The sequence below is a fragment of the Pseudopipra pipra genome, chromosome 2 (assembly GCF_036250125.1).
Source record: "Pseudopipra pipra isolate bDixPip1 chromosome 2, bDixPip1.hap1, whole genome shotgun sequence".
NCBI lineage: Eukaryota > Metazoa > Chordata > Aves > Passeriformes > Pipridae > Pseudopipra > Pseudopipra pipra.
In genome coordinates this window covers 59101411-59617539 of record NC_087550.1, presented here as the reverse complement: position 1 = coordinate 59617539, position 516129 = coordinate 59101411, and the positions used below count along the sequence as shown (strand labels likewise).

Sequence of the window (516129 nt, the reverse complement as noted above, 5' to 3'; positions counted from 1 at the left end):
CCTTTTTTACCAAAAAATGGCACACTGCCATCTGAGCTTTGGCTTTTGCAAAGTACATCATCAATTTACAAAAAGTAGCACTATTGGTGAGAAAAGGTGAAGTCCTATCTATGCGTTTAACTAAGGCTATAGAAAACTCCCATGAAGTTAAGATGGTGTACCCCTAAGCCAGGCCCAAAGAATTGCCACAGCAGCACAGCTCATTTGAGGAACCGAAATTGCTGCATTTCTTCCAGCTGTAGAAAAAGGAACTATTTTTGTTGGTAATAAGTTTATCATCAGTCTCTTGATGAACTGCCTTGATGGTAAGAGAGTAACCTCAGAAGGAAGCAAACAAGATGACTTAGGGAAGTTTGATTTTTGGAAGGCAGCTTTCTAAAGCTAATGGTGAGCAACAGTTGCCCAAAGATGTCTGGTCTCCTTCCCTTTGTTCCCTGAGTATGAGATACTGCTGAGGAATGTCATACTATAAAGGGCTTTACACTAAGAATGAGTGTAAGATTAGTCAGCTCCCCTCCTTTCCTCATGATGCACTGGAGGATCTCACATGATGGTTGTTTATACCTCTCAACATCTGACCTCTTTAGCCTTGGTCATGCTGGGATTTTGTGGTGCAAGTCACCTGCAGTGAAATATATGTCATGCTAGTCTCTCGCATTTCCTTGCTTGCTGAACCACAAAAACTGAGTCTCTTAAAACTCTGTCTCTTGAAGTTACTTCTTCAGTTAACAAATTATACATACTCTTTTGTCTTGAAATTCAGATTTTTGCTGTGCCTTCATCCTCATTTTCTCTTTCATGTGCCCTGAATCTTATACCTGTGACCAGATGCACAATTGTGTTCACCTCATTTCATCCCCTGGAGGTCAAAGCTTGGTTTCCATAAGTGGAAAGCTAGTATAGGCCCCAGAAGATTACAACAACCTACTTAGGTTGAAGGTACATTTCAAGGTCTTGTTGGATAAGGAGGAGAGGCATCACTTGCTGCACAGATCCCGCTGGGTCTAAATGAAACCCATGCAATGCAATTCAGCTCAGCCCTGAACTTTTGGGCTCCTGAATGCCAAATTTGGTTTTTCACTTCTTTCTGTGAAGGAGACAAATTTCTGCCTTTGCTAAGGAGCCTGGCCCTGTGTGATTTCCCTATGTGTGAGGTCTGCTCACTGGAGTGAAGGGCACAGTTCCTGATGAGACCGGGGTGTCTCTGCTGCTTGGCTGAACTGGCTGAAAATCACAGGCCAAGTATTTTGCTGAAAAATTTAATTCTGTCAAAGCCAACATAGATTTGAAGACAGATATCAGAATCACAGGATTATTGGGGTTTTTTGTTCAGAGGCATGTTGCCACATTTATAAAGGGCCAAGGGAACTGAAGTCAGGCCCAAGGCAAAGATGTGACGACCCACACTTAAGGGGAAAAAAGCACCTAAGATTTGTTAGTGAAGGGTAGAAGAGCTGCCTGCTAAAACAAGGAGTGACCATCTGTCCCCTTGAAAAGATGGGAAGTTGGGCTGGGAGTAGAGCTCACTGTGGAGGCAGATTTCCACAACCGGCTCAGGAACAGACAGTGGTTCTCCAATCTGGTCTACCAAATTGCATCAAAACATCTCCAACACAGCCTGGGGATTGATTTAATTTCATTCTGATTTTTTTTATTTTATTCCAAGTCATGTTGTTTGTTTGGATTATTTGGGGTTTTTTTTTATCTTTTTCAAATTTTTCCACTTAGTCTAGACATTAAGGGTTGAATTTCTTGGTAGTCTACTCTATCTACTGTGTTCAAAGATGCCTCATGTCCCTTCATCTCTTCTATTGCCTGCCCTTAATGACTCAGTGAAAAATGGATCAACAAAGCAAATGTTTCATTATTGACATTTTCTTTTCCATGAAGCACATTGAAAATAGTAATACATGCATGCATTTTCTAAGCAAAATATTTTGGATATATTTGACACACTGAAACATACGGATTTTGTTTCCAATGCTGTGCTTAGAAAATCATAAGAAATTCATCATCTTTTTAAGCATTTTCATTCTCTGAGGTGAAAAAAGGAGCTTTCAAATTTTTTTCCTAATTTGAGGTAGAAAGGCACTAAAAGAATGAGCTTTTTAAAATTTTTTTCTGTATTTTTCCACCAGCATTACCTTTAGCATATATCACATAGAGTATACACTTATTTTCATCAATTTAGGCTAACACGAAACTTTCTTCTTTATTTGGCATGTAGTATCAAACCTAATTTGAGTAAATTCTTTGAGAAAATGTTGTTCTTCATTCTCTTCACTGTAGGCATGCCAGTTGGCCTTTTTTTTTTTGGCCTTTTTTTTCTGTTAAATAATTTTGCAAAATATGTGAACGTGGGTCATTAAAAGGATAAATGCATTAAAACACACATAGTTCTCTGGTAACTGAAAAAACAGAATGAGTCATTTAAAAAATAAAGGTATATTTTTTCAGTAACATCCTGATTGCTGCCTTGAAATCCACTTCTTGCTCTTTGTGAGAGCATCCAAACTATTGTAGAAATTCTACATTTCTCTAAGTTTACAGTGCCTGCTGCTTGAGACTCACACATTGGCATCTGAGAAATGTTTTTAGCCTACAGTTTTCATTCATAGACTTTCTCTGCCATGTGCATTTTCTCTTCATTATTTTTATTCCTCTCATTACTCTAATTACCGCTTCTGCATGTACCTACTTGTAAGCGACAGGATGCTTTTGAACAATTCCCTGGAGTTTTGGGGTTTACAAATGGGAAATTATTTATGCAGCTGGAAGAAATTTGTCTATTTTCTAAATGAAGTGCTTTAGGAAGAAAGAAATCACTGAGGAAAAAAAGCCTTGGGAAAAAGCATTTTACTGGAGCAGCAGCAGAGCCATGGAAGGACAATCCACCATTCACTTCATTTCCTTCCCACCATTTTAATTTCCCCTTCTAAATTCCCCATCCTCTGCCAGTGTCAGCACCTCCTGTTTGTTCTGCTGGCATGGATAACCACCTCAACACCTTCTGAGAGGCAGCATCAGGTACTAATGGTGCTGAATGGTGTTTTCCCTTATGGACATCTGGGGGATGTCTTTGTCATCCTACCCATTTGACCACTCCTACTTTCTGCTAAAGTTGCAACAGGTAACCTGAAAGTCAGAAGAAAATGATCTGAAAGCACAGATGGCTGCAGATGGCGATTTCTCAGTTTGCTGCTATCCTTCCCTAATGACCTCTGCCAGTGCTGCTGGCTGAGGCCATGTACATATATTCACTTAAGGATATTGCTGAACCAGATTTAAGGTATTCTAGCTTGGTTTCATAAAAATACCTTCAATCTCATAGCCCTTTCAAACCCTGATCACCAGGACTTTATATCCTTCCTAGACGATGTAGTTAGTGAATGATCTAAATCTGCTGTGTGCAATTTTCATCTAATTTCCCATGAATATATGTAACCCATTCCATGCCTCTTCAGTGGTTACTTCTGGTGGATTTAGATACTGTTGTCACACATTTCTACTCTGAACCAACCTAATTTCATTCTCATCTTTGACCTCTCAGCTCACACTTCCAGAGATGTTTCTTGTAGCTTGCTTGACCTGCAGTGCCCATTGGGCACTGTGCTCCAGCTGAGGCCTCACCTTAAATAACATCAGCCTGGGTTTGCCGAGTGTGAGGAACATACTCCTTGGTTGATCATCCTGACCATTAATTAGGGTATTCTAACATCCTTCCACCTTGTATGTAAAGCAGGGCTTCCCCCTGACAGTGTCTCATCGGCTCTGTGAGCACCAGAGAATATTTCAGCTGAGACATGGTTTCCTAGGAAAACATCACAGCAGTGTCAAAAGCTTCTGTAAATCTACCCCATCCACAGGCCTGATTTGTTTGACATTATTTGTCCTTGAAAAGCCTGTATTTATTACAACTCCCCCTGTTATCTTCTAAGTACTTAGAAACATTTTATTGTTATTTTGTGAGGAATTGAAGTTTATGTGATGGATCAGTAATTCCCAAGTTCCTCCTTTTTTTCTTTTTTTAAAGTTTCACTTCATAATACAAGAACTGAAATGATTAAACACAGGATGTGTCTTCACCTCATTTTTACATATGAACCAAACACCTCTGATGGAGCTTTGCATTTATGGTTACTGACCTTGGGAAGCCCAGTGCAAACCTATGTATACGCTAGTTTGAACTCATTTGGACCTTGCAGATGCAACTTTTTGACAAACATTTACTATAAAAGAGAAAGAGAAATGACTAGTAAAGCATAAAGGTTATTAATGTGATACTTTAAAATCACGTAAAAATGAATAAAAATGCTACTTCTGAAATGCTCCGAACAGAAATAGATGTTTTATTTAAATGATCTCTAAACAACTGAAGGAAAATTGGAGTGGGAGAAAAGAGCTTTGCCTCCCTCCTAACACTTAAAAGGGAGAAAATAGATGACAAAATTATTTGTATGAAAAATTGAAAGAATTTAGCCTACCCAACAACTTGGCACTTAGATGGAGCCGTTCCTTTTATTGTGTTCTACTAAGCAGAATATTTGGGAGCTTTCCAATAACAGCAAATCAATATGTAAAGTTCCTACTTTGGTAATTTTTCTTCTTTAAGTCTATCATAGTATGTGTTCAAATAAAAATAAAACAGATCTTTTTTTCCCCATCCCCCTGTTTAATAGAGGAAAGAGAGAGAATTATTCCAGTGGAGTTTTTATTGCTTGCACAAATGAAAGGAATAGGCAACAAGATATGTGGAAGTGGTGGGTAAGTATAAGTGCAGTCACGTGGCCTTCCTGAAGAAGTAAGATGATGGACTCGTGACAATGGTCCCAATCTTTGAAGATGAGCTAGAAGATTCTGAGACAAATAATATCATAGCAGAAAAAAAATAGTTCCCATAAGAGTTGGTGGATGTAGTGTTGAAAACCATGGAAGACTTCTGCGGCCAAGACAGTGAAGTATACCTTACTTTTAAGCATGCAGTTTGTCCCATTTATTTCAGTTCCAGCACATGCTGAAAACACATAATATCAGTGGGGAACCTTGCAAATTGACAGATTTCAGAAGAGAAATATTTGCTGTATAGAGAAGGCATGAAAGGAAGGGAGATACCTATGAGAAACAGAGCGGAGAACAAAGGATTTGCTTGTTTACTTTTCTATGATGATACATTTTTCTGACAGTAACAAATAAGTTAGTAACTCCACAAATACCAATATTAAGTAAAATGGATGCTTTTAGCAATTGAGTCAAGTATAATGAGATTAAAGTAATTCTTACTATAAATCCTGTGATTTAAATTCAATTACCTCAGGGACAAATTGCTCCACAAAGTTTTTCATAGAGTCTATTAAATTAATGTGGAGTTGAAATTCTGGAATTGCTCTAATAGTGCTTCCACATTACTTTCAAGGGATCTCATCAGATGGTTTGCATAGCTATTTTTACTTTTTAATAAAGAGAGGATGGCACATGACTTACCAGAAAAGGAGATAAATTTTTGTTACTTTAACCTTATTTAAGTTATATTTCTAATTTAAAGAAAGAGTCTTAATCCACAAAACAGCCATAGGGCACAGGAGAGCTCCAAGTTAATATTGGCTACACATAACCAAGCCTAGTTTAAATAAATGAAAAAGTAAATAAAAGGGGGTGTGTTTTAGATTAATAAAGCTGAAATGTACAGGGGTGAAGACTCATGTTAATATGTTCTGAAGCTGACCATCATCTTGTCACTTACCACAGAAGTTGCATGTGAATAATATTTATCTTTATTTTTAGGGAAAAATATTTTATTGTCTTACTAAAGATTTGCACAGTTAAGATTTGCACTACTACAAGGTGTAATGAACAAGTATGTATTGCTACTAGGGTTTACAGCTTTAAGCATTTTCTTAATAGAATTTTTGCCAATCTGCAAATAAATAAAAGCATATCCAGGCACGTACACTTCTCCCTTCTCTTTGATATTTTAGGACCAACCACATTCCCCAGAATTTGGTTAGTCCGAAAATCTTACTTCACAGGGTAGTGAAGTAAGTCCTGTGAGATTTTTCCTGCAATAACAGAAATCTCTCATTGCTGGATGGAAGAATTGTGCGTGCTGGTGGGTTATGCCAGCCCTGTCCACAGAGCATGTGGGGCGGTGGGAAAGGCATGTTTGTCCTCCTTGTCTGCTGGGAATGTTTAGCTGGGATTCTGTGCAGCATGGGAGACAGGTCTGTTTGCTCTTGTCACTGTGAACAGATCTACGAGGCTATGAAACACCTGGGGAGATAATTCTTCCCTTGCCAGCAATGGTGCAGCAAGGCAATGGTGCAAATACATTTTTGACCAGATGAATAACAAAATGGTAAATTAAGGACAAAGTTTGGAGATGCTTTTTGCTCTATGTTGTTCTGTACTCCTACAATGTAGGAAGAGGGATATGATTTACAACCAATTTTTTTGCCTGTGTGAGGTTTGGGAAACTTAGAGGGGGTTTCATGTTTGTGACCTGTGGGTGAAGTTATGCCAGAAGAAAAGGTTTGTGGTTTGAATGGAAAAGTACCAACCTGATGAACCTAAAAAAGACCGAGCAATTCCTGGTCAGCCAGATTTGTTAGGTGACAGTTTCTAAGATAAAAGCATCTGAATCCCATGGAAACAAGCAGAGAAGGAGTCAGAGAGAGGCAGCCTTTAAGTGATAATATTTGCAGATATCATGAAGGCCCAGGGGATGATAAATCATGAAAAGGGCAAATCATTGAAATAAATTATTTGGATTGGCTGATGAAACGAACTTAAACAAGTATATTTCTAAACAGACAAATGCAAAGCTCTGCACTGAAATACAGATTCTGTAGGAAATACTTATCTTTATGAGGGATTCCTTAGGGCATGCCTCAGTTTTGAAAAGGTGGTAGAGGTCACAGTCATTAATCAGCTGCAGAAGTTCTACAGCCAGAATCAAATGGTAAATTGGATTTATAAGTAGAATTTATGGCACTTGTGAGGGATATTGCCTCTATGCTCAGCACTGAGGTACACAAAGCTGTGGTACGGTATCTGGTTCTGTGGTCCAGAGTCCAAGTCAGATGACTACTGTTTAGGAAGGGTGAAGGGAGGAGCCTGCAAAGCACCTGAAAGACCACAAAACATTCTTTACAGTTAACAAACATTCTTTATAGTTAACATTGATGAGTTAAAGACTCAAGAAATTTGTTCTGATTAACAGGAGAAGTTGAGAGATGACTTAAGTCAAAGCTTGGATGTAACAACACAGGAAAGAGGTCAAGGGCTTTCTTCATTCTATGTGTGAGCTATCAGAAACTCTACCTACTTTGAGTTTAAAATTAGAGCTAGAAAAAAGGACAGGGTTTAAAGCAAGAATAAAGTAATCACTGGAATAACATACCAAGGTTTGTGGTTCAAAATTTTTAATCAGAAGACTGGGTGTTGTTTTAAAAGAAGTTCTCATTCAAACTCATGTATCTTATAACTTGCTCTGTAGAGAACTAAATAATCAACCACTACTATCCTATGCATGTAAAATCTTCTGAAGCCTGTATGATGTATAACCTCTTCTGACCAGATAATCAGGGAATCTTGTGAGTTTATAATCATGCAAATATTATGTATCTTCTGTAGGTTAGAAAAAAAAATCTATTTTAGTAGGGCAAATAAGGGCATACAAATACCCTCATCCTGTCACAAAAGCAATATTTTTTGTCATTGGAGGAGGTTTGGGTCACGATAAAAAACAGAGTACTAAGAATTCTACAGCTGATGCGCATTTTATGGTTCTTCCATCTTATGCTCCCGATGATATCCAAGATGACAATGATTGAAGCTGTCTTTTTGTTAGATATGACAGCTTCCACCGATGAGGCTGTTTGTGAAGATCAGTGAAGATCAGATGCTAAGATGAAATGTGTTCAATTTTCTAACCACAGAGTTCTTGCTTTGGTACACTACTGAGAAAGTGGTTCTGTGATCATTAAATACTAGCTCTCTGCAGTTGTACATCATTTAGCAGTACAAAATTGATAAAAATCAGGCAAGAGCATATGATGCCATTTCAGTTGGTTTAGCCAGTGCACACAGCACAGTGTTTACATTCACTCTGTAATTTTATGTTGATTTTATGCTGCCTTCAGGAAGACAGCACTAAGTTAGAGTTGCCTAAACAGAGAATACTTGCTCTACATTAAATCTACATTACATCTGCTAGGACAAAATTCTCTCTTTAATATATTGTTAAGAAATCGGTGGAGTGACTCTGTACCCATATATTGCATTCTTATCATTACAGTGGCTTTGAGATTTGACACTAAGTTCCCCAAAAAACAGATTCACTTGGTTGTCAAACCACAGCTTGAGAACCAAGCTGCACTGAGAGTAAAGATGGAGAGACCAAAGAGTAATCTCATTGTGCCTGCTCTGCAACCATAAATGCCAAACCTTGGGATACCTTTCAAATTGCCAGTGATTCCCGTGGAAAAAAAAAACAAACAAAAACCCCAAAAAACAGGCAAAGGGAAGTCTCCAACCAAAACAGGAACTTTCAGGAAAATACCTGGAGGTAAAGATGTTTTACTTTGAACTTGCTCTTTCAAGATCCAGTTATGTCTCTTTAGAGTAGAGCATTATTTGGAAGAGGTTAAATTTCCTCATGTTTGACCTACATTGAGTTCTGGGATTTGGGAGGGTGCTGTGTGAGCTGGGCACACCAATTAATTTTAAGGATGCTAGTCGTCTTAGTACATGGATGATCTGAAAAAATGAGTAACTTCTTTGTCAGCTGGCTGAACAATTTTAGAAACCATTAAGGTGAGTTAGTTGGAGGTTGAACCACAATGATTATATTATTATTTAAAGCCAAAAGAAGGCATGATGACAAAGATCCTCTTTGAAATTAGCTTGGGAGGAAGTGTTCCATAAAGACCAGCAATACAGGCATTAGTATGGTCAGTAAATGAATGAATTTTGGTGGACTGATTTTTAAGGAAGAATGCCTTGGACAGTCTGGAATTACAATAGCAGAATTTACAATGTAGGAGACATGAAAAATGAGAACTTCAAGAAGACTGGAGAGATAGCAAGAGCAGTCTTTGTGGTGTAATTCTGCAATGAGACCACTTGTCCTCATGGAGGTAGATGAACATGGCCCTGTGAAAGCCAGATCAGGTTCTATTTCATTGCTCTACATTTTGAAAATTAATTTTAAAAACATGTTTCAGGGCATAGAGTAGTCCTAGACAGCGGAGTGTCACACTCTGATCTGCTGAATTTCACACATCTTTTATTACTGTCCATTAGCAAATGCTGAAGTCTTTATGAAGAGTCATTAACCTCCCTGTAGCTAGAACAGTATTGTGCCAAGTCCTCAAAACACAAAATTTATAACCCTAATGGGTAGTCTTTAAAGACCCCTGAAAGCATCACTTAATAAAAACATGCAGTAAGTCTGAGGGTCTTTTTCTTCTTTTACTAGGAGATCCAAGAGATCCCATTCTCTGTCGTTTCAGAATGCATTCTCTCCTACAGTCATACACTACATAGGATACATCTTGCCTATTTTTTTGGCTTATTTTCATCCCACATTGAGAAAATACATAGCTAAAAATACTTCAGGATGCTTTCCAGGGAATACCACCCATGTGTCCCTCAAGAGACTCTTCTTTAATGTTTCTTAACCCACATGGTATTAAATGTTTCCAGTGACAGACTGTGCCTCCATAAATAAGCTGCATAAGTTCCTAATATGAGCTGTGCATTGCATACGGTGGAATAATTGCCTTTAAAGAATGTTGAGGCTACAAAAAGAAGCAATCATAGAGGTAGGCAATGCCAAAATTAAGGCAGTCTGTGCAAACTCAATATGGTCCTGTTGTGCAAATGCCTAGTCTGAGCCAGTCTCTCATTACAGCCTATTTTTTCCTCCTGATTCATTCCAACTACAGGTACGTGCTATTCACTGGGTGGGAAGCCACTTGATATTTCTTTATATTCTTCATTTCTGGTAACTTCTTAGTGGCTTGACACATTACCTTTTACTTGCCATCCAAAAATAGAGAAGTCAGCAGCATGAACATGGCTTAGTTGACAAACCAAATTGACTATGATTCTCTCTGTATACCTTCTCTCTCTGGTGTGGCAAAGCTGTGTTCAGATTAAGGAATTTCCCTGCTGTGTTTTCAAACACCTCCCTTCAAACAACAAGGCCCTGGTATCCCTAACAGTGGAAACCATCATGCGAACCAAGCCTAGAGACGCTACCAGCTCTTTTTATGGCTCACATAGTATCCCCTTCAAACTGCCATAGGAAGGAAAACTTGATCCATACATTAGCAAGATCTGTTCATGAGCCATACTCCTTTGAACTACCAGGTAGAGCTATTTTCCTGGGGGGAGTACAAAATCCTTCTTCCCAATGCACCAGACCTCTTTAGTGAGTGCCCCTCCTTACATCGTCCTTCTTGGCTTCAGAGAGCTGAATCCTATAGCCCAGGGAGAAGCAGACTTTCATGCAAATGCCAGGTCTGTGTTTTTTCTATGAGCCAGCACCTAGCAGTATCAGGCTGCAGAAAAACATCCCACTACACAAACCCTTTCAACGGGGAAGAAAACACATTCTGTTTGAGAAATCAATGGAAAAACAGATGTCTAAATGGGTGCAAAGTGGTGCTGCTACTATTAACAATGCAATGATTAATGATTCCAAGTATTTGGGATACAGTTAACCCCTTTCATCAACTTGTCTAGGCATATAAATAGAACTTGCAGGATTTGGCTTCTTCCTAAGCCACATGAATAGCCTATTTTGCATTGGGTTACAACAGATTCAGGGACAAACATGGCACTGACATGCAGAACTTTGCAGAACCTCCCTTAGCATTATAATAGGCAAAAACAAAACCCCAAACCTGCTAGGCTAATGGGAAAAAAGATAGCACCATAGCTTTGAGCAGCCTCAGACTCTGTGCTCTGGTTGTTGAAATCTGTTTGGCCTCTAGAAGGGTGAAAAGGGTTTCTCGCATCTTCTGTGGAGGTCTGAAGAAAACAAGCCCTACCAGGCTTTACCAGGCTTCTCTAAGTCCAGTGTCTTTAAGAGAGGAGAGGCTTTTTGGAGTAGGGAAGAACTGCCAGCTTTGCCCTGAGCTGGTGATTTCTGCTTAATGATCTTGAATGTGTCTTCAAACAGGGCTGTGCAGAAGCTGTAAGATGATTTCCCTCCCCTCTCAGCTTATTTTCATAAGCTGGTTGTTTACTATGAGATCAAATGTTTCTTATTTGCATCTTACTATCTCAGATACAATTCCTTTGAAGTGGGCTGGTTCATAAAGGTTATCCACGTGTCTGTAGCCTTCACTTTCTTGGGGAGCCTTAGTAATCTGCAGTTACTGGGGTAAGACATATGATAATTCTCCCTCTGAAATGATGGGGTGAAAGCATGCAGAGCCTGCCTAATGCTGATATCAATTTTAAACACTGAATTGTTGAAGCTGAGGAAGGTGCAGCCGCTAAAAAAATGGGAACATTTTTAAATTAAGACACTCCACAGACCCAGGAAAATTCTTGCTTAGCAAACAAAATGAGGACAAACAGCAAAAGAGAGGTACTTCATTACAGATTTTATCAGCTAACTTTCCCTCAAGGGTGCATCAGGCTTCTTTTCTATTTTCTAATCAAGTCTCCTGCTGAGTGTAGAAGGGAGGAGAAGTCCAAGACACCAGTCATCTGTTCAAAGCTGGTTCATGCCATAGGTGTCCATGGGAAGATCAGTCCCATCACCCCAACCTCTGTTTTGCCATGAAAAGGCAGACTTTAGCACTCTTCACCTTCTGTACTCTGGCAGAGTGGGATCTCCTTTCACACTTCCTCCTGCTTCCATGTAGCTAGTGGTTTTGAGTTCTCCAGGGCAAAGTCTATGCCTAAGCAGGGAGAGTTATTACACGGGACTGAGACTACAATATAAAAGTGGCCAAGGCATGCAGTTATTCAGCTATATTTATCCTGATGGGAAAGGAAGTGGTAGTAATGAGGAGAAGTATGTTGGTGGAACTGAGCAGTAGGAAGGAGGTGACATTTCAAAGGAGGGAAAATGCAAATGGGAAAGGCTACTGAAGGCTAGTTAAAGGGAAGGAGAGACAGGACTGAAGAGAGGAGGAGCGTATGTGTCTAGCAGACACAGCACTGTGGTGGTGTGCTCTATGTGCCCGTGCAGAGCCTTCCCATCAGCAAAGAAATGAAAAGAATATATAGGTTTCTTCTTCACATACAGCTTTCTAATTCACTCAACCATACCGATTGCTTTCCAACTCAAGAAAGAAAGTGAATACAAGAAGGCAGAAATAAATGAAAAAGTAAGAAAGACACACTCTTTCATACTCTTACAATCATCAGACTAAATATACAATTTCTGCAGCTCCATAGAAAGCAATGAAGCTGAAATTAGTTCTTCGTGCAGGTATGGTATTGGGTAGTGATTTTTAGGCATTCATAAAATGCAGTATAAATAGTTTATGCTCAGTCCTAAGGGTGAGGTGTTTTGTTTGTTTACTTCTATTAGATCATGGTTATTCTGCAAGCTCAAGGAAATATCTGATTAAAAATTTTAGTACAAATGAGGGAATTATTTTGAAAAAAGGGTGTGAAATATTTGCAGAGTGATAAAATGGAAGTTTAAAAGTACTTCCATTTGAAGAAAGCTGGAAAAATAGTTTAGAAAAATATAGTAGAAGTGTGTAAGCCCAGACACTACAGGAAAAACAACCCAAGTTATTATACTCATTTGCATTTGTTCAAGTACGGTACTGATGGAAGCCTATTCAACCTAAGGCAACTGAAGGCTCACACTAAGATCTTAAATCATCTTGTCCGGGAGCTGCTTTATGCTGATGATGCCGCCCTTGTGGCCCACATAGAAGCAGCTCTGCAGCGTTTTACATCCTGCTTTGCAGACGCTGCTGAGCTCTTTGGGCTGGAAGTCAGCTTAAAGAAGACAGAAGTTCTCTATCAACCGGCACCTCGGGAAGTCTTCCATCATCCCCATATCACCATTGGCCAATCAGAGCTCAAATCAGTCCAGCAGTTTAATTACCTGGGTAGCCTCATCTCCTCAGATGGTAAGATTGACGGAGAGATAGACAACAGGTTAGCAAAGGCATACAGTGCTTTTGGAAAACTCCATAAAAGAGTATGGCGTAATAAACACTTACGGATTGTAACATATTCAATTCTGCTAATAATCTAATTTAAACCTTCAGATTCAGTTCCATATTGCTGCATGAGTTTGCTTTAAATCCTTGTTGCAAAGATTTGCAAACTCATTATTTAGATTATAAATAGAAACTTCTCTTTCAGTAAGTCCTATGAAATAAAAGTAGAAGAAAAGTACCAAGATCAATGTTTACAAAGCCATTGTGCTGTCTACTTTTTTATATGGATCCGAATCATGGGTCATCTACTGCCACCACCTGCGACTCCTAAAACGCTTCCATCAACGCTGCCTCTGAACAATCCTAAACATCCACTGGCCAGATTATGTGACCAATACATCTGTTCTAGAACAAGCAGCAGTCACAAGTATTGATGCCATGTTGCTGAGAACACAGATGTGTTGGGCAGGGCACGTCTCAAGGATGAAGGACCACTGCCTCCCTAAGATCCTGCTCTATGGTGAACTTGCCACCGGCTGCCGCAAGAAAGGAGCAGTGAAGAAAAGATATACAGACTCCCTGAAACAACATCTCAGCCTTGGCCATATTGATCATCATAACTGGTTTACTCTGGCCTCAAATCGGGAGGCCTGGAGACACACTATCAGGATCACTCTCGAGGAAAAAAGACAGCACAGAAAGAACCGTGCCTTGCAGAATATACCACCTAAGGAGTCTTTCTGCTGTGTCTTTTGCAATCGGACATGTCTATCTCATATTGGCCTTATTAGCCACCAGCGGGCTTGTAACAAATGTGGATAGAGCCTTTCCCCAATCTTTGTTCGCGAAGCCTAGCCATGATGATGATGATGATTTGTTCAAGACAGAAGAAAACTGGAGAGACACGAAAGGCAGAAGCATCATGCCAGACAACTTTCTGATAGATAATGGTCAATCCAGTTGGGCTATTTTGTGTTCTTTCTTTGCTTATGCCTAAAATTCATCTGTTAGGTTTTGTTGTATGTCACATCCACATGGAGTCAATTCTTAGATTTGCTTCCTGAAGAAATAAAAACATTCATTGAGGTGGTGGAGAATTGGAAGTCAGTAATCTTTAATATGGAACAGAGTCCAAATTCAGGTTGTTTCATACAAAGTAATCCAAACAAAAAAAAAATTGCAAAAAACTGGATTAGCAGGATAGAAACATAAACACTGAACACAATACTAACTGATTTAAATTAAACACAAGTACATAAGGCGGCTAAACCTTTCAGTCACAATCTGTTGTGTTACTGTAGATATACAGACTAGTAAATTCTATGGTATCTGGTTCTTAAGGAATAAATGTCACTTTGTGTCCTCTGACTGCATCTGAAGTCAATAAATCCATCTGCTGCCTTTCACGCATGTAGAATGCATTTTCATCCCCTCCGAGCCATGTTCGTTGGGCAGCTTGCTATAAATAAATGACCTGCATGACACATTCAGATCCTTGAATTTAAGCCATTAATTTAAGTATATATATTGCAGTGTCTCCCAGCTACAGAAGGAAAGGGGAGCACAAGTAGCAATAGTCCTAAGGTGCATCCCTTGCCATTACAGGTTGTCAAAAGTGATCTTAAAATATTTGACAAATAATAAATAAAGAAAGGTGCTAATTTTAACAAGAGCAGTCTATTTTAATTTCTTTTTGTAAAACCCTCTCACAGGGTTCCTAGCTGTGCCTCTGTAGACTGAGGGCAGTGTGGAGAATAACTTGCATCTTCTTCCATTAAATGAGTATAACACCTTTATTCAATGGCAATATGTTAACTTGTCAAAACTCATCATCTTCATGCTACACAATAAAACACTCCTTAATGCAACACAGTACTATGTCACCCAGCTCACCTAGAAGAAAAATTCCACATAAACTATTTTGTACCAAAGAAAGTTTTCCCTTCAGAAGATAACCCCCGTGAGATGTTAATTAACATCTTGTTTGAAAAAATTCTGAATAAACATCTTGCATTGAACCAGTATTAACACAGTATATTATTTTTTATTCTTCCTCAACTGCATTTTTTTTTATTCAAAGCACATTTTCTCCTCTTTTTTTCAGAGAAACTTGAATTTTGTTCCAATTTTGGAGAAATGCAAGCCAACCAGCTGTCAATAAAGAGTGTCTCATCTTATTAAAGACCAAAACCAAACAGAATTAGCAGTCTTTAATATTGCTCCACAGCTAGTATGGTTGCTTTTCAATATTTCATGTTGGCATGGTTTCCCTTTTAGAATAACACCATTGCTAAGGTACCCACACAACTCCCCTCTTGACTTGCTGAGTCCCTAACCTATGTTTTATATCAGGTTGTTGGCAAAGAAGTAGAATGAAGAGAGAATATTTTTAAGAGAAAAAGTGCTTTTCTCTGTCAGAAGTATAAGAGCAATCTGGGTACATTTGTGCTGCATGACTGAAGTTTTGTCTCTTTGTTCACATTTTTTGCTAGATCTGACATATCCTCCACAAGAAACTGTGGGTCTCAAGGGAGAAAAGAAGGGAAGAGACTGCAAGCTATTATTCACTGGGATGTTACAAAAATATCTTTCATGTGTCAAGCAGTACAATGTAGGTGGTACAATTTGGCATTATCTTGCATTGCTACTCGTCTATCACCACACTTTTAAAAACTGTCCCTGTCATTGGTGTGGTGTCTACACACAAAGTGATTCCACTTTTTACTTTCCTGCAAAACAAACCCAGATTTCCAAACACTAGAAGCATCCCAGAATAGGTCTGACTAATCTCTGCTAAAATATGTATACTTATGTATAAATATACATGTAAAATGTTATTTCCAAGTTTTTATTTCATAGGACTTACTGAAAGAGAAGTTTCTATTTTCATAATCTAAATAATGAGTTTGCAAATCTTTGCAACAAGGATTTAAAGCAAACTCATGCAGCAATATGGAACTGAATCTGAAGGTTTAAATTAGATTATTAGGTAGGCAAGTAGTAGGCAAAAGCTTTCATGGAACTTCATCTTTCTATGACTGATGTAGCAATATGGGCTCTGGTTACTTGGGCAACTGATCAACAACTTCATCTTGGCTGTAAATGCAATGTGGGGAAGAGATTAAGAAAAGGAAACAGGAAGGAGGGAGATAATTTGAACAGAAAAATAATAATGCCTAGGATCAAGCAGTTTTAGTTGTTCATAAGTACAAGAAAAAGGACTCGATTCCTACATGACAGTATAAAGTGGCATTTAAAGAAGAGGTGCCAAGAGAATTGCAAATCTCTTACTTATTGAGTCTTATCAAAAGTGCCAGATTCTAGTTATATAGAGAATGAAGGGAATATTTTGTACAAGTACAAAACAGAACATGCAGATGTTATCCTCCTCTGGCAGTAGGGAAGCCTTCAACTTCAAAAGGTCTAGGTTGGTTATTTGGGGCGCTTACTGTTGTGAAAATACATAGGATTTATTGATAGCCCTGGAGTAAAACCTGGGTTTTTTTCTGACCATATAATAGTGACCCTCTGATTCAAAGAGACTAGATACCCATACATTATAGTTTTATTTGAATATTATCAAAGTTATAAAGATTAGGAATATAATTCTACTCCCATTTCTCATTCTATTTTGCCTCCACAAGGTCTGGGTTGCTTTTTCTTTTTAAACTCTTTTACAGCAGTAAAGTCCATGGGAAACTGTTTTTTATCTTGCACCATAGAGAGCCTTTCACCATGAGGGCACAGAAATGTGATCCTATGAAGAACCAAGTCAGTATGAATCCAAGTCTCCAACACTCTCACACACTTCTAGGGAGACTAGAATGGGAAACAAAACAATAACTAGAAGTAGTGTAGGATGAAGTCTTTAAACTAAAAGCTCTTAGAGCAAATGTGGATACATGTGCATATTCTATAAGGCACCTGATCTGGTACCTCTTGGCAAGGTAACTGAGAATTTAGAACAATCAAAAATTAAGATAATAATCAGTTGTTCAAAAATCCACTGATTGAAAGGTGCCCTATTATCATTAAAGGGTTGCTTTATTAGGTCCTAAAGGGATTTGCTGTTATTCTGCAGAATAGTATCATCAGTAATTCCAAAGCAAGCAAGCATACTGTACTGTAACTGTTTCCAGATGATATAAGGGTTGCAGAAATGACAAATAGTGCAGAATACAGGTGACTGAGCCATCTCAATCATTTGGTAAGCTAACTATGAAAGTTTTAGGCCACATGCAAAGCAATACTTTGAAGAAAGAAGGAAAGCGTCTCAGGTCATGGAAGCTAGAGACTGAACATATGCTCTCAGCCTGATCCTCTTAGAAAGGGTGGACACAATCTTTACTGTATAGTAGTAAACTGTATTATCTCTGACATTGGTGCAACTGTCACTATAATATTGCAGCCAGCCTTGACACTGGCCTGAACATTGTGAATGTCCACTAAAGAGTCACAAAAAAAGGATTAAAAGGTTACAAAACAATCTGAATGAATTGTTCCACCATCAAAGTTAGCCTTAATTGCTGACCACTGGAGTGTCTTGCACCTTGCTCTGTGGGAAGAGACTCCTCTCTAAGTAAATCACTGTTCCAAGTAACAGGAATTAGAAACTGTGATCAAGATAAATCAAACTTTTTTTAGGCAACCTAAGAAGATTGAGCCCACTGTGTTATTATTTTACTGCAATGCCCATTTTTTTCTTTTTTTGACCAGTCTAGTCTCCTCTTATATGCTTTTTTTTTTTCTTTTTGGAGGTAGAAGGGTCAAGGGCTCTTTTCTTTTAGTTGTATTTTGGCTAAAGTTAATGTAAAAGGATCTCCTCGCGTCCTTGGTGAGGAGGAAAACCGTGACAAAAAGGTACGTCCACTTGCTGAAAATACTACTTATGTGTTTCTTTACACTTTTATTAATCCAATTATTTTAGTAGGTGTACTCCCAAACACCTGACCTCAGATTAGGATTATCCTGTGAAGGTTTATGCACAAATTTGACTTGGCGCACTGCAAGTTCAGAGAAAAGATGTTCCTGCTGGTGATACTACAAAGTAATTGTCAAAGTTCTTTGATCTCAAACTTCCTGTTGTCTGTCCTAGTTAGAGCAGCCGGGACCAGTTTCATCACTGTGTGGGTGTAACCCAAACTGTGTATTCTATACCCTCTATGTCATTTCCCAGGAACTGTTAACAATAGACCATTTGCAGCAGCTGCCCAGAGCACACCTGACCCCTCAGGCTGTAGTTATGGGTGATGTTAACTCCCCTCCAGGGAGTCATTAGCTCCTCCACACCCAGCCTGAGGGGTCATGTCGCTAACAGGCCACCAAGGATTCAAAAAATATCTCATGACTCACAACCATCCATTGTGGAACTGCCCGCCCTGGGGGAGGTACTGGGCATTCCCACTCGAACCCAAGTGTACATAATCTTGGGATCTTGGGACTTCTGGTACCACTCCTCAGATCCAGAGGAGGACCAGAACCTTGACTGGACTGCAACCACCACTCTCAACTAGACTGTGACGAGCACTCTCACTAACAGGTTTCCCCCCCCACCTTTTACTTTGGACTCAGGGGGACCATGTGGGGCTCAGCACAGGGGCCAACGAGCACCATTCTGTTCATGCCCCAGGGTGCTGGGTTATATGTCGGGGTTTTGTGGGTTAAAACCAATTGCTTGTCCATATAATTTTATTATTGTATTATTTTTTTATTAAATTGTAACTCTGACTTGTGGTCTCTTTTGAGTTGGGTTCATTTCTCCTGCCGGTTTACCTTTAAATCAGCACATTGTCTCTCTGTAGAAACTGCAGAATTGCATTTTATAGAATGCAATTGCAAATACTAGTATTAACTTTAAAAAGCTTACAATATCTCAAAGTGAGCTTTGTCCCTTCTGTGAAGATTATTTCAGAAGTTTTCTTGGGGTTTTGGTTTTGTTTTGTTTTTTTTTCTTCAAACTAAGCACTGAGAGCAAAACTCTCCTCCTTTGAGGAACCCAAAGCATGGAGTTGACTTCTGTGGATTGTCTGCTCTGAAACTGAGGAAACCTCATTGCACAGACACAAAATATTGTCAGTTGAGAGCTCATCTGCAGGATCCTCTCTCCTTTTTAACTCTGCTTAATTCTATGACTGAAATAAGGACAACAGGGTCTATTTTTTGCTTTAAATGTAATTTATTATGTAATTGCTGCTTGGTAAATGAGTTTACATGGGATACAATAATACAGAATTTCAACTGTACTTTAAAGTCTGTCTTGCAAATCAGTGTCATGTTGCTACTCATTTAAGATCAGTGCTGTCAAATATTAACAAAATACAGGAAATATGTCCTTCTCTTTCAGGAAATGCTGATGTCATTCAGTCAGTAAAACTGTTTCAGCTTAAGAGAATCAGATTTAAATACTACTTACAGACATACCTAACATCTTATAGCAACAATAAATATCAGTGTTATATTAAGTGTTTGCTTAAATTCAGAAGCTAACAGATGAACTAATTCAGTGTTAGTGTTTCTCTTCCCATATACAATGTGATATGACAACTTGATGAAACATTTTCTATTAAAACATTTCTGAAAATATTTTCAGGACATGTACATTCTGTACAATATAGCAATTTTGGGTCTTGTGCAATATTGCACAAAATATATAAGTATGTTCTTTATATATTACAGGTATAGCTGAGGGGAGGAAAACAAAACAAAAAAATGCTTCTTTTTTAATTAGGATAAACAACACCCTTTAATTTTCACTAACTGAATTTGTGGTTTTTGGTTTTGAATCCTAAACCACTTTATTTTTAATTTAAATTTATTTAAACTGAAAATACATCTAGTATCACCAAACAGATGAAACTTTTGATCATAACCCTATACTTCAACTTTTCCTCTTTTTTCCTGTCTTGTAACTGAAGACAAGTTACAAGACACAGGCTGGATTCTTCATTACAACTAAGCTTTGCCAGAGGGAAGAGGTTAATGGGAATGCCACACTTTTACTTCCATCATTAAGTCCACAAGTTATTTATTCTAACTGCTCTTCTACTTTGTCCTTCTTGCCATGGTCTAAAGGATGATTCTAGTCCCACTTTCCACTGACAGCACTCAGCCCAATTATGCCTAGGAAACGATATAAAAAAGAAATAAAAAGTAATGCTGGATCTATGGCAGCCAGGGAGCTTTATTTATGCTCCAGGCACATTTTGGTGATCGGTGCAATTACACTTATTGCCCCAGCAGGTCTTTTCCAGACTAAAATAGAATAGTTCATGTCCTTCTTGCTTTGTTCATGTTCTCCTCTTGCTTTGTGGAACATCAATTTTCCAAACATTATTTCCCTCTTGCATCTGTCTGTCATTTTGCCTCTCTCTCTTTCACATTTCACATATTCTAACACGATCCAAGAAAACAACAGATGGCAACTGCATCCAAGTGGGTGTTATCCACTAGGACTGCAAAACAAGAGCTTGTTTTCCAATAACTTCCTGCCTCTCAGGTTAAAAGTTTCAGAACCTCCTGCAATTCTCTAATGCAAGTCTCAAAAGCGAGTTAGGATTGGATTGGCTTAGGCAGAGTAAGATCTGCTGTTGACTTCAGCAAGGTGAAATTGAGATCTGCCCTCAATCAAAATTTTGAATCCAACTTCATTGATTAGACTTGGATGTGGGATTTCTAATGTGCAATGCATGAGTAGCAATGATAACACAGCCCAGCAGAAGAAAGAGAGGTAGTATAAAGTATAAGAATGTGAAGTTGGGTGGTTATGTGTCAAACATCTGTTACAAAACAGCTGGCAAATTAAAAGGCTTGGAAGAGAAGGGGTAAAAGGAGGAAGGGAAGAGAGAAGGAACAAAGAAGGAAAGGGGAGAAGGTGAGGCAAAGGAGAGAAGGGGTAGAGAGAAGAAAGGAAGGAGAGAAGGATGAGTATAAAACATAGGAGGTATATGCAGTGGTGTTGCTGAACTCCTCCTGATCACAGCTCCACTTCCTCAAAACTTCAGGGCTTCCACTTGTGCCAAAAAACCCAATGAAAATAAATGCTCTAAGAGTTACAAACAATGAGACACATTTTTATTAGATTTCCTTGGGTAGAAGTGGGACAATATCTGTATCTTGTCCTTACAAGAAAGTAAGGAATAATTCTCCTTCTGCTCCTCAACAAAAAATATCCTTTTGATCAGCAAAGAGAGAGAACTGCAAATACTTTGGGCTACATATGGTGATTAACTACTGAAATGGAGAAGTAAGTATATGAAGCATCAGGTCACAGATGAAGTTTCAGCTTTTTCTTCTTCTGCTGGGCCTGCTCAGCCTACAGCTGAATCGGTACAGCAGGCTACAACTAATATAATTAATAACTGTTACTGAAGAAAGGGTACATATTATTAAAAATAGTGTCAGAACACAGAAAAAAATACTGAGAATATAAAAGCAAAAGTAGGGGATAATCTTTACTTCTGGGATAAAGGGGGACACAACTGAACTAGAATATAGGACATGTCTATTGACACAACTGAAGAGGTTTCAAAAGGCATACAAAAAGGAGCAATTCAAATCAGACAAAGATGTAAGTAGTTAGTTGGCTTTCCCTCACTTGGCTGTGGGTGTCTAAAGTAATCCATTCAACCTGGGCTAATAAAGCAAATTTCCCAGTGGAAAGAAATAGATGTTTCAAAATAACAATTCAACTGAACACAGATCCCTGCCTTAGGTTAAAATGAATTGCCCTTTCAGGCTATTTTTTTTCTCTGAGTATAAGGTGGACCTTCTGTTGGCTGTTCAAACTTTGATGACATTTCTATTCGCAAAGTTTAGAGCAATTCAAGGCAACCCAGGATATATAATGTCACGACATAAAGAATCAACCCAACCCCCCCCCCCAGACACTCACTTATCCCCATCGCGCATGAAACAGGGAATAAGCAAGTATATCTGTGTAGGTATTGGCTCTTAGCCAGGGTCAATCCACCACATAAAGTGGGATTGACCAACTTTTTGTGTAGTACAATCTTTTATTTTGCCTATTTGTCAGGAAGGCTGTTTATGTTGATCAACCTTGTTGGATTAAAAGATTGCTAAATAACTGTTTACAAACCCCTGGAGCTATAAAAGCAAGATGAAATACTGCTATCATTAAACATATTTTGCACTATACATTCCTTCTATCAAGAAACAGAAGAAATCTAAACTATGTCTCTTTTCCATTGATTTTTTAATAATGAGAAATCTTTACAGTAGCAAGCAATAGGGTTTGTGAAATACAGATGTCATATTTTTAGTGGCAACCTTTTGCTTGAGCTAACACATTTAGCAAGAAATTAAAATTCACATATAGATTTCCTGATATTGACAAGGAAGTAAGAGAAGCAAGAATGCTGAGATAATTACTCATTTTTAAAAAAGGATTACTTTGTTTGATTGTCTTAACACTTTTCATATTTGTTCCACTTAATTTTTTTGTGTTATTCAGTGCAATGGTTTTTTTTAATTTGTTTGCTTCTAGTGGATCACCACTTTGTGTGTGACTCAAGTCTCAGCAGAGACTTTAATCTCAAGTTTTTCTTTTTTCTTCACTTGCATTGTGTCACTACAATGTTATTATTATAACCGAATAATCTATACACAGCAACGACTCTATTCCATTCCTGATGACTGCATCTTTTAAGCTTATATTTGTTCCTATTGCCCCAGGTATCAACTGGGCTACAATTCATGCAAAGGATTATCAACCCTCTTCTCATCTAAAAAAACCAAAAATACAGTTACACTGTATTGCTTTTTGGTCATGCTTCTGTCTTCCAGATCAGTTCAGCGACTGGATCAGAGTGGATGTCTGTGTCAAGCAGCCTTTTAAGTGGTCTAAATGAGGACCTGGTGAAACAAAGTAAAGCTAGGCACAGTTAAATCATGTCACAAATATGGAATGTCTTTTCTAAGCCTCCAGCAAGTATCATCTTTCAGCAACATAGATATATTCTAGTGCCTGACAAACAAAAGAAGTGGCCTACTCTTATTTTTCAAAGGATCTGTCTTTAATTTGGGGAAGAATATATTTAATCATAACAAATGTAGAATCTATCTTGGGCTGATTTGTATCATCACAGTGGTTCTGTGGTGCTTCAGAGCCCTTCCGTGTTTAACAACTATAAACACCTATAAACCACAACAAAAAGGCTTATTTCCTTCCCCAAACACCCTACACTACAAAAAGCAGGGCAGCCAAAGAACTCAGCAAAGAGAAGGTGGGAATGGAAGGAGGCAATAAGAACTGATAGCTGTTCCCGAATATTATTAGTATTAGCACAGGCTGCCAAACATCTTTGTGACTGCTGTATTTTATAGGCAAAGAAAAGGTTTCAGGTTTGCAAATGCAGATCTGAAGAAGGAAAAGCTCATGACTGCTGGTACTGCTGTGTCTGAAGGGGCACACCTCTTTCAGAGATGAAGTTCTTTCCTGTGAATACATTCAAATTGTACTGTTGATTTTATTGCCTTTCTGCTCATCCCAGACAGCACTGCTGTTCATACAGGACATAAAATAGATTCTGTTGCAATTAAGTAATTAGCTGCACAATTAAATCTGAAGTTAGATAAGTGCTGTGAGCTGCACTCCGTAACTGCTTGTAAAGTGACACCCAGCTTGTTTATTCCCTGCTCACTGGACTCCCACCTTCTCTTCTTCAAATCCCTTTTATACTTATTAAGAACAATAGCAATAAATCTCACTGTCAAGTTCTTGCATACCGAGTTACTGAGCCATCACACTTTTACTTGGTCTGTTTCCTCATCTGGCAGTGAGCTCATTCATCTTGAACCATCTTAGAGAGTGGAGAGAGGAGCTCATATCTATCCCCACTCACCTTTGTATGTCTGCCTGGCAAGGGATTTCAGGTGTTGATCTAGCATGACAAATTGTGTAAGGGAACATACACTTCTCCTCATTACCTACTATACTACCCACTTCCATCCCACACAACATAATGGTGGTAGAGCTGTCAGCCATTCTTTGTGCAACGTAAATCATGGCCAAAGCACTCACAAATTTTTAAAAAAAATTCTGCTCTCCCATGAACTTGTATATTGTTCTGCTTGGACCAATTCTGCTAACGCCTACCCATTTGAATAACTGTACTCATTCTTTGAAATCAAAGTATGACTGACTAGTTGCATGCAAACTGGGTTAAGCCTTTACATTCTGAGCTTTTGAAGACAAAACTGCATCTGATGTGCTTTGCAGTGCTCTTGAACTACTTTAGCATACTAAGAAATAAGGAAATAAAAGTAGAAATGAAGGCAACACTTTTAAGATGTCCTTAAATTGACCTTCAGATAAAACCAATGCTGAACACTAAGAAAGAAATTGTGAATGAAGAAGAATAGTGTCCCAAGTGTAAATGAAAGCTCCACAATCCCATTTAAGCATTCTTAGAACATTAATCCATTTAAGATATTAGGACAGCAAAGGACCATTGTTCAGGACAGCAAGTGAAAGTCAATATGGATTGGGTTACTCTGTCCAACTCAGACAGATACCATATTTCAATCCTGAAAATACACTCAGAGGAATTTGAGATCTTTTATTATTTAAGAGGTTCCATTGGGGACTTTAAAAGTGTTTATTTTACCATACAGTCACTTGTAAAAGAAAGAAAAAAAAAATCCACCCCTAATGTATGAGCTAAACATGTACTGCATTATTTTAATCCCCTCATAATTACCATTTTCACATTTCTTTCACTTGTCATAAAATTGAAACTTTCCAGACAGACTGTCTGATAAAATTATCTAGCTAGCTACAGTACATCAAAGAGAGTAGGTGAAAGTAAGTTTTGTACTCATACACACTGAAATTCTGCTTGACCTAAAAAGAAAGAATTTTTTTTTTATCTCCTGCCTCTTCTTTTTAAGCTATCCTTGGTTAGTGCAGTTAATGTTTCTAATTTTCTAACTGAACTGTTACATCTGAACGTAAAGGAGAATTAAAACAAAGAGCTGAAACAACAATCAGATTGTATAACATTTGTAAAAGACAATGCTGCACTACTGAAAACACTAAGAGAATTCTAATGAAGTTGTAGTTTCCCTGGAGGACCTGTGCTAAATAGTCTTGTCCTGAGAAAGGAGTTCAGATATGGACTTTATGAGAATGAATATCAAACATTTTCAGGGTCTTTTCTTTTAGAAAAAAAAATCCCACCATGGCTTCATGACAGCTGGCTGTGCCTTTTTTTTTATAATTTCTTAAAAACTGTTTAGGTCATCTTTAAAAAAGATTTAATCAATTTTCAGTATAAAATTCCTAGAAAAAATAATCTCATTCATTCTGATTTATATTAAACACAAGAGATTATATTAATACAACTCTGTGAGATTTAAAATCTCAGACCGGGTCATTTAGAGCTATTTTAAATCTGCATTTGCGTACACGTATAGCCCGTGAAGGTTTTCATTCAGTGCTCATGCAATGCTAATACATTCATGGCATGCAGGCCACAAGGCCTCTTCCCACAGACAACAGCACAGAAGGCACAATTTCGTGTATTTTATTTACATTGACAAGGTCAGGGGTCAGGCTGCTGACTGTGAACTCTACTGTTAGACAGACCCAGAACATATGCCAGCAGGGAATTCACTGGCAGCTCGCTTAAGCAAGGATTTAGGATATTAATGTCTAAATGGACCAGTTGGGTGCTCACCTCAACCTTCGTCCTGGGCTAAATTTTTCACCAGCTCTATTCTGTGGCCAGCCAGGCGTGTTGACAATTTTTTGTGAAAGTAATGCCTACAGAGAGTTCAAAGGTTCAGGAATGAGGCAATAAGTATTTTCATCTTTTGGGATTGTGTAAGCCCCACAAATGACCTCAGGCTCTACTGCACTAATGTTGCAAGTTCCACAGCTAACATGAGCTTGTGAGATTGCCTCACAATTCCAGGGAATTAGCCTGCGCTTCACAGGGACAACACTGAATTATAGGGGGGTGACACTAGTTCTGTCTTCAGGAAATCTGGCATTTCACTGAAGTTGTTGGGTCACCAGCACGTCAGCAGTGACTTGTTAGAGATTATTCAGTGCAATCCTCTGTAGACATCAAGACATAAAAGCCAAGGTGTTTATAGTTTAAGAAAAACAGGAAACCTACCATTTCAACATGAAAAGGTATAAAGATTTCAGGTAATCTTTGATCAGATTTTGCTTAGCTCTTAATGTAACAGCTCTGCTAATATTTTGTGGCTGCCTTTGAGTTGTGGGCTGAGCCCAGAAAAGCTTTAGAATATGGGCACATAAAACTGGGATGGAACTACGACGTTTTACCCAGATACTACTCATCCACTCTACTAACTAGTTTTGTGTACAGTTGTAGACTCCTCCAGTTTAGTAAAACATTAAATACAAACCAGTGAAGTTTATTTAGCAGATATTTTCTATCAGTGTCAATGTGGGTAAGAGAATATAAGATTTGTTTTAGAGCATCATGACGACGAAGAACACAGGGAAGGACACCAAAAACCTTTGCCAGTGAATGTATGTTTGATGCAATACAGCTAAATCAAGTAAGCCACAATGAGCTGATACCCTACATTGGTGAATAATGTATATCAGAAATAGTGTGCCCAGCAGGACCAGGGCAGTGACCGTCCCTTGTACTCAGCACTGGTGAGACTGCACCTTGAATCCTGAGTTCAGCTTTGGGCATCTCACTGTAAGAAGGACATTGAGGTGCTGGAACATGTCCAGAGAAGGGCAGAAAAGCTGAGGAAGGTCTGAAGCACAAGCCTTATGAGAAGCAACTGAAGGAGCTGGCATTGTTCAGCCTGGAGAAAAAGAATGTTCAGGGTGACCTTATTGCTCTCTACAACTACCTGAAAGGAGATTGTAGCCAAGTGGGGGTTGGTCTCTTCTCCCAAGTAACAAGTGATAGGACAAAAGGAAATAGCCTGCAGTTGTGCCAGGGGAGGTTTAGATTGAATATTAGAAAAAATTTCTTCCAGAAAGGGCTGTTAAGCATTGGAACAGGCTGTCCAGGGAGGTGGAGGTATTTAAAAGACATGTAGGTGTGGTATTTAGGGACATGGCTTAGTGGTGGACTTGGCAGTGTTGGGTTAACAGTTGGACTTAATGATCTTAAAGAGTTTTTCCAACCTAAATCATTCTGTAATTCTAAAACACACATCCCTGAGTTCCTCAGATTGAAGGAGTGACTACCCAGGTGCTGTCCTCTTCAGCAGGAAGGACAGCAGCAGGTGCTCAATATGTGGATTTTCTGTCTCTCTCTTCTTGAAGAGGTCATTGTCTTTGCTAGTGTTAATGCTATGCTAAGTATTCCCTAAGTCCATTAGCTCCTGCATGCACACTGTCAATGCACACTAGGCTTTATCAGTCTATGAATATCTGCAAAGCCAATGAAATCACATTTTCTGGACATCTCACTGATTCTGTCTGACAATTTCAGACTGTCTGGCAATAACATTATTGTTATATTTCATATAACAATACTGGTTTGGGATTTAATTCCAGAACATTTGACTTCATGCAGCTCTGAAATCAGTAAACTGCTATATTAGTTTATTGTAGCATTTTTTATTTTTCTAGAGTTAAAAGAAATAACAATTACAGAATTCAAATAAAAACAACCCTCCTGCCTCAGAGTCCACATTATGCATCAATAGGACCGCAGAGATGCCCCTACCACTCAGTTAAACAGCATGAGTGAACCAGGTCAGTATATTTTCAGGGGATTTCACAACTACTTCTGTCAGCAAAAGAATAGGAGGGGTTCCAGTGGTGCTCAGGACTTGCAAAACATTGCGGTCATGGTGCTTTCAGCCTCTATCTTAACCTAATCCTTCATTACTTTAGTTCATATAACTTTTTACTCTCACCCTACATCCACCTAGTGGTTTCACCCGGCCTCTTTGAGTTCCTTCTGCTTAATTCACCATTTTCTAACTGTCCCTTTGGGCTTGGCTCCTAATCCCTCTGCTTCCTCAGCCTGAGGAAAGAAGGAAGAAGGAGCACTGAAAGCACATCAGAGTGTCTTTGTCTGTAGTGCTCTCTGGCCATGAAGGAGAAAGAAAAGGGGGAAGTCTGGTTCAACCAATGTATTCTTATTGTAGGTCATCCTTCATATAAACAGAATATGTTGACTTAGCTGTTAAACTATTGTACATTTCCTCACTTTTCAGAAGATTGTGATTAAAAGAAAATAAAAATTTAAAAATGGGATCATCAAAAATCATCTTTCTGAAACCAGAATGACTCTCTTAGTAGAACTCTGCTCCCCAATCTAAAGCACAGGAATAGTGAGGTTCCTAGTTTAAGAACTGTTTTCATGTGGGTAAAATCATATGCAGATTTCTCAGATAGGACAGAGGTTTTAGTCTTCTTTGGTTTCCCCTCTGCTCTCCAATAACACCAGGGAAAGTAGTGAGCATTTCCCTCATGATGTGGCTACTCAGTTGTGTAGCATTCCCAGTCATGTATTGGTTATAGCTGCTCCTGAGTAAAACATTCTCTTTTCTTTTTTGAGAAGTGGCTAAGCTATTTTTGTTCAAGTTTTCAAAAGAAGTCTTCTGCCTGCAGCAGAAATTCAGCATAAGAAATTTCTGCCCAAATCATTAAAGAATGGTGGAGTTACAAACTACTGAAAACAGATGGAGTTTGCCATAAGAAATTGCAGATGCCATCACTTATGGCCTTATACTCTCTGAGCATTTATACTGTAACACATATTCAAATGTGAATGTGAAGCACCACTCAGCAGAGTACTTGTTTCTCTTACCTTCTATATTCTTTGAGAAAAAATAATAAAAATACAGGTTTTATGGCTGCAATAATGATCTTCAAGAAATGTATTTCCTCGTAGCTAGAGGCTGTTAGGTCAACCTTCATCTAAGCAATCATATTACACAGTCTTCCTTACCTCAATGTCATTATTTCTCACAAAAATCAATAATTACTTTATCCTTACTTGCTGTTTGAGTTCAGCCTAACAGTGCAAACAGCACAGAAAAACACAGAGGCAGAGGGGTCTGAACAGAAGAAAGGTAATGGAGTTAATTTCTAGAAGGAAGTGTCATACAAACAGAGAGCAAAGACCTTTCAATCCTTAACAAAAAAGGCAGTAATTATACATTCTGGGGTGGAAAATCTATTATAAATGCCATTTGTAGAACAAAATCTAGCAGTAACTCTTGCTGTTTTATAATAGTGCAGAGGGAAGAGGTAGATATTCTAATAATCATTAGATACAAAGAAAGACATTATGAATGAAAGTCAGTTTAGCAAGAACCACAAGATAAGACAGTTTACATTAGAATCTTGGTATCTTATTGGTGAATCCATTTTTTTAATATCAACTTGGATTAAACTAGGGGACAAATTTAGGATTCAGGTCAACAAAGGAACAGCTGTGCATTTCCATTTTGATTTGATTTATATTGTTCCCAATCAATTTCATACAAGAGAAGCACCTTCTGGTATTACAAAGGCTCATTATAGTGAATTAGAGTGGCTCCATGGAAATCAGTACTTGTATTTGTTCAAAAGTCACACACAACAGAAGAAAACAAGCCAGACTCTCTCTACATCTAGTATCCAAAGCAAGACATCAGTGGCTACAGATAATTTGGGAAAACAACTATAAGTTTTAAACCAAGGAAACTAATTTTGCCTCACAAAAACAAACAAAATGAACAAAAATCCCCAAAAGTAACCTCTTGATCTCAGGAAAAGTATTCGTCAGCAAGGCCTGCCTCAATGGCTTGACTTTCTCTGTTAGTATTGCCAGATGGAACCTACACCACTAGGGAATGGTATGAATTCTGAGAGACTTCTTTTTTGTCTCTTCACATTTTCTGGACATATCTTCAAAGGAGATTAATGTTAGACCTAGCCTCTAGACCAAGATTTAACAGTAAATGAAGACTGACTTACTGTAGTTCAGCCAGACCATTTTGGGTAAAATTCAGGCCTCACTGCATTGAGTGGGAGATTTCCTACAAAGATGAAGCCAGGATTTCATCTCAGCAGTCTTCTCTGTTCTTGTGTAGGAGAACTGAATACAACTAGGCAGAGATGATGCATTGTTCTTTACAGTCTGCACCTGTGTCTAATTTAGTCCTGCAGCTAGAGCTACACAGCAAAGTAGTTGACAGCTACTAGAGAGAACAGTCTGGAAACTGTCAACTCAGAGGGATTCTTTTAGAGCTCTCACTTTTCAGAGTAAGTTCTTTTCTGTTTAATCAAAGGAAAAGTATTTTTGTTAAGAAACTTGACATTCCAAATAAGAGTGCTGTTAAGCCAGGGAATGAAAATATGAAATCGCTGTTTGTTACCAATGCTGTAAATGATCTGCGAAAGCCTTCACAAACACAGCAGATGCAGACTGCTAAATCCTTCCGCTTCATGACAGCACTGAACCACTGACAGAATCATGCTTTCCATAGAGAGGATTGAGCAAGTACCAGATATGTAAAGCATATATGACTAGCAAACGAAGCAGATGCCATGTTCAAGCAATAGTGTAATATTGTATAGTCAGATAAAATTTCACATGTATATACATGAAAAAGGTAGATTCTATACATTCACACTATTGTATTAAATCTTGCGTGGTGACAGGTCTGACAGTATGGCCCAAAAACAATGCAACATTCAAGTTGTGCAACTGTTTGTGTACACGTGCATACATGTATACATGCAAGAAAACTATCCTACCCATCATTATGCACAGAAATAACAATGTTTCCATTATATGTTTCACAGAAACAGTTTGAAAATCAGTAAATATAGTTTTCTGTTGCTGCGAGTGGAAAGTTGGAGGATGAAGTCAAGGCTGAATTTGAAGTTTTGGAAAAGCTGATTAATTCAGAATTTTAAGGCAATGCTCTAAAAAGCAAAAAATTTTATAGACAAATGACTCAGAAAGGGCTGAAATTTAAAGCATTTTGCTTGACAGGTGTATATATATACACACACACAGAGGCAAAAGGATGTTCACAGCTGGAAATTACCATGAATGTATACAAAACTTTGAAATGCCTCATTATTTTCAGCATAGCATAAAACCTATTTAGCATTCAGGTGATGGTTTTAAATAGCGACAGATAAGCAAGTGATTATTACTATTTATTATTTTTTGTATAGATATGACAGAGAATATCAATGTAGTTTTCTAATTTAATATCCCAAAGTGCTAAGATACATTCGTAAGTTATTCCATTATTATTTTGCCTCACTGGCGTTTTACTTTGTTCCAGCAGACCTTCTTGTTACTTAGCCTATCTTTAGCCTCCAGCATTTGCAATCTTCAGCTTACAAGAAATTAGGGCAATATCCATAAAAGGATGTTTTAATTTAGTTTATCCTGCCTTAGACCAAGAACGCAGGTTCATAGACCTATATTAGGTACTAAGAATAGAAATTACACTCAACTAACACTCTAGCCAACAGGAAATGCTGAAAATTGTGAGATTTTACCTCTCGTAAGTGTTTAAAGCACCTGACACTGAGCTGCAGAAATGCATGTAGGTCTAGATCAACATCCATAATACCTTACGGGGGCTTAGAAGTCTAAGTTGTCCATGTTTAAACAGATGCTTAAATCACACTGTAATGACCGCCCTTTGGGATAATTGTTCAATGCTGAAAACACAAATGGGAGATTTACTGGAGCAAAATTCTCACAGCCACATGGACATTGAGATATCTGAAAACTGAAGTACAGGCGATAAAGATAGTGGCTTGACTCTGGCTTCTATCTCTCCAATGCTCTCTCAGCATCCTTTTACTGGTGCTGAGATTCAAGTCTCAACTGGTTTTTTCTTGATACTAGGCTTAGCTCTTTATCGTGAAAGCTTCAGCCTTTCACAAATTATTTTAAAATTTACTACCGAGCTTTTACATAGATCCAAGAGCACTACCTTTGGCTGAAACAAGTCAGTTTTGAAATCTATTTTTGTAACATCACCTTTCACAAAAACCTCTCGTGTGCCATGCATGTGCCAAAAGTCACTCCGGAGTGAGTTGGTTCAAATTCCTCTGGAAGTACAAAATGACTGAATACCGAGAGCAGAGGTGAGGGGCGGCGCTGGGGCACATGGGCCTATGAGTGCAGCGGGATGTAAGAAATCAGAGGTAGGAAAAACCTTTGGCGCACGCATCTACCTCAGCCACCGCTGCCCACGCCTCGCTTTCCAGGCTGTTTTAACCGTTTCCACCTACGGAGTTCAGCGTCTCTTACAGAAAGAAAACGAGCCGTCCGTGTAGCTGACGCCCCAGCCCTCTCGACTGAACACACCGGGGTCTCGGGCCATCGCCGCCCCCTCTGGCCGGGTCCCCGCACCGCTGGGGCGCAGCCGGGGCCGCGGGAGTCCCTCCCGGCATCCCCGCTATCCCATGCCCCGGCAGCGCAGCAGGACCGGCCCGTGCCCGCCCGGCACTGGTTTCCGGCGGGACTTTGTGCGGCGGCGCTTTCCGTTCCCCGGGCTCGGCCGGGCCGCGGCGGCGGTCCGTGTGCCCGCGGCTCTCCGTGCCTGCCCGCGGTCTCCATGCAGTCTCGGGTGCTGTGCCTGGGCGGCGGGCCCGGGGGTCCCGCTGCGCGCAGAGTCCGCCTGCTCCTACGGCAGGTGCTGGGCGGCGGCGCGGCCGCGGCGCGGTGCAGCCGCCCCGAGGTCAGGGCGCTGCATAGCTCAGGTAACCAACCACCCCGGGCCCCCCCTGGCCCGGCCCCCGCAGCTTCCCCCGCTGCTCCTGCCCCGGCCACAGCGCCCAGCGCTGGCACCGCCGCGGGGTCTCGGGCAGCCGCGCTCTGCTAGCAGCCAGGCTCGGGGGAGGCCGGCAGGAGGTACCGCCCCGTGGACTCGGGTTTGTCCGGGCTGCGCTGCCGCCCCTGTGCCGCAGGTGGCGAGTGTGGCGGGTCCGGAGAGGGGCGGCCGAGCTGGTGAAGGGTCTGGAGCACAAGTCCTCTGAGGAGCGGCTGAGGGAGCTCGTGGTGTTGAGCCTGGGGAGAACGAGGTTCAGGGGTGACCTTATCGCTCTCTACAGCTGCCTGAAAGGAGGTTTTAGCCAAATGGGGATCGGTCTCGTCTCCTAAGCAGCAAGTGACAGCACAAGAGGGCATTGTCTCAAGCTGCGCCAGGGGAGGTTTAGGTTGGACATAGGGAAGAATTTCTTCACTGAAAGGGTGATTAGATATTGGAGTAGGCTGCCCAGGGAGGTGGTGGAGTCACCACCCCTACAGGTGTTTAAGAAAAGACTGGACGTGACATTCAGCGCCATGGTCTGGGTGACGTGGTGGTGTTCGGCCATAGGTTGGACTTGATGATCTCAGAGGTCTTTTCCAACCTGGTTGATTCTGTGATTCTGTGGCATGAGTGTAAAGGCCAGAGTTCAGTCACAGGCTTGCAGGGATGCTTAATGTGGCTCATCATAGTGTCTCATCCACACTGAAGCAAGGAACAGCCCCGCAGCCTGTACCTATGATAACAGCTCTTCTCTGTAGAGCACGTTACATCTTACCATACTTTCTGTCTCTGCATCGCCGTGGCTTCGTCCCTGCGCTGAGGCAGAGCCTCAGTGTTTGTGTCAGGGGCTGCCGAGGCTGGTGCGTGTCAGAGCGTGCCTGCAGGGTATGGTAATGAAATAGAGCGCTGACCTTGAGCTTGCAGATGCCATGAAGGATGACCTGAACTGCCCTGGAATATCCTCTGGTGACCTTTGAGACAGGTGACAGGCCTGTGCAGAGTAGAAGTGGTGTTTGGAAAGAGTGACCCGTGCCTGTGGTAGCTGACACTTTTTAGGATGAATGCCAAAAGCAACAAAGCTAAATACAGAGCGAGTGATGAGTAGCTGTAAATTAGGGAGATAGAATGACAGCAAGTGATTCTGATGGTGGAGTACTTCCTAACACTTTTAATTACACCCCTTTAATCCCGTATCTCTCCATTTTATTATTTTTTAAAGTTTATTAGTTGACCTGTTCATTTCTTTGTTTAGTTTCTCAAAAGTTACTCAAGAGGAAAGTCTTTGAGGAATTGATAACCATAAAATTCCTTCAAGAATTTTTTAATAGAAAATATTTTAATTGTGAAAAGGACTAAAACCCATAGGATTATTTAGCATCAAACAAGTGAAACTGAATAAGTTAACAATGAGTGAAACAAGCACCTGATGAAGGTTGCTCAGCACTTTTCAGCCCTTTGTTGGGATGAGTAATCTTAAGAAGAAATTTAGCAACATGAAAAGTAACAAATGCGACATTACTGAAAATACTTCATAATTTTAAATGTGCTATGGCATGTAATTGAGTTTAACTGAGCAATATTCATGAATACACTTTATATGTATAAGAATAATAGGAGTACTCCCAGTTACAATCAATGATGGTAAGAGTTTTGGTAGAAAGATTTAAGTCTCAAAGCTCTAGACAACCTTGTAGCTTATTAAAGGCAGGCTAAGAGATAATATTAGGGATATTTGCCCCCCGACACCTGACACATCTCATTCTTTATAGTGCTTCCTGTGTTTCTGTGAATTTGGGATCCTGATAGTAAAAATACTGGGTTTTTTCTTGTTTTGTGTTGTTTCTTTTTTTAATTAATTTTTAAAATGTTTGCATGTCCTCTTGCAGACCCTAGCATTCCTACGAGGACACTGAAGTTGCAAAGAGGTGATCTGAAATTTTTTGTACCATATGTTTTTGCACTTTCTATGTAGCTGCTGTAATTAAAAGTTTTGCTGTAAGCAGTGTTGAGGTTGCATGTCTCTTCCACAAATAAGCAAAATGTTTCTGAAAAGGCTGGAAGCTGTTAAAGGGTCAACAGCAAATTGTTGTGTACCCAGTAACTTGGATCTGACATCCCTCCCAAATTGGATTTACTATCTGTCCTGGTACCTTTTAAGTCTAAGAGAGAAACTGTTGCCGAATTTTCTCCTGCTATATGTGAAGAAGCCATGCTTAGCTTTTTGGCACTGTCTGTAAAGTGAATATGGCTTGCTGGTTCAGTGGGGGCCATGGAGGAATTGCTAGACCTGTCTAATGGTAAAGCTTAAGAGAAGTCTAAAAGTGAAAGAGACTTCGTGACTAAAGGGTAATGGGAATATTTAGGAAGAGTTTGGGTTTGCACAACTTATTTAATGAGGGAAACAATTTGTAGTAGCAAATGTTGTAGAAGGCTGACTGCCAAAATCAGTTCTAATGCAAGTTTCATGTTTCCTTCTAAAAGATTGAAAAGAATCAAGACTGCAGAGTTACTTGTGATGAATTATATTAAATGCAGTGAATGCAGCTTAACAAAGTGAAGTTGTACATAACTCATTTCATTGTTATTTAATTATTTTAATCTATACATAATATGAATATTTAAAAAAATCCTGACAGAATACACAGATTCAGAGGTGCTTTAAGGGGTTTGTGGGAACAAATGCTGAATTTGATGTAAACTGAAGACCTGGAAAAATAAAAATCATTGTCAGTCAAATAGTAGAGGCAAAGGAAGGTCTCTCATATGCTTTGCTGCTCAATGTACAGTAAGTAACTTACAGTGTCTAGTACATATATAGTAGGTACATTTACTGTTTTCTGCAACTCTTACCTGTTCAGGTTCTCTTCCTGTGCTTTCCAAAACCTGGTCAATTGCAGTTCATAGTCAAACCTGTGCTTAAAACCCAAAAGATCTCAGTAATACGTGTGGGAGTAACTGCTGAGTATAACACAGCCACTTCTGAAAACTGTGTCAGACTTCAGAATCCTAAAATGTTAATCATTGGTGTACTGGATTTAAGTGACTGTGGTAAAAATTTATAAATAATCTGAAAGAAGAAGATTAATTGGACCGTGTGTGGGGTTTTTTTCTGGTTCTATCACTGTGTAAAGACTAAGGAACTGGTGGATGGTGGGTGTAAGTGCTTTCCAGCACATTTCCTTTTCCAGCTTTACCTGTGTCATTATCTTTGTTGAAGTTCACATGTTGGCAGCTGGGAGTGCGGTTCTGGCAATATTTTTTTTCACTGGCAAAACTTATTTAAGAAACTTCATTCTTTCTTGCCTCTCATAACATTCCTGTAATTGTTCGTTGCCTCCGTAGTTGTACAGGGAGTTGTATGGGGGCTGCGTTGTGGTGACTGAAACGATTCCAGGGATTTGATTTACGGTGAGGCCTTATGAACAGCTGTTGCATCAGTGCAACTGAGAAGGCAGCAAATGGAGATGGGAATTTTCAAAGCCAGTTGTCTGAAAGTTGGCAGAGTTATGCCGACTTATGTTCAGATTATTCTAACATTTAAGAGAGAAAAGACTGGTGGTAGAAAAATAGTGTATTTTATTAGATATGCAGATATAGCTGGAACAAACGGATGAGCTGTCAGGCAGGTAAGTTGTATAGTCTTTGGTAGGGTTTCACTGTTGTTCCACGAGTTGATGTTAGTATATTGTTTCTGAGTTTTATTATTTAATAGTTGTTCAAAATTTAATTTTTCCTGTTAAACAACTGTTACAGGCCTGATACATATTGGTGTGTTCTACACATCCTGCCCATTTTAATGCATAAAATTGAAGTTGTACCCGCTTGGCAAACTCAGGAACTCAGGGTAGTAAGAGATGCCACAGTGAATTTAAAAGCTGTTTTGTCAGTTTTGGGTAACTTTTCTGTAAATGGGAAGTTTTAAAAACAATCATGTTGATTTTCAGTTGTAGATTCTTTTTAGTTTAAATACATTGTTGAAATTATACTAATGTATTTATTACCTAAGCTCTGTTTAGAATACATTGATAGTCTGGGTTTTTTTGCACTGAGTAAACTGTACTTCAGGAATCTTCATACAGTTTTAAAACACTCTGAGCTAATTCTTCACATAAGTAGCACTGGCTACAGAAGATTTGAAAGGGAACACTGGTGATGAGGTAGGCATCTGCTACCCTGTGACTGAGAGTAGCTAGTTGATATGGCTTTATACAGACAGCTATCAGAAACCTCCCACTTGGGCTTTCATGCTCATGGGGGATTTCAGCCATGCAGATGTCAGCTAGGAGAGCAATCTGGCATTGTGTATGCACTTTTGGTACCTTGTGAGCTGTGGAAATTGGTGGAAATTTTGTAACACAGATGCCAGAGAGACTGGTCAGGGTTAACTCTTCACTTCATCTGCTGCTTTCAAGTAGGAAAGAATTGTGACCAGTTTGGTCATACGTGGGAGGCTGGATTTCAGTGACCAGAACGTGATTGAGTTGCAGCTCTGGAGGAAGGCTGGGAAGGTAAGCAGCAGAGTTAGGATCCTTTGATTTATGGACTGCAGGTTTTCACTTACTCAGGAAATTGGTAGGTAGAATTCTCTGTGTAACAACCACAAAGAGGAAGACTGCACAGGAGAGCTTGAAGATTTTTAAAGAAAACTTAAAGATGGGTCAGGAATGAACCACTCCACAGTAGCAAGAGGCCTGCTTGGCCAAGCAGGGAACTTCTCAATGAACTACAGTACAAAAAGGGAGCATACAAAAGTCCAAATAAGGACAGACAATGGAAGTGTAAAAGCACAATATGGTGTGTAGGGGCAAAATCCCTAGCCTCTTGTCAGAGTGCAGATCTTAAGTCTGGAAGGACTCTGATAAGCTTGAGAACTGTGTCATGGGTTTAATCTGTGAAAGTTGAAAAGGAAGTATGAAGTTCTGCCTCTGGACTAAAGTTTTGCTATGTGCCACTGTAGACTGGGGAGGGACTGGCTGAGTAGCAACTTTGGTGAAAAGGCTGTGGGGTTGCAGTGTATGTCTAGTTGAATATGAGCCAACACCTCATAGCAATTAAGGTGAATCATAGGCTGGACTACATTAGAAGCATGGGCAATAGCAAAGGGAGAGTTCATCTCTAGCACTGGAGGGGCTCTGCCTGGAATCCTGAGTCAAATTGCAGGTTCCATATTTTTAGGAGATAATGAGAAACTGATGGAGTCCACTGGAGGGTTACCAAAATTGTGAGGGACCTAGAGCACCTCACGCTGAAGAGAAGCTGAGGGATGTGGGTTTGTTTGTTTTGCAACAGGCCTAACGGAGGAGAAATCTGTTGGCAACTTAACAATTATAATTACAAAAATGATTAAGTCTAACTCTATAGCAGCAGATAATATATCAAAAGGCAGTCATCACAAACTAGGGTCTGGGAGGCTCGAACTGGACAGTGGGACAAACCTTTTTGTTAGGAGAATAGTACAGCAGGGGAAGAGGTTGGCTAGAACGGCTGTGCAACATCTGTCCTTGAAGGTTTTTGAGATTCAGTCAGACAGAGCCATAGCTCATCAGATCTTGTCTTGGAGGTTAAATGATGTTGAGCAGGGAGTTGGAGAAGATCACCATTATTTCTGAAGTGTTTTGGTAATTGATGAAATGGACATCTTAGCACTTCTTTCACATGATAAGTGTATTATGAAGAGATATTCTGAAATTTGTATATCAAGTCTATGGGAGATCATCATGCTATTAAACATTTAAGACTGACTTTTCACATCATCACACTTTTGTAATTGAGCACTATCAGACTCCCTACCTTCAAGGTATGCTATTGACCCAAACAAAAAAAAGCTCTCTGCTAAGTAAAGATTGTAAGCTTTCTACACGATTGGATGTCAGATAAGATTCCATGCTCATGTTGTTGATTTTCTACTAATGCAGAAAAATGAAGGAAAAGATTCACTTCCTGGAGTAAATACCAATATTTTGGTTTAATGATGCTTTGGATTTTGATTAGTAAAGACAATCATTAGCCTAAAACAGACAATTGAAAACTCCAGCGTTAGCTTCAAAACTAAAAATTAAAAAAAGAGGAGGTCTAACAAGAATGTTGAGTAGAAATAGAGTAGTATTCAAATTTTATGTTTGAAGTAATTATTTTGGTTTCTTAGAGGAAAAGACTTGAGGTCATGAAAAAGGGCAACTGGAGTGGATTTTTTTTGTTAGATTGGAGATAGGTTTTTTTGTGTAAACATTCATCTATTTTGACAGCAGCAGCTGTCAGTCTGCAGTGTCCTGTCGGCAGCAGCTGAGCTTCACCTCATCTATATGTGAAAGCAGTGGTGGTCAAGGAACAAACCTAGTGAGTGCAGGGAATAGGTTTCTATCCCTCCTACTTATGTGTTTGGGATGTTGCCAGTACTGATATGTGATGCAGAATAGGTGACAGTGTTGCTCAGTGACTGTATAATATTTGCAGCCATAAAGATAGCCAATAAGAGCTGCTATGACATGAAAGAAATAAGTTGGCTCTTCAAGAATAAGTGAGGGTGGACAATCTTTTCTTTTTCTTCATGGAAATATGCTGGATAAATAACAGTTAAAAGAATAGGGTTTTTTTCCTCCTTTCCTTCACTTTAGAATGAACTGAAGACCTGGAAATATACATTTGAATATAATACAGATTTCAGACTTTCCTTTAACAGGTGTGATTTTCCCACGCAGAAATTCATATTAGCGGAGCTTAGCACCTTCACAGTTTTAATATGCTCTTGCTGTTGTTGGCTTTTGAAACCAGATGGATAGTCTGTGTACAAGTGAATGTGTAATATAACAAGATGATTGTTAGAGTCCATTAACCTCACATATTTTCAGGACTAAAGTAAAAGCACAGGGTGTTGTTCTTGCAGGGGTGCCCTGCCAAAGTGCTTTTCCAGCCTCTGGCTGCCTCCTCGGCATCTCAGGGGCTTGGAGCTAGAGATGCTGCCTTTCTATTCAGTAGCCTAGGCCACGGTAGACTGAGTGGAAAAAATAAGCCTGCACACCTGAAGAGCCCTTCCTTCTCAGTTACTGTAAAAAGCAGATATAGATATTGATATTGTTTCTGTCTTAAAGTGTAGGTCTAAAGAAGAGAACATCAGGTTCAGTGCACTGCAGTTACTGTGCATGTTCGAATTTCCATATTGCCAGAGGTGCAATTCACACCTTTCTATTCCAGATGCAGGAGAAAGAGCTCATTGCATCTATTGAGGCTGTTTTCATATCTGCTTTTTTTCCCAGAGTCTCTTCAGAGTCCTGTTATTGAGTCGTGATCTTTATGTGCTGCCAATTTCTGACCCATGTTGCATGGGCTCTTAAAAGACCTGCTTTCTCTGTATGTTGTCTGCCCCGTGAATGAGATGTCCCCCTTACCTTTTGGGTTCTGGCTTATTTAGTGCTTGTCTTGTTTCAGTAGCCATACCTCTTTGTGTACCTTGGGCACTGTCTCTCACTGTTTTCCCCAAAGACTGTAGTATCTAAGATTACTGTTTTCTGGGTGGGAAACAAGAAAGCAGGAGGATATCTTCACTGCTTGCCTAAGCAAGCCTTATACAGGCTACAAAGTCTCCATCACAAACTCCTGTGTGTATAGCCCTTGTCTGCAGTAGTGTGGTAGTAGCTTGTGAGATGGATTGGAGTATATAGGCTATTCCATAATTTACCACATAGTCAAATAATGTGGGATACGTGCTCTCAAATTATGAGTCTTGCTGATTTAATGCCAACCATTTTACTAAGAAGACTGTTATCAGTTCCTTGCCAGTTGGTGAAATACTGGAAAGAGCCTGTCTGGAATGAGATACCTGTTCGAAGAGTTTGGAAATGCAGTGGAAATGGACTAACCAAACATGAGTTTTTAAACAGGTACAGAAGAAAAAAATTGAGACAAGAAAATGCAGTCCAGGTGGAAGTGTGTGATAAGATTAGTGGGCTAATCCTTCCTGTGCTCATTTAGCTAGGAAAATGGACTCTCCTGTCTTGGTTTATTATTGCTTGAAGTTCTGTTAAACACTGCTAAAATTTTTGCTTTCTGGACAGATGCAGGCTGGAGGCAACATCTGTCACCAGGCAGCAACAAACCTATTAAAAGATGAATACCCTGACTGTATCCTAGGGATTTTGTGGGCTCAGCTCTCACCACATCTTACATATAGTTCCCTCCCAGCCCATTTTTCGTGGAAGTTTGTAGAGTCCATTGATGGCTGGAATACCTGTGGGATTTTTGGACATAGTTAGATGTACTGGTCAAGGGTTAGCATGCTAGGGATTGAGATAAATACCACCTGAAGAGATAGATTTTCCATTTTTCACCTAGACCAAACTCAGTTGTGATTTGTTTTTTTTTTAAGGGAGTGCAGGAAATCAACTAAAGCTTTTCAGCTTATGTGCTAATAGACTGAGTAACTGAGATTCTGTCCTGTAGTTGATATCATCATTCCAACGTATTGAAAAAGTCTGACATCTTGTTGTTTTGGCATCTTGTCCCTACTGTGTTTTGGAAGACTGTGTATGCACGAAAGAGTATTTACAACTTGAGCTGAGTTGATTTCAGCTAGGAGCTAATTAATCATATATTCTGGTCTCATTGCATGTTGACTGGGGAATGGAGAGAAAATAAACTGTCACTAATTTCCTAAGAATATGTAAGGCAACCTGCTCTTTTTAGAATGTTAAAATTCTTCCTAGCTTTTGCAGGAGGCAGTGAGCTCCTAGGGTGTTTTCATCAACTTGGAGACATTTTCATAGAATTATAGAAGGGACCCACAAGGATCATTGAGGTCCAACTCCTGGCCCTGCACAGAACACCTCGAGAATCATACCATGTGCTTAAGAGTGTTGTCCAAACACTTCCTGAATTCTGTCAGGCTTGGTGCTGTGACCACTTCCCTGGGGAGCCTGTTCCAGTATCCAACCACCCTGTAGGTGAAGAACCTTTTCTTAGATCTCCCCTGACACAGCTTCATGCTGCTCTGGTCACCACAGAGAAGAGATCAGTTCCTGCCCCTGCCCCTCCCCTCATGAGGAAGCTACAGATTGCAATGAGGTCTCCTCTTGGTCTTCTGTCCTCCAGGCTGAACAAGCCAGGTGACCTCAGCTGTTCCTCATAGTGCTTCCCCTCATCCCATCACCATGAGTGGCCCAGATTAGAAAGGTGTGGAGGCAAAAATGTTGGTGCCCTGCCATGATCCTCTTTAGCTGTTCCCCGATGAGAAAGTGATTGGAGCTGCAGCAGAAGAAAGAGAAAAGGAGAGAATGCTTAGGCAATAATAGTTTTTCTTACTTTAAAACTTAGAGAAATGGGCAAAACACTAGGAGAGCCATAGACTAGATATTACTCCCTGCAGTGCTTGAGTCTGTTGTTCTTAAATTTAAGTGACTCTTAATTTAAGATATGTAACAGTTCCCAGAATGAGGGCCAGGGACCTAAGCTAATGCAGAACCTTCTTTTGGAGTGAGTTTGAATGCATCACACTGAAGAGGGCATAGTACTCTTTGGTGCATTTGAAATGCAAATTCAGCAAAGGCCAGAAAATTAGCTATAGCCCAAGACAGCTACCTAATTCTTAGCTTAGCCCAGCTCTGTCCAGGACCATCCCACCGCTGGGCTTTTGCACAGATCAACCAAAGAAGGGTTCTTAGCTCTAGCATGGAAAGTGGGAACTGCTTGGTGCTGCTTGCACTTAGGACCAGGGATGAATTCTTGTTCATCTTTTATATGGCAATACTGCTGTTGCCTGTCTCCCACTTTCTGGCAAGCCATTGGAGCATTGTATTGTTGCATAAAATGTGGGAACAATAACCAGCTTACTATCTTTTGCCAATATTTTAGGGAAAAAATGGGACCCTGATTATTTATACTTCAGAAGCAACAGAAAGACCCATGTTCAGGCATGTATGTCAGGTTGTGAATCCCAGTCTTGGCAAGTAAAGCCCTTCAATGTGGGAGGAAATCAGCTATAATCCTTTCTTTACTGCTTACTGTTTGTTACTGTAGGTGATTCTCCTCTGGCTGCTATAAATCTAAACGTGTAACCTTTCCCATGGATTGTGTGAGTCATGTGAGGACCTGGGGATTCTCAGTCCTGTGAGATGAGCAGTAACATCTGGGTGTGATGGAAGAAAATGGCTTTTGAGTGCAAAACTACAGTCACTGCTAACTGAAAGGAGAGCTTCTGTGTGTATGGAAGGAGTTTTAGGTACCTCTTTATTTGGACAAGTGGCTTCTTCAGCATTTCCCTTTCTGGTTCCAGCATTTGTCTTCCAAAATGTTTGACTCCTTCCACAGTGCTGTAGACTGAGTCCTCTTGGATAGAGTAGGACAAGGGGCAGATCTACAAGAGAGTTTTTAGAGTTGGATCTTGTTTGTGATCTCTGTACTTTATACATCTTATTTTTGAGAAAAGCACAAGCACAAAAGACAGTTCCAAAACTTGGCCTCAGTTCATGGAAAGGTAATGTAATCAGAGTGCTGTGGCAAAACTACACCCCTGTGCAGCAGTCTTACTCCAGTAATCCTCTCCATCCTCATGCACGCACTACAGTGTCTATTGAGCACTGGAGGTGGTGTTATCTTCAGCACCAGTAATGGAAAAAAAGGTCATTTAACTAGAGTAATTTTAGTTTCATGGTGCTTCTGAACTCATTTATGTAGCCCAGATTGTCTCTTGAAAAAAATAATCTTCAGGTTTGTTACCAGTCTACAGCTCATTTTCTTGGGATTTGGGTGTTGTGCTGGTTTTTTGTGTGACTGCTGCTGCGTTGGTGCTCACCCATCCTGACTGCAAACTAGTTTTCACTTTTGATTTTCACAAGAAAGAAAGAAGAAATTTAATTCAAACCTATGGCTGCAGAAAGATAGATAAGACAGGCAGATCATAGTAAGAGACCAGTAAATAAACTGTCCAGATGCTCTAGGTTTGGCAAAATCCAGAGCAAGAAATGCTTGAGACGTCTCAAACCTTGGAAAGGTGCCAGGTTCTGCAACCATGTAGTCAGGGAATGCAGGAAGAGCCCACTGGCATGAATCTGTCATTTTGTACTTCCAACGGATACTGTTTCAGGCTGCTTGAAAGCTCAGGAAGATCATCACCCTACAAGTGTTTCTCACTGCTAGTTCTGCAGGCAAATGTGCTGATGATTTAATTTCAGTAAATCAACAAGGGGGTTCTACACTGATCTTGAATTCCGTACAAAGTAATGTATGGTTATAACAAAAAAACCAAAACAGTCAAGGAATATAAATTAAATGCAAATTGTCCAGGTACCTGATCTGTGGAAAAGCAGCAGAGCCTAATTAATAAACACAAACACATTAGAGGCTGCTTTGTGAACACACAGTCAGCCTTACCACAGCAGGCCTATGTTTTTAATTTTAAGGACCTTAGGCTCTAAGAAAGTATCTGAAGTATCTGAGAACTAAAAGACTTCTTTTCTTTTTTTTTTAGGTGATACTGTCACTATTGGAGATGTGTCTTTTAAACTCAAAACACCGAAGAACCCAGAACTTGTTCCACAGAACTACAGTAAGAATCTACTTTCTTTTTGAATGAGGTTCAAGACTTTATTCAGAAAACTTCTACTCACTCAATCACCCCATAGACTTTACTGAAATTATCTAAGAAATATATTTTGAAAAAGCAGGAAATTTGGAGAAGGCTGTCTTTGCTGAGTATATCTCTGGTCAGCTGATTGTATAGGAATCTCTGAATGTAACTTGTTCCACTGGTCAGTAGGATAGTAAAAGGATCATTTGTGTATGTTTAATTATTTTGTTGAAAAGGGTTCCTATCCAGAAATTACTTCTAAAAATAATCTCAAATTATTTGGTCGTAAAACTGTGGCAGTTTAGAATTATCATTCAATTGCATTGTAATTATATGTCCTAGGAGTTTGGCAGACGTATGGTGTTTTTCTGCTGTGATATTTAGTATTCCCAGATTGTCATGTTATTGTTGTCAGCAAACATACAGATCTTCGTAATCCATCAGAGTTAATGAGAAGTCAATTGCATAGTGATGAAAAATGCTGTCAAATACAAAAGACACAGCTAGTTACACACATTAACAATGCACATACATGCACTTACAAATTAATTCGCATTGTGTTTTGATACATAATTAAAAATGTCATGGATCTGCAGCCATCCTTATTTCCTGATTGTTGATTGAGAATACATGCTTCTTGAGCTTTTTCTTTTGCACCATGGATCAGCAAGTGAATCATGCTTGTGTTGTGGCATTTCGTAGTACAGTACAGGAAAATGTTTCCTGAGGATCCAAAATGATCAGTTGCTATTTTTTCAACACTTTCACATATAGGCTGCTGGATGTCCAAAATGCAAATTAAAAAACACTCACCGAAACCTGATTTTCCACTCAGATAAATTTGCAGACCAAAACCAAGCACAAGTGGCATTCTGAAGGGGTATGCATGTCTTATACTATGCATAGACAAGGATGAGCACCAAGAACTCCCAATTACTGTCCTTGCTGGGCTTGAAAAGTTCTACAGATGAATAGTGAGTGTAGCCATTCACTTGAAGTGGATTTGCTTTCCAGTATGTCTAAATTAATTCCATGACATTTTGACTCAGACACCAAGAAAACTGGGGCACTGGGTTTTCTTTGGTCTTTTAGAAAGATGGCATTGATAATATCAACAAGGGACTTGCCACTGCACACCTGGCAGGATGGCAGGTAACTGCTGGGAGAAAGAGATTGAGGGCAAAAGGGATGTTACAGGTGTACAGGGAATGCTGCTGGTACAGTGTCAGAAAGGGCGAGAGCTGCTGCGTGAAAGTTTATGTCATTTTCTTGGACAATGGTGCTTCAGTTCATCAGGCAGGCATTAGGTGATCCTGCTTGAGCAGGAGGGTTGGACAAGATGACATCCAGAGGTCTCTTACAGCTTCAACTGTTCTGTTGTTTCTGTGCTTCATGATTTTGAAAGGTGCCATCCCAACTGTGGGATGGTAGACCTATGTTGCTACTGATATGTTTGTTTCTTACCACTATTCTGTCATGCAGCATTTCTTCTGAAATATTTGCCCTTTGAGAGGTGTAGCAGAAATATAGAGTCATAGAATGGCTTGTATTGGAAGGGGCCTTTAAAGACCATCTAGTCCAACACCCCCTGCAATGAGCAGGGACATCTTCAGCTAGATTAGGTTGCTCAGAGAGCAATACAAAGAGGAAGGTTTGGTTTGCTTTCAGCCTGACTTATGTGAAATCTGCCATTAGTCTGGTGGGCCAGATCACTGATCTGCATCTGAATTGTGGGCTGCTTAATTCTCATACCCCAGTAGGCATCACGCTGTCACTTCCCTACCAGGTGATCTAAGGTAACAAAAATTTCCAATGCCATGTACCAGCTCTTGCTGTTACAGGGTAGCCTATGAGGAAAGGGTTTCTTTTTTAGACTGTAATGACAATTCCCATACCTCATGAGTTCCCTGGGAATGCAGCCAAATGGTTGAGAAATGCTGCTCTGTATTATTACTTTTCATATGCTGCTCTGTATTACTACTTTTTGTAGCTCCTTAAAGGATAGATTTTTGCTTTTCACCCTTTATTTTGTATGCTTCTTTTCTCATTTTGATCACAAAGGACATCAGTTGTCTATGCTAATGACTGATGTGATCCATTTCACTTATTTATAATTCTTGTAGATTGTTTTGCTTTCTGGTTTTGTTCGCTGTACCGAATGTGTTAATTTTAACAATGCCTTCCCAGTCACTATTACATGTTTTGTTCAATCTGCACTTTTCAGCAAGGTAAATGTTAACTGTAAGTTACTCTAGCAACATCTCTTTCTGAGAAGGTAAGAGAATTATAAAAGCATTTGGAAGAATGAAAGGAGAAATTTTTGTAGTTAATGATTATAAGAAGGAAAAAGTGGTTGAAAACTGATAGCAAAAAGGTTATTAAATATGGAACTCTGCAGAATTATGAGATCTTAGCTAAAATCTGATATCAAAACAAAATGTAACATTTATTAGAACATATATATTATTTTGTTTCTTTTCGTAATCATAACTGAAAGGAACTTGTGTCATGCTTGGGATACTCTTGTTAATCAGTATTGTACTGACAGTAGGATTACTTAAGGTACAAAACTTTGCTTGTAAACTTAACTTAGGAATTTTTTTTATCTCTTAGTGTTCAAGTTCTTTGGTAATGTTACTATGGAGAACAAAGTTATATTCCTGAAGTGAAGTAGGTTGTATTCACTCCATATCGAATATCATCTCTTTATGAGATACTTAGAGAGTATGTGCATTACTTAACACATATTTTTGTTCTTTTAAGAGTAGTTCTTGTTTTTCTATGTGAATGCTGTAGATACAAGTTGTTTTGGTGTAAAACAGATGAACACAATTTATGCATTTATGTACTAATTTATAAACTGTCATATATTTTGAATTTTTTTGTAATTAATATTACATTTAAATGAGAAAGGTAGTTACATGATTTCTTTTACACTAAGACTAGAAATAATTAGATTATTTGTTAAGTGGGAAATATCCCTGAAAAGGACTCAGACATTGCAATGGTTGTAGTGGAGTAAGAACTAATAGGAGGGAATTGAAGCAGTTACAGTTCATTTATTAGTATCGCATATGATATTGTTTTCTAGCCTATCTTTTGTGTAAAATAAAATGTTTCCGCTTTTTTCTTCTGCCACAGAAAAACCGTGTTAAAATGTGGTGCTGTTGAAAGTGCATATCTATAATTTGCAACAGATTTTAGGGATGTTATAACTTATTCTTAACTCAGCATTATTATTCTAGGCTTAAAAATAGCCTTAAAAATCTGAAGAAATCATAACACAATGAGGAAGGTAAATGTGTTAAGTACCTACAAAACTTCACATTTGTCATTTTGTCACATAATTGCTACAAAAAAATGTGGGTTTTTTGTATTACCAAATTAGATTGATTTTTAACTGATTTTTGCATCTTATTATATTTTGCAGAAACAGATAGGATATGTATTGCTGGTTGCCCTATATTTTCATGTCTTTGCTTTTCAGGTTTTATGCTAGATACCTAGCAAGTTCTGTATGAAATATTCCATTTTATGTGTTAATGTGAAATATTAATTTGTTTTGCTGTTGTTGACAAATGGCTTTTTCTCGGAAGATGATAATTAAAGGTACATAAAATCTGAATTCTTTTTAAAGGTGACAAGCAAAAATGAGTCATACACAAGGGAATTTTATTAATGGGATTTCTGTCATAACTGTCTGATACATTCTAGAAAGAGGGCACTTATTTTTGCACTGCTCGTTCTTTTATCGGTAAAAATAAACCCTATATTTTAAGTCTCACCATGCCTGAAAGCACGATTGTATCTTTAATTTTACTTTGGAGAAATTTTGTATGAATTTCTGTGATAGTTTAGATCTAAAATTGAATTGCAAGAATGCACATTAATTTTTTTTTAATGTTGAATTCATGTCAATGGACTGCTTTCCTTAATGGTTTCTGGAAATGTTATGAAAATGACATTTCATGTATTTATTAATTTTGACAAAACGATTCCTAAAACAGCTCTTCCAGGACACTTCGTTCAATGATGGCGAATCCTCATTAAGACAGGGAAAGGGATGTTCTCTTGCAACAGGGCTTTGCTGCTCTGTGAAGGTGCAAGTGCATTTGAGAGACTGTAGTTATGTTACATGCAGCTGCATTGAATTGTGCAAGATTAATTTCAAACAGTGCATGGTTTTGTGCCAGACGTCCTGAGTCTTAGCGCCCTCTTCAATGTGTGATCAAAAGGGACGTGCATGTATACAGGGGATTAAGTGAGAAATTCTATTAGTTTTTTTTCAGTTGAAATATATGAAACAGTGATTGTCGTGAGGAATTTAAACAGAATGTTTGTGCATATAATAATGAGATACAAAGAAGGTAGCACTAAATGGATTTCTGTGCTTGAAATTGTTCTACTGTTGAGGAAATTGGGATTATTTCTCTTTAATAGGCTCAGTGGTGTCAGCAGTTTCTGTTTATTTATTCTTCACCGAAAGAGTAAGATGGCTCTGTGTCCTTTTCACAGGATGGCGTGCACCACATACCGAAGCCAGGACAAGTGTACGTTCAGTTTTTGCTCAGAATAGGTTCAGATTTGCACTGAAATATGTGTTCATTCTGCTCCGTGCTAACTTTACATCTGAGTGTCAGAGTGCAACACATTATAGAGACAGGTTGTATTGCAGTATGACTGTAATGTTGTGCTAACAGAAGATTAAGTCATTGCATAGTTCCTGAGGTTAGCTCAGCTGGTTTAGGGCATGGTGCTAATATCACCAAGGTTACGGGTTTGATCTCCATATGGGCCATTCACTTAAGAGCTGGACTGCATGAGCCTTGTGGGACCCTTCGAACTCAGAATATTCTGTAAGTACTTCATTCCTAGCCTCAGGGAAGATGTCTTCTGTTAGAGATGGTGATTATTTCAACACTACATTTCACGTAGGCTTCCAACTGTTATTTGGGTGTTACGACCTCATCCAGAATCTGAAATGGTGATCTTTTTGTCAGTAGAGCTCTGAACATTTTACATCATTATCCCTGTTTTTTCTGTACTGAAAGTGAGGCACGGGGAGATATGGGGACATGGAAACCTGCAGCAAAGGTCTAGGTGGAGCTCAGAGAATCATGTGCCTCAAAGCAAGGTCAGCTGAATCTGAACCATTCCTGAGAGATGTTTGTCATCCTTGTTCTTAAGATGTGATGGTGACATGGATTTCAGAACCTCTCTGCACACTTTGTTCCAGTAATTAATGATTCTTTTGTGACAAAAGCTTGTTCAAATACCTCATTTAGGTCTTTTGAGGCATACTTTTAGTTCCCTTGGATCTTGTTTTGTCTAGCATAACCATGATATACAGATAATTTTTTTCTTCGTGGTGGTTCTGTCTTGCATATTGGAAAACAGTGTGCTGGTTTAAGAGTTAACCAGCAGGGGAAATGAACCCAATTCAAAGGAGAGATTATAAGTCAGAATAACAATTTATTAAAATAATACAGTAAGTACAATCATACAAACAAACAATTGGTCTCAACCCACAAAACCCAAATGTATAACCCAGTACCCTGGGGCATGAACAAAGTGGTGTTCCTTGGGCCCCGCTTGAGTCCAAAGTAAAGGGAGAGGGGAAGAACCTGCTGGTGGGAGAGCTGCTGCAGTCTGGCCAAAAGTGGTGATTGCAGTCCAGTGGTGGTCTAAGTCTGGTTGAGAGCGATGAGCTGCAGCCTTCCTCTGGATCCCATGAGTGGGTTAAAAAATGTTCCAAGACTCCAAGATTATATATCCTCCAGTTCAGGCAGGAATGTTCAGTGCTCCCCTCAGGGCGGGAAGTTCCACAAAGGGTGTGAGGACAAGAGCATCCTCCTATCTCACAGGCCTCTTAACACCTAGTTTGTAGCCTGAGGAGTCAGGCTCTATGGGCAGAGGGTGCGAATAGTCTATTGACAGCAATAGTCTAGTTTCTGGGAAATGGAAGGCTATAGAATACACAGTTTTGGGTTACACCCACCATGATGAACTGATCTCAGCTGTCCTAACTAGGACAAACAGTTATTTATTTTCTGAACTGAATTCCAATTTATTTTGATAATTTTTCTTGCTTTTTTCTAGAATCTCTCATACTTTTCAGTGCTGAACTGAGCAGTTGCACCTTAAAGCAGACACAGTATGTCCCTCCAGTGGGAGTCTGAGCTACAGATAACTGCTCTGACTGTGTGTTTCTCTATGAGTTGTACATCCAGCTAAGAATAGTTTCATTTATTCCATGTTTATGTGTCACTAGGAGAAACATAGTCTTCTGAATCCCATTCAGGGTTTCTTCCAGAAAGCTATTTGGTTTTACATGTTTCCTTTATATTATCTTTTAATTTACATGAAGAAATATGATTTATCTATGTAGAACTGAAGCAATCAACTCAGAGGAATTAATCTATGAGTTTATGGTCTCATCTAAGAAGTAAATTCCCCCTTTTTAAGCCCCTGCAAAGACTTGCAATTTATTTCCTTACCACCGCAAGAACAAAAATTTTTGGAATGAAGACAGTTTCCATGAAAAATTTATGAGGAAAAATAGTATTCCAGTGAAAACTGTCTGTGATGTAACTGCATTATAAGACTGAAAAGTCTTTGGGCTCTGTGCATCACCATAAAATGGGAAGAGCAGCAATGTTTTACTTGCAAAGTGCTAAATGATAGTCACTGAAAGGAGACCACATAGAAGTGCCTCCCTCTTCACCTTGGCCGTGCTGCCTTCTCCACTCTCTCCTGGCGATCTCACTATCTTTCTTCATTGTCCCCCAGCCTGAACAAGCTGTGAAGTGAGTCTCAGTGAGCTAATTTAAAAAATAAAATTAAAATTCCCTTTTTGAAATGTGTTTATGTTTTTAGACAAAGACCTCCCTCCTTTTCCCCTTTTTCCATAACTGTATTTTATGGCAGCTGCCCCCTTGCTGGATGTACTGCAGACTGCTGTGGACAGCTAAAGGACCCCCTCGGTATTCAGACAAGATCTTTTTCTTGTCATGAATTTTTTCCTCTCCTAAAAAAAAGGAGCAATTTTCAGACTCTGAGCATGCCTTGTAGTGAAGGTTCAGGGTATGCAGAGGTCTTCTTTTATCCTGTTGAAAATTATGTATACTTTTCTAAGTGCCTGTTTGTTATTATGTGAATGATCAAACAGGGACACAAGTTCTGCTGTATTTTGTACTACATTTGGAATAGATATTTTTGGGAATCAGTTCACTTAACTGTCTGAACAGTGGGAAGAGTTAAGGTGACACCTTATTTATGGGATTTCTTCTGTAGCTGGGACACAAGGACTTGCCAGAAGATACTGTCTTCTATCTCCAACAAATCTTATGGCTTCAGTGAGTGTAGCATCTGCCAAGAATTTACGTATGAGTGAACCAGAAAATTTCTGAGGTTAGCATAGCCATTTCAGTCTTGGTTTTATCAAAAGCTGATTTGTGGATCAAACAGGAGCAGCTGCTGTGTTTGCTTCAAAATCTACCTAAAACATTTTCTACTTTTCTTATTTTGGGGATTTCTCCATTCAGCTTCAACTGCTCACTTTACAAAATGTTTGTGCAGATTCTGCTAGGTACTGTCCTACTTATCACATATTATGAATCAATAGAATGCAATTTCTTTTGCTATCTGTCCTTGGTACACAGGAATAGCAAATTGTAGCACCAACTACTCTCCTGCATGTGCCAGATGGTGTCTTAGAGAATACACTGTAGAGGCTTCCTATGCACTATCCCGCAGATTAAGAATGTAACTATTTAACTACTGCAAATCAGCAGAGTGCCACTAAACAGATTGTTCAAACCCAGTTTGCATTAGATGCTATGTGACTCATTGGATAATTAATAAAAATTGCTGTAATATACTTGCTGATGCTTTCCTCAGTGAATTTGCCTTATCTTCTAAATGTCGTAGAAAATGGTTACATGATACTTGTAGTAATGTTGACATATGGTTCCTGAATAGAGAGGAATTCTTTTTCAAGTCATGTTAGAGAAAACTTAAAAGCCTTGCAATGCAGAGAACACAGTACAAGTAGTCTAAATATATATAAATGATATACAAGATACTGCGTATGTACATCTAAGGTTGCTTTTGAAAAACTACTGTGCTTTGGAAATAGTTTATGTAGCATAGACTGCATGTACAAAGAAAATGTTACATGATTTTAGAACAGCATAGCTGGAAAAATGAAGTAGGCTTAATATCTGGAACAATGTACTGAACAACTATTATAAAAATACACTAGAGGCACATTGGCTTCATGCAGGTAGAAGTAATAACGAATGTTAAATATGTCTTAAAATTTTTGGTAGCTTTAAGATAATACTTTTTGTTTGTGTGATGCTTTTCAAATTTGCATACTTGTCCAGTAGCAGAGTTTGGACAGAGCAGTTCTTCTGGTGTGATGTATTACCCTTTATTTCCCAAAGAATGTATCTAGTAGAAACTTGCCTTATTTTCTTGAAAATCTTGTAGAAAGGAAAGGATTTATTTGCATTTGACCAGTTGCGTGTGGTACAATGTGCATTGCTTTTGGAATACAATACTGCAGTGAAGAAGAAAGTATTTTGCATTCATGTTATCTTACTATACCATATATGAAAGCTAATCCTGGGCATGCTCATGACAGTTGTTTAGAAAACAAAACAATAAAGCAAACCTGGAATGTTAGTTTACAAATTAATCTGACAACCATAATGTGCGTAGGTAGATTGCTCACCTGTGTGCGTATGCTATTCCTGTTCATATTGGTGGTCAGGATAGTGTAGATTTCCTTGCAAGTAGATGATTTCGCATGGCTTTGCTGAGTGCCAGACCAAAGACCAAAACATTCAGTTAAAGTTTTTGTCAGAGTTTTCCTTAGTCACCTTTATGCTTGAAAAATCTTTCTTGAATGTCACACAGTCATTTAATGCTGTTTCTGTGATCTTACAAAAATGAATTTTAATTCTGGTATGCAAAGTGAACTGAACCCTCTCAGAACTGAGAGGCACTACTTCTTGCTGTCCTTAACTCTGCCCTGCACGCACTATTTCCCCTGTCTCAGGAAAGCTTAAGTAGCACTGAACCTTGTTTTTTTAAATGTTGGCTTCTAATTCCAACCAGTAATCGCACTGAAAAAAAGTTAAAAAACCAAATATTAATTTGGAGATTTCATTACCTCTTGCTCCTTTCTTTCTGTGCTTCAGCATCCCAGTCACCACCCTTGAGCCTCCAGCTTCAGACCATCATTAGTCTTGTCAGATTGTCCTGAAAGTAACCATATACATACGTGCATACATTAGTCTCCCTCCTGACTTGCTTATGTTCGCCTTCTCTTCCTGCACTAGTGCTTCTTGCTTGTGGGTGAGAAAGAGCCAGGCTTTGCTGGGGGATATGTGAAGGACTGTTCTGGGAATATGACGCCCCTCCTTCAGTGTGCTCTTTCTGCATGATGATTTCCAGTGCTGCCAACATTTGAGTGCATATGGTAAAGGCTTTAGTTTAATTATAATCAGGTTATTGCTTTTTAAAATAATGAGTTTTATATTTCTTAATAGAAGTAAGCAGATCTGCTTTGAGTTGTTTTTTATGATGATTTTGGAAGCTATATGGTATCAATGTAGTGATACGGCAAAGTTTGCATTTCCTTGGTAATTCTGTGGTTTATTGTGTCAAAATATAAACAGGAATGAGTTGTCTTTAAAAAAAATAACAAATTAAGTATGTCCCTGATTACTAATCTTTGTCTGGCACAATCACAGTATTTTTTTCTTTTTGAAGTTCACTATTCAAAAAAGCATTGGGATATAGGCAGGATTAATATTTTAAAAATTATTAATAATGTATTTACATTATATTAACTGATGCTGAGAAGTCCACTCAACATTGAGTAATAAAAACATGTCTTTATGTTAATTAGTTTAATGTGGATTAAGAATCAGCATTTTTTTCTGTTTTATGTTGGTTGTTTTTTTGAAGGATGAAGTTGTGCAGACAAAAAAGCAGTGGGTAAGATAGCTGTGTAAACTTATATGTGAATTAAATGGTCTAGTATAAATTCTGTGTGGAATTCTCTGCTTTTCAGCTATCCAGCTTTAGGACAGAACATCTTTGTGTCTTCATTTTATTTTTGAAGACAAGAACAAAAAAATGTGTGAATGGTCAGGTATCTAGCACTTTTCAAAATTTAATAATGTGTTCTTATCTTTGTGTTTCAAAGTGACAGATTCTCTGGCCCAGTCTGTAGTCCACCATTTAAGATGGATAATGCAGAAAGATCTTCTTGGCCAAGATGTCTTTCTTATTGGGCCCCCTGGGCCTCTCCGGCGATCTATTGCCATGCAGTATCTGGTAAGTATGTTGGTTTAAATTCTTGGAGACATAGTTATTAATGTCAGTTAGTCATTCCTATACTAGACAAGTGGTAAAAAGTTAGTCCTAGAAAATCTTACAGCAAGCTACTTAGGAGGTAAATAAGTTTTTCCATAAATGTGCTTTCCAAAGTTCAATTTTCGTTATAGACAAATAGAAAGTACAGACATTTTAATACATGCTTTTCTGCTTAAACTCCAGGGGGAAAAAAAATGAGTTGGAAAACTGTGTTACCATATGCTATCACAAATGGAGAAACAGTTTGTTCTCGGCATTATGTATGTTAGAAGATTAAGATATCTGCCTACTGTTACAGACAACAAATCGTTTTTGCTTCATTACATAAAAAAACAAATGAAGGAAAGGATTTAGTAAAGAAGTGTTCTGAGTAACATTTGGGAACAGTTATTATGAGTGATTAAAGTAGATGCATGTATGATCCTCTCTTGGAATGTGGGAAGGACTTGCCTACGTCCATCTGCATGAACCATGGGAGCAACATGTAAAATTTCTCATTTAAAAAGTCAGTGCCCTTAAATGATCAGGAGGAGAGGGTTGTTTGCCCCCAAAAGTGATGTGGCTAGGACTTGGTCTACCATGAGCTGTAACTGGAATCTGGTTGGGCAGAGGGATCGCAAATGGAGGTGTGTAAACAGTAGTCATAAAAATCAGTCATTCCTTTAAAAATCAAAAGATACTGATTCAAATACTAACTCTCAGAGGTAAAGCATAAAAGAGAAAGCTGCAAGATTTGAACTATGCAAAAGAGAGAAAAGATTTCTTAATTCAGCAAACCAGATGTGCTACTCGATAGCTTGATGCATTCCTTAAAAAAATTAGAAGAGTTTGGTATAACCTAAAAAGAGGACTTCTAACACCTGATATCCAGGCATGGGACATAGAATGTGTATTGTTATTTATGCCACTGATTTTACGCACTTGAGATCTATTAGAAAGGCTGCAGCTTACTGATTCAGTGCCATGCCAAAAAACTATGGGAAGGCTGGTCTTTCTGTGTAAGCTGATATGTGCTGTGGTGCCTTTAATGAAGATACATAAGCCTGGAAAAGTTTTATCTGCTGTTACTGAAAGCTTTTACTATGTATTCATATACATGGGGCTAACTGTTGAAAAAACAGTCTGTTTTTTTCCTTTAATTAAAGAAAGTGCAATTTTATCTACCTGCAACATAAAGGACTTGGTGGCTTTGTAACCAGTAGGCACTGAGAAAGTGGAAAGGAAATAATTTTCATAGGGTTTCATATCTTTGCTTTATTCTTTTCATACAACTATAGTTAAAAGATGCCTCACAAGAAAGTTCTGTTAAATCAGTGGTACCTTTAATTGAGGAGTAAGGGCTAAGAGCATGTCATCATGAGTCCATTTCCTAAGCAGAATGCATGATAACCCAGATATGGAAATAGCAGGAATATCAGTTAAATAAATATCAGTTAAAAAAACATGTGTTTTTTTATTTTTATTCATGATTTGCAGATGCTGGTTTTTTGGGGGCCAGAACCAGAAGATTAACTTAAAGAATTTTACAGATGTTCAATGGAAAGAATATATAGCTGGTTATTTTGGTTTTGGGGAAAACAAAAGTTTATTGAGCAGAAATTGAAACCATTTTGTTTGAGGCAGAACACGCTGTAAACATTTTAAAAATAAGAGATATTAGATTTTTTCAGAGTTATTTCAAATCAGTGTGCTGCTGCCTAGAGCTCTTTTGTACAAATGTACCATTAGGCCTATTCTTAAAGTTTACTTACTGAGGTTATAGTCTTACTTTTGTAATAACTTCAATCTGTTGTCCATAGGAGCTAACAAAGCGGGAGGTTGAATATATTGCACTGTCGAGGGACACCACAGAAACTGACCTCAAACAACGACGGGAGATCCGAGATGGTAGTGCTTTTTATCTTGATCAGGCAAGTTGCACTCATGTACCACCTGATAGTTGTTTACAAGTAGTTTGAAGGAAGTAATGGTTTATATGATGAAAAATTAATATATGGATTGATATGTTTCTAATGCAAGTAGAAAGTGTCTTGCACTCTTGATCTCATGATTATCGAAAATGTTGTCTCTACCCAAATCCAAGATTACTCTGTCTCATAAGAGTACTACCGGGTTGATTTAGGCAGACTATTTTTTATATGCTTCTGTAACAACAAGTAAGATCTATTCTGTGCAAGTTAGATCAGAACTACCCTTGGTACGTCTCTTCCCCAATCCTTGTAGCGCATTGAATGTATTTCTGAAATTAGTCTTCCGATCTAGTTTCATTGCAAAAGAGTCTAGTTCAAGTGTTTCAAACAGCTCTGTGTTTTGAAACCCAAGCACAGTAAATGGAGGCAACTGGGAGATATGGTTTGAAAGCTCACTGCTGATGTGGACTAAAATAATGATTTAAACACTCCTATCATCAGTATTGCCCCAGATCAGTAGCTGATTTAGTACAGCCATAGAGTGACTTGGGTTAGGTACGGTTTCTCTTCATGAGTTATCAATGGCATGTTTCCCTTCTGATTATGCAAGTAAAATACATTTCTGTCTCAGTGTAAAGAGACTAAAGTGTTTTGCTAAGGAGGATGAGTTATGAGGTAGACCAAACTCTTCTCTCTCAGCAATTGTAAATCCGAAATTAAGAGGCTCCAATTGAGGAAGTATGGAAAAAGGAAGAAATAACAACGTTTTATTAAAGGATATATCTATATTGACAAAAACAGTAACAGAACACAAAACCAACTAAGCAATAATCCTGTACCCAAAAGTCCCCTTCAAAAAGGAAACGGTCTGATACTTCTCTGTCCTCTAGCACGATTCCAATCACGGTTGGCAGGAGCGCTGTTGGATCACTGGAGGAGCAGAACCTGCAGTGCTCGGTGTTGGTCAGCAGGGGGCGCTGTTGGGCTCTGGCGGCCACCGCGTGGGGGCCCCGGATCATGGGAGAAGCCAAAATGGAGATCTCCTTCCCACCAAGGAGGACAAGGGGAGAAGGGGAAAGAAGGGCAGTTTCTTTACCACGAAACTCACGTTGTCTGTGGCTGGCTGCGGTCGGGACACCCCCCTTTCCTTGACGAGCACAAACTCTCTGATGAATTCTGAGCAGATTCGGGCTGGAGACTGGGCAGTGTGAAGGCAAGCCGAGGCCGGAGAGCAGCCAGATGACCAGGTCGAGAGCAAAACGGCCTCAAAGCTTGTCCAACACACACACACACCTTGACTCTGTTAAGGCAAAAAGTGAAGTGTCCCCCGTTTGTAAGGAGAGGAGGAGAAAAAACTCCTCCCCTCTCCCTGCAGTTTTTTAGAAGGGCTATTAGCTGGGAATGCAGGTCTGCCAGCTAGTTCTTTTGTATAGTTAATTACCCCTTCTTCCTCCTTGTTCAACATCCTTCTCTTACAGTGGGGACAGGGGAAAGGAAAATTTCTGCTTGGATTTTTAGAAAAAGTAAACCTGTGACAACTTCATATGAAATGTCCATTTTCCTAGATACCTAAAATTTTTACACAGATTAGGCTTCTAATTATATAAGGTGGGTGAATTCCTCTGATGTAGTATGAACTTAAATGTGTTATCTAAAACAGTTTTCAGTTGGTGATGCTGTAGAGGTTAATGATATCACCATCATACAAGTGTTTGTGAAAGAAAAGATAACCTGAAAGCTCTGTTCTCTGTTTTAAAGAAACATTTTCCTTTTTTTTCCCTTAAATTCCTGATGATCTCTTTTTCAGCCTCCAAATTTTCAAGAAACCTTTAAACAGACTTTGTTGAAACCACGATATATGACTTTGAGCAATGGAAGATCTTCAGAATGAAGAATTAATAGCTAATCTAAATATATATTTTTTTATTTATTTCTAGTAGTTCAGATTGTCTCGTGCTTCTCTGGAAATGTGAGGATTGCACAATATGAGATAATTTGAAGTATTTACTGTGGATTAAGGCTGTGGCTTCTCATTTACCAGAGGATAAGAGCACTTGTGTAGGTTGTGGGATTAACTCCTTGACTCATGTTAGCTCCATGACTGTTTGCTGTTATGGACAGCCTTATCCTCACACTTGCTATAGGATAGTCAAGGTAATTTAGTGTAAGAGCATTAATTAACTAACGTTTGTAAGGGCCACTGGGGCTGTACTGGGGACTGTAAGAAGCTCACCAAGATGTGAGATGGTCTGTTAACCCTGTATTTGTCTGTAGACATTGATCCCAATGCAAGTATGAGACAGCTTGCTTCACTTTGTACAAGCTGTTTCGAGTGTTCTCACTCCAGTAAGAACACTCTAGGAAGATTAGCTTTCCAGGGTAAAGGTCTAAGATTACCATCTTCCTCAATGAGTTAGAAATTTTCAGTTAAAAGGTTCTAACCAGAATCCAACACAGTGGTACTTCAGACCAAGACTTTCCTTTAGCAAGATACCATAGTACTAAAATCAGTTGGAATCATGATGTCTTTACTCAGATCATGTTTTATTCATTGTATTTGTAGCCAATGTATGGTTAAGCTCTGAACGGAAAATAAGAAAATAAATAATTGGTATTTAGATGAACACTTAGAATATTTGAAACATGGTGTTCCAGCTGAAGTTTTCTCACCCTACATTTTAGGTAAAGATATGTAAAATATGGTACATACTTGTGTTTAGAACCATCATAGATCTAATTATTCCATTTTATTATTGAGCTATAAAGTTTTACAGGTTACATTGGTGCCTGAATTTTAATTAGTTCATTTAATGATTTTGAGGTTTGCAGATGGCTGTACCAATTCAAAACATTAGAGAAGCCGGACACTACTCTTCTTTAAACCACAGGCCATGAACTGTTTGAAGATAGAGAAAGGTATCAGTAGGTAGCCTTAACAAAATATTCCCTAAAGAGCTTGGATTGCTCCAAGTGGCATAGCTGAGCTAAAGAAAAGGTGAGGAACTGAAGATACTAGGCTCCGCTTTTCAGATTTACCTACTGCTTCCTTTCCTATGGAATCTCATGCTTGCTCTTCGTGACACCCAAGAGAAGACAGCGAAGTTCGAAAGTCTGGTTTCCAGAACACGCTCTGTATGAATTCTGTGGGTTGAATAAAACTTAGCTGTTGTTTAAGGTAGATGAGGCTCTCTGTATGCAAGTCTTAACATAGTACTGTAGTTTACACTTTGAATAATAATATACTGTAATGAAACCTGGCATCTTGTGACCAGAAAGAACTTTAATTTAGTGAATCGTCAAGTTTGCAGACCCAGAAAGGTTTGCAAAGTTTTCTGAGTGATTGTTAAGATATTACAGTTGTTTATAGCTCTACTTTTAATAGTGACAGATTAAATGCTATAAATTTTTATCTCAGAGGTTTCCAAACATCTGCTATACTTTAACATGTAGTTACTGAACATAATTGCAGTTAGTTATTTTAGATTCTGTATTGGAATGTATATTGAAGGGCCAGCGTATCAAATATTCTTGCATATTAGCATTTCTTAGTACTAGAATGAATCAAATGGGAGATTTGGAGTTAGGTAGGTAACAGAGATATCTGAAAAAGGGTTTATTTACCTCAGGAATAGGAGACCATTAAAAGAAAGTGTAGCAAGGTGAATTTATGCTGATACTTTTGATCTGTGTTTGGCCCCAGCCACCTGTAGTAGTTTATATTCTCCCTGCCAAGTTCACTGATAAAACAGTGAATTTGTCCTTGGAGGGAGAACTTCTGTATAAACTATTGTAATTGGTGTTCTACTATTGGTTCGTTGTCTGCCAAGGGCATTTGAAGGAGAAATCGAAGAGGAAGGGAGGAAGGCTCGACCCCTGACTCAGTTAAGGAAGACCCCCAAAGCATACTGCTCGTGCGTTAGGGGGTTTCCGAAGTTCTCACGCATGCGCAGAAGAGACGTGCTTACATAATAGGGGGTGGGACTGAGGGCCTCTGGCTGGACGGTGCTGGCCACACCTGTGGAGGTTGAGGTCACTCAATTAACTGTATAAAAGCAGATAGCGCTTTCTTAGAAGAGAGCTAGCTTTACCTCAAGGACAACGTTGCCTTTGGCAGGGACGCCTGCCAGTTTGTGAACTTACTGACTCTCCAAGGATGCAGCTTCTGCTATGGGTAATTATAGGCATGCTAGGTTGGTAAGATAACTTTATGGGCAACAGCTGGGTAACTGGGGAGGTCATGCTGGGGGCTTATTTCTCTCCTTCTTCCTCCCTTTTGGGTTTGTTTGTTTTGTTGGCCACCTCTTGGTAATAAATATCAGTTTTGTTGAGTTTGCAACGGTGTCTTGGTTTTCAAGATTCAGTATGGTCCGAACCCTCCCTAATACAGAAAGGTGAACATTGAATTAGTAGATTCATTCCCTATTAAACTAATGTAAAATAAAGAATTTATAATGGGGTAATGGTGAATTATTTGTTTTAATTCAAGTACTGACAGCAGAAAATTTCTGTTTTCTGCTTTCTACTTTCATTAGAAAGCCATTAATTTTGGCTTTCATCTATAATTCACTGTTAAAAGCCTCAAAAATGTCATTATTGCTGTTACTGAGCTAATTAAGTAACCTCTTGATTTTATTCTGTAATTTATTGCATGGGTTAATTATGTTGTATATCAAGCAATTAGTTAAAATTGTATTACATAAATATTTAAATGATACCTTCTAATTTTGCTTTTATTGATAGAAGAGCTTGTCTTGTAGAGTGGTTTTCTGCTTCTATAATTCTTTATAGTTGAGCTGTCAACTTCATTGAACCAGTATGAAGATTCCAAGGAATTAGATTTGATATTTTTTGTCCTTTTTTTTTTCCTGATGTGGTTTTGCTTTTTATTGTGTGTGTAAAGGTATAAAAGGCATATCTCTGGTTTACACTCTTATTAGTACAGCCTTCTGCATTAGTAATTATTACATCTAAGGAAATCCTACATTATTTTAGTGTAATAGATGCATTTGGGAGAGCAGCTAAACCATTTTATTGGTGCTTGAGAGGTGTATTGCTCCAGGATTGTGTCACAAACCATGTTGTCTGAAATGCCTGGTTTTGTTCACTCTGTAACTTCCAGCTTTTGCATAAAATGAAGCAAGCTTCCTAAACAAAAACCACTTAATAAAGTGTACAGCCTTTTCTGTTCAAGACAATCAAATTAACTGAGGTTGGAATAAGTATATAGATGTCATATGATTATGTGCTGAAAAATTACAAATTCAATGTCATGTTTTTGAAGATTTGCAGATTAAGCTGTATCCACCGAGTGGATATATATGTATATCACTGTCATTTCTGCATATACAGAATTAGACTGTTTTGAAGTATCTTTGAACTATATGAACATATTCATTTTAATACAATAATTTTACATCCCTAACTGCACCAGCATCATAAGTTACACCATGATAAAATATAAAATTGATTGTCAAGATACCAGAAAAATAATCTTCTAACAAGGCTTGAAAGACTTCTTGTAGCAAACAGTTAAATACCCAGAGTGGCAGAAATGACAGCTTAAACTATCCTGTCTATAAAATGAACATGACGTGAAATCCCCTGGAGTAGCACTAAACAGACTTAAGTTTGGTTTCCTTTAATCAAAGCAGAATAGAAAGGGAACTATAAAATCAGCCATGAGAATAATTGAATGAAATTATAATAATATTTGAGAGTGAGATTATAATCATATTTGAGAGTGTGTGTCTATGTATTTTTATATGTGTTTGTGTACACAGATAAAAATAAAAATCTTTCTGTATCTTACTAAAGAGGTGTGTAAGGGTAATTCAGCTTTAAAAAATAACCAGTGAGAGCAAATTATTGCTCTCTATCACAGACTAATTCTGTGATTTATTAACTTACTGCTTTGGAGGAGACAGTGGGCTTTTGATGTACTGGTAAGTTAGCCACAGCAAAGGCATTGTCAGAAAGTATAACTTCATTGACTGACTGTCACTGCAGTATCTGTCTACCTAGAACAAGGAGCGAGAGAGCAAAATTTGTAGAGAGAAGAGACAAGCATTGCACTGCTCCAAAAGTGTGAATGTTACTATTTATTTTCTTGTTTTGTCCAACATTGCACAGAAAGAGGGAAACATTAGGTAGAAATCAAGAGTATTTGGATGAAGTCAATCTTTATTATTGTTGACATAGTATATCTTGTATCTAAAAAGAAAATGCATGGTGAGGATCCCTATATAGTAGCCTCTTAACTTTGAGAAGGGATTTTGTTTTAATCATTTGCAATATTTCTTTCATGCTACAAAAAGTGTCAGCATTTAACTTGATTTGTTAGTTGATAGTTCAAACTCTGGTATCTTGTGTTGATGTATCGGGTATGTAGAGGAATGCCTGCGGTGTAATGTGGAGGAGTATTAGAACTGCGTGTTTATAATTCCTTACAGACTAAAATCAAAAGTGTGAGGTTCTTTTTTCTTATGTTTGTGTCTGTTACATGTATATTCTACTTTCCTTTCAGCTGTTATTTCCTACAATGGGGGAAAGAGTAATACTTGGTAATATATGGGATCTTAATACCCATAGGCAATATGGACTTGATGGATGGTGCTCTGAGTGAAAGTGATTTCTGAGTGATAACCAACTTAATAACTTTTAGATGTCTGTCAAGTACCTAATTTCCTTTTTATTTTGCTACTCAAAAGGAAGAAAAACTTAAATTACCTTTCTCCCTTATTCTTGTCCTGAAGACAAGAGTTATAGCAAATGAAGATAAAAACCCTCCAAGTTTCTTTGTTTGTAGGTATTTACGCTAGTAAGTCTGTGAAAACACTCAGTTTGCTTGTTCCTGGTTCTGGCTTTGCCCAAGAGGTAAAATGTTTCACGTATCTGATGTAAATATGCTGTTGTACTAATATACCTGTTGTAAAGCAGCTACAATAGCCGGACCCTGCCTGTGTGGGGACATGATTTCTTGTAAATACAGTTTGCAGACACTATTGCAAAAACACCTGACTGTCATTTTAGGGTAAGATGTGATGGAAATAAAACATCATTTGACGTGTGATACTTCAAAAATGGAAAAACAAAAAAGTGGAGAGGAAGCTGAAATCAGTGACTGGAGAAGCAAAAATCAATGACTGTGAAATGAAAGACTGTTCAGTTCTTGTCACATTAAGATATTTATGTTCTGATTCACTTCCTAGAGTAAACTTTTCTAGCCAAGTTTTCTGATTTGAAATTCCAATAAACTCAAGAGTTTTTTCTTTAGCTGTTTTTCACTCTGTGCCATGGTGTTGCATTATGAATTAGATGCTCACCATTGCAGGCCATTCATCCTCACTGAAACACTAACTACTGCAGACAGATGGATTCCCTCTTTGGATACTAACTAGCCTGTCTGACAGTGCTCTTGTATACTGCAATTTCTCTGTCTTTTGTGGGGTTTTCAATAAAAAAAGGAGTGGATAACAGTACCTGTCTTGTAATTTTCCTAACCTCACAGGGGAAAATTCACTATAAAACCTACCCAGAAAACACTTGATTAACTCAGCGGGTAGGCTGAATAGTGAATATGTAGCCCTCTACTCCATTACAGAGTGAAAAAAAAGGTTGAATTTGTTCTTAAGTTACCTTTTTAATTTGACTTATAACATTAGTTACTATTACTTTGATTTTAATAAAACCTGAACATCACATTTGGAATATGTGTAACTCAGTATGCTTGTGGCCTGAATTGTAAAATGTGAAACTGTAGTATATCATTGTCTACAAAATGAAAAATTTTGTAACAAAAACCAGACTACACATTTTTGATGAATAGTAAGTCTGTGTGTCATCTTTCAATGCCATTATGCATTCAGAAATTTATATTAAATAAATTCTATTTTAAACAACTAGCACAAGGTTTTAAAAATATTTAAGGAAAAAGATTACAGTAATTTTTCATAAAAACTTGATAGTTTTGTTTTTAAACTGGTTGAATATGACTTTAGTAGGCCTTTATGTTACTACATAGTTTTTGTTATTTTGGAGGAAGTCTTATCGTATTCAATCATTTACCAGCAGTTCTGGTCAACTACAAGTGTGATGCCTGTCTGTAAGAACAGTCACAAGGAGAATCCTGGGAACTACAGGTCTGTTAGCCTGACCTTGGTGCCAGGGAAGGGCATGGAGCAGATTGTCTTGAGTGCCATCATGTAACATGTACAGGACAACCAGGAAATCAGGCCCAGCCAGCATGGGCTTGTGAAAGGCAGGTCCTGCTTGACCAGCGTGATCTCCTTCTGCGACAAGGTGACCCACATAATGGATAATGGAAAGACTGTGGATGTTGTTTACCTAAACTTCATTAAAGCTTTTGACACTGTTTCCCACAGCATTCTGCTGGAGAAACTGACTGCTCGTGACTTGGATGGGTGCTGGGTTAAAAACTGGCAGGATGGCCAGGCCCAGAGAGTGATGGTGAATGGAGTTACATCCAACTGGTGGCCGGTCACCGGTCACGTTTCCCAGGGCTTAGTATTGTGGCCAGTCCTGTTAACCTGGATGAGGCAATCGGGTGCACCCTCAGTCAGTTCACAGACAACACCAAGTTGGGCGGGAGTGTTGATCTGCTGGAGGGCAGCAAGACTCTGCAGAGGGATCTGGACAGGCTAGATCAAGGGATTGAGGCCAATGGTATGAGGTTCAGGAAGGCGAAGTACTGGATCCTGCACTTGGATCATAATAACCCCATGCAGTGCTACAGGCCAGGGGAAGAGTGGCTGGAAAGCTACCCATTGGAAAGGGACCTGGGGGTGCTGGTTCACAGCCAGCTGAACATGAGCCAGCGAGTACTGAGGTGACCAAGAAGGTCAGCGGTATCCTGGCTTGTATCAGAAACAGTGCAGCCAGCAGGACCAAGAAAGTGATTGTCCCTCTGTACTTGGTGCTATTGAGGCCATACCTTGAGTCCTGTGTTCAGTTTTGGGCCTCTCACTACACGAAGGACACTGAGGTGCTGGATTGAGTCCAACGAAGAGCAGTGAAGCTGATGAAAGGTCTGGAGCACAAGTCTTATGAGGAGCGGCTGAGGGAGCTGGGTTTGTTTAGGTTAAGGGGAGACCTTATTGCTCTCTACAACTACCTGAAGAGAGGTTGTAGAAAGATGGAGGTAGGTCTCTTCTCCCAGGTGACAAGTGACAGGATGAGAGGAAATGGCCTCAAGCTGCACCAGAGGAGGTTTAGATTGGATATTATAAAAAAATTAGACATTGTTTACAGGTATCTTTAAAATTTAGTGTAGTAGTTTCCCCAGTAGGAGACAATTTTGTATGCTTCACTGCCCCAACGTGTGTTTGTATGTCGATCTTTAGACTGCCTCTAAATTTCTAGAGAGTTTACTGTTTTCATATCAGTATTATAAAAAATTATTATCTTATTGGTTCTTTTGCATCTTTTTAGAAGAATAACATGAGCCGTTTACAGTAAATTACAAACTTTGATCAATGTGCTCTTCCTTCCTTGGTAAAATGAGTAATAAAAGCTCCTAACATATTCCATTCTGCATCTCTATAATTTCTTTTTCTGTTACCTGTTACTTGTTGGTTAGTTTGAACACTGTAAATTTTAAAAACTTGATCCATTGTATTTGACCCATGGAAATAAATTTAGAAGGTATCAATTTCCTCTGAGTTTTGTGATATTTGTTAGCATGGTAGGTTACAGGGACTCAAACATCCATCTCCCTTCACTGGAAAACAGACTGTGCCATGGATTTAATAGTTCAAGTCCTTTTAGCCTGCTGCAGGCAGTCAGCATCATGTTAGCTCAAAACCAGCCAAAGTCTTGTGTTGTCTTTAACATATGGTTGTTAAGGGTCTCTTTTCATCATAAATGACATCTGGACATTACATTGTTGTGATGTTTATGAGATACAAGAATGATTGGAAAGAATTGGATGGATGAGTTTGTGTGGGATATTGTGCAGGTGGTGGGAACAAGATATTGCATTGGAAGGGACATCTGAAATGTAGGCTACAGATGTTGAGAATCCTTACCTCATTAGTTCTCATGCATTTCAGTATGTGCATCGTGGTGAGCTTTTTTCTGTCCTTCATCCCTTTCTAACACTATATAACTTCATCCATGTGTTTATACAATGTGATTTATGTCAAAACTGGGGTTTACAGCTTCCTGCACTTATATTTTGCAATGCTCAAATGGAGGAGCTCACTATGATTCAGCTACAGAAAAGTCAGTGAAAGTCTGCTTAGGGTTGTCTTGTTTCTAAGGTGGTTTTGCCTTTAAGGGTAAAATATATGTATTTTTAGATGCAGTGTGAAACTGTGATAAGCGTTCTGTGTTACGTATTTGTTGCATAAAGCCATTACAGTGAGATCAGTGCTGTGTGAAAGGTTTCTGCTCCCAGCCTGCAGTAGCTGCAGGTATTCCCTGGAGCAGGTATCCAGGTTACCATCCTTCCAGAGCCCTGGGAGCACAGGTGGGAGGCAGCAGCATCTGTCCTCTTCTGATGAGCAAAATAGTCCCTCACTGCAGTGACAATAAATCTGAAAGTAAACATTTAAGAAATCCCTCTTGGCCTTTTAACAAGTATTTATATGTTTAATCTTAGATTTATTAGCAAGGTTGCATGATATAAGCCCCCCCCCCGTCAAATTTATGTTTGATACATTTAGAATGTTTGATACATTTAGAATGAACAAGGCTAGTGAGAGAGGGAGGCAGTGCAACTCTTTCTGGGTTCTCTTTACAGAATTATGAAGATTTGTTTCTTGGAAGCATTTTTAAAAAACGATTTTCAGTGGCAGATTGCAAACTTACTTTCCTTCCTCTGATTTTTTTATTGCATTTTAGTTTCCATACCAATCCATCAATACACAGATAAAGCTGAAGTAATGATTCAGAGCATGCCTTGTAGTATGCCTAGCAAAAACTTACTACTTATTAACAACCAGAATGCAGAAATAGCATAGTTCAGCAAGAGATAGTTCAGCTGTTCTGGTCTTAAGAGCAGACTTTATGCTACTTAACACAAGAATTTTAGAGGTAGATGACGTGTGCATTACTTAATTGTATTCTGGAGAAAAACTTCCATTATTTCAGATAGGCTTTGAAGATAAATAAAGGAACACAGTTTGGTAGAAGGCCAATCAGAGTACATTAGAACCCAGGTTGTGGTCATGGTATCATTGTTATGGGGTGCCTTTGATTAAGAAGTAAAAAACCATGGTTGTACATTCAGTCTTTCCTGAAGCTGATTGTTAAAGGTACATATAGGTAGGTAAAGATAATTTGAAGCTTATCTTGAAATTTTGTTTTCTCAAGAAATAGAACTTTGACTAACAACTTCGAACAGTTTCCAAGCTCTGTATTTAGTCCTGATGATCAGCAGTCAGCATAGTGTAGTAGGCTGCTTCTCAAGATTGCACTGCTAATGAAGAGTATCTTCTTTCTTGAAGTTAATGATTTTTATATACTTCCTAATATTCACTGTCAGCAGTGTCACCCCTACAGCAGATATCCTTCATATACAAGTTCAAGAAAGAGGTTTGTGTTGATACTGGAAGCCTGTCATTTCAGCAAGCCTTCATCCATAATGTGCGTGTCTCAACGTGAGTCAACAAGATTCTATGGATACTCAAAATATTTTGAAACCATATGAACAGAATGTGTATTTTCCTCTGGCTAGTAAAAATCAGTCATAAAGTCTTCACAGACTTATAATGTGCAGCATCCAACCAGCTTGGCAAATAAACTGTTTGTTAAAGTGTATTCTGGCTGTATTTCCAGGCGGCGTTTAGACAAAATCGCATTTTGTTCATGCCAGGTATTGGACTGTCTGGTGGAGACTCAGGTTTTCTATTCAAACGGATTGAAACAGATTTTTTACTTGACCAGTGACCTTTCTAGGGAAGAATGTTAATAGAGAATTTATCCTTGGTATACGTTTTATGGGATAAGGAGAAGGGTATTTTATGTTGCCTGTTAGTAGGTTATAATGTCCTCAATGAACAACAACAACAAAATTCATTGCTTATTTAAAGAATTGGTGGTTCAGTGGAAGAGAAATAATCTAAGCATTGTCGCTAATTTTAGCAGGTTTATTCCATGTTCCTCAGATACTGATTGTGAGGCCAGATATAAAAATCTCTTCTTTCTAAGAAGGGAACTTGATCTGGAGATGTGTACCAAGATTTAGTAGTGCCTTTTTTCAGTAGTGTTTGCCTGGGTCTGTATTAGGTACATTAATGATTAGGGATTATTTCCATTTTAATAGCAATGTGAAAAGCTTATGTTATGGCTAATTTACCAGTTGTTAGTTATGTTTCTAAACTGTCCATAAGAAGCATCTTAATTAGTTAGTCTTATCATTTACTGTCTTCTCAGATGGATCTCTGATTCAGTTGGATGCTTTATAACACATAGCAATCAATTTGTTGTGCAGAACTCTTCGTCTCTATCCTCTTATGCATCCTTTATACATCTGCTTTCATATATAATTTTTGGGAGTTATTTTTGTATTCTAATGTTTCTCCATTATTCTTTCTCATATCTTCCTTCTTTCTCTCTGACCCAATTTTTGGCATCTATTGTATTCATCAGAGATTTCCATCTAGTATTATATGACAGGTTCTTCTGTAGGAGTTTATGGGAGGCATGATCTAAAGAGACTTCATTTGTCTCCCTTTGTAGCTGTGCTTGTGACTAAAATTGTATTTAAATGTGATAGGAATGCAAAGAAAGACTCTTCGATGCCTCTAAATGTGGCCTGTGCCCAAACGTGCCGTGTTGTTATCTGATTACACTTCTGCAAATTGGAAAAGCACAAGAATGCATTGTATTTCAGAGTCTTTTACTGGGCAGTAATTAGGAATATTAGATAGCAAGTGCAGTTAATGTACTTGAGTGAATGTCATTATAATAAGGTTGCATGAAATCACCAGCACAGCTTAGTTTTACATTTTGGCTCAACATTATGCACTTAGATAAGCAGCCATATGTAAACAACAAATTAACTAGAAAGGAAATAATTTTCTATCCCTAAGTCTCCAAAGGATTATAAAGTCAATGGCTGCATTTTTATTCTGTTTTTGTAGAAGACCATATTCAGTCAGGGAATATACTTCTAAATATTTTTTATTTTTTCACTTTTAAAAAAACTGTATTATTTATTAGCACTATTTTGTTTTCATCATCCATGTTTGATTTCAATAGATTTATAATCTAATCAGACTAAGCAATGTGCTGAGGATGTATTATGCTGGTGCATATTCTGAAAAATCCAAAGGAATACCAGACCTTTTTCTAAGTATTTTAATATAATTGTCAACGTGTAAAACCACCTTGATTGTATGTTTTCTGTTTAGGTACCTATCCCAGAATTGTTAAAATACCCAAAAGTGCAAAATATTATGTGACATCAAAAAGAAAGGATGTCACATATATTAATATAAACTGTGTATACACTAAAATTCTGCAAAGTTTTATATTTTATTCTGTTGGTACAAAATAGAAGAACTTTTTTCTGTCAGTCCCTGTAATAGTTAGGAGATAAAAGTCCAGCTCATGAATGTGTAGCACAAAGTAGTCAGCTGTCATTCTTCCTGATTGCTACTGATGTGAATCTTATTGATTCTTACAGAAAGAGGCACTGTTTTGGGAAGCACTTGGAGGTTCTTTTTCAGCAGGATTTAATGAAATATGGAAGGTTTAATTCTATTATAATATTGTGGGGTTTTATTTTTTTTAAAAGTGTGCGGTTCGTGCAGCTACTGAAGGCAGAATTCTTGTTCTGGAAGGCTTGGAGAAGGCTGAGCGGAACGTCCTGCCAGTGTTAAACAATTTGCTGGAGAATAGGGAAATGCAGCTTGAAGATGGTCGTTTTCTCATGTCTGCAGAGCGTTATGACAAACTTTTGCAGGTATGGAAATGCTCTTTGGATTTTCCTTTTTCTTTTTTTTTCCTGTTCTTGGTAGTGCTGGAATACTGTTGTGAAGGGGAGAGTACTTACAGATCAAATGGGGGAAATCTCACCAAGGTTTCTGTGTTTTTTTCTGGAATGTTGCATAGAATGAAGTAGGCAGGGTAAGCTATGTGGGAAGTCAAACTACTGTTTTCAAAACCAAAAAGTTTTCATCTGTATCTTGTCTTCACAGGAAAAAGAGTAGTCCATGTTAACCTTATATGAAGCGTGTATGTTTCTAAAACGTGGAACTAAAATATACTTGTGAAAAGATATTTAAGTTGAAATTGTTCCCATGAAGTTCATATAATGCTTCAATGTTGCAATAGCCTTGTTGCTAAGCCTTTAAAATGTTAGGATACCAAATGAATGAGGTCAAGATGAGCGACACTGTATTCATTGGTGCTGTTTTGCCTTTAATTTGCAAAAGTATATGTGAAGAGCAATCTAAACTATAGAAAATGGTTAGATTGATAGGAAATGAGATTTTACTCACTAACATTATTTTTTTTTTGACAGTTTCAGTAGTACTTTGCATCTTACTTTCATGTACTGTAGTTGCCAGTCACATACCTGTCAGTCTAACACCTGCTTGCTCACGTTTCTGTCTGCCATACCTAACTGTGGTTAGGTATATAATTCAGACCCATGTAGCACAGGAGGGAAATATGCAGTAAGACTTCTGTCATGGATCTCAATTGTACGAACTTACCAGCTGTGCTGAAGTACTATAGTGAATTTCTAAAAATATATATATATTTCTTATGCCTCTCATCTGTGGTTAAAATTCTTCTGATCCATGCCTTTTCCAAAAATATTTTATTATATTTAATTAGTAGATGCAGTTATTGGAAGTATTATTATTATATTTCAAAATAAAGGTTTTAAAATGTAGTTTTATTTAAAGACTGAAAATGAGAATTCAAACAGATTCAGTTGCAAAACATTTTCTTTTCCTTTTTCCATTTAACACTTTTCTAATGATTAAATGTTTCAAAATGAGTGCCTCAGGCGAACTGCTAATAGTTTATGAATTAAATAAATCTCTTGCTACAATATTAAATCTAATATTGTTGTTTTATTGTTTGGGGAATATTGTATTATATAAACTAATGTTCATTTTGCTTCTCCTGTGTGAATAATTACTGTGCATCTAGGTCTGAAGGAAATGTACTCATGTGTGGTTTCAAGGAAGTCTTAACTGTGATGTGGAAAGATAAAGACTGCATTTTTGGGTGTAATGAATCCTTTACTTGACAATAATACATAAAAGAGGCTAGTTTTGTATTATTTAATATAATACAACATAATTTTTAAATGGAAGTTTTAAAATGGAGATTTTAGTTGCCTTTACGCTTGTAATAGGGGGGGAAGAAGAAAAAAGCTTGTTCGTGGTAACCCAATTCTAATATTTTAGAGTAAAATAAATATTGTGGTCTGTTTATTTTCTGTTCTTCATAAAAACAGTCTTATATTGGTACCTTTTCACATGATGTAATGTAAGGTAGCATCACAACAGGCACCACCATCTGTGGGGTTTTTGGTCAAATTGCTACAGGCCTGAAAGCTGTACCTAATCAAGCATTCTTTTTATGTTCATTTTGAAAAAACTTGTTTTTACCTTCCACAGATTTGACGAGTTCAATGCTTTCTAGCCACTCTGAATGAAAGATGAGAACACTACCACGTTTAGGTTGAAGGACCAGTGCTGTTAATTGATCTGGAGCCTAGTCATCATAAGTTTTTAATGATGTGGGGTTTTTTTCTTCTTGTTGCTTTATTTTAATTTATTTAGGATCATACAAAATCAGAATTAGATGCATGGAAGATTGTTCGGGTCAGTGAAGATTTTCGAGTGATAGCACTGGGCCTGCCAGTACCTAAATACTCTGGTAACCCTTTGGATCCACCTCTTCGCTCTCGATTTCAAGCTAGAGATGTTTATCATCTGCCCTTTAAGGTGAGTGTTGTAGCAGAAGATTGGATTATTCGTACTGGGTGAAGATAATATTTTGATGTTATGTTTTACTTACCTCGCCTCTGAAAAGAATTCTTGACTTATGAATTTATTTCAAAGTACATTTTTAATTCCTGAGATGCAGGTTTAGAGTTGCCATGGAATGCTGCAGCAGAAAAGTAACTTCTGTAAAACATATAAGAATTTAATTTTTTTTTCTTAAATGAAATTAATTCTATGACAAGGAGTGAGTAGAATCCTCACGTCTAAATTATAGGAAAAGATAGAAAATACCATATATATCATGACCTGTGACCCACAATATGATCCCAAAATTAATTTATTCTGTGATTTTATGTTCTATTTTCAGGACCATCTTCAGCTATTATATTCAATTGGATCAAACATTTCCACAGAGAGGTAATTTTTCATAATTAAAAAAAAAATTGAAAAAATGAATAAGTGATGTCCTTGCAGGATTCCGTGCTATTTTTGCTTCTCTATCACTGCATAGAGACAGGAACTGAAGAAATTTTTTGTATGTGTGGGTATATGCTCACACAGCTTTTTGTATGCAGCCTTCATGCTTTAGAACTTCAGTTACACCTTACTTGTTTGCTCTCAGAAGTAGTTCCAGCATCTTTAACTGTATTTAACTTTTTATACTTTAGTATTTTAAATATAGATAGCATGTATAAAACTCTGTAATTACTTTTTCCTATGCAGAATTTCTCAGCTCCTGTCTTTTGCTACAACTCTCTGCTCTCAAGAATCTTCTACACTGGGACTTCCAGATTTTCCTTTAGACAGCTTATCGGCTGCCGTTCAGATTTTGGTATGTGCATACACATGCTGTGAAACTGTATGGGCTTAAAATTTCTCAGATCTGGTTTATTCATCTTGTCAGAAGAAGATTAACATGAATATTTAAAAAAGAAACCTGAAAAAACTAAGAATAGTTTGAGGAAGAAAAGTCTCACTCAGATGTCTCTGGATAATATTTTAACCAAGCATATAGCATAACATTGAAAGATGAAGTATGATATGACATAAAATTTGTACTGTGATTAAATGTATCTTAGCGCTCAATTTATTATTTTTTCCTCTCTGGTAAATCATGTTACCTGACTTCAGGAGCATCTATGGTTTACCTGGCAGCACTCAGGTAGTCACTGGAGAGAAATAAAAAGCACAACCTAAAAGTGCTTTGGATTTAATGTTATGCTTTAAATCAGATTGATTGCATTACAAAGACACCTGTTGTTCTCCAACTGATATGTTAAAGGACCCGAGAAACTTCGAATGTGGGTAGAGGAAACAGTTACGTTGTCTGAGATGAAGCCTACATTAGGTCTTTAGGTGGTCTGATGGATTTAGAATAAACATGGAAATGGAGGGTTACATGAAGAGGCAGGTTTTGCACACTCGAAGATGCAGTGCTTCCTGACACCCACAGTTCATAAGGAAATACGCAACTGTACACCTGCTGAATTTACAGTGACAGATCAGGCAGATCAGGAATAAAGCTGTGGCAGTCTTTCTGCTTTCCCAGATAGTCCTCTGTCTCTTGGACTTTATAATTACATGGTAAAAAGCCAAAGTCAGAATGGAAGGTGCCTCCTGAAGGAAGTCAGGGAGATGAGATCTGTATGAAGAGAGAGAGGGGTTGGTGCCCTTTTGCATGCAGGAAGATATGGTCAGCCTAGGAGGGTAAAGTACAAGGACAGTTTCTCAAACCCTCTCTCCAAGGTGCAGGAGTCTGTAGAAGGATCTCGGGATAGTTCTCTGTTGTCTCATGTGCAGTCCTTCTACCTATGGTACTGCTCAGCAGCAGATCACTTTCTACATGTTTTATTGGATTATATACATTGAAATATAGTTACTGTGGTGCTCGGTCCCCTCAGTTGTGCTGGATACTTACAGACATAATTTATTTTCTGAATTTGTGATCCTACATTAGATGTAGAAGTCATTAAAATTCAAGTTCAGTGAAATGAAGCAGGATTTGGAGGGCTTTAGGAAAGAAATACGTGTTGGATTTTAAAATAAATTGCAGCTTTTTATTCTTTGAGCCCCATAGTGAAAAATTATTTTTAAATGAATGCCAGATGGCTTTCAGAGTAACAGAAACAAAATGAGCCCTAAGCTATTACCTAAACTATGGAATGAAGGAAGCATTTTATTTTACATTAGAGAATGTAAACTATCATTGTATGACAGTGTCTTTTTTAGGTAGATGAAAACTGTTTCTTTTAGAATTAGTTTTAATCACTTGGTTTTCTAAGCTGACTGTTCTCAGTGATTGCTAGCTACAGCATTTTTCCTTCATGTGCTGGGTCAGTGCCATCCTCTGCTTCTAGCTTGGCTGGTTTAACTGTTTAAAAGTGTGGAGGGAAGGAGGGAATGTATTGTAGCGAGTAGTTTCTTATCTTCTGTCATGGATTCACACAGTCCTAAAACATATATCTTGGCTTGAAAACTCCTGCCTGCTGAAAAGGAGAATTTTTTAATAGGATCCTGTTCTGAAAAGGCTAATTTTATACACCCCATTGTAATTATTATTCATTTGAGATAATGTGGACAAATTACATGGTATGTCTTTATATATAGACGGAAGGCTTTTAAAATGCAATAAAGGGCTCCCTGATCCTTGAAGCAGTACATTTACTACAGTGCATTAAATGGTTTATTTTTACAGGTTTTTTTTTAATGTGGAACATTATAAATAATATAAATCTATTACTGCTTATAAATATAAATTGAATGACACATTTCATAGAGTATGCGTCTCCTGGTTTCATTTCCAAGGAACTTTCTTTCAGTAATGTAAATCCAAGTGTGTAACTGAAAATCAGTTGGTTTTGTTTGAATTATAGTATTCACTTTGATGAAGGCTTAAAAAGATAGTACCAGTCCAGTGACTGTTTTTCACTAGTGTTACACACAAGTAGTCCTTAAATATTTGCAAGTCATTATTGAAGCAAACAATCAATACTTAACTTAGGGGGTTTGAAACACTTTTTTCATACCACAAAAGGCTTTATGCATAGTTTCTTGAGTAGTCATAAATTCATTTCTCTTTCTTTCTGTTACTGCAGCAAAATAATAAAATCTTCGTCTAGTTCTCAGCACCTGACAGAAGAGTTAGTACTTAAAACTAACAACTTTTAAAAAAGTAAAAAAACCCTTTGTTTTCAGTTTGGTATAGAAAGTGGAAGCATACTTAGTAACTTACTTCGAAACAGAACAGTTTTAGTCAAGCTGCTCAGAAATGTCTATGCACAGATTTGGTAAATAGAACCTGTACAATATAATAGAATCAAAATTAAATCTTCTAAATTTCTGTGAATGTACACATCATTGTGTACACAAGTAGATCCTTACTGTAATACAGATTTCTTGTCATACTGATTCTTTTCTAGTAGTACTGTGAAACTCAGTTACTGGTAGTGGGATTTATCTCTCTTGGCCATATATGTCTTTTGGTATCTGAGCCCATCACCATAACTTCCATTTATGCACAGGAAGAAAATAAATTTTAGGACATAGTTCTTCTAATCTGCTATGGATGTTTACATTATATTGAATTACACCTGAGAAATTTCTGTTTTGACAATTAATTGAGTAGTGTTTATAGTGGTCATTTGTATATTGCCCTTACAGTCTTATTTTAATTTCAAAGCTATATAGGATTTTTTGTTTAATGGCTGGTGACAGAATGAGCCTATAATTTTTTTAATTTATATTTTTAAATTTGAATTAGGATTCCTTTCCTATGATGTCAGTCCAGCATGTTATTGACCGGCTTTACCCCTATAATATTTTCCTTGGAAAAGAAGGCAGGACTGCAGTCAAAGACATGTTAAAAGTAAGTATTGCACTTTTAGTAAGTATTGTAATTCCAAGGAGTGATGGATTATGGCAGTAGTTCTTTGACTAATGTTACTTTGCTACTTTTGCATAAAAAAGAAATTTAAAGTAAACTAAATGGCTACATTATTGCTGATGCTTAAAATCTTCATAATAGTATTTTTTAAAACCTTCATAAGCTAGTAAATTTTGTTATAGTGAAAGGTGAAGCCTCTAGGTTGTCTGGAATATTTAGACCTCAGTTAAAGGCTCCAGAAGAATCTTCATTATATAATAAGTGGTTAATTAACTTGAAAGTAGCTGCTTATATGGTTAAGGTAGTCAAATTCTTAAAAAACACCTCTGGCATTTGACTTTAAAGAGAAGATACTAAAAGGGCTATAGATATGACATGCACCAAATACATTCAGTATAGCATAATTGTAGATTATAATGGTCTATGGATTTGTTTGGTGTTACCCTTTTTTTGCTTGTTGTTGGTCAGATCTGTTTTGTTGGTTTATCAATGTTTGGTAATAGCTGACAAAGTCTAATTATGCTGGGTTATTCCACTTATTCTTTTAAAGCATAAGCACAGTGTCCGCTTTCTTTTTTAATACGTTACAGGAGTTATGGGTGTTGTTGAATATTAGCATTCACAGCTTAGATCATCTTACACAGCTCTTTCGGTGCTAAAAATTAGATGTTATTTGAATGTGTGTATTTGGAAATAACCAACTTTGTAGCTAACTAGTGAATTTTTGGTTTCCCTAAAACCAAGCTTATGTGTCAGGGAAATGTTTCTACCCCATCCCTGCTGACACATCCCCCCTCCATATACTGCCTTTTTGCTTTGGAGTTCAGTCCTCTATTCCGTGTGTAACTAGGCTGCTCTCCTACTTGTCTTCTTGAGTTTTGGTATGGACAGTCCTTCCATTTGAAGGACATTGTCCTTAATGAGCTGCTAGCTTTTCCGAACTGTCAAAGGTGACTCCTGTGGGGTCTTTCCTACTACTTCTCTGAAGAAGCCAATGTGGCCTCAAATCCAGTATCTGAAGTCATTTGTCTCTTGCCTTCATCACTGCCCCTCAGGATTTTGAATTCCATTATTTCATAGTTGCTACAGCCAAGGCTGCAATTGATTGCCACATCCGTGACCAACTGTTCCTTGTTTGTGTATAGCGGGAGCTGTCTGTGCATCACCCCTCTCTAGCCAGTGCAGTGCCTGTGCTGAGACATTATTCCAAGCAGCCTCAGAAATCTAGATTGATTAACTCTGCGGAGAAAGTCCTGAGGGCCCTGGTGGACAACAAGCTATCCATGAGCCAGCAGTGTGCCCTTGTGGCTCATAAGAGACTCCAACTTTTCGATAGTTATTTTTTCCTTGTCACATAAACTTGCAGTATTTTACTGAAAGTCATTGGATATTTTGGGTTTGCTCTTTTTAGTTCTCACATGCCTGTAACTCTTTGAACGAGTAGGCAACACCTACTTTTTGGACTTTTGTACAGTTTAATCAGGAGAATCTTTCCATGAGATTTTAGAAATAGCATATAGATCAGATTTGTCTTAATAAATGAGCAAGTCTGTTTTAGCCTGTATCCAAGTTTTTAACTTCATTCTAAGGCCCTAGAATTTTTCTTCACTTTTTTCATGTTTTGATTAATTCTGTGTTTACTGTCTTGATCTTGTATCAAATAAAGCTTTTTTGTTCCTTTTACCTATTTTTCTCTTACTTGCTCACCCACTTTTATCTTACCTGACCTCCTCCTCAGAAACTGTTTCCCTGCCTTGCAGTGGGGAATCTAAACATTACGTGGGCACTCTCACAGAGAGTGGCCTAATAGTTCAGAAAACTGGAATCTTATTTCTTGTGTAGACAAGAATAATCCTTCTTCAGAAGAATTCTATTCACTTCTCAGGTATTTCTTTTGCAAATTTTGTTCCAAGGAAGGATTTGTTTCTCTCTTGCTCCTTCCAAAGTATTTTATAATCTTTAGGGGTTTGTGTTAATGGATGCTCCTGGTGCCAATACATACCACTGTGGTAGAATCTGTCAGACTTCATCTATCTATCCATCCCATCTTGCACTTGCAGTTCATATTTTGCTTCTTGTGAAGCAGTTCAGTTCTCTTATTATTTGGAAAATTCTCTTTCCTTCCCACGAAGAGAATCTTCCAGCCTTTGGATGCTTCTTTTGAATAGCTTAGCTGCCTTATGGGTTCAGCAGAGTGATCATCTGCAACTACTACTCATTTAAACTCTCTGTTCCTTTGACCAGCTGGATTGCCAGTGTATTCCTTGCAATTTCCATTTTGAGACATTACCAATCATCAGATACTTCCAAGTAGTCAGAATTCTTGTTTCATTTTTTTCCAATTATTACAGTTTGCCTTTTCTCACATGTTTCTAGGCATGCAGAATGTGGCCTGATGATTAAGGACTGCCAAACCACTTCCTTGGTTTTTGGTGGCTAGTCTATTCTTTTTCTTTTCTTTTGAGTCTGAGTCAATGAGACTGCCCACTTCTCATGGGAGTATCTCATACTCCAGTATCTCCCAAACTTTCTAATACTGAATGTATTTCAAGCCACAAATATTATTCCTTTGTAGCTATCAGCTTGAATATTTTGTAGAGGAAGTTGTTTCTGGCTCAGCAGAGGTATATTTAATGTGTTGTACATCCATTTCATGCCACTCTGATTCCGTATCTGCCTATCATAATTCTAAATGAAGAACTACGTCAAAGAGATCTGTCTTGCTCTGAAAACCACAGACAGTTTCGTTCAGATGTAAGTGTGGTCACTTGTTTAATTACTACAGTATTCAGTTCAGCAGCATGTATGTGGTTACATGTGATGAATTCAAATTGTACAAATTCAGTAAGATGAATTTAAGTTATATAAATTCAGTAACATTCTGCACATAGACAGTCCTTTTTCACTGTCCTGACTTAGGGTCTAAAATGCTAGCTACAGAACCCTCAACAACAACAAACAAAAAACCCCCACCGAAACAAAAAACTCCAACCAAACAAAAAAACGCTGTAGAAATTTTAAGCTCCCAAGACCTTTGTATACAAGGTCTGCCGATGCTGTCTCCAAATCTTTGTTATTTGATGCAGAGCCTGCTGGTGCAGATAATTTTCTTGCTCACTCAGTTATTCTCTTGCATTGGTAAGGGATTTTAGCGTACAAGCAGTTTGCAATTTTGTGTATGAGCGCCTTTGACTCTATCCAAAATGCTATTAACTTTGTAAGAATATTGTCATTTCCTAATGAAGATAAGACTGAGAACATCTGGTAGTTCCGTTCACAAAATCCTAATTGGAGCATTTCTTAGAAGCATAGTTTGAGATACTACTCAGTAGACATTCCTATCCTCTTTTGTTGTTTAAGCATTTAATGGTATCAGAAGTAGACTCAGCTGTTACAATAAGAATATAATTGGGCACAGCCCTTTTCTAAAGCATATTTATCTTAAATACATGTTTAAACATAAAATTTTAGTAGGGTTTTGTTCCAGAAAGGGAATTTATGAAGTGATGAAGAGCAAAAGTGTTTGTAAAAACCCATCTCAGTTTTCTTTTTAAACTTTAATCAGCAGTGCTATGAAGCCTAGTAGTAATAAAACTACATGTTTTTTAAGAATTACTTTACATTAGTGACTTCTGTTTAAAAAATTTTTTTTCTAAGAATTCTAAGGGGTTGGATAATATTCCTTTTTCTCTTGTTTACTCAGCTTTCACTCTGTTGAATAAAATGGCTCTATGAATTCAGTAGTTTCAGTTATTAGGGGTTTTGTGCATAAACTCCCCAATATGACTCTCCTTCCCCAACGTTTTTAGATGGTTTCCGTGCTTTCTATGTACAGCATAAAATAAAAGAGTATGATGCTCAAAAGAGGATTGAGAAGAAAAATGTCCCATTTTATGTCCTTGATATACCAGAACATGCTGAAGGCTTAGTTTGTACAGGTTGTCCTCAGTTTTCATTGTATAAGGCAGCTGTGAAGCTAAGTAAACATCATGTTTGGTGGTTATTTTTATTGGTAGTCAGATGTTTAAATCTGCAATTGGTTATAATGACCTGCAAAGATAGGTGATCTATTATTACACATGCTAAAGGCTATCATTCGTTTCTCGTGTTGTTTTGGACTGTCAGACTAAGACTTGGCAAAGTCACCATGTGACAGTTTCACTTTACATCTGTCACTACAGTCTCACTAAGTAGATGGTGTACAATCTCTTTGCCTTGGTTTTAAATGTAAAATACATAGGCCATCAAAAATGTGAACACAGGTATGTAAAGTAAAAGTTGAAGTAAAGTAAGTGGATTTAGGACTTCACAAACTTGTGAACTTCTGGTATTGCTTCGGAAGGAACAGTTTGAAAAACCAGAAAGTTGTATTCAGTAACTAATTTCCTCACCCCTTAATTCTACAGCGTTTTGAGCTTCAAGATTCAGAAAACCACTTGATTCCCAGAAAGATTACTAAAGTAGAAAGTGTACATGGAAACAAACCCTTCAAAGCTGATGTAACTGTCCAAATTGGTGAAAAAGAAGTGACATTCCAGGTATGAATCTATATTCATCAAACCGTAATATGTTTTTAAAAATTAGTAACTTGTTTTCATCAAGAATTTGACACTTACACTTGATACTGAAAGTAATTTGAATTTTTTTTAATACATGATATTTACTGGAAATGCATTTAAATATTGGAATATTAGTTTATGAATATACAAGATTTTACTTCTAGATAAACTCATACCTCCATGTGAATCATTACATTTTGGATAAAAAAAAAAAAGCCTCTGAATTTCTTTTTTTTTTTAATTGGATTAGAATAGCAGAGAGTACTTATGATGCTCTTGATGCTGCTTTCCCTTTTTCTTTTAGTAAAAACAATAGTCTGTCTTTGTTTACACTTCAAATAAAATCTAATGAGTGCTTGGTAATGTTTTGACACAGGATGTTGGAAAAGTGGAGCAAAGTAATCACATCAAATATGATTAGTTTGAGTTTCTTCCAATGAAGTTTATGACCTGCTAGGTAGTGAAATAAGTTCTTATTCAGGAAACAGATGCTGATCTGAGAATTTGAAGTTAATGTTGAAATTGGAGAGTCTAGAGAGTCTGTAAAGGTGAATTAGTGTGAGTCAGAGAGATCACAGTAACATTGGTGAGGAATATCCTCAGAGAGTTTGTACCATGACAAAGTTAAGAGGGGAACAACAGCAAATGGGAATTTTTCAGGAAAAGGTGAATCTGTAGGAATCTGATTCAACTCTTTTCTGAGGCAAAGATTTTTGTTTTCATTTGACGTATAGGTGATGCCTTCTGAAAGTATGTCTACAGAATGTCTCTGGGAACAGGAGGGCATAAGAAGTTTGCAGATGAAACAGTTATCAGACTAGAGCAGAAAGTGGAAACAGAGCAAGCGCCTTAATGTGGTGAAACTCTCCAAGGTTCTGGTCAAAGTAGCTCCTTCAGATTTTCACAATACTAGTTGCTCTTTCTCTTCTGTGTTTCTCTGATGAGCAGTGAATATTGGGTTTTTTTATTTTGTCTCTAGCATGAAAAGCCTAAAATTCTTCGCAGACCCCAAAGGTGCAATTGTTTTGATTCACATTTTATTAATCTTTTTCATGAAGTGTGGACAAAGGAGATGTGAAGGACTTTGTCTATCAGAAATTATATGATTAAATTTTGTGACAGTGACAATTCCAAGTTTGATGGATGACAATTATCAACAAAATATTACAGTAGTTTTGGACAAGTGTCACCTAGTCTACACAAAGCCTAGCATTATCATGGTGTAGCTTATTTAGGATTATGATTCTTTTTTTTCTTATAGGTTCCAGCTGGAACTGGACTGTTAAAAAATCATCCTCGATCAGATACTTTCATAAGGACTTCCAGCCATAATCAACTGTTGGCAGAAATGATGCAATCCCATATGGTTAAAGATATGTGCTTAATTGGAGGAAAAGTAAGAATTTAAATTTCAATTCTCCCCCTTTCCTCATGATCCTTAGAATGTAATCTAATTCTTATTTTTGTACTTTTTAGGGCTGTGGCAAAACTGTTATTGCTAAGGAGTTTGCTGATATACTGGGATATAGCATAGAACCTATCATGCTTTACCAGGTAAGGAAACTATCTGCTGATGATCATGCTTTAAATATGATCTCAGGTATAATACACAGACCTCGATTCTTTGTGTATACTGTTCTTCTCAATCAGTGACTTTAAAAGCTGCAGCTATGTTCATAAAACATAGGTTAAAACATGGGTTAAAACAATAAAGGAAGCAAAGATTTCAATGATAGCAAAGTCTTCTGATCATTATAGAGCATTTTTTACTCTCTGTGCTAGAATGCTCAAGTCTCTTCTTACTGCAGGCCAAAATAGAGGGAGTACAGTGCAGCAATATAGATAGTACAATGTTATTACATATAAACTGATCCTGATACTGCTTTCCTTCAATTTTATTGAGTTCATTGTGAATGTGAAAGAGATAATCTAAGTAAAATGTATAGTGAATCATCTAACACAATGGTCTTTCTTCTCGCCACAGAGAACTGACAACTCATTCTGTGCTTTGGCATTCAATGTTGTAAAGAAAACTTTGTCTTTTGTGTCTTCTCCTTTTTGGATTTTTTTTTTTCCATTTTGAAGTATATTTCCTGCCTTTGGGTCAGAGTAGTGACCACTGTAGTTCATGCATGTTGAATGCCTCTGGAAGACCTTTTGTAGTTCCTTTTTTGTTCTTCTTGGTCCATATGCCATTTAATCTTATAATGAAATTCTGCAATATCAGCACAATTTTTATATAGTTATGGCAGATAATTTCTTTTTGGTATTAAGAATGCACCATGGGGTTTATGTTTCTGGGGGATTTTTTGAAAGTTATTCTTCATGTAACATAGGCTTAATCTATCTTTGTTTTTTTTATGTGTCTCCTCTGTCAAGATATCCTAATATCCTCTTATATGTTGTTTTTTTCTGATGCGCGAGATGTGGAATTTTAATCAATATTATAAATTCAGTGCCTTTTCTTTTTTTATATTTATGTTTAATCTGATTACAATTGTGGTGGGACTGCGTTGCAGTAGAGATTAGAAGTTGAAGTTCCATGTGTAAAAATATTGCATCCTAGAAATGGAAAACAAGGACGGGTCTTTAAATGTAATATATACATGTTGTATTCAATGAATATTAACTTCATTATTCATAGATAGTATAGCAAACAGACAGTAGTCTTCCATCCTTAACCTAATTGATGCTAATTTATTTATGTTGTGTCTTAGTACAAGCGTGGCTTTCAAGATAAATTTGGGGTGAAGTGTGTGCTAACATAGTTTGAGATGTGCACAGGCAGTTGACATAGTTGCCTTAAAATTTAGCTGCATTTTTCATGTGTTGGAAGAAGACATTTACAGTAATTTAAAAAGTAAGGGCAGTGTGAATGTTTTTACTGAGTAGTTTGTAAAGTTTTTATTAAAAAAGATTAACATAGAAGAAGTAGTAGTGGTTCCGGGGAATTAGACATGTAGAATAATAAGGGAAAGAAGATTTTGCAGTTGTTGAGTTTTTTTGCAAACCCAAGCTCTGTCATAGCCAAGCCATGTCATAGCCAGTGGTCACTCAATACGTGTTTGGAAAGAACTGTCTGTCTTAGACTGTAATACACTCTAACCTCATGGCATAAACTGAAAAATTACAAGATTTAAAAGTAGAATTCAATAATTTGCTAGCTTTTCACATGGAGAGAGATCAAGTGTAAGGTTTTCTCCATAACCTTGAGGAATGGAAACATTCAAATAAAATATGAAGTCAGGAGTCTCGTATGACCTTTTGAGTCAAAATACACCAAATATCACAGGATTTACAATTGTGAGTGATAATTGGCAGTGCTGCAGGGAAACATTAGCATCCGATTTAATGCAGTATATTGGTCTCTTTCTTCCGTCCTTTTCTGCTTTACATTTTTCCCAGACAGCATGGAGACCTCCAAAGGAAGAAATGGCAGTGGCGTCTGATTTGGAAGTATAATGGTGTGTGGGGAGAGACACTGACAGAAATGGGTGATGAGGCTGAAGGGTTGAAATAGAAAAAAGTGAGAGAATATAGAAAAGACAAATATTGATGATGATGATGATGATGAAAAAAGGCAGTCTATTTTATGTTTTCTTGCACTGTTAAGAACCTCCCCAGACAGGATCCCATTGCTTTTCCTTCCCCCATATGGCTTCAGGTGATAAGGGCACAGACTTTGAAACTCTTATCTGCGTAGCTGGAGTCAGACAGATGACTTCTGCCCTTTTCTAATGCTTTAACTTTCATGGTCAGGTGTGAGCAGATTTGGGTTCCAAAGCTACATATCCTCATCAATGCAATGTTACATTTGTAGTAATATACTTGGATTCCCAGCAGCACCCATTATCTTTTGTACAGTGTTCTACTAAGATAAATGTATAGTTTCTGAGCCAGAACTGAGTGTGTCCAGCCAGTGTGCATACTTCTCTCTGTACTTGTCACTGTAAACATATTTTTAAATCATCCCAGGAAAATAACTTATGCAGCTTGACAAACCTGCTAAAGGACAAGCACACCCTAACCCTGGATTTGTTGCACACAATATTAGGTATTCACCAGCAAAATAGACAATTATTTGGTTAAAAACATGGCCACTGTTTTTCAACTTCCTACCTTTAATTAGTATGGCTGTGATGAATATGAGCAGAAGACTTCCTTTTTGGAGGCATATGAGCAGAGCTGACAGTGGAACTATTTGTTTAGTAAACATCTTTCTTTCAAAGGGATCTGTAATTCCTACAAATCTAGGCAAAGGATTTGAAGTATTTCCCATGGAAGTAACCTTTCCTTCAGTTTCACCAGGGTTTGATCAAGTTCAAAGGGCAAAGGGGTTTTACAGAGAGGCTTTTGGTGATATCAGACAATATCACTGAAGCAAACAAATGACTGTGAGCTGCTTGTTCACTATAAATTCCTGTGTAGCCAAGTCAACGTGAGATCCACATGTGTAGATGTTTCCTAATATGTAATATGTTACATAAACTCAATAGTTTTTACAAGAAGTAGTGTATAAAAATATTACTGAATGTATCTGAGCTATAAATAGAATTTCCAAATGCTTTTTTTTTTCTCAAAATATGTGATAACGTATCAGGGGCTTTGCATAGCAAAGTAATAGGATAATTTAATGACAACAGGTGTCAAGTTCATATACTAATTCAGCAATGAAGACTATGAAAAGTTTGATAATGCTGTAAATCTAGCATTTTTTTTCTACTTTGATTCAAAAGAGCATCTTTTTGTTTCTTTTTTTTCACAGAGACATCATATTGTCCTAAATTAAGGAGGTTTTTATTTGTCCTGTGGTTCGTTTTTATTTTCCAGTGATTTCTGCAGGCACAAAAATGAGTAGTGGGGCACTTACCCTTGGTCTGAAGCAATAGCACTGTTTTTCTTCAGGCTCTGTGAAGAAATGAATTCTTGGATTTTTTTTATATATGTATGATCTTTACTTTTTATATTTGCTTCATCATTCTTTGCATCTGAAGTTGGTTTAAGGGTTTGAAAAGTGTGAGAAGGCCTATCTCTCTATATTGATTTCATAAAAAAACCCAACTCTAAAAGCTTTTATGTTGTGAGATGAGAATCAAATTTACCTAAACCAAACCTTTTGAGAACCTAGATCATCATATACTAATAGCTGGCTCAGAGAACAGTTCCTGTCTCATTTGTGATATCTGACATCAGTATACAGATTTCTCATTATATGCAATTCCGTGTAGGCAAATTGCTGAGAAAGGAAACTCATCCTGATTAGGAAAGGTTTGTTTTTAATTTGTCTCTTAATGCAGATAAGCAACAGCAAATGAGGAGCAGCAGCCAGCTAGTTCTTTGTGGACTGTATCTAAGGAACTTTTAGTTTAAAGAGCATAAAATATAAGATTTTCTCCTCCCAGAGTTTCAGAGGGAAAAAAAGTAACAGTCAGACTTATAACAGTTTTCCAGCAACTTGCTCCTTTTCTTCTGCAGCAAAAACAGTCTTTTAAGCACATCACTAGTGTTTGTGTACTGAGATGTTTTTGTTTCTAGGACTTTTTTTATTTGTATGACCTCATAATTTTTCTTTACAAAATCCTTCCAATTTTGTATTTGAGAAAGACTAACAAATGATGAGTCCAAGTTGGCGTGAAAAGCAGGAAACTTAGATTTTTCACCTCATAATTGCCAAGAACACGATTAGTACTGTGAGCCATGAAGAACATCTAGGTTGGAGGCTTGTATTGGTATAGCTGCTAAAAGGGAATGGAACAGAAGTTACCCTACTTGTTTTCTCTCCTAAATGTCCTTTTTTCCCCCCTGAATACAAGCTATTTTAGAAAATAAACAATGCCGTGTAAACCGCTTAAGTTACAATGACTGTTACAAATTAAAATAAGCTTTTTGTTTATATGGCAATATATTGTTGCCATTGCTTTGTCCAAAATAAGAGGCAAAATTAATTCTTATTCTCCCCTTCAAAGGGAGGCATTTTTCAGTATTAGAGTATTATAAGACTATTTTTAATATCATGTATGAAATTATTTGAATAAAATTTATTAAAAATTGGATAAGAGTGAATAAATAAAAACAATAAGTCACCTGGCAAGTACTTAGCCATAAAATAAGTCCTTTACAAAAACTGCAGGTGTTAGCAACGATATTTCTTTTAATGTGTCCCTAAATTGAATAATATTCAACCATTTAAATCACAATATAAATATTCATTTTATATTTCAGAAAATATCTTGCAGCAAAATACACTTCTGAGTTTATCTCCAGAAGATTAATGCATGGTTCTCAAGTGTTGTTGGAATTAGAGATGGACATGCTATATAGCATACTAGGCTCTCAGTCAATTCATATTCTATGCTGTTTCATTTCTCTAGAGATGAAATAGTTCTCTGAATTATAAAACGTGTGTTAGTTAATTATTCAGTTACAGCATTTACTAGCTGCAGAATGCAGTTCTTATGCAAGTCCTGAAAACACAGAATTGATAAAGATGTTTCATATTATAGTTTTAGTCTAATTAATAGAAAAGAGCAAACAGAGCAGTAAAACGACAGAAATGCAACAATAAATATATGGTATGGTTTTGAGGATTTGAATGTGAGACTTTAAATTATACAAATGTGGAAGCACCAAAGGAACGAGACTTTGTCCTGTTATTTTAGGGCTTTTAAGGAAATATAGAAAGAGGAAATGATTCAGGGCAGCATATGACGTAATATATTCTATTTTTATTCTTTAAAGTTCAAAGGGTTTGTAGTTGTGAAAAGTACATATGCAAAAGCTACAACTACATAAAAAATATATTCTCATCTGATTTTAGGTTAAATTGTGTTCACAGCACAGCTCAAGGAAGGAATTTAATCTTCCAGGTCACAAAATTACTATTATGTCTTTGTTACTCTAGTGCTTACCTGTTCTAATGGAACATATAAAATATGTTTGCTAGAGGATGTAATAGATTTTGCCTTTGACTTTGTTCTATCCCTTAAGCATTATTTTGTGATATGCTATGTACTTTTGATATTATGTGTGTTAATGTCTTCTTTCTTACCCTTGTCTATTTTTCTGTCATGCTTCCACTGCATTTTCCTGCTGAGAGGTGGAATATCATGCTGTGTTCAAGATTAATGATGAAATCTTTGCTCGAAATTATTCTTGTTTGTTCCAGGTGTAAAGTACTGCCCCCTTCTGTACACAGAGCTGTGTACAAGTTGTCATATGCTGGTATTGTGTAAAAGGGGCAGGCTGGGGGAGTAAGGCTTTTGTTCTTGTTTCAGAGAGGTGACGTTGGCAAGAACTAGAAATTCCGAAGACTGTTTAACATTTTGTGTGTAGATTTGTGTGTGTATTTCTAATCCTCTTTGGAAAAGTAATTGAAGATTTCCTGCTAATCTTCCATGGGTATATCCTTAAGGAAGAACAAAAAGCAGTTTTTTAAGGAGAAAGCATGTACCCGTAAATTAAAAAAATAGAGCATGAGCATAAATATATTCTTCTCATGAATTGATGCTTACAGGATATGACGGCTAGAGACTTGCTACAGCAAAGGTATACTCTTCCTAATGGAGACACTGCTTGGAGACCCTCGCCACTTGTTACTGCAGCTCTGGAAGGAAAGCTTGTTATTCTTGATGGCATTCATCGAATTAACCCTGGCACTCTAGCTGTACTTCAAAGGTCAGTATGTGAGCACAGCTAAGTTGGGTGCATGTGATATGTTTGTTGAGTGCATACATACTGAGAAGTTAAGTTCTTCTGGTGAACATGGCTTTGTAACTTCAAGAATACTGTAAAGATCAATCTGAGTGTTAAAGTTTCGTAGAATATGTAAAGCTCATTTTTTTACGTAATTCAAAGCAGAAGCAATTATTTCATTTTTTATAAGTCTACAATAATACAGGAAATTTAAGTCTGTTTTAACTATGGAATGTAAGTCTGAATTTTTGAATGAGATAGATTTTACTCTAAAATTATGAAATCAAAAAATTAGTAATATTTGCACAGTGACCTGAACATGCAAGATGTCAAAAAAATTTTAATACTTTGAGTGCATTCTGCTTCTAAATAATATGTGATCATTACAATTATATGTAAAAGTATACTTTATATGGATTGCAAAGAACTATTTCTAAACATTATTGCATAATTCAATAAAAAATTAGTTAAACTTTGCAGAACAGAAACAGTAATAGCAAATACTATGTTAATAATAATCTATAATGTCAGGTCAATTTTTTCTGCTGTTTCATATGCCTGCATCATATACTGCCTTTTGTAAAGGACATCTTGAGCTTTAAAACAGGTTGTAGCAAAAACATTTTGTGCTTTCTGTTATTATATATATATGCAGAAGGGCAGAAGAGAGAATTCTACTTGCCTGTGTTTTTGCTTTGTCATCAGTTTAGCTTTTCCATTATGATTTTTTCTTCTGATGTCTGCATGCGTTATAGCTAATCAACTTCTGTCTACGAAAAAATAAAAGCTGGGTCTGTATGTATGTTAATCATTAAAGCCAGCTGAAAGATATCTCTTCAAGAAACAAAAGAAAAGTATATTGCTTGGTACAAGCATAACAAAGCAGCTGTTTCATGCCATTTATGCACACTACACTGGTAAGAAGGATGGTTTTTATTTTTTGCATTCTTACCATATCTGTTTAAACTAAGTTAACTGACTATGTGCTAAAATTTACGCATGTTATTTTACCTCCATGTGTGGATGCATCTGAAGTTGTTATAACTTTTTCTTTTTCTGTGGCCCATATTGACTGAGATAGCTTTTAAAAAAACACGTGGAGTTATAGATATTTTAAAAATTAATCAGTGGCTAGCTAGAGCTTATTCTTTATTTTCAGACTAGTACATGACAGAGAACTGACTCTGTATGACGGCACCAGATTGTTAAGGAAAGATAGATATCAAAACTTAAAAGAAGAATTGCAGCTCTCTGATGAAAAACTGCGCGAAAGGTAAAGTATCAACTACAAGTTATGAAAGCAAACAGCATTTCATTTTTTTCATTTTTTTAATAAAAAACTGCAAAATACTTTTCTATTGAATAGATACCTTCTAATCACTAGGAGAAACATCTTTTAAATATCAGGTTCCTTGAGAGCTCTATTTCTTTTTGTGACATGGGAAAATTATATCCTGTTTAGAGTGCTTGAACTAGAAGGAAAACATTCAATATCCTTTAAGAGAAGCAGTTAGAAATTGAAGAGAAATTTTAAGTACATCCAAAAATAGATATAAAGCTATACGATATTTAGGTTTTGGAGCATTTTATTAAAAGCCTTGGAAAATAAAGCTAAGTTGAAATTAAATACTACTTGTTACATTCTTTTGCCTCATTACCTAGAAAGCTGGTATTTAATTTACAACTAATATGGGGCAGGAAATCCTAAGGATGGGTTGGGACCCATTATGCTTATTCTTTTTATTTCTTCATTTCCACTTGTCTGCCAGAAACATTCCACAGATAGAAATGTTTTCTAGTCCTCTGAGGCCATATTTGATACATAGTCAAACACTGCTGACCAATTCTAGTTTATGTTGAGAGTATGTCAAAACAAATGCAATCTAATATTCAGTAATATATAAGGAGCTAAACATATTGTGATTCTGAAATGGATCTACCATCTGAAAAAACAGTTGAAGTTTTATGTCAGATGTCCATGCTCATATTAATGCTGCATGCTCTGTGTGTGCCCACTATGAAGAGGCCTCACTGGTTCATGATGTACTACTCAGTTTCTCTCAATTATCTCACTGAATCTGATTTTTTTCTTTACCTCCTTTATAGTCCACCCTTTTCTTTTACTGGTTGTTTTTTTATTTCTGGTTCCCTTTTTGATCAAAATACTGTGGGGTTTAAAAAAAAAAAAAAAGGACCAAAAAATGCACTACAAAACCAACCAAAAAAACAAACTTCATTTTAAGCCTTCTACTTTTTTGTAGGTATGGTGTAATCTAAGCCTACTTGTTGCAAATTCTATCCACTCTGCTGAGACAATACACTTAGCTAGATGGTCATTTCCTGCGTTTGTTTTATTTGAGTGAAGAACTGTACATCAGGGAAGTGTTCTGTTTATTGGGACTTTAAGCATAGACTTTGAAAGAGCGGTAAAAAAGCTCCAAGGGCCCATCTAGGTTGGTATCCCAACTTTGCAGTGGACTCTGTACTTCCAAATATATCTATTGTGTAAGGCTCCTCCCTGCTTCATGTTCATGGTCTTGTCCAAGGTGCTTTCAGGCAGAATGGCAGTAGCTGTGCTGTTTTGCTTACTGCCTAGGACCCTTTATTTCATTGCCAATATATTCCAAAAACCTAGACAATGAATCGCACATTCATCTTCAGTACTGCCCCTCTTACTGGATCAAATGTCTTTCACAAGAATAGAGCTTTACATCTGGATTCTGCGTCTCCGTTATAACTGTGGCTGTTTTGGCAATGGACTGCCTTTAACCTTCATTAGCTGTTAAATCATGAGAACTGTCCAGGCTATCTTCTTCAATCATTGTTCTGCAGACCATTCTTACTGTGTGACCTCTGAATCTACTTTCCTTTCTTTCAGTCTCATTGAGTAACCTGATGGTTCCACTGTTCTGTTCAGTGATAATTGTGCATTTGTGCATTGGTTTTGGCTATTTTGGAGGCTCCATAAGTCTTTTTTTTGGGGGGGGGGGAGGGCTTTCCTTGAAAGGCTGTCTCTCTCTCCTTCAGATTGCAATGTACTGCTTTTACTTAACCACTTTAATATTTTGCAACATAGTGTTTTGTGAGTTGCTAAACTCTTAGTTATCTATTTGACTGACAGTGAGCTCTCGCTCTAATCCATAAGTGAGAGGTGTCTACTGTATTAGGCAGGAATGAATTTCTGATTAGTACTTGGTCTTAAAAACAGACAGATACCCCACTGTTTAGGCATGCTTGCATCTGGAAGCTTGGTGTGACCATTTAGCTCCATCTTGGCTATAGATGAAAATTCTTCATCCTGAATTATCTGAAGTCCATTTTGCTGAGAATCCTATCCTCCTAGGTGAAACATTCAGTCTGCTCTTGTTTTCTCTACTGACTTACTCAAAAGAAACCAGGTTAAAGTAATGCAAACATGTGACTACTTCCTTGGTTTTGGCTATGGGCTTCTTTGACATCACTGGGCAACTCCTCTCTACAGAGGGGCACTGTTCTCATGAGCCCTTTAGAAACTGAAGGTGTTCTAGGACTTGATCCTAGGTTTTGGTGCCTTCCATATTCTGTAAACATCACTACCTTTCACTGGCTCCAGGATGTGAGTCAGTAGTTGACATCTTTGATTCCAGAACTGTATTCTTCCTTGCTACTCATCCTTTTCAGCAGTAGTTACCTGTCCCTGCAAGCTTCAGTACATCCCAGTGTTGCAGAATGCTGCAGAATTAACCCTTCTCTCCAGGCACCTTCTCATCAAATGCTATCTGAGGTACTGACAGCTGATTTAATCACAGACTTTATTCATGGTGGTGCTAACCATCCCTTCTTTGCCTGCAACGTATTGCCTTGTGGAGAAGTGACACAGAGTATGTTGTACCATGAATTTATTAGCAGATTGGCTGGGCAAATTCTTACCGGATTGCAATTGGGAGATGCTTTCTATATTGATGAGAAACATCTCTCTTGCTGCATGTCACTGACTGTGGCTAGTGGTGTTAGCTGTATTTCTGATGTTAGAGTAAGATGAAAAGACAGCTTTACTTACCCTGATTTACTAGATTTGACTAAAGTAATTTAGTAGTGCAATTGCTCGTTGCCAGGTGAGTGGAATTTATGATGTCATTCCCAGTTTGGACTGAATTTGTGATATTTGAGTGACATATTAAGCCTACTGGTAATTTTCCAATTAGGGAGTTCCTGTGTAAAGTGGTTTCGAGTTTTGTTTGAATCAGAGGATTATTCTGACTTTTTTTTTTTTTTTACAAGTCCCACTCCTTCAACCTCAATTGTCATTTGTATATTGGGAATCAATACAGTACAAAGGATACATATTATCTACCTGATATCATGTGCTAATGTAGTTCTTAAGAGAAACAGAGGAAGAAACATACTGAAAGGCACATCAATGGTTCACTGAAGTGCATTCAGCTCAGCTCTGCTGTGCCTGAGTGTTCTTGATTGTAGTGACTATTTGTAATATAGTTTCCAGTGTCTTTCTTCTGTGCTACTTCTGATTGTTCATAAATGCAAAATAACTTGTTGTTACTCTCTGTTCCCTTAATTTAAGACTCACTAGTGACATGGCCAGATGCTGTTGTAGGGTACCTAAATACAAATATGCCTCTCATAGTGAAAAAGAAAAATGGATAATGCTTTATAGTAGACTACTTTGTGAATGGAATTTTAAAACAGAATTTCCATCTAAATCTGTTTTAGAGAGAAGGTGTACCATTCCTAACCAATGATCAAAAGTTCAGTAAACACTTTTTTTAGTTTCTGTTTGTAAAAGGATTTGACACACCTAAAGATTTTCCCCATTTTTAAGAAGATAAAAAATTGTGATACTAATGGAGATGTTTTAGGAGACTCCTTCTTCAGATGAGCAAGACACATTTTGGACTAGGCTTTTGTGTTCCTGTATGAAAATGCTTGATATTAAAAAAATAATATTTTCCCACGGTTTTAGTGCCTTTAATTTTTAGTGCTTCAATAGTCAGAATACTCATCTGTGTAGTAGAAGAGAAAGGAGAAGAGGGTCAAGAGTTTGTTGATTTTTTTTATTTTTTTTTTACTAAAGGGGTGGTATTTCAGATTCACACTATGGTCTAAAAAAATCATTGAGTTATATGTTCACTATTATTTCATTACATTTCTACATCTGTATAAAAAATACCATTTTTCTAAGAAGAGCTTGAGACCGGTGAGTGCAATAGCTCTCTCAGGACTGACAAGTGCAAGCAATATGTTGCTCTTGCCCTTGCCCTTGATTTTGGGATACTCCTTGGCCTGCTGAAAGCCTGTAAGCTACAAGGTAACTAATACTGGCCACACTGTCATTTTTCCTCTATTTTTTGTTATGCTAGTTTGGCTGTGAAGTTAGCAAACATAGTAGGATAACATCCTTTCATTTGAGGAGACTAAGAAATCTTGTTTATGAGTTTAAGGAGAAGAAAAAAAAGCAGCCCTTGAGAAAGTGACAGATGGTCCTTCAAGATATTTTACATAGAAGGAAATTATAGATGCTGATACCTTATTCATTTCCCCGACCAGGTTCAGAGATTAAGAGAAAGTATGTTCAGGTACTGTGCATATCCAAGATTTCTGCAATAGAATTTCTTCTATAATCATCCATTACGTCACCAAGACAGATATTGTAAAGATAGCACACAACCTTTGCAAGACAAGCAGTGAAGTGTTTATCTCATGATGAAGTATTTTAACCTGTTTGTGTGGATATACCCCCCAGAACATGCGCACACACACACGCGGATGTGAAGTCCTTGTTGTGGTGAGCAGAAAGGCAGCTATTATAGGAAAATTCAGAAGAAGGTATGTAATAGGATAGTTCAAAAGCTAAAAGAAGTCACTCATAATTCATGGATGGTTTTAATGCCTTGCAGACAGTGAATTATTTTCCATGCAATTAGGTTGAAAGGGAACACACAGTAGATGAGGCAAATATGAAGTGTGGCAGGGAGTGACTTTATCAAGCGATAGAATTTTTAATTGCTTACATTTTTTAGCTTTTACTTCATTTGTTGTTGAGGGGTTTGTTTTTTTCCCAGTTTAGTGAATTTTAAGATAAAGTAATTTGTTAATTTTAGACTGCGGTGAAATTTAAGAAATACAGCAAGAAAGTAACAATAGGTAATTTTGGTCCTAGTATTATAACAATTCCCAACTCATAAAAATTGATAGAAAATGTGATTTATTAAATCGTTTTACAGGAAGAGACAAACAAAAATAGTTTGGTTTTGCACAGTGGCATTAGAAATGCCATTCTGCATTGTATTTCTTTTTTTTTCTGAGAAACTTCAATTGCTCGAAACCATGTGTCAATAACAAGAAAATCTTCCCCTAAAATCGCCCACACTGTGTTCTGATCTGCCTCTCGAGAGCAGTGGTGGTAATCCTTGGTTGGAATTAAACAGTAATGTCAAAAGAAGGACACTCATTTTATTAGGAGAGTGCTCTGCTGCCTGTGTGGTCAATAAATATTTGATAGAGAGAAGGATAGAGACTCTTTGCATGAATCAATTAACACCAAATCTTCCCACTGTGTTTGAGGCTCATTAATTAAAAGATGCCAGGTTTTTAACAAGATACACTTACTTGGCCTTCATTTGCAAAAAACACAAGATTTCCTGTCATGTCAAAGATTTCTTTTCTATAAAGTACAACTCCACATAGGAGCTCTCCATATTATATTCCTTTTGAGTCTTGATCTATAATGTGATGGAATAACTTTGAAGCTCTTCAATTGTGCTGATGGAAACTTTCAGAGAACTGCAGGATTGAGTAATTTGTGGCATTTGTTTTAATAATACACTTAGCTTGACATTTTCAACATTGCAAAAGTCAGTCCAAACAATAGGCTTTTGAAGTAGCCAAATAGTTTTATTCATGTTTACAAACTGGATGCCTACAACAGTGATGTTGTGATATGTCCAAGTCTAGAGATTAGTCAGTGAATTTAACTGATATCACCAAATTAGCTTGCTCTGACTTAGCACCTACTCTCCTCCCACTTCTTTCTATGCTTTTCTTGGCTGTCCCCATGGTGCCCCTTGAGTTAGACAGTGACAAGATACAAAAGAAATGTGATTCCTTTACCAGGAAAGTTGACTACTTCTTGTGTTCTCTTATGGTATTGCAGAAGGGCTAGAATTTGATGGATTTCTGGAGGAGGGTTGTTTTTCTTCCTAGTAATGTAGAGAAAGGCAAGTCTGTAAGTATATGTATTTTTCCTATCTAGGAAATGTTTTCTTCTATAATAAGGTTGGCTACTGTTCCCTGACCTTTTTTTATGCTTAGTGACAGTGACATTCCCATTGGTTCCTCTTTCATGTGATGTTTTCAGACATCTATTTCTATTTTTATCAATCAGGGAGTAGCTTCTAGGCTTATGACTTTCAGCTGAGAATAACTCATGCTACTGCCTTAGTTCGCTTTGATACAAGAGAGTGCTATGACTGCCCTGTTGTATCACAGGTTTATTGTTGTGACAAACAGCCAACTATGCAGTAGATTTGTTGATCTATGTCTTCAGTAATTTATAAAGAAAATGACATGGTAACAGCAATATAAGTTGTCTAATTCAGTGTCTCTTGCTTTTTCCAAACGAGCATCTATTTTAATAAAAGTACTGTAAAATTAGTTGTTGAAAACAGGCCCTCCTCGCACAATTTGACTGGCTTTTGTATCTGACTTGTTATTCTATTATTTCTGCTGCTTCTAGAGATCATGCGCTTGTGCCGATTGATGAGTACCAATGAATGTCCAGTCAGAGGAGGTGAAAATATTACATAAATAAAGAATAAAAAAGGTGTGAAGAAGACAAAGATACCAAAATCAAAGGCAGTGGTCTTTTAGTGCCCTAACACATCTAAAAGTTGTATATTTAAGTTTGTGTTGTAAGCTCCCGTTATCTTCATTAGGTGACTATTAGTCACCTAATCATGCAGTGAGAACTGAGGAACACTGGCTGAAGCTAGCGGGTCAGTTCCATAAAGATTTAAAAAACAATAGTAATAATGTTGTCATATGTTGTCACAGGCAGTTGTGGAGGCAGATAGGATGGAGAAGTTCAGAAGGGTGTTAGACAAATTTGTGGGTAAACGGACATTAAAGCAAATAGATATCTACCCTCTGATATCCTTGAAGATATGGTTGTAGGTGCTAGGTGAGTATGAGGAGGATAGACTACTGGTAGTGGCTAGACTTCTGTGCTTTCCCCAAGGAGTATCTCCAGCTGTCGTAATGAGGGATAGTACATGTAGTTGGATGGGTAGATTTAAGAATGCAGGACAGCAATTCTTAAGTTCTTGTAAGTCATAATCCGTCTTTTGAGAGACCTGTCTCCTCATGCTGACTCTAAAATGAGCCAGGGGTGAGGTGATTGGTTTGGTCTTTGAAGCATAACTTTCAGGAGTATTATAAAGTTAGGCATATTAATCTCATGCTAAGAGTCTAGATGATCTTCCAAGGGCCACAAAGAGCATCTGTAAGGGGAATACTCCTAGACTGTTACTAAATTCATCTTTTCATGGTATGTAGGCCAGTCTCTACAGTGTCATCCTTTCTGTCAGTCTAATTGAGTACAAGAAATTACTCATTACTGCAGCTCTGGTAGGTCTTGTTTTCTCCCTGTGAGACATCCTGCTTTAGGTAAAGCACTTGAAAAAGTCCATCAAATGAGTGAGATGTGTCCATTTCAGATATACAACACAGTAGACTGTAGCTTAGTTGGGTGCCCTTCTGAACATAAAAGATGCGTACTTTTTCTTAAATTGCAAGTCCCATTATGCAGCCTTTTTTTTTTAACAAAGTTGCATTGCAAATGATCTGAATATAGTGTTATATGATTCAGTACAATCATTTATCTCTTTTTCATCTGTTGTAAAATTTAAATTTGATATTCACTGCTTAAGCCAGGTAATGCATTTTTAAACTCTTTTTTTTTTTTTTTTGTAGGTCTATCTTTCCTATCCATCCTTCTTTCAGAATAGTGGTCTTAGCAGAACCTCCTGTCATTGGAAGTAGTACCCAGCAATGGCTGGGTCCAGAGTTTTTGACACTGTTTCTTTTTCATAATGTTCGGTCTTTAAGCAAGAGTGAAGAAATTGAAGTTATTAAAAAAATGGTAAGTATATTCAGTATTTTAGGCACTTAGTGACTACCACTTACTGAACAGGTTTATTTGCTACATAAAGAAATATCTTGCTATTTCAGTGTAGCATAAATGAGTTACTTTTCACATCTTATCAAAGCATTCTTATTGTGATATTAAATGATACTGTAATAAGAAAGTAGTCTTTGTCACAAAGCAACTGTGGCAACTGTGTGCTCATTGCATCTGAGTATAGCTGTATGTGGAACTTGCATATCTTGCAGTAAGATTAATGCCGTTTTTCTTTCAGATTCCAAATGTGCCCAGTGTTGCTGTGGAGCAGTTGTTGTCATTAACGCACAAGCTTCGAGAGACAAATGATGCCACAGTGAGCCCTTTTTCTTTTTTTTTTTTCTTCTCCTTAAATTTACTATCTCCTGCTATGACTGTTTTAGCAAAGGCTGGGTATAACATGCTAAGCTATGGTGTTATTTCAAGGGTCAGCTGAGTGGAAAACCAGCCCCAGAAAATTATTGCTGGCAATTACTGTACTGCATAATCTAAACTTTTTCGATTTATGATGTACATATTTGGAGTCTGCATAAGTAAAGCTTTTAGGAATTTGCTTGAATTCCAGGGAATCAAGAAGAACAGTACACATGTTGTCAGTGAGTTTAGATATGTGACTCACAGTGAAACGTGGTGAGATGCCTTTTGAATAGGTATGTGCGTTCAAATACATTTTGATTACTTCACTTTAGTAATTGGAAATTTGATAGATGACATTGTTGAGGCTTTTTGGGCAATAGGAGCTACCTGGACATTATAAATGCTGGTGGGCAGCAGTAGAGATTCAGGAAAGGGAAAGCTCCAGAACTCCTGGCTGTGTTACTGCTATAGGCTATTTATTAAAGACGACATGTCAAGAAAAATAAGTTCTGCTGACAAAGTGACCACAAAATTCCTTAAAAAGATACAACTAAGTCATAGTGAAAAGAAAAAGAAATTATTGCTATGGCAACTAAAACACTGCATGTTTTTGATGTAACTAAAATGTAAAACATTTTTACTGGAGTCCAGGAGTTTAACTGGTATGGGAATTCATTGTCTTTAGTTTTTATGATTTTAACTTCGTTAATAGTTTTTACAGTCTTACTATTTAAGAAGCTGAAAGAGGCTGTTATGCTCTTTTGAGCTTAAAAAAAGTAAGTGAAAAGGTAGACGTTTAAGTACACTGTTGAGACAGAGTTGTTATTATTATCTATTTAGCTTCCTATATCTAATGTATATGTGTATTGTTTTTGGCATACTTGGACACATACCATGCCTAATCAGAGCATTACAAAAATCCTTTCCAAATATGGACTTGTGGTTATCTGTAGAATTGTGAAATACCTAAACGAATTATATGATGTTGGCTAAGAAGTGAGTCACAGTATGGTTTGAGGGAGGATTCTTGTGATCAGCAGTGACATAAGACATGTCGAGAATAGCACACCTGTGCAGAGAGCTGAAATGTGTGCCTTATGTATCTTAGGCTATTTATAGAGTTGTCTAAATAAATAAATCTCTGCCAGAGATAATCCTGAAATATTAACCGTTGTTTAGAGTGATTTTGTTAAAAATAGAGTACCTGTAGACTGTTCACTCTGTAGGTGTTGTCTGCGTCGTTGTAATTGTTTGCTTGATCTACAAGAGAATCTGGAGACCACAATCAAGATCCTGTTGAATTAGATGTCTCATATATATTACAAAGACTGTCACTAACCCAATTTTGAGTTTATGGTTGTTCAATTTAAAAAATACCAAACCATATAAGAAAGGAGGAAATTTTCTTACCAAAATTTTAACTACCAGTTGCAAGTATCCAAAAGACGTGATGCAGCTTTTCCTCAGTGGTCCGTCCTGTTCCTCCGTGTTTATTTATTTCAGTGCAGGATCTGAACCTATATATTATTTAGAATTTATATGCCCACATCCCTACAGATTGGACTTAATCAAGGTGGCATGACGTATGAAATACACTACCTCATTTCATATGCCCAGCTGCTTTTCTCCATCAGTGCAGTCTCATAGGTTGTGATTTATTGCCTATCTGCCAAAACTTGCTCTGCTTAGGAACCTTTCAGTTGTTTAAGATACTTTTGTATGATCTCCAAAGGCAGTGAAAGTTCTGGCTAGTAAGTAGGGATAGCAAGGATACAGCACTTGCTCCTCTCCCTTGCCCTTGCTTCATGCTTGGCTGAGCAGGTCTTGAAATAACACATGAAATGCCATCATTTATATCACAGTCTCCACAGTGCTGGGTGGTGAACTATGATTGTTCAGAAGATGCTTCACAATTTTCTATCAGTGAAAGCAGGAGGAGGAGTAATAGTCTTTGCAGTTAGCTCAGTCTAAAGAATTCTTGCTCATTGCTCAGACCTATGCTTAAAAGGTATTGTTCTTTGCTTTCTCATAATTTGATAGAAGTTTTGTAGAATTTCATAGAACTGATTTTTTTTTATATAAATGCCTTTTTGTCAATGTGGTAGTTTTTCAGGGGAAAGAATTGGGTTGAGGCATTTCTCATGCTCAAAAATTAATAAGGGGATTTAAAAAGGCTCTGAACTTCTTGAAGTGTTCCTTTTCTCTATTTTTCCTCTGGATGTCAAATATCAAGACTTTTTTTTCCAATTGAAACCGCAGTATATATTAAGGCAATTTTGATGCAGTTAGAAATCATGTATATGAACCCAAATGAAACATTTTGAAATTATCTAATTAAAATATTTCACTTGACCCAGGCAAAGCATGGCGTGACTTATCAGGTCATGCTCATTGTTGTGTGTTTCCTGCTAAAATAAGGAACCTGTTTGTATTAGATACCTTCATCCGGCAGATATAATTATAGAATGATTCCTTTCTCAGTCTTTATATCTTTCTTTAAATACATCGGCACTTGTTTTGAGGTTCTGTTTGTTTTTTAAATTTTACTCTGCATGTTTGAGATCTGTCTTCTCAAGCTTTGAATAATTTCTGTAAATCTTTGCTGAATCAGGTCCAGTTTTTAGCATTTATTTTAACATGTGGACAACAGAAAAGGACACAGTGTTCCAGTAATGGCCCACCCAAAAGGCGTGTGCAGAGGTGATACAATCTCCTTACTGCTGCCCAGTGTTGTCTTGTTTATATGTCCAAGAATCTGCCAGACCCTTTTTCCAGAGCATTACATATGGAGCTCATGTTCAGTTTGTGAAAAGCAGACGAGTTTTTAGCACATTGATCCTAACCTCCTTGTTATTGTTAATATTGTTTAGTGTTAGGTTTTATATTGCGCATAAAATTCAGTTCACAGCACATTTTTCTTCCTGTTGCTTACCAAGTGAAATCATAAGGCTAATCTTTTGATGACATAATGATTTCTGTGACAGTGACTTATTGCAAAAAATACAGAATTACAAGCTTGCCCATTAAAAAGCAGAAGTTGCTGTAGAAGGCACAAAGAATCTATGAATTAGGAGAAAAATTGAAATAATTCCTTTTGGTTTATGTTTTTCTCCTGACTTGTTTGATTTAAATCCTTCACAAAGATCAAGTAATTAAACTATCTTGTATTTTTTGACAGGCACAGTCACTGGCTTCATTTTTATCTACTCGACAACTATTGCGAATTTGTCGTCGACTGTCACAACATCCAGATGAAAGCCTTTATGATGCTGTTAATAAAACCTGCCTTTCCAGGTAGGACTGCTAGTTTAGGTGGAAGTTCAAGAGCTTTTTGGTCAGTTGCTAACATTCAAGATAGCTTTTAATGCATTTTAATGGATAATACAATTGCTGTCTTGTTCCTTGAAGTCTGTAATTTCTTTAAAAATATTTCTGTGATATTCTCAAACCTAGAAGGTAAGTAGAAAGGACTTTGTACTCTTTCTCATCTTTATGAAGATACTTCATTACATTATATAAATAGATTACCATTATCACATTACTTCACTGTTTCAAAACACTCAAAGCAGAGCCATATTAATGTCTAGGATAACTGATGTTTTGTGGAGAGTTGGTTTCAGTTCTAAAAGCTGTATCTAGGAAAGCTAGGAACATCTAGAGTTTTGTTGGTTTTGGGGTTTTTTTTGTGGCCTTTGGTTTGCTTGCATTTTGGCGGATTTTTTGGTTTTTTTTTCCCCCATTGTCAAAAGAAAACAAATTATTATTATCAAAAGGTCTGGAAAACTGAAAGGGCCTGGTTCTGAACACCTCAGAGCTCACTCTTTCTCTTTGGAACCTAAGGTCCAAGTCAACTGGATCAAGAGAAAAGGTATTTCTGAAAAAACATTAGTTCTGCTGTAGCTCTTACTGGCAGCAGAATGAGGACATTACATGCCTCCAGTCCTAATCCATCCTACATTACAAATATTGAAATAAATAACACTGAAGCCTTTCAAAATAAGCGCACAGCCACAAATGTGGTTCATTGCCTATGAATGAAGCTCAATTCCTCTCCTTAGGGATATGTGAGATGTGCAAGATTATTTTGGTGTGAAAGGAATAGATATTTGGGGTTTGGAGTTGCAGGTAAATTGTCAGATTTAATCTTTAGATTACAGAAAATGCTGGAAACTTTTAAAAGAAAAACACTTAAAATACAACATCCCCATTATTTCTCTTGTTTTAGGTTTCTGCCAAATCTCGCTAGATCAGCTTTACATAAAAATCTTCAGGACTCTGGTATTGAAATGAGTCCAGATAACACAAAGAAACTGGAGGAAAAGGATTACACATGTAAGCTTGTGCTGTCTTCTTTCCTGCTCTTCGTGAATGTTACTTAGATTGTTGAACATATAAAGGTGACTTTGTTCTATGGAATGCATTTCTGCTCTCAATATGTTGCTACTTTTGTATTGTCTGCTATATTCCCAGCTCATGGAATTTTGTTCTCCATCATATTTGTGTTCCTCAGTCTAGAAGATCCATTGTCTCAGGCTTTCTAATACTGCTTTTTCTTTTCTTTTTGTCACTGATAGCTAGTCTTCTGTACAGTTACAGGCTTGGTTTGATCTTAATATTTCTCTGTTCTGTTTTTTTTATCATTGTTTCTTTCTCTCCCATGTTAAAATCTACCTTTTTCTCATTGAGACTCTTGTAATTTCGTGTTATGATTTACTTTCATTCTGGGACACGCTTCTTTGTTAGTTTCTCTTCTTTTTATTCTCTTTAAATTGTTGTGGTTGTTACATGTCACCTTTATCGAGCAGATCTTTGTTTCTTTAGCTCATCCAACTTGTATTCATTTGTAGTAACCTTCAGGGCTATGCATGTATTTCTGCTTCTGCCATTTTTCTCCTTTCTCATTGATGTAGGACCCCCTTCTATCTTTTGATATCTTTTGTCAGGCAGCACACTGTAATTTGCCATTTTCCATTCACTAAATGTTTCCTTTACTCTGCTTCACCAGCGTTACCTCTGCTCTCATTCTTCTGTGATGTATTTGACTTCTGTGTTTTTACTGTTAGGTCTTTGCAATGGTAAACACATATTTGGTTTTAATTCCTGTGGATTCTAGTTTTATAGGCTTATTTGTGTGTGTGTTATATAAAAGTACATATGTAAATGCATAGATATTTTAATGTACAAAATTCAAGTTTCTGTTATGTACAGTATAATATATATATGTACAACCATATGTACATGTATATGCATATATATGCAGCCATCTATGTATTGTTATATATATTATTTGAACTGTTGCCAGTTGTGTGATGCTACCTTGAATTTTCTGTGTTTCCCTATTTCATGCCATAAAGGTGAGCAACTAAAAACATCTGTCTAGAAATTAGGCTATTTTCAGTTTTACACCATACCAGATTAGGAAATTAGTATAAAAAAAAATTATTACTGTTTTTAATGCATAGATTATTATTTACACTTAGTTGTTAGTTTCCTAAGGACAGAATTTATGATTCTTTTGATCTAAGAAATTTTTCTAATGTACTTTTTCTCTCAGAGCTGTAGTCGAAGGTTATTTCAACTAGCACAAATTTAGCCAGTTTTCACCAAAATGATAAACGTGACATATTCTGGCATTAACCCATTTGAGCAGAAATGCGGTGCTGAAAGAGAGAATCAACAGAGGCTCTATACTGTTGTGGCAGGTTGGTTCCACCACCCACACAGCCACTTGTTCGCTCACCTTCACACCTCACTCCACAGTGGGACAGGAGGAGAGAGAAGGAAGAATGAGAGTGAGAAAACTTGTGGGTTGCAGAAATGTAGCCTAGCAGTACTGGTGATATTCCAATAACACAGTGAGAGTGTGAAATTAAACCAAGGCAGCAGTCACAACTGCAGATATTTCTTATGATACTTTTCCCCTAAGATCATTTTTTCATCACTTATTATAATACACTTCTTTGCAGTTTGAAAGAGAATTCAAATTCATGATAATGCAAGCTCTTGTTAACAGATACTCTTCCAAGTGTTCTCTTCCTTCAGGCAGAAATCAGAAATTTTAGCACAGCCTTGTTAAAATTTGTAAATCATTACTCATGAATATTGGGTGTTGATTGCATGTCTCCTTAGAGGATGTTGTAAGTAACGCATTTGCTTTTTTCCTGAAAAATGTCCAGGTGAAATAAACAATGGGATTCTGAAGATAGGGGCTGTGACAATGCCAATTTATAACTCAGCTGAGAAAATGAAAGTGCCTGATGTTTTGTTTTATGAAAACGCACAGGTAAGTACAAATCTCTGACTTCTGAGTTACAGAAGTTTTTTTACATTTGCTATACTAATGTGTATGCTCATATATATAGTAAATAACATACTAACTAAATTTTAATGATATATTTCTGAAGTAGTTTCTTTAGGCTTAGATTTTTCTCACAGTGTTTGGTGATCATTTCAGATGTGTCTTCATCCCTTTGTGAAGAGATTACAACCAGCCTGTTGAACATTCATAAAATATGAACTAACAGAGTCTGAACTGAATTTTATTCAGAATTATTTGATCGGATGTTGCATTGACTGGTTTTATTTTTGTCTTGCCGCTGCTGGACTGATCCACTCTTAGAACTGGATTGTTGATTGCATCCTGAGACTGTGTTTTACGGGCCTTTTGCATAAAGTTTTACCTCCCTGTAATGGGTTGACCTTGGCTGGATGCCCAGTGCCCGCCAAGCCTCTCTATCACTCCCCCTTCTCAGTTGGACAGAGGAGAGAAAATAAGTTGGAAAATGACTCTCAGGTTGAGATAAGGCATTTTACTAAAGCAGAAGTGTAAGTTTGTGCATGCACAAGTAAAGAGAAAAAACCAATAATTTTATTCTCTACTTCCCATCAGCAAGTGATCTCTGGCCACTTCCCAGGAAGCACGCATAGTGGGAAGGCAAACATTGTAAATTACAAATGCCTTCCATTTCCTTCTCCTTTCCTTAGCTTTTATATCTGAGCTGATGTCATATGGTATGGAATATCCCTTTGGTTAGTTTGGGTCAGCTGGCCTGATTGCGTCCCCTCCCAGGATCTTGCCTATCCCCAGCCTACTGATGGGGGGAATGTTGGGGACAGTGCTGATGCCATGCCAGCTCTGCTCAGCAGTTCCCATAACACTGGTGTGTTGTCAACACCTTTCTAGGTACCAAAGCAAAGGACAGCACTGTGAGGGCTGCAATGGGAAAATGAACTCTATCTCAGCCAGACCCGGTACACTCCCTTTCAACAGGATTAACATTGCATGTTTGAAAAGCAAGGGGAAGAGTAATTAGTAAATGAGTTATTAGTTAGGATTGTTAATTATTTCTTTTTAATTAGTTTTTCTTATTAGTTAGTCATTAGTCTTCACTAATGACTAGGTGTTCACTAGGTTCCTAGTAGTAGTGAAGAGTAAGAGTGATTAGTGAGTGAAAGGAAAAGGAAGGACTTTGTGACTGCAGCTTTTTTAGTTTCTGTTTCTCCCGCATCCCTTTAATAGAGGTAGGTGTACAGCAGCTTTCTTCTCCGTCTAGCGTGGGAGCCTCAAAACTGTCAGACAAGGTATCCTTCGAAAGAGACTGACCCTCTGGGTTTCCTTTAGAATATTTTGCTACTGAAAGGCCACTATGATAGTATGATCTTGTCGAAGATTTTTCATTTTGGGGAGCTGGTGTGGATTTGCTTTCTTTTCCTTTCCTATTCTTTTTTTCCTACCTCACTTGCAATTTCTCCACAGAAAGACTATGCTACACAGGTATCACCTACTGAAGGTGTTGACAGGCCATGCAAGGGGAACAGATGACAGACTTCTTCATCTTCCCCACTAACATTTCGTGTGAGATTTTATTCTGTGTTGCCATTTCGATAAATTACATAATTTGAGCCTGTGGGAAATGAAATCCTGAGTTCTGCTAGCATTGCTTCTTCCACCTTCTTGCTTATAGCTTCAGAAAACTGTAAACAACCTGTGTTCAGATGTTGTTTAGGGAACCTCTGTTAAAAATGCTGCAGAGAATGATCTGCTCTGTATCTGTCCCTGGTAGCTCTGTATCTGTCGCTGCCCTCTAAATGCTGAAGGAAATAGCAACCAAATACCAGTCAGGATAGCTGTTCCCATTTCTAAACAAATTCTACTCTTATATTCCATTGCTAGTTTGTAGTTCGGTCATTCCAGTGCTGTAATGATCATTTAGCAAAACCTACTGGAGAACAAATTTGATTTGAGTTTATTGCAGTACATCTCCATTTTCTAGAAACCACAGAAACAAATTGAAACAGAGAAAAATATATGTCCTCAGCCCTCTGCAGTGCTGCACAATGTAATGAAATGCATAGGTTTTTGCCTCTCTATGTTTGGTCTTGAAACAATTCATGTTCCAGTGAAATTTGATATTACTGCGGAACACTGCTGTTGGTCCAGAACAAGTGGCACAGGGATGGAAATAGTGTTTTAGGTAATACGCCAAATGCCATTTTCAGGCCAAGTGTTGGGGAACATGGATGAATAAAGGCGAAAGGTGATACAATATTGATATGTCTACTTACAAGTCCTTTGTGTAAGTAACTAATATTAAATGTCTGCATGCTAATTTAAGTCCTAGTGCCAAAAAAAAACCCAAGCAAACCAGAAAAGAAGTAGTATCAATACATAGTATGTCTTGTGGCTAAGGTGCTTTGCAGGGAAACCATAATGTACACATATTTATTCAATTTAGGATTAAAAAAGAAGTCATCAGAAGGATGTATTTTGCCCTAGCAATAAGATAAAAAACGCAATCAATGTGTGTGGTAAACTGGCTTCCTAGAATTTATCCTGTATCTGGTCAAAATTATTCTCATCAGTTATGAATATCCAGTGTATACACATACCAGAAAATATAATAATTTGCCTTGAAGTACTCTCATTAAATCGTGATTTGAGTATTCAGTAGTCTTTTGACATGCCTGGTTAGGATTTTGTGGTATTGCACTGTATTTTCTTTCCCCACCCCCAGCCTGTGTTCTAGAGAGATTTGGAAATGTAAAATATCCTTCACATAGAAACATGAGCATTTCTATGCTCAGAAATTACAGGAAAGCCACTGATTTTTAATTATTTTCTTTTTTAATCAAGCACTAGAGATGAGATGATAATGTGAAAAAATTTATGTTTATTTAAAGGCAAGCATTCATTTCTCTAAGTAGGTTGACCGACCTACTTACAGATGACCTATTTTTACTAGATACAGTGGAGAAATATACACGACTTTATTGCGAGTAAAGTAGTCTGCATTGCCACATTATCCTTAAATCCTTTTGATCCTTTTAAACAAATTACTTGTGAGTAGCAAGATAAGGTTAAATGAGGTACAGTGTGTGTTACCTTTTATGATATAAAATATATGTAAAAATACACCTCAAGCACTTTGGCTTCAATGAGGCACATATAAATTAATAGTTAATAAAAATGTACCTAAAATAATTAGCTACATATCGTAAGACACATATAAACACTTTCAGATTCGAGCATGCGTTTTCCTGTCTTTGTTTTCCTTGAAAATAAAATTTTATTAGAATAGAAAAAGTGTATTTTTCATTAATTAGACCTGTCGTTTAATCTTTAATAAAATATATGTGTATAATTTACATGTACTCTGTCTTTTATTCTCTCTGTTTGGTTTCTCTAATGTTCTACTAGGATACATTTTGCTTCCTCCAAGTACAGTTGCTGGAAAATTTGCGTGTACTAAAGAAAGTTCTTACACTCTTGGTAACAAGCATTCAACTAGGCTAAAAGGAAACGTACAAGGAGTGATTACAGACAGTTAAATATATTTAGGGAAATCAGGCACCCACAATCAGTTGCAGCAGAGGACATAAATGTGGGGAGTTCATATTTTTGTGTCATTGTTGGATATATTGCCTTTGCTATTATTGGCTGAGAGACTCTTGCTATGAAATAGGTAGCTCTAAGTATAAAGTTCAAAAATTTTTGACCCCAAATCCTTTAAGTAAAGTTCCTGTTGTACTGCTGTCATTAGCAAATGCATAAACTTGAGAGCATAAAAACAGGGGTGAAAATTGTGGTTTTGTTTCTCTAGCACATGATGGTAATGGAAGATATGCTCAAGGACTTTCTGCTGGGAGAACATCTTCTTTTAGTTGGCAACCAGGTGAGTTAAAGATCTCTTACAATACCTGAAATAAACTCATTATTTAATGATGAAGTTAAATCTCTGTTTTGCTTCATTGAAATTGCATTCATTTCTACTACTGAGATATTTGATCCAATTTTTAATTCTTTATCTAATAGTGTCCAGGGGTTTTATGGGCACATATCTGTGGAAAATGTAAATACCTTAAATGTTTTTTACATGGCTATCAGAGTAAAAAGTCAAAACATTAATCACAGAATTACTGAATATTCTGAGTTGGAAGGGACACACAAGGATCATAAAAGTTCAACTCCTGGCTTTGCACAGGACAACCTCAAGAATCACCACGTGCCTAGAAGCATTCTCCAAATGCTTGTTGAACTCTGTCAGGCATAGTGCCATGACCACTTCCTTGGGGAGCCTGTTCCAGTGCCCAACCACCTTGTGGGTGATGAACCCTTTTCTAATGTCCAACCTAAACCTCCCCTGACACAATATTAGTTATATGTAACATCATTACCATTAAAATCTTCAGTTAATGGCTTTGGTTATCCTTCTTAGCTATGTATCAAAGCTGCCCTTTAAAATCTCCAGTAGCAGATAAGAGATGTACACAAGTATTATCTAAGTCTATGGTTAGTATCTTTGCTGATGGATATTTCTTTATTTATTTATTAACCAAGTTGGTTTTTCCCCCATAAAATAATCTTCCTTTAGCTTAGCTTTTCCTTAACAAGGATAGAATAATTTTTTAGCAGATGTTTCTCTTTTGTAATAGCCCTTAGAAAAAGTTTAACACAAGGCACTAATGATCTAACCTATATAGCAAGGAATATAAAATGCTAATTGTTATTAGTTTGCATATATTAAAATATACAGTCTCATCTGTTTAGCATCCTTGTTATCTACTTGAATTTACAAAGATGGTGTACTTGAAACCTCTGTAGACTTTTGCTGGATGATGCCAGCTTCTCCCAAAAGGTTTAATCTTTTCATAAATAGAAATTGATGTATTTCATAAATGAAACAAGATCTGTTTACTCTTTTTCATAAACAGCGCTGTCTATGCCATCTTCTGAGTTGGTATTTAAAATGTTATATAGTACAGATTGCCTGCAGAACCTGCTGCCAAGGAATAGCAGGAGTGGGCTGAACCACAGGAGAAGGGAGGCAGGGACAGTGTCCTTAATGACAAGTTATGCAGTCCTTCACTGTCCAAGCAAAAATAATAGGTCTGGGAATAGCAGCCGTGTTCACCCAAGTGCCTGTGGCTGCCAGACAGGTCCATGGGGATGAGGCAGGTCTGAGGTCAAGCTGGGATCGGCAAGGTACGGGGCCAGGCACAGCATTTCCACAGTGTAGGTTGGGAAGGAACCGAGGAAAGGGCCTGAGGATACATGCAGCTCCCAAGGCATGGGGGACAAAAGGAATCCCACTGAGGCAGGAACACCATCTCAGAGCTGACCTTCAACACTGGCAAGTAGAACTCTAGGTGGGGGGGAAGAGCTTGCAGAGCCCAGTGGTACACTCAGGGCTCATTTGGCAGAAGATTTTTGAAGACTGTATGAGTACAATTATTAGGATATAAGGTATTTTTCCAGCAGTGGTATTCTCATCTTTAATGTGTGTCACATTTTCTCCAGGCTTTTGAGTCTCTAATTGAAAACAGTGTTAAAAGATTTGACTGGGTTGAAGTATTGGAACATATTGCTTTGATTCTAGACATCAGCTGTCTAGAATGGCTGTACCATTAAGTTGGAAAATTAGTTCATTTGCTGTGATTTCTCTTTGGCAAATCAGTAATAAAGGTTTTGGTTTTTAATTGCTAACATACTTCTGAGTACTTCCAGGTTTACTCATTACTAATTTGTTCCACTGTTTTTATGTGTAACTAAGAAAGGGCCAACAGGCCTTTCCTTTTGAAATACTATTTTTAAGTTTGAAGCACTGTATTTGCCATTCTGCAATCTTTTAGGACCACAGCAGTCATTCTTGATTTCTTGGGAATGATCACTAACCATTCAGAAATTGCTTACTAATTCCTTAAATATATTACTGTAAATTTGTGCAGCTTGTGATGAATCACATTCATGTACTTTAAAAGCAACCATATTACATCAATTATGCTTTCATGCTCCATGTGCAGATAACTCCACATTGAAGATATTAGAGTTTTCATCCTCTTTTTGTAAAGCAAATTATTAAAAAATAGGATTCTTATTTTCTGTTCAGTTACTTTAACAGTTTGATGTGCATAAGAAGATGGGGTTTTATCACTGCTTGGTACATACATCAGTGTGTAGTTTTGTTTCACATTTGGAAGAAAAAGATAATGATTTTTTGGACATACAAAGTGCTGTTTTGAGTTCCTTTCTGTTAAACTTCATGTTGGTGAATAAATGAATCATGGAAATTCAGTGTAATAACTGACAATTCAAATACTGTGAACCTGGGTATTTCAAAACATATGACTAACATCCCTTCGAATGCTTGTGTAATTTCCTAGATATTTAAATGAGTTGGCATATACCTAAGGACATAATTTGGTCCTTCAAAATTATGCTTATGTAAGTGAGTATCTCCGTTCAATTGTGATTTAATGTGCAAGGCTTGACCTGTAGTCTTTCTTTTTTTGGGTGTAGTCTTTCTTTGTTTGGGTGTCTAAATGTGGTTTTCCACTTTTGCCTCTTTTTTCATAACACGTGTACACACTGAAAATTTCTGCTATCTTAAGACCTGTCTCTTTTCAAAGTAATTGTGGTCTCTTTTGTATATTCATTTTAGTTAAGAGCTGACTGATGAGAGTTCTTTTACCAATATTTTTTTCAAGATACAGACTTTGACAATTAGTGAATTCCCTTTGAAATTCAGTGAATTAGAATTAAGTTATCTTGGTGGATGTTAGGGACTGGCTTTCGTAATGAAACTGAGGAGAACTTGAAGACAAGTGTTAGATACCAACAGACACCAACAGCTTCTAAAGTAAACTACTTTACAACACTTCATTCATGTGTGTTCCCTGGGTCTTGTATGGCCCAACATAAGTGTAGTACATGCAATGTGGCTTTGTCCAAATATTTTTTTACAGTGGTTGTTTGTTTACTTTGGATGCTAACTGGAATGTGCTTCCATTTCATATAAAAATGAACAGGTTTCTTTGAGTTCAGTGGATGGATATGAATTTTCAGCTATGAAATAGTTTCCAAGTAAAGGACATGCCAGTGCTATAAATATGGCTTCTGATATTGCTTGCTGAATGAGCCTGTAGTCTGAGAGTGAATGACCATCTATAGTTTCTCAAAGCAACTATACAGCATCTTCTTCTCTGGTTGAGAGTAAGCAGCTCCTTATTACTTTCACACCAACAGGCAAAGAACAGCAAGAGCCCTGTTCGGTAAAGGTTACTTATTCCAAACTTTGCAATGACTGTTTATTTAGTCATTACATATTGCTCTTGCAGTGGCTTCTGAGAGAAGTCTGGCTTATGAGACAGACTGGAGTATTGATTCTTATTACCAAGGAAAATTTTTAGGCTGCATTTTTGTGAAATTTTTCCTGATGGACATTGTGCGGTTCGTGGATTGGCCACTACTTGCTATCTTTTACTGTCTTGACCTTGGATTTTCTTTGCCAAATATGAGAGAAACTATGTTAATAACCAGAATTTGTTTATGTGGAAAAAGTTGGAAAATAGCAGTGGCTGAAACGCTTTTATTTTGTCTCACAATTTTAAATGTTAAATATAACATTTCCAAAATTGTTGCATTTGGAAGTTGTGTAAAGAGATGTGTTGGATGTTTCCACCTTTATTAGTCATAGGTGAGGTCTTGGCTACCATCGGTTGTCTTTGAAGATACCAAACAAAATATTTCTAGTTACCAGGGATTTGTGGCCTTCTGGATAGAGAAGGCTCACAGACCGCTCAATTCTGAATTATTTTATTGCCTTGAAATTTACTGAATGAGCTGTTCAGAAGTAGAACGAAGAATTCTATAAAGGTGATAAATACTGCAAATTATTTGAAAGAAGACCACAACAAAATCTTTGGAAGCACTTAGTAAAGTGTTGATGTGAGCCCACAGTAGGGTAAACTATCACAAATACGTTAATAATGGCTACTGTGTCCAGCGGAGGGCTGCGACGATGATGAGTGAACTGAACCATCTCTCTTATGGAGAAAGGGGGCTGGGCCTGTTTAGCTTGGAAAAGGGGATCTTATCAATGCATACAAGTACCTTAAGGGTGAATGTCAAGAGGATGGGGCCAGATTCTTTTCAATAGTACCCAGTGATAGGACAAGGGTTAATATACACAAACTGGAACACAGGAAGTTCCATCTGAATATGAAGAAGAACTTCTTTACTGTGAGGGTGACAGAGCACTGAAACAGGCTGCCCAGAGAGGCCATGGATGATTCTTCTCTGGAGATACCAAAAACCTGCCTGAACATGATCCTGTGCAACCTGCTGTAGGGGAACTTGCTTTAGCAGGGGAGTTGGACTAGATGATTTCAAGAGGTCCCTTCCAGTCCCAACCATTCTGTGATTAAAAGAGCTTAGAAATGTAACAGCCTTCTGGCACATTTGCCAATTTATTTTCCTGATAGAAGAATGTAATTTCATCCTTGCTGCTGCCTTTCTTTAACTGAGAGATCAACTTACAAGAATGCTTGGGCTCCCACTAGGAATTTATTTTATTCTTGAAAAATGATTGAGTCTTTCTTAAATATTTAAATATTTAAAATGACGTGCTCGACTAGATTTTTCCTTCTAATATAATATTCTTATTTCTAACTCGTTGTGAAATTGAATTAAGTACAAACTAAGAGTGTAATAATTTCAGTCATCAGAAAACTTGAAAAAGCAAATCCTTGGCATTTTAACTTTTCTAGAAATAAGGGTCCCTGTTTTTCTGCCTGAACTTGTTTAAAGATAGACAGTTTCCTCTACAAGGCAGGAATGTACTATCCTGAACCAATCTTTTATTACTATTATGAGCGTGGAGAAAATAAACTCCAAATAAGCTAAATTGGGCCAGATGCTATGAAATTTTTTGTCTAGAGAATTAGGTATGACAGTTGCAGAAAACTCAGAAAATACTTCTTTACTTGCTACAGTCATAACAGTATGTACATATATGAGCATAGGCATCCTCTTTAAATGTGTCTCTGCTTACAGTGTCGATTTCTGCTTGTACATATTAAACGGAAGAACCAGAATTAAAAAATAATCAATTATTTTTAATGTTTCTTCACACGAATTCTTTCTATTATAAATTTTTCATGTGCTCCTCTCCACTGAACCACAGTTGTCTTACCTTGCTGGAAATGTAAAGGTTGTATTTAGCCTGACAGGGCTCAGGGTTGAAAGTTTTACTTTAAGTCAGAAAAAGACAAACTCTACAAGCTTATCTAGACCTTTAGTGAGAGATGTATCCAAAGCATTCAATTCATGATTCCTATCAGGGAATTAAGTTTATTTGTTCTAATGGTGAAATCTTATTATTTTGCTGTCACCATAATTTTTGCATGCCCTAGATGATAAACTCATAATAAAAAAATGAGATACTAAACCACAGAACACTTGCTGTTGTGACTGATAAAAATGTACATTGCAGCTGGGGCAAGACTTAAAACCACCTCTGCTTTTGTACAAGTATTTTAATTTGTTGCTAACATTCAAACAAGGTAGCAGTGACAGGGTCGATTGCAGTGGTCCTCTGGTAGCAATGTCTGGTGTCTGCTGGTGATACACCTTCTGCAATTATTAAACTGCATTATTCACGTTTGTTCCAAGCAGGGCTTTATAACACCTGGAGTGTGTGAAACAATTCTGTATAGGTGCTGCTTGTTGCTTTGCTGATAACAGTACATTTTTTTAGAAAACCAGAAATATGATCCTCTATTCTGAAAATAGCAGCCTCAACCAAAATGCATGCATTGCAAATGTTTTTGCTGGCAGAAACAGGCAAACTGAGGCCATGGAAGGTGGTTTAGTGCCAGACCCAGTGTTAGAAACTGTACGTTAGCAAAAGTGTTTTCATTTTCTGAACATTTTCGTTGTTCAGCTGCAAGTTTCTGTGATAATGAAATTGTCAATACAACACTTTCCGTGAAGTCAGAAACTGAGAACTCTGACATGAGGGTTCTGGATACTAAAATGTAATGATAAGCCAAACTTGTCTTTCATTCCCTAATAATGGAATTTTAAAATTAATTATGAAATAGGATTTCCTAAGGTGAAAAAGTGATAAACTGCTTTTTTACCAGTTTTAAAATTTGTTTCATTCTTTTTGTAATGAAACAGGTTCTCTGCTATGCAGGATGGCTGTGCGCCAAGATGGAGAAGGTGTAATTGCAGTGTTTCAGCTGAAGGGCAGTACTGAAGAGCACAACCTGGCAACCTCTTTAGCTGCTTCAGTGTGACCTGAAAATCATTTAGAAGAAAATAAAAATGAGGCAGTGTGGCTTAGATTTTTTTTTTCCCTAAGAGGCAAATTGTTAATTTCAAAAATTTGGGACCAGTTCTTTTGTACTATAACTTTATTGCCTTTGTTTGGGCTGTTCAGGGGATAAATTTGTCCCACTACTGTGAGATCTGTGTCCTGAATTGCAAAATGCCTCCTGGGACTGTAATAACCTTTTTTATTTTAGAAACTGCAGAAGATTAAGTCATTTCATCCTTGGTAGCAAGTGTTTACACTGTCAATTAGAAGAATTTTTAACTAAGAGATTATTTTGTCTTCTGATTGCGTAATTTCTTTTTTGTTATTCATTAGTGCAGATATTTACTTCCCATTTTTCTATTTCAGTTGTCCCATATGTCTGATGGAATAAAAATTCTCTTATATTTGCTTTCTGAAATATTTTTATTCTGTTCAGCTGAAACACTAACACAGATGTTATTTTCTCTCTAATTAGCATGTTTATATCTCTGTTAAATTAAGTAACTGCAATAGTGCATATTTAATATCATACAGCAAGTGTTAATGGCAAACTATTTTGTCCTCTGAATATTACCTCAGGCTACAATAATTGCAAATTACGTGAGATTATATTCTGAATCCAGTCCAAGTTCAACTCAGTCTTTAAGTATGTTCAAGTGAAGGGTAGTTCTGATTCTTTCTGCTTGAATAGTTGACTACTGTCTGTGGGGATGTCCAGAAGATCCAGTTTGATCCCTGGCAGGCGGGGGAAAGGAGGATGACTTTGTTGCAATTTTGTGATTTCTTTTTTCTTAGGTGCCAGTAAATCATTTCAGAGGTTTTTTTTTATTTCCAAAATGGGTTACCATTTTCCGCAATTCTTGTCCACCTGAAAAAAACTACCAGGCATATTCTTTATCCCATGGAGGTCAGGTGAATTTAGAATAAACCTGCTTTTCTGGGCCTTACATTAATGCATAGTACTTAAGAAATGAACTCATCCAAACTCTCTTTTTGCAGTTTCTTAGTGGTGCTAAAGAGCCTTCTGAATATCTTTGGTCTCTTCCTTCCTTTTTATTATATTGTGACTTCTCAATAGAGTAGCCAAGACAAAGAGAAGTGGTAACTTGTTATGAAGTAGGAATGTAGAGGGATGGAATCAAAAAGCTTTGACGTGAACTTTGCTCCAGCTACTCTTGCCAGCCAAGGATTTTATGTGGTACACCACAGCCTCTGTGAAGGCACACAGTGTACTCTCAGAAGCAGTTCAACCTAGAAGTTGGGCAATTTTAACATGTTTATAATATCTAAAACTTGGTGGGAATGCCTTTTGGCTTTTGAATACTGTATGCACCTTTTAAAAAATGTATGATGTTCTGAAATTGAGGTATACTTAAAATTAAGTAAAAGGAACTGTGCAGAGAGTCTGATGAGATGCGCAAATAAAAGTGAAGAAAGGGTGAGATGTGGTCGTGGCATAGCTCCCATTGACTTCACTGTGTTACTTTAGTAACTGTGCTCTTTCCCTTCCTCCACAGTCCTCCTCGACCATGCTTGTGTCCTCTGAGAGTTCTTAGAAGTGAGGTGCTCTCCTCTTAATACCCTTGGTGATAACAACATGAATAGAAATATACAAAAACATGATCCTCTTTCTATAGGAAAAATCTGTTACTTCGTAGTTGGGAAAATACTTTCAGACATAATTCTAAGAATCTATAATAAACATAAAAACCACATGCACTTTCAGTTAATGCACATGAAAGCCAATTTTTTTTTTTTAAATTACAGTAACCACATTTTTTGATATTAAGTATGTTTGACATTGATTCAATATGTTGATCTATTTCACCATCTTTGTACTTGCCACAGCTGGCTGGAGTCCGAATCTGCAGCGAAATAGGATATGCAATCTGTTTGGGATTGGTACAGAAACTGTGTGCAGACATCTGCCCAGCCATCATTAACTCTCTTAGGAAAGGAAGCTACTTTCAGCATGGGTGTTTTGTGCTTGACACTAGGAGTATTCCTGTTTATTCACCCATTTATGATTTTAAGTATCTGACTGCAAGTAGCAGGAAACATATGTGAATAAAACTGTGTGCCACTAGGGGATTCTTAGCCTGTTTCTGGTTACTTTTAATGCTTCCGAGAAAATTTCTGACTTGCAAGTTTCCCCCCAGATGGTTATGTCCTATAAGTTCTGCAGTTTCATCCCCTTTCAAAGCAGTAGAGAACTGTTTCCAGTGACACTTTTCGGAAACAACTGGTGAAAGATATTAAGCGTGTTGCAGCTTCTTACTACACCTATGTGTAAAGCTGTAGATTCTTCTGAAGAATCAGGTGGAAGAAGGTTTGTGAGGAGGCGTGTGGCAGAACACTGACTTGAGTTGGCTCTCTTGTCTGGAGTCAAGTCTGCAGCAGAATCTAGGTAGTTTTATTCTTGTCTGCGCTGTGGTATTTTTTCCTCTGCTCTCATGGTGAGAACTCTCCAGTGGTTTCAACTATTACACATACATGCATGATTCTCCATTTTCATAAATGTAGTCAGATGAGAGACCCATTTTAAGAAGGTTAAGCGGTTTGCAATTCTGCAGCTGGCAGTTACCATCATTCAGCTAGAACTTACAGTCATAAATGCCATAACTTGCAGCTCTGAATGCTCCTATTCTGTTTCAATGCCAAGTGAAACAGATTAGGGAATCTCAAGTTGGTTTAATCTAATCTTTTTAATCTTTCTGTGGGTTATATTTATCTTCTTATCCACTGGTGTGGACTACTAGTTGCATTCATGCAGTCAGAGTGAGAATCTCAGCAAAGGGACAGTGTCTTGTCAAACAGCTTTTGGCTAAGCTACAATTGAGATTTTCTTTCTACTGTTTCCTTTTCTTTTTCCTTTGCAACCCTCAGTAATCTCACTGGCCTTCTGAGTTCCCAAATCTGCAACCACATCCTTTCAGGAAGGATAAGAATTTCTACATCTTGGTCTGCATCAACATCAGCATTTTAGAGCTGATCAAGAATGTACTTTTGCAGGGAATCTCCTTACTGCAGTTGGATACAAGACCCAGATTTTCTTAGGATAAGACTAAAGTGCTAATTCCTTCCATGGGACCAGGTTAGGCCTGTACTGAAATACCAGCTCCTGAACTGATTTTGTAGGGCACAGCAGGGTGTTAGAAACACCTGATTCACTTAATAAACCCACTGTCATCATTTTGCACAGCTTGCTACTGCAGACATCCTCCAATAGGACAATTATACATTTTTATCTCCAACCAAATTCTGATTCTGTTTGAGTCTTTTTTAGTAACTCCAGTGGAATGGGATCAGCAAGTATTACCAAGGCTGTGCCCAAACTCCATTTGACAGTTACAGGACTGTAACATTCCCAGTTTCCTACAACCACTGGGAATGACCTTTTCCTATTAAATGCGAGACAACTTCCTAGCATTGACATTTTTGCAATACCTTTATGAAACAGAAAGGCTGGAAAAACTGGTGTTAGTTAAAGGATGCATCAGCATGTGTGACATAACTCTAGGGATACAATCCTACCTCTGGTTATTTCTAGTAAGACAGATAAGTATTTTGCAAATATATGTAAAATAAAACATATATCGTTTAATTGTGTTCAGAATTCTCTGAACTGAATTGAAGTTGTACTTTCATGTAAAGGAGTATGGAGAGTATTTTAACAGCTTTGGCAAGTTATCTTTTCTTTGTTTATAACCCTTAAATGTGTACATCTGTATTATGTCTTAATATTTTTATTTACTGCAGGGTGTTGGGAAAAACAAGGTTGTTGACAGATTCCTTCACCTTCTAAACAGGCCCAGAGAGTATTTACAGCTGCATAGGTAAGAATGTGTTAGATTTTCATCCTTTATGTCTTCAGTCTAATTTCTCATGTTTTAAAACTCATGTTTCTGAAGTTTAATGTATTCTTACTGTTTGAACAAAGACCGTATTATGGCAAGTGGCACACAGACCACAGGAATTTGTCTGGCAGAGGCAATAAGCTGACAGGTTGAGGAGGGGGTGGGTACAAGAATATAATGCAGTCGCATTGTTTAATATAAGAGGAAGTAGAAGTCAGAGAATACTGATGTTAACTTGGTTCAAGAAGTTAGTAATATATTTTGCTGTCATTTCTGGAGAAATTTCCCTAAGCATGAGATACTGTGTGAGGGAAAAATTCAAAGGTGCTTGTTTGAATATATCACTCATCAGACAAAAAAATTTACATAATAAAGGCTTTTTAGCTTTTTTCCTTTGGCACTTGTGCTAAATGCATGTATTTCTTTCTCACCCATAAACATTTGGATTAGAAAATTACATTACAAGCTAAAAAATGGACTTCAAGACAATAAACCAATTGAAAACAATTCAAAAGATGAAATAATAGCAAATTATCCACCTGCTTTTTATGACATGAGTTTGAAACCAATAAATTGAAATAAAGACTAAATATATCTAGAAGACTCATTTTTGATTGAACTGCATCCTCTTTCAGCTTCATTCTTAGTCCTTACCTCTCTGTCTTCAACTTCCCAGCTTCATCACTCTGTCTCCTTTCATTATCACTGTTTTTTAAATAGTGCTAATAAAAACATTGATCTTTGGTATTCTGCCTTTTAACAACGCAGTCTCTGTAACACTTTCTCACTTTCTCACCCATTTGTCTTCAAATGTCTTATACTTGTATTCCTGATACTTGAATAGCTCTATCTCACTACTTTTCTACTACTGTTTTCCTTTATGCTACCTCTTCTAGACTTCCGTCACTTCTCTCTAAAATACTGCTTTTGTGACCTCCAACTTTTAGTTTTGTGTTAACTTTCCTGCTGTCTTCTCTGCTTGGAGCAGAGCGCTCCTTATAGATAAAATACACTGACATTTTTGCAAATCACAATTATTTCACAAAGTACTACAGTATTTCCATCTTTCTGTGTGTTCTCCAGTGAGATGTGATCAAGCAGAACAGTGCTTTAATATGAATTCAGGTAGCTCAGGAGAACATTGTATAAGCACAGTGTTTGGGGTGATGATGGAGCTGTAGAATGTATTAGTTTCGGCATGCTAGTTGATGCATCACTTAGGAAAAAAAATGTGCTTTTATTGTCTTGTCAATACAACCTTCTATAGTTTCTGTAAAACACTGTTCATGATTGCAGGGTTTTAAAGATAGATTGAAGTAGAAAATAAAGCAGAAAATGATGAGCAGTCCTACAAAAATAATTTGTAAATATGGAAACATGAGAAATCTATTTCCTGGGTAGCATTTTGAAATTCTTTGTGAAGAACTCAGTCTATATAATACTTTGCTTGACTTTACAGGGCTTTTAAATAAGAATTACAATATTGTTAGTGCAGACTTCTGGATTGCAAAACAAAATAAGAGCAAGTTTACAAAAAAACCCCCAACAGTTCACTAGTAAGCTGTTACATACTTTGTGGGGGAAAATTTAGTCAGTAGCTTATGGCATAGAAGTATTTTATTAGAAAATATGCTGGAATGTGCACTTCATCTTTCATAACCCTATGTGTTTCTGCAGATTTCCTAGCTACTACCTTTAAGCATGCCAAGGAAGGTATTTCTAAACATAATACTTTCAGTGGTGCTCATATACCTGAATTACAGATACTAAGAAATAGAACATTCCAAGAATGCATTGTAGTTGACTACCTTGTAAGGGAAAAGGATAATTTTGATGCTTTCTTCATGAAAAATTTGGAGGTGATTCCCTGTAAGATGAAGGTGGACTTTCTCTACCCTTTCAGAAATATGTCTGGCAGATGGCACTGCATTAGTCCTTGAATTTTGGTTTACAGACTCTCTAGTTCCACTTCAACTAGTCTCTCTGGAAATGAATGTGCACTTGTCAGCTGCATATTCTGAGACTCTGAGTTTCAAAGAGGTGGTGAATCTATCAGAAAATGGCTGACATCATGAGTTCCCAAATTTGTCCATATCGACTGTCACTTCATACAGTTAGCTACAGAATGAATAATAGGCACATATGTAGGGTAATGCCAATATGGAATGGGTTTTCCAACTGAATAATGTCTGCTGTGGAGAAGAGAGAGATATATCCTTAGCTATAAATATTCTTGTTGGTGGGTATAATGAAGATGTAGAAACTACAACAGTGGAAAGAGAGAAGAGTTTTAAAATTAATATACTAAAGATCTTTAATAAAATGTAGTGTTATGTCATAAATAAAAGTAGCAAATAAATAACAGACAAAAATAATTAGACTGAATTTGAGAAGTATTCTGATCTGTGAATCTAATCACCATTTTCTGAAACATGTTTCTTTAAATGCTATTTAAGTGCCAGAATCATGAGGATATTCCACATTTACTTTTAATAGCTTGTGAATAAGAGGGAAATACACTGTTGTGTAGTTTAATACGGTTTGTTATGCAATGTAATTGTCTTTTATAGAAGAATACTTCACCTCTTTTGACTAAGAACAGGGATATAAGATAACTAAAAATGCTATTAAAACTGTTTTGGTTTTAGTTGTTGATTGTTTGGTTAGGGTGGTTTTTTTTGTTGGTTTGAGGGGTTTTTTTCTGTCTTGATAAAACAGTGTAAGGAGTTCTTCTGATCTAACTCTACATATGTTCAATGACGTTCAAGGAGGGAGTGTTTGCCTTACGCAATGAACTATTACCAGGAGTAATTTTAAAATCTCACATTTTGTATCATACTTCAAGATGATGAGAGGAGATAAAAAACAGAAGAAATAGTGTGTTTTTCCTTAAACTTCCTTTCTGACATCTGTATTTACTTGCAGTGCAACTGATTCACATGGGAAGAGTCAGCCTGACCTTAAGATTTCAATTGCTTATGGAGGTTATGAATCCTTTTCCTTAACCTTTTTTACAGCACCTCATTGAGAAATTTAATTTTCTTGAAATTTTTAAGTCTTATAAATCATTTTGGTACCATGAAACAGAAATCTTTAATGAAAGGAAGCTGTGATTAGATTCAATAATGACAGAAATTAAGAAAAATGTTTGCTTAAAAATTAGTCAAAAAATTGGCTGCTTCCTCTTGAACACTTTCTAATATTAGGAGCTGATCAGGAGTTGACCAGCTCTCTTGTCACATTAATTGTGGAGTTAGAGAACTCTTTCTGGAAAAGGTAATAGGTGTAGGCTCAGCACAGCCTCTCTTTAGGACTGCGCTTACGAAGCGTTTTACTGCTTTTCTGTGTTAAGGAAGAACTTTCATCTGCCAGGATTCCCCTGTCACTCCTTTCCTACGAGAGTAAATTTCAGCAGAGAAATCTTAAATTTTGTTTACCCTCCTGGGATGGTTGTCTCCATTTTGTCCACCCAGGACGCTGCCTACATCTAACAGAATAAACAACAGCTTTACCTTGTCTAATATTAAAATTCAGGGGTTTACTGCTTCCACCTTGAGCATGCATTCCTCATGCTACTAGAAAGGTGAAAACGTACGAGACTTGTGCAGTCACAAGCCAATGAGAGGTATTTACAGAAATTCAGCATGTACTGGTTTTACAGCCAGTAACTAAGAAACTGGCTGTAAGAAACTTTGGTGTTCTCCATGTACATGTAACACAGGGTCAAATGTTGTTGTACCGGTCAAGAAAAACACAGAAACAGTCTTCTTCCAAAAAGAATAGCACAGGATAGGATAGATTTTTATTGCAACAGATCTCCAACATTTTTACTCCCCAGTGTAACGTACATGTTGCATTATAATTGGTGTTTCTTCATAAACATACATCACAATTGGCTGCCCTATAGCAAGCTCGTGATGATTCAGCATTTGCAGACTCACAGTGACTTGCTCTTGCAGGCTCATGATGACCCTGCAGAAAGTTCAGGATATCCGCTCTTATAGCTCTGTCTTCCTTCCGACAGACCTGCTGTCAACCCCGACAGTCAAATATTTGTGTTGCTCCTAAATTAGTGAACTCTGGAAAGCCTCATCATTTTATGAACCTTTCTGTTACTACTTTTGCTATCTCTCACGTGAATCCCGCTGAAAGAATTTGCTAGTGGTTCTACACAAAAATCTAAAGTTAAATTTGGTATTTCATTGAAACAGGAAAAAGATTTTAATGAAAACTGATAATCATAGAATCATAGAATATCCTGAGTTGGAAGGTACCCAAAATGATCATTGAAGGCCAGCTCCTGGCTCTGCACAGAACCACCTCAAATCACACCATGTGCCTGAGAGCATTGTCCAAACGTTTCTTGAACTCTGTCAGGCTTGGTGCTGTGACCGCTTCCTTGCGGAGCCTGTTCCAGTACCCAGCCACCCTGTGGCTGAAGAACCTTTTCCTAATATCCAGCCTAAATCTCCCTTGACACAGCTTCGTGCCATTTCCTCAAGTCCTGTCACTGGTCACCAGAGAGACGAGATCAGTACCTGCCCCCTTCCTTCCCCTCATGAGGATATCTTCCTTCATTATTCTTTGTTATATATTTATTTGGTGGTTGTTGTTGTTGTTGTTATTATTGTTGTTGTTATTATTGTTATTATTATTATATTTTACTTTTTTATTTCTCTCATGATAATATCTTACTTTCAATTACAAAGTCCCTTAAACCAAGAAGATTCCACAGAAAGAAGAAAAAAAAAGTAAAACTTTAGGGAAGACGCAGACAAGAACCTGTGCCCCGTTAAGACTATAAAATCCTTCTTAGCAATGATGAGTGTAATAGATCAATATAAAACTGTAAGCTCCCAGCTCTCCTGCATTAAAATGTCAGAAGAAAATATCATGGACTTTGAACTGTTGTCTACCTTGATGTAATCAGAGAAAGAAAAGATTAGTTTTACTTCTCTTATCATCAAATCAGTAACTAGTTGCATACAAAGAATGATTTTACTGGAGTTAAGTGTTCTTTATCTGTCATTTAAACATTTAAGTTTGCATCTATTTGGAATTAAGTCATACTCTCAATCTGTTTTTTATATTTCAATTAGAATGATTTCTCCTCCTTACAGTTACTATTTTTGTGTAGACTGTATTACAGAACAACAGCTTTTGGGGTTGATTTTGTTTCTTTGGTTGTGAAGAGACGTCATAGAAAGTTTCCTAAAAGCTTAGATTCTGACTAGGAAAATGTAAAATTCAGGTACTCGCTTTTTATGGTAGTTTCTGGTGATGTAAATAAGATGCTAGGTTTTACATGCTTAAGGCATGTGGATTAATATATATGCATCAAGTTTTTGGAGTCATATGGTGTTATCTGATCTTAACTTTCATCAAAATACACAGCTAAGCTTTAATACGAGAGTGTAAAAAAATGAAAAAATATTTGAATGTAGTTTATTCTGAAATACAAATGTAGGCAACTAAAAAGAACTGGAAAAATACTGTGGAGAACACATAGTGTCAACTCAAGACCTGTGAAAGCTGCCACCTCTCTATTCTGCTGGGGTTGTATTTGTTGAAAGTCACATAGCCAAAAAGAGCAAGATGCCTCTGTGATGGTCATCTGCCATCATGAGTTGTGTTCCTAATTGCTCTGATAGCAAACAAAAGCCTCTCTGTCTTGATAGTCCCTTTACAAAAAATTAGTGGCAGAAGGAATATCTGTGTTCCAAGCAACATATTTGCTAGGTTTGGGAAGGCACAATGTTAATTTTTCCTTGTCAATGCCTTTTCTTAAAGTTTGGTATACATTACACTCCTTGATTTTTTTGAGATATGCTAAAGCTATCTGGACACAGTCCTGAGCACCTTGTCTCTAGGTGGCCCTGCTTTAGCAGGGGGGTTGAACTAGATGACATCCAGAGATGCCTTCCAACCTCAGCCACTCTGATTCTGTGATATAGCAACAGTTTCTGCAAGGTAGCAGCTGGATGACCCTAGCTAGCTCTAGGGTTAAGAAGTTAAAACGAGTTTATCTTATCTTCATAAAATACATAATCCAGCAGTGGTTGTTCCATGTAGGGAGTCCATTTGCACTGTCCTTAGCTGATACTCAAATGTGTCAGTATGGAACAGTAGTTAAAGTTGAGGGAATTAAGAAACAGCTTCAAGCTCACCATCATTTTCAGAATAATAAAAACAGTTTTTGTAATGAGATTGTTTGATAGCTTCTAGATAATTTATTTATTTTTATGAAAATGAGTACAAATATTGAGTGGTTATTAAGCGGAAGTTTCTCAGATATATTTTCTGGCTTCTTGCTGTGTCAGTCACAGATGAGCTGTAGGAAATGCAAAATTTGGAGCCCACCATCTCCTCTGCAGACAGTTCATCACAGGCATTCCTGTAGACAATTGAAAATGTCCAGGAATGAAAAGTATCAATCCTTTTCCATTGCAATGGGAACTTCATTACTCTTAGCTAGTGGGAGAACGGATCCCTCCTCTGAGCTACTACAGATGTGGCCACTGAAGTCATGAGAAGTAAAACTAGTCAACTTCAACTCTAATGTTTTCAGTATGTAGATCTGCATAACAACGTTGGGGTGGCTTACAGAAATAGAAGCTTTTGATGAGTAGACTGCAGTGTGATCTACATCAATAATTTATTGATGGCTTATGAATGGATTTTCTGCTGCTCAGAGCCTCAGTGAATCTGCAGAAGACATGAATTGATTAGTTCTGTTCCAGTGTTCTCTTTCTGTATATCAAGAAAATAATCTTTTATGAAATTAGTTTATCATCAAAAAAGATAATATGAATCATCATAAAGTCATATGACAAAAAGAGGGAATGTTTTTTAATGTATGAGAGTTGTTCTCTGTAAGGTCAAAAAAGTTAAAACTGCTTATAAATATTTGATGCCTCTTCATGAAAATAGAGAATGTAGGAAGTTTTCTTCTTTAGCTTTTAAATGTAACAGGTTTTGCCCCTAAATTAGCCATGTTAAGTCTTAGTTCATGTGATATCTTTTCTTACGAGTTGAAATAACTTGTTTTTCACTTTTCTAGGCAGTGACATATACGCCAAAGCAATTTGGTTTTCTTGTAAATTTGATGTTTCTCACTGTCAATGGAATAATAACTGCTATAGAAATTCTATTTTTTTATCTTACAATCTTACTGTTATTTTAGAAGACATTACACTACCTTCTGTTGTGTGTCCTAATATTACATTTTCTTTCAAAGAATTTGCCTATGATATGGCATCTTCTTGTTAGTTACTATGTTTATTCTAGTGACTGATGCAGGGTTCATTTTAAAAATTACATTTTGTGTTATGCCTGTTCTGGTTCCCTAATAAGTTACAGTAATCTGATGATCTTTTTTTTTCAAAAAATTACCTGAGTTTGCATATGTTATCCTTTTCAAAGTAAACATAATTTTGCTGTGATCTTTAACAATCAAATTAATATGAGGTTTGGGGTAAGAAAATGAGCTTATGGTGTCCCTACAAGCAATACTTACTACAAACTGTCCATTAATCTTTAAATCTTAATTTTCTTTCCCTCTTTTTTAGCACACATAATCACTATAAAATCTAATTACATGTTTCTCCTATTGAGATAATTTAAAACTACCCTTTGAGCTTTATTGACTTCAGATTTTTTAAATTCTAATTTTAAAAGTTGTTTCAGAAAAAATTTTGCCCAAAACATTGATGAATACTAGAATTATAGTGCACCTATTCTCAGAATTGCATTTGATTATCTTCTCTTGAAAGAATGTAGGACCATATTAAGCAATTTAAATGCTGATCTAGCTCAGCAGGTCTGTTTTTAAAAATGAATGACACAGAAAAGCTATGTCTGTGGTGGACTTTTTGAGGTAGTGCTCTATAGCTGCACTAGTTTATTTGAGGAATCCATTGAACACAGCAAAGTTGTGTGTGTATGTGTTTTTGTTTGCTGGCAGCCACAAAACAAAAGGCTAGGTAATTTTACATCGTGGTTTTGAGTCATGAATGTCTAGAATATTTTCTTTTAATGTTGTACCTTGTAGTGTGTATTTTATTCTTATGTAGCTCAGATTTGGAAATAAATAATAAGATGACAGTTTTATTATGAAGATTTATGTTGTCAATACACTGAGTATATTGACTAGCATATAATAGGTGTCTGTGGTTTTTCACTCTTGTTTTTTTCCCCCCCTTTCTTAAACACATTTTCAGTCAATACAGAGTTGCAATGCAAAGCTTCCTAGATTTCATGCCAGCTAATGGTCTCTGTTTCCGGTGTTAGTTTTTCATAAGCTGGCTGACTAGATCTGCTATTGTCAGATTTCAGGTGTTAGAGACCTAATTCATTTGTCTTGTTGTAGGCATTGAATTCAACTTCAATATCCTGATGCATGGTTGTTATGGAGAAATAGTTCAGGTTAGAAGACCCTGTTGTTTCATTTTCCTCTAAAGCCTAAGTAACAGTTTCTCACTGTTTACTCAATGGAACTTATTCTTACACACTATAAGGGGAGCTGTAGGGGGTGTCATGTTTCTTCATTTATGGATTTTACAACAAGGATGAGTGAATTTCTTATGTTATTGTAATAAATTAAGTGAAAATGTTGCATCTTGTTTTGACAGATGGACCATGTATCAGTAATTGTGTAACTTTAGATTTAAGCGTATAACATGAATTAAACATATAATTCCCTTTGATCTTTCTTCTGCCACCTGCAGTCATACTGATTAATGAGTACCTTTATACTCCAAATAATTTCTTGAATTTTAAACAAACATATGTCCTGCTGAGAAGCTATAACAGCCTAGCAGGAAAAAAAGGTGGATTTAATTATCAGTGCATACAGATAAGTCAAAAAGGCTTTACAGTGTCATTTTTAACAGAGAAATGAGATAGCTGGTTGGCTTTTCAGACATTTCAGAATTTCATAAACACAGCGGTCAGATCATGCAAAAAATGCAATGGCTGTATGGTAGGTTGGCTAAAGAAATTAATTTGTACATGTCAGAATCAGGCAGACTGATTCTTTGTGTTAAGATTGCCTACTCTTCATCAGGATAATCCACGAGTGGATTAGCTAACCAATTAACAGCTTCAAATGGCCCTTGGCCTAATTATTTTTCAAATACTCTTTAAAATTAGGTCACAGCAGATGGGTATATTCATGTCTGATTGACATGTAATTGAGAGAGATATATCTATGTGCATTTTAAATAATAATATGTACGTATTTAGATAATTCACACAGAAATGAAGAACAACAATTATTAGAGTATATATTCTGCATCTCTGATTTTTCCTTTCAGCTACCAGAAAGTTTTATTTGGCAAATAAAGGCCAAAACCTGAGTGTGGTTTATGTAAGCTTGTTACTATCAGCACCAACCTATAAAACACAAGGCTGCCTTCCACAGATAATTTCTTACCCTTTCAGCCTCAGCATGAGTAGATACAGAAACCACGACTGTATTCTTCAGCACTTGTCAAGATGGATTAATTCCAGTGAATGTGGGTGTTTGTGATGTTAGCTGACACTGTGTCCTGTATTTGGGCATAAGCCTTCTTGGGGACTCAAATCTTAAATTAAAGCATTGGAATACCTTTTTTTGAAGTTGGGTAATAAGTCTCTGAGGTTGATGGAAATTTCTCCTGCCATATCTCATGGTTCTTCCCCAGAAAGAAGGCATTGCTCTCAAAGAAACAATAACTGTCACAGTAGTATGTTCGAGTAAGTTTGCAGAACTCAGAAAAAGCTAGGGTAACTAATGCAGCAGTAGCAAAAAAAAAAAAAATAAAAATACAGTGATGTGAGCAAATAAACAAAAAAACATGAAAAGAATTCTCAGAAGTCCTCATAGGAATGGTACTGTCAGAGGAGTTGCTGTGTTTTAGTAGTAAACATTTTTTTTTGTGGTGGTGGTGGGTTTTTTTGTTTTTGTTTTTACTGGAGTGAGGATGGCTTCCTTGGTAAAAGTACGTTCTTAGGAAAGGCATTAGTGAGCGTTTCGTATTTTTCTTTTACAATCATGTAAAGACAAAATCAGTTCAGTCAAGTAAGATGACAGTGTATGAGACAGCTTTTCTTGATTGCTTCTATATTCCTACAGTCTTACTTCTTTGTGTCAGAACTATTTTCATCAAGAGTGCTAACTGTGATGAAATTAGGAGGTTTAGATATTCGTGTCTTTGTTAGAGCCTAGTTAATATTAAGGTGTCAATATTATTAAGAGAACATGAATTACAGCTTTTAGTTCCTTTCCTGTGAGAATTTTGAGTGCCGGACATATTTTACATTTAGGAAATTCTGCATGTTGCGTTGTTCAAAAATATTTCAGATTTAGCATATTTTTATTTTTCTATATTTCAGTGTCTTTACGTAATTTGATACAAAGTGGAAATTTAAGAAAAAAAAACCCTAAAGAGACAAATTATTTTTAGCCATTCTCTACTGTGTTTGGGCTATGTTAGCTTTCTGAAGAACAGAAATTAATGATACCTAATTGTATAGCTTATGATTCTGAAAGGACAATAACATTAATCTGTAATAACCCTGGCAAAATCATTCTTATATACATTTCTGAATGTAATAGCCTAAGCAAGTGGAGGAGTTTTGCATTTGCTTGAGTCATCAAGACAAAGGAATTAATATTTGGCTTTATATTTGACTTCTATAATACATTACAAATCCCCTGAAATATTTCCTTAAAATATTATAGCTGAATATCAACAAAATAGAAAACAAATAAAATTATAAAAAAATTAAGAGCTAGATTTAGGATGTCAACTTTTATTTCATTTTGATACTTTCTGTATTTTTTTCTGATTTACACTACTTTTATAATAGCACTTAAATAAACTGTAAACTCTTGAAGTGTTTATTTTCTGCAAAGATATAGTCAATTCTGTCTTCTCTGAAGAATGAGATCATCTGGGGGATTTGTGTGGGCTGCTGGTGGTACTAAGTACAAATTAGTATTCCATATCAGGGGGTTGTAAGAAATCTCTGCAGAACCAGAGGATTAACTAGCTCAACAAAAGTAAAATAAGCTGGTTTGTGTTACAGTAAAATACCATTTAACATTTTTGTCTTTTCTTGCGTCATCACCTGTGACCATCCATACCACCACCAGAGATCTTAATTTCCTGATGTGTTCTGTTCACTTTACTTTTTTTCATGCATTGGCTCCTAAGTACAAATTTATGATCTCTAAAGCATCCTGTAATGCTTCTTCTTCTTTTACTTTATTCTTGGCCTATGCTTTCCTCAGATCCTCCATTTTCTCACCTTTCTATTACTTTAAAGAGATCACGGTTCAGGTTTGACAAAACCTTCCCCTTTTTACCTTGTATTAATTCCACATTTTTCCATTGCTTATTAGTAACCTATGACTGTGGCTTCATATACTCAGAGTTTGGTTTAGACATTTTAAAATTCTTCTGCATCTTCAACTGTATAGGCTTGAACCAGAAATGTTAACTGATAGTGGAGGTAGGCTGATGCATATAGTCTGAGAATTTAGTCCCTAAATAATGTGTGTTCAATAAAGAAAAATCATCGGTTTGTTGGGTTTTTTTGGATGCACTATTGATTTCTTTGCCTAGCATAGAAATTGGTTAGACTAGCAGGATGACAATAGAAGCTTTACTTTTGTGTCCATAATAGAATTTCTAAGATAATAGATTAATATTACTGCTGATTTTAGTGGTTAAAAAAATTATATGTTGCAAGTGAATAAGATATTAATATAACTATTTAGGGCAGTGTTGCTGCTTGTGACAGGCTGCATTTGATGGGGTTAAATGAAGTGAAGGTGGTTCCAGCTTTGTAACCTTTCACCTCCTGGATTAAAGTTCAGATGAAGTAGCTAAACATTAAAAATCTCTCTTCCTGCCCTCTGCTTTATTCCTGTGCATGGAAACTCTGGAATAAATCAATCATGGGTTTAAAGCTAAACAAGAAATTATTAGTTATTAGGGACAGAAATCCTGCTGACAGCAGTTTCAAATAAAGGAAGTGTGCAAGTTATTCTGTCAGTTTAAAACTGTAGTTGGAAGCTGGCCACTTAATAGTGTGCTGCAAACAGTACTGTGTTTGATTTCCTGTACCCAAGAAGCTTATCAGAATATTGTTAGTTTTTTACAAGGTGTTACAAAATTAAAGATAGAACTAAGGTGGATATTTAGAAGAGTGAGTCAGCTAGGCTTAAGCAAACAGTTTTGTTATACAGCATGGCTGTGAGAAGTAAGAGATTTTTGTTGCATCAAATCTCACATACAATGCAAAGGTTACTAAGCTTACCTACGGACCAGTATGTGGATCTCAAGCTGTGTTAAGTGAGACTCTCCTGATGGGTTTTGTCATGTGATCAGCCCATCATCCTGTTGACACAGACTAAGCCAAATTTTGATATACAGGAGGAAAGGGTTGGCATAGCCTACTTGCCCTAAGACTAAATTGCATATCCTCTTGCCTGTGAAATCATGGGAGTCATGGGGACCTTCTGTCATGACCCACTTCTGGATTATTCTCTAGGTCATTTGGTCCCTCTGAACCCTGAAGTAAATGGGGTTGGTTATACAGATCTTGACAAAGGTTTTGGCAAGTATTTTGTCTAATCAGTAGGGGCTTTCCCTTGGTTATGGACATAATTTATATAGGTGAATCCAGTGTGGTGATGTCTGTTGCTTGACCTTTCTGAATTGGAACTGTTTTCTATTTATCTGTACATTCAGTGGTGGTTGGAATAGATGAAAATAGTGAAGATTAAGAATATTCTCATTACAGATTTTAATTAGCACTGTTTTATGTTTGAAGGTAAAAATAATGTGAGCAATTCAAACACAAAATGTCAGAAATGCTGTGTTATTAAAGTCTCTGTCCCATCTAAGAGCTTATGCTGTGCATGATATAAAATACAGGAAGCCAGTATGGCTTATATAGAACTAAAAATTGATTTTTAGAATTCCATGTGAATGTGTTTAGTTTTGTTGTTTTGTTTTGGGGGGGATTTTTTGGGTTATGGTTGTGGTGGTGGTTGTTGTTTGTAGGGGGTTTTTTGTTTGTTTGGGTTGGGTTTGGGGTGGGCTTGTGTCTTTTGATCTCTGGGTTGGGTTGGTTTTGGTTTGGTTGAATTTGGGTTTTTTGGTGTTTTGAGAGGGTTTTTTTGCTTGATGATATGTGGAGAAGAGCAGCTAAAACAGTAATGATTCGTGTTTGGTTCTTCTAGGGAGAATCACTTGTTTGTCACGTACATGACAATTTCAGCATACTTAACCAGAAATAGTAACATCAATAATGTGCCTACATACAAAAAATACTTATTCACTTCTCAGTGGTTTTGTTTTGAGGGTTTATGAGAAAGGAGAACTACCATGAAAGTCCTGGCAGAGACAGGGATACTTGCATTTGACCACCAAGCTGGCACACCAGTGTTCCCAGTTATTCAAGAATTCTGAAAAAAGAGATATTTTTTCCTCTTAGAGAGTACTCAGTTTTTCATTTACTCATTTTGCATTTTATTGTAACTAAAATTCTTGTGTATTTTTGATTAATACTGTTTTTCCACATTTCAGGGATACCACTGTACAAAGCCTTACCCTACAACCTTCTGTTAAAGATGGTCTTATTGTATATGAAGATTCACCACTGGTCAGTAGTAACATTTGGATTTTATATTTAGAAATGCTTTTCATTTGAAATTTAAAATATTCATTATTTGATTTTTCATGGCATATTGAGTGAGCATGGTAGCAAACGTTGCATTAACTTCTACTTTAGTCATATTTGCCCCGCTTGCTGTGCCTAATGTGCTTGGGAAACCCCCCCCACAAAGTGAGTATGTAAAATAATTTAGTATTAACCTGACACATTCTAACTGATAGAGTGGTATTTTCCTCCTCCTCTTTCATAGCACCTCACACCTACATGCTGAGTTGGGCTCCAAACAGCTGTTGCAGCCATTCTTTAGTTCATTCAGCTACATGTTGACAGTCTAGATGCAAGCTGGCTTTGCACTTCTCTGTCAGCACTCCATTCTCAGTCGGGCTTCTCACATCCCTCCCTAGCACAGCCCTTTCTATCCCTATCCAGAAGAACCAGGAACACCCACCTTTCTTGTCCCATCTGCCTCCTCTTCCCTCTATTACGATTTGGTCATAGCTTATCCCTGTTCTGAGTCACTTTCTTGTCTCAGTGTCACTGCGACATCACTGCTGCTGATTGAGAAATCAGTAATGCAGCTACTTGCAGGTGTTTGGGGGAGGTTGTGATGTTATGATTCTTTTCTCTTCTAGGTAAAAGCAGTGAAGTTTGGACATATTTTGGTGATCGATGAGGCAGACAAAGCACCAACAAATGTTACCTGTATCTTAAAAACTTTAGTAGAAAGTGGGGAAATGGTTTTGTCGGATGGAAGGCGCATTGTTGCCAGTAAGTAGAGAGAAAATGTTTTGATCATTGTGGATAGAATGCAACATGTTGCTGGTTTTCAGCAATTGCACTGCTAAGTAGAGACCCAAAACAATCCAAATGGATACATTACTTGATGCTAAAAGGTTAACAATGAAAGAATTTACAGTCATTTTCTTTACTACTTTTGGAATAGCCACAAAGTTTTCTTAAATTAGCATTCTTGTGAATTTTGCTGAAAAATAAAATAAAATAAAAAAACACCAACAAAAAACCCGAACCCCAACAAAATGTAATTTGACCTCTCTGCTTCTCATTCACCATAAGAAATAAAGATCTAGTTGACCAAATTATGATAGGTTATGCCTATCTAGACAGTTGGGGTATAATTTGATCAGATCTAGAATGAAGATATGGATATACCTAAGGTTAAATTATTAAGGGTTAATCTAGTCAAATATTGCAAATGCTTACATTATTTAAATATATCCTGCAGGATGAAAGTATTTTGTAACTTGATGGAATTTAATTCATGTGAATTGCAGGAACTAAATATTTTTCATTATTTTCCAAAGAAAGACCATGTTTGAAATGCCCTCTTGATGTTAGTACACACTGTACTTTACATAATGAGTTTCATTTTAACAACATTGGGAATAATGTTTGAGTGTGGCAATCATTCAGCACACATGGCACACCTGAGTTTTGCTTGTCATCATAAACTGTAGGTGGGCTTTTTTTAAAATATCTTGCTAACCAGTCCCAATTATTACTGTAGTTTTTTAGAGGTAGTTAAAGGATTCCCAAACACAGTGTGCCACTGGAAACATGCTGTAAGGGAACAACGGAGTCAGTCTGAGTAATTTTGAAGAACCGGGGTCTTCACATGTGTTAAATCACGTATCTCTGGCTTCTCACAGGTTTTTGTAGTAACCAGGAGGCATTTCAGTCCTGTCTTCCCAGATCAGATAATGTCAGACTTATATAAAAACACATTTTATTCACCACTGGCTTCACCATTTCAGTGAAATTTGATATAAAGAGGACAGGCAGTCGCCACCCCAAGAACAGTGGATGCATTTTTATGTTTTTTGAATTAAACATTTCGGTTAAATTTTCATGTAACAAACTATGAAACTTTAAAATGAAACCTAGAAAACTTGTAGTTGAATGGCAAAGAAAAGGCTATTGAGCCTTTTTTTTGTAACTGTTCTTCTAGTTCTGAGAAGAACAGAATTAGATTAGAAGATTTTTTTCTTCTGATTCTAAGAATTCTTCTTCTAATCTAATTATGTTCGTTCATTCAGGATTGCAAAGCTTAAATATGCAATTAATACATTTTATTTCTTTTCCAGATCATGCTCATGTAGAGGGGAGAGAAAATGTAATAGTTATTCATCCTGATTTTAGAATGATAGTTCTGGCAAATAGGCCTGGATTTCCTTTCTTGGGTAATGACTTTTTTGGCACATTAGGTAAGTGATTCATATTAAATTATGATCTTTAATAGAATTGTTTAATAGAATAAGTGTATTAATTAGATTTCACAAGGAGAAGGTGTTCTTATGCATATTGATACTTTGTTTCACATAAGGCACTCAAGGTGAGATTCAGCTTGAAGACTATCATGTAAATCTACATGTGTTAATAAAAGGGTCCAAACTTGCCCTGAAGTGAATATGTGGTCATCTCTGTTAAAACTACTTTGTTTTTTGGGATTTGAACGAAGATTGCAGATAGACAAGGTTAAGGGAAATCTTTGTTAATAAGTGTATATACTATACAAATATAGCAAAAAAATGAGCTGTAAGCATCTCTCTCAACTGTTCACCATTTTTTTCACCATATCAAACGAGCCACAGGTCAGGTGTTGTCCTCTTTGGTACAAGAGATGGTAGCTTGAGATGGTTCTTTTCTCTCCTTCTTCAGCAGTAGATGCTAATGTATTTTTTGCTGTTACCACTATGCTGCCTGCTTCTTAATCCTCATTTGCCTCTCCATTCATATGGCCATGTGCGATAGGCCTTAGTAAAATACATGTATTTGACAACATATTGAATTCATCTCAGTTTCACGAAGGGCCGTCCAGATTTCCCATCAAACAGCATATCAACAGCAGCCTTATTTTGAAAAGTTCCTGGGAGGTCCTAGAAATCCTGTTTACTGGCAAAGATTCCCTAGAGCTTCATCTCACGGCAAAAGCAAGAATTTACATTGCATAAGGGCAAGGGATGAAGAACCATTGGCCTGTATAGTCCAGTGTTACTCTAAGTGGGGGGGCCCCCTGGTGGTCTAGTGGTTAGGATGCAGTGCTCTCACCGCCACAGCCCGGGTTCGATTCCCGGTCAGGGAACTTCCCCAGGCAGATGGAGCTCGTCAGCCCTGTAAGGCCATCCATCTAAGAGAAGGTCACTCTAAACAAACCCACGTCCTGAGGACCTCACTGCCACTGTCCAAGCTCGCTCGGCCCCGGCACATGAACCTCAGGATTAAAGGGTGGGCTCAGTTCAGCGCACACTGTGTCTCACCTAAAAAATCCACTGCGCAGGCTCGAAGGGTAAAAAGACCTTTCCCAAATCTTCGTTCGCGAAGACTGGCCATGATGAGACTCTAAGTGGGCCTCTGGCAGCGTTTTGGCAGTTACATGACAGCTATGAATACCCCTCCAGATTCCACTGATTGTATTATCTGTGTTACTTTGGCCATTTATGTCCAGGCACCCTAATTTGTGGGGTTTTTCTGATTAGCTTTGGCTATAGTGCTTATTCTGCAGGAAATTAAAACATACTCAAAAAAGCAAGTGCAAACTTAAAAAAAGCAAGTGCAAACTAAATTCCATGTTAAATAGTAGTTCTTTGGTTTTCAGGTGTGGTTCCCACTGAATGGACATTCCATGTCTGAAACTCATTGGCTCTGAATTTCAACCAGCTATCTTGCCCCAATATGATTTAGTGTAGCATATTTCTTTTTCATGACCTAATTTCCTTCCTTACATGAATCCTTTAAACAAAACAGATCATTTCAATGTTCCTGCTTTTGAACCGCATAGCAGGGACTTGGTTAAGATTTTGGAATTCTTCACTGATTTTGTTTTTCAAGCTTAGGATCTCTAATGCTTTTAATCCAAGTCCTTTTTCATCTTGTTTCTGCAAAGTTTTGTATGACTGTTAAAAGGCTCTCTAAGAATAAACTCAATTTTATAGATTATATGTTTGGGATCAACATAATGCAAATATATGGAAAGAATATTTTGCCAAATGTCTTACTATACTTCAAGACAGGCAGGGAGAAGGGAGAAATCCATGTTTCCTCTAGACTTCTTAACTGGGTTTGCATTAGGGCCTTCCTGCATTTCAAGATTTCCCTGCATCCTGTGGTGTTTTGAAAGGGTTTGCAAATTGGTCCCATTCAACAAGTTATGTTTTCTTTAAAACGTTTTTCTTTTTTTCTGAATTCATTTGGCTTGTGTTTCTTCTTGAAGTTAATTTCTCCCTCATGATTGGCTTCATTGAAATGACAGGAGAGATCTTCAGGTTTCCAGAAACCTCAATGTTCATCACATTTTTCAGAGTAGTTTTTACCTTGTTTAGTTTTAAAAAGCTAGTGTTCGGCATTCTTTTGAGTCATTGCTTTTTCATTAAAGCTGCAATATTAAACTTAAAGGTGCTGTTATGATGCTATCTCTTTATAGATTACTTAACTTTGTGCTTTTTTTCTTTTTAGGGGACATTTTTAGTTGCCATGCTGTTGATAATCCCAAACCACAGTCTGAAATGGCTATGCTAAGACAATATGGTCCTGATGTTCCAGAGCCAATTCTTCAGAAACTGGTAGCTGCTTTTGGAGAGCTCAGGAGCTTAGCTGACCAAGGCATTATTAACTATCCCTATTCAACTAGAGAAGTTGTGAATATTGTAAAACATTTACAGGTACAGTACATCAGATTTAATTGAAAAACTGAGTTCATCACTGTTAATTTTTTAATGCTTGAAGGTTTTAGAAAAAGATGCCGTTATTGTTCATGCATTTTTATTTAATTCTTATGAGAAGCTTTACATTTTGAAGGAGGCATCCTATTTAGATGTTCAGATAGTCTGAGGGTAAGGATCACAAATACATATGGGCAGATTTTTTTTCTGCATGTTTATTTATAGATATTAAAAAAACCCCACGAGAGTCTGCTTTTCTACTGTGTGAGAAAATATCACATTCATACTGTGAATACAGTGTGCCATGTTCATACTGGCCCTCACTATAAAATTCCATATTTAACATACAATACTTCAGGGACAGTGCAACTGTTCACTTTATGCTGCTACAAAATTTGTGGGTTTAATTCTTTCCTGTGAAAAAACAAGTTCCTGCTGCGTAACAGTAGTACATCACTGGTGGACTCTTTCTAAGGAAAATATTAGATGGATAACAGCTTAACAAGGAGGTACATAGGATCCACAGTTACTTCCTACACACGTTTAACTGTAAAATCATGATTTTAGAGATGATTTGGTTTTTTAAGTGTTAAAGTCTGACTTTATAAATTGAAAGATGTTTTTTGCCTGAAGTATTTGAAATATGAAGTGTCTTAATGCTCTTTGAAATGGCAGTGCTTTTTTTTTGTTCCGTTTATAATCATGAAATTGGTAATTTGATAATTTATAGACTATTTCTTGAATTATTGAATCCTAGATTTAAAGAAAAAATAGTGAAAATTAATGTCATTAATACAATTAGAATACAATTTCTCACAAATTTTGACCTACTGTTCCTATGTTTAACACTGTATAGTATAGCAGGGTTGCATGGTAGTTTTGGGTTTGTGCTCATGAAGTTATTCACAAACAATCTTTTATATACACAGACATTTAGATCCTGCATGTTAGATTTAATACTTATAAAAATCTTCAGTTCATCTAGATTTCTGGGGAGTATAGATTTTTGTGCTCTGTGGTCTCTAAAGTGCAAGAAGGTCTCGAGACAAAATTGGTGCTACTATGATATCAATAATATAAAGAAAAAATAATGCTTTATAACTTTGTACTAAGGATTAACAAGATTCAGACCTAAAAGCTAAGGAATCCATCTAAATAAACACATCAGCAAAGTAGTCTGTTGGGATCCATTACCAGCTGATAGATATTTGTTTACCAAGCTGATAGAACATGTACATACAGATCTCTAAACACAGTGTTACATTTAAAATGACCATGGAAAAATTACAGACGAGTAACAGTTGCTGTGCTGCTGAAAAGCTGATGTTTTTAGGATTTTTTAAATGAACTTCTTCCTGTATTCATACCCTTTTTCTGTTCCTACCTTTCTTCCTAGCTTCTTTCCTTCATCATCTGTCTCCAAGTAACCTGAAGTTGTACTGTCTTCTGTTACTAACTGGTGCAGAAACACAGGACTTAATTCTTTTATTTGAGTGTGAATGGCATCTAATTGAAGATTGAAAGAGCTGCATTGCTAATTGTCTTAAGGGCATTTAACTCTCTGCTTCTGCCTCCTTCACTTAATCAGTTAACATCACATCAAGCTGGGCACTGGGCTCAGATCAGCAGGGAAGTTTCCCATCTGCTAATCTTTCACCTCTTTCAAAGTGAAAATATCCAAATAAATCTCCAACATGCAGCTTTGATTTCTTCTGTAACGTTTGTTTTCAAGATCCCTGTCTCTTTGAAGGGATGCAACATTTTGTTTACTGTAACTTGTTTTTCAATCTGAATAAATAAAAAGACTGGGAGGAGCCAAATGTAAACAATGAATATAAGCATAATGGTTATTCCAAAGTAAGAAACTTTTAGGTCTTCAGGTAGAGAAGAAAGAGGAAGGAGGGAAATGAGTCAATAAAATTACTGGTCCTTAGGAAGGAAGGAGGGAAGTTAGTCATGTTGTTAAACAATTTCCCTTACAGCAGTTCCACAGCCCCGTTTTCTTTGTACTATTGTGTTGATTTCTTTTGCATAATTTTGGAATTTTTTGCTTCTGTAAAAAAACGTTGAATGTTGTGGAGAAAAAAATTGCTTTTGATTACTGCTACCTGAGAGCATATCTGAGCATTGGGACTAGTCAGTTAAAAATATTTTGATTACTATGGTATCAGCATATTATTAAGCTAATCTCTGCACTCCGATTAATTGTGGTCCTCAGCATATAGGATTGATTCTAGAGTGCAATTACAAGATTATCTTCCCATAAAGATTAGCAAGTATGGAACATGTGGTAATTTACTTGGAGCTAGGCACTGTGTTCAGAGCTAGGTTGCCTCTGTATTAACTTTTCTTAGGGAAAGGTTTTTTTGGTGAAGGTCAAGACACCAAACTATTTTGAAGACATGAAACTGCGGAAATAGGGAAAATTGTCTGATGTAGGTACTTAACTTGGTTGCTGCAACTTTTTCTCCCCACATACTATATAGGGAATTTGGGTCTTGAAGCTCTAGATGGCAGGTGACCTGAATATAACCTTTTTGTCTTGTTTGCCTCCAGTTTTCAGACTGTGTCAAATGTCAAAAGTGTTTATATTAATAGTGGCTTATGGGCAAGCTAAGAAGCTCTGCTCTTGCTTTGCTGGATTACCATATGCTGCCTGTAACTACCAGCGTGGGTGCTATGACTGCTTCTCTGCAATCTAATATGCTATTTTTCATGAGGCCTTGGCAGATGTTAATCAGGAAACCCGCATTAGCCCAGATAAAATGACAGTAGCTTTTTTACTAACTCTTTTTTAGTTTGGGAAAGCTGAGACTTTTCTGATAGGCCTTCTTTCTTATTTGTATCTGAGATTGTTTTCTAATAGTAAGCACTAATATAACAGTTTTCAAGCAGTAAATGTCTAAGAAACCTTCTGGACCTGAAGTCTACTAATCATTAGGCTTTTAGGCCTGTTCAGTAAGCTTTTGTGGTAAAATAGGACTTTTTTTTTATGTTAAGCCTAATCTCAGAAGAAAACTAGGTTTATCAAATCACAGTTTGTATTCATTTCTCACCTTGCTGCCAAATGCATCAGTAATAACTTTTTACCCTTTTGGCCAACCACAGTGAATCTCAGTTACCAGTTTTCAAAGATAATTAGGTTTCTGCTGATTTAATCAAAATCAGTGGCTATGTGACAGAGGGACAAGTTGAAATTAGTGTCTCTGTGAGTGGAAAGGCAGGGGGAGAATTCAGCTCCTTGCTTGTCAGTAGATGATGCCCACTAAAGACATGAGCACTGATTAACCATTAGTATGCCTGTGGCTCAGAAGAGCCATACACATGATGCTTCTGCCCTGCTGACAGGACAACTGAGGAGGCACAGAGAGAGCTGGCAACATTCAGTGAAAGGGCATCAGGGCTGCAGGAGGAAACCAAGAGCACAGAGGAATGAGCAGGTAGGGAGAGACCTATTATAATGTGCAGGGTGGACCTTTGAGGTGGTGCTGGCCAGATGGAAAATATACAGGCATCTGAAGGCACTGGAATATGTAGGGAAGTGAGTGATAGTGAGAACACAAGGTGGAAGTCTAAAACAAAAAAATCTGAACTCATTGCAGACTCAATACCAGATTTATTTATGACTTTGTTTTCAGGGCAATGAGTATACCATATTTTAATTAAGATTCTCTATCCGTACTAAAAAACTACTATTTTGCTCATAGACTTTAAGCAGACTATAGCAATACATCTACTCATGGAATGTTAGATCCATAAAAACATGGATTTTTTTACCAAGCCAAATTCTGTATCAAATAAAGCAGAATATATATAAATAAAAATATAAAATTGTTAAAAGCAAAACCTATGTTACTTACTATTTTAAGGAATAGCTGAGAATCTAAGCTGTGAAAATACTCTGAGGTGGACACAGAGGTGTAAGGGGAAGAATCAATGAATGAGAACCGGACAGGCTGATGAGAGATCAATATTTTCTCTAGTAATCTCATTCTAAAAATCAATACAAACCAAATGATTCTTTTTTTTGTTCAGCTCAAACCTCAAACATTCAATCTCTTTTGTTTCTTTTATCTTTTTCTTTTTTTTTCCCTTTAAGTAAACAGTCATTTCCTTTCTTCAGTAAGCAATTTTCCAGGCAGTTATTAAAAAGTGATTGGATTTGTTCTGATTGAAATGAGAGATTTGTGATTTTTTTTTTTTTAAATAACTGAAGTAGAGGACTTTTTGACAAGTGGCTTGTGTTCGAAACAGGTTTTATTGGCAGCAGTGATCAGTTGTACCTCAGGAAATTTTTCATGGTGTCCAAGAGGTATGGAACTATTGAGGCAATTCATTGCAGAGAAGGCTATTGATGTCAGAATTATGCAATGATTCAGCAAACCATGGAAATACTTGGGCACTACTAGTGAAAACCAGATATTATTTGAAGCACTTGACCAAGGTTTCTGCAGTATCTAGTGCAGGACAGGTGAAAGAGCAGATCATGAGTGAATAAGATAGCTTGGTGCCAGTTTGTTGGTCGTGCTTTGCAGTGAGAAGGGGATAACAGAGAAAACGCAGTATTCATCATATACCTAAGGAAAGAATCTAGAGTCATAGAATCAACTGGGTTGGAAAAGACCTCCGAGATCATCAAGTCCAACCCTTGACCCAACACCGCCATGGTTACTAGACCATGGCACTTCAGTGCCACATCCACTCTCATCTTAAAAACCTCCAGGGACGGTGAATCCACCACCTCCCTGAGCAGCCCATTTCAATGTCTGATTACTCTCTCTGTAAAGAATTCTTCCTAATATCCAACCTAAACCTCCCCTGGCAGAGCTTAAGACCATGCCCTCTTGTCCTACTGCTGGTTGCCAGGGAGAAGAGACCGATGCCCACCTGGCCACAACCTCCTTTCAGGGAGTTGTAGAGAGCGATGAGGCCTCCCCTGAGCCTCCTCTTCTCCAGGCTAAACAGCCCCAGCTCCCTCCGCCTCTCCTCATAGGACTTGTGGTTGAGAGTTTGATTATATGGAGTATGCACAATTGTCGACACGTTTTGCTCTTCTTATTAAAAAGAAGCCACACTTGAAAACAGACTGACATAAAGTCCTGCATATGGAGTACTAAGTAGCTTTACACGTTTATGAACCTTACCATCATGTACCTTTTTATAAGTTGGTGGGTTTTTCTTTTTCAGTATGTTTGACTCCAAGGTGCGATTTTCATTATAGAAGTTAGTACTTTGGCTACTAAACATTGTCACAAACTTAAGTTAGAATAGCAGTTGGGAGAAATTTTGGTTTTAGTACCTGTTTAATTCAGTATGGAATGGACATTGTAACAAGGATAGCATAGGCTGTAGGACAACTTATTATCCCACAATAACTTGTATTTCGCTAGACTGTAATAATGCAGAACCTCTAAAAGGTTCCTCATGGATAGGTTTAAAAAGCAGGACATAGTTTAGCTTACTTTTATACCAACACTAGTACTAAAATATTCTGTGCCATGTATACCACAGATTAAAAAAGGTTTGTACAAGCCTATTTTAGCATTGGTATTCCAGTCTATCAGAGTAACTAGCTAAATTTAGTATTGCTTGTGTCACAGGTATTTTATTACAGATATTAGATATTTATTAAGTTGGGAAAAATATTAAACTCCTTACTAAGGCTGATGTTTGATTAAGAGTACAGGTCAAAACACTTAGGAAAGTTTTCTGCTTTCTTCTGTTTTAGTTTTTAAGCAAGACTCAAATATCTTTATTTTTAATACATTTATAAATTTCTTTGACACTTACATTAAGTCTGTTTTTCAAATTCTTTGTACCAGCCTACTTCACTAGTGGAGAATAAACCAATTAAGACTTCAACTCCCTAAAATACTTCTTCACAAATTTATCTTCATTACTGTAAAAGAGATATACTGAGATTGAAGCATCCAGGTCCTGATCTGAAATATCTAGTATTTGAATGAAAGGCATATGAAGAAAAAGTTAAGTTTTTAAATAAAAAAATTCTCACTCCCACCTCTTGCCAAAAAAACAAAGGTAAAATAAAGCTGTTAAGCAGCAAGGTTCTGGTATATATAGCAATTTGGTGATTATTTTTTAAAATGCTTTTTATTTGGTTTGCTCCATTTACATCTGTGGTGGACTGACCCCTGGCCAGGTGCCACCAAAGCCACTCTGTCACTCCCTTCCTCTGCTGGGCAGGGAAGAGAAAATATAATGAAAGGCTCATGGGTTGAGATAAGGACAGGGAGAGATCGCTCGCCAATTACCATTGTGAGCTAAACAGACTCAACTTGGGGAAATCAGTTTAATTTATTCCTAATCAAATCAGAGTAGAGCAATGAGAATTAAACCCAAATCTTAGAACACCTTCACTCCACCCCTCCCTTCCTCCCAAGCTCAACTTCACTCCTGACTTTCTCTACCTCCTCTGCTCCAGCAGCACAGAAGGACAGGGAGTTGTGGTCTGTTCATCACACATTGTCTCTACCACAGCTTCCTCCTCAGGGGGAGGATTCTTCACACTCTTTCCCTGCTCCATCACAAGGTCCCTCCTACAGGAGACAGACCTCCACAAACTTTTCCAATATGAGTCCTTTCCGTAGGCTGCAGTTCTGCATTAACTGCTCCAGTGTGTGCCTTCCACAGGATCCCAAGTCCTGCCAGCAAATCTGCTCTAATGTGGGCTTCCCTCAGGGTCACAGCCTCCTTTGGGCATATACCTGCTACAGCTTGGGGTTCTCCACCTCAGTTTCTTTGTTAATCAGTAGCATAAGTTTCTTTGAGTGGTTCTTCATTTCTCTTATTTCTCTAATTTTAGCTTATAGAATCATAGAATAGTTTGAGTTGGAAGGTACCTAGTTCCAGCCCCTCTGCTGTGGGCAGGGAACCGTCCGCTAGACTAGGTTGCTCAAAATTCCATCCATCCTGGCCTAGAACGCTTCCAAGGATTGGGACATCAACAGCTTCTCTGGGCAACCTGTTTCTAGTGCCTCACCACCCTCACAGTAAAGAATTTCTTCCTAATACCTCACCTAAATTTGCCTTCTTTCAGTTTAAACTCATTCCCCCTTGTCCTGTCACTACATGCCCTTGTCAAAAGTCCCTCTCCAGCTCTCTTGTAACCCCTTAGGTACTGGAAGGCTGCCTAAATATCTCCTCAGGGTTTTTTCTTCTCCGGGCTGAACAACTCTCTCAGCCTGTCCTCATAGGAGAGGTGTGCTAGCCCTCTAGTCATCTTCATGGCCCTCCTCTGGACTCACTCCAGCACTTCCTGTGCTGGGGTCTCCAGAGCTGGATGCAGTACTCCAGGTGGGGTCTCATAAGAGCAGAGTAGAGGGGCAGAATCTACCTGCTGGTCACGCTGCTTTTGATGCAGCCCAGGGTACAAATGACTTTCTGGGCTGTGAGCATACAACGTCAGGTCATGTCCATCTTTTCATCCACTGGTACCTCCAGGTCCTTCTTGGCAAGGCTGCTCTCAATCTTTTCACTCTCCAGCTTGTATTTATAGCAGTGGTTGCCCCAGTTGAGGTGCAGCACTGTGCACATGGCCTCGTTGAACTTCATGTCATTCCCATGGCCCCACTTCTCAAGCCTGTCCAGGTCCCTCTGCACTTGATCCCACTATGTCATTGATGAAGATATTAAACAGTACTGGTCCCAGTACAACCCCCAAGGGACACCACTTGTCACCCATCTCCATCAGGACCTTGAACCGTTGACCACTGCCCTCAGGATGCAACCATCCAACCAACTCCTCATCCAAAATCATCAGTCCAATACAGTAACAAAAATTCCATTGTTGGAGAACTTGATCAAAATTTGATAAACGTTTGGGATTTTTTTAATGTACATGGCACATTTCAACTAGTATTTTTCACTGAGAAAAAAAACTTTGTGAATCCTAAGTGAATTTCTGTTTCTACGAAAATCCGTCATGATGTAAAGTATTTTTTGGCAAGCAAGCAGTGTATCATCTGTTTTTCTATATTCAACAATAGAGTGAGAATTCTTAAATGTATGGCTGATTTATACAAATATATGTGTTTGTGTTTGATCTTCATTGTTTACAGAAAGTAAATTGAAAAAATACAGGCTGCTTTTAACTATATTTTCTAATGATTACAGCATCTTGTAATGTCTATAATGAAAACAATTCACTATTAATGATGTTGACTATTAAATAATTGTCACATGCTTGTTTGTTTAATTCAACAATTTTTAATTTAGAAATTATGTACCTTCTTTATTCTGGAAACTAAAAGCATAGATTACTTAAGCATTTTTCTGTCGAGAAAAGTTACTGTTACAACTATTCATCTTAGAAGTATATAATTATATGCTGTAACTTAATAGATAGTCACTGAAAGATATTTAGGAGTCTTTGTTTCTTCACAGAAATTTCCATCTGAAGGACTCGCAAATGTTGTTCGAAACGTGTTTGACTTTGACTCCTACAACAATGAAATGTGTGAAATTTTGTACAACACTTTGCACAAGTATGGAATACCTATTGGAGCAAAACCGACCAATGTACAGCTGGCCAAGGAGTAAGAATAACATAAAATATATGTTAAGAAGACATATTTCTCATGATCACTTTTTATAGTGTGTTATCTTGCTGCTAACTGATTTAAAAACAACCTGGAATGCTTGAAAGTCAATCCTCCACTGGTTCAAATTTATAATCTTCCAAATAAGCTACAACAATATAAAATACTTCATAATAGAGTATTTGCTTATTATTACATTTAATCTTTAATGTCCATGTACATATTGATAGCTTGTAAGGTAAACAGTTACATCTTAATAAAGGGAAATACTTGTTTCTTCTCCTGTGTTTTTAATTGAATCGCAACACACTTCTGTCCTGTTATTTATCATGTAAATCTGTAGAAACAAAAGTTGTCTTCAGTGGTAGTTGGGTTTTGTCTTTGATGCTCGCAAAAGGCTCTACGAAAATATTTCTGCCGAATGGGGCAATTCATGTAAGGTCTAAGAGCCATTTTTGTATGTGTCTGTAAATCACAATTATTCTTGGATTATATTACCAGTTGACATATTGCACCATATACTTTTTTTTCTAGAGATTAGAATCAAAATAGCTACGTTATGTATTAATGCCCTCTGCCCTTCAAGCCCCACCCCACTCCCTGAAGGGACCTTACCAGAAGGCTGGAGAGGGACTTTTGACAAGGGCATGTAGTGACAGGACAAGGGGGAATGACTTTAAACTGAATGAGGGCAGGTTTAGATTAGGTATTGGGAAGAAATTGTTTACTATGAGGGTGGTGAGGCACTGACACAAGTTGCCCAGAGAAGCTGTTGATGCCCCATCCCTAGAAGTGTCCAAGGCCAGGTTGGATGGAATTTTGAGCAACCTAGTCCAGTGTAAGATGTTCCTGCCCACAGCAGAGGGGTTGGAACTAGATGATCTTTAAGGTCCCTTTCAACCCAAACCATTCTATGATCCTGTGATTCTATGAAACAAATATAATTAATTCTTCTAAAATTCACAGGAAACAGGCTTAAGTAGATCATATTGAAAAGCAATTGGAAAACTTACTCTGTCTTGAACTTTAATACATAAATTATTTTTGAAGAAACAAATATTTCCCTTTCATGGAGAAAGCTTTATGGATATATAGAAAATTGAGTTTGCCATGTGACACATATATTTTATATTTGCTAAGGAGGGACTGATTTAAATGGCATGATGTCTTGATATTTACTCCAGTGTGGGTGACTATGCACTGGAACAAATTGCCCAGAGAGGTAATAGAGTCTCCCTCACTGGAGATATTCAAGAACCATCTGGATACAGTCCTGTGCCTTGTGCTCTAGAATCACCCTGCTTGAGCAAGGAGGTTGTACCAAACCTGCTCTGGTCATTTCCAGCCTTACCCATTCTATGATATTGTGTCCATGTGAATGTAGGTTTCTCCTGCTGGAGTACTACTGTTATATCTAACATCTTACATATAACTATTCAAAAAGATTGGCAGTGTAGTGCTGTGGTGTACCTTTTAATTTTGTTGACAGGATTATTACATGCCTAGGGAACCAGCAACTACAATTTCTGCCAAATTGACAGTACACACTTGAAACTCTTACCATGGTTTCTCTGCTAGAAGTCCCTTGGTAACTTCTCTTTTCAAGAATTATGACGTTTGCTATAGTTTTTGAGAAATTTGCTCTTTGTGTAATTTTTAGAAGTCTTAGATGTGGGAGAGGACTCTTTAGTAATGAGAAGATCAGAGATTTAGGAAGCATAAGAGAAAGACTGCTGTAATTGGGGACAGCTCAGTCTAGAAGTGATAAAATAGAAGAATGCATTAATTATATTGATGCAATTATATTGAATTAAAGATAATCACCTGATCATTTTTAATTCATCACTGAGGTTTCATAGGACAGGTTACGCCAAGGATGAAGGACTTACAAGAACCCCATAAGATACCCATCAAAAACTTCACTTGACTGGCAGCTATGAGCACATTCTTTATACACTGATACCCAAGGGGAGGAGAAACTACAGAAGTGGTTCACACACAGTTGATAAAAGCGACATTTTCTTGGATCTCACCATCTGGGCTGACCACCTGGCTCTCATGATCCAGAAATCTGTGTCTCAATCCCTCACTACTGCTGGAATTTGAGGTTATCCTACTGCTCCATTTCAGGACAGCCTTGCTGTTGATCATGAGATTTAACCCTATGGAGCTTGTAAGCCACAGTCAGATCACCTTGAATTACAGACATATCTTTCAGGAATGGTTTCGGCACAGTTGATTCTACCTTGGGGTAAAAGAACATTGGGATAATCTCTTCAAATCTACTCCAGTCCATAATTGCAAGCTCCTGTGATGGACACATTGAGGTAATTTGGTATATGGTGTTTGGACCACTGCAGAAAAGGTACTAGAGTACTGACCTCCTCTCTAATGTTTTCCATGAATCTGAGAGGAGGATAATGATGCTTACGTGGTCCGTCCCACTACCTTATAGAAACTTTATCTCTTTTTTTTCATGATTCACATCTGACGACCTTCAGAGATGGAGTTCTATAACCTCCCAAAGCAAGTCAGTCTTGTTGCTAAATATCCTTGCCATTAGAAAGTCACCTCTCAATCTTTCCTCTTTTTTAAGGCCATTGGTTGATTTTATTTTTCTTTTATGCTCCCTTTCTTCACTTGATTTGTGTCTATCTTTAAGCACTGTGTGTGAAACTGGGTGAGTTCGTTTCTACTGGAGCCAAGTACGAGAGTATAGAACGTAGATGTATAGAGATGAATTTCATGCCACGGTTCCTTTTAAAAAGCTCAGTATGTTTGCATTTCTTTCAATGTTTAACTCCTCTCTGGTTTTCTAAACATAAACCTCCACATCCTTTCTGCAGAACCCTCCATAGCTCTTATCCTGTCGTCACTTTATGTAATCAACTTCCTTCGTGCTTACACTTTTCTTACTGTCTTGTATTTTTCCAAGTTAGTTCTCTGACTTGTCAAGATCACTTTCTGTTTTAAGCTCGTTTTCCTACCTGCTTCTAGGCTCTCACAAGTTTACAGTCTGAAGGTTTACCAGGTGTGATTTCTACATTGTTCTAGCAAAAACAGCATACCCCCACAGATGACTTCTGTGCTCCCGTCTTAATTTTCTAGACTTCTAAGACTTACTAGTTATCATAATAAATTGCTCAGGGTTTCTACTAAGTAACATGAACACTGGGATAGTAGTCCAAACCAATTCTGCCCAAGGCTGTTAGTCAAACCTACAGCAAATTCATTGTATAAGAATATAAAGGTTTGCATTATAGAAGCATTTCCAGGAGATTCTAGGACAGGAAAATCATTATAGTGAAATGCTCACTCCTTTATACAGGTATCTTCTGGCTTGTCTTGTATCAAATGATTTGTGAATCTTTATTTTAATAAGCTTTGGAGAAGTCTGTCATGTACTACTTAATATAAAACTTGTATAAATCAGAATGATTTAAATTGCTACTGAAACATTACTGCTGTAATTACAGGAAAGAAGCCATGAGACACACTGGCAACACACTATAATACAGGGTCTCAACAGAAGAAACTTTAGGGTTGTATCCAGCTGAAATTACAAGGGAAATTGAACAGACACTAGCAGTGAGTCTTATGGGAATTTTAGGTGAGACTTTGGAATTAATATACCTAATCTTGGATGGAAAGATTAGATGGTATCTAATGACCATGTAGAAAATAATTCTTGCAATAGTTCTTTTTTTGAGATAGAAATTAATTTGTAGATACTAATTTGTTTATTTGCAAAATTAGTATCATATATTAGACCTCTAAAGCAATGCTTTACTTGAGCTTTTTGTTTTCTTCGGTTGTCATTTTTTCCCAGAAAGGGACCTGGGAGTTTGGATTGACAGGAAGCTGAACATGAACCAGTAGTGTGCCCAGGTGGCCAAGAAGGCCAATGGCATCCTGACCTGTATCAGGAACAGTGTGGCCAACAGGTCCAGGGAAGTGATTCTTCCCCTGTTCTGAGTGCTGGTGAGGGCACACCTGGAGTACTGTGTCCAGTTCTGGGCTCCTCAGTTCAGGAAGGATATTGAGGTCCTGGAGCAGGTCCAGAGAAGAGCAACGAGGCTGGTGAAGGGACTCGAGCACAAGTCCTATGAGGAGAGGCTGAGGGAGCTGGGGTTGTTCAGCCGGGAGAAGAGGAGGCTCAGGGGAGACCTCATCACTCTGTACAACTACCTGAAAGGAGGTTGTGGCCAGGTGGGCATCAGTCTCTTCTCCCTGGCAACCAGCATCAGGATAAGAGGGCATGGTCTTAAGCTCTGCCGGGGGAGGTTTAGGTTGGATATTAGGAAGAATTCTTTACAGAGAGAGTAAGCAGACATTGGAATGGACTGCCCAGGGAAGTGGTAGATTCACCGTCCCTGGAGGTTTTTAAGATGAGAGTGGATGTGGCACTGTAGTGCCATGGTCTAGTAACCATGGCGGTGTTGGGTCAAGGGTTGGACTTGATGATCTCAGAGGTCCTTTCCAACCCAGTTGGTTCTATGATTCTATGATAATCATTCTTCAAGGCACTGACATGTTCCGTATTGTCAGGTTATAACATTATGATATTGTCTGTCCCTCCTCATATCACCTGTCCAGTAGTTTATAATTTTTATCAGTATTGTGCTTAAAGCAGATGGCTTGTCTGCGATACTTTGCCAAGACATAGTGGGTAAAACAAATTACTCGTGGTACTAACTCATTATCTTTCTTTATGTACAATTACACTTTGTTTTTCACATTGACATCTGTTACATCACATTTGTCTGAACTCATGTTAATCTGCCACTTTGGTGCACAGTTTAGACCATCTGCAGTTTCTAGGTAAAACAGCATTTAGCTCTAATTCTGACATTTATCCTTGATGAAATTACCATTCCGTATTTTTCCTCCTGTCACTATCCACATCCAAGTGCTTCTTATAATTTGATTATTTTTTTTACATTAACTGAATTTTCTGTATGTAATATAAATATGTAATTTTAACAGCTTTAATTTTCTCTTGAGACTGTTCTTTGATGTTGTTTTTCCCCCCCAGGTAATCTGTAGTTAATTGTTGGATATGTCTCATATCATATATGTCTGTTGTCCATCCTGTGCACTGTGGGGGCAGCTGAGGGTGGGCTTTGCACTTGACTATCAGCGAACACGGGTTTTAACATACGACTCTTCTGAATATCTACTGCTTATATTTTTAATCAAAATATGTTTGAATAAATTGAGGACAACTGGCTGGTAAGGAATTTTCCTGATTTCAGACTATATCTTTCTTTAGTCCAGAAAGGTTACATGGGATGGAAGTCTTTTCAGCTACATGGACCACAGACTATTACTGGAGCCCTTGAATAATACATTCCTTGCCAACACTGAACTGGTTTACAAGATCATGTATTAAGCAGCTTTGTTGCCTGTCATAGTTCATGTCCATAGCTGTACTAGTCTGGCAGTGAAGAATTTGCATTCAGTGGAACTTCAGTCTTACAAGATTCATAGCAATTTTCCACTGTGTTCTCCAAATGAATAACTTTATGAGGCAGATTCTGTTGACTTTTTGAACACAGTTGTTTGGGTTTGGGGTTTTTTGTTGTTTGATTTTATTTTTTTAATAGCCTAAAATGAATTTATTTTCTGAAATCAAAAATATAAAAATGGGAAGAAATTGTGTTCTGTAGGTGTCACTTTGAAAAGTTTTCTAGCAGCATAAGAGAATTACCTTTTGACAGATCATCTCCCCTTAGACTGCTGTGCATGAAGAAACTCAGACTAGATAGTAATTTTTTGTAGAATTGCCTCATCAGCTCTAAGTCCCATGCAATCACTTTTCTGAACAAAATACCTGCTTGTGTATACATTTCATGGACAGCAGTAATACTGTAGAAAACCAGGATCTAAAATTAAGAGCAAATAAACATTAAAATAAAAACCCCCTGAATTTTCCTTAAGCAAAAGGCTTTGACAGATCATAATCAAAGAACTGATCAGTTCTTGCTTTTAAATCTTGGCTTAAATTACTTGCTTTTAAATCTTGTCTTTCTTACAAGATTAGTGCAGTCTGTCCTGCAGTTTTTCTGTTTTAGAAACCCTTTCCAGGTTTGAGAAAAGAAAAAATCACTGATCACTCAGTACACCCCTAGCTGGAGAGAGCAGTGGAGTCTCAGTACTCTTTTTACTGAGCCACTGCACTTTTTATACCCATCAGATCTCTTTGCCTTGCATATTTTTGCCAGTGTTGACATTTCCATAGTATTCTGTCTGCCGTTTAAGTAAATGTTATATGGTTAACTAATTTGAAATACAGCAGTGTGGCAGGAGCACCTTGTGAAGCTTTTACTAGTACTGTCACTTAAAGTTATTTTCAAAACTTGCTTTTTAATTATAAGTTATAGGAAAAGAAGAAAATTTCCCTTCTTCACTGTGTATCATATATATTCGCTAGAGGAAAGCTGTTAAGATGTATACACATTTTCAGTGTGGGCATGTTCCAGTCCTTCTGCACCCTCAGTCTCTTCTGAAAGTTATTCAGGAGGCAGACATTTAATGCCAGCAGCTTCTTCAATACTCAGTCTTTCTTGGACCCAATTTGTATGAGAGAGCAGTGAGATGGAGAAAAAAAAAATTGTCAATCCCTAGAAGAATAAGATCCCTATTACTCTTGACAAAGAACTCTGTAATATGAACTCTGCTTTCTGTTTTATTCTTAAATTCTGATCTACATTTCCCTGCTTCTTCCTGTTTATGATGACTTGGTCTGCTGCCTCAGAGAAAGTAAATCATTTAGAAATGGGGAAGAGAACAAAACCTCAAGAATCTAGGAGAAAGGAGAAATCAGTTTTCCTGAGGGAAGAGAGGAACTATTAGCAAAGAAAATCTCCAGAACGCTGAAACAGAGTGGAAATGTTTTGTTTCTTTGGGAATGCAATCTGTAATTCTATTGCTATATAAAGCACAGTATTTGGTTAGAGCTGGTTATTTACATATGTTTTGTGTTACATTTTATAGCTATTCATGATTATTAGTAAAGCTGTTGATTTCTGGGATGTTGTCCATGGGAGTAATGTGTAAGGAATTAAAACTAAAGTCCAAATCCTTGTGAAAGTCGATGTTCCACTGAGCTAACAGGAAATAATTATTCCTGATTATAGACGTATCAGAGATTACGCTACTTGGACTCATAGAGCAAAAAGAAATCTCCAGGATTTTTTTGCACACAAGACAGCTTGTGATTCAAGAAATAACCAATGTCTTGCCAACAAATCATTTAGAAACCCCAAATGGAAGACTATAGTAAAATTCTAGTTCATAGACATCTAAATTGACATTTACTTGACTGTTTACCCATTCTCTGACTGCAGGAATAAATTTCGCTAAGATTTTTGTGTATGTTGAAATAGTGCATCCTGAATGTTTTTCCCTAATAGTGTATAATGTTGTCATCTGCCATATTGTACTTGCTTGCCTTTTTTTTTTTTTTTTTTTGAGTCTGGCTTAATTTCTCTTCTTAATTTGGGAAGAATTTTGGCTAGATTAGCTAGGTGTAAAGAATGAAAAAATACAAACTGAAGTGAGGAAGAATTCAAAATTAATCACTCTGCAAACATTGACATCTATTAATATTCTTAATTAGGCAACAAACAGGCAATGAAGATTCTTTTGGTTCTGACTAAGAGAGGGAATTAATGGGATGCACTTTACATGTCCCAGTGGCATATTGCTGACACCTGGATATTTATTTGTCTATGAGCACCAACAATCTATATCATCCACAAAATTTTCTGTTTGCAAAAAGTGTTTTTGGCTGTCCTGGCAGATGGTCCAAACACATAAGGGTGATGGAGGCAGAGTGTCTGTCTGCTTTCAATTTCTGGCTTCTCCTGGTGTCTTGAGGTTTGGTGTCAATATACCATTAAGAAATATTAACACATCTTTCCTGCATGAGTAGCAAAGATTGGAGGATGTTTGTGTTCATTCCCTGACTTTTCCTCTTAAGTTTTTAGGGGAAAAATAAAACAAAAATAGAATTCCCTAAGTTTCATATATAGTCCAACTGAAGTTTTTTGTTGTTTTTGTTTTTTTTTTTTTTTCATTTGAGATCCCTTCTTATTCTGAAATAATATAAAGAAGAAATTAAACAAACCTCTAATATCTAGAAGGACCAGTTTAAATGGTGAGGAGAGGGAAAATAATTGTAACAGTAGGAACAAGAATCATCAGATAGAACAGAAGAGACCAAGCAGATACTTTTAACAAACAGTCTAAGAGAACTTCCTTAAAATAGACTTTGAAGATATTTATAGAAACTGGGAGAAGGAATGTCTTCTATTCTCTTGCCAAGTCCTGTAGCTGTATGGTAATGTGCAACGACATGGAACACAGAATGTTGTTTTGATAGGAGGTCTCTTTAGGAGCAATTGATCCCAAGTAAAAGAAACCAGAAGTTATAAGTTCATTAGCTTGAAGGTATTCATGCCATTTAATGAATTCAAATTGCTCTCAGTGGTTGCAAATCACTTCAGAGGAAAGAAATAAAAATTGTGCTGTTCCTATTTTACTGTCATGCTATACCGTCATACACCAGCATTTTCTTTTCCTAAATAAGTGAGTTTTACTGTCATCCCTGTATTTCTTCCCTAAATAAAAGCTACAGAAATGAATAAATCTACTAAATTCATACTAAATTAATGAATTTACTTACCAAGGCAAGTAAATGTGGTTTTGAAGATGTCCCTGTCCTTTCTGTAGATGGTGTTGGCCAGAAGGCAATGGGGTACTCTCATGTCTGTATTACTTTGCCTTTGTTCATGTGACCAGTGGTAAAATAAATAGAAATAATTAATGAAACTTTTATTGCATTGTTAACTAGCTACAGTGTCTACTTTGCTTATTCTGCTGGGCTTTAGATGAGCGAGCCACTGACAGGAATTCCTTTAACGGTTGCTGTCACACCCTGCCTGATCCGAATAAAGCAAAGCAAGACATGGTTTGGATATATTTTGCTGCATATGTCACAAAATTTATCCTTTTTAGGCCATTTTATATGCATTGCTTCTTCTTTTATGATACTGCGTAGGTTGTGACTGTATTAGTAATACAGGAGACTAAATTTTTTGTGATTTAAAAAGGAATGAAATTTTTTTAGCAAGGAATCTTCAGATATATTTCATTAGAAAAATGCAATTGTTTAAATTATTTATTCTGTATCAGTTACAGGTTAATAAATGTACAGATTCACTTGTTCTTGTATTATTTGACAGACTGCCATTACCAGATCATAAATTTATGGGCTACTGGAAAGTTGATCAGCCAGGAAATGCACAACAGAAGCTGCTGTGTCCATCAGAAACTCAAAAAATAGATGTAAAGGTTTGTATTTTAAACTTTTTTTTTAATTCATATAATACTGGTTTTATGTACTGGGACAGGAAGGATCTAAAATGTGATTAATTTCTCTAGGAAAAAGAGTGTGTACAAAGTGTGGTCCTTATCGTTTGTTCTTGGGGTTTTTATACTGACCAGAACATTATCATTTTTATATACCTAGCCCTCACAATGTAAGATGTGCTTTAAAATCACTAAGATTGCCAGAAGTTCTTTAAAAGAGATTTTTATAAGAATATTGAAAGTACCACATGTGAAAGAACTTCATAGCTGTTTTGGATGCTTGGAGGTGGCCAGTTTCAGACCCCAGACCTCAATTATTGACTACGATCAGAGACTGAAAATAAAGCTGTTTTCTTTTTCTGTTTCGCATACAGCTGAATTCTTACAAGTCCTTGGCACTTCCAAGTTTGAATCTGAACCTTTGGTAAAATTTTATCTACAGCCAAAGTTTCTAAGTCCTTTTCAGCTCTGGGTTCTTGGTTGAACTTCAGTAATTATTACTGCAGTGAGTGAGGAAAAACATTAACTTCTGATGTGATGTAGGGGTGAGATTTAAACTTTATATAAAAAGAAATTACCATCGAACTTCTTTGAAACAAAAAATATTCTGATTTTTTTCCTTGTATGAACTGCTTTTTATCAGTACATGATACCTCCTTCATGTCATTAAGCAATAATGGTTCCAAACCATTAAAAGACTAAAGTGAAAAGGCATAATGGTTTCCGTACTGTAAAGAAAATGGTAGTACGGACATTCAGGGAGCTTGCAGAAAACATTTCCTTTTCCCTTTTATTTAGTTAGTAATTGGTCTGGTTTTGGTGTTAAGAGTATTGTGCCTTGAAGAGGATTTCTAGATTTTCATGAAAAATGGAGAGTGGGATATTTTAGGAAGCCCTCATTGTTATCATTTGTTTTAGGGCCCTGTGTACTTAAATATTCAAGGCTTTCCAGTGGAACGACATGAAGCCAGGTCCCTCAATTTCACTGAAGAACTTGCTTTTTGGACACTGCCTTTAGATGAAATTAACATAGTTTGTGATGTCACTGTAACCAAAGGTACAGTAAGAAAAGCTACTAACTTTTGTGTTGATCCCAAGTATTATAAATAGTGAGATATCCTGGAGAAGATGAAGGACTAGACTGTTGACTTCGTAAGCATAGTAACACTTCAGTGCATTTATAGTAGTGGATATTTCTAGATATGTTTGCAATGGAGTACAGGCATAATACTAGGAATTTTAGTATTGGAATGAAAATATCTACTATGGGAATGGACTATAGGAATAATAATTTTTGATTTCCACTTTTTTTTTAAACAGTAGGTGAAATACAAAATTAATCAGCCATTGAATTTGGAGCATAATTTCACCGAGTCATTGTGGTCTTTGTAAGGATATGCATCCTTCTCAAACTAAGGGAAAGATGTGTAAATAGAGTAGAACACAGCCACAAAATTGCAAGTCTGCATTACTTAAAAACGATTCTTTGACTTTTCCTCTGTCAGTTCAATTTTAATAGAAATCTTTTAACTTGGAGAGTGCTGTGCTTTTTTCCACTGTTCTCATGCTGATTAAAATTCTTTCTCACTAGATCAAGCCTGCCTTGACCTGTACTACTTATGTCTCAAAGCGAATTGCACCACTGGAAATATTCATAAATGTATTTAGCGTTCATAATTTTAAACATGTCTAAACTTTATTGTTGTTATAAACAGATCATTAATGATCAATACTGGAATGATCCTTTTTCTACTTGTAGTACAACTTTTAAATAGATTAGCAGACTTTTATGGCAACAAAACAGAAATCAGGTGGCTCTGTATTGATTTCAAGAATAGTCTGCAGTCACTCAGGAAGATGCTACATGTGAAAAGTTCTTGAAGGAATACATGAATTTTAAGGGAAGATGGGATAGAGAACGAGGATGAACCAAGATTATAAACAAACAAAATCGAATGAAAAGGTTTTTTACATATTAGCAGCTGGCAGATGCTGTAGTCCTGTCTAGACAAATGTGTCTTGGACTGCTTGTTTGTCAATAGTGTTACAAGATTCTGCCTGTTAATATTTAATCAGTATCAAGAGATCATTTCTCTCTTTATCTTCCTGTATCAACAGAAGTGATTTTTCTGTACTTTTTGCTGTATTATCTGCCAAGTTTATGACACATCTATTTCCAGAAGAGCAATGCACAGTCAGTAGCCTTTCATTATTTTCTCATTTCAGAAGAGGAACCTGAAAACGTTCTTTATGTTACTACCTGCAATCCTGTTACTTTGTACTTCATGAATGTTTCTAGTAAGAGTGGATACTTTGTGAATCTTTATGACCTCTTCCCAAGAACAGTTGGAAGTGTCTGGCAACCTTTTGTGACTGTGGCTCCTCTGGGAAATCCACTCAAAGGTCAAGTGGTTCTACATGAAGAGGAGGTAAAAAAAATTAAAACGCAACTAAATGGTTAATGATGAGCAAAGTAGCATCATGAGGGTGGGATCACCAAGGAGACTACCTCTGTAGACTGGAAATAGCCTACCTCCTGCTGAATGTTCTCTCTTTTACTGTACTTGAAGCTTGGGAGTTGCCTACAGCTTCAGTTTTTATGTGGGGATTTTCCTCTTGCACTTTTTAGCTGGACATTCTTGAAGCTGAATTCTGCCTGCTTACCTTGTTTCTCACTGATAGAGGGAGATTGGCCTTTAAGGGAGAAAGTGGATCGAATTCATGAGTCTCAGTCAAGCAGCATGTTTGCAAAGTGTGAAGTCCAGAGTAAGGTGTAATATGTGAACTTAAGTTCTGCTTCCTTTTTTACTTTTCAAATAGTATATAAAAGAGATGTTTTCTGAGTCACAAAGTAAAATGTTGCTTATATTTCCTTCATGCCACTATTTTTGATTTGTTTGGTGAATCCATTTCTCATTCTATAACATTTGAAGTATTAAGATTAGAAAGGAGACTATGCAAGCCTTAACATCCAGAGTATCAGCAATGCAAATTTAGAACCACTGACAACTTCTGTGTTGGTTTGAGTCAAACGCTTTTTTAAAAGACAAATATTGCTTGCTTTCCACTTTCTCTTACTGTCAGTGAACTGATTGTAACATTTCCAATTCAAAACTTGTTTGCCCAAGAGTGGGAAGAGACAACAGTGTATACTGTGGTGCTGCTGTTCATTTTTTAATATTAATAATAGTTTATTATGTTACCTACCAGTCATTGTGGTTTGACATGGGCATGAAATCTGGTCATTGTTGTTGGCTGGTTTTTCCTTTTCCTTTTCTGAATTTCTTCTGCACATTTTTCAATAGGTTCGAGACTTCAATCTAGAAGAACTTTTCCTACATTGAATTGGGGTGTTAAATAATTTTCAGTCATTTCTAGTGTTTTTGTGATAGTGTTGTTCCAGGAATGTTTGTCAGTGCTACTTTCTGGTGTCAAACACTACAGTTAAGCTCGATGCCTTATGAGAAACAAAATTCTTCCTTTAGTAGAACTGCCTGTGCCTTCTTTAGCTTCACCTTGGACACTTTCCAATGCAAGTTGGAAAAAAATTGATTCTGAGGTTACCTTCTTGTTGAACAACTATAGAAGTACCATTTGAGCTCTTTTGAGTTGCTCATAACACATTTGTTTGGTTCTAAATAATCCTTATTCTTCTTTGGCGAAGTTGGTGCAGGAAACTAAAACAGATGGCAGTCTATCTTGTATCTAAAAATGTTTAGAATGTCTCACACTTCTTAATATCAAGCCAGCAATATTCCTTGTTTTCTAATTCTCTAAAATTTCTACCATTTTGTTTTTAACCAAATCACGGTAGCATTTGGTGTCAGCAATGAAGCTTTTATCAAAGGTTCTTCTGTGAAGCTTTAGGTAGTTTTCTGTGTCTGGTTTTGTCTGTCCTCATGGAATATATTTTTCAGTGATAGTATGATGTATATGTTTTTCAGACTAAAATAAAATTTGCTCTTTGGAGAAACTATTGTAGCTCAGTGTCCCTTTCCAGGTGACTTCAGTCAAGCTGTAACTTCATGTTTTTCTCTGGCAAAGCTTAACTATTGCCTGTTTCAGACTTGCCTTTCTTGGCAAGTGCTACAGGTGAATAAACCTTGTCTGTAAATAAGCCTGGTTTACACTGCTGGAAAATAATACAGAATTAAAATGTTCTGAATGTTCTGCATTATCTTAAAACTTTTTACATAGTGTTACAATTGAGGCAGATCTTACTCATTGGTTGTGAAAATACATTTGATTTAATTACAAACTTGATTGCAAAAAGTCATTGTATACTTAGGACGCCATTCAAAAGTAATTTTTGACTTCTTGAGAACTTAAGTAAGAGTCTTGCACATCTTGCATCAGAAAAAAAGATGAAAAGGGGTTCTTTTGTATACTGGATGCTTGTATCCATGGACTACATTAGCAATTTATTTGGGATTGGTTTTTAAGCAAGTCACCAAAGCACAGGTCAGACAAATGCTGCTGTTGTAGTCTTCACAGCTAAGGTTTCATTCCCAACTCTTTCTGCAGTGGAGCCATGGAAAAATCATGTGCTCTGTGCACCTGTGAAATTAGGTGGATGTTGCTGTGTATGAAATTAAATCCATTATTATTGACATTAGCAGGTAAGCATATGGTCTAAGACAATAATCCAAGTACCTTCTATATTTGCCAGGAGAATAAAGGTGATCTGAAGAGCATTTCATCCCAGTTAAGGTAGAACATGGTGAATTGTCCTCTGGAAGTGCCTCTGTCTTTCTACTGGCAGCAGAAGGAGCCTTAACATATAGTCAAGATGACTACTTTCAGATCTGCTAAGGTCACTGGCAGGCATAAACTCAAAATTTGCAGCATTCACATGTTAAGAAAAGTGGCACATCTGTATTTTGGGCAAGGCTCCAAGGGTTAGCCACTTGTGCTAAGGGTGCATCAAGCAAAACAAGAGAAACAAGCAATATAAATGATGTATGTTATGCTTTAGAGGTTCGTTTGTGTTTACTTGCAAAAAGACCAAGAAGTATTAACAATATTTGTAGAAATAAGAACTTGCATTTATTAAGTAAAAAGGCCACTTGACAGCTGCTATTTCCTAAATAACATAATACATTAATTAGACAATACCAAAAGCATTTTTTTCCATTTTTTCTTTTAATAAAGGTCTTTGGAGATGAATGCTTCTGACTAATTTATAAAAAAGAACAGTTTTAAATGGAAGATAACCTTATTGGAAAAGATGAGATTATGATACTGTGGCTTTTCAAATAAAGTTGTGTGATTTATTTCACAGATGACATCCATCTGGATTCATTAGAGCCCTCCAGTGAAATAAAATAAAAAATCACCATTCCTTCCTGTCCATTTAAATAAAATTTTACTGAAAGCAAACTCCTCAGGGATTTAACTTAATTGCACAAATCGGGTATTTATCTCATTTTAAAGTACATTTACATCTTCTTGGAAGAAAGAATAAATGATTTTATTTCTCACATTGGCCATTGGTCTCGGTGAACACAGCCTGTTCTGCTTCTATCTTTTTGTTCAGACTAAAGTGATAGACTTTGAAAGGACTTTTCAGAAATCTCAAGTAACTTCCTTGTAAGATGGGAATTGCATTCATATTTTCAAAGCAGCAATGCCCCTGCCCACGTGTACTTCAGGGTGTACTTCTGCTTCCTGTTAAAGCTTTGTGCCCACCACTTACACTTTTTCTTTCTGCACCAATTAGTTTTAGTGTTCAGAAGAAGAACAAATACAGACTGAAAAGAATTTTGATAACTCTATGCATGATTTTGTATGGGGTTGTAGGAGCAAAATGCACATGGAGAATTGATTTGCCTTAAGTTAACAGCACACTTCCAGGTTTTTTTACACACACTTTACTCTGCTGAAAGGCTGCATCTGGACAAGCAGAGTAACCTATAGTCTATGTCAAGGAGCACAACAATGTTCATCCAAGCAGTGTCCTGCCAGCATTCTTTAACTCTGCTTTTATATTTCTTGGTCAGGAAGTGGGGTAGTGAGGGAGGGAAGTGCTTTTCCCTGTCCCATGTGCTGCTGCAGTTTTGTCAAAGCTCCTTGATAACAAGGGGGTGAGGGAGCCTGTGACACAGAAACTGACACAGAGATCCACCTTGCTCACTACACATAGAAGATGTCAATCATCATTTAAAAGAAGACTTTTTTAACAGTTTTAACTTTTTTAACAGATCTGGCCTGAAGCACGTAATTCCTGAGTATGGAAGTACCTGTAACATACTAGTAGTAACATCTGAAACTTCTAGTTCCCATAATATTGTGATGTATGTTTTCAGGACAAAGGGTGTATTTTTTTCAAAAACTAGTAGATGTTATTTAATTATTTTCTTTTTTTTCTGCATATTATATAAGACTTTCCTTTTCTACAAGCACATAGAAATGTGCTTACATAGAAATGTATGCATCTTTTATAGAAAGGGAGAAGACTCATTTTCCATAAGCACAAAGCTTATATCTTTGCTTATCTCTACTAGATCTCTTTCCCAGTTCACTGAAATCCTGAGTACAATAAAGTCTCCCAAATCATCTGAAAGATGCCACTTGCATGAATTAGAACACCAGTAATCTACTTGCATACATTTCCCTTCCTCTGAAGACATGGAGGTTTGAGCCCCAAACCACAGATTCTTGCACAGCCTTTTTTCAATTGAACCTGGTGAACAGTGTGTTAATGTTTGTATCTATGCCTAATATTTACAGTGTCAGGATTGTTACCTGTATGTCACTCAAGGGGTCCTTGAATGACTCTGATAGAAAAGGTGGTACAGGAGGCAAGAAGAGGTATGAAGGGATTACCCTGCCAAGCTAAAGATCAGCCTCAGTCTGAAGCTGGCAGCTAAGAAGAGTCTGTATTTGCAAACTTGCTTGCTCAGGACATGAGCAGTGAGGGCAGAAGAGATCAAAACTGACAGTGAGTTTGGGGAGCAAAATACAAAAGGGTTAAAGCAAGTTATTTGTACTGTCCCACTCTGAAAATTCTCCAAGCTCTCCACTCTGTCTGCAAGACTATAAGGAAAAACTTCCCATACCAGCAAAATGAATCACAGCCCTGTTTGATTTAAAGACTTTTTAGAGGAAAATGCTGGCTAAAATAAAAACAGTGGTAAGGAAAGGGAAACTTTGGAGTAACTAAAAATAAAGGCACACCACTTCACAAGATTGGTTATTGCATCTGTCCAGAGCTTGGAATTCCAGACACTGGGGTTGGGAGGTCACCCAAAGGTTACTTTTCTCCCAGTCAAGAACAAACACAGTGGAATTGCACACCAACGTCTTTTCCCAGCCCGCTTGAAGAGTTGCCAAAGCTGCTCTCGGATGTGTTCGCAAGTGACGCAAAAATCTATTCTTAAACACAGACAGAATATACATCAGTCACAGCACAGAAGGAAACCATTAACATCAAAAGGGGTGGGGTAGAGAGGCTTTTTATATTACCAACTTCTCTCATAAATTTAACGCTAAGTGGAAAAATGTAATTGATTCGTATGTGTTCTTTGTCTCACATGGAAGGCTAATGCATTGTCTCGGTACAGCAGTGCTGCTACAGAATAGTATAAATAAAATATAGCAGAAAACCAAAATCCAAAGCAAATGCCCTGGTTTTTTTCCTGAACCACATTTATATAATTTTGGTTTGTAATACATAAGCAAACTTCCTTTTTTAGAAATATTGAACTTGAACTGAAATTCCCAAATGCTCCAAATAACTGATAATATTTTAAATGCTTTACCATATTTAGTTTAAAATTCTATCATTATTAAAGTTAACTCTCACAAATAATTCTAGTGAAGGTATAAAGTGTACCCAAAAAGAACAAAACCACCGTGACTCAGATTGTTTGTATTTGTTTTATTTAGGGGAATTTGTGGGAATTTATGTTTTACTTCCTTAACGTCTGTCATGTGTTATTGCACATGTTGTACGTAGACAGTTTACTTTTAGTAAGTTCTTGCAGAACCTAATGTCCTTGCAGACCCTAACATTTCCTTGAATGGCAAACAAAAAATTCAACCGAAGGCTTAATTAACTTGTTCCTTTGTACCTTTTAAATTTCATTTGATGCAGTTAAGGTTGTTCCTGAATGACTGTTCTCTTGAGTTCTTAGGTAAACACATTAGGAGCAGCTGGACTATTTTGCAAAAAGAAATGTATAAAATGCCCCTGTCATTTGACATGTGTGGACCCTGGGGCATTGAGAAATCTGAAGAAGTTCAAAATTTAGCATACCATATTTTCGTGTGACATGGAAAATGCACCACTCTGTGCAATACCCTGTCTGCTTTTTATGTCCGTTCTGCTGTCCTCCCACAGCTGTCCTATCTCTGACGCTCTAAGCTGTCTGAGCGTGCAGGTTACAGAAGGATTGTCACACACTGAGATATTTAATAGGCTCCACAGTATCAGAAGTATGAAACTGGAGAGAAAGTACTAAGCCATTTCTTCTTAACCAGTTTGTCACCTTCGGTGTTACTGAAGCTATGGGTACATTAGAGAAATGGTAAGAAAACATAAAGTAAAAAGAAATATTTTAGTGACTTAACAGAATGAATTGATGTGTCCCTCACCTGTAACTGATCAGAGCTTGGACATGTAAGCCATACTAGTCTAGTTCCTAGAGGTTATGCAGAAGTGAATGTGAGCCCTTGCATGTACTTAAACCTCTCAAATTCAATTTCTCTATGAACTTTGAAATGAATGAGGAAAATTCAGCTTATGTTTTCCAACAAAATCTAGATTACCTTTTCAAAATGTCCTAAGTTGCTGGAGTTGCAAAAGTGCTTCAGATAGAATTGTTGTAGTCTCTTAAATGAGCTTAAGATGTACATGGATCTGCTTTTCATTTACAGAGCAATGTTATATTGTTGCTGGATACAAGCAGTGGTGCCCTTCGCCGACTTTTGCTCTTACCAGATGCTCAAGAGTCTCCTAAAAGAACATCATGGTGGCGCAACAAAGAAGAGATGGTGAGGAGTTGCACCTGCCTCTGTTGTACTAAGTTTTTTTAAAAGCAAAGCTCAGTATTGAAAAACAGTCCCAGGATCATTAAGCTTTTCTGGTATTACAGCCCAAGCATTTAATTGTTTAGTCTTCTGTGTATTTAAATATCTTACACAGCAAACAGTTATTAATTTTTATGGAATAGTGATATGAAAAATATAAATAAATTGTCTGAAGACATGTATCTTTAAAATATCCCTCTTTGGAGCTAGAATTGGAAATAATGGAACATTTTGTTACAAGGAGTTCTGTCCAAAATAATGAACTCAGTTATTATGCAATTATATGACTAGGAACAAGGCAGGCTAGATAGCATTTTGATAGGTAATTAATACCATGGATTCTTCTAAATAAAGGAAAAAAAATAGTGCACTTTCAGGGGAGTCAGGGAAACTCACTGGGACGATCTAACAAACACTAATTGCTCTATGACATATTTTTATACAGAGCAACTACAAAATGTGCCGAGAGTTTTCACACAAAAACTGGCTGGTATTCTACAAAGAAGCAGGGTAAGAAGAAATTATATCCTTGTATTTATTGATCTATAACAGATTTCCTTGTGTATATCCCTATCTGATTATCCTTCTCTTGGCTTCCAATTTTACAGAAACCACCTTATTGTGCTGGATGTATTGGAGGGTCAAACTCATACCATCTCCCTTCCGATCAGTCTGAAATCTGTTTTCCTGGCAGCTGAAGACCGCTGGCTCTTGGTGGAAAATGAAACAAATAAGTTAGTTCAACCTGGTTTTCTTAGTGGCATTATTTCTGGTTTGTGTCTTGTTTATGTTCGGGAGTTTCACTCCTGGTCGCAGAGTTGTTTTTTCAGACTGACTGGACTTAAAATTTGGTGTTTAAAATGCAGATTTGCTTGTGGTGAAAGTGCAGGTAGGCTTGTAGAGTAGGAAATGAACAGGATATGTCTGCCTCTGAAAGTCTAGACTAGCTTTGATCGTATGCATATTTATACTGATTTTACTGAGGTGGTATTGAACTTCAGAAATAACAATGTTCATAGACCTAGTCTTGGAAATACAGACACATTGTCCAGAGTTGGCACCTACTTCCTTTACTTTCATGATCACATAGAAGAAATGTTACTGCACTATCTTGTTTTTATAAATCAACAGCAAATGAAAATGTGTAAATAGTTGCCAGAAGACAAATCTGCCAATTGCTATCTCACAGATGTTGGTAAATTGTATTTAGTTTTAGCAAAAGGTGTTGATAACCTTGTTTATATAAATGCAGAATGTTGTCACTGTTTCGGAAGATAAAAGTCCTTGTTTAGAGTTACAGGCTTAATCAGGAATTATTATAAATGTGTATCCTTTACAGGAAATTTCTTTTAACCAAGCGTGCCCATATGGAAGCTCAAGACAGTGAGGTTTGCCAGCTGTATGCATTGAGTGAAGAGCCAGCTGAAATGGGATTTGGCCTAACAACAGGTATTGAATGCAAGCTTGACTAGTTCCTTCTTTTTTTTTTATCATTTCTGTTTTCAGCTGCACAAACAAGGCTTTTTAAAGGTCTGAGTAATTAACCTTCTCTCCAGTTCTCTTTTTGTCCTCCCCTTATCATGTTTGCTTAATAATAACTTTTCACAAGGCATGGCGCATCCCATGCCCAAAGCATCTTTGTTTCATTTAAGCATTTAAGACCCTCAGTCATGGACTTTCAGGAAACAGACAAGCATATAGAATGGAAAAGGAAGAAAGATGACTAGACAGCAATTAGAACAGGAATACAAGGGAACAAATCAGGTTGTACTCTGTTGCAGATCTGCTGCACACAGTCAGATGAGCCAACAAACATCTCCCAGCCTCAGAAAAATACAAAAGACCTACTGTTAAAACAGAACAGAAGTCACAGTTTCTGTAGTTCTGTCGATAGTGTGCAGGGGACCGTTCAGGCCATCACACCTGTGTTGAAAGATAGGGGGAATTTGATCATTAAAATTCCCAGATGATGCTAGGCATTGAGACATGTCTTAATTACAGAATAAGGCAGAAATCTCCAGTGGTCGTAATTCAGCCGGGTAAGATCTGTCTATCTTCAGATCTGATAGCATTTTCAACCCTGAGCATTTGATCATGGTGCACAAAATCTCTGGTGTACTTGGTACATGTGCATTCCACTTAACAGTTTATAGGTTTTGCCACTGTGTCTCAGAGAGGCAGAGGAAACAAACAGAGAAACCACTTTATATCTGTTGAAGAGGGAAAAGGTTTTGTTCTGGTTCTTGTGGCTAGCATAAGTATGAAAAATGAGATTAACACAGTGTAAACATGATACAAGCAAATGTTATTGACAAATAACAAATAGGGCTAATTTTACATAAACAGCAACAAAGTGGATACCAAAAACTAACCACAGCCTAAATATCTAGAATCCATTTTATCTCTTGTAAGTTTACTCTACCAACTTATCAAGCGCCATCAGAGCACAGTAGTTTCCTTCCTCTACCTACCTTATTTAGAAAACATTCTAGAGTATCATTCCTCAGATGGATAGAAACATCGTTATAATTTCCAGTCTCAAAGTATTTGTGGACAGTTTTTTACTGCATGCTTTCTGTGCTATTTTAATCCTTTGTTATCTGATTTCTTCTCTTCCAATCCAAAAAGTTATCATATCCCCTCTCCACTTTTTTCCAAAACATTCAGCAAACCCTGAATGTAGCATCTTCAGCCTGTTCTTGTTCTTTGAGACAGAACCTGTGACAGGAGAACCAACAAATGGTAGTACTGCAGACCCAAACCAGTAGCTCATTTATCCTTCGAGGGAGAAAAGACTTTCTCCCACTGCCAGATGAACGAGATAGTCTGCCCATTGAAGTGGAAACAGTGTAAGCTGCAGCACTAAAGATAGCACATTCTGTGTTGATAACGTGAGGCAAGGTAAAAGGCTCTTACAGTTGAACAGAATAAAATTTAGTTTTCCTTAGCTTAAAGACAAAGAAAACTAGACCATTATTTAACAGAAATGCATTACAAATATTATTAAAATTTCAAAGATAGCAAGACAGTCACTGAGAAATGTCACATTGACACTTATCTGTGCAAACATACATTGGTAGGTTTGCCTTTTGGTACATTTGCATTTTAACAATTTTCAATGAGATCACATGCTGTTTTATTCCATAGGCTTCCTGCCTCATTTGCACAGTAGAGGGCAAAATTAAGTGGTATAAGCATCTACGAAGCTAGTAATTAGTGATTTTGAGTACTTAACTTTACAAAACTAAGATTATTTCCTGGCTTCTTCTGTGTGGTATAGTATAGTATAATCAGATCTTCTGCTTTTTAGTAATTTTATGCTCAAAGTAATAGCAATGCAATGTTCAGTGCTCAGCACTCTTACAGTTAATATTGTTTCCTGTTGCACATCTGGATTTAATGACTTTCATTTTGTTTAATTTCCCTGTTTAGCGTCAGAACTGTGTGTGCCACATGCAGTTTCAAGTGACCAGCTATCTTCAGAAAACCTCAGTGCAGCTGTGGGACAAAAGATCAGCTCCCCCAACAGGATCTTCTCGGATGAACAGAATTATGCTACTATTGTTATTGGTTTCCCAGACCTCTTGGTAAATACTCGGCATTATTATTAAGTGAAGTAATATGATCTTGCTTATTCTTTAACCAGTTAAGTACCTGTTTACCAAATGATATGGAAAAAGAATGGAATGACAAATTCATGTAGTGTACACCATTTGTTAGGGTAGTCTAATCTAGAGGGATTTCAGTGGAGTTTTAAATAATAAGAAATTGGACAACATGTCTAGCATAGACAAAATTTGTTGGTGGTGAGGTCTGAACAGTGCTGGCTAGAGGAATATTTTCTAAATCATGTGTTTTTACATTTTTTTAATTAAACATAACTGCAAGAAAGGATATCAGTATAATTTTGAACTATTCAGTGTGAACTTTTTGCTCAGTGTGCAGCAGGTAAAGACTAGATTTAAGAAAAAGAAAAAAAGATATAGAAAATGGTAGCAAAACCATACAGCCCCTTCAGTATTCAATAATGTAGTTGAGTGTAAATGCTGCATGTAGGTGTGGTCACTGCTGTGACACAATTAGAAAAGGACCAGAAAGGAAAGTGAAACTTGGCAGTGTAATGACTAGGGTTGTTGCAAGGAGTGGAGGTAAACACAAGGAAAATAAAAGCAGTATGTTTAACTCTTTGAACTTTTTTTCCTAATTGCCACCTAATGATATGTAAAAAAAAATAGTTCTTATGGAATAAATAATTGTAAGTCATGTTTTCTTAATAAATTGGGGCAAATTAGAAAATATAAGTGTTAACATACATGAATTTTGGGAAAGCCAAATGACAAAAGAAAATTTGAAATCCCAAAGGATTCAAAAATATGTTTTTGACAATAAGGCATTCCCTGTATTTGCAACTAGCTTTTGAGTTTTCCTTGGTCTAGATTTATATGACTAGATTGATTATTCTAGCTATTCATGTTATTTACAATAGATGTGAGTTTATTGCTAGAAAAGGGAGATGGTTTAGAGGAGGGAGTGCTAAAGGTGCTACACTCTTCAATACTAACACACCAATACTGATCATGAAGCATCTTGGTCTGCCAGATTTAGACTGAGGCCCCATCTTTCCTCATACATGGTTTTAGATGTCCACATGAGTGTCGAAGGGGGAGTGCTAAGAGTAAATGTAAGAGTGATGGGGCAAAACTTCGAATTCAGTGTTTAGTGTTAATGGTGTAGGTGTTTAGTATGAGTAAGGTATCTGAGCTCTTATTTGTAGTAGCAGTGCTCAGCTTACTAAACACTGAGGCCTTCAAGATGATTTATTTCTCTAGGCTCTTTTAACCATAGTGGGAGATGGTGGGAGATGAAGGAACTGACTTTCATGTGAACAACTATATTTACGTTTCTGAACCTGGAGCTTTATTGCCTTGCTTTGAATTTACTACTGAAATATCTGTTTGCATTTATCTACATTAGTGGAAACTTAGATTATGGTAACAGTTTGTTACATAGTTTGATTCCAGATTAGGTTATTTCAATGCTTTCTGTTCCTGGTTCAATATGAAAAAAAGGTTCAACTTCAGATCTTCAGAAATTCTTAATGCCTAAAACTCGTGTATATGATTTGTTGGTTTTCATTCCTATAGGAGTTTTTGATAACAAAATAATGCAGGTCTCTTCCTTGTCATGTGGTAACATAAGAAGTAACCACAGTAGCCACATTTGATTTGAAATTAAATAAAGAATGGAATTTATCAAGAAATGTTTGTTGCTAGGCTCAATAATGGTAACGTTTTCTTCACTAGACTCCTTCTCTCTTGCAGTCTCCCAGTGAAGTGTATAGCTGGAAAAGAAACTCCTCTCTGAGTCAAAAATGTGCTTCTCCTTCTGATCCATTTTATTATGGAACCCAGAGGAAAACAGGAGCTGCAAAACAAACCAATTGTGTAACTTTATTGGCTTCTAATCAGATAGTCAGAATTTTAGCACCTGGAGACGTGCCTTTGAAAGACATTTACCCAAAAGGTAAGAGGTTCATGTACTTGTGCTGCGACACACTGATTTTTTGTTTTGCAAACTGCAAGCACTCGTTAATTTTTCCAAAGCCTTAATCACAGAGCAAATGTTTGAGAAGGATGAGAGTAGTTGCACTTATTTTTAAAATTATTTTGAATCATATTAACATGCTGTATTATGCTTCTGGGAACTAACAGGCTGTCTACACTATGAATATCCCAGTAGATGGGATCTTCCTCTGTCTGCTCTGGAAACCCACTGTAAGAATATGATCATTCTAGTTCAGCAATCAGCCTTCACCAGTATTTCCAAGTTCTGCTCAGTGTCACACAGAGATGCATTGATAAACCTGTCATCTGACTAACTCAGTATTCTATCCCCAGCAGAACTATACGAGAGGTTATTTTGGGAATGCATGTGAGCCTATCCACTTCTTTGTCTTTCCTTTCATACTTCTCAATAGTTGCAGTTGTTTTCTTAGGGAAGTTAAAGCCTCAGGCTTTAAATCTCCTTTTATGGACCTGTTGTCCATGACTTTGTCTGCTCCCTCTTTGAGCTTATTTGTCTCTATAGCAAACTCACAAGTTCACGATTTTCTGTGATAACTGATCTCCTACTAGGTTTATCAAGTGCCACTTATTCTAGTATTGCAGGTTTGGGTGAGTAACAGTTCGGCATTCACCGTAACCATCACCTTCATGACTGTGCCAACTTCACTCACATCTGCCTTCTCTCCAAACTGAAGAGATCCAAGCTTTGTAGTTCTTCTCTTGTCCAGGAGAATGTTGCGTGAGCAGCATTCACATACAGCAAAACTGTCCTCCATTTATACACTAATAAAGCAGGTGTAGACTAGAGATCTTCAGACCTTTTTGTGCTGCCATGCCAAGCTTTCTGTTATTACTGTAACTTTAGCTTCTTCAGCAAATAACTAAAAATATCCCAATTATTGCTATATAACAGCATTTGTGAGTTCTGCATTAGTTACCTCTAGGAATCTCCAAAGAAAGTTTACTATCAAAAGAGAAAACCCCCATATGGTATATGGTAGAATGGCAGGGCTTTTTGAATTCATCAGCGTGAGAAGCTATTTGTGATTTATTCTGTTTGCGAACTCTCTGTCCCAGAATAAACACTTTATTCCAAATTAACTCCCTTGAACAGAATGAATTATCTAATATACCTGCCCTCATTTAACAGAGATTAACTTCCCTGTGTAGAGAAATCCTTTTATTTATTACTAAGAGCCAAGTCAAGGATATCAACAAGGTAGAAAACTTAAGTTACCTACATTTACAAAGGAAAGATTACCTTTTAAAAAGATTAAACTTAACAAAATTAGTTAATGTTTGCATCTTGGAACCAATTATACCACTTCAGGCTGTAATCTTCTCATACTTTATAAACTACTGAAGGGTCAGACTGGGTCACTTTTTTTCAGGCCTTCACAGAAAAAAAGAGGATCTGACTCTAAAGTGAATGGTTTAAAAATTCAGACAATAAGTCTTCTGAGTTTTTGTTAAAATTAATTTATTAATTTGGGAGTGAAAGAGGGATACAGTATTTCCAAATGATAGCTAAAATTGACAGGTATTTCTAAAAGCCTTTTAAATTGCTGTGGTATGTGATATTTTAACATGCTAGATTACTATAGTTAAAAAACAGGGGACATTCTTTGTGAATCCCGGATAACAGTGACCTGAGCACTTTATCAGTCTGAAAATTGACTTCCATCTGACCAAACAGTTTAATTTTTTTTTTCCTCAACTATGATGAAATATATTCATGAACAGTGATTGATAGCTTTAAATGTGTAGAAAATTTTATGAGGTTTGTACAGTGCTTTATGGCCATTTAAGTTGAAAAATTTCAGGCCTTGAAGATCATTATCATTGAATTTTCTTTTCTAGTTTTTCTTTTCTAAATTATGTTTTAATTTATTAATTACAAAAATTGATCTTAACTGAATCATGTTTAATATGACCTTAGTGATACAATTAAATGGGACTTGAGCAAGACTCTAGATTTTCTATTCCATAGCCATTATTCGGGACTTTTTCAGGACATTTCCATTTATCAGTTAATGACCAGTTTTTCTAGTGAAGGAGGAACTATGAGGGAAATCCTAGAGAGACCTGTGCTACTAAGCATGTCATGAAAAAAACAGAAAAATGAAGTAACACTGAAGTGACGGTGCTGATGTTACTGGTTATTATTCATGGCAGGAAGGATTCACCATGAAGGATTATAGAAGGACTGCAATTCCCACTGCAATAGAAATAGCAGATGAAATTCAGTATAGATATAATATACATGAGGGAAGAAAGAATCCTAATTCTATATCAAAGAAGATGGGGCTTATCAGAACATCTTACAAGCATTATTTTACTGTCACGATAAATGGTTTCATTAAGATAGCAGTTCAAAGCTCAATAGCAGTTAAAAAAAGCAAATCAAATGTTAAGAATTACTAGGGAAGGAACAAAAAAAACCAAAGAACCTCTTTGTGCTGTTGTGCAAATCCATGTGTCCTTAACATAGTTTAGTTTTGTTCTTCCATCTCAAGGTGAGAGAAGGCTGAACTGGAGTAAGTTCAGAAAAAGACAACAAGGAGGAGCAAGTTTAGATTGGCCAACCCTCCAACATGTGGAGACAAGATCAGGAAAGGGGGAGATGGTAGAGTTCTATAAAAATGTGTGACATGGAGATCTGGGAAAAGCAACAATTTTGCACTCAGTACCACAGTTAGGGAGCAGCTAATAAAGCTAGTAGGAACTTCGTCAAAACAAACAAGACATGGTTTTTCATAGAGTAAGGAACCAGCCTGTGAAAGCACTTCCCAAAGGATGGAGTGACTGCTGAAACATGGATTTAAAGGAAATCTGGACAAACTCCTGGGAAGTTACGAAATATGTAGATGTAAAAACATAGACACCACATTCAGCTAAAGAAGCCCCTAGATTGGAACTGGTTGGTGACTGAGGAAAATACCATGTGCACTTGTCTGTTCTTACACTTTCCAAGCATCTCTTGGAGACAAAATATTAGATTAGAGGGACCTCGTACTGCCATTCTCGTGGCATGAGTCATAAATATTTCCAAGTGTAAGAAGGGGAAAACAGAAGAAAAGAGGCATGCATTTATGTGCTCACTTGGAAGGTGAGATAATAAAGTACTAGTCCTTACAGTGCTCATTTGAGATTCTGTGTTTACAACCTTCTCTGCTGGGCTATTGTTTCTTCTGGAGTTTGCCTCTCAGTCTCACTGACAGAATATTTAATTGAATACTCATTTAACTGCTACCCATAGCTGCTTAACAGTCTTGGTCCCTTAAAATTCAGTGTTGCTTATTCCTGATTGTGCTGCATAATTCATGGGGGCTTTTGGACATTTGGTGAATTATCGCTGCTGTTTTTTCTGCATTAGAAAACTTGTAGTTAATTAACTAGGAAAGTTCTATGAGACTTCATTCAAAAGTCTTTGTATCCTTCCCTGGGAAATGGTATAGTGAAGGAAAGGCATCCTTCTACATAAAATCAAGTATGTCTCAGTCCCTTGAAATTCTTGCATTGTTGTCTTCTGTTGCCTTTGAGAAGTTGTTTTATATTTTTGCTTTTGTTTCCATATCTATCAGGATTTCATTCTCATCTTCTTGGACAGCTGGTCAGTTCTGACACACAGCCTTCCATTTCTATTAATAATTTGAAGTACTCAGCCAAACTCTAACGTGCTCCAATATGTATTACTGAAGCTGTTCCAGGAACAATAAGCAAAGAAATAATTACTTATGTGTTTTATTGAAACTGTAAACCAGAATGATAGTTATATTTTAAAAGAAGCTATAACAAGTAATAATTTCCCCAAAGACTGCCAAATAGATGTATGGACCTGAAATATAAACTCAGACAAGAGATCATGGCAGAATCCAGCAAATAATAATTAATGTTTATTCTAAAAACAAGGCCATAGAGATGAGGGCTACTTGAGAGCAAATATTTACTTGGATTCTCAGCACTTTCTATAGATGAACATAAAATAACATTCTATTACTGAGTACCTGTCTCTGTTAGTGTGACACTAACTGGAACAACATGTAGTGTCACACAAAATGTTACTGGAATAACCTTGATACATTGTCTGGTCCACCTGTTTATATAGGGACAGGATGACACCTGTAGTCTTTTTTTAACTGATGTTTGTCAAACAATTGACCTACTGCAATGCTTCACTCTCCTTGTATACAAAATCTTTTCAGAGTATCCATCTTTTTTTTCTCTAAACAAAGCTGAATACTTGCTGTCACTTTCACTCATTCAGGATGATACTGCTCTTTGTAAGAGTCTTCTCAATAGGATTGGATGTGCTTTTTTAAAAAGTCTCTAGTCAGACAAAAAAAATTCCTTAAATTTGTCCTTATAGCCCATCTGTTCTAACCTCTTTGTCATCCCCAGGACTATCTCACGTCACAGAATCACAGAATGGATAAGATTATCAGGGACCGCTGGAGGTCATCTAGTCCAACCTCCCTGATCAAGCAGGGTCCCCTAGAGTACGTTACTTAGGATTGTGTCAGGACAGTTCTTTCCCAGGGAAGGAGACTCCAAAACCTCTCTGGCCATTCAGTTCCAGTTCTCAGTCACCCTCACAGTAAAGAAGTTCTTCCTCAGCCTTTCCTCATAAGAGAGGTGCTCCAGTCCTGTAATCATCTTCATAGACCTCCACTGGACTTGCTCAAGGACCTCCATGTCTCCCTTGTACTGAGCAGCCCTTGACTGAGCATTGTGTCTATTTTCCTTAAAACTTGATGTCTAGAGTTGTGCACAGCTATTCTTCTCCATCAAGCTTTGGCAAAAGAGGAACTGTACTCGTTCAGCTCCGATGTTCATGCTTCATCGTAAAATTCTTGACTGCAGTTTTAGGGCCTACTCAGCTGTTCCTGTGTAGCATTTAAACATTTGATTGCTCCCTACTCTGTAATACTTTGTCTTTTTGTAATTTAATTTGTTTGATTTGTGTTCTTTCTCTAATTTATTAACTTAATTTTTATCCCTTAGCATTTATCCCATGGTGCTACCCTTTCCAATTCAGCCCTTGTTCTAGATCTTCATCAGAAATTTTTTTCTATATATTATATATATGTATATTATTCTCAGTTATTAACAAAAGAGAAAGCACATTTTAGAAGAGTAACAAAATCTAGGGAAAACATTTTTCTAGGCTTTTTCTTCCTATTTCTGATGTGTTTGATATTTCCATTTTTATGAAGATGAATAAAGTCAACAGATGTGCTACTGTAGGTATGTATACTATAGATATCTAGATACAGTAGATATGCATAAAGTGGTGTTGTGGGTTACTCTATATACTCATTGGATATTAGATCCCTTATACTGCTGATCTTACTGGTCTTTTCTGTGTGTGCTGTAGGCAAGCTCAACACTTCTGCAGCCACTCTCTCCTTGGTTTCAAGGAGGTTAAAGATTGTTTCTGAAGGAAATCTAGACTTGCTTTCATCTTGTGACAATGACATTTTGTACCAATACTGTGCTGTAATTCTGTCTTCTGGTTTATTTTCTGAAAAACTGCCTTGATTTACTCCAGGCAGCTCCTAACTGGAAGCCACTTCTGAGCCCGGGCAAAGTGTACTCATATGTTGGCAAAAGCCAATGTAGGCACACACACAAAAATTTATTTCTGAGGGAAGTACCATATATTAACTGTATTCATTAAACTGTCCATAAACAGAATATTAAATGCTTGATAGTCTAGGGCTATTTACTATAAAGTTATAAAATCTTTGGATACTGAAAACCTACCTCCAAAAGGAGTGGTTCAATTTAAGAGAACAGCATTTAGGTTAATATTACTGAGGAATTTTAAAGTGGAAATCATGAACACAATGTTTTGAAATGTTCCTCAATATGCTTTTAAAGTCAGATATAAAACTGATATTATCTTCAGTGGCAGATAAAAACAGGGAGTTAGGGATTGTGGTAATGCGTGATTAGTGCTTTTGTGAGCGGTTATATCTGTGTGTAATTTTGACATTTGCTATACAAATACTTTGTTATTTGTTAACTATGACTGTTTACTCACTATCATAATAATAAAACAATTCCCTATTTACAAGTTATATTCCTGTATTGAATGTGAAAGCTTGTCATTTTCTGACAGGTACTGTATAATGAAATGTTTAAATTTAATCTGCTAAATGCAAATGCAATAACCAGTTAATCATGCAGCAGGAAAATAACGTTTGGTTTTTTTCAGATGTCACTCCTCCACAAGCTGCTGGATACTTGGAAGTAACAGATCTTAACTCAAAGAAAATCAAATACATTGCAATTCCTAGGTAACTGATTTTATTGATTAGAGCAGCCTCTGTCTTAGAGGAAAAGCAAAGAGAATTTAGTGTCCATTATTACATCAGGATAAGCAAATATTTCTTCTGATGTGGAAAGTAAGACTAATTCATACTTTCTGTAAAATTCTGCAAACACTGAAGCATTTTGTTGTCAACATAATTTATCTGTTTACTAGATGATACCAATGAAAATGTAGCTATTAATTAGTAAATATGAAAAGTACCTTTATATTCTGATTTTCATCCCCTTTGCTCCTTCCTCCTCTTCCATCCATCTACCCTGTTGCATTCTGGTTTGCTGCCTTTATTTTCTTTTCCTTTTTCCCTATCTTTAGGATCTGACAAAGACAGGCAGAATGATCTGGTGGTAGGTGTTAGGAAACTAGGAATCAAGTTAGGTCCAATATAAAGTTCACTTTGAAAATAACTTGAGCTTCTCTACATTTTGGTTCTCCATTTGGAAAATATACATTCCCTCACAAGTATCTTGTGTGATACACAAATATCTTGTATGCTAAATCAAAATAACCAGACTGTGTGTCTTCTGTTTGGTTTTAACATCTGTCTCTCACAACTATAGAGAGTATTTGCAAATGTTTTATAATATAAAGATATATTTTGGTTACAAATTGTCATTTTCCATTGCAATAATAATAAAGGGAGTTTTTTAAAATGGCAATCTCTCAGCTGTGCATATTTAAATAGCCTGTGTATTAAATTCACACATCAGGAATTTTATACTTTTTTTTAATCTATCCATTTGATGTTGATTTTTGATAATATTGATTCTGATTTAAAGTAATTCTGGTTCATTAATAATCTGGGGAACATTTTAAATGATAGATCCTTATTTTTGGTCTGTTCATCATTTTATAATTGGCTCATTGGCTTACATCTGATACAGTTATTCAAAAATATAAGACCTTAATATAAAAATAGTAGGGAATCACATTATTTTACACCAAGATTTTATAAGACATTACAGAATTTACAAAGCCATATTTCAACATCATGACCATTAATCTAGCATTAGGATTTAAGCTATATATGGCAGATCTGAGCAGAAGTCCAAGTTTAAAAATATATTCCAGTAGGAACCGATAAGTAAAGTGAGTTTTCATATATATATATGAATAATTCTGTGTTAAAATATAACAGCCTTTTCTCCTTCTGGTGTAGTTAGCCTGGTCAAATGCTAAGATAACTTTTTTCAGTTGAGTCAGAACATGACAATTTCAGCCATAGGTAGAGGCATATGTGTTGCTCCTTTTTATATTTTTGAAAATTATTAATTGTAGTGTTAGTGTAGGTTGCCAACTCATTATGCCTATCACTAACAGTACTGAAAAATACATAGAGTCTTTCCTACATTATCTGAATTTCCCTTCAGATTGTGTACCTATTGGGTCCTCTGTTTCAGCAGCAAACTTTTGTCAGCAAGGTCACTGTTTAAATCGGTGCTAAGATTCTCTGTGCATAAAGCTGTACTATCGTTAAAAAAGTGTTTTAATCCTCATTTTATATTAAATCACTAGAGAAAGGTATTACTCTAATTTGATGGAAATGCATTTTCCTCAGTGCCAGGTCATGTCTTCTCCTATTTCTTTTGTAGTTTTATATGCATTTGTAGTTTTTCTATAACATCTTTTTACAAATTTTATAGTTCTTTTCTAAAGACTGATTATTTTCAGAGAGATTCGATACAGCAGTGGGTTAGGTAACATATTCCCTTTCAGCCTGGTCTTTTAAACTGCTTCTTACACTGTCAAGTATCTTTTGGTTATATCCAGTTTCAGTAGGTGGAATGTTTCAGATAAAACAGTGGGTCTGTAGGGCTTAGTTATAGTCTCTCATGAAATGAGGATGGAATTTCATTTAATTGTCATCTTAACTACGTAAATACTCATTCCCCTTTTAATTGAAACTTCAGGAAAAATCATATTAATTCTTGTTTTTCAGATCACAGTCTCTCTCTCCATATACATCATGGCTCTCTAAGATCTCAGATGCCGATGCCCTTTTGGCACCACTGGGCAAAGTAGGTTTGGTTACTGTGGACATGGGAGGAGGTGTGAGGCTGTGGGAGACTGGGCTGGAAAGCCTCCAGCGGTCACTGCAGGACTGGAGGAACATGATTGGCCAAGAAGACGGTCGTCCTGTGCAGGTAGGAGTTCACAAAGCTGAAGTGAAATACATTTAACAAAATGAGTTGCACGTGAGTTTTCGGGAGGGAAAGATGTGTTGGAAAACACTGTGAAGTTGAAATACACCTGTGAGAAAAGCTGAATAGACTTGTTCACTGAAAAAAAGAGGCATAGTAGCTTAAATTTTAAAACTTTTTGTGACCCCTGTAATTATGGTTACTGACAGACTGTCTTACACTGTTTGTATTTTTGCCAAATTCCACTGCAATTAAATGCAAATAAATTCTTTATCTCCTGCTGATTTTTAACTGTAAGTTTCATAATGTAGAATAATGAAATTAATTTTTAAGCGAAGGATATACTTTTCCAGCATTCAGATGCTTGGGAAAAAATATTGTGGTTATACTTCGAAAAAGAAACTTAAAACCTGGGTGAAAGATGCCTTGAGTTCACTAGGCTTTGGCTAGTTTTGATAATTCTCCCAGCAGAAGAGTTGCAAGGATCTTCATACGCTTGTGTTCTCATGTGGAATGTTTAAGGAGATGCTGAAAACACACTGTGTATACATGTATTCTGTTTGTGCAGGTATTTGTGTATACACAAGTGTTAATCATACTATGTATGATTGCAACATAGAGGGAAAATTCGGGACTGTTCAATTGCATCTTTAATTTCTGTTAGTGACTGGAGAAAGTATCACTTCGAACAACTAGAGTGTGCTTTAGGAGGACTTCTCCACTTCAACTAGGAGGATTCTGTCTGCCACAACTAGGAGGATCTCTGTCTACCACTGCAATTATTTCTGTTTCATGAATTTCTGTAACCACTCATAGTAAATTAGAATGGGAAAACAGAATCAGTCTGTTCTAAATTAGATCTCTCTCGGTCTTTGTTTACATAGCCTCTCAAGTGTGAATGAGATGTATTAGGCCAAAATCATCTTCTTTCACTTTCTTTTCCCACTCTTAGCTCTCTTTCTGCAAGACGTTCTGCAGTTACAGAGACTTGGGCAAGAACTGATGTGTTCTTGTTACTGGAGCTCAGCAAATGCCATTCATAAAAGTAATGAGAAAATGAAACTGTTTCCCAGTAGCACGTTTGTGTTTGACACTTGGTCACTTTACCAGTGCCATTTTTATTGCCGGTGCAGTAGCACTAGCACCATCTTATGGCCAGATGTAGTCGGTTTACACCACCCAGTTTCATCTGATGATCAAGTTGACTAATGGAAATTAAAAGAGCCAGCAGGAAGAGTTAGTTTTATTTGTTTTAACAGTTATTTTTCCTTCTTTTTTGTTTTTTTTTTGGGGGGGAGGGTGTTATTTTTTTTTATAACTTTACATTTCATTGAACAATATTACTTTACTTTCAATAATAGTCAACTAATTTTTAGAGAATACTGGCTTAGAAAGTACATGTAATCAAAAAAATTTAAGTCATTTAAATAGTAATGTCAAGTAACCATTTTAAAGACGGCTGAGAAGTTTTCCCACGGTCACAAAGAAGTTTTCAAGATCCGCTGTAGAATTTCTCTCCACTGACAGCCTGCCTCTCTACTAGGCACATTCCAAGGTGCAGTCTCCTTTGAGTATCTTTCTTCTTTCCTCTGTCAACACAGGGTACATAGCTCAAAGCAGTGGTTTGTCAGAACTGGAATAGCAGTTTAATTTGTGCTAAAGGGCTGGAACAAAGCCTCCTATGTGATCTTCAGACCTGTGTAATTATAACTAACTTCTGTTTCTCTACTTTTTTACTTTGCTTCAAATGGAAAGATAATGAAACCTAAGAAATTTCGTTTACAAAGGCATTACAGAACAATAAGCAGAAAATTAGGTCTTTTATTTTATGTAATCTCCAATAAGATAATAGATATGTAGTTGCTAATTGGATATGAAGGCCTTCACCTTTCCTACTTAATTTTTCAGGACCTAGACATAAAAGCAATACTTCATTAAGGCATTCATTTCTGGAAATGAAAAGATCCTGTTAGCTTGAAAACATATTCGTGTAGATTCCCTGTGCAATTAAGCAATTAAGAACTTCAGTGTCTCCTGTTCTAGAGACAATTACTTTGCTAAGAATGCTGCAGGTAAATATTTCTTGATACCTGTTTTTTACAAAATTGGACATACTTTGCAGCCATGTATTGATCTGTTCATTCCAGTGAATGAAAATCACCTCCTTTTTTGTAATGTTTCATGTGCATACTCGTGTTAAGTAACTTGGAGTCTAATGAGGCATCTCTAATTCCTTGACTAAACCTATCATTCCCAATCATCTTGTAGCAGAAACTCACTTAAGGAAATTGTCAGTGTTCCACTTATCACCCATCCACCCCAAAAAAACTGTCATTGATGCATATCACAAAGCTGCTACAGGCTTAGCTAAGCTTATTATCCCTTCATGGTGATATTCTTAGACCAACACGAGATCTGTCTAGGTGGCTGGGAACCACTGTTTTGCAGAAACACACAGAATCTCTTTGACTCCTCCTGACTTTTTTTAGAGAAAAAAGAATTAGAGGGCTTTCAATATAAATATAATTTCAAGGAATTAGAAACAAATCTTCAACTAGGCTTCAGTTGGAACTATTGGTATTCTCTTCTAGGGATGCCTTTTGGCTTTCACAAACACATTAGCTCTCAGAAACAGGCTGGATATACATAAGCAATGAAACAGAGGAAAACAAACAGGTGTTCCACTTATAATCAGTAATTAGGCTCCCTTGGTATAATGTCGTGGCAATCTTCAAAGCAGTCAACATTTGTTTTGTATTGTTGACATACTCAACAGAGTTCAAGCTGCTGAAGTCTTGAGGCTACAAAGTTAATTTATCAAAATATAGTATGTGTTTACATAAGTCTGCATTTATACAGGCAGGTCAGAAATTTTCATCATTTATGGAAATTTTAAACTCAAAATAACACTACAGTATTCTGAAATGACTGGAGTGAATTAGAGTGCCTGAAATCCAAAATCTAAACAAAATTCTGTATTTTCTAAAGCTATGAACTCCAGCCCAAAAACTGTTTAGCTTTTCCACTGTTTGATGTCCCTGAGTAGTGTTTCTTCATTATCAAATATCTGAAAAGAATTTGAAAGACAATTTCTTTTTAAAATCTTGCCCTAAAAGTTTCATGTCAATAGGCAGACATTGGTAAGTTTGTGTTACTTTTTTTCATCAAAGGGTTATTGATAGAAATTAAATAGAAAAACACTGATTACATTCTGACATAGTTGGGATACTATTTTTCAATAAGCATTGTTTAACGGTATGTCTCATTTAGATGAAGTACAATGCTTAGATAAAAATAATTAAAAGATGCATAATTTTTCAATAGATGGTAAAGCATTTATCTGTGACTATTAGCAAAAACATTTATTTCTGTATTTCTTCCACTTAATGTTCTCCTGCTGTAGACCGTTGTCTAAAATGTTTTATGCTATGTAAAGATTATACTCAGAATGTCAGAAGTCCTAGGACATACCCAAACCTGTTGAGTGCATAAAAATGTACTTGATCAAAGATTGCAAAAGCTTTGTCACCTAGTTTATGATAATATGATAAGATAGATCTGAACTCAAAACTGAATTCACAACATTCATGCAGACTGATTCAGTCTGTTGGAAGAGGTCCTAGAGGAGGACAGCTCAGGAGCACTTGGAATATTTGGGATATGTTTCAGGCCTTGGCACTAAAAGGAGACATGAATGAAATGTATGTAAGAATAGGGAAGGCTTTAGATTAAGTTTTTTTGAGTGTTCATTTCTAACCATCTGCCCTGTGAAAGTGACTGAGAGAATAGTTTTCTGTCAAAAAGAATGTTTTAATCTGAAATAGTGATTCCTTTTCTCAGTAGTGCTAGACAGGTGTTCTTTTGGTGTCCTCTGTAACTAGTTAACATTTTACTGATACAGTGTTTCCACAAATAATCATTGTAAGTAGCTAAATGGAGAAGTGAAAAAAAATTTCTTCATCCATCCACGACTAGTTCCCTTTAGACACCGCTAAACTTTAAAATATATAATTATGCAGCATCTGGGACCAGTAAGCATTGTCATTGCTTTCCAGAGAAGGGAACTGAGACTTAAGGAAGGCAGGTCACCTGTTCAAGTTCATGCTATATGTCTACACTGCAGTGTCAGTGGGATAAATGAATTATACACCCATATTAACATACTTTGTGTTGCCAAGTTAAATAGCTTGAAAGTCCTTGAATGCTGCAATCAGTATGAACATACCTTAAATTGGGGAAAATAAAAGCATATAAATGCAGCACAGCCACCTAAGGGAACAAATGTCAACTCTAGATTGCTCAAGGTTGAAACATGCTTGGCTGAGTAATGGCATATTTAGCAAAACTCAAGAATGCAGTAAATGGATATTTTTCTCAGATTTAAATGGCTGTCTTCATGGTCTTATAGCAGCACTCAAAAGTTATAACAAAACATGTAAATTATCCTTTGTCCTGTGAACTGCTAGAAGATATGAACATGTGGTTCATGTTAGTAATGTAGAAGAGCAATGTGTATGTGTTCATCACCAGTAGTCTTTTTTATGTTGTAACTGCTCAAATCACCCCTGATGCAAGGGCTTTTTGCTAAAACCAACATTTTCATGAGTTCAGCAGCACTCAGTAGTAATTCCCAACATTTAGACTTTCTTCTGCAATCCATCAGTTAACCTTTGGATCTGATTAGGGCAAAGGCAAATGCTTAGTAGCAATTATGGGATGCCAGGTCTATCATTAGAAATATATTTTTTAAATATGTTCTCTTCCTACCTGTATTGCAGGTAAATCTTGTGTTGAACTGGAGTCAAAGCTCAGTACGTTTCTGAAGTAATCATAATGCCAAAAATGTCACATTTACTGTTGAAGTTAAAAGAAGCACAGTGACATTAAATTAGTTGGGGGGGTGTACATATGTAGTTGTGCATGTATAGATATATTCACACACAGGTATATGCATATGCACACACACATGTTAATTTTTTCCCCAGTTTACATACCTGGACATTGGCTCTCTTGAATTAGAATTACCTCAAGAGATCATCCTAACCTGGCAGATAGCCAGTCCCTCAGGGACTGTATTTCATAATAAGCAAGAATTGAAAGTTGATTTGGGCAGTGATCATCTTATTCCCTTCCTTGAATAATCTCATTTGTATTTGTACAATTCCATTTGTTTTCCATGCAACTAATAGTGTAGGACTCTACATGAAGTATTTGCACCTTAAGTGAACTAATATTTTTGGTTTTATTGAATGCATCCTTTTTTTTCTTTTGATTTTCTGAAGCTGTGCTTGGAAGTTCAGAGTAATTCAAGTTCACTTGATGAAATTTATTTTTTTAGGTTGGATGTTTATCTGTAGAATAATTGATTCAGGAGTTTCAGTGATCTCAACTTGTTTATATTTACTCCAGGATCTACTTTAATCTATACTGATAGTTTGGAATTTATTGGGGGTTTTTTAAAGTAACATTTTACTTTATAACATTTTAGCAAAAACCCAGCCTTTTCCTGATGTTAAGACTGAACTGGGCAAAGCTGCAGTTCTTGAATCGAGACAAAAGCATGACCTTTAGCAAGAGCAGCTGGTCCTTCTCTCCACTACCACCCCCGTTCTCTGTTTTCTACTTTAGATCGAGCAATTTTTCTGACCACATGAGGGCATCGGTGGGCTAATAACAGTGATTTCCCTCAGCCTTAAATACTGTCGCTGTTCTAAAATTCCACTAAAGTTATGATTCTTTCAACAGTTTTGCTATTCAAGACAGAAGCTTAATGCCTGTATGAATTTTAAAAGCTACTTCTAGAAAGAAATGTTCACAGGAGTCAGGTGATTCATGGAGCTTCATCAGTTCATTTTGAACTCTTGCAAAGTTTTACAGGCAAGATAGAAAATGAAAATGAAGCCAAATGAATGAAGAAAATGTATTAAAAGTTTTATACTGCAGTGCAACTAATGTTTTTTCATTTCAGGATACAATTTAAGAAATAGAATGTATTTCCTACATTTTTATTGTCTTGTCCAAGACTGAATTTTTCTGTGGAAAAATTACTTGTGGGCTCAATTTTGTGCTGCTGATGTGAATAGAAATTATGCTATTAATTTTTAGTACATAGAAAAAAGCTGTACATGATGAACATAGTAGTACAAGTGAACATGGTAGAAGCCATTAGATTTTTTTTTTGCCTGTTTATGCCTTTCTCTCACTAGTTTCTCTAAGTAGATTATAAAATGTTTTCTTTCTTTCTTAAGTAGAATCAGTTTTATAGTAGAGTGTAAAACCACCACAGAACAGGCAAATTAGCCTTTGATTTGCCTGATGTAGAACTTTTATATGCTCTTTGAGAATGTAATGCATATATTCATGTTGCTGATAAAGAAGGTGTTGGAGGAAAATATGTTCTTGTGATCTGTGAAATGCAGCTGAGGGTAATACTGAGGGTTTAAGGTTGGAGGAGGGGGGAGTAAAAGAAAACAATTATTTTGTTTCAGGGAAAAATCAGTCTTTTGCACATCTGCTGAAATACATTCTGCATTCCGTGGAATACATTTCCTAATCCTTTGTGCCACTGTGGGATTGATTATTTAATGCCTTTTTCAGCTGGAGCATAGTCATGTTTTGTTTCAGCCAAAGTCAGTCTTTTTTCATAATAATGTATTAGAGTGATAACAGTTTTTTTCAATGATTTTGATGAAGAAATAACCACCTCCCAAATCACCTGTAAGATAAAAATCTAAGATGTTTTCACTTCTTTTCCTTCAGTGATCTTCTGATACATGCCAAATCTTTATCCAGGGCAATAATGAAGTAAGCAAATTATTTAAAAAAACATAGATATTTTAACTTTACAATGTTTCTAGTGGGTTTATATTCTTATAATTACTGTTTTTCAACGATTTAATGCCTTGTGTGGAAATTAACCCATATTCTTCACTGACTATAAGCTGTCCTGTTTAATTTATTTTATATTAATGAAAAGGCAAAATAGCAGATTAATTCTTTCCTTCCACATCTCAGATATGTTAGGATAAGAGGAGATATCTTCTAATTTGAATCTTAGAAGGATTCTGTCCTTTATGATAAAAAGAGTAAATGAAGAATGGGATCCTGCCAGCCTAGATCCTGCCTACATCTGTCTACTTTTCAGGACAGTCTAATCATGCAACTAATTAATCTAATGCACACCTCCTTAATTTACATTGAACTAAGCACCTGAATCATGTGAATTGTATTCTACCTCAAATCTTCATGCACACATTCTTTTTCCTATTTTCTTCTGATCAACAGTAAGAAGCACGCAATAATGCAGTATTATTATTAATACTAAAATAAGTGCATGTGAAAATAATGTTTGGATTCCTTAACATTTTCTTTTAAAGATTTTCCTACATAGATATTGTCTACAGCTGTAAATACTGCAGCTGTGACCCTGTTTGCTTGTATAATTTGTATGTATTTATTAGGTTGTGACACATGAAATCATGCTGGTTGCAGCTTTAGTAAATGTGTTCTATGTGGAATCATCCACTGAATGCTTAAAGGGCTTAGAAGAGAGGTTGGTTCCTTGTCACCAGATGCAACAAGGAGTAATTCCATTTATTTCTATTATGAAGATGTAAAAGCCTGTAAGGAATGCCCAGCTCTGCTTAAACATTCCCACTAAGAATGTGAAGGACAAGAAATATTTGATTTGGAGGAATGAAAATACAGTTCATTTTTTAAAGTAAAAATTTAATCCCTTTACACCTGCACAATGCTAGCCTGGGAGCAGAGTACTTTTTTTTTTGTTTCCCCCCCCTTTTTGTATCTAGAGTATTGAAATAACCATTGTGTTTTATGTAAGGGGATTAGATATGAGTTCATCCAGTCAGGGCCAGAGATAATTAAAACTAAGAGGTGAAAGGTCTGTTCCCTTGTACATGAGGCAGCATGCCCCCATTGGAAACTAGAGTTTCTTTGCCAGTCCTGAGGCAGAAACTTGCTTTCGTTGCTGTGAGCACCACAAAGGAGCTTTTCTGGCAAGCACTCCTAAATGGGAGGCACTGACACCTCCTGCGCCCTTCAGGAATTTTAATGAAGTTAACCGAATCGGAATACAAAAGTAAGCTTCTATATTAAAAGACCATCTACTCTCTAGCTAGTTTGCAGTGCTGAACAGAGGCCTGCCAATTACAGGGTAGGATGACAGGAATATCTACGACCAAAAAAATTATCTACATCCCAGTCACATTCCAGTCAGCATTAAGGATGAAGTCCTTCACATTTTACTGGAAGGTCTCACTTCTTGATTATTTTTCTGTTCAAAGCTAGAAATATTTTCAAGCTCATCTGACTTCTGCTTACAAATTCTATAAGATAGTTCTTAACCTGTAACCGTGAGTTCTCTTTCTGCCAGCAGTTAAGTCTAAGCACATATTCTGCTCAGAACATATTTTAGAGGGTCAGCTTTTTACACAACGGTAATGGAGGTATTGGACATCTAAGACAGTGAGAGCTGTTGATTAGATCTCCTACATGGTCCTCCCAGGAATAAAGAAAATTTCAACTGGGACAAGACAGGAGGAGGTGAAATTCCCTCTCTCTTTACCTGTCTCCCCAATAAAGATGATTTAGGGAATTTTAGTCTTTAGTTTGCTGTAACAGACTTGAAGAATAAGCTTATGTATGGGCTTAAAATACATGGGGAAACATTGTGAATACTCTGAAACATGAATAAAAGATATACTGAAATGTTCATTTCAGTCAACTTTGCTAAGTGTCTTTTACTCATCAATACTATTATAAACATCTTAATAATAATAAAGCTATTAATATGCATTCAAGCCAGATGTACTTTGAATAGTACTTGTTAAGATACAGAAATGCACAGTTGTGCTACTTGGGACTGCCTTTGGTGTGGTGAGGCTCCTTTTTAAAGACATTTTTTTGTTCTCAGTTTCATTGCAATGTAGGATGAAGATTACTGGATACTAAAATATCATTAAGGTCACTTGTACAAATTCAGCTGAAGCTAAATTTGATAATGCTTTTTGCCAGTTTTACTCACAGGGCCGCAGAGCTTTGTTTGCAATACATTAGAAGAAAATTAATTCTGAACTCAAAAGGGAAGTACTGTGTTGTGAAAATAACTCATGTTAGAATGAAATATGAGTATGTGTGGGGCATAAATAATTTGAATAATAGAGTACAGCATCTCTCTCCATAATTCCCACACTTTTGTTATGGGTTATTTTGTTTTCTTCCCATAGCTGTGACAGTGTCTCGTAGGGGCAATGCACAGTATATATGGGTCAACTGTGTGATCATCAACAAACTCAGCTTCTGTCTCTTACTTAGAGATTATAAAAGCATCAAAAATATGCCAGTGCTCCGTTACTCTCAAGGGGTTAATGTTATTAAATTAGATTATTTCACATCAGAATTCAATAGAATTCAATCCCACGTTCACTTAAGTGATATGAATCTGGTTCTAGATCCACTTCCAAACATAGCTAAGATTTGTTTAGTACACAATATACCATAGTTTGTCTGACCAGCTGAAGTCTAGACAAAACTACCAGGCTTTGACTCATCTTCACAGTGACCACTATTACAGATTGGTACGCCTTTACTAGCTGTTTGGCATAAATTTGACACAGATGTGAAACGCCTGGTTTTACTATGTTGTTGAGTGCAGTAAATCATGTAACTGGCTTCTTTGAGCCCCTTTATCTTTTTTGCATTACTGTATGAAGGATAATAAGGTCACTTAGTTTCCAAACTGAATGCATTTGTATCAGTTTATCTTAGTTCGCTCTTAGAATCTTAGTGTTGTCGGGAAAAAAAAAGCAGTGTAGCCAGGTAAAACCATTCTGGCATACATTCATATATCTCAGAAGGAACTGACATCGGGCAAGTTGTTCAAATACTGTGTATCTCTCACCGAATGCAAAATGAGTGTTTAGTTCTATTCCTGCCTGGCTGACCTTGCTGTCAGGAATGAATGGATGTATAGGAGGCACGACCAGAAAATTCAGTCAAAGCATTCACAAGTCTTGGTGTTTGTTGTTGTTTCTTCATTTTCTTCTTAAGCACTTCTTTCTTACCATTGCCCCTTCAGAAAAGCACATTCCTTTGGTATCTTTCTGACCTGCAGACCTTCATATTCCTCTTGCACAAAATTTTTGTTTGTTTGCGTCATTGACTTTGGAAGACCTACAGAGCCTCTGCCACAAAGTCCTTTTGAATGTACGCATTACTTACTGCTATAAGGGCCTGAGAGTATAGTATAGTCAAAGAAAATAAGAGAACAAAAATATTTTAAATCAGGGATGTTTACATCATCTAAACATCATTGATGTTTACTAAGAATCGTAACTCTTTAGAGAATAAAATAAGCATCATGTATCCCGGGAGAGGATGGCAGTTATGCTTCTAATGTGATAAGACTTTGAAGGAAAGCCTGCACAAAGGGAATGTAAAAGTGCTTTCATGCTCTGATTGTGAATCATCAATATGTGCAAACAAGTTTAGATAACATACAATTGAAACATGTGTGCCATGAGTGTTTTGGAAATAGTGGTTATTTTGGAAATCAAAAGGAAGTTTCAGAAGGAAAAATTCACAGTTTTCCCAGTTATTCTACTCTGACCTGTGCCTCATAGCTGGAGCTCAAGGCTACTTGACTGAATTTGTCTGTTGTTTCACAAAGCCGTGATATGCACACCAGGCAGTGTGGAATCTGCACAGTGATGCAGTAATGAATAGTGCCTTTCAGTGCATGTATAGCTAGGAAGAGCACAGATTTCCTCAAGAAGAGATTCTTAGTCAAAACTCTCATTGAAAGAAACAATGGAAGTCTTGCGATAGATTCAAACGGAAAATATTCAGGAGAGAACAGGTCAACTTTTGAGCAAGGAAATTATGTATTTATATATTTGAAAAACATCCATCATAACAGTAAGAGAAAACTCTTTTTAGAAAGTCCAATCAGGCAACCATGGAAAAATTACGGTGGATTTTAGGTTTGTTTGAGCCATTTCTCTACTTTCAGTACTTGTTTTTCTTGTCTTCTTTCTCAAGCAAGACAAACTAGATTTTAGCTGCTAACTATCCTTCAGTTTCTCAGGTTTATAATCCCTCCAGTTTTGGATCCTACCCCTTAAGTCTACCTTTCTAATGTCATGAATTCCTCCAGTTCTCAGAGGAGTGACTTATCTATGGCTCTTCCATCTCTTTAAATTTGTCGCACTGAAGAATGTATCATTTTCCAGAAGTTTTTCTCTTCAGTTTTTTCTTTTTACTCTCTCTGATTTCATGTCAAGGCTCAGTGACTTACTGTTTATTTATTTCTAAAATATATCTTCAATTCTAGTATAAATATTTGCTAGTCTAACTTTTAGTTTATAGAAGCGCTTACAGAGGAGAGAGAAGTTGTTTGTTGTAAAATTGCCTTAAAACACATGGAATGGGAAGGAGAAAAGCCTGATAAGTCACTAAGGGAATTATCTAAGAGCTCAAAAAAAAACCAGGAAAGTACATTCAGAAAATTTTCTTCAAAGGATTCTACAGTGTGCTAATGTAATGCCATTTCTAAGTATATCATAAATTTAAAAAATAATTACCCCAGCAAACCAGTGCTAATAAAAATTGGTTGTTAAAGTATTAAGAGTTAGCAGAATTCTACCTTTTGTCTGCACTGATGAGACTTAAAAAGTAAGTAAATTAATGAAACTGCTGCAATGCACCGACATGACATTTACACATCTGCTGGTGGTGTTCCATTCTAGTGTCATTGAATTTACAATTATTTTATCCAGTAGGCTATTAACTATATATAAAAAAAGGTAGTGAAGAGGTCACATTCTTAAGCTATGATAGATTGTACCGCTTATTTCTTTTTTTCTCTCTCAAGAAAATTTTTTCCAAGTTTTAACAGAAATGAAATGTTGGATGTAGTGTCCTTTTAAGAACAGAAAGCCAATAATCATTATAAAATAAAATATTATCTATTAACCATATGCCATTTCAAATTTACAAATACCTGCTTTAATCAGATCAACACTGTTGTAAAATAACTATTTGTGAACAACTTACACGTGAGAAAGACACATGAGCAGTAAAGCTCTATTGTCTACAGAACTTTTAAGATTTAAACAATGCTTGTATTTCAAAATGTTTAGTGAAATTTTTCAATGGAAGAACTTGACAAAAATAGAATATGACATTTGCATCACTGGTTATGGTTATGTGTGTTTCACAGAGCTTCCTTTTGCAGAATAAAGAACCTTCTATAAAAAACCCAGAAGCATGAACATGTAAAATTTTTGCATGATTTTATTGTTTCTCATTGCAGAATAATATTTTGTTTTGATTCATGAGGCTGACATTACCATTTTGTTTTTATGAGTTTATTTTAAACTAAGTTCAGTGATTTTTGACCTGTGTTTCTGTTAGTTTTTAAATCTAACAGTTATAAAAAAAGAACGGTTTATTTTGGAGGAAATCTCTTAAACTTGAAAGGTATATAACCCTAAGGGTAACGTGCTGTTGTGGTTAAGTGTCTCTCTTCTTATACAAATGTTAAATGAATGTAATTTATCAGATTAGATCTTGATTTTACACTCATGACTAATGGTTTACAGAGGATGTATTGTACATACCTCTTTGAATTGATATAAATTCTATAAATGGAAAGAAAATTATGTTTTGAATAGCTGCCAAGACAGAGTTGTTAGAGAACATGTTTTCAGTTCAAAAACGTGTATGGAATTCATGTCAGCGTGGAGTTGAGTCTGCAAGACAGTGAATTCAAGGATTAAACTGCACTACAGTGAAAACCCTGATAATGCTGGTGAACTTTTGAGAAGGCAGTAAATCATAGTTATTGGGACACAAATTTGTCGGAGAATTAAATGTACTGTGGTAGATGAGAAGAAAGTTAATTTGTAGTGGTTAGAGACATTAATTTTCCATCTCAGTCATTAAGTTTCATTTTTAAAAAATGAAGTGGCATTAAATTATAGAAGATTCATAACTGAAGGGCAGTTTACACATGAATCATTGATTCACTGCATGACTCAGAATTCGTAACGGGAAGGAGTATTTTTACCTTCAGTTACCCACTTAAATCCATCCCCAGCCTAAAGTGACTCAGCCCTGACCATCTCACAGCTGTTGGATGTTCAGCTGTGCCACGAATCAATGGGGAAAGTGCTGTCAGCAGGCAGGTCTAGAAAAGCCACCTCGGTAGACTTTTGTGGTCATGGCAGGGAAGGTAAGGGTTGTGTGAGCGTGTCATTTGAACGAGTCCCAGAGAACAGCACGTCATTTCTTTAGTCCCTTTAGTTCCTGAAAGGAAGATCAATCTACCCATCAATAATGAACATGGAACTGCAACTGTGCATGAAATGTGTAAATGGATGTACGGTGCTATGGATATACAATACTCTGAGAAGTGTTCGAACTGAAGGTGATTCTGTCTACAGGGGGATTTTGAATTATGTTGGGCAGTTATCAGGAAGTGCTTTTCTAGTGTGGATATGATCTAAATGCACTGAGTGGTTCTATCTTAGGTTGGGTGTGGGTCTAATGTGCCACTTGGGAGCCCTGTTTTTCTCTGCTGTATTCTGTTGTCCTCTTCAGGTGGAATGTTGCTGGTCATATAGCTCTTCAACACTCCTAGTATCATATTATTAGATTGTTAGAGTTCTTTCTTTGCTATAAGAGAGATTTACAGCTCTGTTTATCTATTTTACAGATAACCATTCAGAGGGAAAGTGGTTTGGATGTCAGTTCCCCTAAACATGGAAAAGTGGATCCAGACAACATGCCACATGTTGGTGGAAATATGTGGGCTGGTGGAACAGGTTTTTCATTGTTGTTTTTTTTAATGCATTATTGCCAGATATCTAAGGGAGATGCTGTGTGAGTCAAAAATGGTTTTATAAAACCATCCTCTGCCTAGAGCTATTTTATCCAATACAGGGTTGCTTTATTGCCAGTGAAAATAAATACTTGCAGTGTCTAACTTAAACTGTATATAGCAGATCTCTTCTTCAATTAGATTTTGTTTCTTTTCATTGGTCATACAGAGAACTAAAAAGCTTACAGCCACAGAAACTAGACTGAGCCATTTGCCATCCTTTTAGATGTCCCTGTAGCTGCAGCAATTTAGGTAGTGTAGGCAAGAAGTACCACAGAAAGTGTATCCTAGTTCTAAAAGGGCATAATAGTGATCACTAGATAAAGTGGTTAGGAAACAGTTTAAACCAACAAATTCTAGGGATGAATAGCTTTAAGGACCAGGAGCTTTAAGGAGATGTACAAGATTTATATGTTCTATGGTCCCCTTTATACAAGGTAGAAACCATTATGAATCTGGTCACAAGGGACTATAAACACGAGTATTCCATGGGAGTTCTTCCTTGCCATGATAGCTGTTTGGCTTTGAAAATCTTTGGCAAAAAATATTTCTACTGGGGATTGTTGGCAGCGTTTTTGGAACATCTGTAGATATGGCAATGGAAGCTTTAAAGAAAATGTGTTTTTATTTATTATCAAATGCATATTCTTAGTGATTTTTTTATCTCAACCATGTTAGGTGGGAGAGACACTGCTGGGTTAGGTGGCAAAGGTGGGCCATATCGACTGGATGCAGGCCACAGGGTTTATCAAGTATCTCAGGCTGAAAAAGATGCTGTTCCTGAAGAGGTTAAGAGGGCTGCTCGAGAGATGGGTGAAAAGGCCTTTAAACAGAGGTAATGTGAAATTCTTTATTTTCCTTTCCATTTCCCAGAAGAATTTGAAAGAGATGGCTAAAAAGAATTTTCTGTCTTAACTGCATTTATCAGCTACATTACCCTGTTCATTCTCATTTAACAGATCTTACCAGCACAGGTTTAGCTGTTCTGAACAAGATGTATAGAATGTTTTATTGAATTAAGCTACACTGTTAAAATGACTATGTGATTTGGTAGAGTAAAACATAACTAGGTGGATAAGGAGAGTGATGTCAATATTTATCTTTTTAAAAAGGGATAAACCATATGAAAATTTCTGTGAATTAAGATGAATCCAGATTGTATGTTGTTAGGAGTTTATCACCTAAGAAATGTCTTTCAAAATGGACCATTGCAAGCAAATTTCTTCTGTTTGAAAGGTGTCTAGCCAAAAGTTGAGATGATTTGAACTATTAAGCCTCAGCAGGCACTTTTACATGAACAACAGGTCTTCCCAGCATGAGTGTAATGTGTGATTACTAATCAACTATTTCCCAGCCTGTGCACTGAGATTCAGATTTCTTCCACCAACTGAACTGTCTAGTCAACCTCTGGTACTTTTGCATTAAAAAAAAGCATCCCCATTCTTCCAAATTGCTTCTCAGCTGCTTCATAATAGAAACAATTTATTTGTATGGCCTTAGATAATGTACATCTCTTTTTGCATATGTCCATATGCATGTGGCATCCTTTCATGAATTTCTACCTGCCTGTGTGGTCATTTAGCAAATTTGTGTTAGAGGAAATTCCTGGATACCGCTACATGCTGTGGGAACAGTGCAGCTGTGTCCTGTAAAATCTGATTATCTGTACATGAGGTAACAATTTATGTCCTGCAAAAACCAAGTGAGCTGGCATGTACCAGCTGTAAATGCAGCCTATTACGAAACCACATTTGACTTGAATTATTGTTCTGTACCACCTGGATAGTTGTGGGAACTAACAGGTAAAAGTTAAGAACAGGGAGGAGGAGGTTGGAGTCCTCAGGCTGACAAAAAAACGTAAGGGAAACTGCAGATTTCACTGTTTTGTTTATACAGGATTATCTGGAAGGGAGAATTTTCATATGAAAATTATTGATTACTTTCCTGGCTAGGTAATATTTCTTGTCATAAACATTTTAAATTGCCCTATTTGACTAGAATGAAATTAGCAGCTACTCTTGAATAGAGGCAGTATTTTTCATGGTATTTTTCTGAACTAACTTTTAGTGGGAATTGATCTAGAGTTTAACAAAGTAAAACTGTGTGTGAGGTTCTTTTTGTTTGAAAAAAATGTTTTCTTCATAGATTTGAAGATGCTGAACTCAGGTGGCAGGATCCCTGAAATTAAGTGCATAGGCCTGAAAGTTCCCTTTTCCTGCCTCTAATGAATGTTGGCTATAATGACTGTACAAAATTTTAAATATAAAAAGACATAATCACTAAAGACAACAAAGATTTGATATTTGATTTTAATATTGTCATTGAAGGACTAGTCTAAACAGTAGTTTTCACATATACTTTATGTTCCAGGCAAGTAACTTGCGATGGTATTAAAAAACTTGTAATTAGAAATACAGTTAGTGTATACATACTTTACTATTCATTTATAGTTAATTTAAAAATCAATATTTTCAAAACACCGTGAGTGAAATTATGCTGTTATGAAGTACTTGTTTGAAATGAGCTGGGCACAGATAGGCCAATATGTTTTTGCTCAGGACTGATACCAGCCACATGCTGGATGGTAGAGTAGCCAGATACACAACTGCTGCCTTGCTGCATGTTGTTGGGTCATGGACAATATGGAACAGCACACAGTCCTAGCATATCCACCTCTCTCCTTGCCCATTCTTCGCAGTTGGACCTCTGTAATAACATTCCAATTGTGAATGTCACCACTTTAGCAGGATCCGCTTAGCTACAATGCTAAGAAGAATGATACAGAACTTGAAACGAGCAAACTTATAGAAAAAGCATATATCTAGTTTCATGGTGCAGGTGTTGTGCTCTCTAGACAGGAAAGTGTTCAGTGACATGACTCATTTTCTGTATGGGAGAGTACATTTTTGTTAATGTTCATTTAAAACTTCTTTGTTTCAAGGATTCTTCATTTTATGAAGCACAAAGATAACTGTTTTAGACAGTTACTATTTGTAGGTTTTCAGGGACAGATTTTATAGTGTGTCTTTACTTAACTTTTGTGCTAAAGCAGGAATCAGGATATGTTTAAAATGCTCCGACAGTGAAGTAATGAATAGACACTCATGATCCTTTTATGTACACATAGCAACACCTGAGCCAATAAAACCTTTCGAATTTGATCACTTTTCAGAACATCTGCTTTACTTCTCAAACTTTAAAGCAGATTAGGAGAAAGTAGAAGGATTAGTAACTTTAATAAGTTTTGATGTGATTCAATCCCCGTAGACATTGGTGAACACCTGCCTTGTCAAAAAATCACAAAAGCAGCTGCCACTTCTTTAATTTGTCTCTTCTGTGTGCTTGTTGCCATCTGAATTTCCCTGTTATCAAGTACATAAACTTTCAGTTTACATAAATAAATGTAAGATATGCTTGTTTTCTAAGCTAAGTTTTCTTAGCTCCTTGTTCTTTGCTTTAGATTGAAAGAGATTCAGATGAGTGAATATGATGCATCAACTTACGAAAGGTTCTCCGGAGCAGTTCGACGCCAAGTTCAGTCACTCCGCATCATCTTAGATAATCTGCAGGTAATCTTAGATTCCCTAATTAAGAAACACAGTGAGGTCATTACATTAGGCCCCAAATATTATCCTGCTACTATTCTGTTACCATGTGGTGATCATACCTTTGAGGCTAAAAGCAGATTCAGGTTATAATCATGGTTGGGAAAAACAGTTTCATATTACTAATTTAAAAGAAGCTTATAAGTGGGTCCCAGTGCTCATCTCTACAAGTTACAGTATTCCCATACCACAGCTTCCAGAGATTACTTATTCAGGAGCACAATTTTGTGAAAGAAAATACTACTATACGGTATGAAAAGAATTTGTGAAGGTATGTAGAGCACAGTCTTTGTCTTTACCTCTTGTCCAAAAGACTTTTTTTTAGCTGAGAAGAGCAAATGCTAAAAGAGACACTCCACGCCAGTGCAAATTAAAAGAAACGCTCCACTCCAGTGTAAATTAAAAGAGACACCCACTCCAGGTCAGTGCTTTACTGCATATTCAGCTGAAAACATGGATTTTTCTCAGGTTTGTTTTTGGCTCTGGCTAATGAAAATAGGTATAGCCCAAATCTCCTAAGATCAAAACCACCAGTTTGCCTTTCTTCTGGTAATTGATGTGGTGTTTTTCCTGGGGTTTTTTGATACTAGTGTTCATATACAGCGTAAATAAAATTGAAAGTGCATTATTTCTAGGAGAAATCTGCTAATCTTCAGTGAAAATTAAAGGAAAATTAATTTACTCCTTGTAAGATATATTTGATTATAAGCATTTCTGTTGAAGACTGCTAACCATTAGTGTATATATACCTTAGTTTATTAGTTAGTCACTGTGCTGTGTCTTCAGCAATAAAACTGACATATAGAAAGAAATCACTTTGTACGATAAACAGATTCCAAATGGGTCAAGAAACTCAATCCCCTGGTATTACAAGTAAGAAGGGTAACATTTCTTCATCTTACTTATATCTTTAGGCCTTTGTAGCTACAACAACATTACTACCATCGCATATATACACAGAGAACCAGTTTTATTAGCCTGTTTTATTGTGAATGTACCAATTCAGAGAACTCCTCACATAATGAACATTTAAGATGGACGTGAGTAGATGATGCATGTTCTTAATATGTGTCTCAGTACAGGACATAGACAGGTTTCTATTGGAAAAATTTGGATGTAAGTCTCAGGATTTTTCTACATCATTTATATCTAGATTTTTTTTTTACCATGTTTCTAGCCCACATACTATTGGAAGCATACTGTGAGTATGAAATGAATAAGTGAATCTTCAGTTTGAAGTCTTTTTTTAATCTGCCTTATCTATCCCTTGGAGCCAAAAGTGTTACATTCAGGGATCATGTTAATCATAATCAAAATATAACATACTTTAATATAAGGAGACCTATTCTCTTGCTTTGTTAGAAAGGTCATTTTAATATCAAGGCAAAATCTTATAAGCCTCAGTATTTTATGAGACTTTAGTAACTTCCTGCCAAAATCTGTAATAGCTAACCACAGAATTAGTAAACGGAATCTATGACGAAAGAAACAAATCACTGAATTTGGAAAAGGTAGATCACAGAATAAGAGCAATAGTGAAAGCAGATTTTTAACTTTTAAAATTTTTCTACAGATGTTGGTAGGGATTTTATTAGAAGATGCAGTAGGAAAATTAAGATAAACGATAACAGGAGTTACTTAGTTGCAAAGTGCCTTCTGTTAATAGGAAAGCTGAGTCCAAGCAAATTTCATGTGATCTTTTTGAGAGGGAAAAAATTTATTTGGATTCTTCAGCATTGTAATTCATTCAACCCTGATGAAGAACTGTGCCTCTTTTTTTCTGGCTAGCCCTATGTACACCACGGGTTCTCAACTAGAATGGTGTTCTTTCTGTTACCAGTCAGACACTCCTCATATCTCAAATAAGAAGCCAATGGCACAGTCCATTCCAGTAAACTTTGCAGCTCAGATATCTATGTGCTTTTAACTTTATGAAAATCCCAAATTACCTTCTCAGTAGAGAACACACTTGGCTTTTTAAAAATTTTTGAGTTTACTTTGTTTCAAACTCAGTCTGTTTACATAATAGAAATATGGTGCCCATGTTTATTTTCTTTTCAACATATGCCTTTTTATTATTGGTTTTATGGGTTTGTTTAAAATATGTTCCTTTGGTTAAATTTTACCTCCCAGAATTGAGAGTCTGGGATTCAGGTCCAGTTGTCGATAGCTCACCAAAAGTTAGCAGTAGCAGAAGAGATGTTTGGAATAGACTGATCCTTGAAAGTGATACATAAATATACTCGGAGAATGTAATTTCATTGTTCATTTTATTTTTTATAACTCACCGATCTCTATCAGATCTTTGAACAACATTAACAAAACTTTACAGGTTTTTGTTTATCTTCTGTAGAAGTAGCAAAGCCAGAAGTCCAGGAAATCCGGTCACTGATGAGCCTTCCTCTCTCTCCTAAAGCTTGTCTGTCTGAGCTACAGATTCAAAAGGTTATGGTCAGTCAGTAACTCAGAAAGGCCTTCTTAAATGTTAGGTGACTTGCTTTCCAGAAAGTACTTCTCTCTTAATTGCTTATTACAGAAGGAATCAGAGGCAACTGTCCCTTTAGCTTCTGAGCTTCATGTAGGTCCCCACACTGGAACAGAGCCTACTGGGCTCTGTCTGATTTAGACCATGTGGGAACTATCTGGTCATAGCAGCAAGAATAAAATAGTGGCAGTCCTAGAATAAACATGGCTCAGAGAACTGAAAATATGAAAACCCCTGTGTCCTGTCAGTAGCAGTTTTGTGATTTCAACAGCTAAGGGAACATTTGTGTCACGTTCTCCCAGAAACAAATGCAGACCACAACTGGCAGTGTTTCATACCATCCCATATCATTACGAGTTACATATTTAGATGTGATCACTTCACATACACATCTTCTTCTGTGACATTTACAGACATCACAGTTGTAATTTGCAGAGTTTTTTGTAAATATGCCTGTGAAAAGAATATGCTTCCAGTGAAAAGAATTACTGCAGTGGTGCATTGTGATCGGCCACTCCCATGCTGATAAGATATGGTATCTAGCACATTTTTCTAATTTCAAAAGCAACACAATGAATATATTTTTTCTTCTATATGGTTACAGTGTATTGAAATAGCAATGTGTTGTATGCCCTTTCTTGTCAAATATCAAAGGAAGATATATATGTATTAGTTCTAGTTTTCTCTTAAAATTGTAAGTGCTTTTAAATTTATATTGGTTTTAAACATGTGAAAATTACATATTAAAAATCCTTTGGAGCTTCTTTGTTATATGCAATATTTACGCATTTTATAACACACATGCTTAAGAGAATTTTTTTTTCAGCTTTTATAAGAGGAAATAAACTCTTAGGAATTCTAAGAATTCCTAAGAGGAATTCTGCATGGAAGAGGCAGGTGCTAAGTAGCCTAAATAATTTTAGCATGATTTTGGAAAGAGGTTAGATCAGATTTTGTCAGCATTCTTTCCTATTTTAGGAGAGAATGTCAACTCTGTGTTCCTCCAATAAAATTTCAGCTCAAATACTGGCTTTTGTTGCATAAGCTTCAAAAGGTATTAAACTGTTTTTAACTTTCTCCATAGTAAAAAGCCTTCTCACACTGCTGTTCCTTGAACATCAAATAGCCACAAAGGTAAAGCATCGGCAGTGAAAAGAATAGTGAAACTAGTTGAGAATTTATTTGCTCAATGATGCTGAATCTTTATAATCTTCTGTTGTTTGTTCCTCCTGCCTACTGAAAGGAGGCTAATAACAAAAATTTGACAAAACACCAGTGCAAAGGAAATGTTAAGGATCTACCTCTGTTCCAGTACTTAGAGTGGTTAAGATGACTAAGAACAAAGTCATCTCAGCTGCATCACCCTGGAAGGTGCATGATTCATTTTAAAAAGGCTTTGCTTACTCAGCAGCATGTTGTCTCCAGGAGCACTTTTTTAGTGGTTAGCTGGAGTGTTGAAATTTGCCACTGGCTTTTTCACAGCAGGAAACCTCCCTACAGTGCAACATTTTGGTGGGAGATGTAGAAGTCACCAGGAGTTTGCGAGTGTCTCTTTGTGATATTACTCAACTCTGAAGGCAACAAAGGAATCAATCCTATGGAAGAAGGAACTTCAACTTTCATCCCAAGCATATTTAATGATAGTGGAAACTACTAGTTGGTGGTACAAACAAACTCATCGATGCCCTACGGCCAAAGCTGGTTAAAGTGAGGTTGACTGTAGCACCATGGAAGTGTATCAGAGAACACAACTGACTGAATTCATAACCTAAGAAATGCTTTCCACTTTCCCCTTCAGTGATTTCCATGTATCAGCATTGTTTTTGCCTCCCATCAGGAAGCATTTGTAAAGCTTTTGACACTACCTAATTAAAAAAACTGTATTTTTCATAGCTATGTAAATTCTCTAAAATTAATTAATCAAAACATTTTTCTGTGGTTTTGTAGTCTTTCTGCCCACTTATTTTCACAGGCAAGTAGTCAATTACTCTTGAGTAATTACAGACAATAGGCTGTAGTCAGAACACCTTCATCTTACACACCAAAACAAAAACTTCATAAATTTTAACCCAAAATCAAAGATTCTCTGAGCCTTAAGAAGGCATTATCTGCCTGCTCAGAGCATACATAACTCAGATTTATCCTTTCAAATCCCAGGCCTGCAGTTCACTGAGGATTTGTCATATATGACTAACTGTTCAACAGAGAGCAATTGCTTTTCATTCCTGAAAACCAATGTTTAAGGCAGTTTGTGTCCTGCTGGATATTTGATTTTCCTCCAATTGGTAACCAACAATTTGCTGAGAGGGCAAAAGCATTATATGTGTGTAAATTCAGAATTGTATTTCCTTACTGAATCAGCAAGGATGTGCATCCTTACTAGGGTGAACAATTTCAACATGTAGATCTAAACAGAAATTAAATAAATTATGAAACCTGTATATACAGACTTTACTGTCTTTAGATGGAAATTACATATTATGAACCATGATGAAGCTATCCTTTGAAAACATTCTTAAATATGTTCCTTATAACATTGAGTCTTCAATATGCACTGCATGCTCTGTGGATAGGAGTACCCTGAATATTTGAGTTCCTGGATTGTAATGCAAGTTCATCAAGTCAGGCTGTAGATAACTAGTGTCCCTTTAACTAAAACAAAAGAAGTATTTAATGGACTGTCTTTTGAGTACCAGGATTTTAAAAGTAGGGTTTTTTAAATATATAACTGGTCCATTATTAATACTGTTTTAAAAGAAAGCATTTACCATTGCCTAAGGTGAATACTGCTTAGTTTTATATTTAAGTCACCCAATGACTTTTTCTTGTGCTGCTTGGATTGAGAATACGTAACAAATGGTCAGTTATGTGTGTCCCTCTGGTTGTATGTATTTCTGAACAGGCTTGCTACACAGATTTTCAGCATATTTGAAAGAAGAAAAGTTAATATTTCTGCAGTCCACAGTTAAACTCCCATATATGAAACAACTTAAAAAAGACAAAGTTACAGAGGGAACGTGTTCTTTATCAGTGTTAATTTTTCCTTCAGAGAAGAAGAACAGGACAGCTATGAACATGTGTTTGGATTTCTTTGACTTATGCCAAAACTATCACATTGTTACAAAGAAAATTAATGCATGTGTGATCTGCAGTAGGTCTTAAATTGTCTAACATACACTCACATCACTGAGTGACGTAAGACTTCTTTTCTGTTGTAGGCCAAGGGTAAGGAAAGACAATGGCTGAGACACCAAGCTGTTGGAGAGCTAGATGATGCCAAAATCATTGATGGGCTGACAGGAGAAAAAGCCATATATAAACGACGGGGAGAACTTGAGCCACAAGTAAGTATCCAACAAGAAACAGGGAAAGGTAGAGAAGAGCTTAACCAGTTTGCTGGTTTCATAGTGGCTGTACAGTATCTGTGTTTGAGTTTGAGTGAGTTATAGGGATGAGAAACTCAGAAGAATCATCTCTGGCTTGGGATGTCCCTGACACAGAGGCAACCACAGGATGGAAAATTTGCTTTACCTCTTCTTATAGTCTTACATGCATATTTCCTGTTGGCCACCCTCAGAGAGAGAACACTGATCTAGGCAGTGCTTAGTTTTGATCCAGTGAAACAGTTTTTATGTTCTTATTTTATATTTTAATGACCATAAGGCAGTTAGCAGAAAACATTTATTTTGTTAGTTTTTACAAAAAAAAGGAAGATATTTTCTCACTAATTTAATTTTTGTTAACAAATATGCTGATACTCTAGAAATTAAAAAAAAAAAGAGTGGTTTGCAAATGTCTTTTCCTTATGCCATGGTATGCAAATAATTTCAACTTCTGCAGATATTTGGATTTGCAATAATAAAAATTATGATGGAAAAAAAATATGAGGAAAAGCCGTTAAGATATGACAAAGTTGATTGTCCAATGGATTAATTCAGCCATTCCTTAGAAGGCATTATGATTAAACCTATGTGAGTCAAGAACAGAGAAACCACTTGAATCAGACCAACAAAACCTGGCTAAAACTTGTGGGGCTAGTACATAATATTTAACACTAATACTTAATGACAGATTGCAGTTTTTAACCACACAAAGAATTATTTTTTTTTAAATAGCTGAGTACAGCATCTTTTTGCATATCAGCTACCCGCATTTGATGAATCCCTGGTATTACTTTTTATGCTGTTTGATCCTGATGTCTATTGCTTTGAACAATTTATGGGACTTGGCACTGCCTGTGTGAAAGATCAATAAGGGAAAAGTGATTGAAGCCTCAGTTCTCATTTGTTTCAAAATGTGTTTAGTCTATGTATCAGTTTTAAGGCTTTGTAAAAATAATTCAATAAGGAAAAAAAACCAGATGCCTTAAGTTTGTGCATAAAAACCAAAATTAATGTTTGATTTAATGGTTTCTCTTTCCTTATGTTTTTTGAGGGCAGGGATGCCACAGCCTATAAAAAGAATAATTAAAAGAATAAAGCACACAAATGCTTTACAGATAAAAGAAAAATTTTAGTTATTTGTTTATAATGTGACTGGGTGTTTTGCTAGATCATCTTCAATAGCCTCATACTTGAATCCAGACACATCTCATTGCATGCTAAATAAAACACCTACCTTAAATGTACTGTGCCAAAAATCGTTAAAACAGATGGGATTTGTTTTCAGGAAAAAATAATGGTTTCACCGTTAGAATAAAGAAGAAACTAGTAGTTAATCAGAACAAGATTTCAAACATTTTTGGAATGTTATTAACCTCAGCAGACAAGTTTTTACAGTCTTATACGAATCCCAGTTAGTACTGTAAGCCAAGGAAAAGCATTTCCATTATGGGCCTTGGCAGAAAGAGCAAATTTGAGAGTCTCTTATGCTGAAATAAAATGTGAAGAATCAAAGCTGAAATAGAAAAAGTATTTTCCTGACAAATGTGTGGAATTTTTTGAGGTATTTTGTTTCCAGTCATTGAAGGTGAAGGGAAAGAATGAGCTAAGGTATCTGTCAAGGAACTGGTTTGAAATAAAAACAAAGTTAAAATCTTTTTGTTCTTTACCAAAAAAAAAAAAAAAAGAGTGTTTGCTGAATACAATTTTCTAGCTTCATGAAGCGCATTGGGTTCACTTTCTAAAATGTTTTGTTATTACTGATGTTTAGCTTTCCCATTAATACTGGGGTTTGTTCTGTTGTGTTTCCCTGTCAGCCTGGGAGCCCTCAGCAAAAACCCAAACGCCTGCGCCTGGTGGTGGATGTTTCTGGCAGCATGTACCGCTTCAATGGGGTGGATGGGCGGCTGGAACGCTCCATGGAGGCTGTCTGCATGGTCATGGAAGCTTTTGAGAATTATGAGCACAAATTCAAGGTAATTGCAGCTGGGCTAGGAGCTCTGTGGTTATTGCACAGGCTTTGTGGAGCAGTGGAAAAAATGTTTCAGCAGTCAGTCTAGCCAAAGAGCATTATTCATTCCCACAAGGAAATAAAGACAATAATCTATTTCTAGCAACCTGAAAAATAATACTAGTGAAAGGGTAAGAAACATTACACGTTTCAGTAGGGGAGGATTCAATCTAAGACTTTTAAGATTTCAATTTAGTGAGATTTGCTCCTTTTTTCTGTTTTTATCTGTTTCTTTGAGCAGAAATGCTTAAGCCTACAGAACACAAGTGAATATAAGCTTCGGGACATGCAAAGATGCTCTGCCCTTCTATCTGCCCAGAGTGCACACAGCAGTACTTTATCATGGGAAAAGACCAAACTTCTTTGTCCTTATTTGTGTTCTCTTCCAGTTATCTGAAAGCAAGAAAATAATTTCTTGTACTGAAAGATATTAGTTCCAAATGTTATTTAATGGTAGCCTGCAAAGGAAATGTAAATAAATTTAATACCCTTTTTGTATCAATAAACCTAAACAAGTTTAAGAGCATGTTTCTTTAATCATAAAGAAAACAGTAATGGCCAGTCTCAAGTTAGTTCTGGACAGATTCAGTGTTTAATGGAAGAACAGAGATGCCCAATACCTTTACTGAAGAGCATCTCAAACATAAGAATTATAATGCATCTAAATCAAATGTAAAATCTCCTGAACAAAATTAATAGAATCATAGTCCAGATCAATTCAGCGAGGTCCACTTCACATTGTTCCACCAACAACATAATCCTTCAGGTTTCTGCTCTTCCATGGAATCTCATATACAAAATCAGGCCATATGGAGGCATATGCTTCTAGAATGTCTTCTTAAGTACAATCACTCAGACTTTTACTTTTCAGCAGAAAAGGCTATAAAAGGAGACAGGCATTGTTTTTAGGCTACTTTCCTAAGGAAATTAGGCACATGCTCCCATCTTCTCTGGCAGTGATACTTTCTCACCTTTAAACTTGCTTAAACTGAGCACGTTGCAAAATTGCAAACAAATTGAAACTGTAGTTTTGTTCCTAGAGTCACTGCATTCCTGCAAATGTAATGAAAATAGGCTAGGTAGAAAGTGATCCTCTTGGAGGAAAATGCTGTAATTGTTTTAAAATATCACTGACTCAATTCTGTAAAACAGTTGACAATCTGCAAGATGCTGCTAATTTTTCTCAGTGCAAAGCTGAAGGTTTGGTATGTCTGCAAAAATAGCATACATTTCTCATATCTAAAAGAGGAACCATTTGAAAAAAATAGAAGAACACACAACTGTATAGTGTGCAATGAGAAATCTGCAGTTTATCACTTTTTTCTTTCTTTCTTTTTCTTATCCTTTTCTTGACTGGTTTTATAAAAGTAAATTTTTTTGGACTGCAAGGCCTGCAAGGGTCACAACAATATATGCTGCAAATTTGAGGGGTTTCTTGTACAATGTGTTGAACCAACGGGATCATCAGGCTTGTTGAGCAAAGGGGTTTTACAAACTAAAGTTCCCTTCTGCTATCTAACTGCAGTGCAAATTCTGGAAAGCAATTCCTGGCTTTCAAGATCACTTTTCTGATGATGGTTGGTTTAGTTCTCTAATAAATATGGTTGTGAATTAGTCATATGAGCTTTTCCTTGGCTGTTTTATCCTACTAGTTGAGCTTTCCACATGAGTGGTATGCTTTGCTATCATGGATGATGCTGATTGTCTCATTGGTCTAAACAGCATGACTGAAGGTAGAAAATACTTTGCCTTTTTATACAGAAGAGCTGAGTATTGGGTATGTGACTGTACCAAGCAGGTAGTGAAGTTATCCTTCATGAAAGGACAGACAAGTGCCAGCAGGTATTTGTCAGCTTTTTATGCTTGCATGGGACATCCTGCCTGCTTCTGTTTCCCATAAGTGCAGGCAGTGAATCATTCCTTGTCAAGGGGGAAACGGGAGGCCCATTGCACAGTCGGGAAATCCATTTAAATTAACAGCCATGTTTCAAAGCCCTCCTCCAATGTCATCTGTTTGCACTTCCTCTGAAGTGCTTTATTAAAGAAAAGAGTGAGAGTGACTGAGATAATATAAGCCACATTGTCAGTCTTATCCTAATAATGGAGGTTATGTATGTTCCTACGAATGGAGGAATGGAAGTTATGTATGTTCCTACCCCTTGGCCCCTTTAAATGTGTGGATGCATCACATATAAATGTATGTGATAATAAGCAAGCTATTTTGCAGGATTAAATTTTGTTCATCTTTAGAACATCTTATTTTAGGTGCCAGTTGTTTGAAATTGTACATAAGGGCAGTTTGTTCTTTATTTTATCTGAGGTACGTCTGTCTCAAACTGCATGGTTTTATATCACCCCTGATTACCATCATTTGCACACATGATGGTAGGTTGAGGAGGCATGTCCAGTGAATTATCCAACAGCAATTTTATGAAGCCTTTAAAATATTGCAAGTGACTCAATAAATAGCATGTTATGTAACTGGTAGGAAAAGCCTGACTTATTATTTATAGCTATATTAAAGGGATATTGCAGATTTTATATACCTGTTTCAGCATTTAGCGTTTGTAAAATCTACTATGGAGGCAACACTGCTAATTCAGGAAAAGGAGAAATGATCCACATTCTTGGCAGAATAGTTTCTTTTAAATAATAAAAAAAAAGTTTGAAATAAATTTAGGAAAAAAAATGTTTAGTGTTGTCCAAAGAAGAGATGAATTTATAAAGGTCTAGCCCTCCAGCAGAGTTCTGTTTAATTCACACTGCCTTTTACATTCAGCAGACATCTTCCTTCAGCTTTTTAAATGCCTTTAGAAATAAATCCTTTTGTCATGGCAGCTGCAGAAGACAAAGTCTTCCGTTTTACCCATTTTAGACAGCAGCACCCATCCATTCAGTGCAAAATGTGACAGTGGAATAGAGATTGCTTTAACCTTTCCTTATGGAAAGAGATCAATAAAATGATGCTGTTTCAAGAGACATGTTTATATGTTGTTTTCTCACAGCTCTGAATAGAGCAGTTCCTGTCTCAGTATACCTGAGGCTATTGGAAAACAAGCTGCTGTGTACCACAATAATATGTGAATTCAATTAAGTCTTCACTATGGCAAACATGTATTTTGCTGCTGGATTTGTCCTGAGCGTCTTTGCTTGCAATCTATTTTGCAAAACAAAAGTCAGTTCCGAGTAAGATCATGTCACAGCTCTTCTCTCACTGGTAACTCCATCCACATAAATTTTCCTAGGGAATTTATGAGAAAAAACCATCAGATTGGATCCTTGCTTTTCAAAGGCCCTTCTTCTGTGCTAATCTTTAGCTACTGCAAATGAAGAAAACTTGTTTTGACAAAGTCTTCATGTGCCTGCATGTGTTTGGATTCCCAGTTGACCAGGTCTGTGGAGCTGTCTGCACCTTTTATTTACAAGGACTGCACCAAGATAATATGAAATCACTAAGGGTTCATTTGCTAGAATGCAAATCAGGAGGTAATAATTTACTGCAAGGAAAGCTGGGTGAGAGGTCTAGATTCTTTGCCCTTTCAGAGTGAGCTTCTTTGATCCAGTTTTACTGCTGTCCCAAACTCTGTATTCCTAAATTGTGACAGATTCCATACATTCCCCTGGGCAAACATCTCCCTTCTGTCATTTCTAAAGCTTGACTGTGAGCCTACTCCCATCTCTCCCTCCCAGGGAGGGTCTCCCAGGCAGCAGTCCTGTGTTGACTTAAGTCAATCCAAGTCAGTGCAGCTACATTCCCATCCCCTCCTTCGCTGGGGCATATACACTCACAACCTCACAGCTGGGGGAGCTGAGCTGCCCAAAACCAACTTCACACTCATTAGGCTTTGGCTACTCCTGGTCCTTGACTTAACTTCCAGAGGGATCAGAGGACCATGAGGACCAGCATGTGAGGGCTGGTGACCACAGCTCTTCTCTTCCACAGCATGGCAGGATCTCACTCTATTTTTCAGGAGGCCCTGCTTGACCCAGAATGCAGCAGTCAGGATGAAGCAAACAGCCACTTCTTCTTCCCTGCTGCCTCACCAAACATTTTTAAATCACAACTAGCATAGTAAGCTGTCAGCAAAGAAACAAGGAAACTGATAACATCTGTTAAAGATAAGCATGGTACTCAGTGCATGCAGGGGCACACACAAAGAATAATAAGCAGCTAGCTGAGAAGGGAGCAGACGGGCCATGATGTTCCCAGGTGAACGCCTTGACGTGCTTGCGATAGTTTGCTCAGATCGTTTCAGCCTCGCCTTGCCTGAACCCAGGTTCTATGTTCCGCCTTATGCAAGAATGTGGAGGGGGCCAAACTGTAGGGTCAACATCAAGTGTTTCCTCTAGGAGCTACAGCAGTTCCCCTTATACAGTCTGTCACATATGCTCAGGCTTTTTGAGATGAAAGGTTGGTCTGTTACTGGTATATGCCAAGATCCAAAATGATATTCCCAAATGGCAAAGTTTGGCCTATTCCCATAAACTCGGTATGGCAGAGCGGATACCAGGACACCCAGTGTGAGACAACCAGGAAACCAGAAAGGAGCTTTCTACAAAGGCTTCAGCCTTTTTACACAGGAGAATGACAGTATTTTGCTTTACATAGCAAAATCGTTGATTTAAAAGTGATGCTGAATACAAAACTGCTCAGCAAAGGCCGTGCAAGGTTTTATAATTAAGAGCCTGCCCTGAAGACGTTTGGAGATTTCTGACATTGCATAAGGACCATGAGCTCTGTATATTTTCTGCTCCATTAAACCTCTGCTTTATTTAGTTCTCAGATTTGAATTATCTCTAGGTTTTAAAACAACATTCATGCACACACTTCTTGTGTGTGGTTCAGGATTTATTAAACAGGATTTATTCTTGTTTTAATTAGGAAGTATGCTGAATGTAACCTCAGCATTATTCTCAAAATCTGTATATTTTCATTTGCCATGTCTTTATATTCATCGGGAAAGAGAGAGTCTGAGGCGTTACTAGTGATAAGAAATAGGTTTTGAAGAGAAAACATGTGCCAGACTGGAAGCTTTGTGTGAGGCTGAGTAGTAAATACTAGACATGGAAGAAAAAAGGAGAACAGTAATGGGAAAAGCCAACAAAGCAGAAAGAAATGGGATTGTATGGGGACTAGATTATATAAAAATTTTCTAGAAGGAGGAAGTCTGGGTTATGTGAGGCTGTCATAAAATGATCTCACCTTGGGTGAAATAATCTATAGTATGTGGCACGTTTGCTGCTTCACAGAGGGAAGTGTCACCTTTAAAAGTGTTGTTCCAGCTGCTATAGCTTTCTTTTGATATATTTTTAAGCGAATTAGTGATGTGGAAACAAAAAGAGCTTTGTCTATAAAGAATGCCATTTCTCCACTCTCTAGGACCTGACATACCAAATAAAGTGGCTTTTATTAGGGAAGAAAAGACAGAAAAACTTTGAGGAATAGACCTGCCTTTTACAAAATGATTATATGGGAATTAGGGATGGTGAACTCAGCAGGGATCTGTAACAGTACATGAAAAAAAGAAAACAGAAAGGCAAAATATTGCATAAGGGCTCCCTGTCAACTAAATGCAGGTCTGTGCCAGCTAGTCAGGGGGAAATACAGGCATGTTCATGCTGAGGAATTGCCAGCTCAGGTCTCTCTGGGCTCAGGATCTGTACACTGTGCTCTGTTGGTTGGTGTAGAGAGCTCTCAAATCCATTTTTGTCCTGCTCATGAATTCTCCCTGGAGTGACTTCCACATCCACAACACAAAGGGCAGGTCAGGACCTTGCTGTAACTCAACTTGTCTTGGTTTTCTTGTAACAATTAAGCTCTCACATAAAACAGAGACATTCCCAATATTGCATTATTTGTTCAACACGATTTTTGAACTATTACAGTTCTATATGTCATTTTTGCAGCATCTTTCACAGGAGAATCATGTGCACACCATCTCCTTGGAAAACATACAGAGTCTCTTGGAATGCGCTTCTCTACTTACTGTCAGCAATGGCTTTGATCTGTTATGCACAAAAATAAGAAGTGCTGATTTTCAAAAAAGGCAGCTTGTAATACCTTTTTTTTAAGAGTAGAATGAGGTCACAAAAAAGGTTCATCAAACATGGGAGCTACTGTCAAACAATGTGCTTCTTGTTTGTCAGACTCAAGAGGATGAAAATTACCACTTTAAAAAAAATACATGGGCAATGTGAGAGGGCAGGGTCTTGATCTTATGCATCACTGCTCTGCAGTTGGTGAGATGATGTGAAAACAGACCATGGAAATAAATAACTTTTCTTTAATTTCATTATTTAGAAATTCTTTCCCATGTTTTCATGTCAGTGAGAAATTGCAATTAGTTTTCTTAAGCAGCTCATAAAGAGAAGCAGGGGACAGTATATGGGTTTTCTTGCTGAAAGCAAATTGCCTTTGATCTGTCTTATATCATTGTGGCCCAAGTGCCATTTGTGACTAACAGATGACTGATGACGTTTCTTTCTTGTAGTATGATATTGTTGGACATTCAGGAGACGGCTTCAACATCGCATTGGTTGCGAGTGACAAAGTTCCCAAGAACAATAAGCAAAGATTAGAGATTCTTAAGGTAAATCCTACTGATAAGTGATGCTGGATAATTAAGGAGTTTGTGACTGCAAAGATAAAATTGTGGGTGGGTCACAGAACACAAAACATGAGGAGAGTAAAATAAAAGAAAGAGAAGAAAGCAGAATCTGTGCATTTGCATAAAATCGGAACAGGACCTTTCAGAGACATGGCAGAAAACAAATAATGCCAAAATAGTAGATGCTGGGTACACCTTTTTCTGGACTGCTGTGGTCATAAATGTGTTATTTTGACTATCTGCCAAAGGATAGGGGAAGTTCCAAGCATTATATAGTGATATAGGTAGCTCTGCCTAAATGATGTGGTGATATTATTAGTGCATAAGTGACTAATTTGAACTGTAGAGAGGTCCCAGGTCAGCAATTTAGCCTGGCACCTTCAAGAAGTTATGTATCACAGTAGCAGTGGAAAAATGTGTCAATGCTGGATTGAAAACATGTTAAATCACAATCACTAAGTGAGTGTACTCACCAAAATTTTACTGTGCTAGATGAAGAAAAATTGAGTATATTGTAGGATTTACCTGTTTGGCAGCTTGATCGGTTAGAACTGTGCATTCGAGTTTCCTTCAAAAATTATTTTAAAAAGATTAGGAGCTACTTCAGTTAAAAGGACTGGATTTAGTAATGTCTAATATTCCTTCTGCATGGGAAACAGCTTCATCAATGAAAACAGTGTATTTATTTCATAACAGCTCAAACAGAATGTTTCATAACTTTAAAATCTGACTGCTACTGTTATGTCAGATATTTTATAATAACTGTGACACTACTAGGATTTGGAAGTCTAGTGCAAATTATGAACAGACAGGAGCTGGTCATGGTATTAGGAAACTAAGCCCTGAATTCTTCCTTAAATACATAGGAATGTAGCTACTCAAACTGCAGCTGACCGAAGTATTTTACCTTCCCTAAGGCCCAGTCTAATTAGGTCCGTGTGTGGGTTTTGATTGTTTGACCCACTGTGTTTTTAGGAAGTGCTGCCTGTCTTAAGATATGATATATTATATACAAAAAGCTGCATCTTCTGTTGTACCTGGAGTACTGCCCACATTTCTGATGCATCCCCTAATACAGCAGAACTGAGTATTTACTCCCTCCTGTGCTAGCTGAAATGAATGTTTATTCCTAAAGTCATCTTACATATTTCCATGTGGTTATGCTGTGCACACAGACTATGCATGCCCATGCTCAGTTCTGCATGAGTGGAGACCACACCTTGGAAGGGACAGAGCATGCCGTTCGTGAAATTGCCAAGGAAGAGGCTGATGAGTATTTCGTTATCGTCTTAAGTGATGCAAATCTTGAACGATACGGTATTCAGCCTTCGAGGTTTGCCCAGGTCTTGACCACCAATACTCAAGTCAATGCTTTCGCCATATTTATAGGATCCTTGGGAGACCAGGCAGACAGGTGAGTACATTTGGTTTATGCCTAATACCATTTGCTTTCGTATGTCATAAATCTAAACTATGATTTTATTGCAGTGAAGTTTGGCATAGTTGGCCCTGCTAACCTGCACTAAGGTTTTGATTGTGGTATTGTAAAATCATAGAATGGTTTGGGTTGGAAGGGACCTTTAAATATCATCTATTCCAATCCTCCTGCCATGAACAGGTATGTCTTTTACTAGATCACATTGCTCAAAGCCCCATCCAACTTAACTTTGACCACTTCCAGAGACACTGGCACAGCTTCTCTGGGTAACCTGTGCCAGTGCATCATCACTCTCATTGTAAAAATCTCTTCCATATCTCCAATCTAAATCTACCCTCTTCCACTTTAAAACTGCTAAACCTTATCCTATCATTACAGGCCCTGGTGACAAGTCTCACTCCATCCTTATGAGCCCCCTGTTTTTATTGAAAGGCCTCATAAGGTCTTCCTGGACTTTTTTCCTCTCCAGGCTCAACAGCTCCAATTCTCTCATCCTGTCTTCATAGGAGAGGTGTTCTACTCCTCTGACCATTTTTGTGGTTCTCCTCTGGACCCTCTCCAACAGGTCCATATCTTTCCTGTGCTGAGGACCCCAGCACAGCACTCCAGGTGGGATCTCACAAGAGTGGAGTAGAGGGGCAGAATCACCTCCCTTGACCTGCTGGTCATGCTTCTTTTGATGGAAGAAATCCAGGTTATAATTGGATGTCTGGCCTGCAAGGGCACATTGCCAGGTCATGTCCAAGTTTTCATCCTTTTTTAAAATTAATATTATTATTAATTATATTTTGTTATTATTAATAATAATAAATAATAATAATATTAATAATCTACTGGCAAGAAGCTAGTAGATAGCTTCTGACTTGTGTCAGGAAGGAGACTGGCTTGTGGGTCCCACAGACATCCCTTGTGGTCAGCTAGTTGAGAGCATTCTGTGCATCCAATGGAGGCAACTGAAGCCATCCTACTCTGGAGGATGTGCACTATCCTTGTATGTAATATCACTATGTAATCATAACAGAGACAGGATGCCTTTGTCATTGCCCAGTGTGTGTTTCCAATGCATGTAGGCCTACAAAAAGACAATAAAACAAAAGAAGCTGGAGTTTAATGGTCTGGGTTTAGTTCTACTACATAATTTCACTTTGAATTGTTTGGGCACAAGGGAGAAAAATGAAATTATGTCCCAGGTGTCCTTCCAGGCTCCACATCCACTGAGGACAAGTACATGCAGCAAAAGTCTGATATAGCCACATATATCAAGTGTCTTTTCTGCTTCTGAGTCTTCAACTAGAGCAGAATGAGAGAAATCCCAAAGGGAATTGGCCCTCAGTACGTAATTTTAATCAGTAAAGGGTTGAAAGATACAGCTGCAGAGCCACCATTGTGGCTGCATGTCTGTACATCAGAGCTGCATTATGCATCAAAAGAGAATCTGTTCTGAAAGATTATAATTACAGAAAGTCCTTTTACTTTTGCTAGGAATTAAAAGAAAAAAAAAAGGCATTGACCATGTCCTGCTGTGTAAGAGATCTTATAATGGCCTAGTTCAGTGGGTATGGAAAATGCACACAATGCTGTCACTGAAATGCATTTCTATGTACGTGGAAGTCCAGAATTAGACAAAGCCTTCCTGTAACTGCTGTGGGGGAAGGAGAAGGAAATTCTCTGTTGCTGCTTTTTTAACTACTAATTTTAAAAGTGAGACTTTGCTTAGTATTGGAGGAATGGTGTGGAGCATAAATTCCTTTAAAAAGCAGTGAAAAATAAATCCCAAGCTCGCTAACTGTATGCGAGAGAGATGGAGTTTGTAACGTGCATCGAGCTTAACTTTTTTAAGGGAGGTTAAGCTGTGAATAAAAATGTGTTGGATTAATACTGAGAGAAAAATACATTTCCATCTAATCTGCTGCAATCTCAGAGAAGAAATATAAAGAGCACATTTAGAATCACTGGAGCTGTTGAACTGAAAGAGCTGTGGGTTCATGGTAGTCGATTTAAAGTGTCTTCATTTCCAGTGTATATCTCTAGCTACCACCAGCAAACCAGTTTGGTGACACCTCATGGGATCACTGATACCTTGATCAAAATGGAGTTTTGGCATGTCAGAAAGAGGACCTGGATAGAAATCTCTGGAAACATTCTTGTTTGTCTAGCTGAAAGGATCTCTGTGCCTTAGCTGCTCTTCCTGTTTCCTCCCACTGCTGCTTTCCCAAACCTTTAATTGCATTATGGCAGCGATGTGAATGGCGTGGATTGGGAAGGTATGCAAAAGGAAAACATCCATTCTGAAGGAACCCTGGCTTGTGGTAGGGAAGATAATTTGAGATGGTAATTGTGTCTTGTCTCTCATTCTGCTCCTTAGGCTGCAGAGGACGCTACCAGCAGGTCGGTCTTTTATTGCCATGGATACCAAAGAGATCCCCCAGATTTTGCAGCAGATCTTCACATCTACCATGTTATCAAGTGCCTAAGCATCACTGATGTCACGGTGTGTGAATTTAAAGAAGAAACCCACTCCTGCTGCAGATATAAACACTAAAGCTGAGGATAAACACATTTCTTAATAAAATACATACTGTTCTCTAATCAGCAAAGCAGCCCAAATCTACACAACAGCCAGGCTGTAAATTTTCACCCAAAATCTCTCAACTGACTTAGCACATTCAAAGAAATGCAGCGGGGCAGAGGATGGCAACAGAACAAATGTTCTTCCGGAGGGACAAACAAATAAAGGACAGTTTGTGATCATTCCTCTGCATGCCATGTTGCCAGCATTACAGTGTCATCTCACCCTATCTTATTAAATACGGTTCACTGGGATTTGGTAATATTATGCAAGGCAGAGCCAGGCAATCTGTTTCAGTGTTTTGCGCGCATATGTTTGAATGGGTGGTTAACTCCATCTCCCATTTAAACGGGACTGCTCTTGTCAGGCAGGAAACCCTTCCTTCCTCTGCTGTTGCTTTCTTGTCTTGAGGGGCATCGGGGCTTCACCCCGATGCTGAGAACAATGGAGCAGTTTGGAAACAATGACCATCAGATGTAAACATTCATTATCTGATCAGGCAGAGTTGTCAGATCTAGAGAAAGTGCCTTTTAAGAAGGAAAACAAAACAAAAATAGATTTGTTCAGTTCTGCCTGTGAAAAGTAAGGGGAAAGGGTCTTAAGAACACAATAACCAGTGTTTCCAAGGAGGGAGCTACTGCAGTGGCTCCTTTGCATGGCTGATTATGCTGTCCCATTGCACTGTTGTACAGAATCCCTGGGATGGCCTCAGCACATGGGGGTGACTTTTATGTCTGGAGACAAAAAAGTTACTAATGCTTTGCAAAAAGCTCATTCACGGTCTGTTTTTCTTGGGTCTTTTAAAAATGAAACTGGAAGAGAGATTTAGGCATGAGAAAATAAGTTATTTTTTTATAAAGGAAGAGGCAAACATCTATTGTAGCAAGATATCTGTCTGTGTTAGAGTATATTTAACATCCAAGTTAGTTACAAAACTTACTTTGCAACTCAGTCGGTTGGCCCCATGAGATGGTAATTACTCTTTATCTACGAAAAAAGAGATATTTTGTAGTTCTTTGGGAATAATGGAATACTTGATGAATTAAATGTATGATTTAATTAAGCTGATACTTTGCTGATATTAATATAAGGGTAGCTGAATAGGAGAAAATTCAGGAAGAGTACTTATCAAAATCTAAAGGAGGAATTGCAATTCTTCTAATATTTCTCTTAATCCTACAGTTGCTCAAACTGCACCATGAGCAGCATGTTTGGACGGGAGGAGGCAAATTAATTTGATCTTGTTAAATACAACCATTGGTGTTTTAAAGGGTCATTCTCTACTCCACCAGTCCTGCAGCAAAAATCTTTACCAGAGCATCAAAAATGTGCTCTATTTAGGATGTGTTATAAAGTCTGATCAGCTTTGAAACTCTTTATGATGAGAGGATGGAAGACATTTTTCAAAGGCTTGTTAGTATTGTTATAATAGCTATATATGTGAAAACAAAGAGGCTGAAGATGCAATTCCTGTTTGGAGAGAAGGAAGTTGGGAGGAGACAGCTGAGAAGGTTATCCCTGTTTGGGACAAGTGCATGTATACACACATACACACAGATGCTACTACTAAGGGGAAGTGCACTTCAAAATAAAAATACCTTGGTCCCATAAACTTATGCTGAGGTACTAAATGCAATAAAGAATTGGCATATTAATAAGGCTGTTAGTTAATGTGTTTTGACATGGAAATTCCTTCAGCACTTCTGCTTTTATTGCCAGCAGTCCTGAAAAAAAGAAGGATTTTATTACAGTTAATTAGCAAGCTCACTGTATGCTTTCTAGATGACTTGAGTGGATAAACTTTCTCATCTCAGATTTACATGCAGTAAAATACATGCAGTTATCTTTATAATAAAAAAATTAGTGCTATTTAAGGGAAACTCTGCAGTAAATCCAATTTTGAAGCTTTCGTTTGATTATCTCTATAAATTATATTTCACTTCATGCTATTTAAAATTACCCTTCTGTAGTGTTTGGTTTTATTCTTTGTTTCAGAATATGTCTGTTGTCTTTCAGTTCATGTTTTATGGGCCCATAGAATATGGCCACATCCAGGGCCAGGCCTGGCCATGAGAGTGGGTGGAAGAGGGAGGAAGCAGTTCTAAACCTGCCCTCTTTTAGTTGATAGCCATTCCCCCTTGTCCTTTCACTACATGCCCTTGTCAAAAGTCCCTCTCCAGCTCTCTTGTAGCCCCCTTTAGGTACTGGAAGACTGCTATAATGTCTGCCCGGAGCCTTCTCTTCTCCAGGCTAAACAACCCCAGCTCTCTCAGCCTCTCTTCATAGGAGAGGTGCTCCAGCCATCTGAGCATCTTTGTGTCCCTCCTCTGGACTCACTCCCACAGGTCCACATCCTTACCATGCTGAGTCCCCAGAGCTGGATGCAGTACTGCAGGTGGGATATGATGAGAGTGGAGTAGAGGGGAAGTGTTACTGGTAGATTCTGAGAGAAAGAGAGAAGAAGCAAGTGAACTCTTTTTTAAATTTTCAGTTCAGAAGGAAAGGTTTTGGGATTTGCCTTTAATAACGCTTCATTGCATAGCATATTTGACCTGACAGTGTCTCTCTAAATTGTAAAAATTCAGAGCAAAATTTTCCCCCGGCCATGCAACTCTCACCTACTTTGTTGCCCATTGCTACCCCAGGGAAATCAAAGCAGCAGCTGTGCTTTTCCATGTCTCACAAGGACTTGCAGTGTTATTTTCATGCTCAGAAATTCAACAAACATTCTTCTTTTACATCCGTGCAATTTGCAGAGCTGCCTAATATGCATTTATTTTTAATTGATGAAATGCTTAAGAGTAACATGGCTTTGTCTAGCTAACAGCAGCAGCAGTGACTGCTCTCATTGCAATGCATGCACCAGCACTGCTTGTCACTCATTCCCTCTTAAACTGCCACTCACGCCCTCTGAAAGTGTGTTAAGGTATTTTTCGAAATCTCTTCCCACAGTTTATTAAGGCACTTCTGCACTTATCAGTTTTTTTATGGAAAGGCAGTGTTTTGGTGAATGAATAGAGCTGCTGGTTGGAGCAGGTCCTGACCTATTGCTAATGCTTTAATAGCATTAACCACATCAGCAGTAGTGATTTTAATTGCCTCTTATAATGCAGATTTTGATCTAATTCTGTTTCTGTATGTAATGTGTTTATACCCACTAGCCAGTTGGTAACAGTACACGGTCATCTGGGATTATTATTTACCTGAGGTGCAAAAAAACCCCACAAAAACCACCAGAAAAAGCAGGAAGCCCAAGCAGATGTGACTTTAGTCGGAGTGAAGCATGTTCCACATTTACAGACTTAAACAGCTTCATGTGACTGTATAAAAGCAATAGGTTTTATCTTGCACATGAAGTGCAAGGAGGGTTAGGAGGGATGCCTAATCTTTGACGCCAGCAGTCCATTTCCTTTTTTCACTTCTTTCCTTTACCAACATTAGGTGTCAAGCGTGATTGTGAATGTCATGCTAGAGCCTGTCCTGATAGATAAGGATAGATAGATAATGTGCTAGAGTTAGCCTGATAAAATTAAGACTAATCCCAATGGCTGATCAAGTATACTGAAGTAATATTTGAGTAAACACACGTACGGCAGAAGATACAGGTACTGTATTATATGTGCAAAATCAAACCAAGAGAAGGACCTGATGCCTCGTTGAGAGTATGGCTAAGAGATACAAGGATACCAGAAGTCTTCTTATCTATACAGTTAAAATATGTCTTAAAAATTACTACAAAACAAGTATTAAAATAATTTTTACAGTTTAAAACCCAAGCTATTGTGCTATGTTGGCTATTGCACATTATTATGTTTATTAATAGCACGCCTGTAAAAATGAGAATGTACAAGATATTTACTGAGAAATAAAATATGTCTTAACCCTGTATCAAATCCAGAAAGCCGCTTTGAAAATATAATCATTGTACAAAACCTCTAAATTTGAAAAGGTTCAGGGTTTAGTTAATGCTTTAAGTACTACTGTTTTAGTGATAATAAGTAAAGCTCTTCAGTTTGTGTGCTGTAAAAGTAATGGAAGTTGTTATTCAGTTCCTTAATAATTCTGCTTCTGGGGCAAACATGTCTGTTTTGACCCCATCCTTAAAAAAATACAAAAGAAACCCAAACTAACTTGTATTTTACCATTTTCTATTCTTGTGGGAATAGAGAGCAAACACACTCTCCTGTCCTTACTACGAGCCTTTTCGAAAAAGAAGGTCAGTGTTTCTCCCTCTCCGTGTGTGTGCTGTGTAGTAGCAGCACTCAACACATGGAAACATCTTACACAGTTCATTATGTTAGAAGACATTTTATCCAATGTAACCAATGTATCCAACTGTACCCCAACATCACATGAGGTAAGTTGCGGTCCTTGATTGGTGCTCTGGGTGTTTTAGTTATTGAGTGATAGATATTGATACCTAAAGCAATTGAGCGTTTTGAAATAGTACAGTGAAGTCAAGACCCTTCTGTGTCTGTTGAATTAAAATGCCTCCCACACCCTACGGCACTGTGCTATTAGGGATATTTTTTCCAAAAGACAATTCATGGTGTAGGTGTTTGATGTGACCATGCTCTGCTGAAAATGCAGGTGATCGCTCACTCAAGAATGTGTGATTGTTTACAACAATTTGTAGCAAACAGATTCCCCTAGAAAAAAATACACTTGCAAGGCAAACCATTCAGCTGAAGGACTTCATCATCTTGGAGACAGGTTTTGTACCATCAAACTAAACAGGTAAAAAATTGCCTAACTCAGAAGTACTTTTGTTGTTGAAATTGTGACAATGTTAACAGTATCGTTACTGAATAAAATGTTTTAAAGTCAACTATGTTTTCCGTGAAATAAGTGTATGTGGGAAGATTGCAGAAGAGATTCAACATTCTTCAGGATGAAGGTGATGGTAGGGTTTTTTCGAAGACAAGGGCAGAATTATAAAATTGGAATAACTTCATTTTCATGACCATCTGTTCTCCAACTTTTGACAGGATAAATAAGCATATGAAAATCTACTTTAAAAAACCAAACAGATATCCTTAGCATTACTCACAACATCCTTAGTCTGAACATCTGGCATGATTGCATGCAGAAAAATTCTGTGTCCTCCATGCTACATGTTTAGTGTGATCCTAGTCAAGAAAAAACTCATTGCAGTAAGTATACTGATAGTTGGAAATGAAAAAAAAGATCTCAGATTTTGACCCTCAGTTTCCCAGACATCATACACAGTTTTGCTTTGAACAGGCTGAGCTGTGCAAATCCAGGTAGTCTGGAAACTAGACCCAGACCCTGGTTCCCTGAAGCTGTGGATCCCTACCAACTGGGTGTAATCTGGCACCAGATTTCCCCTAGTTCCAAAACAAACATAAAGGAAGAGAGCAGGAGGGGGAAAAAAAGGACAAATTCATGATTTTCAACCTGTTCATCTTCTTGACCTGGCTTGTCTTGAGTGCCAATGCAGGCATGATCAGGACAGAGGTGAAAAATGCAGACAAAGGAGCCTGCCTGGAAAGATCTACCAGGCACAGCCACAGTGATAAAATTACATTAAAAACCACAGTCCAAAGCCAGGAGAGGGTCATCAGAGGAGGCACAGTCAGCTCACAGAACATGAGTGAGATGCTGCCATGTAGTTGCCAAGACCTGCTGTGGGGATCATGGAACACAAAACCATCCTCACTCAGGTTGGTAAACTCAGATCTCAGCCTTCACCACATCAGAGCCATTATGGCTGAGCCACTGGCTTCAGCCCTTCAACTCTTGTGCTTAAGGCTCCTCATCAGCAATAGGCATAAAATAAACTTTCCTACCCCAGGCATGTGCTCAGAATGAGTTGAGGCTTGTTAACATCATTGAACAGTGGCATGGGGACTAGAATAAAACATCTGTGTTCCCTGAACACAAATTTCATGAGCTTTTTTTCTTTTTAAATGCTTACAAGTTCCTTCTAGCACAAGCCAAAGTTTTAAAGTCCCTGGAACCTCTTACTGAGGGTGGAAATATTCACTGGCCACCTATAAAACTAAACACATCTCACAAATATGAAGAAAAAAAAGTTCTTTTTATACCTAGACTTGATACAAACCCCATTCTTAGGAAGAGCCTTTCCAGTTCAAATCATTAAATGAATCTTTTATATGAACTCCTCTGGCTAGATTCTCAGAGTAGGATGACAATGTTACATTCAGATAGTGGTATGAAGAAAGTCCACAAATAACATTACAGGGTTAGGAAAGTGTGTGATGCTGAAGAGTGATATGAGGAATGGTGTCCCACATATTTTTGCTGTCGCCATGATTAAATCATGCTCCGTGCCATCTGTACCAACATCTGCATTTCAGCTTGAATGGGTTTGACATCTGTAATGTCACCTATTATAGTTTCCAAATTGACAATTATAAATAACTTTGGGTTTTTTAAAGAAATGCATTGGATTGGGAACAGAGCTGCTTCCCTGACATAATATACAGAAGCAGGAAACACACCTCCCTGTTACAATTGCTCTGCATATGCTGTCCCCATCCCAGAAATATTTGGTGGTAGCAAAGAAGCAGCCTTAGCATTGCCTCCTCCCCTCCTCCCACTCGAGCAGTACAGGGAGGGGTAGTGCAGGGACATCTAGGTGTTGCTGCTGGCCTTTGCAGCACATAGTCCTCCATCCGAGCCAGTGACCCCCCCAGCTGCTCCTCTCCTTCCCCCCTGCTGGGGGTTTCATCTGTCTAAGACTCTGACAGCCTAATTTCCTGCTTCTGGCTCATGGGAAAGCCTAAACTTGGTTGTAGTGAAAAGCCTGCAAGTGCTGCATTGAGCAGCAGAAAGTGTGGCTGAATTTTGATGCACCAAAATGACCGTATATTTTTTTGATCAGAATTATTTGACTGCTCTGCAGGTCCCCCCTACTCCCTGCTGTAGCCAGTCCTTGATGTTCCTCACCATATGAAAGGTGAACAGGAAACACTGAAAATCTGTGTCTTTCTTCAGTAGTGATATAATGTGCCCAAAATGTGCAAAATCAGAATAGAGATACAGCTGCCATAGTCCTCCTCACTCCCTCAATTTTCTGACATGATGCACTTTCAACGTGGCATGGTTCCCAGAGAGCAAATCAGGTGCAAGAGGAACATGGGACAGTGTTAATGCTGATTGTGCATCAGATGCAGAGAAGTATGAATTCTTTTATTAAGGTTTTAAGCATGTGGTATTATAACTCTGAAGTCATTAATAAGTTTATAATGCAATGAAAACATTAAGTTTTCATTCATGTCCTTTCTCTGCTTTTTTATTCATCAACTGTGAGGTTTTATCCACATGCATATGAGTAGATAAATCACTCAATTAGAGAATAGCTAGGTAGCGCCAAAGGCCAAAATATCATTTAAAACTAGTATCTTATGGTGTTAATCCAATACTTGGAATCACAAAATATAAGCAAAACATTTCCATAAATGCATCTCAATGATTTATAAAGCAGTTGAAAGATTCTGGTGCTTGGTCAAAAGCAGCTCAAAAGTCTATTAGCCTTTTTTTTAATCATCCTTTCTCTTTAGTGCCTCATCTAAGGTGGCTCAGGATTGATAGGCAGATGGACAGTTACTTAACACAAGTTAAATCTCAGTCACCAGTACGTGCAAGTCCCCTACATGAGATCCTCCATTCCTTTCTCAGGGCCATCCAAATGGTTGTGCTAAAAGATTTTACAGGCAATTTGCTAAAGCAAGCCAGTATAATGTACACTGAGCATTTGCAGCAAGTTGTTACATTAACACCTAAGCATGACCCTTGTAATGAACTATCACGTGAGCCTTTTGAGGTGTTATTTGCATCCTCTACACAGCACACCTGCAATAAAAGCCGTTACACAAATTGTAGTCAGCTGTGGTTTTTAAAAGTTTCCTACTTCTCAAGCACTGGTGTGCACCCTCATTAATGTGCCTCAGTAATGTCATTTGCAGGGTAAAGAAATAGGAAACAGCTAAGATTCTCTGTAAAAACAAAAAGTGAAAAGATCCTTCCCTTCACCACCACTATGAAAAATAATACAGAGGGAAGAGAGAATGCAGGTGAGAAGTTATTTTTCTAAAAAAAATGAGAGCAGGAATAGATGAGAGAGGGCTGGCTAGAAAGAGGCAGGAAGCAACCCAAAGCCAAGATGAGACAAACAAAAGCAAATGGCCAAGAATAAGTTCACCTAGGCACAGATTGAGAGAGAAGAGACCCTAAAAAGAGCTCTTTTCTATCTCTATTTATCCCTCTCTAGTGCTGTGGAGAGTGGCTCTAAGTAGGTGTCAGATGCCAGACTTAGTGTCTCTTCATCCCACCCAACAGTTCTTCCCCAGCTGGCTTTCCAGGCCAGTGCTTTGCAGGACAGCATTTCCCTGGGCTTTCAGCTGAAACCTACTCAGTACATGCTTCAGAAAACAAACACACCCCTTCAGAGGGTTTGAGGCATCCTGTCTGTCCGCTCACAGCCTGTAAAGCCCAGCCTAACTTGAGAAAATGGTAGACAGTAAACCAAAAGGGCACTGAGCTTTTCCCGTTACCACGAAGGAGTCTGAAAGCAGCATTATTTAACTCAACTGGCTGCTCTTAACAAAAGGCACATTGTTTCTCTGGATGCCTTCTTCTAGGAAGAGCATCTCTGTGAATGTGGGAAACTTGGACTGGCAAGGCAGTGAAGGTCAAAGTTTAGTCATTTTTCCTCTAAACAGGAATTCAACCCTTCATGGGTTTAAAAAATGCCAACAAACTAACCGCCTTTGAATCACTCCAGTTTCACACTTTGTCCAAAACTAGGTAAGTGTCATTTGCCCAACCCTTAAATTTTTACTTAACCTCCAGAGTTTTGGATGGATCTGGACCCAAGCCATAGGGAACCAGTGTCCAGCCTGAATCTCCACTTCCCTCCAGGTAGCAATACTCATTGCCACTGGCTTTTCACCAAGCTACCATGCTGAACCACCCATGTACCTAGCTAGTGATGTAGCCACTACTATTGTCCTCCACTGCCTTAGGGTAATAGCTCACATCACACACCATTTCTTCCCATTTCTTATCTCCTGCCGCAGTAGGATCACTGCAAGTGGGAAAAATTCGTTGGTTTTAACATTATTGTTTGGGATATTTTCATGTGGGTGTTAATCAGCCAGCCTTCTCCGCACTATGGAGGATATGCCAGTACGCTCTCAAGCCCCCATAAGGCAGGCATGCCTCGAACAGGAAAGGGTGGGAAAAAATGGAACAAGCAGGGGCTTTCTCATAGAGCATTAAAGTGTTATGGTACAGGATTACATTAGGTCAACAGAGGCATTAAGATTCTTGAAACAAACTTGCGATTAAGACAGTTTTAATTTAACAAGGTCTAGTGCATACAAATATTTGAGTACTTGAATATCCCTTTCTAGTAACTGAAACTCCAAGTATCCATCAGTCATGGATCCTTGGTTAACACCAAGGTGAAGCAAACTCTTCAGGGAGGCAAAGACAGAGAAAATTTTCACATAGGCATAAAATTAACTAATTCCATCACACGTAGTTGGGGTTTAAACATTATTTTTTTCAGTTCAGATGCTGTGGTGTCTGTGGAGACAGAGCTGATAGTGTGGTTTAATCTTTTTTTCTGGAAAGTTAGTTATTTTATTAATACTTATTTGATCTCCTGGTGATTACTGTAAAGCATGCCAAAAGATTTGCAATGATCAGTTGCTTATGGAAAAACTTGGAGAAATGAGAGATCCTATGATCACATTAACCCTTGTGCAGCCAGATGCGGTGCTACCTGCACGCCAGGTTTGACACAACCTAATTGTAACAAAGTGCATTAGGAAAAGCCCAGCTCCATTTTGCATGCCCATCTGAAGATATTTCTCTTCACTGAGGCTGATGGGCTCTGTCAATTTATGCTATTTGTATCCAAGCACTTAAAAAAAAATAAACGAGAGAGCAACCAGAGGATTTTGAGGGGCTATCTTCCCTCCCTTGATGGGCATGGCAAATATGTTGGCTCCCATCATTCAGGAGCCACCAGGCTTCAAAGGGCAGCAGGATGGCAGACCTCTGGGTCAGATCTGAAAGGGCCAGCTCCAGCCCCCCAGCATGCAGATAAGTAGGAGAAAACCTAAGGGCACAGACAAATAAGAAGCTCAACAAAATGACTAATCCATCGTCATCCAAGGCCCTGCTGGTTTCTCAGCAGGGTGCCAGCACACACTGACCATTTCTGCTTGAACTTAGACCCACAGTGGTCACTTAATTTTTATAGAATCCTCCATCTTTTTAGCACAATCCTGCCAGAAAAACCTTTAAAAAAATAAAAAATCTGTAGCTTCTCCAAATGCAAGGACAAAGTTTGGCATTAAACCCTCAGAAATTACAATCTGAAAGCAGACACCCCATTGTGCTCTTGTGATCACTGTCTGGGTTTTATGAGTTTTGTCCCTGAAAAGAACAAGGTCCTTTGTCCAAATAACTCGAATAATGGAGAATATGATAAAAATAGCCAAAAGACCCCCTGCGTTGGAGGTAACTCCATCCTCCTCCGGGTGCAGACCACCAGCCATTGCCCCATGACTGTCAGGTAGGCTGGTGTACCAGGACAAATGGGGGATCTCACCCTTCCCTTGCCTCTGGGAACACCAACACAATGTGCACCCTCTGCCAGGCCAAGGGAGTCTGGTTGTGGGCACAGAGTGGCTCCTGCACCCACTTCCCCAAGGTGAGCCTTCCACATCCGTGTTTCTAGTATTTCCTAAGCTTCATGAGTCCATGAAATCCCAGTCACTAACCAATCTCTCATTATCTTAAAACCAAAAATCCCGTTAATGGCTTTACCTCATACTCTGCAGCTCTGGAAACCTGCCCAGCTCCCTCTTGAGTTACTTACTTCAGCTGATGATTTTGGCAGGTTTTTCCCCCAGATCTTGGCTACTGTTCCTTGGAGGAACTGTGCCTAACCCTCTTGTTTTGTGGTTGTCTGTCCTCAAGCTTGACTCCACAAGGCATTTATTCCTGCTCCCGTTCATACGCTAAAAACTGAGCAGGCAATTAGTCAGTGCAATGCACAGAGGCTCGCAGGCACCTACAATCAATTAACAACTTCACCATGTGTTCATTAGGTAAGCAAATGTTTCCATACATACCCATATAATAAAATCACTGACAGTGTTTAAACCTGCTTTCCTTAGCTTAATGTAAAAACTAAGCTTTATTGCAGTGGTTCTCCCATGACAAGGCTGAAAGCTGCAGATCTTGCTCCTGTGACTCCTTTAATAAAGTTTAATAAAGTTCCCATTTACAAGCATCTCTTGCGCCATTATCTGGTATGAGGTGCATGAGACAAAAGCCTTCAGAGCCAGCACCTTATCCTTTATTAATAACATTGTTAGGGTTTCATTTGGGCCTCTTTTGGAGGTCAGTGAGTTTTAATGACCATCCTCATTTCCAACATCGAAAGCTGAGCAGGGGCTGCACAGAGCCAAGGCACAGCCATAGACAGCTAGTGGAAGAAAGTAGCCCCAAGTTTCAAGCCGAGACACCAACCATCTAGAAAGCAGACAGGAATGTAGGGTGGGATCTCAATTCCCCAAAGACATGCAGTTGCACCAGATAAAACATAATAGCCTTCTACAATTGTCTCTTGTGTTCAGGCTCTTATTAGGTGACACCCTTGGGGAGTTGCATCCAATTTTCCCATGATTTGCCCTTGAGGTATATCCATGGAGAGGTTTCAGCCAGGTTCAGGACTAACCCCATAAGTGCCTGTTGCTTCCTCAGCTGCATTTAAAGCCAAACAGCTCAAACAGGGAACTGAAATGCTGCTTGCAGGAGGCATGGGCAACCTACAGGTGGGTGCTCACATCAACTGCCACCATCCCCAGTGCAAAACCCACAGACAGTGGTGACAAGGACATTGGAGACTAAGCTGTATCTCCTAAGGGAAAGAACTAGGATTTCTTTATCCCTCCAGAGACAAAATAGAAGCATTTCTCTCAAATAAATTGAGCAAATTTTACATGCAGACCTGTTCTTTACCCTACAACACATATCCTTAGAAGACCATTACCCCTCTGAGCCAGGTGGACTGAAGGACTTAGAACTCTCTTGGCCACAACTCACAGACAGTCACAGTTCCCTCTTTGTGCTGAGTTAACGGCACAAGCAAATCTGGGAGTTGTGCTCAGTGTACGCCAGCTGCTGAATAATGACGTACGAACAAAGGAAACCTGTGTTCCCAGCCCTGGCGTCTCCCAGCAGAACAGTCTCCTCTTTGTGGCTTGAAAGAGCCCAGCACTATTTATGGCACTTCTGTTTCTGTTCTTCAGCAATTTCATGTTCATTGAAAACCAACTTTCTAATTTTGCAATGCCATACAAAAAGCACAGACAGGATGGGTTTGTCAGCTGCTCTTGCCTGTAAAAAACAGAAAAAAATAATAATTATACCACCAAGTCTTCCATCAGCAGACTCTTCCCCTCTTCCCCACCAAAGAGATTTTCAGCCTCTGTATTTGCAGGTGGACAAGTACCTCACCTCTGGCAAAACACTTCATCAAGGGAAATGGTATCATTGCGAAGGAATGCACACGGCAGGACTCAAAGAAGTTTACCAGCTTAAGTTAAGCTGTGAAGCCTCACTGACACATAAATATATCTGGGGGCTTGTGTGCAGTGTAGTGCAACGCAGTGCAGTGCAGCTCCTGACCTTCTGGGAAGTTTGTGAGTGACGTTGGTTTGTATTTATAGTGAATGTAATAACAGGCTGCATGTGATTTGAGGCATAGAACCATAGAACCGTTTGGTTTGGAAGGGATCTTAAAGACCACCTAGTTCCAACCCCCCTGCCATGGGCAGGGACACCTTCCACTTGACCAGGGTGCTCAAGGTCCCATCCAATCCGGTCTTGAACACTTCTAGGAATGGGACATCCACATTCTCTGTGGATGTGTTCCAGTGCCTCACCACCTCATAGTGACGAATTTCTTCCTAATATCCAATCTAAATCATGTAAGTCCAAAACCAGTGTCTCATTCTTGGGGAATATTTGAGAGGAAGGTGAAAATTGGTTCATAATGCTGTGAAAGAGCTACAAAAGGGCTACGAAAATAGCTGGAAATATCTGTGTTACTGCCACTGCTTACCACGGACCTACATAGCTGCCACAACATCTGCTTGAGAAGCCTAAGGTGAAATTAAAAGGCTTATTTGAAGTCCAGAATGACTTATTGTACAGTTCCTTAAATCTCCAGCTAAACAAGAGCAAACTGAGAAGTTCCCACCTGATTTAACCACATTTCAGAAAGAAACCTGTCTATACAGTGAATGCCAAGAAAGACAGAACACAGAACACCTGGCAAAGTCATAGCCACCATGCTTACAGCTGAAGAAACACTTCTTTTGTTTCAACTTCTAAGCTCCAAAATTGAAGCTCTCAATTTTTATTCAGAAGTCTGTTCGGAGATTGCATTAGATGAAAATTTCCCCTTCTTCTAAAGTGAAGCTTCCAGCCCTTCTGCTTTCAGGAAAAGTTTTAAAAATATGACACGAATCAAGCAAAGGATTAAAATGTCATAATAATTTCTGATGTCTGCCCTGAAATCAGGTTTGAGACAGTTTGGAGTCTCTTTGATGTGTTTTGAATACTTGTCATAGCTTTGGCTTCTAAAAATGTTCACATCTAAGTAAGACAGACAAAAACATAGATGACTGTTTGACCTGAGTGAATCAGATACACCATCTTGAAAGATAACATGATTTTTGGCTAAGTGTATGTGTGTCCTCAGAAGTTTGCTATTTGACCTTTCTTTCTAAACAACACTTCAGCAGTAGGATGGGAAGCTGCTCCCCAGGGCAATTTTTTGAGCCACTTTGTCATTATTAAGTATTTAAATATCTTTTTAAAATTCTCTCCAGATATCAAATTATCCACCATAAAGGGTCTGCTCCTTCTTAACTAGGCATGTCCTCAAAGATTCCTACTTGTATGAGTCTCCTTGTCACTGAGAGGCAAGTATTGGACCACCAGATTCTAAGTGTTTCAAAAGTCTTGCTAAATCACTACAAACTAGTTCTGGATGGGGCATTTTACAGCTGGGCTGCTGGGAAGGTGTGGAGAGACCTTTTTACCCAGACAGCTAATGAAGGGGCTGGAGAAGGTACTGGAGTATTTCTGGTGTTCTGGTCAAAAACAGGGGAGAAGAAGCTTGGGGCCAAATCTGCAGGCAGCCTCATGTTTCCAAGGCCAGAAAATCATTTATATTGGACTTAGAGGATTTAAGATATCAGCTTTTGCCAGAGGTAATTTGGAATCTTGGGGTAAAAGAACAGGTATCTGATGTCCAAGGTCAGCATGTTATTCAGGCAAGAGCAGGGGTCCTTGGAGACTGGGTATCAGTAGATAAAAATGAGGGGACATACTCAGCACAAAAAGCTCAGCAAAGGCAGCAAGGTATCCCATAAATTAATTTTCACATCAACTATCCAGAAAGACACAATTAGATGAAGTGTAATTACTTAAAGTCAAACAAGTGTGCAGAAACAGGGCTAGCAAAATAAGCTTCTTCTTTAGATCTCCTCTATGCAGTACTTTGGACATGACTTGGTTCTCCATTAGCTGGAGTCTCCTTCATGTATTCTTAGCACTGTAATTAATTATATTTTCCTTCCTCTGCAGGATTTTCCATGTTTCTGGAAATCATTCCAGAGTAGATCACATAATTTAGTCTTGTCCCACCAGTGCTGCCCCATCACATCAGTCACAGGTCCTGATCTGGGGCTCTCTGCAGCCTGACTCAGATCAGCGGCTGGGTCTGGACCCAGGGCTCATTGAAAACAGAGCATGCCAAGCCACATCAGTCCTCAGCAGGCTCCAGATTCTCAGGCAGGCATGAGAAGCAGCACCAGCACCGTTGTACTGCAGCTTGGCCAGTGAGCAAGGATTGATAATCGCCCTCAACCCAGGAACAAAGACCATCAGGGATCCCGCTTCACACCACTCCAGGTACTCAGATGTCGTAACACATTTTTGTTAAGCATTAGCTAAGTACAAGAATTCAAGTAGCTGCAGGAACTACACCATAGTTTATTTTTTTTCTGCCTGTGGGTATCAAATTTGTGTATCCAAATTAAGCCACAAGTGCAAATAATGGAGCAACGAGCTGAACTGACCCCTTGCCATTTGCTTGGCTCTTAGCGCTTTAGCATCAACAGAAGTCAGCTACACCTGCCCTCCTCTGCTTCCACAGACAGAGAGAAGAAATTTAGCTTTTCATTTTCTCTCATGCTTCAATTAGTTTCCCAGCTGTGGACAAATCTTCACATAAAGTTGCAGCACTGCCTGAAAGGAAGGGGACATTTCTCTACTGCTGTGACCAAGCTCTCTAGGGTTTTGGGTTGTAAAGTCACAGCCAGTGACTGCTGTTTCTCCTGTCAGTTTTTGCATTTCAAACCAGTTTCAGATGTTTAAACATTTGTCATTTAAATGGTTTGCAGTAGGATTAACTCTTACCTCACTCCATGGGCAACATTAATATTGATAAAAGTGGACTGGGAAGATACCCAGCTGAGCCATGGTGCCTGTGCCAAAGGTGAGAAGACACCAGTTCCTTTGCTGCAATTTACTCTTTTACAAGGAGAAGAAATGGCTGAGTACTGACTTTTCTGTCACCACTAGTGACACTTTATGGGAGTGAAACAGAATCTTTTAAGCACTGACTTCCTTTTTATTTTCCTTCACAAAAGCTTCTGTATTACAATAATTAACTTTTAAAAGCTCAGTGGTCATGGGACATGTTTGAGTCCCAAGGAGACCTTTGCACAACAATGGACACCTTGGAAGGGATCCTTGGAGGGCAGCAGTAAGAAAGATGCTTCACTAGGGAGCAGAGGGGTTTTCATGAACAGGGCTGGGTTTAGGGGCTGACCCTTGACCAGCATTTCTCTCTAGCAAGGTTCTGGGTCTCAGAGCCTAAAACCAGCTCATTCCTCTGTTTGTAGTCTGCTGTGGCTCCTTGCGTCGAGTGTCTTCTTCCCCTGCTCAGTTTTGGCATCCCCCTCTTGCAGAAACAGAAGCCTTTGTCAGTGAAAGCAGTGAGATAGTCATTAATTTAAAAGCCTTGGAAGCCTTTCCACACGTTGAAAAGCTTTTATGATCAGTTGCTGCCAATATCTGGACACAGAAACAGCTCTCCACCTCAGATCTTGGACACAGACCTGTGTCCTCAACCAGCCACAGACTACAGGCTTGGAGCAGAAATACTGGAGGAAACACTAGGGTGCATGTTAAGCACAGAAAATTGGAGTAAATGCTCATGACAGTGCCTTTTAATCCCCGTCTCACATGTGAACTAAGTACAAAATGGAAAACTTGGCTGTGGCATGCAGGGAACTGAGCAAGTTGGCCCACACTCACTAAACAGGAGCAGAATTTGGCCTGGGATGTAGAACTCTGCTTCTCAAAGTCAATATGTGTTTTGGGGTAAAAGAAACCCAAAAAAGGCTCCAAAGGGAATCACAGCTGGAGACTGCACCCAAAAATCTCCAGTGAGTCACCTCCTTCTGGAAGAGGGATGAATTCTTGCAAGGCATCTTTATTTCAGGCAAAGTCTGTCACTCCTGAGTCATGCCAAAGCAACACCACTGAGATGACCAAGCAGAGAAAAATATCCACACTGGCTTTCCCAAGCAGAATAGGTGGTAAGTGTCATGTTGGGGCATAACAGCATCCCTCTGCAGCCCTGGTCCCTTTTGGAGAGCCCTTCCTCCTCTCTGACTCCTAAAACCCAAGGGAGGATGACAAAGAGGTGGAAAGAGGCCTAGAGTTTAAACTAGAGCAGTTTGGCTCTGCAGGAGGGATGTGGTTGCCCCCGGTGCCCCCCTGCAGTGAGTCAGGTGCCTGGAGGACACCCAAATTGCACCAACGCTGGCCCTTGTGCAGCTGCTGAGGGCAATCCCTCCAGCCACAGAGGATGCTGCCAGCCTCAGCTCCTGTGAGACAGAGTAATTCATCAGGGGTAGGGAGGAGAGTGGAGGGATGAGTGGGGTGCACAGGAGGCTGGAGAGGAGAAAATGGACTGGGAGGATAGTGGAAAGATGACATCTGCCAAGAAAGCCAGAAAGCGCCTACACATACTATGTAAATAAATACTATTTTCCTGTCCCTAATTTTGACACATGTGAAAATAGACCCTTTTTCTGTGCCTGGTGATGGATCTGGAGGTGGATCTCAGCACCTGCAAGGGGTGTCCCCACGGGGAGCATGCACTCCCCAGCAACTCCCTTCACATTAGGATGGTAGCAAAGAAAGACCTGCAGACATCCACCCGCTGCTCCTTCCCACAGCACCTGCAGACCCAATAGTCAAAAAGCCCCAGATATTGCGCAACTCTAGCACCCTAAAGGAAAAGGAAAAGGCAGAATTCCTCCCCAGGCGCACCTGAAAATTCTCTTTTTCCTTTCAGTGAAGCAACTTGTACTCCTCAAGGTTGCAAGCTTACCAAAAAGACATAAATGGGATCTACAGGATCTACTGTTGCTGCATGGTTTACAAAGAGAGAATACCTGTGTGCACATAGGAGGAAAAACCATCCACTCGAGCTTACATGCCCTGGAAAAGGACCCATGTCAAGCCCACTATTTCAAACCATCATCATTTTCCTAGGACTGGTAGGGACTTGGGTTAATTTGGTTTGCAGATGGAGTGAGACTCTCACATGGGGTCAGGTACAGGAGCTCAGTGTCTTTTGAACATGGCTACACAACAGCAAGTTTGAGCATGAGCAGTAAGTCATATCAGTTTCTCGTCTGGGTGGCTGAGGTTTCACAGTACAGAATCAGCAGCTTTCTCAGCTCTGGTTAAATCACATAGGGAAATAAATACAAAAAAGGGTCTGAAGCCAAGCCTTTGTAAGCTGAAAATACTGAAAATACATAATCTGATGCTAAAGTAGATCTTGATTTTTACTGAGTTGACACATTCCTACATCAGCTGCTTCAAATTGCATCAGGTGGAAGCATCGCACTATTACTTGTTCACAGCTTGGACTGCAGCTTGGTTTCTGAAGGAGTGAGCTAACAAGTCAGGTTGATTCAATCTTGCCACACAGCAACAGACTTGTGTAAGTATTTGGGTGTTGTTTGGGCAAGTTTCCATTAAGAGTAGTTTATTTTCCCCAAAGCTTTGACGAGGAAGTAATTACGTTAAAAGGGGCAAGACACACATGGCCTATCCATCAGCTTCTTTCCTCTGGATGAGTGACATTATTATTAACACTGTAATCCACCTATCCAGCGCATCTGAATGTGATTCAGGACTCATTTCTGTCAGCCCTCCTTTGATGGTTCCAAATGAGAGTACCTAGGGGGCATGAGGCTTTTAGTGGGCTTTCATTCTACCAGTCCCACCATTTCCTGAACCTTCCTTCCCTTTCTGCTAGATGGAGGAGGAATGGTTCACTTCAGATGGTAGAATTTTGGGTCAACCTTTCTTTAAAACAATAAGTTAACCCCCAAAAAGACTGGACACTGTACCGAACGACTTCAGCAAAACTTAGAAATCTGTAGTGATACTTGCTTGTATCTGCAGGGAGCTTGACAGCAGAGGGTAGCGTTAAGGCCCCAAAACAGCAGTGGTTTTGCTTCCCTTTGGGGAAACCTCAGCATCCTGGGAGTCTTTTGTAGACACAGCCCAGGTGACAGAAGCAAAGTCCCATGCGTGCTGCAAACAGAAACAGCTGAGAAACACTGACCTGATGAACATGTATATGTGCACGTATCACATAAATATATACTTTTTTCTAATTCTCCCTGGGATTCATGAAATTAGAAGAAGGCATCAAAATAGGCTCTGCATATAGGCTAGCAAATCACTCACCACATAAACGGGCTGTCTGGAGATTTTATGTCTTTTTTTCTATTGGGAGCAGGAGACTGTTATTATTCTGGCACTGAGATGAGCTGAGGGCATCAGTTTCCATGCAAATCCCTATGATATCAGTCTCGTTATGGGGAAAAATAAAAGTTCAACAACACAGGAGCTGGAGAAAAGTCAAAAAATAGGAAAATGAGAGGCTGAGCCCTTGTCTGAGCAAAGCTAAGAGAGCTTGGTTATCCTGCCTTCTCCCTTTAGCATGGTCAGTTTGCAACCACACATTACTACCATACAGTAGTGTTCCTTCTTGACAAAATAATCTACATTTGTAAGGCTGGCAGGTCTGTCATCTTGCCATTTGGCTCTCACAAAAAACAGGAAAAATTATTTATCTTGAAGGTGTTTATTACTTTCAAAAGATATAATGGAATTGGGTTGCTTTTAGAAATGGTCTGTAAACTATAGAGGAAACATTTAAAACGATAACAGTGATTTAACAGACACATACTGCAAATGCATTTTTATGTACAGATATAAAACAGGAATTACACTTTTGGGATCCCAGTTTCCAGTCTGTTAGCACAGTATTGCATGCAGACACACCATCTTGTGTAACTCTGCCTCTGAGAGCTCTTCAGAGAACTCCGTTGTATGTAAGAAGCAGAGAAAGCAAAACATCACAGCCTGGCACCCTTAAAATCCTACATTGTCCTTTCCCCGCTTCTGCAGCTTCACCTCTGCTATTGAGTTCTTTTTTCAGGCAAAGCTTTTATGTATATGCATATCCATGCATGCCAAACCCCAAAGGGAGGAGGAACTGACTCAATTCAGAGTCTGTTTCCCATTTTGGATATGGTCTTCACCACACAAAATGCTCAACTCTGGGCAGAAAGGGAGAATTAGCCCGAGAAATAAGAGCTGCCTGAAATTTTTTCAGTCGGAAGTATAGACTGGTCATTACAGGGAAATAGTTTGAAACAGAGGCACTCTGAAAGGGAAAATGCCTTGCATAAAAATGTAGCTAAAGAGAGGTTTCCAGAAACGTTTGAGTGGTTTTATTCACCCTCCTCTTCATTTCATGAGGTGCTAACGATAGCATGTCACAAGATAAGCACAGGCACTGAGCCGTCCTTTTGTATTTTGAGTATCAGCCAATACTCAGAACTAATTTAAAACACCTTTTCTTTTTTTAATGTCAGGCTTTTGTTACATGAGCGCCAAGGGACATTTCAAAACAAAGATGGTATTCAAAATGCATAAGGAAGTCTGCCTTTTTGGCTTGATAATGTGAAATTCATTTTTAGTCAAAAAGAAGTCAGTTTTTTGAAAGCTCACTGGGAAAGCACAATTGGCAGATGCTGAGGTTAGCTAAATGGCTCCTTCTTATTCAACCACTCAGTCATCAGGACTAGGGAAGAGTGGCAGATGGTCCAGCCATCACTGTGAGAAAAGATTGTTTTAGTCTTAAACAGGAGTCCATAGAGTGCAGAAATTAATGTGAGCCGTTGTGTCATATTAAAGAAACACTAAAACCAATCTCACATTTTAAATATTTAAATATTTTCCAGTCAAGATTGCCCACTGCTTGGGTGCTTGTTCCCTTCCTCCCCCATCCTTGATAGGGATAAATAAAGTAGCACATACACCCGGGGCCCATTCTCTGAAGTTAAACCATTTAATCACAAAAAAAAGAAAAAAAACAACAACAGATACCAAATTCAACAAACTATGTGTCAGTGCTCTTAATTGTAGAAATCTGCATAGGAGAAAATCCTCCCAAAGATGAAAATTGAGCTGCTGATAATGCTGGAATTTTTTTTTTCCTAAGGGTTAAGTGAAACAAAGAGCCCAATAAGGGTAAAATCTGGCTCTCTTCAGGTGCATGTGTTAGGTGACAATTGGAGAATTTTATGATCTGGAGAGAAAAGTAGGGTTTTCCCTGCCACAGAGTTCTTGTGGAGTTTTTTGGGTGTTTTTTGTGAATGCCTTTGTGTACAACGAGTGTGTTCACACTCTGCTCAGGGCCATCACACTCCTATGCCCACTCTGAGCCGTCAACGCTTTGATTCTCATCTTCAGGCTTGAGGGATGGCGGCATCTGAGCATGAGCATTTCACAGATATCTTCTCCAAGGTCTGTGGGGAAATGTGATTTTAATGCACTCTAGCAGGGCTTTTCACCTGAGGGTGAGGCAGAAATGAAAGGTGCTGCTAAACGCACATGTTGAAAAGAGATAATCTGACACTTCACCCAGGAAAAAGAAAAAAAAAAGAGAGAGAGAAGAAGGCATTATTGCAGCCACCAATGAGTTTTCCAGAATTGTGGAATAGTCACTTTCTTAAAAAGTGACTACTCTTGTGAGGTGAACTGCACCCCTGTGGAAGTGAAATAAACTGAGGGTGTTGGGAATTTAAAGAGAATTATCTGATCTCATCCTTTTCTAGCAATGCTGGTGACCAGCTGAAGCTAAAGATGGTCTTTTCTGGAGCTGAAGGAACGTCTTAGCAGCAGTCAACTATGCAGGTCAGCTTTGGGACACAACTGAGAAAGACCAACATGGGTCAGCATTTCTCAAGGTGAACATTTATCAAGAGCTGGGAAGATCTCCAACTCAAAGAAGCCACCCAGGTATCTATCTGTATGGGACTGGAGGGACTCAGGCCTTATGGACACAGCAGTGATGCAAAACCTCCATGGCAGAATGGCTCAAGGACTTCAGAGCTCTCAAGGTAGTGCAGCACATGTCCAAGCATTGTGTGGCAAAGAAGGACGCAAGAGAAACCTTGGGAGAGTGTGCCAGCACCAGCAGAGCCCTCAGACTGCAGTGAGTGGGAGATACATAAAAGCTATAGCAAAAGGTGAGTTTGAAAGAACCTATGATTGATGTTTAAACTGACATGCAGCAGGCCAAAATGGTACCAAAATTAATATCAGTGCTGAAAGCAACGAAATGTAAACAGATGGAATTCAGGATACATATGGATCAGCTTATACCTGTCAGTGTACATTCATAATAAATATATGGGAGGATATTCAGCTGGTACATGAGAGGATTTGGTGAGTATTAAACAAAACAAAGATGGTGCTTTGACCTCTGAAAACAAACAGAAGTAGCTCCAAAAAGCTCTGTGAAAAGCCAGAAACACTAGGCTTGACACGAGGCAAAAACGTTACTTCTCTGAGTGCAACAAACACATTTTACATAAGAAGGTGGTTGAGAGAATGGGACAGTGCCAGTGCACCCCTCACAGAAAGGGTGAGGTACTTTTTGCCATCAGTTTTGCTCTCACTAATTCTGACACAGGTGCTTGGGAAATTGGAAAAACTGTCAAGAAGCTGTGCATGCTTCCCGTGTGGATGTTCTGCTTTAGAAAGCAGGTGAACTTCCAGGAGAAATGGTGGAAAACAGAGATGACTTGTCAGCTTAGCTGCTGGCCAATTCCAGATAACCATGCCACAGACCAGCCTTTGGATGAAGTGATTGTGGTCACTTCACAGAGGAATCACAGAAGAGTCAGGGAGTCATAAAGGAGTCATAGGGCCATGGAAGCATAGAACATATAATCATTGGGGCTGGATTTTAAAGATCCCCTAGTCCAACCTCCCTGCCATGAGCAGGGACATCTTTCACTAACTCACGTTGCTCCAAGCCTCATGGAACCTGGCCTTGAACATTTCCAGGGATGGCGCATTCACAGCTTCTCTGGGCAACCTGTGACAGCATCTCACCACCCTTGCAGTAAAGAATTTCTTCCTAATATCTAATCTAAACCCACCCTCTTTCAGTTTAAAGCCATTACCCCTTGTCCTATCACTACATACCCTTCTAGAAAGTCCCTCCCCAGCTCTCTCGTAGCTCCCTTCAGGTACTGGAAGGCTGCTGTAAGGTCTCCCCGGAGCCTTCTCTTCTCCAGGCTGAACTGCCCCAACTCTCTCAAGCCTGTCTTTATGGAGGAGGTGCTCCAGCCATCTGAGTATTGTTGTGGCACTCCTCTGGATTTGCTGCATCAGGACTATGTTCTTATAGTAGGGTCACACAAGAGCAGGAATAGAGGGACAGAATCACCTCCCCGGACCTGCTGGCCACGCTGATTTTGATGCAGCCCAGGATGTGGTTGGATTTCTGGACTAGGAGAGCACTTTGCTGGCTCTTGTTGAGCTTCTTGTCCACTAACACCCCCAAATCCTTCTCCTCAGGGTTGCTCTCAATCCTATCTCTGCCCAACCTGTATTTGTTCTTTGGATTGCCCTGACCCAGGTACAGCATCTTGCACTTGGCCTTGTTGAACTTCATGGGATTCACATAGGCCCAGGTATTGAGCCTGTCAAGGTACCTCTGTGTAGCATTCCTTCCCTCCAGTGTGTCATATGGAATCATAGAGGAGTAGGCATATCTTCACTCCTTATGAAGACAGGGTTATGCCTCACCAAAATAATATTTTCAGGCTGGCTACCAAATTCTGCTACCCAGAAATATAAAAGCTGTGTTTAGTGAAGATGAGGGGATTCTCATATCAAACATGAGTAAATCAGTAGAAAGTATTGTTTAATTTACACATGAACTTAAAAATATTAAGCAGTTAGAGTGGCCCCTGAATGTATCTTTCCACAGCTCAAGTTCTGTGATGGCAAAACCCTAGATTTTCATCAAGTGCGCTAAACAAAGCATGCACAAGTGGACCTGCCAAGATTGCCTCCCTCTAACACAAGAGCCAAGTGTAAACCTAAACCTTTTCTCATCAGCATGAAAGAACACTAATTAAAAATCCTGGGGTTAAAACACGCTGCTAAACAGAGGAGAAACAGGAAACTACATGAGCTGGGAGAGAAAGTGCAAAATTGGATCTCAGAAAACCTTACACATAAAGCCCCTTTCTTATTTTATTGTCTTTCATTGCTTGTTGCCTCTCTGGCATAGCCAAGGCATGTGCAAGGTTGCAGCTGAGCCAGACAGGCCAGCAGGGGACATGAGTATGGTCATCCCACTGCCCCATTTGGGCACCAAGGAGGACTGTGATGATGGAGCTGCTGTCCCTCGTTATGCAGCAAGGCAATGATGATGATGGGGAAGGCCAGAGTCCAGGAAATATGAGTCTAAATGTTTGTTACCTATGCACATTTACTCCTACACTTTTCTATGGTTCCACAACAGAGGGGGATGGGGCCAGCTAGTATACAGGAGATTTAAAATCCTAGAAAGATGAGCAGGATCTCATTTAGCTTGGCTCTGGCTCTGCCTGCTTTCCACCTCTGAGGCTACAGGCAAGGGGCTCATGTCTCGTGCAGCTCTTTTCCATAGAAGACCATGTGAATATTGAGCCACAAAAGGGGGTGAAGGAGGAAAAGAAGTCTGTGTCTGTCCCCTTTCCTCTTGCCTTTTCACAGATAAACCAGCTATCAGACAAGTTGTGATGCTCATATTTTGGTCCAATTTGAGAAAGGGGAACTGTAAGGAGCATTTTTGCTAGATACAAAAGAAAGTACAGGGAAGAGTTCATGGGACAGCATTTTGTGTTAAGAAGTACCTTCGCGGTTGGGGAAGATACATTTCAGTAATCCATTTCATCAAGGCCATGTGTTTCTTTATACCTTCTTGATTGGTGCAGGTGAAAAGAAATACACAGTCCCTGATGAAATGCATTACTGAAAACATGGAACAAGGATACTAATGGGTTTTGGACAAGTTTCTGGAAACTCTAACTTTCCTCTGCAATCAACAGGGCTGGAGTTACCCAGTAGCAAGCTCAGAAAAAAACCCACCAAGTTGCTTCTCTTAATTTTGTTCAACAAGGGCTCAGGAGTGTCAGAGATACTTGTAATGGCAAGACATTACCTACAAGATTATTTAAAGATGAAGTGCAGTGAGTAAGAGGCCCTAATCCTAAACTCAGCATGTAATATATGCTTTGGACCACTGACGGACACGACAAGCCTCCTACGGCCAAGCACCAAACTTTACCTCTCTCTAAGTCAGGGCTGCTGCATGCTGGAGCGATCTGCCCTGTGCTTTAAAGTGGTATTTATCAGAACATGCCAAAGTGCTTTGAGACAGCAAACATATAGCTGCTAATGTGTAGTAACTACTGTTGTATTAGCAGCGCATTGTACCAGCTGTCAACAAAATAAATTATCTGGGATGCTATTTGGTGACTGAGAGCTGAGCTGTTCTGTTTGGCCCCTAAGAAAAACATGTATTTTTTTCACATCATAAACTCTACACATAAACAAACATAAAGCTACTGCTCATAAATCAGTTTTCCAAGAGCATAAAGTTACTAAACTATACACAACCTTGAGAACCAGTCTATGGAGACAGATTGCTAAGATCAGAGCCTTAACTCTGCATGAGAGTCCACTGAAGTCACATCTTGAAAGCGCAAAATATTAGTGGGTATAAGCTCTTAGCACGACCCTGCTGCCAAGTCCTACAGAGGGAACAAGTCCCAACCACCCTCATGAACCATTTTGCTTCTAAGAGAGATGGAGAAAAAGCAGGGGACAGCACAACCATTCACTCAGTTTTAACCTAGATATTAAGCTAAATGTCTCCTTACATGTTTTAAATAGTGTTCAGAAACTCCTATTTTTGTTGCACAAGAAAGGTGACATAACACCAAATTTGTAAGACTCTGTGGAGAGCTGACGGAGCCATCAGCCCAGCCACATACTGACAGAGTTAAATCCCAGCCTACCTGCAAATTTTGCCATGGACCTCAGTGGCATCCATTCACTCCTCAGCCATTAAGCCACATATTATGGATAATTAACCTGGAAATTGTGTGAAGCTGAGATAGCCACTGGCATCACCCTAGAATATTTAAACAAAACAAGATACCAAACAAACAACAAAGGCTCCAGACATCCTGCTACGCAAGCACAGCTGACCTGACTTTGAGCATGGGGTGGGCAGGTAAGGCACTTCAGCTGGGCTGTGGATGCAGAACACTGGCAAAGAGCAGTGTAAGATAAGAGAGAGCGTGTTCTGAGGGTGCATAAAGGCCAGATGTCTGGAGGTCAGCATTGTGAGACTCAAGCACCAACCTGAGACACTTTATTATTTCCCTGGTCCTGCCCAGTGAGGTAACTAGAGCTTCCCACCCTGCCTGACACAGGGAATCAGCAGGCAGTGCAGTGGCGAGGTACACTTCTCCTCCAGATCATTCTGGCAACTCTGCTTCATACCACATAGTTCCTGTGGGCTTAGCCTGTGACATCTCATGAGGGCTCAGTGCCCAGGCTGTGGTCCCAGCACCTACCTGCATGGCTCAGCAGTGCCATTCCCCAAATCTGAGGGCAGAAACAAGCTCCCGTGCTTGCACAATATGATGCAAAGCCTTAAGCACAGGTAACCCTGGGCAGCTGGGCAGTTTTCCCCTCTGTTCTTGTGGCTCCACAAGCTGCTACACTCTAAGGCCCATTGTAAGCAGGTTAATTTTGACATATACGCTTTTCTTTAGTCAGTGGATTAAGTAGCCCAAGTGCAAAATCTGCCTAATTGTACTCTTTTAGAATATTCACTGTAGCAAAGGACCATCATCAGAGGATAAGTCAGCCTCCCTCTCTTTCCTGTGATGGCTATTGAAGGAGCCAAGCGATATCCTAACTTCAGTGTTTTAGGTAAGTGCCCAAATCAGGTGAAATTGATCCCGACCAGACTTAATGCACTAGCAGGATCTTTTTTTCATTGGAACTGTGAAGACTGAATATGTATCAAAATACTGCAATTGGTTATTTTGAGACAAGGGTAATGTTTTTAATTAAACATACTCATCTGAAATACATTATATGAACAGAACCAAAGGATGGTAATCAGTGTTACAGCTATGTGCTATGGAGAAGGCAACACTCACTTCCAGGCTGAAGCCCATTTAAGCATCCTCAGGCCTCTTAGAGAAGCCAGTGAGCACTGATGCCTTGGGAGAATGGAGGCACAGACCTCCAATCTGTAGTTTTTAAAAACCTGAACTGATAAACATTTTAGTTTTAAAAAACGTAGATGTGAAAGAGCAAAAGCAACCAAAGCACACAGGTCCCTTTTTATTGACAGGCCTATTTTAATAGGTCAATCTATAGCATTTAACTGACAGCTTTGAATCTGTAAGAAAAAAAAAGGACCTTGAAAAGATCCGGTTTACAAGTCTAAGCTGATGAGATATAGCAGCCAGGATCATCTTACATTTTTGTGAAGTTATTTAGACAGCCCGAGCTGTTAACCAGGCTGCAACGAAGTCAGTAATGTAGAAAGTAACATAGAAAACACAATTTTCTCCCATTGAGAATGTGGAGTTCATGCCGTTAGTATGCAGAGCTGGATTAAATTCAAGAGCTGCTGCAGTCATATTGGCTTTGCTTCCAAACATCACAACGTTGGAAGTTTCCTTCCAACAGTCTAGCAGATGTCATGTCTAACACAGTAGGCACCTCCAGATAAACAAAGTCTCACATATGATGGGCTCCAGTGTGGTGCAAATACCACCTGGATAGTCAGCTGGGTCCACCTGAGTAGAGCTCCAGAGTTCTGCTAGAGACCCATGCTGGGTCTACTGCAAAGTGTGTAACAGTAACAAAGAAGGGGAAGAGTCACCAGGACAACAGGCTGTGGGAGCCAGTAGGGATCAAGCCCTTCCGTATAAGCAAGTTCTGTCACAGCCAATGCAAATCAGTTCTCCTCCCTTCCAAAAACTCAGTTGTCTGTCAGTGCATCAATAGTGGCTACAGATGCATGTGCAGCCAAGGAAAAAACATAAATTCCTCTTTTGTCTTGTCTCTCTCTCTTACTAAGGTTACCAGGCATAATGTGTTACTACATATCAGCTGAGCCTGGGTGATGACACCAAGGACACACGCAGTTAATAGCAAACCCAAGATAAGATACATTGACTCAAGCCTCAGTGATGGAAGCTTAAACTAATCCAGTTAACCTGGAATTTGCAGTAGGTAAGAAGCATACGTGCAAATAATTGTTGGACCTCACCTCACACACCTTAAGCTGTGGCAATACATCTGCTTAGTCTAAGCTGCTCGTTTCCATTTCTGGGTGTGTGGCGTTGGCACGACAGTGCTGAGACTCTCTTCTGAATTCAAATTCAGCATCACAGCACAAGACTGAGGTCAAAACAAGGATTAAAAAGTCAGCCAGGCCCATTAGGACAATGCAATCTCCAGCAATGTTCATTGGGGGTAGTGTTGCAGAAACTTTTTCTAGCAATGCATTTCTCAGGGCCATATGTAATCAGATGATGAACTTAAGTCATACGCATACTCCAGTGAAATGACATCTACATTAGTGCCTTCCTTCTGACACAGCAAGATGTTCAAAACTGAACATAAACTGGAGGGAATGCAGATAAACAGCTCCACAAGAGACACTCCCAGATTTTGCAGTTGATGATCTCCAGAACTGCTGTATAAGCAAGAAGTCCCCACCTGTTCAGGCACAAATAAGATTAAAAAAACTCAAGCAGATGGTGACTTAATCCCCAACTCCATCACCAACTGATGCTAGACAAAATGAGCAACACGCCTCATGCTTTAAACCTTTGCTTGTAATGGAAAAATCTTCAAATTTGGGTGTCTGTAAGGATGAAGTACTGCCATTCCAAAGTACTGTACTAATTTGGTGATTTCACTCAATAAAGGGAGATATCCAACTTTAAATATTGTTTACAGGCACAGGGTATTCAACAGGATCAAGCAACATCTGAACATGCAGAAATTAAGTGGAAAACTCATGCCCAATGCCTCAAATAATCCAAACAGAGGTGCAAACAGCTGTCCATTCCCCCTCACCTCATGATCACTTGAAGTGGCCTCCTCTGAAACTCATGGCTTACTTAACACACACAAAGCCAGGGTACTCTGCCTTCAGGATGGTATCGTGCACCACTCACCACCACTCCACTGTTCATGCTAACAATAAGGATTAAAATGTAGAAAACCAGCCAAAACTGCTGTTGCTATTTAAGCAGCTTTAAAAACATGCCTTATGCAAATGATGTTTCTTAAAAGAAAAGCACAAGCTTGTGTCTGCTGTCCTGGTTCCCCTTCCCTCTGCTCCTGCTGAAAGGCACAGCATGTCTACATTTAACAGCAAGTCCTACGCTGGCCAGAGGAATCCTGCATGCTGGCTTTGCACAGCAACACATCCCTTCACATCTGGGATGGGGGAAGAGGGTCAGGTTCCCCTCTCAGTTCCACAGAGGCAGCAAAAAGGAATTTTTGCTTCTGTGTGTTTACAGTAGAGTAGTAATGAATTTCCACTGCTAATTAAGGGTTTCCTGCAGCGCAGGAGCCTATGAGAAGGACCCAGAGCAAGCAGAAGCACATCACTGTCTCAAATCTGAATCATCCCACCTTACTTCACAGATCTGAAGTTAACCTACAGCAGACATGAAACTTTATCCTCCTAAATGAGTTTACTCCACTTCTATCCTAAGGGACAATTTACCAATGGAATCTTTTCAGCAGTAGGAAATGCTGAAAGGAGTTTTTAGTCTCCAAAAACACACCGCACCACACACCCCTCCACTTGACATTGCCCTTCTGCCTGAAAGAAGGAAAAAACCCACACAGCCACATCAAGGTTATTTCAGACAGATTAAAATGTACCAAGTTCAGAATTTCTCTCTTACCAATGAATAAAATAGAAAAAAATCATATGGTGTTTAATAAACACAAGTATTTTGCTCAACTTTTAGGAAATCTGAAAACCAGGGAGATAGATCTGCACCATTCTTACAGCATTCCCATTAGGAAATACACAGTAGGTTTTCTCCAGCTTGCAAAAGGCAGGTCCAAATCTATCCTTTAAAGTCCCTCGAGCTGTGCCACAGGTACATACACAGTCCAGACACATGCAAAGATAACAGACCAAGGGGTCATAATAACTGAAGCACTCATGCAACTGGTCATGAAACTGCTTTGGTCAAAATAAGAGCTGGAGTTCAAACAAGCCCACCTCACATGGTCTGAGCGGACTGGAAAGCAACCGTATGCACAGCTCAGACAGCAGAGCCAAGTGTAAAGCCTGCAGCAGCTGGATGAGAGGTCACAATGACACCTCCAGTGCCTATGGAAATGGAAATGCATATGGAAAGAATCAGGTTCTTGTGAAAATCCAGGTTAACCATTCCTCTTTCAGCATAACACTGATGTCCAGGAAGTCTTCTTAGAGTGCTTGACTGTTCTGGACCCAAAGGTCTGGTATCAGAAACACTCAGACACTTAAGTATTTTCTTGGTGCTACAGGACCTCCATACCTTTAAACTGATGGGCCAAATATCTGACCTCCCAACTAGTCCTTCATGTCAAATGGTCTGCAATTTTAAAGCTAGCTTTTAAATAAAGGTTAAAATACGTGTTAATGTCCAAATCTTTAATAACTCACTGTTATTGATTTGTATTAAAGCAAATCTGAAGTAACAGTTTGACCAGTTTTATTATTTTTCCAATTGCATTAATTTTACATAGTACAAAATTCTCTTATTTAAGCAATCACATAAAACCAGCATAACAAATTTTGCCAGACAGGAAATACACCTTTATCAAGATATTTTAAAGCATGTTTCTTTCAATAAGAGTTTAATTTGTTCTTATGTTTCAGAGTTGTCATGTACATAGGAAGCTTCCAGACATCCAGATTCCAGTTCAGAATTTATTTGCATATAAAAATATATTATAATGGAAAAAAGCATTAAAGTTCTCAACTATATAAAATTACAAATATATTTGCATAAAAGCAACTTTAAATTACAATTTAAACTATATTTTAAAGCAAAATAGAGCTGTAACATTTAAGTTATCTTATTCCATCTGCTGCAACATAAAAAAACCTGGTATTGCCACAGTTAAATACTTGTAGGAGTTTACAAGGGTTATGTGCAGAAGGTGAGTATCTTGGGGAGCAAAGTTACCAGACAAGGGCAGCAGTTCTCAGGGACCGATGTCACTTATCCTTCAGAGGACACCCACAGGCAAGCACAGTGCCAAAAATTAATTTCACATACCTGAAAATAAAGAAGATAGATCATTACATTCTAAATTGAATAAGATTGCATGCTGTTGACACACCAGACACCCATCTACGCCCAGGTTGCCAGACTGCCTGACAGGCCGAATTATGTCTTTTTTAACTTAACATGAAAGCTGAAATGCTAGTGTGCAAAAATATAAGGCAAGTACTGTTCTAACAAATGCCTTAGGCTTGAAAAGGTATCTGTACAAAGTTCTGTGTAGCCTCAAGCATACAAATACAACTCCTCAAAAATGTGATGATATAAAATATCAGATAGAAGTTGGACCTCCTACTCACTGTACAAATGAGGCTCTGCTAAGATGCCTAGAGATTTGTTTAGTTGGTATTGAAAAAAACACACCAAAAAAACCACTAAAACACTAGAGCAGGTGGTAGTTTCTGCCCTCATCTTTGATGCACCTTGCAATGGAAAAAAACGAAATCTATATACTATAGGCAGTCCCTTAAGAGTTAGCTGCAACGTGGCTGTGCAAGATACAGCAATGTAAATATTTACTGGTTTAGGGTTTCATTGTCCTACACAAACCTTCAAAAACTCAGATTTTTTTTTTTTTTGGAAGAGCAGTCAATTAAAACTCAGTGGGAAAGATGGAGTTCCCTCAAGCACACATCCATGACAGAAGACAGGAAACTAGAAATATATTTTAAGTAAGAGAAGTGAAACCAGGATTAAGATACAAGTAAGACAGCAAGGAAGTAGGAAGCTCATAAGGGCAGGTGTCTTGAATTAAGTCTGGGTCTTCAAGAAACACAGGGAAGGGAAAATACCTAATGAATATATGAAACTCTCAGTTCATAGTTTGAGAAGGCTTTGTTTATGCTGCTATTTAGGTCTAGTCCTACAATTTGTTAGTTTGGGCTCTGTAGCTTAGTTGCACACAAAACAAACAAACATACCAAAACACAAAACAAACACGTATTTTATGTTTACAACAGCAGAGGAAGAAGCAAAAAGACTAGGCAGAGTACCTGGCTGGCAATAGGTGGCCAGTTTTTTAGTTTGTTTTTTTTTTTCCTTAAAAATCATAATGAAGAATCCACTACTGTGACTGGAAGATACAATTTCTAGATAGTGAGAGAAAATGTGATCTAAATTCCATTCGTGGTAAAGACAAGTACAAACAGGATTTTGACATTTAGTTTAGGTCAATAGATACAGTTATCTGGCTCCTCAATTCTTTCATAAAGCAAAGTCCAGAATAGAAATGTTTTCCTCACCTACAGTTATTCCTCATGTTATTTAGCTTTATAATGAAGGAACAAATCCCCACTTTTTAGCTGAGTTTTGAGTATTTAGGAAAGTGATGTTTACTCGATCTGTACACTGACAAGGAGTGGTGATTGCAGCTGCCTCAGAGGTGGAAACAGGGGTTCATTGCCTTGAACTGCATGCCTTGAACATTCAGGCAAAGATCTGAATTTAGGCTATTTCACCTTCTTATACACAATGATCCATAGGACTAGCAAACTAAAATAAAACTGCACTATATAAACTATTTCTATTTTTCCCTTGGTCATTGGCTTTCATCACGCTTTCACAGTACCAACTGACATGCAACTAACTAATAAAAATCTACTTACTTGCTAGTGTTCTGTCAAGATCAGCAATGAAGTCCTCCAGTTCTTTTGTGTCTCCAAGCTTTGCTGCAAAAGAAGAGCCAGTATTGCTTAGACATGATAGATTTCTCTGGCTAGAAGAAACACTGGAACCACACAATCCTCCAAATCATTTTCAGTGGTATCTAACATGCTGTGGATTATTGTCAGTCAAGTTCAATAAGGTTGCTGCAATGTCCAAATACACTTAGACAACAGGGGAGACTGAATTGAAATTCTAGCTTTTATAGTTTTCCATTGGACAGAAGCAACACAAAGCAATCCTTTGTTTAGTTTCCTTGAAAAGCAGAGGTTGAAGTGAAGAAAAAAAAAAAAAAAGCTATATGTCAGCTAATCCATGCCCTTGCTACTGTGGGCATCTTCCTCATTTAATCTATTCAGATACTGTATGCATGGCACAAACAAAACCCCAGCCAGTTACCTCCCAGTCCAACTCAAATCTGAGCCTCCTAAAATCATGTCAGTATCACGGGTTTGCCGTGCTGTCAGATCCTTTGATCTTAGTCTGTACACTATGAATTTGGAACCAAACATCCAAAGTTTTCACCCCTGACAACACCACTGGTTCCATTCAATCTAGTTTTACTGCAAGTGGCTTCCTTATTTTTCTAATCTTCATTTTTGTGGTCTATTATAAGCCAGTTTCCAACTCTATTTCTGTCTTTCTGTCTTCTCAACAGGAAGAACATCTTGACCTTTAGTGTAATTCCTTGCCAAGTATTTCCTTTCAGTTTAACTGAATTCTTTTGCTACTTCATATTAACTGTTACTCATTATTTCTTTCTAGTATCGTGCTAATTGAAAATAAAGCATTTAACTTGTTTTTTCATGACTGGTCACTGTGGAAAAGACATGAAAGCGTGAAAGGCTATTCAACATTCATATGAGAAGACTATTTGTAATGAAAGCACCATGTAGTACATACGTATGTGTTCATTTATTGATATGTCTGCTCTAGAGTTAATTCAAGTTAACCTGAATGAAACACTGTCATGGGAAGTTACATCAGCTGCAAGACAGAAGCCACTTTGAAACAGCATAGCTTCAAAGGAGGAAGGAATTACTAATACATGGCTTGTATCAGCAGTGCAAAGGTCTATATGGATCTGGGCAATTTTGTTAACTTAAATAGCAGCATAGGGCTTCAGAGGAGTCCCTCTACCCCTGCATTCAGTCTAAGTGTTTTTATAGCAGGTGGGACACAAGCTACTTAGTTGCTTCAGTAAAGAAGTCACACAAGTTAATAATATAACTGTTAAGTAAGTTTTACAATTAATCCTTATCAGACAGAAAACTGTAATTTTCTTTAGCTCAGTGTTTCAAAACCAAAAAAGAGTTGCCAGGTCACCTGCAAAGAAGTGCAGATACAGCAACCTACTGCCACTTAGAATCCAGACAATAATACCTGGATCTGAAATGTGTTCAACAGTAATCCTTAGTTTTATTATCATTAAAAAAAAAAGTCTGTGTAAGCATGAATCCTGGCTCACAAAAAGAAGCCCAAGTAGTCGAGGAAGAAAACGCCAATGGTTAAAAATAAGCATACCTTTACATGGAGTTACAGATGGAGATGGCAAGCTTGGAGTAGATGCAGTTGGTGAGTTGAGCTTTTCATCACTGAGACTGAAACTATTTCTGTAGAGTGAATCTGCACCTGTAAAAAAGTAACATTATAAAGCAAATTTAACACCTTCTGCAATTTTGCAACATAACTGAAATCAGAAGTGAGGCCTTTCCTATATGGTCTGTTGAACTCAAATCAACAGACTTCAAAATCAGAGGAATAAATAAATAAATTATGTATTGTTGAAGGCTGTTGTTCCCACTCCTACTGTTAAAAAGCAAGCAGTTCTAGGCTCTGTCCTCACCCCCAGTATGGAAAGTGTTAGCTTTCCCTGAAGTCAGCATCATTTGAAAAATATTATAGGAATTATCCCACATTAGCTAAATTAGACCTGGTAGGATCCGCCTAATTCACAATATCCTGGGAAATTCTGTTACCTAAACTTTGCAAAAGTTATATAAAAAAGCTGAACAGAGAGCTCCAGGAAAAGGACAGCCTCCCAGAATGGAGAATATATTTAGTGTTGTCCTTTATTCTCAAAGCAAATGCATCCATTTCTCCATACATTACTCTGCTGCTTTAGATCTACAGCCTCTTTTCATTTTCTTTTATTCTGTGACTCTCTGGAGTTCATGAAGCAGTACATCAGTACACAAGATATTCTGCAATCTTATTTTAGGTCATCTTTCAAAGAAAGCTTTATATGCCCTGGAAAACAACAGGAAAAGTTCCAAGTATCATTTTTATGTTCTTGAATTTTAGACAAGGCCTTAAGTTTCAAAAGTATCAAAAAGTATCTTTACCTTGTCTTTTTTCATATAAGGAGTTCCATGATGCACAGTGCACACAAAGTATTAGTCATGGCTCCACCGGAAGGAGGAATTGCCATTGTGCTAGAGACACTAAAGCTGCTAGTTCTGTAGTTTTAAGCCAGCGGTCTGAAAACTGTAGTTGTATAAAAAGAAACCATTGTAACATGAACATGTCAGTGGTCTCTATTTATTTGGTACATTTCCTAGGCCATAAATGTATGTCTTATTACTGGGGTGGTAACTACCACTGCTTGCCATTGAGGCAATTCTGCCTCCCTGCAGCACATGCAGCATTTGTCTATGGAGCCTAGAAGGTGGTCGCACTGCAGCATTAAGTCCATAAGGGAGAACTGTCACACTTCCTTGGATACCTGTCCTATACCAGGAGATGACTGCCTTAGTTAAATTAAAGGTGTCTTGCTGAAATAGCAAAAGGGAGCAAGACCACAGCTTGCCTTGCCAAAATCTGAACATCTACACCTCCACTGAACATTGCCATGATGTTTCCAGGTATCAAACATCAAGACCATCCTCTTGCAGACTACTCCTTCACTGCAAGTTCCACCACCTTTGGGAAGAAGAGTGTGTGTCCACACCCCACCTCCTCTAGCCTGCTGTCCCCACCGGCACAAGACCACCTTCCACAGGAGTATACAGTTACAGTGACAAATCAGACCAGATGACTGCACCCACGAAGCCCGTCAGATCTCTCCTCAGCCGCAAGCTGATTTATTTCTTCTGTGCTGGCTTCCAAGCCTACCTGTGTTACAACATATGCTGAAAATGCCTTTGTGAAAAGCTTCAACCTGGAACACTTTCCTCCTCCACATGCATTTTGGTCCACCATTGTACTGTATCTTTCAGTTTGCTCTGCAATCAGCTCCGACCGTGTTCTGGCAAACACACATGCTGCCCACAGCACCATGCAAACATGAGTGATGATGTGACTGACATCTGTTGCCTGGGACTACTGCCACCAAATCAGCCACCAGTTGGTATTTCTTGTTTATAAAGAAAAGTATGCTTCTTCATGCAGTCTTTTAATTGTAATATCTTTATCTTCACTCTTAAGAAGTGCCTGTTCTCTCTAAATTTGATCCAAACCAATCTACTTGAAACTTCAGATACAAGAAAGATTTGATGAATACAGCAGAATTGAGATAACTTTAGTTAAAAAAAATGGAAAAAGGAAGCCATTTTAAAAGTGGCTCCTAAAACATAAAAAATAACTTAAGGGATAAAAAAAAAATAAAATCTAACACTGTTCTGCAACGATGAGTGTCACCAGTCCTGTACTATTATGCAGCATGAACCCTGTACACTAAGTGTTACTTTCTCTCCATTAAAGGTATTTCCTCCTGAAATCAGCTTATAGATTTCCTACTAAAACCACACTTCTTTTCAGCCAAGATGCAAGCCCAAGTGACCAAGAAACATAGAATCAAAAATTCTAGCTGTTCAGGACAAAACCCCCACCATCACCAAAAAGCCAAGTTACTTGTAATAGCTCCTCACACAAACAGTACTGTAGCCAAGACTAACTCACTGAAACACTGACAGAACAGACCAAAGATAAAACACCCTCCAGGTTATGTATTTGAAAAAAAAGGAGAACAAAAACTTGCAAATTATTTCATATTTCAAAGGTTTTACAGCTCATTGAATTAATAAAAAATAATACAGAGAATAAAGACTACAAAACTGAGCATACTTTTAATGTGGAGTTTATGCTACTAGAATCCAGACACCAAATGTAGTGATGCTGGGGATTTATATTACAAACCAATCCTTCTCACACACAAAATCCAAAGCCACAGTCGCTCTTATCTAGAACCAGAATAAAAACTTCTTTCTGTGAATGTTTGTGAGGGCAACTCACATTGCAAAAGCCTTAGTAAGTCATTAAAATTGGCCACAAACTATTCACACAATTCTTTCTTTATATCCACGTACACATCCAACCTAGAAGTGACCTCTGACACGTTTTGTGGTTTTTCTCTCCATGTTCCTTCTCTAAGTAGCTCAAAGCACTCACTGCTCACTTGGCAATGTATGGACACCAGAAAATGTTATTTCATACTGGCTTCCACAAACATTGTGCTGGGAAATATTTACCACTGGGCAAAGATAAAACAAAACAGAACCGTTGCTTTAAATATCTGAATGTTTTTCTTCCAGTTTCAAAAGGTAAAATATTTTCACAGAACAGTGTTACCTTCTGATGGACTATTGATATTTTCCTGAAACTTTCTCAAAGCAAAAACATACTTCAGCTACTGGCTGTGGCTTACACACAGCACCAAGCACCCAAAATTCTGGTGGTGCAAGGAGGAATGCATTGACTCCACCATCAAGGTCACTATAACTGCTGAAAACAATGTACTGTTAAAAAAATACTTGGGACATCCATCGCAGAAAAATATCTGGTTTGGCAAAGAGTGGCTGAAAAGCTGAAAGCTCTGGGAAAAGGACACTTCAGTCCTTGCCCTCTACCAGCTGCCATGGCCAAGATTTGCTCATTCACCTTCAATAATGGCCCTTGGAAGGGTTCCACTGCTACACAAATACAGCATCCTCTGCAACCCAGCAAACAGAGGCTAATGCCAAGGGTCTCATTGCTGCTGTCTTTCTTCATCCAGCTCCTTCTCTCCCACTGCAAATTTATCATTCACTACTTATTTTTCACTTTGTACTTTGATTCTAGTCCCTGTGCATATATATAAACTATGCCCCTTCCACTGTTTTAAAAAACACTCAAATTGTCTCTTTAAAAAAAGGCCTTAAAATCTGAGACTTAAGTTACTGAGTTCATTTACATCAGTCATACTAAGCCAATAGCTACAAAATTAGGGGGTAGGAATAAATATGGCTGTATTTTACTTTGGCAGAGTACTCTGTAGTTAGTATTGACCTTTCCTGTTCTAATATACGGTTAAACCACAAAAAAAGAAAAACAAACAGGGCAACACCATGTAAATATAGAATGTCCTCATGAAATGAGCAATTGATTGGTTCTGGGCAGTAATTAACTGAAGGAGGAAAACATCAAACTTTTCATTTCCATTGGAAAAGTTCAGTTGTCTAACTTCTTTAATATTATGCTCTTTCAAGATAATTTTAAAGAGCATTGGAAGTAAAACTTTTACTGCAGCTTTCAGTGGGAAAGTTTTAAAGGAAAAAAATAAAGCACAACTCTAAAGCTTTCAGAGAGGAGCTTTAAAATTCCACTCAAGTGTCTACAAACTATGAATTTATTATAAAACAGTAGCTCAGAATTTAATGAATAGACTGCAAAACTAATTCCTAGTCAGAACATAGCCTACTTGCTAATAAAATAAGAGAAAATCAGGAAACTGTAATGCCACCAGTAGAAGTGAGAAATATTCGTGATACAAAGAACTTGTTCTACAACACATACGTTGCAGCCCTCAAGGATAGTGTTTGTTTTTATCTAATCACAGTTACAGCTAGCTGCATTGTTTATTTTTTGTGGGGTTTTTGCCTAGCTAATGAACATCAGGTCCCAGACTGATAAAAACACCTTTTCACTATTGACACATCTAAGCTTCATTACTTAAAAGATTTCAAATCACATACTTACAAAAAAGTGATCTAGGAAGTCAGAAATTCAGATCATGATATACACAAAACATGTTTTCTCATTATATACAAAGCTTACCTTTCCAATCCCCCACCACCCTTACACTCTACAAGGCTGTGTTTCCAACTCCAACCTTCCCCCTTACTAATCTTCCTTTCTAATGAGTAAGAGCAACAGATATGCTGGAGTGGTAAGAAAAAAAAGCACATTTCTCAGTATACTGAAATACCTGGAGAGAAGGCTATGCATCTGAAACTTCTGATTTTTCTTTCCCTTGGACATATCAGTAATTCAATAGTTTCTTAATTTAATAATTTCTCAGATCATTTAATAAAACGTTATTTCTCCATAAGAGCCTCACTTCATTTTTTTCATTATAAATACTGCCTTCTTGTTTGAGACAGGCCATTGGAAGTTCACAGACACAATCTACCTTCTCATAAGGTTCCTTCTTCATTATACTGGGATTTACTACAAAGACCAAAGTCCCACCTACTTCTGCAACCTGTCTTTCACAGCAACTCATAGCAAATGCCTATAGAAGAGCTTAAGAGTGGTGCAGTCACACGCTGATAGTTTCAAGACAAGCTCTACCAAATTCTTGTAAAGCACATATTAGTATCTTTTCTGAGACAGCAGTAGCATCAGCCTAAGCAGACCACAATGGCCCCATCCCTCCTGCTGTGATTTTATCTAGTTATTTTTGATTATGTGAACTTTAAATATCCATACCTTAAGGTAACATATTTTACAGTTTAACTGTTCACCATGAAAGAAATAACACCCTTTTTTTTTTTGAAACATGTTAATTTAATTTTATTTCCTCATACTGGTGAGGTAGCAGTCACTTAGGATTTTCCAGAAGACTAGTTTGTCCCCACCCAAGACATCTCTTCTTTAGCCTGAGTGTCCCAGTCTATTTAATCATTCGAAAACTATTTTATGTCTTCATTCGTTTCTGTTGCCTTTTTCTTTACCTTCTTTACAGCCACATATTACAAGATTGCCAACGTAAACAGGCTTTTCAGGGTGAGTGCTTCAGCTCTAGATAGCATAGGCATTAGTACAAGCAGATGGAGACATCCATGGCATGTAATCACAAATCCTTGCACTACACCAGGCACTGGGTGTTAACAGATCCTGTTCAACCCCTTAATAAACTTGCACCTACTTGATTTTTAAATTATAAAATTAAGAGCTCTAGGTGCACTCGGGACTTCTTTGTTGTGTTCAAAAGCCAGGGAGTATGGCTTAGAAAACATTTACATAGTTCTAAAAGTAACTATGAAGGAACACTGCAGGCTGTATGAGTGCAAAAATTGAATTGATGCATTTGTTTTTCAATGCTTTTAACAGAGAGACTGGAAGATGAACCTTTCTCAAGAAAACACGGAGCTACAAGTGTGAAACATTTCTGAGAGCACAAAAAACAGACTGATTTAGCTTTTCAGTGTTATTGTAACTTTGGCACAAGAAATACTGAAGTGTTTCCCTTCTAAACCTCTCATAAAGTCCAACTTTCCATTCATTATCCTAAGCCTAAATTTGGAAAACTGTCCTGACATTGCCACATACTGTGCTAGCACAATGCACTGACTGACATGCAATTTAGACAGGCAAGTCAGCACTCTTCTTCACAAGCTTATTCTGACATAAGAAGAAAATGCTATCTGTAAGAGTGCATCTATGCTAGTGGCTTTTGCCAGAACAGCACACTCTAGCACAAATCCCATTTTATCACAATCAACATAGGCTGTAAAGAGCAAAGAGTTATAAAGTATTCCTCAACTTAGAAGTTCCAGCATGATTAATAACCTAAAGTACAAAGTTGCTCTACTTCCATCCATTTGAACACATCAAGTTGAAACATAGCCAGTACTCACAGTCCAGCAACTCAAGAATGCTGGAGTAACTCCTCAGTTGCATCAAGATTTCCAGCACTGACCCAATCAGCTGTTGTGGTTAATGTAATACTTGTAGGCCAAGATCATCACGGACATCTGCACACACAAGCCTTTCTGATACTGTAAGGTCTTGAGTCCATTCTGGTGCGTACAATATTTAACCACAGCCAAGCCAGACCTCATCCAAAGATCGTTTAGTCAAATAACAGGACAAGATGCGGGAGAACAAAATACTATCACACCCATTTTCCACAGTAGTGTCTTCAAAATCATACTTTTTCTTAAGAGCCTGAAATACGTAATGTAAGAATTTAAATTAGTATTTTTGGAGCTACCTTCTCAAGAGATTTTAAAGATAAAAGCAATATTTGAAGGATTAACTACATTGATAGAGATCTTTTGTAAATTTTTCTGTTAAATTAAATGGGTTCATCCTTGGGACAGAAACCCCAGGAGAGAGAAGGTTTTCCTTACCCTACTGGGCAGTATTGTTCAACCACTTGACATCTATTACTAGCTTCTCATAAAGTTGAATTTAAGGCTGATTCAGGGGCACTAAAACAAACAGTTGCAACAGTTTAAAGTGTTTCCTCCCCTTACAGTACCATCCCTGACTGAAAAGATAGCACTGCAGGAGTGGCCAAAAGATACATACACCTAACCTTCAGCCACATCACATCAGTTAGGAGGATTAGATTAAACAACAAACAACACGTAGTACTAAAACACAATAGTCTGAACTGTTCTATACACACATGACAAAGTGTACTTGCAATAGTCTTGGCACTGGATAAGACTTTGCAAAGACAAAGTCTTCATAAACAAAAAGATCATTCAAACTATCTGCAGATAATATGGTTAGAATTTCTTTTGCATTGCTACATATTCATACTATCAGAACTTGCTCTTTTGGCTCAGTTTCTCCTTGATCCTGCAGCGGTGTTTAACCTAAGCATGACCATGGAAAGAGCAAGGTCATGAATTCAGAAAAACAGAAAAAGCTGGGGTAAGCAGGAAACTCTCTGCATCTATTCTTAAAATAGGTGTAGCTGGATTACATCAGACACTGGACTCTAATTTATAAAAGGCACTTTTCATAAACCTGCAATTCCTCTCCAATACTACTCTAACTTCAAAACAGAAGTTGTTTGCACTGAATGATGCCTTTAGGAATGGGGAGAGCTGGCTATTTTTTTGTTTCCCTTCCCTTAAACATATCCTCATACACTCCTGGTGTACCCTCATGGTCCCATATATGCCAGTGTCCAGAAGACAGTCATTTTGATTTCTCCAGAGCCACCTTTTACATGATGCATTACCAAGGGAGGAACTCAAGCACAGGATGGAATTCAGAAACTTGACAAGTTCCTCATACAAGATCTTTGAGGACTTTGTACAGAGTCATTGAATCCTGTCTATCCTACTAACCCATTAATCTTTTCAGCCTAAATCAGTGCAGATTTGTGACACAGACTTTTATTTTTCAGAACTTCCTGAAGATCTGGTCTGCCCACTTACACAAGCATGCTGTTTTCTCACCAGGCTTTCTGCCCAGACAGAGAACACCGTCATTTTCCTCCAGAGATCTTTCTTGTCAATTCTAACAGAGCAATTTTAAACAGTTTTTGAGGTTGAAGTTTTCTGAACCATAGCAGACACGCTAAGTAACAGCAGATAGTTTTCTCCATGCAATAAGTTCTTGATATTGAGTTGAAGGTTTTTTTGTGGTTCTAAGCAGTGGAGTATTCCACTCTAAGTGTCTAAATCGTGAGATACAATAAGTGTATGCGAGAGGTTAATACCTAACAACACGGATGACTGCACAAGAAATAGTAACACTGGGGCTGTACTGCTGAAGTTACTAACAGACTTAGAACACAGCTCACATCAGTTCAGATCTCACCGTACACACCCCCAGCCATCCAAGACAAAAGTGTTCAGACTAAATTGGGCACACGTTTCCAAATCTTCCTTGGAGGGAAAGAAATACTAACAAGGAGTGATTTGTCCACTACAACATGAAAAGCAGAACAGCACCTTGATCCCTGTACTACAGAAAAAACCCAAAGGCACTGCTAGGCAAGGTATCCATGTTCAGGGCAAGTAAAACATTACCCATCAATGAAATAAATCATATCCATGATGATGAAATAAAGGGCTCCAATAATCTGGAGAAGCTATGCTTTCACAGCTTAAGTACTAGGAAGATAGCATTAGTGTTTTAGCGCTAAGTCAACAGAACTGCACTCTAAGTCCCTGAACTGATAGAGGCAGAATAGAAATTAGAGGAGCAGGCTTATTATAAATAGCTGCAAAATAGATAAGTTTCATAAAGCTTCCTAGGAACTAAAAAACCTGGCTATTGTTCACTGTTAGCAGAACTTATTTCTGACAAAGTAACCTACTGTTCCCAAAGAGAACAGCAGTTTCCATCCAGACTCACTGTCTGGAACAGAAGAGATGTTTTCTCTCCCTTATTACTAAAAACAGTAATAAGGGTTGAACGTTTTTCCAATTTAACTAGAAACAATTTAGTTCCAATTCTATATTTTCTCGCTCAAAGCAGCTCTACACCCTCCCTGTTCCATTTTCTGCTCACACCATTCATATATACATCTACTGTACTTGGGCACAATGTAGCTTAATATTAGCACCTCTGAAACAGTGATAACGCTATTCCATCCAGTTGGATGGATAGATCCAACTAACGAGAAATCTGGATGTGTTTCCACCTGTCGTAAAAAGCACACTTTAGTTCACTCTGTTTCAACAAGTACTTCTGGCTACCGAGAAACAATACACAGTCCTTGCGAACCTAAGCGATATCTTTTACTCCAGACGCCGGGACACCCCAGTGTCCCGCAGCCGGCTGGCAGCACGACCTTCTCCCGTGGAGTGCTTTTTTGCGCTCATCTGCCCTGCAGCCAGACCTGATGTGGCTCCCCTCCAGCCACTCTACCCTCCATTCAACACCGCAGAGTAAAACCAGCAGGGCCAGACTTCTCATCCCTGCGACTCCTTACCCAAAACGTTAACGAAAGGCATTGTTTTTAAAGAAATAGACGGGTTTCTCGCTCCCAGATCCCTGCCTCTCTCAAGGAGGGCGACGTGTTGGTTTAACACTTGCTTTGGAGCGTCGCTTCCCGCGCACCCCCCCCCCCCGGGACAGGCATAGCCGGCACGGACGGACCGACGGACACTCACTCTCGGAGTCGCTGAGGCCGCTGCCGTCGCTGACGCTGGCGCTGCTCCGCCGCTTCATGCGCTCCAGGTGGTCGCCGTAGTAGAAGCGGCGCCGGCCGGCGGGGCAGGAGAACTCGGCTAGCACCGCGTCGAACTCGCCCAGCGCCTCCGCCAGGCCCCCGCCGCCGTCCGCCCCCGGCCCTGCCGGGCGGCAGCAGCGCCGTCAGACCGGGATGGGCACTGCCCCACCGCGACCCCCCCCCGCCCGCCCCGGCGGAGGGAAAGGAAAGGAAAGGGAGGGAGGGAGGAAGGGGTCCCGCCCGCCCCCTCGTCCCGCTGCCCCCACCTTGCCCCGCCGGCCGCTGGGCTGCAGGAGACTTCATGGCGGCGGCGGGCGGAGATGCCCCGGCGCCCCTGCCGCCTCCCGCCGCCAGCATGAGCCGCCTGGCTCCGCCGGCCCTCTCTTATAGCCCGGCCGGGCCGGGCCGGGCCGTGGCGGAGCGGCGGGCGGGGGGCGGTGCCGCGGGCGGTGCAGGTGTGCCGTGCGGGGCCGGGGGCAGCGGCACGCCCGGGGCTCGGCCAGGGTGTCTGGGCAGCTGTAGCCCGGCTAGCAACGCAGTCACCGCCGGGAGGTGTCGCTTCTTGTCCTGCGCCCGCCGCCCCGGCAGCGGGATGGGGGCTCCTCCGGGTGATGCCGGTGCGCTAACTTCGGGACCGGGTGTGTGCCGGGCTGCTGGCGGAGGGAGGATACAGCGAGCGTCAGAGCCAGCTGCAAGGAGGGACTCTCACGGGAACACAAGGCTGGATCATCCTCACCCAGCCCCGTGGCTGCTCCCGACCGAGGGCACACAGCAGGACGAGGTGGCAGCAGCTTACTCGGAGTGAGCCAGTGGCTTTACATGCAACTGCTGCTCGGCCACCCTGAGAGTCCCTTCCATCCCCATCCCCACCGCATTGTGCTGGCATCTGTCCATGGTTATTGCCCTGATCCATACGTAGTGAGCAGTGGACACGGCCGTGGGGACAGCTGAGCCACTTTATTCCAAGGGTGACCCGAGGAGAGGAGCAGGTGGCAGTGGAAATGTAAGGAATGCTTAGGTACGGGGAGCCATGGCCCCAGGTGCCTCAGCCAGGGCGTTCTCCGGTAGAGTGCTTTCCTTATTCTTAGGAGAAAGATATTAGCACTTGTCCCGAAGTCAGGTTAACCTGATGTTTGTACATGCCATAGCTACCGAGTATTGCTCTTGTGCTGTCTCTCGCTCGTTTTAAATGAAAGCTGTCTGAGCAGCTAAAATACCAGTTCTGTTAAATACTCACTGGGGAAGACTGTCATATTTAGTTACATCCAGAAATACTGAAAACAGACCCCAGGTGCTATTCCACGAGAATGCATCAGGAGCTATATTTATGTTTGTGTGTTGATGAGAATATTTAGAGTTAGAATAGAAGTGTCTGGGACAGGGAGAAGGAAGGAAAAACGTATCTCCAAAACCTTTTGACATTTTCAGACATGCTGTCATTGCTCCTGCAAGATACAATATGAGAAAAACAATATTCTAGACAATAAAACAGATTTGTTCACCTCTCCTTACTGTCTGATATAGAGGCATTTATTTATTTTTGCAGTGAATCAAAAGAAGTTCTCATGGTGATGTTCAACTGTTATTTATTCTGTGGCTTCCTCCTCCCTGGTCTTCCTCTGTTTTTCTTTCTGCTAATAAAAGTGGCTACAAACAATCCTTTTTAAAGACCATAGTGTCACAGATGGAAACCGAGGTTAAAAAGTGGGGAACAAGGAGATACAAGAGCATGACGTCAATAGCACGAGTAGGACGAAAGACAATAGACATAAGGCAGAAAGGAGAACTGTTGAGTATGTAACTAGGTAGAACTCACAGCCCAAAAAGACAAGGACCTGGCCCTGCAGCTGATGTCAGTTCTTTTTTGCTCAAGCATCTAAATGTGTGATCAGCCCTACCTGTCCACACACATCCCAGCCAAGCGCTGGTCCTGTGCTTGGTCTAAAGACGTGACTTAAGGGCAAAAGATGTTTGAGGCTTGAATCTATCCATTTTGTGAGGAATACAGGCAAAATAACCAAAGGATAGAAGTCCTCCTGTGCCCTTCCTGTTATTTCTCACAAAGATTGTCAAACAATCTCACAGCTTTTTGGAATGGGGTCTGAGATCACGTCATAAGGAAAGAGCACAAAGGGAGATGATGCTGTACAACAGGGCTTGAGTTGCTTGGGGCCTTGCTGCCACAAAAAGGGGAATGACCTGCCCTGGTTCTCCCTTCTTGTACTCCTGGCCTAAACCAAAGCATGTACTTTGAGCAGGTTTGTCTCATCTTCTGCTGAGCCAATTCAACATGTTAGAACAGCAGAAAACTAACCCGCAAGAAAGTGAGTAATTTTCAGTTGAACTGAGTTGAGCGGGCTCAGCGCAGGGAGCTAATAAAAGGAGAGAGTGGATGGGTAGGGGGAAAAAATAATTGCTTCCTTGTAGTAATATAAGAATTTATCCCTGGTATTCTCTTTAAATTATTATTTTGCATTCAAATTGACATTTTCAGAATAATTTTTAGGCATGATGTAGAAATTATGTCATAAACTTCCATTCTTTACAGTCATATATTTGGGGAACCTTCTTTCCTTAAAGACAACCTGGGCTTAAAAATCCTTGGTCGTGCTTACTGCTCCATAGATGAGTCTTTTAACATTTCTTTCAGTAAATACTTGTGTTTTCTCCTAAGTAGCCTTGATTCTGCTGAATGCAACCGAGACTCAGCTGGTGAACTTTAATTTTCCATATAAACTATTAGCCTTTACAGGAGGAAGCAAAGATTGACTTTTATGCTTATCAGTTCTATGTAATAGACCATGTAGCCATGCACATCCATAAATATTCCTGAAAGGCCCCAACATGCTCCTGCTGAAATAGCTGCATTTTTGTCCCTAATGCCAAAAGGAGGAGCCCATGTCTGGCAAAACGAAGAAGTCACTTTTGAGTGCAGTGCCCTGAAACACTGCAGGCTGACACGCCTGGCTGCTCATGTTTACTGGGAGAAACATCCAACACAACTTATAATGTAAACCTCAGCTACTGAATCCCTCCCATTTTCTAGGACGCTGTCCAAGCTGTATCTAAAGTGAATTTCTTCTTGACCATTCAACGCAGTGTCTCCAGATCCTCCCCAGCTGGTGACACAATGTTTACAGTGGTTTCCTACTGCATTTTTAACCTCACAAACTTGTAAGCCACACAGCTGTTTAAATCAACAAATCCTGCCTGTAAGTATACTTCAGGGAAAGACTTTTAAAACAGATACTCTCATATAATCAAATTGCAATGCTCACAAGGTACTAGTTTTCTAAATGAAACATGGAGTAAATTGGGACACCAAACAGAATCCTAGGAGGGGTTTACAGAGGCATTGGTGCTGCAGATTGACTAATCTAGTGGTTTTCAAACCACGACCCGGAGATGCTTATAGATACATGAACAACTTCTGAGGCATTCACGTAAGACAGGAAATAAAACCAGGAATAGAAATTTACTGGAAGCAGGTTAAAATTCACAGTATATATGCAGCACCGTATGCACTTACACAAAAACTGGAACTGCAGAAGGGGGAATCTGCAAGTCCAAAATGGCTGAAAAGTTTTTGTCTAATGAATCATTTATTTTCACCATTTCAAAGAGCAAGAATACCCCAAAATATCACTCCTGTTGAGTAAGCACCATGTTCCCACAGGTAAAAGATGTTTTGTGGAACCTAAACCTGTCTTCTCACTGGTATTGATACTAGATAAAAGCCAGAGCACTAGATCTCTGCCCATGGAAGCAGCCTGGAGTTTTGAATATATAATTTCCACAAGTCTTTTAGTATTTATTAGTCTGTGAAAATAATAATTCTTTACAAAAGTATCAATACCAAGTTGTTAGGGTAGATACTAAAACTAAAACCTGGGAATGACAAACAGCCCATCATCACCAAACTTTTACCTGAAGGAAAGCAAGGGAACCAAAAATTTAGACATCTGTGAAAGAAAAAAATGAAAACTGCCAGAGGATGAAAAAGCACAGGTGTCAACCAGACTGACACACAGAGAAACCCAACTCCTTGGGCCACAGAGCAGGAATAGACCAAACATCATCAGTATAACTTGTCTTCCTGTTCAGCACATCAGAACCCTGCCCTCGGGATGCTTGTTTGAAGGGAGACAGTGGTTAATACTCCAGCCTATTTTATCCTTCACGCTGCAAGTGGAATTGCCTATGTGAGTGAATTGCTAAACTCGTTCTGTAATGAGGAGAGCTGTCTAATTAAAACTTGGCTGAGATGAGCCATGCATTTTACGTAGGCTACCTAACTACCATCCAAGGTGTTCTGCTTCATTTGCTGACAGCTGGGCTAAATATAAGCCTGTAGCTAGCTATGTATTAGCTACAGCCTTGTATTTAGCCCAGCTGTCCTGTAGCTCAATCCACAACACCAGTGGGAAGAGTGAGTGACTCACAGCAATATAATCACTCTTGAAAAACTGCCAAAATAAAAAACCAAAAACTTTTGCCAGAGATCTTTCATAGGATTTTCCTTCCTCTTCTCCCAACCTGTTCCGTAGACCTTAAACTGAAACCTGAAGTTACTACAAACTGATGCACTTCCTTTTGGTTTTCTCTCTCCCTCTAATGCAAACTCATGGACCCGCTCACTGCCACTCACAGCTGTAGCTTTATGAGCAAAACATACATATTCCTGCTGAATTCTGCCAAAACCTGAATTCACTACTCTTCTAAATTTTCTGCTTCTCAAATTAACCTCCTAAGTGTGAACACAATGTAGCCCATACAGTTTTCTCTTCCTCTGTCTTTCAGTAACTAGAGGCAGAAGCTCTTGGATTTTTGAATGGATGTGTTTAAATAAGTTGTTGGCTCTGAAACATGTTTATGGCAGTTTAGTTTCAATTACTACTGTTGCAGCTAGATTAAAAGTCCCTGAAACTGATGAAGTGTAATCATAACCTATATTGACATTTCTGGAATGGTGAGTTAGTATGAGCTTCTGTCCACAGCAAAAAGATATGAAAAACTACTCAAGAATTTGAAAGTTCTGAGTCAAGGGACTTTGGCTGAGCATTACATGGGAAAGGGAGAGAAGTTCAGGTAAGGAAAGGGATGGTTGTGAGTAAATAGGAGATAAAGAAGTTTCAAAATAACTGTTTGGTGCCTTTTCAGAGAAGATGGAAGGAATAGTGTCACTTAATGAAAAATACGTTCATACTACCAATTCAACTTGGGTCCATAGTAATTTTGATGCAGGTCTGGTATTGCTTCCAGCTGACTTCTGTTGTTTTCAATTTCTAAGCATTTTTCTTATACATGAGCTGATTTCTCATTCAGCGGAAACTGAAGACTGGAAGTGAAACTGAAATGGAAGACCATCCCAAATGCATCCTAACTCTACAGGAGACATGCAGGTCCCAGTCAAAGGCTAGGAACTGAAAACATGAATTGTTTTTCTTATGTACTTAGGAAAGTACTCACAAATGTTCTTGGTATCAGCTTAATTTTTTCTTCACACTAGTGTAAATTAGAGCTAAATTTTAGTTGTTTGGGTCAAAAGAGACAACTGCTGACAACCTAAATCCTAGTCACATTTGCAGAAACATTTTTGATATCAAGCTGCATGACAAGGCCTTTTCCTCTTTTCCTCACTGCTCACCGGGTTTTTCCAATGATGTCTATGTTTAGCTACTGCAAAACATTGGCTACATCATGAAAATAGAACTTGTAGAAGCAAAGCAAATTGAATGGAGTGTGTTATGGAATTAACACATGAGTTACTGGGCTGTAACATATATTACAGCCAGGTTTGGGGGAACCTTCCATCTTGAGTTTGCTAAAAATCACAGCAATAGTTCATGTCCCTCAGAAAATCCTCAAAATCCAACTGCATAAAACATGCACTGACTGCAAAGCATATAGGCAGTAGATAATACAACAGTGGCAATGGAAAGAGGCTAAGAAGCTCCTTTTCAGTGTGAGATCACTTCAGAGGTAGGAGAAACCAACCAAAACACCGCTTGAAAGCTCTACTAGTGTTTCTGGATCTTAATGCAAGGAGATGGATGTCACCTGGCACTTTTTCCCCTGCAATGCAAAAGAGCAACCAGAGAACAAGCAGAAAGAAGTGGTAAAAAAGACAGCAAGAGAAATGTAAGCAAAGGGACCATGGCAGTAAGTCAGGTGGGGGAGAGGGCCTGGCGTTTGGAATGCTGTGTGGCAACTGGAGGTGAAGAAATTGCCTCTATTTTGACTCTGTTTCCAGTAAAACAAGGCTGTGCATGTATCCTTTGTATGGGCATATGGGACTCTGCACAAGACTGAATGAAGGAAAGAGTTTGTTCTTCTATTAAGTCCTCCCTCAGCAGCAGTCATCCAAAAGAGTCCAGTAGCAGTAAATATCAGTTTTAAAGGATAATATGACACAACTTTAAAAAAAAAAAAGAAAGTATTCATGTGAATACAATGTAAGAACTTTATTTTCTGTGTTAGGCTGTGGGGTATAGCTGAGGGCAAACCACTGTTTCTACCTCTACCTGATGCTGCTGTCACCATAACAGGGGTGATATGTATTAATGTGCTGGATCATGAACTGGAGAAGCTGACTTCTTTACTTTTCAAACAGTTTTGCTTCAAAACATTTAACAACTACAACTGCATCAAGATATTTGTACTATTTCAAATGAAAATGAAAAACAGTTGTTGTTTTCCACCTACTTTGGTTCTGAATTGTTGATAAATGAAGATAGCTAGATACGGTGCTACTTCAAAAAAAAAAAAAAAAAAGAAGAAGGTAATTTTGTCCAGAGGAGAAGGAATGTTGACTGAACAGTGGGTGGTTACCTACAAGAAAAAAATGGGAATCTAAGACTTGAGAGGCTTGTATTTAATGAAAAATATGACACACAAACCACATGGGAAACAAATTTAAAGCCTTGTCAAGTGAAACATATAAGGGAGCTCTTATGTATTAAAATAATGAGACATCTCTCCTAATTCATCTTCTTCATAAGTAAAATAATAGGCAGTGACATTTTCCAGCAGATGTATTTCACATTAATGCTATTTGCTGTGGTTAAAAATTACACATTTTGTACTGTTTCTATTATCATATTTCACATACTCACAGACACAGAGCCTGTTTGGCTGAGTCATCTTGTACTTCATATCCAACACTGTTGGGGGATTGTGTGTTTCCAAAGCCTTAAATCTGACCAGGAAGTATAGATTCTACATAGATATAATTAATAACTACAATGATAATAAAATACACTCATGACCAAAATACCTGGTCAAAAAGATACTAACTGCATCTAAAGAAAAAAAACATTCCTTGCCCAAGAAGAATTCTAATTAGATTTTCCTGGGAAAATTGAATATCCTCTGGGTTTTGTGGTAGGTTTTTTGTTTCTTTTTAAAAATGTACATGGGTTTTCACTTTGTCTGTTTTACTTGCCCTTGTGTGACTAAACCAGTGTTTTGGTTTTTCCATGGTCCAGAAGCATCTTTCTCTTGTTTTGCACCAATCTCAAGGAAACTCAGACCAGTACAGTCACAAGAACAGGGGATGTCAGGAATGGCAGAGGGCGTAGGATGTTGTTCCTATCCATCCCACTGAAGCAAGCTGCAAAAGCAGGCTGAAAAAAATCAAGCTGTACTCTCCCTCCCATGCTCTGTTGGCTTTAAGGTAGTAGGAGGCAAGGGAGAAGCCAAGATCACTTGTTTGCTGAAGGCATGCAGTTGCATACGTTAGAACAGAAGTGGAGCTCTTCAATTATTTGTGTTGCAGTAGTGCCAGTCATGGACCAGGACCCCATTGAGTCAGCCACCACACAAATGTGGAACAAAGCAATAATCCTCAAGCTTTGGTTAGCCAGTAAATCACCCTCCTTTAAGGGATGGGGATTTGCATATTTATGGTCGGGAAATAACTATGCTTTAATCCACTGGAGCCTCTCCTATTACGGGTGCACGGGGGTTGTGTAGATGGGAAGAAAAGAATCAGTGTTACAGCCAGTGACCACATGCAGCATTCAGTTCTTTCCTCTGACTGAGGAAAACTGCATTTCAATTTAGGAATAATTTTTAAAAGCCCTGTGTTTTTTTTCCATTTTTCTCAGCCTCAAATAATTTTTGTGACAAGTCATAGCAGCATCCTGTCTTCATCACAAATGGAAGTAAAGTAAACCATGATCTAATTCTCCCAGCCAGAGGGAGGATCTGTGACAGCAACTTCTTCCACATGCTCATTTTCTATTTCCAACTCTTCTTTCATAAATAATAGGCTTTCAGAATTGCCCACTCCATACTGCCCAGCACTGATTTACTAATTGTATGTCTACAACAGAGGATTTGCATACAAAACCAGAGTCAGAGCATTTACACAAGAGGACGGCAGGTTTTGCCACAGTAGAGACTTAAAAACACAGCTCTGCACATTGAGGTTTATCCTGCCATGGCATTGAAAAACACGGGCATTTTGCCACTGTATCCAGGGTTACTTAGGCCATGAGTCTTCTTGAAAGCACACTTCAAGGAGCACACACCTACTCAAGGCTTACACAGCATGGTTCCAGGCTTGGTGCTTGACCCAGATGTGAGTTTCATGTTATTAAAGCAAGATTACAATCCCTCGGCAAGTAGGAGGAGACAACAGAGGAAAAGAGATGATCACCAGAGAAAGAAATAGTATGTTTTCTGTAGAACCTCTTCAGCCAATTTATGTCATGGTAGGCCACGTACCTGGGCAGACCAGCACGGCCACTTGCCACTGTGGTCCTCGCTCCTCAGGAAGGCCAGAGCTTCTGTCAAGATGGTCAAAGCTCATGAGAGAGTATCTAATAATAGAGCAAAATGCAGAGGCAACTTTCTTCTGATCAGTTTTTTGTTGCTGTTAGTTCCCACACCCCCACATCCCAGCTCCTCAGAGAGGGCCAATATTGTGAGATTGTCTGTGAAACATGTTAGGAAGAGCCAGGCATGGTCATAGCAAACCCAGAAGGATAAAAATTTCTTCTAGAAAAAACATACTTCCTATGCTGGGAGGTAACTCAGAGGAATTTGTACCTTCCTTAAATAGAAGGCTATGAACAAAATATTCATAGACTGATATACCTATGTATGGACTGTTCCACAAATATTTGATCAGACACTGCTGCCTTTTCATTGTCTATCTATCTCTACTTGGTAGACAACCAACCTAAATTTGCCATGTTAGGTTCATGCTAAGCTGTTGATTTGAATCTGTTCACACAAACAAGCAGCAAGTGCCAGAGCCTGGAGAAGTATAGTGGGGAGAAGACAAAAAGGTTTTAGCAACACATTGTCAGATCACTCAGGAAATCACATGGATATACATCTTTCAGCACAATGTGCCATAGTCTAGGTGACACATTAGAAGCAAAATCAGCCTTGGAGGTCTTGGCACTGCAATAACTATTTTCAGATGTCTGGCACCCTGAGGTGGCCACAGCTTTGCATTATATAGAGAGGTTCCCTGACAGCAGAGCTGTCCAGCCTTCTGATTTTTAAGAATTCCTTGTTTGCTAAAACAGAAAGTCTTCGGTGAAGGTTACAGCTCCCAAAGAGAAGACTGACATGTATTGATGTAACTACAGGGCTGTTTGTTTTCCATTGTCTATGTCCCCTGGAGAATCACCTTATGGATACTTCAGTGTTCACAAATAACACAGCTGAGTGCCCTGGTCCCGAGCAGTGCAGGGACAGCAAGGTATCTGCTGACATTTACATACTACTTCACACATGGATGCTCTGCAGTGCACGAGTTAACCACCAATACATGGCTCACCACCTGGATTAGTGCCCTAACCCCTGAGCAAATGAATCATGGTCTCTCTTATGGATCTCAAGTAAATCTATATATGACAAATCTAATTGCTTCAGCCCACTGGTTTGAATTCCCCTGGACAGACATTTAGACATGCAGGGAACATGTTATTAATAGAAATAAAAGTTCTCCCAACTTCAGGAACTCTCAGAGCTCATTTTAAATACAATCAAATGCATGGATCACCTAAAATTGATCGAACATCTCCAGTGACACTTAACAGACCCCTTTGGTGGCTGATGCTTATTGAGGATTCCTGGATATCTTTTGCACTACTATTTACACAGCCAGGCCTCACACATGTAGAGTTTGCTCACATTTACAGAAAGGCTTTATGACAGTTTTATTACTTGTGGAATAAATCCTTGTCTCAAACTAGGAGTGCTCTGTGCTAAGCACTGTATGGGGAACAGGAAGACAGCTCCTGCTCTGATCCTAGCTTCCTGGTTTGCTTTAAATTTGACCATTTATCATATGAAATTAGTCCTAGAAATAACCATATTTCCTTTTCCCACCTTATTTCATACCTAAAATACATTTAGGAACCCCTCAAAACCTGAACCTCCTCTTAAGTGTTGCCAGCACATTCTCAAATACTTTGTCTAGACTTGAAATATGTTTAAGCAGCAAAGTCCAAGTGGGGAACAGAACTACATATTGAGTTCATGATAAATTCACTGGAGCGAAGGCTAATCTTCAGGGCTGATAACATTCTGCCTCTCTTAACAGCCTGAAGGTAGGAACTGGGTTTAATGACACTTTTTGCATAGGACATGGCATCTCCCAAAAGGCCAATCTGATCATCTGTGGGCTCAGATATCTTTTCCCAGTGTCTCTGCTCTCAGATGGTATAAGCCCAACCAACAGTGCTTTCAACTTGAGATCCTCACGTCAATGCCTACAGACAGCTGGGTTATACAAATACAGGTCTAATTCAGACATTTAAGCTCATACAGAACACCAGTGACCTCTCTGCACTGCCTGAAAAGGAAAAATGAAGATAAGCATTTTCCTATGCTCTTACAGCAAAATGAGAAAACATCTGAAAATATACAAATCTTCAGCCTTCTGTTACTGTGAAAATATTCTTGATGGAGGCTTCCCTCTAGTGGAAAATCCACGAACTTTTCATTAACAGCTACAGTTAAGCTGTGGAAAACCAGATGCCAAAAGCATGTATAATGTTGCTGTTAAAACAGTAAGTGGTGAGTGCATTCACACATGACAGCACGATTATGCTTGAATATTTTGAGTCACATTTAACACTTGACCTCTCTCTAGATACTAGAGCTGAAGAGATGTGAGAAGCTGCCCCTTTCGCCTTAATTGCTAATTCTGGACTAAACTTTTGTTATCATACTTGTATCAGGTCAGGCTTTTCCATTAAGGCCTTGGTTTTGGAACAAGCTTATTCCCTATGATGAGAATTTTGTCAGCCCTGGGTGTGAGATGGCAGTAGCACTACAGGACCTTACGTGAGACTAGATGATGGGTCAATGGGTTCCCTTGAAGTTTATGCTGTTAACACAATTATTTGGTTTGTGCGGGGATTAGCGATAGGGATTTTAAAAAATCCATAACAAACTAGCCCAAAACAACTGGTTTTCAAATATCCACAAAATGAGATAGGTAAGTAAATAAATCTACTGTAACTAATAGCGATCAAAATTAATGCATCTATAGTTTCACATCCAGACTATGTAAGGCATTTTGAAGATGTTGCTAAGACTGGTAAAGAACAAATGTAGCTATTTAACCTATATAGAGGGAAAATATAGCAGAATACCTAAGACAATCATATAGGTGCTATATGAGTGCAAAGGTTGTAAAATAGGGATGTCAGCAAACCCAAGATCAAGTCAAAACCATGCCCCTGCCTTGTTGTTCTATACACATCCCAATGGCATTAGTTACTTAGGAAGCACTGCTACTACTGTCTTTTTCAGCTCTTTCTAACATGGTTTCACAGACCCTGAGGAACAGCACAGCCACAGAGGACCCTGACTGAAATGCCGAGCCATACAGGTGCTTCTTGCACCAGAGGTGCAGCATTTTTGACACCCTGCTAGTGAGTGTGGATAAGTTATAAGCATGACAGCTCCTGGTTCCATCTGCAGGCACAGAGTCCCAAGCAGCAGCACATACACTACCCAACCCCACGCTTGCACTGCAATGGAAGAGGAGTTGGGCTGCCTCGGATCGCTCCTGCCACTGCTTCCCCTGCACTACTTCTGGCCTGATGAATTCGTTAACAAATAGAAATTAGACCAGTCAAAAGATAAACATTTCTGTCAGTTCAGCAAATTGATTTAGCTTTTTACTCTGAACCATCTAATGCTGCCACACATGTTGAGATAAACAAGGTCCTGCACTCTGCCAGCAGCCTTGTGCTGCATTTGCATATTTTCCTTCTGCCTGGACACCTTGAGGTACCAGCAGGTTGTTAGGGCACACAGCACACCATGCTCATCTGCAACACAGACAAAGTTTGGAGGAAGCTGTGAGAATGCATCACAAGACTGTAAAGCATTTGAATATGGTATGGATAAAAACAGATACAAATTTTAGGGACATATCGATTAAAAACGTTTCTTATTGATCTATTTAAAATTTCCATATAAGCCAGATTTACCTCTCAGCAAACTAGTAAGATCTCCTTGATTACCCAAAATCTTCTATCCTTTTGAAACAGAAAAAACAAAACCAAAACCAACAAAAACCCAAAAAAACCCAAACCAACAAAACCCAAACCCAACCCAAACAAAAACCCAAAACTAACCAAACTACTCAGGCACCAAATCTTTACAGAATAGTTTTAAGAAATACCTTTCCTTGACATCTGTTCTTCTCCTTTATTTTGTAATCCTTCCCCTACTTGCTCTTTGCAATGGTCTATGGGATTGCCAAGCATCTATTATCCTAAGAAGATCACATTTGCAATGACAGCCCTGAGGAAAACTCAGCAGCTTATGCCTCCAGCAGTTCTAAGAGAAAACCAAATCACACACTGGCTGACGGGAGACTCAATTTTCTGAATTCTCAAAAAGGTTCCTACAATTCTTAGTCTAGAAACCAAAACTGTTCATCTACATTCTCAAGGAATCAACTGCTGAAAAGACATCCCAGGTGTTTTTGCTCAAGTCTGATTTAAAGTGTCAAGCTAAACAGATAGCAGAGGGCTGAGGAGCAGTCCTATGTAAAAGTGCCACAGCCTTCTTTTGAAGGCCTGGATTAAATATCTAGCAATGGAGATATTATCACTAGAAAAAGACAGAAGACACTGTACCACTTTCATGTCTTCACTGAATGCGGCTGGTAAAGCACTTCTAGGGTGCTACTGAGCCAAAACAATCTTCATTGTGGTCAACTACCTCTCCCTGCTTGAGACGTCTTTGAGCAAGTTGTCCCACAGCATATGGCAAGTGGTGAAGCCATAAGATAAAAACACACCACCATTTCTCAGGGTAGTATGTTATCATCACAGAATGGTTTGGGTTGGAAAGAACCTTAGAGATCATCCAGTTCCAACCCCCTACCACAGACAGGAACACTTCCCACTAGACCAGATTGCTCAGGGCCCCATCCAATCTGGCCTTGAATACTTTCAGGGATGGGGCATCCACAACTTATTCGGGTAACCTGCTCCAGTGCCTCACCACCCTCATAGTAAAGAATTTCTTCTTGATATCTGATCTAAACCTGCTTTCTTTCCCTTTGAAACCACTACTATTTATAGATACATGTCTCAATGCACTAAAGGGTGCTGAGCATTTTTTCTTTACTACTTACAGGGTTAACATTAAACCAGTGAATGCTGCAACTCAACAGAAAAAAACCCTAATGACTGTAAAGGGCCAAAGTTTGGTGTCCATAAATATGCAAAAATTCCAGACCAAAGGCAAGTGTGTACAAAATAATTTATTACAGCATAACATATGTTGGCAATATTTTACAGTGAATTTTCCATTCAACAATTTTTTAATCTAAACAGATGACACACAAAGGAGAATTTTAATTAGAACAGTTTATTTGTCTTAATAAAATCCCCTCTTCATGAATTGGTATTTGCCTTTGAGGGGCTAGTTAATATTACTGAAATTATTTACACTGCAGTGAAATAAAAACAAACCGAGATTGAATGATTCCATTACAGTTTCCAGAAAACAGATTTTCTGTACAAGCCACAGTATAGTTATGTTTTGATAGCAGTTCTTACAGAATGTAAAGCTGTCATGTGATATGTAGCCATTTTGTCTAGCAATGCTATGCTTTAAATAGGTATATTAGATTTAAACTTCCATTTTGATGTGTTGTATAATAGTTAATGCACCAAAATACAAAGTAAGAAAAAAGTTCATTATGATTTGTAGTCAGCCTCTTTGTGCTCCCTTAAACAGTTTTAAAATGTAAAACATACTTCTCAGATACTATTTTGCCTTGCAGCACCTACAGCAATAGTATTTAGGCATGAGAAGTACTAGAGTATTGGCCGTGAGTAGACAACTAAGACTTTTAATGGAGGTAATACAGCACAACTACCAGTGAGTTTTTATGACGTAGAAAAGAACCATATTTCCCATTACTGTACCTTCTGCATTTGCTCATAACTGGAGCAGCTTTTCCAACCTAAGTGTCAACGGATGGGCAGAAACCAGAAGGAACAGGAAAAAGAGGGAAATGGAACAAAGGACAAACAACAGTATCAAATTCATTATGTTTTCTCAGGGAATTGCTTCAGGATACTAAAACTTTAAAATGTTAAATGATCATAAACTTAAGCAAACAATAGCTAAGGAACACAAGGTAGATGGAATAGTTTTCAAAAAGCCTTAGTTATTAGTTGTTTTGTTTTTTACACAAACTTAATCTTCATATCTGTCAACACTGGTTCCATATAAGACGCACACCTGACAAAAACATGCAACCCCCCAATGCTTTAATTGTTACTGTGCTTCAAAAGAAACCAAACTGACCAAAGATTAAAAAAGAAATCCAACCAAAACAACCCAGAAAAAACCCTAAAGAACAGTAAAGACAAAGAGGGCAATTCAAGCAGCACTTCAGTCTTAATCTGCTAAAAACGCTCAAATGATAATTTATTAACAAGATATGATCACATTTATCTGTATAGGTAACAACACTTAAGTGAAAGCATTCTTCAACATCCATATTTTTTGTGAGGGAGGGCTGATGAATTATTAAAAAGACTTAAACCTGTACAAGTATAAACATGAAAAATGCTGATTAAAGATAATGTTTACATAAATATTGGCAGTTCTCATTGGGAGGAAAAAACCCTAATAGCATACTCCATTTAACTATCCAAATATTTTGTTTTATACCTGTTAAAGATACTAAAATACAACCTGGAAAAGTAACCCTGATCTTTATCCAGCCAGCATGTAATGAGAGTCAGAGCTTTGTATACATGTGTGCATGTACGTATACACACACACGGGCTTGCACACACTACTTCAAATTTCATTAGACAGCAAATCATGGTTAATGGCTGTATGATTCATAGATGCAATGCTGCTGTTGTCCTCATTTGTGGCAGGCATGAAGGCAGATGTAAAAGGAAACAGTTTATGACATGCTGCTTGATATTCTTCACATTGAGCATGGCAGCTTCCAAAACTGCCATCAAGCAGTGCCTCGAAAACCTTTGTTAATGTCTAAAGAAACAAAAGTAACAGTTAATAAATGTGACTTACGATTTTCCTATTCCTAAAAGAACATTTCTGTTTCTCTGTTGGTATTCACATATCTTACAGTTACAGGAAAAATCTGAAACCTTGTTCTTTCAAATATTAATTTATCATGTACATTATCCTGTATTAAAGTATACACTATTTAAGATCCCACACTTTGGGGGGCTTTATATCTTTTACCTTCACATTTTTGTCTCTCATGTTTTTATCCAATCTAGTAGCAACAGCAATTGCTTTTTCTTGTCTTGATTTGTCCAGGAAATACATCATCTTTGCACCTTATCACAAGAAAAAAAACACCATGTTTAGCTTTCCTAAATGCCATACTGCATATACAGACACACAGAACCTGAAAACTTGTAAATAAATGTGAATTATACTTCTTACAAGTTTTAATAAACTATATCTTCCTCCCTTATTTGTAACTGAAAACTAATAAACCTAAAGCCATTCTGAAATGTATTAGAAGCATAAAGATTGAGTAACACAGGAGATCTGCTCCTGCAGAAGTGAAATGCCTCACTTGACTGACAGGTCTTTAGTAAAGAAATGTATCACAGAGTACATTGATGATGAAACCCTTCAAATCAGTAGGCTAAATGAAATCCATCCTACAAATGTAGAAGCAAGTAAAAGATGTTCTCTCAGAGACACTCTGAATTCTTTTCAAAAGTACTGAGAGTAAGTGAACAACACAGTTACTAAACAATTGTGGAACATGGTCCAGAAAAGATTCAGACCAGCATATGTCCATATGGCAGAAAGTAAGGCCAAGGGAGGCTACTAACGCAGAGCTAACTGAAGTAGTTTAGGTACAAGGAAAGTGTAATGCAAGTTTGGTGCTTCACCTGGACTGGGCTACATCAGTGAAAAGTAAAACAGTGCATTATGTTACTATGCAGCTTCTTGGACCATAAGCAGTTTATTAAAAGTGGTCTAGGCATCTCTGCAAAATTCTGCTCCTCATATCATAGCTGCCTTAATTTAAAATCTCATCTAAGTGAATGTGCAGGCATTTCATGTATTTTTCCTTTGCCCAAATACAAAATCCAGATTCACCCTACTACATAATCTACTGCAAAAACCAAAAAGTTGAAGAAATCATTTTACTGGAAAAGTTTAAACCCGACATTCTGGGTCTTTTGTTTCTTCTTGCTCAACTTATTTCCCCAATTACTAGTTTTCCCAATTAAAGAAAGTTTCCTAGTTCTTACTGCTTTTTGTAGGTTTCAAAAATTACTAGATTGAATATAGAGCCATCATTGCTCAAAACAGTTATCTTAACCTAGTAACATTTGCTTACAGTGAGGGAGGCTATGGTACAGAAATTGAAAAGATTAGAATCCTGCTTATGGTTTCTTCTCTAGTAATTTTAAGCCAAGAAAACAGTCTTTGTGCTCTCAGACTTACGGTTTAGGTCTTTCAGACTTTCACATTTTCAAACTTTAATTAAAGACAACTGTTTAAGAAACTCAAAAATTGTACAGTAGGTAAGTCAATTGCCTCAAATCTGTTTCAGCATAAACAAAAGACTGATACACAGGTGAAGACCTAAAGCTACCAAGGACCTATCTAGGGACTGTACTGTTTTCCATAATAATAGAGGACCAGAAAATAGGACCTGGAAAGCATCCAGTTAGATGCTCAACAATTACAAGAGTGGAAGAATACATCTGTAAGAATCAGGAGCAATTGACTGCTCAGGTATTTGTATTTGGTTTCCCAAATCTGGAGTCTGCTCGCAGGAAAGCGGTGCAAGTATTTCTCTCAAAATGCTGTCCTGAAACATGGACCTTATAGAGGCCAATGAAAGTCTGTAGTAAGTTACCTAACCTTCCTTTAAGAGAGATGAACAATCCTCTGAAGCTAAGTTTTTCCGGTGATTCCGGACAGACCCTGGGTAACTTTTAAAAGCCAGGTGAATTTAGCACTACTTTAGGTGCCTGATAAAACTACACTTACAGTTTCGTAACTGTTGGAAATGCATTTTCTAAATAACCTTGCCTTAAGGGACTGCAGATAAAGATTCTGGATTTGTATCACTTAAATCACCTCCTTTTCAAGAGCATAAAAAAGTTAAACAAACCTGACAGCTGGTGCTGAATGGAGGTAGCATTGTGTTTGAGAAATTCTTCATTAAAACTCTCCAAGTTTTTATTAACAAAGATTTTCTGCATTTCTTGAGTTAGAACCTTACTCACAATTTCTGGGAGGTTACTCTGGTCAGATACTAGAAGGGGCAAGGTAAGAGGGAGAGAAGTAAAAAAAAAGAAGTCACTTAACTGTAGGAAACTGTGAAACCACAAATATCACTGCTAAAATAGCTCGTTTTAAAATCTGTGCACAGAAACACAAATCTCAGATAAAAATATGTCAACACGAGCATTGCTGATACATTAATAAATAAAACATTCATAAAGGGTGCTCTGTCACTTAAGCTTTCTTTTACAAGTTCATAACACACTTTGTTTTGGTCAAAATCTCTCTCCTGTATCTGCCACTTATTTTCTTAAAACTTAAAGAGCTTCCAGGATCTTTGGAACACTTACTCCTCCGTGAAATCTAGCCAAAACGAGTTGTTAGGTCCACCTGGTGGATTAAGGGAGGAAGGAGTATAATATAATACCTACAGAGTACCCTAGGTAGCATAACCTGTGTTTTCTTTGGTGTTATCATGGAAAAAACCCAATTTGTTTTTATTTTTCTTCTTATCAGTTTGTGTACAGAGTATACATTACAAACAATACATAATTATGTCCTTGTAGAATGTAACTTCCCGTATAATTACATACATACTTCCTACATACATACCAGCTTTAGAGAATTTAATCAAGCACTCATGTAGCCATGGGTTATTACTGTTGATAGCAAAAGCTCTTTTGACAGACTGTAACATTAACAGAAACTTTCCTGTGGGAAGGAGAAAAAACAAAACATTAAGAAGCCAAGATTAAGAATACAGAATTTTTTTTCTTTATATCAGCTACTGTTTTCTTCAGTAAATCTAGTACAAATATCAGAAACCTCAACGTCTGAGCAGAATTAGAAAGGAAATTTATTTTTCTCCATTCAAATCACTTAATAAAACAGAAGTGCCTGCTGCTTGAACTCTGGCAACACTGTTACTGTCCATTTGGCTTTGTTTTCCTCTAGATAATTAAACATCACACTGCAAATATCTTTCTACAGTATTTATTACTATATACTACAACTTATTTTGCTCTTAGTTTTTTTCTGTTTAAGGTGGCTAAATAAAAATCCTATTACCCCTATTATTACTGGATATGATGCAAACCTCAGCTTTAGTCAGTTAAGTATTTATTCCAGATCATTTCAGGCTGCACTCTGGCTGCACTTAAGGATTAAAATTTTGTAAAGCAAAAATAAAATTAAGCAGTACTTTACCTTTTCTAAAGTATATTTCAAATGCTAATAGATGTGTTTCTATTTCATCTCCAATAAGATTCTTAAGTGGTATAAGGAACTTAATGGCTTCTTCTAATGGATTTTCTACCTGTTTTAATAAAAACGCAGTGAAATTTAAAGCTTAAAATAAATGTCAAATAAACCCCACCATTGATAGTTTCTGTTATTCAGACCATTTAAATAATTACAGGTCAAAGGTGAACCGAAGCTAGCTTTCTGAATTAAACTGAACCACAACATTTTTATTTAAACAGAACGATTTTGAAGTGTTTACTCATGATTTCATGTTAACAAAGACAGCATCGTTGCTAACTCTGGCACTGCTTGTGTAATTTAATCAGTGTTGTAATTTACATTCAGAAAATTAAATACAGCTACCTTAGACAACAAGCTTGAAGTTATAAAGAAAGTAGTTTTGTGTTTAAAGAAATATTAGCTTCTCTTTTCAAATTTTGTAAACTGCAATAATTTCTGTTACTTTTTACTTTATTCACTGTATGAAAATCAGATTTCTTCAGGTAAAAAACATTTTTTTGTTCAGTATCTATTTTAATGAAGGATGGCCTATTGTTTCAAAAAATCCCTGAAATTTAAGGAAAGTAATAATATTATTAACATAGACCTCGGATTTATTGAGGAAAAATACTACTTTTCTTTAGTGTAAATAGAAGTAGATTACAAAAAGGCATCTTTGCATGCAAAAATGATTTTATTAAAACACCTAGATTCTTTTAGGAGAACCTGATAGTAAACCTGTATCATAGGCTTTTTATGATAACCACATGAATTTAACATGAAAGACCATGCTAACCCTTTCCAGTTTTTCAGGAACTAGCTCTTCCCTGGGTCCACTAGTTTCCTCCTCCTCTTCATCTCGCTTTTTCTTTTGATTTTTTTGCTGTCGTTCTCTTTCTGCATGCTTTCTCTCTTCTTCAAGTTTTGCTTTCTTCTGTGCTCTTCTTTGCTTACTAAGCATTTTCTTCAATTCTTTGGCTGAGAGATTTTCTACAGATTAAGGTAATGTAACTTATGTTAACAGTATTTAATTAAAAATCTTTTTTCCCCTCAAACAACTCAGACATACCATTATGCTTCTCCCCATCTCAAAATGGCACACTTTCACAGTGATTTCCACAAATACTAGCACTTCCCAGAGTATCACCACCACATTAGACCAACATTACTGCTGGATTACTATTTACAACCCAACATACCACTTGATCTTGCATATTTTCTGTTACATAGCTGTTATAGAAGCCTCAATGATTTGAAAGGTCAGCTATGTAAAACTGTTACATCTGTGACAGGTTTTAATTTAGGAAATGGGCAATGGTTTTCAAGGGTAATACTAAGCTCCAATATTGACTGTAACTCACCTTACTTCCAACGCCATCTAGAAACATCCAGATGGATTTACATTCCATCTCAAAACATGCTTGCTATTTTTCATTGAAGTGTCTGAACAATATACAGACATGATAATTGCATTTATTTTCTGCAAATGCCATGGGATAGCTAAATGGGAATGATCGGTTTAGCCAGAATAATACTGTAGTTTCCACTCTGTGTACTGTGGTGTTTCACCAAGAATAGAATTTGTGCTAAAAATGTAGGAAGGCGCAGAAAAATCGGCTCCTGAGGGACTACCACATTGTTTTTATGGCTATAGCACCCTGACCTCCCTGCTGGGGTCAGCCACCATTCAGAGACAGGGAAGCAAGTGTTCTTTTTACCCCATCCACACAGTGCCGTCTTTCCCCACAGACAAGCCTCCTGAATCCCAGTGCACAGCAGGTAAATGAACTAACATGACTTCTTAGACATTACCTACCTTTGTTTCTATGATATATTGCTGTCAAGATCCTCTGTCACACCCTAATCTTACATTACATACAGAAACAAATTAAAGTTGGAGAGAAAAAGGACGCAAGTTCAACTTTTCAAAAGTGCTTCTTCTTATATTTACTTCATTATACATAATCGGGTATGGAAAAACTTGTCATTCACCTCTGAATTAAAGGTAAGATTGCATTTGCAGTATTAAGTGGAATTTTTGGTTTAGCTTCACTTTTTCCTGTGTCAAATATTCTCCCCTTTACAAAGAGGTAAACATTAATTTCACTGCTTTAGTCAACAGCCACTGCAGTGCTGACAGTAGTTGCAATTCCACTAAAGGAAAAGCAATATTTATCTTAAAGTAAAAAAACACCCAACTAATTTGTCATCGAATCCTTAAGTTTCCAAACCAACCCTACTGGCTTCCTAAGAAAGTCTGCTTTCCATTTAATGCTAGTTTTAAATAATTTTCTAAATGCACTAATATTGCTAATACACTTACCCATGTATTCTTTGGCCCTGAAGTTATGTGAAAAATGATAAAAGTTAACGCAGTGTTAACCAGAATTACCATGTAATAAATTAAATACATTTAATCACAATTAAATTCTTACAATTTAGATTTCTTTCCCACAAAATCTATTCATTGTTTCATAACTCATTGGTTTATAACATTTATCTAGTGGCTGAACTGAATCTGATTTTTCCTCTTAATAACCTTCTCAAGTATTCCAACTACAGCTAAGTTAATGCATGTACTAGTTTTATGAAGTGATGAGTAGAGAACAGAGAGAAGAAAGCTGCAGCATGTTATCTACAATCTCTTTTCAGTTATTGTGACAGAAAAGAGGAAAATCTTGCATTCTATTTACTCTGTAACACATAAATTACTTAGCTTAATAAGCTTTTACTTGCAATATACGTGTGAGCCTCCATTACAGTTTAGATACCTGAATTCACTTCTTGTTCTTTGCTTTCATTGGTAAGAGGATTATCATGGAGCTTCAAGTAGATTTCAATTGCTGATCGAGCAGCTTTGAAGTAGAAGGCATGTCTCCTGAGCACATCTTCTAGTCTCAAGAGGTCTACATAGGCACGAAGAGTCATCTTTCTCATGCAGTATGTGTGGAAGTCAAATTGATCATCTGTTATCTCAAAAAAATGCTTCAAGGAAAAAAAAAGACACTCATATACTCATCCCTTGCTTAATATATTTTTTTTATTAGATAGAGGTGAATAAAGTTACAACTGATATTATTTACAGGTAATATTTAACAGACATAGAAATGTCTGTCCAAAAGAACCTATCGGGAGGGGAAAATCTCAGTCTGTTAACAAAAACTATAATGTGATTGTTCAGACTTAGGTACTCTAAGAGCCAAGTGAAATGTGACTCTTCTGATTGAAAACACAATTGTTAGAAGACAGCATGAAGTTAATGTATGAATAGTTGTATAGTTAGGAGACATGGTATTATATTGAAACCTTTTCACTTCAAATAATAGTCTTTCATGTAATGGCTAGAGATGACATCTGTTACAATAAATCATCAAGTGTCAAGTTGTTTTTAGAAGTCAATATACTAGAAGCTTTATATGCTTCTATAGCATATAAAATCATGCTGATTACATCAACAAATATCTTCACTAGTTTATGAGAAATACTGAGGAAGCAATTTATGGTGTTTGCACCTACTTACCCTTTCTACTTCATGACATTTTTTCAAGGCATCACCATACTTCCCTAGCCTTTGATAAGCTGCAGCACATTCAGTCTGGAACCACATACACTGCATCTCATTAAGGTTTTCCATAGCAGAAGTTCCTTCCTGAAAGAAGTGTCATTGTCACTTTTTGCTCCTATAATTTATCAGCTGCTTCTTTCTACTATGGCTAGTTTCAGGCCATGAGTAGCAAACAATCAATCCTTCAGCTACTTGGAATACAATAGAAAACAGACAAACACTCAGTGGCTGAGAATAATACTTGTGATATTCTACGCTCCCCAAGACAGAAAGGAATAGATTTAAATTATTAAAAAACCCCAATTATCTGAAGATTAGTGTCTCAATGGATTTTTAAGATTACCTCATGCTTGTATACACAGTCTTACTTTTACAATGTGATGGCAGAAACAAGACTATTTAAAAAAATTCCTGAAGTTCAGCAAACAATTTTAGCTGCTTTTTCCCTGTCAGGCAAGTGGCATCCACCAGTCTAAAAACCTACCAATATATTTACTGCTTTATCATGTAGTATGAGTTTCTTGGAATTTGTTAGTCTAAATAAATGAAGTTAGATTTATACTTGATATTTTGACAAGAAAAAATCCTCAGATTGAGACTTCATAGTTTCAATGCTCTAGATGAGAATAAGTAAACTGAAAAAACATTCCACATATCAAGAATACTAGCCACCAAGTTTTCAGAACAGTCTTTTTAGCAGAAAGAAGACCCAGTTCAACTCACAACATTTAATTACTTAGGATGAGATTTATCCTATCTTTCCAGATATCTATAATAAAGTTCTGTGTTTCTAACACTTCTGACAAGCATACACGATGAGTTGTCTTCATATTTAGCTACATAAGTGATATAGAAATCTGGTCTTTAGGAATCCAAATTTTGTTCAATGTCAAAAATACAGTTATCCCATCTTTTAAGGACAGACCTTGTTTTAACAAAGTTTTGGTCAGTAATACTAGCTTAAAGGAATTAAATGTTTAAGTCTAAACTAATTTATGTTAATGCTAAATCATCCTGTGCAGTTAGCTCAGATGAGATAGTACTAACAGGAAACAGTAGGTTTTGCAAACAAGGTATCCATCAGATGCATTTCCAGAGATGTACTTAGAAGTATGGCAATAAAAGGTACTTCTGGACAACTACCTTTGAACAACCATTTTTTCCATATTTACTAGGTCTATACAGCTCAAGTATTGCATCCATCTCTGGGGCCCCCAGCATAAGAGGAACATGGGTCTATTACAGCAGATTCAGAGAAAGACCATGAAAAATCAGAAGGCTGGAACACCTGTCTTGTGACAAAAAGCTAAGGGAGTTGGGGTTTGCCCTGGAGAAGAGCAGGCTCCAGGGAGACCTTACAGGAGCTTGCCAATATATAAAAGAGGTTCATAAGACAGACAGGAAGAGACTTTTCACCAGGGTCAGTAGTGACAGGACAAGGGAAGTTGTGGATGCCCTGTCTCTGGAAGCGTTCAAGACTGGGCTGGATGCAGCTTTGAGCAACCTGATTTAGTCAAAGATGTCCATACTTGTGGCAGTGGGGTTGGACTTCAAAAGGCCTTTTTCAATACAAACCATTCTATGATTCTATATAGTTCTTCACCACTAAATGTAAGAACATTATATTAAAAATGGACATTATTAAAAGAATTTTTTTATCTGGGTCAAAAAGTTATGAGTGAAAAATAAACCAGTAGAGAGCAAAACCTCCCTTAATTAAAGCAATATACTTGCCCTCGTGAATTTAGAGCACATCTCCTCTGCATCCTTCACCATATTTGCTCGCAGCATGTATTTAGCACATTTAGAATTGATAAATCTGTCTGCAGTATCCAAAGACTGTGCTTCATCCATCCATTTGGCAGCTTCTTTTATATTACCTACATGCTGTTAGGCAGAAATTAAATAGTTAACTTTCAGTATAAACCTACTATTGACCAACTCCTGAAATCTATAGTTACTGCTATTTCTCTGTCAGAAGTAACAAAAGCCAGTATTATTGTTCACTCCCCCCACTCCCAGAATTTTTTTCAGAATGACAAGTTTTTGTAAGTTGTGACTGGCTTTGCAAAACCCAAACAAAAGGGTTTTCATTCTCTTCTTGACAGAACAGTGCCAAAAAACAAACCCACATGAAAACTGATGCCCATAACCACTGCTAACTGAAACACAATCCACCCATTCACACCAGTTTGATGGGTTGATTTTTTTTTCATAAACAAAGTACTCCACATGTCAAAATTCTCTTTTTACCTTGTAAATTTTTGCTTTTAAATAGAATAGTTCTATTAACGTTGGAGTGCTTGCAATTGCAGCATTAATGTAATCCAAGGCCAAAGAACACTGGCCAAGTTTGTCAAAGTGCTGTGCCAGGAAATACCGAACCCAAAGCAATGTTGTTGGGGGCTCTTTCTCTCCATTTTCTGCAACAAAACCAAAAAGGTTACAATAACTGGTAAGGCTGAATACTGCTATTTGAAAAACAAACACAAAAAACAAAGCTTGGCAAATTCAGCAAATATTTCCTGTAATGAATTAATTTTCTAAAACATATAACTACTTTTTTTTTTGCAAAAAGTATCAGCACCCGAACAGTTCTTCATAGCTTCCATGAACAGTATTAGTAATTACAGGGTAATTAATATAACACCATAGAAACTTACCACATGTACTAAAAAGGTCGCAAGTTTTCAAAGAGGCTTCATAACCAGTAACAAGCTCCTGGATTGTAGAAACCTACATATAAAAAAATATGTGCTTAAGTTATGCTTTACTATCATTTTAACAGAAACTAATACATTGAAAAGAATACTTCAGCAAATTAGAGAAACTATATAAAAAACCCTACTTAATTTGATAAAAAATGGATGTGTCTTTACATAGTTTACTTCACTTTTTACAAGCTATCTTTGATCATTCGTTTTAACGGTGATGTGGCAGGAAAACAGGTTAATCTTAGGCAGTTTAAGCCAGAAAAGAATCAAATACATTTGGTTAGTATCCTCTTGAACAAAAATTCCTAAGTACAACTTGATTTATGCTATTAATTTTGAAGCATTGAAACTCACCCAGTTAAAGAAAGCTGATTTGAAAAAGATTGCATGAACTTCCCACGGCAGCAAAAAACCAGCAGAGACTTCTGTGGTTTTCTGGCAGGCTGATGTGTATTATTAATGATTTTTGTTTTGTTTGAAAGGTATTGTTGCCTAGAACATGGACTGCATCTTTTGACATAAAAATCTATATAGTGATTGATTTCAGGCTAATGCTTTCTGAAATCAGACCTTGCCAACAATATGGTTTCTCAAAATTCACCCATTCATTTCTGAGCTCACACTATACAAGTCTGACATTTACAGTAAATACAAATGTTAGTACCTGTGCATTTCATGACAATTAACTATTCCAATACCAGGTCCATTGCTCAAAATGCCACTTAGTACTTCTAAACATTTTATGAAATGCTCAACCTGTTTTGTAGCTACATTCTAAACATGCCTGCCATATGCAGCAAGTAACCAACCAGCCTCATAAGAACAATACTAAAGAAAGAAATATGATCTATGTATATATACTTAAAACACATAAGGGACTTAAAAACTGATCCCAAAGCACCACACATTTTGTCATCAGTAAATCAAACATCTCTGAATCAAATGAGTACTTATCTGAAAAATCAACTCCTAAAGATGCAAAACTTGCAGTTTAATACCAGAGAAGTATGTCTCAAAGCTGAATAAATCAATCCCTTGGTTTTCATCTCAAAATAAATTGAATTTTGACAGTATTTCCCTTCACTGCCTCTGAAAGTAGTGGTGCTGAACAAAGCTTTCTGGCTTCCCAAGTAAGAACAGTATTCTTTATTCAAGAAAATGGGATTTAGTTGAGTTTGTGACACCACTTTTCCAGCACGGCAGAAGAAGCATCCACTAGACTTGTTAAGCACCCTTATGTCTATCCCAGAAATTGAGAAATAGCTGTGCTTTTCAGAGTATCTAGAAACCATTTTCAAATGGTCTTGCTGCAGAGTACCCACAGGGAACTGCTGTTCTGTAGCTTCAAAACAGTCATCATCTAGAAAAAATGGGATACCTAAAGACTTAATGACAAATTAAGCCTTTCAACTGCACCACTGGCAAAATGCTTTCCTCGTGCCATAAAACCATGTTGACATTAACAACCAAATCAGGAGTGTCTTTCAAAGACAAAGAAATATCCAGTACATGCCCTGAAGTAATACTCTAAATGTCTCATTGGAATACAGAAGCAACAATAAAAGCATTCCATAAGAGTACTATGTGAATACCTGGAGCCTTTGCTACAATGAGATGTTATCTAGAAGAGTGATAAGAAGGTGCTCATAATGTGTAGAAGCAGCATCACTGGACCCTGAAAAAATACTTATGAACTTAGTTTCAAGTAAATTGAGACTGAAAAAACAACGCAGTTGCTAGATCAGAGTTCTGCAGAAGGCCTTTGGTGACAATTTTGAACAGGGTTTGCAGCTGGTCTGTGGCACACAGTTAATAACACCAAAACGAGCTTTTCTTGAGTTGTTTCCATTGTCAGTCCACTTCCAAGACAGTGGTAATCAATTCACACATGCACACAAAGCCAGCCAACAGAGCTGAAAGCTGAACCCACAAAACAATGAAGAGGCCCACTAGAAAAAGTTGGTTCCTTGTTTTTCTTTTGATTCTATGCTGTCCACACCATTTTAAACAAAAGCTTCCCCAGCAACAGCTTAGCACTAGAAAAAGCTCTGATGCAATAACAGCACAAATAAGAACATCTCCCTTTGCTCACAGAGATACCTTCACAGCCTCCCTGTTGTCACTCGATTACTTGTGATGAATGAGACAGACATACAGCTTGGCAAGGAACTTGTAGCCTCTTCTTGAAAAGGGTGTCTAGAGAGACTGTGGTGGAGGATCATGGGTTCAGACCCCATTAAGCTCTGCCCACATGGTAAATTTGGAACTTGAAGTCCCCATCTCTACAAATGCAGGCACTTAGGTGTGAAATTTCAGGCCTGCAAAAATATTTAGAAATAGTAGCAGAAGTACACTTCTGATAATCCACTATATCCACCATGGACCCATCACATGATTAACAGTATTTCAATCCAGGGCATATTAACCATACCTTTCTGGATGGAAATACTGATGGGAAGGAAGTTTCAAATAAAGAAACTGCCAATAGACTCGAAAAGGAAAAAGCTCATAAATTCAATTAACCACATGGCAGGAAAAAGGGCAGGAGCAAAAGAGCAGCTACACATGAGAAGTGTTTTACTACGGCCTAATGAAGACAAGATGCAACTTCATCTACAGCCAAGAGGTGATTGGCATGAATTGAGATGTGCTTTTTATTCAGGCAAAGAACAAAGCATGCCAAACACACGAGCCAGCTGGCACAGTTGCACTGCACAAAAGGTCCAAGTTCAGGTTCTTCCAATGTATCCACACAGGAAGGTGTTTATGGGCAGCCACCTAGAAAGTTGCATTTCAGTATGTAAGTTCACAACATCTATGAGCTTACTCAGTTCAGAGAAGAACCAAAAAATTTCTGCAGCAAGGCTCACACTGGTTGATTTTGACTGTTTTAAAGCAACATTGCTCCACTATTTAAAATACGTCCCATCTACCCACTTTGAAACTTCAGATTTATCAGTACGAAAAGGAAAAGCTGCAGGGTATGAAAGTGACTGAATACTTCCATTTTTAGTCATGGCAACTTACTTGGAACAACTTCCTAGTTTCACTTGAAAAGTTTCTGCTCCACAACCTTTTATATAGCTGATACAGATTGCCCTCACCCAATGAGGTATGAACTACAGAACAAGCTTACAGAATGTTAAAATAAAGTACTCCAATTTTGAAAGCCTATTCAGCCGCTTACAGAGAACTTCCATGGCTTACACTTTAGTATATGGCTAACATTTGAATGCAATAAAAATCACAGTCAATTAAAAATTATTTTACCACCTCACGTCATGAAAATAAAAACGGAAAACTATAAAAAGCAGCCTTTTACTGAACACAAATCGCATTAAATTTCTTATCCACCTTTTGACATATGTCCAGTACACAGCTTTACTATTTTGTGTAACCCCCAATGAAAGTGTTGCTTTAAAACTATCAGCAATTCAGATGTAGGTGCATCTCTGTTTTTAAATTTACTGAACTGAGCCATTAATCCTCACTCCTGCTTCCCAAGAAAACCGTTGTTAAATGTGTGCATATGCTCATACGTACACAGGGAAACAAAAATCTTTACCTGAACTAAAACACACATCTAAAGGCAAGTTTCACAGCCATGTTAAATTCATCTAAAACAGAGTCAACGGCCAAAAAACCCTGAAATCAGTGAGTTTTCATTCAGATCTGTTCCTCAATTGAGTTTGTTAAGCAGCTGCTCAGAATCTTGCACCCTGTTTCGGTGAAAACCTAGGTATTCTACAGTCAGGTTCAAGTACCTGTAGAAACACCTTTCTCATCATCATGGCTGGGCTTCGCAAACGAAGATTTGGGAAGGCTCTATCCACATTTATTACAGGCACGCTGGTGGCTTATGAGGCCAATACGAGACAGACATATCCGATTGCAAAAGGCACAGCAGAAAGACTCCTTAGATGGTATATTCTCTGCAAGACATGGTTCTTTCTGCGTTGCCTTTTCTCCTCGAGAGTGATCCTGCGTGTGTTCTCAAAGGAGACAGTTGCGTTATAGATGGTGTGTCTCCAGGCCTCCCGATTGGAGGCCAGAGTAGACCTTTCTAGTCAGCTTGTAACTGGCCATCTTAACCCAGATAGGAGAAAAATGTTATTATTCTTCTATAAAGCTAATCCTATTCCATCATGGTTAGTTGCCAACTTCAGCATTTCTCAGTGTGTGGTAGCTAAGAAGACATTTATCCTCAGGAATTTCACCAGAGAGCTACCAGCTCATAAGGACTGGCCAGCCACAAAGCACTAAGTCTGCAGCACCATCTTTAAAACTGTTACTGTCCCTTGCTGCCAGCACTAACAATAGCTAATCCTGAAATAAAACAAGTGATACTTTTTCTAGTATCAACAGCACAAATGAACACACAGACTATTTGAAATACTAAACTCCAGAAGAAAAAGCTTCCTCCATTTATATTAGTCTAGTTTGTTATTTGTCATTCGAAAAGTAACTTGTAATATAGTATTCTGTACACTTGCTCTGCTAAAGCAGCACTCCCTTAAAAATAATGCTATGTACCAGCATAACCAATCAGAAAGTTTATAGTAGCAGTAGTATTTGATAAACATTGCAATTGTTTTGTAATTTTGACTAAACCATGCAACATTTCTAGTCATATGTGACTGCATTAACCAGTTTTTGTTTCCAGCTTATACACTGGAAACATATTTTTGTCCCATATGTAACAGGCTTTGCACTTCCAAGTTATTCTTAGAGAACTCTCAGCTAGGGGAAAGCTGCCTGGCACACCGGCTGTGTAGACAGCAGAGCACTCAACCAGAATGGTAAACGAGTCACAAGAACATTGTTCATTACAGAACTTACTGCTGCTATGAAGAGGTCTAGTATGGTTATGTTTATACATTGAAAGTACAACTACATAAGCTCATTCGGAGCCCGGCAACAGTATTAGAAGATCAGTCTCATATTAAGCACAACAAACTAAGTACAATGATTATAAATACAAGAGCCAGACATGAATTTTAAGTGCTTCAAATGCAACAATTTGAATATTAAAACAAATTCTTAAAAGTTATTGTAAAATCAATACTCCAAATATCTTTATCAACAAACCGTTATGGCATCTACTTGGGATGGAAAAACATAGGACTGATTCAGCCAGACTTGAAAATGGGGTCTTCTCTTTGTTAGGAACTTAGAATTCCTCTAATCTTTTTCATGAAAGGTAGCACCTTTCCATTCAGAAAATAACAAAAGTATGACTAAAGTAGTTAAATAATTTTTCAAATTCAACTACACATCTAGCTGTTATCAATATAATAGTTTAACTTCCCTCAAAAACTTATGGAAACTTCAATGAAAATGTATATTGGCTATAGGTGCAGCAATAGTAAAGCTACAGAACAAAGTAGGAAACATGAGTGTTCAGCTGTATCATATTAAGTAATGTGACTATGAGGATCATGTCATTTCTACACAGGCCTTTTTTTTTTTAAGAGAAAGCTAACACAGATTAGCAGTTTACAAAACTGGCAATGAGAAGTTACACAGTTTAGAAAATGTCTGTGCAGGGCTCTAGAGTTCAGTAGTACCAGCAACACCACAGTCAGAACAGACTTACTGTCCCAGGAAAACTCTCCCAATAGTGGTCAAGCTGTAAAATGTACAACACAAAGTTAAAACACAAGCCTAGGCACTGCATGAAAGACTATTAAAAGTTGGTTATTTAAATTTCTTTTATGATTTTACACTTGGAAACACTCATCTTTTACTGCATTTTCAAATTAAGCTATGGAAATTTAACATGTCAGTCTACAACTGAAGCCGGTACGTACTTTAGAGAAGCCTACCCATTTATGCGCTATTTTCAACTACACAAAGAGCTCAAAAAAAAGTGCATGGCTTAAATGTATTAGACATCTTTCATCTAGGAACTAGCCCAAAAGGATAAACAGACTATAACTGGGATATTGTATTTCCCCAGAAATATTGCTAGAGACATGATGGAGCCTTATGAAACAGACTCCCACAGGCAGTCATAAATTGCAAAGTTGTGCTAGGAAAGCACTTCATATGGAAGACTGAGGATCTGATGTTTACCCATTTTTTTTAATGCACTGCACCCCACTCCAGATGAACCTGCACTTAATAATGAACTGCAAATATCTGGTAAGTTATAAAAACTGACACTTTCTTGATATGAGTGTAGTACAGAAGAAAAACAATACTAAAATTTAGAGATAACTAGCTAGCTCAGACTTACTGTTTCAACAGCAGTCCTGTGTCTGAGTTACACTACAGCCAAGAGGTTGTAAGGTACAAATGAAGGAGCCATTCTAAAGCAACTACAGACACCAAGCAACACAATATAAAGCATTGTTATACATTTTTTCCTGAAGACACTTGTCTCATTTAACATACATCTGATAGTGAATGAAATGGGAAAGAAATTGTATACTGTTCTATGGAAGCACTGAACACCAATAAAGATTTTTTCATTTTCATTTGCCTTAAAATATGTAGGACCAGATTTTCTAATATGCTGAGCATTTGGTATCAGCTGAAGTCAGTGAATGTTTCTGAAGATAAACATTCCTGAAACTATAAATCCTAGGCTATATGATCAGTGTTTGGAGAATTCAGCCTTGACATCTTACTGGCTGTTTCAAATGTGTCAAATGGACAACACATCCCCTTTTTATCGTATTGTGTCAAGACTGGTAACTTGTGAAATGTGAAAAAATTTGCATTATATCACAGTATGTAAACATTCAGAAAAATACTGTTAATTTTAGAGCATCTGACTTTCCAGTTAGTTTTGCTATTACTAATGATCCAGTCATAAAACTGTTGATAAAATGAATTAAGATAGCAATAGTAAAACGAATTTGTGCTGAAAGTTTTAAGACTCATAAGAAAACAAATTCAGAGCAAACCAATACTCTGTCACTGTGGTCATCACACAACTAATTTAATGATTTTTTCTGAGAGTTTTTGGAGGTTTGGGGACTGCACTAAAAAAAGTAAATCATTCCACATGAGCAGAGCATCAGCAGGAGCAACTATGAGCAGAGATATTGAGAGCATTTCTTCTGGGTCTTCAATCTAACTGTTACTTAGAGCAGTTAATCTCAACATTAATTATGCAGACTAAAAAAGTTGTCTTGATAAAGTAGTTTGTAAGTCAGCTGGCTACACCTGTCAGCTCCTGGCTTACAAGTTACCTCACAGACCCAAACTGTCAGCCATCAACATGTTTTACACTGCCCATTCTCACTGCAGAGTGGAAGGATCCTATCCTTGCCGTACCTACAACAAAAGTTCTCATCCTTCTCCTTCCTTCACTTATTTTAAAACTTCCTTACTCCTCCTTATGATCCACTTGTATAGTAGAAATGCTATCTTTTGCTATGAACACACCAGTTGTTAACCAGATCCTGAGAAAGTCCACTTCCCAGATTTCCCCTACTGGAATTTTAACTCAAAGACACAACTTTCTAGCACTTGCACTGATGGAGTCAGTATGAACAAAAGGCTGTCCTTGGTTACTCTTACAGAGTTATTTCTCGTTAAAATGCCAGAAGATTTTTAGCAGAACTAATGTTTTTCACTTCCTTATGTAATCCACCAATAATTCGCAGAGGACATCTAACTTAAAAAAACCAGTGGCAATTTGCTTTATATTCCTTTAGCTTTCCACATCAAGGAAGAAATATGCCTTCTTTCCAGAAAGGGTTAAAGAAATATCTTCACTGAAGACAGCCTACCTTCCTGTGTGGACAGTCCTACACCTTTTTTTGAGACTGTTGTTTCTGATGTTTCTTCCAGCCAGACATTTTCTCTCATCCAGTACTTCCTCACAGTCTCCACAATTTTAGATACTCAGAAAAAGGGCACATGTGCACTAATGTCGAGCTTCAATGGAATCAACCAATGCACCTGCAACACAATCGACGTAAACCTTGATGTTTACTAATTGAAGATCTTCACTCTTTGGACTTTTTATCTCATGGATAGAGAGACCAGCACATAGAAGGAACCAAAGAGTATTTTTGAACACTGTTCAACTACAAAAAGAGTTTTCTGGGGAGGAGGTGGGGGTAGAATTCCAAGATCCTCCTCTTGTGAGGAACATTAGCACATAAGGCTGTTCACAGTTATTTCTAATACACCTGGACAGTAGCTTATAGAATGTGAAAATTACTATATCCCATGTAATTGCTTATACTTGGTTATTAGCTTCCAGAACAAACATTCTGCCATGTGACACAGTTACATTCACTCTGAACAAAGACTTTGCATAAACAACAAAACTCATAATAATGCAGTGGCACTTCTAAACACTAGCTGGTGCTTCCCAAATATGCAAAAAAGCCTCCAGTTTCGTCCTGACATAATGAGTGTTATACCAACTGTGTGAATTTCATTCAAGCAGAAAGATATCAATAGAAAAAATGTAATTTAAATAGCCAAGTACACTTGCTATTTAGAAAGTGAAAGAAGCCTGATAAAAAGATTTAATAAGCCTCCATGTTATATAGTAGGCTTCTTAAATTAAAGGTGTAGCATAACAGAAAATTCAAGGAGAATGGCTATACTTTGCTGATACCCATATTTTACCAACCTACTTCAGATAAAGTACTAAGCAAAGTATAAAAACTATGAAACCACTTGTAGCACAAAAGAAGAGCCCAGCAGCTCAATAGTAAGTCCTTTTCCCTGTATAGACTAAGACACCCATATCACAGTACTCCATGTACACACAGACTACATTGTGTTGAGACATTTTTCTTGTAAATGCTCCGTGTTTCTTAGCAGGTAAATAAAACCATATATAAGTCACATTTCAAAACTTTTCATTAACATAATAGTACTTGAAGTGGTTATTCCAAAAGTCTCCACAAATCATGAAAATGAAACTCTTCATACTATTTCAAAAGTATCAACCCTAAGTAAAAAAACCCACTACATTTCTGTTTTTCAAAGCCGTGTTTTGTTTAGATAACATTCTGAAATTGTAGAGGAAAGCAGGTTAATAAAAACCTCAAACCACAACCATAACTTTCCTTATGTAGGATGAATTTTTTTATTATAACCTCTCCTGCTATTCTCCCGTGTATCTCATTTGCTTAGAATTAATTCATTTTAGTTACTCACCTACATTCTTACTACTTAGTCCTTGGCTTAAAGTCACAAAGACAACAAATTCACTTTAAAATGCAAGTTACCTCCAAGTATGCTTATGAATTGATGATGCAAAACTTTAGTATTTTATGGCAAGATCAGGAATATCAAGTGAATAAATATCCAAAGGCAATACAAGAACAATGCGTTTTAAATGTTAAGTAAAAGAAACTATTTTTTTTTTCAGAAATAACTACAGTTCTTCAAAACACATTATCATCATTGGCCTCACTACAAACAAGCACTTCCTGTAGTATGTGAGGTTTTTTTGAATCATGCCTGTGGATTTTCCAAATGAGGACAGCCAATATTTTTTACTTTCCCATGTTCAATCCAACCATCTTTTCAAGCTTGCCATTGCAGAAATGGTTGGTCGAGCAGCTCCACTTTTAACTAAATAGTACAACATATTAAGAAAAAAGTTGAGCACATATTTATAGCTGTACAGATTCAGAAACTGGTGCTCAAACCCCTGCACTGTTCTTTCAGCAAAAATGGCAACTGAAAGACAGGGTGGAATGGACAACTGGGAACGTGAAGTACTCTGTCCACAATTCCAGGCTCTTGGATAATCCATTTTGAGTTGCATGACAGACTCACGAATCAGTTCCACGAGTAACATCATCTGTCGGAGTCCTACAAATGCGGTGCCTGTTATCCTCACCTTCAACACACACAGTATATAAAGATCAAGAATTCTTCCAGCATGGAATTTCTATATATTAAGACTTCAAGACGAGGATGACAGATCATGGGACTTGTGTTGTCACCTCCATAATGCAGGCTATTTTTGGGTAAAAGGCCATCTTCTCTTTAAACATATGGCATTGCAGTTGTCACTGTAGATTACAGTAAGACAACAGGGAATAGTGAATATAAGTAACAGTCATTAAAAATTGAAGTACTGATCTCCAAAACACAGCACCTAACTTGTAACCTGGCATATGGCATCTGTCAAGCATTAGTCAACTGCACACTGAGCACCTCTCAACAGCTCTGCATTTACACAGCACAGCACACTGACCCCACCACAGTGTCACACCAGTAGTTCCTGTTGTATAATGTTACAAACGCCACCAGATTTGCTAGAACAAACTGTCTTCATCAGCAGGCAAGGTGAATGCAAGGTGAACATGAGCTATCTGACTCAAGAAATAATCTGGATGGTATTACAACTTTACTAGAATTTTATCAGTCCTCCACTCTTCCTTCAACTACAAGAGAGCAAACTCAACTTCAGTGAGCATCTACATCAACAGCCTGGCCAAATGATTGCTGATTTCTAAGTTGGAAGCTTTAAGCAGCTCTTTCTCTTTAATTGAGACTATGAGCAGATGATCACTGACAAAACACCAAATGCACAACATTATCTATTAGAATTTGCACTGTGAAACTTAGCAGAAATAAAGACAGATGCCATATGTGCCACTTTGAGAGCTCCAAAATCAAGACTGACAGACGAAGGACTGTACAGAAACAATTACTAGATCCCTTCATATCTGTAGATCACAACCTCAGACTAACCCTGTTTCACTCCTGAACAACCAACCTGCTCTTTTGGCAAGTGCCTACCCTGAAGTAGTAAGGCTTTTGACACTGTCAAAATTATGTAATTCCAACAGGTTGTCTGTGTTACCACAGACAGTGTTAAAAGCCTTGCTGAAGTCAACATACACAATATCAACTGCTCTCCAACCAACATACAAGTGCTGAGATAGTAATTTTGTCGTACAAGGCTATAAAGTTAGTCGGACATGAATTCCCCTTCACAAATACATCATACCTACTCCCAACCACACTTTCCAGGTTTCCACAATTACTTGCTTCATCAGCTTCACAAGGATTGAGATGAAGCTGACTGACCCATAGCTTCTCAGATCCTCCTTTTCGTACTTCTGGAAAATAAGAGTAATGTTTGCTTTCCTCCAGTCCTGAGGAAACCCCATCCATCATAATAAAATTTCAAAGACTGACTCCAATGACACTGTCCAGCTCCAGCAGCAGTTGGAGATGCACCCCATTGAGGCCCAATAAGCATGTGCACACCCAATCTGTTTAGCAGTTCTATAACCTGATCCTTCACTGCTGAGATTGTATGCATTTAAGAAAGCAATGGAAGTGACACTCGCATACCCTCAAAAAATCACAGAACTGGTGCACATTATTGCCTTGATATACTCAACTTGCTACTTGATCAGCAACTCCTAGAAGACCTGAAGAAGAGTTACCACAAGTGTTGAGCTCGAAATGAGAATCTCATTAGGAAAGATGACAAAAAGAATTATCACGAAAGGTGCTTTGACTTTCTCTGGATTCTGCCCCATGAACAAGTTTGTAGTTGTGTTTTGGTTTGTTTTTTTTTTATTTAGCATAACAGCAAAAGTTGTCCATGAAGTCATTGGCAACTAGTATCTTCTGCTTTTCCTTGACACCTACAGGAATCCACTCTTAGGTATGTATAAGAATAAACACAAGTATCAAGACAGGGCTAAGGGCAACAACCAGGCATCAGTTAACCATCCACTGCCATTTTGTTGCACATAGTCTAATACAGAATACGTGCAGATGGCGTACTTGACTCTCCTGTTCTAAGAAGTGCCCTATCAGAGAAGCAAATCATACCCAGAAGATCAAAACAAAATATCACCATATCCAATGTTTGCCTTGGCGCTAGCAGACGTGAGAAGATGCAGGTTGAGAAAGCACAAGAAACCTAAGTACCTGCTTGGGATATGTCTTCCTCTCAGGTGTAAGGATTTAAAAGAGCACAGTTGCCTGTCTCAAACAGTGTCAAGGCCACAGAAGGAACTTGCCATAAGACAAGCCACCACAGCAGGAACTTAAGTATAGAAGGGAAGAATTTGCAACAGGAAGGTGCTAGTTCCAGGTCTGATCAAGGTAAGATCTGGTTAGCACATTCTAGTTAACACATCTGGACCAAAATTCCCACTGTGGTAAACTGTGGGAAAGGAAGCAACTGCTCATACACATACCACCCCAAATTATGGGAACAGCACTGTGACCACCCTGTGAATACCCAGAACTTGGACTGTATAAAGGTGTTACCCCCAGAAGAACAACTCCAGGACCCCCACCACCAAGAAGCCCTGGATGAAGGACCAACAGGATGCTGGTGGATCCATGGGTGGTGACTACCTTCTGCTTGATCTCTCTCTCCCTCTCTTTTCTCTTTTTTTTCTATCTCCCTACCTCACATTTACTGTCAAATAAAATCCATACTGTTGACCTCAGCATATTGTCTCATTTGCACCTTAGTTCAGGCAGAGGCTTCTCTCACTAACTGGATCATAACATTATTACATCAGGAAGATAAGACATCTGCTCTATCTGCCAATTAAAGCCATAGATGCAACACATGAAAAGTCTAAACTGCAGATTTAGTGTCAAACACCACCATGATTAGCATAGAGTGCCTTTCCTTTACAGGTAACTCTTACTCCAGAAATTCTTCCATTTTGTGATAGAAATTACCCAGATAAACGTAACATGGGGGGGGAAAGGCCCAAGAAAGACACAAACAGGGAATGAACTTATAGTTTTGCAGAGCAGTAGGACATTCAGAGTTGCTTCAGGATATCTTAAACAATAGCCAAAAGCAAGAATGCGTTTCAAGAGGAATTGTACAAACAGGCAAAGGCTGGTACTTGAAAAGGTGACCGAATTCATAGCCAAGGTACACATGTTTACTGTGGAATCTCTGTAATAATTCTGTATTCTAGAAGCTATTTTAAAATCAGATATGCTTGAGGAATAGAACCCAAGTGGCTGGTGTCTGTTTTAATACATGCAACAACATGCAACAAATTATAAAAACACTTTGAGTCTATACTCATATTTTCCCCACTTAATTTCTTCCTTCAGTTTAGAAGCCATACACTAATGTAGGTGACTAATTAAAATTTGATTAACAGATTAATTAAAGCATGTTCTTATGAGGACTGAATTTTCTATTTTTGACAGAAAATAGCAAATTGTTTCTGAATAACAGGTAGCAACCACTTAAAAAACACCAAAAAAAAATTAAGAATATTCCTCTCTATTATGTGTAATTTAGTAAAATCATGCTTCATAATATACTAATAAAATTTTCAACTCAATCCAACATGCACAGCTACAGTGCCAACTTATGCAGGAAAGTGTGTGAACTTGATTTTGAAGAGATATCTGGTTTTGCCTTTTGTTTGTGATTGTTTTGCAAAGGCTATTTTGCTGCATTTGTTCCATATGAGAAGAGTTCATATAAGTGACATTTAAGAGTCTGCAAGCTGTTAGAGCAACCTTGAAGTCAGCTGACTGACACATGAAGTGAAACACACTGTCCTTACAAGACACTATAAAGATCAGTTGAGAAAAATTAATATCAAGCTCAGAACTGAAGTTCCTTAACACTAGTAACCTGTAGGGAAAGGTCTCAGCTCTTGTCCAGATCACCCATTTCCCTTCCTTTCTCCAAACCCAACAGGTAAGTAGAACCTTGTACAGTGCTTTTTACATTTGTTAGCTTTGCCTTTTATGTAACCACACTCCCTTTACCCTACTTCATTATGACCAAGAGTTTTCACATTTAAAAAGCCTCAGGCTGCCATATAAGGAATAGAAGGAAAGTATAACCAATTTCTTCACAACATGCAGTGGTTACTTCAAGAGATATATGAAACAAACGTAGAATGATGAACATTATTCTTCACCATCAAGCATTTTTGAAAATAAAAACAAAGCCATTAAGACAGTGTTTCATCAAATGATTTCTCTAATATTTTGTAGATAAAAAGTGATCTACGACTATCAGTGATGTGCCACTGAACACAGTCTACATGATATTATAAACTTGCTTTGAATGAGACACTGAAAAAACACTGTAAGACTCAGTCTGACACCCTCCAATCCTCTATCACCCTCCAATTGACCTTGTCTTCATTTGGGAAGACATAGAATCTGGCTGTGTACCAAGGCAGCAAGTTAGGAAGTGATTAGTGCATGCCTTTGGTATCTGGAAAAAGGCAGCACAGTAACAATTATCACTTGAGAAATAACTTGAACTCTTTACATAACTTATCCTTACTCACCCATATAACCTGTAGAGAAGCAGTTACCGATACTATAAAAAACGTAAACAGACATCATCTCATGTCAGCCTTTGTCTGACATTTCATCCTGTAACCTGATGCTTCTCTCACTTCTTATTTCAATATTAATTTTATGCTACAGAATGGTATAGATGTGCAACCAGGATACTGAACAGCTGGCATGATTTTTTAAATGATACAGTATTTTTACAATCAAAAGCTCTATCCACAGCACAATACATTGAGCCAGGTAAAATGGCAGTACAGTTTCTAGGCAAAAGACAACTGGTAGCTCCATTTCTTCAGTCTAAACTACTTATGTCTCCTCCAGTCTAAGTGGCTTGACAAAGAGGAAAAGACAATTAAAAACCAAACTAGTTCACATGCTACTTATCACATCAGCGTAACAGTGCAAAACCTGAAGAATCACAACCTCCTTTGAAGAGCTTTGAAGGATTAAACCATGTATTGGTTAGATCCCTTCTAAAACTAGGGAGAAAAACATTAGCCATATCATTGATTTGCAAGCAGTAATGGACCAGAAAGTCTCAAACTGGATCTTGTTGCAGAAGCATGTGCAGCAATTTACAGCAAAGCAAGTTTAACACTTTCTCCCCATTAGCTTCCAGTTCTTTTAAAGTCTCCTTTAACACAATTATCAGTGGATTAACAACTTCCTCTTAGAAGGTAACAGTACTGCTGAGAATGATGAAACATCCAGCTAACCTGCTTTTCCCAGGTTTCACAGTAGCATCTGTTACTTTCTCAAGCATCCAAGTTTCACACAGTTACCAGATCTTGATTCCTTTTCAACCCAGTTGTGCAGTCAAATATAAACCTCTGCGCATCACAAACTGAACACAAGGCCAACATGTATATTTTTTTCTGCTCCAGAATTACACATACACTGCATAATGCAATATGAGGTATATTTTATTTAACTCATTATAGCTATTATTAAGGAATGTTTTACCTCAAAACAAGTCTTAGAGAATGCCAAAAAGCAACAAAACTATATGTAATCTTGATTGAACAGATTTCAGATTCTCATGCCTTTGGTTGCTCAAAGAAAGTTTCTTCCAGCAAAAACCTTAAGATTACTTTTTTCCATGAAACAAACAACTTTACATTTCCCATTTATGGCACCCTTCCATGATTTCACCCAAGTGATCTTAAACACTTCTACTTAAACTGTAAAGGAAGATTAAAAATACCTTTCCTCCTTAACCAAAGTAAGGCATATTCTTCAATGAAGAGATGAAAAATAAGTTGTACTCCACATCCTTCACCACACCAATATTGGTACAAGTATGTAAAAAAATTCCAGTTCAGTAGCTGAAAAAGTAACATCCCTTCCACCCAGTTAGCACTGCAGTGATTTGACTTTTTGGTGGGGCATTCAGTACTTCTTTCTAGAAAGAACGGGGAAAGCTTCTTCAATGTTAGTTTCATAGGTATGAAGTACTCATACAATGGATACTTCGTGAAGAAGTATAAGCAGTTCCAAACATACCCTAGTGAAACATGGAACACACAGCAGGCACCTACAGGTTCAGGCACCTATATGTGTATAACCACATTACAGGTGCCTGTGCTCCCTCTACAATTAAAACACATCTATCAGTCCTACCTCGCATAGCTAAAAGGAGCCTTGGGAACATCTACTGAGACTGAGTAGGAAACCACATATGGTGGTGAACTGAAGAGTACTCTACAGCCTCTGACCTAAATTCCCAGGCCTGAATCTGGAACTTAATGTTACTCCTTGACTATTAAAAACATATTCCAGAGAATCTGGGAGAAAAACCACTGAAGTTTCTGAAACATGAACACACCTGCCTAAAATAACTCACCTAACTCCCCCAAAAACCAGAACCAATAAAACAGAGATAAAGGTAACTACTTCAGCCATTCTTTTATTGGATGACAATCATGCTAAATTTTTCACTTTGCCAAAAGTTACGCCTAACATACAAGGATTATACTTTTTTGGTTTAATCGAATACACTGAAAATTATCACCCAAGGGCAGGGACATACAGAAGGACAACATACTCTATGATAAACTATGCAAAGATAATATCCTATACGTTTTTTCCTTTTCCTAGAAATGTTCAAACAACAAAAAGACTACCTGTCTTCAGGGCCCTTTAGACACAGCTTACTGATCTTCAATGAAGTCTCAGATAAGATTTCAAACAAATAAACAAGAAATTCAGACAAATACCAGGCAATTCTAGTTTCCCTAAAACAACTTAATCTAACAAACATGTAAAAATAGCACCAGAGAAGGATTGTATCAAACAATTCTCAAAAGAAAAATGAGTGTAGTCAAAAAAAAAAAAAGTTGATGTTTGGCCAACTTGTAAATTAAAAATTAGTCCAGTGTATTCGTGGTGGATTACTTGTTCGTTGAGCAAGTAATTTACCTTTTAAAATCCTTATTTGTTTAAAGGATCTTTGATCAAGTCAATGCTAACATACTAGAACACAAACACTGATGACTGATCATCATAAAACACAACTGAAATTTTAACTCCTTTAACAGACAAAAAGAAAAAAAAAAAATCAGAATTTTTCCCACCTTGTTTTCTGATGTTACCTCCACAACTTCAGCAAATCTGGTTTAGATGTTTATTACAACAATGTCTGTACTGGAAGACAAAGCATAACTTCCAATCTATAACATTGATATTTGGAGTCTTTCTAAGCAGTGTTAAGTACTGAAGAGTTTCTAAAACCTTCCTGAATAGTCTTCATATTGACCTGGGCAAGTCCTAAAGCTTTGCAGCTCTGTGTACCTGAAGCTAGACTCCACCTAAAACTAATGTTAGTAGATTACAACCTGTTTTTAAATGAAAGTATGCCAGCAATTTTATTTAAAACATTTAGTATGAAGTACAAACTTACAGCAATTAGATAATAAACAAGGTTTTCCTGAACACATCTGACCAATATTTGCCTTCAATACAACCACCCTTTTTCCCTTGCCCTCCTGAAAGATCATGGACCCATACTGACTTCTAGAAAAAAAAAAAGGAACTTTCTAGGCTTAAATACCAACTCTTTCATAAAGTCCTCACTCATATCTATGCCACTTCAAAATGCAACTGCAGTTGACAACCCAAATTGCACCTGCTTCCTAAGACATATACAGCGAACTGTTTATTCCCAACTGGTATAGAACTCAGAAATTTGCTAGGTATTTTCTGGTAGGCAAAACATGATCCTGACTACAATCATCTTTATTTTCAGTCAAAATACACCTGTAATTTATGTGAGAAGCTAATACTATGCTCCAACTTAGACAAATTAGATACTGAAGTGTAACATTTTCCTGAAAGGTGTAGCACACGTTAGTTTGTCACAATTTTCTGCCACCAACCCCTAAATTTTAGCAGTCCTAAAATCAACTGTCAGGGACTAAAAGTAAGGTTTCTCTAAGTTTCAAAAGGTTCTTCTGTTACACTATAATTATCTGCAAACCCAACCAAGTAAAGTGTAAAAGACAATCTGTGTTGGTAACAGAAGAATGTAAAATATAATAAAAATGCTTTTGCAGAAGCTAGCAGCACAAACAAATCCAAGCATGTTTGGAAACGGTGAAGGTCCTGATTTTAATTACTTTTTAGGATGAAGCTGGCAGTTTTGAACAGCACTGATTTGTTACAATGAAGATAACTAGCAGAAAGGCACCCTTCTGTATAAGTCTACCCCAAAATATGGTAGCCCTCATCTTTTTAATCCATCAGGTCAAAAACCAAATAAGTGCTAAAAAGCTTATCATATGTCAAATGAATGTATATGTATTTTTCAATTTCTAGATTTTTCATATTTCAAATAGTAGAAGTAAAACTTTAGATAGAAGTACATTCAATGCTGTGCAATAGTCTCAGCATATCACAATTAAAAAAATATCAATTCTATTTCAAATGTTTACATTGAAAAGTGTGTATTAGCAATAGGCACTGCAGAAAAGCTTGTAAAACCCGTGTGTCCTGGATTCAGCTGGGATAGAGGTAATTTTCTCCTTAGTAGCCAGTACAGTGCTGTGTTTTGGATTTAGAATGAGAATAACATTGACAGTACACTGTTTTAGTTGTTGCTAAGCTGTGCTTACTCCAAGCCAAGGATCGTTCTGGTTCCTGTGTTCTGTGAGCCAGAAGGAGCACAAGAAGCCAAAACAGAGCATGGCCAGGACAGGTGACCTGAACTAGCCAAAAGAATATTCCATACCACAGAACATCTTGTCCAGTATATAAACTGGGGAGAGATGGCTGAGAGCTGCCAACACTGCTCAGGGATGGGTTGGGCATTGGTCAATGAATAGAAAGCAACTGTATTGTGCATCACTTATTTCTCTTCAATTTTATTCTTCCCTCTCCCCTTTTAATTACAATTATTATTATCATTGGTATTATTATAGTTTGGTTTGATTCAACATTAACCTGTTCCTATTTCAACCCATCAGGTTTACTTGTTTCTGATTCTGTTCTCCACCAGGCAGGGGTGGAGTGAGCAGGAGGCTGCATGGTACTTAAGTTGCCAGCTGGGGTTAAACCACAAGAACATGATACCAGAATTTACTAAAATTACATCAACCATGGAGAGAAAGTAGAGATTACAGAAGTGAACTGAAAATTTCCTGTTAGGACAACTAGCAAAGAAACTGTTAGAAAGAAGAATAAAGAAACTGTTAGAAAGAAGAATAATCAGTCCAAATAAAGCAGCATGCACTGCTTGTTGTAAAGCCGCATCGTGTATTAAGGGTTTTTCCAGATACAAAATCCTCTTCACACCTAGTCATGAATGGTTTAGAATACCCAGAGTTTTATTGTTTACAGCAAAGATAGCAATATCTGAAGACACTGATCTCTATTTTATTCTCTACACATTTTAGTAACATGCTTTAGTTCGAAAATTTATTTTCACTACACCTTACCGTCAAGTTTAAAAGGAAGAATTACATTTTAAACAATAGTTCTAATGTGACACAATTTTGCCAAAACTGTGAGAGTTCAGAAGTACAGAGATTTTACACTGACGTTTCAGCTAAAGACTGAAATAAGAAACAAGCCTTTGTGGTAAATACTAATGTATTAGTGCAACTTAGAAATGTACGTAGAACAACAGCCACCTGCGTTATATTTTAAAATCATTACTTCTGGTGACATCATAAACCATAAGTTGAAAGAATCCTGTAACACTTGCACTTAAAGTACACAAAGCTAATGATCATCTTTGATTTTTCAAGAAAATTCAGTGCATTCTGCACCAATTTAACTTCAAGCATTTTGACATCAAGTGACCACTCACATACGACAAAATAGCACATTAAGGAGAAAAACGTTCAACTGTATTTGGTAAGTTACAGGAAAAACTACACAAAAACTCTTTGTCTATTAGAAATTTAATATAGAATACTTCATTAAAACCAAATAAATTTTACCTTTTCTGGATTGTAATATAAAGATTTCAAAGTGGTAAACAAGGGTGGGCAGCCTTTACTGAAGTTAACCCTCAGGAACTTATCCGTTAGTTCTCTAAATTTTTCACCTAGAAACAAAAGTGTGTTTGGTTATATGTCAGTGATTGCAAGTGTTATATAAATATACGCACTAACTGCTGTGCAACTCTGGATAACAGAGTAACTGAGAAACTGCAATTAAGGGTTTTAAACTTTCCTGTTCTTTAATAAGACACAAATATACTCCAGACTTTAAAGAAAAAAAAAAACAGAGCAAAACGCTTTAACTGCTAGTGTTTAGATGTTTAGGAGTGTGCTGGTACACATGGTAAGAGTCTTCAAACCTCTAAAGCCTATTAAAAAGACAAAATATTAAGTGCTGGCTACCAAGAATGTAGCAAGGGTTACTTAAACAAACATTGGAAAAAACTATAGTGTTAAGAATAACAATGGAGATCTTGTAAAAGCTTGTAAAATTCCATCATTGGAATTTTTTATGATTAAGTTAGACAAATGTGTTAGGAGCAGTGCAGATATAAATTATCCTGATTTGAGGAAGAAGGATGGATGAAATTAACCCTCTGCCTCCCTTCTGGTCCTATTTTTTATGAGTAGGACATGACTTGTGATATGATTGTTTCTGGAATCAGAAAGAATAGAAAATTTACTGTTTCAGAACCATAAGCTCCGTATGAGAATCATCTCTATCCAAATATACCGGAAAAAGCTAAAAATCCAATTTTATTATATTTTCAGATAAAAATTACAATACTTGCAGTATGTGTCATCTTTCTGAGAAATGTTGCTTAAAAAAAAAAAAAAAAAAGGCAGGACTTCAAAAAAAAGACATCCCGCCAGGAAAATAGGTGGATTTCATGTTCTTATCCCTATGATGAAAAGTGCTTGTTTTCAGTTGTGGTTGTTTTGTTTGGAAGTTTGTTGTTGTTGTTTGGCATTTTTTAAATTGGTACTTTTTATTGACTTTGCTTTGCATTGGGATGAAGTTGCTACACTTCAGTGCCTATTCAGTTGTGAACTTCTCTAACTCTTTAAACAAGGAAGCAGTACACTTCACATAATGCTAACATACACACATAAAACTGACATATAAAACTGTTGAAATAAACTTCAATCCATTAAGAACACAGTAAAAATGTGACTTACAGATTGTTTTATAGATATGCAGAAAATGCAGACACTACTGCTTTGTATGTAACATTCTTATGTACTTCCACCACTACTTAATTGTCCTACACTTACTGTTATCAGCACTGTTGCTGATAAACACTGAGACTAATAAAAATAACTCATGTTTTCACCTCGCTGTACTGAAATAAACTGCTGTATATAGAAACTCTTACTACCTGTGGATGGGGATCCATAACTGGACTGTAAGCACATGCTCTATTACAGATAGATTAATTAAAACATATCTTCTCACACTACAGAAACTCCTCTATTAACAAAAAAAAAATAAATAAAATCTCAGTTTCTCCTGTTGAATTCTTCTAATTTATTTTCTTGCTGGAAGAATTACAATTCAGAATTTGGGAAAGCAAGATTCAACCTTTCATTAAGTACCTATTTATTTACAGAAAACAGAACAGCTTTAAAAAAAAAAAAAAAAAGCACAGAGCTGGGCACCCACCTATAACAAGAAGCCAAGCTCACGATTTAGTCTCTAAGGGACAGACCTGACCACAGCAGCATAAACAAATCTAAAACTGCATGGCCACACGCACACTTGATCAGTCTGAAAATTGATTGTAACAGCCTTCCTGCATAAAGGTGATTTCCAGTCGGATCAAGGAGCAGATTCGTACCAAATTCAAGGTTAGTAAGATGGCAATGGCAAGGTCTGGGCAAGGACTGACCTTTTAATATAAGCCTGCACTTTAGAGTATTTTAATTCTTTAACGTAAATTAAATCTGAATCAAACAGAGATGGCTGCAGCTGGTTGGTGACCACACTGGAGCAGCAACCACATTTAGCTAGAAATTCTATTGTCTTGAAATTTGCAAATATTTTTCTGCAAACAAGTTTATTTCTACACCTTCATATTCTCACTATTAACTTTCACCTACAGAAATTCTTATCTCCTGTACTTATAAATATAGGAGAACATTTACTAAATAGATTAATTTCTACAGGATCAAAACCAGTGTTATACATTCATGTCTGATACAAGCTTAATCAGTAAGTTAGCAGAAACAAGTTTTAACTTAGGAAAATTCTTATTTGTTATGAAATGCTACAGAAAGTAGCCAAGAGATTTTTTTTGATCAATCTAGTAATAACTTTTGCTTTCATTTAGCCTATTGCTACAGCATGAGCAACTAATCCTTGTTACTATGCATATTCCTACTTAAATTAATATTAGCTGTGACACTACACTGTCAGAGACAAGGTAACCTAGGGCAAAACAGTGAAATGAAGTCAACAGCAAAACGCACTATTAATAAAAATATAAGAAAGCATTTTGCAGGCTATTTCCTTATTTGCTATGTGTTATCATAACAATCCTATTACAAGAGAAAACCAATTACTGTCACCTAGCTTTTCAAATCTAGCTGAAATGTCTTAAAATCAGCCCTTGTATCTTCAAAGAAACTGAAGTATATAGGATTATAAAAGGCACAAGTGGCAACTTTTCACGAAGCAGTTAAAATCTTGTGTTTTACACAGGAAATCTGTATGCATTTTCAGACTCATGAGTAACAACAGGGAAGTAGAGTAGCTGTATTCTGTAACATTTAAAGGTACCAACAAATGCAGTGCTCAGTAAACGAGCTAAATTAAAAACTAACCTCAAAAGCATGAGCAGGTATGTTGGGAACTTGCAGCTGTACACAAATTTCTTGACATTTGAAATCTAGCTTATATACTTTATATTTCTTTCCTAAAGTCTTCTACTGGAGTTTCAGCAGTTAGACAGCTACATCTTAAGTGTATGTTTTTATGGTGTTGATCATTTCACTTAGTCTCCTTCCTTCTATTTCGGAAGATCATACCTTTCCATTTTAAAAAGTATATATATATTTTCCTTCCAGAACTGAGGATATTTGTGCACTGTATTTCACAGCAATTTTTGAAAGGACTGAGTCACTGAAAGAACTTAACTATAAAATTAAATAATTTGTGTTGCATAATACTGCAGATCCACTTTTTTTTCCCTATTCTTATTGAATTATCAACACAGATAGTTTTCATTGTAGAATTAAGTTCTAATGGCTCTACAGCAAAGTAGAGCACAGTAAGCGTACATCTGAACACCAAAACTATGTGTATTAAAGATACAGTAGTGGGTATGTATATATACACACTTACACCTTTAATTCAAGTGTACTATACCCTCTACCTTTTAACTTGTGAGTCTTAACTTGTATGATGCAGAAGAATTATGTACAAGATTTCCTAAAATCTACATACAATTCTGTACTGTAGTTTTATCAATACAAAGTTACAGAACTCATATCATCATATTCGAGTGTATGACATTTTTCTATCAATGCCTAAACCATAAAAAATAGTCTTTTCCAAGAGAAATGCATACATCTGATTTGTGTACATGTTCAAGTAAGTATTAAATGCACAAGAAGGTATTAAATGCACATTAAACAGCCTGATGAAAATTTCAGAAAAAAAATAGGAAAAAAACTATTACAGAACAGATATGCAACTTGTTACCTGAAACAAAGTTTAAAGGTAATCTTCTAGGTGAAACTGCTCTGGGATGTCTTTTACTAACTTCTTCATAAATCTGAAGCCTCTCTTCTAAAGTGCCTATTATCAGCAAATATAATAGATATAAGTAACAGACATAAAAACCTATTCTTTCAAATGTCTTTAAGTGTTGAGAATTTAAGTGTTGAGAATTAATTTAGCTAGAGTCCATATTTGGTTTGGGTTTGAAACAATTTAAACATTTTTTTCCAGTTAATCACAAACATTACTGTATAAAACTGTACTGAGAACACACTGTATACACAATACAAAACTACCAGCATTAAATCACTCTACGGATAAACTACAAACAGGACCATTACCTTGCACATTCAAACACACAGTACTGAGTTTGGTTTCTTTCAGTTACGTGGTGTGCAGACCCATTCACACAGTCTACAACATTCATAGCTTCAATTAATGTTTTTTCACTATGCATCCATTTCAGACGTACTTAAAGCATTCAGAGAAATATATTGCACTTTAAATCTTAGGTAAACAAACAGTGTACTATACAAGCATGCCTCTGTTATAGGTCCTCTGGTGACAGCAAAACCAGGGTACAGTACTGCCAGTGTAAGTACTGAGCACCAGAACTCTTTATACCTTAATGTTTAACAAAAATAAAGCTACTTAAAGATTTTCTTCCCACTCCTCCCCTTTCCCCCATAATATGCTTTGGAGCTCCAATGTGGTTAGAACTTAAATAAAACTAATCTGTTGTTTTAAAATGCCACTTTCATGTAATTAAGATCAGTTTTGCTTAAATATTAAATTCATCAAGCAATTTAAAACTGAATGTACAGATTAAGACTAGAATACATATATAATAAATACCTGTTTTCCTTTCATAAGAAAAACAATTTATCTTGTCACTGAGCTCAGATGTTGGGGAAGAGGGGGGAATCTATTACCCAGTGTCTCCAAGAGATGTAGAATTATATAAGTTACACTAAAATAATGTTTGGATTGGAACTAAAGCATATAAAAGCCCTAATTGAAGTCACAAGTTGGAGCTCCAGAACTTACCATGGGGGAGGAAATAGTCCTAAGACCACCTAAAAAATAAAGTTGCATTATTAGTTTTATAGAATTAGTACCATTTTAGTCTACATAGGACAGTAATATGTAAAAAACAACTGGTTCTTTGTTAACTGGACTGGTTCTTTGTTAAAAACTACATTCTTTCGTCAACACATTTATTCTATCAGACAGAATAATCAAGTTCCTGAGTAATTTATTTTCTGAGACGCTAATCATGGAATTCAACACTATGGATATACTAGAAAAACCATTCAAAGGGCAAGACTACATTCTGCATATGTGTAACAAATGCAATCTTTTACATTACTCAATTACCAGTCATATTCCCAGACTTCATGAGACCCAACTGTTAAACTTTCTAGAAGAAAGTTGGTTGAGAATCTAATGCAGCTAAAATATCTACAAATAATATAATTGTGGGCTTATGATTTATGATGTCATCAGAATAACTCCAATAAATTTTCACTAATAGTCAAAAATTAAATACAAAGAAACTATTCCTGTGTAAAGGTAAACACTCAAAGTTATCACTGCAAAACACTTAGTATGGTACAAATAGTTGCAACACTGTAATTTTTTAAAATGAGCTGTTTTCCTGGAAAGACATAACAGCAATAATGTGAACTGGCACTGGAATAAAAAAAGGTTTTAACACATTTATCACCTTTACCCCCAAAGGAATTTTTTTTTCAGATGGTCTATCTTTAAAAGACCATTTAGAAATAAGTATTTGAATATTTCTCTACACGCCCCTAGAAAGAAGTAACACCTAAACACGTCTCAAAATAGCAATTTTACGTTGTGTATATGATAGTAGTCTGACAATCAGCTACTAGACAGGAATTAATTGCCATTTGGTTTCCAAGTTCACGTGTGGCAAGGAAAGGCTCTTCATGCAAGCACTTTAGCAAATGCCACTCTTGACTCCAAGAAGATAAATACTTGCTGAGGTATTTTCATGCATACAGGTTTCTCAGTGAACATTTTAAAAATGAACACACTGTGTGATATTCAAGATCGGAAGGTACATAATTTTCTCAGAAGTACAACTTTCTAATCTAAAGCAGTAACATAATCAAACAGGAGTATATCCTATATCATATGTATTTTTATTGTATCTGTGTAGCTAAACTTACTAGGTTGTAGGGCCTTTTCCAAGCCTTCATAATAATACCAGTTTTCTGCATTACGCTCAATTAACTCTTTGTATACTTCACCAGCTTCTTTCAGTCTTCCCAACTTCAGTAACATCTCTCCTAAAAGCAACACAGTAAAGAGCTATGAATAACATGAGAAAACACTTGCAAGTAAAGAATAGAATACTAGAAATACTAGAAAATTTGGCTTAATCATACACAGGTACTTAAAAAGAGGCTTTATTTTTCCAAAGGTATTTACTGTATGTTACAAGTGTTAATTGAAGCTATCACACAGAGCTCAGAGCTTGGAACATTCACCACCTGTGAAAAATATTACTTGAAGATGTGTATCTGAGTATTTAAAATAGTTACTGGGATTATCAAAAGAATAAGAAACTCTTCCTTCTAGGACCCCAACACATGACTATATCAGTTTCTACCAGGCTGTTTATCTAAGTGCATCTGTATTTTTCACACCAACTAACCAGTTTTTAACCAGTTAAATCACACTGGTTTGCTAATAAGTAAATGGTTCTATCAGATCTAGCTTCCATGAAATTAATTTTCTCTACAGCAGCTCATACTGCACTGTGTTTTTATATTTGTCACTAGATGTTGGTAACACACCAATGTTTTCACTATTGCTAAGCCGTACTTGTAGACTATCAAGGCTTTGTCTTTTTACCTCCACTCTGCCACTCAGCAAGTAGGCCAGGATGGACAATAAGCTGGGAGTGTACATAACCTGGTCAGCTGACCCAAACTGGCCAAAAAGATATTTTATGCTTTATAGTATTAAAAACTGAGGGGAAAGAGTGGGCAGGTGGCCATTGCTTGGAGACTAGCTCAGCAGTCTAAGTAATTGCCTTTCCATCAGTTGAGGGTCTGAGGTTGATTTTTTTTCTTTCATCTTTCCATCACTTAACACATCTTGATTTCAATGCACGAGTTTTCTTGCCTTTGTTCTTCCTATTCCCTCTCCTGACTCAACAAGGCAGGGTGGGGAAAGCGAACGAGCAGCTGTATGGGGCTTAGCCACTGGCCAGGGTCAACCCACCACAACTGTGCAAGCAAGGAGTAGTTGAAGAACATGTGCCACTACTTGCACATATTCAGAACTAGTTAGTAGTACTTCAAATCCACAAAAAAAATGTGAGTTATTTTTAACCAAAAAAAGTCAGCTTCAGTATTCACTTAGATAGGGCAATAAAAATAAGTGCATTAAAAAGCTTAAAAAGGAAACAAGAATTCGATACTTCAGTCAAAAAAGAAAGAAAATAATCAGTGTTTGTACTTCAAACAGTATTCTTTATGAAATTCTTTTTCATCAGATTAAAACTGGGTTATAATAGTCCTGATTTATGGAAAGCTATTCTAGTATGTACCAATATAATAACCTCTGAGATCACCTCTACTCCTGTGTCATCCCAAGTTAAACGACCTGGTGCCACTTTCTCTACAGTAAGTGTTCCAAATATATTAAAGATTTCACATGTTTTTGTTTTTTCTTTTACTGATTTATCATATCTGAAAGCCATTAGCAATAATTTACAACAAAACTGGTTGAGGGAAGAATAATGACTTACCTTTTATTTCTTCTACTATTAATTTATCACATATTTGCTTTTCATATGTCTCTATATGTTCTAAAGACTCCTGAAAAAGATCTGCCTCTCTCATCACTTGATTTTGATATAAAATCAATTCACTATATTCATAATCTATTTTATTAGGAGGAACCTGAAGGGAAAAAAAACAACATATGTTAGTTAGCATTTACCCGTACCTCACAATGTATGCAATATCACAGAACAAAATTTAGGCTATGGAATGGATCAAGTCTACTTATATACCCATCTAAACATTCAAAATGTAAAACTCCCATTATTCACAATCAAATCAGATTCACTCAGGATATCCCCTGTTAGAGAACAGTTCAGAAGAAATCCTTTATTTCTCTTTTCTCTGTCACTATGGTAAGCTAATCAAAAACTGAAATCTTAGAAATTTTATTGAATTTTATGAGAGAAAGCAAAGATCTTCATAGTATTTTCTTTCTGAAGGACTCCACAACAATTTTTACTTAAGTTCTACAGCACGCAGCTGGGATATCACAGTATTATTTTCAGCATACCAAAATTCTGGATCAAACTATTTCTGAAAGCAATGAACCATCCAAACAGTGTCCACAGCTTGACAACGGGAATTTTTCAGATCAGAAATTTACACTATTGCTCTCTAACCAAGTGTTCTCTGTACTACACTTCAACCCCCCAGAAACTACAGTGCACGAGCATGCAGAGTGTTTTCAAGCAACAGATAATTATTTTGATGTCTACTCTCGGTTGCATACCTAGGACTTTCTACAGGCTATAGTTAAACTAGTGGCTCATTCACCTTGCAGTGATACAACAGACAATGAAGCAGGGTGACAAAGTCATTCGTTTCAGGGATCAACTCCTTAAAATGTATTTAGGCAATGAAAAGTCTTGCCAGAGTTATAATATTTTTTTCATACTAAATGCTCTTCACTAATATACTCAAAAACTACTCCAACAGTAAGTAAACTGCAAGAATTTCAGAGGTCTCCAGACAATGCCCAGCAGGTCAATACAACAGCTTGCTGTATGAATGGTACTGTGTCAATAGAAATTGCAGGAGGAGACAGTAAAAAATCTAACATGATTTTTTACATAAAAAATAAGTAAGAAGCTGCTGAGTCTGACAAACATTAATGATATTCTTTCCCATGATACTACATACTTTGTTTCTTCCTGAGTAAGCAGCACACTTTGAAGTCACATTGGTCATGAACAGTTTACTATTACTTTTCTGTTCCCCAGTCTCTACAGAGCCAAGTAATTTAATAAACAAAAACAAAACAAACCAAAAAAAGCCAAACTGGCTGAAAGGAACACTCTCATTAAGGATAGTGTCCTAAACCATTACTTCCAGCCCTTCCCTAAGCATAAATTCATTTTATAGGATTTAATATTTTTGATTACATGCTTTTCAAATTTTGAGAGGCAACTTTACAGTACTGGGCATTTTTAGAAATATTTGCTTTTACATACAAATGTTCTGAAAGACAGCATAACTAAATAAAATATTGTAAAGATGTCTACATCTGACAACGAACATGGGTTTGGAGGCTGAAAATAACATAATTCAAGTATTTCCTTTTTAGAAGCTAATACAGCATAGCAAGTGATAGCTATTGGAATAAGACTATACCTTGCACATACTAGTGAGTGGGTAGCATGAAGTTCTACCTACTTCTTAAAGTGTATCTCCTCTATCTACAGCTCCATTTCTGTTTCCACCTTTGCTCAATTTTTATCTATATTACCCACTGGAAATCACTAAAAAACATTGTTACTGTGAAAGCATTTTGAACTGCTTCACAGAACTGGCACATGGAACAGGGATTAAGCATTTAAGCATGTCTTCTTGCTTACACTTGCTGCAATGCCACGGAACAAAACTTCAAAGCACCAATTTAGTTCTTTCGCCTTCACTTCCCCCCTGAAAGTATCATTTCCTCCAATACAATACACATATCTAAGTTCTGAATTCCACAAGCAGCACAGCTTTTTGGCATATCATGAATTGGTTTTAGGCCTTCAAAACACAGATAATCCAAAAAACATAAATATATACAAGACACAAGAAGCAGTTTTAAATTGACCTCCCTCATAGCTGTTTTGGCTCAGCAGGATTAATAAAAAGATGAAATATAAAAAAAAAAAATCAAATTACCTCCTTCTTACATACAGAGCAAATCTACCAGGAAGATACTACACTTACTGCTGCTTCATTTAAAAAGCTATTTTTAAAAGTAATTTTAAGAAAAGCCTGTTTTTGAAGAAATTTTAAAATCTCATCAGGTTAATGACAGCTTAAATGTGTAATTCATCAGAAGGCAAGCAGCTAATAACCCCAGTACTTACTCTGAATAATCAGATTGTCTTATAAAGATTAAGATATTCTATAAAGACTTTTGTCCACGTCATTGTTATTGCTGCAGAACACAGCTTTACTCCTCCACCCCCCTGGAAGAGTTATGATTTTTGCACAGATGTCCAACTTGAACTTCTGCCATTTCAGAATAAACTTCTTCCTCTCCTCCTGGACCAAAGAAGAATCAACTTTACAACTGCAGATGCCCTAACATAGCTGTCACTGAAAGAATGTGACAAGATGCAGCCAAAACATACCTAAGAGCAGACCCCCAAAACTCCAGAGGTTTTCTGTCCATATCTGTATTTGTGGGCCTGATGCAGAAATTAGGAATAAAATAAAAATTAAGAATAAAAATTTTGTTCTGGAAAAGAAGAAAGGAAAAATGGGACATACAACAGTAAAACAAATTTCATAGTTGTTTTACACCTTGGTTCCCAAAATTTAAATTCTGAAGTGACTCTTAAGTCATTTAATTTACCTTGGGACAGCACAAGCTGTTACACTTCCTGCAGTGATATCTGTCTTCAACCTCATAACCCTTTTTTGTGCATCTGGCCAACTTACAGCTTTCAGATGACAGGCAACATTGATACTAAGAGACAGAAAATTCACCATTTCCAGTGATAACTCAGCCACTAGAACAAAATTGTCCACGATAAAAAGCAATTTATCACTTCAATTTGTTAATTGACTTCCTTACACTACTCCATCTTCCCCGTCACGCAAGCTTCCTGTCTTTCTTCCAAACTCAGCATCCAATCTGTACTAAAATCACCTACGTTTTTTCTGCTTACAGTAACCAAAGAGAATATCTGCCCTTCACAGACAGCTTTTTCTCTAGTCCTCTTATCTTGCTGTATTGTTCTTTTAATTTTCTAACTTTTTTGACAACAGGCTCATCAGTAAGTCTTTATCTCTCAGTAATCCACGCTTTAGAGAAAATCCCTGCTTCTCAGAAATAAGGGTGTGTTTTGCTTTCACCCATAAGCTTGCCCTGAGAGACAATTTTGCAATAAACTAAGTCAATCTAACTGCAGCCTGGATCAACAAAGGCAGTTCACTTCCCTCTATTATTCCCCTTCCTCTTTCCCCCTCACCTCATAGTTGTTCGGTTCAGCCAATCAATCCTTCAAAAGAGTGATTATTTTTCTGTCACTAACTTCCTGAACCAGCTCTCCACAAGTCAACCAGTGTTGCACAAGGAAGTGCAAGCACACAGGAAAAAGTCAGATTGCTGGTTTTGGCAAGAGCTTGTAGCTAGATTACCTTCATTATTTTGTAATACTGCATCTTCAGATATTCACCCACAAACACTAAAATGACAGATCCTTCATTTTTTTTTTCTTAGTTTTACTGCTTCACTTTGGCTGTTTTAATTCACACATGAATGGACACAGCTGTCTGCGTAATTCAAGTAAATAAATATGATCACTGTACTTCACCATTATTTACCAATTACTATGACAGCAGGACTTTATATAGCATGTTACATTTCCTCCTCTATTCATTAACATAAATGGTGTAAACAGTACCAGGCTTAATACAGAATGCCATAAAACTCTTCAAAAACATCGGTTTGCTGAAGACTCCCTCTTGCTATCCTTCAGTCTTTCAACCATCCTTTTAAACCTTGAACACCACCACCCTTTTATTACAGTTACATACAATAATCTATGAAGTCACTCACAACTTCATCTATTGAGTTGAGTGCATACAAAGTACAAAGCAAGAGGGCAGATTTGGGAAGTAAAGTAAGCAAGAAGTATAACTCCTGAAAGATCAGTGGAGTATCCTGGACTTAATTATTTTAACTGCAGAACTGAAATATCCAGACACTGAAAAACCAGTACATTAGGGGACTATTGTGGAAAAACCAAAGTGTGGCAAAATTGAGCTGTGGGTTTGCTTGGCCTCTCCTGACTGCTCTGGACCCAACACATTGATTCTCTCTTCCCTTATTTGGGGTTCTACATGGGCCTGCACTCATCAGGGAGCTGGCACAGCAAAGCACAAGATTATTTTCAAAAGAAATGAAACTAATGTTTTCATATGTATTTTTAGTGTTTTAGACAGTTAAGTTGATCACTTAACTGCCTCTACCAATCTAAAAAAGAGAGGAAATGCTTGACAGGACTAATTTTCTATAAAACTATGCTGTCCAACACATGTAGCATATTTCTGTCCTTCAATGCTTAAGCAGCTTTTCTACCACTTGCCTATGTCTGATATGATGCTAATCAACAATTAAACCAGCTCACTGTTCACGTATAAGCAATCTTCCTATTTATGGGAATTCCCAAATATCTCCAGTTTCATCAGAAAGCTGCATGACAGCTTAAGATCTTCTCAGGATTTCTTTGGTTTAGGGTGAGATTTGAGATTGTGGTAACTTGCACAGCACACTCAACTGATTTAAAATGTTCATCTATAGCAGATGGTATTTAAATCTGGCTTAGTCAATAGACTGAACAGTGTATTATGACTGCCCCCAAACAAGCATATTTACATACAACCTTTGAGAAAAGACAACAACACTAACAGTATCACTTCCATTTTCTCCAAAGGGCCAATACCACTATTAAGCCCTCTTAGTCCTTGAAAGAACCTCAATTTCTCATACTACATTTGCAGTTTTTCCATCTATTATATATCCTAATTCGAACAGTCATTTTGACACTAAACTCAGATTGGGCTCTGCTGACTCATTTGAGAACCATGACTTTTTGGTTGTCAACTGCTCATAATAGATGACCCAATTTTGATTTAAACTTACTGCTTTCAGTGTTTACTCAATACTGAAGTTACAGCACTTCTGAAATATCAAGCTATATACACCTGGTTTGCAACATCCTTTGTTTGACTATGATACATGATTAAGACAAACACTAGCCTATTCTAGCAATTTATTTTCTTTCTTACAGTTAATCCAACATATAACAACTCAGAAAGGATATGTGGGTTTTTCAGAACAAAAATCTCAATCTATAGATCAGGTAATACCTCAGTATTTTTATAAAATGCTTCCAGGATGCCTCCCCAGCTGAATGCAGCTATAAATACATTTTTTTCTTTCCATGTTACAGAATAATCAACCCATTCACTCTGTTCTGCTAATTCAGACTTTATAGCTCTGCATTACCAGTAACACAACAAGGGAATAATCTCCCTTATAAAAGGTTACACTCAGTGACTTTAGTATTTGTACCATTTGACACCAAATCTGTTCAAAGTATTTTCAGCTATACTTTCATGTTGCTTTGAAATCAAGCACTGGTTTAAAGTGTATTATATACAGATGCATAAAAACCAATGAAAGTTTTTCATATTCTTTGCAGAGCTATAACAGCATCCAGACTATGGTAAGAGAAAGGGCAAATGAGCACATCCAATATTAAACAATATTTTCTGTAGTTTCATCTACTGTAAAGGGGCAGGATCATCACAGGTTTTCTTTACCTAAAAGCCTCACAAACATTAAGTTACTCAGTTACTCCACATGAGACTACTCTTGTATCTTCAACCCTAACAATCTATTGAAAGGGGGGAACAGTATTCCTGTATAATTTATATCAGCTGCTAAGCTGCTCAAAGCAGAAAGCTCCACAAATAAAAACCTGCTTCCTAATTCATAACTGATTTCTAATTATGAAGAAATAATTCCTCAGATTCTTTCTGATTACACACTGATTCACTTATACAAAAAGTGATCTTTCCACAACAGGAATTCTTACCTGCTGGGTTTTCCTAAACTCTTCAAGTAATTTTAAGGCCATATCATAATCTTTTAGTAAGTGGTATGCAATGGCATATCCGATCCAGGAAGCCCGTTGCGTGGGGCGTAGTTGAAGCAGCTGGTATCTTGTCTCCTTCAGTAAAGGAAAAGCAATTTTAAAACAAGATGTCTAAACAGAGTTACTACACATCCATCATAGTTTACCAACAGTACAGCTCGTATTTTAAAAGAACCTTTAAAAGCCCTAGGAAATTTTTTTAAATTCTAACAGCGTGAGGAAAAGCAGCAAGTTTCTGTCTTATAAATCTGGGGGATACATCCTAAATATAGGAGTCATGGTACAAAGCATAAACTCTTTGTTGGGACACAAAAGGTGTCATTTTCAAGAACAACTCTTAAGGGCCTAAATTATTTCCAGAAATAGAGCACTGAAATCGCAGAGAGCAGTTTCCATTAAAAAGCATGAGCTCACTGGCACTGAAAGAGCAGTCCCACCCTCCTCACACCTAGGCAAATGGTCCTCATACTGCTGCAGCAGTTCTTAGAACCTCTTCCTGAGTCAAATCATATCCTTAAGTCAGCTATTCCCTTTTCCCTTTGCATTAGCAAATTCAACATCCTCAGTAGGGAGACCAACTAATGCCAAGCCCAGAGTCCAGTCTTCTACTTCCCATGAAACAGCCAAATCAGTTCAGCTATTTTGAAATTACTAACTCTGTTTTAAGACAAATATTAACATTTTAGTTATGATAATAAACAGCACTGGGATTCAAGAAATCACTCATCATGGGCCAAGTTACCCACATACTCAGAAGAAACATGATAGTCTATTTCTCACAAAAACCACCTCAGCATACGCACCCAAAACACCCTTTGCAGTACTTCACATTAGCACAGTAAGTACTCCTACTTGCTAATCTAAGTCTCATCCCTTTTTTCTTTTTGAGTGAAAAATGAGTTGAGAACTAGTTTTACAAGGTGATCCACAAATCAAATTCACAGAACAACTATTTTTATTGCTGTTCTCAACATTATCTGGAGCTCTGCTGCGATATGTTTTCATGCTTTCCTAAACAATAGCTTAAAACACTTTTGAAACAGAAAAAAAGGAGCAACAATAAAAGACTTCATAATGAAAGAGAACAACAAGGGAAGGCTAACAGCAATAAATAATAATTCAAAGAGAATACTTACTCTATATCCTTCTAAATCCCTCATCTGAATCTGCAACAGAGAAAGATCTCTCAAGATCTGTAGATTATCTTTATCTAGTTTGAGTGCATTCCGATAACACTTGATGGCTTCATCATATTTCTTATCTGAACGCTGCAAAAGACCATAGACGTGCCAACCTAATGCACATTAAGGAAGATACATTTACAATGTTCACAAAGTAACTGTCATGCATTTATGTTACAGTCCAAACAACTTAACATCTTCCTTGAAAATCAGCACCCTGATAAATGCAGTTTGATTACTGCAGCCAGACTTTACTGACACATTTTAATATTAAATGCTTCCAAATAATTTGTTAAGTCACATTCACAAACCCCTGAGCATTGTTATACAAATTAAATTATCCAAACTCCACAAGACCATTCATTGTTTAAAACACGCTACTGCAATTACAGCACAAATTCTTACTCACAGAAGTGTTTCATTCTAGCAATACAATTGGTGCACAAGTTCTACTTTTTCTCTCTTGCCTATCTATAACCTCAATTAGACTCCAGATTTCAGAGCGCTCCACTTTATTCATTGGCAAAGAGAAATCAGCATTTCTGTGCATCAGAAGTCTTTGTCACAATCTCAGCATCTCAGATTTCCATCAACAGTATGTCACAGCAAAAAGATCAGGTTTTGTACTGCAAAGGATACAGACATGACTCTTTACATCATTACGAAGTCCTTTACGAACAAATTCATACGCTTCTTCCTTCTTCCCTAAGCAGTTCAAGGTCAGTCCTTTCATTGCGAGCGTCTCTGTAAGAAGTAACATATACTTATGTTTCTTACTCCCCATATGTCAACTTCACAGTGAAGATATCCTTTGAAGTTGTTACACAGTGAAGTTCCCCATTAAAATATAAATTTAGATCAGGACAGCAGCCTAGCACAGCTGAAGACAGCTGGATGGAATAATTTCCTTCCTTGATATGGGTCTTAAACAGACCACTGCAGAGCACCATACAGATGTGATGAACACAGACAACACAAACTTTTATTAATTTAAAAAAAACATCTAATTGGCTTTAAGAGAGTTAACAATAAGCTGAAGCAAATTTAGAGAGCTTCTGAATGTGCGTTTAAGTTCCAGATAGGCAGACCAAGAAAAAAAAAATTCATTAGGTTGTGTCATACTGTAACGAACAAATCTGTCAGTCAGCTCCACTGTTACAGACTGCTTACAAAGCATTAGTTAAGGGAAGAGTATTTCCTGCTATCATATTTGGGATCTAAGAGACCTTCTCAATGTAACAGCATTTTTATCAACATTCTGAGAGGCACAAGATTTCAAATAATACATTGATATGACTACTGCTCTCCTTCTTCCCCCATTCTTCAAGACACACAGTGGGAAGCAAGTTGCATGTAAAGCATGCATTATGCCTGACAGTTGTTCAAGATTCACATTTCAGTTTTTTTGTTAAATAAGAGATCACTTGTTTTGGCCCCTGCCAGAAGATTAGTCACCTTTTCATCACAGTACTCTGGTTTTCCTCCAACTGCAACCTTTTCCTCAGTATTAATGGCAACAGCCCATGATCTCAAGGTCAGCTATAACAGCAGTTTGAGGTTTTACTGATAGACCTGTTTAACACTTTTTCTGTAAAAATGCACCTAAAGTGAACGATGACCCAAAATGAGTCACGTGGGGCTTTTTTGTCCTCCCTCCTGTAAGAACAGAGAAAGACAGAATGATATCTTCCAGACAATATCAAGAAGCTTAAAAAAGAATATCCCCACTGTGGGAAGAGGGCCAAGGTACTCCTGCCTTCCCACACCAAAGAGATAACTGCCCAGCCACAGCAATCCATCTGTTTGCCACCTTCTCACTAAACTTTTGAAATTCCTAGTCTCTGAAGCTAAGTGTGACAACAGTGCAGCTTTCCATCAGATCATTTCACTGGCTTAGTTCTGCTTCAGCTGTTCATTCCAGGCTTTACTCCCAAGCTTCAAAGCCATTAGTGGCTCAGAGCCCAAGTAGTACATGGATTGCCAAGGCAGCTAGTTGTCCTGGAAAAGTTTAAGAGGTAGCAAGAGCAGAAAAGACAGATCTGTGTACAGAGATGTTACAAAAACACAAGTGCTAGTAGAGACGAACACATCAGGTCAGAGCTGGACAAAGCAATCTAGCTTTGAGGCATCAAAACTTTTATCTCTAGGGAATTAATGAAGACAAAGAAACAGCAGACATTGATGGAAGCATGAAAAGGACCAGTCAAACATTTTGCCAAGATTTGACAACATCAAATAGGAAAACAATTTTATTGATACAGTACAGATACACTCACTTTGGTTGCTTCAACATAAAAAACCCAAGAAAACTTCCCTGTATCAGAAGGAAAGACTGTCTGAACCCTGTAACAGAAACCTGTAATACAGTAAGACTAGAGAAGCTTACTGAGGATGTAAATAGAAGTTAGATTTTGCTGCCCTATTTCCCACAATACTTATCAGAACAGGATCTCCAGATTCTGTCTTCACCTTCAAGTCTTAAGAGCAACAGTGTTACACTTAACTCTGCTCCTTATAGGTAGCAATTTGGTAGGCAGCACAGGAAATTTAAGAGTATGAACTTGAGAAAAAAACCCCAGATTTTTAATTTATTGTCAGAATATCTTCATGCAGTATCCAAAAAAAGGCTGGGCTTGCCTTAAATAAGAACATAAGAAAAACCCACACTAGCATTCTGACCCAGAAACCTAGAAAGGCAACTTACTTGAAAGCTCCACTGAAGTGTGCTTCCACCATATATTTTGATCTTCAACATCCCACTGCTAGGAGTTTCTGACAGAGCTACAGTGGAAACTTGGTCTGAATACACAAAGACTGAAAATCCCGAGTAATTATTCAGTCATAAGGACAGAATCACACCCTGCAACAAGCTCCTTTCTTTCCTATTAGCATGAAATAGACTGATTACACATTTAAGCTCATGATAGGAGAAAAAAACCAAAACAAATCTTGAGTCTGCAGTTACCTCCATGTTCAGCAAATTTTGGGTTAGAGAGGATCATCTTGCAGAACTTGAGTCCATTTTTGTACTGTTTTTGTTCGTAACATTTCTGTAAAAGAGGTGAAATACAATCACTGAAACATGTTTAAAGCCGGAGTACCTTAACACACTATTACAAATGCAGCCGTTCATTCAGCAAGGTATGGGGATCAGATCACCAACACGCTCTAGTCAAATATGGCCATTCATATCACATTGCCTTTGTTCAGCACTCAGAACATGCAGCCAATATTCTACCTCGTGGTCCACTTTTTTATTAAAAAACCAGTAATTCCTTTTCAACAGAAATAAAGGGGAGTAGCAATGTCTACTTCGATTTAGAAATTCTTAAAACAGAGACACAAGTTAGAAATCTTGACTCAACAGGACTTTTGAGAAGAGTTAAGTCTTAAAGAGTCTAGACACTCCTTTCAGCATCCAATTTCCCTGGCCTAGTCACCTCCCAGAGCAAGAAATAAGACAGAAGACTTTCCTAGTTGCCAATATAGACTTTTGGAAAGAAGAGAGAAAACTGAACTAGGATAGACCAATCATAACCTCTGAAATCTCCACATAGATATCAGGGTGGGAGAATTTATCAGGTTATTAAAAAAAATAAAATATCTAGTTTCTACCTAGCTGGAATAGTACAGCTAAGGGCTACTTTTATAGTTACTTAGAATACCATTTACCTAATTACTAGGTAAACTGGCAAACAATGTGGTTCAACTGTGGAAACATACAGAAGAAACAAAACATGTGAACCCAAATCCCTTTTCTTCTTTAGAAAGATATTACTTAAGTCAATAAGGTTCTAGTAATTTAAATCAATTACTGATCACTACAGTAGATCAATAAAACAAATTATTTAAACCAATTAAAGGCAGGTTTGTATCAGCAAACATGAAAATGATGCAAGGTCACTTAAGATTTTTAACTGCAGGAAAACCACCAAACCAGGCTTAGCTTGGCACCATTTTCAGTTAATAAGGAGTATTGTCCTGCTGTAATTTAGACAGCTATTCTCAGGAGAAACTATGTCATTGCAGTTATGTGCTTGAGTGTTTTAACAGTCTCTCATAGATCATTCCCACTCCATCAATCTTCCAGGACAGAGGTAAAATCTGTGTTAAATTAATACAGAGTGTAGTAACGCCTTTGCAGTCAGAACAGATCATACATTGCTTTCTGGGCACAAGCAACAGAAACACGCCTGAGCTCACTTTTGGGTAATCAGCTAAGGTGACAAAACAAGGATCCTCCTCCAATCTGTGAGGAAGGGCTTAACTGCAGACAGTTTTTAAGTTCTTGTTGCCTGAAACTCAAGACACCTGCTGTTAACCATGACCAAGTGCAGACCAAATCATAGAATAATTTAGGTCAGCGGGAACCCTTGGAGGTCATCAAAACCACCTCTCAAAAAAAAAAAAAAACAAACCAACAAAAAAAAAGAGAGCTAACTTTGATAGTAGATCAGGTTGCTCTGCCTGACTGACTTATGGCAGGATGGCCACAGGGTTCCCATTAAAGGCAAATAGTTATACTATGGGAATTAACATCTAAACAAAAGCAACAGAAGAGTTTTGAGATTTTTTTTTTTAACTGAGAACTAGCTTCCACACCTTATCTAAAATAATGCCGGTTGTGGCAAAACTCGGGAGTCCCTTCTAGGAGGTCAAATTTTCCCATTCATCTACTTGTTTTGTTAACATAAGCTGCTTAATACAATTTTTTTAAGAATCCTAGGAAAATACCAAGAATGCTCCAACTATGCTTTCTAAACAGGTAAGCCTAAAAATAACAGAATAGTGAACACTGATCCACAATTCTGCAACTCTTGCAAGTTGAGTGAAATTCCAAATATACAGCAGTGCTTAACCAGAAGCTATTTGAGTCAAGTGTGCACTTAAAATAGATCCATTATCCTTGTTCTGACATTTTTATCCAATAGAATTCAGTTTCAGGCACTGAATTTAAGATAATTATAGACAAATGTGATTTTTGGAGAACAGACAAGATCACATTTTCCAAAGCCCAACAGATGAATGGGAGAGAAATTAATGCACTCCACATTGAGAGGAAGACTAAGTTCAATATTCACAGTTTTTTTGGTTTGCTGGTAAGACAACCAGCATACTTTGTTTAGGTTGAGGAAAGACCTCTAAGATCATCAAGTCCAACCTTTAACCCAGTATTGCCAAGTTCACCACTAAACTATATCCCTAAATGCCACATTTAACATGCCTTGTAAATACCTCCAGGGTTGGTGACTCAACCGCTTCCCTGGGCAGCCTCTTCCAATGCTGGAGAACCAATTCAAGTGAAGAAATTTTTCCTCATATCCACTCAAACTCCCTCGGTGCAATTTGAGGCCATATCTATCTTGTCCTGTCTCTTGTTACCTGGAGAAGAGGCTGATCTCCACTTTGCTACAGCCTCCTTTCAGGTAGCCGTAGAGAGTCATAAGGTCATCCCCAAGCCTCCTCTTCTCCAGGCTAAATAATCCTAGTTTCCTCAGCCTCATAAGAATATAATTGTACTCATAGTGCTTGTCAATAAACAGTTTAGCCCAAAAACAAGACACAAAGCATTTCTTGACCACCTGCTTGTCAAAAGACAGTTTGACTACAGAAACATAAGGAGCATGAAATACAACTTTGTGCATTCCATGCTTATGGGTCAAGTCTTGCTGGTTAAGGAAAAGGTGACTTACTAGCCCCAGTGCCTCCAAATACATATATGCACATGCATTTGGAAATAAGTTCTGTATTTATAACAATACATTAGCTTAAAAGTATACCAATACAAAAGGGCTTTGCTCAGCAACACAAATTATTTATCTCTCCTCATATATACCTACACACATGCACACACTGAAAGGCTGACAGATTCAGTTACATGGACAAGCTTTTAAAGCATCCCAACCTCATGAATGGACTACTTTCAAACTTCTGTCTGTCAAAAAACTAGATGAGCACACTATGCTCCACCCGCAATTTGTTTACAGGAGACCAGACTTTGATGGTATATGATACTCATTTTGTAGTACAGATGGGCATTTCATAGTTGAGAAGCCTGATGTCTCCATACATGTTCTCAAGTCTTTTTACTAATCAGGGCAAATGTAGCTAAAATGCATGTACTATTGTCTGTCTTTGGTTTACTAAAACCTCAAGCTAATATGCTGGGTTGGCTTTTTTTGTTGTTTGTATTTTTTACGCTACCTTACCTGTTATGCTTTATGTGATGCTCTCCATCACCCTTTTATGGCAATCATTTCCTGCTAAAACTAAAGCCAAATCATGAATGTTTACACACTTGAAACCTCAAAGGGAGATTTTGGCAAGGCCAAAGTGTTATCCAGAACTCTTGCTACCAGATGCTCCTGGAAGGATGTTACCTCCTCTGGCAAAAATCTCATAATTATTTATTTCCTTTTTCAACACCAACTCAAAGATATCATCTACGTGCAGACTTTGCCACACAATTAAGCTACATATAATTTTTGTACTTTCAGGGGAGTATCAAGTGCCTCTACAAAGATGTCAAATAGGAATTGCATCTAAGAAGTAACTATGACTGTAAAGGTAAAAAGTAATAGTAACAAGAATAAAACAGAAAAACTTCAGAAGAAACTAAAGAAGAAACTTTATTCCTGTATTACAGTGCTTTGCTGCTTCTACTTAAGGAACTGCCACTCACAAATCTAATTTATTTTTTTGCATGATGTAATTTTTTTGAGGACATAAACACTTCCACCCTTAAAACAGACAAACTCCCCTTTCACTACTAAATATAAACAGAATCAGGGATCTGACTCACTCACTAACATTACTTATAAAACAGGACTTCATGTATCACTATTCAATCATGTTATTCACATGTACATTAAGTGTAACTGTTTATAATATCAGGTTAATAAAGGGATTCTTTTACGAACTACATCTCCCTAGACAAAGCATTTGCTACTTCGAAAAAGCATTTGCTACTTCGAGAACAGCTACATGTTTCACATACTGAAGCCATAGTTTAAAACAGAGTTTGGCAATTTTGTGGCTGAAGAACATCTCATTATGGTCCTCAGATATTAACACTCACTTCTGAGAAGTCCTCTAACAAAAAAAAAAAATCTCAACTAGCTACTCAGAGACTGCAGCAACCAACTCCCTTCCTCACTTCTTGGCCCTGAATGTACTACTGCCCCTGAATGTACTAAAATGACATTTCATAAATCATTTTCATGTGAAGGCTGGATAAAAGGTAGTATCTCATTCAAAGAATGAGGACAGCTATGACATCAAACCAAACAGCAGTGTTAAACACAGCACTCAGGCTTCCTTGATCAACTTAAATGTTTTACTAATTTTAAATTATTTAAGATGGTCTGTGACTAACACAGCTGCAGTGAAGAGGGTCAATCCAAATTTTCCACTGACTTGTCTTATGGTGAGCAAGTGTAAAGGGGGCTTATAAGAAAGATAGGGACAACTTTTTAACAGGGCCTCTTGTGACAGGACAAGGGGTGATGTTTCTACACTAAAAGACAGTCAATTCAGACAAGACATAAGAAAGAAATATTTTACAATATGGATCGTGAAACACTGGAACAGGTTGTCAGAGGAGTTACATATGTCTCCTCCCTAGAAACATTCAAGGAGCTTTCAGTAACCTGATTTAGTTAAACATGTCACTGTTTATGGCAGAGGGGTTGAACTAGATGGCCTTGAAAGGTCCATTCCAAACCAATGCACAATTTCTTTAAAAACAATACCACAATTTAAAAATTGGTTTTGCTGTCTCCTGACAAGAACTTATCAAACACAAAATCCAAACCACTGCCAACACTTTAAAACTATTCTCAGATCCTCCTGTACAGCTCACATTCTACTCATATAGGTCTGCACATCAATAGGCTGCCTTGCCAGAAATGTGCTGCAACATCAGAACCAGCAGTGTGAAAAGTAGGACTTTCAACTAGTTTAACTGTTTTTTACATAGCTGAATAAACACAGCTTCAAGCTTTATTAGAAGAAGATAGAATAGGAATATTAGGTCAGAAAAGACTTCTAAATCACCAAATCAAACTGCCAAGTCCACCAACCATGTCTCTAAATGACACATCTACATGCCTTGTAAGTACCTCCAGGGTTGGTGACTCAACCACTTCCCTGGGCAGCCTCTTCCAATGCAAAATAACCCTTTCAGTGAATAAATTTTTCCTCATATCCAATATAAATCTTTCCCCTCGTCACATCACTTATTACCTGGGAGAAAAGACCGACCTGCACCTGACTACAATGTCCTTTCGGGTTGCCATAGAGTCACCCCTGAGCCTCCTTTTCTCCAGGCAAAACAGACCCAGCTCCCTCAGCCACTCCTCATAAAACTCCTTTAAGTTAATCTTCCATGCTACTGTACTTCCATATAATCCTGCTTGCAGACCTCTCAGCACTTGAAAGTTTCAACATTCTTCTTGCCAGGTAGTGTCTTCACTCCTGTTGCCAAGATTTTGGTGTAAAACTTGGCGGGGGGGGGGTGGCAACAGCTAAGAGTAGTTTAAAAAAAAAAATTACTCTTAAGTTCTCAATGCTTACATCTTCAATTTTTTCAACTGTATGTCTCCCGTGCAACACTGACATGGGTGCTGCATAAGGAAGGAACTCAAGAACTAAATGTGGAACATTAGAGCCTAAGGAAAAAGGACAAGGTTTACACACCAAGCCTTACGGAAGGAACGTTGGAAGTCTCTCCAAGTCACAGTGGTGAACAAGTTCAGTAACAAAAAAAAAATAAATCTCAGTTATCAATGACTCTGATTCTGATCAGCAACTTTTCCTGGGAGCTATTTGACAAGTATTTAGGGGCTGATCAAATTACTAATACACATCTCTGACCAAAACTAGGTACAATCAATACAGCAACATCAGCACACTGTCAGTATTCTTAACTGGCATTTAACACTGGGACCTTTTAAAAAGCCTTCCTTGTTTTATCACACATCTGTAAAACAATGCCATTTGCACCTAACAGACAACCTATGTTTTTCACAGCAGCTAATAAAATTAGTTGTCCAAGTACCTTTGTTAGATTTCAGGCAAAACTCACTATATGATGTTTCTATGCTAATAAATAATAATTACTAAATTACTCACCAATTTGACCGCAAGGTCTGACAGTAAATTGTTTGAATTATATACGGTAAGGTTCTGAAAGAGTTTGGCACCCATGCTGGAAATGCTTCTCATATCACAAAATATATGGATACTATGTAATACTGATACAGGAAAAGAAAGCATCATGATAACCACTAATGTCCAGAGACAGACTAGGGACCTCTGCATGCGGTTTCCCAAACAGCAGTCCTCTCCACACTGATTTCAGTTCACGGATGTCTCAGAGAATGAAAAATAAAAACAACTATCAGCTGGAAGGAGCTTCAGCTCATGGAGGCGAAAAAAGCCCTCCCACAGCATCTTAGACTTGTAGTACCAGGACAACACTTCCAGTGTAACAACATGTTCTTCCACCCATTTCCCATGCCTGGGCTGGTTTAAAAGTAAATCAGCAGGAGAAATGAACCCAGCTTGAGAGATTACAAGACAGAGTTACAATTTACTAAAAAGAGTAAAATAAATACAATCATACAGAGAAAACTTGATTTAAACCCCCAAAGACAGATGGATAACCCAGGATCTAGGGACAAGAACAGAACAATGTTTCTTAGCCCCCATGCTGAAAACCACGTGCCCCCCGTGAGTGCAGAGTAAAAGGAAAGGAAAACCTGTTGGTTCAGATGATGATTGCAGTCCTGTTGAGAGTCGCAGTCACATTCCTGTCAGAGTTTTGGTCCTCGTCTTGATCCGATGAGTGGTACCAGAAGTCCCAAACCCCAAAGTTTATATATGCTCAAATTGAGGTGGGAATGCCCAGGACAGGGAGTTTCAGTATGGGTGATTTAACTCTGTGAGTCATGGGATATTTCTGGAATCTTTGATAGGTCGTTGCAGCTGCCTATAATGCCAGTCCAGTATGGCCCATTAGCAGAGATGACCCCTCAGGCTGGGTGCGAAGGTGCAGTGCCTCCCTGGAGGGGAGTTATCTCAGCTGAGTCAGTGGTGTGAAGACAAAGAAACATTCCCCTGCCTCACAGCATTTTTTAACACCCAGCTTGTAGCCTGAGGTGTCAGGTGTGCCCTGGCTAGCCGCTACAATCCATCCATTTATTAACAGTCCATCAGAAATTACATAGAGGGTGCAGAATATACAGTTTTGGTTATAGTCACACAATGATAAACTGGTCCCAACCCCTGTAACTAGGACAATGCCCTACAGGTATATTACACATGCACAGACACCCCCACTGGTCTGCTGATAAGAGCAGTTAACCTTATCAGCTGAAATAAAAAGAGGAAAGCAACTTAGATACATCCTTTCTCACTTCAATTCTCAAAATGGACAGGCCACATCGTTCTTCCCCAGACCCAGGGACTTAGCAATGCAGAACGGTGCTGAGTCACATCACAGACAGTGGTGTACAAACAGAATAAGCTGCCAGCATTATACAGTAGTAACATTTTCATCAAAGTACTGATGTCACTAATATCTAAGCTTTCATTATCATGATTCTCTGTATACAACAGAATTGTTTCCTTTAACCAGTTTTTCCCAATTATTTAAGTTCAAATCTACAGAAAACACAAAAACACCACCACCTGCATTATGTACAATAACAGTTGTAATCACTGCTGTCTGTATTCTTTAGTATTGGCAGAATAAAACTGATGTATTTATTATTTGAAAGAACATGTATGATAAGAGAATGTTGTTTCAATATTTACTATCATAGACATCTTTAAAAGCCCTATAAACTATACCTCTTTTAAAAGCTATGATCAATAAGCTTGCCCTAAATTAAGACCTAGCCTAATTTCGTGCTGTGCACACACTCAATACTACTTGAATCCCTAGAATATCCTTTGCTTCAAAAGGGCAGAAACAAGAGAACATAGAGCAGAAAGAGCTCTGAGAAGTAGTTAGCATCTGTAACTTTGTCACTACTTGAGGCAGTAGAGTTCTCTACTGTTTATGAACATGCACATGCCTCTGCAAAGCATAACAGCAACACCAGAAACTAGACCCTGTCACATATTTTTCATTAGTTTTCAATCTGCACTTGGTGTAGAAGTACTGGAGAGACCAATCTGCCACATTTCCTGGGATGAACTGCAATTTGCCTAGCAAGAACTCAGACCAAGCAGGTGGCTCCACAAGCTAGTGGAACTGCATCTGTGAGCAGTTAAGTAAATTAAACCATGAAGATCAGCACTGTTTTGTGGGACTCGATACATACACACAAAAATAAACATCAGGCTTTAAAAGTTATGCTTTTATTTAGACATCTTAAAGCAAGTTCAAGACAATTACCAGTGTAAACTTCCAATTTCATCTCAACATCCCATACTCAATTACACAGTGATTCAGACAAAAAGTTGCATGAATTATACAGATTTGTCCAGCAAGATCAGACCCACCTGGTAAGATACAAGTGCTGGATGCATAAACAGACCCTTATGAATAAGAAGTGCATTGCTGCAGTTCTTACAGAATGTTCAGCCTCCAGCTATTTGTATGTCACCAACCCTCTGAGCCAAAGGGTGTACCTTTCAATCATGGCTGGGCTTCGCAAACAAAGATTTGGGAAGGGCTCTACCCATGTTTGTTACAAGCGCGCTGGTGGCTTATGAGGCCAATACGTGACAGACATGTCCGATTGCAAAAGGCACAGCAGAAAGACTCCTTAGGTGGTAAATTCTGCAAGGCACAATTCTTTCTGAATTGTCTTTTCTCCTCAAGAGTGATCCTGTGTGCGTTCTCAAAAGCATCAGCAGCGTTATAGATGGTGTGTCTCCAGGCCTCCCGATTGGAGGCCAGAGTAGACCAGTTATGTTGATCAATATGGCCAAGGTTGAGATGTTGTTTCAGGGAGTCCTTGTATATCCTCTTCAGGGCTCCTCTCTTGCGACAGCCGGTGGCAAGTTCACCATATAGCAGGATCTTAGGGAGGTGGTGGTCCTTCATCCTTTACACACACAAAAAAAGCAGTTGCCCACACACATCCCCTATGGCATCCAAACCTCCTCTTAGCTAATACATCATGCAGCAAAGAGTTCCACAGTATAACTACCTTTTTGCTAAGAACTTTTTGTTAGAGCCTGCTACTCTGCAGCCACTATTTCTACCAAAACAAAAAGTAAGCACGATAGCTTGAACATAGGCAAGACTCTCCTTAGCTTCTTGTCATAGTTTCAGACTGCCCCCCCTGGGAGCTGGGGGGCCTAGAGGTGATTGGGTGCCAGGGCAGTTTTCCCTGGAGGGTCAATCACCGCTCATCTTGTTTGCTCCTGCTGAAAAATCATATATACACAACGAGCAGAAGTTGTTGGCAATCAGTCTGTCTGGTTGCTGTTTTTTCTGCTGCTGTGTGTGTGTGCGAGTGTGAGAGAAGGCTGGGGTGGCAGAGCCCCTTTTCTTTCCCCTCCGGGGGAAAGGGGGGCCCTGTGGCCCACAACTCTGCCTAAGCCAGGGTTGGAGGCATCACTGGAGTGAGTGTGTTTGTTGTGAGAAAAGAGACTCACAACATAAGGTAAGTGGGAGAGAGAGGGGCAGGCCTTGCAGCCAAGCCCTCTTTCCCCCCACACCTTTTGCAGCTGGACTGCAGAGGGGGCTTCTTATTTTCCTCACTGTAAAGTGGAGGAGAGGCTCAGCATTGGAGCAGAGCCAAGTGGACGGGCGGAATGCAGCTCAGTGCCAGGGAGATAACCCCAGGCGAAATTGGAGATGGACCAGAGAGAGGCCCGGAGGATGTCCTTGCAGTGATTTAAACGGAGGGTAACCAAAAACTCAGAGAAGGAATGAAGATTCCAAGACACGTATGTGTGACAGGCTGACTGAACTACAGCAGCACGGAACTGAAGTATGAGAGAGAGAATCACACAGCAGAGATGGCACGGAACCAAGGAGGATGGACTCAGAGCTTTCATCTTGGACTTCGTGAGGAAGAAAAGACTTGAGCTAACAGTGGGAGGTTGGTGGGGGAACCTGAACACTCCCATGAGAGAGAGACTGGGTACCTATCAGCCCCGAAGGGCTTTTTCCTGGACTGAATTGAAGGAGAAGCTTAAAAGGACTGATAGAAGTGTATAATATTCTATATATAGTTGCTTTTAGCTTGTATAGTATTTATCGTGTAGAATAAAGGTATATATACTTCCCCTTTCCCCTATAGAAGCCTCTTGCCTGAAAGTTTCTCTTCAGTGTTGAGATAAAATTATGGGAAGGGGTGGGGGAAGCCTGGAAATTGAATTTTGGATTTTTGTGGTGGCTCAAACCACCACACTTCTCCAGATTGCTCATAACTTCTGCATCTTCTGTTCTTCTGTTTGGTAATTTCATACTTGCCTCCTTCTTCTCAAGAGGCTTGGGGGCAGGGCCAGGGGAAAGAGCAAAGCACACAACACTGCAAATGTACACTTGCAACATACTGGAGCAGTGGCATGACAGTGTTTTTCTTTTCCCAGGATTCAGTGGTTTTCAACTACTGCACAAGAAAACTGTTTTAACAGAACCTCAAATATCCCTAAAACTGCAAATCTTAGAGGCAATCCATCTTACAGCCCACAGTAGGTCTGCATTAAATTAGGATTTCCAAATTTACAACCAATTTTACTTGTTATGACTCAACTTACTCCAGAAATGTGAAGTACTTCTGCATGTTTGCAGGTGGCCTTCACTTTTTGTGCATTGAATAGTTCAGCACAACTGAACTCTTCTTGCTATTCAGCGCTATAACCACCACCAATTAGGAAAAATATCCAGCACAAGGGGAATTAACTCTGAAAAATTACCATTTTTTAAAGGAAAATTCCTGTATGAAAGTCCAGAGTGAAGAAACAACCACCATCATTCCATAGAAGCCTGCTTTACGAGCCTTTCATGATGACCTTCACAAACTCCTTTTGAAAAATTAAAACAAGAATATTTACTTAGGATAAAGTCTTCTCCAAATCAGACTCTCTCATATTACTGACAAATGTGTAGTGTCATCTTCCCTTATGAAAGTCTTACTAACTATAATCATTAGTCTGTTACCTATCCTCCACAACTCTGTCATATTAGAAGAATGCAGCTGGTCAGGCATCCTCACCACCTCTCTTCAAAGTCCATATCAAGGAAATGGCCTGCACTCTTCCTAGGCTGCCTGTCCTTAGCAGCACAAGAAGCAACCACACCACTAATCAGTCTTATAAGTTACACCAAGAAGACTTTACCTGACTGCTCCACACTCCTCTCTGTAAAGGAAGGCATCTTTAATGACTTCAAACACCCACTACTCCTGTGGTGGATTACAATGGCTACCTCAGATATGTTATTCATCTCATCTGGGAGGCACTAATTAGCATAACAACATACCTTCACAATTATTGAGTTTAATAGTTCCGTAACTCCCCCACATCATTACTAGGAGACTGATTATTTTGCATGCTTATAATCCATTATTATTTAATTAAATAAAAGCTTAAGAAAAGCTCTTAGAATTCTACAAATAAAAATTAATTTAATAACTTCTACAAACACTTGTATATTTATATTTTATCAAAGAATAAATTTCACAAGATTATTGAAGAAGTTGCGGAACAAAAAGGACACTAAGTTAAACAACTCCTCAGAGAGGGCACTTTAAATAACTGCTAAGATCTCCTCACTCCAGAAGATGGAAATTACGTGACTGAGTGAACTATGCAGCAACAAGTCACTGCTGCAAGGGATATCCTTGTGAACTTTTTGTGTTTTATTACTTGAAGTCAACTGCAATTAAAACAGCAAACCTTATTTGATGCAACAACAATAAGTGGAATTCACTAAGAAATCAAAGGATTAGTTATTTACAGTCATGATACTATCCTCAGTTATTAGACATGAAACAAACATCAGGTAAGACCTTATACTGTGTGTTACCTGGGGACACCAATAGTTACTAGAAGACACTAAGCATTCCTTAAAAATAGAAACAATTTGGCAAGTAAGCCAAGAAAGTACTACAAGAAACCCAAGGCTTTTCCCTAAAGCACTTATAAAGACTACTAACTGTACTCTATCCAGACAGAGCTGATTTGATTCCATAAAGCCAATGTTTAAACTAACTCTAAGATTAGACACAGTTTACAATCTGGATTCTAGGGTGAAGGAGGGGAAAAAAAAAAAAAATCAAAGCAGCTTAAATGGAAACATACTCTCAAGGCAAGCTCACAAATCTATTTTAAATACAAAAAACAGAAGATCTGCCTAAGCTTACTAGAAGTAAACACCCAATACACATTACCAAACTTCAACCTTAACAAGAAACATTTCTAAGTTACCATGAGTATGTGCTTTAGATTGCATCTGCCCCATTAACTAAGAAAATCACCTGAGCTGAAGTCTGATTTTAGATGGCAAGAAACACACCAGCATTCCTGTATTAATTCTTGTTTATGATGCCTTTCTCTTTCCATGACAGAGGAGCAATACTTCAAATACTTCATCCATGCTTTCTCTGAGACTGAGAAGTGGAAGATAAAAGCTTGAAGCTGCTCAGCCCCTTCATCCTGAACAACATCACACCTGCAAGCATCAGCAGATCTTCCAAGGCAAGAGCAACTAGTCTGAGAAAAAGTCTCTGCAGAAGAGTCTTAGTCCAAGCCTAAGAAACAAAACAGACTTGGAAGTCAGGACAGCAAAAGAAATGAGCTCTAGGACAGTACTCCTGAGCAAACAGAACTATTACCTATGCTATTACAGTTGCTATTACTTCCCTAATCACCCAACTGCTAGTTTTAAGTCAGCTTCTTCAAGCACTGCCAAGCATGCATGCACACAAACTGATGTGGCTTAGAGACTATTTACTCAGCTTCTTGAGCAGACTTCACAGCTTCCTCTGAACTCCAAGAGGCCACAACACTCAGGGCAGCTCTGTCAGCTTGGTTGTGGGCATCTTGTTCAGACCGTTGATAACCTGTCTCATATGTTACATACACACACCACGTCACTCACTCTGAAGTATTTCTAATGCTCTCCAAATGAGTTTCCCATTTCACAACTGCTAATTCTCTGCAGAGCATTCATAAAAATACTTAAGTCTTAATATATGAGTACAGTTTCCTTGCATCTGTTCCATTTCATTAAATCACTACATGCTTGTAAGGTCTTATTATACAGCCGCCCACATAATCCCCCAAAATGCCCCCAACTTTTGAAATCACTAGGGATGCTATGGGCATTTTAAGTATTCTGGCAGTGCCAAAGTAAGCAAGAGCTGGATCAGTTAAACAGCCTTTAGCACCACAAGCTATACTACTACATCAAAATACTGAGACATGTCAAGCAGCCAAAGGGTTCTCTTTTTACTATGTAGACATTAACATTCCAGAAAGAGAGTGCATCATGAAAGAGAGCTAGCTAGAAAAAAAGTAATAAGAAATTAAGTTTCAAGAAGCAACAATATATGAAGAGCCAAGCCAACAGTTTTGTGATTAACACTTTAGGAACTGTGATTTGACACTACACAGCACCACCTAAAGCCTTCTGAAAGCTTTGAAAAGAAAGTAAATCTCTGTATCCACTGAAGTTTTCTGCATCCCTCTTGTCCTTGCCTAAGCACTAACTCACAAGTTTTATCCACTGCTTAATAATAAAAAAAAAAACTCCATCTAAAATATGATCTCCCAAAAAGCTCTTCAGTTGAAAAAACTTTACAAGTGACTGCTACTGTGAACTTGTTTGCTACTAGTGAGAATAATCACTTAACTGTTCTAATATTAGTCATTTATTTTTAGCAGAGAGAAAGAGGAGTGCTAGAATGACTTACTAAGATGCATACCATAACCATGCAGTAGGCAACAAATCCCCATTAAGAACCATTAAGTTTTTTAAAATCTGCACACTACCCAAAGCAGGTAAAACAGCTCTGAAGCACCTGCTGAAATGCACCAGCTCCATACTGAGTACGCAGCCTTACAGTGTTTTGAGCTCAGCTTCCTGAAGCCAAAATGCTCACCTCTCAATCACAAAGTTATTGAAACCAGCCAAACCAAATCAGAGATAACTCAAGAAATTTGTGCCTGCCAACAAGATTACTTAGTGTGCTGCACAGACGTCCTCCTCCTGCAGACTGGCAAACTGACAAAAAACACCTCAGTTTTGTTGAGGCTGGAACTCCATTACTATCACACTGACAAGTTCGTGAAAAGGGGAGTGTGTTTGCTTGTGTGGAGGTTGTGTTTTCTTCTGGGGAGAGAGGAATAGGGGCTTTTTCTTTCCATAAAGTGTTAGCATTTTAAAGGATACAGTGATTGAGTACAAACTTGCAGATAAAGTGAGCTCCTCCTTTAAAGTTCTCTCACAAATACTCAACGTCCTCTAGACCCTGAAGTCTCAAAGAGCTCAAGTTGCCCAGCACATAAAAGTTCAGTCTTCCAAAGGACGTACAGAACCAGAGAAACTTCAATCCGCCAGACGTCTTCAACTACACTCAAAATTGCTGACTGAGCGAAATCGCTTTAACCTGGCCCCTACAGTGAAACCGACACTCTGGCTGGAAATAAACCACCGATGTAGATCGACTCAGCAACAGCAAAGCCCTGCTACGCGTGCCCCGTGCTTCGAGGTCTCCTTCTTCCCCGCTCCGCGGGCGGGAGCGGCGGCGGAGCCCCGGCTCGCCCCGCACTCCGGCGGCGGGCGGGGCGGGAGGCGCCCGGCGGCCCCGGGGAGGTACTGGCTCCCCTCCTCCTTCGCGCCCGCGCCCGGTCGGGGGCCACACCAGCCCTTCCCGGCCCCGACACGAGCAGGGGGGGCTCGCCCGGCCTGCTCGGCGGGCCTCAGACAAAGGAAGGAAGGAAGTGGGGACGAACCGGGACGAGGAGCCGACGGCAGCCCGGCCCCCCCCCGGGCGAGCGCGGCCGCCGCATCCGTGTTCGCTCAGCCGGGGCCAACTCCGGCGGCGGCGAGCGGAGTGACCCGGAGGGCACTGAGCGAGGCTGGAGTGCGGCAGGGAGGAGGAGGAGGAGGGAGAAGCGGCGACGGGAGGAGAGAGGAGCGAGGCCGGGGGCTCACCAAGATCCGCTTAAAGAGGTTGCTCTCCTTGGGCGGCAGCGGCACGGACGGCATGGCGCGGGCGGCCTCGGGGCAGGCACGGCTGGCGGGGGTGGGGGCGGCCGGGCGGCTGGCGGTACGAGGGGCGGGAGGAAAGGGGAAGCAGGGAAGGAATACCCCAAACTCGGCAGGGCGGCGGCAGCTCCTGCCCGAGCGGCGGCGGCTCTTTAACTCATAGCCCTGCGCCGCCCGCCCTCCGCGCCGGCTCCCCCGAGCCCCTCTGCGCAGCTGCCGGGGCGGCCTCGCCGCCCGCCTGACGCTGCAAAATGGCCGCCGGGGTCCCCTCCGCGCAGGCGCACCGCCGCTTCCCCCTCACGGACACCCCCCTCCGCCCGCCTGGCCCCGAGGCCGGGAGCGAGGATTCCCTCTGTGATTGCCGGCGTGTCGGCTGGAGCGCTCCTCTCTCGGCGCTTGGACGGCCGCCCCGGAGAGCCAGGCTGCCCGGAAGCCTGTGAGGCGGTGTGGGGAGGGAGCGAAGCCTCTGCTAACGGCGGAGCTCGGGGAGGTTCTGCGGGCTTGGTGTTGCCCTGGCTGGTATTTAAGGAAACAACAGCAAACTTAAGCAGTCAGACTTTGAGCAAGCGGGGACGTCATTAATGCATTTTCAGCAGTTGGTTATGTAAAAGTTCCCGGCACCATCCTGCATGCGTGGAACAGCGGCGTTTATTCATCGCTTGGCTCTTCTGAAAATACGTTTTTCTTCTTGTTGTTCTCAGAATTCATCCTTAAAAAACAAAACAAAAAGCCCACAAAACAAAAAGCAAGCAAACAACCCACAAAAAACACCAACAACCAGGAACACTAAAACCACATGGCCTGGGGCATTATTTAGAAGGAAAACTGGTTAAATTGTCAAGGTTACAGCTAATTAAAAAGACCATCTTACAAGTGAAAAAAACCCCGGTGGCTTCAATTAAAATCTCTGTTTACATAATTACCCTTTAAAAATATTAATTGTATTTTGCTATTTTTTAAGGTATTTTAATTTTGTAATAATATGGTTATTCTCCTACAGTCCCAGATGATGAACCCGACAGATACCTGCAGTAAAGCAAGGGTGCAGAAAACAGGATATCACAAGAGCCAATTAGAAAAACTATGTACTTAATATATCTAATTTGGTTCACAATAAGTAGATGACTGTGACTGAGGATCCTGGGCAGTGTGTCCTTGACTTGACACAAGCCTTGCTGAAGCTGATGCCATGATAGCTGCTTTCCTTTCAGGCTAAAGGAGGGAACAAGAGAGTAGACAATTCCTTGAAAGCGAGTAACCTGTTTGTCAGCCTAACTTAAGAAATACTAACTAGGAGAAAAAAAAAAAAAAAAGATACGTTTAGGAAACTTCCAGAGATGAAAATAGCAAAGGTATGGAGAATATAAAGGGTATGCTTTCCTACAGTTCTTCTTAGCTGAACATTAGCTTGTGGCCACTGGTTTTTGTGAATGATGGTTGGTTTTGATCGTGTTTTGTTAATCTGTCTAGATATATGGTCTGTAATGAGGAATATCTTTATTGTATTTATTTCTCACTTTTTTTGTTCTGGCATGCTTTTAAATGATGTCAGTCACCTGGGTCACTGAGAGCAATAAGTATATTTTCCACACTCAATACCATCATCCCCATATCACCATTGGCGAATCAGAGCTCAAATCAGTCCAGCAGTTTAATTACCTGGGTAGCCTCATCTCCTCGGATGATAAGATTGATGGAGAGGTAGACAACAGGTTAGCAAAGGCATACAGTGCTTTCGGTAGGCTTTATAAAAGAGTTTGGCATAATAAACACTTGAAGAAAAGCACCAAGATCAGTGTTTACAGAGCCATAGTGCTGTCTACTCTCTTATATGGATCCGAATCATGGGTCATCTACCGCCACCACCTGCGACTCCTAAAACGCTTCCATCAACGCTGCCTCCATACAATCCTAAACATCCACTGGTCAGATTATGTGACCAATACGTCTGTTCTAGAACAAGCAGCAGTCACAAGTATTGATGCCATGTTGCTGAGAACACAGCTGCATTGGGCAGGACACATCTTGAGGATGAAGGACCACTGCCTCCTTAAGATCTTGCTCTATGGTGAACTTGCCACCGGCTGCCGCAAGAGAGGAGCTCTGAAGAAAAGATACAAGGACTCCCTGAAACAACATCTCAGCCTTGGCCATATTGATCAACATAACTGGTCTACTCTGGCCTCCAATCGGGAGGTCTGGAGACACACCATCTATAACGCTGCTGATGCCTTTGAGAAAGCACGCAGGATCACTTTTGAGGAGAAAAGACAATTCAGAAAGAATCGTGCCTTGCAGAATTTACCACCTAAGGAGTCTTTCTGCTGTGCCTTTTGCAACCGGACATGCCTATCTCTTATTGGCCTCTTTAGCCACCAGCGTGTTTGTAACAAACATGGGTAGAGCCTTTCCCAAATCTTCGTTCGCGAAGCCAAGCCATGATGACCCAATTCACTCTTCTTTCTGCTGTATGATATAGTAGTGTTGTAGTGGGTCTGATTTTTACAAAGCAGGAGCATTGTTGACAGGGACAGACAACTTGGCTTTGCCCTGCAGCATCATTTTGAGAGCCTGTTTGTACCATGGCATGTCTTCAGCATTTTTTATAACTAGCTGAAACCTTGAATTTATGAACTCTAGTTTCTGTCTTAGCAAAAGGCATGTTTTTGCCTCTGGTTGGGTTGAGTGATAAACAGATGCACCACCGAGATGGGTCAGGCAAATATTATGCTAGGTAGACCTTTGGTCTGAAGCAATAAGGCTGTTCTTGACAGTCAAAGGGCTCTGTTTCCCGCTAGTCCAAACACTGGGAAGAATGCTGCCTGAAAATAGGCAAATTGCAAATAAGAGGCAGGGGTTCAATTTGCATTTAGATGTGTCCGTATTAGAAGTCTGTGTTAAAAGTGGCAAGAAAAGAAAAGCAGGGAGGCAATAAAAGGAACATTTGTAGACTAGCTGAGAAAGAATAAACAAAGAAATGAGCTTTGCAGGGAGGCAGAGCTCCAGTTGAAAGTGAGGTTTGGGAGCACAGTCAAGAAAACTTCTTGTCATTTAATCCCACTGTGCTGGGCAAAACAAAGCTCTTGCTACAGGCTTTGTTAATAAACAGCACTGTATTCAAGAAGCGTATGATTCTGTCACCAGTTTTTTCTTCAAACAGAAGGAATTCAGAAGTCTGTTGGCATCTGTTTGGGCTGAAAGGGGGAAGCAATATTAAAGTGATCTATACATTGTAACAAGCTTGTGATTTTTGCCCTGTAGCTCACTTTACTCTGTGCCCTATAGAAGTTGTGGCACAATGTTTGCACATCGCTAAACTGAACTGGGGCCCCCTGAGCAAAAAGGGGCCTTCGTGTGGGCACGGACCTGCCTTCAAGCCAAGCGTTTTGTAAGGCCTAGAGCCTGTTCTGTCTGATGAGCCATTTCTTTGCTTCCAGTTTCTAAAGCAATTGGTAGGTTGGGATTGCCAGGTTTTAAAGTACAGGACTGCCATCTCTGTCCAAAATCCTTGAAGACCATCTGTCTTTCTGCTGTCACTCTTCCCTTCTGCCTCCAATGGCCCTGCAGGCTGCCATGGTTGTTGAGGAAGGCAGTGGCACCCTGCTTCAAGCAGCCCATGCTCCATAACCCTTGGTCCTCACCAGCTCCATCACCAGCTTCTGCATCGGCCATGCAGGTTTTAAGGCATCAAAATAAACTGTGAGAGGTGTGAAAGCACAGACAGCAATGCAATTTTCCGTCCCTCATACTCTGTTCCTATATTGCAGTCTAAAAGCGTACAGTAAACTTAGGGAAAGAGTGTATCTTACATGTCCAGCCTTTGTCTCAGTGGTGTGGCCCCTGTGTAATCTGCTGCCTGATGGGAGAGGGGGGATGTGGGAGTTTGTTATGGTCTCTATTTTCACAGGTAATTTGAAGAATTCACTCACAAGGCACAATAGAAATTGAACCATGATCACATTTAATCAGAAGATTTAATGCAAGAACCATTACTGGCTGGAGTAGAAGCCGATTTGATTTTCCTTCGCCTACTCTCTTCTTTTGAAACCAATTTTGAAGCAGGTGGTCTACTTGCAGTTTCATGTTCTTATTAGGTTGTCCTCCCCAAGATTCTTAAGTATCTAACTGCATATTTGATGCTTACCAATGCAAGTGTAATTTTATTATTTCATTTCACTAAGTCCCAAAAGTCATAGTGGAAGATGAATGAGGCACAGCAGGGATGGTGTCTGACCAATGGCATCTCTCATGGCACATCACTGCAGGCTCGGGCCTGGGGAAGCAACTTGGAGGTTTCAGGGTGCTGTTTGCTGTGGCCCTTTTGTAAATTGGACCAGTTCCAGGGTGGGTCCTGTTCTCTGGAACAGCCTTTACCTCCATCTGCCTTGACTTCTGTCACAGGGAGTGGAGCAGAGCCGAAAGCTGTCCTCAGGTCTAAGCGAGCAGTTAGTTGTCATTCATGCTCTGAAGTTTGATCCAAATCCTCCCCATCAACCAGTCTCATTTTCAGTCTTTTGGAATATTTACCACACCAAACCCCGGTGATGTTTTACATGCCAAAACCCAAAGTTTTGCCTTTTTTTTTTTTAAAGTCTTGTTGAATGTCAGTAGCTGGGAAGAAAGCTTTTTATAAGTGATTATAGAGATAAAAAAACAATGCTACTTAAGTATTTTTAAAATTTTAATTAGGGAGGTAGTTGTATAATCTGTTTAATACTATCTATTAAAATGTGTGTTTTAAAACATATCTTATTAGGAAACTGCAGCCAACTAACATAGTGATAATTGGAATGGTTAAGTTCATTAATATTTTGTAACCAGTGTTTGTCTTAAGTAACATAGTAATAATTCATTTTAAATAGCTTTGACATAAAGTGGAAATTAATGTTATTTTATTCAGACTTATGTGAAATTAATCTTTAATAATCAGATTTGAAACAATGTTTATTTTCAGGCCATGTTTTGGGAAAATACATGGAACGACCTGTGTCATTTGTTCTGACTCTTGCCATTCCTCCCAAGGTGTTGCTGAAGTCAGAGTGTGTTACTGTGCAGCTCTGAGGAAGGTACCGAAAACAAAGACCTATTTTTAAGGTCACATGCCCCATTTTTTTCTATTTCGGGGCTTGGGTTTCACACAGTAGAGCAGAGGCTGCCTCTCCTGCTGAAGCCAGACAAGGGCCTTGTCTGGCTTCACTGCTGGCAGGGGTCAGGCAATTCCCGCAGATGCCGGTCCCGCCGTGTTGCAGAGGGCTGGCCGGCCGGCAGCACGCCGGGAACTCTGCTTTTCCGAAGGCATGCTGGGACTCGAAGTTTGCCCGCTGTACTTCCCGTCTGCCATGGCCTCGCGCGTGGAGGCAGGATCTGTGCGGCTCCCGTGTGTGCGGACGGTGAGTGCCAAAGCTCCCGGACGGGTCCGACGAGCGGAGCCCCCCGCGCTGCCGCCTCCGACCCCCCGCCACCTCCCGGGCTCCCTGCTCTGGCTCCTGGCTCTTCCTGCGTCTCCCTGCTCCAGCCTGCCCCGTCCGCCCGTAACACCTGCAGCGGGGAAGGGCTGCCAGGGGGGCTTCGTGCAGGGCGTTCGGGGGTTCAATCGGGGTAGCCGTGGTGGGGGGCAGAGGTGTGTGGAAGGTGGCCTCGGAGGCGCGGCCTCGAGCTGATCCTGGTTCAGTCTTTGTGCACTGAAACACATCCTCCTGTGTATTCCTCTGCCTCAGTTCAGCTGCATGGAGTTACTTGCATCTTTGATTGCTAGAAATGGTTTTCATAACCTCTTAAAGTGTTCACGATATTGACAACTCTTTCCTGTCTTGAAATTACAATTTTATAAATTATTATTTTAATGTGACAATTGCAGTTGTCACTTTTCCTTACCGGTTTTGATTTGTGATGTGCACAAGATAATTTTGTCAAGTAAAAAAGTTATTAAAATCTGTTTTGGAAAGCATTTAATAGGTCGTTTACTGCTCGTAGCTGTATAAAAGCTTTGTATGTGCTTATTTCTGCACAAATGTAATGCAGCAACATCTGTCTGAGAAGAAGATACCTGTTTTATTTAGCATAGCAAAGTTATTTTAAAATTTCTGACTTCATTGAGGGTCTGTGTCATGCCATTACTCATTTTTTTTTAGGCATTTAAAGCAAAGAATTTTAATTTCTGGGAGCTCAGGCAAAGCAATACTACACATCTATTATTATTTGAGTACATTGCTTCTTAACTACACCAGTAAAAATAAGTTATAATGAATATGTTTAATGAATTAATTAAAATGAGATATAACATTGGTATTGTAAAATGGAGTTAATGATGGTTAGCACTTGACCAGACAAAAATGGTCCATGCTGACCTGGAGCAATTCCAGTATCATCAGTAGCATTAGGTCTTTTGGAACTGAGTCCACTTATGCCCCTGAGCAACTAAATCCAGGATTGTAGATAATGAGCCCAATTTGTGCCTTTTACTGTGTTCAAGGTAAAGGGAACAGGATCTCTGCTACAGCTGGTTTTAGTCACTAGAGCAATCCATGAGAGGTATAATTGGCTTTCTGTACATTAGAGCAGTCCTGAAATTACTGCTGTGGATTCAATAGCACCTGCTGGCTGGGGAATCTGGGAAAGTGCAGAAGTAGAATAAAGGTCCTTCTCTCCTTCTGTAGATAGTAAAACAGGCATCCAGGCAAGCAGGGTGCAGTACTTCTGGTTTTGCTGCATATTGCTCTTTCTTCCTTGTGGACAAATGGATGAAAGTAAACAGGCGAGAATAATGGGTGAGTTGAGTAGTTAGTGTCACAGTAATTTGTTAATAAAAAGCTTGAAGATGCATAGAAGGTCTTGTCACTGATGAGTAAAACATAATTGTGTCAGGAAACTGAAATGTATGTTCCAAGGAAATCCTGCTGCCAAAATGTTCGTGCTCTTATTTTCTCTGAATCCACTTCTGTTGATTTTTACATTTGCATTTTGCATTTGTTTGTTGTTGTGAGTTTTTTTCAGTAGAATGCTTTCTTTTTCTAGATAATAACACTGTCTACTTTTAATTTCAGGTGGTGGAAAAATAAGAAACAAAATGAAACCTTTCCAAAGGATCTGTCTGTTCAAGAGCCTGCTTGCCAATTGCTACTGTCACAGTCAATTTCCCAGCTGTCTTTTCCCACCCGTTGCAAAGAAGATAGGGTGTGTGGTGGGACTGCACAAGCATGGATTTTGGAGGCCAAAGTCTTTATTGGACACAGCTAGATTCACTCTGTCTTTTAACAGTTGGCATAGGGAAATCCATCAGGATTCTCAAGCTTTGTGGAAGCATGAGGCTGTGCAGAAGTATCTGGAGACTTTAAGCAAGGAATACCAGCAGGTTAGTCATCTGTTAAATGCAGACGCATTAAATGACTTTGAGCAAAGAACCCTGAGGAGAAGATATGCTGATCTGTCCCCCATTGCAGCTGCATTTCAAGAAATCAAAGAAGCTGAAAAAGAAGTTCAGGAGTTAGAAGCTATGTGCAGAGGTAAGGAGAACAGTTTCAAAACAGTAGCTGTGTTTGTGATAAACTTCATTGCCCAGCCTTTGAGGAAAGCTTGTGAATAAGTTCAGCCAGCCCTGGAACACCCTCTGGTCCTCCCTGCTCCTGGGTTTTCTGCATCCAGCCACATCCTTCCATTTTTCATCTCACTTCACTTTAGTTTGAGGTCTTAATACAGTCAATTTAGGAGAGTAGGGATCGTCTGGAACCTTACGGCCATCTGTCTAGCAGAAATGGCTGGGAAGTGTTTGTATTAAGGTTATTTTTTTTGGTAGAACTGAGAGCAGTTTGAACTGAAGCAAAGTATTTACTGAGCCTAAAACATTTGATAGATGAAGACTTCAGCTGTGTTATTTAAACTGGGAGTCCATCTGGCTAGTTCATTGATATTTATTGACCAAATTACATGAACTTTCATTAGGCTCTGAATTGTCAGCTTCCAATATAAGCAGCAAAAGCTAGTATTTCTTTGAAAATATTTGGGGAGTCCTTTAAGGAATAAATCTGATGGTTGTCTAAGAAGCTGTTGCTTTTCAATACTCTGCTACAGTAGAAGTTGAGGTAAAAAAGAATTAAAAATTATTGCTGGTTTTTGTACCATGTCGGAATAAGAAAGTACATGGGGAATAAAAGAATTTATAAAATAAGTAATGATGCAACATTTGGGAGAAAAAAATCATCATTGTTAGAAGTGCAAGGAGGCACACACGATAGGAAAGGAAAAGGAAAGGAAAGGAAAAATGGCAGTTCTGCTACACCGGTAAGTATTAAGCCAGGAGAGGGAAACAATGACCTGGAGAGAATGGGGCTTACATTAAAGCAGTGAAGAAAGGGAAAAACAAAGGACGGGAGAAATCCGTACCCAGTGGTGTAAACGGAGGAGGACAAAAGTTCATGGTGCTCTTCAGAGAGAGAGCCAAGGGGTGTTGACAAAACAATGTAAGCCATATTGAAATAAAGCTGGTGAAATTGTAACTTATTTAGAAAGGTAGAAAACATTTGTATTCCTAAGTTTTAGAAATAAATAACTGTTTGTGCTTTTGGAAAAAAATGGTTATTTAAAATGTTTTAATCCTCAAACCTCTCTAATTCTCTTCACTGGCGAAAAAAGGAGAAAGAGCGAAGGAAACGAGGGACAAAAATTTAATGCTGAAAAAGAAATATTCTTGAAAGAATAATAAAGTATTAAGAAAACTTTGGGAAATTCATACTGCAACTTAAAAAGGCTATTTTTAGATCAAGTAAATATAATGAAGAATTTTTCCAGTTCCATAAATTATGATGTGGATGAATAGAGTGCATTCTACTTGAAAGAAGGGAAAAGAATGGTAGAAAATTGCAGCCAATAAATTAATTAAATGGAGCCAAATTATTTTATCTTACTGTTTATCATGTGGCCAAGTTAAAACACAGATGTTCCTTTCATTTGACTGCTCTTTGTTTTCCATTTAGCTCCGTAACTGACCGCCTTCTCTCCAGTACCTGAATTCCTCACTATTGATGTAGGATTTTATATTTGCAACACTCAGTGAAGCAGAAAAATATTTCCCATTTTGCCACTGGTGACGTGAGTCATGGGGTAGATTAAATGAATTCTGTTTTGCAGGGAGGTAGGAATGGGATACCAGTCCTTCAAACTGTAAGCTTACTGGTCACCACCCGACCATTCTCTCACCTCTGCTGACAGTAGTTAATTTGATATTGTGTGTCTGATTGATCAATAATCATACTTTTTGGACCAGCTAGAAGGCTTTGATTCAGTAACAGTTTTAGGCTGGAGTTGTGACATACTGGCAGGGAAATTTTTACAGTTCCGAGGGGGGACCTTATCAATGTATACAAATATCTGAAGGGAGGGTGCCAAGAGGATGGAGCTGGGCTCTTCTTGGTGGTGCTAAGAAGTTGGACAAGAGGCAATGGGCAGAAACTGATGCACAGGAAGTTCCACCTGAATATGAGAAAGAACTTCTTTACAGTGCAGGTGACCATGCACTGGAACAGATTGCCTGGAGAGGTTGTGGAGTCTCCCTCACTGAAAATACTCAAGAACACAATCCTGTGCCATGTGCTCTAGGATGACCCTGCTTGAGCAGGGAGGCTGGACTAGATGACTCCACTGGTGGTCCTTTCCAACCTTACCCATTCTGTGATTCTTGCCTTATGTACAGGAGATGCCAGGTTCAAGTCTTGATCTGACATATTTTATTTAAGGAAAAAAAAAACCAGAGCATACATTAAAAACTGTGATATGGAACAGCTGTTGCTGTCCTCGCCCAGGATACAAAGCTGATTCAACATACCAACCCATTTAGTTCTCGAGGGTTGCTGCTGAGACCACCAGTAAATGTGTGTGTACCCTTGTGTGTGTGTGTTGGCTGCTGCAAAGGGGAGCCAGGCTCCAGCGGCCCAGCGATGTGGAGCCTGCGGTACTTGTGCCTGCCGTTGGGATACCCAATTCCTGCTGCAGAGTCCAGAGCTCAGGTGTTTGAGTGTCCAGATTTATGCTGCATTCAGTGATTGAGTGTCCAGATTTATGCTGCATCTTAGGCAGACCTATGGTTTCTATGCTGGTCACAAGGGAAAAGGCTTTCTCCTCCTCTTTGTTGCTTTCTTCCCTTGGTCTCACTCCCAGCTGTTCAAACCTGTCTTCACCCATTCCCTCATTTGTGGTGGTGATTGTCCAGTTGTAATTTAAATCCAGTTCAACTTGGCATGGTAAAAACATGTATTTATTTAACCAGACTTGTTTTATATCTTCTGGTGAGTTGAATTGTTTTACTTTCTGATGAGTGACAGAGCCACTCCTCAGCAGGTAGAACAGTGTGAAGAAAGATAAAAAGGAGAGGATGATCCCTGTTTCAGCAGTGTTGGGTTTTCCACTTGACTCCCAACTGTCTTCCAAGTTTCTACTTAGTGTATAATCTAGTGCTAAGTGATCAGCATTTTTAGTTATTGTAAATTGGAGCCTCCGTAGCAGAAAAGGTTTGGAGCTTCTGTAAGCTTTACCTGAAAATGTTTCCTAGTTTGTTAGTAAGCTCTAAAATGTGGGAAGGGGCAGTCTAATCGCAGGTAAGACACCTGCTACTCCTTCCAGCACACCTGGAAAATATGATCATTTAGTTAGCAATGGACATCACAGCTTGGGCAGTTCTTATTTGATATTTCATGCTGGTAAAATGCTGCAAGCTTTTATGTGCTGCAGTCCATGTCTTTGAATGGCCGCATTATAATTTGCTCTAAGATGGATGAGATTGGCTAACATCTATTCATGTTATTGGAATTTAGAGCTAGACAGGAGAGATGAGAAACAACTTCTAGAGCTTGCCTTAGAAGAGAAGGAAACTCTGGATGAAAAAATGAACCTGTTGTGCAGAAAGGTGAGCCTGAGGTAAAATTTTACAGCTTTGTAAATAAAGATGTCAGAAAAATGTTCCTTTGTGATCTTACCAATAGGCTGACACTTGTGTAGATGAAACAGAAGTCCAGCTTCTGTACTCTCCATGAAAAGAAGTGGCAACATTAATTGTTAGTAAGATTCTTAGTGACAATTGTGTCTTAGAAGCTGAGTATTTTAGTAATTTTTCTTGCTTGTTTGTCTGTCTGGAAATGCTGAAGGGGATTAAAAAAATGGTGAGTCTGTGCTACTGAAACCCAACATGACACCCTAGTAACTGTTTGTGGCAGCAGAACATGCATTCTTGAAAGATTTCTGATTGAAACCTTTCATGTTGTCTTCAGCTGAAAGTACCACAAGTGGGGAAATTAATTATGAGCAGAGAAGCTAAACAATTCAGTGGGAACTTCTGTGTTTGGGCTCATTTCTATGTTCAAACTGAAATAATATGAAATGGCACTTTCTGAAAAATAAGACTAATGCAAAGATTGGCTGGGTTAGCTAATAACTTTGTGTTCATAGGTAGATGGGGCTGGCAGGGGGTAACCTTACACCTGACTTTGCAGGGCTGAATTTTCGTGTGAATGCACCAGCATATCCCATTTCCACACAGACTGCGCTGAGTTGCAATGGCCATTGGACAGCTTTTTGGTCCTACTTAACTAGCTTGCCAAAAGAAATTAGTGGTTGTGTGTGCTGAAGCTGTGGCAGTTGCAAAGGACGGCTGTAAATTTGATTAAGAGGAGATAGAGAGTCATGAAGGAGATAATAACATTCCTTTTTTTTTTTCTTTTCAGCTTTTCCAGCTTCTAGTGCCAAAGGAAAAATACGATAGAAGTCCTGTCATATTGGAAGTGACAGCTGGCAGAACAACCGGAGGTCAGCAAAGTCCCTACAGTGAAGATTGCTTCAAACCTCTATCCAACTTTATTAAACCTCATGGGTTATTCTTAATGCTTTTTTATACTTTATTGGCATTAAGTAATGCTTTCTAAAGATGAGCATTAACCTGTGTAATGAGTGGGGTTAGAGTTGCAGCGAAATCTAAAAACTGGTGACTGCCATTTTGTGAACTGCTATTTATGTTGTAGTGCCTTTATATTTTTAGGAGACATCTGCCAGCAGTTCACTAAAGAAATGTTTGAGATGTACCAGAACTATGCAGACTACAAACGTTGGACCTTTGACATTGTGAACTATACGCCAGCTGAGATAGGTACAGTAGTTCTTCAGACATTCCACCAAGACAATGAAACTAAAGGCAGTGTTTCTCTGCTATATTTGTCACATACTATTTGTCTCTCTAGGAGGGTTACATCATGCTGCTGCTCATATTTCAGGGGAGGATGTCTACAGGCATCTGAAATATGAAGGAGGGACTCATCGAGTCCAGCGAATCCCTGAGACAGGCATGTCATCAAGAATGCAGCGTATTCACACTGGGACAATGTCAGTTATTGTCCTCCCTCAGCCAGAGGAGGTAAACTGTTAATCAGGGTGGTAAGGTGATGGTGTGTCCCTGCTCACCCATTTTGGCATTTAAAAGCATGTTACTGTTTTGGGGATTTCATCAATACCCAAGTGCTTTATGCAAGTCCCAGCAAAGGAACCACAAGTGCTCTGACTCTGGAAGATGATATCCTTGGCTCTGTACCTTACGTGTGTAAATGGATCATCAGAACCAACTTTGCAGAGATTTGCTGTTGCCTGAAATGGCATGTAAATGAATGATCATTTCATTAAGTGTTCCAGCCCCAACACTGGCAAGGCTCACTGTAATGAGTAAGCCAATTTTAAATTACACCTTGTATTAATACAGGGAATATATCCAAGAAAATACTCAGTGTTGCATATTAATGTGATTCTGCAGGTCCTTTTGATTTTTTTTTTTTTGTTCATTTAAATTATTGGTGTCCTTCTCTGTTAAATCAAGGACAATCTCCTTCGAATTTGAATGAGTGTGTTGGCTAGTCTTTCTGAGATCTCACTGATACCAACAGTTCTTACTTAAACCAGATATATACGCATAAAATGAACAAACCCAGATCCTGTAGGCTTTCCCTGAACCTTCTCCTCCTTCTTTGTAATACTTTCCTTGCAACATTGATCAGATCTGAATGTTCCTTTCCCATCCACTGAGCTCAAACTATGGTCCAGGTCATCATGGACTCATATTTCCAGTGTGGCAATCCTTACTTGGATGGATCTGGATATACCTATTTTTTCCTTGGTTAGATGAGTCTAAGTACTGTTGCAAGAATCATTCAGGCTTAACTCATGAACAAGAACTTTGCACTGCTGTTTAGTAGTAGTTTTTAAATATTTGCTTATTTCTTAGTCTCCCTCCAAAGCGAGTGGTTTTACAAAACGTTGATTTTGTTTTCTTTCACACCCCCCACGCCCCCCTTGTCTTGTGAAGGACCTGGAGTAAGAGTTTGAAAAAATAAGTGAAATATTTAAAGCATCACTTGCTTTTCAGAGATATTTGACACTGCATTTTTTAAGTTATAATGATTATAGCTGTTACTCAGGTGTAGAGGAGCAAGTTTTTGAGCAGTGATTTTTTTTTTTTTAATGCTGAGTATCATTGACATTCAAATATTTTTAGAGTGAGGAGGAAGTAGTAATTTTCTTTGATTCTAGGTTGATGTTAAAGTGGATCCCAAAGATTTGCGTATAGATACATTCAGGGCCAAAGGAGCAGGAGGACAACACGTTAACAAAACTGATAGTGCTGTGAGAATTGTACACCTTCCCACAGGTAAGTCTGGCTGTATTCTGTACTTCTAATCACACGAAATCTGTATCCTGAAAAGAAAGCTGATGAATCCTGCAAGTTGTCTCTTGCAGGTTGGGCCCTATACCAAAGAAAGGAAGTAGCCCTTTCTGGTTTCTGCCCCTTTTGTAGTAAGGCAACATGTGAGAAAAGGTCTGTGTACCAGTGGCACAACAATTATGCCAGTTTGTCTTCAGAGGGAGTGTTTAGTGAAAACACTGTCTTTGAAGGATGAAAGAACAAATGGAGGGTGACAGGGATGGAATGGAAGATGTAAATGATTCGTGCTGTGTGCTCTGTACCTTCAGGCATAATGGCCACTGGCAATCCGGGGCACGCTTTGCTTGGCTGAAACCTTTGTAGTTACATGACTGATAAAAAAGACAACTTAAAGATTTTCATTCAGTACTAGATAATGCTATCATATGTCGAATAGGAGGGGAAATGTATGCTGATGGGAAGGTATCATGTAGGCCAGACCGCTCTGTCTTTCTCAGGATTTGTTTTTATTGAAATTCAGAGAGCTTCTATCTGTCCAGATGCAGAATCCCTTTAAGCACAGGAAATTCCAGTAGTGACCTGAAAACAGCTGTTTCCTATATACCTTTTTCTTTCAAAAATCAAATGAGAAGCGAAAATAAGTACTACATTTCTTTTAAAGAGCATTATTTTGCTTTATTTCATTATTCATAGTTGAAGACTCAACAGTTTTGATTAGGAACCTTTTTCTGCCAGAATAATGAATTTTCCAGTCTCCTAGAGCTTATCTGGACTAAGACTTTAAAAACTTGTGTTACACTGTTTTAAACATGCTTCTGTAGACTGTTCAAATTGCATTTTTAACATATGACAGCTAATTGGAGTGAACCCATTTTCTGGAGGCAAGGTCAGAAACTTGTTTGCTTCATGAAATTTTAAAATATCCCTGATTTTTTATAGCACTGAACAAAGCCCTCCAGTGCAGCTGTGACAAGTTTAAAAACACGCTAATGGTTCTGGCCAGTGTGGTAAAATGACTTTTTATCCCACAGCTGAAAGGCCCTACAAACCAGCACTCCAGTAGGTTTCATTTGCCTAATGTGTTAGAATTAATTTAGCTTGTTTGTTCTTTGTTATAATGGGCTTTTGATCTGAGTTCTTGAATCCCTCTGTAAAGGACTGGCAGTGGAGTGCCAGCAGGAGCGGTCACAGCAGCTGAACAAGGAAATAGCTCTGCGGACACTGAGAGCTAAGCTGTACCAGCAGATAATTGAAAAACAACTAAGTCAAGAGCAGAGCGCCAGAAAACTGCAGGTGAGGACATGTGATGGCTGAGATTCAGAGGGGGTGCTGTGCTGTAGATTTGTTTCTGATCTTTTTGAGTGATTGTGACAGAGCAAGGAAGAGTGTGTGAGTGTGTGTATAACCAGGTGTGCTTACAAGGGAAAATCTTGTATTTTAAAATGGTAAGTCTGTTTCTACTTATCCCAGTTCCACACTATTGTAGACTTCTCAGGCAATGAAAAGAGACGTGTGGCTGGAAACAAAAGAGTCAAAAGACTAACTGGAATTATCCAAGAGGCAAAACTCAACATCATATATTTAATGTCCCTGTTAAGGCCACAGTTACACAAATAAAGCATCAGTAAAAAGTTATTTTGTGCGAAAAACTAGGATCAGAAGTTCTCAGAAGTTTCTAAACCAGAGTATATGATATAGCCATACAGAGCTTTTGAAAGAGACAAGTACATAAACAATCCTGCCACTACAGATGTAGGTAGCAGTTTATTTGATATGGTTTAGGTAACCTTTTAAGGAAGAAACAGCTTCCCTAAGAGTTACCTCAAGTTAGGCTGCACCATCTGTGGTACAAAATTCAGCAGTGATCAATGGGAATGAAAAACTTTAGAATTAGAAAATTACTCAGTACTCCATATTTTCCAGCTTAGCTATTTAATCACTAATTTCAGGTTGTATTTACATGTATTGTTCCTGCAGAGTGTTCCCCCATCGTTGCAAGCAGTGAGCCATTTATCTTTTGTTATTAATTTCAGCTTAAGAGTCTTCAAAGTTGCATAAAGGACTTAGATGAACCTTTATATAAATACTGTGGAAAATCAGGCAAAAGTGACTTACCTTTCCTAATATCTCAGAATTTATCCCAAAAATCCCTTCTCTTGAATTACACATGTTGAGTGCAGATGAGTGCTGCTTGCACTCTCGCACTTTACCACTAGAGGGTAGCTTAGCCTCTCACTCCTAATTTACTCTTTTGGTGCTAATTTCGGATAGCCACGCGTTGACTGTGCTGCTTCCGTTATTAATGGAGACTACTTTCATAATTTTTTTGTGAGAGCTATAACCCCCAAAAAAGGAAAAATACTTACATTTTGGAACTAAGGACTCATATAGACGTATCTCTTGCCTTACATGACTTTTGAGAGTTAAGTAGTTCTTCCAGCTACAGAGCTGGAATAGAAATGTGCTGGAGGATATAAAAACTTGGCCTGTGATACAGAATCACAAACAATACAGTTTAGTAATGCCACAATATTTAAAAAAACCCCATATGCTAAGCCAGTGATTGCTAGGTTTGTGGTTGAAACAGGCTCATCCATTAAAGTTTATTCTAAACATGATTTTCTAGAGGAGTACTTGATTTTTTAAAAACGTAACATAACAGAATTTTTTTTTTCTGCTTTTCTACAGTTGGGAACAAGAGCCCAGTCAGAGAGAATTCGTACTTATAACTTCACCCAGGACAGAGTCACTGACCACAGGATCTCATATGAGGCACGCAATATCAAGGTAATGGTTGCTTATGGAGTATTTAAAGTTAGATACTTGGGTGTACCATAAGAATTAAAAATAATTTAGTGAAAACAATTTAATATATATACATGAAGAAGGTAGCCAGTTGTGCTCTGACAGAACATTGTAGATTTAGAAAGCTTAAACTTTCTTTCCTGCCTTCTTGTAGTGTTAGAGATTACTGACACAGGCTATAGCTCACTGGCCTACTTCTCTGTGTATTTTTCTTCTACTGTATGAGTGGAAAATGATCAAGCACGTAGTCCTCAATGAGCTCCATGAGTTTCTTGGCCAAACTGGGCAGGTGACATTTGAGATTCTTGAAGCATAGTACATCCAAAAGAAAAAGCTGACATGAGGGACTTCTTTTTTTTGTTAAGCCATTCTTTTCTCCTCCTAAAGCTGAGGTGAAAAACAACAATACTTTATGTTTGCCTCAGAGGCCAGACTTAAAAGAAACTGCAACTGAATTGTTTTCATTTTAAGATTATCTGAGATCTTTTTTCTGAGTAAATATCTACATATGGCTTGAATCTTATTGATCGTTCAGCCTGAAAAAAGAGAAGGCTCCGGGGTGGCCTAATTGCATCCTTCCAGTATCCGAAGGAAGCCTACAAGAAAGGTGGAGACTTTTTACAAGGGCACAAGGAGGAATGGGTTCAAACTCAAAGAGGGTATGTTTAGATTAGATATTAGGAAAAAATCCTTTACTGTGAGGGTGGTGAGGCACTGAAACAAGTTGCCCAGAGAAGTTGTGGATGCCCCATCCCAGTAAGTGTTCAAGGCCACGTTGGATGGGGTTTTGAGCAACTTGGTCTAGTGGAAGTTGTCCCTGGCCACAGCAGGGGGGTTGCAACTAGATGATCTTTAAGGTCCTTTCTAACCCGGGCTATTCTATGGCTCCATGATTCAATTTATTGCAGTTTTTTAAGAGTGAAAAAGACTCCTGATAATGGATTTTTGAGTATTAAATTTATGTAAATGTTTTGAATGTCAGAACAAAGTTTAGGGTGATCCCTTGATATTTTGGCTTAGGTATCCACTTAACAGCACTTAGCCATAAGTGCTATTGCATAAGGAGCAACGCTTTTCAAACTGCACCCACATGTGTCCTGGGTAAATCCAGAGACTGCAGGGCATGCTAAATGGTTTATATTGAAAGGAGTGCAGAATACCATGGTGGAGGAAATAGTTCCATGATTGCATGAAGGTGACTTTTCTTAGTTACTTTGTGCTGGGAGCTCATTACTTTTTGAGTGAAACTGGAACCATAAATTGCCTAACAAAAGTTAGTTGCGCTTTGCTTGCAGAACAGCCTAGTTTTTGGCACAGACAACAGCATTAGAATTAGGTTCTTCAGTCCTTGATTGTTCTTATAGGGGATTTTCATGTAAGCGCATGGGTTACATGAAAATATGGTGGGAAGGCACCAGTAGCTCCTTTTGTTGCTACCAGAATCAATGTGCCTTTCACAGGCAGCCAGCCAAGTCCCACTGCTGTCCACCACGTGTTGCTTTCACACAGGCAGAAACTGCAAGAGTGAGCAAGTGGACAGGCTGCAGAAAAAGAGCATTTTAGGGGCTCCTCATTGGAGTAGTCAGCATTTCAGAATAGTACTGAAGTACAGTCAGTAATGCTTTTGTCTGCTTTTTTTTCCCATAGGAAATTCTGTGTGGGAAAGAAGCACTGGATAAGCTAATCAACAGACTACTGGAGTTTGCAGAGATAGAGGCTGTCACCGAATATCTAGAAAATCTGCAGGCTTCGGAAGGCGGAGGCTGCTGACAACGATGTGTAGAGTTGTGTTCAGTAGCAAAATAAAACAGGTGTGTTTGTTGGATGATAGGTTGATTAAAATCAATTCCTCTGTTTCTCAGTGTATGATACTATTCTTTTTATGTTTTGGTGCAAATGGGTTGAATTTATTACAGTAGGCGTGGCAGAAAAGAACAGGCTTGAAGTACTGTGTGCATACTCCTTGCGTCTTGGCAGCTGAGCTTTGTTAAGCTGGTCGTCTTGACTATATTACAGCTGGAAAGAGACAGAATCGTGGTGGTGGAGCAGGGAGTGCACTTTTTGTTTTGGGGGGTGGAAGATGTTCCTCTGCGGGTGAAAGAAACTGAGCTTCCCCAACAGAGTCTAGAGTCTGGCCTCCTGAATGCTAATTCTTTTTTATCCATTTATTGTGTCAGCTTCCTAAATGAAATCCCTTAAAAATAACTTTGTGTTATGATACTTTAGAGTAAATATACAAAAGCAAAGGGAGTGATCTTGGTCAAGGGGCCAGAATGTTAAGAGAGAATCTTATCAGCTTTCTTCCAGCCATTCTTGGGGCAGCTTAGGGTGGGACTGGACCTTGTGCTGTGGTGGTGTGTAAAAGTACGTGTTCTAGTTTTAAACTAAGTAATAACAGGCAGAGCAAACAAGTTCATAGTGTAGATGCATTTTAGCAAACCAGGTAGCTCTGGAATTCAGCTTCTGCCTTGATGTCTTTGGGAATGTCTGCCTGTCCCTGAGGGTGATCCAGATGTCTATGAGCACACTCGGCTTTACTGGGCCTTGGGTTTATGTTTTTCCCTGCGCGCGTGTGGTGCTGTGTGCTGACAGGCACCGACCGGAGGCAGGCAGACGTCACACCCAGTGACTCAGGAATACTCCATGTTCAACGTGACACAAAAATAGGTGCTCTGCTGAACTCAGTCAACTTGCAAGATCACGGTGTTTTCTTTTTATTTCAATACTGAGTTCTTCTGAATGGTGTAGTTTTTACTACTGTATATATAACAACAGTTTAAACATTATTCAGCTATATAAAGAAAGACAGAATTTATACCAGGAAGAAAGCAGGAAAACTATACTCGTTTCCTCAGTTCTGGAATTATTCTTCAATTCTTTTGTGTGTTCCTATCAGCAAGCTTTGTCTGACAATTTCTGACTTGCTTCCAACACTTTAATTACAAAAGCTTCTGGGATTTGATTTTTTTTTTTAATTGATAGCTCTGTAAATCTATCAGGAAATGTATTTACCATGCAATCCAGTATTCATTTAAACTTTGACTTTTTGCAATAAGCAGTTCAGAATTCAGAAAAAAAACCCCTCCATGAAGATCTGCAACTGAGCTTATACTTCTGCCATACTGACAGACTGGCAATAACAAATATGATCAGCTGTATCCAGAGAGTATCTGGAAAAGTATCCAGATAATATGCTTATCCAATTACCACGCTCACTTTTGTTACACAAACCAATTTATTTTATTAATGATATCTCTTGAATAATCTTAGAAACTTCTTAAAATGTACACATTTTAAATAATCAGATTTCACTTCCAGGATTAATTAATACCTATGAAGTACTTAACTATGAAAAACTATTGAAACACTTAAAAAATGGTCCTCATTTATTTTACTGGAAAAAAGATGGTCATATTTCTGCAGGACCTTAATTTAATTTTCTGTAGCCCTTTTTTGTTGCTGGTTTGGTGCAGAGTGACGAGAAAGGGAAAAGCAGACAGCAGCTGCACTCTTCTACTAAGTTTTGGATGTCCCAAACATAGGCATTGAAACTCAGCAGCTAAGCCCCTTCTGCCAGCCTAGCCTGGGAGATTCTGGAGGGTCTTTTTCTTATTAAGCTTCTTCTGCAACCACATATATGTGTGTATGTGTGTGTGTGTGTGTGTTAGCAAAATATGGCTACAGCAGAATTCGGGATAGAGCAGCCTGCTTCTACAGGAGGTCACTGCCTGCAGTGCAGGAATATTTGCTTCTCCTCATTGAGAAAGCATTATTTGAAACTGTTTGCTCCTAACTTAAAAAGATTCGAAGCCGTATTTTATTCTAAGTTCTTCCACCCTAGTCTTTCTGTGGGATGTAAGAGCTGAGAGATTGTGATGGGGTTTGACTGTGGGCTGGCACTTGTCCTCAAAGAAGGGATGTGGGGTATAACACTTCCATTTCTGAGGTGTTTTCAGGATGGAATACTCTGAACTTGGGCTTTTTGGTTCCTACAAGCAATCACGACTTCCAGCAGTGAAATCATCAGCAGGAAAAATTACAGTAACAAAGCACAGGGAGGAAAAGGGGTAACAACTTCTTGGAGGCCAATGAACAGCCCCTGGGGACAGTGCAATAGAGCAAGAGCAGGTTCCTCCGCTAGAAACAACAGCCTTCTCCTGTAGCTTTGCATTTCCTTGTCAAACAGTGTTACAACAAACATAAAGTACCACCCATCTGCCTGGCTTCCCCTCCCCACCATCAGTGTGGAACTGGGCCCTTAGCCAGAGACGTCATGTTACAGGTGGTGCAAGGCACCAACTTCATCGCTCTGCAGATCCTGTCCATTGATATGAAAAGTAGTACCTCCATCTCTTTCCTTTCCCTGCTGAGGTCTTGTGCAGCAGCATCTCACTCAGCCAAGAAGGAAGCCACACAAAAGCTGTGTGTGCCCTTGGAAGTAGCCCTTTCTGTGGCAGTGGAAAGATGGATGCTTACCCTCTGCAGAAGAAGAACAGCCCAGGTACCTCACCTTGATTACTTCCATTTAGTCATCAAGTGTGTATCTAACTCTCAGGGCACTGCTCATTGTTCTTGAGACCAGCAAATTTGTAACTACTGAATCACAATCTGTCATCACAAAGCTCATATATTCAGCTTTATTCTGAATGTTACTAACAGTAACTGCAACAAACCTTACCTGAACTCTATTACAAATAATTTTTAAAATAACAATTTTAACCCAGGCCTTTTATTACTCATAGCTGATGCACAGAATAAACAAATTTGCAGTAACCACTTATTGTGCTACAGGAATGCACCCAGACACCATGTTGGTGACCACAAAATAAAAGTATTTCTTTTAAGAAGCATTTCCATATTTTTATTATATATTTTATATTTTATATAGTTCTTATATATATATATAGTTCATATTTGTCTCGGGCCCCACTTTTAACAGAATATGCACCCATAAATCTCCCAGGTTGTCCTAAACCCCCTGAACAGATGAACAGCAGTAATGCAGATTGTTCAAATGAAAGCTTTATTCTGTATTTTCATAAAAACTCCACATCAAGAGCTTGCAATATTTTGTAATTGCAACTGAGAAGCAGTTGAAGATAAACCAGCTGTTTAACTTTGCAGATGTTACTTATAAACTAAAACAAGCACTCTTCAGTCACCCCAAACAAGCCATTAAAATCCACTGTCATCATCCCATGGTCTGTACAATGCTCTCTTCTGGTTTTTAACATAGACTGTTTCTGGTTTTACATGTAAAATCAAACCCACTTTTGCTGACACTCTCTGGGAATCCTCTTGGGCAAATTTAGCCTTTTTGAGATTATTATTTGCAACACTTCTTGCTTTGTACAGAAAATTTTATTCAAGCTCTACCCTGAAACATTTCACAAAGCTAAACCTGTTAATCACACAAATGGTTAACACAATTTCTAGGTTAAATAATTTAGCAGGTAGAAGGTAAGGTGACTAAAGAGGTAGATAGAGACTGAAGAGGTATGGCTGACAAAACAGAACCCAAGGGTTGCTGCAGCTCATAGCAGAAGGTATAGACAGCTTTTGTACCAACAAGTAGAAGGATTTTAGGGCTGCAAACCCCATAGGAGGAACAGATTGGAATCTGTCTCAGAAAAATGAATTATCAAGGAAATCAAAAGAGCACATGTAGTCAGTCTTGAAATAGCTTGTGTGTTGTGTGGAAATAGACATGGTTGTAGTTCTTCAGGGCACAATGCAAACAGGCAGCAGAAGTGGTTGGCAGGAGCTGGGACCTGGAGACACCCTGGCATACCTAGGAACGCAAAGCTTTCTGAAGATCTCGGCAGAGCAGGGGATGAGGTGAAGGTAGATGCCAGAAACATGGCACAGCAGTGATACAGAGATTTGCGTATCTGAGAATACTGGAAGAACAAGATTCAAGGAAGACAGCAATAATAAGAAAAGTACTAAAAAAGGGAGGCACAACTCAAAAAGCAAATCAAGGAAACCAAGCAGCGTGAAATAGTTTTTTACTCCCTTTCTGAGATGCCCAAAATTTGCACTGAAATAAAATCCCCTTCAAGGAATTAAAAAAAAAAGGAGAAATGGTTTTATACATGCACAGATTAGTGAATTTAACTCAGATCCATGTCATGACCAGCCCTCCCACCTTCTAAATCTCAATATCAGGGCTGGCTGATGCTGCAGCACAGACTTTGTCTATGATGGTCAAACGAAACTTTACCCTACTGGGGAAGTCTGGATTTCAATCTACCAATCCCCAGGTGAAGGGTTAAAATTTGTCTTAGCCTAAATAGGAACAAGGATTATTCTATAACACGGGTAAAACTGAGCAGGTCTCTGGACAGCTCGTGGCATAGCAAATGCACAATAAAATAATTTTTCTTTTTTCTGTATATGCAGTATGTTTGCTTCTAAAAGTATCACCAACTTTAGACAGGCCCTGCTATAAAAACATGCATAAGATGTCCTGTACTATGAAGCTGTCTTTCTAAACAAACAAGGCAGGTGAAAATATTAGGCAAGGAAAGAAAAATACAGAGCAGTGAATTGACTTGCTCTAAACCACACAACAGAAATCATCATCAGAAATTGCAACGACTCCCTTTCTCTCTGACTCTCCTTCTCATAATGCTAATGATATCTATGGCAGCCTGTAAAACCAAGGATGCAGTCCTCACTTGAGCTTGCAATAAAACCAGGCAAGCAGATAAAAACATGCTGTAGGATAGAAAATGGATTAGTCAGAAAAGAAAACACTCATCTGAAACAGTAACATTCCTCTGTCAAAAGCCAGTGCAGCCCAAGGAAGGATTAGCAGATGAGGAGCGTACTGTAGTAATACCTAGAGGATTCGTACAGCAAATTTCAAAAGCAGAAGATTTTGCAGGGAGATAGCACAGAAGGGAGAGAGATGTGTGAAAAAACAGATGTCTTGGAAAAGCAGTGTCTGCCTTAAATCTCAGACAAGACAGTATTTTTGTGTAGAACAGAAAAATATTTGGCTTAGATACACAATAAGGAAAATTGAATGACAGCACACTGCAAAATTAAACAGTGGCTTTGTGTATATCAAATTTAAATCAACTGGCCTTTTTTATAATTTATAGTTAGGAATAAACTAGTCTCTGACTTTCAGAGGTAGTAGAGAGCAAAGGGCTATATCTGTATTTCTTTGTGAAACACAAGCTTTAAAAGTCACATCAGCAAAACCAAGCACAAGGTATTTAAACTAACTTTACTAGAGGTTAGCAAAGAAATATTTTAATCTCTTTTCCTAATGTTTTGGTTTGTCTATTTAACACAGTACAAAGACCTTTGGTTCATATTACAACTAACAGCAGCTCCACAAGAACAAAAGTTTTGAACACTCATTTTCAGATGTTTTTAAACATCTACTCAAGGGATGTAGTTATAGCTATCTTAAATCCCCGCCTGTGACTTCAATGTGTCAAAACATTTTAAAGGAAAGATGTTCATATTTTGTAAACCTCATAACAAGAGGAAAGATGCCTTCCTCAGAGGATATTAAAAGTGGAGCCTACAAAAAAAATGCTATACTACTGGATAAAACTGTACTAATAAACAATAAAATAATTTTTAAGAAATCATAATTAAATGTATATATCTTAGGCCTGGAGTAACAGAAGGAGGATGAGTACAGCAGTACAAAAAAAAATTGTGCTTGAAAGGAGAGCATGACCGGCTGTTAATTCATCAGCTGGCAATGGCAAAGGAGTAGAGAAAGCTGGTTGTACTGTTAAGTCACAGGGCACCCCTGGCAGACAGTGTGATGTGGTCATGTGAAAGGCAAATATGGTTTAGGGACATACCCAGAGTTACTTCCAATATGCTAAGGAAGTGACATAATGTGTGGCCTTATTCTAGGCAAACTAGCCCAGGCAAAATCACCTAGGCAAATCTAGTCTAGGCAGACTCAGGCTGGAATGGGTGAAGAGAAGTGCTGGTGGAGCACTGAAGGTCCTGTCACACAAGGATGCTTTTTGTGATTTCGAAGAGAGATGATGTGATGGATTCAAGATGAAGAAAAGCTACTTAACTCAAGGACAGTACTTGTGTGAATTGGGAGGAAGAGTGTAAACTGGTCACAAACATAAGGAGACTAAGTTAGAGCAGGCTCCTAGCTGCCAGAGTAGCGTTCAAATAAGAACAAAACCTGAAAAATTTGAATAAGAAACCTGACAACTTCTCCTTGGCAGGAAAGACGCTTCTGTTCTAGCCTTGCATGTGAGGTCTTTCATGTGGAATGCATGTTGTATATTCCTGAACTATGACTGTGAAAGCATCCAGCACGTCCTGCATCTCTAAATGACAATCCAGGGCCAGATTTTACAGGAAACCTTCAAATTTATCAGAATAAACATCAGAAAAAAACCCCACAACCCTGATGAAGCCAAGAAAACACACAGGATTAAATACAATACTTAATTCTCTTCTACACATAAAGCAAATGTCACATAATAGAAAAAGACTTCACCTCCATTGTAATACATAATAAATCAGATTTCCTGTCTTGCACTCCTTTCTCCACTGATCCAAAAGATTAACAGTTGTTTTCTCAAAGCAATTCAAGCTCAGCAGTTACCAACTCTATTTTGCTGGACTCTTGACAACAGTCTTAACTGCACCTCTTTTTGACTGAGACTTTCCTGAACAAAACACTGTGAGCTTTAGGAATAGAGACATAGTTTTTAATGGATTCATTATTTGAACCTTTATGGTCCACTGTTTCATTGCTAGAGAAGCAATAAGTGCAGCTGTATTCTAACACAGGCAATGAATCTTGATGATGCTAAATGCAGACCAATGCCACCAAGTGAAGAAATCAAATCTACAATCCTTAAGAAAATGTCCAAGTCATCTTGGACAGTACAGCCATCAGCTCTACTGATCTTTTGTTTTCCTCTCCTGTGGTACTGAGAATGATCAAGCTTCAATATACTAAGTCCCTCTCAGCTTATAGAACACTGCAACTATGCAACACACTCTTCTTATCAGCAGATAAAACACATTCACCTCAAAAAGGGTCCTGTATGCTAGAGCAGGGCCAAGTCTCTAGACTATTTTTTCTTTAAAATATCAGGCAAGCACTTTTTTTCTGGGAAAGAGATAAAAAGAAAGCAAGATCAAAAAAAGAAAATATTATAAGTAACAGTTGAAGTAGGCAACAATAAAGCAAAATACAACAAGAAAAAATGTCTACTCCAACAGGGCTCTGGTGCTGTTACTACAAGTTAAGATTCATCAGGTTTAAATCTTCTGCAGAGGTTTAATACATCTATCATGCACGTACAGAAATAATTTTTCAGAACATCATTTGGAATGGGTGGCACTGATGTGACTAACTCCTCTAAAAACAGCTTTCAAATGATCAGTTTGAAATGTTGGCAGTCTCACCACCTACTCTTCGGCAAGCGATTGACCAAAGGTTAGTAAGCACAATATTTTTATTCATTAGTGGGGAAACTACTCCACATAAACAATCTTTGGGGATGATTTTGCTCTCTAGTACATGCTATTGATCCAGTTCCTCTGTAAAAATAAAAGATCTGCTTCATTTTTGCCATATTAAACATTACTACATTCTCACATACTTAGAAAAGAAGTAAAATATGTTATGCAACATATTTAAAACAGCATACACAGAGCAAATAGAACTTAGATGGCATGGTTAAAATAAAAAGTATTTACAATATTGCATAAGTAACACAACACGAACTTCCATTCCAAAACCAATCACATCAAAATAAAATAACTCACATATGTTTTAATACCTATAAATCCTCAATTTCTATCCAACATTTTCTTTATAAAAGCCTGTTTAAAATATTAAACTTTTGATTCACTCTAGCTTAAACAGAATCTAAAATGATTTGTTAAGTACTACTGATCACTTAGTCTTTGTCTTAAGTTTCTAGATTTTCCATTTTCAAATTTTCTCTTTTTAAATGTTGGCACCCCTTCTGTCAGGTCTCCAAGGGAGGTGACTGTCTTCTCTTTAAACATCACTGGTTCCTCTTCCGGAACCTCTAACATTGGGGGTGCTACATTGTCACTCTCTGTACTTGGAAGCTCCAGGTCCACTTTTTCACTGGGAGGAGAGAGGAAAACATAAAAGGGTTAAGCTACATGGAGAGAACAACGTGGTGTACTGCAGACCGTAACAGCTATTTTTATTTGTCAAAGCAGCTTTCAGCTAGATGCAGTCTTCTAGTCATCATCATGACAGGCATCAAGAAAAAAAATCCATGTTCTTTGTTTCTTCTGTGCGGGTTGCCACAAAAAGTAACAAACTGAAACCTCATTCTGCACTGAGCTTAGACCATGGACCAAGTACTCATCATGTAAACAGTCCCGCAAAAGATAACAGGGCTGCATGTCTGTAAATATAAGAATATTGACAGACAGTAGTCAGTGAGTAATTAGCAGTGGTTCTCCGCCAAAATACCATTGAGTAGTTCTGCTCAAGTGTCCATCCTCAAGGGACTGCACGACAGAAGAGAGGACAAGCTTACCAAATCAGCCAGTGACCCCAAGTTGGGAGAGGTGGCTTTGGAGGCCAGGATCACAGCTAACAGTGATATGAACAAACCAAAGACATCAACTAAAAATGACTAATTGGTTTTAAGGGGTCAACAGCAAAACACTGTGTTCCACACAGATAACCTGTGGCACAAATATATGGTAGAGAAGAACGAAACATTTCGCAGAAAGTTACTTAAATCACAAGTCCGTCAGGAATCACACCAGCACAACACTGATGCAAAGAGATACACATTGGCCAATCCATGCAAGAATACTCTCGGTACTACCAAGTATTAGTCTGATGTCAGCTCATGTATATACTTAGTTTCAAGTCCTCCCTTCAAGGAAGACATGGATCAGTTCGAGCACCCAAACAAGAGCCATAAGAATGACTGCAAGTCAAGTACGTCAAGAAAATGCAAGTGCTGCCATATCCTGAAAATATAAACCTCCTGAAAGTGGTTGTCACTGTGCCTAGACTCAATTTAAATTAAATAATGAACTGCATTTGTCTCATTGACATGTGTTTATCTCAAGCCTGCATGCTCATGCAGAGACTCATCTATAACGTTCAGTAGCTGAAAGCACTTTTTACTAGACAGTGCTTTCCAAAACCCCAAAAGAATTTTTCAGCTCAGAAGTCAAGGAGCAGCTAGCCGATGCAACACAGGTGTTATGTGGAGAATGGAGTAAGCAAAAGGAAGAAGACTGTTTTCATTCTCCAAAACCTATTTTCTCCAGACTCCTAGAGGGAGCCACAAGAAAACGACAATAAAAGACAGCATGCTTCACAATAAACAAAAACAACCCCCAAACAAACAAACAAACAAACAAAGCAAGCTACCTCAGGCACTATGCAATAAAACAAAAACAACCCTCCTGATCAGATGCAGGTCATGAAAACATCTGCTCAGGCATGGGGGAGGGAGAGAGAGAGAGGGAGAGACAGCTTCCTGATTTAAAACTGGCATAACTATGTTAGACATATTTTGTCTTTCATCTCCCAAGTAAAATCATTAGAGAAAGTGTTTCCCACCCCATTTTAATAGTCTTCAGGACTTAGTCATTGTGACAGCAGAAAAGGCTGTAGTGGATTTTGTTTTGGTTTTGGTTAACTTTGTTTTGAAACGAGAGAAAAAAGGGAACAAGAAAACAGTTGAACCAGAAGTCTTTTACTGCAATACTGGGTGAAAGTAAGATAGAAAATTTGAAGTGTCTTCTAGGCTGTGTCCTTCAAGTGAACAGTCAAAAGTTAGTACAATACCACAAAGTGAGAAATGATCCACTGCTTGTGGGAGTAGCCCAGCCAAACACACCAGTGTTAGGTAAAAATTGCTTGGAGTCTAAAAAAGCACACTCATTATGTCAGCAACTATTGATCCCACGAGGAAGGAATTCAAAGCAATGCTAACCCACTACGATCAACGTAAAGTTGCTGGTGGTCCTAGAAGATCAAGATAGATCTCAAACTCCAGGTAAAGTCTGCCCAACTAGTTACCCATGAAAAAGAAACAGAATTTAGCCTGAAAGCTGGAGGCCCCAAGAAAGCTGCCTCTACTGTTTCAAGGCTGGAAGCAGTTCAAAAAGCAGTCATAAGAGTGCCTGAGGAAGCTGAACCAGATTTATGAAGGAGATGATGTTAAGCTTAGAGTAACAACATTTAAACATTTGATACTCAGCCTCTGAAAAAATGATGCATGACTAGAATTCTTAAATCACTTTAATTTACTCTGTACTTACAGTAAATTTCTACACTAAAACCAAAACACCACTGACATATGCAATGGAGAGCTATTACTTAAAATAATCATGGCAGAAAGAATTGTATTCCAATTACTGCTGTGCTAATGCTTCCAGAATTCAGAAGAAAAAGCTTCAGCTCTTGAAAACAACATTATGACAATAATCGAGGTAAAAAAGATACTCACCCTTCTTCTTCTTCTTCTTTTTCTTGTTCTTCTCCTACTTCCTTAAGTGCTTTCCATTTTCCATAAGGGTTGGTTGTGTTAGATCCATCATTAGAGGTTTCTTGGGAAGCTGATGTACTCTTCTCTTTATCTCCAGTTTCTTCTGACTTAACTTCTCGCCATTTCCCATATGGACTTAACTTTTTAGCTTTAGGAGATTTCTTCCCTTCCTCTGATTCTTCACTGTTATCTCCTTTCCTCTAAAGAGGAAAAAACCCACCTTAAGCAAAAATGCCTAAATAAAAACATAATGCATCTTTATTTTACATATTTCATTTAGTATTATCTACTATTCATAGTTTTCAACCAAGAGTAACTTGAAACAAGTTCATAATGTAATATAATTTGCAAATTTTTCTTCTTGACCTTTCATTACGTAAAGTTGAAAAAGAATTCTTAAATGTTACAAGAAGTTCAAGATGGAAAAGCCCATCTACCAAGGCTGAAGTTAGCAAGGCATAGCCAATTCAAAGTTACTTAAAAACAAAGCTTAGGGTGTCTTAAAATAAAAAATGAGGAAAAAATTCACATGCAGCTTTATGTACATGCAGATACACACACTTTATTGCTAATATCTGATAGCAGTTTATAATGATGCACAGTGATACAAAAATACATATGCCTATGAATGCATTTTATATTTAAATTGTCTCTGTTCAGAAAAACCATTTGACCCAACCAAAACCATAATCACACACTTTTATCTAAAGTTTTACATTTACATTTTAAATATTTAATTCATACAGATGTTGTACTATGTGGTGTCAATGCTTTTTCTCAATTTAATAAGGAAACTACAACCATGCCATTTTCAGTCCAAAGCATTCCCTGGAGTCCATTGGCAGTCACATTTACCAATGAAGGGTTGAAGTCATTCTCACACTGAAATCCAAACCATTTTGTGGATTATTTCAGAGAGATGACAGTGACCTTTCTCAGAGAACATCACATATCTTGCAGAATTCAAGGTACTTCTGGTGAGTTGAAGGAAAGAACATGCTTTCTATCCTGGAACAGTGCCACTAATGAGCCAAACAATTGAACAAAGATTCATTTTACTATTTAAAGAAGTGCAAAATTCTACTTTCAGTCATACGGTTTAATCTCATTTCAATGAGTACAGCCTATCACAAGAGATAAAAGATACAGCAATAATTTTTTAGTATAAGATAATGTATATAAAATAAATATGAAGAAAAATTACCTTGGAGTTTGTTTCTGAACTCTTTGCTTCATTTTCACTATCTTCTGAGTCTGATTCAGATGCTGTTTCTGCATGCTCTTCGGAATGCTTGTCACATCGACTCTTCTCATTTGAAGATGAAACAAAACCATCCGGTTTCTCCCATGTGGATACTGTCCAAGACATTTGAACAACCATTATTTATGCTTCTAATTTTGATCTTTCATTGCTTCGACAACATTACCTTTTAGAAGCAGTGCTGCCTTATTCAAAAATACAGAAAATAATTTAGCACGAGGGTTTTGCCTTTGTTGGGTATGTTTGTTTTAATAAACATAATTAGAAAGATAACATTTCACTTCCTAGCAGAGATACAGTCATGACAGCTGAGTTCACTGTTGATAAAGCTTGTTTTAATTAGCTCAAACACACGGTGAACTGTGGTCCGCACGACTGTGGTCGCTCTCATCCCTACACAGGACTGATGAATTAATTACCCTCTAGATGTGCCTATTTGATTTGAGTTGTTCGCTGATTACAAAGACAGGATAAAGTAAAGAATGATAACTGCAAGCCTCAGGTCTCCAGCATGATAAACCCCTTCCGTGTGCTCCTTTGCTTGGTAACGTTAAGTCTCTAATTAAAGCTGTCAAGCAAACAAGGAAACACAAACATCAATCCGACAATACACGAAAGTATGTACAGGATATGTACATACATATCCTCATTTTCAATTAAAAGGTAGTATTCCAGTAAATACATCAAAAGGAAATATTTAAATAAAAGTTGATTCAGTGGTCTTAACACTGGTTTTAGTAAGAATAAGGCGAAAGTAGGCGAACTTTCCATCTATAATTTTATATAAGTTTTCAGACGTAACAAAACTACTACTTTTCCAATTATTTTATCCTTAACTGCAAACAACATTTAACAGGTAAGCGTCCAGATGTATCTTGAAGAAGTAAAGGTGTAAAAAACTGGCAGTGAAGGACTTTGCATGAACAGCACAGTCACTTAACGGTACTGCTGTCATCTGGCTTTAGATTAGTAAATGAGAAAGTTCACTTTCTTAGGTGCCACATACAGTGGAGTAAAGTACAGCCTCCCAAAGCACGACTCGTAGCACTAAGGCCAGAGATATCAGTCTCCTAAGTTACATGTCTAAGATGAGACAATTATGACTATGTACATCAGTTAAAAATTGGTCCTGTCTTCAGAGGATGGGATTACTCTTATTAGAACCGACAGGTAATCCTCAAACATTTCCAAGACCTTTACAGCTATATAAAAGTAAAGGATCAATTTGAAATCTCACAAGCCAAAATTTTACCAAATGCGATGACTATAAACACATTATTCACAAGTGTCATATGTCTCTGAAGAACTTAAAAAACCAATACACCCAAATGCACAAAATGCATCTGAACTTAGAAGGTAATGTTTAAAAATAAGCAACACCTCCTTTCCCTTTCCAAAGAAGAAACCACAAATCATTGGGGCAGGGGAGTGACTGGTTTAAAAACTGAAAGGTTTTGGTTGGGTATTTTTTTCTGTTCTTGGCATCATGAGGAATGCCACTTCATACCCAACAGCAGTGGAAAAACTCATAGCCAGCATAAAAATCACTTCCTCTCCAGAGAGGCCTCATTGACCTTAAAATGATTCAAACAGATTTAGAAAACATTCTGAGGGAGTCACCACAAAGTTCCCATGTAGGGGAAAAAAAAGGGTAAAAGAAGTGGGAGGTAAGATTCTGGACTCTCTTATCAATGCTATGCCAGCAAGATGAAAAGTTTAGGAGATTCTTATTTAGTACTACGTACCCGTGAAAACAAAATCCCCTTTCTAGTTTCCTAACTCTAATTTCAATATACATATAGAAAAGAAGAATGCTTAAAGTTACAAGCTGAAGTCTAAAAAACCCTACGAAGCATGAACTTATACACACTGACAATACAGCTGTAAAGCCAGCAGTGACTTAAGCAACAAGTATATTTCAACTAAGACTGCAGCTTAAAAAATACAAAACTTAGTAACGGCCTTAAAATGCAGTTAATTTGCAAAACAAAAAGCTTCTCTGAAAACCCTCTCTCCTGAAACAGAGCTTAACAGAGTTCTCTCCTTACCTCCAGTTTGTGTGTTATAGTAATAGGTATGACCATCTTCAGTGACACCTTCTACCCACTCTGCTCCCTAGGAAAAAGATACAGGAGCTAATGAAAAAGTTATCGGGATCAGCCAAAGCATCACTTGTAAGATTATTCAACTCCTGAGTATTTTTTGTCTGTGGTTATTTTACTGGTTTAAAGCTTGAACCCCTAATGTTGTTAGAACATATTCCCTTTGACTCAAATGAGACTGAATTCCATGACGTAAAATATTGCAAATGCACATAAACAATTATTTTTCAAACAGTGGATAATCTGTATGAGCCTCTGTAGTAAATGTTGCCATGAAGTTCAAATTATTATATAGACCATTATTTTACATGTTTTCTTTATTTTCCGAAGTATTCACCCCTGAGGTTGTAATTTCCTATTTGTGTTATTGTCTTTACTAGAGACTGATGAAAAAATTCTCTAGAAGACTCAGGTCTTAGTGAGGGTTAAAAAAAACCCAATACCAATAAATACTATCACAAATTAAATAAACAAACAGAAATGTATCCCAAAATAGATTTTCACCACAAATATAGAATCAAACTTTGTATGAATGCACACCAATGATTTTACTTCTTCCGTAAAGCACTGAGTTCAACAATGGTCTGTTTTTCCCTACTGATTTATAAATATGTATGAAATGTGGCAGAACTTGCTGGCGTATCTTTGTGGACATGTAATGTAATTTTTTTTTCAGAATTAGCTACAGATAGATGATCAGCATTACCCATGACCTAACATCTTCCTTAAGAATCCGATTTTTAGCTACATTAGCACATACAACTACTTCACTGCTCCTTAAGTACTAATACTGCCCGCTCCCCTGTGTTGGGCAGAATATCTGTGCTGCTTCACCATACCTTATTTTGGCATTAATAATGTCTACGTTTTGCACACGCATACCTCTATATTTGCTTAATACTCTTAATAAAACTTGGGTTTATTTTTTTTTTTTAAACACAACAAAATCAGAAGTTAAGCTTCTTGCACCCACTCTGTAAACAAACAACAAAAAAAATGTACCAGTAGGTTTAGAGCAAGCAAAGGCAAAAAAGCCTTCAGTAAGCAAGTTTCTTCAAGGTTTTGCCCTCAAAAGTTTCAATGTGCTCATTTCAAGAAAAGAAGCAAAAGGAATGTTTCTTTTACGTAAGTAGAAAGTGGATCAAAAAAGTAGTCTTAAGTACAACCTATCCTTTTTGTTAAGTGTTAGATCCTGATCGTTTTAGACCTGGCGCCTGGAGGTTTTCAGCAAATATTTGACACTAGGCACACTGAGTATCCTATGACACGAATGCTAACAAGCACAATGTCAATCTAACTGGTTATAGGTAGTCTTCAACATGCCTCTTCATTATTCTGTTCTTCCCCCCTCTTACAAAGTCTGAGCAGCAATGTAATGTGCTGTAAAACCAGGAGGGCTCCTGAATCTCACTTGCACAGCATATTGCAAGCATGCCCTTTAACTTCTGGCCAGTGAGTCCTTGTTAGAGGTCTGGAGTGTTCCCAATATGTTTAGCTCAGACTAAATAAGGGAGCAATCAAACGCTTGTTTTTAGCTGTAGCGAAAATAACTCAAGACAGCACAAAGTCACTGAGCAGGGTGAGGAAGGAATGGCAAAATACAGCCATGTGGTACTAGAGAGATATCCAAGGCTGAAGGTGTGTGTTTATGATATAGCTGAGCTGAGCTAACTTCAATTTGTTGCCAAGAAGGGAGTGCCTTTTCCCCCCAGTCTGCTCTCCCCACACTGGCATTTCTCTGATTAACCAGATAGCCAATGGCAAGGAAATAAGCCTACAAAGCACTGACCTAAACTCTGATGCCTTCACTCCCTGAACTAGTTCACTGTCAGGGTAAATATGCACCAAAGACCATACAAGATTAGCTTCAGGACCGCCTCCTTCGGTGGAAGGCTACAGTAAGATTGGCTTATAAATATTGCAATGCTATGCCTTGACTGAAAAGATAAAGTTGAAGTGCTGATTAACAAGTGGTGCAAAACCACAGGATAAGGGAATCAGAAAGCCAGAGCAGCATGTGATGGGACAATATAGAGCTAGAGAATGTTAAGCACTCTGAAAACACCAGGCTTTCTTGAACTCTAATGTAAAATCCAACATTGGCAAACCAAAAAAAAACTTACGTTAAATCATAGTGTACATATGACACCTATCTTGAAAACGAGAAACATAACATCACTTAACAGGAGATCTGGAAAAATCCTGGTTTTAATGCTGCAAAGCACAAAAATCCTGGAGTGATAAGGATCAGGGGAAAGCCCATTAATAATAGTCTTTCTGTCTTTGGACTATTCTGCAAGTTTCCCTGTGCCTCAAACAAGGAAAATAGAGTAACATGCTAAATTTCTAAATACATTAAATAATTGCTTGTACATAGGTTCCATGATCATAATAAACCAAGGAAAACCAGAAATTATTACATAACTATATCCTAAAGTAAAGACAAAAAATAGGCACTCTTTTTTTTAACTACCTGCCAATGCAATCTCAATGTTTCCTAAGATAAAGGAGGCTTAACTATTTCAAATATGTAAGATTTTTTAAATTACATTTTGTTCACAAAAGGTTCAACAGAATTTATTCAGAATTTCCCCAAAGTTTTCAATTTTATGGGCTGAAGCATAAGAACCCAACCACTATTATCATTTCCCCTCCCTTGATAGACAAATAAGCCAAATAAGATTTGTGCAGTAAAATTTCAGTTTATCATAAATGATTCTGTGTTTTCTTAAGTTTATAAAGGGCAAACAATTTATTTTCTTCAACCAAAAGACTTGCAAATTGCTTAGATTATTTCTGTTAAGTGTTTACAAGGACAAAGAAAAGTATGAATAATAGTATTTGATTACCGTTTGTGAGTTTTGAGAGTTGCCTTGGAATCCTTTAGGTTTCTCCCACTGTGATTCTGAAAAAACAAAGGAATAATTCACCCATCATTCAATCCTGTTTATGTTTAATAATCTTTTATAAAACGAGATCTAAAAGATATAACACTGATGTGTGCACACATATAAACAAATAATATAGATATACCTCACTGGAATATGAATAATCCTTGATAAAACTGTCGTATGAAAAATAAATCAAAGTATCATAATTACACCTGGCTTTACTGGAATTAGTGACCCTTCAGACTCTATATGGCTGATACACAGATACTGAAAATTCAGTTAAAAAAAAAGGTGGGGGGTTTGTTTGGCCTTTTTTAAATGTTAGGCCAGAAGAAACCAAACACACATGATTTTTACCTTTTGGACGTTATCTTGTATGAGGAAAGACTACAGTAAATACTAGTGCCAATCCTTAGATTTATAAGAAACAGTTTGTAACATTCTCGTTAATCATAAAAGAGGGTGGCACTTATGCTCTAAAGTAGATCACAACACACAGTTCTTCAAGAAAAGTCAGTTAGATAAAGCCTGTAAATTTGGAAAGAAACAATTGGTTTATTTCACATTCCTGATCAGAAAACTTGTTTAGGAAGAACACAGCTATCTTTTGTATACTTAACCTCTGACAGGCTAAACATTTCCAGAAACTGTGGAATTACTGCATTCTTCTATTATTAATCAACAGCAAAACTACTCTGAAATTCTGGATGCCTAAGTCTTGAGTGTTAAATATCAAAACTCCATCAAATCGTTCACATTTTAATAATCAGCTTACTACTGAAAGAGCAGAAGAGTAAAGAAATGCAGGTAGTCATTTCTCACTTAGATCCAGTAACTATATCTGCATTTCCTTTTACCTCCAGTTTTTGTGTTGTAGTAATATGTATAGCCTTCTGGAGACAGTCCTTGCACCCACTGCTTCGTTTCAGTTGTCTTCTTTTTCTTTTCTTTCTTTTCCTTCTTCTCTTTCTTTTCTTTCTTTCCTTTAGTTTCCACTGTGTTACTCTGTGTTTTACTCGGTGTTGAACTGGGACCTACAGCATCTTAAAGAAACAATACTGCCCTTATAAAAAAGAGTAATAATCTGCACTTAAATATTAGTCACTTGCACAACAGAAAATAGGAAGTTTTGTTCTTATGAGTATTTTCACTAATGTGTGACAGTCATCAATATTACACTCACAGCAAGCACTCTTAAAAGACTATATTCAAAGAATCTTACACTGTAGCACTTCCATAGTGTCATAACAAAGTCCAAATTAAAAAAGATGAATAACAAAAACCATTTGGATCAATTAGCTCTAACCAAACAACAAAAACCAAACTAAAAGTGTTATGAGAAAGACAGCTGGTACAGCAGCCTGAAACGACAAACTTTTTTTTAGAGGATAGTATGTCTTCACAGGGACAGAACAAAGGTACTTGCTGAACTGCAAACTGAGTAGGAGATTCTCATCTCCACTGTCAGACACAAGTGGGAACCCAGTCTTCTCCTATGCATAGGAACTTTTGTCTCCAACTGGCAAAAGTGAAACATAAGGTTAATCAAGGGAAGCTGCACTGGTCATTCAAAGCACCAACTACAGCCTATTTTTTTTTTGTTATCACATTGTTTAATTTTTCTATTCGGAATTTGATTGTTCCACAGATCAGAGGATACCATAGCTGAAAACATTCTGGGCTGCCACTTCTACTACTCACAAATTGTAGACTACTCTTTTATTTTTTATTAATAAGCAAACACAGTCCTGGAGGCCTCCTCTCATGTTCCTAAACCCAATTTAAGACAAAACTTTCCTATTCAATATTCTTTCAATTCTGCCTTTTATCTTTTGGCAGCTATGTGAACTACCTGGCTTAATTCCAAGCCTTTTCATATCCTCTTGATATGCTTTCATTGCAGCCTCCTCCATTGCCGCAAATTCTTTTGACATGTTTTCTTCTTCTTTTGCCTTTTCCAAGCTTTTCTTTTTAATCTAAAACAAAACAGAAAACCCCCAAGAGAATAAATTAAACAAATATGATAAGAGAGTAAAAATAAGCATTTGTGCAATTAAGATATTTGAGTTACCTCACTAATTCTTTTTGCCACATTTTCTTTATGATTCTTTCCTCTTTCATGAAAATCAATGCTCTTCAAAGTGAGAAAAAACCAAGAAAAATTATATGTATTATACAATTTAAAAATAATTTTAGTTACTTAAAATTTAGTTAGACTAAGCTTAGTTGAACAAACCTAAATGTAACCTGTTCTGAGAACATTTACAGCAAGACTAAAGCTATGAAATGGGTGGAACACAGGAACACTGAGAAACACTCAACATAGAAATAATGAAAAATCAGTAACACTCCAGGATGGTATCACAGAATCTCAGTGTATTTATTTATAAGATTTAAATTTTTTCAAATAATACTGTTCAGCAACATATTAGAGACAAGTAACAGGGAACCTGGGCTCCCTCTTCATGCTATCCTTCCAAGTGATGACACTTCCAAGTGTCATTAATTTTTTTTTTATCCTGTTCTCATGCAAACTTTTAAAAACCATATGGGTTAATTAGTGTTCCAAATATTAGCTACCACCCTTAATTAGATAATGTTAACTCCACAAATATCTCATGAACTCGAACTGCAGGTCCACATATCTGAGAAAGAGAGAGAGAAAAAGAAAAGGCAAAGTGGGAGAGTTGGGTCACTAAGGACAACAGAACAGTCCATAAGCCAAAAAGCTGCCAGGAAGACAAGCCAGTAGGAGTTGGAAGGAGTTCAGAAGCTCCCTATGGGGACAACAGTGGAAGTCCTCCTGTGGTTCTCAGAAAAAAATGTCTGAGCTCATTCAGGTGTTCAGATGTTAGGTGCCTAAACTTGACCTATTAACCCTAGAATTTCTTTCTTTCCTCTGCATGAACTGATGTGCAGAGGATGCACATTCAGGGATAACTCATTTGAAGACAGACTTTACAAGGTACTCATATCTCTCCCTTTATAAGCAGTTCTCTTCACTGACTCCAAGAAGATACCTGCAGTTCTTGTGAGCTAATTAATTGAGGTATCTTACTGTAAGCCTGATGAAGCTCAGCTCTAAGAGTACTCCTGGCATCCAATCAGGAATGCAAAACTTATTTCTAAGTAAGAAACCAATGGGTCTAGTAGTCTGCAAAAGACATCTACAAGTCAGAAACACCTGTAATATTTCCGTGGGCTGTGTGAAATGAAAGAAACCTGCTTTAAATGCTCAAGACTGCTGGCTGTACCGTGCCTACCACATAGAAACAGTACAAATGCCAGGTTTTGCTTTCTTCTTGCACATGAAAGTGAGGAACAGGAGCAGACAAAGTTTCAAGACAGATCAAATGTTAAGTTACAGAACTCAAAGAAAAAAGCAGGGTCAGATATTTTAGTTCTTATCTGTACTGCTAAGTAGAACAGCACACACCATCTTGTATGCAGGTATCTGGCTCTCATGCAGTATATTTTAAGGATCACAAGTATTACAAAGACATTTTTTAAAAACAAATTTCATGCATCAATAGACTAGTATCAAAAAGTGATGTTAAAAGCCTGCAATTCAAATTCCTAGTAATTCAAAAATAATTGACATAGTATGGTAGACCATCGTACAGGTCTGTTGTCTGCTATCCAGCACTTGCAGTAATCGCAGAATTTTTTTGGCTGAGATTTCCAGTAATCGGCCCTGGGGAAAGAAAAAAAAAGATCTTTAATCTGAAACAATAACCAAAGCCACAGGTTTTCATATCTATCTATATATCTACATCTTCAGAAACTAAATTTAGTCTTCTTTGGGTGATTGAATGCTAAGAGGTGGAGGGTTTTTTCCTTGTTTTTTTTTTTTGTTTGGTTGTTTCGGGTTTTTTGTTTGCTTGTTTGGGTTTTTTTTTGTTTAGCAAAGTCTGGGGAGCCAACAAGAGTAGCTATATTGACTACTGTGTCCCATAAAGCACAGTACAGTATTAGGATTCTGCCCATCTGACCCCTAAAGACTGCAAAATTTTTACAATGGAGGTGGTGCTTTAAGAATCAGAAATACAAGACAAAGCAAGTCAGAGATAAAAAAGCAGCTTTAGATACCCCAATTAAACACAGAACAGTCATAAAAGTGCAACTTGCACTCTTTCCAATAAAAATGTATCAGTAGATGTTTCTAAGCGAAACTTTAGATTTTATGCTGAATCCTGCTTTTGATACTGTACACAATGAACTCAGCAACACAAAGGTGCAGCTCTGGACACTGCGGAATGAATCCTAGACCAGATTCTGACTTGCGGGGTCACAGACATGGCAGTAAATTGTTTGGATGTTTCAGTGTAAAAATGCAACTATTCCTGAACCACGTAACTAGGTAAATGAGGAAACTTGGGGAAAACTTCAGAGCTCAAAAGCTAGTATATAAAAGTATTTAACAACAAAATAAACAATCGCTCCAATGGCTGTTTCTTCATCAAAAACCAGTTTATAATGCCAGATAACACTTGTGCAGAAACAATTCTATTTCTCATAGGCTTGCAGCAACAGATGCAATGCATTGGTTCAACAGTACACAACTGAGCAACAGACTTCTACATTTTTTAAGTTAAAAAGAGAAAAAATGAGGGACAAAATAAAAAAAAACACAATTCAAGATTACACTGACAACATTAAAAAAGGTCAGCCCAAAAAATTCATCTTTGTCTTCTGTCTGAAGAGCAATGCACAAAGTCCAAGGAAAATACATTCTCATTCAATGAAAACAAAACTTTTTCCACACACAACAACAGCACCCTCAATCCTCATGATACCTGCAATCAGATCTTTAATTACGGAAACAGACCTGATTGACTCAACTCCTAAAATTTAAGCAGGTATCAAAATACACTCTCCTACCAGTGCTTAATGTAAAAGTACAATTACCAGGAGGCTACAATTATTTAAAAGTGTAAGTGCAAAGGATATACTCTGCAAAAATGTACCAACCTGTAAGCAATACTGTGTTAGCAATGTGCAGCTTTTCAAGCAATTTTCTGAAAATCTAGAAAGCAGTAGCTGGGCTTTCCCCAATTTAAACAGAAATCTGCTCATCCCTAAGTGGTGTATTTTAAAATTGTGTGATTACTTAGTCCCACATTTAATTCAAAGGCTTTTTCTGTGAGTTACAAAAAGTGTACCAGGGGCAAAGCCTGAGAAATCAAATGCTCTGGCTGAAAAACCAGATGAGTGGAAGGGAAAAATTCAGAGCTCAAAATACCTTGAGATCCTTTTTCCTATTTGAGCTATAACTCTTAAATTGTGTCTAAATCCTTCAACATAATTTATAATAAATTTCCAGCTAAAGGTAGGGTTAACCTTTCTAAGGCAACGGAACAATTCTGATATAAAACACATAAATTGGAAAAAAGCCACACTGAATATCATGGATATGCAGGAAACTCTGCCTACTTCCAAGTTTAACCTAACACAGGAGGCTCTTTCTCTTTAACAGAATCAATTGTAAGTGCTAAAATTAAGACTGTACATCTGCTCCCACCACAGGTCAACACCTGAGAGTTTGGTGAGCTGTATTTTCACAGCTATATTTTTCACTGATTTCTTTCCTAAATGCTACTGGACATCACATCTGTTGCAAACCACTGTAGCTGCACATGGAGCAATCATGCTGGAGAACTTGAGGGCACACCTATGCGCTCAGTACAAATCCACATCTTGAACACAGAAGCCTTTTGTCTTCACCTTCTATTGGTTTTGATAAAAACCGAAGCTGGCTCTCTATTGTTACATATAAAATAAACGTAAATGGTACTCTGTGCAGAAAACCAGATATCCTAGGAACTTTAAATTCTGCATTTCAAATTAATTGTGTAACTTACAGTCTCAATTCTGTGCCTTATGGGCATGAGAAATCTTATATACTATGTAATTCTCTTAAAGATTTTCCACTTGAGTTCACACCACTAGAAAAAAGAGCAAGCACCGACACAGATGGGTACCGGGCAACTTCTGGACAAACTGCTGTAAGCTTCCATCCAGAATTGGAAATCCTATACTAACTTGCAAGAAATTTGTGTTTCCTCAAGTGCAGTGATTTTCTTTCCACTTTTACTGGTCGGACCACCCACATAGAATGTGCAACAGTTCAAAGGGCTAAGGGGGAAGGAGGGGAAAAAGAGGGAGCAAAAATCAAACTATTTTCTTGAAACTTTAATGAAATGACAAAGTCTTTGCTACAAACAGCAGAGTGCAAGTAGCATCAATATTAAAACAATTTTCAGATTTCCAAAATTCATTTAAAATGTCAGAAGGAGCGAGAACATGGGGAAGAACAAGTAGCAATTCTGCACTAACAGCACCTGCCCGATGTGCCATTCCAAAAGACATGAAAATGATGAAACTCAGAGAGAAAACACGGAAACTCAGGTATTTTTACTGTGCATAATTCATTTCTTGAGCCATGAGGATCATGCAGCCTACACTGCAGTGACTGGGACACTCCAGCGTTCAAGGGGACAGGTTCTATCAACAGTGTAACCTGCAGAGTAACGCCAGCAGTACCAGAGTCCAGGGCCCCAAACTGTCTACCTTCTTCTCCTCACAAGCTACTATATTATTCATGTTTAAACAGGTGGTGCAAACAGCAAGCCTTATATACAGAGGCTTAAGAAACCCTCATAAAGTAGCTATCTTCAGCTGAGACAGCTTTGCCAAACTTTACTTGGAGACTGGGCTTGAGGATTTTGTTCCTATCACATACTGAAATTAAGGGGGGAAGGAGGAGAGACAACTGGTTTAGGTGGTTCTGAACACAATAAAAAAGAATTTGGCTGTGCAAACAAAATCTGGAAGCATTTGCTTTGAACGGCTCTGTTCTAAAACAGACCTGAAATCTGGCAGGGATGCAGGAGAGTTTGTATCAGGGGTGTATCTGTCCAAATTATAAACCTTCAGGGGGTAAAAAAACCTAACATATAGGCTCAGCACTCTTTTTTGGTTTGAGTATCTACAACCTCTGAAGACTTTACAGGAAGTTAACATCTTACAGCTTTCTGCAGGTTTGAGCACTGAACAGCTGCTGCATGCATCATCTTCTTGAGTACAGGTGTGTGAAGTAAGTAAGACTCAAGTTTTTGACAATACAAAGACAGTAACTCACAGTAGATATTGTGGCTGCTCTAAAACAGCCACCCGAAAGGACACAGAATCTGTTACTATTTCTGAATACTGTTTGGGAATACTGTGTCCGTCTAAAGAAAAGTAATAGTTCTGTAATTGAAAGAAGTAGAAAGAACAAAAGAAAAAGAAAACAAACCCATGTATTTCACAATAGACCCTCCTCCACATGGGAAGCCATCCCAGAGCAGCTAATTCCAATTCATATATCCCAGTATTGTTGAGATCTAAAAAGACAGTACTAAGATGGGCAGGGAAGAAGGGCAAAAAGGTTTTCTTGTGAAGTAGGTCCCAGTGCCATGGCTCTCGCTCTCGAATAATTCACAGCAACTCCATTCACTCACAGTGCACTAATCCTACCTTAAAACCTCTTCTTAGATATGTACCCTTAATTTCTATTTTTTAAAAATAGTATTTAAAAATAAGGACTAAAGAAAATAGCATCCCCGACACTGTAAATACACAGGACTGTCCTTTACCTAACCTTAGCTTTTTGGCTTTCTAATAGATCATGTATATGTCCACATACGCCGGAGCCCACATATATGGACACGGAATATATGTCTATATGTGGGCTCTGAGAGAGTAGTACTGGATGGGAGTTTCATCCACATGAAACATGGCAGTTCTCCATATGGCTTTGATCTTTTCGCTCTCAAGTCAATTATATTTTTTGTAGACCTTCTGTAAATTCTAATTTACAACCCAAGTGGCTGCTTCTTTTTATTACTGTGTTAGCCCCCTCTGAACCACATACAAATCACAATATCTCATGGAGAGCAGAGTTTGCAGAAGGTGCTAAGTCTGACCTGTATTGGCATTGAAGATAATTTTCATGAATCTGCTTTACCAGACCTCTTCTCTAAATTGTAAATTATGGAATCACGGAATCATTTAATTTGGAAAAGACCTCTAAGATCATAGAGTCCAACTCTTAACACTGCCAAATCCAACACTAAGCCATGTCCCTAAGTGACATATTTACATGTCTTTTAAATACCTCCAGGGATGGTGACTCAACTACTTCAAATGCTAAAAATATTTTTAATAATATACGAGAATGCACAAGGCTATCAGGGAAGGCAGCCTTCTGCATGTATGGAACTCCAATTCTCTAGGTCATGTCCCCTAACTTCAGTTGTCCAAATAGAGAGATTAGCATTGTCTTAGTTTTCCAATTCAATGATAGAAACTGTAATCTCCAAAATATTGCTCTTTCCATCCTAAAGAGGCACTTGAGAAGCAAACTGAACTCCTTAGGTGCATGTTTCTTCCTTATACAGGGAACCTAAAAGCAAACTGCTTCAGTCAGCCTTCAAAAGTTAAATATCTGAAGTCAGGGATATCTACTGAGACCAGAGGTCTGCTGCTGTAGATGCAGAAGAAAGATATGGGCTATGTCAGGAAGAATTTGATAAGAATTAGAAGAGAGAAAAAAACAGCAACATAAATTGGGTCAAGAAACTGTTCAGGTATAATTTTAGCAATACCTAAAATTAAGAACACTGCTGTACATAGTACCAGTCTGCAAGACAGCCTCACACAGCTCACCATCAAATATGGCCCCAGAGAAGAAATTTTTGACCAGTTTAAGATTTGTTTTTGGTTTGTTTTTTTTTAGCAGGGAAGTTAGGATATCCTGAAAAGTAACAGAAACGAGCAAATGCCATTCATGTGCCATTCGCAACTAATAAAAGACCTCGACCTGGATTTCTACCCCCCCCCACACACACGTGCTCAGGTACGAACACAAATTTCCTAAACAAAGACTTAAAGGAGGTAGCGACGGCCAGGTAAAACCAAGGTACAGAGGCTTTTCTTCCGCGCGATTCACCCAGGCAGGACCAGAGACGTCAAAGGAGCCTGAAGGGTGGAGGGACCTGGAGGAGAAGGGATGAGGGAGAGGGGTTGCAGGGGGGACGGAAAGAGGGGGAGGAAGGGGAGTGCAGGGGGAAGAGGTGCAGGGGGGAATGGGGGGCCAGGTAGAAGGGAGCGGGGCAAGAGAGACGGAGACAGGAGGAGGACGGGGGACTGCAAGGGGACGGAGTGGGGTCAGGAGGACGCAGGCCCCCTTCCCCGCAGCCCGCCCGGCTCTGCGGGCCGTCGAGTCCCCCGCCGGCGGGAGGCGCCGCTGCCCGCCGTGTGCCAGGGAGATAAGGGGACGAAAGCGCAGCAAAAACAAATAAACAAACAGCCCGAAGACACAGGGAGGACGGCCGGGAACAGAGGGACCGCAGCGACGAGGAAACCCCTCTCTCAGCGGGGTGGGGGTCGCGGGCCGCAGCCGGGGCACCGCCACAGCCCCACCACCCCCGGCCCCCACACGGCCTGCGGGGGCCCGGCCCGGCCTGGCTCCGGCACGCAGGGCGAGGAGCTGTGCCCGCTCCCTCCCAGCCCCGGCACTCACATCGCCGCTCCCCAGGCAGCGCTGCCGCTCCGCTCCGCTCCCCTCGGCTCCCCTGCGCCCGCCGGGGCGGGATGGGCGGCGCCGGGAGAGGGAGGGAGCGCAGCGACGGGAGCCGGGAAGGCTCAACCCGCGCTCTCCTCCCCCGCCCTTCCCCACCTCCTGCCCTCGCCCGCTCCTCCTCCTTCACCCCTGGAGCGGCGAGCGCTCAGCGGGAGCCGCTCGGATAGGGAGCGGGGGCTGCCGCCGCTCGGTGAGTGCCGTCTGAGTCCCGCGCTCGGGGGGACGGGGAGGCTCTGACCCTTCCCCCGCGGCGGGGAGAGCCACCGCGGGCCGTGGGTTCGAGCCCCGCCAGAGGCAGCGTCCCGTACCGGGCTGTCCCTGCCCCGCCGTGCCCGCGGGAGATGGGAGGTGTAGGGAGCAGAGGGGCGGTGATGGGGTGCGGAGGGGCTCGGGAGGCGGCGGGCCCCGGCCAGGCGACGGTGCGCGCCCTTGTGTGGCGGCCGGCGGAACGCCGTCCCGCAGGACGTCCCTGCCAACTTTCTGGGAGTTCGGCGGCGCGTGTGTCGGGAGGGCTGTCGCTGCGTGACGGCTTCGCCTCCCCCTTCTCCCCGCTGACCCCGGCGCCGCCGCCCTCCCCTCCCTCCTTCTCTCCCTGCCTGTCTCCCTCCCCGCCCTATCTCCCTCCCTCCCGGCCGTCGTGGGGCAGCCGCGGCGGGGAAGGGGGGCGGGGGGGGGGAGCCAAGGGGCGCCGTCCCGGGGCGGGGGGACGGGGACGACACGGTCGCGCACGGGCGTCCCCGAGACGCTGGCCCTGGGTCGCCTCCTCTGCTGCTTCCCCCCCAAATACAACTCACCCCGGGCTGGTATTCCACACCACCACCTCCTCCCCCCCGCCCTGTGTGACTGATCTCCCCACGGTTCTGCGAAAAAAGTCCTGTTAATTCACCGGCTGCAGCTGGCAGCCTGTTTGCTACAGTCACGCACAGGGGTGGAGGAGAAGCCTGCGGAGTGAGTCATGGCTGTAAGAGGCCCTCCGGTTGTTTATGGCAAAAACATGAGGTGGCTCATTCAACATGTGGGAAACACGGGTTGTAAGAAGTTGCCTCGATCCATCGTACAAGGATAAGGCAGAGGTACCTGTGCATACCACCCTCCACCCCAGCTTGCTGTCGAGCTGCCTGCGAAAGGAGGTGGGGAGGTAACGTTGCTTTTTCCTGAAGGAGGGCTTGTGGTCAGACTGCAGGAGTTATGCATTTGTCAGCATTTCCATTATAAGTGTCGTTTTTATGTAGTTTACAGCTTGGTTATAAAAATATGCACTGGGTTGAAATTTGGTTCACAGCCTCTTCTGCAGAAACATCTAAGCAACTTTTGAAATGGTTCTGTTTAGATGCTAAGTGGAAATACATGGAAAATACTAGCTTTTTATGTTTCTTTGAACTTTAAAACTTAGCTGCTTACACACGTGGACACATTTACAGCTGTTAGTCCAAAACAATTCCTCCCTCTCCACCCTCCCCCACCCCCCCCCGAGTTTGTTAAATTGAGGAAGAGTTGAGAGGCTTGGCCTTTGTAGGCATTAGTCGTTAATTAGGGCAGCAGAGACTCTGAAGACTCACAAGGTCCCTGTCGCCTTGCATGAGGGTACCCACCTACAGAAGGGATGCGGGGCACCATGAGTCTGCACAAACCTGGCCCTCGAGTGCCAGAACAGTTCCAGTGCCTCAGCACTGTGGACAAGAAGCTGGTGTTAAAACGGAGGCAGAATATGTTAACCTTGCTCCGCGGCATTTTTAATTTTATTCATTTATTTTTTTTTACCCTGCCTGTTCAGTTGCTGCTTCTGAGACAGGGAACAAGCCCAGTATTTAGGAGCTTCCGTTTGTATACCTCTGTATATGTACGTCTCTGGACGTGAAACGTCTGCCACCCAGTGGATGTCGCTGATCTCTATACACTATTCTATACATTTACTGCCTCTCCGCCCTGCCCTGCCCAGCCCTACCCCGTCAGTGCTAAGTTTGCAAAGGGAAGTGCTCAGGAATTGCAAAAAAAAGCCAGGCTCATCTGGCTGCCGCGGGCCTGCTCACGATGATGGTGTCGGTTGTGACGGGATACACCACGTCCTTCCTGGCTGGCTTGGGTGATGAACCAGAGGTGGACCTCCAAGGTGTAGTAGCTCTCTGGCTGGGCAGCAGTGAGAACAGGTAACATGAATGAGGCAAACAGTTATATGCGGAGGGAGATGCAGCTTCATGCCTGAGACAGCTGGAGATTTGGATTTTGCCACCCCTGCCTTTGCCAGAGGATTTCAATATAAAGGTTTTCACCCATATGCTGTTGGATTTTCTCGGAGTCTGGCCTAAGTCCCTGGGATCTGCTTCACAGTTATGCTGAACTTATCCATCTGGAACAGAAGTGAGCGGTTGTTTGCTCTTGACATATAGAAGATGTTTGTAGGTCTAAGTGTGTTTAAAATACAAGTTTTGAGTGTCAGAATTGCTCGCTCCATGTCTGTAACTTTTTGCTTTAATCTTTTCGTATCTTAATTTCCCATATTAAAAAAACATGGATAGCAGTATCCTTTATCTTACAGATCATTGTAGTTTTGAGAACCATAAAAGAACCTGAGAGAGAAGAAATAATTTCCTCTGGGATTTAAAATGTGTGGTGATGCTCTAGAGAACAAGGGCAAAAATAGGAATTTGTCTGTTAATTATCGCAAAGCTTCAGTGGGGAAAAAAATGTGACCAGGTCAGTTGCAATTAGAGATTGATCTCCATGTGTATTAGCACTAGGAGACATTTTTAGTTACCATAGACCACTTAATTCTAATAATTCCCAAATTCTCCTGTCTTTGTCACATTTTTAATACTGCGTTCTGTAATTTCCTAGGTTTTCTTTCCCTTAGGAAAAGTGCCAAAAAGCAGATAGGCAGCTTAGGGTAGTGTGCATGTGTCACCATCCTTTGTTAGCTGGATTTGTAGTGTAACACCCAGGACTCTGCTGAGAATAACCAGTGGTGATAGGTCATGGCTGTGCTCTGTGTTGCTGTACTTGCTCATGTCTCAAGTACCTGGTGCTATTGTGGCCTCCACCAGCCCTGATGTGGAAAGCCTGGAGCCTCCTGCTCTTCCCTTCCAGCTGCAGCCTTGTCCTGCACCAGCTCTGGGGGAGAAGTTGCTTATGGCTGTGGGGAAGGCCTTCGTTTTCTGATCAGCATGAGGATTTGAGAAGAATGTGAACATGGCCTAGCAAACACCTACTGAAAATGCACACAGTGCAATTTGTCTTTATATGTTTGACCAAATGCAGGTGGACTTTTCATGGGGGCAGCAATATATGGGCCCCACCCCTCATGTCAGATTTCAGATCTGTCACCAGGAACTGGAAAGGTGCTACAGCCTTTAAAGTTTGCCAGAGATACATTGAACATATAGCATTTTCCCTGTTCTTGTTCTGAAAACAGCTCAAGTGTTTCAGCTGAGTTCTTGTAGTCACAGTCTGCCTCTTTCTGCACCCCTCACTCAGGGGTAACCTTTACAGCACATGGAACAAAATTTAGCCTGAGGCAGACATTCAGCTTGGAAAATTTCAACCCAAACAGTCAAAGTCTGGCCAAGTTACAAGCAGCTGGAAGCAGCATATTGCACTGGAAGTGTTCAGCAGCTGCCTAACAGGCAATGCTACAAGCTTCATCAATACTGTGTATATGTTTATGTACATGGAAATACAGTGCTGAATTACGATATTATTTGATAGGTTACCTGATCCACTAACTGTCAGCCAGTTGATTCTCATTTATTTTTTTTTTGAGAATGGAACCTAAACCTCTTGGGTTAATGGTATGAATGCCTTCCCTTACTCACATTATTCATTGTTGTTTTCCGGGCTGAAAAATTAAAAACTTTAAAATGGCGCCTCTGAAATAAATGACAAGCCAGGGCTTACTCATTCTGAATCTTTCAAAATGACTTAGTGATTGTTAAAGACCAGTTTACAATAGAACTAGAGCAAGTTGCTTCCCAGTGTTTTGAATTGTAAAAAACCACATCTCCCAAATTCCTAAGCTATTCATCAACTGTTCTATTGTAGCAGACTCACCCTATATTGTGTCCCTGATATATCTATTAAATCTGCAGTGAAGTGTGAGTTTAAAACAGTGCCATGGAGTCACTGTGGAATAAATACCACAAACATTGGCAAAGTTGCTTCATAAATCCTTCTTAGTTTAGAGAAGAACTTAGGCGTGCCTCTTTTCTATGGGAGTGCAGCTGTTTCTTGTAGGGTTCCCCAGGGGCTGGATCTTGGTGTAAGGCTGGTTAATATCAATATATTCACAGCTTTTGTGATGATACCACATCGTTACCAGTACATTACATACAGGTTTGTGCACATACGGAGCAAGTTATTAGCATGCTGTACTCCAAATAATTTTTTTAAATGTTCAGTATCCATCAGAAGGCATTTCTCGTGCAGCCACATACAAAGGAACCAGGACTGTGGTTACACCAGCAGGATAGTCGACTGTCTTCAAACTGGTAATTTAAAAGAAGATTTAAGAATTTGTGCGGACAGTCATCTCAACAGGAATTTTCATTGCAGTTTTGCAACTGCAGTGTAGCCCTTGGCTGTATAGCAATATAAATATTGCACAGAAGTAGAAAAGTACGTGGCATTAGTAAGATCACAGGAATTCCATATCTGGTTTTGCTGCTCTCACGTGAGGAAGGATGTGAAATATTAGTAAGAGTAAAGTGACAAAAGTGATCCAGGGTTTGGAGACCAGTCTTCACAATTTTAGATTGTACATCTGAGAGAGGAAATGATGCCTGTATATATCACACACTCGTGTAAGGAAAATACATGATATTTACTTGACCATCCAGTGTCCGAGAGATGAAGTTAGGTATGTTGTACCTTGAAATAATAAGTAGCCATGAGGGCAGTAAAGCATTGTAGTGGATTTGCTGTTGCTGGGAGTGTTTAAAGTGAGATGGGGTTTTCTTCTCGAAGATGTGCTTTGGCTTGCTTTGGTGGAGGACATTTCCAGTGTGTTTGGAAAGGGGAAGAACTGTGCTCCTTTCACCTGCATTCTTCCCTAGATTGAAAACCCAAGATCATTTGCAGTGCCTTCTGTGTATTGTAGCACGTGTTGCTACTTTGGGAAAATTAGAATAAAGTATCATGCTTCAGAACCTGAATGGTTTTCTCTTGGGTCAGGAGGACCATTTTTTCTTGGTGCCTAATTTGACTTCTGGGATTATGATTAATTGTTGTGTACTTTCCTCCAGAGCTTCAACATCTGGTGGCAGCTGGAGACAGAATATCGGATCCTCATTTACAGAGTCCCCTCATATTCCCAGGTTGGTGTTTCATCTTTCTTTGTTCAGGATGCTGACAGTTATATTCAGGGCTGAAAAAAATTTCCCCGCCATTAAACAGGCAAGGATGTTGCTCACTGTTCGGAGTTCAGCTGCTCAGTGCTCTCCCCTTAAGGGAGTGCTCTGTCCTTCAGGCACGCCCCTCCTGCTGCCAGATCTCCTGTACAAGTGGACAGAGACAGAATGTGTGTGTATGGCTTGGCAGCTTAGTACCCCCGGCAGTCACTAAAACAAAAGTTATGATGGTGAAATCATTTTGTAACCTGAAACATGACTGACTACTTGAATCAAGTTGAAGCATTACCTGCAATTCTCCTTTTCAGGCAGCTTTGCAGTAAAGCTGAAGGTTTAATTTGGCCTGGGAATTGCACTTCAGCCTAGATGGCTATGAGATGATGTTTTATAATTCCATAGTTCATTCTTTTTAATATAACAAACAGACACATTTTTTCCTTTGGCAGCTGAACTAGAACAAATATACTCTAAGTGTAGAAGTATTTCTTTCTGTAGAAAATTTATTTTATTGCACCTACTCTAGGGTAAATAGGATCAAAATTCTGATGTTCAGTATTTCACACAGTGGTTTTGATTTGGCTTTTTGATTCACACTTTAAAATGTCCTAGAAATGTTTTAAGGTAACGAATTGCATTTTTTATATAAGATGAGTTTACTGTAAGTTTTCTTGTTCAGGAAAACTGGAAGTTGAGACCAAGTTCTTGTAAATCAGGATCTTGAAAATATGAGTGTTTCTGCTGACTTGGAAATACATAAGCACTAAAGCACTGCTCTCAAACATGATTTTTAAATACACTTTCCTCATCTGCCCTACTGAGATGTGCATGTTTGAGAAAATAAAGACAGCCTTCAAGGGTTTGACCCATATGCCTGTTGCTACATGCATTGGAGTTAATGATAATGCACTATTGATTTCTAGGACATACAGGATCCAACTTGATAACGAAGTACAAATCAGATTGGATCTTTTCAGTTTTTAAGGGCTCTAGTTAGGTTATTTAATAAATTTCTTCTCAAAAAACGGCAAAATCAAAGAACCAACTGTAAGTTTTGAATTCTATTTTAATGTTTCAGTAGTTGGATAAAACTTGGTTTGCAGTCATGAGTTATAGTTTGCCACTTTGTGACATTTTACTGTGTTTGTAATATTTAGTGAGTTTGAGTCCCTTCCTGGCTGTGAGGTGAAACAATGTTTGAGGCTGAGATTAAAGTTTTCAGCATTGTTAAGTGGCTAACATCCCTTTTAGGGGCATATCAAATTTGAACGTAGTACTATTAAATGGTTGAGATATATTTCTTACTGTTTGTATGCTTAATAGCACAAACTGTGTGTGTGTGTGTGTGTGACAGTTATGCACCCAGACAACCAAATTAACAAAGGCTGGAAATAGTAGTAAGACTGTTACGTTTGTCAGGTTTGGTTTCTCCTTCACCACTGCCAAATGTAACTATAATCAGGATAGTCAAGAGTTAGGTGTTTTTATTGAGTGTATTACTCTGTACCTGCCGTGTATGTACAAACTTTCCATGTGGTCCCTAATCCAGCACATCTGTGGCCACTGAAGATGTAATTTTGCCACTCCCCAGAATTAATTTAATTCCTTTTGGGGTGTGTTTGGGCTCTTTGGGGAAGGGCATGAGCTGGTGGTGGAGTAGTGGAACTGCTGGTGGAAAGTTGTAGGATTCTGCAACTTGTTGCAGACCTTCAGAGACCTTTTTCAGGCAAAGGTGGAATTGAACAGCATCCTGACATCTGTTCTGTGCTGTTTAATTTTGTTAAGAGGAGAAGTTCAAGGAGAAATCGCAGAGTCTGTTGTTTTCAAGGTCTGACATTTATCAAGAGAATTACAGCAGATATATTTGTTTTGAGGGAAACTGAAAGAGCGGACTTCATCACCACTTTAAACTGCTGAAGAGTTGAGTAGGTTATGCTACCCTGCGTCATGGGATTTGGTATTTTTAAGATAAATGACAGGACAAGTGGTATTGTGGCTAAGAGGACAGCGAGACTAGTCAGAAAAAGGATGGTGACAGCAGTTAGTGTTCGTGTACTGCTGTAGGAATACTGACTGATCCAGCCTTCTTGTTTTTGAATCCAACATCCAATTATGTTGTAATAGTAATGTGTTGTCTAAGGAACAATGAATCTCTAGAGCATAGTCCATAGGTGTGATGGTTGCTGTCTTCTTCAACACTCACTCCCCAGCAGCTTGTCATTCCTCTTCTGCCTGCATTTACTGCCCCCCAACCTGCCAGCTGAACACAGGAACCCTTCTGTTTCTGCCAAAATTATTTTGCTTACCTTACCTGGTTAAAATAATAAATTTATTTCCCTCAAAATGGACTGAGGAGCATAGGTGGCAAAGCTGTGGCAGGTTCTGGTGTCTGAACCGAGGAGCTGCTGGGGGAAGGGTTGAGGAAATTAGTGATGCGTTAGTGGAGATGTTAGAAATGAGATGTGTCTGGGATCTATAGAACTGTAAGGCTTTCTCCGGCCTTGTGCTGGCAGACTTGTGACAGCATTTTACTTTTACGTTTCCTTCTTGTAGAGGGAAATTATACCACCACGTAATTTTGTGCAGAGAACAGGTCCCCCAGCACCTGCTTACCTCCTCTGTGGTTGTGCTGAGCTCTTTTCTTACGTATTTGCATATCCATGTGCTCTGTGCATCTGTCTTTCATTGGATGACTTTTCAAGTGAAATCTTCATCTTGAGCCACCCAAAACAAACCTAAATGTTTTTTTTAGGTTTTCCTAGTTGAATTAATTTTATGGGTCTTTAGGATTTGTAAAAGTATTATGAAGAATTTTTCAATTTCAGCTTTCAACTGTTACCATTACAACCATTGCAGATGTAATATTTTAATGAATGAGTGAACTGGCTTTTGACCATAAATATACTACAGCTATGATGGTGCGAGACAGAAATATACTTTTATATTCTTTGCAAATGACCTTTTGTGAAATTTTTCCAGGACATATCTGTTATGTTAAATAGTTTTCATGTCTTTAAGATTAAATTTACTTTAATGATACTTTTATCATTATTTTGCTCTTTTGGGAGGGGAGTGAGTTAGTGCCTACAGCAGAATGTTGAGTTTAATTCATTACCTGTAGTGAGAAATTTGCATTTCTCTCATCCAACTTAGCGGACATTTGTTTAGTGAAGGATTTTTTTGTGACCTTTTTAAAAACAAAGTGTTACATTTTACTAAATGTGAGGAAAATGGACTCAAATCCGATGCTGCTACCAATGGACTGAAATCTGAACACTGCTACCACATAACATTGAAGAGCAGTTATGTGTATTCACAGCTTAAATTTTTTTTGCCTTGTTCTTGGAACATTGTGTTTTGAGGAGATGAAGAGCAAAAATTGTTGACAGGCAGTTTTTTCACCTAATTAATGATCAGATTTTCTAAGTGAACAGTAGCCATCAGTGAAGCACCAGAGCTTTTCCAGTTGGATGTGACCAAGAACTCAAGATCTTCCAATTCCTTTTAGACAGTTCCTTTAAGTCTGGGCTTACTTTGTTGTGCTTTACAAATAAGGAAGAAGGTACAGAAAGCCCTGAGCAACTCTGTGGGGAGTCACGTGCTGTTGTTAGCTGGGCGTTGGTGCCAGTGATCAGATCCGAGCAGAAAGTTATGGGGAAAGTGAGGCAATAAGGGATGTCCCATCAGGGACATGGGAAAAAAGAGCATATGAATTAGCTCCCTGCCACCAGCTCTATTTTATCTCAGTAGTGACTTTTTTTTCCAGAGGATTTCAGGTCTTTGGGTGTTTAATAAAAGTGAAAATAAATGGATGACGAGTAGTCATCTTCTCGGGTCTTGTGCAAGCACAGCTAGCAGAAGTGTATTTCTGCTCTGCTCAGTGCAAGAAATTGTGTGTATGAACAAGTGTTCAGAGTAGGTGATTCTTCCCCTCTGTGCAAGATCCCACCTGGAGTGCTGCATCCAGCTCTGGGGTCCTCAGCAAAAGAAAGACGTGGACCTGTTAGAGCAGGTCCAGAGGAGGGTCACAAAATAGATCAGAGGGGCTGAGGCACTTCTCCTACGAAGACAGGCTGAGAGAGCTGGGAGAAGAGAAAGCTCCAAGGAGATCTTATCATGGCCTCCCAGTACCTTAAGGGGGCTTATAAAAATGAGGGAGAGGGACTTTTTGTGTGGGCAGACAGTGGCAGGACAAGGGGCAGTGGTTTTAAAATTAAAGAGTGTCAACACAACTACTGAATAATTATATGCCGTTTTCCCCATTCCTCTGTTTTGTTTTGCCAGTGTAGATTAACACTTCTGTGCTGTATTAACTCTGGCCTGCAGATCTTCAGATCAGATCTTCAGCCTGCTCTTTTCTGCCTATAAATGTGAATTATTCCTTGGGCATTGTACCTGATGATTTGTACCCAAAGCACGGTGTTCTCTCCTCTGTTTTCTCCCTGCATAGTATCCAGCTGCCATTTCAACAAAAGTGTGAATGTGCATTTTCTGATGATGCAAGTAGCATTTTTCTTGTTTGCTATCTGGTGTTGCTAGTTGGTAGTTTTTGTAGCATTTAATGCTACAAGTGAATTTTTTCAATGTGTTGTGTAATTTTGCTGCAAAATTCCTATACCTCCAGATCTGACTTTTGCCCCAATGGTGTACAAATGATATACTTGTGTAGCTTTGAAAACATTCACTGGATAATGTAATATACTTGACTAGAAAGGGGAAATTTATTATATTTTAGTATTTTAAGGGAAAAGTAGTATATTTTCAGAAAGTAAGTAGAAATAATGTATCTAACCCTGTTATAATCACCTGGAACCACAGGATACCTTGGGTAGATTATTTGGGATCTTCTGGGGAAGCGACAGCCTGCTGCATGCAAGTAAGGACTAGCAATAAAAGAATTAAATGGTGCTTGTTTAGGGCAGAGGAGTTCCATTTTCTCATAAAACAGAGGAGCAGGGAGTAAGCTGCTCCTAGCTTGTGCAAAGCAGCAAGGGATCATATCCTAAAACCAACAGGCACGAGGATGAGGACAATTAATGGAAGAAAACCAAAAAAGTAATTTTCTTTACTCTGTCCCCTTCCTGAGTGAGCTCATTGACTGCTGTCTTAAGGAAAGTTGTTTTAATTGTTGTTATTCTGAATACTGAAATTAAATTAGTTTGATGTTACTCTTCAGTTACTCACACAGGAAGGCTTCTGTGACCACAGTCACAAGTGGTATATTTTTGTCTGATATGCAAAGCTGGAAAACATTTCTAATGCATCTTGCTAAAATGGGGGAGCATTAAAAGGAAAAGTTCAAGAAATAAAATTAGTTACAGAGAAGCAGTGGATGAAACACTCTGAATTTAGGCTGCCATACTAGAATGTGAGCACTTCCTCAAATTAGGTATCTGTCCCTTGATGGTAGAGGGATATGAAATCAGTCTACTGCAGTGGGATGTTTTGCAGAGCACACATATCTTTAAAGCTGATGGACCCTCAGTATACGCAGGACAAAATTGATTATAGGGTTAAACATTTATAATGAAATGCTAAATGGACAATATTAGACTGAAATAATAAACATAATATAGTACTTTGAATGGAGTCTCCATGACAGTTACTTGAGGATAATAGAGCTCCTTCCATTAATAACAGAATGACCTCTTAGTAGAAAGCAGGAGGAAAATCACATCTGTGAAACCCTGCCTGCCATAACGTCTTCTTGTTTTCTTAGCCTCTGGTTCCCAGTTTTGGTTTTGGGCTACCTAAACCACAAAACCAAGAAAGATGATTCCCAAGAGGCTTTTGGAAAACACATCACAGTAGCACCAGTTCTCTGGAACCAAACTTCCTTGCCTGCGTTCAGTGAAATCTTCTAGGATATGTTTGACTACTGTACCTCACTTTTATGGGCAAGTGACAATAGCAGAGGTGATGGGTTGGTTTCTTGGAGTGACCCACAGTATTTTAATCTTACAGGATTTGCTGGTAGGACTGCTTGTCTGGCTGAAGATGAGCATAGAGATGGAAGCTGCTGTTTTTGTGACTCAAAATGTGGCTGAGAGATGAAAATGTTGGCCTTCCAGCAGCCAGTTCACCTTCCCTGCAGTGCCAACCTCCCCAGTACCCCTCCTTTTTGTGTCCTATGGTTTTTATTTTTCTCTCTTCTCCATGATTTATGTATTCACCAATTGTTTAATGTAGCATGTATTTGGATAGGTAAGCCTGTTACTTAAAGTATTATTTCCTGAACAAGCAAGTAACCAGGTTGTGTTTCTAGCTAACTGTTCTTTAATAGCCAGGTCTTTACCTGAGTGAGTTGCAATGAAAAATTGATTCATTCAGATGAGCTTACTTTTTTGCACAATTTATTTTCTTTCTCCTGCCTCTTCAAATTACCACTTTTATCTTTTTCCATTAATTAGAGCAACTGGAAGAGCAGTAATAAACATGCTTTCCTTCTCTTTGTGTTCACATCCTGAGTAGTGCAGAAAAATACCCTGTTGCATTCTCGTAAGCATCTAAAATATTTGTGGAACTCTAGTTCAACATTTTTCTAAAAACGATGTTTATCTGGATTTCCTTTAATTCCATGTATTTGGTCTGCAACCATTATAGGGAGTCAGCACAAGTGTGTGAGGTAGCCAGTGTGGCCTGCATAGGGTGGTAGGATGGAAAGGATAACAAAAATGGGAATAGAAGCAAACAGTTTTTCATCTGACTGGAGCAGTGGAAAACCTTGCAGCAACCACACCAACAAGTGCAAATATTGGAAGCTCTTTTTGTTATTGTCTAGAACACAAATGTGAATAAATAATTCCCTGGTACTTCTTTAAGATATCAACAATAATTTCCTGTAGCATGGCTGACTTTCTGGGACTGCGCAGCCTCCGCAACCTAACCCTCTAGTCTTTAAAAGAAAAGTATTTAAAAAAAAAAAAAAAAAGAAAGAGGCAGCTGCAGAAGTGCAGCTTTGGGTCCAGAACTGTCTAGCTAAGGGCGGTGCCTGGCTGTTCTCTCTCAGGAGAGGGTTTGATGGGGAACATTATGATCCCTCCCCCCTTCCTTCTCCTCTCGCTCAGTATAAAGGCCAAACAATAACAGCAACACTGACACCACCGTGCTCTAACTTTGGCGTGTCTGTGTGCTTGTCTCTGGGTGTACCAAATACTTTGTCTGTGATTAATAGCATTTCTTGCATAGAAACTTCTACAAATCTCAGCTTCATTCTTGATTTTTATACTGATAAATACAGATATTAAAAAATCCAGTGTGAACACTGTTGTTTTTTTTTTCTTTCGTCTTCCCAGTATCTGTTTATTATTCATGAATGTGTTGCAACATCCAGAAATGTAATGAGTGACTCACAAAATGAGAAGAGGAAAAAATACAGTTATAGCTTTTTAATGAGGCTTCCTCGGTCAGCTAAAAAGTGTCCCAGTTTAGAAACCACTGACTATATAAAACCCACCCAATACTTGGTTTTATCTTCCTTCTAGGTGTATTTACAACATAGTTTCACTTGGTATATATTTATCTTCATTCATATGCCTGATTTTTTTTTTTGTCTTGTATCGGGGATTACAATGTTCTGACATCAAAAAGAAAAACCACAGAACAACATATTTACAAATGGTTCTGGATTTTTCTGTGTGTATGTGTAAGAAAGGAAAAGAGCAAAGGCTAAATTTATGACTACTGGTGTAGTAACATCTATAACAGTTTCAAATTGAGCTTTTATTCTTAAAAACTATCCTTGCAAGGACTCCAGAGCAAATAAAACCATCCTGTTAATGCAACACAGCTATACACAGAAGGAGTATACTAGTGGGGGATCTGAAGCTTGTGGGATTATGTTCAATGCCGTTCTGCTTCAAGAATCAAAACTGACTTTCTTTATGGAAAGATTGTTTCTTACTCTTGGAAAATCTAAACTTTTCTTTCTTTCACGTGTTTTTGAATTTTAGCAGTATTTATCAATTTTACTTCATGCCTTGTATCCCCTCACCTTTGTGTCTTTCTTGCACAATAGCGGGAAATCTGTATATTCTTAAAAGCTTTTTTTTCAGTGCAAATCTGTAGAAATAGATAGGCAACCTAATACTTGTCTTTCAAACCAGCTGTACACCCAAGTGCTCATTTCCTTTGTAAAGTTAAGGATCTAGAGTAATCTTACTGCAGTCAGGCTTGCATAGCCTTGTATATTATTGTATATGATTTTAAAGGAATTTTCAGGGCTGGCACATGTACTGCATGAGAATTTGGGATAAAAACATGATATTGCTATGCCCTTACTGGTTCTCTTGGGATATTCAGTAAGTATTACCATATAAAAATGAGTTCATATTAGCTTTATTTTGTTGCAAGTATGTTATAGTGAAGTGTTCTGTACATAAAACAGTGTTGCCTTTACAGTGCAAAGCTACACTTGGACCTTAATTAGAGCAATACTATCTTCTGCCTTGTTTCAGAAATGGTTTCTGCCTTTTCAAGCATTAAGGTCTTCTAGATTAAAAAAATAAATTCAGATAGAGTTATCCATGTGTTGGTATACAACAAATTTCTCTGTTCATTTCCTTCTGATTAGTCGCCTTATTTGTTGTAGGGTCCATGCTGCAACAGAGTCTAGAAATGACAGTCAAAGATGTAAGGAATGTTGGCCTTTTTGTTGGCCAGTTTAGTGACTCTGAATGAAGAACTGGAGAGTAGCAAATTATTAGTGAGTTGGATTTCAGGATACAGGAGTTTTAGCTGCCTGTCTGACTGTGGTTAATGATAAGATTAGGTGAGGCATGATGATTTCTCCTGTCTGTCATCTGAGAAAAATGAGTAACGTTGCATGTATTTTGCAAATATTTTCAGATCATCATTAATTATTTTTGTTTCATGATTTTTGTGCAGTCTAAAGCTCACTGAGAGAAGAAATATAGGATAGAAATTTGTCCTGTCTTTATTTTAATTTCTTTGCATGACTTGCCTTAGAGCTGTGGGTTTATCAGTGTGACTTCTGTCATACCTACTGGCAGGGGTATTTATAGGATGTTAAGTGACTTCCAGTGCACTTTCCAAAATAAATGGGGAAGTAGATTGCAGAGGGAGGGCAGAACAAGAGCTAGCTCAGATCTGAAAGCTGTGGGTTAAGCAGCACCCCTGTCCTTCCTCTCTGTCTGAAGCATCCCCCAAGTAATATGCCTTTTTTTTTTTTTTTGTGACTATTGTGCAATCATGTATGTCTTAGGGTGAAAATTTACCTGAGTGGTGGCCCAGACTATTAGTTCACTACCACCCACAGAGGAAGGTCCCATGTCCTTTGCTGGCAGTGCTCATCACAGTCTGAGCTGGTTCAAGAGCAGCCAGTGTTTCCCACCCACCCCAGTCAGCTTTCTGCCACAGTAATGCATTTAATAAGATCAGTGGAAGGTTTAACAGGTACCACATGGACCAGAACTGGTGCAAGGAGAGGATGGAAAAAGCGTGGTTGGGGTTGGCAGAGAAGTGTCAGAGAGGAGCTGGAGCCTGCAGCTTCTGGATGAGAGTAGATCAGAGATTATCCTGTGTCAGAGCTGTATCTACTACCTGGATTTTTGCAGTTCTTTCCCTGTAAAGGTTGCTTGTCAGTAGAAAGGAGAATATACCCACATGTTAAACCATTCTCAGAAATACCAAGGAGCATTACTTCTCAGGGGAGGCAAACCTATAACAAAAGGAGGAAGGAAGGAACTTGAAAGAGTGAGGAAAAGTGACTATATAAGTAGATTTTCCTGGAGGCTTGTCATCACTGGGATGTGACCTAGGAATACCTTAGAGATGATCCAAGAAGAGTTTGTGCAAGGCTGTACAAGGTCAGAGGTTTTAGCTGCGTGGGATGTTGCTGTGCAGCCACCTTGCCAAATCTGCCCTCACTAGGAAACTGTGGAGGCAAGGTTCAAGCGTATAATGGATGAGGTTAAAGTTGCCTGGTGCTTGGTTGTGAATTCATCTAATTTTAGACACCTCTTTTGCCCCTTCTGGTACCAAGGCATAATTTCTGGAGGCTTGTGCAACCACAGACTTGAGAAACACTTCCTTATATATTTGAAAGAAGATGACATTGACTATCTGAAGGAGTCCAATTAAGCACAGGATGGCCAGGATACTTTCCCTCTCAACTTTTGGTAAGTGTAGTGATCTTTTCATATGCACTTTGTTTGCTACCACCTTTCCTTTCCTACAATTCAACTCAAGTTGAGAAGACCAGCACAGTGAAAAAATAGACTGCTTTCTCTCAAATCATCGTGCTCTGCTTTCAGCCTATAGTCAGCATGCACTAAAACAACAATGAACCATACTTTTAAATTGCAAATTAAGAACTGATAGCTGCATGGGCTGCACTTCAGGTGCCTAGAACCCTGAGTTCTACATTTCTTCTTTGAGACGCTTTTTTATCAAAATCTCTGGAAATGTAAATCTGTAGATGGGAAACAGTTGTCTTAAAAATATCAGAAGTGTATGGTCTGAATTTGTGATTAAGTTGTTAAATAACACAGTTACAAGAATTTTTCTGTACCTAATGTCCTGGCAGAGACTTCCCTTGGGGATAGGACTAAGTTACCTTATAATTTCCTGAAGCAATTTCTCCATGTCTAAATGTTTAGGTCATTATGCATTTGGCAGCATTAGAAACCCACAATAGTGTTCCTCTGTGTTTTATGTGGCACCTACCACAGCGGGAGGAGCTGGTCCACAAACCCAAAATACCAGGACAGTAACACCGTGATAGACGTATATTATATTTATGATATTAAAATGTGGTAGCAGTGCTACTGGTGTTTCTTGGTGACTTGGGTGAAGGCTGGTTCAAGTGTTGTCCTTCCACACACAAACAGTGTGATCTTGGGTGTATCCATTGCTCAGGTGTTCTTTCCTGCCATGCTTGTGAATGGGATTATTAGAATTTCCTTCCTACAGGGATGCCTGAGATTAAATATTTTGCAAAGCTCGAGATACTGGGATCCTACAAAAACAAATGCAAACCAGAAGTTCCTTAAATCAGATTTTTATCCAATCTTGAGGCAGACTTTGATGAGGCCCCAAGCCTGTGCAAGTTGATTGTATGAGCCTGAGCTGAGAGCAGGGTGGTGAGATCTCCTCTTGCAATACTGGAAAGGAGTTAACAGCATCTCAAGCTGCTTTAGGAATGGTACCACAGGATTTCACATAAACGGGGGCTTGGTAGGGCTTCTCATGTTGTGAACTTGTATAGAATATAACAGAAAAATAAAAACCAAAGAGCTTTTAAATTTAATTTTTCTGTTCCCTTCAATACAAAACAATATTTTCTCCTCCCCACCCCCCATCCAAAAGTGAAAGCTGAGCGCAGTCACAAACCTCCTTCTTGGCTTGTTTTTATGAGACTAAAATGTATGTCTTTCACATGGGGCAGGAAACCTCCAGTGCACATCATTCTGGTCTGTCCTCACATGGTTCAGAGTCTCATGCTGCCCCTTGTGCAAGAGTGCTGCTGTAGTCGGCTCCTGTGCCTCCTGGTGATGCATCCAGTCCCACCCCATCCCATCCCATCCCATCCTTGCAGACCTATAGGTTTCAAAGCCAGTTACCAAGGAAGGCAGTGATTACCAAACCAGGGTGTAAAAAGAGAAGCAGCTTGCCTGGTGTCATGCTTGAGGCCAGCAGAAGTGAGAGCTACATCCAGATCTCTGCTACCCCAAGCCTGCTTGGCTGCAGTGCTCCCCTTGGGGTGTGATTTGGCATGTGTTTCTCTGGGAGCTGGAGCCATTGAAAATGTGAAAATTGTAGTATGTATTATTTATTTATTTGTCCAGTCTTAACTTTTCTGCTGCTGGGTTTTACACTCTGCCACGCTGCTCGGCTGCACAAATATTTGCTCTGGGAAACAGTGGGGGGAGTAGCTCAGTGTGAGGAATATGAGGCTGGGATGGAGTAGAGAGCTAAAGCTGTTTAAATTGGCTTAAGCTGTGCTGTTGGTCAGTGTCTAGCTATGTCTTTTGGGCAAGCAGTGATCTAAGTTTTGTGGAAATACTCATCCTAGCAATGGGCAAGGTCACTTATTCTTCAAGCCAAAATTATAATTATCAAGAAACCTGATGCAGTTCCAGGGATGAACATCCACCTGCATTCTCTCTTGCTAAATATGTTTACATTTAACATATGCTTTTAAGAAAATATGGCTTCCATATTTAGCTTAGAAACAGCAAAATGTTTTCATAGCTTGTGCTCATACATCTCTACTAAATGATTTTTCAGTTTAGTCGATTGCCTGGATAAGACTGTGTTGTTTCTTTCCCCTCTAAAACATAACTATTAGACTTCCTTTAATAATTAAAATGGCACTCTCCCTGTGCCACTGTTACAGTTCCTTGTAACTGCTGTGCACCTGGGTCAGATTTCTTCCCTCCACGCCCCATGATTTCCAAAGGGTTTTGCAGCACAAGAAAAAATGCTTTTAGGTGTAAGATTGGATTAGTCTTAAGTTGTTGGAGAGAAGGAATATACATCTGTTGCAAGAGGGGGGAAATATGTAGGGACTAAAGTAACAATGCAATGTTTCCTCCTCGTGTTTTTTTTTTCACCTGAGAAATACAAATGAAGACATTTTGATAAAGAGCTGTAGTGAAGATACTTTAGTAATTGATACCTTTAATCAGTAAGTCATAAAAAATGTGCTGCTGCTGCTTTTTCCAGATTTTCCACTATAGCAGGCTGCAAAAATAAGATAATAAACTACAGCTAATAAAATTGTACGTGGGTAGTTGCTCTTTAAACAATAAACTGGGACCTAATTTTGCCTTAAAGTGCCATGCAGGTATCTTAGGGACTAAATTGCTTGAAAGTAACCCCAAAACTTTCTTCTTGATAATTAATATCTCCAACTACTGGCTATGTTTAATGTCCATAAAACAGTGAGTTTTGCTCAGCACATTACTTGTGGGACTACTGTTTAATTATTACTGGGAGCATTAATGATAGCTGCGCTTAAGAATATTGGATTTATTTCAGTGTGTTTGCTAGAAGTAGTTTCAGGCTTTTAATCAGGTCTTCCCTGCTCATTGGAAGGTTGCCTCTGCTGCTTCCTTGCTTCCCAATTTCTTGGCCTGCAGTTACACCCTCTCGTCTGCTGCATGTGCTTGGGTCCTTGTGCCATGCCTTCCCTTACAGCTGGCATGCTGCTTTGGACTCTGCCCTTCTGGGAATTTGTGGAAAACCAGTGCACATGCCACCTGCAAACAGAGTGTGCACTTACCCATGCCACAAAACAAGGTGGAAGTAACTCCGTCCTCACCCTCTGCGCCATGTTTTTAAGATTACATGTCTGTCAGGCCTTTCGGAGTGCCCAGTGTGTATGCAGAGCCCATCCCAAGCGTTTACACTGCTGTGGGCTGGGTGGCTTTCAGGGTATTGTTTATTAGGCACAGGGGTTTGTTTAAAGAACGTGAAAAGCATATCAGAAATTTACTGGGGATGCTGAGAACCTTGGCTCTGGCATTGGCTGCCTGTCAGTGCTCCACTGGGAACTGCACTTTAAATTTCCCAGAGCAATTTAGGTCCTCCTGAGTTTCACTTTTTTTCAGAGGATAACCACTTCGGTGTGAGCAAGATGACATTGGTATAAAATACCAAATGTTCCACAGAAACGTGTTTGTTTATTTAATTTAGAATGAGAGTAAAGGACATAGTCTTAAGCTGCTCCAGGGCAGGTTTAGGTTGGACACAGGGAAGAATTTCTTCACAGAAAGGGTGATTAGATATGGGAATGAGCTGCCACTCCATGGTGGAGTCGCCATCCCTGGAGGTATTTTAAGGAAAGACTGGACGTGTCAATCGTGCTGTGGTCTAGTTCACATGGTGGTATTGGGTCAAAGGTGGGACTCGATGATCTCAGAGGTCTTTTCCAACCTAATTGATTCTGTGAATTATTACTCATGAAGGGGAGCGGGGTGGGATGTTTCGTAAGGATCCGAGGTGTGGGCAGCGGCGGGCAGCCGGGCGGGACGGCCCGGCCGCGCTGGGCACGCTCCGCACACGAGGGAGCCGAGCCGGGCCGGGCCGAGGCGGGTCGCGAGGCCGCCGCCAGCCCCTGTCCGGCCGCGGCGCTGCCCTTTTCCCCGCACCCACGGCCGGCACGGGCCGGGCAGCGCAGCCGGGCCGCCGCCACCTGCGGGCCGGGCCCGGCGGAGCGCCGGCCGCCGCCCGGGGCGTGTCGTGTCGTTCCGAGCCGAGCCGCCCGGCCCCGCGGTGAGTCACCGGCCGGGGCTCGGGCACCACTTCCCCTCTCGACAGGAGCCATTTTAGCTGCACGAAGCTGCGGGGAGGCCGGGGCGGTGCCGCGGGCCCCGCAGCCGAGCGGTACGTGCTCCCCGGGGAGGGACAGTCGGGCGGGGGGGACGCGGCGACCCGGGGCTGCTGGCGGCGGCTCTGCCGCCTCGACGTGCGGCCGCGCCCGGGGCAGCGCTCCGCAGCCGTCGGAAGAGCACTGCGGGGAAAAGGGAACTTCTGGCAAAGCGCAGCACCGGGGGGAAAAACCAAAATATAAACTAGACCGTGAGTAAAGGGACGTTTCGGGGCAGCAGCGCGGTAAGCTGCCTGAAGCTGAGCCTGTTGCTGCGGGCAAAGGGCACCCCGGCTGCCACTGTGCTGCTCTGAACAGCGTGCTGCACGAGTGTGGCAGCTGCTTTGTAATTCTGCCGTGTTTTATAGTTTTGTCGCCTTTGAAGCGTGCGGAGGTGTCAGGCAGGCTGCCGGCCCGAGCCCTCCAGCCGCCGCTCAGCGGACTGGTCAGCAGACGAATTGTGTTTATTCCGAAGCTGCTATTACCTGGGCCCGGTTGGCTTGGAGCAGAGACGGTACAGAGCGATTCGGGCTAAGTGTTGGCTGTCAGCGCTGCGGCTTTGAGCACCTTTGCTCCACTGCTGTTCGCCCGATGTGGTCCCGAGCGACTTTAAAATGGCAGGCTTGTCATTGCAGAGACAGATCACCCTCTGCGCCCGCGACCTTACACTGAGGTTCTGTTTCTGCCGAAACAGACTCGTTCAACGGCAGCCGCCGCGGTGTCGTCTTAAAATAGGAGTTAGGTTGTTACGTGGGCAGGTACTCACCTTTTCCTGAAAATGATTAAGAAATGGAAGCAGTGGGGATGGTGTACATGGCAGACTAATTATAAAATGGGCTTAGTGGTACTTTTAACGGGAGAAAAAAATCCTGGAGGTAATTGCGGTGTGTCAAATTGCCTCTTAAACTTTCGGTGGATGAAAACCACCTTGATTCTCCTAATTATGTACTTCTGAACTCTAGCACAGTATTTTGAAAAAGAATCGGTGTTTCCACCTTCTTTGTTGAACAGAAATGTTCTTCTTTAAAAGTTTTGTCTGAGTATATAGCTTTGGACCCTGTATTTCAGTCTTTCACTTGAAAAATCAGACTCGATATCTTCTTACTGAAAATTAAATGACAGGGCACTCGAACTGTTGTGCACAGGGGAATACTTTCCAGGGTCATTTACTGTATGGAGCCTGTATCTGAGAAGTATAATGGAGTCTTGCTTAATAACTGTGATTGGTTGCAGGGGAGGTAGAGAGGGAGGCAACCATGAAGTAAATGATCATGTTTTGGGTGAGGCTGTCTCTTGTCTTCAGCCTTTCCGGTGTTCACCCATATCTGCCTTCTGCATCTTACAGTACAGTGTGTTTCCACCATCTTTTTATTTTAAATTTTGCCTTTTTTTCTTTCTAAAAGCGACAAGTTTTGCAAGGGTTTGGGAGATGTATTTGGTGCGTTGTTTCATGTTGAAACTGGTAAAACTACAGAGGAACCACTTGGAAAAAAGTTCCGAGTTAGTGATAGAAGTTTTTCCCTGAAAAATTCTTAAACGTATTTGCATCTTTCTTTTTCTCATCATGACATTTATTTTCAGATCTTAGGGTTCCATGCTTGGAACTGGCAGAACATGACCCTCCCTTTCTTTATCTCTTTTCTCCCCTTCTTTCTTCTGCATTGGACCCTGTTGGAGACATTCAGCCTTAAAAACTTGAGTTTTTAAGGTTTTAAGTCAGTTCTCAAGCTGCAGATGCTTATCTTGGGCAGAGGTCTTTGTGTGCTAAAGGGTAAATAGCTGCTGCTACTTTCTCTTGATCAGGGCTTCACGGAGAAGTAGTTCCTCTTTGAAGGCAAAAGCTGCCATGTTCAGGCTCTCTTGCTGCTGTGCAGAAGCATCTGCAGTACAGTGGTGGAGCTAGAAAAAAGTGATTTGAAAGTCCTCCAGGACTTACAGATGACAGCTTGGACAGATCTTCTAGCAGGCAGAGAAGTGGATTTGAAGTTACAGAGAAACGTTGTTAGTTTTTTTTAATTTGTATGCCTGTGTTTGTCTCCCAAAAAAACCCCCAAAAATAAAGAAATAGTGTTTCCTCCTTGCACACCCTAAGGCAGGAGTCTTTCAGTTTGGATTGAGTTTGTGGTTGTTGAGAGATGAGCCGTGGGAGTGATAGTATCTTTAGATGGCAGTTAGCTTGAACATTATTTCCAATCCATGCTTTTATGGAAGTGTCTGTTTTCTAATGCGCTCTTTTTTCATCTGTTGAATATTAGAATTGTCAAGTCTGTGGTCTTGGCACTTAAATGAGAAAAATAAAGAAGTAAACATCCAGATATGAAGAATGTTGTTGGCCTGGTATAGCCTGATATTTCAGTATTGCTGCAAACTCGTACTTCAGTCGTGTGCGTTTCTCTTTGGACACTTTATGTATTAAAAACCCCAAATACATGAGGTGTATAAGAGTACCCTTTTCTCTCTTTCAGCACAGCCATATCCAAGGGAAGGAAGTACAGTAGGACTGTGTTTGGTGAGCTGATAGGAAAGACTATTTAAGAAAAATGGAGGATTTCCCTCTGTATCAGAGAAGCTTTGATCTCCAAAACATCTTTCACTTCTTACAAGTGTTAGCAAAAATTTTTCAGCTTTCACTTGCAGACTTCATTGTTTTCACTGATAGTTTTGGTAACTTGCTGGAGTTTGTTGGGTGTGTGAGGAGGAGCAAGGACTTTCCCCTGCTGGGGTGATTCAGCACAGGAGTGGCAGGAGGTGGAGTTCACCTTTCCAGCCTTGGTTACAACCTGCACCATAAGTGCTGAAACTTTGCTACCATATGCCAGTGATTTACTGTGCTTATCATTTTAATGCTACTGATGTGTTTTTAGAGATTATTTGCTTCCTTAAATCTTACTTAAATGTTGCTTTCTTAAATCTTACTTAAATGTTTCTCCACAGATAAATTAGTTGACAGAGACTATACATACTGCAGTTTTAAGTCTTTTTCTTATCATAAGTCCGCAGCAGCCATGTGAAGGGCTTTAGACATTTTCACTTTCCCGATCCGATGTGATTAATTGTGTAGAGATAAAAGCAATTTATTCTTCAATATGGGCCAGTCCTGTGGCAAAGCTTCCCACTCCATCAGTGTTTGTGAAAGGATCCCATTAGATAGGGTCTAAACTTTATGCATTCTTACCTTGATGTGCTTTGGGCCTTAACTACCAACCAGCTATCTTCAGAGGGCTCAAGCTCAGGTCATTTATTTGTCCTTAAAGAGATCACTCATCTTGGGTCACGTGTGACTTACACTGTGTTCAGGCTTGAATGTGAAACTGATAGTAGTTTTGTTAGCCTGGAAAGAACCTCCAATTCTTAAATTTGCATGTAAAAAATATTTCTTTGGGGGAAAGGGTATTATGGTTAAGATAATTTGCTAGGATTAGGAATACTAGATGCATAGGTTGGAAACTGTGGGAAAGAGTTGGTTTTAGATGGATTGAATGTCACTGTCTGCTTCTATAATTAGACATTTTAGTCTATTTCTAGAACACCCTATATTTAACTCATCGTCAACATTTCTGTGTGAATATACCAAGTACATTTTTTATTTTGAGAGGAATGTTCTGCACTTCTTGAATGTTACCATTAGTGTACTAATAGTCTCATTGCTTCAATTGTGAGCTCTTTCCACATTTGCTTCACCTTCTTGTGTGGTTGTGGTTTGACTTCATAGGGAGGCTCAGTGTAAATGTCATCCCACACAACACTGAGGTTCAGAATTGGAAGAAAGGGGTGAGCTTGGTTGATTCAAATTGTTATCTGCTGTTGAAAGAAACATGTTTATATGTTGTGACTGCATATATTGCTTTGTCATGCTGCATCTTCCTGTAAAGTTACTTGTGTTCTTCATGAGATCTTTTGACAGAGTTAATAAAACTGACAGGTTAGAAGAAAACTACCTTGCTTTTGTAATCTTCATATCAAGTCACTTCTGCTGTTCTCCACTTCCTGGCTGACTTGATGTTTATCCAGTTTTATGTTGCAGCTAGGGAAAGAAGCAGAAAAATACAATTGTGAAACTACAGTTACAATTTGTGATACCCAGAGCTGACTACTGTTAGAAAATTAATGTTTAACTTGCTCTTTCAACCAGACTCAATTTCAAGTTAAAAGCAAGTTGACAAGGATACTGTTAGTTTTCTTCTCTTTGTACGTGCTACATGTGCTGCACTACATAATTTTGGAGCTAATGAGAATGGTGTCCCTAAGATGCAATGACATGGTTTGTTTTTAGTGGAGGCTATCTTTCCAAGCAGAAGATGATCCTCTTAGGAAGCACACTCATGATGACTGTGTCTTGAAGGCACCGGGGCTTGCACATTGTCTGCTGAAGACAGAATTTGCCTGACATTGCCCTTGGAGGTGGTGTTTACATTATCCACTCCCATTCCCTTGGTACTTTGCTGTTCTGTGCTGTTATTCTCCTACCTCTCCAGAGTCTCTTTAAACTTATTTACTCTTTGTAGCTATTCAAGCTTTGTCACGATGCCTGTAAACTAAGCATACAAGTGAGAGTATTAGCTATCAAGAAAATAATTATGAAGCTTACGTGCCATGGAGGGCAAAGGGTGGCAAACTGCACACATTCGCTTCCCTGTCTCGCACTGCCTCTGAGCCGGCTTGTTGAGGGCTGTGTGAGCCCAGGAAGGGACTCCAGGTGTCTTGGTGATGTGCTACTGAGAGTGCTACTGCTGTTTGGTTTTTTTAAAAAAAACCCGACCAACTTTTATTTATTTCAAAAAGAGAAAAGAAGGAACTGTAGAGAGGAAGTGCCTATTTGTTTTTTTTTTCTTTACAAAATAGTGGTTTAGGCATATGAATGAAAATGAAACTTTCTGTGTTGAGAAATAGTCTGAAGTTTGACTGCTGAGGATAGCTTGTGGCATTTTAAAAAGTACTGGTCCTTTTCTGTGGAAAAAATATTTCTTTTAGTATCAGTTAAAAGCAACAGAGAAATAAGTTGCTTTTGAAGCAACTAAGTGAAATACAATTTTAATTTGTCTGAAGGGGCTGTAATCTGAGCAACCTGATCTAGTTGGGGGTGTCTGGTCAATGTAGGGGAGGTGGACTAGATGACCTTTAAGGGCCCCTTCCAACCAAAACTACTTTATAATTCTGTGATTCTTATATAGAAAGCCATTAATTTAGACCATTTAAAAATGGACCAGGGAGGGATTTCCTGAGAAGAAACTAAGAATGTTGGAAAACTTTTGCCAAACTACGAGATAAGAGCTTAGACTTGCAAATGTTTTGTTTCACAATAATAGGGATATTTGCAGAAAAGGTTTAATACTTTTGCAACCACATGGTTAGAAAGGGTACATTTTGTATCCAGATTCTGGTATTTGTAATGTTTAGAGCTTCTCTTACAGGTGCCTTGTGTTCAGGTGGACTTAGGAAGCATTTTGTTGATTTGTACTTCCAGACTTCATAAACAGAAAAGCTGTGATGGCATTTATTGATATATGGTAATTTAAAATGTGTGCATTTGAGGGGAGAGATGTTAGAAGTTATTACTACATAACTAGCAAATAGCTAGCTAAGTAAAATAATGCCCTGAGAGAAGAAACCCAGAATCACTGATCCATACGTGCTGCAACATGGCAGGGAAAAAAAAGAAATAAAAAAATTAATGGGAAGTTTTGTGGGTTAATTTTTTGCTGCCTTATATGGGGATCTCTAGATGGGGTGAAATCTCCACTATGGGAAGAAAGCAGCTTGCTTTCTGACAGAGGCTGGCTTGGGAGAACCTGTTACGCTGTCTGTCGTGAACAAGCCTGGTATTCACCAGCTAGATGGGAGAATGATGCTAGCGCCTCGATGCTGTCTCTGGTATCTTCACACACCGTGTGTTTACAGAGCTTATGTGTGCACTGAAGGTTCCTCAGCCTCACACCAACTGCTCTTTTTCGCTCCTAAGTGCAGGCAGCGTCTGTAACCTCCATGGTGGCTTGGTGGCACATCCCATTAGGGATGGTTTACGTGGATGTGCCCTGAAGCACAGAAGGGAGTTTTGGGCCAAGCAGGTTTTACTTGGATAATGAACTGTCCTGGAGGTGATGGGTTGTAAATCCTTAAACAGCTCATTTAGCATCTGCCCAGGCCCTTAGCTTGCCCTTAGGTAAGACTCAAGAGTAAGCTGCAGTAGTTGAGGTAAAGTTGCAATTTAAATTCTAGACATACGTTTTTGTGAGCATATAAACTTGCACCGGTCTAATCTAATTTAAAATGTGCCTTTAGTGAAACAGTCAGAGGTAGGCATGAGCATTCCTTGGCAGGAGCGCTTATCCAGCTACCTCGATGCTACTTAAGTGCCACCCTTGTTTTTCCTCACTGACAGCATAGGTTGTTTCCTAGTACTTTATTGTCCTCCCCTCAAATCTGCAGTCCAAACTGTGTGAGCAACCCCTTCCTTATCTTGTTCAGCCGAGATGAGCCAAGTTGGCAGGTCAGATGTCCACACCACAGGAAGTTGCTAGGCTGGTTGGCTGAACCAGGTTAGGGATTGATTTTGGAGTGGAGGATCTGTGGAGGTTGTAAGAGCTGGGGTTGAGAAATAAGGGTGATAATGAAAAGGACCATTTTCCATGGCCAAACCTTCAACAAAGTGATAATTATGGTGGTTAACTAACTCTTTTCTACACTCCACATCAAAACTCTGTTAAAAGCTTGTTTTCCAAATGAATTGTCTGAAAACCACAGCTATATGCTTCTGAATGAGAGGAAGAGTGTGTTAACTAATAAATTAGATATTGCCCAAAATTATGTAGAGGCATAAGTCTCAGTAATGTAAGATGGGAGGAAAAGATGTTTGCTTGTTATTTGGTGATCATGTGCAAATAAAAGCTTTTGGTGGAGGGAGAAGCTTGGGCTTTTTTGTTCCTTTTCCTTCTGGAAGGAGAAGGGGAAGGAAACGCAGGGATGAGAACTGCACTGCTGCAGTTTTGAAAGAATGTTAACTTCTTACTTTGTTTAAAAATATTCTAGTTATTCCTGTTTGCCAAATCAGGTTATTGAAATGAAATGATGACCTTTGCTCTGAGCCTTAAACAATCCAAGAGGAAAGTAGGTGTTTGGGAAGATTAAAACTCTGACCTCAGCTAGAAAGTGTTCAGATAGACCTGAAGTTCTAAGGATGCTATATTCTAGTTGAGACAAAAAATGTGAGAATGAGGAAGATTTTTACAAGGTGATTATGGTCAGTTGCTGTGAGCAATGCTGTGATAAATTATTAACTCATTGCACTGTACTGCCTTGTAGTGCAAACAGAATAGCTGGTTATTGTGCTCTGCTTAGTAAGTCAACACTGTAAAAAATTCCTCAGTTATCTGGAAAATGTCTTCTTTGGGGTGTTTATTAAAGGGACATAGTAGAATTAAAAATAATGTTCCCCTCTGTTGTAACTGGTTAAAACAAATAGAAACCCATCAAGGCAGTTTGTTTCTTGCTGTCCGGGAGCCTCTATGGTGGTTGTCAATGAGCTCGGTTTCGCTTATGCTCCTCTCTTTTCATAGTTCTTTGGTGAGGTGTGGTCCCTCCTACGTCCCCAGAAAGCACACTGATAGTGAGGCAGTGAGGCTACTAGTTGCAGAGACATGAGACAAGTCAGCTCATAGCTGTTCTGCAGGAAAAGCAGTTTTGTGGAGACCACTCCTCCCACATTAGCTGTAATTGAGTCAGAAGAATAAATGCAGGGGCAGACTGTTTGGAGCATGCAGGTGCCTTGCTGGTGCCATGCAGCAGCAGTCCTGAGGAATAAATTTCTGGCTAATTTAATAATGTATAATCAATATAATAGATATAATTATGTTTGTTAATATAACTTTTTGTATGTGTTATGCTTAGAGCTAGTACAGTAGTAATACACCATGAAAATAAATATGTATAATAATTTTGAAATGTTTGCTGTGATGAAATCTATTGTTCTGTAGCAGGACACAGATGAACTTTCAGGGTTAAAACGAATATCCAGCTTGAGAGTAAACTGTTTCTGGACTAGTTACAGCATCTGCCACCCTCGTTTTCCCAGGAAAACACTGAATCCTGCCAGTACACGTTGCAAGATATGACCAACGTGACTTAAAAAGTAAGAAGCAGATCTCCAAAATGCTGTTGGCTACATAGGATTGTTGGAATCTGAGATGGAAAATACTTTTTTTTTTTCAGTTCTCCATTTGCCAATCCAGCAAAATTCAGTAAGTCTCAGATCATGCTGCAAGGCTTTTTTGTTCAGAAAGGCTTATGTACAATCATTACTTTTTTGTATCTGTTTTTTTTAATTTGTTGGCTACTTGGGAGTACTTGTCAAGGGTGGGACATGCGTCTTAAGTGGATGTCAGAAATGCTGCCGAAGCGAGTTTTCTCTTAGTGTCTGATGGGTCCTAGTTTAGGGCTTTTGTTCTGACTTTCAAGGCATGTAGGGGTCAAACACCCAGTGACATGCAGGGATGCAGTCTTTTCTTTTGAAGTAGTGGACAGCTGAAGTTCTGTGGAATAACCTAGGTGGTCATAGAGCTCAGATGGGAGCATGTGAAAGCTGTAAACAAAGTGTGATCTATCAGAGGAACCTACTTGCGGAATAGGTGTCTAAGTTAGAAATGAGAATTTAGAGCTCCGTCATTTACAGGAAATTGCAGATCTCTGACTTCGTGTCTACTAACAGTGCCAGTCACCATGTGAAGGCATTTTTATTCTGAACAGTTCTGAGCTGGGGATGGAGAGCAGGTTAGGGTGGAGCACCTCATTTCCTTGAAGGGTAAAATGTGGCGGAAGCTCCATGAAATCCAATGCAGACTTTTTTACTGCTTTTAAGTTTATATAGAAAATGCTCTGAGACTATAGCAGTACGTGATAGTGTTAAATTTACTAACTATCTACTGGTTGATATGTTTTCCAACTTAATCACACAAGTGACATGTCTTCCGTTGCTTTAATTGGCCTGCAGAGAACAGCTCAAAATTAGTTTTCCTCAGTTTTATACCACCAGTTGGCCATTGGTGGAGGAAGGATATGAAGCCATCTTAATAATTTCTAATCCTACCTGAAAGTATAGTTTTTAAGCTGACTAAGGAGAATATGTTTTCTGACAGATGATATTATGGGGAAACCTAAGACTGAGCAGAAGACTACTTATAGAGGGGCTGCATATAGCATATTGCTTCACATACGGATACCATAGAAATTATAGCTGTGCTGGAGTTTCTGCTTTTCACTGAAGTTCTACTTTGTCTAGCAGTTGGTTTTTGTGCTTACCATGTGGGTGCAAAATGCTTCTTCAGCATTTCAGTTCAGCACTGATAGGTGTGTTACTCTAGGTATTAGTGTTGGACAAACTCTGTAGATCATTTAACCTGTCCCCTTTTCTAGGGGTGGTCCTAGAAAATGCTGATGCCGTATTTGACAGTGGGTTTTTTGCTACTGGTTGTAGTTAATTTCTGAAGATTTAAGGAGGAAATCTTAAAGTATTTTGCCTGTTAAGTAAAGTAACTTGGTTTCTTGGCAGTGTACAAGCCTATTTGAGGAAGACCAGACTCTAAAACCTCCAGAGCTGGCTTGCCTGTTGTCCTGGGCCATGCCAGATGAAAATGGGCCACCAGTATTTTATACCCTGCTTTGGTGGCCTTCTGGGGCCACATTTCAATACGCTTGACATGATTACTGCTGGCTGACTTTCTGTGCGTGGGCTTAATTTACTTCATTTTTTTTTTTGTTGGTTTTTTTTTCAGAAGGTGTCACAGAGTTTCTGCCCCTCATGGGACGCCATAGCCTGTGCAGGAGGACACGCGTGCGTGGGGGGCAGACCTGTTTGTGCAGGCAGGAAACACTCGTTGCTGGGTCCTGGTGTCTTCGGCTGTGCTTCCTGTCAGTTAAACCACGAGCTGGGGAGCAGATGCACCCAGAGATGACAACTCTGCTGTCTGCCCCAGGCAGCCATTGAGTAACCAACTCTCTTCCCAAGAGCATAGCCTTGCATCTTATGTTTTTGGCTTTGCTATCCATCCCAGCCCCTTCTTAAACACCCGAGAGTAAAGACCAGAAGTTAATTAGTTCAACAGAAAGCAGTACTTGAACTCTTAAAGCATGAATTGTAACCATGAGAGATAGGATATCATCACAGCGACGGCTGAGGTCCACTGTTTCATTTTCCACAGCTACAAGTGTGGGAGTTTATATGTGAGTGCGAGAAAACGGCACATTGGGCATCAAAGTCGTGCAATTCCAGGAATATCTTTTTGGGCAGGTAATTGTCACATTACTTGATGTGATGAGTTTTTGTTGTAAAATCTTTTTAATTATTAATGTTTTCATTTCAGTACACTTGTGGATCTCTGTGGTTTTGAGACAGCTCTGGCATTCAGTTAAACAACTTTTTACAAGTGCACAAAAAATCCACATAAATGTAATGTTTTTTAAGTAGATCGCATGATTTCTGAAGGTATGCACTTTATTATAACATAGCTAGAACTTAAATACTATCTCTCCCAGCATCAGATTTTAGAGAACCAAGTACTTTCCACATCAAAATTATTTTAGAACTGAAACTGCGGATACGTTTCAACCTTTTTATCTGATTTGATGCTCTTTTCTTTCTCATATGACAGTGTAGCTCCCAGAATATTGGATTTTTCCCTTAGACTGTGTTCACTGACTAGCCAGCGTTGAGTAGAGATGTCTTTGCCGTGTGCAAAAAAAAGTTTCTGTACTATGTACTCTTTAATATAGAGGCTCTCAGCCCGAGGGGGACATTCCTTAGGGTTGGGAAGAGTAGAAAGGTTGTATGGGCAGTGAGATTGGATGGGTAAAGGGGTTTGGAGGGTTTTTTTCTTGTTGTTTGGTTTTTTTCTTCTGGCTTGTCTTGTGTTATGAGGCGCTGTGCATCGCACTCTGCACAGGAAGTTCTACACACAGCAGAAAAGCTGCTCTCACAGATGCAGTCACCGCTCATAGCTCTGAGCTCCTGGCCCCCTGTGTTTCTGCAGGGCCAGGAACCAGCACCACAAGGGTAAAACTCTTTTTTTGCCTCTCTGAAAGGCGCTGGCTCTCACATTTCTAATATAGCTGTGCTTTAAGCCTTTCACAGTGACAGGATGCTTCTGCTGACCTTTTCCCTTTCACTTTTGAGCACCGTTTTTCTCAGTACTGTCTTGTTTGAGAGAGGAAAGGTGCAATTGGGCACAACCCCCTAGAGCAAACACGTGGTAAAACCTCCACAAAACTGCCTGAAGTCTATGGGATCTTGGAAAAAAGCATAGGTTTGGGGGTTTTTACCCACTCTCACGCAATTCTGATATGAATTCATTGTATCTATGGTCACAGCAAACCACTGAGACTTCACAGGAGATGAAATGTTAGACAACAGAAAAGAAGAAAAAGAAAGGAGGGTGGAGAATAAATTAAAGGATGAATTAGAAACTATGTAAAGCAACCTCTCTCTGCTTTACCTTGTTTACTGTCCTAGTTAATCTTCCACTTTAACTTCAGCTTTCCCTTGTTTTTGTTTGTTTTTGTTTTGGGTTTTGTTTGTTTTTGTTTGCCCCCCCCTTTTTTTTTTTTTTTAATTTTAGTTTTTTTGTGTGGGGTGTTCCACCCCCCATTTTTTTCCTCTTGACTCTGTACAGGTTGAATGTTGTACTGGGAGAGGAAAGAGTAGGGTAGAAGTGGTAGACAGAATGCTTTTTATCTCTGGTTCCTACAATAATTCAGAAGTTTTCGTAACAGAGATGATGTCTGCTGATGAGCTTTCTGCATGAGGAGGCTGTTGTGCTGTGGAAATATCTGGAATGCTTACTTCAGATATGCTGTATGCTTGTTTTCCCGGAGATCTAAATGAAAATCGTCAGGGGGCTGGAACACCTATCCTGCAAAGAAAGACTCGGAGAGCTGGGGTTGTTCAGCCTGGAGAAGAGAAGACTCCAGGGAGACCTTATTGCAGCCTTTCAATGTATAGCTGAGACTTATTAAGAAAGATGGAGACATTTTACCAAGGCCCGTAGTGCCAGGAAAAAGGTCAATGATTTTAAACTGAAAGAAGATAGATTTAGATTGGACATAAGGAAGATGTTTTTGACAATGAGGGTTGTGAGGCACTTGCAGAGGTTGCTCCAAGAAGAGCATGCCCCGTCCCGGTGCATGTTCAAGCTCAGCTTGGATGGGGCTGTGAGCAACATGATCCAGTGATAGATGTCCCTGCTCATGGCAGCAGGGTTGGACTTGGATGATCTTTAAAGGTCCTTTTCAATCCAAACCATTTTGTGATTCTATGCATTTGGGCCTGCATGAACTCCTGATAATTTAGACAAGTCAGGTAAGTGACCCAAGGAAGGACCTTTCATCTCCAGGAGATGCAGCCTACCTTTCCTCCCATTGATTATAGGGAAAACTTAGGGCAGCCTAAGTCCTTTCTTAGAGAAGTGCTTGAGGTTCTTAGGGTGAAGGAAAAGTAGAAACAATCTTGCTCTTGTAGGTCAAAGGGGGAAAAGCTGTTATAGGAGAAAACTGTTTCCTGATGGTAGAAGCTGTGTGGATACATGTCCTCTCAATGGCTCTGCTGTGTGCGACACCGTCAGGGTTTCTCTTTTGAGAGCTACAGGTGTACTTGTGCAGCAGTTCTGGTCAGTGCCTGAAAGAGGGGGCAAGTGCATGTCCATATTGTCTGTATGACTCACTCTGCAGAGCCAAGTGGAGGTAGAAAGAGGTCTCCAGGTTTGTGAGCCAGTGGCTGCAGTGAGGTTGCGCTGCTTCCTTTTGCAGAATGAGACCAAGTTGGGCATACAACTTGGCCCAAGGTGACTGGGCAATTCTGTGTTTTCCCCAGGTGATTTGGTTCTCCCTAGCCCTGCTGCCTTACTTCTCTCCACAGCTGGGATCAGTCTGGTTCACAGAGCCCTGTGGTGGGGGCTACAGCTGAATAGCACAGGCACATGCGCAGCAGCCACCTCTAATGCCTGATTTAGTTCTGCAAAAGACACAGGAACTTGAATGGTGAAAAAAGGAAGAGGTGAGACCTGAATTTCTCTACACCTAGTTCGTGGGAGCTCTAAAAGTTTCCAGAATACCCCAATTCTGTAGGTGTTTTTATGTACCACTCATAAATTCTGTGTTAAGTTCATTAGCAGTGAATTCCTGTGTCTCCCAGGAGCAGGTGCGTGCTAATATGAGAGTGACTTAGGCTTCAGAGTGAACACTTCCCCAGACATTACGAAATGAGAAATACTGGCAGGTCCAGACGCTGCTTTCCCTGGAGGGACCTTTGCAGACCCTGCTTCTTTTCCACAACACTCTTAAGAGAAATCTTTTTGCTTTTTTTATTTTGATCTTGTTGGTCTTTAAGTCATGTTTTTCATCACTGTTTGAAACTCCATGGTGGGAATTGTTGGTCTGGCAACAAATCAGGAGATAATTTATATTCTCTTAATAGCCAAGTTTGCTAGTTTGAAATTCCCCAGACGAATAGTCTCCCTTCTTAATCCCACTCCATGCAAATACTTTAGAATACAAAATTTAAGCTATGCTGATTTGTAAAAACAATAATGTACAAATGGCATGGGAATATTAGCTTCTGTCTTATCCTGCATAGCTGCAAGTTAATGTATTTATTATTGTAATTATGCTTAACATCATGAAGCATATACATTTTCAGAATAACCTGAATGAATGTGTTACATTTCAGAGTGCATTAAAATTGGAAGCTTAAGAAGTATTACCTAATTTTTAATTATGGCTTTAGTGAATGTTCTTCTCCACTATAACTGCATAAGCAATCTCTCACCTTGCAGAGGTTTTAAAGGCATGATTTTAGATGCAATATTCTCTGTTTGGTTCTTTACCTAAGATTTTTTCTGCAGACATTTAAATGACTCAGGTCTGTAGCATGTTATGTCCTCAATAGGTGTTCAGTACAGCAGAAATGCCTGTACTCTTCATAGTGTTAACGCTCCTTCTCCAATTTAGGCAGCCTTCAGCACCTCATTGATTTAACACAACAGTAGCTTTTGGGGAAGGGTAATACTGAACAAATAGGTGAAGGGCATAGTTTTAAAAAAAGGCAGCCAGTTGGTTCAGGACTCTTGCTGTGCAGGCTTAAAAAGCAAAGACACCACCATACTCCCACATCTAAGTACTGGTGGATGAAAAGCTGGGCATGACCTGACAAGGTGCACTTGCAGCCCGGAAAACCAACACACATCCTAGGCTGAATCAAAAGCAGCGTGGACAGAAGGTTGAGGGAGGTGATTCTGCCCCTTTACCCTTCTCTTCTGAGACCTCACCTGGAGTACTGCATCCAGCTCTGTCCCTCCCCCCCACAGGAGGGACATGGACCCATTGGAGCAGCTCCAGCGAAGGGCAACAGAGGTTATCAGAAGGATGGAGTTGGGGTTTTTCCACCGGGAGAAGGCTGCGGGGAGACATTATTGCAGCCTTTCGGTATGTATAAAGTGGGCTTTGTGAGAAAGATGTGAGAGTTTGTGGAGTTTTGGTGGATTTGGGTTTTTGTTTGGTTTTTTTTTGCTTTGTTTTGTTTTTTGAAGTCTGTCTATCTGGCTATGTAATATTCACTTTTTCTAACCAAGACCATATCGCTTCCTTCATGTCTCAGTGTGTTTGTGTGTTGAAGTTGTTTCCAGTCTCAAGTTGTGTTTTAAGCTAATGTTTTGAGAGTATTCCTTGATTTCAGAGTAAACTGGTCAGCAGGTGACTTCGCTCCCTTTCCTGCATGTTGCAGGAGAGCTTATTAATTGAGTTTACTTGAGCAAACTGGAGTATTTTGTTGCTTTTTGCCTTTCTCTATGGTGAGCTGTGACCAGGAATGCTGGTACAAATTACCCATACAGCATGTATCAGCTTAGAGCTGTGACTTGTTGTGCTGAGGGAAAATATAGTTACAGCCTTCCAACTGAAATTAGCCCTCACCCTTCTGCCTGTGAGTTTAACAGCTTAGTTCCATCATTCTGTAATTTTCAATAAATTTAAGTATTTTTTATTAATCCTGCAGATGACACATGAGTTGCAGCTACAGTGATCTGTAAAATATGATACACTGGAAGTCAGATAGAAGATTTCACCTCGGAAAGAAGTAACAAACCCCATGCCTTGTGAGAATGTCTTAAAGGTGTGGAGTTTCTTTTGGTGTCTCGTTTAAGTGACCAAGTCTGTCATGGCCTACATGAATTCTCCTTAATATGAATGCTTTCTGAGCTACAGTAAAGAACCTGATTAAACCAAAAATAAAGTTGAATGCTCTCATGCTAAAAAACCCCAGACAGTTATATTATAAAAGACAAACAGTGGAAAAAAGCACCCCAGACTCGTCAAACTTGGAGGTTAGTGAGAAGGAGGTCAAAAGTCTGACTGACAGCTCTGATTTCCCTGTCTGCAACTGTTCCTTATCAATCTGCCTGACTGTAGGTATGGTTTGATACTTTGCACCTCTTCTTAAATTACCTTTTGTTCCTGTTTCTACAGACTTTTAAATCAAATATTTCTGCTTGTGATATGTTAGGCGGTATTGTCACTGCTCTTGGGTTGGGCTTTTTTGTTGCTTTTTGGTGTTTTTTTGGAATCTGTATGAAAGCTTAGTACAAACATCAGCTTTGTGATTTTGGCAGTAGGAGGTATGCCTTAATTTTTCTGAGAGATTTACTGATGAATATGTGTCTCACCTGTTCCAACCTCATAAATAAATCCCTGTCTGTGTTACTAATAGTACTGGACTCTCCACAAGCCCTTAAAACAAAAAAGTTTACAGTACTACTTGCCTTAGTTTGCTCATCAAACTATTTCAGCCAGAAGTTCTCTAAGAAGTATTCTCAATGGTTGTGGCTGAATGGGTGCCAAAATGGACTCTTGGGAATGTATAGGGAAGGTGTATGTTGGGGCACTCTATGGAAGCTGTGTCTGGTTATAGACTGGAGAAAACAGGTCACCTCTTGCTTGGTGTGAAAATTGTCACTGATAAATTCCTATGGTATAACCATTGGAAATGTGTGACTGAGTGCTTAATTTCTTATATTTATGGGAAAAATTAAATGAGGATCTTTGTGACAAATAGATTTAAAAGCTTCGGGCACGGTTTGCAAAAATGTGTTTAAACTGATAAGCTTTATAAATAAGAAAGACTGGAAATCTGATGTTTGTATTTATATTTTACCCATGTCATTGTTAACCACAGTGCTAACTTAAATATAAATAAAAGTGCTCTTATATATGCAGAGCTAGAATCTCTCAAAGACCAAAATGCTTGTTTAATGCTATGTTAAAGCAGCTTATAGATAAGTATTGGTTGCAGTGCTTTTTGATATGGGCTGTACTGTACCTCATCAGAAGCCCTCTTAGCCATTTATTTTTTGCTTTGCTTTGGTTGGGTCTGTGATTCTTGACTGAAGGGTTAAAAGGTTACTTGAGTAAAGATTTAGGTTAAAGCAGTATGCAAATAAAATTCTTTTTGTGTGTTTCATCCCTGCTCTCTGAGTTAGCTCACTTGTTTGAGTGTAATGGTGTGAGTATTACCTTATATTCTTAGCTTTAGCAAAATGGACCACTGCTCCCAAGAAGGAGGCTGCCTGAACAACTCTGGGTGAATTGTAAGAATATACATATTTGTTTGTTAAAACTCTGTTTAATTCCAAGGTGCATGATGAGTGTGTAGGAAAGCTAAGGTACCTGTGATGTCATCATGGCTAGGCTTTGTGAACAAAGATTTGGGAAGGGCTCTACCCACATTTGCTACAAGCGTGCCGGTGGCTAATAAGGCCAATGCAAGATAGACACGTCCAGTTGCAAAAGGCACAGCAGAAAGACTCCTTAGGTGGTAAATTCTGCAAGGCACGATTCTTTCTGCATTGTCTTTTCTCCTCAAGAGTGATCCTGCGTGCGTTCTCAAAAGAAGCAGCAGTGTTATAGATGGTGTGTCTCCAGACCTCCCAATTGGAGGCCAGAGTAGACCAGTTATGATGATCAATATGGCCAAGGCTGAGATGTTGTTTCAGGGAGTCCTTGTATCTTCTTTTCGGGGCTCCTCTCTTGCGGCAGCCGGTGGCAAGTTCACCATAGAACCTGTGATGTAAGAACACGTGAAATACCTTATGTAGTTCTCTGAAGCACCACCATCACAGCTGATGGCCATGGGATGGCCATGCATCATGTGTAAAGAGAGAAATTGCTGCTCCTTTTTTTTCAGCATTACCAAGTTTGTCTTGCCACTGTCTAAATTGCAGACCCTAGACTGTGGAAATAGGATTAGCAACACAAAGGAAGGTTGTGCTTCGGGGATGCTATCGGGGAGAAGGTGGAAGAGCCAAGCCCAGGGCAGCACCACATCCTGGCTGGACAGAAGGAAGCCAGTGGTGCTGAGAGAGCTGTTGGCTGGAAATGGCATCTGCTTACGCCATGCTGGTCACACGCAGAGAACATGCCTGCCTGCCTCCTGCTCTGGCAGCAGAGTCTGAAGGAAGGCAAGGAATTAGTAGAATCAAATGATCTTGAACTCAGAATGAGCTGTTCGGGTTTTCTCAGACCTGCTAAAATAAGCAGCAAGTGGTTCCAGGCCAGGGTTCTCGTTTGAGGTGGGGTCTCCAGGTTTGTTCTTGTGGGCATCTCGGAGCCTCTGTTCTTGGCGTAGCCTGACTGTGTTCTGCAGTTCATAAAATGAAATCTCACGCTGTCCTGTAGCTGTGAGGTAAGAAGGAAAAACAACTCCTCTACTGCAAATGTTTTTTAGGTGATACATTCTAGAATAAATGTTTGTCTTGTTAGTAGAAAGGGTTAAAATTTGAGGGCAACAGGTATAGGCAGACTTAGGTATGTGATATGTTCGACTGTTTTGCAAGGTGCTATAAATGTTGGCTCCGTGTAATCTGATACCAGGGTAGGACAGGCTAACCTAATGGAGGAAAATAGACAGCAATGTAAAAGAACTGGAAATTCAAGTCTAGCTGACTAATACCAGCCTGCTCCAGAGGCTTTTGACTGTTCATATTGCTGACAGCTGACAGCAAATGAGAGGCAAACAACAGAAACATTGCCTGATCTGCTCTATATTCACACAGATTCTTTAAAGACACTGCAAAGGTAAGACCCTTTATGTTTCTCAACCTGTCAGTTGTTGAATGCAGCCCCGAACGTATTCATTACCGTCAAGAGTAAAGTACCATACAGAGGCCTGAAGTTCATGTCTGCGTGCTTTGGAAAGGGGAGGCTTCAGCAAGTTCTGTGTGGATTAGTTTGTGCCCCTTTCTAGCTGGTGCACATCAGTTAAATTCAGATTTCTAAAACTGCTCAAATACTCAAGCATAGAAATGCATATCATGTAGCATTTGTATGGCTCAGAGAGTAATTTTGAACTTATTTAAATACTTTTGTTTGTTGTCCTTGACAGTCCAGTTGGAAAAGTTTTTAAAAAAAATTAATTGCAGAAGGAAATGCACAGAATGCTAAAAATCTGTGTTGCAGAAGTTGTAATAGGGTTTTTACTGAGCTGAGTCCTATAGCAACTTCAGCAGAATGCTGAAAAAGTCCTGTGGGAGTTTAACTCCCTGATCTAGAGTTACCGATGCTTGACTGGAAGAGGTTCCCTGGAATAAGAAACTTTTAGCTTGAACCTGATTTCTGCTGGCCTTTTTTTTTTTTTTTTTGCTTTCAGTTTTAATTTATATATTTTGCGTGCATTTATATTGCAGCTGAAAAAAAAAAGTCATTGGTTTTGGCCATTCTTTTTTCTTCAGTAAACTTGACTTTTACCTTCAGATGATTTAAAAATAATGACTGAGTTACTAATTTATGGGCAAAGTAGTTTTTAGAGAACGATTGACAGTTTTATATCAGTATTAGGTACAGACTGGCAACTGGTAATTTGTGAAGTTTGGCACCTAGCCAAAGCAATTATATTTAGTTTCCCTGATCTTTCTTCCTCCCACTGCCACTACTTCATTCTCCTGTGTGTATGTGTTAATCAAAAGAGCAAAACATTTCAGGGTCAAACAGTTCTTCCCCTCTCCCACACCTCTTTTACAGATTTCCTCATATCCTGTTTTAGCTGTTTTGGAGCTCAGCCCTTCATCTCTCTTTGTATGAGACCCTTTTCCTTTGAAATCAGTGAGTTTTGACTGATCTGCAGCTTTATTGTTATAGTTGCTTACAGGATTGTGGTCTTAATGCTCCATAAAATGTGCCATTAAATGCCAGAACATGTTTATTCTGTGTCACTGGAATAAGTCATTTGATTTGCAGAAATTTCTGAACTAGATTTGGGATTTTATCAATTTACTGTTTTCTCAGTGTCTTTTTTTAAACCAACTTTTTGAGATTTTGTGCAGTATAAAAAATAGTAAGATGTATTTGATACTAATACAAGACATAAAACCAGTCCTGTCTCTGCAAATTTACTTTTAGATAAATAGCATATAGTAATTGTTGTAGGAGAGGAAGTAATGAGAGAGCTTTTGTTTTCTTTTCTCTCCGTAATCAGTATCATTTACCTCTTGTTGAGCTAGACTAAGTGGACACTTGCAGTGTAATGTCAAACTTGTAGTCCATCTATTCTAATTTTGGAATGTTTAATATATTATTATTTTTCTGGTGGAGAATATGTGAATCCAGAAATGAGCAGTTACCTGGAAAAAAATGACAGCAAAGTCCTGCATTTAGAGATGTATGATTGCAATCTCCGTTACTGGAGGTTTGCTGTGTGTTATGACAGCTCTTTTCCATTGTTTAAAAAGAAATCCTTATGTAATGGGGCTGGTTTGTTCTAATTACATTGAGCTGTTTTTAAAACATTTTACAATTTTCCTAAGCTTTTGACCTCTGTCATGTCTGTAGCAAGGAGTTTGAGGAAGTACATGTAGGCTGATGCATTTTTAATTCTTTCCTTTCATCATTTCAAAACTAGTTGCTTCTCAATTTAATTGAATGTCTGATTGTTCTCATTTTATCAACCTGGAAATATGAGCACCTGTCCTTCTCTTTACCAGTAGTGATGAATTATCTACAAAGACAGAATCAAAGGACAGACCAAGTTAGTGATTGCCAAGAGTTTTGGACCAGCAAACCACACTCTCTAGCCTCTGCATTTACTGGACATTAGCATGCACATTTGCCATTATGCGAAGAAGCAGGTCTTTGCTGTAAATGTTATGTTTTCATCTGGTCCTTGAATCCCTACTACATTGCTAAACAAGTCCATGCTTTTGGAAATATTCTTCATAATAAAACCTGATGGTTGTTAGGATAAGTGACCTTCAGCTAGTCGTACATGGAGAAGTTCTTAGAAAGATTGGCAGTCATGCTGTTGGCTGCCAGGAAGGTCGGTGTGACAGTGTGCTTGTGGCCAGTGTTTTTCAGGTGAAGGCCTGACTTTTCATGCATACCTCTTCCCTTTTTTACTTTAATGATGCACAGATGTTATCTTTCCAAGATCAAGATGTTAATGCTGCTCGGAAATGTTAGTGCTACTCTGTTTCCCCAGGCTGGTAGACTGACTGCTGAATTCTCTCAGGCGTGGCAGACTGTCCGAGCTCCTTGTCCACTGCCTGGGGAACACTGCCCTTTTTAGGGGTGGCCCAGTTCATCTTGTTTGTTTGGCTTTCAGTGGATGAGGGGAAATTCAAGCTAAATACTTTCCCAGCAGTACTGTGGTGGTGATTAGCAGCAGTGGGTGGAGGTGACTGAACTGGAAGCAGAGAAGGAGTACTTTTGTGTATCCCTATGTTGTAAAGAGATGTGGGAAGTTGTGGGTTTTTTGTATCTTTGGTAGCCAAAACAGCTGCACCAAAAGTAAAAAGTCAAATCAGTAGAAGGGCACACATTTCATATGTATGTTTTAGTGTGTATGTGAATTCTTGTGCTCATGGGTATAAAGTGTGTTCATGTAACTGTGGCTGATGTGTGTGTGCATGCATCTACACAGGCATGTAGAGTAGGGGCTGTGCTGTGAAGCAACATTTATGTGGCTTTTATCTAACTGAAGTTCACATACTGTGGTCTGTCTGTGAGCTGAGGCTTAAGTAACCCAAATTCAATATGAAAAGTTTCAGAGCTGTATGAATAGCCAAGGCTGCTAGGTCACATAACCACTTCTGAAAATTTACCTTCATTTTCTCTTTCATGTGTCTAACGTGCCGAATACATGAAACAATTTTTTTGGAGGAGTGGGGAAAGGAGGGATGGGGAGGGCTGAGGGGGGGCAGGCAAGGAGGGAAGGAGGTCCCATCTCTGGCATGATTTGGGGACAAGGGGTGGGATGGAGTTGTCATGTCCCATCTCCCTAACCTCTTCTTATACAATGCAGCCAACCTATGGAAATGCAGGGTTCACTTATTTTCATCCATGGAGAATGGGAAGTGGGAGAGAGGATTTGGACCCTCTATTCCCCCTGGGGTGCCCTTGTTCCCTTGCTTTAGCGCAGCCTACAGCTAACTTCTCCTGTTGAGTTGGCTCTACTTTGCTAGAGCAAACATTTTGTAGAGAAGTGACTAAAACCCAGTGTGGCCTTTCTCTTGTCTGATAAGATTAGGGAGGCTTGCTCTTCGCAGATGTTCAGATACTTTATTCTGAGCTCAGGAGCTTCAGTAGTAAAGTTGGGTAGAGCCTTTTTCGCCTCAGTTTCTTTTAGTTTGCTCTTTAGGACTGGCCTGTTGGTGGTACTCTGATCTTTGTTGCTGCAGCATAAATCAGTTACTTGTAGTGCTCTCTGTTTACATGCCTACACTGATTTGGGGCTACCTTGGCATATCGAGCATGCTGGCAGGAGAGGATATAGAGGAAAAAAAGTCTCAACTATGGTGTAAATTTTTTCAGCTTTCCCAGGTCGCTGGGTTTGTGTATAGCAGCTGTGTAACATAAATGTGCTAAATAAAAGGGACTTAAAAAGTATCAGGAAATATGGGAGATAGGAAGAAAAGTGTTTCAGGGGTGGGGGAGTCTATAAACAGTGCTGGAGCTGTTAACTGTTAATAGTCTGGAAAGGAATCTTGTGTCAAGTTAAATATTCAGGCTAAAAGAGGTAGTTGCAAAAAAAAAAAAGATGAAAATGTGATTTTTGTTTTTATTTGTTTTGGTGATGCCAAAGAACTTGTTGCTTGTGTTTGTACTTTTTGCTCTCTTTAGAGTAAATGTGTTTTTATGTGAGATTTAGGGTCAGGGCGTTAATTTAATTTCTTTTATATTGACTGAATTGTGCGTCAGTTTTGGTTATTTATGTTTGTTTATGTTTAACAGATGAATCATCTTACTCTCTGTCCTCCTTTCTGTATAGGTAATGAGAGCCTGTGGTGACACAGGCTGGTTTTCAGCAGGGCTGCAAAACAGGGGTTTATTGATACTGATGATTTTTTTGTCCTTAATGAAAGCTCAGCGGAGGTCACTGTGTTGGCTTTTATGATGTCAGCTGCCATTTGCACAGTTTGCCATAGGCAGCGTGGATGCTTTCAGAAGGTTTGAGTCTGTTCCTTACATTGCTGCTTTCCTTCCTCAGTGCTACCCCCTTAGCATGTTGTTTTTCTATCTCCTTTAATTTGTGTGAGCAGTTGAAATACTGAGCCTTCAGAAACTGCTTGTGCCAAGTGACTTGTTCTTCTTGCTTGTCCTTTTGCCAACTGAAGATGTCATTTTGCCGACTGAAGATGTCTGAGAACATGGTTCAAAGCCCCTGTCCTGTGCAATTTCATAATATTACTGAATAGGAATAATTAGTCCATGAAGAATGGCACAGTAGACTATACTGTTAACATTTGTGCTTAGTGTGGGCTATACATAAAGATCATTGTGGGTTTGGGACTTCTGTATTCAGAGAACTGCGATATCATTCAGCTTTGCCCCCCTGACTCTATGATGATACTTAGAGATGTGACTCTGCAGAGGGTGGACTGACTCTGAGTTGATACATCTTTAACCTCCAGTGGTAGAATGGAGTTAGAAACTTGCATGAAATGATGTGGTTACTATCCATGTGTTTGTCTGACCTCACTTTTGAGATGGTTTTCAGTCCTGTTCAGAATTTCCAGGTGATGTCTTTAATCTTCCCTTTTCTCTCATTCACTCCTCTCTTCCTTCTGCATCTAGGATGGTGTTGAGAAGGGAGTTCAGCTTTGTATTTAAGTCACAACTTTGACATTTCTAGGCTAGAGCTAGTGCTGCAGTCTGCCTCAGGAAATCCAAGGGGAAATTCCAATCTCAAGCCATTTGTCCCTGTGCTGAATGACTTGAGATGTTTCATCAGTAACTCAGGATTCAGATCTGCATTTGAATCTTAAGGCAGCTAAGGTGGTTCTTATTTCAAATGTATGAATGATCTTACTAATCTCATGAAAAAGGCAGTGCAGGATGATTACAGTCATCTTTAGTAACCCTAAGTGGGACTGGATCCAGTAGCTTGCTGGAGACATCTTTCAGCTCAGCCAGGATGCTCTCAGTACCAAGACTTGAGCCTTCCAAGTTCATAGCTGAGATTCTTCAGCAAATTTTTGGGTTTGTACCTGGTACTTTGGTAACTGCTACACCTGCTCCATTGTGGTGCCACTATGTTAAATTCCAGTGTTCTGCATTACAGGGCTTGAATGCTGAGGTAGTATGGGCTGTACTGGCTCATATTGTCACAGTGGTAGTATGGGCTGTATTGGCTCAGGAGTTAAAGGAGAAATGATGGCTTCATTACCTCAAAGTTGGAACCTAGTTTCACTATTGCAGCTTCACCATTGTGACCAAAAATGTTGATTCTGGAAGCACTTCTTACAAGCTTCTGAGCTAGTAGCTCAACAGGGCTAGGATTAAGTGCAGGGTATATGTGTGGAAGAGTGATGAAAAAAAGTTATGATGTCTAGCTGGAAGGAATACTGCAATGTATGTTCTGGGATACCAGAGTAGCATGTACCAAGGGTTAAATTGAGTGAATGTGCATTTGACAGACTGACTAAGGAGCTTGTTTCTAGATGTTGAAATCAGTGGATGAAGGGAATTTCCAGAGAAATTGAAATAATTTATTTTTGAGTTCAGTTTCAAAGATTACGTAAAATTAAGATGTTTGTTTATATTGTAGTGTCTTAATACGCCTTTTTATAATATATTTTTACAACAAGTAGTAAAAATGAAAGCAAGAGCTTACTTCCTCTATAGTTCTGAAAATTTGATGTAAATTTTATGGTAATATATACAGAGTTCCCTTTCTCCTAGGATTATTTGTATGTAGTCAAGCTTACTGTGCATTTGAAAACAATTTACACATTTTATGCTGTTTGCAAATAACTTATTTTCTACTCACAGATGTATGTAAAATCAGATAAGTGGCATTATTTAGCAAAAACAATAGCCATGTTTGTGTTAGCCTATAGACAGCAGGACCCTGTGATCATTGGAATAATGAAAGCACAGTTTATAAGAATAGATGTGGAGGAAAATATAGCTGTTTTAGAATTCTGCTGGCTTTTGTGAAAAGCTGCTCTTGTTTTCTATATGGCAGAGAAAAGGATATGGGTTAAAGGAAAATACTTTTGCATTATTTTGCCGTACCATTATTGCCCAATAGATCATTTGCTGTTATTATGTACTACTACAGAAGTAATGAAAAATATCCTGCAAATAATAATAGTTTGAGTCTCTAATCTTTATAAGGTTAGATATAAAAGGTTACTAAAGCCTGTTCAATCACGTCTCTTTGTCTTTGGTCCTAAGGTTGAGGTTAGATGTTTCTTTTTGTGTAAGAAGAACATATCATTTGACTTTATTTATAGAGTCCTTGGTGGCTTTGGGGAGGGGGGGTAGGGGAGAAGGAGTATACTTACATCACTGCATCACTGCGGGGCAGGATTCGTAAAACAGCTTTTGAATGCCTGTTCCTGCAGTGGTATCAGATAATTAGGAACTTCTTGTTAGCATGATGTGTGACTAGTTTAAGTGGTGTTTGTATGGATCAAATGCATTATGCTGCTGCAATCTCTTAAATGGTATTAAATCATTATGTTTAGATTTGCACTGGAGGTTTTATTATTTTTTTTTTTAAATAAAGTAAGGAAATGTTTCTTTATGGCTTTTAGTAGGTTTGCGGCCACAGCTTTTGGTTCTTATGCATTTAGTGTGCATCTTGGTATTGTAGTATCTACTGTAAAATATTAATATTTTACAGAATAATGAATAACCTGGCACTAGCAGAAGAAAATGTTATTTGTCAGTGCACATGGGGAACTTTAAAAATCTATCTTAGAGTGGCTTCACCTCCAGTTTTCCTTATACTTCATGAGGTTGCTAGAGAGCCTATGTCTCTAACTTGTCATTTATCCTGATTTTACATTGATGCTATTAATTGTTACTGACCTTAGAAAATTACTGGATCTTAAGAACTTCTTGTTCATACACGTGGCTTCAGGTAGTGTAATGGCCATGATTATAAGCCCTTGCAGTATTCTGGCTCTGATTGTCCCTGGACAATTAGCTTAACCCTAACTTAAAAATAAGTTCCATTTGGTAACGGAGGAGATTCTTGTATTTGCCCTGTGATCCTCTAGAGTGAAGTTGCTCTTCACTGATTAGAGGGAGTGACTTAAAATATTTAATCTTATTGGAGAGTTACAATTTATTTCTAAGCAGTAATCAAAATAGAAGTTGTACTTCAATAAATTTCCATGCCTGTTCTCTCTTCTGAAAGAGCTGGTATGTCCCTGTTGACATAGATTGACCCACTTCAATCACTGTCTGTAGGAAATGTTAAACTATATATTGTATAGTTATGTACTTTATTTTCAGGCTGGAATATAGGATGGTAGGACTCTAGGATAGGCCAAGTTGGGCTAAGTCCCTCTGTGCAGGCAATGTGTGTTTAACTTCCTAACCATCCTTATTTTCTAAAAGGCAAGGCCAAATAATTGCATTTGGGAAAGTCACCCAAGATTATATGGTTGCATGTAGTGCTTTCAGTGCTATAACCCTGCTGAAGTATAGAGAAAGCCGTGTTAATTGTTCAAGTCAACCAGCAAAATGACAAGGGCTGAGGTTGAATAGTCATGGTTCCTACAGCACATCCTTCTCTGTTCATGCATGTGACTCTCATTAAAGCAAATATTCTCTAATTAGGGTTGTGGCTACTCTTATGAGCCCTTTAACAGTTAATTAGAGCACACTTTGAAAGTTGGGGAGGTTCTTCTGTTTGCATAATCTTGGATTTCCTGATTTCTTAGAAGGGTAGGGTCTAGTGACTTAAATGCTTGAATGCTCTGCCATCACTACTTAGGAATTTGGGAATACCACAATCTATATAGGAAAAACAGCTGTCACATTTCCTAGAGTGAAGGAGTATGAGTCTCTGACATGATCCTCCCTAATTAAATTGCTTGGCACTGGGGAGGGGAAGATGCCCTTCATTTTTTTGAGTTTCAGCCTACTGCAAAAAAAAGGCCAAGATAAACCTCCTGTACAAAGGCAGATGCTGATCCTTGCCAGTGGCACTGAAGTTGCCCAGAGGCTTTTTTTGGGGGTCTCACTCTGGATGGGTATGTGTTAGGCAGACCTCTTCCCCTAAATCTTCTGTCACGGCTGCCCTTAATCAAAGGCAGTGTAAAGAATTTTGCTCAAAATGCTAGGAACTACACATTTTGCTTCCTTTAAAATACATGGGTTTAAATTCCTAGGCACCAACATACTCTCTTAGGTTCCTAATTTTAGACACCTGGTCCTGTTATCCTTTTGAAATGGTAGATTTTTTTGTTAACGTATGGGTCACCATAGTTGTATACGAAGATGAGGTTTTGCACTGGCCTTTTTCCCCAGGAGTGGAGCAGCACAACCTCCTCCTAAGCTCATGTTCACCGTATTTACCTTTGGTGCTGATGAGTAAGTGAAAACATGGGATCTGTAGGCACACATCCTTCACTGAAGCTGTTTACATTCTGTAGTTTGGGAATTTTTTTTTTGCTTTGTACTGTGCAGTTTTTTTGCCGGTTCTAATTTGCCATGACGTGGTCAGTGCTGTTTCCTTCCGGCTGCTTGCGAGCCTGTGGTAGAGATAAGGGTACGCGTACAGTGCATTTTTAACATGAAGCTGAAGATCTGTTTCATGTAGGAACTTGGGGACTCTCTGGATTGTACAAAGAATTTATTTACTGGTTTTATCCTTTTCACACTGGGAAAGATGTAGAGTGCTTTACTTGCAAAATAACAACTTTGCTAAATTTGAACTGTGCGTGAAGAAGAAAGGTGATGTACTTGAGATATCTACAGCCGAGTAGGTCAGTCTAGGGTTTGTATTTTTACTTTGAGTAAACTGTAAAGATGAGAGTTACTAATGAATGTGAAAACTGCATATATGAATCAAATGAAAACATGGATTTTCTTTTTGTTAACTTCTGTCACTTTTCCTTAGTCGCATGCCTTTAATACGAAACACTTTGAAACTGATGTCTTACTTCCTGAAACAGTTTTGTTTCAGGAATGAAAATCTGTTTCAGGGGAATGAAAATTCACATATGTTAATCAGTTAAACTAATACCTTTGGAGACACAGAAGTATTTGACTTCCTTGGACTTAGATAGAACAGTTTTATTGCTTTATTGCAACTGCTACTATTTTGCATAGCTAAAGTAATAATTTTTTAATGATAATTTTTTTTATTTTTCTCTCTGCAGTGACAAAGGCTATTGAGGTGGGAAGAATAACTCAGGAAAGGATTTGCCTTGGTTTGTTTCACTTTGAGAAGAGAAGAACCCAGGAGCACTGATGATCTAAGAAATACAAACACTGATACTCAATTCGTTTTGTGATCCTGCCTTTCTGCTCAGCTGGACCTCGGTGACATTCTCCATTCTTTTGCATTTGAGAACATTTTTCTTTGTATGTGGAGCTGAGACCTGGGAATGCGTTATTATGGCAGCAGTTGTACAGCAGAATGAGCTTGTGTTTGAATTTGCCAGCAACGTCATGGAGGATGAGCAGCAGGTATGGGACGGTGTAAGAAACCATATTTGTACAAGTCAGTGCTAAGAGTATTGTTAAAGATGAGGAAAAAGTGTGGTGTAAAACACAAAAAGGAAACATTGAGGTCATTATTGTTGCAGCAGATCTTTGTGCTGTTTCAAAAGCTTCCGGTTGCTTCCTGTAACTTGCACGGGCAGAACAGAAATTGATTGAAATGCTAAAACTTCTGCAGTATTGGAGAGACATGCTCCTCCAAAAAAGTTTTTTTCTGTTTTGCTCATTTGTGCCAGTAGAATCCATGTGTGTGTGATGTACAATTTTCCAAATTCTGGTATTTTACAGTAGTTTCAACTTCTCTAGAATACACTAGAATAAAATTCTGAAAAAAAGTAATGGTCGCGCTATAGATGACTGCAAGGCACAGTATGTACCTGCTTGCTGTTATTTACAGATTGGTTTCTAAATTGTGTCATTGTATATCAACTATTCAGAAATAAGCTTGAATGTAATTTAATGTTGGTTTTTTTTCCACACTGCAGAGAAAATATGCCTGTTTCTACCTGAGTAGTCTCTCAGTTAGATATTGATTATTTAAACCACATCCTAAGTCCTGAAGCTTCAGTGTCAGATTCCTCTTGTAAAAATCAGATGCCTCCTCTGTAGCTGGTAGTTAATAGTAGATTTTACATTTATTTACAAGAAATTAGGTGTCTGGGTACTGTGGAGAAACAGTTCTTAAAAGGCCGAGAAGTGCCATGACAAACTGTTCCTCTTTTTGTTAATGTGAAAAGCATTTATTCTCTGTTTAAAAAAAGTATTTTTGGCTTCATAATCTTGTCTCTGTTTTTCTGTATGGCCTAATATCTGGCTGGGTCAGTGGCCTGTTTCTGCTGTCAGAGTCATGCGATCATTTCAATGAACTGAGTGTTGTCTGTCTGAAGTGCTAACTCAGTTTTGGGTGGAATTAGTAATGTAACTTCCTTCCCTGTATTTTTCCAGAGCTTGTGGTAGCCTGGGGATTTAGATATGGGAATTGCACAAGTGTAGTCGAAAATGAGCCTTACTTATTACCTCTGTTGGTTGTTCATTGCTGTCTTTACTTTACAAGCCAGTGGGAGAGGGGAGAATTGAGATGGGAAGGGTTACTTCAGTAGTGTGGTTCCTGGGAGGGGCAGTGCGAGCAGACATGGTTTTGTTCAGTTTAGCCGTGTGTTCTGCCTCTTGCAATTTCTTCAGATGCGCACCTGAAAAACTTTAAAAATACTAAAGAGCACTCAAAAGGACAGTAAAACCTCTCTTAGCAGAGCTTTCTTCAGCTTCAGAACAAACTCCATCGTGATTTTTATCTCATAACCCTACTAGATTCTGCTCCAGAGAAGCCTAAGGCAAGAAGGCATCCTGTAGCATACGCGTAAAGGTGGTGAAATCAAAGGTAGAGAGTACATAGCAGAAAGTCTATCGCTGAAAACTGTCAGATGCAAGCTCCTCTTAAATCACTGGGTTGACTTAGTTCAGATATCAAAGGTGCAGATAGTTAAATCTGGAATACTCAGTTGTAGAAGAGAAGTCCTGCAAAGACTGCAGGAGTAAAGACTCCCTGCAGGAGTAAAGACCTGGGAAGCTGGAGCAAGATTTAATTTGGACAAGGATTCATAGCACAACATTAGCCTGAAGAGGCTGCTTCTTGCTTATACTTGATGGATCTGCTTCTTACTACATAGGAGCTGTTACTACTCTGGAAGTTTTTAAATTCTGGATAGATTAAGTGTGTCTAAGGATGGATAACATAATTTGTACTTTTCAAAAGTTTTAGCTCTGTAAGTGCTCTCTGTTGGGCAAAAGCATTTTTTTGATTTTCATCAGTATACGAAATGTGACATTTACACAGAGGTGTAATTTAACTGATCTTTGGATAATTATTTTTGTGATGTCCCCACATCATTGCAAGCTGTCATTGCAAGAACTTTGGTACTTTTTTTCTTGACAAAGCTTTGCCTGGAGCTCAGTTGTGCTAAGAGCTGTTGGGACATGGAACAGCTGCAGGGAGAGGTTCAGGGTCTAAATGGCAGCTATGCTCAGTATTTCAGGGAAGTCATAATTCATGGCTATTTTGTTTAATTTTTTTTTTTTAAGTCTTGGTTAAACAACCGTAAATTATGAACAGTCCATTTGCAAATGTAAGCATTCAGCATTCAGTGGCAAATGGCAATAGGAGGGGCTCAATCACATGGACCCGTGTGAACGGGAAAGGCTTGCTCTTATCAGCTTTATCCTTTGCAGTTTAGAACAGAATGAGTTTTTTTTTTTCTTGAGAGATTCCTTTATCACGTGGTAGATGTATGGTGAGGAAGAAACAGGAAGAAAATATCCTCGTAATTTTGAGAAGGGAACAAGTGGCTTGGGCTAAGGCTACTGATAACCTGTCTGGCTTCTGCTACATGACAGAGATCTGGTTAAAATAGAGAGTTTGCTATTTTTCCTCCTTTCTGTGTTTTTGTTTTTTTTCTTTGTTTTGTTTTGCTTTTTTTGGGTTATATTTTTGTTGAGAGAGTGGGAGAGAGGGAGAAACTGCACAGATAAAACTGTCCAGGAGCTTGTACAGGCTTTAGCTGAGTCAGTGCTGCTCCCTAAACCTACTTCTCTTCCTGTCTGCAGCTTCTTCTGTCAACGTCTTTTCATTTAGTCCTTTGTGGACTTACAGCTAATGTGATATTTGATCAAGACATTCTTAATTTAAAATGTTGAATAAAAGCAGCCAGAGTGGCTAGATCCATACTAGGAAGCTTTAAATGGTACCAGGGACAAGCTGAATCATTACAACCATTAAGTTGGTAACAGGGTTCCCAGCATGACTGTTCTTTGCCAGGACGTGCTCTCTCAAGTGGCTCTGATGGGTGTAGTAACCAGTGCCTGAAGACTCCTTTTCTATCTCTGAGGGATGCTTCTCTCTTCCCTTCTTCTGTGGAAGAGAGGTCCAGGCCCCTAGGTCGGGCCATGACTTCTGCACCATCATCTCATGCTTCAGTTTGCTCTTCCACGTTCCCTGATGTCGCCGTGGGCTTTCTGAAACATTGTCACTCGGTCAAGACCAATGTCTTAATATTTTGGCTATTTCCAGCTTCTGCAGAAAGTTCCCTCTCTTATCCACTTGCAGTTTTATGAAGACTTTAAGGAAAATTGTGAAATCTGTAATGAGGTTGTCTCCCCAGGAAAACAAGCAGCATATACCTGCCTGCAGCAATCCTCAGATGCTGGCCATGGGAATGCCTTTAAAGCCAAGAGGCTGCCTCTGCCTCCACATAGGAACCTTCAGCAAGAGAAAACTGAAGGCCATTTTCTAGTCACTAAGGTCACTTCACCTAGTTTTGTTTAGTTTTTGCATTGTTTTGTTTTTGGTTTCTCTTTTAATAAATAGCCATCTGTGTTGTGAGTCTGAATTCTGTCGTTTGGTTAAAAAGACAGACTTTTTTTTCCCCCTGAGGTTTCTTTCTCCTTTTTTTTTTTCCCATGTAGCTTTTCTCTTCTCCTGTCTATTACATGTGTTTCTTCCCACCCATCTCTCACTTGCACAAAATTTATTCCATGTCAGTTAGAAGCTAGTTACCACATTCCTGGGACAACTTACCTTCCTTAGAAGACTTGTAGTATGAGAAGACAGTTCTAAAAGCAGAAGTAGTCTCCTTCCTTATTTGCCATTTCCACAACCAGAATGGTGTTTTGATCTTCTGTCAGTTGGTGACAGCTGATGAGACAATTCTCAGAGAAAAAAAGAAACACCTTGTCAGCATGTCAAACACACTGGAAGAATTTGAGAGCAGGAAGGAAGATTGTTGTCTTTGACCCTGGAGGAGGAGAGGGTTCAGTTTTCAGGGGGTTATGGAGCATGACCAGTGCTTTCAGGGACCTGCTCATGTGATTTTCCAGGGATTTGAGCATCTGTATGAAGCTTTGCACTCCTCTGAATTGTTAAAGATCAGTCTACAGGACAGGTTTGTAGATAAACTACAGCAAGGAATTTGGTGTCTGAGATTTGGGAGGGTTTTGGCAGTAGCTCAACTTCTTTATGTATCCAGCAGATATGGGAGATGGGCTGAAGTCAAGTCAAAGCTTTGGCAGAGCTAGGGTGTCATATTTTAACTGTATTTTACATAAGAAAGATGAAACAGCAGAGGTAGGCAAAAGGAAAAAAATACACAAAGTATTCTTCTATGGATCTCTGTGTCAATTTCTTGAAAATCATTGCTGATTTATCCACTCTAATTTGGGACCTTTTAAAGCTTTGGGATAGTTTGCTCTCTACCTTTTGGTTAGTGCATGCAGAACCACCTTTGTATTAGAAATAAATTATTTTGCTGATGAGTGTGTGTGGGACACAGTTGCCTACATCAGAAATGAACACTCCAACGCCTCCCCCCTTTTATAGTCAATGCAGAGAAATAGGTGGTTTTAGGGCATGACTCACCCTATTGTAGCACAGGAGCCTAAAACTGGGGAGGGGAACTGTGCCCTAGAAATACCATTTCTGTCTGTTGGCTCTGAATAAAACCTGGGGTTCCCAGCTCATGTCCCAAGTGCCTGCACCACCAGCTGTCCAAATTTAGGTGAGATGAACCTCACCCTTAGCGTCTATAAACTAGAGCAGGATGAGAAGACTGAAGCCTTCTTACTTGCATCTTCCCTACCTAAAATCCATAGTTCTGACGTGGTCACTGGAATACTGAAAAGGTACTTGCAAAGCATGTACTGTTCTTGCTTGCAGGTGACTGGAGCCTGAGTAGATAGCTGTATGTAATCCTTTTTCAATTTTTCTTTAAATGTAGTTGCATATGGGCATGCGATAGATGAAACTTACATCCCCAAATTATGTACTGTGGCATATTACTGAATTTGAGGTATTTAAACTACTTTTAGAACATGAATTTTATCTCAGAAGGTTGTCATGGACCATCTTCCTGTAGTTTATGGAACGTATTGTTAAAAATAAAACTTTTTTTTAATGCATTGAGGTTTTTTTTTCTTCTCTCTTTACAATGCTTTATCTTTTTTTATTGATGTGGCTTTTATTTAATCTAATCTTGCCTGGAAGCAAATAGGATCAAGGATGTTGGGGTCAGTAAACAAATAGGATAAACCATGTGGACATGACTCTTTCTGAGGAACAGCAGGGACCTCTTGACCACCAATGACTTCTGGTTTCTGCGCTCCGGCACGATGCAGCGCTGGTTAGAGGTAGCCACAAAGGAGTGGGGTAGAAGCTATCCCATTGCTTGACTCAATATATGCCTGTTATCTGGCAACATGATTGCACAAGAGGGCTTTAACTGGTCTGCACTTTGTTCATTTTTATTGATCTCCTACCATATTGCTCTCTTTTGAAGCTTATGTTTAACAGAGTCGGTCAGTTATTTGTTGAGATTTTTTTTTAATTTTGGTTTTGTTGGCATTTTTTTGCTTAGCAGACTCTCCATGATAGAAGCCTATTAAAATACCAGTTTTGTTTCTTAGTTCTTCCTTTTATCCTGGTTGCCCTTTACCACAGTTTTTGCTGAGACATGTTTTACGAAACACAGAGCAATTTGAAGTGGTAATTACTGCCTTTTAAAACTTCTAATTGCACTTTCTACTTTCAGTACTTACTTATGGTCCAGACTCTTCCCTAGGGGAAGCTTTGTGTTGGGCCAATAGCTCTGATACCATTTTCCATTGGTGACGGTGTGTGTAGTGGCAAGAGTGAGACATGAGCAATTCCTGAGCAAGATCATAATCATATGGTTGGGTTTTTACCTTGTGTTTCTTCCTTCCAGTACCTGAAGGGAGCCTACAAGAAAGACTGAGACCATATACCATATACTGAGACCATATACAGGAGCATGTAGTGACAGAACAGGTGGGAGTGGCTTCGAACTAAAAGAGAGCAGGTTTAGGTTGGATATTAGAAAAAGTTCTTTACTGTGAAGGTGGAAGGGTAGTGGAACAGGTTGCCCAGAGCAGTTGCAGTGCCCCATCCCTGGAAGTGTTTAAGGCCAGGCTGGATGGAGCTCTGAGCCACACGGTCTAGTTAAAAGTGTTGGGCAGGAGGGTTGGAACTAGATGAACCTTGCAACACAGGCCATTCTATGATTCTATAATCTGTACATACCTGTGCTCTTCTGTGGAGAGCAAGACCAAATGTACTTATACTGGTTCTCTCAGAAACGTGTTTTAGCAACTTTCTGGTTTGTTTTCTTGGTTTTAAGCTTACCACATTCATAGCATGTTTTATTTTTGTAATGAGGGAACCTTAAAGTTACAGTAGACTTTCTTTGAACCTGCTCTGCTATCACCAGCTATGACTTTCTTCCTGCAAATGACATTTAAAAGACTCAGTTTAGAAAATACTGTGTCTGTAGTAGATGTTATTTTCTGAAAACCTCTTCCTGTTGAATGATTTCAGAGAGTGGCATTTCATTATTATTGCTGGTCAGCTTGATTTCTGTTTTCCACCTACCTCTTCTCTTCTGTATCTCTGATGCAAAATAACTATCAAGACAACAGGGTGATGTCTGAAAGCAGACTTAGGAAGGAAAGTGGCAGGGAGGGTGTGGTGTGAGGAATGTCAAGTGACTAAAACCATAAGAATTAGAGAGGGAATGTACTGGAGCACTTACATCAACCCATTACACACCTTCATCTTTTAGCAAGTGTGTCCTAAAATAGTGAACTTCAAATAATGTCTCATGAGAAACTTAGTGCCTGTGAGAGCTTCATCCAGTCCTGACAGCCACAGGACTCCTCCACCCCCAACTTGATGGGAAGAGCAAAAGATAAAGGTGCTTGCAGCAAGTTGCTCATGCAGTATTATTGTCAGCAAAGTTTTTCACTACCGCGCTATGCCACTCCTCTGTATTGTCAGCTTTAATGCTGTAAAATCATGTCATAGAAGTCTGGTATTACGTACTGGAGTAAAGTCAATACATTAAATACTTCAGTGATATTCAGCCTCTGTCTCGTAATGGGACACTGCTGCTATTTGGTTTCATGTGCTAAAAATCATCTTGTTCTTAAGTACTCTCTCCTGACAGTCTGACATTCAAGTGATGTAGTATAGGTCTGTTGAAGTATTAATCAGTAAGTGGTTAGATTGGATGTGGTCTAACTACTGTTTTGTTGTTGATTTTTTTCCCCCATCCTCCAGCTTGGTGATCCATCCATTTTCCCTGCTGTCATCGTGGAGCATGTTCCTAGTGCAGAACTCCTACATAACTACTCTGGCTTAACCTGTGTGGATGAACCTAGTGACATGATCACTGAAAACTCTCTGGACGTCGCAGAAGAGCAAATCATAGAAGATGATGATATCACCCTCACAGGTTGTTAATAAAAACATTTTCTATGAGATGTTTTTGCACCAAGATGTCTGTGACTAATGGTGGAAAAAAGCTTAATGACAAAAAACAACAAGGGAATAACATGAATAGTTGTATTGAATGCTGTTAATTCTGTAAGAGACAGAGAAAATGGCATTAATACTGTTGGCAGGTGGCTTGCAATCCCAGTTGCACAGCTGATAATGGTGAAGAGTTTCATTCATCAACTTCATCCAGAGATTAAGGCAGCGTCCTGCTCAGAGTACCAAGAAGATTTTTCTTTGCTCTTCATAGGTTTAGTTTGCTCTTATTTAATAGGCAGTACATTCCTGAGTAAACATGTATACCAAAAAGCTGGAATATGCAGCTTGAGTAGATGTACTACTTTTAACTTTCTGAGGGTGTACAGTTAGCTATAAAATGTGCACATTAGCGTGACTTACTGGTGTAAGTATGCTCAGCATAGTAATTATTTTGGATGTCTAATAATAATTAATGCCTAAAATACACGTTTTGTGTAAGTTCTCTTAGAAGATGTATCCCCAAAGAGAAAACAATTCTCAAGAGAAAAGCTCAAAGAGTTCACATTTTTTAAAAAACAGCCCCTCACTTAATACATGCATTTGAAGCATTTTTGGAGAACAAATTTCAAAGGTGGGGTAGTCTCCTTTCATCCACTAGGCTCCACACCTGGACTGTCTCCAGGGATGCAGACAGCTTTTTGTTTTCACTCATGCTTTTGACATTGTTTCCAAAGGGATATTCTGATACAACCTTTTACTACCAAAAGCAAAACAAGAACTCAACATGACATGAAGAACAGTTTACAGAGTAAATTGACATGAGCTGTTCTCAGTAAATTGCTGATGAAAATCGCTTTTTTTTTCCTTAGCAGTGAATTATCTGAGAACAGACTGTGACCAAACAAATAAGTTAGGTTATTATTCAAGAAGGTCTTACATACTCAAACATTATTTGAGACCTCTTGCCAACTATTCACTTGCTGTTCATATTAATTATTCACACTGCAACTGGCATTTCCTCAGTGTGTTACTTAAACACCACTTAATGTGTCTGTGTGAATTTTCACAGTGGATCGTTTCTGTGAATCCATATTCACTGTAATAATATCTTGTGTGTGAACTTTTACTTGCATGAGTAATTGCGAAACTCCACTTTTGTGGAGTTTAAGAAAACTTCTTAAAGTTTTTTTTTTGTTGCTGGTCACATGAGAATGGTTTGCAAATTGCTGCCAGAAACTGAAAATATGTAATCCTTGTAACCGTTGGTGTCCAAGGGTTTCAGGGATACTTTGGAGGCAGACAAGTACAGTATTGTTCCTATCATCCGTTGTAGTTGAAGCAGTCTGGTTTTCTTTAAAAGCAAAGTCCTGAGAAATTGAGAGCTGCCACTTTGCAGAGATTATTGTTGTGAAGGAGATGCTACCTAGTTATCTGTTTCACATTCTCCATCCTGATAGCTACTGTGCATGCTGTGGGTTTCCTTGGAGAGTAGATGAATGCAGGCCAGGCAGGGACCAGCATAACTGCTGGAAAGCTCCTGCTCAGGATGCAAGACAGGCAGCACTGGTAGTAGCTCAGCCCATGGTTTCTGGCAGGGAGCTATCCTGCCTGACTCTAGTGGGCTAGAGTCTGGGGCCCAGGGCTGTGAAGGCACCCCACAGGACGTAAGGAGAGGACATGGGGGAAGAAGGCCCCTGTCACCTCTCTGCCCACTGCAGACAAGCATTGGCTGTGGCCACAGCTGCCGGCTTGAACTGCAAGACTGCTGTGTGGAAGAGACCCAGTTCAAGCACAAATTGCTGTAGGCTGCCTCTGAAATGAGACTAATTGTAACTAGAATTTCCCACCTACTCTTTTTTCAGCTGATTTTTTTTTTTCTTCCCTTCTTTAAAGTTTCCTTGATTTTATTCATGCACATGTTTGGTCTCAACAGTGAAATGAGTTGTTTTGCTCTTTGAAGTTTGTACCAGTTTTTTCAGTCACTTCCACATTATGCCTTTGAGAGAGGATCAGACATTGTAAAGGCTGTACTAATTCCACAGTAAAATATTTATAAGCCTGAAGTTCACAGCAAAACAAAACTGAAACCACCATCATTAATGACTAAACTTTACTAAGCGATGACTGCCTAATATGAAGGATTTAGGTTTTTTTAAGTTACTGTTTTTTTCAGTACTGTTTTATGACTCTAAAACAATAAGCTTCTCTTTTCTCCTGGACTAACGGAAATTAGCGGTAGGCCTCATGATACTGAAGCACTTACTTTTTAGGGATCTATGTGCAGAATAATGGATGGTGGTAGGTTTTTTCATCTATAAGATGTAGCTTCAGCCCTTCAAAAGCACAGCTGTCACACATTGGTGATTACTTGCCTGTAGTATAAATTATAACCTGCAGAAAACTGTAAGAACAGCATCTGTTTCACGTGAAGCCCTGCTGAGAGATGGCCAGCAACCAGCTTTTTAGTTATGTTAGTTAACATTCACGCTGTAATTTTTTTATAATGAATAGGCAGACCTGCCTTATCACCCTCTTCTTTAGAAGCAGTTTTCCCTGGAAGAAACAACGATGGCAATTTTATGGTCAGTTTGTTGCCAGTATTATGGAATTTTAAATGATTAACCATCATGTAGTAAAGGGTGATTAACAAAATTAATTGGAGCATTTGGCTTTGAATTTAGTTTTATCTCTAAATGGAATATTGAAATTTTTTTCCTGTGACAAATACAGGGGATAATGTTTTGTGCAGAAGAAATTCCAAGCCAATTTGTCAGATAGTACAGTTTGCTACACTTTGTATATTTTACCATTGTGGCTAATTATGCTTTTAAGGTGCACAGGAAGAAAGAACTAATGTAATTCCTGAAACCATTCTTTTAATTATTGTTATAATTTTTTCTTTTAACTTTACCATGACTGGTGAGCTTAATTTAGAAAAAACAACAGTTAATCGAAGCCTGCCATTTTGTGGTTCACCTGTTCTGGCATTGTTTCATGGGAACAGGAAAGTGGCAGCACTGAGACAGTTTGGGGGGGGGGAAGATGACAGAGGAGGGACAGAAAATTTGCACTTAAATGCCCTGTGCCCTAGTCTGAATAGGGAGCATGGAGGTGTGCATTTTCAGAGATCAGTAACAGTTATTACTAACCAGTTCTGAAGTTATTTTACAACATTTTGAAGTTCTGTAGCATTTGCTTTGTATGTTTTGTGAAGCTCTAGCAGTCCTGCACAAACTCAGCATCTTAGGTAGTCATTTGTGATGTACAAAGAAATCCAAAGGAGTAGTTAGGTGGAAACTGAACTTCAGTGTTAATCAGTGAGGATTATGGGTTGATGAGATGCCAGTTGTAAAAAAAGGGGTATGGTTTCAGTTACTTTGTAAAGAAATTATTCACGGCTGCCTGTGGCGTCTGGTTAAAAACAGAGAGGGTTTTTTCATATACCTCCCCCGTGAGGTAATTTTCTTTATAAATTGTGAAGCCTTATTTTAAAAAGAAAATGAAGGGTGATGTGCAGGTATTCTGAAGTACTTGGGTTCTTAAACTGAGTTTTCCAGTGTCCAATAACAATCAGCTCAGAGTTGATACTAAAAGGTGAGTGCTTAAATTTAACAGCCAGCTATTCTGCAAAAGGGAGCTCTGTCTGTGTTTTGTGGATCTCTTTATACCTTTAGTAACTTCAGATTTCTTCTGACATTATTTTGAGGCTTTGCAGTGCCTGGTTTTGTCTCTAGTAAAGCCAGCAGTGAATTGAAACACAGTTGTGACTACCACAGCCCTTATCTGGGCCTGAACATGGACTCGTGTTGTCCACTCTCCAGAGCTGCCAGCCACCAGGGAAGCAAAGGGAGGGGACAGGATTGGCTAGAGTGGTGTAAAAATTTCAAAAAAGACAATAGTAAGGAAAGCAGGACTTTGGACTGAGTTGGGGAACTTCCAACATGAGGCACAGTTACAGAGCAGAAAGCTCTGTTTGGGCAAGTCTCGGGCCAACGCTGATTCATAGCGTACCTGGATTCACAGTAACTGGGCTGTAATTGGCATGCAGATACAGAGGCTTACATTTGTGGCTTGCTCAGATAAACAAAAACTTGTAGAGGACCTTGGGAAAAAACTGAAGATATTTTTAGGTGTGGTTTCCCCCCTCCCCTCTCTTTTTTGTTTTCCCTTTTTTTCTCCTTCCTTTTTCTTCTCCCATTTTTTCTTCCCTGACTGTTTTTCCCTTTTTCATTTTTTCCTTACTCATTTTTTTTACCTCTTTTTTCTTTTTTTTTTTAAAAAAAGCTTACACCTATTTAAGATAATGTTTGAAATGTGATACTTGTCAGAAATTATACCCTCCACCCTCGTTCTTTCAGTTCTGACTTTGCCGAGTGTAACAAATAAGCCATCTCATTCCAGTTCTTCTTAAATCTGCTGCTTGTTGAGGAAGACATCTAGTCCAGGTAGCTTTGCTTGCAAACAGATTGAGATCTGGGTGGGAGCCCAAGGCACAGGGCTGTGAACTGTCAACCTTTGGGATAACAAAGGGCACGAAGATGGGTGAAGCCAGCCAGGTGGATGGACACTGAGAGACACAGCAGGAGTCAGGAATTGCTGACCTTTTAGGTAACAAAGGAGAGGAAGACTGGTGACACCAGTGAGGTGGAGGGACTGGGACAGGAAGAGCAAGACTTGTGCATGGGTAGACTGTAAAGGTATAAAAGCCCAGGGGTTTCTTGGTTGGGGGTCCTCCTTGGAGGCACCAGCTCGTGCTGTTTCTGTGTTACTGTGCTGTGAATAAATGGCTTTGTGGAATGAGACATCTGAGACTGCCATGGGAAACCTGGGTTTGAACCAGTAAGGAAACCTGGTCTGACTGTGTGAGTGGGGTGTGTGGGGAGTCAAGCTGGGCACCGTCAGCTCACTGGAGCCATGCCCTGTGAAGGGACTTCTGCCCCAGCAGTGACAGTCTCTGGCCTTGGGAGTGTGACTGCCAGAGAGTCTCATGAATGGTCAGACTGGGTAATTTCCTTAACATGCTTATGTTTTTTGTGAGCATCAAATTATATGAATTTCTATGCTTACATTATTTATATGGCTATTTTATATTCCTTTCTTTAGTCTTGGATAAGGATGGTAAACCTTTAGCCATGTCGTATAACAGTGATGTAAAGCTGGCAACCTCTGCTGTCGTTCGGGGGAAGAAGTGACTCTACTCCATAACCTGAAAGCCAGTGAGCGGGTTTGGTCCTCCTACAGCTCTCGGTGGGGAAAGAGGAGACAGCAGCAGCTCTCTCCTCCCTGCCTGCAGCGCTGAGAACCTGGAGGTACCACTGCTAGCTTTTAAATTGTATGTGGCAGCGTAAACCAGCCATGCTCCATGGCTTTGGCTGAGCTGGATCGTGGCGGGTTAACCTTCCTGTCCATTCAGTGTTGGAACTGAGAACAACTGCTTTGTCAGTGCTGCGTGCCTATATTTAGGGTCACATCCTTATTGAGGTCTTGGTAATGCTGGGAAATGGTATGGAAAGTTTGCATCCAAATAAAACTTAGAACCAGAAATGATCAAGTCATCAGCACCAGACCAAGCATGAGCATGCCCAGAGACTGCATGGGCTGTACATGTTGTGTCTCCTCCTCAGCTGGCTAGGCATTCCCTAGTGATGCTGTTTGGCCCTTGGGACTGAGATGCTCTGTGGCTGAGCTCTTGAGCTTGCCAGCTGACTGACAAAATTATCTGCAATTTGCTGTCTTGCTCTATGGCTTCCCAGGCCGGGAGCTTAGTCCATACTCACTGCCTCTCCTTTTCTCTTCATGCTGTCCTCCTCCCCAGCTCTGTTTTCCTCATTTCTTAAGGCTGTTTGGAGATGTCACCAAGAAGGTGCAGACCCTTAACTGTCTGAATGTCTTTGCAAGATATGGGGTGGAGGTGTTCCTGTAGGCAACAGGATGAGTTGCTGTGTGGATCAGGGTTCCCAACACCTATCTATTTTATTCTGTTTTAGCCTAAGCCTCTTACTCTTGGGGCTGGTGGGACTAAGGTAAAGAAAAAATCCAGAAGGTAAGGAGGCTTCTGTGAAGCACAGCTGGGTGGAGGAGGTAGGGCTCTTGTGTGCACCTCAGCATTCATCTTTGCCCTCCTCCTAATGATACAAATGCTGAAGTTGTAAACATGTGGGGTGAAACCAGGGTTGGTTGGTTGGGTTTTTTTTAACTGTGTAATTGCATATTGCTAACTGAGCTGGATGCTCTTGTTATTGCTCTGATATTTTTAAGGTTTTTTTTGTTGTTTTTTTTTTTTTTTAAGTATAGAAATTTTGGCATAAACTTCTTGCTTTTGTGCGAAGAAATGTAAGAAATGTTCCAAGGTCATTACATTGTGTCTGAACGTGCATGTCTGCCTTTTTTTTTTTTTTTGTAACTGCACCACCCAAAATTCCTCAAAGCTAAACAAAGAGTGAGGGCCTGAAGCTGACTTATTACCATTGCTGGACTGAGAAAGTAGATGAGGTTTCTTGGTGTCCTAGGGAGGGGAATACTAATTTTATCACTTTGATAGATGCAAGTGAATTCCCCAAAGTTGCATCAAATTCGTGTCAAAGGATAAGGAAGCCCAACCCATGCATTTCCATCCAACAAACAGTAATTTCTAAAAGAACCTGTAAACCAGTTTTAAATGCTTACAGTACCAGGAACTACCATCTGTCTTATTTTTCATAATACAGTTATTTTAAAAAAATCCTCTGGTGAAGTACTCTTCCAGTTAAACCAATATTATCTTCTTGGGAGAGCTGTTATTTTGTAAAATGATATTTTACTGGATGTTTTTGTTGTGTACCCTCAGATGACCTTCATACGTACCTTAAGCATCATAAATTAATGCTCAAGAGCTTTGGGTTTGTCTAATTACTGCCCTCCTGAGATTGATGAGGAATTGTCTAGAAGTCAAAAATTTTGGAAGGTTTGCCAGCCCTTTGTATTGCTTTTCATGTTTCATGTTTGCTTTCCAGTATGTTCTTGGAGTTTGCACTGTTAGCCTTACCTGTAATTCCTATGAATTTGAACGGTTTAGGATTCATTTACACTTTTAGATCGTATGCTGTCTAATAGAACTTGTGGAATATTTAAAAATCTCCTCCAGGCTAAATGACTGGATATTTTTTATGAGTATCTCTTATTTATGGAATTCACTTCCATTCATAGAACCATAGAATTGTTAGGGTTGGAAAAGACCTCTCAGATCGTCAAGTCCTACTGTCAACCCAGCACCACCACCATGTTCACCATTAAATCATGTCCTCAAGTGTCATATCCACATGTTTTTATGTGGATAACACAAAATATCAACATGTGGATAACACTTTGGACCACCATAAGAAGTTAGCAATATCATGTTTTTTTAAATAATATTCTCTGGACTATTGTTTGTGATAGTGATATTTCTTAGGTTCATGGGTTTTGTGTTTTACTGCATAATCAGCAAAGAGAGGGGTTAGAACAATGAGGCAGAAACAAAAGGTTTGTATTGGGTTTGGGTTTGGGTTTGGTTTTTTTTATGTGTAATCTGAAAAATGTACTGTACTAAATAAATTACTGCAGTCTGCATTTTCTCCCCAGCTAATCTGTTTCTACTCATGTACTAGAAGACCATGTTTACTATGTTTTCTTTTTTTTTTTTTTCTGGAAATGAAATAAGAATAAATATTGTGTTAAGCTTTAAGTCCAGTTTGTAGTTTCTTAAGAAATATTTTTTCTCCTTTACTTTTAGTTGAAGCATCTTGTCATAATGGAGATGAAACAATGGAAACAATCGAGGCTGCTGAAGCACTTCTCAATATGGACTCCCCTGGTCCTATGTTGGATGAAAAAAGAATAAGTAAGTTTTTTATGAAAGAAAATCCAGTCTGTATTTGCCTTGTTTGTTTGTGAAAGGAGGAGGGATTCAGTGCAGTGTGGTTGCATGGAATTGGTAAGATTATTTTATAACTTCCAGATACCCTTTATGTACATAGTTTGGGTATCAGAAATCAAATGTCATATGCATTGAAAGATTTCATTGCCATGCCAGAGTTTAACAGGAAAAGAAAGAATCAACAATTACAAAGGGAAGGTATGAATGAAGTTGGGTGGTTTAGATTGCAGTGTTTTGCTTGGCTGATAGAGGATTAGCATGTTGTCAGGATAAAAGAACATACACTTATATTTGCAGATTGCCTTAAATGTGAATGTGTGATCACCAGATAATTGTGCTTTTTTGGGGAGGTGGGTTATATCATTAAATTTTTCTATTTTAGTAGTGCTTCTGCTTGTGTAAAATGTTTTCAGCTCATATATTCCCTTATGAACTAGTCTTCTGTCCCTTGAAGGCCTGAAGTGTCATAGTTTTATTTTATTCTATGTTTAAATTTTTGGTCTAAACCCAACTTTTAAAAGTCCTCATGGCTGTGTGAAAATATTCCTTTTGTCCTCTTCTTTTAAGCAACTATGTTTGGCGCAGCTGAAGAGGATGATATGGTGGCTCCTATTACACATGTGTCAGTCACACTTGATGGGATCCCTGAGGTGGTGGAAGCCCCAGACCCCTATGCTGAATCACCAGAGACTCCAGAATTTGAACAACCAAAGAAGAGAAAAGGTAAGATGATACCAGAGAACAGCAGTGTGGAGTAGGAGAGCAGGGGGTGGCATGGTCGGTTCCCCTGTGCATGTCTGGAACCATTCTAGTTATCAGGCCAAAATAATTGAGTGGGCTCAGTTAGAAATGCAGAAAAAGCATTTTCTTCCTGAGTAGCGTGAGCACATATACTGGTGCTTAGACTAATGATGTTGTAGAGATAGCAAAGATGGCTTATCCTGTAGGAAACAGAAATCTCTGCTTCTTCCTATTTGTAAGAATATTTCTTCTTCAGAGCAGAATTGCAATACAAGCTATAGAGCTTTTGTTATTGTGAATCCTGAAGTACTTTCATTAGCCCTTACCTAGCTTCAACTGAACATACTTGATCAGTTCAGAATAGGGGATGAGAATGAGGAGGGCTTTTTAGCTTTTCTTAAATATGAAGGATTTAATTTTTTTTAATAGCTGCATGCTATAATAAGTGTTAATCCCATTTCTAGTAGATTACGTTTACACAGTGTAGTGATGTTCCTTTGTAGTCAGTGCTGTGCCAAAGAGTAATGAAGTGGTGTTAGCCAGACCTTCTGCTCCTGTTTTCCTACCTACTTCAACGTGGACCCCATCAGAGGTCTGAAGCTGACGTCTACAAGGAAAGAGAGTCATGTAATATAGACATATGTTAGGTGCTGTTGCAACAAATTAAAAAAAAAAAAAGAAAAATAAACCAAGGGCATTATGTTTCTGGAGCTAATCCTAAGGCTAACCCTAGAGCATGATAAATAAAAGCCTTCCAAAACAGGAATCCTGCTACCCAGCCAGTCAGCTACCTACCCAGTCAGCTATCCTGCTGAATAGGAGTGCATTTTTAATTCTACTTTTGCTGCTAATTCCAAATGTTGGGAGTTATCTGTGAGAGAGAGCATAGCAGCCTGTGGAGATCTTGGGGAAGCCTCCTGAGCCCCTTATGTGTCACGAGGTCCCGCAGGCAGGGGTGTGGGTCAGGAAGTCTCTGATTCCCCTAAGAAAGCTGAACTGAAACTGCTGTGGAAGGGAGCTTTACCAGCAGCTGCCCTAAAAGTACTGCTGGGAAGCTACCGTGCTGTGTGCACTACTGTGAGATAACCACAGCATTTTAAACTGTTTTTTGTTTTGTTCTTTTCTTTCCTTCTTCTTTTATACTGTTGACTTCTGTGTGTGTCAAAACAAGGAGCTGCTGTCTGCCAGACATTTAACCTCTTTGGTTTGATGCTTTCATACCCTCTTTCGTGTTGTGCTTCTGCTTACACCCACTCCTTCCTCCTCTGTAGCTGTAGGTTAGAAAACCAGTTGCTTCACAGCAAATGTGTGTATTTGCTTTAGAAAAAAACCCCAAACACTAGAAAAGATTCATCAGCTTAGTGTTTCATTAGCTACTAGTTTTCAGTGAATTTCAGTGTTCATGAGGTAGGTGGTATGGCCTGAGTGATGTTGAAGTGTTACTTCAAAATGTCCCGGCATTTATAAGTCATTGATGTACAAGAATTGCTGCAAAATGTTATTAATTTTGCAGTGCACTTTAGGATGATGTGCAGTGGGTGGGTGGGGTTCTTTTGGGTGTTTTGTTTGTTTGTAGGGGGTTTTTTTAAGTGCAGTCTGTTTCCCTTCCTTTGGTCAGTTTTGAGGCATGGCAAATGGTGGTGGTCATTTTGCCCTATCCATGTCACTCATGATTTTATAGGGTTTTTTGTTGCGGGTCCGAGGGGAAGAGGGGACAGGACACGAGGAAGGGTGCAAGCAGACTTGTTTATTCAGGCGTGCGCCCGATTCTTAACCATCCTGCCAGGGAAAAGGGGGCAGAACATCGGGTGGGCTATCAGACAGACAAATGGGGGAGCAAATCAGAACAGGGCACAGGCAAAAGGGGGAGGAGGAAGCCTGGGCATGTGCAGTTGTGCACTGTGTAGCATGAATACAGTGAAACCACATAATAACAGTAAAGTCCATATGAAAGTCCTGCCAATTGCTGTATGCTTTTCTCCATGCCTGGAACTGTTCCCATCCTGAATCTTGCTTCTCTACAGTTTTTGTAGATTTTATAGACTTCTAGTGTATTAAGCCATCATCTAAACTTAGAGGGATGAATAGTCCAGAGCGTTGCCAGCTAACTGGGCCAGAATGGCATTGTCAAGTAGAGCTTTCCCAAGAAAATGTTCTCCAGAAGTGATGAGGTGGTTTCACTTCCTTTCCTTGTGGGCCTTACTGCTACAGTAGGAGAACTGTATCCACCCATCTGCTCAACTCCAAAGGTGTTCAGTATGATGTTTGTACTCATGAATGTCTGAGCACTGAGCTGCCAAACTATGCATCAGAAAGACAGGAAAAACAAAGGAGTGTCAGACAAAGAAACTTGGAAATTCACTGTACTAATACCTTCAGTCCTGTATTTGCTATGGGAAGGTAGTGAAAATACCAATTATAAATTCAATTAGCTAGCCAAAACTATGGTAGCCCCACATAAGGCTTAGCTCTTGCATGTTCTTCATCCTTCCTCTTTGTAAAATTCTTTCCTAAAAAGGAATTTAGTGATGTACTCCGAAAAGTAATAAATTCATGCTCTATTGAACCAAAGAAGAATGCGTGCTAGTGCTTAATGTGCTTTCGAAAAATACCTTCTTTTAAACAAAGGAAACATATCTGGTGTGTCTCTGTTAATTGTTTCTCTTGATGGTATCAGTCAGTGCCTGGAGATTATAGCTCACAGTGTGGTCTGAAACCATGGTCTTAAGTTTATCTCTAGCCTCGATATACATCAGTAACATGGATACATTTCTGTAAAGAAGTTTCACATTCTTCACTGGTTGCTAATTTTGGTTGGGCTTCTGGTAGAGGACTGTCCAAATGAGATGTCCTGAAGTAGTCTAGGCTGAAGAAAGAGAGCCTAGAATTGCTGTTGCCGGGGTATTCATATTTAGTAGCCTAGGTTATCTCTAATCAGAATTATGTAAATTACATGGGATCAGTACTTCTTTTTCCTGAAGCTTCCCAGCAATAGTTCAGTCATGACCCAATTGCGATCTCATCCACTTCATTGTGTCTTAAGAACTGAAGGTATTTAGAGATGAGGTCTAAATTAGTGACATCAAAATAACACTCCCTACTCCTTAATAGCTACATTTACACCTGTTCAAGAGGGGGAGCAAGACTAGCACCCAACAGAGTCTTCCTGTGACACAACTTAGAGGGGGGAAAGCACTTAACCAAAGTTACCCTGAGGGATTTCTTGTGCCCTAGAGGCTGATCCATACAGAGTGACTTCATCTAGACTTTTTAGGGAAAACTGACATTTTTGCAACCTATAATGGTGAGTGGATAAAAAGTTTCTAAAAATATACCCCAGTAGTTCTTTATCCTTTCATATCATGATATATGAAAAAACACAATGTTGTAGGATTTCCTCCCTCCCACTTTCATTCAAGTCAAGGAAAACATTACTGGCCAAAATGGTGAGTGTTGTTTGTGTCCTGTCCTCAGTCATGAATCCTGTCTGAATGGAAGCAAGAAAGTTAGCGGACTCCAGGTATTACTAGAGTTTCTTCACTATAGCTCTCAACTAACTATCCCTCCTCCCTCATACCCTGTCAAAAAAAGAGAAAGAAAAAGGTACAAAGGTGGACTTAGCAAGACTGCTAATGTCAAAAGATGAGTGCTCAAACCACTGTTTCTTATGACTTCCTTATACTTGGAAGTCTAGAACAAAGGACATAGTGCAACCTGGCACTGAGCTTTTTTTTTTTCAGAGCTAGTGAAAAACTGTTGCTCTTACTCTGCAGCAGAGTTGTTTCCTTACTAAAACAACCCCTAGAAACAAAACCAAAAGTGGAAAGCTATAGTGTATGAGATTGCTCAGGCCTATTGGTCTTGCCTCTTTTTAGAACATCGTTTCTTTTGAGCTGCAATAAATAGAGAAAAAGAAAAATATTTTTCTTTAGATCTTTAATTATGAAAATATGCTATTTGGACTAGAAGTATGTTTCTCTGAGTCTTATGTCTGCTTAGTCTGTTCTGCCTCTCAAAGGATCCTAGGCAGTAATTTAAGTAATGTCAGTGTAGTAAGGGGTCACTGCAAAACCTGATAAGATAAATTGCTGTTTCATAAGAAAGTTATGAAGGTTTCTGATTAATTATTTCACCTGTAAAAGCTGCCATTGCTGAGAATGAGAACTAATAAAGGAGTAGGTTCAAGGTTTTATATTGAAAAATATTTCAGCAGGACTTCGATTTTTTTATTTCCTTATGTTTCAGTAGTTGATTTTGCAGAATTTTCAAATGAATGCTCTTCATTCTTCTAATCGGTTGTAACTAACTTCTTTCTTTCAGTCTTCCTTATAGAACCACCATTCTTACGACTTTAAAAACTGATTTTTTTTTTTCAAAGCTTGTTACTGGTTCTTCTGATTGTTATAAACAAGTGACTTTCCTCTATGTGCAGCCACTGTTGAAAAAGGTGTAAAAGACAACAGGATGGAAAAAAATGTTTGTTTCACATGACAGTGTAGTTTGTTGCTGTCAGTGGAGACTTGCAATTGATTAAACAAGCAGGCAATCTTGTTTTGTCCCTAAATTCCAGTTTGGTGATGAGGGAACAAGATAGTGCTCTGTATTTTATCTATCTTTTCCTCTTTAAACTCTTACCCAGAGTTAATAGCTTATTTTTCTCATCTTATCTGTTTTAAGTGCTCTTAAGAGTACCTAAATAGCCACAGAAATTTCCAAAGCACATGGACTTCAGGAAAGTGAATATAGTCTTTACTAAAAGTACAGTAAGAGCATAGGGGGTCCAATCCTGCTCTAGAAAATGAAGAAGTTCAGCACAGAAGTGAGTTTCTAACTTAGTAGAAATTGAATATTCTTTGAACTGGGGAAACATATCTCTTCCCTTTTTAGGCCCTTGTTTGGGTTTTTTTTGTTTGATTTTTTTGTTTGGGTTTTTGTTTGTTCATTTGTTTGTTTTTTTAAAGCTGCAGTGACTCATTGGTGGTTTATTTCAGGGAAAAAACCGAAACCATCTCGTTCTGAGTCCCCTACTACAACTCCAAACATATCTGTGAAAAAGAAAAACAAAGATGGAAAGGGTAAGTCAAAGAGTTGTCACTGAAGTTTTTAAAAGAACATTGTTTCTGAGTGACCTGTAAAAAGAAGTTCACCAGTTCTCTTGTGATGTAAACCCAGTCTTATGTTCATATCTCATCATAAGGCAAGTAAAAGACAAGCATATGAGCTTGGTGAAATACTCAGTTCCTAGGGAGAAAAATGTATTTGTCACTTCAGTTGCAAGGGTTCTTGGAAACTCTTCAACCCCCCACAGGGTCTGCTGTGTTTTCAGTGAAGTCTTGGGGAGTGCTTTGCATTGTATTAGTGTTTCTTGGGCTTTGGTTATTTTGACGGATGATCTCTGAAAACGTGTTCCATCTGAGTCTAATTCTGCATGAGGAGCTAATCAAGGCTGCCAGTCAGCAGCAGGAAGTACCGAGTCATGAATTTGGAGAAAAGTTATAACACAGCTTGAAGACTTCAGCAGAAAACTTGGGGGTTTGATACTTTAATTCTTCCTGTGTTTAAAAGGGAGAAATAAAAATAGATGCCACATAACTGATACAATAAATCATTTCCTCCAGACTGGACTGTTCAGTAATGCCTGTCAGTTTTGTCAACAGCTCTGTTGCTTTGCTGTTGGGTCCAACGCCTGCACCCGTGCCATGTCTGAATGGCAGCCTGGTGCTGTGGACCCAGCGAGTTGTGCTGCACTCAGTGGGAGCTGGAAATGAGCGTCCCCCATGTCACGGCTGCCTGCTTGTATGCCTAGGGACTGATGGGCTTGCATGCATGCAGTACTTGCCAGGACAGAAGCCCAGCCAACCTTGGAAAATGGTGTCATAACAATGACAGACTCATGAAGTCAGAAAAGTCTCTATATTGACAAATGAATATGTTGGGTTTTTTCTTTTTGAAGAGGCGTTTTCTGCAATAACAGGAACAAAATACTATTGGCAAGCAATAAATATTTAACGTTAATGCCATTAGTTTTAAGTACACCTTGTTGCCTTTTTTTTTAATTACAACCTGATTTTTAAGTAAAAAATGAAAGAAGAATATCAGAGGAACCTCCATGTGGTGCTCAACTGAAATAATAGAAAATATGAAAGCAGCTAGCCACAAAAACTAAAAGGCAGAAGATTCTAATGTTTCTGTCGATGATGGCAAGGATACATCATAATTCACATTTGTCCATTGTTACAAAATTGCTAATTCTGAAGGAAATAAAAGGGAGTGTGTTGCCTGAAACCACTGCCTGCTATGAAGAGCATTTGTTTTGCATTTTGAGAAACACAGAATTCAAGTAAAAGACATACTAATATGACCAGCCGTGGCAGGGAAGAAGCTAGAAAATCACGAGAGCTGTCTGGGTATTCCCTAAGGGGAATTTGTATGCTAAAATAACAAGTTCTCCATATAATTATAGTATACAATGCTTAGAGAAAACTGAGTTTTCTACCTATTTCTTCTGTTGTGACTCAGAGGAGGTTAAAAAAGCCTGTCGGTAAAGCAGACCTGGTTTTTGCAGCCAGTCGTTTTCATAGTGATTTCAGTGGCTAAGCAGTGACAAATTTTCAGATTGCCTTGATGCAGCTGAGCATTTTTGGTCTAGACTACAACAAAAGCACCCTGGATTGGATCATAAATGGCTGGGAATGCTCTCACTCCTGTATGACAGTCTTAACCTTTACCTCCGGGGTATCTGAAGTCAAACAGACTATTTTATGTAAGCTGGGAGACATTTGCAAAGGCGTTGTTTTTCCTCTAGGAATGCTCACTTTTCAAGCTTCCACCTGCTGAAGGAGCTGCTAACATTTTTGTACTGCCAGTGCTGATGACTTTGATGAGTATTTACTAAATATAGCTTATAATACAGTACTATGGGAATTTCATTTTTTAGGAGAAAAAGAGATCAGATTGGTGGTTGTTAAAATGGAAAAAAATCTGGGTTAAATTGAAGCTATCAAAAGTGATCCTGTCATCTTCTGATGTGCTGGGCATCATATTTTGTGGAATTTATGAAACTTGCACATGCTATCATTGCTGTGTTTTTGCACAGCTACTTCTGGGATGTGATACAAGAAGTTTTTACTTACTTTCTCAGACTAACAACTAAAAAGCCTATGTGCAGCTTCAGATTCCCAAAAGAAAGTCAAACACCCAAAAGCCTTAAAAAAAGAAGGCAGAAAAAAGGATCTAATTGGTTGTATGAGTTTAGACTCTTTAAATGTGGTTCAGAAAAAATATGCATATTTTGTGCTTGTTTTAAGTATTCACAATCTGTGATTTTAATACTGTTTCTTTATACGTGGTAAACACTGAACAGATGTGATGGATTTCCATATATAAGTGTTTGTGCCTGCTTGTTTGTAAAATTAAATTTGAGGTTGTCTACCAGCAAGTGCTCACTGGATTAAAAAAAATTAGCTTTTTCTGTACTTTATCCTTGAAGATATACCTACCTCAGCACATACCACTGATTACCCCATATAAATCTAATTCTTAAAAGTAAGGATTTTGTTTAGCCTTTTAAAGGATTATAACACTCACCTCAATTCAGCAAAGCATTTAAGCAACAGCCTAATTTCCAGCATTTTTAGATCATAGACTGGAACATGTTCCTATTCAAGATAAAGCAGTAGTGACTGCTTCTGTAACCAGATTAGGCAGGAGGGAAATGGATACGTAGGTGACTAATGCTGTCTAATCTTGGTGGTTGGAATGGTGCAGCTGTAGGTTGACTGGTGCCTGACTGGTACAGAGAAAGTGGCTGGGGTGTTTGGGCATCCAGATTATAATAACTCACAGGAATCTTTTCCTATCCTCTTCCATCACTATTTCCTAGTCTTGATTATATATTACAATCTATTAGTAAAGATCCCAGCTTCTTACTTCTAAGATTATTTGCATCATTAATAAAATATGGTCAACTAATATTTTTTCTATTTTTTGTGTGTTTTGAAATACTTTCATTTTAGGAAATACAATTTATCTCTGGGAGTTCTTACTAGCACTGCTCCAGGACAAAGCTACGTGTCCTAAATATATCAAATGGACTCAAAGAGAGAAAGGCATTTTCAAACTGGTAGATTCCAAGGCTGTGTCCAGGTTGTGGGGAAAACACAAAAACAAACCTGACATGAATTATGAAACAATGGGTAGAGCTCTCAGGTATGTGCATTTTTAATAAAAGACTGTTTTTGTTGCCTTAGGGTTTGTGTGCATTTAATGCCTCATCTAATTTGTATAACAACATAGTATTCTATTAGTTTGGAAAATGAAGAAATTATTTCAGGAAAATAAATTAGCTAACTAAAAGTAACCCTTACTAACCTCAACTCCAAGTCAGTCACCTTCACTTTCAGCACAGACATTTTTCGGTGCTGCTGCAAAAACTGCATCTTCAGAGTCAGACAGACAAAGTAAAAGACTGAAGATTTCAAGTGGGGCAAGCCTTTTACATAAATTTGAATGTCTTTTCTAAAAAAAAAAAAAAGCTAAATGCAGGTGTATTCATTAAATTATTTCTACTTGTTGCACATGATCCCCTTTCCAGTGGAAGATAAAGTTTTAGAATTCAGATCTGATTTCACTTCTCTGAACTTGTGTGTACAGACATTTTTAAAACATAGAATTGTGTGCCACTGCCTATCAAGCCGGGGGTTTTCTCATACATAAAAGACTTCAAAATAAGCAGATGTCCACGAAGCTTCAGTCTTACCTGGATAATTGTCCAACTCAGCAGCTATGCATTTCTTTTAATTTCCCTTCACCTCTCACCTCAGTGTGCGTAATTTCAAATTGTCATATTAGTTTGTAAATATAACAGAAGTAGTGCCTTCCTGTCCTGTTCCCTTTGCTTTGTTGTAGCTGAAATGTCTGCCTGTGCTCACTGGTGAATAAGCATGAATTCAGGTAACTGAAAGAACTGTATGAGTCAAGAGGAGAATTGAAAGTTTCATGCACCTTTTTAAAGTGTATGAGTTGATAGCAGAGCTGCCAAGTTGTGGAGTTCTTTTCTTTTTCTCCGCAGAGGTATTTAAGGTTGGAGGTAAAACGTGACATGAAATAGCAGTAAATGAAAGTTGTTTGAGGAAAACAATATCCTATTAAATTGGCAACTTTTTTATAATGAAGAAACTAGACACTTAAAAGTTTGTTTACTTGTTAGTGCTATGTTTATTTTCTGGGAGTTTTGTGGCTTTGTTTTGATTTTGGCAAAAAACCTGTGTAACTTGATGTATGTATGCTTTAAACAGATACTATTACCAAAGAGGAATCTTGGCTAAAGTAGAAGGTCAGCGTCTAGTGTATCAATTTAAAGAAATGCCAAAAGATCTCATCTATATTGATGATGAGGATGCGAGCCCTAGCACTGAATCATCAGATTCAACTCTGCTCTCGACTGCGGTGGCCAACAGAAACCAATCAAGCAGAACTAGAGCATCTGCAAACGCAGGAACAAAGGGAGGATCAACCGCGATGCTAAAAACAGGAAACGCAAAGCCTGCTAAGCTGAAGGAGCATGTAGAAGTTGGACAGCAGCAGACACCTGGCTTGACTTCAGAAGTTTTGAGGACAATGCAATCTCCGCAGCCAGTACAATCCACTCAGCTTTTTCGGACAGTTCACGTAATGCAGCCATTGCAGCCCCTCACAGAAGGACATGCAGCTGTAACCAGTAATGTTCCGGATGAATCGTTGAATTCCTCGGTTCAGAATATAAGGTAAGAAAATGTACAGAACATAAATATTTGAATAATAATAAATTCACTGGCTAATGGCTAGATAGAGTAGATTGTTTTGCTTCCAAGAAATGCTAGTCTTCCAGTTTAATTGACATGAAACAATGTCTTTGTGGTTGATCCTAGGAATTTAGAGTGACTACAGCATACTGTGACACGTACACACATAAACACTCTGCCTTTGGTGGGGGGAAGTGCATCCTTCCCATGGTATTAGACTTGATGCACATCCTTTCGAGAGTTAAAATACACAACTCCTTAAAATTGGCATTGTCAATTCTGTTCCACAGCAGAAACTGTGTTTTCATGTCTCTGCTTCTACACCAATTGTTTGGTGTCTTTGCTTTTGAATTATACATGGTGGGTCTGCATGATCCCTTCAGAAAGATTTTCCTTCTTGCTTTTTCATCTTAAGAATTTTTTGTCATCTCTTTAATCTTTTGTATTGTCCCCAGTTACAGCAAGGGAAAGTTCCATGTTATCTGCTCTAGCATTTTGCTGCTGTTACAAGAACAAGTTCTTTTGATTTTAGAAAACAATTAACAGAATAATTTCATGGGAGCTGTGTATCTGCAGACTGTTTTTGGAGACAGTCATGCTTCCAGGCTGAATTTGTAAGTCAACTGGCTAACACTACACAGTATCATGACTCTTTTGCATCTACCCCTTAGTAGCAGCATCCTAACTGAAGAGGCTTTAAAAAGTCACTTAAGCCTGATTTTACCCAAGCCTGAGGCGTCGCCCAATGGACGGGTGCATATGGAGCTTGTTCATCTCAGCCATACTGACTACAAAAGACCTAAAACAAACAAATGTTCTTGCAATCTAGGCTCCTCACAGGAATGTCAGAGTTGTATATAGTGATTGTGGACCTTAAAGCTGTTTCAGGAAAGCTTCAGGATATGATTCAGGAGCTGCACATTCTCAATCAATTATCATAACTTTTTTTGATATTTGCTTTGTTAGTGCTTATAATTTTCTGCTGCAAAATGGCAGTAATGCTATTTCCTGCTCCCTTCCTCTGTTCTTTCCTTTGAAAATTACATCCAGAGCCACCAGTAGTTTTGGAGTGGTACTGACTCTCTGAGATAAACCATGTGTTTTTGTCAGAGAAGTGGGTAATGACAGTAATGAGACCAAATAATTTCTTTGTTTCCGAAGAACAGTAGAGAGAAAGATTATATTTTATCAAAAGTTTATGTAAAAGATGATTATGAAGGATTTAACAAAAAAATTCCAGTTTTGAAATGAATTTAGAGAATTAATAAAAATCTGCATCAAGGTGATGTGTTGTATGTTTTTAAAGCTTAGGGATGAAGCTACTCAGTACAGTGCAGTCCAATGAGTTTGGGCTTGATGAAGGATTTACTTACTTGTAAAAATTGACAAGGGCAATATATAGTGAAAGGAAATAAGTACAGACACAATTGAGGCTATGCAGTACCACATAAGTCAGAAGAACAATAATATTAAACATTAATAGAGAGAAAGTTCAGGAATTTGCAGAGTTAAATAAGTCTAGGCTAGACCTACACTAGATTATGTATCACAAAAACCGTCAGTAGTATAGATGGTATAAGGAATGGTAAAAACAAACAGAAGTAAGACTTAATGCAGGCTAGAAGTCCAGCCTAACATTCGGAAAGCTGTTCAGTGACATTATGACATCCAGTTATTGCATTACAGTATTTCACAATCGGACATTGGGTAATAAACTAAGGGGAAAAAGTAGTAGAGATGATATATGTGTGAGGTTCAAATTAAATAAAAGCCTTAAAGCCTTAGAGTTCTATATTGCATTGGTTCACATCCATTGTTTGTAACTTAGAACATTATCCCTTGAAGTCTTCAATTGCACTTTTCTTAGCCAAGATGACAAAGTGTCTTAAATGAAGGGGAAAAAAGGAACCATCTGACCTTTTCAGAATGGTATAGAAGTATTGCTGATTAAGAAAGATTATACTACAGCTTCTGAGCAGTTAGAATGAAAATAATAACCACCAGGATGGGACAAGCTGCAAACCAAGGTGCTGATGAATCCTGTGCAATAGTCACTGCCCATTCCAGGCTCTCAAAATACAATTTATGACAGATACATTTCTGCTCAGCTTCAAAGTGCAAACTTAAAGTAGTTTGGTGAGGTAGAATGACACACTGAACTTATTTCGGAGCATATGTTTTTTCTTGTTTTATAATAAGGCTGAAACAAAGGTTGGTTTGTTCAAACAGCTAAATCTCTAGCAGTTGAATGTGTTTGTGTACACATTCTGAATTGCTGCAGTGGGGCTTCCATAAGGGTTGAAATGGGTGGTCTGCATGATTTGAAAATGTACAGCAGGTATGAATGCCATGGTAGACTAAGAGTTGGCAGACCTTCTGATGTATGCACATGCTCTGTAGGATTGTGTTTGGAGTCACTTTATAGTAGGAAGAATGAGGACAAATAGCAACATTGGTTGCCAGTTGCTGTTCAGTGGTTGGGGCATGTAAATAGTCAAGGTCAGTTGGGCAAAACAGAAACTAGGGTCTGGTTATGATTCTCAAAAGTTTCTGACGCATACTGTTTAGTGATTGGGCTCTGCCTCGAAGCGTGAACATATTGAACCCATATAGTTTGTCTTATGCAATGTAGTTCTAAAGTTTTATTCATGTGAATGTTCACTCCTCTGCTTGATGAAAGTAAATGGTCTTCCCTCTGCAGTAATTTGCTTCTGTTGTGTTTTAAGAAGAAAAAAAAAAGAGAGAAAATATTGAGCATCTTTGCGGTCAAAACAATTGGTTCTTAACACTTAACTGTAGCCTTCAGAGAGTAAGTTCTGAACCTACATCTTCTCTGTTGAGGGACTTGGTAAAAGAATCACATTTGAAGACTGTTGTGAAGGGCTCATGTCAGCATCCCTGCCCTGCACTAGGCAACACTGTCTGGTACACTGTCAGAGCATCACTGAGAGAGTGTTGCAGCTGTTCCCCAGGGCCTCTTGGCGTTTCTCAAAGAAAATGGGCATGCCAGTGAGAATCCACAGTTGGTTCTTTGCAGGAGACAGGCAGCAACTTCATTTATAGCTGCACAGAGCTTGTATCTTACTCTGAAGTGGAAAGGTCTTGGCTTTTGGATGGCTTTTAATGTGCTTTTTATGCAAGTTTTGGTGCTGTTGTATGAAGGGGAGACAAAGAGAAGTGTTACTTTCCAAGGATAAATGCCTCTTCAGCCCCAGTGCTTAAAGAGAAAGGCTGTGGTGATCTGTTAACTGAAGCTTAGGAAACAGGGCAGGAGCAGGGTCAGGTCAAGCAAACTGGATTTTGCTGACTGAGGAAAACATGTAGTATCCCCAGTGGGAATATTTGAAATTGTAAACGCACTGCTGTTCTGCAGATCTAACTGTTCTGGCTTGGTGTACGCAAGCACAGTTACTGTAGTCTCCAGTTGTGTAACTGGGAGCCAAGTTTGGCACCAAATGTTTGCAATGATAAGACAAAAATAAAAATGTCACTCTGGATGAGCATTTTATTGCTAACTTTTTCCAATGAGACACCGTTTACAAGGAAGAAAAAGTTTCTTTGAATTTAGTGCTTGTAAAATTCTTCTGTTTAAATCAGAATAACTTACACAGGTTAACCAGAACATCTGGTTTATTTGAGTAATTGTATTTTAGCTTGGAATTAGGAGGCACTGGCCTGGGATTCAGCTCCATGGTCGTTGGGTCATTCTGAGTGTAAAGAGCATCCTTTCTGTTGCTCCAGAAAGTGTACCTCTCCCGTAAGGCTAGGGACTTACCTTGTGTAGGACATCATACAGGGCTGTAAGGTGCCTGTGTTTGGGCAATTAAATTTCTCCCTTAAATGATGAGGGCTGGAGATAAAAAGATTCATGAAAATGCATTTTCATTTGCCTTTAATCTAGAGTAGTAGTGATTTAAGATGTAGTGAAAAGAGGTTCTCACGTTACTTTCGGTTCAGAGAAGATTATATAGTGAGTAATTTTAAATTATGTGTCTGTCTCTTTTATTGACTGTATGGGACATAGCTGAATCATCTAGCTGGCAGCTCTGTGTACCAAGAAACTTGGAATTAGCTGACTGCTGACAGACCTTTTACAATGCTTTAGCAGGCTTCAGGTATGAAACACAATGTTTCTATCAATATTTAATTCTGAGTCCGAATTCTGGTCTTCTAACATGTTCTGTCCAGGCTACCACTCAACTTCTGGCTAATTTAGAAGGCTGTCCTTTGATTGGCCACCATCAGTGCCCGTGCTTTGCTTTCCTTCTGTTTGCAGTTAGACAGTAGTCTCCTATCAGTGCTCCAAAGGCAGGCCTGCAGTAGAAGCTCTCCAGCACACTGACTAGTAGATACTGTTGGATCTGACTCACTGCTGCCATAGCCTTCCCCAAAGGAAGGCAAACAGGTGACTGTTAAAAAGAGCTGATCTCTGTAATCTCTTAAGTGAAGGCTTGACTGCAATGTAGATTTCAGGATGGTGAGAAAAATGTCCTTCCTGAGGGAGATGTTGGTCAGGAATAGACTGATGTGATCTCAGTGGGCTTCTACAAGAAACTCTCTTTATCTTAGAACAAGGTTTGTCTGTCAGAACACATTTGTAATAGGGATGACTTCTATCACAGCTATCTATCTTCTGTCAAGACTTTGGTTATAACCAAACGTTTCGATGTGATTTTCCTGCAGCTGAGAAGAACTTTTCTTAAACGCAGTTCTGATTTAGTTTCTGTGGTAGGCAAGAAGGCAACTGCTTATGACAGGAAGGACTTCAAAATCCTCTAGTCAGACTAATTTTGTTTCTGCACAATAAGAAGCTATCCGTAGGAGCTCTCTTTCCATGTCTTTCCACTGCTGAAAGAGGTAGGGGCTCTGCAGATTTCTGTTAGTAGCAAAGTTCCTGAGTTTTAATTCAGGTGACTGTGCAGTTTTGAAAAATTCTAGTAAGAAGAATGTAAAGCTCCATGGGTCAGTAAAAAGGACAGCCTTAAGAGCTGAGTCCTCTGTCCTCATGACGTTAAGAAATGATGTTGTTCAGGCAAAGCATTAGACAAGAACGTGCACCGCCACCACTTCAGAGGAGGCTGTGTTAAGACTGGGCAGGAGGGCATCAGCATCAAGCACGTTTCTGCCTCTCATGGACATCTCCTGCTGGACTGCTTAGCAGCACCTGTCCGTGTGGCTTGTGCTGTAGAACAGCCTGTGGCTATGAGAAAATACACTGGGGTGAAGTATTGATAAGATTGCTGATGACTGAGGATCATGTTCATGAGTGCAGCTGTGGAGCAGTTTGCAGCAACAGTAGAGCTCCTGAGTAGCATTTGGTTGATGCTCTCTGTATAGTCACTCAGAGGAGATCACCTCTCAACTTAGGCATACAAAGTGATTCTAACAAGCTCATCCCACCTCTTCACCTCCTTTACTCTTCCTAGCTTGACTGAATGAGTTCTGGCAACCAGTTAATTGAACAAATGGGCTAAGTCTCTGGAAATTAGCCTATTTACCTCCAGGCCATCATTTCCCCTGTAGCTTGTAGGTTGAACAATGTGTATGTTGGAGAGGGAATTCTGTGGTACATCTCTCTATGTTTCTTAATATTGCATTGTTTCATTTTCTTACTGTACTGTGAAATACTTTGTTTACCCTTGGCTTGTAGCTTCAATTTTTTTTATATCTTCTTTGGCTTGTAGCTTCAGTATTTATTGGTATCGTTTCCATTTCATAATTTTCACGTAAATTACCATGAATAAACTTGTTTTTCTAGCCTGTCATTTACTGTTTGCTTTATCACTAGTTACCTCTTGATGAGCTAATAAGATATTGCACAATTCTAGGCCATTAACAGTAACAAATGGACCAAGAAATAGACCATAATTTTCTGCCAAGCTAAAATGACTTCTGAATTTTTGTCATTCTTTTCTCAGTTGTAACCAGATTGTTTTATGGCAGCATTTCCTTTTCATCACTGTTGCTCAATGTTCTTGTTCTTTTTGAAACCTCAGCAGGAACTTCTAAAATAATTGACCAAAAGATTTGTACCTTAGAGCAAAAGTGGTGTTAGCAAAATATCAATGAAATTCGGAAGCGTAGCAAAATATACAGTTCAAAGCACCTAAAATAAAGTAACCCAGTGTTAACAAATCACCTTAATTAGTGAGTACATTTTTTTTTTAATGGAGAAAACGATTAACCAAGCTGTATTTTTTTTCAGCGATATTCAAGGCAAACAGTTTGAGCAGGTAGATTTTTAGTTAGTAAACAGATACAGCTGTCTGTAGTTTTAACAATTAAGGAAAATGTCTTGCTTGGCCACCAGTAATGTAAATAAATATTTATGCTGTGCTTGTGCAGACGCCTGCTGCATGCATTCACTTTAGCAGGTTCATACTCTATGTGTATACATATATCTGTATGTACAGGTTTATATACTTGTGTATCATATATCTATATCTTGACTGATGGAAAAGACAAAGCATCTAGAGTAAACTATTAATCACAGTATGGTGTACAGGTATGGGATTGGCTTTCAAGAGAAATAAAATGGCTTAGCATCGATATGCAGATACTAATTTCAGTATGCTAAGGCAAATGGCCTGATTTCTTTTCCCAGAGCTGTTACTCCTAGTGCTTTAGAGATACTTTCTGCATTGATTAGATCCAGTTCACACTTTTCGAGGTTGTCCTTTACAGCCATTTAGCAGTTAGAAGCTTTTATTTTTTACAAAACAACTAGAGAACAAGAAAGTAGCTTCAGAGTAATCCTTGGATGGCATACCAGCACAAGCTATCAGCTTCAGGTGCTGCTTTCAAAACTGCAGCTATTGAGTTGATCTTAATCCTTCAAGCTCAGGTAAGTTTCTTCATGGATTAAAGAGCTGACTCAGTATCTACTCTGAAACTTTTAAAGCTTCTCTGATGACAAGTGCCAGTTGTCTTTCCTTCATAGCTGTTCCACTGGCATTTGTTGGTCTCTGTAGACTTTCCTGGGTTGAGCTGTATGTATGTGACACTTTGGTTTTACTGCAAGTTTGTTTAACTGTAGGTAGTTTACTTCCCCCCCCCCCCCCCCCCCCAAAAAAAAAAAAAAAGGTAGTGGATGCCCTCATCCTATTACTATTTCTGACTTTTCTGTGAAGGTCCCAGGAGAATTGCGGGGACAAGAAACAAAAAAGAGAGTTAGCACTAATAACCTTTCTCACACCTGATGTGAGCCTTGGTACTGTCATTCTGAGCCTTGCACTTTAAGCTCCGTGTTGGTATTTGCGGTGCAGCACCAAGTTCTCCAGAAGTTTGAAAGAAAGAAGCAATCACTCTAGCTGGTGCTTCACCTCCAGCCCCATTTCCATGAGCTTCTTCTGGGCTGTCTCTAGTTTAGTGAAAAAGGAGCTCAAGATGACTCAGGTGTCAGTCACATCAAATTTTGAGTCCCGGTTATGATGGCCTTTGTGATGAGACCTGTGTGGGAGCCTCGTTGGCAAGGATTTGGATTTGTTTTGCTATTGCAGCATTGCTGGGTACTGCAACCTTCTTTCTTGGGAGGAAGAGAAAGCTACAGATGGAAGTTTTGTTCCTTGTGTTAGCAAGCTGTGTGGGAGCTGGGGGAAAAGATTGCATGCAGCAGGGACTGGCAGCTGGAGGCTGCTCAGAGAGTACCCATGTGCTCTGAGCCTAATACCAGCAGGGTTACTGGGGCTACTCTTGCTGGAGCAATCTTTGGAGCTCAGCTAGAGGCCTTTCCCAGAGGACCGAGCTGAGTAGGACCTGGCAAATCATCTACATATATTCCTTCACTTGCTGCTGCACTAAGAAAATGGGAATGCAGCTCCCTGTGTGGTTGGACTATGGCCAACCACATTGCCCTATAGCTTCAGCACCACATAAGTCCTGCTTTGGTAAGCTTTTTGTTGAAACTGGGATAGCCAGTGTGGTTTTAAATTGACATTTTGAATATGCTAAGTCAGAGTTGATTGGTCAATGGCTAAATGCTGGCAAGTAGGATTTCACAGAGCTGTGAAAAATAGATGCTACACGGATAGAAGGACTAGAGAAAGGAGGATGTTCCATGGTAGATGTATGGTAGGCAATCCTTAGAGCATATCTGATGTCCAGTCTTCAGAAGAAAGAGGAGGCAGAGCTGTGCGTGGACTTCAAAATAGAAATGTTGACAGTAAATTGCTTTGCATCTGAAGTGATTTCAGCAGGGGTAGAAATAAAGTAGTAGGAGGAGATAGTTATTTTCGTTTATCTTTGAGAAAATACAAGGGAGAGCTTAAAACTAAAAAAAGAGGAGGAGGGCAGGCAGGAGAAAACACTAAAAAGAAACAGGAAGGTTGGAGAGAACTTTGCATGACAAGCAGAAGGAAAGAAAGACTGTCAGAGACAGCATGGCACAGTGGGCTGGAGCAAGCTGTAGGAGAATGTCAAAGCAGTTATTCTTCCCTTCCTCTTTCCCTCCCCAGTAACTATTTATGTTGTGGTTTGGATTTTTTGTTTTGGTTTTATTTGCTTGACCTGGAGTGTGTTGCAAAGTTTAAGTCACTGTCGTCCACTGCAGTAGCTGTGTACTCCAGCAGTACAGCTGTTAACCTTCTAATGTTGCCCTTGCAGCTGTATACCTGTTGAAAGTAATGTGGCACCCAAGTCTTTGAGCCTGCAACTGATGGAATTACTCCTAATTTAAAGTGATGTTTTTGGGAGCGGGTTCTGTTCAGTTGTTTTACCAGAAGTCATGTATGAGCCTGGCAGACAGAGAACTGTGTGTCCTGGGAGTCTGAGAAGGTCTTGACCAGATTTACTGCTGCAATATGAATTCTTTTGCATATAGTTAGATGTATATATGGATGTCAGGAGAATCAAGGCCTGACTTATGAATTATTTAGGCTCGTGATTTGTGAATTATTTAAGGTAACTTGTGAAACTGATGGCAGATGTGTAGTGGGTCATGCTTGTGATGTTGGTTGATGCTTGAGATGGGGGGTCTTAGATGTGATTCCCAGGTTATTTGATGACCTACTCAATGTCTCAAAGGCAGGCTGTTCAGTTTGGTGATGGCAGTATTGTTCATGCACGTTACCTTTACTTTCAGAACATCTTGCTGAATTCAGGGGTCAGGTCCAGTTCTTTTTTATTAGGAGAGATACTGCTACTTCTTTTGGAAATGTTGGGTAAATAAATGTTTATGATGCCAAATGATTTTTCTATAGTAAGTATTTTTTTAACATTCAGCGTGGAAGTGTTCTGACCCTATAATCTTTTCTAATCTTAACAGGACTTTACAGACTCCAGCACAGGTTCCAGTGGTTGTTTCTCCTGGAAATCAGCAGCTGCATACTGTAACACTCCAGACAGTGCCTCTTACTACAGTTATAGCCAGCACAGATCCAGCCTCAGTAACAGCAGCCCAAAAATTCATTTTACAAGCCATTCCGACTTCACAAGCCATGACGGTTCTTAAAGAAAACGTCATGGTACAGTCTCAGAAGCCAGTCTCGCCTCCTTCCTCAATTGTGCTGAGCCCAGCACAAGTTCAGCAGGTGCTCACCAGCAGTGTGCAGACAATTTGCAATGGAACAGTCAACATGGCTTCGTCTCCATCCTTCAGTGCCACTACCCCCGTGGTGACATTTTCGCCTAGCAGCTCCCAGGTGATGTCTCATCCGTCGGGCACAGTGATCACTTCGGTGATTAAAGCACCAGAAACCAAACAGGTTGGTGTACAAGAAGCAGTGAAGGAAGGGGGTGACAAATCAGACGATACTGAGCAGTCGGAGCAGAGTTTCCAGCAGCAACCATTTGTGATGGTAGTGTCCAGTTCGAATGGTATCCCATCTAACATGCAAGTGAAGCAAGAAAATGAGCCATTGGAACCCAATTTGTATTAATAATTAAATAATTAAAAAAAAGACCCTGTGGATGATTATTTTCATAAATGTGATGGGACCTTTCAGTTATGTATATATGATTTGATTTTGAAGCAAGATGTTGCAAAGCTACTTAATTTCTGCAGTTAATTGTTAGAATTCATGCTTTAGGATGGATTTTGATTTTCTGTTAATTGCTAAGTGTTATCATATCAATAAAATGATATATTACTCATTTTTCAAAATACAGGCATGAAGGAACATGCTTTTTATGCTATGAAGACTTTCTCCTGAGGTTGTTGGCCAAAGTTTCAAACTTCTTATTTTACGTTTTCAATCTCTTGCTGATTTACATTGTTATTGTAACCTTTTCTGTTTAATCTGTATGTGTATCACTTAACTTTTGAAGCAGCAGTTACTTTTAGTGAGACAGTTTCATTCCATGCATTTGAATTTTTATGATTGAGTATTTGTTTCATACCAGTGAATTACATCAGTTTTAGAATTTGATAACCAGGTATCCTCTTGCATTTTTGCAGCACAAGCTCTTGTGTGTGCAAAATAGAATATACACTCCTATTGAGAGTACACAAAACATATATTCCAGTAATGGACATTGCTATGTCTATATTTTATATGAAAATATTGGATATATTTAATTACAGAAGCTAATGGCATCACTACAGGTGCAAATATTTCATACCATTTTCTGACTATGAAGCTTAACAATCTTGCTTTCTACTTCAGATTATTTTGTAAGGGGGGAGGGAAATGAAATATATACAATTTATGCAGGTTTTTGGAAATTAATACTGCAAAGAATTCTTTTTTTTTTTTTTGATTGTAAATACTGTACATTCAATGTCGCAGGGAAGTTTTTTCAGCTAATTTGTTTCCGTACAAATTTTTGATAGATGCAAATAAGATCATTATGTTTAGAGGTCTAATGTTATATGTATTCATATTACAGAGTGAATTTGTATTTAAGGACAAATTTTTAAATGATGGAGCCCACTGAACCTTGGGTCCTTGTCTTTTGTATTTTTAATTGGTTTATTATGAAAATAAATCAAATGAAAAAAACACATTTTTCTGTATTTACTCTGAAATGTTTTTATATTATTGTAATGTTTTGACAATCATAAACAACAAAAATACAGTGAGAAACAGGACAAGGTGATTAGTCCGTGTGGGTCTGTGGTGGGACATGAGCAATTCATGAATCGCTTCTAAACAGACGTGAACACAACCAGCGTATTGTGGGTATCCTTTGAAATAGCAGTACTGTATGTTCTTGTAGCTCAGCTGAAGGTTGAGCTTAATTCAAGAACTGGACTTAAACTTCTCCTTTTCCGTCAACTCCCACTACATTAAAGACAAAGCAAAATTTTGAACATAATTCCAGGGTGCCATTCATTGCAAAGGTGTTTGTAGCTCGTGCCACACAAATGATAGCTCAAACTGTGAGGGCTTCAAAACCTCGCATGTTGCGGTGTTTCAGCGGAAGGTGGATTAAAAATAAACAGACCTGGTATGATTCTATCAGTATAAAATTAAAGGAAATATGACTTTCTATGATTGAATTCATGTGGAAGTTTTATTGATGGGTTGATAATGTTAATTAAAACTTCAAGCATATGATTACTAGAAAAACTAATAGCAGAAACGTAGCAGAGGTAGTTTGGTCTAGTTGCACAGAAGTAACTCTACAAACAATTGAACAACTCTCTGCCACAGCTGCCCTGTTAATTCAGTATTTATTCCTTCTGACTCCCATGCAGTTAGGCTTCCACCTGCAAACACAACATGCTTCACCCCAATTCCAGGAAGGCTGGCCATACCCAAAACAGTGGTTGTTTATCTGGCAGCGCTCCCTGCAGCTGGGGAGTGCTGGCAATATTGCTAGGAATGTGGACAAGTGTTGTAGAAGCATATCTGATAACAGTTCTCATCCTGAGGGCTATGTCAGATTGACAAAAGCACTGGAGAGGGAGCCTAGTTTGTTTAATGAAAATATAAAATGGGGAGTTTTTCCTATACTACAAGTAATTAATAATTCTAGGAAACCTGAAGTGATAATGCTTGACTAACATCAGTGTTTTTAGATGTGGGGAAGTTGTTCTGGTGATTTACTGGAAATATGAAACGAAAAAAAATCGCACCATAAGGTTACAGCTTCAGCCGCAAAACTTCATGCCATAGATACAACTATTACATGGGGAAAATTATTTGTCAGCTTAGTTTATGTCAGTTGGAGAAGTGGAGAAAATAAAATCTCCAGCAGCAGTAATGTGTCTTTAGCAGCAGACTGTTGTATAACAAACAGTGAATGGAAATCACTCTGTTCCCATATCCCTTAGGCTCTGATGTACCAGCCAGGTTGATCTGTACTTCAGACTCCCTTTGGTATGGTAAAGGAAGGGAGAAGCTGGAGTAAATCATAAAACAAGGCCCCACATTGGGAATTTGAGCCACTCCTCCTTTATCACAGCTGCCTTTGTGGCAGCAGCCAAACAAAACACGCCAGTGCAAACCCCAGCCGCTTCTGAGTCAGAAATTAATAAAATTGAGGTCGCAGTTCTTCCCTGCACATGTGTGAGGCTGCAGAGGAGAAAAAGGCACTTTTTTATCTCTGAGGCATTTCAGAAGAGGGAGCTGGGGGAGGATGAGGATGGAGGCCTCAGGCTACTTTTGGGAAGCCCTGTCCACCATCCAGACACACTCCTGTTGTCCTGAAGGTGGGCTGGATACCCAGTGTGCAGCATCAGTTCACACACTGAGGCAAGGTATTTCTGGTTTTTATTCTGGTTTATGCAAAGCAGGGAGGTAGATGGTAACCCACAAGAGGCTGGCTCTCTGCTTATCAAAACTTCACACTAATTACAAATTTTAACAAACAAAGGTATCAGCATTCATTGGTTACAGATTATGCAACTTTTTCATTAATTAGTACTCTAACTTCTATTGCTAGTTGTATTTTAAGCTGTGCCAGGAGAGTTTTAGGTTGGACATCAGGAAGTTTCTTTGCAGAAGGGGTGATTAGACATTGGAATTGGCTGCCAGGGGAGGTGATGGAGTCGCCATCCCTGGAGGTGTTTAAGGAAAGACTGGACGTGGCATTCAGTGCCATGGTATAGTTGACATGGCGGTGTTGGGTCACAGGTTGCACTCAATGATCTCAGAGGTCTTTTCCCACCTAATTGATTCTGTGATCTCTTGCTTCTCATGCTAATCAGTCCACAGGCACAGTTCTTCCCCCCATTTGAGTCTGGGATCCGTTTCAAGTAGGTGCTCAATGGGTCAGTGGTTGCTATCTCCCACTGCCGGAATGGCCTTTCCCCCAGTTACTGCCCAGCCCTGCTGACTGGACTCCTGGGGCCTCTTGTCCAGACAGTCCATTCCCCTTGAAATTGTCTTCGCTTTTCCTTTAAAACAAAAGATTAGACAAGCATATGATGCTCACAATGCAACTGCTTAATCATAACTGGACCAGCTACAGCTATCGATTAACAACTAAAAAAAATAAATTGCAAGATTTGTCTTGAGGGGCTCAGCATAAAAGAGGAGGGGCAGACATTGATCTCTGCGGTGACCAGTGACAGAACCGAGGGAATGGCCTGAAGTTGTGTTCAGGGGATGTTTAGGTTGGATATTAGAAAAAGGTTCTTCACACAGAGGGTGACTGGGTGCTGGAACAGCCTCCCCAAGGAAGTGGTCACAGCACCAAGCCTGACAGAGTTCAAGAAGCGTTTGGATGATACTCTCAGGCACATGGTGTGACTCATGGGGATGGTCCTGTGCAGGGCCAGGAGTTGGGCTCGATGATCCTTGGGGGGCCTTTCCCACGCAGCATGTTCTGCGACTCTGTGATCGCTCCGGCAAGGAAGGGGCCGCCGAGCGCCGCCAGGGCAGGAAGGGGCGGGCGGCCAGGGCTGAGGGAGAGGCCTCTCCTCCCGGCGCTGCCGTCGCTCCGTGTCCGGGCAGGGGCGGTGCTCCGGGCGGGGCTGCGGGGCCGCTTCCTCCTCCCGTCCCGGCAGCCCCCGCGCGGCGCGGCCTTGGCGGTTCCGTGCGACGAGGGCGCCGCGGCGGCTCCAGAAGTTTCCCGGGGGCGGCAATGGAGGAGGAGGAGGCGGGAGCGGGGTCGGGAGCGGCCCCTCGGCGGTGAGCGCCCACCCCGCCCCACCCGGCCTCCCCCGCGGCCCCGCCGAGCCCGCTCACGGCGTTGTGTTTCCTTGGCAGGTTCTCGGACCGGGACGTCGACCGGGACCCGGGGGCGGCGGCGCAGGTGAGGGCCGGGCCGGGCCGGGGGGGCTCCCTGAGAGCCTGGCTCAGGGGAGGTCTGGCTGCGGGGGTGCCCAGCGCCGTCCTGTCACGGTACCTCTGTGGCAGAGAAGGAGGCGGGGGGGAAAGCAAGACAAACCAACTTTCTCTTTCGTGTAGGTAGGTGGTAGCTCACATAACTACATCAATTGCGATTTGTGGTTTAAAAAGCCCCAAGCTTTTTGGAGAAATGTATTCTGTCTTAGTTTTTATTCTGCCCTGGTCTGTTTTTTCCTTTCCCTACGTTTAGCGGGGGCCAGGACTGATTTTCATTTCATCTCGGCATAAAAAAATAATTTTTTTACGGTGAGAAGGATCACTCACCAGAACAACCTCCCAGCGAACGTGATGGAGTCCACATCACTGGAGGTTTTCGACACACCAATGGACAGGCTGTTGGATACCCTTCTCTAGGCTGCCTTTCCCATGAAGGGTTAGATGAGATGGTCCTTTGAGATCCCTTACAAGCTGACCTGTTCTATGATTTTGCCTGTTAACGTGTTTTAATGTGCTTTCTAGGGTTATTTTTACTTAAAGCAGATGGTTAATGGGAAGACAGAACTGGAGGGTGGACAAATATTTCTATTTAAGTGCTTGGAAGGGGAGAGGATGTAAATGGTTAGTTTTGCTTGAATAGAGTAGGTAATAGGACTCTAAGATGATACTGAATTATCTTTCCCCAAAGAAAATGGTATGCTAAACTTTTCAATTCTTTGGAGTTTACCCTGTAACTTCTAAAAGTTTTTCAAAAGATAAATTACATCTAAAAAACTGGGCTTGAAATCACCAAATATATATGGCATAATAAAACTAATTCAAGACCTTAAAAAAAAAGAAAAAAAAGTTTTATATGGTGTGGTGAAAAACACCCACCAAAACAAGCAAATCAAAAATCCCTGACACCAAAAGGTCTTCAGAAGTATTAAAGAATATTGACAGAATATGCATTTGTATTGTTTCCTATATTAACATAGTTGTTTTACTTTTCAGTTCTTTGTACATTCAGTGCTTCAGAACATTATGTAACACATTGTGTAGGCATTATTTAATATCTGTCAGTGTCTTCTAAAATTTTTATACCAGTGTCTTCTAAAATTCCGTTGCCTTTTTTAAAACTCCTGAATTGAGTAGGCAGGTGGTGCTTGGTAGTCTCTGAGATGGTTAATCCCATAGTTCAGTGTAGCATTTTGCTGACTTACAAGCTTGGATCTACAGGTGGTATGCCATGCTTGCATGGTCTTAGATGAGGTCTTCTAATTCATGTCCTTAGTATTTCTAATCTGGGAGATGATTCTGTATAAGTGCTGCTGTGTAATGCTTCCCTACCTTGCTAGACTTGTGTCCAGTTGGCCTGGCATTTCTGCACTGTCTCTAGGATTTTTGATTCCTTTAGTTCCTGGAGAGCATCCCTTGGTTTTCTGCACCTGCATCTGATGCAAGTGCAGGATCATCATCCTTTTTTTAATACTGTCTGAATGATAAAGCTTTGAACTCATCAATGACCTTTTTTTCATTGTAAGCTGAAAAAGTAGATTGCTGTGTGGAGTCAGAAAGAATCTTTAATTCATATAAACTCTTTATCATTTAGCATGAAGGGACTTGAAAGTTCCCAATGTGTTTAGAAATAGATTTGCAATTTGGTGACATGGTAAGGGCCTTTAGAGTCAAAATATGCAGAAAACACATACTTGAGTGTGAGGACAAAGTCTGAGCTTGTTGCTGATGTCCATAATCTGGACTTTCTGGTGCTAGTCAAGTATTATTTGGCTTCTCAAATAGGTTATAGGAGTTAGTTATTCTGTGCATGTGTCTGAGTGAGATGAGGTGACTTACTGATAAAAAGCCAACAAAGAGACTAGTTTCACACTGTTGGCTTTGGTTTGCTTTGCTTTTCTGGGCCTAGTTCAGTAGGAGAATCCATTCATGTGTTGCTGGCTCTAATCAATGCTTCTGTCATCAACAAAAACCACAGGGAATAATGTTTGGAGGGAGAGGTGATCTGTCATAGAAGTGACTCTGCTTGTGAATGTGCCTGCAATGTTCAGTGTCAGACTCAGACCCTGCTTGGTTTTGAGTGTCAAAAGTGCTTCACCTCTCAGCATAATATGAACTAATTTTAATATGTGAGTTTCCTTATGTCCCTCCCATGTGAAATAGCTATAGCCATGAGTATTTCTGTAATGACAACTGCTGTTGAATGACTTTAAATCTTAGGAGGGCATCAGTTACAATTGTCTTCTGCCTGCCACTTTCTTCAGAGATCCCCCCCAAGGATTTAGATTTATGTGCTGCATCTATATATAGGTTTGTGTATCTTAACACTGGTAAGAACTCATGCTAGGGCTAAAAGAAGCTGTTCTGGCCACTTAACTCCTAGTTGGCATGAACAGTTTATGTGACATCTGTTAAACAGAAAAAAATACTGATCTGAACTAGAACTAAGGCAAGTCCTCCTTCTCTTCTTTTTTCTCTGGCTTGGTGGGACAGAGTTTTGGCAGCTGTGCTGTATGAATATTTATGCAGGTTTAAAGCTTGTATCTTAGCTACATTCATACTTGCTAGATTCCAAGTAGAAGTCTGAGTAGAAGTCAAGTTAGCAAACAAAGTTGCTGTACTGTAGCAATGTACTGTAGTGGCTTTGGAAGACTTACTGTCTTCTAGCAAAGAGGAAGAACTTCTCTGAGCAATAAGGAGAGAATTGGAGGTGGTCTTTCCAGGTGTGTGCTGTCACTGTGATGTTACTCTATGTGCAAAAGTCATGAACTTTTCTCATAGAGAACAAAGTATAATTGTTTCAATTCATGTATCCAGTGATTTCTTCTAGCAAGGGACTACTTTATGCTTATTTCCCTTGTGCAACAATATATCCTCTGAGGCCTGTGCTCCCTCAGTCTTTTGTTCTCCTGCTTTTATGCTCAGCATTTGAAACAATCTCTTATGCTCAATAATATGTTACGTGGTATTTCATTGTTACAGTGCTTTGAGCATGTTATCCCCGCACAAGTGTTCTGACATAGTGTATTGACTTCCAAATTTCTAATACTGCACTGCTCTCTCAAATCCAGTGGACCTGCTGAGAATTGTAGGAAGGTCTTTGGAATACAAAGGGTCATCTCTGTGTGAGATTTCACGTTTAAAGCATTTGAAAGTCCTGTTTCCTTCTCAATAGGAAACAGGCTGCTTGAATTTGGTATAATTGGCAGGTTGCTTGTACTTCAAGCTCTGATGTTTAAGCTTTGTGGCTGAGAACTAAGCAACAGGTAAACAAATGCCAGTTAGGATGTTATCATCTGAAATGTCTCATAGTTGACAGAATTTGGTGTTGTTTTTATGGGGACTTCTGAGGTACCACTTAATTTTTTATTGCCATGTGTGTTTACAGGAACTGACAACAGCTTTGGAAAAGAATCCAGATGATGCTGAATGTTACTGTCAACGAGCTTATGCTCATATTCTTCTACAGAAATATGCTGGTAACATCTTCAGACAACACTAAGAATCCTCTTACCAAGTGTATTATAACACGTTCTTTACAGAAGATGTCTTCAATCTGAAGCCAAATACAGTAATGAAAGAAAGTGTTATCTGTAACTTAATATGATGCTTTTACAGTTAGTACATAATTTTGTAGTTTGATTTGTTTCAGCAAAACTTTCAATTATTTGGGTACTCCAGGGTCCCAGCTTTCTGTTTGATTTCAGCCTACTATTATCTTGGCAGCTTTTTTTAAGTAGACTTTTTAGGCAGTTTTCAAGATTTGTGTTCTAAGTGTCTTCCATCGTTATGTTCTTGGTAGAGAATGAATCCTGTCATGGTAGGAAAGTGATAAGTGAATAATGCCTCGTAAAAAGATTAGCTGAATAAGGTTTGCTTTGTTTTTTCTTTCCAGTAAAAACCAAACAAACAGATTCACAATCTGGATCTAAGTAGAGGATTTCACTAAATGAAAGTCATGCTACGTCTTACATAAGAGCTCTGCAACTGCATGAAGGGTTCATCCATAGCAGTTGTGACTAGATTTAATTCAAATGGTGTGATTTGTGTACAATCCAAGAAAGCTAACATAGTACAACCTGAAAAAAATTCACTGCTAAAAGACTGACAATTTGCTGCTTTTTATAACATTATTATTATATTTCTCAACATTAAACTGACTTTCAACAGATGCAGTTGCAGATGCAAAGAGGAGCCTAGAACTCAACCCAAATAATGCTGTAGCGTTCCTTAGAAAAGGGTATGTATCATTTTTTGTACTTTGTGAATATTGTGATAATCTGTAGGTCAATACTAGTGTTTGGATTATGGTTCTGTACAAGCTTTTTGCAACACTGTGAATAAATTTACTGCCCTGCTGCTTGCAGCCCATCTGTAATAAAGCAGTGGTTATGCAAAGCCATTTAGTTTGAGGTGGTTATCTAAACACCCTCACCATTTCAAAACCACACCTCTTGGGTGATTTAAATTCTTACATGTGTCATTTTAACCAATACAGCACACCATATATAGAACGTGTATTAGACTGAAAAGTAATTACCATTTTCTTATGTTTTTCTTTATTCTTGTCAGGTTAGGTGAATATCATATGAAAAACTATGCATCTGCTTTAGAGTCTTTCAGAGAGGGACAGAGGTTGGACAGTAAGTATTAAAATTTCTTGTGTGTACAGTACTCTTTGCTTATGAGAAAAAAATGGGTAATGTATTAGACTAAAGTGAAGAGTAAGGATTTTCTTTTTTAAAGGCTAATGAATTAGATATCTGACCTTTGGGAACATTTATGCAGTCACTGCATTAAAGTGTTAAACTGTTTAAAGATGTGTGTCAAAGTTCTTAGCAATTAGTGTATGATTTCTTTCTTTCTTTATAAAATGGGGAGTGTTTTCCTACTTCTTGGAGGCCTTGCAAAAAAATGGTGGCAATGGTGTAATATTAAGTGTTATAGTAAAGCTTCTGAACAGAGCAAGCTCCTTATATATACCTGAAATTTCTTAAACAATTTGATATGACAGTCGTTAGAAAGAATGTGTAACTTGGTGGCTGCTCAAACTGGCAAAATGGATTTTTACCTCACATTACATACCTCTTAATTACAGAAGCATATTGATTATATCTCTTTTTTTCTTAAAGTGTTGACTCCCCAGCTGGACTTGGGCCCTTTTTAGTTTGGGAACAATTAGAGTTTTTTTTAAAACCTGACTTTATAAGCAGGAAAGGAATAGTTTAAAACAGAAAGCTTTGGTAGAAGACATGGGAAAGCACAAAATAAAGCAATTGCAAGATGGTCGTGGCTCTCTTCTCTTTCCTCCTATCCCCCACTGTAAATAAAACCCTCATTCCATTCCTTCTCTTCCAAACAGCAAGAGGAAATGGTGAAAAAAAAAAGGCACTTTGAAAGGTTACACAGAGTGAAGCACTAATCTGATAAGCCTTGTCATGGTCTCAGATCTTCTAATGTGTTGTCTGATCTGTAATAGTGGCTGGGACATGAAGGCTTAGCAAAAAGTTAATTACTTTGCCTCTCCCATATAAGTGATCTTGATCCTCTGACTTAAAAGTGGAGTTTCATGGAAGTGCAAGTTAATTTGTGCTTGATGCCAAATGATCATTCTCCCTACTATTTGTGCTTGCTTAGCCTCTTTCAATGCATAAGTCTGCTGAAACCTACTATTTTTGAAGTATTTTCCCCCTGGATAAATGTGTTGAAATGGCCCAATAAAGGGTCTAAGTGCCAGCAGAAGTGAAGTGGCAGAGCATTGTTGGAGCAGTGGGAGTGGTGGTGGAAAGGGAATGTGGTGGAATTGCAGCAAGTCTTAGCTGTCAGTTTAGGCTGCTCTGAGTTAGGAGTTAGAAATAAGAAATTTCATTAAGTTCTTTCTGTTTTGGTAGTGTGGATAACTAGGTAGTCTCCACTAGTTTGTTCAGTAGAGAGACAAGTTTGTCTTTGCAGTCAAGTTCTCTATTTAGTATCTTTCCATGAAGGAAGTAATTCCTTCCAGTGACTTTCGTAGCTTTCCTTACTTGATAGGTAACTTTTCATACACCTCCGAACTCATCACTGGTGGATTTTGTTGAATGACTACTCTTTATTTTTTCATAGTCTTGCCTCACCCTAGGCAACCAATATGAATTTAAGATTTTTATGTGCGTAGATAACCTCACATCCTACTTACGTTATAGGGCACAACAGCACACAGAACTGCAAGTGTCTTTTTACCTGATAAGTCAGTGAATACCAAGATCCTCTTGGCTAATCCAGAATCTCTGAAATACAGCACAATATCTTGCTGTGTTAAATTGCTTGACCTCTACCTGTTTTCATTTATTTTGCCATTCTTTTGTTCCTTCCTTGGTTGAAATGTTTTTGAAGCTTCTTATCAGTTCCTGATTGCTTTCACATCCGAAGATAGTTTCTGCTGTGCTTCCTGTATCTCATTACAAGATTCTGTGAGATGAGGAGTCTTCTGAAGGCCTTTTTAAAATTACAGACTTAGTTGATTCTCTTCCATATACTGCCTAATTTGCTGGCAAGTTTGTCAGCAACAGAATTTGCCTTTGTGGAATGCTTGATGGATGCCAGGTGAAAACAGTTGTGACCTTAGACATTTTGGCAACAGAATTAACTTCCGGCTAGTGCAGAATGAACAAAGGACAGAGGGAAAATTTACCGCATATTGCTAAGCAGTTGATAAAGAGAGAAGACTTTAGCTGTTACTGCCTTGGGAAGAATTGCTGTGTTGGGGAATTCTTAGCTGGCAAATCTGGTTTCTTTACCACACAAGGGGCAGAAGTACACTGGTAGACATTTCTGTTTCTTGCTGATGTAGGGACTGTTTTACATCTTAGTCTGGAATGCTAACAATGAAGAGCTTTCTACTTGTGTAGGACTGACAAGCCCAAGAGTATCACAACAAGCTTCCCATTACCCACCTACAGGGATATTGAAATAGGACCTGATATGATGAGTGGTGGAATGTGCAATGTTTCTTTATTTTATAAAATAACATTAGAAAGCAATATTCCTTTCCCTCAATGATGCAACTAGATGCATGTGGATTTTTGGAGTTCATACTGCCTTAGATAGAAGGAGTGTAATCTGTTGCTCCTTAATATGTTGTGTGGATTTAGGACAATTATACTCAAATTCTCTGGGTTTTGTTTTTTTTTTTTGTTGTGACCACCCTGTGAATTTAGTAAAGGTGGAATGGGTCAACTTTTTAAAGTAACTTCTTAGTAGGTACTTTTCTTGTTTTCTAAGAATTAGTAGATTTTCAGTAAGTGAAGACACAATTAGGTTTTCTGAGCTAGAATTATTAATAGAAATTACTGGTAAGTTCTTTGGGAGGATAATGCATTTATAAAGAAAAAAATTCATTTGCGTCAAATTATAAAATGTGCCAGGATGCAGGGGAAGAGGCAGTGGCTGGTGAGTAGGATCCTCTTCAGAAAACAGGGAAGATATGGTGGACTTTTCTTTTTAAGTTTGTGTCACATAGTGATCTTAGGCCATAGTTAAAAAGAGAATTCCTCACCTGCTGCTGAAAGAGGCCAGACCAGTGGAAACTTGACTAGGTTTCTCTTTGCTTAGGCTCCTGAACCTGCTTAATTTCGCTTTTGATTAATAAGCTTTGTTCCCCACTGCAAAACTTGGAAGTCTTTTTAAGTTATGGGTGCTAAATTTTGAAAATATTGATCAATTTAGGTTACAGGGGAGCTCTGGAGCTCATAGAATTCCATGCTATGGCCAAAAGCAGTATTAACTTGGAACTTGTATGTGTTTGCTTGGGTCCTTCTACCATTGTTTTCCAAGTATCTCCAAGACCAAAGATTCCACAGTCTCTTTGGGCAACCTGCTTCAGTGTTTCACCACTCTTTTAGTAAAAAAACTTTTAAGATGTCTCGTGGGATGGCAGAAGAAAAGGGAAGAGGAAATGGCTTGAGGAGTGAGTGGGTAGCAATTTTATGACCTCAGGTGCATCTCGAAATTTATGTACCTTTTTATATTTGAAGGAGTTGGGGTGCATACTTCGCATAAATGCAGTGGAGTCAGATTTGGTGTTACATCCGTGTTTGTTGGGAACTCTTTGTTGACCTTCTTCAAGTCCTTTGCTGGATAGTTCCAGTGTGAAATCCCTCAGTGTGAATTCTCTCTGTTGTAAAAAGAGAGGGAGTTAAGCTATTCTTAGTAGTTGGTCAGTAATGTTGCCACTTTTTTACTTTCTTGACTGTGAAAGATTTTTCTAGGAATTTTGATGAAGTAAGATGGTTGCTCTGTTGTTACACTGCTACCTTTTTAGCTGCTTTCCATTGAATTCATTTCTGTCTGAGGAGCTTGCTTCCTAGAATATCAAGGTCTTCCTAAGCTTCCGGGATTTTGATTCATAGGGTAGAATTGGCACCTGTGTATTTCTTAAAACTTTCTGAAACTTTATTTGTGTTTGTTTGTATGAAACCATCTGGAGAAAATACTTGGTGTTTGTGAAAACTAGCGGAACTTTGGGTTGTCCCCAGAACAGACTATCTCTTCTGACATTTCTCTAGAGAGGAAGTGTGTGACTGTTTGAAAAAATAGTTTGAAGAAAAATGTGTAAAAACTGTACTTCTTGCTTTCTAAGCAGTTACACAGGGTTGAACAGGCTGGAAAGCAATAGCATATGAGGGTCAGTTATTTAGACAAAATCTAATGTCCTACAAATTAATTTGAATTTAATTAAATATAATTAAATAGTGGAGCTGTGCAAAAATACTTTATTTAAACTCTGTCACTGAAGTGGCGGAGGTTACAAGAAGATAATAGGAAATACTACTTTTTTTAGTAAATTGATGCAATTTGGTGCAAGTTTGGGATGGATTTGTTCTAGTTGGCAATTGAGAAGAACTTTTCTTCATACAGTACATGGAGTGCTTGAAGAGTTTTAACGTTACTGTGTTTGATCTCTTCTAGATGTAGATGATACCTTTACTATTTGGATTAAAAGATGTGAAGAAACATTAAACGGTAAGAAAAAACACATTTACTTCATAAGGGATTTGATTTGCCCTGTGCTTTGAAGCTGTGTCATGTTTTTCAAAGATTCACCAGTTTCCTCTTACTTAAAATAATGTTTTTTTAAAAAAATCCCACTCAGAGCACTTGTGTACTTCAGATTTAGAGGAACATTAATATTAGGTTTTTAGTGTAATAATTAACTGTGACAGGGGAGTACCTGGAGTTCAGACAATCATAATTAATTTTAACTTACCTTCATACACAACTGCAAACTAATTTCAACTGTAGAAGCGTGTGTCACCTTGCTGTCTAAAAACTGACATCAAAATAAATTTTCAAGTCTTACAGAATATAAACTTGGAAAGAGGTGGAAATTTGGTCTCTTATCTGTGGTAGTCACTGAGTGTGAGTATAGTTTCCTTTCATACCATCTTTCAGACAGACACCCCTGACAACTTATCCACGGTGCTTAAACTGTGGATTTTAATGAGATAGAACAGAGTGACCGATGCAGTTTTTTTCCTCTGCCTGTTGTGACTTTCCCTCCTCTTTGTGGTGCACACTGGAGAACAGGACAGTAAAACAAGTTCGTGTCAACCTGTTCACTAAAAACCAAATAAAGCAGAACCCTTTTGTGTTGCATAGGAATGAAAAAATTCTGCTTTGTGAGATATTTTTACCAAGTTTAATTTTATTTGGAGAAATTAGTTAAGTGATTTGGCATGCACAGTCTTACTTGTAAAGAGTTATCTTGGGTGACAGCTTTCTCTGCCCTCTCAAGGGTGTTATCCTGAATATTCACTGTCTTGTCTTTTTTGAGCCATTTTCTTAATTCTCTGATACACTAGCAAAACAAAACCAAACCACCAACAAAACAACAACTCTGATTTTTTTCATTACAGCTTAATATTCCTTTTTTTTGATCTTTCTCTCTTTTTGGCAGCGTGCGTTATAAACAAGCAAAGAGAAAGTTTGTTTCTTTTCAAACATTTAATCTGAAGTTTAAATTTTTAAATTTTAAAAATTTTAAATTTAAATTTTTAGGAACAAATATTTAGAAGAGGGCTACTGAGCTATAGTTTAGATGCAAGTATTACAATATATATTTTAGGTCATACAAGTGAATTTCTCTGCCAAATTTTCATCTCATTCCTCAGTGAAGTTTGCCTAGCATGACATAGAAATTTGATGAGAACTTTGTGCTCGCCCTATAGATGGATGGGTGATAAGCCTAGTGCAGACTCTCAGAAAGTGATTTTTTTTTTTTAAAACTCATGTTTGCTGTGATGTTGCTTTGATTAAAAAAGGTCTGTATTGGCTTCTGGTAAGTGAGGAAAAGTAATGGAAATTTTGTTCATTCAGTTAATCAGAACATGCTTTATCTTAGAGTTGTTCCTTTACTCAAGTTGCTGATTGAAGTCTGGTTAAAAAGTAGAGTGTCATAAAAGCACAGTACTAGAGGTAGAACTGACATGTTTTTAAGTCTTCTACTGTTGCGACTGGAGTAAAGGCAGGATGTCTGGAGTAACTGAAGAAAGCTACAATAAGATTATGCCTCATAAGTTCAATATGTCTCTTTCTGAAAGTGCAACTCTTTTCTTTCTGCAGCATCACAGACAGATTTGGTAAGATGTTTTCCTTAATATGTTTATTATCTCGATTTCTTTGTTAAGCTAAAACATACTTTTGTGCTTCAGTGGTTTTCCAGGCATTAAAAATGATCTTTTTTTATTGTATGCAATTCTAAATATTTAATTTTTCTTCTAAACATGAGTGCTTTTATTTGAGACTCAGGTTGGAAAATTTGAACCCTGAAAACCCTTAGGAATGGCATACAAATCTGGCAATTACTGTATGTTTATTGAGTTAAATTTTAACTTTCTGGCTTTCCGTCTGAGGCCTAATTTACAAATTAACCAGCTCATGGTATCGGTACTAACTTAATTGGGATTGTTAGAAAGTAACTTTATTTTTCTCAAAGCTTGAACGTGGGTTGTGGAGGCTTTTCTTCTGCTATAATGTGCTCAGCTTTCGGGGGTTTCTTTATTGGAAGTATTCATAAGAAATGTTAACATTGACCTCTCCTTTTGTTTTTTCTTGAGACAAAAAAAAGAAAGGCAGTTTGCATTGGGTGTTCTTCCCCCTCTTTAATAGTTACTTATATTTTTTATATTTTAAGAATAGGGTGGAGAAAGCGTACAGAAAACATGGTGATTGTATGTAATGACAAATCTCAGAGTTAAAAGGTTTTTATGTTTAAAGGTTGGACCTTGAGCTCTTAGACCTATTTCAGGTTTCCTTCATGATTTATAGATTAACAGCCTAGTCACTATATGTTTTTCAGGTATACATCTTATCCAGGAAGAAGGGAGTTAAAGATGAACTTAACTATTTTTAAAATGACTGACCAATATATTCTGAGTTACAGATTGACATATTAAATGTAAATTGAAACTTTTTTAATCTGGCATAAATGGCTAGGAGAGTAGTGAAGAGCTTCACCTGTAAGTTAATGGTCATACAAAAATCAAGAAAAGGGGAGCAGTTGATATGAAAATTATTTGTGTCTTTGAAAAGTACTTCATGGTATATTTTCACTTACACTGATGTAACTTTCTTTCCAACTGAATATGCTTCAAGTAGAATATGCAGCAGCAACCTCTGCCACCAAAGATCAAGTAAGTTGACTTCAGCTTTACCATGAGATTTAAAATAATTGACATATAACTGCTCTTTGGCTTGGGGATTGGAGAAGCAAGATAATGACTGTAGAAATTTTTTGGGGATAACTTTAAAAACATGGCAGTCTAAGTGAAGTCTTTCTCAGTGTCATCACTTTTGTTCAGACTGAATGGTACTTTCAGGAGAGTTAAACCTCACTGGATAGAGGGCAGTAGCATTCTGGCTTCTGTTTCTAATTCTCATGCTGAGCTTAATTCAAAGCCTGTCCCATTGTGCCTAGTGTGGGTAATGTTTTTAAGATCCTGAACTAAAAAGTGTATTCAATTTATAGAAGCCAAACATTGGTTAAGAAAGTGATCTAATTTTGATAATGCTGCTTAATTTAAAAGTTACTTGTTCTTTAACTAGTTATCTTGTCAATTTTGCAACTGCTTTTTCAGAGGAAGGGGAAGAAATCTTCCTTTATATGTCTTCTCTCACCCATTAACAACCTACATGAGGTACTGCTGCAGGTTTTGCTATTCATCTGTTTAGCTCTTTGCAGTCAGTTTTTCCCTTTTTTTCTTTTTTTAGATATGACTGGTACCAAACAGAATCTCAAGTAATTGTGACTATAATGGTCAAGAATGCGCAGAAGGATGACGTCAGTGTGCAGTTTTCGGAGAAAGAGGTGATTTGTATTGGTTATTGATATTTATCCCTGAATTGCCTAAGATGTAGTACTTAAACCAGTGAACATTATGTGCTGTAGTAGCATGAAAAGAATGGTATGGTACGGATGGTCTTCTCTCTGAGCTTGTTTTGTGTACAGTTAAACTGTATTTGTGCATGTGCCCCGTCAAGTGAACCTGGATCAGTGTCACAGCAGTGTCCATAGGACTGATACACAAGCAGTAGTGTGCTGTGCATGCTGTAGAGGGAACATCTGCTTTTCAGCTGCCTCTGCGTTGGGGGGGATAGAAGAAAAAGTGGTCTGGACTTAAATGTTAGAGTACACATGCATCTGGAGTGGCAACAGACAGATGAGGTATTCTAAAAATAGGTATAAATGAGTAATATCTTGTTTTAGGATGATTATAGAAAAAGAATGAACATTGGTCCGTGGGATTTTTTTGCTTTTGACATCACTAAAATTGTTCATAGCAGCAAAATATGTATTTTAAGGAAGTGCAGTAATCTCTTCAATGAAATACCATATGTTGTACCAATGAAGTTCGTGTTTAATTTAGCTGAGAATACTGAAGAGTTAGGTTCTTAACTAAGTTGATACTTCATGAACTGCTAGAAATAGTTGTTATTATCTGCTTTAGGTTCTTAAAATTGTGTGAGCACTTGCCATGTAGTTTACATATATTAGAAGAGAAGTTGCAGATTGTTTTCATGTTCCACTATTAACATATTGATACTTCATTTGCTGAATAATTGTTTCCCCAAAGAGCACAAATCAAGCTGACAAGGTAACAGGGGTTGTGAATACTTGTGGCAAGAAGTAAAATTTCCTGTTCATTTTCTACTATATTTTAGAAACAACATGTCAAATAATGCAGTAATTTAATGACATCACCTGAAATTATGTTAATTTAATCACTTGATGATAATCTTGGTGCCAAATGACAGTCCTTTACTTGAAAATGGAACTGCTGCCAAAGATGACCTGATATGTTTTTTTAACTTTTAACAGGTGAATGCATCAGTGAGACTTCCATCAGGCGAAAGCTTCAACTTAAAGCTTGATCTTCTTCATTCTGTAGTGCCAGAGCAAAGTACATTTAAAGTGCTTTCAACAAAGGTAAGCTTCTTAAAGTGTAAATTATCTCTTTGACTGTTCTGATTTTGAGATAGTTTCTGCTCCATCTCTCTGCAATAGTTATAATATCTTGCTTTTCATATAGGAGTGCTTTTTCTTTCTTCAAGGTGCCTTTCAGGTAGTGAGAGGCTTTCTAAACTTGTGCAAATATCAGAAGTAGTAATATGACGGTGCTTATTGAAGTGCAAATGATGGAGTTATGCTGAGGATTCTTTCACTTGTTGCTGTAGAAAGAAGACTGTGATCTTCATGATTAAAATAGAGGTATTAGGAAAGTATGAATGCCTTTTTGCAAAACTTTCAGGAGACAGTATTGCCTTGTGAACCACTGTTACCTTTTGGTGCCCAAGAAATAAAAGTCAGACTTTGAAAATTTCAGTGTTGAAATAGTTCTTTACGCTTTTATGACTTCTTCCTGGTAAAGGTTAACCATGAGATTAAGTGCTCATGGCTTTTCAAGAGAGTGCATTCCATGCTGTTGGTGGAAATAGTACATGCTTGGAGACACTTGAAACTTGCATGGTATGAGGGAATGCTTCTGTCTCAGCATCCTGTTTGTTCTGTATTACCAGTATAGAAAAATCAGAAACAGTCAGTGGTCTGGCATAGCATTTATTCTTGGCATAACCGATAGACAGATATGTGCTTTATCCACTGACCCAAGCCTCAATCCCTGGTGCTGGAATGTGATGTTGATTCTTCCCCTGTGTTTCCGTAGTGGTTCTGCAGAGCTTATGGAAATTCTCTTGTGTACTCGTGTTCCATTTTACCTGTTTCCTTCTCAGAAAGGTACCTATAATAGTTCTTGCATCATTTCAGGGACAAGGGACTTGAAGATGGCATGAGAGGATTATCACAGAAAGTTGGTCTTGTTTTCTCAGTCCTTGCACTAAGGAAGCCAGGCAGGTTGTGCGATTGAACCATGTGCGCTCTTACGCTGTGGGGAGTAAGTGAAGTTCTCAAAGTATGTAGAAAATGTACCAGTCCATTAGTATTTATATAAATTTGAGTGGAATGAGCACGAACCTTGTCAAGAAGGGTAGCTGTGAGGTCCTATTTGCCTTATGTTCTTACCCAGCTTGTGTTACACTTTTCCTTTTGTCTTGAAGTTTACTGTTACTTTCTTAGGAAGCAGCTACATGCTACTGAGCACTGTGAAATTCACTTTGTCTTTCTACACTGCCATCTCTAGCCTGGGTTTATCTCTGAAATAATCTCTAGTAGTCTAGAGCCTGGTTTAGGTTGATGTTCCAAAAGTAGGCTGAAAGCGTTAGTGATGTTCAGGCAGTGTCTGAACTGTAAATATTTTGCATTTACTTTTCAAATGTTCCTAAAGATTTGTGAGAGAATATTTTTGAGACTAAATGGGATAAGAGGGAACACAGAGGGTGATCTAACTACAGAAGTCAGTGCTTCAACATGTTCTTATTTTTGCAGAAAAAAGTAGTATAAGGCCATCAGTGAAGGCATAGTGAAGGAATACAGTTTAAATGGTGCCCCAGCTGGTTCCTGTTCCGACCACCAGATGGAGTCTGGCTGAAGAAAAAAAAATTAAAAGCAGGTCTATGTTAAGCATGCAAAGACTTCTTTACAGGTTTAGAATATTTTACTTTGAAAAATATTAAGCACTTTAGGAATGGTGCAACCTTGGTATTTAAATGATAGAAATGCAGATTTCTTTTCTTAGGTTTTGTGTATGTACTTCGTTCTTATGAGCAGTATGGGAAATGTGCAGTTATTTGAATAAACTATCTAATTGATTAGAGCATCTCAAACCCTTCACAAATTATTTTTTTAGTGTTTACATGAAGTCCTTTTGTAAGGACTTTGAAAGAGAGACATAATCTCATAATCTTCTCAATTATATGAACTTTTTACTACACACTGTTAAAGACATTGAGTTTTCATGGGATAGAAACAGATCTATTCCTGTGGATAAATAATTTCAGGTAAAAATAACTGCATTTGTTCACACTGCTTTATTTTGTGCTGCTGCTTTGAATGTGTGAGCCATGTTGCCATTAGCATTATGTAGTCTTCGCTGGGCAACAGAGTCTGGCCTTTTTTTTTTTTCCATTATATCAGGAAATAGATGAGGAAACAGTGAAATGTATGAGCAGGTTATGTGGTAGATAGTTTAGGTTTCCCATGAACTTTGTAAAACTAATAAATTTAATGGATAAAAGATGAAACAACAGAAGTGGCAGATAGTAGAACAATCCTGTGTATTTTGGAACTAAGAGGAGCAATAGAGGGCTTCCTTGATACTGCTTGAAATTGATCATCACTTGACAAATGCAAAGGCATAAAGGTAAAGATGCAAATTCAGGAGGAGAAAATAGCCTGAACTGTATTTGCAGAACTACAAATTCTAAAGTAACTACAAAGAGCAGAGAGAACTTCAAGACTCTGGGATTGGTTCTTTCAGGGAGCGTTGACAGTGGTGAAAAACGCAGTTGATTGCATAAGAATTGTTTCTGTTCCATCAGTGAAATTAAAATTATACCTTTCAATCAGTCCATGCTGTGTCTTGCTCTGAGATACAAATTCTGTTTGGAAAAGAACAGAACTAGCAAGTGGTACAGAGGTAGCATAAATAGATGTTTTGAGCTGTTCGAATGATTTCTGTTTGAGCAGAAGTAAATTAGTGTTTATCATCTGCAGACTTTGACTTCAAGCTGTGAGTTAGAAGAGGAAAAATATTTGATGCCAACTCAAGAACAGCGTAATATGTGAGCGAAGTCCACTTAAGAGAAAAAAATCTTACATCTCTTTCTTCGTGCATTCTCTAGTGTTGTATATTCTCCAAATGTCAACAGTTTTAGAGATGATACAGGCTGCCTCTAATAGTAACTGTATGTGTTACTGCCATACTTGAGGCCATTTTTATTTTACCTAATTCAAAAGTTTATCTGCTGTTCAGTAGATAACACTACCTGGAAGTTCAGCTTTGAGATAATTATGGCTCCTACTCGCATTTAGTTTGCAAGTTACTTAGAATTACCTGGTGGTGTTCAGCATATAATTCTGATGATCTAAAGCTTCAGGTTAGTGTTTGTGTGAGAAACTGCTGAATACCACCATACTGAGCCATTTTCTTGAGGGTATTGGTACAATCTGCATAGCACATTGTACATGAACAGCACAGTAGATAGATCATAACTAAATCAATTGATGTTATTGGTTGTACTCCTTATCTGTCTGACTATAGTAATCTGATCAAGCAAAAAATAACAGCTCCTCCAAAAAGCAGTATATAAATTTGAAATTTGTGTCTTAAAAATGGAAGCTGACCTCGTGTTTGTATGTAGCATGGCTTTGTATACCATAGATAGGATTTTGTGTGTTCTGGTGGTCACCCTCAGTTGTGTTCTGGTGTTGGATGATGTGGGAGAAAAACTTCCACGCTGAAAACTGCTCGTTGCATTCAGCATTTAATAGGAGGAAGGTACTTTAAATGGTGCTACTTGGTTTTTTACTTCTTTCCAGGAGAGGGAGCCAAAATATAAAGGCTGGACCAAGTTTGCTCTTTGGAAGTTGTGTATGTGCAGTTATCCTGTAGCAAAGTATAAGTACTGTCATCATTCTTCCTTCATAAAGGGAAAAAAGGCATAAAAACTTTAAATGAGTAACTAATATGTTTAAGACAAAACTAGCTGATCTGTGTCTGTCCAGAAAATTTGTCAAAAAAGTGGAAATGCACAAACAGTGTAAGGATTTCTAAGTTCCCTTTCTTTTCCCTCTTCTGTTCAGTCTATCAGTCCATGTATTTGGGATTCCAGGGGAATACTCTGCAATGTTCTCTTGAAAACTTGTGTAATATGAGCAGTTTCCCCAGGTCTTCTGATGTGTTTTATGTGATGCCTGGGATTTTCTTCTCCTTAGACTTGAAGGGGAGAGTGAAGATGGGTATGTACTTATAGCACATGTGTTTATGAGCTTGAAGGAAACTTGAGCTGGTGCTTTCTCTATTTCTCCCCATCTACAAATAGTCTAGGGTCAATTACTATGAGTTCTCAGTTTTTAGTGGCTTGGGCTTTGTGCAAGCAATGACTTGCAGCAATTTAGAGCCATTTGAAAAAGTCATAAAAGGGGTTGCTTTACCTTAGAACTGTCCTTTAATTACAGATCAAAGTTGTGCTACAAACAGGGGAGGTGTTAGAAATCCTCAGCCTCTTTTACAGTTGACATTTGTTGCTTAATAGAGATGTCTGAGCTGGAAGCACACTCAGCAGCTTCATGCCAAGAATATGGTTGTGTTCATCAGTGGAATGTTGTTTTTTAACTCAGACCAATATTTTGCTTTGCAAACTCTGAAATATCCTGTGAAGCTAACTGGAACTGATGCTAGTTGCTGAATGTAAAGAAAAAGACAAAGAGTGGAACTATTTCACACGCTCCTGGTCTGTCATCAGAGTCTCTATTCAGAGGCCAGCATACACAAATAGATAAACAGAGGAACAGATTTATTTTAACTGAAGTTGGTTCTTACTGTTGCAGTCCAATCCTTAAAAGATAGTTTCTTGTTTTGGATATTTTCATTAAATTGCTTGCAGGCACTTGAATGCATACATTTGTTGCTCTTGTGTATTTGTTTTCTCTGTGTGGCTTTCAGGCAGATTGATATCTCCCACTCTTGCACATTTTCTGTAAGTTGTAAACTGATAGTTAATATGAGTTAGGCACTTTTCTGAAATATCTTGCACCTTTTAGGCAGGTGTAGTTGGAGCAATTTCCTGGACAGACCATAAGAAAACCTCCCCAATGATTGGTATGATATTTACTTGGCTCAAAATAACTTTGATTTTTTTTTTCCTTATGTATGAATTCAGATGGATGTGAGGCAAATTTAAACTTTGTAATACTCTGAGAACTGAAAGCATAGAAGTCAGTGCCCATGCTTTATTTAAATGCATAAAAGAAAACTATGCATATGTTTTTATCTGTCTTGAGAAAAGATGAATTTAAGAACTATTGGGATAGTGATGGTTTACATGCACTGGGATGCAGTGACATATGGCTTTAGAATACCTAAATGATCTGTATTGCTTCTTCTCTGAAATTCAAAAATGTAATAAGTGTTGGCAATATATGACCAGTAGGAGGAAACTTGAACCTTTTTTGCCTCAGTGCTCTATAGTACATGCCTGGCAAAGAAAATAAAGGGCACACGATAAATCTCTTCTGTTGCAGTATACTCCCTATAGAATAAATGTCTTAATTATCATTTATGCGTGATAACACTGTAGAGTTCATTTCATCCTAATATGTTTAATTTCAAGTTATGGACCAAAGATCTTGGAATTTAGACTATAAGCGATATATAAAAGGTTTTTGAATAACTAGGATACCAAAACTGTAAGTGAATGTGCTCTTAGCACTAAGTTTGAATAGGTCATACATTTTTAGAAGACTGTGCTATTTTGTCCTACAAAATTCATGAGATGACCGTAAAAAAGGACAGCTCTAAACATTTAAAATGTACAACTTGGCCGAGGCAGTCAGTAGTTCAGTAAATAATGAAGTAGTTGATTAGAAACCCTGAATTCTTATTTTCACGTGTTTGATATAGCAGAACATCAGAATTGAAAAGGGTATTTTTGATGGATCTCAAAATCAACAACTGAACTGCTACTTAAGCTTTGCCAGTTCTGATTTCCTTCATCCATCTGATCAGAGCTTGACAGAAATTTGTCGAGTCCCATAGCATGGACTGTAAAATATAAAAAAAAAAGTAGAAATTAGAAAAAAAATCTTGCAGCTTATCCGTGTACACCACAATCTCCTTTTAGGGAGGAAGATAAAAATTCTTTCCCTTTTAATGTATCTCAGTTAAACTGACGATGTCTGTCCCAGAATGTGAGTTCAAGTGAAATCTAGTTCACTGGAGGTTTAAACTTTAGCAGAAACCTAGAAAATTAATGTTGGCTAATTAGTGTTGTGTTGATCTTTAGCAAAAGATAAATGGAGAAATTATTTCTTTAAAATATATTAAATGCTCTTTTACGCCAATCATGTTAAATAAGGGGGTTTTGTGTTTTTTTGCTGTCAATGAAATGGTTCACGATAGCTTTTGAGAGTAACTCTGTGACATCTTTTCTGATAGCTAGCACTTGGATTAAGCTGCAAACATCTGTATCTAAATCTCTGACAGGCTTTAAAAAATTGAATACTTTTATGACTAGAAAACTCTGAGTAGAAATTTACCTGTGTCTCTTCCCTGTGGGTGGAATTTCTTCTAGACAATAGATCCCCCATTTGACCCTCTTCTCAGAGGGTTAGGTTTCTCTCAAGACAGTATTTCAAACAAGTAGTGCATGAATTACTCTCAAAATTCCATGTTTCTTTTCCTCTTTGCTTTGCTGTCTTTGAACCCCAAATACAAGGGACTTAAAAATGAAAAGAGAAAGTTTATTATATCTGCACTGGAAGTTTTTACAGACTTGGAGTACTGTGTCCAGTTTTAGGCTTCCCAGTGCAAGAAAGGCACTAGTGCAGTGGAGCAAGTCCTAGTGGAGGGCTACCAGGATGGTCAGTTGGCTGCACAGCATGAGCTACAAGGAGAAGTTGAGGAATTAGGCTTGTCCTTAAGTGACATGCAAAGCATTTAATTTGCAGTTAAATTTTTCTGTATTTTATTCTAAAGTTGGCACAAGGCACACAGGCATACGTTTTATGAAATATAAATGTTAAATCAAAGGAGTTGGCAGAGTGTTGATGTATTTCTCTTGCTCAAATGAATTTTTTTCAAAGGGGAGAAAAAGCTAACAGTACTTGTGTGCTAGATATGACACAAATGTCCGTACTGATGTGTTACTTTTCTGTGTGATAGCTATTAGTATCTGTTTTAAAACATTCATTAAAATGTATTTATTGCCATTTGTGCACATAATTGGGACTTGCAAAGTTGTTCTTCCTTGGATCAAATAAAGCTCTCAAGTTGAAGAAATATGTGCCTTCAGAAGCAGAGTTTCATAGCTTTATATTTTTGGAAAATGTGGTTGTATAATGGTATGAAGTTAATGATTTCCCTAGTTTTGCTCCTGCCTGCCACTTGGCCTAATGAGTAACTTCAATTGAAGTGGATGGAATAGATGGGGTAGAAGTTTAATCATGTCAGAAATACGTTCTGTCTCAGTCCTTCAGCTGTCTATACTTGTAACTTGGTAGGGTTGAAATGGTTTAGATTTAAGAAATCTGCATCTTACACTGGGAATTAGTTTGTATCATTTGCTTTTCTTTAGGGATGTTTGTCATGTGGTATTGGCTTAGGAACAGTTTCAGAGAGGAAAGTGGAAGAGCTAGCAGATTAAAAAAGGAGAAGGGGAATTACTGCAGCAGCAAAAGTTAAGTTCTTTCTTAGTTTCTTTTTTTTTATGCATGGGCACAGTACTCTGGGGAATAGCCAAAGGTCTTTATAAGGGCTCTTTGAGGTGTACTGTATTCTGACTAGAAAAAAGTCCATGTGTAGTAGCTTACATCAAGCATTGTGTTGCATTAGAGGTCATATTTGGTGTGGATGAAATAGTCTGTACTTGAGATACCGAATGATACTTATGGAAAGCCTGAAGTGTAAGAGCAAGAGAAGATAGTGAAAGAAGAAACAGAGAAACTGAAGAGGTATAGGGCTGAGAATTTCAGTATCAAGCATTTGCTTTTTTTTAAACGCAGCCAGGGATGCGCTAATAATCAGAGTGTTAAAATTAGAGCCTCCTCAACTTAAATACGCAACCCAAGTGATAATAGGGTTTCCTCAGGTTGAGAAGAGTTTACATAAGCAGAGTAGAGACAGGTTCTTTTAAATTAATACTCACTTTTTGCTTGTAACTAATTAGTGCCTTTGTAAGTAGCTAATTAACTTAAATGTTTGACTCATGAGATCCAAATCCATTGGGGGAAGAAACCCTGCTAGTGCTGCCACTTGTGGAACTACGTGATTGTCTTATATGTAGATATACAAATTTCTTTTTGCTTCCTTAAGCTAATGGCAGAGCATTAAATTTATGAGTGTAGGTGCTAAAAATTAAAATTTTAGGTTGTAATTTCCAAAGTGATTTTAAAAAAGTCCAGTGGAGGCAGCTTTGCTGAGTTCTTTTGTTTTATTGAAGAATAATTATTGGCACAGTTTGAATGCTTCTTCTGCACAGTTTAGTAGAAATCTCTGCATTCTTACAGATTGTGATAATAAACTCTGGAATACAGCCCTTCTTTAGGGACAGTAGGTTGGGCATCAAGACCTAACACAATATTTTAATTTTATTTGGTTATTTTTGGTTCTACAACTTTATTTTAAAAACACATACTCTGATACTTAATTTGTGACTTGTAAAGTGGCTAAAAACATTGAAAATCCAACGGATTCAGGGAATGGGAAGTCAAACATATGGGGATGTTGGACTTACAAATTTACTGAAACCCTCCCCTGCCTTGAAGGGCATTCCATACCTCATATCTTAAACTTTTTGTTGTTCTCAGTACAAGTTAGTTGTGGAAATTAAGTATTTAAGCTTGCGTAGAGAAATGGTAGCTTCCCCAGGGGGAAAAAAAAAGAAACAATCATAAATGAATATTCTGATTCTTAAAATGCGGCATGATTGCAGACATGGAAGCTTTGAAACTTCGGTGAGCTCATTTCATTATTGCTTACCAGTGATTGATTCGAAGAATGGATTAAATAAAGTTAAAATTTCAGATCAGCATGATGCTGTGCAAGGAGCTTGCTGTTTGAATCTGAGCTTAGCTCTTACAGTGGTGCCTTTGTTCCTGGGTCTGCAGGGATCCCCAGGTTGTAGTGGCTTTGGATAGAACTAAGAACTTACCTCTGCTGAGCTGTTCACAAATAAGGAACTGCTGAAGTTTAGTAAGCAATTTCAGTTAATTAATAGCATCACATGAACTTTGTGACATTTCCTTAAATGAATTGGAGTGACGTTAGACAGTCCTTGTTTTGCAGACATTGTTTTGCAACTTCGTAACCCTGTAACCAAAGGAGAAGGTTAATTAATAAGAAACATTTCAGTATGGTTGTCTAAAGGGATTATATGTAGTTGTGAATAATTTTATTTCTCCTATGGTAGTTGCAACCATATCCATTTTTAATTGCCAGTTTTGTCAATGAATACTAGACAGTTTTCTTCATAGCTGTGTTTGTTCATTGAACCAAATGAACACAGCTTCTGAATTTCTCCAGTGGGAAGATCTGCATAGTCTCAGGGTGTTTCTCTGGTTTGTGTACTACACATCAAACATGAAATGTTTTGGTAAATGAAATGTAAACTTAGATAAAGTTGGATTTTGTAGTCTTTCAAAACCACTGTTTAATTATTAGAGTTGACTGGCAAGAAAGGGATGCTTGAAAGATAATATCACCTTGGTGCCTGGCAGCGTAGAGACATTGGAATTGATCATTACTTTTGGGATGCCATAGTTTACAAAAAAAATTAAGTGAATAGTAAACAAAAGAAAGTTAACTGGTTGTAAGCAAAAGGGTACAAGAGCTGTGCAGCCACATAAGAGCTTGGTTAATGTGTGACTTGAACTCAAGTAACTTCATCTTGTTAGGGAGGTAAATCTTGCTACAATACAGGCTTCACATCAGAGGCTCTTTTTCTAAAACCAAATATATGTATTTTTTTACAGCTGCAGGATCCAACTGCTTTGGAGCTATTTGACAGAACTGTTTACCATCTGGATTAAGTTGTTCTTTGTCTCGTGTTTTGTAGGTTGAGATAAAAATGAAGAAGCCAGAAGCTGTAAGATGGGAGAAGCTGGAGGGCCAGGGAGATTCTCCTAAGTTGAAACAATTTACACCAGGTTTGTTCTCTGAACTGTTAAGTATTACAGGGTTTATTTGTATTGAGTTACTTGCAGTTATTAATAGTTTTATGCTAAGTATTGTTAATAAAATCACAGCTTCATATCTGCAATGAAAAGCCTAATATTCTTGTTTTCATTGCTAAGAATTGACAGAAAAAGTCTGCAGGCCACTACTGAAACATAGGTATTAAATTTAGTCATAACTTTCATTAATCTGATGGATTGTTAAGGATATATGCTTGTCATTAATTCCTCTGGGCTTGTCTCTTTGGCCATCTGTTTTGGTCACTGTTTTGCAGTTCTGTGTATTGTTATGCGCACTCTTGCTCTAATAAGTATTATTTAATTAAGTATTGCATTTTCTCATGGAAACGCATGCACCCGCCTCAAAAGGTGTACCTAAATTAACTCTAGCATGTTGGAATATCAGAACCATGCTCGATTGTGCGGATAGTGGACATCCTGAGCGTCGTTCTGCCCTAATTGCCCATGAACTGACTCGTCTCAACATCGACATTGCTGCTCTCAGTGAAGTTCATCTCCATGAAGAAGGCAGCCTTAGAGAACATGGTGCCGGTTATACACTCTTTTGGTCAGGTAAACCCAGAAACGAAAAGCATCTTTCAGGAGTTGGCTTCATGATCAAAAACTCTATTGTTCCTAAACTCGAAAATCTGCTGACAGGTCACTCTGACCGCATTATCTCCCTACGCCTTCCATTACACAAAAAGCAACACGTTGCCCTTTTTAGTATATATGCCCCAACTCTCCAAGCTGACCCTGCCGAAAAAGATAAATTTTACACCGACCTGCACCGCCTTACCCAAAAGGTTCCTGCAGATGACAAGATCATTATCCTTGGTGATTTCAATGCCAGAGTAGGTAAGAACTTTGAAGCCTGGAAAGGAGTCTTAGGCAAGCATGGTGTTGGAAACTGCAACAATAATGGTCACTTTCTGCTAGAATTCTGTGTGGAGCAGCAACTCACCATCACTAATACTATCTTTCAACAGAAAAATAGTCTGAAGACAACCTGGATGCATCCTAGATCTAAGCTTTGGCACCTCATTGATTATGTCTTGGTGCGACGGAGGGATGTCTGCGATGTCCACCATACCCGCATGATGCCCAGTTTAGAATGCCAAACAGACCATCAACTGGTGCGCTGTAAACTTCAGTTTGTAATTCAAACCTAAAAGGGGCAGTATCCCAAGGAGGAGACTCCAAGTTAACAATCTCCAATCAGCCACAGTGAGAGACAGATTCCAGGCATATCTTCAAACTAGGCTCGAAAACCATTCCATAGATTCTACAGGTTCCTCTCCTGAAACAATTTGGCACTGTATTAAAAACAGCATCCTGCAATCCTCTGAAGAATCCTTAGGGTTCTCCTTCAAGAAGAACAAGGACTGGTTTGATGAAAACAATCAAGAGATCCAGGAATTGTTGAGGAAAAAGAGAACCGCTCACCAAGCACATCTTGCTCAGCCTTCCTGTCATGTAAGAAAAACGACCTTTCGTCTTGCATGCAGCAAGCTCCAACAGAAACTTCATGACATCCAGAATAAGTGGTGGATCAGTCTAGCTGAAAAAATTCAATTATGCGCAGATACAGGTGATCACAGAGGATTCTATGAGGCCTTGAAAACAGCATACGGGCCTACATACCAGGTACAAAGCCCTCTACTCAGCGCTGATGGTCAAACGCTTCTGACAGATAAAACCTCCATTCTGAATCGATGGTCTGAACACTTTCAGACTCTCTTCAGTACTAGCCGTGTAGTTCAAGACTCAACAATTCAGTCCATCCCACAACAACCAGTGAAGGATGATTTTGGATATTGCCCCCACTTTGGGAGAAACCCTTAAGGCTATACAACAGGTGAAAACTGGCAAGACAGCTGGGGTTGATGGAATTCCACCTGAAATCTGGAAACATGGGGGCCTTGCTCTCCATGCTAAATTTCACGAGTTTGTGGTGCGCTGTTGGGAACTAGGCAAACTCCCATCAGACCTTCGTGATGCAGTCATCATCACCTTGTATAAGAAAAAAGGAGTTAAATCAGACTGTTCAAATTACTGTGGTATTACTCTGCTCTCCATTACTGGCAAAATCCTGGCAGTACTTTTGAACAGACTGATAGCAGAAGGAATTCTACCTGAAAGCCAATGTGGTTTCAGAGCCAACAGGAGTACCACAGACATAGTATTTGTTCTCAGATAACTGCACGAGAAGTGCAGGGAACAGAACAGAGGTCTCTATGTAACCTTTGTTGATCTCACCAAGACTTTCGATACTGTGAACAGAAAAGGTCTATGGCAGATTTTGGAACGTTTAGGATGTCCCCCCAAGTTCCTTAAAATGATCATCTCACTTCATGAGGATCAGCACGGCCAAGTCAGTATGGTGATGCACTTTCTGAGCCCTTTCTAATTACCAATGGTGTGAAACAAGGCTGTGTTCTTGTACCAACTCTATTCACGATCTTTTTCAGCATGATGCTCCAAAGGGCTACGGCAGACCTCGATGATCAGAATGGTATCTACATTTGATACTGTACTGATGGAAGCCTATTCAACCTAAGGCGACTGAAGGCCCACACCAAGACCTTAAATCATCTTGTCCGGGAGCTGCTTTATGCTCATGATACCACCCTTGTCGTCCACACAGAAGCAGCTCTGCAGCGTTTAACATCCTGCTTGGCAGACGCTGCTGAGCTCTTTGGGTTGGAAGTCAACTTAAAGAAGACAGAAGTTCTCTATCAACCAGCACCTCAGGAAGTCTTCCATCATCCCCATCTCACCATTGGCCAATCAGAGCTCAAATCAGTCCAGCAGTTTAATTACCTAGGTAGCCTCATCTCCTTGGACGGTAAGATTGATGGAGAGATAGACAACAGGTTAGCAAAGGCATATAGTGCTTTTGGAAAACTCCATAAAAGAGTATGGCATAATAAACACTTGAACAAAAGTACCAAGATCGATGTTTACAAAGCCATAGTGCTGTCTACTCTTTTATATGGATCCAAATCATGGGTCATCTACTGCCACCACCTGTACCTCTTAGAACGCTTCCATCAAGGCTGCCTCCATACAATCCTTAAAATCCACTGGTCAGATTATATGACCAATACATCTGTTCTAGAACGAGCAGCAGTCACAAGTATTGAGGCCATGTTACTGAGAACACAGCTGCGTTGGGCAGGACATGTCTCAAGGGTGAAGGACCACCGCCTCCCTAAGATCTTGCTTTATGGTGAACTTGCCACCGGCTGCCACATGAGAGGAGCCCCAAAGAGAAGATACAAGGACTCCCTGAAACAACATCTCAGCCTTGGCCATATTGATTCTCATAACTGGTCTACTCTGGCCTCCAATCAGGAGGCCTGGAGACACACCATCTATAACGCTGCTGCTTCCTTTGAGAACGCACGCAGGATCACCCTTGAGGAGAAAAGACAACGCAGAAAGAACCGTGTATTGCAGAATATACCACCTAAGGAGTCTTTCTGCTGTGCCTTTTGCAATTGGACATGTCTATCTCGTATTGGCCTCTTTAGCCACCAGCGTGCCTGTAACAAACGTGGATAGAGCCTTTCCCAAATCTTTGTTCGCGAAGCCAAGCCATGATGATCTCATGGAAACTAATACTTTGGAGTTTTTCGAGACAGATTAACAATCTGTCTTTGGGAGAATTTGAATTTCCTGCTTTATTGATTTCAGATATTTTTTGAAATTTAGTTCAACTTTTCCTATGGTTCTGGGTGGCTGTTTGGGTTTTTCTGTCAGCCTCATTTTGACTTTAGTTATCTGTGTTGCTGTTGTCCAGCTTTTTTTCATGTTAGGTAACTAAGTTATGTAACTGTTTACTTAAAAATAAACTTTTGTGCTTCTTAGTTTCCTTTATTTTTGTTACTGAGATGCTTATATCATTTAGGAGGAATCCATTTGCATTTTCATGTTCCATTATCATCTCTGATTCATCAGATACATGTGTCTGTGTTCTCTGCCGCCCTAAAAGTCGTGAGAAAACGTTTAGTTAACTAACACTTCTGTTTTCAGATACCCAGCACTTATATCCGTCATCCTCTCACTATACAAGGAACTGGGACAAACTGGTAGTTGAAATCAAAGAAGAGGAGAAGAATGAGAAGTTAGAAGGAGATGCTGCATTAAATAAACTATTTCAGCAAATCTATTCAGATGGTACAGATGAAGTGAAACGTGCCATGAACAAATCATTTGTAAGTCTTCATTCTCTTTTTCTGAAGAAATGTGTGACTTTTGCACACTGGCACAATTTACTAAACTTTGCATCAGTTGGGCCTATAATGAATGCCTATGGTTCTATTGGAGATATTGGTACAACAACTCTCATTGAAAGCTACAGTGTTGTACACTAATGAATGTGACTAAGTCCAAGGTTGTGCTTTGTCACTGGTCTCTTCATTTCAATCAATGTTATCAAAGGAAACAGAGCGTTTGGCTTGTATAGAGCTTAAAAGGATCAAATTCCTCTTGATTGCTTAATTTGTAGTCATCACAGGCAAGAACAGGACTCACCCTTCAGAAGTTTCTTGTTAATGAAGTAGCATCTCACTGTGTCCAGTACTGATAACAGTACTGTTGAGCTGAAGATGATGGCTTTGTCAGACTTCATTCTGTATGGACACAGAATTCTTGTGTAATCACTACTCTTTGAAGCTTACTGTGAAATGTGGCTTTTTTATTACTGGAGTTCTCTAGCAAACTAAACAAGCTTTCTCTTGTGTTGCAGATGGAGTCTGGCGGCACAGTTCTGAGCACCAACTGGTCTGATGTCGGTAAAAGGAAGGTAGAAGTAAATCCTCCTGATGATGTGGAATGGAAAAAGTTCTAATCCTATTTTTGATCTTTACCATCCGTGTGTTGCCATAGTCATGTACTGACCACTGTATATGGACATAGTATTCTTGGATTCAAAGCACTGAATGTTCCCTTGAAAACAGAAATTGTCTTTACATTTTGTGTGCTCTAGAAATTCCTTCATCCACAGATGTTAAAGATATATTCAAAAGTGGAGCCCTATTTTTGTCATCTCTGTCTAATTTCTGGAAATTGAGTCAATCAGTCCAAATTTTCTACCGCCTTTATCAGCTCTGCTCTTTGGGATAGGGTGATCTCTAATGGCTGGTCAGGATTTCTGCCTTACACTTGGTGTTTCTGTTCAATAACTTATTAGATCTTGGCAACTTTGGGTAAAAACACTTTTCAACAACAGTGTTAAAATTGTTTGCTCTTTAACTCTGCTAAATAAAACTGTAAATACAACTTTTTCTATACGGAAGTTGCTTTATTTCATTTTTAGTATTCTTGGTTTTTGTTGGGGGAATCAATTAGAACATATAGGTAAGGATGGGAATACACTGCTTAAAAAAAAACTGGCATGTATAGGAGTAAAATGTGCATTCAGGGAAGAGGATGACATTACTATTCTTGATGCAGACACAAAATACCCACTTTTGGAGTCCTTCCACCTTGGCGATAGATAGCTGTAGTCATAAGTGATGAAAGGTAGAAAATTTGGTGTGACTGGAAATTCTTACAGAAAAATGGGTCCTCTGTCTGCCTTGTGTATTCCGAAAGAAGGATCTTTTGTAATTGCCTGAAATCAAAGACAGCAAGCAGTTGCTTTGAGTTCTGTGATTTCTGAATACTGGGGAGTGTTTAGAGAAGAACCTGTATGTCCTTAATTGTGCAGCTTTTTTTTTTCACGACCAAATTGTAAATAACAATATATACAGAGAATATTTACAAAAGAACTGAGAATGTAAGTACTCTCTCTGTTTGTACTACCTAGATACAAGTCTAAAAGGGCATATAGATGCTCAAAAGCCACTTGGACATGGTCCTGGGCACCTGGCTCAAGGTGTCCCTGCTTGAGCAGGGGCGTTGGACAGGGTGATCTCCAGAGGCGCCTTCCAACCTGAGCTGTTCTGTGATTCTGTGAAAGAGACATGAACTCACAAAGTTGTGCTAAACATGCCTAGTCCATGTGCCACTGTCTTTTGGGAATTCAGAGATACCTAAATATTCTGTGATCATAGAAAACACCATGAATTGCAAATATTGACAGCACCCTGAAAGCTACTTCATTCCTTACTAACCATTGGATGCTTCTCTAAGTTTGCTACTTTTCCTTGCTTTCCTAATTATGTGCGGTTTTCCTGATTGTTTGTTACTCTACCTGTTTTCTTTGTATTGAATAGGTTAATTTACTGCAGTGTGAATTGGAGGAGCTTGGTATAATATAAAGGCTGTTAGAACAGGTGTTTGAATAGAACGAGTGAAGTCTGCAGCTGTTCAGTAATTAATGATGATTAAAAACTAAAGAGGAGGAAGGAAGGATGTATTCTGTCCTTTCTGAGGAATGGGAATCTAGATTTTGCAGTGATGCTGGGAAAGTGCAGTGGCTTTTTTCCTACTGTTGTTACTATGCCTGTACAGTAGAGAGATACCAAGATTTTAAAGTCTCACGAATCCCAAAACGAGAGTTTGTTTTTGGATGTATGCTGTAGCAGTGAACTTTGGATAGTCATAGTGGGCAGCTGTAGCTGTGACTACAGTCTTGACATAACTGCAGTTTCTTCAGGCACTCTGATCCTGATTATCCTATAGTGCAAGCTGGGCAGTGGTTTCTTTTGCATCACTTTTGGATTCAGAATTAATTCGTTTTTTCCAAAGCTCAAATTTGATAACCTTCAGAACTGAATGTCACGCTGCTCTTTGAACACTATGAACTGGGGTAGATTGGATTTAGGAATGGCTTTGTGTGTGCCTTACCTCTTGGCACTTACTGAACAACATCTGCTTCTTGGAAGAGTTTCTCGAAGAATATAGTTGTGGCCTGTTTCAGTGATTTGTTAGCTTCAGTGGAGCTTTTCTTGACCTTCAGAGAATTCTGAGTAGCTCAACATGTAGAGCATTTGCCATCCATGTGGGATCCTAACATTGAAGTTGACTTGATTTGGGATAGGTACTTGAACTCAATTCTCCTGGATAAGTGCTTTGCTGCTTTTTATTTATGCTCTGAAAAGCATTTCTTCCTTTCTAGTGTAGAAGGAAGACAAATGTCTGAGTGGTTCTCTTTGTCAGAAAATTGGGTTCTTGTCTCCTGGCCAGCCTTGCTTTATAAATGTCATTTGGAGCACTTAACAGTGCTTAGCGAAGGCTTGCTATGGGCAAAAGCCTAGATAAAAATCTCTTAAATAGAAATTAAAAAGTAATGTGAGGATATTTTCTGCCAATCAAGTGGCTCTTACTGAAGAGAACACAGTAGAAGTTCCTCTGTCTACTTTCACTTACTGAAAGACCATGGGAGTATTTCGTCAGATAAGCACAATATATTCTTGTATGAAGTGGGTACTGTTTCACTGCTTTGAGATTCAATTCACGTAGCTTAAAGCAAAAAGTAAAATAAAATGCATTGCTATTTATGTACTCCTGAGGCATATGTAATGCAAATATAATGCTTTAGCTTCAGGCTAAAACTTGTAGCAATCAAGTGGTAGAGCGCCCTGTCCATCTCAATCCTGTAAACCAAGTTTGCAGGTCTAAACATAATTCTGTCATGTTTCTGAGCACAGGCAGATAATCTGTGTGTGTTCCACCTTAGAATTTAGGTGAACTAGTAATGCAGCTCTTTTTGCCTTTGGGAAAGGGGAATGTGAGGATGCGTGTGTTGAATTTTTCTTCTTTTTGGAGGGGATTGGATTAAAGCAGTAGGCAAAATTTCCTTACAGAGTTGGGGAGAAGGTGCTTCATGAACTTTGTGAACAATATGTTTTGTTCTTGACAAAACGTGCGCAGAACAGTTCCAGAAGCCCTAGGTCCAGAGAAAGCTATTGGGAGCTTGGAGGTTGAATAGAGGCTCTGAAAGATACAGTGGCAATGAGTGCCTGCAAGGACAGAGTGGATGATGTTTTAGTTGTGTTCAAACCTCTTGAGGGTTTTTTCCCCCAAGCCTTTTGGTCATCCATAAATAGTACTGTCTAGAAGACCCAGGTAGTTTCACCTCAGTGCTCTGATTTGTGCATCTGTTGCAAACATGGGAACAGGACAGTGAGAGGTAACGGTAACCCCCCACAGATGGGGTTACTCTGCTCCTGGTCTGGAGGAAGATGCCTGTGTTGCAGCTTAAGGCTGTATCTCTCATCTTTGGTATAGGTACAGTGTTTATAAAAGATCACTGAAACTTCCTTGGAATTTGTTTGTGCTGCAGTAGGAGTGAAGTGTTACATGGGAGGCAGAAGACAGATTCCTTCCCCTACCCCCACTTCCATGCCTCCCAGCTTCTTATTGATTTTTCAATGTAGATACAAGTGGAGGGTGATTCCTGTATCAAAAAGGACAAAGAGAGAGACTCTGGTTCATTTGTTTTAAGTGGGGAGAAAGCAAACTGTAGGTTCAGAAAAGAGACTTCTGCCTTCCCATCACTGGCTTTCAATCTTTTTAACCCTATGGCATTGCTTCCCGTTTTCCTTCTCTTTTCCACCAGCCTGAAGTTATCCCCTTTTTCTGCTCTAATCTGTTGTGCCATCCTAATCCTCCTAGTACACAATCACATGGGTAATTAAGTTTTAAGGATAGTAGAATTGCAGTGCTCTGACAAACATCCACCCACCTGTGGTGGGAAATACTGTTGATGACAAGGTCGTTCCTCTTTCTCTCCTCCTTCCCTAGACTTTGGTCAAAACGTTTCTTCTAGCACAGGGTCAGATTGCAGGAAAATCCCACCCCCTCCAAATGCTGACGTGTTGGAATGCCTTTAGTGTGCCAAGGTATTACATTTGTGGTGGCAGTGAAAAACTTCAGCGTGGGTAGTAAATACCGTATAGTAGTGAATCGGATCGCTCCAGATAGTTAGAGCTGGAGTCTGAGCCACCACTGCAGGGAATATCACTGTGTCTTTTCATACTGTTGGCTTGTTGGTTTTATTGTTGTTCCTGTGTCACCTCAGAACTTTTCCTTCAAAATTAGATGATGTACTGAAGTAAGACTTTTCAACCTTGCTGCAGCACAAGATCTTTTCTTTCCTTGAATCTGGTATGAAGGTAAATAGGAATTTGCTTGTTTGAAGCTTGAGTTGAGGATGGCATTTTGTTGCATATCTTTTGGAAATGGATAAATTTTATGATCACTCAGGCTTTGTTGGCATTGTGCATACAGAAGTGTTCTTGAGACATACATGCTGTATGTGACAATTTAACGCATCCATGAGTAGGATGCTTTTTTTACTTCTTGCATGCTTTGTGACTGCCTATAGAAAGCAGCTGATGCAAGCTTTTGTTTGGGAAGAATTAATTTTCTTAAGAATGTGTAGACAGGTAAATCACCTACAAAAAGGTTTTCTTTGTCTTCAGAAGGAAACTTTGTTTTATGGGGGGAGACAGAGAGAAGCAGGTCACAGGTTGCCTCAAGATGCAAGACAGCAACAGTCTAGTTCAGCTATAGTCATATTTCCCTCTTTTTTGCCTTCACTGTTTCACTTGCTGATCCCCTTCCTTTCCTCTCTAGACAGTTCTTGAACAAGTATGTAAAGGAATTGTTACAGTTTCTACATTGAAAAAGGCACAGAAAGCGATTGTTGTTTTTTAATGTATTTGTTTAATGTGCAGTAAAAAAAAAAAAGGAAACCTGACTTTTCTAAGCATATGAATGACATACTGCTAAAACAACATAATGATCAAGGTCATTTTCAGTTTAAAAAGGAGAAACTCAAATTTAACAGGCCTTGAAATCCCACTTTAAGAAGTTTTTAATTTAAATATTTCAAAGCGAGTCTGTCCTTCAGATTAAGGGAAGGTGAAGCTTACATTAAAAAAGCTACAATAGAACAAAATACTGAATTCTAGTCTCATCTTATTCTCATTTAACACTTTGCTTTTTAGATATGCAGTTTAGCATTTCACATGAGGTTGTCTTTATTTTCTTTAAGCCATGATTATGTCAAATTAATTCCTCTCTTTTGTGTATCACGCAGTGTTAATAACATTACTGGGCTTGCAACATCTCAAAAGCTGTTTAGTCAAAAAAGTGAATGCTCCAGAAAGTGAACTTTAAGAAAAATTGGACCCTTTTGTTCATAAAGACCATCTAGGTGGCTCCATAAACTCGGTGGTAGGGTTCAGGATGTATAGTATGGATGAAGGCAGTATAATACCTCTGTCTTTGGTTTTCAAGGCTAGTCAATACTAAGTCATTCCATCTTTGAGTATTTTGGCTTAGTACCTTCCTTAGAGGTTTAACATCTAATAGGATCAATCCCAATAATTGCAGAGTTTGCCTAACCAAAAAGGGTGAGATGAGAAACCCTTTTCTTTTTTCTTTCTTTTTTTTTTTTTTTTTTTTCTCCTTGCTGGTAAGCAGTTTCTCTTCAGGGAACGGAGGTTAGTTTCAGTGAAGCTAAAGGAGCTAGTCTGAATGGCTGCTATCCATGTGGAATAAAGAGGGGTTGTAATCTTGTGTCAAAAGTGTCTAATTCAAGGATTTATAAATAACAGTGGCTGTTGCAGATTCTGAAGGGCCTTGAGGCTCTTTGGTCTGCAACTGCATGTAAATACTCTTGCTGTAGTAACTGGATAGCAGATACTTGTTAGACACTACAGTGGTATCATGGATACAGGATTCTTAATGCTGAGGCTTCTTTGATGTTGGGATGTGCGAAGGGTTTTGATTCTGCAGCCACGCACATTCCCTTCTACAACCCCTTTTCCTGCTGTTTGTTTCCGATTTAGCACAATGTGTGCTTTCCCGTGTCCCCTGGAGCAGCTTTGGGGGAAAGGTATGCTGTAATTGGTTTATAACCATTCATAATGACCCGGCAACTCCAAATAGCAACGGGGAGCAACTTAACGGGGAGCAACTTAACTTGTGATTTATTTAAGTAAGCTGCATGGATGAAAGGCACTCCCAAGTGTACAAGTTGAGCTAGTTGCCTAATTGGATGTAAATTTTCACATGTAGCTTGGAAAGAGGGGTTTTTGTTACGAAAGACTGAGTTTATAGGCAAGGTTCTGGACTGCTAAACCAGTTTGTGAGCAAAGTTTATTATTGTCTTTTTGGGGGAATGTCTCAGTTTTGTAATTCAGCAAGTGCTAATATACCCTTGTCACTTGTAAATCTAATAGAATATTAACTTAAGATTTTAATTTGAAGTTAGAACATCTGACCTTGCTTCTGGTGCAGTAAAACATACTTTGATTTTGAAAACCAGGATCGGTGCTGCTGCTTTGGTTGTAGTCTGTTACCAGTTTGTCATCATTGCAATTCCTGCTTATGTTGTCAAGTCTCCTGATTTTTTTAAAGATTTTTTTTGTCAAGGCTTTCTCTCACACAACACCCATGATACGAGCAACCCACCAGCTGCAAGGCATGATGATTCGGCAGGCGGTGCGACACCCTTGGTAGTTGTAAGGCCACGGGTAGTAGCCCATGAGGGGCTCGCAGATTCTCTGGCACTGTGTGTAACTGCGCCGGCATTCAATGCAGCACACGCCCAGGTGATCCAGCATGGGGTCAAAAGCCATCCCTTCACCTTCCAGTTGCTGAAATGTAAAATATTAAATGTCATCCTGGTGCTCTCATTCTCACAGAATGGCAGAACAAACCCATGCTCCTGTTAACCCCACAAAGGGTAAAAACTGAAATCTTGGGCCTGTGGAAGTTAACTAAGCTCCCACTAAGTGACCCGTGCATCTTGCTTTATTATTTTTTTTCTTTTGTCTTGCTCTCTTTGGCAGAAGTGGAGAATTGGTGCAATCACCCATGTAAAATGAAAGGAACAACAGGCAGCTCTAACTACCTTGTTTTTCTTCTACAGTCCTTGCAAAAGATCCAGCAACAGAAAGCTCCCAAGTTTTAAATATTAGTGATGAAAAAGATTTCAAGACAGTTATCTGAGTCTTTTGTGTAGGTGATGATGCCTGAAGTATATGCTGTGTTTTTTATGTTTTGTTTTAATTTTTGTATTTTAATGATTTTTACAGCATTCCTAGGAAACTACTCTTTAAGGTAGTTAAACCAGTTAACCCTGGTCCCCTACAGTTTTCTGAGTATTTCTCCCTTGTCTCTGTCTGCTTCCTTCCCTCCCACTCCCACCACACTTAGGTGTGTTGTGGACAGTGAGAATTCTGCCTGTTCTGTAGCTGACAATAAGGAGTTAAATGAAGCAAAGCATACATAAAAGCCTTTACCCTTCAAAATTCCTTTCCTCCTTTCTGTGGGAAAAAGGTAACCTGGATATTCTGCTTTTTGAAGCTCAGTTGTTCTTTGCCCATTGGTGTTATTTCAAGAAAAGCAGCAGCAAAGAGCAAATACTGAAGTACCAGTCAGCTTTTTACCTGAGCATTTGTCATTCATAAAAGTAGCAGCACAACAAAAAGGTGGCACACGGAAAGGTGCCATCTCTTGACTGGGGTTGTACAGGACACTGGTGACAGCTGGGTGTTGTTTGGGACCCCAGCAACTCATTCCCAGTCCTGAGAGCAGGGAGGATGTTGTTTCCTTGGTCAGGATTCATCATCATTGAATTCAGATACCTGCACTGTGAACTTCTACACCTGAGCTCGTTGTCCAGGCTCCACTTACAGTGGGTGAAGAGAAATAGCTCTAGGGAGGATTCATTTAATCCTTCAGGAAAGACTTACAGTATTACTAATGGTCCTTTTCAATCAAATTATTTGATCTCTAAGGAAGCTTGGATATCGGCATCTGTGCAGTAACTGTTGGTGAAGGTGAATCCTGCTCTGCAGGCTGAGGGAAGTCTGATGACCAGTATCTGACTGGCCATTCTCCATTTGGCCTGTCAGCCCTTGGCTGGAAGAACAGACCTGTGGCAGTTGCTCTGCCACTGCCCTCCAGGGGCAGGGCAGCTCAGACCTCATGGACACGTTCACGTCAGTAGCTGTGAGAAGTTACCTTCCAGTGCCACTGCTGTTTTACTATCTCATGAGAGAGTCGATTTAGATCCACTTTATTTGGAGTGATTAATTTAAGTTTAATTAAGGGATGTCAACTCTGCAGAATGCTGTCACAGTATAATGATCTCCTGCTGTTGCATAAATGTCAAGTCAAAGCTGGGACTTGCTTCCAAAGCAGGAGGCATTTATCTTGTGACAGTGTTGTATTAAAATGACTTATTCCTGCTGCACCAAATGATGGGTGTAAATTGTCTGGCGCTGGTGCAGTAGACTGGAAGGTGCCTACTGTACAGCCAGCTTTCCTGCAGCGTAGCAGAGGTGTTGGGACACGGCAGGGTGGCTCCCGTGCTCTTTCTGTGGGCTGCTGCTTCTCAAAGGGTGAGAACGAGTTTTATGATAGTCGTCCTCCATCCACTGTTGCTGTCTAAACAGATTCTTCTCTGCCAGTTGCTTGCTAGACTAGAGTTGCTTACCCTGGTAGAGAAGAGGCTGAGAAAAACAAATTTATTTGGCTGGACCATAATCTCTTTGCAATCAGACACTGCTACTGCTTTCCTCTGTAGTAGTCACTTGTGATACTAATTTCTGTTTCAGAGCAAAGCATGTTTCTAGCTACTGGACTCTCTCTTCACATAGTAAATGATGGGGTTCAGCTGTCGACCAGCTTTGGTTTGTTTTCAGAAGGTGCTATCCTTGTCAGATCTCCAGTGCTGTTTCCATATGAACCTGGAAACCCCAAAAAGCAACTTGGCATCAACTTGCCTTAACCTTGTGATCTCAAGCACTTGTACTTGTTTCAGACTGAAATCTAATCAAAACTGGAGAAGAGGACTGAGGGAAGACTTTTTTTAGCTTCTTAGGTGTTTTGCAAGTCTGTTATTTCAGAGTAAAGCTGAACAGGCAAAATTGTGCAGATTAAAAAAAAAAAAAGACAAACCCCGCATCACCATCTGAGCTCTGAGAGAAGATTGCAGTGCGAATACTTACGTTATATGGGTTGTCTGGATTAAATGTTTGATCTGTTTCTCGTCCCATTGGCCTGGTGTCATTAAACTGGTGATCAAGCTCTTGACTCAGTTGCACTGTAGGTGACCTGGGGTTTACTTCTTCAGCAGCAGCTTCCAAGTCTTCCTCATCAAAGTTTGATCCTGATTGGCGCTTGTTTCTCTTCATTTCTCTCCTTTGGTTATCTGAAGAAATAATCACCAGAGGATAATCTTGAACATTCAAAGTAAAGATAAACAGAAGGTTCCTTGTATTTATCTAATGTTTCTGTGATTTCTTTAAATACTGAAAAAAGGAGAGGATGGAGGGCAGAGAGGAAGCCAAAGCTGTGCGTTAGTAAACCATGAGCATCCCCATGGGAGCTACTTGCCTTTCTTTCTTGTGTCTGCAGCCAATGTCAATCCAAAACAGTATGATTACCTTTTTTTCTCCCCTCTTCCCCTCCTTGAGGCAAAATGTGTGTGAGAAGATTGGTTGGGGGTTTTTTGACCCACCCCGTGGTCAGTGATGCCAAGTCAGCAGCAGTCGCTAGCACTAGCAAGACCAGTCATACACATCTCATTTTTTAAAAATGATTTTATGACAGAATGGTGCCCTGCTCTCAAGGACAGCTGGGGAACCTGGTGGAAACAGGTTCTGGACAGCTTTGATACTGCTCTTTTGTTGCTCAGTGGGATAGGCAAGGTCATGAGGAAAGTGGAAAATGTTGGTAGCTTGGATCCACAGGTGCTCTGAAATGTGGTGAATTTTTTTGGCTTGTGTTGTCCTCCCCAAGTGTTCTGATATTAACTGGACCAAGGAAGAATAAATCTTTTCAAACCTTCACTCCTCTTAGGCCTGGAAGTCACCTGGAGAAGTTGCTGTCTCCCTCATGACTCCTGAACACCTTTGCTAAACTTGGCTCTGGGTGACAAGAGTACTTCAGTGTTGGGACTGCCCCCAGAACCTCATAAACCATCCACCAGTTGGATAGCTTAAAGCATCTCATCCTTCCACTCCACTGATATCCTCTGGAGAAGCAGGGTAGGAAACAGGACAGGCTATGGTCCCAGGCCAGGAGCTTGATATTCCCCAACTCTTGGCCAGATATAATGTTCCTGCTACCTGGTGTCAGCTACCTCAATGTTTTGGGGGCTAGTTTGAGCTCTTGTCATTCTGTGGAAGGAGGCTAATTTCTCTGGGAATGTTTCATCTCATAGACACCCACATGGGCTGTATAAATTGTCTGAGGAAATACAAATATGGAAAATCTCTAATGGATAAACTTCAAACCCCCAATCTCAGCATGAACCCACAAAGGCATGGGAAAACAGGCTGGGCAAGGGAGGAGAGGAGTCTGGTTTCCCAGATGTGCAAGTTTCAGTGGCAAACATGATGTCGGGAAGACATTTAGATGAAGGGAGGGATAAGATACTTTTTAAATAAAAGAAGTGTTACCTTTGGGATATGTTGGTCGCAGCCAGAAAATTGGAAGATCCCCGCAAAGCTCTAAAATTTTGGGGCTTAGGAAGCTGTTATGCTTGATAGGCTCATCTGCAGCCACCCAGATAAGGGAATTTTTGTCAAATCTCACAGGCATGATTTCATCTTCCTGCAAATAGAAGAGTGTAAATCCTTTGCTGCTCAGTGAGCAGTCATGTGCCTGCTTTCTGTTAATTCTTGAGCACCAAGCTGTATAATCACCCGCTGCAACTAATACTGAGCATCCTTCTGTTGCATGAATGTGAACTGACTCTACAGAGCCAAGGCCTGGGGAAAGGCTGCTGCAGCTGAAACAAAGGGCAAAACTACTGTCAGCTTCGCTGGGGCTGTGATTTCACCCATCTCACTCCTGGAAGGCTTTTGCCCCATGTGCATGGGCTGGGTGTCAGAGATCTTTTTAGCCCAAAGCATCGGTATTCCAGGTGGTAGAAACTGTGAAGATTTACCACCTTCAGCAAAGCAGCAATGAAATACTCCAGCAAAATCCAAGCCCCTAATCTTTTATTATGCCCCATTCACATTTGATGTACTTCCAATATAACTGTATTTACAATGTGTGCAGGGGATGGGGGGCGGAATCTTGTTCAGAAGTTTTAGAGAGGATTATAGCTTGAGAGCTGCTCCAGCTTCCAGTTCTAAGTCAACGTGATCGGTCTGATTAAAGGTCTTGTTTGGTAAAAGCAATTCAATTGACCAAAAACTTGAAGTGCAAGTTAAAGGAGACTGCCTTTTTGAAGTGTACCCTGCAGGTTTTTGGTTCATATCTTCAAAGTAATGCAGGAAAATGCCAGTGATTGATTCTTTAAAGTTGTTAGTTCAAAGTATTATTTTACATAAAATGTGTAAGTATTTTATAGCAACAGTGAAATATTAAAAGAAAACCAACTTTTGAATCATGAAAACCAGTATGGTTTCAAAGTTAAAATTCTAAATTGCTTTCATAAAAGTCATCAGAACTTGTTATATAACTGACTAGATCAATTTATTCCCTTGGGTTGTTGTTTCTTTAGTGTGTTTATTGATTTCTTTTGTAGGTCTCAAGTCATTTAAGTTTGCTTTCCAATCTGTCTACTGCTCTTTATTTATATTCTCTCACTTAAGCTTTTATCAACATCAGAAATATCTAAGTCTAGTTTTCAGAAACAAAAATACCCTTTGTTTTTGTTTGAGATGATCCTGACTTGTGAGCGGACAGAATTTGGGTATCTGTAAAACTCACTTTACTCAACCATTTTTTTAAGCAATGTTATGATACGTGTTATAAGAAAACAGCATATGCATACTTTCTCCTAAATACTTGCATATGAGAGAGAGGACTTGCTCTAGGAAAAATAAATACTATTTTGCCATTCCTGTTGTACATCTAGCCTGGAAAGTCGAATGTCAGGGAAAGGTTAACGATAGCACTGAGTTGCCTGCTTGTTTTGGCCTCGGTGCATACAATTCATTGCAGCATTCATGTAGGTGATGCATCTTTGGAGAAAATGCACAAAAAACAGGACAAGGAAACAGGCTTGTTGTCACCAGGTAAAGTATTAGAAATAACTTTTTGACTGTTTTAGGATAATGTCTTCAGGTCTATGACTTTGTTCTTACAAAGAGATGAAAAATTCAAACTTTATCTTTAGGCAATAGTGCTAGTGAAGACAAAAAGCCCAGCTGCCTTTAAAATAAGGCAAGGCAGGAAAGATGGAGCTCTCTGTCTGGAATTTGTGCAAGTTCTCTTTCCCATCATGGGGAAAATTCCACCAGCTTCAGGGGGCTTTGTGACATTTCTGCTGCCTTGCTGACTTGGTTTGGAGACCTTTTTCACCTTAATTTTGAAGTAGATGTTCAGTAATCACAGCACCATTGCAGGTAGGTACAGCCTTAACAGCGCCTCTCTCCTTGGTAATTGTATCTGCTTTTATTCTCTTGGGACCAGAGCAAACCTAGGGAAAGAGGTTGTGGATCTCCTGTGCTCTCCTGACAGTAGCTGAGCCCCCACCAGTGTCCAGGCTCAGCCATACTCAAGTCACTGGAGCCACTTCTGTGTGAGAGATGGGTTGGGGGTCTGAGCTCTGGGAAACTCAGACTTTGTGCACATAGAGCTATAGGCTTTTTTTGCAAAAGCGAGGTGAGGAGATGGTTTGGCGGTATCTGGGTGAGAACTGCAGCCTTTTTTCTGGCTGTGATGCAGATTCTATGAAATTTAGTTGCCATGTTGTAAAATTGTTCGACGCTAAGAAGGCAATTTCTTAATTTTTAAAAAATTATTATTTCTTCTGAGTTACCTGAGTTTTTGCCATATTTTCCACAATTCCCTTTTATTGACTATTTCAGAGGGCTTGAGTGATGGAGTCCATGCTTCTGTTCAAGAGCATTGATAGAAATCTCCTGGGATCTACCATGATTGCATTGACTAAAGAGCTGCTTCTTCCACGCTCTCCCTTCCAGCCTTGTGCACAGCCTATTCTCAGGCAGGTGCTTTTGTCATGGAGGTCTCCTATGGATCTGTCAGAGATTGGTCTGTGGCTTCCCCACTCACTAATCTGCAGCCTCTCACGATGTCCCTGGACACAGTGACATGTCTGACACCAATCTTGCTTTTCAGGGACCCCTTGCAACCAGTCAGTGAATCCTCAGCTATCATTCACTATCCTCAACAACCCTACAACTAGCCACAGTGGCTTTCAAATCTCATTTTTAGTTGTATTTAAATACCACTTTAAGACCCTCTCTGTACAAAGAGTAGTTGAAAAATAAATAATTAGATTACCCCTTACCAGCTCAGATGAGAGGCTCGCTTTAGTCATAGCATCAACTTCGGGGACGTGAGCTTTTGGCTGAGCTTTGATGTAACACTTTTCTCCTTCAGCAAAACGGATCCCAGTTATGCCCTGCAAAAGCAGAAGGCAGAGGGTTGTGCACAGCCCTCCAGCTCCTCGCTACCCCAAGAAAGCGCCTCAGCTCTGCTAAAATTGCCACCGAATTTTCATTTTGAATGCTAATCTTATTTAAAACCAGATGCAATAAAACACTCTTCTCTCATCATTTTAGCTTCACAATTTTGGTCAAATGGGTCTAGAAGTTTTTGCTTCATTTCTGAAAGTGGGGGGTGTTTTATGTAAGTGCTTCCATGGAAGCTGTAGGCTACTTGGAGTAGCTCTGTTAAGGAATTACTTGACATGATTTGAACTGTAACTTAGCACCTAACGTAGGAAGTCTCAAAGTTGTGTTAGCTGGTGGTGTGGTACCCTTGTGACACAGATTTACAAAAATATGGGGGCAGCTTAGTTCAATTTATACACGTAAGTGGCTGTGACAGCAAGGGGAAGTTCGTGATGGGAAATTTGGTGCAGAAATCTGTGTGTGGGACTTCGTCTCGCCTGCTAGGGTGAAACACAATTGCATAAACCATGGATGTCTAGTTTTAAGCAAGAGAAGGAGCTCCAGAGGGAGCAAGTCTCCAGAAAGTCTTGGGGTGTACCTTCCAGACCTGTGCCAGAACCTTAGGCATCAACATTTTGCTATGGGAACCTTGTCTGTAGTTTCTACATTTCTTCTGTAAGATTTGGGTATCCATAAAAGAACTCTTTTTTTATGTTATAAATTTAGATACCTTGTTGTAAATGACAAAACTTCTTGTTTTTCATACAGTTGCACATGCTCCAGCCAACCACTGAAATACAATTACTTAGTGCCTTTTGAGATGTGCTAGTTTTCTGCCTGGCCTCTAGCTGCCAGGACAAGGGGGCATGGGTGTCAGCATGGCCCCTCTCACCTGCCCTGAAGGGGCATCGTGGGTGCCCTGGCCATCTAGTGCAGCATGAGATGGATGGTACTGGGACACCTGAGTCATGTCCTGTATGTTGCAGGTCCTGTATAGCTAGGCACACCCCCATCAAAACAAAGTGACTAATTGTTGAGCAGTAAGAGAGGGGATGGCTGTGCAGGGATGGGTGCACTAGGAAATAAGGCTTTGTGATGCACCAAGCATGCTAGGAGTACCCTAATGTTGCCAAATCCAGGCCTTCACTGACTGTGCAATCACTCCAGCAATGCCAGTCAATCAAAAGCTACTGATGTAAATACTAATCCGTCGGAAGCACATCTCTTCAATTGCTTTCACCTTTTTGTGCATTCTTGGCTCAAAATCCAAGGGGCAGCATCCCTTTGCTCTCACTGAGCCTGGTCCTGGCTCTCTGTAATTACAAGCAGGCACTGTCCCTGGGAGGTCCTTTTAGCTGGTTGGTGTTGGGAGCTGATTTCTGACCTGCTGTTGTTACCAGCAACACATGTGGAGGCAAAATGAATTCAGTATCTCTCCAGTGGACTGATGCTTTTGAGCGATGTGAAATCGCAAAGGCAAATGAGAAGAGCTCACTGTAGATGCTCTTATTCAGCTGCTAATAATGTTGCTATGGTGATGTTAATGAGAGTTCTGTAAAGGCAGAACCGCAACTGTGGTTGGGGTCCTGTGGCTGGGGTCCAGGGTCTCCTGGCATGGATTTGTTTGTACTTGCTGAGAAGCCAAGGAGCTGAATTTCCTTGCCTTTCTAGATCCACCAAGGGGAAGGTGGCTGCTCCAGAGGCAGAGATGCTTCCTAGCAGCAGCATCTTTATTTTCAGTGCTGCTTTGACTTACAGAGGACTTAACTCTGAAGTTGAGTGTTTTGCGCCTGAGAACATTAACTGCAGAGTGTGGGCCCTGTAAATGGGTTTCTGCAGCATCACATAGATGTGCCTTTAGTAGCTCAGGGGTGGTACAGGTCAGTGAACTACTCTGTCCAATCTGTTGAACTGTGCTGAGATTTGGCATCTGTTGGTCTAGGCTCTGTGCTGAGCAGCCACAGCCAAGTTGCTGGTGTACCCAAATGTGTTTGCTTCAACCCAAGTGACCCAGCACCTTGCATTTGGTGAATGGATGCATAATCTGTGCTAAATGCCTCCATCCTCTCCCCTGGGGATGAACTTAGGCCAAGCCATGGAGAGCAGCTCCCATCCTTGATCTCAGGGCAGAGCAAGCTCCCCAGGTCAAGCGCTGTATAGTGGTCTCTCCTTGGTGTCTAGCTGGCTTACTGTCTTGACCCTATGCTCCTAAAACAAGTATTTTTGGGGGAGGTGGTTTTTCCAGTTCAAATGACAGGAAATCATGCAAGGGTTGTTTCACAGCCTGCCAGAATGTTTTTCTAGCAAGATCTCAAGGTTGCATGTTGTAGTTCTGCTCAGTGGTGTGAAAATGCAGAGTGTTAACATGGAGCCAAATCTGATGTAGCCTGATCCATATTACTTCCCGGAGCGGTACATGGCATGGCGTATTCCCAAAAATCACTTAGATTTTGTTTAGGAGGAAACTGCCTGTCTCCCTGTGAAAGCAAGTCAGAAGAGTAAGAATGTTTGTGCGGATGTTTGGAGGCTGGAACCTGAGACTGACTGGGGCAGAGAAGTCAGGGCAGGGCAAGGTGTCCTTAGAATCCAGCAGTGGAGCATGTTACATGAAGGACAAGGGTGACAGTACTTACGATCTGAAAATCATGAACTTCAACAGCCTCTTCATTCCCACTTCCTGTTTTGAATGTCTCTAAGTTATTTCCAGCATCTATTTCCATTGATCCATCTTGTACTTTTCCATTAATGCTCATAGTGTAGTGAACGTTGTACACCTGGAATTGAAAAAAGAGCAATAGCACATGCTAGTAGTTGCTTATTGCTTTCCTCCTACACTGGGCAGTGGGTCAATCTGACTATCATATCCCTTCTAACTTTTGCTTCTGTAAGCATTTGATAACCCTCCAACAATCAGCACTGCACTACTGGACCATCGGGGCAGGCTGGTGGTGGGGCAGCTAGACCAGAGAGGTTGTTCAGTCTCCATCCTTGGAAGTTTTCAAGGCCCAACTGGATAAAGCCCTGAGGAACCATTTCTGACCCCACAGCTGTCCCTGCTCTGAGCAGCAGGTTGGACTAGAGACCTCCTGAGGTCCCCCTTCCAGGGAGTGCTCACAGTTCTACTCAAAAACAATGTGAGGTGAGTCCACATCCGGGTTCACTCTGACCTAAAAACCTTCTTCTAGGTCATATTTTAGGAATTGCTTGTTATGCTGGCATGATTCCCAAAGGAAACCAGGAGCGAATATCCTACTCTGAAGGAGACCAACCCCTATTTATGTATTAGGATGTTCTGCTGAGGCACAGAAAAACAGGTTCCTCTTGAATACGAACATGCTTCCCAGCTTGTAATGGATGTGAACTTTGTTTAAATTGGATGTGAAGTTGTATAGGCTTGTATTTTCCTTGTCAGCGTATTTGCTCTTATCCTATTTTCAATGAGGAAAGCTGCAGCGTGGTTTGTATTTGCTGGAGGACCACAATCTGTGGAGGGCTTTTGTGATTCTCTTGTGCAGCTCTGCCAGAAGTGCTGCACAAGCAGTTTATTTTGGGTCTTAAAAGAGCCTTTGCAGCATTTTAATGAAAAATTTACACTGACAGCTAGAGACAAATTTCTTCTTCTCTCACCTTCGCTCAAGAAAGTCTAAGGTGCTGAAGATTCATGGTTCCTCAGTTATACAGAGTCATTCCCATATTCTTAGCTGTCTAGGACTCCTGTTGAATGTGGTTCATAGAACCAGACCAATCTATGTGGCCTCCTCTGATAAGGGCTGAGCTTGAGTAGAGACTTTGATACCTCTGTCAGTTAAGGAAGAATTAAAAAATATAAAATAAAAATAAGGATTAAAAAATGCCTTATTTTTTTAATGAATGACCCTGAATATAATTTTTGCAGTTGCTTCCTAAACATTTGCAAGTCAACTGCAGCTTTCTGAGATTGAAGGCAGCTTGGAAAAATAACTCTCAGGTTTCTCAGTGTCTTCGCTGGGAGATCAACTTCACATCTAGAGATCAACATTGAAGCTTAATGACTCCTGTGAATGTGACATATTTTGCAAGGCTGAATTTAGATGATGGGAGCAATAAAAAAAGGTGAAACTTTGTCCTGTACTCCATAAGTGCACCCACCTCCTCAGAGCTGAATGCACTGTATCCCCATTTGTGACCTTCTCTCTTTTCAAAAGCCTAGAGAAGTAGATGGCTCTTGCAGCATGTCTTGGAGGTCGGCAGCGTGTCCTGTCTTTCTGGGGGAAAACCTTGTACTTTTCTTTCTGATTATCTGAATTATTGCTCTGTGTGTGGGTGTGTCTCACAGAGGAACCTCTGCTCTGGTTGCTGGAATTCACACAAGGCTCTCCTTGATGGGGACTGGCGTGTGACCGGAGGCAGCACAAAACTTCTTCCAAGGTAAATTCAAGGATACTAACTTAATTTATGGAGTAAGTCACATTTATGTGTGTACCATCATGTCTCAAATATGCTTTAAACACAAATACTATGTAAACAGAAAGAAAAGTTAATCTGTAAACGTGTTCTAATGCTCTGAGGTTTGGTTCTTACACGGACCAACAGCTTCTCATTTTCATGGGTTTTATGTGTGCCCTGGAAACTGTAAATAACAAAACTTACCAAGACTTTAAAAATTGCTCCACAGCTGCTAAGCAAAAGTGCCTAAGTGTATGCACAGTCATACAAAGCATCAGAGTGAAATAATGGTGCCTGTTACTGGGTTAATTATAGCATTATATACTTGAGGGTCAAGGTAGAATGTGGATCAAGAATGCAGATGATGTGAAAAAGGAATTTACACATTTCAATGCTTTTTTTGTCCTGAGAGCTGGAGCTTGCCCAGGATGTGAATCCCCAGGGTCTTGTTGGGGTTTGAGTTCACTGAGCATTTGCAAGCAGAAATCAATGTAGCATCTGTGCTTTCAAAGATGTTTCGTGTTTGCTAGTAAATGTGCTTCCAGGAAGCTCCATCCAAACAGCCACCAAAGATAGCGATTGTGGGTTTGGATTTTAGGTGTTTGGAAATTTTTGAAAGCATGGAAAAAAAATACAAGAGAAAAATAAAGACCTCTTTATAGACCTCGCAAGAAGAGTTTCCAGCCCATGCCTTCTCCGTACGTGCAAGAGCTCCAAGCCCGCCCGCCTCCGGGTGCGGACGTGCCGCTGGGCCCGGCGCCAGCCGCGCTCACCTGCTGCTCCGTGGCTTTCCAGAAGTAGAAGGCGCCGATGGCTCCGGCCAGGAGCAGGAGCGCTCCAGCGATCAGCACTGCGGCTCCGGCCTTCAGCAGCCGCCCGGGCCCGGGGGGCGCCGCCGCCGCGTACGCCTGCGGAGAGAGCGGGGCTGGAGCGGAGCGGGGACCCCCGGGCGGGCAGAGACCCCGGCCCGGCGGGACCCGCGCCCCGGCACCCCCGTTCGAACCCCGACCCGTCCTGAGCCCTGGGCTTGACCAGACCCGACCCGTCCTGATACGATCCCATCACGATCTGTTCGGTACGGATCCGACCCCACCCGACCAGTTTTGTCTTGATCCGTCCCGTTACATCCCGACCGGTACCGACCCGACCCGACCTGACCTATCCCGGTACCCAACTCGTCCCGTCTCCTCCCGACCCGACCCGTGCCGTCACATCCCGACCCGCTCGGTCCCGTTCCCTCCCGACAGGTTTTGTCCCCATCCCACCCGGTCCCGCCCGGTGCCGCCCCGCATCACTCACGGGGGGCAGGCACAGCTCCACATCGTCGGGCCCAGCGTGGGCGATGGGCACCTTCTCGGAGCCCTCTGCCATGGCTACCGCGGGATGAAGAGGTGCCCCGGGCTCCGCCGCCGCCCCGGTCCCGGCCCCGGCCCCGGCCCCAGCCCCGACGGGGGGCTGCACCGCCCCGGCCCGCCCCGCTCCCGGCCCCGGCCGGCGGGGAGGGTAGGACCGCCCCCTCCAGGGCACAATGAGCCCCTTGAGCTGCCCAGCGGCCGCCGGAGCTCCCTGGGGCTGTGACCTCCTGCCCCGGCCCAGTACCCCGCCACCCCACGCCCGGGTCTGGTCTCCAGCTCCCGAGCAGGGGGGTGTAGGGGACACACACACTAGAGAGACGGCCGTCATAAAAAACCAGCTTTTAAAATAGAACAACATATTAATTGCTTTTTTACACTTGCCACAGGAATTCACAGGCGCTGGAGTTGACAAGCTGCTTGTTTGGTGATTGCTCTGCTAAACACCTCGCTGCCTGGCACAAGGTAACAGCCTCATGTCCGGGCTGGGCACAGCCTGGGAAAGGGAACATTGAGC

The 516129-nt window shown here is 38.8% G+C and overlaps 8 protein-coding genes and 3 long non-coding RNA genes across 26 annotated transcripts; 5 read left to right on the top strand and 6 right to left on the bottom strand.

Annotated features, from left to right (window-relative positions):
- The first annotated feature begins 32589 nt into the window (after positions 1–32589).
- On the top strand, positions 32590–218961 carry VWA8 (von Willebrand factor A domain containing 8). Of its 2 annotated transcripts, none has more exons than XM_064645638.1 (45): positions 32590–32835; positions 44344–44421; positions 54662–54792; positions 56631–56741; positions 70501–70668; positions 72506–72670; positions 73038–73087; positions 73394–73502; positions 76431–76535; positions 80960–81091; positions 82374–82508; positions 82589–82666; positions 88626–88786; positions 89964–90077; positions 97772–97940; positions 98218–98295; positions 101515–101630; positions 102562–102668; positions 104513–104619; positions 108437–108508; positions 118694–118770; positions 132372–132447; positions 133092–133227; positions 134562–134681; positions 136930–137135; positions 145539–145690; positions 154942–155050; positions 155987–156125; positions 157295–157497; positions 163946–164062; positions 164544–164608; positions 164707–164832; positions 165438–165547; positions 167531–167685; positions 169420–169621; positions 175883–175964; positions 177936–178140; positions 191873–191981; positions 192716–192872; positions 195498–195606; positions 201346–201471; positions 203325–203483; positions 210010–210108; positions 211302–211540; positions 213930–218961. In XM_064645638.1, exons 1-45 carry the CDS (start codon positions 32691–32693, stop codon positions 214036–214038), a joined length of 5718 nt encoding a protein of 1905 aa, XP_064501708.1. In that variant the 5' UTR covers positions 32590–32690; the 3' UTR covers positions 214039–218961. The 2 variants fall into 2 exon arrangements, with proteins under 2 accessions (XP_064501708.1, XP_064501709.1); XM_064645639.1 differs by lacking the exon at positions 32590–32835 and adding an exon at positions 32966–32986.
- On the bottom strand, positions 39743–53854 carry LOC135409738 (uncharacterized). Its single transcript, XR_010428341.1, has 5 exons — positions 53621–53854; positions 53180–53263; positions 45012–45165; positions 43100–43230; positions 39743–42122 (listed from the first exon to the last, which is right to left on the bottom strand). It is a non-coding gene; the product is annotated as an uncharacterized LOC135409738 (long non-coding RNA).
- LOC135409739 (uncharacterized) lies at positions 157504–160447 on the top strand. Its single transcript, XR_010428342.1, has 2 exons — positions 157504–159068; positions 159593–160447. It is a non-coding gene; the product is annotated as an uncharacterized LOC135409739 (long non-coding RNA).
- A 25448-nt stretch (positions 218962–244409) lies between the features above and the next one.
- On the bottom strand, positions 244410–258474 carry RGCC (regulator of cell cycle). 2 transcript variants are annotated; one of them, XM_064645636.1, is made up of 6 exons: positions 258053–258474; positions 257728–257907; positions 248189–248296; positions 246607–246669; positions 245995–246090; positions 244410–244996 (listed from the first exon to the last, which is right to left on the bottom strand). In XM_064645636.1, the coding sequence occupies exons 1-6, from the start codon at positions 258141–258143 to the stop codon at positions 244989–244991; spliced, it is 546 nt and encodes a 181-aa protein (XP_064501706.1). In that variant the 5' UTR covers positions 258144–258474; the 3' UTR covers positions 244410–244988. The 2 variants fall into 2 exon arrangements, with proteins under 2 accessions (XP_064501706.1, XP_064501707.1); XM_064645637.1 differs by lacking the exon at positions 245995–246090 and having other exon boundaries at positions 258053–258459.
- A 13050-nt stretch (positions 258475–271524) lies between these two features.
- On the bottom strand, positions 271525–335993 carry NAA16 (N-alpha-acetyltransferase 16, NatA auxiliary subunit). Of its 2 annotated transcripts, XM_064645640.1 has the most exons (20): positions 335734–335980; positions 320572–320656; positions 318246–318350; positions 317562–317719; positions 316366–316500; positions 310258–310411; positions 308669–308788; positions 306453–306548; positions 302747–302853; positions 283002–283074; positions 282592–282761; positions 282069–282225; positions 280294–280418; positions 279545–279758; positions 277570–277763; positions 276738–276846; positions 276144–276242; positions 275419–275562; positions 273513–273610; positions 271525–273296 (listed from the first exon to the last, which is right to left on the bottom strand). In XM_064645640.1, the coding sequence occupies exons 1-20, from the start codon at positions 335785–335787 to the stop codon at positions 273096–273098; spliced, it is 2598 nt and encodes an 865-aa protein (XP_064501710.1). In that variant the 5' UTR covers positions 335788–335980; the 3' UTR covers positions 271525–273095. The 2 variants fall into 2 exon arrangements, 1 of the variants encoding a protein (XP_064501710.1); XR_010428340.1 differs by lacking the exons at positions 271525–273296; positions 273513–273610; positions 275419–275562; ... (5 more) ...; positions 282069–282225; positions 282592–282761 and adding an exon at positions 290795–290966 and having other exon boundaries at positions 335734–335993.
- On the top strand, positions 335408–354135 carry MTRF1 (mitochondrial translation release factor 1). 7 transcript variants are annotated; one of them, XM_064645642.1, is made up of 13 exons: positions 335408–335751; positions 339695–339849; positions 340742–340853; positions 342444–342554; positions 342831–343289; positions 346590–346681; positions 347496–347577; positions 347807–347914; positions 348006–348178; positions 349342–349459; positions 350631–350767; positions 352163–352261; positions 353927–354135. In XM_064645642.1, the coding sequence occupies exons 4-13, from the start codon at positions 342524–342526 to the stop codon at positions 354047–354049; spliced, it is 1422 nt and encodes a 473-aa protein (XP_064501712.1). In that variant the 5' UTR covers positions 335408–335751; positions 339695–339849; positions 340742–340853; positions 342444–342523; the 3' UTR covers positions 354050–354135. The 7 variants fall into 7 exon arrangements, with proteins under 7 accessions (XP_064501712.1, XP_064501713.1, XP_064501719.1 ...); XM_064645643.1 differs by lacking the exon at positions 339695–339849; XM_064645641.1 differs by lacking the exons at positions 335408–335751; positions 339695–339849 and adding an exon at positions 336193–337139.
- A 3150-nt stretch (positions 354136–357285) lies between these two features.
- WBP4 (WW domain binding protein 4) lies at positions 357286–380724 on the bottom strand. Of its 2 annotated transcripts, XM_064645632.1 has the most exons (10): positions 380611–380724; positions 374667–374739; positions 373117–373179; positions 372898–373021; positions 371903–372088; positions 371004–371059; positions 368101–368167; positions 365996–366147; positions 364753–364991; positions 357286–362390 (listed from the first exon to the last, which is right to left on the bottom strand). In XM_064645632.1, coding segments are annotated over exons 1-10 (1170 nt in total). In that variant the 5' UTR covers positions 380613–380724; the 3' UTR covers positions 357286–362182. The 2 variants fall into 2 exon arrangements, with proteins under 2 accessions (XP_064501702.1, XP_064501703.1); XM_064645633.1 differs by lacking the exon at positions 373117–373179.
- A 13-nt stretch (positions 380725–380737) lies between these two features.
- ELF1 (E74 like ETS transcription factor 1) lies at positions 380738–464993 on the top strand. Of its 6 annotated transcripts, XM_064645625.1 has the most exons (11): positions 380738–380860; positions 385905–385976; positions 396010–396145; positions 427980–428289; positions 435443–435617; positions 443388–443495; positions 444099–444254; positions 449264–449347; positions 452288–452480; positions 453569–454036; positions 463317–464993. In XM_064645625.1, the coding sequence occupies exons 4-11, from the start codon at positions 428218–428220 to the stop codon at positions 463927–463929; spliced, it is 1869 nt and encodes a 622-aa protein (XP_064501695.1). In that variant the 5' UTR covers positions 380738–380860; positions 385905–385976; positions 396010–396145; positions 427980–428217; the 3' UTR covers positions 463930–464993. The 6 variants fall into 6 exon arrangements, with proteins under 6 accessions (XP_064501695.1, XP_064501694.1, XP_064501698.1 ...); XM_064645624.1 differs by lacking the exon at positions 396010–396145; XM_064645628.1 differs by lacking the exons at positions 385905–385976; positions 396010–396145 and having other exon boundaries at positions 380755–380860.
- On the bottom strand, positions 396748–401018 carry LOC135409733 (uncharacterized). Its single transcript, XR_010428339.1, has 2 exons — positions 400824–401018; positions 396748–396984 (listed from the first exon to the last, which is right to left on the bottom strand). It is a non-coding gene; the product is annotated as an uncharacterized LOC135409733 (long non-coding RNA).
- A 2935-nt stretch (positions 464994–467928) lies between the features above and the next one.
- Positions 467929–496828, top strand: SUGT1 (SGT1 homolog, MIS12 kinetochore complex assembly cochaperone). The gene is made up of 13 exons (XM_064645631.1): positions 467929–468069; positions 468148–468193; positions 471611–471701; positions 472393–472462; positions 472795–472865; positions 477169–477222; positions 478822–478838; positions 479857–479891; positions 480469–480565; positions 481577–481684; positions 491425–491515; positions 495581–495762; positions 496296–496828. The coding sequence occupies exons 1-13, from the start codon at positions 468023–468025 to the stop codon at positions 496395–496397; spliced, it is 1011 nt and encodes a 336-aa protein (XP_064501701.1). The 5' UTR covers positions 467929–468022; the 3' UTR covers positions 496398–496828.
- A 4312-nt stretch (positions 496829–501140) lies between these two features.
- On the bottom strand, positions 501141–515722 carry CNMD (chondromodulin). The gene is made up of 7 exons (XM_064645634.1): positions 515560–515722; positions 515034–515168; positions 512469–512609; positions 509730–509843; positions 506920–507073; positions 505465–505667; positions 501141–503103 (listed from the first exon to the last, which is right to left on the bottom strand). Exons 1-7 carry the CDS (start codon positions 515629–515631, stop codon positions 502888–502890), a joined length of 1035 nt encoding a protein of 344 aa, XP_064501704.1. The 5' UTR covers positions 515632–515722; the 3' UTR covers positions 501141–502887.
- Between the last annotated feature and the right edge of the window lie 407 nt (positions 515723–516129).

Excerpts from the sequence above, each read along its gene's own strand:
- CNMD (XM_064645634.1), bottom strand. The coding sequence starts at position 515,631 with ATGGCAGAGGGCTCCGAGAAGGTGCCCATCGCCCACGCTGGGCCCGAC. Across the intron at positions 512,610-515,033 it reads GGAAAGCCACGGAGCAGCAG|GTGTACAACGTTCACTACAC; the intron begins GTGAGCGCGGCT and ends TTTCAATTCCAG. Across the intron at positions 503,104-505,464 it reads ATCCAGACAACCCATATAAC|CAACTGGAAGGTGAAGGGAT; the intron begins GTAAGTATTCGC and ends TTTACATTTCAG.
- SUGT1 (XM_064645631.1), top strand. The coding sequence starts at position 468,023 with ATGGAGGAGGAGGAGGCGGGAGCGGGGTCGGGAGCGGCCCCTCGGCG. Across the intron at positions 472,866-477,168 it reads AGAGGGACAGAGGTTGGACA|ATGTAGATGATACCTTTACT; the intron begins GTAAGTATTAAA and ends GATCTCTTCTAG. Across the intron at positions 481,685-491,424 it reads TTAAAGTGCTTTCAACAAAG|GTTGAGATAAAAATGAAGAA; the intron begins GTAAGCTTCTTA and ends CGTGTTTTGTAG.
- ELF1 (XM_064645624.1), top strand. The coding sequence starts at position 428,218 with ATGGCAGCAGTTGTACAGCAGAATGAGCTTGTGTTTGAATTTGCCAGC. Across the intron at positions 444,255-449,263 it reads ACAACCAAAGAAGAGAAAAG|GGAAAAAACCGAAACCATCT; the intron begins GTAAGATGATAC and ends GGTTTATTTCAG. Across the intron at positions 452,481-453,568 it reads ACAATGGGTAGAGCTCTCAG|ATACTATTACCAAAGAGGAA; the intron begins GTATGTGCATTT and ends TGCTTTAAACAG.
- NAA16 (XM_064645640.1), bottom strand. The coding sequence starts at position 335,787 with ATGCCGTCCGTGCCGCTGCCGCCCAAGGAGAGCAACCTCTTTAAGCGG. Across the intron at positions 320,657-335,733 it reads ACCTCTTTAAGCGGATCTTG|AAATGTTACGAACAAAAACA; the intron begins GTGAGCCCCCGG and ends CCTCTTTTACAG. Across the intron at positions 282,762-283,001 it reads CGACCTTTTTAGTACATGTG|AAAATGGAGAGAAAGAGCCC; the intron begins GTAAGTTTCTAT and ends GTTTTGTTGCAG.
- VWA8 (XM_064645638.1), top strand. The coding sequence starts at position 32,691 with ATGCAGTCTCGGGTGCTGTGCCTGGGCGGCGGGCCCGGGGGTCCCGCT. Across the intron at positions 164,609-164,706 it reads GTATTCTACAAAGAAGCAGG|AAACCACCTTATTGTGCTGG; the intron begins GTAAGAAGAAAT and ends CCAATTTTACAG. Across the intron at positions 167,686-169,419 it reads TTGGTTTCCCAGACCTCTTG|TCTCCCAGTGAAGTGTATAG; the intron begins GTAAATACTCGG and ends TCTCTCTTGCAG.
- MTRF1 (XM_064645643.1), top strand. The coding sequence starts at position 342,524 with ATGGATGAAAGTAAACAGGCGAGAATAATGG. Across the intron at positions 347,915-348,005 it reads CTATACGCCAGCTGAGATAG|GAGGGTTACATCATGCTGCT; the intron begins GTACAGTAGTTC and ends TTGTCTCTCTAG. Across the intron at positions 350,768-352,162 it reads AGAGCGCCAGAAAACTGCAG|TTGGGAACAAGAGCCCAGTC; the intron begins GTGAGGACATGT and ends GCTTTTCTACAG.
- RGCC (XM_064645636.1), bottom strand. The coding sequence starts at position 258,143 with ATGCTGGCGGCGGGAGGCGGCAGGGGCGCCGGGGCATCTCCGCCCGCC. Across the intron at positions 246,670-248,188 it reads ATCTGTAACTCCATGTAAAG|CAAAGCTTGGAGACACAAAA; the intron begins GTATGCTTATTT and ends CTTCTTTTGCAG. Across the intron at positions 246,091-246,606 it reads TCTTGACAGAACACTAGCAA|AAATTGTATCTTCCAGTCAC; the intron begins GTAAGTAGATTT and ends CTCACTATCTAG.
- WBP4 (XM_064645632.1), bottom strand. Across the intron at positions 373,022-373,116 it reads TGGCAAAAAGAATTAGTGAG|ATTAAAAAGAAAAGCTTGGA; the intron begins GTAACTCAAATA and ends GTTTTGTTTTAG. Across the intron at positions 362,391-364,752 it reads AAAGAAGAAGAAGAAGAAGG|TGAAAAAGTGGACCTGGAGC; the intron begins GTGAGTATCTTT and ends CTCTCCTCCCAG.